Source organism: Pseudophryne corroboree, chromosome 7 (genome assembly GCF_028390025.1).
Source record: "Pseudophryne corroboree isolate aPseCor3 chromosome 7, aPseCor3.hap2, whole genome shotgun sequence".
Classification (NCBI taxonomy): Eukaryota; Metazoa; Chordata; class Amphibia; order Anura; family Myobatrachidae; genus Pseudophryne; species Pseudophryne corroboree.
Genome location: NC_086450.1, coordinates 378,445,818 through 379,022,533, shown reverse-complemented (window position 1 = coordinate 379,022,533; position 576,716 = coordinate 378,445,818). Strand labels below are relative to the sequence as shown.

Genomic DNA, 576,716 nt, shown 5'->3' with positions numbered 1-576,716 from the left:
AACCAAATAAAAATGTAATTTTTTATTTTTCATACTTTGCTAATTGGATGATTTTAGGTGGGCTTGGATTTATTATATTATCCACTATCTAGCCTCCAGGGAGTTTGCCACCCACAATCACATTGAGCAGGAACAGTGAGTTGAGAACACTGGGGGTGATTCTGAGTTGATCGCAGCAGGAACTTTGTTAGCAGTTGGGCAAAACCATGTGCACTGCAGGGAGGCAGATATAACATGTGCAGAGAGAGTTGGATTTGGGTGTGGTGTGTTCAAACTGAAATCTAAATTGCAATGTAAAAATAAAGCAGCCAGTATTTACCCTGCACAGAAACAAAATAACCCACCCAAATCTAACTCTCTCTGCACGTTATATCTGCCTCCCCTGCAGTGCACATGGTTTTGCCCAACTGCTAAAAAAGTTCCTGCTGCGATCAACTCAGAATTACCCCCACTGTACCACAGGGGCTCCACCTCCTGCAGGCTTATGCTGAATGAATCAGATCCATTCACTGAGTCACTGGGTCTACACAGTGTACAACTGTCTCAACTCACTGGCAGACTCAGGATGAATCATGATTCATGAAATGGATCAGGCACAGCAGCACGGTTCCGGTATGAATGGTCAACCATGTTATGGTCGACAGTCATTAGGTCGACCACTATTGGTCGACATTGACATGGACACATGGTCGACACATGAAAATGGATGACACATGAAAGGTCGACATGAGTTTTTTAACTTTTTTTGGTGTCGTTTTTTTCGGAAAGTGACTGGGAACCCCAATTAGAGCACCGCGTCCCCTTGCATGGCTCGCTTCGCTCGCCATGCTTCGTGCATGGTGCCTTCGCTCCGCTACCGCTTCGCTCGGCACAGATTACCATTCCAATCGTAGTCCACGTGGATCGTAAAGTATGGAAAAGTTCCCCAAAAGAAAAAAAAGTTAAAAAACTCATGTCGAACTTTTCATGTGTCGACCTTTCATGTGTCGACCATGTGTCCATGTCGACCATGTCAATGTCGACCAATAGTGGTCGACCTAATGACTGTCGACAATAACATGGTCGACCATGTGAATGGATACCCAGCAGCACAGCACTCACTGACTGGTGAGTCGTGACTGCTCCCTCCCCCCTCCCACTGGGTGTCACCTGGTATAGCCTCTGGCCAATCACAGATAAAGACACTCAGCAGAAGACACTGACTGAAGGACACACTGAGTTTCCTCCCTCTGGCTGAGAGAGGCATAGCAACTTTTTGCAGCGCTGCGATGAGGTTAAATCTCGGCAAAACTGCGCATGCATATGCACCGTAATGCGCAGGTGTGTCATATGGGTACAAAGAGGCTCGCTTCTAGGCGATGGATTTAATAAAGAATCCATTCGTACAGCCGATCGCAAGGTGATTGACAGAAAGAGGGCATTTATGGGTGTCAACTGACCGTTTTCTGGGAGTGTTCGGAAAAACGCAAGCATGTCCAAGCGTTTGCAGGGCGGGTGTATGACGTCAATTTCGGGACCGGACAGGCTGAAGTGATCGCAGTGGCTGAGTAAGTTCAGAGCTACTCAGAAACTGCAAAAAACTTTTTTTGTGCTGTCGGCTGCAAAAGCGTTCGCACACTTGCAAAACGAAAATACACTCCCCCATAGGTGGCGACTATCTGATCGCAGCACAGCAAAATGTTGCTAGCGAGCTACCAACTCGGAATGACCCCCTATATTGGGTATGTTGGAACAGGGTACTAGAGCTTCCATGGAAAGTCGCAAAATACAACTGGCAATGGACCTGATTCAAGTTGGACTGCAGATTCTGCTAAAAAATTTAATTGCGGTCGCAGTAACTGAGGACGACCCCTGCTTTCGCAGCCTGGCTGCGAAGGCAGACGCACCACCGCCATTTTTTAGTTCGGAGCGGATGCGTGTGATGTCATGCACCCACCCCCAAAATGGTGCTGCCCCATTTGTAGTGTCTCGCAACCGCAATGCTGTGTCCGCTGCCCTGCATACTCCTCTGCCTATCAATCAGGCAACGGCATTCACAGCCAATCGCACTGGCTGGGCGTGCAATAGCAGGATGGGACTTGCACAAGCGCAGAGCCGGCCCTAACCAATATGATGCCCTAGGCAAGATTTTGGCTGGTGCCCCCTAGCATCACCGCTGGTTCCGCCTCTGACCTTGCACCTCTTTCCCGGCACCATCACCCCTCACCCATAGTAGTCCTTATTTTGGTGTTTGTACCCCCTATATTTTAAATAGGAACAGTTCGCACATTTGGCGCACAGACCAAAAAAGGGGGGTGTTTTTGCTGGAAAGGAGCATGGCCACACAATAGTAACCCCAATTCCAATTACGCCCATACAGTACTGCAACTTTATTCACATTTGATCATGCAATAGTGTCCATAATTCATATTACATCCCACAGTAGTAAAACTTTACCTTATAAACATTACTCCTCACAGTAGAGCCACTTATTCACATTACATCACACTGAATTGCTCCTTATTCAAATTACACCACACCCTATTGCTCTTTATTCATATTAGACGACACAGTGGTGCCCTTCCTATACACAATGCCACATAGTAGAGCACCTTAGACACATAGTGCCACACATTAGTAATGCATTTATACACACAATTCCACACAGTAATGCCCCTTACACATTATTAATGTCCTTATAAACATAATGCACCTTACACATTATGACAACCTTTATTAATGCCCTTTTACACATAATGTCCCTTACATATATGCCGCACATTATTAATGCCCTTATACACATAATGACACACATAGTGCCCCCTACACATTTGCTGCACATTATTAGTGCCCCTATACACATAATGACACACATACAGTAGTACCCTGTTACACATATGCTGCACATTATGAATGCCCTTATACACATAATGACACACATAGTGCCCCTTACACATATGTTGCACATTATTAATGCATTTTTACATGACACACATAATGCTCCTTACACATATTCTGAACACTACTGCACAACCAACCTACTCACATGCACACAGCACTCACACAGCCGCTAACACTGTGACCTCTGCCTCTGCTTGGATACAGATGTGTCCTCACAAATCTTGCATCAATGCTAACGTCGGGCACCTTTTTTTTTAATGAAAATTCATCTTATTTGCATTCCTATGTGGCTAGGATGCACAAGCAGCTTCTGCTGATTAAAATGATATGTGGCATGCCTATATTTTGTGTGAGACTGTGTAGGCATGCCAAATATCATTTTAATCAGCAGAAGCTGCTGATGCCCCTAGGCATATCAAATGCCCTAGGCAATTGCCTAGTTTGCCTATGCCTATGGCCGGCTCTGCACAAGCGCATTGGCGCTGTCAAAGATAAATTGTGGTCACATCGCGATTGCTATGCGGCCTGAATAACCCCCAATATCCGCAGCTACATACATGCATACAATCAATGCTATTTTCCAGCAGGAACGCTCAATAATTACAACATAATCAGGAACTGGGTTCATGATCCTAACCCTGTCCTGGGCCAAAATGTATTTTTCAAAAGAAAAGTTTTTCATAAGATAAGTTTTATTTTAAAGTCCATTTTGAGCGCCTTCTTTTCTAAAAACTATCCATATATCGATCTATAACTTTTTGTGATAGCTCTACCCCCAGACCCGTAGCTCCTGAACCTATTTTTCCAGAAAAATAGTACTGCATTAATGGATGTGGAAGTATGTTGACTTCGTCGTGCCCTGTTGTTATGTTATGCTATATTATGTTGTGCACTGTCTAGAGTAGACTAAGTAATAAGAACATGTGCATAAATATTAGCTATATTCTATATTATAATAACTTTCTACTTATCATAATTTATATTTTATGATGGCTTTTGCTATGCTGGCATTATTTACGATCTATTTATACGGGTTCGGTATGAAATACTGCTCATCAGGATGCTGGTGGTCACATGACCGAAACCAGCATTCCGGCATTAAAGATCCCAACATCTGAGAGGGGAATTATTTTTACCCCCCTCCCCTAACCCTCCAGGGGTGTCGGCTAGGGCTAACCCTCCCCCCCGTCCCCCCATTGACTCCTATGCTTGGCAGCAGAACCACAAGATCCATCCGCAAAGTGGGCTTGCATTGAACGCTGCACTGATCCCTGCATCAGTGCTGCCACAACAAGGCACCGGATGCCGAAACAGAAATGCCTCTTACATCTAGTATAAGAGGTTAAAGAAACCGGGAAAACACGGGCATTAGTGCCAGGTTTAGGAAATTACTGAAGCAGGGAAAAGTGAAATATACGCTATGTAGATGAACTATTTGGGCTAAAATCGGCGAGCATTACACCCCTGCTAGTGGAGCACGATGCTGGTTCTAAAAATATGGGAGACCCCTACTTGTATTGTTCCCCATATGTTTAGAATCAGAGCTGGCTCCAAGAGTCTGTTACATTTTTTGGGGGAACCCCACACAGTTTCTTTCCAGATTTAGCTCATTAATAACTTTTATACACAGAAGCCTGCATGGATCTACCTGATCTGCACACGCTTCTGCCAAACCCGCCAGTATGAAGCAGGTCTATTTTGCAAGGTTTTTTTTTTTTAATAATTCTGTGTGAGTTAACAACTCGCACCCTATTATATTGTGCAAGTTGTATGTTAGCAACGGGAAAACATCTGGATGCAGTTTGCCCCCTGCGAGTAGTGGAAATGTGATGTGCAGGGATGTGCAGTCAGGGAGGGCAGTGCCTCCCCCAGGGCCGGCTCGAGGCATGTTCGACTCGAGCGGCCACGCAGGGCGCCACCCTTAAAGGGTGCCGCTCGCTGGCGCCGCCATGTCGGAGCCTGGAGCCAGCCCTGTCCTGTAGCCTGCTGTCCTCCCGCGCCGCCTCCTGTCTCTCTACAGTGAGCTGTGCGTGCTATGCGGCCCCGGCGTCTGATGTCAGACACCGGCGCCGCACAGTGCGCACAGTTCTGTTTCAGACAGCGGCTCGCACACAGACAGCGCGCACAGCAGCACTCCCCCTCCCTCATAGTCGGCACAGCAGGTACTGGGGGCATATGTGGCTCTGTGGGGGCATTTATCTGGCACTGTGGGGGGCATATCTGGACTGTGGGGGGGGGCATTAATGTATTTGGCACTGTGGGGGCATTTATCTGGCACTGTGGGGGTCATTAATGTATCTGGCACTGTGGGGGTCATTAATGTATCTGGCACTGTGGGGGCATTTATCTGGCACTGGGGGGCATTTATCTGGCACTGTGGGAGGCATTAATATATCTGGCACTGTGGGGGCATTTATCTGGCACTGTGGGGGGCATTTATGTGTCTGGCACTGTGGGGGCATTTCTGGCACTGGGGGGCCTGGGGGCATTAATGTATCTGGCACTGTGGGGGGCATTTATCTGGCACTGTGGGGGGCATTTATCTGGCACTGTGGGGGCATTTATCTGGCACTGTGGGGGCATTTCTGGCACTGTGGGGGCCTGGGGGCATTAATGTATCTGGCACTGTGGGGGCATTTATCTGGCACTTTGGGGGCATTTATCTGGCACTGTGGGGGGCATTTATCTGGCACTGTGGGGGGCATTAATTTATCTGGCACTGTGGGGGGCATTCATTTATCTGGCATTGTGGGGGCATTTATCTGGCACTGTGGGGGGGCATTAATGTATCTGCCCTAAAAAAATCCTAGAGTGAACACTATCATGTGTAGCTGGCACTGCTGGGGGGCATATCATGTGTAGCTGGCACTGCAGCGGGGCATGTCATGTCTATCTGGCACTGCTGGGGGGGCATGTCATGTGTAGCTGGCACTGCTGCGGGACATGTCATGTCTATCTGGCACTGCTGGGGTGTATATCATGTCTATCTGGCACTGCACTACTGTAAACATTATGTGTAGCTGGCACTATACTGGAGACATTGTGTGTAAGGAACACTACTGTAGCTGTTATGTGTAATGCTGATAATTGTGTGCGTAGAGGGGGGGTGAAAATATATTTATTTATAATTTAATAATATGAAGTTGTGAGGCCCCGCCCACTTTTCCGGAGGCCCCACCCACTTTTCCAGGAGCGCGCGCATAGAGTATGGGAGGGGCCGCTTTGAAATTTTCTCGCTCAGGGTGCTAGTAGGCCTGGAGCCGGCCCTGGCCTCCCCTGTCATTAATGATGAAAATAATAAAAAGATACTTATGACATATATTCTGTGTCATAAGTATGTTCTTTATATTATTCTAATCATTTGACAGTGTAAATACATTGTAAATTAATTTCTGCAGCACCAAGAGCGGTGCCGCACACTGGCCATTGTAAAAGTCTGAAAGCAGGGGGCGGCTAGGGGGCAGAGCCAATCAGAGGACTTGGAAAGGCCATGAAAAATAACAGTGGAAGCGGCACCCGTACAAGTGCCGCAGAGCTGCAGGGACGTGCTTTCAGTGTATATGAAAGCACGCCCGTCTCTGTGCTTTGGCAGCAGCTGTAGCACGGACAGTGATTGCATTCTGCCGTCACTGGCAGTGCTTCTGTGTACAGCAACGAAAGCGGAGGAGTGGGAACGATCTATGCGGTAATATCTCTCTCTCTCCTACCCCCCTCCCCCTTTCCTTGGGATTATTTCATGCTTTTCACCCTCCTGTGGATTAAGAAGTTTGTAAGTATCATTTTCATTTTTATAGGTACCCCTTTTGGATTCTACATGGACAAGTGGACGTGATCGGCGTGGGATGCAGGGCCGTCTTTTCGTATGGGCTCAATGGGCTCTTGCCCAAGGGAATAAGGGCCCTAGGCTGATAGCTGAGGGTCCCCTCTTTCCAGGGGTACCAGATTTTTTAAAATCGGCCCTGGGGAACCAGAGATATCTGACTTGAAAGCAGTGGTCCCCATCCAAGCCTGTTAATTGCTCTTCCCAGCCAGATATGTTGGGTTCTGTCTGACTTTGAGTATTTCTAAGGGTATAAGCCAAAAGCCGGGACTCTCCACTTTTAGTGGACATTGGCAGCTTGTTTCTACTATGCCCAGAACCAGAGATATCAGCCTTCAAGCAGCTGGTCCCTGCTCCAGCTCCACATGCCTGATATGCAGTTTTAGATTTTCGTTGGTGAATTGCTCTGGCTCCTGAACTCTGATCCCCAGAACCTTCTGAAAGGTGGAACTCTCTAGTATTTTATTCCAAAGCTAAGAAATATATTTTCAGGAACTTGAGATATCTGCAGTCAAGCAAGCTGCCCTCCCACCGTAAAATGATATTAAGCCCACTCCACTAGCCACCCCTCCCCTGTGTATTAAACACCCCCTACCACCCTAGAAGTCATGTACCAGGGCTTCTTCATTCAGCACAATGACCCCTTCTACAGTTTAGCCCCATCTGTGCAGTAAAGGAGTAATTAGCAGAAATCACTGCTCCAGGTCCTACATGCTGAGCAGAAGATAGAACACCCCCTACTGCCCACGGGACATCAAAGCTGCTGCTGATAGCTCCTCCCACCCCTACCGCTGGAACATGGGTAGGGGGCCCAATGCATTGCTGTGCCCAGGGGCCCACACTGCTGTTAAGACAGCTCTGGTGGGATGTAGGTCAGTATGTGTGAGTGTGTAAGTGTGTTTTAATACATTTTTACTTTCGAGGTGTGTGGGTTGTGTTTTTATTTGGCTATTTTTGTTGTTGTAGAACTACAGGTACCAGCGGGCTCGTTATTTCCCCGTATGCTAGTACTTGAGGTTTTCCAAGTACCAGCAAGCAGGGGAGGCTTGCTGGGCCTTGTAGTTCCACAACAAAAAAACAATTTTTTTTTTTACACACTTATGGCTATCAGCCCGGCACCCACCACCATGGGGTGCTGGGGACAGCCTCGGGCTTCACCCCTGACCCTTGGGTTCCTGGAAGGGGAGGGAATCCTTGATTTAAGGGGTACCCACTTCTCGAGGGAACCCCGGCCAGGGGTGACTAGTTGGGGAGGTAATGCCATGGCCACAGGGACCTACATAAATGTGTCTCCCGGCTGTGGAATTATGTTCCTGGCTAGTGGAGCCCGGTGCTATTTTTAAAAATATGGGGGACCCCTACATCTTTAGTCTCCCGTATTTTTGGAACCAGGACCAGACTAAGAGCCCGGTGCTCATTGTCTAAATACAGGGAACCCCTGTCCCACTATTTAAACAACCAGGACCTGCTCAAAGAGCCCGAGGCTGGTTATACTTAGGAGAGGGGACCGCGCACATTTTTTTTTAACCCTTTCAGACCCTTCTCCATTAAGTTAATGGAAGCCCTGGACAACAAAATTGTATTCACGTCCTCCTCCAACTCCCAAACACTAATTTTTTATTTATTTTTTCTATAAAAATGTACAATACAGTATATCACAAGTATGATGAGCAGGCAGGCAGCGGGCATTGGCGGCATCGGACTGAGATGCAAATTAGTGGCGGAGGGCTGGGTCAGTTGATGGTGGGCGAGTTTGTAAGCCATTGGCGGTGGCAGTGGGCATCGGCTCAGAGGCAGTAGCGGGCATTGGCTCAGCGGCGGTAGGTGTCATCGGTAGGATTCGGCGGACATTATGGCTGTAGTGCCTCACCAGCCACTTACCTCACCGCACGCCACTGGTTCTCACAGCCTACTACATGTGCGAGTTTAGCGTTGAATGCGCACATTTACAGAACTCGCACCCTATTCCATCTAGACCAACATTTTTCATGCTTCTATTATGTACACAAACGCTGTTTCATGCACAAAATATTGTGTATAAGGTGTATATGAAACATAAAATCATTCTGTGTTTAGACTTGGTCCCATTACCAAGATCTCATTATGGAATGCAAATATTTCAAAATACAGAAAAAAAATTATATTCAAAATACTTCTGGTCCCAAACATTTTGGATAAGGTAGACTCAACCATTTTATCGTATCACCCATTGTTATCCACCATTTCTCAAACAAATTTCCAAAAGGCATCACATGCTAAAAGCAGGAAATAGTTCCAATATACACATGTAGTGAAGGGCATTGATGGAGCTCAGAAATGGTTGATAGTGGCTGCTACTGAGTGTCCACAAAGGATCCCGGACTGAGAATATGCAAAGTTCCCTGGGGAGAAGAAATGCAAACAGCTGGTGTTACCCTTGTGTATGCTGCCATTACACTAGTGTCCTGCATTTCAAACGGATCCAGATATGGACTTTTGAACCAGCTATCTTGGAAATATTTCCCTGTGGGATTCCATCTATACAGCACCGTTTGGAGAGACCCAGCGCTCACACGAACAGCACAGCTTGCCTGCTGGCAATTTCAAATCTCTGGAAGTCTCCATCGACAAGGGTAACACCAGCTGTTTGCATTTCTTCTCCCCAGGGAACTTTGCATATTCTCAGTCCGGGATCCTTTGTGGACACTCACTAGCAGCCACTATCAACCATTTCTGAGCTCCATCAATGCCCTTCACTACATGTGTATATTGGAATTATTTCCTCCTTTTAGCATGTGATGTCTAGTTAATTAATAAATTTATGTTATTTTATTGGAATTCATCCACAGTTTTTATTATTGGGGAAACATCTAGCGCCAGTTTCTTTTTTACTTTTCACAATTTTCATTGGGACTGACAATCCCTACTGGCAGCTGTGACAGCGCATCTGGGCCTGTTTTTCTGTTCTAAATTTCCAAAAGGCTAGCTGTGTTTCTTTCTATGGGAATACTAGGAGGTAGCATGGCAGCTGTAGAAAAAGGACTCTGCCCACATCTCCGTGTGTATACAGCCCTCTAGAGTACCTTGGTGGAACCATAGTTAGGCAAAAAACAAATACACTCAAATGAGTTTCTGATGCTGGGCAAAAAAGTGAGAATGCAGCACCGCAGTAACTTTGGGCGCTGGATTTAAAGGACCAAGGGTGGGATGTACTAAAGGGAAAATGCGGTAAAACCCCCATTTTCGGGGGTTTTACCGCATTTTCATATGTACTAAGACCACACCGCCGGGTATACGCCGCCGGGGGTATGGCCATCTTTTGATGGCCATACCCTATAGAAGCCTATGGGCTTCTTACCACCGCCGCCGACCTGTACCGCTCATGACGACCTCCTCCCTCCCTCCCCCCGGCATCCCTCCTCCTCCTCCCCCCCAGCCTTGTCTCCTTCCGGCTGCAGGGGGGAGAAGAAGGATCATGGGGACTCCCTGCACGTCACCTCCCGGGGCTGGGAGGTGAGGGAAGCCGCCTCAAACCCTCCCCTGCGGACCATCACTGATCGCAGGACACCCCTGACATCGCTCGCATATGTTAGTACATATGCGATTAGCATCATTGTGATGACTGACGAGGACTCACAATCATTGATAGTACATCTCGCCCCAATTATATTCACTAGCACATGCAGGGGTGGGGGGGATTCTGAGTACCTAGAAATCCCCCCTGCCACCAATACATTACCAGAGGTGGTACGTTTTTTTATGGGGGAGGAGAGACGGAGGAGCTGTGTCATAGACGCTGCACCTGCCTTCTCATATTCGCAAAGACGACTGAGCTGGCTGAATCCAGGGCTAGGGGGAGCTGCATCGGTAGCGTTCAGCTCCTCCCAGGTAACTAGTTCCTATAGGGCTGGAGAGCTGGCCGGGTGACACACTCTTGAGGTCTGTCTAAAGTCCCGAACTGCTCAGGCTCCTGTGGGCTGTTCGGCGATATCCCTCTTTGCCCTCCAGTGCACAACCTCCAGCCCCACTGGTTATTAAAGGTGAGTGCAACTGTGGGACCCGGCCGTGGTGGAGGACTGGGGGATGCAGGGAGCCAGGCAGGTGGGCAGGAGGTTGAACACACAGATACCATAAAAATTATATATATATATATATATATATATATATACTTGGAAAGAAAGAACGACGGCACTCGAAGACAACGTGGCTATATATAGTCGTTATAGCCACGTTGTCTACGAGTGCCGTTGTTCTTTCTTTCCAAGCGTACATGCTGCATCTCGGAGAGCACCGGAGCATTACAAACAATTGAGAGGAGTGCCGGTCCATTATCTCTCTCTCTCTCTCTCTATATATATATATATATATATATATATATATATATATATATATATAATCTCAGCAGCCTTCTGCTTAGCTCCACCCCCTCTTTGGAAACCCTTCTTCACAAATCCTGCGTTTATCCCCGATATTCAATACAAAGCATACCGGTTTTTATGTTGACTATAATTGCCCCTTTAAATCCAGCATCTGCAACTGATGATGTAGCGGTGGCTTTGAAATGCACTACATAGCAAATGTTAATGTTAATTTTTACTTCAGCCCTTGTAATTTACTTAGTGAGGATTTAAAGGAGCTAAACAAAGTTGTACGTGGCTGAAAAACAGAAGTCTAATAATAGGACCTCAATATAAAACTCACTGTAAATGGGAAAATGTCCCCCCATTCCCGATAAAAATTAATAACAACAAAAATGTACACAGTAAGGCATTTATTCTGCTGGCAATTCAATTACCTATCCAACACCAACAGTACCACATGGGTTCCTTATGTCATAACCTTTTCTAATACGCGTTACTGAAAAGCAATTCTAGGACTACACAGAAGTCATCATGCTCTAAAGCGTGTACTAACATCCCTCTTAGCACTTTATGCTCTTGAATATGGGCCTAATTCAGCATGGATTGCTATTCAGAGAAATCACAAACCGAGCGATTATAAAATGACTGTGCATGCGTAGCATTCGCATTGCGCATGTGTGAGGTGGTAATAGCGACAGACGTGTACAGATTATAATCGCAATGTAGCTGCTCTTTGTTTTCTGGGTGTGTCAGAAATAACGCAGGTATGCCCAGATGTTTTATGTTTTTGGGGAGGGTCTCTGACGGCAGCGCAGACCACTTTCAGGCCGTCTCAGTCGCAGATTAGTGGCAGCCTCAGACCTACTCACATTTGCTCAGACGGCAAAGATTCTTCGATGTTCCGGGAATTGCGTATGCATCTGCGAGTGGATAGCGAATTGCGATGCGTTCACAATTTTGCACAGGGAGTTTTTTCTTCCTGTCAGGGTGGCGCCATTCTACTCGCAGACGGCTGCAATTTCTCTGAATAGCAATCCATGCTGAATTAGGCCCAAAGTCTCTTGCAAAGCAATTGTTAGCCAATTGTGTCCGATTAAATAAAAAAATCAGTGTGTGCAGAATGTTGGTTTTCTGCTAGAAACAAAAAATAAAAATTCCCTGCCGTCTTATGTTTAATAAAAATAACTTAATACTTCCATGTTTTTGTTGCTTGTGATTAGCAAACTCAGTGCATGTATCAGAGGACTGTTCTGGAACCTGCTGTACAGACTGGGATAGTCCAGCTTTACATCAAAGCACCCACAGCTCAAACTGCATTATGGGGGTCATTCCGAGTTGATCGCTTGCTAACTAGTTTTAGCAGCCGTGCAAACGCTATGCCGCCGCCCACTGGGGAGTGTATTTTAGCTTAGCAGAAGTGCGAACGCATGTGCAGCTGAGCTCTGCAAAACAGAGCAATCATTTAAAAAGTTAAAACCAACCTGGTTTTGCCTTGTAAATGATTGCATTTTTAAAAATCCAGGCACACTCACCAGAATTCCCGCACAGCCTGCATCTTGAAGGCTATTACAAAAGCCTCCTGGAGTATAAGAGTAGGAATAGCCTTGTATTCCCAGAGAAGTAGACCTTTAAAAAGATGTCTAAAAAAACAAAACAGTTCTTAAAGGGCCCTACACACTGTGCGATTTGGGCGATGCGAACGATGAACAATATGAACAATTAACTATTTTTCTGTAGAGATTTTTTGCCTACTCACTGAACAATTTGATATAGCAAACATCGATATCGACCAAATTGGCTTGCAATGATAGACCAACGATGAACGACTGCGAGGACGTGCACCGTTCACCGTCTGTTCCTCCACACTGAACGATATGAACGATGTATTGTACATTTTTTTGCGATATCGTCCATATCGTCATTAGATATCTACCAGTGTGTAGGGCCCTTACTTTTGCTGCCAAATGAAATAATCTTGCAACACAGAGGATCCCAAATGCGTTATATTTAGTACCATGGGGTATAGATGGGTCCTTTGGGAGCCACTGGCACTTTAAGAGTTTAATAGTGTGGGCTGGCTCCTCCCTCTATGCCCCGCATACCAGACTCAGTCTAGAAACTGTGCCCGAGGAGACGGACATACTTTGAGAGAAAGAAATACACAGATATGTGTGAGCTTGTGTGAATCTCACCACTAACAAAAAGAAAAGCCAAGCTAACCAACTTGGAACGATTCAGCAACGACTGTACCAACAAACTTAACCAAGTAACAATGCAGGAATACGAAGCACTGGGCGGGCGCCCAGGATCCTCTACGGACTATGAGAAAAAGGATTTACCAGTAGGTAATTAAAATCCTATTTTCTCTTACATCCTAGAGGATGCTGGAGTCCAATTTAATACCACGGGGATGTACCAAAGCTCCCAGTATGGGAGGGAGAGTGCTGAGGTTCCTGCAGAACTGATTGACCACACTTTAGGTCCTCAGAGGCCAAATTATCGAACTTGTAGAACTTCGCAAACGTGTTCGACCCCGACCAAGTAGCTGCTCGGCAAGCTGAATAGCCGAGACACCACGGGCAGCCACCCAGGAAAAAACCCACTTTACGAGAATAAGCCTGCCGTAGAATAAGCTACACAACCTACACAGCTCACATGTGCAACACAGTACAAAATTGCATATAACCAGGGACTAATAGCTCACAGGAGTGCCGGACCTGGCACACAAATGGACCAAGGATCGTCCAGGATTTATATGCATAAAGTGAGTGACTTGCTATGTACACAGATTTTCATTTTTAAAATTTATTGCAACAGTGTATATCCTATATCATCCTGATTAATTACTCAGCACGCTACCTCTGAGGTTTACACATCAGGAGAATCTTTATACAGTATCCTGCTTGATATTAAGGTTTTTTACTGGATGTTTTAGGATTAGTGTATTCTACTAATTGTGTGTTTACTAATTTATATTACACTCCCGGGAGGTTTGCTGTTATTATTATATATATAAAAATAAATTAAATAATTTACTGATTGTTGAGCGCCACTTAGTTTTTGTTCTCGTAGAATAAGCATGCTGGATAGTAAGCCTGATCCAGCAAGAAATTGTTTGCTTAGAAGCAGGACACCCAATCCTGTTGGGATCATAAAGGATAAATAGCGCGTCCGATTTCCTGTGACAAGCAGTCCTCTTCACATATATCTTCAAAGCCCGCACGACATCCAAGGACTTTGAGGTTATCGAGGTGTCAGTAGCCACTGGCACCCCAATGGGTTGGTTGATAAGAAAAACCGGCACAACCTTCGGAAGAAATTGCTGACGTGTTCCGAGTTCAGACCTATCTTCATGGAAAGTCAAATAGGGGCCCTTGTGCGACAATGCCCCTACTTCAGACACACATCTTGCAGATGCCAATGCCAACAGTGTGATTGCTCTCCAAGTAATACATTTTACGATCACCTCCCGTAAAGGTTCGAACCAATCTGACTGCAGGAACTGCAGCACTACATTAAGATCCCAAGTTGCCGTAGGAGGAACAAAAGGTGGTTGGATGTGCAGAACTCCTTTCAAGAATGTCTGAACCTCAGGGAGAGCAGCCAATTGTTTCTGGAAGAAAATGGACAAGGCCGAAATCTGGACCTAGATGGAGCCCAAGCGTAGGCCCACATCCACACCGGCTTGCAGAAAGAGAAGAAAACGTCCCAGTTGAAACTCCACCATAGGAAAATTCCTGGATTCACACCAAGACACATACTTTTTCCAAATCCGATTGTAATGCTGAGACGTTACCCCCTTCCTAGCTTGGATTAGAGTAGGCATGACCTTGTTCTGAATGCCCTTCCGAGCTAAGATCCGGCGTTCAATTTCCATGCCGTCAAAGGTAGCTGTGGTAAGTCTTGATAGGCAAATGGCCCCTGTAGTAGAAGGGCCTCGCAAAGAGGAAGAGGCCTCGGATCCTCCAGCAGTAATGCCTCTGCGTACCAAGCCCTTCTTGGCCAGTCCAGAGCAATGAGGATCGCCAGAACACTTGTTCTTTGTAGTAGTTTGAGAATCCTTGGGATGAGTGTAAGTGGAGGGAACACATACACTGACTGGATCACCCACGGAGTTACCAGGGCGTCCACCGCCACTGCTTGTGGTTCTCGTGACCTAGAGCAGTACCTTCGAAGCTTCTTGTTGAGGCGAGAGGCCATCAAGTCTATCTGAGGTACACCCCACCGGCATGTTACCTCTGCGAATACCTCCGGGCGGAGGCCCCATTCTCCTGGATGGAGATTGTGTCTGCTGAGGAAGTCTGCTACCCAGTTGTCCACTCCTGGAATGAAGATTGCAGACAGCGCCAGCGCGTAACTTTCTGCCCGAAGGAGGATTCTTGTTACCTCTGACATTGCAGTTCTGCTCTTCGTTCCGCCGTGACTGTTTATGTAGAACACCGCTGTGACACTGTCTGACTGAACCTGAATGGTTCGATCTTGTAGAAGATGCGCCACTTGTAGAAGGCTGTTGTATATGGACCTTAGTTCCAGAATGTTTATTGGAAGGACAGATTCTTGACCTGACCACTTTCCTTGGAAGTTTACCCCCTGGGTGACTGCTCCCCAACCTCCGAGACTTGCATCCGCAGTTAGAAGAATCCAATTCTGAATCCCGAACCTGTGGCCCTCAAGTAGGTGAGAAGTTTGCAGCCACCAGAGGAGCGAAATTCTGGCTTTCGGCGACAGGCGTATCCACTGGTGCATGTGAAGATGTGATCCCGACCACTTGTCCAGGAGATCCAGCTGGAAGAACCTTGCATGGAATCTTCCGTACTGTAGAGCCTCTTAGGAGGCTACCATCTTTCCCAGAAGGCGAATGCACTGATGAACAGATATCCGGGCTGGCTTCAAAACATCCCGGACCATTGATTGGATCACCAACGCTTTCTACAGTGGTAGAAACGCCCTCTGCACTTCCATGTCGAGTATCATCCCCAGGAAGGACAGACTCCGTGTCGGTTCCAAATCTGACTTTGGAAGGTTCAGGATCCACCAATGATCCCAGAGCAGTCGAATTGAGAGTGCAATACTCTGCAACAGCTTCTCTTTGGAAGATGCCTATATCAGCAGATTGTCCAGTTATGGAATTATGTTCACTCCCTGTTTCCGGAGGAGGAGCATCATCTCCGCCATGACCTTGGTGAACACCCTCGGTGCTGTGGAGAGGCCAAATGGCAATGTCTGGAACTGATAGTGACAGTCCTGTAGTGCAAACCGCAGATAAGCCTGGTGAGGCGGCCAGATCAGAATGTGAAGGTACGCATCCTTGATATCCAGGGATACTAGGAATTCCCCCTCCTCCAGACCTGAGATAACCACTCTCAGAGACTCCATCTTGAATCGGAAAACCCTCAAGTAGGGGTTCAATGACTTCAGGTTCAATATAGGCCTTATTGAATCGTCCAGTTTCAGTACCACAGTCAGGTTTGAGTAATAACCCTTGGTTATTAGGTGGAACTGGAACAATGACATTTGTTCCTACCAATTTTTGAATGGCTTCCTGCAGGATAGCACCTTCTGTCAGCGAAACTGGTAAGCCCGATTTGAAGAATCTGTAAGGTAGGAGTTCCTGAAATTCCAGTCTGTAGCCCTGGGCAACAATGTCCGTCACACAGGGGTCTAGGCATGATGACGCCCAGACGTGACTGAAATCTTTGTCTCGCTCCCACCTGCCCAATCTCCAGACTGGGAAATCCACTGTCATGCTGAAGATGTGGAGGAAGCAGAACCTGGTTTCTGTTCCTGGGAACCTGTTGGTGCAGGTTTTCTGGATTTCCCCCGACCTCCTCTAAAGAAGGTGGGGGTGGGGGTTTGGATTTGTTTAAATTTTGCGGTCCTAAAGGACTGCAGTGTAGGCGTAATACAAGATTTCCTAGCTGGTGCAGCTGCGGAGGGAAGAAATGTCGACTTACCCGCAGTCGCCGTGTAAATTCACGAATCCAATGCGATCCCCAAATAGTGCCTGACTTGTGAAGGGCAGGGTCTCCACACTTTTCTTGGATTCTGCATCCGCAGTCCACTGGCGTAGCCAGAGTCCTCTGCATGCCGATATTGCCATGGAAGTAGTCCTTGCATTAAGCAGGCCAATGTCCTTCATGGTCTCCACCATGAAACCTGCAGAATCATGTACGTGACGTAAAAACAAATCAATCTCACTCCTATCCATAGTATCTAATTCCTCTAGTGATGTGCCTGACCACTTTACTATGGCTTTAAATCCATGCACAAACAATAGTGGGCCTTAAAGCCACACCTGTAGCATTGTATAGTGATTTGAGTGTAGTCTCAATCTTGCGGTCAGCCGACTACTTTAAGGCGGTTGAACCAGGGACAGGTAAAACCACCTTTTTTGACAACCTAGGTACAGAAGTGTCTACTATAGGTGGGTTTTCCCACTTCTTTCTATCCTCTTCAGGGAAAGGGAAAACAACGAGAATTCTTTTAGGGATCTGGATTTTTTTTCTCTTGGATTTCCCAGGATTTTTTAAACAAGGGGTTTAACTACTTAGAAGCAGGGAAGGTAAGCGAGGATTTTTTTATTTACTGTAAAATAAGATTCCTCTTTCTGCTCAGGTACCTTCTCAGAAATATGCAAAACATCCCTAATGGCTTCAATCATCAGTTGCACCCCTTTAGCAATGGATGCATCTCCTCCCTGCATTTCCCCATCACCGTCCCCTGTATCAGAGTCGGTATCCGTGTCAGCTTGCATTATCTTGGCAAGTGTACGTTTTTGCGGGTATGTAGGTGGAGGGTTAGACGAAGTAGTGGGTGCTGAATACTTCAAACCCTCTACAGATTTTCTCAAAAAACTGCGTCTCATTCTCAGTATGTGACATCCTAGTTGCATTCTGGGATATCATTCAGACGGATGAGACAGTATATTGCAGTCCTAAGTACATGGAATAGACTTCTCAGGAGAAGATAAACACTCTGAAGCACAGGACACAGAGTCCTTAGACATGGTAATGTGGATATACACACTTACACACACACAGGAAAATGTCAGACACAGTTTCCCCCAGAGTACCTTCAGAGATTCACAGAGTATAAGGGAGCCAGCCACACAGTGCCTCTGTAGGCAGTTATCATGATAAAAGCCCGGCGCTGACTAACCAACCTTAATAGGTTAATTAGTACTACTATCACACTTTCCCCCTGTCTATAACACCCTGGTACCGCAGAGTTATAGCTGGAGTTATGTGGAGGGCAGCGCTCCCTGTCAGCGTCTTCCTATTATCTGCAGGGAGAAAATGGTGCTGGTGAGTGCTGGATCCGCTCTGAGAGGAAGCCCCACCCCTTGTAATGGCGTGCGGTATCCTGCACTAATGGTTTATACTGGCCTGCGGTTTCTTTGTGCTAACAGCGGGATTATCCCCTGTTAGCTGCGTGACCAGTGTAGGGTGTATCCGCGCTGGCTCAGGACGCCCCTCGAAGCGCCTACACAGTGTGTTGCTGAGCCTTCCCGGAGCGCAGCCTGACAGAGCTGCGCTCCCACCCTTGTGCCACCCACCATACTTGCCAGCAACCTGCTAACTGGTACACTGGCGCTGTACTCACCACTCTTCTTTCTTCTGGCTCTGTTAGGACACTGAGCTCCTGAGCACCCCCTATCAGCGGAGTAGAGAACCATTAACTCTTCAGGAAGTTGGTTCCTACTCCCCCCCTAAGTCCCACAAAGCAGGGAGGCTGTTGCCAGCAGCCTTCCTGTATCTAACTAACTCTAGAAAACAACAAAACTAGAAAAACTTCTAGGAGCTCCCCTAGCTGTGACCGGGTCCTCCGGGCACATTTTATAAACGGAGTCTGGTAGGAGGGACATAGAGGGAGGAGCCAGCCCACACTATTAAACTCTTAAAGTGCCAGTGGCTTCCAAAGGACCAGTCTATACCCCATGGTACTAAATTGGACCCCAGCATCCTCTAGGACGCAAGAGAAATAGGTATCTGAATATGGAAGGATAGCAACTCATCCTGTGGTAATTGGATCACGATTGTGGGGTTGGGCCAACATGCGCATACAAATATATAGATTAGAATATATTCATAGAACTTAATAAAGTATTTTAATAAGATACTTATGAAGGTTAAATCTAAGTAGCAGTCTGTAACTGCGGTATGATCGGACGTTAATGGGGAACAATGCAGGACATCTGAGGCAGCCTTTCTGCTGCAGAAATGATTACAGATTGCAATGATGCACTATATACACCTGATGAAAATAAATAATGGCCAGCTGAGGGCAGCCAATTTCAATATAAAACCACAGCCATTTCTGTCTGGTTCTATTCATCAGAAAACCAGTGTCCAGTTATCCTCCTAACAAAGGATCCGTTTCTCTCCTTACAAAGGATTCAGGTGTTAGACTAGGGGTGGACAAAATAAGGCCTGGCTCGCTACCCCCCACAGGTGCACAATGACAAGCGGCCTGACTGGCTGAGCTGCTTGTCACTGCGCAGCAGCTTCAACTTCCAAGTCACACCGGGTGCCGCTGAGTCTGAGGAAAGCCTGGGTCATGTGTGCACTGCAGCGCGCCGGGATTTCTTGTGAAGTCAGGCACTGGGTGGTGTTGGGGACAGAGTCACCGCCTAGTGCCTGAGTCAAGGCCAGAGTGTGGAATGGATGCATGTGAGAGGATGTGAGTATTTCAGTGGTGATTTTGTGCGACTGGAAATGAGCGCCTAGTAAGGTAATGTGTGGTGTCCATGCTTGGCTGGCAGGTGGCAGTGGGACATGCCTGGTGATGGGGGTCAGGGGTGCACAGTATAAAGGTGAGTAGGGAGCTGGCAACTGTGCCAATGGAGGGAGGAATAGTGGGAAATAGCTACTGTACCCAAGGAGTGGGAGAGAGGGGAAATGGTAACTATGCCCAGGGGGAAGGTGGGAACTTGTAACTAGGGGCCTAATTCATGCCTGATCTTTGATGTGCTAAATTTAGCACATCTACGATCAGCTTCTCTGACATTTGGGGGGACGCCCAGCACAGGGCTAGTCCGCCCCGCATGTCAGGCCACCGCACAAGTACAAAAGCATCGCACAGTGGCGATGCTTTTGTACTTGGAGAGTAGCTCCCTCCCAGGACAGCTACTGCGCACTCATCACTGTCCGGGTCTCACCGGCTGCGTGTGACATCACGCAGCCGCCGCGGCCCGCCCCCCGCATGATCTGGGCATGCCTGCATTGCCTGGACTGTGCTTCTAAAGCGGCGGCCAAACGCCGCCGGCCCGCTCCCTCCCGCCCAGCGACCGGCTCTGCCTGTCAATCAGGCAGAGGCGATCGCAGGGCTGAGACGGCCGTCGCCTGTCTGGCATGCACTGGCGCATGCGCAGTTCAGACCTGATCGGCTGCTGTGCGAAAAGGCACAACAGCAATCTGGTCTGAATTAGGCCCTATGTCCAGGGAGGGTATTGTTAACAGCATTATACTGGATATTTGTTTGTTTGTATATTTATTTTAGACATTTGTATTTATTTTTGCTTGTCCCCATTATTACGTGAATAATTAAAAATATAATGTATATTGGGGTCCCCCAGCTCAAATAATTGCCCACCCCTGTGTTAGACACACAGAACTAAAGTGCACACTCACTACCCTACAGGGGCTCAAAGCAGTTCTCAACCTAGCAAACTCTCAATAGCATATACAACTCTAATCTGGTACTACGAAAACGCTCCACAAGACAGTGCTGCTGTCTCTACAACATTAAGGAGGCGATTCAATTGCACTCCCGGTGGTGCTACTTAGTGGGCACCTGAATGGAGCAATTCAATTGTTGCTCCCTTCAGGCGCGAATGCAGAGGAAGAACACAGTTCTGCTCACAGCTTCCTGACGTGGCAAGCAGGAATGTGTGAAAGGTCTGTGGTTCGAGTGCCCTAACCTGGACATTACACGGCTTTAGCTGCTATATACTGCTAAATACTGTCTATTTGGGGGAAACAAGTGCGATAATGGATGGGCAGCCCGAAACAATTGAATTTCATTAATTCCCCCCCCCACAAGAGTATGCCAGTGCATGATCAATAATCACTTTTGCAGAGTATAATTTCAGGAGCACTCTTGTCATCATAAAAGGGTAGAGAAAATAATTTAGAACGATACAGAATCGAAACTGTAAAATTTGTTTTTTTGCGTTAAAAGGTGAATTAGACATTAATCCTGCCTTCTGATGAGAGTTTGGCAGATAACTCATTTCTGATAATAAACCATGTAATTAAGATGGTTGAAAAGCCCAATGCATCGGTGTATCCACTGACCGACGTACTGATAAGAGGACAGTATAAGAATTATCACATAGGTGGTTCAAGCCTGGAGACAATTTTGCATAAATTAAAGTTAATCAAGTAATGGGTGAAAATCCACTGCCTGCGCCTGCACCAATTGCTTCACTGATCACCGGGAGACAATGCTGGCAGCAGATCAGCAACAGAGTCCACGTAAAAATCTGGGACCAGAGACAGGGAGCCACTGTTCTGGTGGGACTTCACATCCTCCAGGCTGGAGAAGCCAGTGAGGGTCAGGAGTGTCTGGATCCCACATGTAGAACCCATCTGAATGTCTGTGTCCAGGCGATCTCCTACCATCACAGTCCTAGAGGGGTCCAGGCCACATTCTCTGACTACACAGTCATACAGGAAAGAGGTGGGTTTCCCTATGACCTGAGCTTTGCGATGAGCAGCCGTTTCCACCGCCCGCACCAAGCAGCCAGTTCCTGAGAAGATAATAGAGGCACGTCAAAAAGGCATGGGCCCAACCGAAACCAGAGCAACTAAATAGTACATCAGTAGCACTTACTTATAGTTCTAATTCCTTTTGGGAAAAACCTTGTAACATGGTAGGAGTGAGCAGTTAAAACCAGGGGGTAGATTTACTAAAGCTTCTAAAAACAGGTAAGCTGTGAGATTGCCCATAACAACCAATCAGGTTCTAGCTATCATTGCTCTTTTGCATTCCAGAAAATGTCAGACAGAACCTAATAGGTTGCTCTCTATTTCACCACCACCTGTCCGATTTATAAGCTTTAGTAAATCGAAGCCGAAGTGTCCAAAATCTCCAATAAACAGTATAAATGGTTGAAACTATTTCAGCACTACACTTAAGGTGCATACACACGGTGAGATTCGGGCTAACCCCGATTCTCACTATGCGACAGGGGCGAGGTCGGCATCGCAAGCACATAATGACTGTGCTTGTAATACTGACCATGTGCGATTTTGGTTAAGTGTCAATTTTTCTTTTCTACGAGATAGTCAAAATTGACTTGCCTGGACAGTCTATCTAGGCTTGCGGTGCCGACCACGCGGGACCGCGCATCTGCATCACAAGGTGACTGTCACCTTGGGATCTGCACTAACTTTTCTTACGATTTTGACTATATAGTCAAAATTGTAAGAAATATCTCACTATGTGTACACAACATTACTTTTAATAGAGATGATCTAATGTCGTATGTGTGTGTGTATATATATATATATATATATATATATATATATATATATATATATATATATATATATATATATATATATATATATTTTATACATCCCCCTTTTGCATATAGGAGGTACTACTTTTATTAGCAATTTATAAGACAAAACTATAGCATGTTCTATCACTCTGAACTTCTTTCTTCTCATTTCATTTTCACGCACGATCTTTGCTAATTACACCACATAGGTCCCTTCAAATACCGATCTCTACTACTGTGCAATGTCACCTCACTATTAGCCAAGAGCCCTTGCCTGAAGTAAAAAAGCCTTGCCTTAGTGTACAGGAATAAAACCACTTTCCTGTCAAAATAACGTCTCTCTGACCCCATATAGGCATGGTCTCTACGGGTTGGGATGCAAACACTAAGAATAATGTTGCAGTTAGTGTGGTACGTGCAACCTCTAATTTAGTCATATCAAGACAGTCTTCCTAATGGTAAAAAATATATATTTTTTGTGCCCGAAAAGTTACTGACATGAGAACAGAATAGCACTATGAGGTCAAAACAATTAGAGTGGGGTGAGTTGGCATTGCAGTGGCGTAGAAACTCTGCCAAATGCTCTGCAACTCACGCTCCTTATGGCGCAAACTCGTCCTGGGCTCGCAGATCTTTGTACACAGCCCAATCCAGCAATACTGTAAGCACGGCATGTAGCTGCCTAACTCACAGCTAATTGAATCAATCCTTATATGTCAGCATGGGGAATAGCCCCAATATCAGAGCAACACAAATACTTTATATCCAAACACATATTGGTAGGTAAAATGGATTCTGACAAAACATTAACATTAGTATGTGTCCATGTGGTAGGGAATATAGAATGTAAGCTCCACAAGGGCAGGGATTGATGTGAATGACTGAAATGGTCTCTGTACAGGGCTGTGGAATATGTCTGAGCTATAAATAAGGGTTACTCAATCCTTACATAGATTCAGTAACTGGGTAGAATGTAGGCATTGTGCATAGCAACAATTTTAGTGCTAGATTTAAGTTTAAGGCCAGTAAATAAAAAAACGCAATGTCAACATTCACAATTGCGCAAGTCCACATAATGTCCATGTCGACATTCTGAATGCCGACATAACATACCACACACTAGGATTGGTTTGGTGGCTGGTAAAAATGGGCACCCCCAATGATTTTAAAATGTTGCAGCCTATGACTACAAGCAACCTGCAGCTCTTCATCTGTTGTGAAGCCACATGTATCCGGCTGGCAGGGCACATTGGGCTTTATAGTCCTCCAGCAATTGGCTAACCACAGCTGCTGCTGGCCCCATATATGTACAGCAAGGATGCCCATAGGTACCTGGGATGGTACGGCCTCCCTCCAGGGGCAGCCTGGTGTCGGTGTTGGTGGCGACGAACAGGCAGTTTGGGTCCTGCAGGTACTGGAGTGCCCAGTTCAGTTTCATGTAACTGAAGTGCTCATCGAAGCCGACCACCACAGCCCGCACCTCAGGGTCCCTCTGCACGGCCGCCCAGTCCCTGAAGCTCCCGGTCACCGGGTCTGGCCCGCTGCCCAGGTGGGGGATCCCAGCTGCCGTCAGTTCCTGGCTCAGCGCCCCACCACCAATCAGGTAGACCTTGCCCTGTAGCCGTGCCATGTCTCGCAGGTAGATGGCTGTGCAGTAGGCCGTGCCGAACACCTCCCCGGGCTCTGCCCCGAAGCCAAGACGGCCCAACTTCTCTGCGTACATGTGACGAGTCTTCGTGCTGTTGTTCGTCAGGTAGAACACACGCTTTCCACTCTTCTTCAGCCCGGTGACTAGCTCGGCCGCTCCAGGCACAGCCTCATCCCCTCGCCATAGGACCCCATCGCAGTCAAACAACACAGTGTCCACTGAGGCCAAGAACCGGCGGGACAATTCCCCTGACAACCGTTTGCACTTGGAGGCCGCCATCTTGCTTGTGGGCACAGCCCAGTGTTGCCAACTCTGAAATGAAAAACAAGCAAATGATGAGTGAAAAACAAGCCCAAAGTAATCCTAAAAAGCCCCTCCAAGAAGCCCAACTTAATGGTGTAATTTAATGGAAATTACAAATTTATCGTTCATTTTATTAAAATAAATATAAAGATTTATATAATCTGCGTTTATTGTCTTTACCAGCACAAAATTGGCTTTTAAAGAATACTAGAATTTTTTAATTATAGTATAATATTTTTGTGAATTTAAATAAGAATTTACTCACCGGTAATTCTATTTCTCGTAGTCCGTAGTGGATGCTGGGAACTCCGTAAGGACCATGGGGAATAGCGGGCTCCGAAGGAGACTGGGCACTCTAGAAAGAATTAGGACTACCTGGTGTGCACTGGCTCCTCCCTCTATGCCCCTCCTCCAGACCTCAGTTAGGGAAACTGTGCCCGGAAGATCTGACACAATAAGGAAGGGATTTGGAATCCCGGGTAAGACTCATACCAGCCACACCAATCACACCGTACAACTCGTGATACTATACCCAGTTAACAGTATGAATAACAACTGAGCCTCACGAACAGATGGCTCATAACAATAACCCTTTAGTTAAGCAATAACTATATACAAGTATTGCAGACAATCCGCACTTGGGATGGGCGCCCAGCATCCACTACGGACTACGAGAAATAGAATTACCGGTGAGTAAATTCTTATTTTCTCTGACGTCCTAGTGGATGCTGGGAACTCCGTAAGGACCATGGGGATTATACCAAAGCTCCCAAACGGGCGGGAGAGTGCGGATGACTCTGCAGCACCGAATGAGCAAACTCAAGGTCCTCCTCAGCCAGGGCATCAAACTTGTAGAATTTTGCAAATGTGTTTGAACCCGACCAAGTAGCAGCTCGGCAAAGTTGTAAAGCCGAGACCCCTCCGGCAGCCGCCCAAGAAGAGCCCACTTTCCTCGTGGAATGGGCTTTTACAGATTTAGGATGCGGCAGTCCAGCCGCAGAATGTGCAAGTTGAATCGTGCTACAGATCCAGCGAGCAATAGTCTGCTTAGAAGCAGGAGCACCCAGCTTGTTGGGTGCATACAGGATAAATAGCGAGTCAGTTTTCCCGACTCCAGCCGTCCTGGAAACATATATTTTCAGGGCCCTGACTACGTCCAGTAACTTGGAATCCTCCAAGTCCCGAGTAGCCGCAGGCACCACAATAGGTTGGTTCACATGAAAAGCTGAAACCACCTTAGGAAGGAATTGGGAACGAGTCCTCAATTCCGCCCTATCCATATGAAAAATCAGATAAGGGCTTTTACATGACAAAGCCGCCAATTCTGATACACGCCTGGCCGACGCCAAGGCCAACAGCATGACCACTTTCCACGTGAGGTATTTTAGCTCCACGGTTTTAAGTGGCTCAAACCAATGCGACTTAAGGAAATCCAACACCACGTTGAGATCCCACGGTGCCACTGGAGGCACAAAAGGGGGCTGAATATGCAGCACTCCTTTAACAAAAGTCTGAACTTCAGGCAGTGAAGCCAGTTCTTTTTGGAAGAAAATCGACAGAGCCGAAATCTGGACCTTAATGGAACCCAATTTTAGGCCCATAGTCACTCCTGACTGTAGGAAGTGCAGAAATCGACCGAGCTGAAATTCCTCCGTTGGGGCCTTCCTGGCCTCACACCAAGCAACATATTTTCGCCATATGCGGTGATAATGTCTTGCGGTCACATCTTTCCTAGCTTTAATCAGCGTAGGAATTACTTCCTCCGGAATGCCCTTTTCTTTTAGGATCCGGTGTTCAACCGCCATGCCGTCAAACGCAGCCGCGGTAAGTCTTGGAACAGACAGGGCCCCTGCTGCAGCAGGTCCTGTCTGAGCGGCAGAGGCCATGGGTCCTCTGAGATCATTTCTTGAAGTTCTGGGTACCAAGCTCTTCTTGGCCAATCCGGAACCACGAGTATAGTTCTTACTCCTCTCCTTCTTATTATTCTCAGCACCTTGGGTATGAGAGGCAGAGGAGGGAACACATAAACCGACTGGTACACCCACGGTGTCACCAGAGCGTCCACAGCTATCGCCTGAGGGTCCCTTGACCTGGTGCAATATCTTTTTAGCTTTTTGTTGAGGCGGGACGCCATCATGTCCACCTGTGGCCTTTCCCAACGGTGTACAATCATTTGGAAGACTTCTGGATGAAGTCCCAACTCTCCCGGGTGGAGGTCGTGCCTGCTGAGGCAGTCTGCTTCCCAGTTGTCCACTCCCGGAATGAACACTGCTGACAGTGCCAACACATGATTTTCCGCCCATCGGAGAATCCTTGTGGCTTCTGCCATCGCCATCCTGCTTCTTGTGCCGCCCTGATGGTTTACATGGGCGACCGCCGTGATGTTGTCTGACTGGATCAGCACCGGCTGGTGTTGAAGCAGGGGTCTTGCCTGACTTAGGGCATTGTAAATGGCCCTTAGTTCCAGAATATTTATGTGTAGGGAAGTCTCCTGACTCGTCCATAGTCCTTGGAAGTTTCTTCCCTGTGTGACTGCCCCCCAACCTCGAAGGCTGGCATCCGTGGTCACCAGGACCCAGTCCTGTATGCCGAATCTGCGACCCTCTAGAAGATGAGCACTCTGCAGCCACCACAACAGCGACACCCTGGTCCTTGGAGACAGGGTTATCAGCCGATGCATCTGAAGATGCGATCCGGACCACTTGTCCAACAGATCCCACTGAAAGATCCTTGCATGGAACCTTCCGAATGGAATTGCTTCGTAAGAAGCTACCATCTTTCCCAGGACTCACGTGCAGTGGTGCACCGACACCTGTTTTGGTTTTAGGAGGTCTCTGACTAGAGATGACAACTCCTTGGCCTTCTCCTCCGGGAGAAACACCTTTTTCTGTTCTGTGTCCAGAACCATCCCCAGGAACAGTAGACGCGTTGTAGGAACCAGCTGCGACTTTGGAATATTCAGGATCCAGCCGTGCTGTTGTAGCACTTCCCGAGCTAGTGCTACTCCGATCATCAACTGTTCCCTGGACCTCGCCTTTATAAGGAGATCGTCCAAGTACGGGATAATTATAACTCCCTTTTTTCGAAGGAGTATCATCATTTCGGCCATTACCTTGGTAAATACCCTCGGTGCCGTGGACAGACCAAACGGCAACGTCTGGAATTGGTAATGACAGTCCTGTACTACAAATCTGAGGTACTCCTGGTGAGGAGGGTAAATGGGGACATGCAGGTAAGCATCCTTGATGTCCAGTGATACCATGTAATCCCCTTCGTCCAGGCTTGCAATAACCGCCCTGAGCGATTCCATTTTGAACTTGAACCTTCTTATATAAGTGTTCAAGGATTTCAAATTTAAAATGGGTCTCACCGAACCGTCCGGTTTCGGTACCACAAACATTGTGGAATAGTAACCCCGTCCCTGTTGAAGGAGGGGTACCTTGGTTATCACCTGCTGGGAGTACAGCTTGTGAATCGCCTCCAGCACCGCCTCCCTGACTGGGGGAGTAGTTGGCAAGGCTGATTTGAGGAAACGGCGAGGGGGAGACATCTCGAATTCCAGCTTGTACCCCTGAGATACCACTTGTAGAATCCAGGGATCCACCCGTGAGCGAACCCACTGGTCGCTGAAGTTCCGGAGACGGGCCCCCACCGCACCTGGCTCCACCTGTGGAGCCCCAGCGTCATGCGGTGGACTTAGAGGAAGCGGGAGAGGACTTTTGTTCCTGGGAACTTGCTGTGAAGTGCCACCTTCTTTGACAAGCGTGTGAGCGCTTTATCCACCCTAGGGGATGTCTCCCAACGTATACTATCCTCTGGCGGGAAAGGGTACGCCCTTAGTAACTTTTTGGAAATTAACAGTTTCTTATCGGGGGAAACCCACGCTTCATCACACATTTCATTTAACTCTTCAGAAGGGGGAAAAACCACAGGTTGCTTTTTCTCCCCAAACATAATACCCTTTTTTGTGGTACCAGGGTTAATGTCAGAAATGTGCAACACATTTTTCATTGCCATAATCATGTAACGGATGGCCCTATTGGAATGTACACTAGTCTCATCGTCGTCGACACTGGAGTCAGTATCCGTGTCGACATCTGTGTCTGCCATCTGTGGTAGCAGGCGTTTTTGAGCCCCTGATGGCTTTTGAGACGCCTGGGCAGGCACGGACTGAGAAGCCGGCTGTCCCACATCTGCTATGTCATCAAACCTCTTATGTAAGGAGTTGACACTGTCACGTAATTCCTTCCACATATCCATCCACTCAGGTGTCGACCCCGCAGGGGGTGACATCACATTTATCGGCACCTGCTCCGCCTCCACATAAGCCTCCTCATCAAACATGTCGACACAGCCGTACCGACACTCCGCACACACACAGGGAATGCTCTGACTGAGGACAGGACCCCACAAAGTCCTTTGGGGAGACAGAGAGAGAGTATGCCAGCACACACCACAGCGCTATAAATCACAGGGATGTACACTATAATGAGTGATTTTACCCTATAGCAGCTATATATATAGTATTTGCGCCTAAATTTAGTGCCCCCCTCTCTTTTTTACCCTATTGAGCCTGGAAACTGCAGGGGAGAGCCTGGGGAGCGTCCTTCCAGCGGAGCTGTGAGAGGAAATGGCGCCAGTGTGCTGAGGGAGATAGCCCCGCCCCCTTCACGGCGGACTTCTCCCGCTTTTTCTATGGATATATGGCAGGGGATTTTAAACATATATAGTCTTAATGACTATATTATGTGTATTTTTTGCCAATGTAAGGTAATCTTATTGCAGCCCAGGGCGCCTCCCCCCAGCGCCCTGCACCCATCAGTGACCGGAGTGTGAGGTGTGCATGGGGAGCAATGGCGCACAGCTGCAGTGCTGTGCGCTACCTTAATGAAGACCGGAGTCTTCAGCCGCCGATTTCCTGGACGTTCTTCTTGCTTCTGGCTCTGCAAGGGGGACGGCGGCGCGGCTCCGGGACCGGACGACCGAGGCTGGGCCTGTGTTCGATCCCTCTGGAGCTAATGGTGTCCAGTAGCCTAGAAGCCCAAGCTAGCTGCAAGCAGGTAGGTTCGCTTCTCTCCCCTAAGTCCCTCGTAGCAGTGAGTCTGTTGCCAGCAGATCTCACTGAAAATAAAAAACCTAAATATACTTTCTTTTCTAGAAGCTCAGGAGAGCCCCTAGTGTGCATCCAGCTCGAGCCGGGCACAGATTCTAACTGAGGTCTGGAGGAGGGGCATAGAGGGAGGAGCCAGTGCACACCAGGTAGTCCTAATTCTTTCTTAGAGTGCCCAGTCTCCTTTGGAGCCCGCTATTCCCCATGTCCTTACGGAGTTCCCAGCATCCACTAGGACGTCAGAGAAATATTATATATATATTTATTATTTTAGATATTTAAAAAAAAATTTTTCCCATCCTCTATCTTCTGTGTCCCCATATTTATTCTCTCTCTTATTAATTTCCCACTAATTGTTTTCCGCTCTCCAGTTTCTCTCTATGTCTCCATACCCTTCACAACATGACCCACCCCACTAGGTACAAAATGCTCTGTTTCTGGACTTCCCTCTTAATTTATTATTGCCATCATTCCTATCATTCAACTAGTTCAACACAGGTGATGGAACTCATAAATGAAGAGGGAAGTCCAGGAACAGAGCATTTTGTACCTAGTGGGGCAGGTCATGTTGGAGTGTCTGTGTCTCACTCACATCTGGGTAGCATCTAGTTTCTCTTCGTGGAGAGGACCTTTCCCATAAGCCCCTGGGTCCATGTTACAAGCTATTTGGAATAGTAACCTGCCTCACATCTGTCCTTTCAATTCCTCTCTTTTTAAAATTTCCTCCTATTTGTACTGTAATGTTTTCCAGTATATTCCTTTTTTCTCTCTTTTTCACATACTGTATCCCCCTATTCAAATTCATTTTCTAACACTTTTCCACATATTTATTCTCTCTCCCTTTCCCCCCTTTTTATCTCAATTATCTGTCATTGCTTCCAATGTTTCTTCCATCACGTTTATTCATTTTTCTGCATCACAAGGTCACCCTCAGCCTCTCTCAGTCAGCCTCTCACTGGTACCCTTTCACCCTCATCTGCTGCATCTTCCCGTCAACCACTGCTTTTCTGTATCACGCTCCCTCTCTCCGACACCCACTTCACAAGTGAATTATTAGTAACAAATGCATTAGCAACACATACTGGTCACCACAAAGCACAAGATACTGACCCATTCACATCATATACTTACCCTTTAAAGGCCCACCTCACTCTTCAACATAGTGGCTCCTTCGCAACACACACTGTTCACCACAGAACACCACTTCATTGCCCATCATAACAATACCACATAATGCCCCTTTGCAACATAATTTTGGGCAACACACCACACTGCTCCACATACTGACCCCCTTCTCGGCATATCCTTACCCATTCATTGCCCACTACAGTCGTCAAAATAGTGGCCCTCTTACAGCACATACTGTTCACCACACAGCACCATATATTGCCCCCTTCTCAGCATAGACTTAACCATTCACTACCCACCTCACAAAAGTGACACATTGTTCAAAACACAGCGCCACAATCTGCCCCTTTCTCAGCATATACTTAACCATTCACAACCCACAGCACATTACCACATTTTACCCCAAACAGTACAAAATGCAGAACAATGAGCCTATTCTCCCATACCATGCAAGAAAACTTACCAGCTTATCTTAGGCCTAGTGTATTGGTTGATGCAGTGTCCTCCTAGTGACTGTTTCGTGCAGGAACCAATGGCAACCCAGCCACTGGCTTTGAACAGAAATAGTTACAGAGAAGGTGTCCCAAGAGGCTTCTGCGTGTGATTCTGTGAGAGAGAGAGAGAGAGAGAGAGAGAGAGAGAGAGAGAGAGAATTGAGAAACAATGTATGAAAACAGTCATAAAATAAATATATATTATATAGATAGATATTTTTTACTAAAATTTGATGAAAAAAATTCTGAAATTTTTTTGTGAAGCAAATCAACTTTCAACAGGAACAACAATAAATGGCAAGACCAAAAATACTATTTATTCAATAGCGTTTCAGAATGATTTTTAATTTTAAATAAACATATAACACTGACTTTACAAAGATAACAAAGATGTCACAATACTTCACTACATCATAATAAAAAGTTTTTCTTCTCCTAGCATACTATTATTTACAACTAAGTATAGATTTGGTTAAAAATTGTAAACATACATGGTGCAATTAGAGAATTTCAGATTAAAAAAAAAGAAAAAAAGAAAAAGAAAAGCCAATTAAGCTGGGTACACACTATACGATATGTTGTCCGATCCGGCAGATCGGACTCACATATCGTGCACATCCGGTAGTGGGTATACTCAAAATTTGTTAGCTAATGGGCAAAACCATGTGCACTGCAGGTGGGGCAGATGTAACACATACCTCCCAACTTTGAAGACTGCTAAGGAGGGACATCTACGCGCACCTTCGGCGCGCAGACGAATTTAGGGGGCATGGCCTATATGAAAGGGGGCGTGACCTCACGACAAGTGCCGCGATCGCAAGCCACGCCCCGTTTTCGTCATTATGGGGGCATGAACAGCGCTGAGAGAGCCGCTGGCCATGCCCCCTGTCCCTCTCTGCCAGGAATAGATGCTGTGCGCATGTGCACAGCATCTATTCACCGCTGCACTGATTAGAGCAGCGAGTGACAGGGGGATATCTCCCAACTGCCCGCCCCCCCCACCCACTGCGACCAGCGGGTGGGACAGCGGGACAGACCGTGAAAAATGGGACTGTCCCGCCAAAATCGGGACAGTTGGGAGGTATGGTAACATGTTCAGAGAGAGAGTTAGATTTGGGTGGGTTACATTGTTTCTGTGCAGGGTAAATACTGGCTGCTTTATTTTTACACTGCAATTTAGATTTCAGTTTGAACACCCCCCACCCAAATCTCACTTTCTCTGCACGATATATCTGCCCCGCCTGCAGTGCACATGGTTTTGCCCATTAGCGAACAAATTTGCTGCTGCGATCAGGTCTGAATTAGGCCCAAAGCCCAGTAGGACAGTAATTGCACACAAAAATTTTCTAATAACATACACAACATTTACACTTGTCATGGATCATAGTACTGTAATGGTAGAAAGCTGTCATAACACCACCATTTGAAAGTAGGCAGAACAGTAGATGGTGTACTATTTATAAACTGAATTAAGAATATTATTTTAACATTGCCATGGAGCAGTTCCGGTTATTATTATTTTATTATTATCCTTTATTTATATGGCGCCACAAGGGTTCCGCAGCGCCCAATTACAGAGTACATATGCACATAATCAAAACAGGAAAACAGTGACTTACAGTTGAAGACAATTTAGGACAAGTACAGGGTAACTAAGCATAACTACACCAGTAAATGACAGAGATAAGTTCCAGGTGGCCAAAAAACTGCGTGATTTGGGCAGTTGAGGATTATTAAAGTAAGAAAAGGGTAAGCACATGAGGGAACAGGGCCCTACTCGTGAGAGCTTACATTCTAAGGGGAGCGGTAGACAGACAGGGGTGACACAGATGGGGTACATAGAGAGCGTGGAACAGAGGGTTAGGATGAGATTTGGCTGGGTTTGGTAAAGAAATGGGTCTTAAGAGCCCGTTTGAAGTTTTGTAGGGAGGTGGAGAGTCTGAGGGGGAGAGGTAAAGAATTCCAGAGGAAGGGAGCAGCACGTGAAAAATCTTGGAGATAGGAGTGGGAGGGAGTAATCAGAAGACAGGAGAGCCGGCGTGCATTAGCAGAGCGAAGAGGACGGGTGGGAGAGTAAAGGGAGATAAGGTCAGAGATGTAAAAGGGAGAGGAGTGGGTGAGTGCTTTGTAAGTGAGTGTGAGAAGTTTGAATTGGATTCTGAAAGGGAAGGGAAGCCAGTGAAGGGCTTGTAGGAGAGGGGAGGTGGACGTAGTGCGTTTGGTGAGGAAGATAAGCCGGGCAGCAGCATTGAGGATAGATTGGAGTGGAGAGAGGTAATTGTCAGGGACGCCAGTTAGGAGGAGATTACAGTAGTCCAGTCTGGAAATAATCAGTGAGTGAATAATGATCCTAGTGGCATCCTGGGTGAGAAAAGGTCTGATCCTGGAAATGTTTTTGAGATGAAAATGACAGGTTTGTGAGAGGTGCTGAATGTGTGGTTTGAAGGAGAGGGAGGAGTCAAGGATTACACCAAGACAGCGTACTTGGGGGCTAGAGGAGATAGTCGTGCCATCAATGTATAATGAGATTGTGGGAGGTGAGGTTGTGCGGGAGGGTGGGAAGATGATCAGCTCAGTCTTAGACATGCTGAGTTTAAGAAAGCGCTGGGACATCCAGGAAGAGATAGCAGAAAGACAGAGGCACGAGTGAGGAGAGCCGTGGAGAGATCAGGGGAGGAGAGGTAGATTTGAGTGTCATCAGCATAGAGGTCATACTGGAAATTAAAAGAACTAATGAGTTCACCTAAAGAGGACGTATAGAGAGAGAAAAGGAGAGGACCAAGAACAGAACCTTGGGGGACACCAACAGTTAGTGGAAGTGAGGGCGAGGTAGCATCATGAGAGGAGACAGAGAAGGAACGATCAGAGAGGTAGGAGGACAGCCAGGAGAGGGCAGTATCGCGTAGACCAAGAGAGTGAAGGATTTGCGGTAAGTCTTGATAGGCGAACGGCCCCTGCTGTTGCAGTAGATCCAGAAGGTCCGCGTACCAAGCCCTTCTTGGCCAGTCTGGGGCAATGAGGATCGCTTGAACCCTTGTTCTCCGTATGATCTTTAGGATTCTTGGTATGAGTGGGAGTTGTGGAAACAAGTACACTGACTGGAACACCCACGGAGACACCAGGGCATCCACTGCCACTGCCTGTGGATCCCTCGACCTGGAACAATAACGTTGAAGCTTCTTGTTGAGACGAGAGACCATCATGTCTATTTGGGGTAAACCCCAAAGATCCGTTATTTCCTTGAACACCTCCGGATGGAGGCCCCACTTTCCTGGATGGAGAGCGTGTCTGCTGAGAAAGTCTGCTTCCCAGTTGTCTACTCCCGGAATGAAGATGGCTGACAGCGCTAACGTGTTTTTCTGTCCAGAGGAGTATTCTTGTCACCTCTGCCATTGCAGCTCTGCTCTTCGTTCCGCCCTGTCAGTTTATGTAAGCCAAAGTTGTTACGTGGTCAGACTGCACTTGGATGGCCCCATTTCTTAGAAGAGGGTCCGCCTGAAGAATACCGTTGTAGACGGCTCTTAGTTCCAGACTGTTCATGGGCAGGCTGGCTTCAAGGCTTGACCACCGTCCTTGGAAGGTCACTCCTTGAGTGACTGCTACCCTGCTCCTGAGGCTCGCATCCGTTGTTAGAAGGACCCAGTCCTGAATCCCGAACCTGCGGCCCACCAGGAGGTTGAGGCAATTGGAGCCACCAGAGGAGTGAAATCTTCGCCTTTGGCGACAGACAAATTTTCTGGTGCATGTGGAGGTGAGAACCCAACCACTTGTCCAGGTGATCCAGTTGGAAGGTCCGAGCATGGAACCTCCCATACTGGAGAGCCTCGAACGAAGCCACCATCTTTCCCAAAAGGCATTGATGAACCGACACCCGGGGTTGCTTCAGGACATCCCGGACCATGGCTTGTATCACCAACTCCTTTTCCTGCGGAAGAAACACCCACTGAACTTCCGTATCCAGGATCATTCCCAGAAACTATAATCTCTGGGTTAGTTCCAAATGTGACTTTGGAAAGTTCAGAATCCAACCGTGACTCTGGAGCAGTCGCGTTGTGAGAACAATGGACTGCAGTAGCTTCTCCTTGGACGAAGTCTTTATCAGCAGATCGTCCAGATATGGAATGATGTTCACACCCTGCTTGCGGAGTAGCATCATCATTTCCACCATCACCTTGGTAAACACCCTCGGTGCTGTGGAGAGGCCGAATGGCAGGGCCTGAAACTGAAAATGACAGTCCAGCAATACAAAGCAGAGATAAGCCTGATGCAGCAGCCAGATCGGAATGTGGAGGCACGCATCCTTGATATCCAGCGATACCAGGAATTCCCCTTCTTCCAGACCTGATATCACCGCACTCTGGGACTCCATCTTGAACTTGAACTCCTTTAGAAAGGGGTTCAATGCTTTTAGGTTCAGAATGGGACTGACCAAACCATCCAGTTTCGGTACCACGAAAAGGTTCAAATAGTAACCTTTGTTCAGCATGTGAAGTGGTACTGGCACAATGACCTGTGCCTCTACCAGCTTTTGGATAGCGTCTTGAAGTACTGTGCTGTCCTCCATGAGGAGAGAGACTTTGAAATACCATCCTGTATCCCTGAGACACAATATCTACTACCCAGGGATCCAGGCCGGATGATACCCAGACATGACTGAAATGTCTGAGTCTCACTCCCACTGGCCCCACCACCATGCACCATCATGCGGAGGACTTTGAGGTACCTGAAGCAGGCTTTTGTTCCTGGTAACCTGCAGCGGCAGGTTTCTTGGACTTAACCCAACCTCCCCTAAAGAAGGTATTGGATGTTCTGGCCTTTCTGGGCTTGTTAGGCCGAAAGGACTGCGGTGCAGCTGAGGAGAAGGATTTCTTCTGAGCAGGTGCTGCTGAGGGAAGAAACGGAGACTTACCCGCTGTAGCGGTGGATATCCACGCATCTAGAGCTTCCCCAAAGAGAGCCTGACCTGTATAGGGTAGCGACTCCACACTTCTTCTGGATTCCGCGTCGGCCGACCACTGGCACAGCCATAGTCCCAGACGAGCTGAAACAGACATGGAAGAAATTCCTGCAGCCATAGAACCCAGGTTTTTCATGGATTCTACCATAAAACCTGCAGAATCATGTATGTTGCGTAAATATAATGCAACGTCATCCCTATCCATCGTATCCAAATCCTCAAGCAAGGTAGCCGACCACTTCACTATTGCTTTTGCAATCCATGCACTAGCAATAGTGGGACGTAATATGGCCCCAGAAGCAGTATACATTGATTTAAGCGGGTTATAAATCTTTCTATTGTACAGACAGATGGAGCTGCTGTGGAGGGACCTGATCTTCCATCCAGCGCTATGCAGGCAGGAAAATGGCGCTGGAACGCTGCTGGGTCCGCCCTGAGGAGAAGCTCCACCTCCTTAATGGCGCTATCTTCCCGCTCTTCAAATTTTATACTGGCCTGAAGAAACTTGCTGGCTGAGATCCGCGGACCCTGACAGACTTGCTGACCAGTGTGGGGGTAAGCGCTGGCCCAGGGCGCCTCCCTCACAGCGCCACACCATCGCCTCTGGACCTTCCTATGAGTGCAGTTAGTACTGCGCTCCCTCCCCGTTGCCGCCATCTTCACACCGGCCCCCGGCTTGCTAGGGGGGGCGGTGACTCACTCACCACATCTTCAGCGTCTGTAAGGGGTTGGCGGCATGCTGCTGGGGCAAGCGGTCCCCTGTGGCGGAGACCAATCTGACCCCTCTGGAGCTCAGTGTCCAGTCAGCGGAGTCAGTGGCTCAGACCCCGCAGGCGGACACTGCTCCCCCCCTTAGTCCCTCGCTGCAGCTCGCCAACAGCCTCACCAACAGCCTCCTGTAAAAAAACAAATTCTAAAAATAACTTTTACTAGAAAAGCTCAGGAGAGCTCCCCTGGGCACATTTTCTAAACTTAGTCTGGTAGGAGTGGCATAGAGGGAGGAGCCAGCCCACACTCTCAAACTCTTAAAGTGCCAATGGCTCCTAGTGGACCAGTCTATACCCCATGGTACTACTGTGGACCACAGCATCCTCTAGGACGTAAGAGAAATGGTGTTATCTTATAACGAAAAGTTTGGAGAAGAGAAAAGATTATCTTCTCCATAAATAGCATAACTAATCACTCCCCATTGAAACATATGGTGGCTGTGAGGGAGATGTGTCAAGCAGTGAAAAGAGACATCTCTGATGAGAAAACTCACATGAAGGCATAATAGTAAGTGATTGCAATCAGGGTCGATGCTAGGGTGTTCAGCGCCTCCCTGCAAACTGTGAATTTACGCCCTCCCACACTTCACAAATGGTCAGCGCGCGCCGTCGGGAAAAGGGTATGGTCTCTCAAGGAAGGTGGGGGTGGGGGGGAGATAGTACCACCATTTCAAATTACGCCACACAGTTGCACAATCTTATTCACACTACAATGCACGTAGTAGTGCTGCTCATTCACATAATGCCCCCAGTAGTACTGCTGCATATACACAATGCCCACAGTAGTGCCACTTATACATACTGAATATTGCCCACAGTAGTAGTGCCACTTATACACATAATACCCACAGTAGTAGCACCCCTTATACATAATGCCCCCCAGTAGGAGCGTCCTTATACATAATGCCCACAGAAGTGCCGCTTTTACATAATGCCCCACAGTAGTACCATCCGTATACGTAATGCCCACCTGTAGTACAGTCTTATACGTAATCCCCCCCCCCCGTAATAGCGTCCATAATGCATGCACACATACACACCTCAAGCACACACATCCCCACCATACATATGCACACACACACACACACACACACATTTCTCATAATACTCCTTTCAGACATACGACCAAGGAATTTCCCTGTTTAGTCCCGGGATTTTCACCTTTGAAAAATCCTGTGTTTTTGCTGGGACCCCCTTTCACACTACACCCGAGACCTGGGAAATTCCCGGGTCGACCCCTTTCAGACATAAGCCTGGTCTGCCCTGGCTACTCACACACACACAGACGTCACACTCGTACATGTCTTACACGTACACATGTCACACTCAAACACACACATACATGTGATACACACACACACACACACACACACACACACACATGCCAAATTCATACACACACACTCATCACAACAGGCCGCGCCTCTGTTTTTAGGCTGCGCCAGCTGCTTCAACTACTCACAGCAGCACAGACTACAGCATCTGGCGCACGCCCTCTCCAGGCAGCCCCGCCCCTTCCACGAGCACACACGCCAATTAGGTGTGACCTGGGAGCAAATTCCTGGGTCGCATCTTTCAGACCTAAGCTGGGTTGTCTATCCGTGATTTAAGTCCCAGGAAAAACCCTGCCTCCCGGGTTGGGGCCTTTCTTATACCCCTTTCAGACTGACAATAGCCAGGTCGCACCCGGAAATGTGAACACGGGTGCTTCCCAGGTGCGATCCAGCTTGAGACCCCTTCAGACTTGCGGCCCGACCCGGCATATTGCCGGGCTGGTGACGTCACCACTGACGCTACTGGAGGTGGTGCTTTCAAATAATCATCTCCAAGCACCACCTCCTCCTATGCAGAGAACGGGTGCCGGGTCGCCTTGACCCGGCTTACCCGTTCACACTGCACTGCATCCCGGGTCAATTCCGGATTCAACCCAGGTCTAGACCTGGGATGAAATGCCGGGACACTCCACCTGGGATATTCTTTCAGTACCCTTTCACACTGAGCAAATTCCCGGGTTGATGCACGTTCATGTGCAATAACCCGGGAAATATTTGTCAGTGAAAGGGGTAAGACATGCCAAATTCCCGGGTTGATGCGCGTTCATGTGCAAGACCCCGGGATTTTGGAGGATATCTGGAAGGGGTATTACCTTCCCCTTACCAAGTCTGGCTGGCCGCAACTGTGTAGTCTCCCCTTGTACAGCATCTTGGTCCCATGTAGCTCCGCCCCCTCCATCCCATGTAACTCCACCCCCTCTATTTGGGACTCGCACAGCAGTGAACACAGCCACTGTCACGGGCCACTGCTTGCCCCCCTGCCTGTCACAGCAGCCGGCAGCAGCAGGGGGGATGCAGAGCAGGGAGAGCGCCTCTCCTGCCTGGGACCTCCCTGCTTTGCATCCCTTCGCTGAGCGGGTAGCACCGGGCCTGATTGCAATGTATGAGAGGCGAGCACTGGTGCTTTTTCTTGCAGAGGGCACTAAAATGTCTAGTTATGGCACTGATGACCATCAGGCAAAAATCTCAATAAAAGCCCATTTTTTTTTTGTGCGACCAATTATTGCTGCTAAAAGAATACACCACTAAGCATCCCCATAATGTCATTCAAAAAGACTTACCTGGAACACATTTGGTACAAACTCCTAGCAAGTAACTTTGCATCTGGAATAAACCATATAGCAATATAAGGGGAGCAAACACATTTATATATTTTTTTGGGGGCAGGGTAAATACTGGCTTCTTTTGCATGCAGCCCATAAATTTTAGACAGCAGTATTTTTGACACTGCAACTTAGATTTCAGTTTGGGCACACTCCACCCAAAGTTTAACTCTCTCTGCACATGTCATATTTGCATATAGTGCAACATGATTTTTTTTTGCTTTACTTCCAAATCAGAACCAGGCTTATAATTCACACAGTCTCTTGTGGATTTGAACATTGTAGCAGCATACCTCCCAACTGTCCCGATTTTCGCAGGAAGTTCAGTTTTCTTGGGACTGTCCTGCTGTCCCGCCCACAGGCCGCAGTGTCCTGCGGTGGGGGGAGGGGGAGGCAGATGGGAGGCTCCTGTCACTCACTGCTCTGCTTAGCATGCCTCCTCAGTGAAGAAAACGGGGGCCTGGCTCACAATTGTGGCACTCACACAAAACCACGCACCCTTTACATAGACCATGCCCCCTTTTCAAAATCAGATGCAGCTTCACCGCGCAAAAGTCCCGCATCCCCTACCATAGATGCACGTTGGGAGGTATGGTTACAGTTGCACAAAGGAACACAAATCTGGCTATTGTAATAGGGGACTTCTTAACACACACACACTGAGAAGAACATGAAGCAAGTAAGAACCCCATATTTTACATGGAGAAACGGTTTGCACTCAAAGACAAAGTCAACTAAGCACAACTTAAGCCCCATACACATTAGATGAGAAAGTAAAAGGTATCACCCAGAAGGGCCATTCTGAGAGATTATCTTTTACTCTCTCGTCTAGTGTGTACACTCAACACACTACTGAGCAGCTCCCCTCACCGCCCCAGGCAAAGCAACCCCCTCCACACATAGACTTTCTAACCGGAGAACCATATAAAGCCAGAACTTGGAGACTGCAGCTAGCGCAGGCTGGGACTGACAGGCACAGCAATCAGCGCACATTGGGACAGACAGGCAGAGCCACCAGCGCAGGCTGGGTCGGACACTGAGCATATTATGCATGAAATAGCTGCCGCAATACAGGCACATCCATGAATCTCTGCTGGGGCTGATGGGGACAGTTCCTCCTCCCTCCCTGCATAGTCTGGTAGCCAGGCAGGACTTGTGGAGCCCTGACTTAAGGTGCATACGCACAGTGAGAATTTAACTTTGCGCTTTACCCTGAACCACCGATTTTGACTATCTGTACCTTCGACTTTGACTATGTGCGATTTTGACTAAGTGACAATTTTGACTATACTTTGTTCTAGATAGTACTCTATATAGTTAATCAGGCCAAGAGTCTGCATTAATTCAGTCAATTGCATGTCACATAAATGTATTCTCCTCCTTTTTTTTTTTTTGCAATACAATTACATGCTTTTTCTGCCTTGCTTGCAAAGCCGAATCAGGCCCAAAGACCAGATTAAAAATACCTCAGAGTTCATATAAATCAATAAGTAAACAGTTGTCTCTGCATCAGCTAGGATCACAGATTTAACCTATTCAGTACCAAGTCCTACATTCTCCATCTGCTTGTGTCACTGAAGCAGTGATCAAGGGACTGTCTGCAAACTCCTTGCCAATATTCAAGCGACTTCAACAGTGTTGGAAACACTTGTAATGGGAAAAAAGAAAAGGATTACAGACTGTCCCTTGCCACTAAGAACTGCAGACAGAGAGATCAGATTACTGCACTTCTAAACAGAGCAGCTCTGTCACCCACACAGCCCCACTCCACACAGTCAGAGAGACTGACAGCAGCCTCAGTCTGTAGCCCCACAGAAGCATGTGCCGGGCTGGTGAAATACATGTAAGGGAGGTATGAATAGTAGAGGAGAGGAAAGGATAGAGAAGGTAGAGCGGCAGAGGGATTGGGTTCTGGACCAGAGGCCTGGCCAACAAGTAATAGAGATACCAACCCCTTTGAATAAGAATATAGTGCTGCAGACAAAGAGGAAAGGGGAGTAGGAAGCAGGGAAAAGAGCAGAGACCACTGCACTTACATCACAGGCTAAAATAGAAGTCCAGCAGCAGTCAGCCCCCAGTGCAGAAAGGGGAAGTCCAGTGAAAAGGAGGCAGAGAAGGCATAGTGTGGCAGTCATCTACAGGAACTCCCAGGAGACTGTGCGTGCTTTCCCCATATGTATCACATGCAGGAATAGACATGAAACAACCAATCACTGCATGGCCTGTATCTGGTTGCCACAGCCCCACTGAGCATGACTCGTGATTACTTCAGCCAGTAACATTTACTGAATGGGATCTATCTAACCACGATTGGCACCGCCATGCTGGCCGGTCAGAGGGTGGCGGCTGGTGCTGACTCTGCAGGGGGGGAGTGATACAATTACAAAGTAAAGTTAGCTTCTTATTCGGCCAGCTTCTTATTCACTTCTTATTCAAGCTCCAGCTTCTTATTCACTTCTTATTCGAACTCCAGCTTCTTATTCAGATCATTCAGTTTCGCAAGGGTTAATGAGTCTTCTGTCACAAATTTGACACCTGAAATCAACAGAGTAGGGTCCCTTGCATATGACTCACTTGTATTTTGCCTGGCCCAACACTGTTTTGGGCATGAAATACACTGGCAAAGTGGGCACACACACCATATTTTCCATTTTGAATAAGTAGCTGTAGTTTTGCAAGGGTTAACCAGTCTTGGGCCACAAATTTGACACCTGAAATCAACAGAGGGTGGTCAGTTACATATGACCCACTTGTATTTTGCTTGGCCCAACGCTGTTTTGGGCATGAAATACACTGGCAAAGTGGGCACACACACCATGTTTTGCTATTTTGAATAAGTAGCTGTAGTTTTGCAAGGGTTAACTAGTCTTGGGCCACAAATTTGACCCCTGAAATCAACAGAGAGTGGTCACTTGCATGTGACCCACTTGTATTTTGCCTGGCCCAACGCTGTTTTGGGCATGAAATACACTGGCAAAGTGGGCACACACACCATATTTTGCCATTTTGAATAAGTAGCTGTAGTTTTGCAAGGGTTAACTAGTCTTGGGCCACAAATTTTACACCTGAAATCAACAGAGGGTGGTCAGTTACATATGACCCACTTGTATTTTGCTTGGCCCAACGCTGTTTTGGGCATGAAATACACTGGCAAAGTGGGCACAGACACCATTTTATAAATTGCCATTTTGAATAAGTAGCTGTAGTTTTGCAAGGGTTAACTAGTCTTGGGCCACAAATTTGACCCCTGAAATCAACAGAGGGTGGTCACTTACATATGATCCACTTGTATTTTGCTTGGCCCAACGCTGTTTTGGGCATGAAATACACTGGCAAAGTGGGCACACACACCATGTTTTGCTATTTTGAATAAGTAGCTGTAGTTTTGCAAGGGTTAACTAGTCTTGGGCCACAAATTTGACACCTGAAATCAACAGAGCGTGGTCAGTTACATATGACCCACTTGTATTTTGCTTGGCCCAACGCTGTTTTGGGCATGAAATACACTGGCAAAGTGGGCACACACACCATGTTTTGCTATTTTGAATAAGTAGCTGTAGTTTTGCAAGGGTTAACCAGTCTTGGGCCACAAATTTGACACCTGAAATCAACAGAGGGTGGTCACTTACATATGACCCACTTGTATTTTGCTTGGCCCAACGCTGTTTTGGGCATGAAATACACTGGCAAAGTGGGCACAGACACCATTTTATAAACTGCCATTTTGAATAAGTAGCTGTAGTTTTGCAAGGGTTAACTAGTCTTGGGCCACAAATTTGACCCCTGAAATCAACAGAGATTAGTCACTTGCATATGACCCACTTGTATTTTGCTTGGCCCAACGCTGTTTTGGGCATGAAATACACTGGCAAAGTGGGCACACACACCATGTTTTGCTATTTTGAATAAGTAGCTGTAGTTTTGCAAGGGTTAACCAGTCTTGGGCCACAAATTTGACACCTGAAATCAACAGAGGGTGGTCACTTACATATGACCCACTTGTATTTTGCCTGGCCCAACGCTGTTTTGGGCATGAAATACACTGGCAAAGTGGGCACAGACACCATTTTATAAATTGCCATTTTGAATAAGTAGCTGTAGTTTTGCAAGGGTTAACTAGTCTTGGGCCACAAATTTGACCCCTGAAATCAACAGAGGGTGGTCACTTACATATGATCCACTTGTATTTTGCTTGGCCCAACGCTGTTTTGGGCATGAAATACACTGGCAAAGTGGGCACACACACCATGTTTTGCTATTTTGAATAAGTAGCTGTAGTTTTGCAAGGGTTAACTAGTCTTGGGCCACAAATTTGACCCCTGAAATCAACAGAGAATGGGCACTTGCATGTGACCCACTTGTATTTTGCCTGGCCCAACGCTGTTTTGGGCATGAAATACACTGGCAAAGTGGGCACAAACACCATTTTATAAATTGCCATTTTGAATAAGTAGCTGTAGTTTTGCAAGGGTTAATTAGTCTTGGGCCACAAATTTGACACCTGAAATCAACAAAGCGTGGTCACTTACATATGACCCACTTGTATTTTGCTTGGCCCAACGCTGTTTTGGGCATGAAATACACTGGCAAAGTGTGCCCACACACCATATTTTACCATTTTGAATAAGTAGCTGTAGTTTTGCAAGAGTTAACTAGTCTTGGGACACAATTGTGAGACCTGCAATCAACAGAATGTGGTCACTTACATATCACCCACTTGTATTCTGCTTGGCCCAACATTGATTTGTGAATGAAATACGCTGGGAAAGTAGGCACAACCACCATATTATAATTTACCATTTTGAATATGTAGCTGTAGTTTTGCAAGGGTTAACTAGTCTTGGGCGACATATTTGATACCAGAAATCAAGGGTTAGATTAGCTCCTTATCGCACAGGGGAGTCATAGAGAGCCTATGTTGCGTTAAAGTTGTCTGAAGTCAGCTCTTATCCTTGCTTGAAGGAAGCTATACTCAGCAGGATTGGGGTGACGGGTCCTAGCAAAGCCCAAGAATATTATGAGTTGCAGCTGAACCCATCTGAGCCTCCAGTGGTCAAACTGGCATAATTGGCCAAACTGAGTAAAACCTGGTTACAGATAAAAATTCTTCTTAGTGGGCAGTGGAAGTGATGGCTCTAGACCAGGCTATACGGGTATCAGACCGTGGTGTAAAACACTGGGCCTTTGCAGGCTGACCCCCAGACAATTGAGGAGCTAGCAGTGGTGATTGAGAGGTACCTGACCCTGGGAAATTTTAATAAAGCCAAGCAAGGGTTACAGCCAGTACCTAAGCACAATACCCAGATCCCCATTGTTAAATCAAACAGCCCATCTCCAGTCATATGTTTTGAGTGCAGAGAGCCCAGTCATGCACAGCGGTACTTCCTAAAGCAGGGTGAGCTAGTGGATTGCAGCTCAGGGAAAACAATACAACCTGTATTCAGTATGGCGCCTGGAATTATTTCCCCAGCTGAAACTACCATTTCATCTGATGGTACAGATTGAAGGCTGGGATATCTGGGCCTTGGTTGATACTGGCAATGAATTGTCTATCATCTCTGCTAACCTGGTTCTTCCCGGGTCTGGCCAGGTTGTGCTTCTGGTAAAGATGCTATGTATACTTGGTGACATAGAAGAATGCCCATGAGTGCACCTGCCGGTGGTGATTAAAGTAAGACCAGTAAAAATGGTAGTCACAGTAGCTTCCAAACCTCTTTATCCACTAATCCTGGGCCAGGACTTCCCACTGTTGCAGGAGTTTGTTACCTGGCATGACATTGGCAGACAGACAAAGGTTAAGCTGTCGCATGGGCCAAGATCTACTGGAAGCCAAGGTTGTATGACTGTAAAGCCCTCTCTTGCCAGTGAGATTGAGACACATTAGTCCCCCATTTGCGAAAGAGTGTCTTTGCAGGACTTTAGGTGAGATCAACATAACGATGGCAACTTGTCTAATACTTTTTAAAATGTGGTAGTGGTAAATGGTAAGGTAAACTCTGCTTTACCACCTGAAGGTGTACCTTACTTTATGTGAAAAACTATTTTTTTTACCTTGTAACTTATTTGCAAAGTAAAAGGGTAGACCAGTTGCTGATTCCCCGAAAACATGAGCAGCTGGTACTGAGGGCGGCTCACATGCATTTATGGGGTGGCCATTTATGGGAGAGGAAAACTCTCCAGTGTTTCCAGCTATGTTTCTCCTGGCCAGGCATTCATGCTGCAGTAAAAGAATATTGTCAGGAATGCCCAGTGTACTAAAAGAATGCACCCCAGACAGAATTTAGGGCGACCTTGGTTTTCCTGACTATAATTTCCATGCCTATTGAGCCAATTTTTATAGATCTGATGGGGCCAGTAGAAAAATCGGATCATGGGCATCAGTATATATTGGTGACGGTGGACTACTCCACCGGGTACCCGGAGGCCATACCACTATGTAACATGAAATCTAGCACTATTGTCCAGGAGTTCTTGATGCTGTATACCCGTCTAGGAATACCAATAGAGGCCCTGACCGACTAAGGTACCCCTTTTGTGTCTAAATTAATGAAATACCTGTGTCGCCTGTTAAAGGTGGATAGAATTACCATTTCGGTTTACCACCCGCAGACAGACGGCTTGGTTGAATGCTTTAACAGAACCCTTATGCAGATGATGAAAAGGGCAGTGTCACAGGAGAAGCGAGATTAGGACCTACTCTTACCTTAGCTAATGTTGGCAGTTTGAGAGGTACCCCAAGCCTCTTTTATTATTATTATTATTATTATTATCCTTTATTTATATAGAGACTTTATATAGAGACTGTATGGGGTTTAGACCCTTCAAACTCCTCTATGGTAGACAACGCAGAGGGATACTAGATCTATTAAAAGATGGGTGGGAGTAGCAATTGTCCCAAGGGGATGCAGTTAAGATCCCGCCGGACGGAATCCCAGCGGTCGAAATACCGACGCCGGAACCCCGACCGGCACAATCCCGACATATTCTGCCTCCGTGGGTGTCCACGACACCCATAGAGGGAGAATATAAAAGTGTGCTGAGCATAGCAAAGCACCGTGCCTGCAGCGTGGCGAGCAAAGCGAGCCCGCAAGGGGCTGCGTTTGCTCGCCACCCCTGTCGGGATTGTGTGGTCGAAATTCCGGCGTCAGTATTTCGACCGCCGGGATCCCATCCTGCGGGATTTAGTACTGATCCCGTCCCAAGAGCCTAACATCGTTCAGTTTGTGTCCCAATTGTATGGCTGTCTAAGGCAAATTGCGCCACTTCTGACCAAGCATATGGCAAGAGCTCAACAGGATAAAAAACGCAGTCATGGCGTTACTGCTGTCAACCGGACTCTCAATAGGGGCAACAAGGTACTGATACGTGTGTCTAGGTACGGCAGGAAGGTAGAAGGAAAGAGGTAAAAGTCTACCATGTGAATTTGTTGAAGCCTTGGAAAGTGCCAGTCATCCCTCTTTAGTGGCCATGAAAACCCCAGAATGTCAGGTGCCTACTGAAGTAACTTTGAGTCCTAGCCAGAAACAAGAAGTGGTAAACTTAGTAGCACAGTACCAGGTTGTGTTCTCTGCCCTCCTGGGGAAAACTCAAATCATACAGCATGACAATGTTACTCCACCCAGGGGGGTGATAAAACAAAGGCAATATATATATGTATATCTGAGGCCCAACAGGCAGCAGTAAAACGGGAACTGGAAGTGATGCGGCGCTTGGGGGTCATAGAGTAGTCAAACAGTGAATGGAATAATCCCATTTTTTTTAGAGCCCAAGCTTTTTGGAGCTTTGAGATTCTGTAATGACTTCAGAAAGTTAAATAAAGTTCCTCGGTTTGATTCCTATCCTATGCCCCGGGTTGATGAACTTAGCAATAAGCCAGTATCTAACTACGCTAGATTTACTGAAGGGGTACTGGCAAATTCCTCTGATGGAAGCTGCCAAAGCAACAACAGCCTTCTCTACCACAGTGGGTTTGTTCCAGTCGCACCTTCCAAAGGTGGATGCAGTGTTACAGTCTCTACAGGCACAAGGGTTCACAGCTAACCTGGAGAAGTGTGCCATCATATCTGTGGAGGCAAAGTATCTGGGGTATATTGTATGCCAAGGGTAAGTAAAACCTCAACCTAGCAAGGTGGAAGCAGTCTTCACATGGCCTAAGCTAAAATGTATGTTGCAACTCAGGATATTCTTTGGTCTGGTGAGCTAATATCGTAGGTTCAAGGGTGGGCTATTATCGTAGGTTCAGCGGTGCAACCGGCAGGGCCCCTCCACGATGAAGGGGCCCACAGCCGGAGGCACTACAATGAGTGAGACTGACTCATTACATGCCACCTGCCGGCGCGCTGCAAGCCGCCGCTTCCCCTTAACAGAATGAGGCTGAGCTGGTGTGCAGAGCTGCAGTCTGGCCAGAGGGGGCGGAGGATGCAGTGGAGGAGTCTGGAGAAGGAGAAGGGGCCATCTTCCCCTCTCATTCACGGGCAGCCCAGCTGTTTCTTTTTGCTACGGAGCCGGAGCATCACGTGACCATGCGGCTAAACTGTAGAGTTAGTGCAGCAGCATTCCTTGTAAAGGCGGTCAGGCAGCTGTGTGTTTATTTATTTTTATTTTATTATACATTTTTCTAATTGTACATTTCATCCTGCAAACTCAGAATTGCGGACCTCGAAGAGGCGGAGCCTACATTGAGGGGGCGGAGATTGGGAGGTGGTGGGCGGGGTTGTTACAGTAAGCTGGTCTCTCTGCAAATAGTAATGGTGACTGTGCAGTGACATATAACATACAGCACAGCATAGAGTGACCCCACTAAGGCAGCCAGGCACAGGGTCATGTGTTGTCACCCAGGGTGCATGTGCTGCTGCTGGCTGCATGATGCATAGTGTGGGCATCTGTCTCCATGGGCCTTGTGTATCCTTGTACAAAGGAATTGTCCCATCTTTATACAGTGAGAAGTCTCCTGAGTTTTTGTGGGAGTTGGATACAATTGGCCGACAGTTATAATATTGATATTCATTATGTCGACATAAAGAACTGTCAACAAACAGTCCCTTGTGATATAGCAGTTTCGTACTTTATACCGGTGACAGCAGTGCCTTTTTCTGGATCACATTGCATTGGCGATGTCTCAGCAGTGTTCTGGTGAGTATTTTCCCCATTATCCCTAATCCCTAAACCTTTCCCTAGTAGCTAACTTTAACCTTTACCCCTCCCCACAGCCTAACCCTAGCCACCACCCCAGTGCCTCACCCCCCCCCCCCCAGCAGTCTAACCCTAAAACTTTACCGTAGTGCCTACTATATTGACGTTACGTGTAAAAGGAGCTCTACTGTGTGGCGTAATGTGTATATGGAGCTCTACTGTGTGGCTTAACCTGTATAAGGGGTATTACTGTGTGGTGTAACGTCTATAAGAAGCACCACTGTGTGGCGTAACGTGTATAAGGAGCACTATTGTGTGGCGTAAAGTGTATAAGGACCATTACTGTGTGTTGTAACGTGTATAAGGAGCTCTACTGTGTTGCGTAACATGTATAAGGAACAGTACTGGGTGGAGTAACGTGTATCAGGAGCACTACTGTGTGGTATAACGTATATTAAGATACTACTGTGTGGCGTAACATGTATAAGAGGCACTACTGTGTGTTGTAATGTGTATAAGGAGAACTACTGTGTGGCGTAACGTGTAGAAGGAGCTCTACTACGTGGCGTAATGCGTATAAGAAGCAGTACTGTGTGGCATAACGTGTTTCAGGAGCACTACTGTGTAGCGTAATGTATATAAGAAGTACTACTGTTCAGTGTAATGTAATTAAATCGGTGTAATGTAATAAGGTTGCACTACTGTGTGGCATAATTTGAATTGGTGGTACTTTTATGTGCCCACACCCCTTTTCAATGAGACCATGCCCTATTTTTTGACACACGTTTTGGATCTTGGGCGGGCTGGGGCAACGCATTTTGTTGCACCTCGGCCCACCATGGTCTTGTTCCGCCACTGCGTAGGTGCATGCGCGAATTTGCCACAGGGCAGCATCATTCACTGAATGTCTGAGGAAACAGTCCCCAGACAAGATCTAATCACAGATGTGCTAAATGTAGCACATCTACAATCATGTACTCTGACATGCGGGTGGATGCCCAGCACAGGGCTGGTCCGCCCTGCATGACTGGCCCTAGCCCCCCCCCATCCCCCTCGCACAGGTACAAAACCATTGCACGGTGTCGATGATTTTGTACCTGATGAGTAACTCCCTGCAAACGAAGCTCCTGCACGCTGGCAGTCCGCTACTCGCCACATCCCGGGTCGCAGAGTCTGTGTGTAACACCACGCAGCTGCCTCGGGCCACCCCCCAATGGTCCAGACAGGCCTCCGTTGTCCGGACCGTGGTTCTAAAGCCGGTGGCATGCCCCTTCCCACCACATGACCGCCTCTGCCTGTCAATCAGGCAGAGGCGATCGAAGCCCTGAGATGCTGATAGAATCTCACTGGGCTCCCGGATTGCGCACGCGCAGGGCGCACTCCACAAAGTAATTCAGACTGCGATCGCTGCCGCTGCAGTGATGCAGTCTGAATTACCCCCTAGGCCCGCAGAGACTACATTGCAGAATTTAAGAAAAGCTTTATGCGCAGAGCCTGTATTGATAGGCTCCTGATTCCAGGTGTCAAATTTGTGGCCCAAGACTAGTTAACCCTTGCAAAACTACAGCTACTTATTCAAAATAGCAATTTATAAAATGGTGTTTGTGCCCACTTTGCCAGTGTATTTCATGCCCAAAACAGCGTTGGGCCAAACAAAATACAAGTGGGTGATATGTAAGTAACCACCCTCTGTTGATTTCAGGTGTCAAATTTGTGGCCCAAAACTAGTTAACCCTTGCAAAACTACAGCTACTTATTCAAAATGGCAAAATATGGTGTGTGTGCCCACTTTGCCAGTGTATTTCATGCCCAAAACAGCGTTGGGCGAAACAAAATACAAGTGGGTGATATGTAAGTGACCACCCTCTGTTGATTTCAGGTGTCAAATTTGTGGCCCAAGACTAGTTAACCCTTGCAAAACTACAGCTACTTATTCAAAATAGCAATTTATAAAATGGTGTTTGTGCCCACTTTGCCAGTGTATTTCATGCCCAAAACAGCGTTGGGCCAAGCAAAATACAAATGGGTGATATGTAAGTTACCACCCTCTGTTGATTTCAGGTGTCAAATTTATGGCCCAAGACTAGTTAACCCTTGCAAAACTACAGCTACTTATTCAAAATGGCAAAAATAAGAATTTACTCACCGGTAATTCTATTTCTCGTAGTCCGTAGTGGATGCTGGGACTCCGTAAGGACCATGGGGAATAGCGGCTCCGCAGGAGACTGGGCACAACTAAAAGAAAGATTTAGACTATCTGGTGTGCACTGGCTCCTCCCACTATGACCCTCCTCCAGACTTCAGTTAGGATACTGTGCCCGGAAGAGCTGACACAATAAGGAAGGATTTTGAATCCCGGGTAAGACTCATACCAGCCACACCAATCACACCGTATAACTCGTGATACAATACCCAGTTAACAGTATGATAACAACTGAGCCTCTCAACAGATGGCTGCACAATAACCCTTTAGTTAAACAATAACTATATACAAGTATTGCAGACAATCCGCACTTGGGATGGGCGCCCAGCATCCACTACGGACTACGAGAAATAGAATTACCGGTGAGTAAATTCTTATTTTCTCTGACGTCCTAAGTGGATGCTGGGACTCCATAAGGAACATGGGGATTATACCAAAGCTCCCAAACGGGCGGGAGAGTGCGGATGACTCTGCAGCACCGAATGGGCAAACTCTAGGTCCTCATCAGCCAGGGTGTCAAACTTGTAGAATTTAGCAAATGTGTTTGACCCCGACCAAGTAGCTGCTCGGCACAGTTGTAGAGCCGAGACCCCTCGGGCAGCCTCCCAAGAAGAGCCCACCTTCCTCGTGGAATGGGCTTTCACTGATTTAGGATGCGGCAGTCCAGCCGCAGAATGTGCAAGCTGAATCGTACTACAGATCCAACGAGCAATAGTCTGCTTTGAAGCAGGTGCACCCAACTTGTTGGGTGCATACAGGATAAATAGCGAGTCAGTTTTCCTGACTCCAGCTGTCCTGGAAGCATACATTTTCAGGGCCCTGACTACGTCCAACAACTTGGAAGCCTCCAAGTCTTTAGTAGCCGCAGGCACCACGATAGGTTGGTTCAGATGAAAAGCTGATACCACCTTAGGGAGAAATTGGGGACGAGTCCTCAATTCTGCCCTATCCATATGGAAAATCAGATAAGGGCTTTTACATGACAAAGCCGACAATTCTGACACACGCCTGGCCGAAGCCAAGGCCAACAACATGACCACTTTCCACGTGAGATACTTCAATTCCACGGTTTTAAGTGGCTCAAACCAATGTGACTTTAGGAAATCCAACACCACGTTGAGATCCCAAGGTGCCACTGGAGGCACAAAAGGGGGCTGAATATGCAGCACTCCCTTAACAAAAGTTTGAACTTCAGGTAGTGAAGCCAGTTCTCTCTGGAAGAAAATCGATAGAGCCGAAATCTGGACCTTAATGGAACCCAATTTTAGGCCCATAGTCACCCCTGACTGTAGGAAGTGCAGGAAACGGCCCAGCTGAAATTCCTCCGTTGGGGCCTTCCTGGCCTCACACCACGCAACATATTTTCGCCATATGCGGTGATAATGGTTTGCGATTACTTCTTTCCTAGCTTTAATCAGCGTAGGAATGACTTCCTCCGGAATGCCCTTTTCCTTCAGGATCCGGTGTTCAACCGCCATGCCGTTAAACGCAGCCGCGGTAAGTCTTGGAACAGACAGGGCCCCTGCTGCAGCAGGTCCTGTCTGAGCGGCAGAGGCCATGGGTCCTCTGAGATCATTTCTTGAAGTTCCGGGTACCAAGCTCTTCTTGGCCAATCCGGAACAATGAGTATAGTTCTTACTCCTCTTCTCCTTATTATCCTCAGTACCCTTGGTATGAGAGGAAGAGGAGGGAACACATAAACCGACCGGTACACCCACGGTGTCACTAGAGCGTCCACAGCTATCGCCTGCGGGTCTCTTGACCTGGCGCAATATCTTTCTAGCTTTTTGTTTAGGCGGGACGCCATCATGTCCACCTGTGGCCTTTCCCAACGGTTTACAATCAGTTGGAAGACTTCTGGATGAAGTCCCCACTCTCCCGGGTGGAGGTCGTGCCTGCTGAGGAAGTCTGCTTCCCAGTTGTCCACTGCCGGAATGAACACTGCTGACAGTGCTAACACGTGATTTTCCGCCCATCGGAGAATCCTTGTGGCTTCTGCCATCACCATCCTGCTTCTCGTGCCACCCTGTCGGTTTACATGGGCGACCGCCGTGATGTTGTCTGACTGGATCAGTACCGTCTGGTTTTGAAGCAGGGGTTTTGCCTGACTTAGGGCATTGTAAATGGCCCTCAGTTCCAGAATATTTATGTGTAGGGAAGTCTCCTGACTTGACCATAGTCCTTGGAAGTTTCTTCCCTGTGTGACTGCCCCCCAGCCTCGAAGGCTGGCATCCGTGGTCACCAGGGCCCAGTCCTGTATGCCGAATCTGCGGCCCTATTGAAGATGAGCACTCTGCAGCCACCACAGCAGAGACACCCTGGTCCTTGGAGACAGGGTTATCAGTCGATGCATCTGAAGATGCGATCCGGACCACTTGTCCAAAAGGTCCCACTGAAAGGTTCTTGCATGGAACCTGCCGAATGGAATTGCTTCGTAGGAAGCTACCATCTTTCCCAGGATCCGCGTGCAGTGATGCACCGACACCTGTTTTGGTTTTAGGAGGCCTCTGACTAGAGATGACAACTCCTTGGCCTTCTCCTCCGGGAGAAACACTTTTTTCTGTTCTGTGTCCAGAACCATCCCCAGGAACAGTAGACGTGTCGTAGGGACCAGCTGTGACTTTGGAATATTTAGAATCCAGCCGTGCTGTTGTAGCACCTCCCGAGATAGTGTTACCCCGACTAACAACTGCTCCCTGGACCTCGCCTTTATCAGGAGATCGTCCAAGTACGGGATAATTAAAACTCCCTTCTTTCGAAGGAGTATCATCATTTCGGCCATTATCTTGGTAAAGACCCTCGGAGCCGTGGATAGACCGAACGGCAACGTCTGGAATTGGTAATGACAATCCTGTACCACAAATCTGAGGTACTCCTGGTGAGGATGGTAAATGGGGACATGCAGGTAAGCATCCTTGATGTCCAGTGATACCATGTAATCCCCCTCGTCCAGGCTTGCAATAACCACCCTGAGCGATTCCATCTTGAACTTGAATTTTTTTATATACGTGTTCAAGGATTTCAAATTTAAAATGGGTCTCACCGAACCGTCCGGTTTCGGTACCACAAACATTGTGGAATAGTAACCCCGTCCTTGTTGAAGTAGGGGCACCTTTACTATCACCTGCTGGGAATACAGCTTGTGAATTGCCTCTATCACTGCCTCCCTGCCTGAGGGAGTTGTTGGCAAGGCAGATTTGAGGAAACGGCGGGGGGGGAGACGTCTCGAATTCCAGCTTGTACCCCTGAGATACTACTTGAAAGATCCAGGGATCCACCCGTGAGCGAGCCCACTGATCGCTGACATTTTTGAGACGGGCCCCCACCGTACCTGGCTCCGCCTGTGGAGCTCCAGCGTCATGCTGTGGACTTAGAGGAAGCGGTGGAGGACTTTTGCTCCTGGGAACTGGCTGTATGCTGCAGCTTTTTCCCTCTACCTCTGCCTCTGGGCAGAAAGGACGCGCCTTTAACCCGCTTGCCCTTATGGGGCCGATAGGACTGTACCTGATAATACGGTGCTTTCTTTGGCTGTGAGGGAACATGGGGTAAAAATGCAGACTTCCCAGCAGTTGCTGTGGAAACTAGGTCCAAGAGACCATCCCCGAACAACTCCTCACCTTTATAAGGCAAAACTTCCATGTGCCTTTTTGAGTCTGCATCACCTGTCCACTGCCGAGTCCATAACCCTCTCCTGGCAGAAATGGACATTGCACTTATTTTAGATGCCAGCCGGCAAATATCCCTCTGTGCATCTCTCATGTATAAGACTGCATCTTTAATATGCTCTACGGTTAGCAATATAGTGTCCCTGTCTAGGGTATCAATATTTTCCGACAGGGAATCTGATCACGCAGCTGCAGCACTGCACATCCATGCTGAAGCAATAGCTGGTCTCAGTATAATACCTGTGTGTGTATATACAGACTTCAGGATAGCCTCCTGCTTTCTATCAGCAGGTTCCTTAAGGGCGGCCGTATCCGGAGACGGTAGTGCAACCTTCTTTGACAAGCGTGTAAGCGCTTTATCCACCCTAGGGGATGTTTCCCAACGTGACCTATCCTCTGGCGGGAAAGGGTACGTCATTAGTAACCTTTTAGTAATGACTAGTTTCTTATCGGGGGAAGCCCACGCTTCTTCACACACTTCATTTAACTCCTCAGATGGAGGAAAAGCTACTGGTAGTTTTTTCTCTCCAAACATAATACCCTTTTTTGTGGTACCGGGGGTAATATCAGAAATGTGCAACACATTTTTCATTGCCTCAATCATGTAACGTGTGGCCCTATTGGAAGTTACATTAGTCTCATCGTCGTCGACACTGGAGTCAGTATCCGTGTCGACATCTGTGTCTGCCATCTGAGGTAGCGGGCGTTTTAGAGCCCCTGATGGCTTTTGAGACGCCTGGGCAGGCACAGGCTGAGAAGCCGGCTGTCCCATATTTGGTATGTCGTCAAACCTTTTATGTAAGGAGTCGACACTGTCACGTAGTTCCTTCCACATAACCATCCACTCAGGTGTCGGCCCCGCAGGGGGTGACATCACATTAATAGGCATCTGCTCCGCCTCCACATAAGCCTCCTCATCAAACATGTCGACACAGCCGTACCGACACACCGCATACACACAGGGAATGCTCTGACAGAGGACAGGACCCCACAAAAGCCCTTTGGGGAGACAGAGAGAGAGTATGCCAGCACACACCAGAGCGCTATATAACACAGGGATCCCACTATAAATGAGTGTTTTTTTCCCTTATAGCTGCTTATATTATATATATACTGCGACTAAATTTAGTGCCCCCCCTCTCTTTTTTACCCTTATGTAGCTTGACACTACAGGGGAGAGCCAGGGAGCGTCCTTCCAACGGAGCTGTGAGGGAGAAATGGCGCCAGTGTGCTGAGGGAGATAGCCCCGCCCCTTTTCCGGCGGACTTCTCCCGCTTTTTATGGAATTCTGGCAGGGGTATTTTTACACCTATATAGCCTTCCTGACTATATATGGTGTAGATTTGCCAGCCAAGGTGTATTATATTGCCCTCAGGGCGCCCCCCCCCAGCGCCCTGCACCCATCAGTGACCGGAGTGTGAGGTGTGCATGAGGAGCAATGGCGCACAGCTGCAGTGCTGTGCGCTACCTTGTTGAAGACAGAAGTCTTCAGCCGCCGATTTTCCGGAACACTTCTTGCTTCTGGCTCTGTACGGGGGCCGGCGGCGCGGCTCCGGGACCGAACGATCGAGGTCGGGTCCTGTGTTCGATCCCTCTGGAGCTAATGGTGTCCAGTAGCCTAAGAAGCCCAAGCTACTTCCAGTCAGGTAGGTTCGCTTCTTCTCCCCTTAGTCCCTCGCTGCAGTGAGTCTGTTGCCAGCAGATCTCACTGTAAAATAAAAAACCTAAAATATACTTTCTTTCTAGGAGCTCAGGAGAGCCCCTAGTGTGCATCCAGCTCAGCCGGGCACAAGATTCTAACTGAAGTCTGGAGGAGGGTCATAGTGGGAGGAGCCAGTGCACACCAGATAGTCTAAAGCTTTCTTTTAGTTGTGCCCAGTCTCCTGCGGAGCCGCTATTCCCCATGGTCCTTACGGAGTCCCAGCATCCACTTAGGACGTCAGAGAAATATGCTGTGTGCCCACTTTGCCAGTGTATTTCATGCCCAAAACAGCGTTGGGCCAAACAAAATACAAGTGGGTGATATGTAAGTGACCACCCTCTGTTGATTTCAGGTGTCAAATTTGTGGCCCAAAACTAGTTAACCCTTGCAAAACTACAGCTACTTATTCAAAATGGCAAAATATGGTGTGTGTGCCCACTTTGCCAGTGTATTTCATGCCCAGGGCCGTCTTAACAGCAGTGTAGGCCCCTGGGCACAGCAATGAACTGGGCCCCCTACCCATTCTCCAGCGGTAGGGGTGGGGGGTACTATCAATGGTAGCTTTGATGTCCCGCGGGCAGTAGGTGTTGTTCTATCTTCCGCTCAGCATGTAGGACTTGGAGCAGTAATTTGTGCAAATTACTCCTGTACTGCACCGATGGGGCTAAACTGTATACGGGGGCATTGGGCTGAATGAAGAGGCCCTGCTACATGACCAGGGTGGTAGGGGGGTGTTTAATATGTAGGGAAGGGGTGTATAGTAGAGTGGGTTTAATATTTAACATTTTCTGGTGGGAGGGCAGCTTCCTTGACAGCAGATATCTCAAGTTCCTGAAAATATATTTCTTAGCTTTTATTGGGATAAAAACTAGAGAGTCCCACCTTTCAGGAGATACTGGGGACTTGGGGATCAGAGTTCAGGAGCCAGAGCAATTCACCAATGAAAATCTAAAACTGTATATTAGGCGTGTGGAGCAGGAGAAGAGACCAGCTGCTGGAAGGCTAATATCTCTGGTTCTGGGCTTAGTAGAGACGAGCTGCCAGTGTCCACCAAAAGGGGAGAATCACAGCTTTTGGATTATACCCTCAGAAAAACTCTAAGTAGGACAGAACCTGAGATATCTGGCTGGGAAGAGCAATTAACAGGCTGGGATGGGGACCACTGCTTTCAAGTCAGATATCTCCGGTTCCCCAGGGCCGATTTTCAAAAATCTGGTACCCCTGGAAAGAGGGGACCCTCAGCTATCAGCCTAGGGCCCTTATACTCCTGGGGCCCTTGGGCAAGAGCCCATTGAGCCCATACGAAAAGACGGCCCTGTTCATGCCCAAAACAGCGTTGGGCCAAACAAAATATAAGTGGGTGATATGTAAGTGACCACCCTCTGTTGAGTTCAGGTGTCAAATTTGTGGCCCAAGACTAGTTAACCCTTGCAAAACTACAGCTACTTATTCAAAATGGCAAAATATGGTGTGTGTGCCCACTTTGCCAGTGTATTTCATGCCCAAAACAGCGTTGGGCCAAACAAAATACAAGTGGGTGATATGTAAGTGACCACCCTCTGTTGATTTCAGGTGTCAAATTTGTGGCCCAAGACTAGTTAACCCTTGCAAAACTACAGCTACTTATTCAAAATGGCAAAATATGGTGTGTGTGCCCACTTTGCCAGTGTATTTCATGCCCAAAACAGCGTCGGGCCAAACAAAATACAAGTGGGTGATATGTAAGTGACCACCCTCTGTTGAGTTCAGGTGTCAAATTAGTGGCCCAAGACTAGTTAACCCTTGCAAAACTACAGCTACTTATTCAAAATGGCAAAATATGGTGTTTGTGCCCACTTTGCGAGTGTATTTCATGCCCAAAACAGCGTTGGGCCAAGCAAAATACAAGTGGGTGATATGTAAGTGACCACCCTCTGTTGATTTCAGGTGTCAAATTTGTGGCCCAAGACTAGTTAACCCTTGCAAAACTACAGCTATTTATTCAAAATGGTAAAATATGGTGTGTGTGCCCACTTTGCCAGTGTATTTCATGCCCAAAACAGCGTTGGGCCAAACAAAATACAAGTGGGTGATATGTAAGTGACCACCCTCTGTTGATTTCAGGTGTCAAATTAGTGGCCCAAGACTAGTTAACCCTTGCAAAACTACAGCTACTTATTCAAAATGGCAATTTATAAAATGGTGTGTGTGCCCACTTTGCCAGTGTATTTCATGCCCAAAACAGTGTTGGGCCAAACAAAATACAAGTGGTTCATAAGTAACTGACCACCCTCTGTTGATTTCAGGTGTCAAATTTGTGGCCCAAGACTAGTTAACCCTTGCAAAACTAAATTTTTTGAATAAGAAGCTGGAGCTCGAATAAGAAGTGAATAAGAAGTGAATAAGAAGCTGGCCGAATAAGAAGCTAACTTCAGCATCGTAAGTAATATCAAGTTAACATACAATCCCCGAAACTAACAATGAAAGAAGGTGAGGGTTTGCTCTGGATATGTAATCTAATCTAGCCCCAGCAAATAAAACACAATGGGCTTGATTTGGAAGCAAAGCAAGAAAAGATGCAAATGTGCACCAGAGCAAAACCATGTTACACTGCAGGTTGTGCAGACGTAACGTGCGGAGTGAGTTAAGGCCCCCATACATCAGCAATCACAAAAACGAAACAAAACACAATTTGCAGATTCTGTGATTTCCCCCCGCAGATTTAATGATTCCCAGTTCATCCATCTGCACCCATACATTACATTACAGATATTTTTCAGCGATTTGCAGATCTTTTTCAGCAAATACAGATCTGTCAGTCTTAAAAGGTTCATTGGTTTCCTAGAAACAGTCTGCAAATCTGCTGATTTTAACCATACACTAGCAATCTATATCTGTTCTGTGAAATCCAACATGTTGGACAACCTGATTTAACAATCCCAATTGATTTTTGAATCTGAGATCTGTGAACCCCATACATTGCAGATTTATTTGAGCAAACATCTGCAGAACTGCAAATTTCCCCTACAGTAATTGATTGCTGATGTATGGGGGCCTTTAGATTTGGGTGGAGAGTGTCCAAACTGAAATGTAAATTTCAGTGTAAAAAAAAAAAAGCAATCTAACATTTGTGGGCTATATGCAAAAGCAGCCAGTATTTACCCTGCACAGAAACAATATATATGTATTTGCTTCTCTTTCATTGCAACATGGTTTGTTCCAGATACGAATATACATGCTTTTTCTGACTTGCTTCCAAATCCAAATCAGGCCCAATGGTTTTAAAGATATGCATGGCTCAGCAAATCAAATTGACTGAGGTACTAATTAAGTCACCTGTGGCCAAGCATGTGGGGCACCACAATGATTATAGCTGGCTAACCAGCCCAAGAAAGGGTTAATGGAGTTTACAGCCAGCAGCCCAGAGGCTGCAGGTTATACAATGTTGCTAGCTGCATAACTCCTGACCTGCAGCTGATTGGGTAGGAATGTTAATCTGGAGATAGCATTTTGCCCTGGTTTAGAGGAGAGCTGATGATAGCTCCTGCACAGGGCTAGAACTGAAGTGTGTGATGTGCCGAGAGTACAGAGGAGCAGAGCGGCAGTGGAGCAGTGCATAAGGAGCTCCGTGCTGTGAGAGGGCCCTTGGCTGCCGGCGAGTAACGTGAGCAGTGATCAGTCGATAGGCATATACAACGGAGCCGTGCATAAGGAGCTACGTGTCGTGAGAATAGATGTGGACAGTGACACCCTGATCAGTGGCCGGAGAGAGGGGTACATGAGGTAATCACAGACACCCTAGTCACTCCTAGCGCTGCAGTCTAGACTGACCCCAGCATAGTGGAAAAGGAGCAGTTAGCTGGATTTAGCATCACACAACACCTGAACATTAGGGAACATCCAGCTTGGCAGCACACGGAGATCCCCTGCCAGGATAGTCTTGAAATTTCACAGTGATTCTGTAAAACTCTGCTGGTACTAGGTATGCATAACTGCAGTCACTGTGTATGGTGCATCACACTTGCTCTCCTCCGGCTGGTTATGGGTAAGGCACAGGTACCAGAGGGTACTGAATAATCAGGTCTTTAATTACAGTTGCATTGTGGGAGTGGACTACAGGTGCCAGTGCAGTGCAGTGCAGAAAGAATTGAGCGCCAGGCCATCTCATAAAACAGCATAAACAGTTTATTCAACATAAAAGCAGGGACATAGCAGGGATAACTTCTGAACACTCTCCTCCAGCACAAAGCATAATGGTTACATCAGGTCACATATCACGCCAACTCCTCCTGCACATTAATTGTATCGGTTACATCAGGGCACCTCCTCCAGCACATCTAGGGCACACCTAAAGATGGGCATCACCCCCTCACTGGACTCTGGGTACTGCTGCTCTCACACTGCGGTCTCTCCCTCTGTCAGGTGCCCTGCTATGACTGGCAGCACTGTTAACAGGTAAGTAGGTGAAATGTCAGTATAGGTGCAGACTTACCTGGATTCTTCGCCCAGAATCACCTCTGAACTGGATCTCACTGCTGGAACCCTAGGCAGAGGGAGGAGGAACCCCAACCCCAGTGGACCCAATACAATAGTCACCACACGTTAGGACGGTGACATATACTTTATTATTCTGGAAACTGGTCACCGCTGTGAAAGTAACTGTGTTAAACATTTTGTAGCTAAACGATCAACCATTAAAGTATTTACAACTCCCAATGTATAACAGGTACAACAATGTCATTACCAGTTCAGTATACAATATCATGTAATTTACTACTACTTTCATAAATATAATGCAATGTAGTAATAGTCCACCAAGTGATGGCTTTAAAAGTCTCCAGGATTCAGTCCCAGAACCACAAATATACCTATCCAGAGTCCCGTGGTGTTGGGCTTTGTTATGCTTGAAAGGGAAGTCCTGTTACTCTTAATATCCTACTCAGTATTCACAGTACTTAAAACAGGGTGGAAGGTATTAGGCGGGGTTATACCGTCTTACTGTTTCTTATGTAACCTGCCCATGCAGAAGTTAATTTGCTACAAGCAGAGTGAAGAGCAAGAGCAGTTTAAGCCATGACTTAAGCAATAGCACAGTTCATTTACACAGTGGTGCGGTATGCATGCAACTCCTGGAAGTACAAGGGAATAAAGGGGGTCATTCTGACCCAATCGCATGCTGCACTTCTTCGCAGCCATGCGAGCAGTCGGAACTGTGCATGCGCGGTGGCCGCATTGCGCAGTCGCGTCGTGCCGCCACGACCGAAGAAAGCGAGAGAGAGCCACATCAGATGGCAGTGTTTTGTTGTTAACCCCTAGGACGGCAGTGAGAAGTTCCTCCAAAGCAGCACCACCTCATTCTCCGGAAAAAGAATGCGGTAGTAGCTTGGGTGAAGAGTGGAACAAAGCCCTGAGTTCAGTAGAACCTGTTCAAGATGGAGCATGGCAGCCACACGGGCTCACAGAAGTTGTTTATGGAGACACGAGATGAGGATGTGGGATGCCCGGCTGCTCCTCAGTTGACAGGGAGTGAGGAGGAAGTGGTAATGGAGCTGGGAGAGGTTTACTTTATGTCAAGTGATCATCCACCTCCAAAACAAGAATCCTCTAATCTGCTGGATCTGTGGCAGGATGATGAATCCCAGGAATCTACCTGGACAGATGGCAATTTGATGACTACTCAAGAGCCCATCCTAGAGCAGGAGGTCTTATCTGAGCTGGAGATTGCTTCTCTTGAGGTCTTGAAAACCCAGGATCTGGACATCCAGTGCACATGTTAGACTTTCCCTGACGAATCACAGACAAAGACCGTACCTTTGGAGGTGTCTTGCCCACGTGAGCTAGTCATGGCTAAGCTAGTAGCAATACAGGAGTTTACTTCCGAAGTCATCCGGGAACCTGCTTCTGAAGGAGTTCCACTGGTGTATGTGGATGATAAGGTGCAAGATTTCGATATTGGGGTTGTTGCACCCCAGCATGATCCACCACGGGAGGCTCAAGATCCAATTGCTGAACTGGGACAGTTCATAAAGGACACACTAAGTAAGGAGCAAGAACCTGTCTCAGAGGAATCTGTGCAGAGTCCCATTTCTGAGGTTGCTCTACGCAGGGAGAGTACTCTATATGAGACACGAGAGCTGGAAAAGTTAAGGGGAGAGTTCCAAAAGCTGTCCCTAAGTAACAGCCAGCTAAAAGAAACGGTGAAGGAGATTCCTAAACTACGGAGTCAAATAAGAGACCTGGACAAGAGACTCAAAATGGGTTATGTGCCAGTCGTAGAACAGCAGGAGTCGGTGACTAGGGTCAAAGATGGGAGATCGGAGGACAAAGCAGTCACGTTAATGAAGAAAATGTTATCCAAGCTGGAAAGACTGAAGGAAGCACTAAAAGTTCAACAAATGAAAGGACTTTCTGAGACTCGGGACCAATGCCTCACTCTGAGGGAAAGGGTGGGGGCAAAGTTGGACCATGACCTCAGAACAATTAAAGTCAGGGCAGAGACTAGGTGTTACTGGTGCCAAGAGCTGGGCCATAAAAGGTGGAATTGTCCATATAGGCCAAGACCAGTGAGGGCCGGGGTCACTACTAGTCCCAGAGTGAACTTAAAAACCTTCCCCAGTCCAGAGTTGGTTAATGTCAGGTGTCACAAACACCCAAAAAAGAGTAAAGCAACTTCCTCAGTAGCCCGTAAATCCGAGCCCGATAAGGGAAACATCCCTAAAGGTGGAAAGGTGAAGAGAAGGGGAAGTTTAGTGGGCAACAGGTAGTTGTCCATTAAAACGACCACTTCGGCCACTATGCCAAAGTGGAGGGAAAGGGAAGGTGGCACAGTGGAGTCGGTGCCACCAAACTTTAATGGAAATAGGTTCCAAGGCCAGGTAAAAGGGCCTCGGATGTGTACTTTGGAGAGGAACTTGGGACCCAGATGTATGGGCCCAAGTTATGTCCCAAAGATTTGTCAGCCCAAAATAATTGGCAAATGTGAAACCTTGCCAATGTCACATGCCTCTTTTCTGAGCCAGGAAAAGCTGAGGGCAAGGGTATGTGGCAGGAGAGGTACTTTGCCACCTGTAAGCTACACATAGGGTCCTGGGGGTGGATGGGAAGTGTGGATGGACTGGGTTCCCATCCATTTTGCCCAGACCAGGTCTTATAGGCTTCTTAGCCCAAGAAGCTGCTTCATCAGCCAGCACCTAGGTGCTGGGTTTAAGCAGAGTCTCTCCCATGAGTCAGGGCTCCTGAAGGCAGTTAATGTCCAGGTGATAGGCCTGCTAGGGACAGTGGGATCCAGAAGGCTGGGCCACTAGTGTCAGGATGCCGGGACCTGAAGGGCTCCTTATTAAGTAAGAGGGAATGAGACAGGGCCTAACCTCTCTGGGAGTTTATACTGAAGACAGTGATCTTTGTTTTATGTATATCTTTATTTTGAGCTACCTGAATAAAAGGTATTTGTTGTTTTTGCACAAGCCTGGAGTTGGTCGCTGGTGGAATTTTTGTAGCAGAGCACATTCTAGCAAGACTCCTGTTACAATATATATATATATATATATATATATATATATATATATATGTTAGTGTAGACACACCCACTCCAGGGGGGCCCGAATAGTTGTTGTACTGGAGCCCAGAATTTCTCTTGGCAGCCCTACATACCTTCTGCATGGTTACTGCTTGCACAGTGATTGAACTGCATCATCTTCTGCTAATAACAGTATTCATCTACCTGTCATCTGCCTGCAATGTGATTGTGGACCAGAACTGTGCTGTTATAAACAACCATTTAACTCATTGCACAACTGCAGGCTCACCGTTCCACTGTCTGCATTTGCAGCTATCACACTGAGGGATTTTGCTTCATTATTGTGACTGCATTTCATGCTTACGCCTGCATTTGTTAGAGAACTACTGTATATCCTACAGCTCCTAAACCGTAAGTACTGGTTCCACAGGTACTGGACAGGACCACAATGGGTTTCAGACTGCCACCTAATAGACATTCAACGTATTTCTAAGGGGTTAATTTCAAGGCTTCGTAGTGAACTGTTGTAAAATATTGCACCATCTGCTTTACATGAATGGTATTTGTTGTGCTCTCAGATATTCATTTATTGTGATGTCTCATGTGTCTATTATAATTGATGCCTAACATTTAAAGCGATTGTTATCGCTTACTGAACAGTAGATTGTTATATTTTGCTGAAATTTAACCAAAGTTACAGTTATAGCAGTGACTACCCTTTTTCCCTGTTCAATAAATTAATTGTCACCGTCCTTCAGCCTGAATAATTCTCTGGGATGTTCTCCATCCTTCTGCCTTTGGTTCCAGCAGTGAGATCCGGGTGAAGCAGACGATTGCAGCAGAAGAACCAGGTAAGTCCGCCGACACTCTACCCTACTTAGCTGTTAATACACATGGATATACTTAAAACCCGGACCGTTATGCTGAATACACACTGACAGATATATTGCCCGTTCCATTGAATGGCCAATACATCTGTAGTGCATCAGCAGGTGTGTACAGACGATATGTCTGTGAATGATGTTGTTCACAGACATATCACTTTGGCCCTGCAACACAGCTGATGCCCGATATATCTGCAGATATGTTGGCGCACTGGCTGTGTGTATTGGCATTTTGACAACTGCCCGTACACTTGTTGCAGGGACCGGTGGTGGATAACATCTCAACTGGGCGTGCACATTTAAATTGCCCAGTTGTGACATTAGACACCACACATCAGATGATCAGTAAGTGTATATGCCCTTACCAATCGTTAGATAGGTCGGCCAGGTGTGTACCCATCCTAGGGGGCCTTAATAACTGCATTTGGAGACCTCTGCCATACATGCTAAACATTTGTACTATCTCCTTGAAAAAGAATCCTGCTGCGATTCGAAACGCGTTGGAGTATAAGAAGAACAAAGCAAACACTGAGGACACTAAAGACACGAAGCCAGCCGCCGCCAGCGCCCGAATACCGGAAGTAAACATCTCAACTTCCGGTTTGACGAACGGAGCAGCGGCTACAGTGCGGCTAAGAGGAGGAGATCGTGAGTTACAGCACTTGAACGCTGTCAGAGATACCAAAAGCCTCCAGCCGCATCTGCACAGCAAAATAGGGTAAGTCAGGGAAAGTTACAAAAGAACAGACTGTACCCTCTCAATAAGTGTCCACAAGCTCCACAATTTTTCAAAAAGGAGCTGTAAACATTGCACTTCTCCCCTTTCCCCATCCGATTCCCACCCTAATTTATTTCTATTCTTTATATCAATTTTTATTTTTATTTTATTTTATTTTTATTTTTATTTTTAAATCAATATACATATTTAATTAATTTTTTCACATCAATTTTTTCATATCAACTTTTACTTTTCTTAGAACATTACACATTTGCACACATAAGCGCTCGGTCCAATTTCCATACATGCTAGTTTGTTTTGGTGAACCAGTTAAATATACAATTCTTATAATGTTCTTTTGTTGTGCACTTTGCTTTAGGATCAGTGAGCAACTGCATGCTTCCCAACTTTCTAAAGCTAGGAGGAGAGACACAAACAAGCTCCAAAGACGCGCCTGAAATTAGGGTGCCACGTGGACAGGGTGTGTGGCCACATGGTACATGACACCATCGTGGGCCACACCCTGTTTTCGCCACTGTGGGGGGCATGCCAAGCGCTCTGTGATCTGCTGGAATGCCCCCGTCCCTCTCTCCCAGTGATTAGACTCTGTGCACATGAGCATAGCATCTATTAAGCCTCTGCAGCTGGTGATAGAGGTCTCCCAACTTCCCCCCCAACCGCGGGACACTGAAATTTATAGTTCCTTCCTTTCAAAAACTATTGGCAAATATATTTTGCAGCAAATCCTGTTGAACAGCCACGTACAGATGTGTATCTGAGTCCGATACCCATTAAGTGTGCCAGCTGGGTACTGGAAATACTGTAGAGTCTGGCCGTTCCCCAGTATATCTTGCACTATGTTTGGCATATTAGTGTGTGAGGAAATATAATACCCCACCCCCCGCTTTTCTGGCACTATTATTATATGATTTTGCCCAATTGCTAACTTTTTTTGTTTGTTAACAAATCTGAATAACCCCCATTGTACAATGTGCATATGATTACGACAGGTAATATGGGCTGCACGTATGATAATTTGATGCAACGTGTGACATTGCATCGTAATCGTGCATAAAACATGCACAATGTGCACACAATGCGTAAATCAACGCGTCAATATCGTGTATTTGTACATGATATTGACCTAAAGTATGGCCAGCATAACTCTTTTTCCTATGCCCTCTTGCTACTCACACACCTCACCTACAGGAAGAATATGTGTACTACGTTATGCCGGCAATTGGGATCCCGGCGCCCAGCATATCGGCGCCGGGATCCTGACCACCAGCATGCAGGCAACGGGATGAGCGTAAAAGAGCCCCTTGAAGGCTTGCTATGCTGTACTCGCTACGCTGGGCACGGTGGCGCGCTACGCGCGCCATGCTATTTATTCTCCCTCAAGGGGTGTTGTGGACACCCTAATAGGGAGAATAGTTGTTGGTATGCCGGCTGTCGGGATCCCGGCGCCGGTGTGCTGAGCACCGGGATTCTGACAGCCGGCATATCAAATGCCTCCCGAAAAAATTGTAGTTGTGCAAGGATCTATGTTTTGACAACTGTCTACACACCTGTTGTATAGGGAAGTTGTTTGCACTCAGAACCACTGCCTAAACCGCAAATTTACATAAGGTTTTTCCTCGGCCATTCCCACCTCTGGAGTGCCATGTCTTGCTCCCGTCCCTCTCATCCAGCCTTCAAACCTGTCCTTAAAACTCACTTTTTCATTACAGCTTGCCACCCCTCTAATTACATGTGCAGTTTATGCCCTCTTCTTTCAGTTGTGTCCACTATTATCCCTAAACATTTTAAGTTCATATCAGTAGGGACATCTCCTCTTCCACTTCTTGACATAAGTATGCCTGGGATGTTTCAGTGTTTTATGTAAAGAACTGCTGGGAGTGTGTGCTTTGCTCAAGAATATCTGGCAGATATTTATAATATAATAATAACACTTATCTTTATAGCTTTAAAATTTTGTGCCTCGGCGGAACCACTGCTGTATGCTTTATGGCTAATGCTGTTGCCAGCTAAAGATGGTGTTCGCTATCACGGGCTATGTTAGGGTGTGTTGTTACATCTTGCAATTTCACACTCCACATAGAAACCTATAGGTAAAGCTTTTGTTATAGAAAAAAAAGGACTACAGAAGAAACTAGGGATGAGCGGGTTCGGTTCCTCGGAATCCGAACCCGCCCGAACTTCAGTTTTTTTTACACGGGGCCGAGCGACTCGGATCTTCCTGCCTTGCTCGGTTAACCCGAGCGCGCCCGAACGTCATCATCCCGCTGTCGGATTCTCGCGAGGCTCGGATTCTATCGCGAGACTCGGATTCTATATAAGGAGCCGCGCGTCGCCGCCATTTTCACACGTGCATTGAGATTCATAGGGAGAGGACGTGGCTGGCGTCCTCTCCGTTTATAGAGAAGAGAGTGAGACAGTAGAGAGAGACACAGTAGTAATTTTGGGGAGCATTAGGAGGAGTACTAGTAGTTACTTGCTGAAGTGATAGATAGTGTGACTGTATTATCTGACTTGTGGGGGAGACACTGACAGTGGGGAGCAGTTAGAGTCTGAGAGCAGGACTCAGGAGTACATATAACGTACAGTGCACACTTTTGCTGCCAGAGTCAGTGCCACAATGCCATTGTGACCACACTGACCACCAGACCAGTATAATATATTTTGTTATTGTCTGCTTAGGAGTACTACTTGCAAGCTGCTGATAGTGTGACCAGTGACCTGACCACCAGCTTAATAATCACCACCAGTGAGTTTAATATATATATATATATATATATATATATATATAAAATTGTATATAATATATATATAATATTGTATACCACCTACCCGTGTTTTTTTTTTTTCTTTCTTCTTTATACATACTACTATAGTAGCTTACTGTAGCAGTCTGCGGTGCTGCTGAGCTGACAGTGTCCAGCAGGTCCGTCATCAGTCATTACATAATAAATATATCTACCTGTCCGGCTGCAGTACTAGTGATATTATATATATATATATATATATATATATATATATATTGATTTCATCTCATTATCATCCAGTCTATATTAGCAGCAGACACAGTACGGTAGTCCACGGCTGTAGCTACCTCTGTGTCGGTAGTCGCTCGTCCATCCATAATTGTATACCACCTACCCGTGTTTTTTTTTCTTCTTTATACATACTACTATAGTAGCTTACTGTAGCAGTCTGCGGTGCTGCTGAGCTGACAGTGTCCAGCAGGTCCGTCATCAGTCATTACATAATAAATATATCTACCTGTCCGGCTGCAGTACTAGTGTGATATAATATATATTGATTTCATCTCATCATCCAGTCTATATTAGCAGCAGACACAGTACGGTAGTCCACGGCTGTAGCTACCTCTGTGTCGGCAGTCGCTCGTCCATCCATAATTGTATACCACCTACCCTTGGTTTTTTTTTCTTTCTTCTTTATACATACTACTATAGTAGCTTACTGTAGCAGTCTGCGGTGCTGCTGAGCTGACAGTGTCCAGCAGGTCCGTCATCAGTCATTACATAATAAATATATCTACCTGTCCGGCTGCAGTACTAGTGTGATATAATATATATTGATTTCATCTCATTATCATCCAGTCTATATTAGCAGCAGACACAGTACGGTAGTCCACGGCTGTAGCTACCTCTGTGTCGGCAGTCGCTCGTCCATCCATAATTGTATACCACCTACCCGTGTTTTTTTTTTTCTTTCTTCTTTATACATACTACTATAGTAGCTTACTGTAGCAGTCTGCGGTGCTGCTGAGCTGACAGTGTCCAGCAGGTCCGTCATCAGTCATTACATAATAAATATATCTACCTGTCCGGCTGCAGTACTAGTGTGATATAATATATATTGATTTCATCTCATTATCATCCAGTCTATATTAGCAGCAGACACAGTACGGTAGTCCACGGCTGTAGCTACCTCTGTGTCGGCAGTCGCTCGTCCATCCATAATTGTATACCACCTACCCGTGGTTTTTTTTTCTTTCTTCTTTATACATACTACTATAGTAGCTTACTGTAGCAGTCTGCGGTGCTGCTGAGCTGACAGTGTCCAGCAGGTCCGTCATCAGTCATTACATAATAAATATATCTACCTGTCCGGCTGCAGTACTAGTGATATTATATATATATATATATATTGATTTCATCTCATTATCATCCAGTCTATATTAGCAGCAGACACAGTACGGTAGTCCACGGCTGTAGCTACCTCTGTGTCGGCAGTCGCTCGTCCATCCATAATTGTATACCACCTACCCGTGGTTTTTTTTTCTTTCTTTCTTCTTTATACATACTACTATAGTAGCTTACTGTAGCAGTCTGCGGTGCTGCTGAGCTGACAGTGTCCAGCAGGTCCGTCATCAGTCATTACATAATAAATATATCTACCTGTCCGGCTGCAGTACTAGTGATATTATATATATATATATATTGATTTCATCTCAATATCATCCAGTCTATATTAGCAGCAGACACAGTACGGTAGTCCACGGCTGTAGCTACCTCTGTGTCGGCAGTCGCTCGTCCATCCATAATTGTATACCACCTACCCGTGGTTTTTTTCTTTCTTTCTTCTTTATACATACTACTATAGTAGCTTACTGTAGCAGTCTGCGGTGCTGCTGAGCTGACAGTGTCCAGCAGGTCCGTCATCAGTCATTACATAATAAATATATCTACCTGTCTGGCTGCAGTACTAGTGTGATATAATATATATTGATTTCATCTCATTATCATCCAGTCTATATTAGCAGCAGACACAGTACGGTAGTCCACGGCTGTAGCTACCTCTGTGTCGGCAGTCGCTCGTCCATCCATAATTGTATACCACCTACCCGTGGTTTTTTTTTCTCTTTCTTCTTTATACATACTACTATAGTAGCTTACTGTAGCAGTCTGCGGTGCTGCTGAGCTGACAGTGTCCAGCAGGTCCGTCATCAGTCATTACATAATAAATATATCTACCTGTCCGGCTGCAGTACTAGTGATATTATATATATATATATATATATATATTGATTTCATCTCATTATCATCCAGTCTATATTAGCAGCAGACACAGTACGGTAGTCCACGGCTGTAGCTACCTCTGTGTCGGCAGTCGCTCGTCCATCCATAATTGTATACCACCTACCCGTGGTTTTTTTTTTTCTTTCTTCTTTATACATACTACTATAGTAGCTTACTGTAGCAGTCTGCGGTGCTGCTGAGCAGACAGTGTCCAGCAGGTCCGTCATCAGTCATTACATAATAAATATATCTACCTGTCCGGCTGCAGTACTAGTGTGATATAATATATATTGATTTCATCTCATTATCATCCAGTCTATATTAGCAGCAGACACAGTACGGTAGTCCACGGCTGTAGCTACCTCTGTGTCGGCAGTCGCTCGTCCATCCATAATTGTATACCACCTACCCGTGGTTTTTTTTTCTTTCTTCTTTATACATACTACTATAGTAGCTTACTGTAGCAGTCTGCGGTGCTGCTGAGCTGACAGTGTCCAGCAGGTCCGTCATCAGTCATTACATAATAAATATATCTACCTGTCCGGCTGCAGTACTAGTGATATTATATATATATATATATATTGATTTCATCTCATTATCATCCAGTCTATATTAGCAGCAGACACAGTACGGTAGTCCACGGCTGTAGCTACCTCTGTGTCGGCAGTCGCTCGTCCATCCATAATTGTATACCACCTACCCGTGGTTTTTACTTTTTCTTTCTTCTTTATACATACTACTATAGTAGCTTACTGTAGCAGTCTGCGGTGCTGCTGAGCTGACAGTGTCCAGCAGGTCCGTCATCAGTCATTACATAATAAATATATCTACCTGTCCGGCTGCAGTACTAGTGATATTATATATATATATATTGATTTCATCTCATTATCATCCAGTCTATATTAGCAGCAGACACATTACGGTAGTCCACGGCTGTAGCTACCTCTGTGTCGGCAGTCGCTCGTCCATCCATAATTGTATACCACCTACCCGTGGTGTTTTTTCTTTCTTTCTTCTTTATACATACTACTATAGTAGCTTACTGTAGCAGTCTGCGGTGCTGCTGAGCTGACAGTGTCCAGCAGGTCCGTCATCAGTCATTACATAATAAATATATCTACCTGTCCGGCTGCAGTACTAGTGTGATATAATATATATTGATTTCATCTCATTATCATCCAGTCTATATTAGCAGCAGACACAGTACGGTAGTCCACGGCTGTAGCTACCTCGGTGTCGGCAGTCGCTCGTCCATCCATAATTGTATACCACCTACCCGTGGTTTTTTTCTTTTTCTTTCTTCTTTATACATACTACTATAGTAGCTTACTGTAGCAGTCTGCGGTGCTGCTGAGCTGACAGTGTCCAGCAGGTCCGTCATCAGTCATTACATAATAAATATATCTACCTGTCCGGCTGCAGTGCTAGTGTGATATAATATATATTGATTTCATCTCATTATCATCCAGTCTATATTAGCAGCAGACACAGTACGGTAGTCCACGGCTGTAGCTACCTATGTGTCTTTTAGTTGTGCCTATTAAAATATGGAGAACAAAAATGTTGAGGTTCCAAAATTAAGGAAAGATCAAGATCCACTTCCACCTCGTGCTGAAGCTGCTGCCACTAGTCATGGCCGAGACGATGAAATGCCAGCAACGTCGTCTGCCAAGGCCGATGCCCAATGTCATAGTACAGAGCATGTAAAATCCAAAACACCAAATATCAGTAAAAAAAGGACTCCAAAATCTAAAATAAAATTGTCGGAGGAGAAGCGTAAACTTGCCAATATGCCATTTACCACACGGAGTGGCAAGGAACGGCTGAGGCCCTGGCCTATGTTCATGGCTAGTGGTTCAGCTTCACATGAGGATGGAAGCACTCAGCCTCTCGCTAGAAAAATGAAAAGACTCAAGCTGGCAAAAACACCGCAAAGAACTGTGCGTTCTTCGAAATCCCAAATCCACAAGGAGAGTCCAATTGTGTCGGTTGCGATGCCTGACCTTCCCAACACTGGACGTGAAGAGCATGCGCCTTCCACCATTTGCACGCCCCCTGCAAGTGCTGGGAGGAGCACCCGCAGTCCAGTTCCTGATAGTCAGATTGAAGATGTCAGTGTTGAAGTACACCAGGATGAGGAGGATATGGGTGTTGCTGGCGCTGGGGAGGAAATTGACAAGGAGGATTCTGATGGTGAGGTGGTTTGTTTAAGTCAGGCACCCGGGGAGACACCTGTTGTCCGTGGGAGGAATAGGGCCGTTGACATGCCTGGTGAAAATACCAAAAAAATCAGCTCTTCGGTGTGGAAGTATTTCACCAGAAATGCGGACAACATTTGTCAAGCCATGTGTTGCCTTTGTCAAGCTGTAATAAGTAGGGGTAAGGACGTTAACCACCTCGGAACATCCTCCCTTATACGTCACCTGCAGCGCATTCATAATAAGTCAGTGACAAGTTCAAAAACTTTGGGCGACAGCGGAAGCAGTCCACTGACCAGTAAATCCCTTCCTCTTGTAACCAAGCTCACGCAAACCACCCCACCAACTCCCTCAGTGTCAATTTCCTCCTTCCCCAGGAATGCCAATAGTCCTGCAGGCCATGTCACTGGCAATTCTGACGATTCCTCTCCTGCCTGGGATTCCTCCGATGCATCCTTGCGTGTAACGCCTACTGCTGCTGGCGCTGCTGTTGTTGCTGCTGGGAGTCGATGGTCATCCCAGAGGGGAAGTCGTAAGCCCACTTTTACTACTTCCACCAAGCAATTGACTGTCCAACAGTCCTTTGCGAGGAAGATGAAATATCACAGCAGTCATCCTGTTGCAAAGTGGATAACTGAGGCCTTGACAACTATGTTGGTGTTAGACGTGCGTCCGGTATCCGCCATTCACAGGGAACTAGACAATTTCTTGAGGTAGTGTGCCCCCGTTAACAAATACCATCTAGGTTCCACTTGTCTAGGCAGGCGATACCGAGAATGTACACGGACGTCAGAAAAAGACTCACCAGTGTCCTAAAAAATGCAGTTGTACCCAATGTCCACTTAACCACGGACATGTGGACAAGTGGAGCAGGGCAGGGTCAGGACTATATGACTGTGACAGCCCACTAGGTAGATGTATGGACTCCCGCCGCAAGAACAGCAGCGGCGGCACCAGTAGCAGCATCTCGCAAACGCCAACTCTTTCCTAGGCAGGCTACGCTTTGTATCACCGGTTTCCAGAATACGCACACAGCTGAAAACCTCTTACGGCAACTGAGGAAGATCATCGCGGAATGGCTTACCCCAATTGGACTCTCCTGTGGATTTGTGGCATCGGACAACGCCAGCAATATTGTGTGTGCATTAAATATGGGCAAATTCCAGCACGTCCCATGTTTTGCACATACCTTGAATTTGGTGGTGCAGAATTTTTAAAAAAACGTCAGGGGCGTGCAAGAGATGCTGTCGGTGGCCAGAAGAATTGCGGGACACTTTCGGCGTACAGGCACCACGTACAGAAGACTGGAGCACCACCAAAAACGCCTGAACCTGCCCTGCCATCATCTGAAGCAAGAAGTGGTAACGAGGTGGAATTCAACCCTCTATATGCTTCAGAGGTTGGAGGAGCAGCAAAAGGCCATTCAAGCCTATACAATTGAGCACGATATAGGAGGTGGAATGTACCTGTCTCAAGCGCAGTGGAGAATGATTTCAACGTTGTGCTAGGTTCTGCAACCTTTTGAACTTGCCACACGTGAAGTCAGTTCAGACACTGCCAGCCTGAGTCAGGTCATTCCCCTCATCAGGCTTTTGCAGAAGAAGCTGGAGGCATTGAAGGAGGAGCTAAAAGGGAGCGATTCCGCTAGGCATGTGGGACTTGTGGATGGAGCCCTTAATTCGCTTAACAAGGATTCACGGGTGGTCAATCTGTTGAAATCAGAGCACTACATTTTGGCCACCGTGCTCGATCCTAGATTTAAAACCTACCTTGGATCTCTCTTTCCGGCAGACACAAGTCTGCTGGGGTTGAAAGACCTGCTGGTGAGAAAATTGTCAAGTCAAGCGGAACGCGACCTGTCAACATCTCCTCCTTCACATTCTCCCGCAACTGGGGGTGCGAGGAAAAGGCTCAGAATTCCGAGCCCACCCGCTGGCGGTGATGCAGGGCAGTCTGGAGCGACTGCTGATGCTGACATCTGGTCCGGACTGAAGGACCTGACAACGATTACGGACATGTCGTCTACTGTCACTGCATATGATTCTCTCACCATTGAAAGAATGGTGGAGGATTATATGAGTGACCGCATCCAAGTAGGCACGTCAGACAGTCCGTACTTATACTGGCAGGAAAAAGAGGCAATTTGGAGGCCCTTGCACAAACTGGCTTTATTCTACCTAAGTTGCCCTCCCACAAGTGTGTACTCCGAAAGAGTGTTTAGTGCTGCCGCTCACCTTGACAGCAATCTGCGTACGAGGTTACTTCCAGAAACTGTGGAGAAGATGATGTTCATTAAAATGAATTATAATCAATTCCTCCGTGGAGACATTGACCAGCAGCAATTGCCTCCACAAAGTACACAGGGAGCTGAGATGGTGGATTCCAGTGGGGACGAATTGATAATCTGTGAGGAGCGGGATGTACACGGTGATATATCGGAGGATGATGATGAGGTGGACATCTTGCCTCTGTAGAGCCAGTTTGTGCAAGGAGAGATTAATTGCTTCTTTTTCGGTGGGGGTCCAAACCAACCCGTCATTTCAGTCACAGTCGTGTGGCAGACCCTGTCACTGAAATGATGGGTTGGTTAAAGTGTGCATGTCCTGTTTATACAACATAAGGGTGGGTGGGAGCGCCCAAGGACAATTCCATCTTGCACCTCTTTTTTCTTTCATTTTTCTTTGCGTCATGTGCTGTTTGGGGAGTGTTTTTTGGAAGGGCCATCCTGCGTGACACTGCAGTGCCACTCCTAGATGGGCCAGGTGTTTGTGTCGGCCACTAGGGTCGCTTAGCTTACTTACACAGCTACCTCATTGCGCCTCTTTTTTTCTTCTTTGCGTCATGTGCTGTTTGGGGAGTGTTTTTTGGAAGGGCCATCCTGCGTGACACTGCAGTGCCACTCCTAGATGGGCCAGGTGTTTGTGTCGGCCACTAGGGTCGCTTAGCTTACTCACACAGCTACCTCATTGCGCCTCTTTTTTTCTTCTTTGCGTCATGTGCTGTTTGGGGAGTGTTTTTTGGAAGGGCCATCCTGCGTGACACTGCAGTGCCACTCCTAGATGGGCCAGGTGTTTGTGTCGGCCACTAGGGTCGCTTAGCTTACTCACACAGCTACCTCATTGCGCCTCTTTTTTTCTTCTTTGCGTCATGTGCTGTTTGGGGAGTGTTTTTTGGAAGGGCCATCCTGCGTGACACTGCAGTGCCACTCCTAGATGGGCCAGGTGTTTGTGTCGGCCACTAGGGTCGCTTATCTTACTCACACAGCTACCTCATTGCGCCTCTTTTTTTCTTCTTTGCGTCATGTGCTGTTTGGGGAGTGTTTTTTGGAAGGGCCATCCTGCGTGACACTGCAGTGCCACTCCTAGATGGGCCAGGTGTTTGTGTCGGCCACTAGGGTCGCTTAGCTTACTCACACAGCTACCTCATTGCGCCTCCTTTTTTTCTTCTTTGCGTCATGTGCTGTTTGGGGAGTGTTTTTTGGAAGGGCCATCCTGCGTGACACTGCAGTGCCACTCCTAGATGGGCCAGGTGTTTGTGTCGGCCACTAGGGTCGCTTAGCTTACTCACACAGCTACCTCATTGCGCCTCTTTTTTTCTTCTTTGCGTCATGTGCTGTTTGGGGAGTGTTTTTTGGAAGGGCCATCCTGCGTGACACTGCAGTGCCACTCCTAGATGGGCCAGGTGTTTGTGTCGGCCACTAGGGTCGCTTATCTTACTCACACAGCTACCTCATTGCGCCTCTTTTTTTCTTCTTTGCGTCATGTGCTGTTTGGGGAGTGTTTTTTGGAAGGGCCATCCTGCGTGACACTGCAGTGCCACTCCTAGATGGGCCAGGTGTTTGTGTCGGCCACTAGGGTCGCTTAGCTTACTCACACAGCTACCTCATTGCGCCTCTTTTTTTCTTTGCGTCATGTGCTGTTTGGGGAGTGTTTTTTGGAAGGGCCATCCTGCGTGACACTGCAGTGCCACTCCTAGATGGGCCAGGTGTTTGTGTCGGCCACTAGGGTCGCTTAGCTTAGTCATCCAGCGACCTCGGTGCAAATTTTAGGACTAAAAATAATATTGTGAGGTGTGAGGTATTCAGAATAGACTGAAAATGAGTGGAAATTATGGTTTTTGAGGTTAATAATACTTTGGGATCAAAATGACCCCCAAATTCTATGATTTAAGCTGTTTTTTAGGGTTTTTTGAAAAAAACACCCGAATCCAAAACACACCCGAATCCGACAAAAAAAATTCGGTGAGGTTTTGCCAAAACGCGGTCGAACCCAAAACACGGCCGCGGAACCGAACCCAAAACCAAAACACAAAACCCGAAAAATTTCAAGTGCACATCCCTAGAAGAAACCTGTGATATCTGTTGTAGCAGTGGTTGTACTGGAGGCGGTGACACCTAATTCAGACCAGATAGCTGTTATGCGAAATCGCACAGCGACCTATTATCGAATGACTGCGCATGCGTTTGCACCTCAATGCACAAGCGCAATGCCAAACAGCAACAGGATGGTGCAAAAATTTCGATCATTTGTGGGTGGTAACTGGCCATTTTCTGGGATTGTCAGGAAAAAGGCAGGCGTTCCCAAGCGCTTTCAGGGAGGGTGTGTGACGTCGGCTCCGGCCCCGATCAGCCTGTTTTTATCGCACTGTAGGAGTAAGTCCTGGGCTACGCACAGATTGCACAGTATAGAAAAATCATTCGATGGTGAGTGAATTGCGAATGGATTTGCAGATGTCCGCTGTCTGACGTAGCTTTCGCACGGTGTACACCATTCGCACACTTACATGGGGCGGGTTTTCACTCTCCCTGGGCGGCGACAATCTGATCGCAGCCCTCTGCAAATTTGCAGCACAGTGACAGGTCTGAATTATACCCCTAGTGGGGCCAATAGTGCACCCCCCCCCCCCCCCGTGTAACACCTATGTGTTGCGTTAACCTCTTAAGACACCGAGGGGAATAATTAATGCATATGCAAATTGATATGTATAATAAATACACTGCGTCTGTGACTTTTGAGTGACCATGCCCCTTTTGCTGGCACGCTCAACAGTATTCCCTAGAATGAGCACTGAATCCCTTTAAACTGTCCATACCCCCACTTGAAAACTCTCACTTTGACCACTGTCTATCTATCTATCTATCTATCTATCTATCTATCTATCTATCTATCTATCTATCTATCTATCTATCTATCTATCTATCTATCTATATATATCTCCTATATAATAGCCCAGATCTATGATTTTGTGATTCATTTGCTAACGCTGGGCGGAGTCACAACAGTGGGCGGAGTTAGTCAAATGAGTCACAGATCTGGCCAAATCTATAGGACACAAGGGGGCGTGGCTTCACGGGAGGGCTCCCGTTTTCGTCAGTGAGGGGGCATGCCCAGCGCTCTGTGAGCTGCTGGCATGACCCCAGGGGCTGATTATGAGTCCGGGGGGCACAGGGTACTTGAGACAGGGAAGCCCTATCTCATTGCTGTGCCTGCTGTGGGTTGGGGGCGTGGCCTAATCGCGCCACGCGAGGCCACGCCTCCTTATGCAAATTCCGGGAATTTTTTTTTTTTTTTTTTTTTATGGAATTTTGGCCCCTCAGCTAGGGCTAAATCCAGAGGGGGTGGTCGCTCCCCCCTACACACCCGCACAGGCAGAAGAAAGCAGGGAGACTGCTGCCTCCCTGCAACACCACAGACCTGCCAATACGCAGCAGCGTGTGCTGACTGTAGCACAATGCTGCCGTTGTTGCTGGGGGAGCTTCTGAGCTGGGACAGAGCTACTCGGGCCGGGGGGACACCTAAAACTGTGGGGCCAATGGTACGTACCGCCTGCCCCCCCCCCCCTTAATCCGGCTCTGCTGCTGGAACCCCCCCTTAATCCGTACCCCCTGATGCCCCCTCTCCCTCTGTCTCCACTATTCACCGCTGCTCTGCTAAGCAGAACAGCAAGTACAGGAGCTTTCCAACTGCCCCCCGCCCCGCAGGACACTGCGACCCGCGGGTGGGACAGCGGGACAGTCCCCAAAAAATGGGACTGTCCCGCGAAAATTGGGACATTTGGGAGGTATGGGGGTGTGTGAGGGGGTATGCCATACTTGACCCCCACATCAGCATACTCAGCAGGGTCTCTCTGGCGGGGAGGAGCGTCACTTTCTGGCACACTCCACGCTTCTTAGCTGTAGTTTTGTGGGTCACCAGCCGCTGTGCACTTTCCGTACTGCCTCTGTTATCTCCAGCCCCGGCAACCCCACCGCTAGCTGCAGCGCTGCCACCCGCAGTGAGGTGCGCCCAGCTCCTTCACACACTTTAGCCGGCGGGTAGCGCTGCAGAAGTCCGCGCTGCTTGCAGGCTCTGACCCCCTCCTCCCTCCAGCAGCAGCGTCTCCTGGGAGCTAACCAGTCACTCCCAGTCTCCCCTTACCACAGTGCCCAGCAGCCATGAGGTCCGCGCCACGTGCATGCTATGACCCCCTCCTCCCTCCAGCCGCAGCATCTCCTGGGGGCTAACCAGTCACTCCCAGTCTCACCTTACCACAGTGCCCGGCAGCTGCGCGAGGTCTGCGGTGTGTGACTGAGGAGGGGGGGAGTGATGCGGAAGGGCAGAGGAAGCAGGACTACAGCCTAAGAGAGTCAGCCATGCCAAGTCTCCACCAGCAGCAGATCCCAACAGGTTGGAGTGGAACAGCAGCAGCCAGCAGCAGTGACTCCGGTAAGACACATCTGTCTGTCACCACTGTTCTGTCCCTAATACCAATCTCCCGTGCCCTGTGTTCTGTCATGTCCCTGTCACCCCTGGCCTTGACCTGCCACCCTTATCCTGGCCCTTTCACCCTTATCCTGGCCCTTTCACCCTTATCCTGGCCCTGTCACCCTTATGCTGGCCCTGCTACCCCTATCCTGGCCCTGTCACCCCTGTGCTTGCCCTGTCAACCCTATACTGGCCCTGTCACCCCTGTCCTGGTCCTGCCGCCCCTACACTGACCCTGTCACCCCTATCCTGTCCCTGTCATTTCTGTCCTGGCCCCGTCGCCCGTGTCCTGGCCCCGTCACCCCTGTCTTGGCCCCGTCACCCCTGTTCTGACCCTGTCACCCCTGTTTTGACCCTGTCACCCCTGTCCTGGCCCTGTTACTGCATACCCTCCAACTACCTTTTTGGCAGGTACAGTACCCGCAGCACCTCCAGACCTCTCCCCAATGCACCACACCTCCGCACCTTCCCCTCCACCACATGTGGCACTCCACCCCTCCCCCACATGCTGTGCCTCCAGACCCCCTACACCACCCGCGGCTCCCACTCCTCCGCCCCTTCACCACCCCCAGCAATCTCCAGGCCCCCTCCACCATTCACCCCCCTTATATGTCTCCCCCACACCTGCCCCCCTCCACCCACAGCATCTGCAGACACCCTCCTCCATCCGCGGTCCCCCCCTCACCCACCCCTCCCCCACCAATGGCACCCCCGCACCTGCCCCTCCACCACCTGCAGTACCTCCGGACCTCCTTCCCCATCCGCCGCAACACCCGTACCTGCCCCTCCCCTACCCATGGCGCCTGCGGACCCCTACCCCACCAGCGGCACTCCCGCCCCTTCCCATCCCACAGCACCTCCGGAACCCTTCACCCATCTGCAACATCCCCACACCTGCCCCTCCCCCACCCATGGTACCCCTGCCCCTCCCCCACCTGCAGTGCCTCCGGACCCCTCCCCCATCTGCATCCCCCACTCCTCTGCCCCTCCCCCACCCGCAGCACCTCCCAACCCTTCCCCATCCGGGCCCCACCCCCACTTCCGCCCCCCTCCATCCGCAGCATCTACAGACACCATCCGCAGTACCCCCCGGATGGTGGGGTACTGTACATTCTGTACATTGTGGCCTGCAGGTGCTGTTCACGCCGTCGCAAGGGGCTGCGCCTCCTTCACCATCGCACACCCTTTCATTGTGCAATATTTAACCACTAACAAAGGAATGCAGGTGATACTCCATATATCACAAATATTGAACCCCAGAAAGGCATGCAAGGGTTAAGGGGGCGTATCCCCTTGCGACGGTGTGAAGAGCGCCCGTAGGGCGCGATGAAGCTCCTAGTATATATATATATATATATATATATATATATAAACAGAAGTGTCCGCACTCCACAAAACCTTTAGATCCAACAGCGGGGTGCTCCAATAAAGATCACCTGAATGTTCCAAAGTACAGAACAAGTAATTTGTGAACTCTCCATATGAGAAATTAAGAATAAAAAAGTTTTTAATTAGGCGATACTCACAAAAATTTACATAGCCAAAGTGCATATGTGCAATGTCGACGTTTCGGTCCTACATGGACCATCATCAGGATTAGCAACCATGCATCCTTGTGACAGCTCAGCCAAAAAGCAAAGTGAACTGACATCCATACCATGGAAGCTTATAAACCCAGAGAGATTACCCATGACCACTCTGTACTAGTTCCTATCCCCTCCCCACCTCCCCACTTGACCCTATCCCCTCCCACCTCCTTCGCTACCTCTCTCCTTCTGCCTGTTCCCATCTTTCCAACCTTCTCAATCTCTCCCTCTCATCAGGCACTGTCCCCTCTGCCTTCAAGCATGCACTCATCTCTCCTATTCTTAAAAAACCTACCCTAGATCCAAACACACTCTCCAACTACCGACCCATCTCTCTCCTCCCTTTTGCCTCCAAACTCCTCCTTGAGCGTATTGTCTACAACCGCCTTACATCCTTTCTTTCCTCACACTCACTGCTTGACCCATTGCAGTCTGGCTTCCGTCCTCTCCACTCCACTGAAACTGCCCTTACAAAAGTATGCAATGACCTCCACGCTGCCAAGTCTAAGGGCCACTACTCTCTACTTATTCTTCTTTGATCTCTCTGCTGCTTTTGACACTGTGGACCATCCTCTCCTATTGCAAAACCTTCACTCCTTTGGTCTGCATTATACTGCCCTCTCTTGGCTGTCTTCCTACCTCTCTGACCGTTCATTCTCTGTCTCCTCTCATGACTCCCCCTCCCCCTCACTTCCACTAACTGTAGGTGTACCCCAAGGTTCTGGCCTTGGTCCTCTTCTTCTCTCTCTCTCTCTCTCTCTCTCTCTATGTCCTCACTAGGTAAGCTCATTAGTTCTTTTGGTTTCCAATATCATCTCTATGCTGATGGCACTCAAATCTATCTTTCCTCTCCAGACCTCTCCCCTGCTCTCCTCACTCGTACCTCCAACTGTCTCTCTGCTATCTCTGTTTGGATGTCCCAGCGCTTTCTTAAACTTAACATGTCTAAGACCGAGCTGATCATCTTCCCTTCCTCCCGCATAACCTCACCTCCTACAATCTCATTATCTATTGATGGCATTACTATCTCCTCTAGCCCCCAAGTGCGCTGTCTTGGAGTAATCCTTGACTCCTCCCTCTCCTTCAAACCACACATTCAGCACCTCTCACAATCCTGCCGTTTTCATTTAAAAAATATATCCAGGATCAGACCCTTTCTGACCCAGGTCGCTAATAAGACCCTTATCCACTCACTGGTCATCTCCAGACTGGACTACTGTAATCTTCTCCTGACTGGCATTCCTGACAAATACCTCTCTCCACTCCAGTCTATCCTCAATGCTGCTGCCCGGCTCATTTTCCTCACCAAACGCACTACGTCCACCTCTCCTCTCCTACAAGACCTTCACTGGCTTCCCTTCCCTTTCAGAATCCATTTCAAGCTTCTCACACTCGCTTACAAAGCAGTCACCCACTCCTCTCCCATCTACATCTCTGACCTTATCTCCCTTTACATTCCCACACGTCCTCTTCGCTCGGCTAATGCACGCCGACTCTCCTGCCTACAGATTACTTCCTCCCACTCCTACCTCCAAGATTTTTCACGTGCTGCACCACTTCTCTGGAATTTCCTACCTCTCCCCCTCAGACTCTCCACCTCTCTACAAAACTTCAAACTTCAAAACCCATTTCTTCACCAAACCCAGCCAAATCTCTTCCTAACCCTCTGTTCCACGCTCTCTGTGTACCCCATCTGTGTCACCACTGTCTGTCTACCCCTCCCCTTTAGAATGTAAGCTTTCACGAGCAGGGTCCTCTTCCCTCATGTGCTTATCCTTTCTTACTTTAATAATCTTCAACTGCACCAAATCAAGCAGTCTTCTGCCACCTGATACTTATTACAGTGTCATCTGCTGATGTAGCTATATTTATTTACCCTGTACTTGTCCTATATTGTCGTCAACTGTAAGTTGTTGTTTTCCTGTTTTGATTATTTGTTTATGTACTCTGTAATTGGGCGCTGCGGAACCCTTGTGGCGCCATATAAATAAAGGATAATAATAACAATAATAATAGAATGGTGCATCGTGGGATATATAAATAATACATCAACCACAATACATTAGTGTCCACAAGAGCTAAATAAAAGCAACCATAGTGTTGCCCATTATAGATTAATGTACCATACAACATAGAAGTAGAAAGACAAATGGCGCCACTGACCGCTAAATGGAAAACACCATGCGCTCCATAAGCCCGTGAAACACATGGACAGGAAGTTTCATGCGTTCCACAGAGCATGGAATGCAAAAACAGGAAGTAGACACAGCGCTGTTCAGAGCGGGGATGGCGTTACTGATCAACTATAGCGGAAGTGTCATGCGTTCCAACATACAGTGGAACGCACTGACACTACAGAGGCACAATTAGGGCAATACTTGTAACTTACTTTGGCCACTAAAGGAAGAACTAATAATCTGGGCAAGTTGCATATAGTAAGGATAACCATTATATAATGTAGAGAAGCCCATAGGTGCAACAGAGTGGTTACGGCTTCAGTCTGGTTGCCATGGCAATGTTAAACAAACATCAATAACAAAACAAACACAAATAATATGAAAAATCAATCAAAAACATAAATCAATTAACAGAAAAAAATAAAATTATATATAGATATGTGAACATCCACATATCTATACCTATAAGGTCACCTCTAACTACGGGCAGAAAAAATATTATATATTCAAAAAGGAAAAAAAGAAAAATAGCACCAACGTAGACAGAATTTATAAATCGAAAACAATGTTTTATACAAATCCTGTCAAATTAGAGCAAGACATTATAGGGATTGCATTCGTTGAGTCCACGAGGATGGACCGTGTCCAAAGTATAAATCCAACGAACTTCACTTTTCTTGAGTTTACTCAATCTGTCACCCGCACGAATATCAATCGGTATATGATTGATTAGCATGCATTTGATACTGGATATTGAATGACCGGCCTCTAAAAAGTGCCTAGCCACCGGTTTATCAGACTTCCCTGTATCAAGTGCTGCCCTGTTGGAGGACCTATGGTTGGCCTTATGGTCCCTGAAGCATCTCTTAGTCATTCCAACATATGTAAGCCCACATGGGCAGATTAACAAATAGATGACAAAGCTCATCTGGCAGTGTAAGCGATGTCTAATGCGTATTATTCTACCACTATGTGTATGCGTAAAAGAGGAACCTGTAATCATTGAGCAACAGGTTGTGCAATCATTTGAAACAACCAGTCCTCTTGATTGGTAGCCAGGTTCCCTGTGCCTTCCGTGGTTGTAGTAGGGGACGCATTATTAGATTCCTCAAGTTGGGACCTCTGCAATAGGTGCACAGTGGTGGAGATGCACCGAGTCTGCTAAGAGTAGGATCACTGGATACGATGGACCAATGTCGTGAAATCACCTTTTTAGCTTGTTGCGCCATGCAGTCGTAAGTGCTGGTAAAGATAGTGTGACTGGAGTCAAACTGTTTAGTGTGAGTATTGCCAACAGATGTAAACTTTGTATGTGCTTTCAAGAGACATCTGTCAATGGTTTTTGAGGTATAACCCCCTGCTAAAAAGCGTTGTGTCATATCAATAATCTGTTCTTTTGCACGGTGTATATCAGTATTGATCCTCAATATCCGCAAAAACTGTGATATGGGTAATCCTTTTTTAAGAGGACTAGGGTAGTGACTAGTGGAGAATAGCAATGTGTTGCGGTCAGTGTCCTTCCTATACATGGTGGTAGCCAATGTTTTACCGCTACGGAAGACGGTAACATCCAAAGAAATGAGACTAACAGTATCCACTTTACTCGTGAACCTGATAAGGGAATCAAGTGCATATAAATAATCTGCCATTGCAGTAAACTGTCTGTCAGTGCCAAGCCAAAGCAAAAACAAGTCGTCGATATATCTCTTGTAGTATATAATCAAAGAACCAAACATAGGTATACTTCTGCTCATAACAAGCCATGTAAAGATTGGCATGAGCTGACGCCAAATTTGACCCCATAGCGGTGCCATTGGTTTGCATAAAATAGTCACCGTTATAGAGAAAATGGTTATTAGTCAGAACCAATTGAGTAAGATCTAAAAGAAACTCAGATGGTGGTCCCTGAGGGGGATATGACACAAGAGCATCAGCAATTGCCGCCAATCCCTCCACATGTGGAATAACAGTGTAGAGGGAATTGATGTCAAGGGTGGCTAACAACACATTCTGTGACAAATCACCAAGCGCTCTAATCCCCTCAAGGAAATGGCCAGTGTCTCTAAGGTAACTAGGCAAAGATGTCACAATGGGCTGTAAAAATGCATCAACAAACTGTGCCAATGGTTGTAACAAAGATCCACGTGCTGATATGATGGGTCATCCCGGAGGGTCCACCAAGGATTTTGTGGATCTTAGGTAAAGTATATAAAATAGGACAAACCGGATGTTTAGCCTTAAGGAAACCCACCATATCAGCCTCAATCCAACCATGTGTCAGAGCAAGATCCAATGTCCTATCTATCATACGCTTGATGCATGGCATAGAGTTATCAAGTATTTTAATGTATGTGTCAATATCACTTAGTTGTCTATGTTTCTCTGACGTCCTAGTGGATGCTGGGAACTCCGTAAGGACCATGGGGAATAGCGGCTCCGCAGGAGACTGGGCACAAAAGTAAAGCTTTAGGACTACCTGGTGTGCACTGGCTCCTCCCCCTATGACCCTCCTCCAAGCCTCAGTTAGATTTTTGTGCCCGGCCGAGAAGGGTGCATTCTAGGAGGCTCTCCTGAGTTTCTTAGTAAAAGTTTAGTTTTAGGTTTTTTATTTTCAGTGAGACCTGCTGGCAACAGGCTCACTGCATCGAGGGACTAAGGGGAGAAGAAGCGAACCTGCCTGCTTGCAGCCAGCTTGGGCTTCTTGGCTACTGGACACCATTAGCTCCAAAGGGACCGAACACAGGCCCAGCCTCGGAGTCCGGTCCCAGAGCCGCGCCGCCGGCCCCCTTACAGAGCCAGAAGCAAGAAGAGGTCCGGAAAATCGGCGGCAGAAGACATCAGTCTTCACCAAGGTAGCGCACAGCACTGCAGCTGTGCGCCATTGCTCCTCAGGCACACTTCACACTCCGGTCACTGAGGGTGCAGGGCGCTGGGGGGGGGCGCCCTGAGCAGCAATAGAAACACCTTGGCTGGCGAAAATACATCACATATAACCCCCAGGGCTATATGGATGTATTTTAACCCCTGCCAGAATACAGCAAAAAGCGGGAGAAAAGTCCGCCGAGAAGGGGGTGGAGCCTATCTCCTCAGCACACGGGCGCCATTTTCCCTCACAGCTTCGCTGGAAGGACGTCTCCCTGACTCTCCCCTGCAGTCCTGCACTACAGAAAAGGGTAAAACAAGAGAGGGGGGCACTAATTAGGCGCAGTATAAATAAAACAGCAGCTATAAGGGGAAAAACACTTCTATAAGGTTATCCCTGTATATATATAGCGCTCTGGTGTGTGCTGGCATACTCTCCCTCTGTCTCCCCAAAGGGCTAGTGGGGTCCTGTCCTCTATCAGAGCATTCCCTGTGTGTGTGCTGTGTGTCGGTACGATTGTGTCGACATGTATGAGGAGGAAAATGGTGTGGAGGCGGAGCAATTGCCTGTAATGGAGATGTCATCCCCTAGGGAGTCGACACCTGAGTGGCTAAGCTTATGGAAGGAATTACGTGACAGTGTCAGCTCTTTACAAAAGACGGTTGATGACATGAGACAGCCGGCTACTCAGCTCGTGCCTGTCTAGGTGTCTCAAAAGCCATCAGGGGCTCTAAAACGCCCGTTACCTCAGATGGCAGATACAGACGCCGACACGGATACTGACTCCAGTGTCGACGATGAAGAGACGAATGTGACTTCCAGTAGGGCCACACGTTACATGATTGATGCTATGAAAAATGTTTTACATATTTCTGATAATACAAGTACCACTAAAAAGGGTATTATGTTTGGTGAGAAAAAACTGCATGTAGTTTTTCCTGCATCTGAGGAATTAAATGAAGTGTGTGATGAAGCGTGGGTTTCCCCCGATAAAAAACTGATAATTCCTAAAAGGTTATTAGCATCATACCCCTTCCCGCCAGAGGATAGGGCACGTTGGGAAACACCCCCTAAGGTGGATAAAGCGCTCACACGTTTGTCAAAACAGGTGGCACTACCGTCTCCTGATAGGGCCGCCCTTAAGGAACCTGCTGACAGAAAGCAGGAGAATATCCTAAAATGTATATACACTCACACGGGTGTTATACTGCGACCAGCAATCGCCTCAGCCTGGATGTGCAGTGCTGGGGTGGCTTGGTCGGATTCCCTGACTGACAATATTGATACCCTAGATAGGGACAGTATATTACTGACTATAGAGCATTGAAAGATGCATTTCTATATATGCGTGATGCACAGAGGGATATTTGCCGACTGGCATCAAGAGTAAGTGCGCTGTTCATTTCTGCCAGAAGAGGGTTATGGACGAGGCAGTGGTCAGGTGATGCTGATTCCAAAAGGCATATGGAAGTATTGCCTTACAAAGGGGAGGCGTTATTTGGGGTAGGTCTATCAGACCTGGTGGCCACGGCAACTGCTGGGAAATCCACATTTTTACCCCAGGTAGCCTCTCAACATAAGAAGACGCCGTATTATCAGGCGCAGTCCTTTCGGCCCCATAAGGGCAAGCGGGCAAAAGGCTCCTCATTTCTGCCCCGTGGCAGAGGGAGAGGAAAAAGGCTGCAGCAAACAGCCAGTTCCCAGGAACAGAAGCCCTCTCCCGTTTTCTGCCAAGTCCTCAGCATGACGCTGGGGCTTTACAAGCGGACTCAGGCACTCCCCTAAAGTCTGCTTTACCGACGTCTCCCTCCGACAGGGAGGCGGTATTGGAAGCCATTCACAAGCTGTATTCCCAGCAGGTGATAATCAAGATACCCCTCCTGCAACAGGGACAGGGGTATTATTCCACGCTGTTTGTGGTACCGAAGCCGGACGGCTCGGTGAGACCTATTTTAAATCTTAAATCCTTGAACACTTACATACACAGGTTCAAATTCAAGATGGAGTCACTCAGAGCGGTGATTGTGAACTTGGAAGAAGGGGATTATATGGTGTCTTTGGACATCAAGGAGGCTTACCTCCATGTCCCAATTTACCCTTCTCACCAAGGATACCTCAGGTTTGTGGTACAGAACTGTCACTATCAGTTTCAGATGCTGCCGTTTGGTTTGTCCACGGCACCCCGGGTCTTTACCAAGGTAATGGCCGAAATTATGATACTCCATCGAAGGAAGGGAGTTTTAGTTATCCCGTACTTGGACGATCTCCTGATAAGGGCAAGATCCAGGGAACAATTGGTAGTCGGGGTAGCACTATCTCAAGTAGTGCTGCGGCAGCACGGTTGGATTCTCAATATTCCAAAATCGCAGCTGATCCCGACGACACGTCTTCTATTCCTAGGGATGATCCTGGACACAGTCCAGAAAAAGGTGTTTCTCCCGGAGGAGAAAGCCAGGGAGTTATTCGAACTAGTCAGAAACCTCCTAAAACCAGGCCAAGTGTCAGTGCATCAATGCACAAGGGTCCTGGGAAAAATGGTGGCTTCCTACGAAGCAATCCCTTTCGGCAGATTCCACGCAAGAACTTTCCAGTGGGACCTGCTGGACAAATGGTCCGGATCGCATCTTCAGATGCATCAGCGGATAACCCTGTCACCAAAGACAAGGGTGTCTCTCCTGTGGTGGTTGCAGAGTGCTCATCTTCTAGAGGGCCGCAGATTCGGCATTCAGGATTGGGTGCTGGTGACCACGAATGCCAGCCTGCGAGGCTGGGGAGCAGTCACACAGGGAAGAAATTTCCAGGGCTTGTGGTCAAGCCTGGAGACATCACTTCACATAAATATCCTGGAGCTGAGGGCCATTTACAATGCCCTAAGCCAAGCAAGACCTCTGCTTCAAGGTCAGCCGGTGCTGATCCAGTCGGACAACATCACGGCAGTCGCCCACGTGAACAGACAGGGCGGCACAAGAAGCAGGAGGGCAATGGCAGAAGCTGCAAGGATTCTTCGCTGGGCGGAAAATCATGTGATAGCACTGTCAGCAGTGTTCATTCCGGGAGTGGACAACTGGGAAGCAGACTTCCTCAGCAGGCACGACCTCCACCCGGGAGAGTGGGGACTTCACCCAGAAGTCTTCCACATGATTGTAAACCGTTGGAAAAAACCAAAGGTGGACATGATGGCGTCCCGCCTCAACAAAAAATTGGACAGGTATTGCGCCAGGTCAAGGGACCCTCAGGCAATAGCTGTGGACGCTCTGGTAACACCATGGGTGTACCAGTCAGTGTATGTGTTTCCCTCCTCTGCCTCTCATACCCAAGGTACTGAGAATTATAAGACGGAGAGGAGTAAGAACTATACTCGTGGCTCCGGATTGGCCAAGAAGGACTTGGTACCCGGAACTTCAAGAGATGCTCACAGAGGACCCGTGGCCTCTACCTCTAAGAAGGGACCTGCTCCAGCAAGGACCCTGTCTGTTCCAAGACTTACTGCGGCTGCGTTTGACGGCATGGCGGTTGAACGCCGGATCCTGAAGGAAAAAGGCATTCCGGAAGAAGTCATTCCTACCCTGATCAAAGCCAGGAAGGATGTGACCGCAAAGCATTATCACCGCATTTGGCGAAAATATGTTGCGTGGTGCGAGGCCAGGAAGGCCCCAACGGAGGAATTTCAACTGGGTCGATTCCTGCATTTCCTGCAAACAGGAGTGTCTATGGGCCTAAAATTAGGATCCATTAAGGTTCAGATTTCGGCCCTGTCGATTTTCTTTCAGAAAGAACTGGCTTCAGTTCCTGAAGTTCAGACGTTTGTCAAGGGGGTGCTGCATATACAGCCTCCTTTTGTGCCTCCAGTGGCACCTTGGGATCTCAATGTAGTTTTGGGGTTCCTAAAATCACATTGGTTTGAACCGCTTAAATCTGTGGATTTGAAATATCTCACATGGAAAGTGGTCATGCTGTTGGCCCTGGCTTCGGCCAGGCGCGTGTCAGAATTGGCGGCTTTATCTTATAAAAGCCCTTACCTGATTTTTCATACGGACAGGGCAGAATTGAGGACTCGTCCACAATTTCTCCCTAAGGTGGTTTCAGCGTTTCACCTGAACCAGCCTATTGTGGTGCCTGCGGCTACTAGGGACTTGGAGGACTCCAAGTTGCTGGACGTTGTCAGGGCCCTGAAAATATATGTTTCCAGGACGGCTGGAGTCAGAGAATCTGACTCCCTGTTTATCCTGTATGCACCCAACAAGCTGGGTGCTCCTGCTTCTAAGCAGACTATTGCTCGTGGGATTTGTAGTACAATTCAGCTTGCACATTCTGTGGCAGGCCTGCCACAGCCAAAATCTGTAAAAGTCCATTCCACAAGGAAGGTGGGCTCATCTTGGGTGGCTGCCCGAGGGGTCTCGGCTTTACAACTTTGCCGAGCAGCTACTTGGTCAGGGGCAAACACGTTTGCTAAATTCTACAAATTTGATACCCTGGCTGAGGAGGACCTGGAGTTCTCTCATTCGGTGCTGCAGAGTCATCCGCACTCTCCCGCCCGTTTGGGAGCTTTGGTATAATCCCCATGGTCCTTACGGAGTTCCCAGCATCCACTAGGACGTCAGAGAAAATAAGAATTTACTTACCGATAATTCTATTTCTCGTAGTCCGTAGTGGATGCTGGGCGCCCATCCCAAGTGCGGATTGTCTGCAATACTTGTACATAGTTATTGTTAACTAAATCGGGTTATTGTTGTTGTGAGCCATCTTTCCAGAGGCTCCTCTGTTATCATGCTGTTAACTGGGTTCAGATCACAAGTTGTACGGTGTGATTGGTGTGGCTGGTATGAGTCTTACCCGGGATTCAAAATCCTTCCTTATTGTGTACGCTCGTCCGGGCACAGTATCCTAACTGAGGCTTGGAGGAGGGTCATATGGGGAGGAGCCAGTGCACACCAGGTAGTCCTAAAGCTTTACTTTTGTGCCCAGTCTCCTGCGGAGCCGCTATTCCCCATGGTCCTTACGGAGTTCCCAGCATCCACTACGGACTACGAGAAATAGAATTATCGGTAAGTAAATTCTTATTTTCTCGCTGTTGTATTTGGACCAATCCTGGACCACAAAGGCTCCCCCTTTATCTGCTTGACATATCACAATCTGATCATTATTAATGAAAGCCTTCAAAGTAGACCTCTGCATAGTAGTGAGATTATTGTATTTTAGCTTGTTAACAATTTTAGACATATCACTTTCAACTACTCGCAAGTATGTTTTTAGACTCGCATTGGAACTCTGGGAATCAAATTGGCTATGGGCTTTAAGAATGTGGGATCGGGGAGAGACGGAATCATTATTACCAAATAATTCACGTAATCGCAACTTGCGACCAAGCTTATAGTGATCAGCTGACCACTGAAAGCTGTTATGCACACAAGTTGGAATAAATGAGAGCCCCAATGGCAGGACCTCAGTCTCAGGACTAGACAATGTGTGTTTAGATAAATTAAACACAGAGTCTAATACCGACTCCCCCGTTCCCCTCTTGTTCTTATAGCCTGCCCTCTTCATGGGGTGCCTGAAAGCGGCCTCTGCCTTGGCCAGTAACTGATCTGATGGCTGCCCCTAAAAAAGCAGCTCCACTGAGTGGTCTTTGATCAACAAAGTTACTATCCCTTGTTTCAACAAGATCAGTCTCAGACTGTGATTGAGAAGAAGATGATAGATCAGCGTTTTCAAAATTGCGCTGTCAATGATTATAACGTCTGTGCCTAGGATCACAGGATCACCCTTCAATCAAGAATACACTTGGTGATTTGCATAATCATAGTTAACAGTACTGAGTTTTTTGCGCTTAAACGTAGTTAGATCCTGTTGAAACTTGGTGATTTGTTCAGAAATCCGTTCACACCAATTGTTAGATTTATCTAAGCTTAAGGAAGGTAAAAAGGACTCATTACACGTGGCTATGTCTTTTCTAATGTTGACAAGTTCAACTCCCACCTCCTCAATAACTAAAACCATGAGGTCAAGTGAGCACTTGTTTAGGACTCCGCACCATTTGGTGCAAAAAGAGATGTTGTTACGCCCAAATGTAGGTATGTTCCTTACACGGAAAACTCAAGGTATTTTTTTGTTTCTAAAATATTTGGAAAGGAACTGGCTATGTAACATTAATTCAACCTCACGTCTACGTAACCTCATGATTTTATGGAAGAGATCAGCAGGAGTTTCATCCCGGAGTTTAGAAAACTCAACTTGTTCAAATAGCACCTTTTCAGCATCATCATCATCATCATCATCAGTCAAAGAGATATTAGTCTAAATTGCCTGAAAAGTGACCTCATCCAAATCATGTAAATGACGTTGTGACATGTTTTGAATGCTATGAACAATTCAAACACAAGTAAATGCTCAAAACTAAATAGCTCGGCACTGACAGACCAGAAACCACAAATGGTAAATACAGCGGTGACCAAAAAAAATGATAAAATGCAGAACAATTCAAAAAGGAGATTAGAAAGCCTTAAAAAGGTATGGACATAGAACAAAAAATGCTGAAAAGGACTGATTCGCAACAATTCCACAATGTCTAGAAATTGAAAAGAGGGGTGCCAGACTAGAGAAAACACCCCAAAACAGGGGTAATCCAATACATAACAGAAGTGTCCGCACTCCACAAAACCTTTAGATCCAACAGCGGGGTGCTTCAATAAAGATCAACTGAATGATCCAAAGTACAGAAAAAGTAATTTGCGCACTCTCCATTTGAGAAATTAAGAATAAAAAAAGTTTTTATTTAGGCAATACTCACAAAAATTTACATAGCCAAAGTGCATATGTGCAATGTCGACGTTTCAGTCCTACATAGACCATTATCAGGACTAGCAACCATGCATCCTTGTGACAGCTCAGCCAAAAAGCAAAGTGAACTGACATCCATACCATGGAAGCTTATAAACCTGGAGAGATTACCCATGACCACTCTGTGCTAGAATGGTGCATCGTGGGATATATAAATAATACATCAACCAAAATACATTAGTGTCCACAAGAGCTAAAAAAAGCAACCTTAGTGTTGCCCAATATAGATTAATGTACCACACAACATAGAAGTAGAAAGACAAACGGTGCAGCTGACTGCTAGATGGAAAACGCCATGCACTCCATAAGCCCATGGAATGCATGGACAGGAAGTTTCATGTGTTCCACAGAGCATGGAATGCAAAAACAGGAAGTAGACAGCGCTGTTCAGAGCGGGGACAGCGTCACTGATCAACTATAGCGGAAGTGTCATGCGTTCCAACATACAGTGGAACACACTGACGCTACAGAGGCACAATTAGGGCAATACTTATAACTTACTTTGGCCACTAAGGGAAGAACGAATAATCTGGGCAAGTTGCAAATAGTAAGGATAACCATTAAATAATGTAGCGAAGCCCATAGGTGCAACAGAGTGGTTACGGCTTCAATCTGGGTGCCATGGCAATGTTACACAAACATCACTAACAAAACAAACACAAATGATATGAAAAATCAAACAAAAACATAAATCAATTAACAGAAAAAAGAAAATTATATAGATATGTGAACATCCACATATCTATACCTATAAGGTCACCTCTGTAACTAAGGGCAGAAAAAATATTATATATTCAAAAAGGAAAAAAAGAAAAAGAAAAATAGCACCCACATAGACAGAATTTATAAATCCCAATTTTTTTTTTTAGACAAATCCTGTCAAATTAGAGCAAGACATGATATTCGTGGGGGTGACAGATTGAGTAACCTCAAGAAAAGTGAAGTTCGTTGGATTTATATGTTGGACACTGTCCATCCTCGTGAACTCAACAAATGCAATCCCTATAATGTCTTGCTCTAAATCGTCTTTTATTATCTGGTAAGGAACAAAATAGACTTTCAACTATTTAATAATAAATAAATGTCTATCACTGTAATAGAGAGCTGAATATCAATTGATTTTTAAGGTTCATTTGATTGATTTATTGTGACACATCTGTAATGTATGGGCCATTAGCACTGCTATAAAAAGGGCATTAAGACACTGCATCATATCACCCTGAAAAAGCTGTGGGAAACAGCGAAACGCATTGGTGGAGTAGCTGGGCACTATAACTTATCCATCTGAAGAAGAAGCCTGGAAGTCAGATATAGGAACCACCCTTTGCAACCTTGATATTTACAAAAACGGACCTGAGCTTTCAATCGGACCAAGTGAATCCCTGAATCAAGCCATTTAAAGGTCTCCATCTCCAACCTTAGTTGGTAATTATTTCCATCTCGCTCAAATTTGTTCCTGGAATGTGGCAATAATATATGGATGAACCTGATACTTAAGCTCCAGCACAATTTTTTTAATTTATATATATATATATATATATATATATATATATATATATATATATATATATATTTATTTTATAATGCAAATAGAATGCAGTGCTATGACAGGCCCTTATCTATAGGATTGAATCATGTTTTAAATGAATGTTGCAACATTAGGATTATATGTAATATCTGAATAAATTTGTGTGATATATTTTAATATATTAAGCTCTCTAGCGCCAATTTTGTATCTATCTGTTTGTGGGGACTTTAGTAAAACAGTTCACGATCAGCCCCAAACAAATTACTTGGTAATTTATTTCTGCAACCTTCTAGAACAGGCATGCGCTAGTACAGCAGCTGTAATGTATTATGCGCGAGGGTACCGCTTAAGCTATCAGCATGGTTGACAGGTCAGAGATGCCAAGTAGTTAGTGTCCCACTATGGGAAGGTGCTTGATACACCACATGATGCGTGGTTGCGGGTGGGCAGTGGAAAAAAGGCGGCACATGCTGCTATTGCAGTGGCACATTAGGAGGGAATGGGCAGCAAAAAAAAGGGGCACATGCCGCTATTACAGTGGCACAATAGGAGGGGCTGGGCAACAGAAAAAAAGGGGAAAATGCCGCTATTACAGTGGTTTAAGGCACTTTAGGAGGGGTATAATAAGGAGCACGTGGGATCTGTGACACTCTACAGGTAGACAGACGGCTGTGTTGACTCTGGACTGAATAAAGCACAGTGGACCAACACCAGCAGATGACATGGCTCCCCAAATCAACACAGACTGTGGAAAACTTCCCACTGGACTTTAAGCATCTTGGAATGGGTGCCTCTCTATTCTTTCTCCATACGCTGGGACCTTGGTTTCCAAATGAGATGCAAAATTTGCTCTCATCAGAAAAGAGGACTTTGGACCACTGAGTAACAGACCAGTTCTTTTTTTTCTTTAGGCCAGGTAAGATGTTTCTGACATTGTTGTTCAGGAGCGGCTTGACAAGAAGAATACGACATTTGAAGTCCATGTCGAGGATCCGTTTGTGTGTGGTGGCTCTTGATGCACTAACTCCAGCCTCAGTCCACTCCTTGTGAAGCTCCCCCACACTCGCCTGACCTGAACCCCATAGAGAATCTATGGGTCACTGCCAACAGAAAGATGCGAGACAGACTGAACAATGCAGAAGAGCTGAAGGCCGCTATTGAAGCATCTTGGTCTTCCATAACACCTCAGCAGTGCCACAGGATGATAGAATCCATGCCACGCCGCATTGAGGCAGTAATTCATGCAAAAGGGGCCCAAACCAAGTACGAAGTACATATGCATGATTATACTTTTTCAGAGGGCCGACATTTCTGTATTTAAAATCCTTTTTTTATTGATTTTATGTAATTTTCTAATTTTCTGAGACTTTGGATTTGGGGTTTTCTTAAGCTGTAAGACACAATCAGCAAAATTATAACAAATAAAGACTTGAAATATCTCACTTTGCATGTAATGAGTCTATATAATATATTAGTTTCACCTTTTAAATTGAATTACTGAAATAAATGAACTTTTGCATGATATTCTAATTTTCTGAGTTTCACCTGCGTGTGTGTGTATATATATGTGTGTGTATGTATATGTGTGTGTGTGTGTATATATATATATATATATATATACACTGCTAAAAAAAATAAAGGGAACACTTAAACAACACAATATAACTCCAAGTCAATCACACTTCTGTGAAATCAAACTGTCCACTTAGGAAGCAACACTGATTGACAATCAATTTCACATGCTGTTGTGCAAATGGAATAGACAACAGGTGGAAATTATAGGCAATTAGCAAGACACCCCCTATAAAGGAGTTGTTCTGCAGGTAGTGACCACAGACCACTTCTCAGCTCCTATGCTTTCTGCCTGATGTTTTGGTCACTTTTGAAAGCTGGCGGTGCTTTCACTCTAGTGGTAGCATGAGACGGAGTCTACAACCCACACAAGTGGCTGAGGTAGTGCAGCTCATCCAGGATGGCACATCAATGCGAGCTGTGGCAAGAAGGTTTGCTGTGTCTGTCAGCGTAGTGTCCAGAGCATGGAGGCGCTACCAGGAGACAGGCCAGTACATCAGGAGACATGGAGGAGGCCGTAGGAGGGAAACAACCCAGCAGCAGGACCGCTACCTCTGCCTTTGTGCAAGGAGGAACAGGAGGAACACTGCCAGAGCCCTGCAAAATGACCTCCAGCAAGCCACAAATGTGCATGTGTCTACTCAAACGATCAGAAACAGACTCCATGAGGGTGGTATGAGGGCCCGACATCCACAGGTGGGGGTTGTGCTTACAGCCCAACACTGTGCTGGACGTTTGGCATTTGCCAGAGAACACCAAGATTGGTAAATTCGCCACTGGCGACCTGTGCTCTTCACAGATGAAAGCAGGTTCTCACTGAGCACATGTGACAGACGTGACAGAGTCTGGAGACGCCAAGGAGAACGTTCTGCTGCCTGCAACATCCTCCAGCATGACCAGTTTGGCAGTGGGTCAGTAATGGTGTGGGGTGGCATTTCTTTGGGGGGCCGCACAGCCCTCCATGTGCTCGCCAGAGGTAGCCTGACTGCCATTAGGTACCGAGATGAGATCCTTAGACCCCTTGTGAGACCATATGCTGGTGCGGTTGGCCCTGGGTTCCTCCTAATGCAAGACAATGCTAGACCTCATGTGGCTGGAGTGTGTCAGCAGTTCCTGCAAGACGAAGGCATTGATGCTATGGACTGGCCCGCCCATTCCCCACACCTGAATCCAATTGAGCACATCTGGGACATCATGTCTCGCTCCATCCACCAACGCCACGTTGCACCACAGACTGTCCAGGAGTTGGCGGATGCTTTAGTCCAGGTCTGGGAGGAGATCCCTCAGGAGACCATCCGCCCCCTCATCAGGAGCATGCCCAGGCATTGTAGGGAGGGCATACAGGCACGTGGAGGCCACACACACTACTGAGCCTCATTTTGACTTGGTTTAATTTTTGAGACTTTGTGATAGTGTAGGACCTGCATGAAGGTGGGGTACCTTGGCGAGCGGTATGCAGGCTTCCGTGCATTGGCCAATTCACTAACTATACCCCCATCATTTATTTATTGATGTTGTGAGGATAAGTGCTGAACTATCTGTCCGTATATATTTGGGTTGGTGGCCATGGGCTGCATGCACCCCACCCTATGAGTGGTGAGTGCAGATATTGCACCCCGCTTCTGGGGTGGCGAGTGCTGTGGTTTTCTAGATTTGTTTGTATATTACGGGGTTAATCTTTGGTTAACTCTTATTAACCGTGGTCACAGGCCTTTTCATGCACCCCTGTGTAATCTCACTTGTTCTAAACCTGTGTCAGCTGCTCCTTAGTAATTTATCAGCCAGTGTCAGGTGACTAGTGTACCTTTAAAAGCCATAAGATGCATGGCAGATACACATTAAACCTAGTGGGCATGTGTGCAGTATATTATGTGTGATACAGTTGCCAGGTTTTAATTTTTGAGACTTTGTGATAGTGTAGGACCTGCATGAAGGTGGGGTACCTTGGCGAGCGGTATGCAGGCTCTGTGCATTGGCCAATTCACTAACTAAACCCCTATCATTTATTTATTGATGTTGTGAGGATAAGTGAGCTTGCTATGGTGAATGCTGAACTTTCTGTCTGTATATATTTGGGTTGGTGGCCATGGGCTGCATGCACCCCACCCTATGAGTGGTGAGTGCAGATATTGCACCCCGCTTCTGGGGTGGTGAGTGCTGTGGTTTTCTAGATTTGTTTGTATATTACGGGGTTAATCTTTGGTTAACTCTTATTAACCGTGGTCACAGGCCTTTTCATGCACCCCTGTGTAATCTCACTTGTTCTAAACCTGTGTCAGCTGCTCCTTAGTAATTTATCAGCCAGTGTCAGGTGACTAGTGTACCTTTAAAAGCCATAAGATGCATGGCAGATACACATTAAACCTAGTGGGCACGTGTGCAGTATATTATGTGTGATACAGTTGCCAGGTTTTAATTTTTGAGACTTTGTGATAGTGTAGGACCTGCATGAAGGTGGGGTACCTTGGCGAGCGGTATGCAGGCTTCCGTGCATTGGCCAATTCACTAACTAAACCCCCATCATTTATTTATTGATGTTGTGAGGATAAGTGAGCTTGCTATGGTGAGTGCTGAGCTTTCTGTCTATATATATATATATATATATATATATATAATTCCAAATAGCTGGCACTCGTGGACCAAGAAGCAGACAATATACAGGTACGTGCGTTCAACGTTTCGGGATGTTACTCCCTTTATCAAGATAAAGGGAGTAACATCCCGAAACGTTGAACACACGTACCTGTGTATTGTCTGCTTCTTGGTCCACGAGTGCCAGCTATTTGGAATTCTATGCTATTGAAAACCGGGGCACCGTGGCATTATTACTTTACAGCGGCGTGCCGGACATATATTGCAGTATATGTGTGTATATATATATATATATATATATATATATTGTGGCAGGAGAGGTACTTTGCCACCTGTAACACACAGGGTCCTGGGGGTTGATGGGAAGTGTGGATGGACCGGGTTCCCATACATTTGGCCCAGACCAGGTCTTATAGGCTTCTTAGCCCAAGAAGCTGCTTCATCAGCCAGCACCTGGGTGCTGGGTTCAAAGCAGAGTCTCTCACATGAGTAAGGGCTCCTGAAGGCAATTAGTGTCCAAGTGACAGGCCTGCTAGGGACAGTGGGATCCGGAGGGCTGGGCCACTAGTGTCAGGATGCCGGGACCTGAAGGGTCCCTTATTTAGTAGCAGGAAGTTAGGCAGGATCTAACCTCCCTGGGAGTTTATACTAAAGACAGTGATCTTTGTTTTATGTATATCTTTGTTTTGAGCTACCTGAATAATAGGTATTTGTTGTTTTGCACAAGCCTGGAGTCGGTCGTTGGTGGATTTTTGTAGCAGAGCACATTCTAGCAAGTCTCTTGTTACAAATGGCGCCCAACGTGGGGCCCTTCTGCTAGTCGTCTCACACGTGGCAGAGGACCCAACAGCCGCAAGGTAGCGGCAGACATAACAGCAAACTCCAGACCAAGCTGAACTTGTGGGCATCAGTACCAGACCAAGGGTGTTGTGAGTAGTAGTTAAAACCAACCCCACAAGGTAAAAACAATGATATGTTTTGTTTAAACTGAATGTGTTTGTTTGTGGTGCAGGGGTTTGCATTGGCAGCAAAGGGGTTAAACAGGGTGCATGGACTGTTTTGACTTTTCTGCTTTGCACCATTCATTGAAAGTAGCTGTGCTGATTTGCTTTAAGGGGTTGCAAGCAACTGATAATTCATAACTGAATTTCTTTTCCAACCTTATTTTTACCTGTGCCTGCAAAATCTGGTAATGGGAGTCTGGTGTCCTTGTTAATTGGCTCATTAAGACCAATCAAGCAAAGCTGAAACTTTTTATAAATGTGGTTCTATTTAAATAGAGAAATTTTGTGGCACTATGTGTCCCAGCAATCTCTGAGTTCTAGTTTAAGAGGGATGCGGTCAAGATCCCGCTGGATGGAATCCCGGCGGTCAAAATACCGACACCGGAATCCCGACCGGCACAATCCCGACATATTCTCCCTCTGTGGGTGTCCACGACACCCATAGAGGGAGACAAAAATAGTGTGCCGAGCGTAGCGAGGCACTGAGCCCGCAAGGGGCTGCGTTCCACTCGCCACCCCTTTCGGGATTCTGCTGGTCGAGATTCCGGTTATCGTATTTCGACCGCCGGGATCCCGTCCAGCGGGATTTCGTACTGATCGCGTTTAAGAGCCTGAAGGGCTTTGTAGTACATAGCCAAGGACTATTAGAGGAAATCTCCTGTGACCAGACACGATATGGGTGTTTGGTGCTGGCCAATAAGGCTCTGTCACAAGACTTGGCGGAGCTTCAGGAGGAGGTTCCTAAGCTAAAACCATTGGCTATGCCTAGTTTCAGTTCAGACACAGGCGTAGCTACACCAGTTGCTAAAGACGTTATGCCGAAGGTTGGGTCAGAGACATTATCAGCCAAAGTGGAGATGCCATCTTCGGGGGAAGTGATGCCAACGGTGGTACAGGCTGCGGAAGAATGGTACCATACTGTATTGGATCCCGGCTATACTGGATTCCCTGTTCCAGCCAGAAGGAACAGAAAAGTTGAGCCAGAGCTGCCAGTGCCTAAGGTCCGAAAGGCTCCCTGCTATGCCACTAGTAAGGCCATCTGCCTGGAAAGTGGAAATGAGGGCCCTTCCTCAGAGGTAGAGCATTTACAGGCACTAATGTCCATTCAGTTGGTATTGCCATTCCAGAGCATGGAGGAAGCTGCAGCCATAATTTCTCATCACACAGAAAATCCACGGGAATTTTTCAAGCAGCAAGAGAGAGCCACATCAGATGACAGTGTTTTGTTGTTAACCCCTAGGACGGCAGTGAGAAGTTCCTCCGAAGCAGCACCACCTCATTTTCCGGAAAAATAATGTTGTAGTAGCTTGGGTGAAGAGTCAAACAAAGCCCTGAGTTCAGTAGAAGCTGTTCAAGATGGAGCATGGCAGCCACAGGGGCTCACAGAAGATGTGTTTATGGAGACACGAGATGAGCATGTGGGATGCCCGGCTGCTCCTCAGTTGACCGGGAGTGAGGAGGAAGCGGTAATGGAGCTGGGAGAGGTTTACTTGATGTTAAGTGATCATCCACCTCCAAAACAAGAATCCTCTAATCTGCTGGATCTGTGGCAGAATGGTGAACCCCAGGAATCTACCTGGACAGATGGCAATTTGATGACTATTCAAGAGCCCATCCTAGAGCAGGAAGTCTTATCTGAGCTGGAGATTGCTTCTGTTGAGGTCTTGGAAACCCAGGATCTGGACATCCAGTGCACATGTGAGACTTTCTCTGATGAATCACCGACAAAGACCATACCTTTGGAGGTGTCTCGCCCACGTGAGCTAGTCATGGCTAAGTTAGTGGCAATACAGGAGTCTACTTCTGAAGTCTTCCGGGAACCTGCTTCTGAAGGAGTTCCACTCGTGTATGTGGACGATAAGGTGCAAGATTTCGATCTTGGAGTTGTTGCACCCCGGCATGATCCACCACGAGGGGCTCAAGATCCAATTGCTGAATTGGGACAGTTCATAAAGGACACACTAAGTAAGGAGCAAGAGCCTGTTTCAGAGGAATCGGTGCAGAGTCCCATTTCTGAGGTTGCTCTACACAGGGAGAGTTCTCTATATGAGACACGAGAGCTGGAAAACTTAATGGGAGAGTTCCAAAAGCTGGCCCTAAGTAACAGCCAGCTAAAAGAAACGGTGAAGGAAATTCCTAAACTACGGAGTCAAATAAGAGACCTGGACAAGAGACTCAAAATGGGTTATGTGCCGGTTATAGAACAGCAGGAGACAGTGACTAGGGTCAAAGATGGGAGATCGGAGGACGAAGCAGTCACATTAATGACAAAAATGTTATCCAAGCTGGAAAGACTGAAGGAAGCACTAAAAGTTCAACAAATTAAAGGACTTTCTGAGACTCTGGACCAGTGCCTCACTCTGAGGTAAAGGGTGGGGGCAAAGTTGGACCATGACCTCAGAACAGTTAAAGTCAGGGCAGAGACTAGGTGTTACCGGTGCCAAGAGCTGGGCCATAAAAGATGGAATTGTCCATATAGGCCAAGACCAGTGAGGGCCGGGGTGACTACTAGGCCCAGAGTGAACTTAAAAACCTTCCCCAGTCCAGAGTTGGTTAATGTCAGGTGTCGCAAACACCCAGAAAAGAATGAAGCGACTTCCTCAGTAGCCAGTAAATCCGAGCCAGATAAGGGAAACATCCATTAAGGTGGAAAGGTGAAGAGAAGGGAAAGTTTAGTGGGCAACAGAAGTTGTCCATTAAAACGACCACTTAGGCCACTATGCCAAAGTGGAGGGAAAGGGAAGGTGGCACAGTGGAGTCGGTGCCACCAACCTTTAATGGAAATAGATTCCAAGGCCAGTTAAAAGGGCCTCGGACGTGTTCTTGGGAGAGGAACTTGGGACCCAGGTGTATTGGCCCAAGTTATGTCCCAAAGATTTGTCAGCCCCAAATAATTGGCAATGTGAAACCTTGCCAATGTCAGATGCCACTTTTCTTAGCCACGAAAAGCTGAGGGCAAGGGTATGTGGCAGGAGAGGTACTTTGCCACCTGTAAGCTACACACATGGCCCTAGGGGTGGATGGGAAGTGTGGATGAACCGGGTTCCCATCCATTTGGCCCAGACAAGGTCTTATAGGCTTCTTAGCCCAAGAAGCTGCTTCATCAGCCAGCACCTGGGTGCTGGGTTTAAAGCAGAGTCTCTCCCATGAGTCAGGGCTCCTGAAGCCAATTAGTTTCCAGGTGATAGGCCTGCTAGGGACAGTGGGATCCAGAGGGCTGGGCCACTAGTGTCAGGATGCCGGGAGCTGAAGGGTTCCTTATTTAGTAGCAGGGAGTGAGGCAGGGCCTAACCTCCCTGGGAGTTTATACTAAAGACAATGATCTTTGTTTTATGTATTTCTTTGTTTTGAGCTACCTGAATAAAAGGTATTTGTTGTTTATGCACAAGCCTGGAGTCGGTCGTTGGTGGATTTTTTTTAGCAGAGCACATTCTAGCAAGTCTCTTGTTACAATATATATATATATATATATATATATATATATATATATACAGTCAGAGCAATGTGCGGCACTCAGGATTACAGAAGTGAATCAACACCACCAGCGGTCTGTCAACGTTTCAATTTTACTCGAAATTGTCATTTTCGAGTAAAATTGAAACGTTGACAGACCGCTGGTGGTGTTGATTCACTTCTGTAATCCTGAGTGCCGCACATTGCTCTGACCGTATTTACCCACTGGAAAGTGAGGGCACCAGGGACCATTGTACCAGTTATTGGAGTGCCGGACCGTTTACCACATATATATATATATATACACACACACACACACACACACACACACACACACACACACACACACACGATAAAGTTTTTCTATATATATATATATATATATATATATATATATGTACACACTGCTCAAAAAAATAAAGGGAACACTTAAACAACACAATGTAACTCCAAGTCAATCACACTTCTGTGAAATCAAACTGTCCACTTAGGAAGCAACACTGATTGACAATCAATTTCACATGTTGTTGTGCAAATGGAATAGACAACAGGTGGAAATTATAGGCAATTAGCAAGACACCCCCTATAAAGGAGTTGTTCTGCAGGTGGTGACCACAGACCGCTTCTCAGCTCATATGCTTTCTGGCTGATGTTTTGGTCACTTTTGAAAGCTGGCGGTGCTTTCACTCTAGTGGTAGCATGAGATGGAGTCTACAACCCACACAAGTGGCTGAGGTAGTGCAGCTCATTCAGGATGGCACATCAATGCGAGCTGTGGCAAGAAGGTTTGCTGTGTCTGTCAGCGTAGTGTCCAGAGCATGGAGGCGCTACCAGGAGACAGGCCAGTACATCAGGAGACGTGGAGGAGGCCGTAGGAGGGCAACAACCCAGCAGCAGGACCGCTACCTCCGCCTTTGTGCAAGGAGGAACAGGAGGAACACTGCCAGAGCCCTGCAAAATGACCTCCAGCAAGCCACAAATGTGCATGTGTCTACTCAAACGATCAGAAACAGACTCCATGAGGGTGGTATGAGGGCCCGACGTCCACATGTGGGGGTTGTGCTTACAGCCCAACACCGTGTAGGACATTTGGCATTTGCCAGAGAACACCAAGATTGGCAAATTCGCCACTGGCGCCCTGTGCTCTTCACAGATGAAAGCAGGTTCTCACTGAGCACATGTGACAGACGTGACAGAGTCTGGAGATGCCAAGGAGAACGTTCTGCTGCCTGCAACATCCTCCAATATGACCAGTTTGGCAGTGGGTCAGTAATGGTGTGGGGTGGTATTTCTTTGGGGGGCGCACAGCCCTCCATGTGCTCGCCAGAGGTAGCCTGACTGCCAATAGGTACCGAGATCAATGCTAGACCTCATGTGGCTGGAGTGTGTCAGCAGTTCCTGCAAGACGAAGGCATTGATGCTATGGACTGGCCCGCCCGTTTCCCCAGACCTGAATCCAATTGAGCACATCTGGGACATCATGTCTCGCTCCATCCACCAATGCCATGTTGCACCACAGACTGTCCAGGAGTTGGCGGATGCTTTAGTCTAGGTCTTGGAGGAGATACCGCAGGAGACCATCCGCCACCTCATCAGGAGCATGCCCAGGCGTTGTAGGGAGGTCATACAGGCACGTGGAGGCCACACACACACTACTGAGCCTCATTTTGATTTGTGTTAAGGACATTACATCAAAGTTGGATCAGCCTGTAGTGTGTTTTTCCACTTTAATTTCTGCTGCGGGGTACACTGGGCTCCACAAGGATTGGACAATGGGGGTGTAGAGTAGGATCTTGATCCGAGGCACCAACAGGCTCAAAGCTATGACTGTTCCCAGAATGCACAGCGCCGCCTCCTATATCACCCCGCCTCCCAGCACAGGAGCTCAGTTTTGTAAGTTGGTGCTGCAGTAAGCAGGCACTTAACAGAGGGGCTGCTCCAAGCAGCCCTAAGAAAAGCTTTTTATGAGGTAAAAAGTGAAGACTTCAAGGGCAGCAGCGGTGGTAAATGTCTTGTGACATTCACTGCTGCAGCTCCAGCTCTCCCCTGCTGCGCTGTACACTCCCGAGCCCTGGTTGCCGGGTACCTACAGCGGAGGCTCCCGTTTTCTTCACGTTAGACACGGCTGGGGCTCTCCCGGATTGCGTGGCTGCGCTTCGGGAGGTGGTAAGTGGGTCCCGCTTGCGGGACCCGGTCTTTATCGCGATCTGGCACGGTCAGTGGGAGGTGGGCCGCGCGCGCTGGCGGTGGACACTGTGGCAGTACTGGCGATCTCAGGGAACACGTTCATAAGGTTCTATGCCTTCGATACTGCCGCTTCCCAGGATGCTTCCTTTGGACGCCGGGTTCTTGTGCCCGCTACAGTGCGTTCCCTCCCATAAGGAACTGCTTTAGGACATCCCCATTATCCAATCCTTGTGGAGCCCAGTGTACCCCGCAGCAGGAAACAAGTTTTATGGTAAGAACCTACCTTTGTTAAAACTCTTTCTGCGAGGTACACTGGGCTCCACAAGGCGCCCACCCTGACGCACTTAGCTTCTTTGGGTGGGTATGACATTAGCCGCTGACACTTCTCTTGTCGTGAGAGTGTGGTGTGTGTGGCTACTAACCATTGTCGTCTCTTTTCCTGCTACTGCATTGGCCTGGTTAACTTAAAACTGAGCTCCTGTGCTGGGAGGCGGGGTGATATAGGAGGCGGCGCTGTGCATTCTGGGAACAGTCAAAGCTTTGAGCCTGTTGGTGCCTCGGATCAAGGGTCTGGCCTCCCTCAAGGTTCATATTTCTGCCTTGTCGGGTGGTTTCAGAGAAAAATTGCGACTTTACCTGATGTTCATACTTTCACTCAGGGTGTGTTGCGTATCCAACCTCCCTATGTCCCGCCTGTGGCTCCTTGGGACTTGTCGGTGGTTTTGGAGGCGTTGCAGGAGCCTCCATTTGAACCTCTTGGTTCAGCTGACCTTAAGTGGCTTTCCCTTAAGGTGGTGTTCTTGCTGGCTATTGCCTCTGCTAGAAGAGTGTCGGATCTGGGTGCCTTGTCTTGTAGTTCCCCATATCTGATTTTTCACTGTGACAGGGCGGTTCTTAGGACTCGTCCCGGATATTTACCTAAGGTGGTTTCTTCGTTCCACCTTAATCAGGAGATTGTGGTTCCGGCCTTTTTCTCTCCTGATTTGTCTCCCAAAGAGCGGTCTTTGGATGTGGTACGGGCTCTCCATATCTATGTGAAGAGAACTGCTTCTATTCGAAAATCTGATTCTCTCTTTTTGTGTTGTTTGGATTTCACAAACGTGGCTAGCCTGCTCACAAGCAAACTCTGGCCAGATGGATTAGAATTGTGATTGCACATGCTTATGTGAGGGCTGGTCTGTCGGCTCCTGCTCACATTACGGCCCATTCTACTCGGTCTGTTGGACCTTCTTGGGCGGCCCAACGTGGTGCAAGCCTTGATCAATTGTGCAAGGTGGCTACGTGGTCCTCAGGGAACACGTTCATAAGGTTCTATGCCTTCGATACTGCCGCTTCCCAGGATGCTTCCTTTGGACGCCGGGTTCTTGTGCCCGCTACAGTGCGTTCCCTCCCATAAGGAACTGCTTTAGGACATCCCCATTATCCAATCCTTGTGGAGCCCAGTGTACCCCGCAGCAGGAAACAAGTTTTATGGTAAGAACCTACCTTTGTTAAAACTCTTTCTGCGAGGTACACTGGGCTCCACAAGGCGCCCACCCTGACGCACTTAGCTTCTTTGGGTGGGTATGGCATTAGCCGCTGACACTTCTCTTGTCGTGAGAGTGTGGTGTATGTGGCTACTAACCATTGTCGTCTCTTTTCCTGCTACTGCATTGGCCTGGTTAACTTAAAACTGAGCTCCTGTGCTGGGAGGCGGGGTGATACAGGAGGCGGCGCTGTGCATTCTGGGAACAGTCAAAGCTTTGAGCCTGTTGGTGCCTCGGATCAAGATCCTACTCTACACCCCCATTGTCCAATCCTTGTGGAGCCCAGTGTACCTCGCAGAAAGAGTTTTAACAAAGGTAAGTTCTTACCATAAAACTCATTTTTGAGTGTGACTCCAAATCCAGACCTCCATGGGTTAATAAATTTGATTTCCATTGATAATTTTTGTGTGATTTTGTTGTCAGCACATTCAACTATGTAAAGAACAAAGTATTTAATAAGAATATTTCATTCATTGAGATCTAGGATGTGTTATTTTAGTGTTCCCTTTATTTTTTTGAGCAGTGTATATTTATATGTATGTATGTATATGTGTGTGTATATATATAGTAACACTGTAAGGGATCAAGGTGCCATTTCGTGGGGTAAATGGCAGCTATGCAGCAGCTGAGGAATCACACAAGTCCAGTTTGTGGTGCAACTGGCCACGACCAGTTTTATTAAACAGAAAACAAAACAAATATCAAAAGAAAATACCTTGCCTGTCCGGCACTAACTAAACATAAGACGTTCCTAACTGTCTCTAAACAAAAACACAGAGTTTCCAACCAACACTGTATGGCTCACTTGTGTAAGGAAGCGTATTTCTCTCACAGAGATCCTGCAGTCTTCCCAGGCAGTCTGCACACACTAATCAGGCTAGCAGCCCTATAACCCACTTACACAGCTGAAACCCTGATTAGCCCTCTGTGAGGACAAAGACCCAAACTGGGCCCAATGTCTGGAACTTGCCCTATCTCTCTTTCAGGGCCCTTATCCAGCTTTTCCAATAAACTGAAAAGGTTCTGACAAAACAAAACATTTTCCTAATACATGTAAGACAAGAACCTGGGACAAACATACCTGCCCTCAAACACTATTCCAGTGTTCTTGTCGCATATCCCCCTCCCCTGTTTCGACCTAGGGGCCGGAACACTTGTAGCCCCCAAACAGAAGATGCGGGACAATGCATCTGCATTGGCCAATTGTGTACCCGGTCTATGTTCGACAGTAGACTTAAAATCCTGCAATGCTAGAAACCATCTAGTTACACGAGTATTCTTGCCTCTATTTACATACATCCATTTTAAAGGGGCATGATCTGTCACTAGTCTGAATTGTCTACCCAAGAGGTAATATCTCAAGGTATCTAGTGCCCACTTAATGGCCAAAGTCTCCTTTTCCACAATGGCATACCTTTTTTCATGCTCATTGAGTTTCCTACTCAAATAAATGATAGGGTGTTCGTCCCCATCTCTGGTTTGGGACAACACAGCCCCTATCCCTACCTCTGATGCAGCTGTCTGTACCACAAATTCTTTTGAAAAATCTGGTGTTATCAATACAGGTTGTGAAGACAAAGCCACTTTTAACGCTTGGAACACTTTTTCTGCATCAGGTTTCCATTTCACCATATTTGACTGCTTCCCTTTTGTAAGGTCTGACAACGGCACTGCTGTGGTTGCAAAATTGGGAATAAACCGTCTATAGTACCCAGTTATTCCCAAAAAAGCCCTTACCTGTTTTTTATTCACTGGACGAGGCCAGTTTTGAATAGCATCAATTTTATTCAATTGGGGCCTAATCAGACCTCTGCCTATGGTAAAGCCCAAGTATTTGACCTCCTCCATTGCGAGGCAGCACTTCTTTGGGTTAGCAGTTAACCCTGCCTCTCTGATTGAGTCCAGTACTGCTTGTACTTTAACCAAATGGGACCCCCAGTCTGTACTGTGAATTACCACATCATCCAAATAGGCAGCTGCATATTTTCTATGGGGCCTCAAAATTTTATCCATCACCCATTGAAAGGTTGCTGGAGCCCCATGCAACCCAAAGGGTAACATCTTATACTGGTACAGCCCCTTCAGAACCGAAAAAACTGTTAGCGCAAAAGAACAATCAGATAAAGATATTTGCCAGTAACCTTTGGTCAGGTCCAACGTGGTGAGAAACCTGGCTGTTCCCAGTCTTTCTATAAGCTCATCCACACGGGGCATGGGGTATGCGTCAAACTTGGACACCTCATTTAACTTACGAAAGTCATTACAGAAGCGTATGCTACCATCTGGCTTCGGGATGAGAACTATGGGACTGGACCACTCACTGTTAGATTCCTCTATAACTCCAAGTTCTAACATGGTTTTAGCTTCTTTAGAAACAGCTTCTCGCTTAGCTTCAGGAATCCTATATGGCTCTAAATGGACCCTGACCCCTGGTTCTGTGACAATGTCATGTTTTATTATGGTCGTTCAGCCAGGCAGCTCTGAAATTATCTCCCTATTTTGGATGAGAAATTCTTCAACCTGATTGTTCTGATCAGCTGATAATGTCTCTGACACCTTTACTGCGTGAAGCAACCGAGGTGAAGACACCGAAGGGCAAGGCTCCGCTGACAGAGACAACCTATCTTTCCAGGGTTTGATTAAGTTAACATGGTAGATTTGTTCGGGTTTTCTCTTTCCCGGTTTGTATACTTTGTAATTAACCTCATTCACTTTTTCCCTAATCTCAAATGGACCCTTCCATTTAGCTAAGAACTTGCTTTCCACAGTGGGTACCAAAACAAGAACTCTATCTCCAGGAGCAAATTCCCGTATCTTGGCACTCCGGTTATATACCCTCTGTTGAGCACTTTGGGCCTGTTCCATGTGCTCTCTGACAATAGGTACCACGGCTGCAATCCTATCCTGCATTTGTGTTACATGTTCAACAACGCTTCTATAAGGAGTGGGCTGTCCTTCCCACGTCTCTTTGGCAATGTCCAACAGCCCTCTGGGGTGTCTACCATACAACAAAACAAATGGAGAAAACCCTGTAGAGGACTGAGGAACTTCTCTGATGGCCATTAACAAGTAGGGCAACAAACAATCCCAGTTTTTCCCATCTTTATCAACAACCTTTTTTAACATACTTTTTAATGTTTTATTAAACCTTTCCACCAACCCATCAGTTTGGGGATGGTAAATGGACGTCCTGAGGTGAGTGAGGTGAGTGACCTTAAATAATTTGCACAATTCTTTCATGATCCGTGACATAAACGGAGTTGACTTGGTCAGTCAAAATTTCTTTTGGTATTCCCACTCTACTAAAAACCTGCACCAGCTCCCTAGCTATCGCCTTGGTTGTGATAGTGCGTAAAGGGACAGCCTCAGGATATCGAGTGGCATAGTCCATTATTACCAGGATATACTGATGGCCCCTAGCGGACTTTAACAAGGGCCCCACGAGATCCATGGCTATTCTGTCAAACGGGACCTCTATACTAGGCATGGGAACTAGTGGGCTCCTGAAATGGGGTCTAGGGGCATGATACTGGCATTCAGGACAGGAAGAACAATATTCAGACACTTATAAACCCCTGGTCAAAAGAACCTTTGTAAAACTCTTTCAGTGTTTTTTTCTGCCCCTAAATGTCCTGCTGTAACGTGACTATGAGCTAAATCTAGTACCGTTCTCCAATAAGGCTGGGGAACTACCAGCTGTTCCACCACATCCTCACCCTTTTTGACAATGTGGTACAAGAGCTCATTGCAGATGGCCATGTGGGGATATGTAACACTGTCACCTGGTACCACAGGTTCCCCATTAACAATCTTAACATTCACTCTAGCCTTTATCAAGGTAGGATCCTTTAACTGTTCAGATACAAACAGATCCTTCTTTACCTCCAGGTCAGGCACGCTTTCAGTTCTAACTACTATGTCTCTGTTCCCATCAAGAGGGTCCTCACTGGACTCCCTATCTGTCACTTCCCCATCCAAACTAGCAAAAGGCAAAGGGTCAGAAAGTTCAGAAGACACACGTACATCCATAAAATCACCGGTATTATCAACTGGCTCTTTACTTCTCACATCTGTTGATAAACGTGATTCCCACAGTTTCCAAAAATGAGGAAAATCCCTCCCTATTATGGCCTCATGCACCAAGGTGGGGACTAGTCCTACTTTAACCATTGCTGACCCACAACAAGTTTCTATATTCACTTCAGCAGTGACATAATGTTGGGTATCCCCATGTATGCAAGTTACCCCAATAGGTATTTGCTGGACCTTTAAGGGGTTCACTAACCCAGCTTTCACGAGGGTAACTAAACTTCCTGAATCTAGCAAGGCCTCTACCCGGTTACCCTCTAAGAACACGTCACACATTTGTTTTTCCAACTAAGGTGAAGGTACCACAGTACAGGCTAACCTAGCAAAGAAAGACATTCTGCGACATTCAAAGGCAGCATCACATTGCATGGGTTCTTGCATGACTGGGCAATTGGCAATAACATGACCTGGCATACCACACCTAAAACATTTAACCACACGATTATCAACCCGTTTGGGCAGCATAGACCGTTCTAGCCCCATTGGCCTGTCTCCAGGGCCAGTGTTTACAGTCTCTCCAGCCTTGCGTTCTCTTAACCGCCCAGCAACGTTTTCCCACGGAACAGTCTTACCAGTCTTTACTGAAGGGTGCTGTTGAGGATCTATGGGTTGCTGGGTGGTCATCAGTAATTCCTCTGCTGCCAAATACCTCTCTACCATGTCCACTAATTGGTCAGCAGTACCCGGGTTTCCATGGCTCACCCACTTGCGCAGGACCATGGGCAAAGATCTCAAGTAGCGATCCATGACGACTCTTTCAACTATCTGGGGACCAGTTAATGTCTCTGGCTGTAACCATTTTTTGTTAGCTGAATAAGGTCGTGCATCTGGGAGCGAGGAGGCTTCTCCATGGCGTACACCCAACGGTGCACACGTTGTGCTCGTACTGACAGTGTGACTCCCAGGCGGGTCAGAACCTCAGTCTTTAGTTTATCATAGTCCCGAGCCTCAGCAGGGCTTAAATCAAAGTACGCTTTTTGGGGCTCACCCGACAGAAAAGGTGCCAGCAGACTGGCCCACTGTGCTTTCGGCCAGTTCTCACGCTTGGCAGTCCTTTCAAACGTGGTCAGGTAGGCCTCCACATCATCAGCCTCTGTCATTTTCTGCAGGAAGTGACTGGCCCGTATAGAACTAGAGCTGGTCGGAGCACTGACGGCCACATCTCCAATCCAGGCTGCAAGGCTCTGCACCACTTCTGTTAAGGCCTCTCTATCCTGACGCTGTTGCCTGTAAAGTTCGTCAATAGCCACCTGCTGCTGTCTCCTATTTTCCTCCATTGCTACCTGCTGCTGTCTGTTGGCCTCCTGCTGTAGTCTCCAATTTTCCTCCATTGCCACCTGCTGCTGTCTCCTATTTTCCTCCATTGCCACCTGCTGCTGTCTGTTGGCCTCCTGCTGAGCCGCTGTAGCTTGCAGCAAGGCTTTAAGCAGTTCCTCTATGTCGACAGATTTTTCAGGCGGCTTTGTAGCTGCTTTCACCCAGGACATATATCAAATCCTCAGGGGTGAGTCTCAGCAACTTCACACTGGGCTGTATCAGCATAAACCACCGTTTTCTGCAGGCCTCATAAAGCTGCTGCTTTCACTTATGCGCAGAACGGAATGCTCGCATTCTCCACCAAGTTGTAACACTGTAAGGGATCAAGGTGCCGTTTCGTGGGGTAAATGGCAGCTATGCAGCAGCTGAGGAATCACACAAGTCCAGTGTGTGGTGCAACTGGCCACGACCAGTTTTATTAAACAGAAAACAAAACAAATATCAAAAGAAAATACCTTGCCTGTCCGGCACTAACTAAACATAAGACGTTCCTAACTGTCTCTAAACGAAAACACAGAGTTTCCAACCAACACTGTATGGCTCACTTGTGTAAGGAAGCGTATTTCTCTCACAGAGATCCTGCAGTCTTCCCAGGCAGTCTGCACACACTAATCAGGCTAGCAGCCCTATTACCCACTTACACAGCTGAAACCCTGATTAACCCTCTGTGAGGACAAAGACCCAAACTGGGCCCAATGTCTGGAACTTGCCCTATCTCTCTTTCAGGGCCCTTATCCAGCTTTTCCAATAAACTGAAAAGGTTCTGACAAAACAAAACATTCTCCTAATACATGTAAGAAAAGAACCTGGGATAAACATACCTGCCCTCAAACACTATTCCAGTGTTCTTGTCACATTATATATATATATATATATATATATATATATATATATATGGACACTGTCACTCATTGAACTGAGGCAACCTAAGCGGAACCCCTAAATTCCCCCAATTGAGCCCAATTCACTAGATGGCTAGGCATGTCAAAGGGGTTAACAATCCCCTCATTTGATTACATCAGCAGCACTGCAGCAACCCTAACCTGGAGGACACAAGGACCCTAGGGATCCAAGCCGCAGCTCCTCAGAGTGGGAGAGCTGGGAGACAGTTGATTGGAAGCTGCTAGGCGGGATGGTGAGGGGGCGGAGTTGGCACTGTGTGTGGCTGAGGAGAGCTGCTGTGGAGAATCCTCTGTGATGTGATCAGAGACGGAGACCGGGCACTGCCGCCAGCGCGTACCTAGCTGACAGGAGCGTGGCTGAAGAGAAAACGCCAGGACGGAGGGAATAGCTGAGAGTCGCCAGCTACAGCTGTGACTAGCCAGGAGCCGACTGCCATGACAGGGGCAGAGCCGCACTGCTGAGGGAACCCTGAGCCATGCGCCAGAAGGCGGGAGTGGAGGTCCGCGGTGAGTGATTGACCGCACATTACAGATCCAGTTTAGTGAAGAGAGGGCCACAGTGTGAACGACCTGGTGCGCCCAATTAACGGTACAGGAACTATCCCGATAGAAATAGAGCACTGCACACAGGGACAGAGACGGTGCTGAATACTAGGGCTTACCTAGCTCTCTACTCCTCAAGGCAGTACTAGACTGTGGAAGAATAACAGGATTCCTAGTTACCGTGGTAATAAGGAGACTGGCATACAGCAGCACAGGTTGAGAGAGACTCACAGCATAGATTCCTTATTTACAGTGGAATATTGTAAGAAGAGGTTATACTAGGAACTGTATCTGCTAATCACCCTCCGCTTGCACTGTTGTTGAAGCTACCACATTACCCTTGTCATTTCTGCATGCTGACCATAGTTATACAGGGGATGGAGTTACTCTGTTAAACCTCATAAGGGCAGGTAAATTGACTTTAAGTGACTGAGATAGGAAGAATGTGGCAAATCTCAGATAAGTGTTAGATGCCAGGAGCGAGTACAGTGCCTAAATTCCTTGCCGCTTCTGAACGGCTCAATTATATCTACACCTGCATGCCAACACCCTTTATTTCCTTGCTAGCCTATGCTATTTGATCCCTGCTGGAAACTGCATGATATTACTACACTGGAATAGCCCATGTTGTTCACTTACTTACCACCATCTGACAACAACAGACTACACTTCTATATTGGCCTATGCATGCTTCTCTTTATGGAACTGTACTAGATGCTGCTTTCAACTGTGCTTAATCCTGCTAAGGAACTGTGCTATATATATTTATACATCTGGTACTTGCTATTGACTTTCAGTTACCAGCTTAACTGTGACCTCTGAGACTGTAAGTGGTAAAGTGCGTACACCTTACAGAGACTAAATGGACTCTTTTGCTACTTAGCTGTGAACTGAGTATTTGCCTTTAGTTAAAAGTAGATTAAAGAGATGGCGGCGGGTGATACTGCACTGTCTGCCTAAGTTAGGATATTATAGGTGACCAGTTAAGTTATAGGGTATAAGGAGGTATTATACCAATACACTGTGATTTTACATTTATGTTTTTGCCATTCCATTATACATTCTTGTTTTCTCTGTCTTTCACATGTGTGGAATTGTATTTGCCTTTAACTCATTAATTCCATAAGCTGTGACCTGCTGTTGCCGAATAATAAACCTTTATGTCACCGTCCTAACGTGTGGTGACCATTTTATTGGGTCCTCTGGGGTTGGGGTTCCTCGTCCCTCTGCCTAGGGTTCCAGCTGCGAGATCCAGTTGAAGAGGTGATCCCGGGCGAAGAATCCAGGTACGTCAACCGACACCAGCTCCTGCATAGACATCCCACCTTGGCTTACCTGTTACATATACTGTGTGTATGTGTGTATATATATATATATATATATATATATATACATACTGTATATATTGTACTGATGTTTAGCAAGAAGAGGTACTTATATTTGAAAAGAGCAGACAGGACTGTAGAGTATCGTTCTGTTTTCTGGAAGCCTTGCAAGCTGCTATTCGTGGTGGCAGGAGAGGGGGCATGGTCATAGTTGCCTACCCTCCCGTTTCAGCCATAAATCTCCTGATCCCCTGCTTTATAGATCAATTCTCCCGGATTCTTCAGATTCTGTCAGGGGTGACACTAAGGAGTTTCTTTGCAAGAACAGTGAGTTGCTGTAGTTGCTCAGGAATCACTGCTGATGGCTCTCATTACCCCCCTTGTGTATCCCCTCAGAGAGAGAGAGAGAGAGAGAGAGATAGCAGTACCTGATCACACAATCCTCTTAACTGTGCTGGTGTGCACTGACCCATAGCATGCCTCTGCTGCTGCTGCTGCTGGTGTAAGAATTGTTGTTAGTATAATCTTTCTGTAGTTAAACACATTCGTTTAATTAGAGCAGCTGGTATCTGTAATGATTTGGTTAATGCTGCAATGGAATGGAAAATAGCACAACCAATAAATATAGGTCGTGCCTACAAGATGCAGACAATCCAGTGTTCCCAATAAAAATAAAATCTACAACACCAAAATAATCGTTTACTTATATGTTTAGGGATGAATTCACACACGGTCAACTTGCATTTGGAATTTATTGCATACAGTAGGCATCACATTTACCATGCATATTGTGCTGAGTGAGAAGAAAAGAAATATCACAGCGAAAACATATTGCAAATAAGAAACCCTGTATTTCAGGCAGTAATGTTAGTATCAATACTTGCAAAACTTCCCAAAATATATTGTTACTAATGTTATATAGAAATATCTTGCAACAACAAGCATTTAAGCATAGGCACGCCTATTTGTGGAACTAGACACGCCCTTTGGGTAGAGTTTGACATGCCCCCATGGCGGCACGCCGCGCTTTGCACGGCACATGCTACTGTAATCTCCCTGATTTTAGTTTTCAAAAGTAGGCAAGTATGGGCATGGTAGATATTGAAAATATCCAAGAGGCGGGCACCTACAGATCGTGGGGATCCACCTGAGGGGCTGGAACGGGGAGCAGGTAACATGATGCTAGCACCTCTGGTGCAAGGGTCTCTCCATCTGTGCAGCCACCATGGAGCTGGTGAGTAGATCCCTTGAAGTCCCGTCACGGTCTAGCAGAGAAAAAGAAGTGGCGCTTGGACCAGAGGCACGGCAGAGTAAAGGAGTTGGCCACCGGTGAGGCAAGGTTAAGCCAGCCCAGCAGTGCACACTGCCGAGTGCCCACAGTTCCCATCAGCAATCCTGTGGATTTAAAAACACAGGAGAGCTCTGTTGAGCCATAGACAGCTCCAATTGTTACTGCAGCTGTCAATGTAGAGACGGAGGCAGAGCTGTCTCCATCTAAAAAATAATATTCGCCATCGGGGGGGTTTCCAGGTACTCAGAAACCCCCCCTGCATGCACTACTGCTGAGGGGTAGATGTATGAATCAGTGAAAACAGTGGCGAAGTGAGCCAGTGGAGAAGTTGCCCATGGCAACCAATCAGCTATTACCTATCATTTTAAATGTACTTGATAAATGTTACTTCACAGCTGGGTGGTTGCCATTGTCAACTTCTCCACTGACACCCTTCTTTACTGTTTTCACTGTTTCATACATCTACCCCTCCCAGGTCTCCCTCTCATCCAAGGCAACGTCAGCCAGCTGGGGGAGTGGCCAGGTTGGCTCACCACCTTACAGTTCATCCAGGGGGTGAGATACGGTACTTTAAAAAACACTCCATGTCCCTCACCAGAAGTGACAGGAGGAGAGCATCCTTTGACCACCAATAGAAGCACATGAGAGTAGATTTGTGGGAATGGCCAGCCTTTTCTAAAGCTGGGCATTGTTTAAAAACAGCAGTAGGAGCTGTAACTACCTTACTGCCATGCACAGGGTGATCCGGTCAAGTTGAAATACTGACGCCGGGATCCCAACACTACTCAGGGGGTTAGGAATAGGCTTCGGGTGGGGGGTTAATGTAGCCACCATCCTGGAGGGTCAGTTTATGCTGCAGGAAGGCGATGCATACCTCCCAACTGTCCCGATTTTTGCGGGACAGTCCCTTTTTTAGGGACTGTCCCACCCGCGGGCCGGGGATGAGGGCAGTTAGGAGGCTTCTGTCACTGCTGCTCTGCTTAGCAACGGAGACAGAGAGAGAGGGTCATGCCAGCAGCTCACAGAGTGCTGGGCATGGTTCCTCAGTAACGAACGTTCTCCTGCGAAGCCACAACACCTTTTACATAGGCCACACCCCTTTCGCTCTGTAGTGACTGGCGTCCTGTTCCTAAATATCACTGGGAAGATGGCGCTGGCCGTGGAGGAGGGACCCGCCTCTAGATCAAGTAAGGAAGGATGCGGGTGCCCTCCCTGCACGCCTCTGCCCCCCTGTGTTAAACGCCCTCCTCCCTTGTGGAGCATATGGCCCCGCAATTATTTTAGTAATATACTTGTATATTAAAAAGGATAGTAACACCCACTTTATTAAGCTCCGCCCCACCCCCTTTACCGGGGCCCAGCGTGGCTGTCTGTAATAGTGGGGCCCACAGGGGAAACTCCGGTGGGCTCCACTGGGACACAGTGCAGCAGCGTCTGAACGAGGGGGCGCTGGAGCTGCCCTGTAACAGACAGAGGAGATTGAGAAGGTATGTTTCTCTGGCAGACAGCTCTCCCTGTACAATGTGTGTGTGTCAGTGTGTCCCTGCACAATGTATGTATGTGTGTGTGTGTGTGTGTCATACTTACCTACACTCCCGGATTCTGCGGGAGACTCGCGGCTTCTCAGGTAGTCCCCCGCAGCCCCGGAAGAGTGGGCATTCCTCCCAAATTCTGCTCACTTCCTAGTGAAGTGGGCAGAACGGGGAGAATAATATGGCGAAATCACAGAACCGGTGGTGGCAACGGTGGAGCCTAATGACTCGATTATATGCTAATTGTGCCATTTTATCTCCACTCCAATGCAAATTCTGCCCAATCGCTGACTTTTCCCAGGGGGTAGGCGGGGCATAATGACACCATTAGTCAGTGTCAGTGTGGATCTGGTCCCTATACTGTGTGTGTGTGTGTCAGTGTGCATCTGTTCACTATACAGCAGGCATGTCCAAACTGTGGCCCTCCAGCTGTTGAGAAAGTACACATCCCAGCATGCCCTGCCACAGTTTTGCTGTCAGAGAATGCTAAAGCTGTGTCAGGGCATGCTGGGATGTGTAGTTTCTCAACAGCTGGAGGGCCGCAGTTTGGACATTACTGCTATACAGTGTGTGTGTGTGTCAGTGTGCATCAGGTCCCTATACAGTGTGTGTGTGTTTGTGACAGTGTGCATCTGGTTCCTATACAGTGTGTGTGTGTGTGTGTGTGTGTCAGTGTGCATCTGGTCCCTATATAGCGTGTGTGTCAGTGTGCTTCTGGTCCCCATACAGTGTGTGTGTCAGTGTGCTCATATACAATCTGTTTTTGTGTCAGTGTGCTCCTGGTCTGTGTGTGTCAGTGTTCCACTGGGACCTGCACCATATGTGTGTGTCATTGTGCCCCTATACAATATATGTAATGTGTATAGTGGCTCCTCTGTGATGTAACGTGTATAAGCCACTCTACTGTGGTGAAAGGTGTATAAGCGGCTCCTCTGTGGTGTAACGTGTATAAATGGCTCAACTGTGGTGTAACGTGTATAATCGGCTCCTCTGTGGTGTAACGTGTATAAACGTCTCTACTGTGGTGTAACGTGTATAAGCGGTTCCTCTATGGTGTAACGTGTATAAACAGCTCCTCTGTAGTGTAACGTCTATAAGCGGCTCCTCTGTGGTGTAACATGTATAAGCGGCTCCACTGTGGTGTAACGTGTATAAAGTATAAACGGCTCCTCTGGTGTAATATGTATAAGCAGCTCCTCTGTGGTGTAACATATATAAGCGGCTCCTCTGTGGTGTAACGTGTATAGGCGGCTCCACTGTGGTGTAACGTATATAAGTGGCTCTACTGTTGTATAATGTGTAAAAGCAGCTCTACTTGGGTGTAACGTGTATAAGCAGTTCCTCTGTGGTGTAATGTGTATAAGCGGCTCCTCTGTGGCGTAACGTGTATAAGTGGCTCCTCTGTGGTGTATCATGTATACTGTAAGTGGTTCCTCTGTGATGTAATGTGTATAAGCGGCTCTACTGTGGTGTAACGTGTATAAGCGGCTCTACTGGGTTTAACGTGTATAAGTGGCTCTACTGTGGTGTAACGTGTATAAACTGCTCTACTGCGGTGTAATGTATATAAGCGGCTCTATTGTGGTGTAACATGTATAAGCGGCTCCTCTGTGGTGTAACGTGTATAAGTGTCTCCTCAGTGGTGTAACGTGTATAAGTAACTACTCTGTGGTGTAACGTGTATAAGCAGTTCCTCTGGGGTGTAACATGTATAAGCGTCTCTACTGTGGTGTACTGTGCTGCAGTTTCCCTGTGGTCTCTACTGTGCGGTGTAATGTGAATTGATACTATTCTGTGGCCATGCCCCTTCCCCATTAAGCCATGCACCTATATATTTCACTAAGGGGCGCCAAAATATATATTCGCATACCAACATAATTAGGCTAGGGCTGGCCCTGAGTATTCCTTTATACTGCATGTAGTCGCCACTGGCCAAGCTGTTGGGAAAGGGCTTCAGGGCAACTGGAACCCCCTCCCCCCAGCATTTGCCTGTGCATGTTGCACCTGTATAACTCTATTCTATCGCACTGAGGGGTCTATTCATGAAGCAATGAAAAGTGTGGAGAAGTGAGCCAGTGGAGAAGTTGCCCATGGCAACTAATCAGCTGCTACGTATAATTTTTTAGAATGCATTTTATAAATGTTACCTCAACACTGATTGGTTACCATGGACAACTTCTCCACTGGTTCACTTTTCCACACTTTTCACTGCTTCATGAATAGACCCCTATGTGAATAATTTAGATCTTCATTGCTGTGTTTGCATAGGACCTTTAATATAAAGATGTTCCAAGTGGTTGGACTTGTTGATAGACATTATACTACAGTTACCACTACTTCAGACAGGCAAGTGTCTTGTGTGCCAGCTAAACATTACTTAAAATCAACCATGGCCACTTCCTTCATCAAAAGATCTGCATATAAAACATAATACTACATCTGTAAAAATTAAAATGAACATTGTCGGTAATGTAATTATTTTGCATTCTATTTTCTTTATTGCTCTTTTTCTCTTTTTCCACACGTTCTTCTTTGACTGTCAAGGTCAGAGCCTATACGTTTATTCACTTTGACACCCCCCCCCCTTCCCTGTCGCCGGACCTGCTCCTCGTAGGTCGCTCTGGGAGTCTGGGGTCTCAGGAGTACGGACAGAGGGAGGGGACGGAGCATGTGGGCGTTAAGCTGCAGTGCTGCCCAGCTATACGTTAGTATTATCAGCGAGAAAGGGAGCCGGGTCTTGGGCGCTCCCCTTCTCGGGCAGCGCTGCAGATAACTAGCGGCGATGATGGGCTGGCGGGTGGTAGTGTGGCATGGTTCGGCGGGTGCCTGCCAAGCACCTCTCGCCCATAGCTAGTTACGGCCCCGTAAAGTTTAAAAGAAATGGCTTAATTGTAGGACCCAAAAACGATGCTTTCAAATGAACAATCTTGACTTTGACACATATATGAAATTTGCTACAGCAAACAACGTAAAAGGCACAGTATGATGAACAGAAGCAGAACAAAGCAGTAATTACACAAGTATAAGCTTCATTAGTGCCCAGTGTTGGCAGTATGGAAACTATATGACATAACTCCCAGCAATTGGACTTCAAAAGCCCCAATGCTAAGTGCACACATCATCACCACAACATATCTGCCACTGTCTACTGCCGGGGAGTGGCGCAAACTTTGTAACTCTTCGGTCTCATGAGAAAGAACGAGTCTGCAGTGAGGTCTAGGTCATCCCTGTCCACTCCTGGTGGGGGTGTGAAGGTAAACTTTTGAAGCATGCCAGTGAAGAAGATAAATAGCTCCATCCTGGCCAGGCTCTCTCCAGCGCACACCCTACGCCCTGTATGGTAATAAATAGATATTATGAGAGCAGAGATGCATATACAAGGCTGTAAATAGCTAGTTTTAGCATACAGTGCATGTCTTTGGAGGCACTAGTCTATGGAGGCATTGGTTTAACTCCTTGTACAGGCAGTAGTGGATTTCCCACTAGTCACATGAGGCACATCCCTAGGGGTGGCACTTGCTGGGGGGGGGGGGGGGGCATGTGAGCCCTCCTAGGCCGATGGCAGGATGATTTTTTTATTGTCATTACATTTTTTTTTGTAACTGCTGAGGCAATGGTCAGTAAATTGTGGTGGTGGAGAAGGTGGGGCTGGTGTTGCATTGATTCTTGGTATATTTCTGTGTTGGATTGTTTTCTATTGAAGGTACTTTTGAGTTACTTCGATTGGTTGCTGCTAATACATTACAGGTTGAGTATCCCTTATCCAAAATGCTTGGGACCAGAAGTATTTTGGATATCGGATTTTTCCGTATTTTGGAATAATTGCATACCATAATGAGATATCATGGCGATGGGAACTATGTCTAAGCACAGAATGCATTTATGTTTCATATACACCTTATACACACAGCCTGAAGGTCATTTAATACAATATGTTTAATAATTTTGTGTATTAAACAAAGTTTGTGTACATTGAGCCATCAAAATACAATGGTTTCACTATCTCAGTCTTACTCAAAAAATTCCGTATTTTGGACTAATCCGTATTTTGGAATATTTGGATATGGGATACTCAATTTGTACTAATTTGCAAAACATTTTTAAACAGAAATAACTGCAGTGGAATTATGCCACTACTCTGTTACTTAGTTTAGCAACAATATTACTGGAAATTAAAATTATTGAGGTTACTAAAACTGTAGGAACAAAAAAAAAGTCCTAAATTATGAAAAAAATACAGATCCAAAACCAAAAACCATGAGGGCAGTTTTGACAAAACCAAAACACAAAGTTAATACAGATCTAAACCCAAAACATTGGAGTCAGTAGACTTGGCACACATCTCTAGTTTTGTCCTGTGTTTTGCTGGTGTTATAAAGAGGAAGAGCAATTTATCACACTCGTCATGTTGTTATTGTATACTACAGTACCACCATGCAGGCATGATCAGAAGTGTTTTGCCCCAGTGAAGGTACAATTCATCTCCAATCCTGGTAATGATAAGATAAGGAGAGTGCCTGGCTGGGCACGATATCTATATAAGAGTCTTGCCATTTTGTGATTGGTTGAAGAGGTCAATTGTTGCTAGGCAGATCAGAGTTTTGAGTGAGTGGTAATTGGTTAGGGCCAGCCTATCGGTGAGTGTAGGGGAGGTGTTTAGTGCATTAAGGGTAGAAACTTCCAGAGTTGCTTCCTCTTGTCGGCTGGAAGGATAAGTGCAGGCTGTGTTATTGCTGTCTCTCTCACTCCTTCTCCCCTTGAGATTTCTTTCTCTGATTTGTTCTCTATTCCTTCCTTTTCAGTATTCTTTATTCCCTATTTATTTATCTATCCCTTTCCTATCTACTTTCATTTTGTCTTTTTATAGTTTTGTACAGTTTAAAATTATTTGTTGCCCCCCCCTGCTGCTTTCTCTTGCCCCCCCCCCCACCTGCCATTTCAAATTGCCCAGCTAGTGTGTCCCCTGTCATGCCCAGGCCCAAGCGCTCTGCACCCCGTCCCCAGCGGCTGGCGAACTCGGCTCCCCCGCCAGGGGCTGTTCGCCTCCGCCGCCCTGCTGCCCTCCCTGCCAGGCCCGCTCTCAGCTCCGGAGCAGGAGACACGACGGCGCATGATCCGTCAGCGCCTCCCGTCTCCATGCAGACTGCAGCGCCCGGCGGCTCCGTGCGTCCCGCGGTCAGGGGGATTGATGCCTCGCAGCGGGGATTCGGCACCCCCGGCCGCGAGTGTACCTGTCCCTGCAGCCCTGGCCGGCCGCGTCTCTCCCGTGAACAGCGGGTATGGGACGGCGGTCACCGGTGCTGCTGCGGGCTGCATGCGCGGCGGGGATTTGGCACCCCCGGCCGCGCTGTTTTCAATTATAAGGGTGGGTGCGGACGCGGCTACCCCGGGGCATAGCGGGCCCCCCGCCCGGTGCTATTGTGGCCCCTAATGCACCCCTGGCTTCTGGTGGGCATCACAGGGCCCCGGTGGCCGGGGGTGTCAGCGGGCAGTTGAATAATCTAGCTGGGGGGAGTACTGTGCTCCAAGGGCAGGCTCCCCCCACGGCGGCCATTTTAGTGCCTGGCTGCAGCTCCCATGAACCTCAGCAGGCTGCTAGTGCTATGCTGAGTGGGGAGGGGCAGCCATCTGCTGGACACTTGGACGTACTGCGGGCCTTTTCTGTACAAGGCTCCGCAGCAGCCTCGGTGTCGGAGAACCACAAGTGCCAGCATGCCCGGACATAAATGGCCCACTGGCACCTGTAGTCCACCTGCAAAGAATAGTAATATTGTTCTTTACAGGTGGCCTACAGGTCCCAGCAAGCCTGCCCCAGCATGCTGGCACTTGGAGAACCACAAGTGCCAGCATGCCCGGACATAAAGGGCCCGCTGGCACCTGTAGTCCACCTGCAAAGAAAATATAAAAAAAAAACACTACACATTCTTTAAAAAAACCTTTATTAAACTGGGTCTTCACTTGGGCTTCCGGCGTCTTCACCTGGGGGGGCGCCACCTCTCCTGGGCTTCTGGCGTCTTCCTCCGGCGTCTTCACCTGGTGGGCGGCGGCTGCTAAGCTCTTTTGCATAGCCGCGGCCCATCCAGGACTTCCAGCGTCTTAACCTGGTGGGCGGCGGCTGCTAAGCTCTTTTGCATAGCCGCCGCCCATCCAGGACTTCCACAACGTCTTCGATCTTCAGGAGCTCTTCTCTGCTCCTCCTCCGCCGTCGGACTGACAGCCGCTGTTTCGCGCTGACTTATATAAGTCAGCGGGAGAGGGCGGGGCAATGACGCGGCGAGCCATGATTGGCTCGCGGCGGCCATCTTGAATTTCAAAAATTACGCTGAGGCGCCATTTTTGAAATGGGTACCGCTTCCGCTGCCAAACTCTGCACAGTGCACAATAAGCCTGAATGCCGCGTCCCGCCGCCGCCCGCATCTCCGCCGCCAGCACCTCCGCCGCCCGGCCCGCCGCATCCCGCACCTCCGCCGCCACCGACGCCCACACAGTGATTGACAGCGGATCCAGTGACGGATCCGCTGGCCAATCACTGTGGCCTCACTCACAGGGACGTGCTTTCATAGGTTGAAAGCACGTCCCTGTAGGAAAGCGGCACCTCTAATGGTGCCGCTTTCCCATGTTATTTCAATGGGCTTTTCCTGCCCATTGCTAGGCCCCGCCTGCGCCCGCCCCCGCCCCCATATCTTTTCCCAATCACTACGGGAGGCACCACGATCGGTGCCTCCCAAACTGATTAGGAACACTTTAATGATGAGCAAAATATTAAAGAAGATACTTATGTGTCATAAGTATCTTCTTTGTATTATTTTACTCATTAATGACAGGGGAGGCACTGCCTCCCCTGACTGCACGTCCCTGGTCCAGTCAGTCTGGTCCCCTGGGATGGGGCAAGCTTTCGGCCACCCCCCTAATGTTTCTTCTTTTGGGGGAGGGTTCCAGTCCACTTCCTTCCGCCGCCACCCTTCCATCAGTTTCCGTACTATCAACCGCCTTATCCCCCGGCGCAGCAGGGGCCCTACGGGTATCCTTGGCAGGGCGGTTTTGGGTCACTAAATGGTTGCTTTCCCAGCGCCTCCAGTTCAGGCGGTACCGTCCGTGCCGGGTGCACCGTTACCTTTAGGGGCCCCAGGCGGGGAAGCGCCGCGCCCCCTCCCTGGTTCATTGGTTGGTTTGGCTGACGTTCCTGGCAATTTAATACCGCTTGTTTCTATTCCCGAGGTTAGTGCAGACAGCTCTTCGGCCCCTCAGGCTGCTCCGATGCAGGACGGATCCGGGAGGCGCGGGGAAGCGGACCCATCTTCGGCAGGTACCAGTACTTAGTTTCCTGGTCTCTCGCAGGCGGCTGAGATGGCCGACAACCCTGGCCCTTCAGGTTCTGGTGAGCATGATGTTACGGATGATTCATCTGTTGTGTCATCATCTGAATCCTCTGGTAGCAGCGAGGGGTCTGATTCGCCCAAACGCCCGCGCAAGCTTGCGAAATTAGTGGCGCGCGAGGTCGCCAAGGTGGTGGGCAAGGATAAGGTGCCGAAAAAGGCGGCGGCTCATGACAAGCCGCCGTTGTTTTCGGAGATGGTGCGCTGCGCCAACACTGCTGTTACTCGGGGCTTACGGAAGAGGATGAAGGAGAAAATAGTTAAAGGGAAATTTGTCGACCCGTTCACCCTCACGGACGACATGAGGAAGGACTTCGAAAAGGCTAAGAAGGCGGGGGGTGCCGGGGAAAATGCTTTCTGGAGTTTTCATCACTGGTTGAGAGGTTTCTTAGTCTTTTCTGCTGTTTACCTGAAAACTCGCCCCGACGAACATCTGAATGTGGTGAAATACATGTTTTTGATTAACGAGGTGTTCTTAAAGTACAAAGGTTTCGTCTGGAAGGATTATGATGAGAAATTCCGTAAAAATGAGGATGGCAATCCGACGTTACCTTTGGGTTTTAAGGATGTCGAGGTTTGGATGGAGGTTTCCAACCAAGGGGGTAGTACGGTTGAGGGGCAGACCAAAAGGAAGTTTTCGGGGGGTAAGAATGTCCCCGGGACGGCAGCGAAGGGCAAGTGTTTCGCGTTTAACGACTCTAAATGCACTAGGGGTGCGGCCTGTCATTTTCGTCACTCCTGCCGCATCTGTGGAGCCAATCACCCTGCCAAGGATTGTAAGTCCGGAGGCGGGGTTAAGCAGGCCGACCAGGGTGCTGCCGGCGGCAGTGTGAAGTAAGGCACCCTCACCCATAGTTGTACCGGAGTTGGCTAAATGGTTGCACCGTTACCCCAAGATGGCGGAGGCTGAGTTTTTGTTAGCTGGTTTTTTTTGCGGTTTTCGTTTGCCCATTTCGGAATCAGTTTCTGTTGTGTCTCGCAGGAATTTGAAGTCGGCAAGGGAGTTTCCCCATGTGGTCAGGCAGAAGGTGGAGGCGGAGGTGAAGTTAGGTCGCATGTGCGGCCCTTTCACATGTGAGCCTCTGCCCGGGTTATGCATATCCCCCTTGGGGGTAGTTCCCAAGAAGGCACCGGGCAAATTCTGCTTGATCCAGCATTTGTCCTACCCACATGGGAGCTCCATTAACGACGCCATCCCTGAGGAGTTTTGCACAGTCAGGTATCAGTTGTTTGATGAGGCAATTGAGTTGATTCGGGGTTTTGGGCCCGCAGCACTGTTGGCAAAGTTAGATGTTGAGTCCGCTTTTCGCCTTCTTCCCCTTCACCCCGACTCTTTCAGGTTCATGGGTTTTCGGTTAGGCGGTTTCTTCTGTGTGGACAAATGTTTGCCGATGGGTTGCTCTGTCTCTTGCGCCTATTTCGAGAAATTTAGCTCGTTTACTGCATTGGTGCATTTCTGCGGGAACTGGGCACGTTGGGATCGCCCACTATCTCGATGACTTTCTTTTTGTAGGCCCAAGAGACAGCAGCATTTGCCAGGAACTCCTTTTTTCGGCGGTCGCCTTGTTCAGTGTTCTGGGAGTGCCTGTTGTGCACGATAAGACGGAGGGACCCACGTGTTGCCTTTCTTATCTGGGCATCGAGGTTGACACTAGCGTGGGTTGTTGTCGCATTCCTGCGGACAAGGTCAGGAAGCTTTTGGGACAGATCGAGGACTGCTTGAGTAAGCGTAGAGTTAGACTTCGTCAGGTGCAGTCTCTTTTAGGCTCCTTTAATTTTGCTTGCCGGGTCATTCCTATGGGGAGGGTTTTTTGCCGTAAGCTCGAGAGGGCCACGGCTGGAGTGACTGGGCCGCATCACACCATTCGTCTGTCTCGTGAGATTAAGGACGACCTTAGAACTTGGTCGACCTTTTTGGTTACCTTTAATTCAGAATTGTTGTGGCCCCTCCGGCCCGTCGCTAATTCTTCCCTGGAGCTGTTCACAGATGCTGCAGGTTCTACGGGATTTGGTGCTTTTTTCCAAGGTGAGTGGTGTGTTTCGGCTTGGCCCCGGTCTTGGGTATCTCGTAGTTTTACCGCTAACCTACTTCTGTTGGAGCTGTTTCCAATAATTGTCGCGGTGGAGTTGTGGGCCTCCAAGTTGGCGAACCGGACGATCGTCTTTTGGTGCGACAATTTGGGGGTGGTGCAGGCGGTAAACAATCAACGTGCATCGTCGCCACAGGCTTTGCGGCTGTCGAGATTTTTGGTGTTACAATGTCTACGTTTTAACATCAATTTCACGGTGAAGCACGTGCCTGGGGTCGAGAACGGCATCGCTGATGCGCTGTCGCGTTTCGACTTTGCCAGGTTTCGCAGGTTGGCCCCTGGGGCGGAGGCCCTAGGCTTGACATGTCCAACTTCTGTTTGGCAGATTATAGAACTGGCATAGTCGGCTTGGCGCTGAATTCCTTGGCTCCTTCGACCCGTCGGGCATATGCTGCGACTTGGCGTGAGTGGCAGGCGCACTAGCTTAGGTGTGGGGCCGGGGATAAGTCGGAGGAGAATGTTTTGTTGGCCTTTGTTTGGGAGTGTTACCAGAGTGGTAGGTCCAAGGCATCCATGTCCGCGGCTTTGGCGGGGATTTCATTCCATGCTTGGTTGCAGCAGGGGACGGACCCCACCAGGTTGTTTACTTTATCCAAGGCGCTCAGGGGTTGGGCAAGGTTAAGTCCATCCCAGCCAGATACGCTCAGGCCTATTGACACGCAGTTGTTGCGCAAGCTCATGGCGATTCTGCCGGCGGTGACTAATTCTGCGTTTGAGGCGTCCCTTCCGTGCAGCCTTTTCCTTTGCATTTTTTGGGGCCTTTCGGGTTGGCGAGCTGGTGGCCGCTAATAAATGGTCCACTGATACAGGCATGCTTTTCAGGGACCTGGTGCTCAAGGAAGGTGTCGTCATGTGTAGGTTACCCCGCTCCAAGACCGACCAGCTGGGTCGGGGACGCTGGGTGACTTTGAAGGCTCAGGACGATGATGATTTATGCCCTGTACTGCTTGCAAAAATGTATTTACCTTTACGGCCTAAATGTGGTGCTCAAGTACTACTGCACGGGGATGCATTGCCTCTCACTCGGTTTCAGTTTGCCGCCGTGTTGAAGCGCTGTTTGGTCACCCTGGGGCTTAATAGCGCTGAATATGGGACGCATTCCTTTCGCATCGGTGCGGCAACTTGCGCTGTGGCACGCGGACTTCCACCGTCAGCCATTCAGGAAATGGGACATTGGAAGTCAGCGGCGTTTAAGTCTTATATTAGATTGGATAAGGTTTAATGTTGCGCTACTTGCGCTAACCCAAAAACGTTGTTTACCTGCCAATTTTGGAATGGTTAGCGTTTCACAATTGGAGGTGTGAAGGATTTTTTTTAATTTTTCCTCCGAGGGGGCCTAATTACAATTGGCTGACACTCCAGGTCCACGGGAGGTTTTTAAGTTTTCTCCTTCACTTGGGTTTTATGTTACTAACTGTTCGGTTCGGTCTAACGGTTCTAATTACCCGTTTTCTGTGCACGGCCTGACAGCTAGGTTACTTTTTCTTTTACAGTGTCCACTGATTCCACCGAACAGATTTGGGTAGTTGGCTATTCTTATGTGTTTTGGGCCGAGCGTCATCCTCTTGCTGATAGGTCGTCTGAGTTGTTAGGTGGTCGCAGAGTGCGATGGTTAGGTGTGAGAGGTCTCAGATGGTCTGGACTCTTGGAGCTGTTGTTTCAGCACGAGCAGCGTTGGGGCGTCCCCAATGGTTGCTGCTGCACCTGGGCGGTAACGATGTAGGTCACCTAAAAAGTATAGATCTTATCCTTCGGATTCAGGCAGATTTGGGGGAGCTTAGCTTGCTTTGGCCTGGTGTACGCTTGGTTTGGTCTGACATTATTCCTACGTTTGTCTGGAGGGGATCACGGAACGTCACAGCGCTGGACAGGGCTAGGAAGAAGATTCACTTTGCTGTGTGGAAGTTTGTGTTTGCTGCTGGTGGTTTGGCTGTTAGACATCCGCTATTGGTGCTCCAGAGCCCCTTTTATTTTAGGAAGGATGGTGTGCATCTCTCCCATCTTGGGATTGGAGTTTTTCTGAGGGCGCTGTTTTCTTGTCTGGATTAGTTTGTTATCTTTGTAGGTAGGGATAGGATTTGTTTTGATAGGTATTTTGTTCTTTCAGTTGGATTTCATTTCGTATTGGGTTGGCGGGCTGCGTTTCTCTGAAACTGGCAGTGGCGGGAGGGCGCTACCGGCCAGCGGTCACTTGTAGCATAAGTGGTGTTGCGGGGCACTTACCCCTTTTGAAGGACGGTGAGTGTGTCCTGCCCTTGTGGGGTAGGGGGGGGGCGAGGGGCGCTTCCTTGGGGAGCGTCCTCACTCTGCTGTAGGAAGGGGTGGTGAGACCTTCGAACACAGGTTATGCTGATATATATAGATGGGGCGTTTCAGTCGCACCCATGACAGTTGGGGCATTTAGTCACCGCCATTTTGTAAGATCGTGACTAGAGCTGGTTAGTGGTAGCGTCTTCCTGGCCACCCACTACGAGTGAGGTCATTCCAATTAATAAATTCAATGACCATTTAATCCAACGCAGTTGTGTCCGTGTCGTTATTTTTAGTTGATAAGCTAGCTTAAAGGGTATAGTTAATGTCAAGCACAATAAATGAATAGACGCCTTAGATAAGGAGAGTGCCTGGCTGGGCACGATATCTATATAAGAGTCTTGCAATTTTGTGATTGGTTGAAGAGGTCAATTGTTGCTAGGCAGATCAGAGTTTTGAGTGAGTGGTAATTGGTTAGGGCCAGCCTATCGGTGAGTGTAGGGGAGGTGTTTAGTGCATTAAGGGTAGAAACTTCCAGAGTTGCTTCCTCTTGTCGGCTGGAAGCCCACCCACCCACCCACCCACCCACCCTATTGGCTCTCTAATTTGGCCCTCTTCAATTTGGCTTACTATTATCTTTCTTTCAGACTTAGAGGGCGAGAAGGCGCTACCGGCCAGCGGTCACTTGTAGCATAAGTGGTGTTGTGGGGCACTTACCCCTTTTGAAGGATGGCGAGTGTGTCCTGCCCTTGTGGGGGGGCGAGGGGCGCTTCCTTGGGGAGCATCCTCACTCTGCTATGGGAAGGGGTGGTGAGACCTTCGCAACACAGGTTATGCTGATATATATAGATGGGGCGTTTCATTTGCACCCATGACAGTTGGGGCGTTTAGTCGCCGCCATTTTGTAAGATCGTGACTAGAGCTGGTTAGTGGTAGTGTCTTCCTGGCCACCCACTACGAGTGAGGTCATTCCAATTAATAAATTCAATGACCCCACTACGAGTGAGGTCATTCCAATTAATAAATTCAATGACCATTTAATCCAATGCAGTTGTGTCCGTGTCGTTATTTTTAGTTGATAAACTAACTTAAAGTGTATAGTTAATGTCAAGCACAATAAATGAATAGACGCCTTATAATAATAATAATTTGCTGCACGGTAGTTGCTCACCTTTGGAGAAAGCAAAGAAGGAGTCTTTCTTCAAAAATTTTCCATCAGCATCCAGAAAATGATTAGGGTTAAACTCCCTGGGGGTCTCCCATTCTGTTTCATCATAAAGGATTGATGTGAAAAGTGGGACCACCGGGGTACCCTATTAATAATAATGATGGTTAAGTTTCATTATAATACTTTTGACTGGTCATCTCATATTCAATAGAACATCCTCATGAGTGTCGTATTATTGTTTCTTCTTATCCTGATTTATCTGCCTTCTCTCATAATACATTAATTATTCACTGACACATTTTAAAAGGTCCACAGGTGGAACTAATTATTTCACTTGTGATTCTGTGAGGTGACCTGCAAAATATGCACTGTGTGGGGTCCTGAGGACCGAGTTTGAGAACCTCTGCACTAGATCATCTGCAATCACAGGCTAAGTGGCAAATAAATTTTCATATAAGCAAATTATTTTGCATTTTATTCATTATGTCTATAAATAGGACCACGTGTAATGAAAACAAAACAGGCCCGCGGGTGCATCGGCCCACCGGGGATCTTCCCTGTAAGCCCTATGGCCAATCCGCCTCTGACTGCAACCACAGTAAACCCAGGACTATTGTATTGATTTGCAAAGCAATTGCCTAGAGGGAAATAGTCTCATTATGAAGCACCCAATTTCCACTGTTACAAGAGATGTATGATACCAAACAGTTGTGTAGATTCTTCTGACATTAATAATTGTTAGGAAGTTCTGAGTATTAAGAACTTGGGTGGGCAGAGTTAGTCTAGAGATCACTATTTCAGAAATAAAATTACATGCAGCAGCAGAGTAAAAGGCAGACACTATGACAGAACTGTTGAAAGTGGAGTGTGCTACAGCGTGGAACTCTGATATTCCTGTTCTCCAGGGAAGCTTCATGGCCTAACCCAAGATGGACGACTGAGATCTCTACTGAGCATGTGCACAGGCCATTTTGCCTTTACTCTGAAGATTGACATGGTGGGAGACTGACGCTCCAGTGAGACCTGCAATTACCTGCTGATATAAACACTATTCCAGCATCCTTCACCACTACTCGGTACCTACATGCACTAACTAGCTGATGAGCTGTAGGACACCCCGCTCCGCTCAAGCTCTGCGACCTCTGCCAGTGTGTACCACAATGAGTATGGCCATATCTCTTTATCTTCAATAAAACCACTCCACTGTTTAAGTAACTGGGCTGTTCATAGTTGTAAGGCATCTGCTGCTGTGTATAGAAAATCTGCTACATCCTCAAGCCTGTACACACATATTTCCAACAAGCACCACCCACATGGAAGAGGATAATTGTAGTAGAGAAGCTGGTGTTACTGGCTACCGAGTGAATAAAGTACAAAACATGATTTCTTCCATGCTCATCGGGCTTTGGAGTTTACCGGATGCTCGGGGCTAGATCCAAGCACATATATTGGTTCTACACAGTAGAGACAAAGATTATTTTTCAGTCTCATTTAATGTTCTTTTGAAGATAAACTAGATTATCAAATCATATGGGCTCCTCTGCAGATACTACAGGGCTTTAAAACAAGGTGTAATTTACTGTGGGACAACAGGACAGTTCCCTTCACTTGGATACAAATATCCATCTTATTGAAGTGAGAAATAAGATTATATAGATCCAGAGAAGATGAGAATTCCTGAAAGACCAACTCATCCAAGTCCTTGCAGAAATGTGTTGACAGTTACTCATTTTTCCACTTCTATTGCTTGGAACTGCACATTATATTGATTCCCTGATCCAATATGTTGACAAATGTGAAGAATACCAGTATCAGCTGAGGAGACACCTTCCTGGCTCATTGAAAATCCTTTTAAAACGTTGTGAAAAGAAGTGCAATTATGAAGAAGAGGATCATTTTGTCCCAGAATGGAGAGGACCATGCTAGAGCTTGAATGGAAGGAAGATAAATAAAGTAAGCCACCTTTGCCTTCTGAGATGAAAGGTTTGCAGGTAGCAGGTCAAACTCCATTGATCACTTAGATCCATATCATTTTTTGGTGGAGCAGGTATCCAGAATTGAGAAGAGGTGGCAGCAACTAAAAGAGCAGGTAATTTAGCAGCAGCATAGGTTAGAATGTCTGAAGTAATTTGCACATTCTGGAAAAGTCTCTGCAAAGATTGCATAATCTGTGACTGGTTGGCTTTTTGCTTTTCTGCTCAACCAGAAAGTGGTAACGTACATCCCATTGTGATGGGTTATTCTCAATATCATAATCTTGACTGAATTTATCATGTCTTGTGTTTTACCTCTGCCATCACTCCTGCAGTTCAGCATACAAGCTGTAGTCTGTGTTACTTGCTTCTGGAAATTCCTGATTAGTTACCCGTGTGTGAATTCCACAGTGGGAGTAATCTGCATGGTCCTGTCTTCAGCAGCTGCTCTCTCTCCACATTGTGCTTTGCTGTCAATAAAGTCTATACAGACCATGCTGCCTCTGCCCAGTGCTCTCAGCATTCTGTGTATAATCCTAAATGTGATCCTCAATGGTGCTCCACTTCCTGGTGTTTGGGCCTAAACCAAAGGTCCCTCCAAAACCAATCATGGACATCGCCATCTTGGTTGCGGTTAGCTGACTTTCTACTGACCAATCATGTCCAGTCTGGTGCTCAGCTGACACTTCCAGCCAATCCAGAACAACTCAGGGGTACAACGCTTCCTGCTGTCCAGGGCACAGGTTGTCAGTGCCATAAGTCACACAGCTCTGCGTATGAGCTTTGTCTCTTTATTCCCCAGTATACCTGCTCGGTTCCTAGGAATCCTGATTCCGGTATTGACTCTCTCCCCAAGTATGTGTGATACTCATTAACCATCGGTGCAAGTCCGATATCTGCAGCCACCGGTGCAAGTTCGATATCTCCAGCCATTGGTGCCAGTCCGATCTCTACAGCCATTAGTGCCAGTCCAATATCATCACAGACTCGATCAGTTCCAGTCAAATATCGTTCTCAGTCTCCATTGGTTCCAGTCCAATATCATTCACAGTCACCATCGGTTCCATTCCAATATCATTCATAGTCTTCAACTTTCAGACTCTGCATTATCCTTCCCAAATCTCCAGTGCTAGCCCAGGTAACTCAGAGAGGGAGCGGAGACCGGCCTGTAGGGTGCAGTGAAACCCAAATCCCTTTGTGGGGTTCCCTGGAGAAGACCACCAGCGGATATGACTCTGTGGCCCAGCTCTGGGTCTAGTCAACCATCTATCGCTAGTTTCTGAACCCCTGTTGACCTTCTACTGGATCAGAGCAACTCTCAACTCCTAAGAGTAGGAACTGCATAAAGTCTCCTAACTTCTAGCACAACACTACTCTAGTTACCGGAGACTCTGATATAGGTCCAGAGACATCAAAACACCATCCAAAATCTAGACACTCCAAATCCATAACCAGAGTATACTGTCATGTTCACATAGAGTTTAAATCCTCAGGAATACTGCCCATCCCGTCCCAAGAGCACCCAGGCTGCAGTAGAAACTTGAAGAAAGAATAGAGGTACTGCAGAGAGATAAGATTGCAGGTCTGGATATTGACATGGAAAAGAGACTCCCACACATGGGAACCATTAGTGAATTAAAGAACACGGTTATAAATGCAATACTTTAATCCATGACCTCATGATCAGTTACATGTACTGTAACAAGAAAGAATAAAGTGTTATGAAATGTTCTTAGTCATTTAAAATACAGTGCAGTAAATGTAATAAGTTGCGGGAAGCCGGAGGTGTTGCTGTATGTGAGAGAATGACTGTATTTTTAAAGCGGCAATCATTAACAATGCAAAACCAAGTTTGTATTGTCCAGTTAATGATTGCTGCTTTAAAATAAGGGCATTCTCGCACAAACCCCTGCAGCTCCGGTTTCTCGCACCCTATTACATTTACCACAGTTAATGAATTACCTTGGGTATAAAGTAGCCTCTGAAGTGGACATCTGTGGATGTGGCATGTAACAAGTACTGAAGGATGTTACCAAACCTTTGAATTTCATGCACTACTGCCAAGCAGTATGGAAGGATTTTCTGGTCTTCCCACCTGGGGGGGCGATCCAGTCCTATCACATTTTCAATTTCATCATGAATTCTTTCTGAAAAAGAAAGCAGATGGTGCAGTGTATGCAGTGATGTAGTACAATGTTGCTCATTCAATTTGTGTGAACCATAATGAACTTTAATGATCATGCTGACGGAATCATTATAGGACATATTTCATATGACCGGGATGCTCCCGAAAGTAGGGTGGCACTACCGGCTACTCAGAGAAAAATGGGCAAGTCTCCTGCAGCCAGATTACAAATCCACCACACTGTCCCCCTTTCACACCCACAGCTGCCTGCTACAGGGGCGAAAAGTGGGATGGGCAATGATGTAATTTGCTCTGAAACTTGTCATCATAGCCCCACCCACAACTTTACAATGCGGACATTGCTTAATGGAAGGGATGCCCCTGGGCCTCCTCCTTTTTCAGAGCCACACCCCTGTTGAGCTGACCAGGCTGCTCCCTCCCGGAGGGAGCAGCGAGACAGTCTGCATGTATGGCATATGTTATCATACTTGCCAACTCTCCCTGATTGTGAGGGAACTCCCTTAAATAGTATAGATCTCCCTGAAAAGTCTAGAATTCTCTCTTATGGCACCTTATCCCCATTATGTAGCTGTTTTATTCTTGGGGGGAAAAATTAAATCAGAGATACATACATTCAAATGGGATAATTTTCCTGCATTGGTTATAAGTCGCAATGCATTTTTAAATCAGGTTTCTAATGGCCACGTACAGTATATGGAACCACTTGTAAAACACCATACACAAGCAAGCCCTGAAAAGTATCTTTTATCACTGTCAGTATCAGTGTCTTTTCATCAACATGTAGATCTTACGAACTGCTTTGAGACCAGTGATGTGCTGTTTTGGGGAGCAGGGTAACAGATACCCCCGGGGCTGGTCCCATTTTCAGCATCTTGGGCCAGCCACTGGTACCAGAAACATAGCAGCAATGTCCTTTGAAGCGCACGGCTCGGCCAGTAAGTATAGTGCAAGTGCAGACGTGTGACCTAACCCCCCTCCAGCTACAACAGTCCCTGGCTCTCGAGTCTGACTTTAATCCCTAACTCCATGCCTTCTTCCCTATTCGCTGCTCCACATTGCACCTAATTTCTGGCACTTTGCCTCCTTCCATTTGCGCCTACTCCCCCAGTCCGCATGTCCCTTCCACCTGAAATATGCGGTACCCCTCCTGCTCCTCCCATGCCCGCCTACTCCTACAGTCACACGCTGCTGCCTCCTCCTGTCCCGGCTCTCCTCCACTACCTGGCATCCTGCCTCCTCCTGTCTTTGCCTACTCCTCCTCCTGTCCCTGGCTCCCCTCATTTTCTAATATCGGGAACCCTGTTTCCTCCTCTGTCTTGACACAGCCTACTTCTCTTGTCTTGGCTCCCCTCCACCTCTAATATCTGGCTCAAAGTTACCCCTCCCCCTCCCTCCTCCTCCTGTGTCCCCACCTCCTCATCCATACATTAAGAAGGCAAGGAGCCATAAAAACTGCAGCCTGAGTGCAGCAGCCCCCTATACTGCTCACAAACGAGTTAAAGGACCGAACAGAGCACAACTAGTTGCAGAGGATATGCAGAGAATTTATTTAGCTTTTTTTTTTTTTCAAAGGTGAGAGAAAAATTTCATATTGGTATTTTTTAAATGTATTTGGGAGGGGTCTATTTATCAAGATTTTTTTTATGCAGTTATGCAGATTTATGTATCTGTTTTAGAACATGGTAATGCAGGAGATTTCACAGAAACCAATTGGGACTGCAGTTGGACCCTATGTATCATACTCCGAAAGCTAAGTTAGTTGTGTTGGTTACACCATCCTCTTAGGATCCCTCTCCTGTGGCCTCCGCTCAGCTCCAAAATTTGACACTGTATGAATGGGCACGCATCACTCCCCCGCAGTATAGGGAGGGCCGGGGTCACTGCGGTGATACGCTCCCCCCCTCTCATAGGCCAGCGCTTTGGGTATACTCCCCTGGATAAAGTGTGCCAGCCAGCCACGATCTGGGGCTCATTTATATTTGGATGTAAGTCATTTCTATGACATGCCATCCAATCAATTATAGAAATTCACATCCACACTTAAAGGGGGTGGTCTTCAGTATGCCGGCGGTCGGGCTCCCGGCGACCAGCATACCGGCGCCGGGAGCCCGACCGCCGGCATACCGACACTTATTCTCCCTCGTGGGGGTCCACGACCCCCCTGGAGGGAGAATAAAACCGTGCCCGTAGCGTGGTGAGCACAGCGAGCCCGCAAGGGGCTCATTTGCGCTCGCCACACTGTCGGTAAGCCGGCGGCCGGCCTCCCGGCGCCGGTATGCTGGTCGCCGGGAGGCCGGCCGCCGGCAGATTGTAGTGAACCCCTTAAAGGGTTCCTTTCACACTCTCCCTGAAATGCTTTTTCAAAAGTAGGCAAGTGTGTATATTATGCTTTTGTCTCGTTTGTTGTATCACATATTTTTTCCTATTTCTTTTGTACATGTAAGATGCGGAGTTGTTTCTGTTGTATCAGAGAGGTTATAGCACTATTTCTAACAATGAATGTGTGTTTTGCACATAAAATAAATGGTTTATTATAGATGCAGGTGGGGTGTACAGTAAGTCACTTGTTTTTCTAAACTCTGCACCATCCCTTTTACTGTATGCTGTTGAGCATCACAGACACAAAAGGCACAGTATTCTTACTTTGTATGTTGGGATATTTCATCATGAGCAAGATGCCCCACTGCAGTGTAGTAGACGTGGTTTCTGTGCCACCAAGCATGAGGTCAAACGTGGAAGCCATCAAGTTCTCTTCTGTGAAGATCTTCTCTTTTTCATCTGTTGATTTTTCCTTGGAGGCAATGACACAGTCATATCATCATTCTGAATTACAAAACATATTGTTTGAACTTATTGATACTGTATTGATGCAGTTGCAGACGCTTTCCATCCATCCACTGTTGAAAGCAGGCTTCATCATCATCATCATCATCATCATCATCATCATCATCATCATCATCATCATCACGCTTAGCCCCAGCCTTATACTTTGTGCAAGAGATCCAACTGAAGCCAGATGGATCTCTACATATGTAGAACTCTGAATAGCTTGCAATTCCACAGCTAACATCCTATCTGTGAACCCACTACAGCTGCGATCTTACACCCAGCCAGTTGGAAGTGAGGATATGGCTATAGATTGTAAGCTTGCGAGCAGGGCCTTCCTACCTCTATGTCTGTCTGTTTTTACCCAGTTTTGTTCTATTACTGTTGTTCTAATTGTAAAGCGCAACGGAATATGCTGCGCTATATAAGAAACTGTTAATAAATAAATAATAATAAATAATAAATAAATAAAATATGACTGAGATCCGTACGACTCTGAATTGCCTGTACTTGCGCTAAGTTGTATATGCAGATATAGCGCATATGCAGTTTCTTAATTCTCATGAGATCCATACGCATACGAAATTGCATGCAACTCTGAATCAGGGCCATGATTTTTCTCCTTTGAGCATATATAAAGCTGGAATTGCTGTAAATTTTCTCTCATGGTTTAAGCCTTGCTGGGTGATATTTTTCCACCCTGAAAACAATATAACAACATACAGGAAAACAATATAACAACATACAGTGCAGTAAGCCTTAATCACCAAATATTTATTTTTATGATCTAATTCTAGATCAAGAATCTGTTGCTATGGGATACTGCATATTTGCCATTTAATACATGCAAAAATCGTGGTTGCATTCTATATACACGGTTCTTTCCCCTTTTTAAAGGAATATAACATTGGGTGCTTCTAAACGTGATTCTATTTACTTGTTTTATATTTATGTGTGACTATTGTGTTTAAAATAACTTTTTATGTGGAAAACAAAAATGAATAAATCAAGATATTGATTTTTCATCTTAAAGTGTTGTATCATTATTCAGCCAGAATTTATTGCTTGGTAACAGTAATGTAAATCAGCGAAATAGCCACATCAATTTCTTTTGCTTATTGGGTTTGCTAAGAAACCGACTAAGGCCCACAATGCGGGTCGGATACAGTGCAGGATAAGCTGGCCATACACTAGTGCGATTTGGCCTCTTTCCATCCGATTCAGATGCATCGGACCAAGAAATCGGATGAAAACTGGCTAAATCTCAGGTGTTAGACATCTGAGCCAATATGATGCGTGGTCCCGTGCCAAATCGGGGCTAAGTCGGAGGATGGACGTGCAGCACATAGAATAAATCGGAATTGCAGCCATCAGGTGCACATCATGGCTCATTTTTAGCACCTGCGATATATCACATATGATTTATTGCATGTCTTCACTTGAGTGGCATTTCTCTGGATTCTCCCACCCACACAGTGGCAGCAGCAGCATGCAATAAATCGTATATGTAAAAAATGGCACATCAAGTATCAAATCGGATAGAAGCTCTCCTGGGGAGCTGCCGGGGAAGTTCAAGGGAAAGCGGATACGACTTGTGCCTCAGACAAGTCGCAATAATATATGGGGGGCTTTACAGTGCGGGCTGGATACAGTGAGAGTTGGATACAGTGCAAGTCAGATACAGTGCAGGTTGGGTTCAGCGCAGGTTACAGTGAGGGTTGGATACAGTTCGGGCCGGATACAGTGTGGGATACAGTGCAAGTTGGATACAGTGCGGGTCGGTTACAGTGTGGGTCATATACAGTGCAGGCTATAGAACAGTTTGGATACAGTGCAGGTCACATATAGTGCAAGATGGTTACAGTGTGGATCAGATACAGTGCAGGTTATAGTGCAGGTTGGATACAGTGCGGGTCGGATATAGTGTGGATTAGCTACAGTGCGGGATACAGTGAGGGTTGGATACAGTGCGGTTTACCGTGTGGGTCGGATACAGTGCAGGTCGGATACAGTGTGGGTTGGATACAGTGCAGATCGGATACAGTGTACGTTGGACACAGTGTGGGTCAGATACATTGTGGGCAGACATGCCAGCTGTAGCCAAGTAATAGTTAATTTACTGTGACAGCAGATGGCCCCCCAGTGGTAAACGGTTGTGTCTATGAGGAGGATGATGGTCCAGGTGCTGCAGTCAGTGTACACAGCACACTCCCAGTGCCTGCCATGTGTGTGCTATGGACTGTGGCTGCAGCAGCCTCCAGGTGGATAAAAATGCAGTAAGTCGACAATTTTAAAGTCCCATTGAAATCAATGGACTGATTGGCTGAGAATAGATCTCTCAGCCAATCAGCAGTCAGCCGATTGATTTCAAAACTGCCATCTTTATCCCAAGCCTGTGAGATCCAACAGCGGGAAGATGATGTTTTGCCAACTTATAGGATCTCAACATGGTGTGGAGATCCCAGTTCCGGCCTGGATCCATTCGGATTTGGTAAGTTCAGGTGGTCTTGGTTCTCTGAGAACCGAGCCCTCCCTTCTCTAAATATAATCAGTAGGAGATAGGGGATAGAACTGAGTTTTGTAAGCACACATTCTCCCACCTCATTTTAAAATGTCTGTCCATTTTGGTTGGCAGCTGCTCTATAGTCCAATGCACTGATCAGATCCACAAACATAGCAGACTTAGTAGGAGAAGCTACTGCCACAAAACTGCATGATGTGCCGCAGCGCTAGTAAAATTGCATTATATACTGCTGCTATTATTGGCCTGATTTGAGCTTCTGCGGTTTCATGGCAACAGGAAGCCCCCCTGTGTTTTTGTCTATGGGAGATAGATAGATAGATAGATAGATAGATAGATAGATAGATAGATAGATAGATAGATAGATAGATAGATAGATAGAGGGTGTGGAAGTGGGGGTCAGGGAGAAAAGAAAATAGAACACAGGCTACAGCTTGCCATCAGCTAGCAAATTTATAAAACCTAGAGAATTATAAGATGGAGAACTGTAGGGTGCTTTGCTAAATACATGGGAATTTTGCCACCCAGAGAGTATATAGGTTGGCAAACCTGAATACAGAAATGCTGAGTCATTGCAGGCCATGTTTTGTTTATTGACTGTGTACACCTTGCACGAAGTGACGTTATTTTATTAGTGATGTTCCTTATGTACAAAGGGGGTGATTCAGTTCTGATCGTAGATGTGCTAAATTTAGCACATCTATGATCAGCTTCTCTGACATGCGGGGGGACGCCCAGCACAGGGCTAGTCCGCCCCGCATGCTAAGCCCTAAACCTATCCCCTCCCCCCCCGCACTGCGCAAAGGGCTTCAAAGAGTGATCGCTGTTGTAGCAGCGATCGGCTCTGAATTAGGCCCAAAGACCACGAAGATATGTGGAGACTCGAAGGTGATAGCAGATAGTAGTACTGCTGGCCTTGCAGTTGGGATACACAAGAACAGCTGTGTCTGGTTAATTCAAAAGAGCTGTCATAAATAGGCCACTATTTCTTTTGGTTGATGTACAGTATGTTGTTTGTGTTTGTGTTATTATTTGCGATTTATTGAGTTGAAGTAACTGTTATTTTATTATGCTGTATCAAGAAAATATCAGATTATTTTTTTACAATTGCTTTTCACTATGTCTGTTACTGAAATACAAGTAGCACAATTACTGTAGCTCCTAAAAATATTCTGAAGTCATATTTGTTTTTCCTGACCTAAAATTTGTAAATTACTGTATGACTAATTTTTAAACAGAAACATATCAAAGGTATTTCTTTGTTGTACAAATAAAACTGGAAACTGTCACTTAAGAAAAACAACAAAAGGTTGTAACTAAGGGCCAAATGCAGCTAAGTGAGCGGTTGGGTAAGCGGGTACAAAGCACCCAGGCCTGTCTGGAAGACCAGCAGGGACCTGTAACCCCCCACCCCCAAACAAAAGCACACCATCACACAGGGCCTAATTCAGAGTTGAACCCAGCAGCAAATTTGATAGCAGTTGGGTAAAATCATGTGCACTGCAGGTGTGGCAGATATAGCATGTGCCGAGAGAGTTAGATTTGGGTGGGTTATTTTATTTCTGTGCAGGGTAAATACTGGCTGCTTTATTTTTACACTGCAATTTAGAATTCAGTTTGAACACACCCCACCCAAATCTAATTCTCTCTGCAAATGTTATATGTGCCCCCCCCCCCCCCCCCCCTCCCACCCTCCTGCAATGCACATGGGGGGTCAGTGCACATGGTTTTGCCCAACTGCTAACAAATTTGCTGCTGCGATCAACTCTGAAATACTCCCACAGTCACTAGTCGTGCATCAGGTGGTTGAGTGGGCGGTATCGCCATTGCGAGGTACTACAGCACTGATCGGAACACACCCGGAACACTCTACCAATTTCTACAGGTAGCAAAACAGGGCACCACCCTTCTTATGGCCCTGATTGTAAATATACACAGGAACTGAGTCATACTTACCGACATTTTCTTTCTCCTCTCCGGGAGAAGCCCGGAGAGGAGACGCTGCAGTGACTTCGGGGGGCGGGGCCGAACTGTGACATCACTAAGCCCCGCCCCCCACATCAGGAAATGTTGCGGGTCCGCGGGAAGGGGGGCGGGGCTAAAATGACGCGATTTGCGTCATTTTAACCCCTTCTCCACCCGACGGACCCGCGAATCGGGAGGTTATCTCTCCATCCTGCCCGCATCACTAGGGTGCGAGCAGGATGCGGGAGACCTGCCCACTCTTCCGGGGGAGCGGGGGCTACCCCAAAAAACGGGAGCCTCCCGCAGCTTCCGGGAGAGTAGGTAAGTATGAACTGAGTATGCACAGTAAATTCCTGTTTAGGATTGAAATCCCAAATGAACCTCACTGTGCATGTGCTGGCTCCCTATTCTTATCTAGGAGAGCAGTGCAGCTTTCCCTGTCACACAGCTCTGTCATTAGATCTGCCACTGGCTATTACCCTTTCAGCTTTCTGTATGAAGGCTTCACCGTAAGTCCTGAAAGATTCGTCACATTTAGTTTCCCTTGCTTCTTTGTAGAGTACTCTCAAAATCTCATTTAGCTGTTCAACTTTCTTAACAACGGTGTGGGGTGTTTTCAAGAAGTATTTCAGTATGCCAAAAACATTGTAGTACTAGAAACAGAAATAAAAAGAGAAATACAATAAAAACTGTATGACAAAAGAATATAGAATTTGTAAACAGATAAAGTACAGTAAACTGTTTTCATAAAGGCAACCTGTGAATGGGGGTCTGTATGTACCGTAACTCCCAATTTCCCAATCCAGTAGACAGTAGTAGTTTGGGACGAAAGGGGGCATGACCACAATATAATGGAAGCATCACCACTCCAGAGTGTGCCTACTGTTTCTAACCACCTCTTAAATCTCACTTACAGTATCCATCATGCAATACCATCAGGGAGGTGTCTGATTTGCTCCAAATGTATTCTGAGCAGTACAACGACCCCAAACATACTGTTATTAAGAACTATCTTCAGCGTAAAGAAGAACAAGGAGTCTTGTAAAAGATGATATGGCTCCAGCAGAGCCCTGATTTCAAAATCATCGAGTCTGTCTGGGATTACAGATGTGTTTACATACATCTATCCTCCTGGTACATTAAACAGCCTATCTAGTCACGCCATATCGTGGTGTAACTTGGTAGGTCTGAGTGTCTTTTCGGGCATTTTTTTCATTAAAACGCATCTTTTTTCACTATTATTGCAAATATGAAGCACAAGCAGCTTATGCTAATTAAAATGATATGCAGCATGCCTATATTCTGTGTGCGACCATTGCTGTATCTGCACATGAAATAGAATGCTACAGAGTTTTCCTAATAAACACTGTAATGTCCAGATACAGTTGCAGACAACACCACAGAATATAGGCATGTCATATACAATTTTAATCAGCATAAGCTGCTTGTGTGTCCTATTTGCATATCAATGTGAATAAGACGCATTTTTGGCAATAATAGATGCCCGATGCTAACGGAGTTGCACTGTACCTGTCAGCTCACTCACGCCAAGCATCTTCCGCTGCGTGGTGTATTGAGGAAAGATGTATGAGGACACATCTGTACATGAAGAGACAGAAGGATTTGAGCAAGCCTACATCCACAGAAGATCTGTGGTTAGTTCTCCAAGATGTTTGGAACACCCTTTCTGATGAGTTTTTTCAAAAACTGTGTGCAAGTGTACCTAGAAGAATTGATGCTGTTTTGAAGGCAGAATGTGGTCACACAAAATATTGCTTTATTTAAATCTCTTCTGTTTATTCACTTTACATTTACAATTACTAAAAATAAACTATTAACTCTTATTTTTTTAAAGCATTCTTACTTTGCAGCATTTTTTCAACACCTGCCTAAAACTTTTGCACTGTACTGTAGGGATCAGTACGTAATCCCGCTGGACGGGATCCCGGCGGTCGAAATACCGATGCCGGAATCCCGACCACACAATCCCGACAGGGGTGGCGAGCGGAACGCAGCCCCTTGCGGGCTCGCTTTGCTCGCCACGCTGCGGGCACGGTGCCTCGCTACGCTCGGCACACTATTATATTCTACCTCTATGGGTGTCGTGGACACCCACAGAGGGAGAATATGTCGGGATTGTGGCGGTCGGGATTCCGGCATCGGTATTTCGACCGCCGGGATTCCGTCCAGCGGGATGTTGACCGCATCCCGTACTGTATATTTATATACACACGTTCCCGCATCTTAAGATCTTTTTCATTGTATTTACTTTCACTTAGTGATGTGCACCGGACATTTTTTGGGTTTTGTGTTTTGGTTTTGGATTCGGTTCCGCGGCCGTGTTTTGGATTCGGACGCGTTTTGGCAAAACCTCACCGAAATATTTTTGTCGGATTCGGGTGTGTTTTGGATTCGGGTGTTTTTTTTCAAAAAAACCTAAAAAACAGCGTAAATCATAAAATTTGGGGGTCATTTTGATCCCATAGTATTATTAACCTCAATAACCATAATTTCCACTCATTTCCAGTCTATTCTGAACACCTCACACCTCACAATATTATTTTTAGTCCTAAAATTTGCACCGAGGTCGCTGGATGGCTAAGCTAAGCGACACAAGTGGCCGACACAAACACCTGGCCCATCTAGGAGTGGCACTGCAGTGTCAGGCAGGATGGCACTTCAAAAAAATTGTCACCAAACAGCACATGATGCAAAGAAAAATGAAAGAAAAAAGAGGTGCAGGATGGAATTGTCCTTGGGCCCTCCCACCCACCCTTATGTTGTATAAACAGGACATGTACACTTTAACGAACCCATCATTTCAGCGACAGGGTCTGCCACACGACTGTGACTGAAATGACTGGTTTGTTTGGGCCCCCACCAAAAAAGAAGCAATCAATCTCTCCTTGCACAAACTGGCTCTACAGAGGCAAGATGTCCACCTCATCATCATCCTCCGATTCCTCACCCCTTTCACTGTGTACATCCCCCTCCTCACAGATTATTAATTCGTCCCCACTGGAATCCACCATCTCAGATCCCTGTGTACTTTCTGGAGGCAATTGCTGGTGAATGTCTCCACGGAGGAATTGATTATAATTCATTTTGATGAACATCATCTTCTCCACATTTTCTGGAAGTAACCTTGTACGCCGATTGCTGACAAGGTGAGCGGCTGCACTAAACACTCTTTCGGAGTACACACTGGAGAGAGGGCAACTTAGGTAGAATAAAGCCAGTTTGTGCAAGGGCCTCCAAATTGCCTCTTATTCCTGCCAGTATACGTACGGACTGTCTGACGTGCCAACTTGGATGCGGTCACTCATATAATCCTCCACCATTCTTTCAATGGTGAGAGAATCATATGCAGTGACAGTAGACGACATGTCAGTAATCGTTGGCAGGTCCTTCAGTCTGGACCAGATGTCAGCACTCGCTCCAGACTGCCCTGCATCACCACCAGCGGGTGGGCTCGGAATTCTTAGCCTTTTACTCGCACCCCCAGTTGCGGGAGAATGTGAAGGAGGAGATGTTGACGGGTCACGTTCGGCTTGACTTGACAATTTTCTCACCAGCAGGTCTTTGAACCTCTGCAGACTTGTGTCTGCCGGAAAGAGAGATACAATGAAGGTTTTAAATCTAGGATCGAGCACGGTGGCCAAAATGTAGTGCTCTGATTTCAACAGATTGACCACCCGTGAATCCTGGTTAAGCGAATGAAGGGCTCCATCCACAAGTCCCACATGCCTAGCGGAATCACTCTGTTTTAGCTCCTCCTTCAATGTCTCCAGCTTCTTCTGCAAAAGCCTGATGAGGGGAATGACCTGACTCAGGCTGGCAGTGTCTGAACTGACTTCACGTGTGGCAAGTTCAAAGGGTTGCAGAACCTTGCACAACGTTGAAATCATTCTCCACTGCGCTTGAGTCAGGTGCATTCCCCCTCCTTTGCCTATATCGTGGGCAGATGTATAGGCTTGAATGGCCTTTTGCTGCTCCTCCATCCCCTGAAGCATATAGAGGGTTGAATTCCACCTCGTTACCACCCCTTGCTTCAGATGATGGCAGGGCAGGTTCAGTATTGTTTTTCTGGTGCTCCAGTCTTCTGTACGCGGTGGCTGAATGCCGAAAGTGGCCCGCAATTCTTCGGGGCACCGACAGCATCTCTTGCACGCCCCTGTCGTTTATTAAATAATTCTGCACCACCAAATTCAATGTATGTGCAAAACATGGGACGTGCTGGAATTTGCCCAGATGTAATGCACGCACAATATTGGTGGCGTTGTCCGATGTCACAAATCCCCAGGAGAGTCCAATTGGGGTAAGCCATTCTGCGATGATGTTCCTCAGTTTCCGTAAGAGGTTGTCAGCTGTGTGCCTCTTATGGAAAGCGGTGATACAAAGCGTAGCCTGCCTAGGAACGAGTTGGCGTTTGCGAGATGCTGCTACTGGTGCCGCCGCTGCTGTTCTTGCTGCGGGAGGCAATACATCTACCCAGTGGGCTGTCACAGTCATATAGTCCTGAGTCTGCCCTGCTCCACTTGTCCACATGTCCGTGTTTAAGTGGACATTGGGTACAACTGCATTTTTTAGGACACTGGTGACTCTTTTTCTGAGGTCTGTGTACATTTTCGGTATCGCCTGCCTAGAGAAATGGAACCTAGATGGTATTTGGTACCGGGAACACAGTACCTCAATCAAGTCTCTAGTTGCCTCTGAATTAACGGTGGATACCGGAACCACGTTTCTCACCGCCCAGACTGCCGAGGCCTGAGTTATCTGCTTTGCAGCAGGATGACTGCTGTGATATTTCATCTTCCTCGCAAAGGACTGTTGGATAGTAATTTGCTTACTGGAAGTCTTCCGACTTCATCTCTGGGATGACGATTGACTCCCAGCAGCAACAACAGCAGCGCCAGCAGCAGTAGGCGTTACACTCAAGGATGCATCGGAGGAATCCCAGGCAGGAGAGGACTCGTCAGACTTGCCAGTGACATGGCCTGCAGGACTATTGGCTTTCCTGGGTAAGGAGGAAATTGACACTGAGGGAGTTGGTGGTGTGGTTTGCAGGAGCTTGGTTACAAGAGGAAGGGATTTAGTGGTCAGTGGACTGCTTCCGCTGTCATCCAAAGTTTTTGAACTTGTCACTGACTTATGATGAATGCGCTGCAGGTGACATATAAGGGAGAATGTTCCAAGGTGGTTAACGACACAGAGGTAGGTACAGCAGTGGCCTTCCGTACCTTACTGCTATATATACTGGTGGTCACTGTGTCAACAAACTGCAAAACTAAAATGCACCACAGGTATAAAATGTAGATGGATAGTATACTTGACGACACAGAGGTAGGTACAGCAGTGGCCTTCCGTACCGTACTGCTATATATACTGGTGGTCACTGTGTCAGCAAACTGCACAACTGAAATGCACCACAGGTATAGAATCTAGATGGATAGTATACTTGACGACACAGAGGTAGGTACAGCAGTGGCCTACTGTACCGTAATGCTGTATATTATATACTGGTGGTCACTGGTCAGCAAAACTCTGCACTGTACTCCTCCTATATAATATTATACTGGTGGTCCCCAGTCCCCACAATAAAGCAGCACACTGAGCACAGATATGGAGTGTTTTTCAGGCAGACAACGTATACTGGTGGTCACTGTCAGCAAAACTCTGCACTGTACTCCTGCTATATAATACAGCTGCTCCCCAGTCCCCACAATTAAGCAGTGTGAGCACAGATATATGCAGCACACTGAGCACAGATAAGGAGCGTTTTTTTCAGGCAGAGAACGGATAAAACTGGTGGTCACTGATCAGCAAAACTCTGCACTGTACTCCTCCTATATTAATATAAATCTGCTACCCTGTCCCCACAATGATATAAGCAAGCACAAATATTTGCATCAACTCAGCAATGAATAAACGGAGAGGACGCCAGCCACTTCCTCTCCCTAACATTTCCAATGCACGAGTGAAAATGGCGGCGACGCGCGGCTGCTTATATAGAATCCGAATCTCGCGAGAATCCGACAGCGGGATGATGACGTTCGGGCGCGCTCGGGTTAACCGAGCAAGGCGGGAGGATCCGAGTCTGCCTCGGACCCGTGTAAAAAGGGTGAAGTTCGGGGGGGTTCGGTTTCCGAGAAACCGAACCCGCTCATCACTATTTTCACTGCATAACTTAATGCAAGCTATTGTTCTCTACAATCCAATCCATTTGTTTGGTTAAAGATGTTTTAAGAGACTGACTACATGCAGGGGCGGTGCTAGGGTGCTCGGCGCCCTCCTGCAAACTATAAATTTTGCGCCCTCCTATAAATACAGATGTGATCGCTCTCATCCTACCCGCAAGCGGCCGCATTGTGCTTGCAACTAGCTGCGGCAAGCTGCATCTGGTTGGCTGGAACATACAAGCCATGCAATCACAATGTCCGTGATACATTATGCCACACACCACAATGCCCACTACACATTAAGCCCTACAGTTCGGCTTCTAATTACTTTTAAATTACCTGATCGTTGCCAAGGGTTTCATGATCTTGGTTCCAAGCACGGTGCCAGGGCTTTTCATGCTCAGGGTTTCATGCTCGTTGCCAGGGGTTTCATGCACTGGGTGTCATGCTCGTTGCCAGCGGTTTCATGCTCTTGGTTCCATGCACGGTGCCAGGGGTTTTCATGCTCAGGGTGTCATGCTCGTTGCCAGGGGTTTCATGCACTGGGTGTCATGCTCGTTGCTAGGGGGTAGTGCTTGTTGCTAGGGCCGTGCTCCCAGTGCCACATATGCCCCCAGTGCCAGATATTCCCCCACAGTGTCAGGTATATGCCTCCAGTGCCAGGTACATGCCCCCAGTGCAAAATATACCCCCCCCCAGTGCCACATATGCCCCCTCAGTGCCTGCTCCCCCCAGTGGCAAATATTCCACCACAGTGCCACATATGCCCCCTCAGTGCCTACTCCCCCACAGTGCCAGCTATATGCCCCCCAGTGCCAGATATTCCCCCACAGTGCCAAGTATATGCCCCCAGTGCCAGATATTCCTCCACGGTGCCAGGTATATGCCCCCAGTGCCAGATATTCCCCCACAGGGCCAGGTATATGCCCCCAGTGCCAGATCTTCCCCCACAGTGCCAGGTGTATGCCCCCAGTGCCAGATATTCCCCAACAGGGCCAAGTATATGCCCCCCAGTGCCAGGTCTTCCCCCACAGTGCCAGGTATATGCCCCCCAGTGCCAGGTATATGCCCCCCAGTGCCAGGTATATGCCCCCCAGTGCCAGGTCTTTCCCCACAGTGCCAGGTATATGCCCCCCAGTGCCAGGTATATGCCCCCCAGTGCCAGGTATATGCCCCCCAGTGCCAGGTCTTCCACCCCAGTGCCAGGTATATGCCCCCCAGTGCCAGGTCTTCCCCCACAGTGCCAGGTATATGCCCCCCAGTGCCAGGTCTTCCCCCCCAGTGCTAGGTATATGCCCCCCAGTTCCAGGTATATGCCCCCCAGTGCCAGGTCTTCCCCCACAGTGCCATGTATATGCCCCCCAGAGCCAGGTATATGCCCCCCAGTGCCAGGTCTCCCCCCCCAGTGCCAGGTATATGCCCCCCAGTGCCAGGTATATGCCCCCAGTGCCTGCTCCCCCCCCCTTGTGTTGGAGGGACAGGGAGCGCATAGCGCGTCTCTCCTATGTCCCTCCTGGCTCTCCCCCGGCCGGTCTAATACAGGAAGTGCCGGTTTGTGAGCCAATCAGAGCTCACGAACGGCACTTCCTGTATTAGACCGGCCGGGAGAGAGCCAGGGAGGGACATAGGAGAGACGCGCTATGCGCTCCGTGTCCCTCCAACACAGCAGGGAAGGAGACTGCAGATTGACATGCGGACGCTCGTCCGCATGTCAATCTCTGTAAAGTCAGTGGCGCCCCCGCAGCCCCTCGGCCCCAAGCCACTGCGAGGACTGCGGGGGCAGTAGTTACGCCACTGCGAGGTGCCCTCTTCAGGTCAGGAGCCCGGCGGCAGCCGACTCCGCTGCCTCCCGGAGTTCCGCCTCTGAATATGACACTTTAACACTCTCCCCATCTTCCCTCGCCCCCCCCCCCCCCTCCCCGCCTCCCCCCCCTCCCCCTTCCTTCATTTATCTGCAGCAGAATTTACCTGAGACTTAGCTGGGCCTCTGCTCCTATGTGTGCCTGTGGTGCTGCAGGCTGCTACACTGCACCGCTGCTCCTCTTCTGGCTGGCTCCTCCTTTGCATCATGTGACTTCTTGTTTATCGGTGCCCCCGTGAATCCAGCACTGATGGGAAGGGAGGGAGGCTGCTGAAAACTGCTGTGTCTCCTCAGTGACAGAGAGGAGACGCAGGAGAAGGGGGTATGGGGGGAAAAGGGGGCCGCGGGGGTGCTGGTGCGCGCACTGCTGCCTGTCTTCCAGCTAGGTGCAGCGCAGAGGAACAAGCCGTGGAGGAGAAGGAAGGGGGAGGCACCTGACAGGCTCACACACAGCACACTGGAGGAGAATTTATGTTTGTTCTGCCGGCGCTGCCTGTCTGGCAGCGGACAGCAGCACTGCGGGCCAGCAAGGTAGCAGAGCGGGGACAGCGCCTCTCCCACCCGGAGCCTCCATGCTTTGCAGACCTTGCTGATCAGGTAGCGCCGGGCCTGACTACATGGTAAGTGAGTGGGGTTACTAACAGGAATGAGAAGTTTCTGAAAGACTTACATGTGTACAGTTATAAATGTTATTAATAGCTCTTAATATACATCAAGTTGAATTTTTAACTCAATGTTACCTTTTAAGGGTCCATCGTGCCCCATACTTACAGTACCTACTTTTACATTCTCACCTTCTGGAGATGCTGGAGGGGAGGTACAGTATAAGTGGGAGGTGTCAGTCCCTGCTCACAGGAAAATTCCAGTCCTGATCTTGTCATTGTGTTAATAATTATATTTCTAGACTAATCTGTCATTTTAATTCTTATGCCTTCTGTGTCACATGAGGTACGATTAGCATAGGCTATTTTATTGATTTTTTTAATTTACAGTATACTGTACCTTAGCAGGAGGGAGACCAGTGTGAATAACAAGATAATCTATTATGGTCACCATCTTCTGAAAAGTTGGGTTATCATAGTCGAAGCGTCTCCCAAATAAAATCCGAAAAGTTATGTTTGGGGGAGCGTAATAAAACACTTTTTTCTCAAAAGGTTGGCCTAGAATCAAACACACAGTAGTTATCAACAGTAGTTCAATTCAAATAATACTTTTGCCCAGGGGCAGGGAAATTTATTTTGGTTTCCAGTTATATAAATAGCTTAAAAATTATTCTTCTCTGTGATTGGACAGTCTTAAATAAATCTAACCAATCACAGAATAGTAGTGAATTCACATTTATGATGGCGGTTAGTTTCATGCTTCACAATGTTCTTTTGCTTTCAGGGAAAACAAAGGGAAAACAAATCTAAACCTTTCAGCCTTGTTGTTTTTAAGACATTTGCCACTTCCATAGGCAAATGCAGGGGGGGAGGGTTCCGGTTGCCCAGAAACCCCCCTCCTCTTGGCAAGTGGCAAATTATGACAACAATACCAATGGTATATAATACAATTACTAAAGTCACTGCCACATCATGCCCAGTGGTAGCAGTTTTTTCTATTAAGTTTGCTGTGAGTGTGGTTCTGAGCCCTCATTCAGTGCACTGGACCAAAGAGTAGCTACCAGTAAGAAGAGACAGGTGCCTTACCGTGAGGTGGGATAATGTGTGTTTAGAACGTTCAGTACTGGTTCTATAATGTTTGCGCAGTTATTTATTATAGTATGTTTAACCTTTTCCTGACCACTTAACTTATTTATTTTATTGAAATATATTTGATTCAGCCTATACTATAGATCATCTATACTGTATTCCATATTCCGCAGAGTGGGATATTTGCAGATTGCATTTGGAAACCCCCCTCAAGAAATCCTGCGTTTGCCACTGTCTTCTTCCTAATCCTTCTCCTGGCCTTACTCATAAATCTTTTTTTGGAACTGACCGCATCTAGTTCTCTGCTTGATTTCATTTAATATCACAGTGATACTATTGCATTTGAAACTGATATGTAACATTACTTACCTGTCAAAATCAGTCAGTATGAACTTCTTTGGTGGCATTTTCAGCCGAGCTTCCAGCAGTCTACTGTAACCCTGACGGGTTACTAAGTGATGCACATGGTCGTCTGCACACACATTGCATTTTAACCAGACGGGGACACAGCAAATGCTGGAAGACTTTGCTGAAGCAGGAACAACTTTTGCTGGGTCCTCATTGCTGACGCTGAGTACCGTACTCTATCTGCACTGGACCATCGTAACGTCTAGTTACATTGGGCAGCTGCCCAGGGCCCACAATTCTTTGGACCTTTGAGCAGAGATGGGTGGTTGTCACACAATCAGAGCAGCCAGGCAGCATCTCTACATGCTGGTTGGTGGAGGCCAGGAGCTATCCACCAATCAAAGTGCTGACAGCCATTCACTGTATGAAAGTATGTGGCAACCACAGGAAGAGCAAGTTATAACAATTTTTTTTATTGATTCCTGTGAATGGGTGTGTATTGCTTTGCCCAGGGTCTACTATGCTGTTAAGACACCTATAGATAAGTACAGTCACAATCTATAGATGACTGAAGCTTACCATTTTTTTAACTAAATATTAACTGGATGTAATAAAAATATTATTGATCGGATGGCTCATTCTTTTTTTTTTTTTTCAAAATATATTTATTGGATTTTGTTATTTGAAAATAGATATTACAGAGTAAGGAAAATGCATATTACAAAAATTTACAATGTACATACAATTCACCACATCGAATTATTCACAGTCAAAGAGACCGGTCAACAATATGGGTATACTGGTTTAATCAGTATCATCGCTCCATTGGAGTTATGATAACTCATTTTGGTCTCAATGGAAATGTATAGTGACATTGTTTGGTTCAGTGTTTTGCCTGTCAATTGAAACATATACAATTCACCTTCTCCATGTAGACATCCAGGGTCTCTCAAACATCATAAGAGCCTCTGGAGGAAGATTTAACAAGTAAAAGTAACAGGGATAAAAAGGATAGGGGGGGGGGGGGGGGTCAAACTGGGGAAGGATTGGGGGTGAGGTTAATCCATCGTCTGGTTAAGAACATCTCGAGTCTCATGTGTCAGGATAGTGTGGTAGTGTCTGTACATCTGATATTGCCGCTGTTCCCCTTCGAGATTGGAGGGGGGGTATTTGCGGCGGTTTCGTGTCTTTTTGGTATAGAAGCTCAGTGTGGGGAAGCTATAGTGTGAGGGATGTCGTGCTTATAAACGGTTCCCATTTCCTATAAAACCGTGTCGACTCAGTAGAGGAGCCCGTAGGAACAAGGCTTTTGTCATAAGACATATAAATAGCTAGGAGGTTCTCTACTTCCGTTAAGCTCGGTGTGTGTCTAGATATCCAGTTATTGAGTATTACCTTTTTTGCTACCGTGACTAATATCATCAGAAAGGGTATCATCTTTCTCTGTGGTATGGGGATATCCCAATTCTCAAAGTTGGCAAATAGCAGTGCTGTAGGTTCTAATGTAACTGTTAAGGAGAAGGATGTATTAATATATCCAACTATCTTATACCAGAACTTTTTTATGTGACCGCAGGACCAGATATTGTGATAAAAGGTGGCCGAGAAGTATCTACATTTTGGGCATCTTCCCGTTTCTTCTAGTACAAAGTGACTTCTCTGGCTCTGTGACACATATGCTCTATACAGTGTCTTTACGTGTATTTCCTGGAGGGTTGAAGATTGCACCACTCGAAGTGTCTGTGTATAATATTTGAATATTGTATGACTATTTTGTAATAAAGGTATATCTCTACTCCAGGTGTCAGTGGTCTTTTGCCATATCTGTGCATGAAACGGTTCCATAAGTTTTAAGTAGATATCTTTGGGTTTATAACATTTTTTGATAAACTTAGAGAAGATGGGTAGTAAGGGATCTGCTGAAAGGGAGGAGGAAGTCATCGGAGGGAGTGAATGTATGTAATGATATAGTTGTAATATGGAGAACTGATAGGAATCTGGGATTCCATATAGATCCTGTATATCCTGAAAAGACATCAGCTCTCCCCCTGGATCAAATACTTGGGCAATCGCTTTAAGGCCTTTTGTCCGAAGACGTTGGAAAGCTGGGTTCTCCAATCCTGGAGTAAACATTGGGTTTCCCCATATAGGTAACCAAGGGGAGCTGCGGGGGTTATGGTGTAGTTTCTCATTTACAAACCACCAGGCTTCATAGGTATCTCTGAATATTAGTTTATTATATATATGTGTCGGAATGTGGGGTTTGGGTGTGTGTAGCAGTGCTCCTGGGGAGAATGGGGTTAAAACAGCACTGTCTAGTGTTACGTCAGTGTAAATATTCTGTTCTGTCAACCAATCAAGGGCATACCTCAGTAAAAGTGCCCGTGAGTAATTAGCAAGATTGGGAAGTCCCAATCCTCCCTTTGTTTTGGGTAATTGCAGTTTTATCAATGAGATGCGGGGTTTTTTTGATTTCCATAAGAATTTGCTACATGCGGCCATTATACGTTTCGTGTCTTTCCCTGTCAGTTTGATAGGTAACATTTGCATGATATATGTCAGCTTAGGGAATATCACTGTCTTAATGACTTCGAGTCTACCTAGCAATGATAAGGGAAGGTTATGCCACCGTGATAAGGATTGCTCCATAGATGTAATCACTGGGGGGTAATTTAGTTTATATAGGGATTCTAGTCTGTCTGGGATGTATATTCCAAGATATTTAAGTTTAGAGTCCATTAGCTTAACAGTGTTCAGGTTGGTCGTCGTTGGGAGGGTAGGTCTAGGACCATTCAGTACTAGGAGTTCCGATTTACTGACGTTTATTTTATAGCCAGAGAACTCCCCAAATTGCTGGATGATATTAAGTGCAGTTGGGAATGAATGTGTGGGGTACGATAGAAATAGCAGCATGTCGTCCGCAAATAGTGATAAGCGGAGATCTGAGTTTCCTATCATAATACCTTGATATAGGGAGGAATGTCTGAGGGCGATAGCCAGTGGTTCGAGGGCGAGGGCAAACAGCAAGGGTGACATTGGGCATCCCTGTCTGGTTCCCCGTCTGATCTTAAAACTTGCTGACATCAGTCCATTGCATATGATTCTAGAGGTAGAGGAAGTGTATAAAGTTTTAATAAACTGTATAAATTTTTCTGGGAAGTGGAACCTGGCCAGGGAGTCATATAAATGGTCCCAGTGCACCATGTCAAAGGCCTTCTCGGCATCTAGGGATAGAATTGCTCGTGGTATTTTGGACATGGCGCACTGGGAGTCTTGTACCGCGGCCAGCACTCGCCGGATATTATTCACAGAGTTCCGTCCTATTATGAAGCCCGTCTGATCCCGGTGGACCACCAAGGGCAATACTATTTTTAAGCGTTCTGCCAAGATCTTGGTCAGAATCTTGTAGTCTAAATTCAGGAGCGAAATTGGGCGGTATGAACCTGGGCCAGACAGGTCTCTGCCCGGTTTCGGGAGTATTCTTAGTGTTGCTTCATTAAAATATTTTGGGAGGGTTCCTGATGTTAACATATTGTTATAAACTAGTGTGAGGATTGGAGCTAGTTTAGTAGAAAGTAATTTATAGAGATCCGAGGTAAAGCCATCCGGGCCAGGCGCCTTCCCATGTTTCAATGTTGATATTGTCGCCAAAACCTCTTCCACTGTGATGTCCGCCGTCATTTGTGTGTGACAGGAATTCGGTAGCAGTGGGAGAGGTAAATTTTCCCAAAATGTTGGCATAGAGTGGGGGGCAGTGGGGGAAGGGGTATATAGGGATTCATAGAAGTTCTGTAGAACTCCAGCTATTTGTGCATTAGATGTGGTCAGGGATCCGTCTTGTTGTTTTAGAGGGTGTATGGTGGATGGCGCTCGTTGGCCCATAAGCAGATTTGACATCAGTTTGCTAGATTTATTCCCATACCTGTGAAATTTGCATCTTCCTTTGAATGTGTATGAGGACTCTAGGCGTGTAAATAATTTATTAAAGTTCTGATTGGCTAGCTTATAAGTTCCTTTTGTGGCTGTCGTGGGGTTACTTTTATAAGCCTGAAATGCTGTGGTAAGAGATTGTTGGGCCATAAGGTACTCTGCAGAGAGAGTTCTTTTGCCTGAAATCGAGTGTGAGATAATTACTCCCCTCAATGTGGCCTTGGCTGCCTGCCAGAATAATGTGGGGTTGGAGTGTAGTGTAGAGGAGTTGTCTGTTTCATAATGATCCCAGGCTGTAGATACTGCCAGCTGCAAGGGGGTGGACACAGATAAGGATGCTGGACATCTCCAATTGATAAAATCATTTTGTTCTCTACTCAGAAATAAATCTGTCCAGATTACCGAGTGGTCAGACAAGGAAATTGACTCCATTTCAACCCTCTCCACTCTGGGCAGTAAGGAACTAGAGAATAACATGTAATCAATTCGTGAGAGCGTCCCCCTGGCAGCTGACAGGCAGGAGAATCCCCTTTCAGTAGGGTGTTTAACCCTCCACATATCTAGTAATAGTAGTTGTCGTGCTAAAGCTGGTACTCCAAATTTAGGGAGTCTCTGTCCAGCAGTTCCAGGAAATTGCTTGTCTAGTTGGGGGAGAGAGATAATGTTAAAATCTCCACATAGGATAATAGGTGTATCTAGAAAGGGGGTAAGTAAAGAGACAATGGTTTGGAAAAAGGAGACAGAGTAGACCGAGGGAGCATATACATTTAGACAGGTAAATTTTTGTTGGTCGCACTGCAGCTGGCACAACACATAGCGGCCCAAAGGGTCGGTCGTGAGCCCGGTTACTTCTATTCTGAGGTGATTTGCTGCTAATATAGCTACTCCCCGTGATTTAGAGTTATAGGACGATGCCGCTAAGACCTTCCACTTAAGCATGTTGAGTTTCAGGACTTCAGTGGGGACCAGGTGCGTTTCCTGGAGAAACAGTAAATCTATATGGAGCTTATTTAAGTACATCAATATACGTTTCCGTTTTGCAGGGGAGTTTATACCTCCCACATTCCAACTACCTATTCTAAGAGACATTGATAAAACATAATTGGGAGCAGTACAACACGACCGTTTTCAAGTGAGGGTCCGCTGTCCCCGCGCTGGGACCCGTCCTAAGACACCCAGCACCGGGAAGCAGAAACCACAGTTCAGAGTGGGGAGAGACACAAGACTACATTTCAGAATGCCCTGCCGAGGGATTAATAGACGATTACAGGGATTAACATAATTTCTGATAACAAAAACAATAGTAAACAATACAAACATGTAATGACTTCCGGCATAGTGGAGAGTATTGCCAAACATGGAAGTATCAATCGTGAGCATATCTTGCTCCTAAACAAACGCGCCTAGCTAGTAAAACAACATAATTTCTATAGTGCTGTGTTTCACCCGGTGTTATGGTGATTCGCTCTCTGAGTTCTGTAAACAAGTAAAGCTTTACCCATGTAAGCTCATTTCTCTGAGAGCGGCCCAAGTGCCAATGTATGTCCAGGACATCTGGGTAGTTTCATCGGTATCAAGCAAACGTTGTGTAGATGGTATGACCCGTATTAGAGCGTGGCTCTCACAGTAGTGCCACGTCAGGTGTGTATGTGACAAATAGGCTCTCGTCAGTCGCAGTCAGACATTCCATGCCGGAGGCCCTGAGGGTCAGATTCCTCGGATAGGAAGGCTTCTGCATCTGATACAGTTAAGAAATCTTTAAAGGTGGAACCATTGTAGAGAAGCAGTCTCGCAGGATATAGCAGAGCAAACTTGCGGTTCTCCTGAATTAATCGAGAGCAGAGCGGGGCAAAGTCTTTCCTCATTTTGGTCAATTCTGCAGAATAGTCCTGAAAGATTAGTATCTTGTGACCGTCCCACGTTATATTTCTCTGCCTGCGTGAGGCAGACCATAACAATTCTTTGTGCAAATAATTGAGGGTTTTGAATATTACTGCACGTGGTCGTGCTCCTTCTTGGGATCTGATTGGCCCTATCCTGTGTGCACGCTCGATAATAATATCGTCGCATCGATCACGGACATGTAGCAAGTCGGGCAAAGTGGATTTAATAAAATCAAACAGTTCCTGCCCTTTCAACGTCTCAGGGAGTCCGATGATCCTGAGATTATGTCTCCTAGACCGATTTTCAAGGTCTTGTATCTTTTTGTGCAGCTGATAAATTTCTTTATCGTGGCGGGCGGTTGCCTGCTTCAGACCTGCAACGTCTGCAAAAGTTTCCCCCAGCCTGTGTTCAGTGTGCAAAACCCGTTGTGTGAGCAGAGAGAGCTGTTTATTTATGTCTGCTGTTTGTGCTTTAAGGAGTGGGCCCATTGCTAGGCGTATGGCTCCAATCATGTCCCCATATGTGACTGGGGTGTCAGGTGGTGGTAGAGGTATTTCTGTGTCTGCTGGGGAGCTAGATTGTGTGTTCCTCTCCCCCTCAGTGCCTACCTCTGATCCAGGAGTCAGGATGTTTTGCTGTGGGAGCGGCTGGAGAGCGGGTGTAGCGCTGGAGCAGGCGTCCGGCGCCATCTTGGATTCCGTCCGGCGCCGCTCTTTTTCCTTCTATGAGCGGTTTCTGTAGCTGGGCATCGGGAGTAGATACTTGTCCATACAGTGGACAGAGCAGGGTAAATAGCGGGCGATAGCAGCACCGTGTGGGAGGCTTTTAAAGCCGTGAAATAGCTGGCAGGGCGCGTTCAGCAGCGGAGCTCACTGCCTCAGCTGCCTCTCATCAGGTAGCCGGAACCGCAAGTCCGGATGGCTCATTCTTAAACAGAACCCTAAGCAAGGAAGCCAAACTGAATGACATAGATTTTACAATAGCTTTCCATTAATGTTTAAAATTCAGTGATGGATGCAGTGTTGATGTTGTACACTGTGGAGTTATTTTTAGCCACTGTGTATGCATATAACCCCCACTGCACATGTGCTGCGATGGTTCAGCGGTGGTGGTCGCCGTGAGGATTTATTTGTAAAGTGAGTGACAGACAGGGTGTTTGTGGGAAGTAATGGTGGAGTGGTGAATCAAAAATAGTCGTGTCTTGACAATATCGGGGGCGTGTCACAGCAACAGTTAGGTTGGGTACACATCAGGACAATATGTGTTCCAGCTGACCCGAAGACCGATGGTATGATATATCGCTCAGCCATACACACTGCGTGATACTGTGGCCCTCATTCAGCTTCAGTAGCAGATTCTACTAAATTGCAAAAATCTCCTGCTGGGGGGCGCCCAGCACAGGGCAAGGCTGCCCAGCATGAGAAGCGCCTCCCAGTGCTGTGATTGCATTTAAAAATGCGATTGCAGCACAGGCATCGCTACCGCCAGGATTACCGGTAGCCCCCCTGCATATGCACCAGCGCCATGTCTTCCCCGCAGTGCCCGCATGTGATGTCATGCAGCTGCCCCTAAAACGATCCAGACACGCCTGCGTTGTCTGGACCACTCCACCCTAAAGCCAAGACACCTCCCCCCTCTGATGCCTGCCCCTTTAAATGAAGTTGCAATTACATCCTTCTGGTATGCAATCTGAATGTCCGTGCGTGTGCCTTGCGGCCGCAGCGCATGCGCAGATGCACGAAAATTGCCCGTTTGCTGAATGAGGTCTGCGCGATATACTGTTAGCCGCCACATTCACCTGCATACTGTCATGAACAGGGTCGGCCTATCTCTTGTGCAGCACATCAGATGGGACATCCCCACTGACGATGGCTGGGAGCATGCAATTGCAGGTACACACTGAGCAATATGGGTGATAAATCATTCTGATTCGCATTGGAACGATATATTGTCCAGTACATTGCCTGATGTGTACTGGCATTACAATGCCTCTATCATATTACTTCATGCGGCCATGCTGTATGACCACTGGGTTACTCAGAAGGTTAAGTATCAACAGATGCGCGTCCAATGTCTGCGTATGCAACTGGTGGATCTCATAGCCTCCAGTGGGTGTCTCACTATGAATCCCGGTGGATGTGACATTTGCGTATATTCACACAGCCGCAGCATACTAAATCGCAGTTACGATGGAATGTGTATACAGTTCGGAATCAGGCCCTGTATTTGCTGACTTATTTCCTCCGATCACCATTACACAGCCAAACACCAGTGACGTGTAGTGAGGTGAAGCAGCCTTTCCTGTCATACTAACATGTAAAGTAAACCAGAGGTTTGACTATTGTCGAAGTCGAAAATATTTCAGTACACACATCACGTACAAACTACACACAGATGGCCTCCGTGCGCGTACTTGTTCTGCCGTGCGTGCACATATTCGCAAATTGCGTATGATCGCTCCCGCGGTCCTGTGTATTAGCGCGTGGTATGAGTAATTACGGTACTGTTTGTGATCGCATGGAAAAGCCATAAAAACACATTACATATTTAATCCAAATAGTGCACAATGCACACATAGCCCACATGCACCGCACCAGCGATTTATACTTGTTTAAATGGTACAGCAACAAAGGGATTCACCTTTACAGGATAGGAGGGGACATAACTAGGTTATAAGGTGGTGTTTGGTATCCAGCTGTAGGGTATTTTAAGAGCAATATTCCGGTGTTGGTTTGCAGAAGATCGCACGCTCCAGCGAATAGTTATGCGCAGGAGCAGAATATTAATATTAACTGTATTTACTGTACTCTTGATATGCGGTGGGAACCCAGAGGAGAACATCTGCAAGTGCACCTGGACCAGACATCACCCACCTATTCAAACCGACCTGTGACCTCTAATGTACTGTAAATGACCATCCCTGTGTCCAATGGACAAAGAAATTACAGTTTCCATTGTGTTAGGTTTTGGACAAATGTATAAAAAGCCAGCTGCAGGCCAGGTCACTCTCTCAATCTCTGAAGGTCATCTACCTTGATGACTGAGGACCGGACCGGGAAGCGCAGGCAAAACCAAACGTATGTACCATTGACTGTAGCCTCTTTTTCTGTTATTGTAATTGTATCTTTGTTGTAACCCCCTTTTATCAATTATATGTTGGCGGGTCGTATCCCAACTTCCTAAATACAATTGGTGTCGTGTCTCTAGATTTGCAAGAGTATTACAGGCACACGTGTAGCTACATTGTGCTCATGGCGTGTCGGTGTGTGTGTACACTAAGTTAGTAAAAAGTACGTATGTTAAAGATTACATCCAGGAGCCACAGCTGCTCGAATTTCAGTTTAAAAGGTATAGCTTTTTGTCCTGTATGCAAATCAGCATTTACAATTGGAGGGCGCGTCCGGTTCACTACATACTGACAGACTTGCAGCTAACAAAACAGACTTTGATCTAGCAACAAAGGGTGGGGACTTTCTGGTTGCTTGGGAGTTCCTAAAACCTATTATTTTTTGTTGTTAGATCACGTCTGTACTGCAGTCTTAAGGGATGCTAGTGTGAAACCTGGACACAGGAAAAAAGCAGTTTATTATCTCAGTGTAATAAAGCGTACACAGGGCGTACCGATACTTTGCATACCCTCTCATATTGTTGCCACAGGTATAGTTTATTAGTCATTTCTAAACCTGTGTGAAATCTGATACATTTGTTTGCTATATAGATAACTTTGAAATAAATGTATTTAAGGGAGTAATTATAAAAACACAAAACGCAGTTCTGGCCCAGTCATAAAGGGTTATACAGAACAAGTGTGGGTTGTGTTTTGTGAGCGATTATAGTTTGTATTGCTCACATTTATAGAGATTGTGTGATTTGTTTTATTGTGGACGCACGTTCGTACACGTGGTCCGGCAAAGTACAGGAGAGCGCTCGTGGCGTAAAAGGCACGCTGGTCGCGTGTTTATGCAAGGTTGCGTAGGAATACGGACGCTAAGTACAAAGCACACGATATTTGTTCAATTAAAGGCGGGATAGTATACAGGAATTAATACAATAGCACATAACTATCCGATTTCAAAAACAGGTTACCTTAAAAATTTAGTTTAAAAACTGTAAGTACCTCTGGGGTAAAGTGGTGACCTAAGGGACTAAAAATCTTCTGTACAGAAAAGAAAAACAAGGTGTATTTGAATGAGTGAAAGTAGGAGTGAGTGGATATGAACCTGAATTTGGGATCCCGTCGTTAGTACACCAAGTAAGTGGAGGCTTGGCGGCGTCAGGCGGCTGACTCACGTTAATATAGATAGAGATGATACGCAAATCGTGAGGAGATTTGTAGAGGAGCGTAATATAGAATTGTGCATTGTGCAGAAGTATAGAAATTGTGAATTGAAGTTTAAAGGTTTTGTATTACGCTCCGACTGAGGTTTTGCAGCTTGTGATTCGATTCCAGTGGTCGTAGGGCGGATAGGTAACAAGTACCTATACACTGTGCGATTGGACCGCATGTTTGTGAGTGAGATGCATAGCGCAACTTTATACCCCTTTACGAGCTTTTGCGTAAAATCGCGGTATCATTAGCACTGTGTAGAGCATACGCAAGCGTGATTTGTGTAAGTCAAAAAGGGAAGTTTTCGCTGGTCTCTCTCAGGAAAATCTTCAACGGTGGATATTCACTGGAGAAGGTAAGTTATTCCTAAAACTTCCAGTAAATAGAAGCCAGTTAGGGCCTCACTTGGTACGCGGTGGTCACTATTGGAGTGAGTCGTGGTACGTCAGCGGAGAAGGAGCGAGTGAAACCATTAGGTGTCTTTCACCGTCTATTGTATTGTGCATTTAGTGATTGCGTTTATAGGCAAAAAGTTAGCGATGGGATCCAATTGCACAAGCAGTGGGCGTTTGGTAGCTAGGGTTCAGGCTGAAGAGTTGGGATCGAGAAGGTCAGAATTGCGGCCGAGAGGGTCAGCAAGGTTTATTATGTGTGAAGGGAGGTGCAGAAGGAACTGGCTTGCACAGCAAGTTCCAAATCTAGCGGGAAAGCGATTGCGAGCGCACCACCACCACCATATATTGATGGGGAGAAATTAGCTACAAGCAATGGTGCATCAGTAAAAGATAGGAAAGTCATAGATAAATGTGTTAACCCTAACCCTTGCCAGTTGTATCCCATCTTAAATTTTCCCCAGGATTGTGAGCAGGAAAATGAGCCCAGCAAGATATCGGCACTCTCTCTAGCAGCCACCATACAGGACACCCAGGTGGGCATGGCCCAACCACCAAGAGTAGTAGCAAGGCCCCCCAGCGGAGGGGTGAGTGAGGTTGTGTCCACAGGTAAGTACGGCACCATACACTATGCAGAGACAATAGCTCCCTGCATTATAGAATCAAGTCAAAATGATATAGTTGAATTAAATCCTGTCAGGGTGATCGCAGTTCCCAACGGGAGAACTGACACTCCGGGAGTAATTCCCATCAGGAACATTGCCATGCATTGTCCTTGTCCCGGGCAGAGTTAAGGTCAATTATGTGAGAATTCCCCGATCCCAGAAAAGATCTAGTCGGATGCCAGAAATTCCACCAATAAGGATTGGCGAACATTGCTACGGGAGTGTTTACCCTCAAATATTGACATCACAAAATTTATAACGGATTGTAAATTAGATGCAGAGGTACATCTCACTGATGAATACAATCAGGAGAATGTATGGCAAATCAACCTGCAATTAGGAGTGTATTTCCCTACTGTTGTTAAATGGAATAAAATCTTCTCCGTAAGACAAAAAGAAGGTGAAATGGTATCAGAATATTTCCATCGAGCACTGCAGGAAATAGCTAGATACACTGGGATCGAGGATATTAAGGATAATGCACATCACAGGGAGGTAGCTGTCTCTGTATTAATGGATGGGTTAAAGGAGGCACTGAGGACAAGGGTGCAAACCTCTCTACCTAACTGGAGGGGTATTTCGGTGGCTGCGTTGAGATAGTCCACTGTCGAGCACAGGAAGTCGCAAGGGGTTAAGCTGATGACGGTAAGTATACAGGCTCTTACAGGAAAGTCCCATCAGCCAAAACCACAGACCCCTGATGGTAAGTCACGGTCAATAGTATGCTTCTATTGTAATAAGGAAGGACATTTTGCAAGGGACTGTAGGAACAAAGGGACACATAACGTATACAGACCCCCTAGACCTGAATACTAGCCATACTACAATTCACATAATTGGGATCAGGGACCATATAGAAGAGATTACGAGCCACATAGAGGGGAAACAAGGATGTACCTACCAAGGAGGGACTGGCAGGCCTCCGAAAAATCACAGCTACCCCCTCACATATTGTAGCTTCCAATGCGCTGTGGGATGGTCCCTACTACACAATAGGGGTTGGGCCACACCTGTAGTCTGCAGCCAGTGAAGTTGATTGCTAGCCTTAGTAGTGAACCTGAGGTCATGGTTGATGTAGCTGGTGTACCATTACCTTTCCTTGTAGATACAGGGGCGGCCAGATCAGTGTTGAATTCCACATCAGGTGTAAAAACCACGGGTTAAATGATTTCGGCAATGGGAGTAACAGGAATGGTGCAACAATACCCTTTGAGTAGACCTGCAGAGATTACGATAGGGCCCTTGCAAACCAAACATTCTTTTCTGTTGGCTGCATAGGCTCCGACTAATCTACTCGGCAGAGACTTATCGTGTAAAATACGGTGTGTCATATACTGTACTCCTGAGGGTGTCTTCTTGGATATACCTGAGAACCACGCTCAAGAAGTGCAATATATACTAGACACTCCTCAAAGGCTAATGTCGCATTCTACTGTTATAGACATGTGTTCATCAAAGGTAGAGGAAATGATCTCGCAAATACCGGGTTCTCTTTTGACCAAAGATGGAAAGGACACTGGATTGATGGCGAATGTAGCTCCAGTAGCAGTACAAGTAAAAGATGGCAGGATAGCTCCAAAAAGCCCTCAATATCCTCTGAAGCCAGAGGTAGAGTTAGGAGTGTACCCCATCATAGAGTGGCTGCTACAGCAGGGCATCCTAGTCAGGACATCCAGCACCGCCAATAGTCCCATCTTCCCTGTGAAAAAGAGTGGGGGGAAGGGTTATAGGCTAGTGCAGGATCTAAGGGGGATAAACAAAATAGTTGAGAGCCAATTCCCCGTAGAGCCCAATCCAGCTGTCATCCTCTTGCAAATTCCCTCTACTGCAAAATTTTTCACTGTCATTGACCTCTGTTCTGCTTTCTTTTCTGTCCCTCTTCACCCTGACAGCCAATACCTCTTTGCTTTTACGTACAGGGGAGTACAGTACACCTGGACTCGGCTACCCCAAGGTTTCATTGACAGCCCGAGTATTTTCTCTCCAGCCTTGCATGATTGTTTACAATCTTTTCAACCTGAGAGTGGATCAGTGCTAATACAGTATGTCGATGACTTGTTGTGTTCTGACTCACTCGAATCGTCCTTGAAAGATACGAAACAGCTTCTGTTTCATCTTTCCCATACAGGACACAAGGTTTCAAAGGATAAGTTGCAGTTGTCCCGGACCAGGGTCAAATACTTGGGACACTGCTTGACACAAGGACTTAGACACCTCACCGCTGCTAGAATACAGGCGATTCGCGACATGACTCTGCCACAAACTCAGCAACAGATCTGCACTTTCCTTGGAATGTGTGGGTACTGTCGTAACTGGATTCCAGGGTTCTCTATACTGACTTTACCTTTGCAAGAAATGGTCTCTTTGAACAAACCGGAACGGATCTCTCACACAGATGAGTCCGAACTGTCGTTTGAGAGACTCAAACAGTGTCTATCACAAGCACCTGCATTAGGTATGCCAGATTATGAGAAGCCCTTCGAATTGTACGGTACTGAAAGTGCTGGGTGTGCGGCAGGTGTCTTAACACAGAGACATGGTGATGCCAGCAGACCGGTAGCTTACTACAGTGCTCAGTTGGACACTGTAACGCGGTCTCTCCCCACTTGCTTGTGAAGTGTTGCAGCGATAGCTTTGCTGGTAAGTAAAAGCGAGGACGTAGTGTTAGGAAACGAGTTGACAATCCATACACCTCATGCAGTATCAGCCTTACTAAACTCCACCCAAACTAGACATGTCTCATCTGCTCGGTTTACAAAGTGGGAATTATCACTGATGGCCCCTGTAAACATCACCATTAATAGATGCAGCTCACTAAATCCTGCAACCTACTTGCCAAGTGTGCCTGGACAGGCACTAAGGGTGGAGGATGAGAATGATGGTAAAGGAGGATTTAGTGCAGATACTGATACGCATGATTGTATGGAATACCTGAACCAAACTTTCACAGCGAGACCTGACATCAGTGACAACCTACTGGAAGGAGTAGACTTTACCTTCTACACTGACAGTAGTTGCCACAGACAGGCGGAATCAGGAGATTTGGGCACCGGATATGCAGTTGTAGATGATGAAGATATTATATAGCAGAACCCCTTGGACCACCACACTCAGCGCAAGTCGCTGAGCTGGTCGCCCTAACCAGAGCATGCGGGTTGGCCAAAGGTAAGTCAGCTAATACATACACAGACTCTAGGTACGCCTTTGGAGTGGTGCATGATTTTGGGGCCCTGTGGCGCCTCAGAAATTTCATGACGGCAGCTGGCACACCTGTAGCGCATGCATCCCACATCAAAAGGCTTCTGACAGCAATACAAGAACCAGACAGAGTGGCTGTAATCAAGTGTAAAGCACACACTTACAACCAAGACGCAATTTCACTTGGTAACAGCCGGGCAGACAAAGCTGCTAAATCAGCAGCAAGCACCACCATACAGACGAATATCACACCACTGATGACATTTAACATGGTCAACACACAACATCTAATTGAAATGCAAAATTTGTGTTCCCTACAGGAAAAGGCGGTCTGGAAGTGGAAGGGATATGGTCAGGAGTCCTCAGGACTTTGGACAGGTGGACACGGTAAGCCAGTGGCCCCCAGAGCATATCTTCCAAGTCTAGCTGAGGCGGCACACAGTCTGACTCATCTGGGCAAAGAAAGTATGTGCAAGCTGGTAAGAGCCTACTGGTGTGCGCCAGGATTCTCTTCTCATGCAGGTAAGAGAGCAATGACATGTTTTACTTGCTTGAGGAAGAATATTGGTAAGACAATACCAACAGAGCCATCCCATATCCCTCCTACAGACGGACCTTTTCAGGTAATACAAATCGACTACATACAGTTACCACCCTGTAGGAATTTGAAATATGTGTTAGTATGTATCGATGTGTTTTCCAACTGGGTAAAAGCGTTCCCTGCTGCCATGAATACGGCTATATTCACTGCAAAGAAAATTGTGCAGGAATTTGCATGTAGATATGGTATCCCTAGAGTGATTGAAAGTGAAAGGGGTACCCATTTTACAGGTGAAGTCTTTCAGGTCATGTGCAAACTGAAGGGAATTAATAGCAGGCTACATACTCCTTACCGACCACAGGCGAGTGCAAAGGTAGAGAGAGTGAACAGCACTATTAAGAACCAGCTGAGCAAAGTGATGGCTGAAACTGGATTGCTGTGGCCAGAAGCTTTGCCACTAGTGTTGTACAGCATCAGAACCACTCCCAGGTCACCGCTTAACTTATCACCCTTTGAAATTCTTTTTGGTCGACAACCTCATGCAATGATAGACCCCCAGAATGATTTGAAATGCAATAATGAAATAACTGTGAAATATTTGGTTAGGATGAGCCAGCAGCTGAGAAATCAACAAAGAAATCTAAAGCTGGTGATTCCTGACCTACCGAACAGTAATTGTCATGACATTGAGCCTGTGGATTATGTGACAATTCGAAATTTCTTACGTCAGGTTGCCTCATAGACAGGTGGGAAGGACCGTACCAAGTCTTGTTAACCAGCACTACAGTACTAAAGGTCGCCGAAAGAGAGACTTGGGTCCACTCGTCCCACTGCAAGAAGGTCGCTGACCAGGAGAAAACTCGTGACAAAGAGCAAGGTGAAGAGAACCTCATATCACTAGAGAGTCTATTCCGGGAAAGCTGAGAGGCAGGACTGCTGAACGGCACCTGAGCACGGAGAGCAACAAGACCAAGGAAGGTTGCCGTACCATTTTCTTTTTTCAGTCCCCTGCATTTTCCTTTCTTTTCTCCTCCTTATTTTCCTACTTTCCCCTAACGAAATGGATCTATCACAAGAGACTGCGTTTCGGGTTCTGCTAGTAATTCTGTTTTTGATCAGGACAATTTGTTTTGGTGAGGGTCCCAGAGAGGTCGAGCAAGGATCTAGAATGGGTTCTAATGGCAAGTACGAATTTGTAGGATCTCAGGAGCAGCACATCACTTGAGTAAAGGCTGGTATCAGTAAGCGCTCTGGTAGTCATGGAGCTCGGAGGCAATGTGAAGGGTTATTGTCTGATGAATATTGTATTTGTAGGAATTGTAAGAACATAGTCAAAGATGGGTGCATCCAAAGATGTCAGTCCAACATTAATATTGATATGGACCGACATCCGTTGAATGATTACCACTCATTAGTGGGTAAGGTCTTAAACCAGACAGAATGTTGGGTGTGCTCACAAGTACCTCAAGGACAGAGTAAGTCAGGATTAGTGCCGTATCCTTTAGCAATAGATGAGGTACTTGAATTACGGGGCGGGAGACCGGTGGACAAGAAATTCAATATATCTAGGCCCCGTAGCTTGAAGCTCCACCAGTATCATGTAGATAGATCCCTGTTGTGTTTTAATATTTCCAAATTCCGAAAACCAGGAAATTGGAAGTGACTTGGAATAACCAGACAATGACATTTTCACACAGAGCTGATAGGATACCTATTGACTCTGAATTTGTACGCAAGATAGCCAACAGTGGGGGTAATTCCAAGTTGATTGTAGCAGGAAATTTTTTAGCAGTTGGGCAAAACCATGTGCACTGCAGGTGTGGCAGATATAACATTTGCAGAGAGAGTTAGATTTGGGTGGGTTATTTTATTTCTGTGCAGGGTAATACTGGCTGCTTTATTTTTACACTGCAAATTAGATTGCAGATTGAACACACCACACCCAAATCTAACTCTCTCTGCACATGTTATATCTGCCTCCCCTGCAGTGCACATGGTTTTGCCCAGTTGCTAACAGAATTCCTGCTGCGATCAACTTGGAATTACCCCCAGTGGGAGGTATTTTTGGTATAGGTATACACGTGGAAGCAAGACCATGTGGGTTGGAAAAGTATCGTCAGGGTATTGTACCCACATCATTCAGCCCAATACTTTTACTGAGCAAATGAGAGAACTAGGGATTAGTTTCTTTACATGGAAAGTTTGCAATATGGTGAAGTTACATTTTGTCCCCTATGTTCTCCCAGATGATGCCTATTTCATATGTGGGAGGAAAGAGTACAAGTGGCTTACTCCGAGCTCTGAGGGATTGTGTTATATTGGGAGAGTACTACCAGAGGTCATGACCATAACCCACGATAAAATGAAAGACTTTCACTGCAGCGCTCAGACTGTTTATACTCATACCCACTATGAACACATCATCAAGAGACACCTCATAGATAGGGCAGAGCAGGCAGCCTCTGATTTGATCCATGAATCCACCAGGATTCAGTTCCCTCTCGCATTAGATATCACCCGTACTGCCAGAGGAACTATAAATTATAGGTACATCCATGCGCTAGCAAACTTGATAGACAATATCACCGAGATGTATGATGACACCTTCAGGTATACGGGAAGGGAGTTACAAGCCTACAAGAAGGTACTGATCAAGTACAGGATGGTCCTTAATTATGTCACATCCGTGACAGGTGGGTACTGTGTTACCCTGGCAACTCAATATTGTGTGAAGTGCTGTACATATATTACAAACAGCACTGACAACCCCACGGAGATCATCGATCAGAAGATGAATGAGATCTTGCAGTTGAAGTGGGAGTTCAGGAGGAAGAACAATCTTATCTTAGCCACTGTGGGTAATGAACTGACTGGCTGGGTCTCATGGTTGAACCCACGCAAATGGTTCTCAGGGTTAGGAGAGTGGGCACAGAATGTTATTATGAGTGTGGGGAAGTTTCTCCTTTGCATCCTGGGAGTCATGATAATTATTGGTTTGATATTCAGGTGTGTTCGAATTCAAACGTGGTGCAAGCACAGCACAAATTTGATGAGTCTATGGAGCGAGAGCATTGTTACAGCTGCAGATTTGATTTATGACCCATCCATAGAGACAGCGTTATGATACGGATTGCAAATGAATTTCATGGCCTGTTTCTTTCACCCGTTTTTCTCTGTCTCCCCCTCTGCCCAGATATATCCAACCGGAAAAGACGTCAACCCTACCCAAAATGTTTATGTGAACATATTTATATATATATATATATATATATATATATGTGTCTTATCTTCATCTCTGCAACCTCCAGTTAATGGCACACATAGTCGACAGGTGTTATACACATATAGTAGCACTCACATATGTTCCCCCTCCATGTATCATCAACTAAATGTGCTCCCCATTTGTAGGAATATGAAGCCGAAATGAGCTCGGTAGTGTTTGTTTGCCCATTTACAGACCCTTAATACGGGATGATATGGATTTAATGTATACTTCACAATACCTCGAAGCTTAATTAAAACATATACGGCACGATGATACATGCCCCTCAGACATTGATTCATACATACATGCTTATTACTATCCCACTCTCTCTCCCTGCTTCCGCACGGCGCCTAGCAACGCAGGGACGCCGTGCGCGCGATAGCCGCCGGGTCCCTGTCAACGCTACGACGCCGTGCGTGCAGGGCCGCCGGGTCCATGGCAACGGGGACGCCACAGGTGGACCGCGTTCTCCGTTGCCATAAGATTACTCACCTGTTCTCCCCTGGTCGTGCAGCAAGGCAGCTGCACGACATTTATCAATTAGGCTCTGTACTGCCATTGGAGGGTTCCCTGTTATATGCCTCCTCAGTGTCTCACACAAACGCCGGTGATAGCTTCCTGTATGCTGTTCCTGCCTTGTAGAAGTTTGTTCCTAGTCAGCTGCATCTGGTCGATCCTGCTCCCTGCCCTCTTGTATTCTGGAGTTCTGAAGCCGGTCTGATATACTACCAGAGTTGTCATATTGATCAAATATAGCGCAGCCTCCATTTCTTTTTTTCTTGGTATTACACTTGGGAGTGACTTCCCTTCTCTTAGAGGCCGCTGCTTGGTGGAATATCTCATACTTTAAGCGCCCGAGCACCTTTGGGTAATCTATTGCTTTAGTGCAAACCTGAGGTAAGCCTGATAAGGCGGCCATATGGGGATATGAAGGTACGCATCCTTGATATGTAGGGATACCAGGAACTCCCCTTCTTCCAGGCCAGTAACTACCACTCTCAGAGACTCCATCTTGAATTTGAACACCCGTAACTACGGGTTTAGGGACTTGAGTTTCAAAATCGGACGAACTGGTTTCGGTACCACGAACAGGCTGGAATAAAAGCCTTTGTTTTGAAGTAGAGGTGGAACTGGAACAATGACCTGCATGCGCTGCAGTCTTTGAATGGCTTCCTGCAAGGTAGCCCTTGTTACAGGTAAAGCTGGCTAGCTTGACTTGAAGTATCTCTGAGGTGGGAGCGATTGAAACTCCCAAACGGTAACCCTGGGAGATTAGGTCTCTTACCCATGGGTCCCGGCAGGATTTCGTCCAAATGGGACTGAAAAATTTTAGGCGCACACCCACCTGTAAGTCTTTCCGAAGCTGGTGCCAACCGTCAGGCGGAGGGCTTGGAAAAGGCAGAGCCTGAGCTCTGAATCAGGGAACCAGCGGCCGCTAGTCTGTGTGGTCTACTACAGTTTCCTCTAGCGGTGTTGGAGGCACCTCTGGCCTTACCCCTAAACCTGGCCACTCGAAAGGACTGCATAGTGGGGCTGGGGTAAGCACATCTAGCTGGAGGAGCCGCCGACGGCAGATAGGTCGACTTACCTGCCATCGCTTGTGAAATACACTTGTTAAGTTCCTCACCAAATCCTCAGGGGGAAAAGGAAACAATGTCAGTAACCGCTTAGGTTACGTAGATGTAGACTTAGGTTTTACATTAAAAAGACACTCTTCTACTATTTCCGTCTCTTTATCAGGGATACTCAGTACCTACCGAATAGATTATATAAGAGCTTCTACTCCCTGAGACAGGGTACTGTCTCCTTTATCAACTTATACCTCCCCTCCTCCAGGCCTGGCATATCATCATCTGAGACAGGCTGGAGAACATGGGGCAGTGTGCGTTTCTGTGAAATAAGCATAGGAGGCTGAGAAGCTTGTCTCTGGTCAGAATTTTGCAACATAAAATCATCCATAGATTTTTAAAAATCTTGCCTCTCCTGCCTGGCAGTAGCCAGTTCAGATGATATGTCATCCCTTTAATTGAGTTCAGCCATGCTAGCTCCTGAGTGCTGCTTTCTTGTGAAGAGGGGCTGCACTGTGTACACAACAGAGATACCCCAGGGGGAAAATTTGTGCTGCAGGAATGACATATTACTTTTTGGGCTGACATACTGTACAGCAGAATACACACACACACACACACACACACACACACACACACACACACACACACACACACACACACACACACACACACACACACGTTAAATGAAAACACAGTAACCCAGATAGTCTGTGAGGTTGAGACAGAAAGGGAGAAACCAGCACACCTTGCCTCTACAGCTAAAGCAGAGCTTTGACGGGAAGTAACTTGGAACCTTATATGAGCGACCTAGAATGTAACATATACATATAGTATATCACTCCACCCCACTACAAGCCCCCCTGGTACCAAACAAGGTGCTTTTGAGGGTCTGTGGATGAGCAGCGCTTCTCTGCATGCAACCTGTCTGTGAAGCAGCAGGAAATGGCACCTGAGCCGTTGGTCCTGCTCTCCGGGAAGTCTCGCCCCCTTAATGCGCCACCCCCTTAATGGCACGCGGTGTTCCCACAATAATTATACTGTTAGGTACACAATTTATACGTAGAAAATGGGGTTAAAACCCCCTTTCAGCATCAGCGCCAGTTTGTTGGCTTATACAGAGGGACAACAGCAGCCCCTCTATGAGCTGTGTGCCCGCCGCCCTAATGCTGCCAGCGGAACCGGGGACCCGCTAATTGGGATCACGATTCAGTACTCACCACCAGCATGTCTTCAGCTCAACAATTAGGGGTGGCTGCATGCTGTGGGGGACAGCGCACACCGCTGTGGGTGAGCGAAGCAACACCCTTCATGAGCAATATCCTGTCAGCGGGGATCTGGACCATTCCCCTTAGTAAGAGATTGGTACCGGTCCCTTCCCCCTAAGTCCCAGGATACAGGCAGACTGGTGCCAGCCAGTCCTGCCTGTAAACAACAAACTAAAATAAATTTGAAGAAAAACTCACTGGAGCTTCAGAAAATGCTCCCGGCTCCTTGGGCACATTTTCCAAAACTGGGTCTGCGGGAGGGGCATGGAGGGGAGGAGCCAGCACACTCTGAAGAAATTTAAAGTACCAGGCTCCAACGGACCCCATCTATACCCCATGATACTAGATCATCCCATTATCTCCTAGGACGTTAGAGAAATAGTCAATAATAGATTGTCTTTGTGTTTCAATACAACAAAATGAATAAAGCATTTCCATGACCAACCCGTGGCTCTTTCTCTGTCCGCATGCAGCTTGGCTCCCTGCTCCGGGTAGTCCCATCTCTCGCCTCCCGCTGCCCACCTGGCACACTGCTAGTGCAGCAGCGTTTCTAAGGGCGCTGGCCCGTGAGTCAATCAGAGCTTGTGGACCGTCGGCTGCAGCTCCTGATTGGCTGCCGGACTGCAAGCTTTGATTGGCTCACGAACCAGCACCTGATGCACACACACCACCGCCGGAGACTGAGGGGCAGGAGAGGTGCACGCTGTGCTCTTCTCCTCTCACACACAGGTATAGCCCAGCAGCAGCGCAGTGAGCAGCACTGGGGGGCATAGCTGCCACTGTGGGGACATATGTGTACCTGGCACTGTGTGGGCACATGTGTACCTGGCACTGTGGGACATATTTATATCTGGCACTGAGTGGGCATATATATTTATCTGGCACTGTGTTGGCATATGTTTATCTGGCACTGTAGGGGCATATCTGGCACTGTGGGGGCATATGTGTATCTGGCACTGTAGGGTCATTTCTGGCTCTGTGTGGGCATATATGTATCTGGCACTGTACGGGCATATGTGTACCTGGCATTGTGGGGTATATGTGTAAGCACTGTGGGGCATATGTGTACTGGGCACTGTAGGGCACATGTGTATCTGGCACTGGGGGCATATGTGTATCTGGGACAGTGGGGCATATGTGTACCTGGTTCTGTAGGGGCATATATGTATCTGGCACTGTGGGGGCATATGTGTATCTGAGACTTGGGGTATATGCGTATCTGACACTGGTGGCATATATGTATCTGGCACTGTGGAGGAAGTTATGTGTATCTGGCAGCGTGGAGCATATGTATATCTGGCACTGGGGACATATGTGTATCTGGCACTGTGGGGCATAAGTGTACCTTGTTCTGTAGGGGCATGTATGTATCTTGCACTGTGTGGGCATATGTGTATCTGGGACTGGGGGCATATGCGTATCTGGCAATGTGGGGCATATGTGTACCTGGCAATGGGAGGGCATATATGTATCTGGCACTGTGGAGGCAGTTATTTGTATCTGGCACTGTGTGGGCATATGTGTATCTAGCACTGTAGGGACATATCTGGCACTGTAGGGGCATATCTCACACTGTGGGGACATATATGTATCTGGCACTGTGGGGGCATATGTGTATCTAGCACTGGGGCATATGCGTATCTGGCACTGTGGGCATATGTGTATCTGGCATTGTGGGGGCATATATGTATCTGTCACTATGAAGGCAGTTATGTGTATCTTGCACTGTGGGGGCATATGTGTATCTGGTACTGCACTACTGGGGTCATATGTGTATCTGGCCCCCTATATGTGTATCATGTCCCTATTTTCATTGGCCATGCACCGTGTGGCATGTGACCACACCCATTTTTTGGAATGCCTTTGCTGTGTGCACATAGTACCTCTAAAAAAAAAATTCTACTTGCACCACTGACTGGGTCACTATATGTATGTGGCATTATACCGGGACATTATATGTATGTGGTACTGTACTGGGGCATTATATGTATGTGGCACTGTACTGAGGCATTATATGTATGTGGCACTGTACAACGTGACGGGGTTGTGACACAAGGTCAAATTCCTACATATGTCATACCAAAAGATCTGCGCACAAAATGCCATGCCCCCTGGCGCGCGCATGATAATGGCTCTTTCACTTGACTGCAGATCTTTTCTGGCAACCCCTGCTGTAGATGAACATACCCCGGTTTTAGTAGCGTATTGTGTATAAATACACACTGGATATGTATATTGGTGTATGCAGAGCTTAAAGTGGTCCTGGTGAGGTGGTGGAACTCATGGAGGAAGATCATGGAGGCACCAGGACCTGAGGAAGGAGTAGGTGGCTGCAGCTCATCAGCAACACTAGTGCCGTCTGTATCATCGATTGACGCAGATGATGGGGTGGGCTTTTCTGTTGGAATTACTGTGCAGGGCAATGAAGGAGGTGGAACTAGTTCCCCCTACCATTACAGGTGGTGGAACTCAGTTCCACCTCGTTCCCCCCCACTTTAACCCCTGGGTGTATGGAAATTGCCAAATGCGTTCTTATGATGATGACTAGTAACAAAACAGGCACACTTGCTAAAGATGCAGATGCATAAAGCTCTTTATTAGGGTAAATAATATAGACATTTTACTATGTGCATCTTTTGAGCAATGTACTGTATGCCCGAGTTACTTAAAATGCAGCATCAAGCCTGTGCAGTATGTCTTCATATATAAGGATACACTCTCCTTTAATACAGTATGCCCTTTTGCTCCTTGTAATTATTATATTCTTTAAAAATATACTGCAGAATGTATGGTCAGTCATCTGGTAGAATATCTCAATTACATTGTTGTACTCTAATTATTCCTATAGCTCTACTACCTGAATTTAGTTATCTTCAAATTAGCTTTCTTTTTTCTTTTTTTTACAGTATGCTGTTGTTGTTGTTGTTGTTGGTCTGCCAGCTACTGTCCTCCGAAATAACAATTTTAAGAGAAATGCATACGATATTGCATGACTTACCATTGTGAGACTTGATTGACTCATTCAAATATTGTAGCTCTTCAATAATTCTGCCTTCAATGGATGATTTCCCCATCCCAAGATCACGTAGGATTGAAAGAGTAAATCTTCGGCTTATTTTCCATCCTTCCCCAGAGGAAAAGATTACACCTAGAAAAGACATAGGAAACTGTGAGTTAAGTTTGGACCTGAGAAATGAAGGAGGCATGGCTACACTTTATGGGTGTGTGGCAACACCAAGTTGTAAATTTTGGCGCCCTTTGCAGCAGTGCTGAAGTGGGAGTGGCCATGCCATATTGGTAATGTGCCTGAGACTCTTTAGCAGGCCTGTTCTCTGAGGCATTTCTCCATCCCTTCTCAGCACTCCTGTATATGACAGAAATATGAGGGGTGTGCAATAACTTTTTGGATGTGTAGTGCATAGGCAGAATAGACAATCTGGCTGTTTGGTTGTGAACTGTAATCTCTGACTAAATGTGGATCAACAGAGGCCACTGAAGAGTTATGATCTTCTACAACTACAAGTGTGGTCTGCTAGAGCAGGAGAGTTTTTACAGATTTCAAGCTGCGCTGTCCCAAACCACTGTGTTTGTGTGGTTTGCAGACTTTTGGAGCGGTAGATGGTCCCAGGAAGATGAGGAGCGATGAGGATTACCTGTTTCCGCCATCACCGAGGACAACATTGTAGCTGTGTGGGCTATAGTTGAGGTGACCATGGCCCAGTTAGAGAAGGAGATAGGTATCTCGTTGGGATCCATCTGTTTGATACCCCATAAATAGCTTAGCCTGAGCAAAAAGCTGGGTGCCTCATCAGCTAACTAAAGAGCAAAAGAAGTTTCAGGTGACTTGGTGCCACAACTTGCTGGCCAGGATTGATGAATCCTGGATCTACAGTTTTGACCCAGTGAACCCCAGTTGGAGGTTTGCTACCACAGAAGTTCAGAGGGTGTGGCCAAGTAGATGTTTGCTGTTTTTGTGGCCAAGACTGGTCACGTAGCTACCATAACACTTGTGTAGCAGTACACAGTCACTGGGGACTGGTATGCCAACCAATGCCTGCTGCAAGTGCTGAAAGCCATTTCCAGGCGCCGTCCAAGACCTTGTACTTGTGGTGCCCTTCTCCATCACAACAATGCACCTGCCCACAAGTCCCAGAAGTGGCAGATTTTCTGGCCCTTGAACGTATCCAGGAGCTTAATCATCCGCTGTACAGTCCAGCCCTTTGCGATTTCTTTGTGTTCCCACATATCAAGCACAAGAAGTGTGCAGTCAGTGACGTAACTTCATCCCAGATGCATGGAGGCAAGATAGATGTTGACTCCCCATCCCATGGCAACTTGTAAAATGAATGACATGTCCATGTCACTCCTATGAAAATGAGTCGTATCGTGTGACTCAGTACTCCCCATCAGTGGCGTAACTATAAATTTTGCTCTCCCTGCCAAAAAAGTTTCTGGTGCCCCCCTCCCCCCCAATGGCATTTTGGTAAAACAAACGTTTCTAGGCAATTTGGCTTCCAGTGTGAACAGTCAAAAATGTGCCGCACCACATAGACATTTTAAAAATAAAGAATTTGCATGCGCCTGTGGCTCCAAAACGGTGTGTGGCCTCACTGCAAATGATGTGGCCTTGCAGGAAAAGACTACCTTATAACCCAGTTTTGCAACCTGCACGCACAGACATTGGCCAACACTAGAAAAAAAAAATCCTGATTCACGCCCCTTACATTATTTGTCATTTTTCCTCCTTATAGTAATGCCCCTTTCACAATATGCCACACACCATAATTCCCATTACACATTATGCCACACACCGTAATGCTCCTTACGCATTATGCCACACACCATAATGCTCGATACACATTATGCCACACTATAATGCCCATTACACATTATGCCACACACTGTAATGCCCATTACACATTATGCCACACACTGTAATGCCCATTACACATTATGCCACACACCGTAATGCCCATGACACAGTATGCCACACACTGTAATACCCACGACGTAATATGCCAGACAATGTAATGCCATTACACAATAGGCCACACACCATAATGCCCATTACGCAATATGCCACACACAGTAATGCCCATTACACATTATTCCACACACTGTAATGCCAATAACACATTATGCCACACCACATAAGGCTTATTACACATTATTCCACACGCCATAATGCCCATTACACATTATGCCACACACCATATTGCCATTACACATTATGCTACACACAGTTATGACCCTGACACACAATAATGCACCTTAGAATTATATTCCACAGTAATGCTTTATGTGTGGCCGCTGCGGCTCACTGCTTAGCGACCTGGATGCCGCTGCTGCTCTTTCCTGTCTGTATTCTGGCTGTCTCCTAGCAACCGGGATGCTGGCTGCTACATGTACAGTAGCAACACACCTATTTGGGATGCCTAATTACCTGACTCCAGCCTGATGACTCTTGTGATTGGTCTCTCTTCCTTTCATTAGGGATTCAGCCCTGTTCCTGTGGCCAGTAATCTTCTCTAGTTTCTGTTACCTAGTGAGCTCGTCACAGTGTCACTGTACCCTGTACAGTTCCCAGTCTGTCTGGTTCCCTGCATCTGTGTACCTGCATTCCTGCATCCTGCCTCAGTCCTCGGTGTGTTGTCCCTGTTAGTCATGCACCTGTGCCTTGTTGGATCCTGCCCAGTACCTGCCATCCCTTAGAATGTAAGCTCTCACAAGTAGGGCCCTATTCCCTCATGTGCTTATCCTTTTCTTACTTTAATAATCCTCAACTGCCCAAATCACACAGTTTTTTGGCCACCTGGAATTTATCTCTGTCATTTACTGATGTAGTTATGCTTAGTTACCCTGTACTTGTCCTAAATTGCCTTTAACTGTAAGTCACTGTTTTCCTGTTTTGATTATGTGCATATGTACTCTGTAATTTGGTGCTGTGGAACCCTTGTGGCACCATATAAATAAAGGATAATAATAATAATAATAATAATCCTGTGTTCATTACTGCTTCATGTCCTAGTCTTGCCGTGGCCCTCCAGTTATTCTCATATATGATCCTTATCCAAATCCAAGCTCCTGCTGTGCAGTCTCTGTTTATAAACCCTACCAGCACTGGTTTTGTATGCTTCCAGCTTGTGTGTCCGTGGTTACCACCAGCAAAGTAACTAACAAAGTGCTATCACTAGCAATGCAAACCTGTGTGTATCTAGCCAACAAACACATGGAGAATTTATTCATATTTAAATTCTTTTTTTTTTTTAACCAAAACATTTAAGTTTACAGCCAATCATCAAAGGATCCCACCTCTTACCCTCTATACCTGAATACCTGAGAGGTGATTACATTTCTCTACAATTTCCAAATTTGACGAAAATATGAACAAAATCCACATAAGTTAATGGTGGTCATTCCGAGTTGATCGCAGCCAGCAACTTTTTGCTGCTGGTGCGATCAACTAGTCCACGCCTATGGGGGAGTGTATTTTAGCTTAGCAGGACTGCAAACACTTGTGCAGCCCTGCTAAGCTAAAAAAGTTTTGTGTAAAAGAAGACTAGTCCTACCCCTACTTACCCTGTGCGACCGCTCCAGCGATGCAGGTCCCGGCTTTGACGTCAGACATCCGCCATCCGTTCTTCTGACCACGCCTGCGTTTTCTCCACCACTCCCCGAAAACCTGCCAACAGTCTGGTGATGCCCAGGAACGCCTTCTTTCTGTCGATCTTCTTGCGGCCGCCGCTGCGACTGCTTTCTTCATAATCCGAGTCGTAACCCGGCGATCCATGTCCCCGGGCAATGACGCGCATGCGCTTTCCAGATCCGTTCACAACGCAGCAACAAACCGCTGCATGCGAACTGGTCAGAATGACCCCCAATATGCCTAGGGCAAAAACAAGTATAAAATATATTCTTTTACTTGTTGGTTTGTTGTATTTGTATATTTATATTTTACCAAATGATAAAGGGTAAGTTAATACTGGTGAGTCAAGAGGGATCACTTATTAAAACTGTTCTATAGGTAACTGTAGATAAGGTTGTGTTCCCACAGCAACCAATACTTTTTCTCTATCGTCCTAAGTGGATGCTGGGGTTCCTGAAAGGACCATGGGGAATAGCGGCTCCGCAGGAGACAGGGCACAAAAAAGTAAAGCTTTACTAGGTCAGGTGGTGTGCACTGGCTCCTCCCCCTATGACCCTCCTCCAGACTCCAGTTAGATTTTGTGCCCGAACGAGAAGGGTGCAATCTAGGTGGCTCTCCTAAAGAGCTGCTTAGAGAAAGTTTAGTTTAGGTTTTTTTTTTCTTTACAGTGAGTCCTGCTGGCAACAGGATCACTGCAACGTGGGACTTAGGGGGAAAGTAGTAAACTCACCTGCATGCAGAGTGGATTTGCTGCTTGGCTACTGGACACCATTAGCTCCAGAGGGATCGAACACAGGCCCAGCCGTGGAGTCCGGTCCCGGAGCCGCGCCGCCGACCCCCTTGCAGATGCTGAAGCGTGAAGAGGTCCGGAAACCGGCGGCTGAAGACTCCTCAGTCTTCATAAGGTAGCGCACAGCACTGCAGCTGTGCGCCATTTTCCTCTCAGCACACTTCACTGGGCAGTCACTGAGGGTGCAGAGCGCTGGGGGGGGGCGCTCTGAGAGGCAAATATAAACCTTATACAAGGCTAAAAATACCTCACATATAGCCCATAGGGGCTATATGGAGATATTTAACCCCTGCCTGACTGGAAAAATAGCGGGAGAAGAACCCGCCGAAAAAGGGGCGGGGCCTATCTCCTCAGCACACGGCGCCATTTTCTGTCACAGCTCCGCTGGTCAGAACGGCTCCCAGGTCTCTCCCCTGCACTGCACTACAGAAACAGGGTAAAACAGAGAGGGGGGGCACATTAATGGCTATATATATATATATTAAAGCAGCTATAAGGGAGCACTTAATATAAGGATATCCCTTGTATATATAGCGCTTTGTGGTGTGTGCTGGCAGACTCTCCCTCTGTCTCCCCAAAAGGGCTAGTGGGTCCTGTCTTCATTAGAGCATTCCCTGTGAGTTTGCGGTGTGTGTCGGTACGTGGTGTCGACATGTATGAGGACGATATTGGTGTGGAGGCGGAGCAATTGCCAAATATGCAGATGTCACCCCCCAGGGGGTCGACACCAGAATGGATGCCTTTATTTGTGGAATTACGTGATGGTTTATCTTCCCTTAAACAGTCAGTTGAGGACATGAGGCGGCCGGACAATCAATTAATGCCTGTCCAGGCGCCTCAAACACCGTCAGGGGCTGTAAAACGCCCTTTGCCTCAGTCGGTCGACACAGACCCAGACACGGGCACTGATTCCAGTGACGACGGTAGAAATTCAAACGTATTTTCCAGTAGGGCCACACGTTATATGATTTTGGCAATGAAGGAGACGTTACATTTAGCTGATACTACAGATACCGTAAAACAGGGTATTATGTATGGTGTGAAAAAACTACAAACAGTTTTTCCTGAATCAGAAGAATTAAATGACGTGTGTGATGAAGCGTGGGTTGCTCCTGATAAAAAGTTGATAATTTCAAAAAAGTTATTGGCATTATACCCTTTCCCGCCAGAGGTTAGGGCGCGCTGGGAAACACCCCCTAAGGTGGACAAGGCGCTCACACGCTTATCCAAACAAGTGGCGTTACCCTCTCCTGAGACGGCCGCACTTAAGGATCCATCAGATAGAAAGATGGAAGTTATTCAAAAGAATATATACACACATGCAGGTGTTATACTACGACCAGCTATAGCAACTGCCTGGATGTGCAGTGCTGGAGTAGTTTGGTCAGAATCCCTGATTGAAAATATTGATACCCTAGATAGGGACAATGTTTTACTGTCGTTAGAACAAATAAAGGATGCATTTATCTATATGCGTGATGCACAGAGGGATATTTGCACACTGGCATCTCGGGTGAGTGCTATGTCCATTTCAGCCAGAAGAGCCTTATGGACACGACAGTGGACAGGCGATGCGGATTCAAAACGTCACATGGAGGTTTTGCCGTATAAAGGGGAGGAGTTATTTGGAGTTGGTCTATCAGACTTGGTGGCCACGGCTACTGCCGGGAAATCCACTTTTTTACCTCAAGTCACTCCCCAACAGAGAAAGGCACCGACCTTTCAACCGCAGCCTTTTCGCTCCTACAAAAATAAGAGAGCAAAGGGCTTGTCGTACCTGCCACGAGGCAGAGGAAGAGGGAAGAGACACCAACAGGCAGCTCCTTCCCAGGAACAGAAGCCCTCCCCGGCTCCTGCAAAAACCTCAGCATGACGCTGGGGCCTCTCAAGCGGACTCGGGGACAGTGGGGGGCCGTCTCAAAAATTACAGCGCGCAGTGGGCTCACTCGCAGGTAGACCCCTGGATCCTGCAGATAATATCTCAGGGGTACAGGTTGGAATTAGAGACGGATCCTCCTCATCGTTTCCTGAAGTCTGCCTTACCAACCGTCTCTTCCGAAAGGGAGAGGGTGTTGGAAGCCATTCACAAGCTGTACGCTCAGCAGGTGATAGTCAAAGTACCCCTATTACAACAAGGAAAGGGGTATTATTCCACTCTATTTGTGGTACCGAAGCCGGATGGCTCGGTAAGGCCTATTCTAAATCTGAAGTCCTTGAACCTCTACATAAAAAAGTTCAAGTTCAAGATGGAGTCACTCAGAGCAGTGATAGCGAACCTGGAAGAAGGGGACTTTATGGTATCCTTGGACATCAAGGATGCGTATCTACACGTTCCGATTTACCCCGCACACCAGGGGTACCTCAGGTTCATTGTTCAAAACTGTCACTATCAGTTTCAGACGCTGCCGTTCGGATTGTCCACGGCGCCTCGGGTCTTTACCAAGGTAATGGCCGAGATGATGATTCTTCTTCGAAGAAAAGGCGTATTAGTTATCCCATACTTGGACGATCTCCTAATAAGGGCAAGGTCCAGAGAACAGCTGGAGACAGCTTTAGCACTATCTCAAGAGGTGCTAAGACAACACGGGTGGATTCTGAATATTCCAAAATCCCATTTAATCCCGACAACTCGTCTGCTGTTCCTAGGAATGATTCTGGACACGGTTCAGAAAAAGGTTTTCCTTCCAGAGGAAAAAGCCAAGGAGTTATCCGATCTGGTCAGGAACCTCCTAAAACCAGGAAAAGTGTCAGTACATCAATGCACAAGAGTCCTGGGAAAAATGGTGGCTTCTTACGAAGCAATTCCATTCGGCAGATTCCATGCAAGAATATTCCAAAGGGATCTGTTGGACAAATGGTCAGGGTCGCATCTGCAGATGCACCTGCGAATAACCCTGTCACCAAAGACAAGGGTGTCACTTCTGTGGTGGTTGCAGAAGGCTCACCTATTAGAAGGCCGCAGATTCGGCATTCAGGATTGGATCCTGGTGACCACGGACGCCAGCCTGAGAGGCTGGGGAGCAGTCACACAAGGAAGAAACTTCCAGGGAGTATGGACGAGTCTGGAAAAGTCTCTTCACATAAACATTCTGGAACTAAGAGCAATCTACAATGCTCTAAGCCAGGCGGAACTTCTCCTGCAAGGAAAGCCGGTGTTGATTCAGTCGGACAACATCACGGCGGTCGCCCATGTAAACAGGCAGGGCGGCACAAGAAGCAGGAGTGCAATGGCAGAAGCTGCCAAGATTCTTCGCTGGGCGGAGAATCACGTGATAGCACTGTCAGCAGTGTTCATCCCGGGCGTGGACAACTGGGAAGCAGACTTCCTCAGCAGACACGATCTTCATCCGGGAGAGTGGGGTCTACATCCAGAAGTCTTCAACATGTTAATAGACCGTTGGGAAAGACCAATTGTAGACATGATGGCGTCTCGCCTCAACAAGAAACTGGACAAATATTGCGCCAGGTCAAGAGATCCACAGGCAATAGCTGTGGACGCACTGGTAACTCCTTGGGTGTACCAGTCAGTGTATGTGTTTCCTCCTCTGCCGCTCATACCAAAGGTATTGAAGATCATACGGCAAAGAAGAGTAAGAACAATACTAGTGGTTCCGGATTGGCCGAGAAGGACTTGGTATCCGGAACTTCAAGAGATGCTCACGGACGAACCGTGGCCTCTACCTCTGAGAAGGGACCTGCTACAGCAGGGTCCCTGTCTTTTTCAAGACTTACCGCGGCTGCGTTTGACGGCATGGCGGTTGAACGCCAGATCCTAAAAGGGAAAGGCATTCCAGAAGAAGTCATTCCTACCTTGATTAAGGCACGGAAGGAAGTCACCGTGAAACATTATCACCGCATTTGGCGAAAATATGTAGCGTGGTGCGAGGATCGGAGGGTTCCGACGGAGGAATTCCAACTGGGTCGTTTCCTACATTTCCTGCAATCAGGATTATCTATGGGTCTCAAATTGGGATCCATTAAGGTTCAAATTTCGGCCCTGTCAATATTCTTCCAAAAAGAATTGGCCTCTGTCCCTGAGGTCCAGACTTTTGTCAAGGGAGTACTGCATATACAGCCTCCTGTGGTGCCTCCGGTGGCACCGTGGGATCTAAATGTAGTTTTAGATTTCCTCAAATCCCATTGGTTTGAACCATTGAAAAAGGTGGATTTGAAATATCTCACATTGAAAGTGACTATGTTACTAGCCCTGGCCTCTGCCAGGAGAGTATCTGAATTGGCGGCTTTATCTTATAAAAGTCCTTATCTAATCTTCCATTCGGATAGGGCAGAACTGCGGACTCGTCCGCATTTTCTCCCTAAAGTGGTATCAGCATTTCATCTGAACCAACCTATTGTGGTGCCTGCGGCCACTAGCGACTTGGAGGACTCCAAGTTGTTGGACGTTGTCAGAGCCTTAAAAATATACATTGCAAGGACGGCTGGAGTCAGAAAATCTGACTCGCTGTTTATATTGTATGCACCCAACAAGTTGGGCGCACCTGCTTCTAAGCAGTCGATTGCTCGTTGGATTTGTAACACAATTCAACTTGCACATTCTGTGGCAGGCCTGCCACAGCCTAAAACTGTAAAAGCCCACTCCACAAGGAAGGTGGGCTCATCTTGGGCGGCTGCCCGAGGGGTCTCGGCATTACAACTCTGCCGAGCAGCTACGTGGTCGGGGGAGAACACGTTTGTAAAATTTTACAAATTTGATACCCTGGCAAAGGAGGACCTGGAGTTCTCTCATTCGGTGCTGCAGAGTCATCCGCACTCTCCCGCCCGTTTGGGAGCTTTGGTATAATCCCCATGGTCCTTTCAGGAACCCCAGCATCCACTTAGGACGATAGAGAAAATAAGAATTTACTTACCGATAATTCTATTTCTCGGAGTCCGTAGTGGATGCTGGGCGCCCATCCCAAGTGCGGATTATCTGCAATACTTGTACATAGTTATTGTTAACTAATTCGGGTTATTGTTAAGGAGCCATCTTTAAGAGGCCCTTTCTGTTGTCATACTGTTAACTGGGTTTAGATCACAAGTTGTACGGTGTGATTGGTGTGGCTGGTATGAGTCTTACCCGGGATTCAAAATGCCTCCCTTATTGTGTATGCTCGTCCGGGCACAGTACCTAACTGGAGTCTGGAGGAGGGTCATAGGGGGAGGAGCCAGTGCACACCACCTGACCTAGTAAAGCTTTACTTTTTTGTGCCCTGTCTCCTGCGGAGCCGCTATTCCCCATGGTCCTTTCAGGAACCCCAGCATCCACTACGGACTCCGAGAAATAGAATTATCGGTAAGTAAATTCTTATTATCTAGTATAATAATAAAAAAAAAAAAAAGAAGAAATCAAACATCTGATTGGTCATTGTTTGTGAGTGCTCCTTGTCTGATTGGTTGCTTTTGGTCACTGCACCAATTCTAATTGGCTGTTGTAGGCCAATGCACCTTTTCTGATTGGCTGCTGTTGGTCACTGCATCAATTCTGATTGGCTGTTGTAGGTCATTGCACTTTTTCTGCACAGTTCTTCAGAAATGCTCCCCAAGGTGCCTTGGTCCTAAATGCAAGAATGGCAATCTGCCAAATGATTAACCTACCATGGTTCATCTGAAAGTCATCAACAATACGGATCTGTCCACGTTCTCCAAAGTCATAGTTAGCTTTCACCAGGGCTTCTTTATTGGCTTCATATCCAACCAGAACCACAGCTTTTGTAGATCCAAAGTGGAAGGTGAAGAATGTGCCATATTTTTTTGCAAGCTGGAAAAGAGTTAATATAATTTTATCAGAGGAAGCACTTTATTTAGTGGAACTTAGAAAAAAGTAATTGTACAGAAGTATCACAACATACAAAAGGTATTGCATTTATTTATCTGCACAAGTGGCTGCATTTTGGGCTCTATGGTGGTCGCTCGTTGCCATTTTTCGCAATGCAGCGATTAGGTGGAAAATGCGCATGTGCATGGTATGCAGCGCGCATGCGCTAAGTTATTTAACACAAAACTTAGATTTGCTGGTGTTTGTGCGGCGCTTTTCAGTCGCCCTGCTGATCGGTGAGTGATTGACAGGAAAGGGGCGTTTCTGGGAGGTAACTGAGCATTTTCCGGGAGTGTGCTAAAAAACGCAGGCGTGTCAGGCTAAAACGTAGGAGTGGCTGGCCGAATGCAGGGCGTGTTTGTGACGTCAAACCAGGAACTAAACGGACTGAGGTGATCGCAATCTAGGAGTAGGTCTGGAGCTACTCAAAAACTGCATGAAATTATTTAGTAGCAGTTCTGCTAATCTTTCGTTCGCTATTCTGCTAAGCTAAGATACACTCCCAGAGTGCGGCGGCCTAGCGTTTGCACTGCTGCTAAAAGCAGCTAGCGAGCGAACAACTCGGAATGAGGGCCAATGTACTAACTCACACAGAGCTACCATGCTCTACTTTTGGAGCAATGTGGCACTGTATTTAATAACACAGCTTGTGTGTGTGTGCCCTTTTTAATCTTCGCCATGCCCTTTCCCTACCTTTAAGTTTTGTGTAGCCGCCTTATGGCTAGTATAGGAGAATGTATCATGACTTCGAGAGAGATAAAGTGGAGAAGTTGCCATAGCAACTCATCAGCATCTAACTGTTATAGACTGTGCTAGATAAATGTTTGCTAAAAACTGATTTCTTGTTATGGGCAACTTCACTTTATCTGTCGTAAAAGTTTGAAACGTCTTCTCTGAAGAGTAGTTATCGATTTCTTTTTTCCACAAGGGTATGCAGCTATTATTTTAAGTGGGACATTCTAAAAAGTTAGGGAGGTTTCTTTGGCTGGACATTCACGTTTACTACCTTTATATCAAGCGGCGGCTCCCACCTTGTTAGAGGAGGAGGGCTGCCGCTGGTGAGGCTGCCGTTTCTCCCCTCCCTGTCCCTGCAGCCACCTGGGTCCCACCGTCTGTGCTATGTACAGTTCACAGACGCCAGGAACTGGTGCATGCGCAGTAGCGGTGGCGGTACTGTGCATGCGCAAACCCACAGTTTCTATGGACTGCATCGGCTGCAGCCCATAGAAGCCGGCTAGGGCTGATAAGTCAGAGAGCTGGCTTTCTACAGGGAGCTGGCTCTCTGCCTATTACAGCCTGGTCTGGCAGTCCCGGAAGGAGGAAACACCTCCCAATGGGACTGCCTGTAGCGTCTGTGACTGGCAGGTAGGACTTCCAATAGGAAGTCACTGCCAGTCACAGTGAAGCTAGTGCAGTCTCACAGACTGCATCTGGCTTCAATGACAGTTAGCTGGGTGGCAGATTTTACCTGGGGGGGGGCTGCAGTGGTAAAAACCGCCACTATTTATATCACTTAATTAATGTTGTGCCCCCTCCTAACTTTCTTCTTACTTACAAAAAATAAACCCCCCAAAAAACCCAGCACAGCAAAATAAAAAAGCAAAACTGAAAATTAGCAAGCCCAATTTCACTTGTTAGAAGTGGAATAAGTAACAGGGGGGTAAATGTATTGTCCATCATTATGGGAGAGAAGCGGTCTCAGCGCACGTTATGTGCGATGTACCACTTCTCCCTCATGTATGAATGTTCCGGTATGCAGTACATGACAGGAGATGTAGTTATGTGCGGTCACAATACCTCTCCCTACATCCTGCACCCTCACAATCCTGACGGGTGGCATAACAACTAACAAGGACTAGTCCACGACACCAATAAAGTGGGAATAGAACTTCACCACTGAGCCCGCAGTGTGGCGAGCACAACAAGCCCAAAAGGAGCTTGTTGCACTGCCATATCCCCCCCCCCAGCTGGCATTCCGCTGCCAGGATACCGGTGTCGGTATGCTGACCGGAGGTCTCCTGACTGCCGGTCATGCATACCACACCCATGACAGGGGCATTATGCGCCCCTGTCCATTCGGCATTGCTTTCTATAAGATATCATGCCGATATGTGTTGGCAATGTATGAACCTGCAGCTATCGATTTCGACAGCTGCAGGTGTAGATGCCCTATCTCCACAGCGGGGACTGAGCTGTCCCTGGCTGTGACTGGTGCCAGCTCCGGACTGTGCAGGAGATCTCGCATGAGTAGCGAGATCACGCACATTCACAGTGGACAGGGAGACCCAATGTATCAGCACTAAGCTTTTTTTTGTTTTCACTCCCCCACTTCGGCAGACAAGATGTTAATACATCTTGTCGATGTCCCTTCCTCGGTAATGAGGCGAAGCAGGAAGTGTTATAGCGGTGCGTTCCATGCCGCTATAATAGATTTGCCCCTATGTGTGGAATGCAACCGTCAGCAATGGGTGCAAGGAATTTTAACAATTGCGTTGAGTTTGTCCCATACATACTTACTTTTTTCTTAACACTGCTGCTATGACTAATCCTTGGTTCTTTCATATTTTCTATAGTAAGTTCTTCCCTATGCTATCCTTTAGTATCCTAATGTATTTGTTTCCTTGTTCTAGAGGTCCTTTTATTTTAATTACAGCTTTCTTGATTTCAACAGTGCAGAGAGGGCAGTGGGGAGGGTACAGAATTCCCTGGCTGGGATGCGTATGTGTGATCAACGGGTGTACTATGATTAGACGGCTGTCCAGCATACCAGCGCCGGGATCCCGACCGCCGGAATGCCGGCAGCGGGGTGAGTGCAAAAGAGCCCATTGCGGGCTTGCTGCGCTCGCCACGCTGCGGGCACGCTATTTATTCTCCCTCCAGGGTTGTCGTGGACACCCCAAGAGGGAGAATAGTTGTCGGTATCCCGGCACCGGTATCCTGAGCGCCGGGATCCCGACAGCCAGGATAACAAGTGCCTCCCGTGATCAACAGCAGCAGTGTTGACATTTAGAATACTGGCATGTTAATATGATGTGGAGCATTTTATCTGTAGCATGATGTTTACAGTTGCAAAGATTGGTTTACATTGCATTAGTAACCTGTTGGCATCCTGAGTTTGACATCATGCTGCCTCACTTCTTATTGTAAACATTGGAACGGTTGATAATGCAATTACATCTACCATGCCGACAAGTAGCGTGGCAAAACACTCCCTGCATTATTGCAGCTTCTTCACTCTGTTATGCCCCCCTCCCCCCCCCCCCCCAGTACCGCCACTTGACCGATTTCTTAACAGTCGTGCCTGAACTATATTAATAATGATTATACTGTATATTTTAATGGTTCTATCGTATTCATTCTGTCCCTTTTCTCTTCTCACCTGTATACGTTCAGCTATTAAACTTTTTATTAAATACTGTAAATCACCTATTTTGCTTGCCTGATAATTTAGTCAGCTTGCTCCTCCCCCCATTATCCAATATGTCAGGTTCAGAAACATCTTTTGTGATAAAATACATAAACAGACCTTAATAATGTATAACAAAATAATTATTTAGTGATTTGCTTTTTTTATTTTTGTTACGATCATTGTTGTATTTTTGTTGATATTAGGTGCATATGATACTATAGCTACCTGCCTTATTTTGTTAGCCCAGCTGGCAGAACATTATGTTGCTCTTAAGGGAAAACATTAGTATTTACAAGAAAATATTTTGTGATACAATACTAACAAGCAGTTTTTTTAAATTGCATTAGCAATTTAGATTTTTTTGCAGATTTGTAATGTGATGAAATTGATAATCCACATTCTCCTGTGTTAATCTGTTAATAAACTGAGAAGAGCCCTTTCTCCGTTGAAAACTTCACCTAACAAGCAACTAGTGACATCACTGACTTGATGTGCTGCAGTCACATGAATATCTATACAGAACATTTTCTTGATACTTATGTTACATGCATGATTTATATACAGGTTGAGTATCCCATATCCAAATATTCCGAAATACGGAAAATTCCAAAATAAAATAAGATTTTTTTTGAGTGAGAGTGAGATAGTAAAACCTGATGGCTCAATGTACACAAACTTTGTTTAATACACCAAATTATTAAAAATATTTTATTAAATGACCTTCAGGCTGTGTGTATAAGGTGTATATGAAACATAAATGAATTGTGTGAATGTACACATACTTTGTTTAATGCACAAAGTTATTAAAACTGTTGGCTAAAATGACCTTCCGGCTGTGTGTAAACATAAATGCATTCTGTGCTTAAACTTGGGTCCCATCGCCATGATATCTCATAATGGTATGCAATTATTCTAAAATATGTAAAAATCTGATATTCAAAATACTTCTGGTCCCAAGCATTTTGGATAAGGGATACTCAACCTGTATAATCCTTTTGCTTTATTTAATACTAAAAGCACTATTATGTATTTGATTAGATTTAGCACATTGTCAAATGTATTGTGTACATATTCTTTCAGACTAATATTATAGCCTATAGGAAACATGGAATTTTGTCTCCAACATTATAACTGTAGGCACATATTACAAAAATGCTGCATGGGTAATTGCTAGTAATAGAAAAAATAAAAATAAATAATGCTTACAAATTACAATAAGTCTGCGCTGTATTTTCTGCCAAGAGATTTAAGAATTGTCTGCAATGCTAAAAACTGCTACAAGGTGGCAGTGCACATCCACAGTGACATGTGAAGCATATAGGGGATACACCAAAGGTCTAATAGCTAAACTGGTGATAAAATGCATTTTCTGTTGATTTGCTACTCACCCAATCTATTACAGCCAAATCAGCCTATAAATCACAGTGTTCCAAACATACCATAAGACAGATTTGATATATAATGGCGACATTGACCATGTACACATTTTGAATTGCAACACATTGATAATGTTTTTTAATTAGCTGGGTTCCTGCATTTCAGATCACACATTGATAAGGGCACTATTTAGAAGTAAGTCCTGGATAAATTTATATAATGTGATAGTATTAGAGATGTTAGGCACCCATGTGATGAAGTCACCTGGCCGCGGTACATGGGCCCGCATATTTGCGCAAATGTGTGCTAAGAACTTCACTTATGCGCCATGTTAATTGTGAGGGTTTATTTAAATTATTTTTACTATCAGTGTTCTTAGTGCTGGGAGTGTGCATCTCCATCTCTCTTCCTCCAACATTGATAATGTCAACATGTTCATAGTGTAGACAATCCATTTTGTAGGGAATCGCTAACGCTGACCCTAACCGCTAAACCTAACCCTAGTGGTAATGTCAACATTTTCGGGCCATGTCAACATTTTCCAGATGTTGACATGTTCACTCTCAACATTTTAACCATGGCAACATCATAACTGTCAACATTTACTATGAATGACTTTCTGACTGCATACCACTGAAATCATATATTTATGTATGTATTGTATGAAACATAACAAAAGGATCTGAAGACAAAAAACAGTACGTAGTTGCTGTTGAATACAACAAAAACATTTTTCAGCAGTTTTGTATACTTCAGATAGCGTCAAAACCAGTGAGATAAAAAAATAACTAACTTTTATGCTTGAACAAGTAGTAAAATAATTATTATACTTTATAAAGTGCCAACATATTACCCAACATTATACAATGAGTGTTACATGATACAAATAGAGAACACACAAGAGGGAGAAGGTTAAGCTGCCAATCAGTGCAAACAATACAGAGAGGTAACAGCCCTGCTATGACCAGCCTGGGTATGGTTGCATTATCAACGAATTGGACCCTTTAAAGAGCTGGTCGTCTGGGATACTGACACATGCAACCACTACTCTTTCTTTTAGATACTTATTTAAAGCAAAGTCTATTTTTACCTCCATAAAAGTGTAATCTTGTCTGTTAATATCCAGGATGTGCATGTTCCCGATAATAGGCAGAGGAGTTGGTCCTGGGGGAAATTTATAGATGTTTCTTTTAGAAAAGTCCATAAGGATCTTTACACACAACATAACGAGGGTGCATAGCAGGAATAGGGTCACTGACTCGGAGTAGACAGCCATGATGGTTTGTGTTCTGCAATCCGAGTCATTAGCAGATACAAAGCCTCTGTATATATATACAGTACTGTAATAAGCCTGTGCCCATCACCAACCTAAGCTCCGCCCACTACATATAGTACTTCTACACAATAGGTTCTTCATTTAGTGCTTCCTTTGAGTATTAAGGAGATGATTAAACAAAGTTGGCAAATAAATTAGTCAACCTATTTCTCAACAGATTTTCTCTAAATGAAACAGTCAGGGATGAAATAATACCGACGTGTGTGCTGTAATTGTTTTAAAGTGGTTTTATTTAATCAATTTTGTAGATCAAACAAATACAAAATAAAATAAATACAAAATTGGATTTCAGATTGATTTGTGAGAGCCTACAATTTCTAGTTCTACATTCATATGTACAGTTATTTATATTCAACATCACAAATTCCGTTCACCACAATTACTTTCTAGTATAAAATGTATCGAATCGTTTCACAACTTTTTCTTCCATTAAACATAGTTGTGTTTGTGCCAAAATTGACCTGGCTGTGCTAGAAAAATGTATTTTGTGACATGAAATGTACTTGGAAGACTTAACGTTTACATTTACAATAGTACAAAACATTGATTTTGGAATTTCACTCAATTTGTTGGACATTATAATTCTTGTTTGTATGCTAATGCATAAGCAAGTGCCATTTTATAGGCTACGGAACCACAAAGTAAAGCAAGTTAAGCTGCCACCCGAACTGAAAAGAGACGCCTATTGGAGCTCTCATAAACTCATTCGCAATTGCGCACAAATTCGCAGCCTATAAGCAATAACAAGCAACATCGAGGTTAAGAGATGGTCTATGGCTACGCAGACTGGACACAGCTGTAGCCACGCAGGTGCCATGGTTTTGTACATACAAGCTTGCAGCTGACTGCAGATACATGCCCCGAAAACGGGAAAGACATGTGGTCACTTTATGGCAATCACTTTACAATGAAATACTCATTATGAGTGGGAGCGCAGAGTCACCTTGATGCATGCATATTGCAATTGCAGCACATGCGCAGTTTGACAATTGCGTGAACACCATCCCACAAACATGAATGAAGCCCATTGTGCACATGTAAGAGGAGTTTGTTCAGAAAACATGCTTTGCATATAAAAGGGGACTAAAGTGTATACCTGTCCTGCACACAATGCAATTCAAGATAATGCAGCGATTTAATGAACTTGTATCTAGAGACATTACAGGGGAATGATATACTTGGCTCTGTCCCTCCAGCCAACTCCTCTCAGTAACATGCCCTGCTGCCCGTTGTTTTGTCAGTTTACAGCTGGCTTTACCGCTTCCTCATCCCCCTTTGACTCTGCAGTGAACTACCATTGCAAGGCAGCCCCATGCACAGCATGTAGCAATAGGAGGAGGCATGGGCTAAGATGTAAAAAAGTCTGAGTTCAGCGGTTTTTTTGAAGGGGCAATTGTTTACAAGGCTAAACTATGCCCTGTAATGAATTGCTCCTCAGCCGGCATCCCGCATTGCAGCCAAACTCTGACTTCATTACATCCCAGCCATGGTGTCCTCTCTGATTGTCTGGCATGGTGTGCAACTGAAATCCAATCAGAGTATAATCCTAGAACACACAGGACCTGATTCAGTGGCAGACGAACTCCTGACGTTGGACATAGCGGAGTGATTTTTTGCTGCTGTACATCCATCTAAGTTGTACAGCGCATATGTCCCGACTGTGGTGGAAATTTGCTAAGGTCCGGATTTGATTCGAGTTTGCATTTTTGGATGAAAATGCAACTCGGAAACTTACTAAACACAGCAGTTTTGCTCCAATCTGCATTGTATTTCACGGTCGACAACATAAATACGAATCAATATACCATTGGTCAAATGCTGCTATTATTTCATACAACACGGGAATTTATCATGGATTCGTATTTGGAAACTCGAACTGAAAAGCTTAAAAAACGGCCGCAAAAAGGGAGCAATTCATAAAAAAAATTAAGCTTTCAAATAGAACTGCTTTGGCCTGCCGGGTTTAACATGTTAGTCAACTTACCCATTAATCACACCTAAATTCTGATGCCTTTAAAAGGGGACTAAGCACATTATTCACTTCCCACTCACAAAAACGGCTTCTGTGCTGCAGTGATGTGCTGGGTGCTGTGTGATTCCTGAGACTGTGCCACCAGTCTGGAAGAATCCATGGGCAGGAAACTGAACATGGGACCTCATTCCGAGTTGATCGCTCGCTAGCTACTTTTAGCAGCCGTGCAAACGCATAGTTGCCGCCCACGGGGAAGTGTATTTTCACTTTTCAAGAGTGCGGACACCTGTGCAGCTGAGCGGCTGCAAACACATTTTGTGCAGAACAAGACCAGCCCTGTAGTTACTTATTCTGTGCGATGATTGCTGCGACGAAGGACCCGGCATTGACGTCAGATACCTGCCAGATACCTGCCCAGCAAATACCCGGCCACGCCTGCGTTTTTCCAAACACTCCCAGTTGCCACCCAGAAACTCCCACTTCCTGTCAATCTCCTTGCATCCGCCAGTGCGACTGAAAGAGTCGCTAGAACCTGTGCAAAACCACAAAGCTCTTTGTACTTGTGCGCAGATTAGCCCCGTTTTGCCATAATTGCTGCGCTGCAAAAATCCATAGTGAGCGATCAACTCGGAATGAGGGCCATGGTCAGCAGGGTGTGCAGGTGTATGAGTGTTGTTGCTGGATACCCTGGCGGATGTCATGACTCCTTCATCCTCAGTCAGGCATCCCTCTAAGCAAAATTTGTAGGTGGACAAATGCCAGATGGGTGGCTGCTGGGTATGTAACTATATATTTGGCTTTTGTTTTGCAGGCACAAAATACCCACTACATACCCAATATGTTGCTGTATACTTTTACATTTACTTTACATTCCATACTATCGATTTCAGGTGATGCGGGGTATGGCTGCTTCTCTTGGCTTCTGACTCCATTGTCACATCCCCTCGGGATGTTTTGGTGTGCTGAAATCTAGGTTTCAGTGTCTGGATAAGTCTGCTTTTCTTTTGTTGTATAGTCCCTTAAAGGTGACTAGAATTGTGTTAAGCTGTTTTCTTCATAACATGTGTTTGTAACAATATCTGCCACATGACGCTGAAGAAAGCAGTCAGCAAGTAGAAGAATTAGTAACATCTGGTGACAGTTGGTGTATAGATGTAGAGAGGCAGGTAAGGCAGCAACTAATAGAACCGCATTTTTCAGGTAAGTATATTTTAACCACTGTAATTTACTTGAAAGTAGTGTACCTAAAGACTTATCCCTTTGTGTTGATATTCTACAAACAACAGTCTGAATAATAATTATTCAGATGACATTATATTATAACAGCTATGTATTTTTATGTCATACATTACTTTCACAATATCCTATGTGTAATAATTTCCATCTTTAAAAACCTTTCATCAATTTCTATGAGGACAAGATTTTTTTTTGAATCACATACTGTACACAATTTCAATGTGTTTTCCTTAATAAGTAGATGTTTTGTTTGTTTGGTTTAACCTTCCGCTTCTCACCGAAAGGACTTAGGCTACCATTTTTCTCTCTCTACATTTTTTGGAAGTGGAGATGTGGTCCATACCAACCAATTACATTCTACTTAACAATCATCTTGCACCTTCTAGGAGATACTTCCTATATTCTCATTGTTTTGTTTGGCCACCATCTATTTTCAAAAAAGAACACTTCGTTACATTTTCACAAGCTGTACGTGTAATATATGTGGTTTCTGTGTCAAAATTACATGTTGTATATTTAAAAATGGACGCAAATTACTGCAATCAAATGTTTTTTGTTATTTTATTTTTGTGCTTTTTTTTGCACCAAAAAAGAAGAAAAAAGTATTAAAATACAAAACATGCCCTTAACACTGGCCTTGATTGTGAAAAATCTAAAATGATTGTTATTTTGTCATTACAGACTGACATTTAAAAAAAATTTCCTCTGGCACCCTCTGGAGGTGGACCTCCATTTTCCAGTTGAGTCTGTCCGTGTACAGGAGGATTGCCTTGGTGGGGAGGTAACCGGTGAGATTAATGGTGTTGTCCCTCCAGAACTTGTGCTTTGAAGTTCACTTTGTTGTGTAGTCTGGAGCTTACTGTCATTAGATCTACAAGATTTAGGTCAACAGTCATTAGGTTGACATGCATTAGGTCGACATGGTCAAAAGGTCAACATGATCATTAGGTTGACATGAACATGGTAAACATGAGTTTCGCATTTAAAAAAATTTTTTTGTGAACTTTTTCATACTTTATGATCCACGTGGACTACGATCGGGAATGGTAACCTGTGCCGAGCGCAGCAGCAGCGGAGCGAGGCACCTTGCCCGAAGCATGGCGAGTGAAGTGAGCCATGCGAGGGGACATGGTGCACTAATTGGGGCTCCCCGTCACTTTGCGAAGAAAACGACACAAAAAAAAGTAAAACACTCATGTCGACCTTTTCACATGTCGACCTTGTTCATGTCGCCCTAATGACACTGTCGACCTTTTGATCATGTTGACCTAATGCATTTCGACCAATGGTGGTCGACCTAATGTCTGTTGACCTACTGACCCATACCCATAGTGAGGTGCTGTCTCAGGTTAGTGAGTGTTGCATTGAGGTCTCTTTATGAAGGCTTATGGTCATTAGGTCGACAAGACTTAGATCGACAGTCATTAGGTCAACCACTATTGGTCGACATGCACTACAGATGGGTCCACCTTTATCTTGACTTCTTTGCTGCGCCTAGGCACACCATGGTTTATCAACATAAACACTTCATCTATTGTTCTCAGCTGCAATACAATACAGAGAACAATACATCAGGGGATTAAGTCATTACAGCAGGGGATTAAGTCTGACTGACCTGGCTCAGTTAATCCCATTAAAGGCCAAGAAAAGCGTGGACCCATCTGTAGGTCGACATGGTCATTATGTCGACATCGTCATTAGGTCGATCTGAACAAGGTCGACATGGAAAAAGGCTGACATGCATTTTTCACATTTTTTGAAGTGTTTCATACTTTACGATCCACGTGGGAATGGTAACCTGTGCCGAGCGCAGCGGAGAGAGGCACCTTGCCCGAAGCTCGCTCGCCATGTGAGGGGACACAGTGCACTAATATTTTAACACAAATTTTTTGGACATAAAAACCCAAAGCTGATGTACTTACCAGCTTTACCACCATCATCATCATCATCATCATTTTCAGGCTGAGTGGGGGCAGGGACCCCTGTTGCTCACTGAAAATGGATATGTGACATTTGATTGGAACAAAAAGTGTTATTGCATTTTTAGTAAACATGTAACATTTGTACGTTTGTTTAACACTCATTGAAACATTGCCAGTATATCAGTGACATTGTTAAAACGGCAATCAACTATTTTTATAAATAAACATAACTCAAAAAAATATTGTGGACATAAAGGTGTGTACACACGATGAGATCCCTGCTATGTTCGATTTTGTCTATGCGATTTCCCTTGAACTCCCCCCAGAACCCAGATAGCAAAGATAGTACAGATTTTGACTATCTGTCCTTGAGATTTTGTCTATGTACGATTTTGACTAAGTGCCAAGTTTGACTATACTTTGTACTAGTTAGTACACTAGATAGTCAAGATTGACTTGCCTGCACAGTCTATCTAGCCTTATGATATCGACCCCACGGGAGCGTGCATCGAGATTGAATCTGTATCGCAAGCTGCCTAACACCTTGAGATTTGCACTAACTTTTCATAAGATTTTGACTATATAGTCAAAATCTTACAGATTTTTCTCACCGTGTGTACACACCTTTACTGTTATTTGTTGTAATTATTTTTTTTGCTAACAAAACAAAAAATATGCCACAAAAACCCATTGGCAATAAATAAGTCAGTCTTGTGAGCAGACCCAGAAAAGGCGCTCAGGCTCATGGCCCATACAGTGAACTATACAGTATTGGTATGTACGCATTAGTCCACAATACATTACAACAGTAATGTAACTCAATTTATTAAAGCCTTTAAAAAAACAAATAAGCACTTTTAAAAAAAACCAATGCAACACGTATCCAGTAACTTATTGCCTGCATTGTAAATAAATAAATAAATAAATAAAAAGTGCAAGAAAAGCATTTCAGAAAAGATTAAAAAAACACACTATACAGTATAATTATATATGCTTCATTATTAAAACTAGTGATGAGCGAGTTCGGTTCCTCGGGATCCGAACCCGCCCGAACTTCACCTTTTTTTGCACGGTTCCGAGCAACTCGGATCCTCCCGCCTTGCTCGGTTAACCCAAGCGCGCCCGAACGTCATCATCCAGCGGTCGGATTCTCGCGAGATTCGTATTCGATATAAGGAGCCGCGCGTCGCTGCCATTTTTCACTCGTGCATTGGAGATGATCGTGAGAGGACGTGGCTGGCGTCCTCTCAGTTTCTATGTTCAGTGGGCTGCAAATATCTGTGCTCAGTGTGCTGCAAATATCTGTGCTCAGTGTGCTGCAAATATCTGTGCTCAGTGTGCTGCAAGTGCAAATATCTACGTTCTCTGCCTGAAAAATGCTCCATATCTGTGCTCAGTGTGCTGCAAATATCTGTGCTCAGTGTGCTAATTGCTTTATTGTGGGGACTGGGGACCAGCAGTATTATATAGTAGGAGGACAGTGCAGAGTTTTGCTGACCAGTGACCACCAGTATTATACGTTCTCTGCCTGAAAAACGCTCCATATCTGTGCTGCATTGTAGTATATAGTAGGAGGACAGTGCAGAATTTTGCTGACCACCAGTATAACTATATATATAGCAGTACGGTACAGTAGTCCACTGCTCTACCTCTGTGTCGTCAAGTATACTATCCCATCCATACCTGTGGTGCATTTCAGTTTTGCACAGTTTGCTGACCACCAGTATATAATATATAGCAGTACGGTACAGTAGGCCACTGCTCTACCTACCTCTGTGTCGTCAAGTATACTATCCATCCATACCTGAGGTGCATTTAAGTTTTGCACAGTTTGCTGACCACCAGTATATAATATATAGCAGTACGGTACAGAAGGCCACTGCTCTACCTACCTCTGTGTCGTCAAGTATACTATCCATCCATACCTGTGGTGCATTTCAGTTTTGCACAGTTTGCTGACCACCAGTATATAATATATAGCAGTACGGTACAGAAGGCTACTGCTCTACCTACCTCTGTGTCGTCAAGTATACTATCCATCCATACCTGTGGTGCATTTCAGTTTTGCACAGTTTGCTGACCACCAGTATATAATATATAGCAGTACGGTACAGTAGGCCACTGCTCTACCTACCTCTGCGTCGTCAAGTATACTATCCATCCATACCTGTGGTGCATTTCAGTTTTGCACAGTTTGCTGACCACCAGTATATAATATATAGCAGTACGGTACAGAAGGCCACTGCTCTACCTACCTCTGTGTCGTCAAGTATACTATCCATCCATACCTGTGGTGCATTTCAGTTTTGCACAGTTTGCTGACCACCAGTATATAATATATAGCAGTACGGTACAGAAGGCCACTGCTCTACCTACCTCTGTGTCGTCAAGTATACTATCCATCCATACCTGTGGTGCATTTCAGTTTTGCACAGTTTGCTGACCACCAGTATATAATATATAGCAGTACGGTACAGTAGGCCATTGCTCTACCTACCTATGTGTCGTCAAGTATACTATACATCCATACCTGTGGTGCATTTCAGTTGTGCGCAGTATATATAGTAGTAGGCCATTGCTATTGATATATTACTGGCATATAATTCCACACATTAAAAAATGGAGAACAAAAATGTGAACAAAAATGGAGAACACAGTACGGGAGTTCACGGCTGTAGCTACCTCTGTGTCGGCACTCGGCAGTCCATCCATAATTGTATACCACCTACCCGTGGTTTTTTTTTTCTTTCTTCTTTATACATACATACTACATCTCATTATCATCCAGTCTATATTAGCAGCAGACACAGTACAGTACGGTAGTCCACGGCTGTAGCTACCTCTGTGTCGGCACTCGGCAGTCCATCCATAATTGTATACCACCTACCCGTGGTTTTTTTTTTCTTTCTTCTTTATACATACTACATCTCATTATCAACCAGTCTATATTAGCAGCAGACACAGTACAGTACGGTAGTCCACGGCTGTAGCTACCTCTGTGTCGGCACTCGGCAGTCCATCCATAATTGTATACTAGTATCCATCCATCTCCATTGTTTACCTGAGGTGCCTTTTAGTTGTGCCTATTAAAATATGGAGAACAAAAATGTTGAGGTTCCAAAATTAGGGAAAGATCAAGATCCACTTCCACCTCGTGCTGAAGCTGCTGCCACTAGTCATGGCCGAGACGATGAAATGCCATCAACGTTGTCTGCCAAGGCCGATGCCCAATGTCATAGTAGAGAGCATGTAAAATCCCAAAAAATAAAGCTCAGTAAAATGACCCTAAAATCTAAATCAAAATCATCTGAGGAGTAGCGTAAACTTGCCAATGTGCCATTTACGACACGGAGTGGCAAGGAACGGCAGAGGGCCTGGCCTATGTTAATGGCTAGTGGTTCAGCTTCACATGAGGATGGAAGCACTCATCCTCCTGCTAGAAAACTTAAAAGAGTTAAGATGGCAAAAGCACAGCAAAGAACTGTGCGTTCTTCTAAATCACAAATCCCCAAGGAGAGTCCAATTGTGTCGGTTGCGATGCCTGACCTTCCCAACACTGGACGGGAAGAGGTGGCACCTTCCACCATTTGCACGCCCCCTGCAAGTGCTGGAAGGAGCACCCGCAGTCCAGTTCCTGATAGTCAAATTGAAGATGTCATTGTTGAAGTACACCAGGATGAGGATATGGGTGTTGCTGGCGCTGGGGAGGAAATTGACAAGGAGGATTCTGATGGTGAGGTGGTTTGTTTAAGTCAGGCACCCGGGGAGACACCTGTTGTCCGTGGTACGAATATGGCCATTGACATGCCTGGTCAAAATACAAAAAAAATCACCTCTTCGGTGTGGAATTATTTCAACAGAAATGCGGACAACAGGTGTCAAGCCGTGTGTTGCCTTTGTCAAGCTGTAATAAGTAGGGGTAAGGACGTTAACCACCTAGGAACATCCTCCCTTATACATTACCTGGACCGCATTCATCAGAAGTCAGTGACAAGTTCAAAAACTTTGGGTGACAGCGGAAGCAGTACACTGACCACTAAATCCCTTCCTCTTGTAACCAAGCTCCTGCAAACCACACCACCAACTCCCTCAGTGTCAATTTCCTCCTTACACAGGAAAGCCAATAGTCCTGCAGGCCATGTCACTGTCAAGTCTGACGAGTCCTCTCCTGCCTGGGATTCCTCCGATGCATCCTTGAGTGTAACGCCTACTGCTTCTGGCGCTGCTGTTGTTGCTGCTGGGAGTCGATCGTCATCCCAGAGGGGAAGTCGGAAGACCACATGTACTACTTCCAGTAAGCAATTGACTGTCCAACAGTCCTTTGCGAGGAAGATGAAATATCACAGCAGTCATCCTGCTGCAAAGCGGATAACTCAGGCCTTGGCAGCCTGGGTGGTGAGAAACGTGTTTCCGGTATCCACCGTTAATTCACAGGGAACTAGAGAATTGATTGAGGTACTGTGTCCCCGGTACCAAATACCATCTAGATTCCATTTCTCTAGACAGGCGAAACCGAAAATGTACACAGACGTCAGAAAAAGAGTCACCGGTGTCCTAAAAAATGCAGTTGTACCCAATGTCCACTTAACCACGGACATGTGGACAAGTGGAGCAGGGCAGACTCAGTACTATATGACTGTGACAGCCCACTGGGTAGATGTATTGCCTCCCGCAGCAAGAACAGCAGCGGCGGCACCAGTAGCAGCATCTCGCAAACGCCAACTCGTTCCTAGGCAGGCTACGCTTTGTATCACTGCTTTCCATAAGAGGCACACAGCTGACAACCTCTTACGGAAACTGAGGAACATCATAGCAGAATGGCTTACACCAATTGGACTCTCCTGGGGATTTGTGACATCGGACAACGCCACCAATATTGTACGTGCATTACATGTGGGCAAATTCCAGCACGTCCCATGTTTTGCACATACATTGAATTTGGTGCTGCAAAATTATTTAAAAAACGACAGGGGCGTGCAAGAGATGCTGTCGGTGGCCCGAAGAATTGCGGGCCACTTTCGGCATTCAGCCACCGCGTGCTGAAGACTGGAGCACCAGCAAACAGTCCCGAACCTGCCCTGCCATCATCTGAAGCAAGAGGTGGTAACGAGGTGGAATTCAACCCTCTATATGCTTCAGAGGATGGAGGAGCAGCAAAAGGCCATTCAAGCCTATACATCTGCCTACGATATAGGCAAAGGAGGGGGAATGCACCTGACTCAAGCGCAGTGGAGAATGATTTAAACATTGTGCAAGGTTCTGGAACCCTTTGAACTTGCCACACGTGAAGTCAGTTCAGACACTGCCAGCCTGAGTCAGGTCATTCCCCTCATCAGGCTTTTGCAGAAGAAGCTGGAGACATTGAAGGAGGAGCTAAAACAGAGCGATTCCGCTAGGCATGTGGGACTTGTGGATGGAGCCCTTAATTCGCTTAACCAGGATTCACGGGTGGTCAATCTGTTGAAATCAGAGCACTACATTTTGGCCACCGTGCTCGATCCTAGATTTAAAACCTACGTTGTATCTCTCTTTCCGGCAGACACAAGTCTGCAGAGGTTCAAAGACCTGCTGGTGAGAAAATTGTCAAGTCAAGCGGAACGTGACCCGTCAAAAGCTCCTCCTTCACATTCTCCCGCAACTGGGGGTGCGAGGAAAAGGCTAAGAATTCCGAGCCCACCCGCTGGCGGTGATGCAGGGCAGTCTGGAGCGAGTGCTGACATCTGGTTTGGACTGAAGGACCTGCCAACGATTACTGACATGTCGTCTACTGTCACTGCATATGTTCTGTCACCATTGAAAGAATGGTGGAGGATTATATGAGTGACCGCATCCAAGTAGGCACGTCAGACAGTCCGTACGTATACTGGCAGGAAAAAGAGGCAATTTGGAGGCCCTTGCACAAACTGGCTTTATTTTACCTAAATTGCCCCCCCTCCAGTATGTACTCCGAAAGAGTGTTTAGTGCCGCCGCTCACCTTGTCAGCAATCGGCGTACAAGGTTACTTCCAGAAAATGTGGAGAAGATGATGTTCATCAAAATTAATTATAATCAATTCCTCTGCGGAGACATTCACCAGCAATTGCCTCCTGAAAGTACACAGGGACCTGAGATGGTGGATTCCAGTGGGGACGAATTAATAATCTGTGAGGAGGGGGATGTACACAGTGAAAGGCGTGAGGAATCGGAGGAAGAGGAGGAGGTGGACATCTTGCCTCTGTATAGCCAGTTTGTGCAAGGAGAGATTGATTGCTTCCTTTTTGTGGGGGCCCAAACCAACCAGTCATTTCAGTCACAGTCGTGTGGCAGACCCTGTCGCTGAAATGATGGGTTTGTTAAAGTGGGGTTCACTACGGCTGGCCGGCGGTCGGGCTCCCGGCGACCAGCATCCCGGCGCCGGGAGCCCGACCGCCGGCTTGCCGACAGCTTGGCGAGCGCAAATGAGCCCCTTGCGGGCTCACTGCGCTCGCCACGCTACGGGCACGGTGGCGCGCTACGCGCGCCACACTATTTTATTCTCCCTCTATGGGGGTCGTGGACCCCCACGAGGGAAAATAATTGTCGGTATGCCGGCTGTCGGGCTCCCGGCGCCGGTATACTGAGCGCCGGGAGCCCGACCGCCGGCAAACAGAAGACCACCCGTTAAAGTGTGCATGTCCTGTTTATACAACATAAGGGTGGGTGGGAGGGCCCAAGGACAATTCCATCTTGCACCTCTTTTTTCTTTCATTTTTTTTTTGCATCATGTGCTGCTTGGGGACTATTTTTTAAATCTGCCACCCTGTCTGACACTGCAGTGCCACTCCTAGATGGGCCAGGTGTTTGTGTCGGCCACTTGTGTCGCTTAGCTTAGCCATCCAGCGACCTTGGTGCACCTCTTTTTTCTTTGCATCATGTGCTGTTTGGGGACTATTTTTTTGAAGTGCCATCCTGTCTGACACTGCAGTGCCACTCCTAGATGGGCCAGGTGTTTGTGTCGGCCACTTGGGTCGCTTAGCTTAGTCACACAGCTACCTCATTGCACCTCTTTTTTTCTTTGCATCATGTGCTGTTTGGGGACTCTTTTTTTAAATCTGCCATCCTGTCTGACACTGCAGTGCCACTCCTAGATGGGCCAGGTGTTTGTGTCGGCCACTTGGGTCGCTTAGCTTAGTCATCCAGCGACCTCGGTGCAAATTTTAGGACTAAAAATAATATTGTGAGGTGTGAGGTGTTCAGAATAGACTGGAAATGAGTGGAAATTATGGTTATTGAGGTTAATAATACTATGGGATCAAAATGACCCCCAAATTCTATGATTTAAGCTGTTTTTGAGGGGTTTTTGTAAAAAAACACCCAAATCCAAAACACACCCGAATCCGACAAAAAATTTTCAGGGAGGTTTTGCCAAAACGCGTCCGAATCAAAAAACGTCCACGGAACCGAATCCAAAACCATAACACAAAACCCGAAAAATTTCCGGTGCACATCACTAATTAAAACACAACCAAAATGGGTTATAAATCAAAGCAACACACTTACCAGCCTTCTTGGGCCATTCAGAATCAACAACATAAGTAGCCCTTACCACTTCTGGAGGGATAAGGATCCGCATGGGCTCATCGTATTCAAGATAAGTGGCAACAAATGCATGGTCACCTCCTATCTGGCATGCGGACTTGGCCTCCTTGGCCATTTTCGCCTTGACATGGTGCTTGATGTCGTAGAATCTTTTGCAACACGTGTTCTCTGTGTGCTTGACCAAGCCCTCACTGTTGACAGCAGCCACAACTTTTTTCCACAAGATGCCTTTTTTGCACGTCGACACCTTTGCTGACTCTGGACCAAAAAGCTGGTGATGGTATTTCATCAGCTCACGGCCCGTCTTTGTTGTGATGCCTGACTGCAGAGCTGCATCACTCTACTAAAAGATTCTGCAGCCTCCTCTGCCACCTCCTCCACCTCACTAACCTCTTCCACCTCACTAACCTCCCCCATCTCACTGACCTCTTCCACCTCACTCACCTCTCCCCTCTCACTGACCTCTTCCACCTCACTCACCTCTCCCCTGTCACAAACCTCCTCCACCTCACTCACCTCAGACTGGGACATACAGTACTTGACTCAAACAACACTGAACACTGAAAAATAAAGACACACAAAACACATTCCTCCACTACCTCTACACAGCACAAACCAAATACACACACACACACACACACACACACACACACACACACACACACACACACACACACACACACACACACACACTACTAAATAACAAAACTACAAGAATGACAAGACAACTTACAAACACAATACAGAACTCAGAAATCGACTTGGAAACACAATACAGCACTCAGAAATTGCAGGATCCCAACAAACCATCAAACTATTCACCAACTCCTCAGACCACAACCTTTCACCTCTCCACTAACTAAACCCACGAGGTTCGGACGGTTTGGGGTGTATTTATATGGTTGCGCTGAGACACTCCTACATACAGTATTAAAGACAACCAATCAAGGCCGAGTGACGAAAACGAAAGTAAGAGTGTAAACGCAGCTGGGGAAAAAAACACTGCCGCGATTGAAAAAATACGAATCATACGGAACACCCACCCATGTTCGGCTGGAAAACACAAATCCGGCCGTAAATATGCCTTCATGAATAACATCAACATCGGAAAACTCAAAATACACAAACGCGGAAGCTTAGTAAATTACCGATTTTGGGATCAAAAAGTTGCACAAAAACACGGATGATGCCAGTCGAAATCAATTTCAACTCAAATCGACTGTAACACAGATCTTAGTGAATTTACCCCTGTGTCTATACAGAGTAGCAAACGGAAAAACAGCACCTGCCTTAGGCCTAGTGCAAGTTTTGATAATGCGATCGATGGTGTCATTTAAAGATAATCGGTATTACAGCATGTATAGACGGCGCTGAAAGTGGGCCTCTCAATCCTTGCACATTCAGACGCATAGATGCACATGGGATGGCTTTGTATCAGCAATTGCATAGAATCATATATGAGTGACTGCCAATAGGCGCAGTTGCAGGTGCTTCAGCGTCCACCTCTGAAGATACAGTAGATAGATAGATAGATAGATAGATAGATAGATAGAAAGAAAGATACTGTAGATAGATAGATAGATAGATAGATAGATAGATAGATAGATAGATAGATAGATAGATAGATAGATAGATAGTAATTTGGCTACTGTTAAACATGCGTCTTTTTGAAATAACCACTGTTCTCAACTGTTTTTATTATACATTCAGATGTCATCAGTGTTAGCTGTTGATAAAGTTAGTTAAGAGAAAAGTCAGCTAGGTGGTTGCCTGTCTTTCCTCCTCCATGTTGAAAGCAGCATGTAAAGTTTGCAGTATATGCTTGTTCCAATTTATACAGAAATAAAGAGTTCCTGTTTGATTATACTTTTTGTCAGGAGCAGTGTTACAAAGGGATTATTGCAACTTCAACACAGGGTCATAAATTCATGCCAGGCACCTGAAGGCGAAATAGAAAATGGTGCCCCGATGCCGGTGCCCCCCCTCGCTGTGAGAGAGCAGCCAGGTCAGTCAGGCCGGGGGGCGGTGCCGGGATGTGGTGCATCAGAAGGAGTGGGGTGGAGGCTGAACACTATACAGTATGCATGACGTGGGGACATGGTGGCCGCGATCACGTCATTGTAGCCACGTACCCCACTTTACTATGCCGGAGATTACCGACATTATACAGTGTGGATATGATGACATGATTCACCAAGAATCACGTCATCGGCGCTCGAACCGCTCACTTAACTCGCTCAGTGGACGGCCAGGCAGGGGGGTGCTCTGAAGCCGGAAGACTTCCCAGCCATTCCGGGAGGGTAGGTAAGATTGATTAAAAGGTAATCTGCGGGGCAACAGTATAAGATCTGTGTGTTTGCTGACAATGTTTATCTCTCTCAACTGACACTATATCCAATCTGTTAGTTTGGAACCTTATGTTACAATGTCAATGACTCTATACCGAATCGATGTCTCTGCATATTCCACACCCAGGGCTGCCATCAAGGAGCGACTGCAATGACTGGAATTCTGGACCCGTCAGAGAGAGGGGCTCAACAAAGAGGGAGGATGGACTGCTCCCCCCCATGTCTGCACTCCACCGCCTGCCATGCTTCTGCAGGAATATGCCACCCTCACCCCGCAGCAGTGTAAATGTAGCGGGCAGGTGGAAGAGGAAGATGCAGTCCACCTCTGAAAGTAGGATCTGCACTTTCCTCCTTCAGCCGGAGCCACAGGGACCGGGTGCAGCAAGCGCAGCTGAAGTATAAGCTGCCGATCTATGGATAACTGGCTGGACCTATGTCATAGACCAGGAGTGGGGAACCTCAGGCCCGAGGGCCGTATAAGGCCCGCAGAGCCACTTGATCCGACCCGTCCAGGCTCACCTAGCCGGGCGCCCGCTGAGATTTTGTTACTAGTAGGTGCCTGGCTTCTTACCCTCAGTAGCAGTCGGAGGCAGGAGCTCACTCCTGAGCTCCGGCTTCCGGCTCTAGAGGGTCTGATCACTTGGTACTCCTAGATGCTCGTTCCCAGAGCCGCGCCGTCAACCCCTCACAGAGCCAGAAGAAAGAAGCCGGGTGAGTAAATGAAGAACAGAAGACTTCAGTGACGGCAGAAGACTTTGTGACTCTGAGGCCGTGCTGCGCGCCATTGCTCCCACACACAAGCGGCACTACAAGGGTGCAGGGCGCAGGGGGGGCGCCCTGGGCAGCATGTATACCACAGATAAAGACTGGCAAGAGAGATATTAAGTGCCTGGGCACTAAATACAGACCCCCGCCAGTATAAATATATAGAAAATAGCGGGACTGAAGCGCGCCATTAAGGGGGCGTGGCTTAGCCCTCACAGCTCTAACCAGCGCCATTTTCTCCTCAGAGACGCTGGCCTGCCGAAGCACTGCTGAACAGATCACAGTGGAAAACGGGGGGGGGGGGGGGGGGGGACACACATAGTGTTTAGTGCAATATATGTTAAAAATAAAGCACAATATATAATGAGTGTGGTGTAAAAGAGCTGGTAGTCGTCTCCTGTGTTTCCCTGACAGAAAGTACTGGGTCTATCCCTTATAGGAGGTCATTTCGAGTTTTTGCTATGCTGCGATTTGTTGCTAATTGCACTTGCGCAAGGCACGCAGGGCGCATGCGCTTAGTTATTTAACTAAAAACTTAGCAGTTTTGCTGTGGATCCTGCGGCGCTTTTCAGTCGCACTGCTGATCGGTGAGTGATTGACAGGAAAGGGGCATTTCTGGGTGGTAACTAAGCGTTTTCCGGTAGTGTGCTAAAAAACGCAGGCGTGTCAGGGAAAAACGTGGGAGTGTCTGGAGAAACGGGGGAGTGGCTGGTCGAACGCAGGGAGTGTTTGTGATGTCAAACCAGGAACTAAACGGACCGAGCTGATCGCAATCTTTGAGTAGGTCTGGAGCTACTCAGAAACTGCAAAGAATTATTTAGTAGCAGTTCTGCTAATCTTTCGTTCGCTATTCTGATAAACTAAGATACACTCCCAGAGGGCGGCGGCCTAGCGTGTGCAATGCTGCTAAAAGCAGCTAGCGAGCGAACAACTCGGAATGACCCCCCTAGTCGGCATGTCTGAGGCTGAGGGCTCTGCCACAAACGGCTATGGGAATGTCTCTGTCGGCACCGCAGACTCCTGATAGTACTTGGTTCATGTAAATAAGTCAGTAAATATATGCTTTTCCAATGAGAAAACTATATGGGAGACACAGACGTGTGTGGGTGACCCTGTCGGCACCAACTAATTTGGCTGGGTAAAAACTGACATGATAATGTGATGCATTTCAGAAAGCTATACCTGTATGTATATATATATATATATGTATGGTACGGTTGCATAGATCTGTGGCTCGAACACAGACGTGGTAATTTTTGTGGAGGGCGCATTATTAATAATTTATTTCCCTCAGACCCCTCGGGGTCGTAAATATGTTATTTTGCCCAGTTACTACTCCCTGATATCGACACGAATACTATTTCTTATGTCGACCATGATGTTTCCTAATTAGATCCACAGCATCGGCATTCAGTACATGTTTCATACACATTAAGAACGTATTAACGTCAATAGGGACCCTGCTGTTCCTGACTAAAATATATAAAATATCTATATATAGATATATATGTGTGTATATGTGTATGTAAATGTGTATATTCGTATTAAAAAATTATAATGAGTGCTGAAGTAAAGTTATTCCTTCTCATGTGCTGGTCGCTCTGTTGAAAAGCTCTAGGTCAGCCGTGACAAGATGGTTTCAAATTCTCACGAGGAGTCCGAGTGTTTATTCTTTTCCCGCCGTGGATAGAATAAAGTGAGTCAACCACTGTTCTGCACGGGGCCCTGTCACAAAGGATCGTATACAGAAAGCTAAGTGATATTTTAATTATATGCTTTGATTATATTTGCATTACATGCGCATGAGGGAGTGCTTGTATTCAGAAATGGTCGGTTACCTTGTCATCCGATATAATTACCCTGGGGAGAGATGGGATACTCCATAAGTTGGGTCATATCTAAAACATTGCAGCATGCTGCCGTGCGACTACAAGACGTATGGGACTCTTGGGTTTGCGGGCCAATTCCATGGCGGTCTCGGCTAGGAGGGCATTGTGGATTCACCAATGGAATGCTGAGGGTGACTCCGAGAAGTACTGGAGTATCTTCCCTATGAAGGTGAAACCTAGTTTGGGGATGGCTTTGTTATGTTGATCTCGGCAGATTCCACTGGTAAGTCTACCTTCTTGAGCTATGTTCCCTCACAACGGTTGGTGACGCATTTTTGTAGGATGCAGTCATTTCGACCGGATGGATACGGTTTTTCCCCTTCTTTGCAAGTAGAGGAAAGTGAAAAGGTAAAAGGTCAGCAGCCTTTTCAAGTTCGCAGAAGCAGAAATCATCCTCTGTTTCTACCACATCCACCGCATGTCGCTGGGTCTATTTTGCGGGAGCCCACACCGGTGGGACCACGTCTAATACTCTTCAGTCAGTCCTGGAATGGACATGGACCAGTGAGTTAAGAATAGAGTCCCAAGGGGGACATACTGCAGTGTCCAGATAATTCCCCTCACTGATTTTTCAAATAGATCTTACCGATTCTCCTCTGGACGGGAGGTAGTATGCGACACCATACAAGAGTTGGGTCAGGATCAGGACATTAGCCTGCTGTCCCTGTCACACAAAAAAAAAGCTGTTATTCAAGCTTTTTTGTGCTTCTGAGCCTGGACAGCTCGGTCAGAACAATTCCAAAAATTTCTACTTAAGAAGTTGAACTACAAGATGGAATCTCTCAGGGCAGGGATCTCCAATCTGTTAAAGGAGAAAGAGGTTTTAAGTGCGGTTTCTTCTGTGTTAGGCTTACCTGGGTTTGCTATTCAGGATTGTCATTGCCAGTTCACCGGAGTGATGGCAGTATGATGGTTTTCCTTCGATAGTAAAAGCCATTATTATTCTGTACTGGGACGCTCTCCTGACTACGGCGAGGTCAAGAAACATGTGGTGTAAGTCGTTGTTTCTCTCTGACAGTTCTTCAACACAGTAGTTGGCTCCTGAACTTGCCAGAATCACTGTTGATCTGTTATGCACACCAGTGCCTGCAGGAAAGTACTGGTGTCAGAACTGTTATGCACTCCAGTGTCTGCAGGAATGTACTGGTGTTTGAACTGTTATGCAAAACAGATGGACTCACAGACAAACTGGGGGATATGACATAATGTACACAGAAGGTGATAGGGTAACAAAATACACACAAAGTGAACAGAGAAGCCCAGAGGCTAAGGAACTGGGTATCTCCCTTGTATTAGAACTGCTCAGATGGAAAAGCAAGATGTTGTGTTTTAATACGTAGAGAACCCGAAATGCTGTTGCTAAGGGCAACAGCAAAACCCTAAAGGGTTACCAACGGGTGTGGCAGTAAACTCCTTGGTCAGAGATGGAATGATAGACACAAGGAGAATCTCCACAATCCTAATTCTCACTTGCAGTGCACAGGTTTTAGCTTACTGCCACTAAACTGACCCCTGACACCTAGCACAGTGAGACATGATTAGACAGGCAAGTCTTAGAATACAGCCGCAAACTTGCTAAGTTCACAGAGTAGTAACAGAACCCCAGCAAGCTAAACGACTGACTCCAGTCTTACTGCTAGGTCTGGATTGGCAGAGTGTAATACCAAATCCCCAGGCCTATTTGCAGTAAGCAACAAACAAATACAAAGCTACACAGTACTGGCTAACTTTCATGAACTGACTAACCAACAAAGATTCAGCAGCATCTGCTTACCCTGAAAATAGGCCTTATAAAGCAGGTGCTGTCCACGCCCCACTCAGACCTCACAGACTGTGAGCACAAAAACCAGCACCGGATCCCCTGCCGTGCACAGAGCCTATAACCACTGCACAGCAAAAGACCCGAACCGGAGTATCAGCTGCGCTCAGGTTACTCCACTAGCACTTGTCTCCCGGTTGCCATGACGACGTGGCAGCACAGGGCAGGAGACCCTAACAGTACCCCCCCTCTGACGAGGGGTCAAAGAACCCCTACCACCGGGTTTATCGGGGAACTGCGAGAAGAAAGAGCGTATCAGTCTGGGGGCATGAAGATCACAACTGCGCACCCACGACCGCTCCTCCGGGCCATACCCCTTCCAGTGCACCAAAAATGACAGCCGACCCCGAACCACCTTGGAGTCAAGAATCCTTTCAACAACAAACTCCCTCTGGCCACGTATCAGAAGAGGGGAAGGTCTTCCACTGGAAGAAGGATTACTAATCGCCCGTTTTAAAAGGGAACAATGAAATGTTTTATTGATACCCAAAGAACGGGGCAGATCTAACTGAAATGCCACCGGATTGATAACCCTGGTGATCTTATAAGGGCCGATGAACCGGGGCCCTAACTTATGAGATGGCTGTCTCAACTTCAAATTCTTGGTAGACAACCAGACGAAGTCTCCTAATTTGAAGCTGCAGGGTCTTTTCCGCTTATCAAAAACCCTTTTGGTCACTAATGACACAGACACAAGGGCTTTCTTCACTTTCCGCCAAATACCTCTAAGGACCGAAACCACAGAGGAACCACCAGGCGTGGAGTCCAGGGGGTCAAAAGAATTGGCCTTAGGATGATGCCCATACACACAAAGGAAGGGAGAGATCCCTGTAGCAGAGTGAGCCGCGTTGTTATAGGCAAACTCCGCCATGGACAGATGAGCAACCCAGTCAGTCTGACACTTGGAGACATAACACCTGAGGAACTGCTCCAAGGACTGGTTCACCCTTTCAGTCTGCCCATTAGACTGCGGATGGTAGCCTGACGACAAGCTGACAGAAATCTGGAGATCGGAACAAAATGCCCTCCAGAATTTGGCCACAAACTGGGATCCGCGGTCAGAGACCACATCAAGTGGCAACCCGTGGAGACGCACAACATGCAGCATAAACAATTCAGACAGGCGTCTGGCTGATGGCAGCCCAACCAGTGGAACGAAGTGCGCCATCTTCGAAAACCTGTCAACGACAACCCAGATGGCTGTCATCCCCGAGGATTTGGGCAAGTCCACCACAAAATCCATTGAAATGTGGGTCCATGGCTTAGATGGGATAGAGAGTGGATGTAATGGGCCAACAGGAACCCCTCTAGGAGTCTTATTTCGGGCACAGATGTCACATGCCCGAACCCACTGATCCACATCCTTAGCCACCGAGGGCCACCACACCGCCCTAGATAGCAACTCCCGAGTTCTGGCAATACCCGGGTGACCTGCCGACTTCTTGGCATGGAATTCCAGGAACACTCGCTGTCTTAACCTAGGAGGCACAAACAAAAGACCTACCGGAAGGTCTGGAGGAGCCTGCTCCTGTGCTCTAAGGACTAATGATAAGAGGTCCTGGGTAATGCCCACTTTAATACATGATGGGGAAACAATGGGCAACGGCTCCTCGGTGGTCTCCTGGATTGGAGCAAAACTCCGCGAGAGCGCATCAGCCTTGATGTTTTTTGACCCAGGGCGATATGTTATCAAAAAATTAAAGCGAGCAAAAAACAAAGCCCATCGTGCCTGCCTGGCATTGAGACGCTTCGCTGACTCTAAATATGCCAGATTCTTATGGTCAGTGAGAATTGAGACCACAAACTTAGCCCCCTCAAGCCAGTGTCTCCACTCCTCGAGTGCATCCTTAATAGCCAACAATTCCCGGTTACCCACGTCATAATTCATCTCGGCAGGCGAAAATTTACGGGAAAAGTAAGCACAGGGATGAAGGCGATTATCAGACACTCCCATCTGAGAAAGCACTGCCCCAATACCCATCTCAGAGGCATCCACCTCCACCACAAAAGGACGCTCTGGATCTGGGTGTCGCAGCACCTTGGCCGAAACAAATGCCCTTTTGAGACGGGCAAAAGCCGCTTTAGCCTCACAAGACCAGTGAGCAACATCCGCCCCTTTCTTAGTGAGTGCCACCAAGGGCGCCACTATAGACGAAAATCCAGCGATAAATCGTCTATAAAAATTCGCAAAGCCCAGGAAACGCTGAAGCGCCTTCAAACTAGTGGGCTGCACCCAATCCAGGACTGCCTGTACCTTGGAACCCTCCATTTGGAAACCTTCTGGGGAGATAATATATCCTAGAAATGCGATTTGCTGAACTTCAAATTCGCACTTCTCCAGCTTCGCCCCAAGCCGGTGGTCTCTGAGTTTCTGGAGGACTAAGCGTACATGCTTCCGATGTTCCTCCAGGGAATGGGAGAAGATTAGGATGTCATCTAAGTATACAACTAAGAATCTATCCAAATATTCCCTGAGCACATCATTCATGAAATCCTGGAAGACTGCCGGGGCATTACAGAGCCCAAAAGGCATCACCAAATATTCATAATGCCCTGAGTGGGTATTAAAGGCAGTCTTCCATTCATCCCCCTCTCTTATTCGGATTAGATTGTACGCACCGCGTAGGTCAATCTTAGAAAAAATGGTGGCAGTACGAAGCTGGTCAAACAAGACCGAAATGAGAGGCAGTGGGTATGAGTTTTTAATCGTGATACGGTTCAATTCCCTGAAGTCGATGCAGGGTCGCAACGAACCGTCCTTTTTACCCACGAAGAAGAACCCCGACCCAACTGGAGACTGTGAAGGTCTGATAAATCCCTTAGCCAAGTTCTCCTGAATGTACTCTGCCATAGCCTGAGTCTCAGGACGTGACAGGGAGTACAACCTGCTCTTGGGAAGCTTAGCATTTGGCAACAAATCAATGGCACAGTCATAGGGGCGATGGGGAGGTAGTACCTCTGCAATTTTTTTGGAGAACACGTCCGCAAAATCTGCATAACACCCTGGCAATCCTGGCAAACTTAGCTGCGAGAGCCTGACTGGAAGGCTCAAGCAACTCCTGAAACAATCAGTACCCCAACTAAGAATCTCCCCAGAGACCCAGTCAAATTGAGGATTGTGGGCCCTTAACCAGGGTAACCCCAACACCAATGGGGCAAAAGTACAGACAGTCACATAAAAGGACAATTTTTCAGAGTGTGTGGCTCCAATAAACAAAGAAATCTGGCTAGTGCAAGAGGTAATTTTACCTTGGGATAATGGTTCCCCGTTTAACCCACAAATCTCAATTTCCGATGCCAAGGGTACTAAGGGAACAGAGTGTTTCAGGGCGAATTGGCGGTCCATAAAAACCCCGTCGGCCCCACTGTCCACAAAGGCCTCAGTCTTGACAGTTTGACCGAGGATCTTCAAGGTCACCGGAATGATAAAAGTCTTCTTGGGAAATTCTGACTTCTGGCCTGACAGGATATTTCCCATCACCCTCAGGCCCTGAAGTTTTCCGGCTTTTCTGGGCATGATACTACCACATGACCTTTATTCCCACAGTACAAACACAACCCCTGCTGTCTCCTCCGCGTCTTCTCACGCGAGGAGAGGCGGGTAGCCCCAATCTGCATAGGCTCCTCAGAAAATTCCTCAGAGTCTGAGGTTCCCTTGGGAAGGAAGGAAATCTCAGTCTCCCTTTCAAGCCTACGCTCTCTCAGCCGTCTATCCACCCGGATGGATAACTGCATGAGCTGATCCAAGCTATCAGGCAAGGGATATTGTACCAGTTGGTCCTTTATCTGGTTAGAAAGACCTCTTCGGTACTGGTGTCTCAGGGCTGGGTCATTCCACTGGGTATCATGGGCCAACCTCCGAAACTCCGTACAGTAAACCTCAACTGGCCTTCGCCCTTGCTTAAGGATCGAAATCTGAGCCTCGGCTGAGGCCGTCTTGTCAGGGTCATCATACAACATGCCCAGTGCCGTAAAAAAAGCATCAACACTTTTAAGCGACGGACAGTCAGGCTGCAACCCATATGCCCAGACCTGTGGGTCTCCTTGTAGCAAGGAAATCACTATGCCCACCCGCTGAATCTCCGACCCAGAAGACTGAGGCCTAAGCCGGAAGTATAGCTTGCAGCTCTCCTTGAAACAAAAGAACTGCGAGCGATCTCCAGAAAAACGATCCGGGAGATTTACTTTCGGCTCCTTAACCCCTGCAGGTGCTGCTGCTGCGGGAGCTCCGCCAGCAGCCTGGGAGGTGTGCATTTTAATGGACAAATCATTAAATTGTCGAGTCAGGACCTGCACCTGATCGACCACCTGTTGCAACGTATTTTGAGGGGTATGCTCCATATTCCCACAAAATTTCAACAGGAGTATTAGGCTGCTGAATATGTTATGCACACCAGTGCCTGCAGGAAAGTACTGGTGTCAGAACTGTTATGCACTCCAGTGTCTGCAGGAATGTACTGGTGTTTGAACTGTTATGCAAAACAGATGGACTCACAGACAAACTGGGGAATATGACATAATGTACACAGAAGGTGATAGGGTAACAAAATACACACAAAGTGAACAGAGAAGCCCAGAGGCTAAGGAACTGGGTATCTCCCTTGTATTAGAACTGCTCAGATGGAAAAGCAAGATGTTGTGTTTTAATACGTAGAGAACCCGAAATGCTGTTGCTAAGGGCAACAGCAAAACCCTAAAGGGTTACCAACGGGTGTGGCAGTAAACTCCTTGGTCAGAGATGGAATGATAGACACAAGGAGAATCTCCACAATCCTAATTCTCACTTGCAGTGCACAGGTTTTAGCTTACTGCCACTAAACTGACCCCTGACACCTAGCACAGTGAGACAGGATTAGACAGGCAAGTCTTAGAATACAGCCGCAAACTTGCTAAGTTCACAGAGTAGTAACAGAACCCCAGCAAGCTAAACGACTGACTCCAGTCTTACTGCTAGGTCTGGATTGGCAGAGTGTAATACCAAATCCCCAGGCCTATTTGCAGTAAGCAACAAACAAATACAAAGCTACACAGTACTGGCTAACTTTCATGAACTGACTAACCAACAAAGATTCAGCAGCATCTGCTTACCCTGAAAATAGGCCTTATAAAGCAGGTGCTGTCCACGCCCCACTCAGACCTCACAGACTGTGAGCACAAAAACCAGCACCGGATCCCCTGCCGTGCACAGAGCCTATAACCACTGCACAGCAAAAGACCCGAACCGGAGTATCAGCTGCGCTCAGGTTACTCCACTAGCACTTGTCTCCCGGTTGCCATGACGACGTGGCAGCACAGGGCAGGAGACCCTAACATGATCCCAACGATGCGGATGTCGGAGTTGGGAATACAGATAGATACAGAACTGTTGAGAGTTTGTTTTTTCCAGTGGAAAGAGATCTGAGGATCCAGAGTCGGATCAGATTTGCAACAGTGTAAACCCATCAATACGTTCCGTTGATTAAGAAGATGGTTGCGGCCTACAAGGCCATTCGGTGAGCAGGTTAAATGCCAGAGTGGTTTTAGCGGGACCAGTTGGACATGTGGTCCGGGTCTCACCTGCACATGCACCGGAAAATAATCCTATTTTCCAGGACCAGGATATCTCTGCTGTGGTGGCTTCACAGTTCTCACCTCCTAGAGGGACGAAGGTTCGGAATCCAGGATTAGATCCTGGTGTCCATGGATACAAGTCTCCGAGGCTGGGGAGCAGTCTTTCCAGGGGAAGAATTTCCAGGGAAAAAGGTCAAGCCGGGAAGCTTGTCTGCAATAAGCATTCTGGAATTAAGGGCTATTTACAACGGAACATCTTCGCGATCTGTCCGTCTTCATTCAGTCAGACAACTTAACAGCAGTGGCGTAAGTAAACCGCTAGGGCGGAACGAAGAGCAAAGCGGCAATGGCAGAAGCCACAAAAGTTTTCCGCTGGGCGGAAAGGCATGTAAACGTTCGGTTAGTGGTCTTCATTCCAGGTGTAGACAACTGAGAAACAGACTTCCTCAGCAGACACGATCTCCATCCAGGAGAGTGGGGTCTTCATCAAGAGGTTTTCACAGAAGTGTCAAGTCTTTGGGGAATTCCTCAAATAGACATGATGGCGTCTCGCCTCAACAAGAAACTTCAGGGATATTGTTCCAGGTCGAGGGACCCTCAAGCAATAGCGGTGGACGCCCTTGTGACACCGTGGGTGTTTCAGTTGGTCTATGTGTTCCCTCCACTTCCACTCTTTCCGAAGGTGATAAAGGTCTTAAGAAGAACAAAGGTTCAGGTGATCCTCATTGTTCCGGTCTAGCCAAGGAGGGCTTGGTATCCAGATCTTCAAGAATTACTCATAGAAGATCCCTGGCCTCTTCCTCTACGAGAGAACCTGTTACAGCAAGGACCGTGCATGTATCAAGACTTACCACGGCTGCGTTTGACGGCATGGCGGTTGAACGCCATATCCTAGCCTGAAAGGGTATTCCCAATGAAGTCATTCCCACACTGCTTCAGGCTAGGAAAGAAGTAACGGCGAAGCTTTACCACCGTATTTGGAGGAAGTATGTGTCTTGGTGTGAATCCAAGAAGGCTCCTACGGAAGAATTTCAGCTGGGGCGTTTGCTCCATTTTTTGCAAGCAGGTGTGGATGCGGGCCTAAAGTTAGGCTCCATTAAAGTACAAATTTCGGCCTTATCTATTTCCTTTCAGAAAGAATTGGCCTCCCTTCCAGAAGTTCAGACCTTCGTGAAGGGCGTGCTGCACATCCAACCTCCCTTTGTGCCCCCGGTGGCACCATGGGATCTTAATGTGGTGTTGCAGTTCCTGCAATTCTCATTGGTTCGAACCTTTACGTAAGGTTGAGTTGAAATTCCTTACTTGGAAAGTGGTCATGCTGTTGGCCTTGTCATCCGCAAGGCGGGTGTCTGAATTGGCAGCTTTGTCTCACAAAAGCCCCTATTTAATCTTCTATGCAGATAGAGCGGAGTTGAGAACTCGTCAGCAATTTCTGCCAAAAGTGGTTTCATCGTTTCACGTAAACCAGCCTGTTGGGGTGCCAGTGGCTACTGACGCCCTGGCGGAATCGAAGTCTCTCGATGTGGTCAGAGCTTTGAAAATCTATGTCGCCAGAACGGCACAGATTAGGAAAACAGAGGCTCTGTTTGTCCTATGGGCTCCCAACAAGATTGGGGCTCCTGCTTCCAAGCAGACTATTGCACGCTGGATCTGTAATACGATTCAGCAGGCTCATTCTACGGCAGGTTTGCCGTTGCCAAAATCGGTGAAGGCCCATTCTACCAGAAAGGTGGGCTCATCCTGGGCGGCTGCCCGGGGGATCTCGGCATTACAACTCTGCCGAGTAGCTACTTGGTCGGGTTCAAACACCTTTGCGAAGTTTTACAAGTTTGATACCCTGGCTGATGAGGACCTCTTGTTGGGTCAATTGGTGCTGCAGAGTCATCCGCACTTTCCCGCCCATTCTAGAGCTTTGGTATAAACACCATGGTTCTTGAAGCATCCCCAGCATCCTCTAGGACGTATGAGAAAATAGGATTTTAATACCTACCGGTAAATCCTTTTCTCTTAGTCCGTAGAGGATGCTGGGCACCCGTCCCAGTGCGTACTGTATCTGCAGTCATTGGGTATGTTTACACACATGGGCCTATATTTACTAATATTCGTGTTTGAGTGGGTTTATGTAGTGTTTAAACTCGTTTTGTATCGGGTGCATTTTCATGCAACTTTTTGAAACTATATACGCCAAGTTACTAAGCAGTCGAGTTTATGGTTTTCGTGTTTTCCGATGTCGATGCCAGTCATTTTTTTTTGGCACATTTACGGCCGTCATTGTCGTTTGCGTACGTGTTTTTGTTGTTTTTACAGGTTTATTTTCTATGTTAAACACGGCAGGGTTTTTTTTCAACCACGGCCGCATTTTCACTTTTAGTTTCGTTTTTCATCCCCGTTCGTGATTGGTTGTGTTTCAGATATAGGAGTATCTGTATATAAATACGCCCCAAACTGTCCGCACCTCGTGGGTTTAGTTAGTGGTGAGGAGGGAGGTTGTGCTGTGGAGGTTGGTGAGTAGTTGGTTTGGTGAGGAGTTTTTTGGGCGATTTCTGAGTGTAGTATTCTGTTTGAAAGTAGTCTTGTCATTCTTGTAGTCTTGTTTTTTTTGGTTTTGCCTAATTTTTTGTCCAAGTTTTTTTAATTTTTTTTAGAGTCCCTTGTCTTGTGTGTGTGTGTGTGTGTGTGTGTGTGTGTGTGTGTGTGTGAGTTGTGCAGTGGTAGTGGAGGAGTGTGTTGTTTGTTTTTATTTTTTCTGTGTTAATTGTTTAACCAGACAATTATGTGGTGAGTGAGGTGGTGAGTGTGAGTGAGGGGGAGGAGGTTGGTCAGGTGGAGGAGGTGAGTGAGAGTGAGGTTAGTGAGGTGGAGGAGGTGGGTGAGGTAGCTGCAGCAGCCTCAAGTGACAATGATAGTGACAGTCAGACAGCTCCGCAGCCATGGACCACTACTAAGACTGGGCGGAATGTAAAGTTTAGTTATGCAGAAAATGTGGCATTGGTGTGGGAGCTGATGAAGTATCAGCGGCAGCTATTTGGGCCTGAGTCCGCCAAGGTGCAAACACGGAAGAAGACGGTGTTGTGGGCGAAAGTTGTTGCTGCTGTAAATAGTGAGGGGTGGTCAAGCGGACGGAGGACACGTGCCGCAAACGGTACTATGACATAAAGCGACGTGTCAAGTCCAAAATGGCCAAGGAGGCGAAGTCGGCTTGCAAAACCGGTGGTGGACAGCCCTATATTGCCAGATATCTGGACTATGAGGAGCCCATGCGGAGTTTAATACCTCCTGAAGTAGCGTCTGCAACCCATGTCCGTGATTCCGATCTGCCCAGGAAGGATGGTGAGCATGTGTATTTGTCTTATCATTCCATTCCATTACTTCTGTCTTTATGTTTTTTGGTAATGTGTGTCATGTGAAGTTGCATATTACTCCCATCTTCATGTGTGCGTCAGCAAATACATTGTTTTTGGTTTGTTTTTTTACCAAAGCCAATATAACATAGTACTTTATAGTATGTCATGTGGTTTTTTTACAGTACATTTTCCATGTGTAGTTTGGACTTGGTGTGTCATTGAATTGTACAGCAATAATGTTTTCCTTTGGCACATTTGCCAGTTTGCAAGTTGGCCTATGTTTTGGTTTTCAGTTATCCATGTGCAATGTTGGAAAATCAGTGGTTGACATGTTAGAGGCTGGAGTAGTGTAAAGTGGCTTTGAAGCCAGTTACATGTGTGATTTCATTAGTACTGTATGTAATCTTGTTTAAGACAAAACCACTATTTTTTGGTACATTTAGAGTCTGTATTTGTACCCTGACACAACATTGCAGACTTAGTTACCGTACTATTATGATGGGTTTTTTTTAAATGTGTTTTGGTTTTTGGCTCATATTGTGCTAATGTGTGTTTGTAGTGCCACATCACAGAGCATTTTCTATATTGCATCTTTCATTAATGACATAACATCTTTCAATGAAGATGTGTGTGTTTTGGGTAGTTAGTGTATGTATTAGTAATTGTGGGGCTGCTTTATTAAGCCTGGTGAAGTGATAAAGTTGAAGTTGATGAATTACCAAACAATCAGCTCATAACTTCCATGTTACAGGCTGGGTTTGCAAAATGTCACTTAGGAGCTGATTGGCTGGTGCTTTATTAACAACCACTTTATCATTTCACCAGGATTATTAAATCTGCCCCTGTGTCCTATGTCTGTGTCCTGTACATTATTTCCTGTGTTGCACTTTCCATAGTGCATATGGCTATTGGCCAATGTGTGTATTTATTTAAAACATTTATGGTTTTGTACAGAAATTATGCACACATAAATAAGCATCCATTTGAGAAAGATTTAATGTTTGTAAACATAATGGGTGGATGTATCAACAATAGCATGAAGAAATGAGTTCTTTTATTTGTTTCGTTATTTACAGTGTTGAAAAAAAGCAGTACTGGTCGGCCTACAGTCACTCCCATTACATCTGATGATGATGATGCTGCGGAAGCAGGTAAAGTGTCCATTGTAGTATAGGTTATGTTTGTAAAGGAATGGCCATAACAAAAGTACACTTTAAATCCCAGGTCCATCCCAAGAAGTTTGGACCAGCAGAAGGAGGACTCCTGTAGCACACCAAACAAAAGTACATGTGGCAACAAAGAAAGCAAGGTCTGATGTCCAATCACAACCACAGCAGTCTACTCCGCCACAAAGATTGTCTACAGTTTCTTCGGTACCACCACTCCAAATTTTGGTCACACCTCCAAGACGCCAACCACACTCCCATCATCTTGAAACTGTAATGATGAAATATATTAATCATCTCATAATAGTCCATTTAATGAGACTAATTAACTCTAAATTCCACAAAATCTGCTATACTTACCGCAAAAAAACAAAAACAAATGGATTCTGACCAAAATGGCCTTGTCCACATCCAATAAAGATATGTATGTCCACTTCAGCCATACAGCAGCAGATTGTGTTGAAGATGCTGCAAAATAAACACATGTGTAAGCTTGCAAAATAGTAATATTATTTTCCGCAATTTAACTTATGTGATTGTCGTAACATTGGCACCAATATGCCAAAACATTACTAAGTTTACGATTTAAACACTATAAGGCCAAAAATTAAGATTTTAAGTGTGTTTTTATGGTGGAGTATGTCTGATCTACCATACAACTCAAGTGCTTGTTTTAATAATGGAGTAACCAGACACATTTGCCACAAACAGGAATATGTCTGTTTTGTAGTTCTGAGTGATGATGTTGCTATGATGGATATCTGAATGCACCATTTAAATACATGTGTTCCATGTTTATTGGTTTGCTTAAATTTTTCAAACATATGTCAAACTTACGCAAAAATGGTTCTAATTACAGATTCTAGTACTGGTACCAGCATCCAGACGCAACAGCAACAACACAGTGACATGGATGAGACAATCATGTTACAAATGCAGCCATTAATCCAAGGAATCAGCCACCCAGCACCTGTGAGTACACCACCACAGCAAAGCACTCCACCACCACAACACAGCCCAACAACACCAGTAGCACAAGGCCCTGATCAAGTGTTTTGGGACAGTTGGGCTACACAGCAGGCCACTAATCAAGATTGCCTGCGTAGGCAGACCAAAATTTTTGCAAACCTACCAGCTCACCTCAGAAGAATCAGCAGAAATGTCAGTCACCAAAATGAACCAACCACCAAAATTGCCAATACCATGGAAATCATGCGTGCAGACATTACACATGTCATGGGCAACTTACAACGCATAATGGAAGAACAGCACAGACAACAGCAAAGCTACATCAACATCTTAGAAAACAATCAAATGATCAATGAATCTATCACCAGAATTTTAGAGAATCAAAATGCTGCAACACGTGAACTTAATGCCACCCTCACTAACCTCAATGAAACACTCACATCCCAGCACCATCAGCAACCAAGCAGCAATTCTAGTACGACTACTCCGATTCTATTGCCAGTGTCCTCACCACCAAGGCTTGCTCCACCAGAGCACGCCAACATGACAGTGGTAAAGGCAAAGGCCAGTCCAAGCAGCCAACCCCCAAAAAATAAAAAATAGATACACCGATCTCTGCATAGAGAAGTTAATAAACACATTTAGTAAGTGTAGGTTTGTCACAATATCTATTACACTTACCACCTTGTCATTTTTTTTAAACATAATTAATTATAAGTGTTACAAACAACAACAGGATTTTGGCCAACACATTTATTCTTTCACATCTTTGAATTTTTTAGGAGGAGGACAAAGTTATTTGATCTGCCCATTGATGTTAGCATGCAGTAACAAGACCACTTGATTTTTTTCTAACCATTACTTTTTCTATATTCCAATCATTCTTATATCCTGCAGGCAGACTAATTGGCAGCCATGCAGAATGTCTTTAGCATGCAGTAATAAGACCACTTGATTTTTTTCTAATCATTACTCTTTCTAGATTCCAATCATTCTTATATCCTGCAGGCAGACTAATTGGCAGCCATGCAGAATGTCTTTAGCATGCAGTAACAAGACCACTTGATTTTTTTCTAATCATTACTCTTTCTAGATTCCAATCATTCTTATATCCTGCAGGCAGACTAATTGGCAGCCATGCAGAATGTCTTTAGCATGCAGTAACAAGACCACTTGATTTTTTTCTAATCATTATTCTTTCTAGATTCCAATCATTCTTATATCCTGCAGGCAGACTAATTGGCAGCCATGCAGATTCATCCATGACCAATACAAATTACAATGTGATGGTTAACTCTTTTACCTTTCTTCTCTATACAACATTACAAGAATAACACAATTGAGTTGGCTAAAAAGGTCCTTATATGTTGTATTTGAATTTAGATAATTCAGTGCCAAAATGAATGTCATTATTGTTGGGCCATGTTTGTGTGTGTTAAAAATGAGTAATCAGTTTCTTACACATGATGCAGAAACAAAGAAATTGTATTTTTTTTAATAAGCACAAATAATGTGTATAATAATGGATATATGTGGCAAACTTTGTATTGACTTACAAATCAGCAAGTTTACTGCAGCAAACATTACAAAATAAATTCTTTTGGATTATACTAAGTTTGTGTCCCTTAAATACGATGGAGCATCACACATAGGGACACATGTATTCCTCAAGGCTAACATATTATATGTGGAGGAGTGTTTAATTAGGACACAGGTTCTCAAACTCGGCCCTCAGGACCCCACACAGTGCATGTTTTGCAGGTCTCACAGAATCACAAGTGACATAATTATCTCCACCTGTGAACCTTTTAAAATGTATCTGTGAGTAATTCATACACCTGTGCTTCTACTGGGTTACCTGCAAAACATGCACTGTGTGGGGTCCTGAGGGCCGAGTTTGAGAACCTGTGCATTAGGACGTTACACACAATCATAAAGTAAAATGCATGCCACTCATAATCTGTGGTTTTGAGTTGTAAAATAAACACAAGACACATGCTACATTTGTTTTGCATAAAGCGAGGGTATGTTTGTATGTCTCAAGGAGACAGACACATTCTGAGTAATGGTTTTTAAATGAAAAATGGGGCAACATATATTAGGCTTACACAACAAATGAAAGAAGCAAACAAAACTTACCTTAAAAATACGATTTATGAGGTCTTGCCTAACCTGCCTCCCTACATCTGTACTCCAAGTATCACTAAATGTCTCTAATTCCTCTGCTTGTTGGCTGCTTTCTTCATCCTCCTCCTCCTCAACATGTGGCAGATGTTGTTGCAAACACATGTTATGAAGAAAGCAGCAGCATAACACAATTTGAGTCACCTTCAAGGGACTATACAACAAAAGGCCACCAGACTTATCCAGACACCGAAACCTAGATTTCAGCACACCAAAACATCTTTCTATCACATTCCGCGTGGACTTATGTGCATGATTGTAATTGTGTTCAGCAGGGGTATCAGGTCGGGACAATGGAGTTAGAAGCCAAGAGAAACAGCCATATCCTCCATCACCTAAAAGACAGATATAGTAACATGATTCATGTTAAGATACAGCAACACATAAGTAACACACTGTGGGGCAGATGTATTAACCTGGAGAAAGCATAAGGAAGTGATAAACCAGTGGTATGTGCAAGGTAATAAAGGCAGCGGACAATCTGTTCCTAAATGATAATTTACATATTGGAGCTGATTGGCTGGTGCCTTTATCACCTTGCACATATCACTGGTTTATCACTTCCTTATGCCTTCTCCAGGTTAATACATCTGCACCTGTATTTGGACAAATTAGACACCGGCCTACACATATAAAATTACATACCCAGCAGCCAGCCATCTGGCATTTGTCCGTCCTCAAACTTATCAAAGAGGGATGACTGACTGAGGTTGAAGGAGTCATGGCAGCCCCCAGGGTAACCAGCAACAACACTCATTATTTTGAGATTTGCATCACAAACCACCTGCACATTTGTGGAGTGCTCTAGATGACGATTAGTATAGATGTGCTGCCTGCCCCTAGGTGGTCTCAGCTGAATGTGTGTGCAATCTATGGTTCCCAGCACATTGGGCATGCCAGCCAGCTCATAGAAATCTACCCTGACAGCATGCCACTGAGACTCCTGGGTAGGGAAGCAGATTGAGGCATCGATGTGGGGCTGCAAAACAGCCAACACCTGTGTGTATATTTGAAATAAAATTAAACCTGAGATTTTAGGACAGAACTGGCCACCGAGTAATTAAAACCAAACATAAACAGAGAAGGTAGTTAGGTATACATCACCTGTGTTAAAAATCTAGAAAATGAGGGCTGTGAGATTCCTATGACATCCCCAGACACAGCCTGAAAGCTGTCAGTAGCCATAAAGTGCAACACAGCCAGGAGTTTGTGCAGGCCTGAGACAGAGCGAGAGCGTGCTGTCTCAGGGTCTAGGCCCAGTTTGACAAGGTCATACAGACGGAAAATGTTGTTACGATTTAGACGGAACATCTGTATGACCATATCATCGGACAATGCGTTCAAGTTTAAACTAGAGATGAGCGCCGGAAATTTTTCGGGTTTTGTGTTTTGGTTTTGTGTTCGGTTCCGCGGCCGTGTTTTGGGTTCGACCGCGTTTTGGCAAAACCTAACCGAATTTTTTTTGTCGGATTCGGGTGTGTTTTGGATTCGGGTGTTTTTTCCCAAAAAACCTAAAAAACAGCTTAAATCATAGAATTTGGGGGTCATTTTGATCCCAAAGTATTATTAACCTCAAAAACCATCATTTCCCCTCATTTTCAGTCTATTCTGAATACCTCACACCTCACAATATTATTTTTAGTCCTAAAATTTGCACCGAGGTCGCTGGATGACTAAGCTAAGCGACCCTAGTGGCCGACACAAACACCTGGCCCATCTAGGAGTGGCACTGCAGTGTCACGCAGGATGTCCCTTCCAAAAAACCCTCCCCAAACAGCACATGACGCAAAGAAAAAAAGAGGCGCAATGAGGTAGCTGTGTGAGTAAGATAAGCGACCCTAGTGGCCGACACAAACACCGGGCCCATCTAGGAGTGTCACTGCAGTGTCACGCAGGATGTCCCTTCCAAAAAACCCTCCCCAAACAGCGCATGACGCAAAGAAAAAAAGAGGCGCAATGAGGTAGCTGTGTGAGTAAGATAAGCGACCCTAGTGGCCGACACAAACACCGGGCCCATCTAGGAGTGTCACTGCAGTGTCACGCAGGATGTCCCTTCCAAAAAACCCTCCCCAAACAGCACATGACGCAAAGAAAAAAAGAGGCGCAATGAGGTAGCTGTGTGAGTAAGATAAGCGACCCTAGTGGCCGACACAAACACCGGGCCCATCTAGGAGTGTCACTGCAGTGTCACGCAGGATGTCCCTTCCAAAAAACCCTCCCCAAACAGCACATGACGCAAAGAAAAAAAGAGGCGCAATGAGGTAGCTGTGTGAGTAAGATAAGCGACCCTAGTGGCCGACACAAACACCGGGCCCATCTAGGAGTGTCACTGCAGTGTCACGCAGGATGTCCCTTCCAAAAAACCCTCCCCAAACAGCACATGACGCAAAGAAAAAAAGAGGCGCAATGAGGTAGCTGTGTGAGTAAGATAAGCGACCCTAGTGGCCGACACAAACACCGGGCCCATCTAGGAGTGTCACTGCAGTGTCACGCAGGATGTCCCTTCCAAAAAACCCTCCCCAAACAGCACATGACGCAAAGAAAAAAAGAGGCGCAATGAGGTAGCTGTGTGAGTAAGATAAGCGACCCTAGTGGCCGACACAAACACCGGGCCCATCTAGGAGTGTCACTGCAGTGTCACGCAGGATGTCCCTTCCAAAAAACCCTCCCCAAACAGCACATGACGCAAAGAAAAATTAAAGAAAAAAGAGGTGCAAGATGGAATTGTCCTTGGGCCCTCCCACCCACCCTTATGTTGTATAAACAGGACATGCACACTTTAACCAACCCATCATTTCAGTGACAGGGTCTGCCACACGACTGTGACTGATATGACGGGTTGGTTTGGACCCCCACCAAAAAAGAAGCAATTAATCTCTCCTTGCACAAACTGGCTCTACAGAGGCAAGATGTCCACCTCATCATCATCCTCAGATATATCACCGTGTACATCCCCCTCCTCACAGATTATCAATTCGTCCCCACTGGAATCCACCATCTCAGCTCCCTGTGTACTTTGTGGAGGCAATTGCTGCTGGTCAATGTCTCCGCGGAGGAATTGATTATAATTCATTTTAATGAACATCATCTTCTCCACATTTTCTGGATGTAACCTCGTACGCCGATTGCTGACAAGGTGAGCGGCGGCACTAAACACTCTTTCGGAGTACACACTTGTGGGAGGGCAACTTAGGTAGAATAAAGCCAGTTTGTGCAAGGGCCTCCAAATTGCCTCTTTTTCCTGCCAGTATAAGTACGGACTGTGTGACGTGCCTACTTGGATGCGGTCACTCATATAATCCTCCACCATTCTTTCAATGTTGAGAGAATCATATGCAGTGACAGTAGACGACATGTCCGTAATCGTTGTCAGGTCCTTCAGTCCGGACCAGATGTCAGCATCAGCAGTCGCTCCAGACTGCCCTGCATCACCGCCAGCGGGTGGGCTCGGAATTCTGAGCCTTTTCCTTGCACCCCCAGTTGCGGGAGAATGTGAAGGAGGAGATGTTGACAGGTCGCATTCCGCTTGACTTGACAATTTTCTCACCAGCAGGTCTTTCAACCCCAGCAGACTTGTGTCTGCCGGAAAGAGAGATCCAAGGTAGGCTTTAAATCTAGGATTGAGCACGGTGGCCAAAATGTAGTGCTCTGATTTCAACAGATTGACCACCCGTGAATCCTTGTTAAGCGAATTAAGGGCTCCATCCACAAGTCCCACATGCCTAGCGGAATCTCTCCGTCTTAGCTCCTCCTTCAATGTCTCCAGCTTCTTCTGCAAAAGCCTGATGAGGGGAATGACCTGACTCAGGCTGGCAGTGTCTGAACTGACTTCACGTGTGGCAAGTTCAAAGGGCAGCAGAACCTTGCACAACGTTGAAATCATTCTCCACTGCGCTTGAGACAGGTGCATTCCACCTCCTATATCGTGCTCAATTGTATAGGCTTGAATGGCCTTTTGCTGCTCCTCCAACCTCTGAAGCATATAGAGGGTTGAATTCCACCTCGTTACCACTTCTTGCTTCAGATGATGGCAGGGCAGGTTCAGTAGTTTTTGGTGGTGCTCCAGTCTTCTGTACGTGGTGCCTGTACGCCGAAAGTGTCCCGCAATTCTTCTGGCCACCGACAGCATCTCTTGCACGCCCCTGTCGTTTTTTAAAAAATTCTGCACCACCAAATTCAAGGTATGTGCAAAACATGGGACGTGCTGGAATTTGCCCATATTTAATGCACACACAATATTGCTGGCGTTGTCCGATGCCACAAATCCACAGGAGAGTCCAATTGGGGTAAGCCATTCCGCGATGATCTTCCTCAGTTGCCGTAAGAGGTTTTCAGCTGTGTGCGTATTCTGGAAAGCGGTGATACAAAGCGTAGCCTGCCTAGGAAAGAGTTGGTGTTTGCGAGATGCTGCTACTGGTGCCGCCGCTGCTGTTCTTGCGGCGGGAGTCCATACATCTACCCAGTGGGCTGTCACAGTCATATAGTCCTGACCCTGCCCTGCTCCACTTGTCCACATGTCCGTGGTTAAGTGGACATTGGGTACAACTGCATTTTTTAGGACACTGGTGAGTCTTTTTCTGACGTCCGTGTACATTCTCGGTATCGCCTGCCTAGAGAAGTGGAACCTAGATGGTATTTGGTAACGGGGGCACACTGCCTCAATAAATTGTCTAGTTCCCTGTGAACTAACGGCGGATACCGGACGCACGTCTAACACCAACATAGTTGTCAAGGCCTCAGTTATCCGCTTTGCAGCAGGATGACTGCTGTGATATTTCATCTTCCTCGCAAAGGACTGTTGAACAGTCAATTGCTTACTGGAAGTAGTACAAGTGGGCTTACGACTTCCCCTCTGGGATGACCATCGACTCCCAGCAGCAACAACAGCAGCGCCAGCAGCAGTAGGCGTTACACGCAAGGATGCATCGGAGGAATCCCAGGCAGGAGAGGACTCGTCAGAATTGCCAGTGACATGGCCTGCAGGACTATTGGCATTCCTGGGGAAGGAGGAAATTGACACTGAGGGAGTTGGTGGGGTGGTTTGCGTGAGCTTGGTTACAAGAGGAAGGGATTTACTGGTCAGTGGACTGCTTCCGCTGTTGCCCAAAGTTTTTGAACTTGTCACTGACTTATTATGAATGCGCTGCAGGTGACGTATAAGGGAGGATGTTCCGAGGTGGTTGACGTCCTTACCCCTACTTATTACAGCTTGACAAAGGCAACACACGGCTTGACACCTGTTGTCCGCTTTTCTGTTGAAATACCTCCACACTGAAGAGCTGATTTTTTTGGTATTTTCACCAGGCATGTCAACGGCCATATTCCTCCCACGGACAACAGGTGTCTCCCCGGGTGCCTGACTTAAACAAACCACCTCACCATCAGAATCCTCCTGGTCAATTTCCTCCCCAGCGCCAGCAACACCCATATCCTCCTCATCCTGGTGTACTTCAACACTGACATCTTCAATCTGACTATCAGGAACTGGACTGCGGGTGCTCCTTCCAGCACTTGCAGGGGGCGTGCAAATGGTGGAAGGCGCATGCTCTTCACGTCCAGTGTTGGGAAGGTCAGGCATCGCAACCGACACAATTGGACTCTCCTTGTGGATTTGGGATTTCGAAGAACGCACAGTTCTTTGCGGTGCTTTTGCCAGCTTGAGTCTTTTCAGTTTTCTAGCGAGAGGCTGAGTGCTTCCATCCTCATGTGAAGCTGAACCACTAGCCATGAACATAGGCCAGGGCCTCAGCCGTTCCTTGCCACTCCGTGTGGTAAATGGCATATTGGCAAGTTTACGCTTCTCCTCCGACAATTTTATTTTAGGTTTTGGAGTCCTTTTTTTACTGATATTTGGTGTTTTGGATTTGACATGCTCTGTACTATGACATTGGGCATCGGCCTTGGCAGACGACGTTGCTGGCATTTCATCGTCTTGGCCATGACTAGTGGCAGCAGCTTCAGCACGAGGTGGAAGTGGATCTTGATCTTTCCCTAATTTTGGAACCTCAACATTTTTGTTCTCCATATTTTAATAGGCACAACTAAAAGGCACCTCAGGTAAACAATGGAGATGGATGGATACTAGTATACAATTATGGATGGACTGCCGAGTGCCGACACAGAGGTAGCTACAGCCGTGGACTACCGTACTGTACTGTGTCTGCTGCTAATATAGACTGGTTGATAATGAGATGTAGTATGTATAAAGAAGAAAGAAAAAAAAAACCACGGGTAGGTGGTATACAATTATGGATGGACTGCCGAGTGCCGACACAGAGGTAGCTACAGCCGTGGACTACCGTACTGTACTGTGTCTGCTGCTAATATAGACTGGATGATAATGAGATGTAGTATGTATGTATAAAGAAGAAAGAAAAAAAAAACCACGGGTAGGTGGTATACAATTATGGATGGACTGCCGAGTGCCGACACAGAGGTAGCTACAGCCGTGAACTCCCGTACTGTGTCTGCTGCTAATATAGACTGGTTGATAATGAGATGTAGTATGTATAAAGAAGAAAGAAAAAAAAAACCACGGGTAGGTGGTATACAATTATGGATGGACTGCCGAGTGCCGACACAGAGGTAGCTACAGCCGTGGACTACCGTACTGTACTGTGTCTGCTGCTAATATAGACTGGTTGATAATGAGATGTAGTATGTATAAAGAAGAAAGAAAAAAAAACCACGGGTAGGTGGTATACAATTATGGATGGACTGCCGAGTGCCGACACAGAGGTAGCTACAGCCGTGGACTACCGTACTGTACTGTGTCTGCTGCTAATATAGACTGGATGATAATGAGATGTAGTATGTATGTATAAAGAAGAAAGAAAAAAAAAACCACGGGTAGGTGGTATACAATTATGGATGGACTGCCGAGTGCCGACACAGAGGTAGCTACAGCCGTGAACTCCCGTACTGTGTCTGCTGCTAATATAGACTGGTTGATAATGAGATGTAGTATGTATAAAGAAGAAAGAAAAAAAAACCACGGGTAGGTGGTATACAATTATGGATGGACTGCCGAGTGCCGACACAGAGGTAGCTTCAGCCGTGGACTACCGTACTGTACTGTGTCTGCTGCTAATATAGACTGGTTGATAATGAGATGTAGTATGTATAAAGAAGAAAGAAAAAAAAAAACCACGGGTAGGTGGTATACAATTATGGATGGACTGCCGAGTGCCGACACAGAGGTAGCTACAGCCGTGGACTACCGTACTGTACTGTGTCTGCTGCTAATATAGACTGGATGATAATGAGATGTAGTATGTATGTATAAAGAAGAAAGAAAAAAAAACCACGGGTAGGTGGTATACAATTATGGATGGACTGCCGAGTGCCGACACAGAGATAGCTACAGCCGTGGACTACCGTACTGTACTGTGTCTGCTGCTAATATAGACTGGATGATAATGAGATGTAGTATGTATAAAGAAGAAAAAAAAAAAACCACGGGTAGGTGGTATACAATTATGGATGGACTGCCGAGTGCCTACACAGAGGTAGCTACAGCCGTGGACTACCGTACTGTACTGTGTCTGCTGCTAATATAGACTGGTTGATAATGAGATGTAGTATGTATAAAGAAGAAAGAAAAAAAAAACCACGGGTAGGTGGTATACAATTATGGATGGACTGCCGAGTGCCGACACAGAGATAGCTACAGCCGTGGACTACCGTACTGTACTGTGTCTGCTGCTAATATAGACTAGATGATAATGATATGTAGTATGTATAAAGAAGAAAGAAAAAAAAAACCACGGGTAGGTGGTATACAATTATGGATGGACTGCCGAGTGCCGACACAGAGGTAGCTACAGCCGTGGACTACCGTACTGTACTGTGTCTGCTGCTAATATAGACTGGATGATAATGAGATGTAGTATGTATAAAGAAGAAAGAAAAAAAAAACCACGGGTAGGTGGTATACAATTATGGATGGACTGCCGAGTGCCGACACAGAGGTAGCTACAGCCGTGAACTACCGTACTGTGTCTGCTGCTAGTATAGACTGGATGATAAATAATGATATAAAAAATATATATATATCACTACTGCAGCCGGACAGGTATATATTATATAATGACGGACCTGCTGGACACTGTCTGTCAGCAGAATGAGTTTTTTAATTTTTATAGAATAAAAAAACACCACACAAGTCACACGACGAGTGTCCTTTTTCAGGCAGACATTCAATCACAATATACTATACTGGTGGTCAGTGTGGTCAGGTCACTGGTCACAGTGGTCAGTGGTCAGTCACACTGGCAGTGGCACTCTGGCAGCAAAAGTGTGCACTGTTTAATATGTACTCCTGGCTCCTGCTATAACCTATAACTGCTCCCCAGTCTCCCCCACAATTAAGCTGTGTGAGCACAGTCAGATATTATACATAGATGATGCAGCACACTGGGCTGAGCACAGATATGGTATGTGAGTGTGACTGAGTCACTGTGTATCGTTTTTTTCAGGCAGAGAACAAGAACAGAACGGATTATTAAATAATAATAAATTATAAAACTGCACTGGTGGTCAGGTCACTGGTCAGTGGTCATCAGTCACTAGTATAACTCCTCCTAAGCTCCAGTAAGTAAATGAAGTGTCTCACTCTCACTCTCCTATCTATTTTAATTTCTAAACGGAGAGGACGCCAGCCACGTCCTCTCCCTATCAATCTCAATGCACGTGTGAAAATGGCCGCGACGCGCGGCTCCTTATATAGAATCCGAGTCTCGCGATAGAATCCGAGCCTCGCGAGAATCCGACAGCGTGATGATGACGTTCGGCGCGCGCTCGGGTTAACCGAGCAAGGCGGGAAGATCCGAGTCGCTCGGACCCGTGTAAAAAAACATGAAGTTCGGGCGGGTTCGGATTCAGAGAAACCGAACCCGCTCATCTCTAGTTTAAACGCCCCCTAAAAAAATGAGGCCTCCGCGGAAACTGTACAACCTGCTGACCATGATCAGTTTCTTGGCCCTGGTTACTTACAGGCTGATGTCTGAGTCTGAGGAATCCCACAGCACACAAAATATCACTGACCCACAGTCCTGCTGCCATTTCTGAGTGTAGGTGGATTGAAATGGGCCTAAGATCCTTTTATAGGCATCCTAATTCAGGTGTGAGTGATTTGTTAGTTGCAACACATGTAAACAAGCCTGAAAAAAGCAGGTCTATTTTTTTTTCCGCTTTTTTTAACGAATCGCAAAAAAATACGACCGCAATTGAGCACTCAGAGACTAACACCCAAATACGAATGAATAGTGAATACCCGTGTTGTATGAAATAACAGCCGCGTTTGACCGAAGGTCTATTCATTCGTGTTTTTGAAATTAGCCTTGAAAACCATTACGAATAGCCCAAACACTGCCGAGATTTGTGCTTAGTGAATTCCCGTGTTGGGACTTAGAAAAAAAAACACAAATCGTTCAAACTCGGATTATAAGTAAATATAGGCCATGGTGTGTTGTGGTTAAGTAGGCCTGTTGCTGATGTTATTCAGGCCATAACATGCGTTATGCTGTTACTGGTTGTGTTTGCACACATAGATTGTGTTAGGTTTTATGTCAGTGTATTGCTGCATATTCTTCATGCCGTCGGCTGGTGTTTTATTGAATGCCACGTTCTGCGGCATACTGGAGGTGTGAGCTGGTAAAATGCTCACCGTGGTTTAACAATAAATTCTTTCCTCGAAATGTCCGTCTCCCTGGGCACAGTTCCTATAACTGGAGTCTGGAGGAGGGGCATAGAGGGAGGAGCCAGTTCACACCCCTTTTAAAGTCTTAAAGTGCCCATGTCTCCTGCGGATCCCGTCTATACCCCATGGTTCTTGAAGCATCCCCAGCATCCTGTACGGACTAAGAGAAAAGGATTTACCGGTAGGTATTAAAATCCTATTTTTACTTTTAATGTGTGTGTGTAAGCGTCGCTACTAGGGGGCATATCTAATGGGGCATAACAATTGACTGGTGGCATATCTAATGGGGCATAACAAGTGACGGGGCATATCTAATGGGGCATAATAAGTGACTGGGGGCATACTGACTGGGGGCATATCTACTGGGCAGTAGCGGATCTTGCCACAGGCAAGCAGGACTTTTGTCTGGGGCGCTGACTTCCGGAGGGCGCCGTCCCCTGCTGCTCTGCCCCCCGCTGCCCGCTCTGTCCCGCTGCCGCTGCCCGCTGTGTAGGGAACTAGACGCGTAGCGTCTAGTTTCCCTTCGTGGAGAGGACCTTTACTGTGCGGTGCACGTCTAGTTTCCATTCGTGGAGAGGACCTTTGCTGTGCGGTGCGCGATGACATCATCTCGCACTGCACAGCATTTCAGCGGCACTACTACTGTACAGGGGACGTAACTGACCATGCCCCCTGTATGAAGCCATGCCCCTATTTCCCACCCGAGGTGCAAAAAGCCCTAGAACCGGCCCTGCTACTGGGGCATAACTACTGGGGGCATATCTACTGGGGGCATATCTACTGGGGCCAGGCTCATTTTTAAGTTGATAATTTTTGTATGGCCCCCGAAAGGTTTTATAAATATCCAAATGGCCCTTGGTAGAAAAAAGGTTCCCCACCCTTGTCATAGACGGAAGAGATGACTGCTTCCACCACTGCTATTTGCCACAAATACATAACTGCACAGCTGCACATGTCAGCCGGGAAACCTTGTCAAGGGCAGCAGCGGCATATCGAAAGCAGGCTGTGGCAAGTCCAGCACTGCTGGGCGTGACCCTGTCAGCAGCATCAGCTGGGATCAGAGTGGAGGAGCTTAGGACCGGAAGTAAGTGAGGGGTTGGCTAGGGCCATAGATGGAGAGTGAGCTCATTACCCCATGTGTTTACACTGTACTGCTTGTCACTAGGGATGTGCACTTGAAATTTTTCGGGTTTTGTGTTTTGGTTTTGGGTTCGGTTCCGCGGCCGTGTTTTGGGTTCGAACGCGTTTTGGCAAAACCTCACCGAATTTTTTTTGTTGGATTCGGGTGTGTTTTTTTTGGATTCGGGTGTTTTTTTCAAAAAACCCTAAAAAACAGCTTAAATCATAGAATTTGGGGGTCATTTTGATCCCAAAGTATTATTAACCTCAAAAACCATAATTTCCACTCATTTTCAGTCTATTCTGAACACCTCACACCTCACAATATTATTTTTAGTCCTAAAATTTGCACCGAGGTCGCTGGATGACTAAGCTAAGCGACCCAAGTGGCCGACACAAACACCTGGCCCATCTAGGAGTGGCACTGCAGTGTCACGCAGGATGGCCCTTCCAAAAAACACTCCCCAAACAGCACATGACGCAAAGAAAAAAAGAGGCGCAATGAGGTAGCTGTGTGACTAAGCTCAACGACCCAAGTGGCCGACACAAACACCTGGCCCATCTAGGAGTGGCACTGCAGTGTCACGCAGGCTGGCCCTTCAAAAAACTACTCCCCAAACAGCACATGACGCAAAGAAAAAAAGAGGCGCAATGAGGTAGCTGTGTGAGTAAGCTAAGCGACCCTAGTGGCCGACACAAACACCTGGCCCATCTAGGAGTGGCACTGCAGTGTCACGCAGGATGGCCCTTCAAAAAACACTCCCCAAACAGCACATGACGCAAAGAAAAATTAAAGAAAAAAGAGGTGCAAGATGGAATTGTCCTTGGGCCCTCCCACCCACCCTTATGTTGTATAAACAGGACATGCACACTTTAACCAACCCATCATTTCAGTGACAGGGTCTGCCACACGACTGTGACTGAAATGACGGGTTGGTTTGGACCCCCACCAAAAAAGAAGCAATTAATCTCTACTTGCACAAACTGGCTCTACAGAGGCAAGATGTCCACCTCATCATCATCCTCCGATATATCACCGTGTACATCCCCCTCCTCACAGATTATCAATTCGTCCCCACTGGAATCCACCATCTCAGCTCCCTGTGTACTTTGTGGAGGCAATTGCTGCTGGTCAATGTCTCCACGGAGGAATTGATTATAATTCATTTTAATGAACATCATCTTCTCCACATTTTCTGGAAGTAACCTCGTACGCCGATTGCTGACAAGGTGAGCGGCGGCACTAAACACTCTTTCGGAGTACACACTTGTGGGAGGGCAACTTAGGTAGAATAAAGCCAGTTTGTGCAAGGGCCTCCAAATTGCCTCTTTTTCCTGCCAGTATAAGTACGGACTGTGTGACGTGCCTACTTGGATGCGGTCACTCATATAATCCTCCACCATTCTGTCAATGGGGAGAGAATCATATGCAGTGCCAGTAGACGACATGTCCGTAATCGTTGGCAGGTCCTTCAGTCCGGACCAGATGTCAGCATCAGCAGTCGCTCCAGACTGCCCTGCATCACCGCCAGCGGGTGGGCTCGGAATTCTGAGCCTTTTCCTCGCACCCCCAGTTGCGGGAGAATGTGAAGGAGGAGATGTTGACAGGTCGCGTTCCGCTTGACTTGACAATTTTCTCACCAGCAGGTCTTTCAACCCCAGCAGACTTGTGTCTGCCGGAAAGAGAGATCCAAGGTAGGTTTTAAATCTAGGATCGAGCACGGTGGCCAAAATGTAGTGCTCTGATTTCAACAGATTGACCACCCGTGAATCCTTGTTAAGCGAATTAAGGGCTCCATCCACAAGTCCCACATGCCTAGCGGAATCTCTCTAGTCTTAGCTCCTCCTTCAATGTCTCCAGCTTCTTCTGCAAAAGCCTGATGAGGGGAATGACCTGACTCAGGCTGGCAGTGTCTGAACTGACTTCACGTGTGGCAAGTTCAAAGGGCAGCAGAACCTTGCACAACGTTGAAATCATTCTCCACTGCACTTGAGACAGGTGCATTCCACCTCCTATATCGTGCTCAATTGTATAGGCTTGAATGGCCTTTTGCTGCTCCTCCAACCTCTGAAGCATATAGAGGGTTGAATTCCACCTCGTTACCACTTCTTGCTTCAGATGATGGCAGGGCAGGTTCAGGCGTTTTTGGTGGTGCTCCAGTCTTCTGTACGTGGTGCCTGTACGCCGAAAGTGTCCCGCAATTCTTCTGGCCACCGACAGCATCTCTTGCACGCCCCTCTCGTTTTTTAAATAATTCTGCACCACCAAATTCAAGGTATGTGCAAAACATGGGACGTGCTGGAATTTGCCCAGATTTAATGCACACACAATATTGCTGGCGTTGTCCGATGCCACAAATCCACAGGAGAGTCCAATTGGGGTAAGCCATTCCGCGATGATCTTCCTCAGTTGCCGTAAGAGGTTTTCAGCTGTGTGCGTATTCTGGAAACCGGTGATACAAAGCGTAGCCTGCCTAGGAAAGAGTTGGCATTTGCGAGATGCTGCTACTGGTGCCGCCGCTGCTGTTCTTGCGGCGGGAGTCCATACATCTACCCAGTGGGCTGTCACAGTCATATAGTCCTGACCCTGCCCTGCTCCACTTGTCCACATGTCCGTGGTTAAGTGGACATTGGGTACAACTGCATTTTTTAGGACACTGGTGACTCTTTTTCTGAGGTCTGTGTACATTTTCGGTATCGCCTGCCTAGAGACATGGAACCTAGATGGTATTTGGTACCGGGGACACAGTACCTCCAACAAGTCTCTAGTTGGCTCTGCAGTAATGATGGATACCGGAACCACGTTTCTCACCGCCCAGGATGCCAAGGCCTGAGTTATCCGCTTTGCAGCAGGATGACTGCTGTGATATTTCATCTTCCTCGCAAAGGACTGTTGGACAGTCAATTGCTTGGTGGAAGTAGTAAAAGTGGTCTTACGACTTCCCCTCTGGGATGACCATCGACTCCCAGCAGCAACAACAGCAGCGCCAGCAGCAGTAGGCGTTACACGCAAGGATGCATCGGAGGAATCCCAGGCAGGAGAGGACTCGTCAGAATTGCCAGTGACATGGCCTGCAGGACTATTGGCATTCCTGGGGAAGGAGGAAATTGACACTGAGGGAGTTGGTGGGGTGGTTTGCGTGAGCTTGGTTACAAGAGGAAGGGATTTACTGGTCAGTGGACTGCTTCCGCTGTCGCCCAAAGTTTTTGAACTTGTCACTGACTTATTATGAATGCGCTGCAGGTGACGTATAAGGGAGGATGTTCCGAGGTGGTTAACGTCCTTACCCCTACTTATTACAGCTTGACAAAGGCAACACACGGCTTGACAAATGTTGTCCGCATTTCTGTTGAAATACTTCCACACCGAAGAGCTGATTTTTTTGGTATTTTCACCAGGCATGTCAATGGCCATATTCTTCCCACGGACAACAGGTGTCTCCCCGGGTGCCTGACTTAAACAAACCACCTCACCATCAGAATCCTCCTTGTCAATTTCCTCCCCAGCGCCAGCAACACCCATATCCTCCTCATCCTGGTGTACTTCAACACTGACATCTTCAATCTGACTATCAGGAACTGGACTGCGGGTGCTCCTTCCAGCACTTGCAGGGGGCGTGCAAATGGTGGAAGGCGCATGCTCTTCACGTCCAGTGTTGGGAAGGTCAGGCATCGCAACCGACACAATTGGACTCTCCTTGTGGATTTGGGATTTCGAAGAACGCACAGTTCTTTGCTGTGCTTTTGCCAGCTTGAGTCTTTTAATTTTTCTAGCGAGAGGCTGAGTGCTTCCATCCTCATGTGAAGCTGAACCACTAGCCATTAACATAGGCCAGGGCCTCAGCCGTTCCTTGCCACTCCGTGTGGTAAATGGCATATTGGCAAGTTTACGCTTCTCCTCCGACAATTTTATTTTAGATTTTTGAGTCCTTTTTTTACTGATATTTGGTGTTTTGGATTTTACATGCTCTGTACTATGACATTGGGCATCGGCCTTGGCAGACGACGTTGATGGAATTTCATCGTCTCGGCCATGACTAGTGGCAGCAGCTTCAGCACGAGTTGGAAGTGGATCTTGATCTTTCCCTATTTTTGGAACCTCAACATTTTTGTTCTCCATATTTTAATAGGCACAACTAAAAGGCACCTCAGGTAAACAATGGAGATGGATGGATACTAGTATACTTATGGATGACGAGCGACTGCCGACACAGAGGTAGCTACAGCCGTGGACTACCGTACTGTGTCTGCTGCTAATATAGACTGGATGATAATGAGATAAAATTAAAATATATATATATATCACACTAGTACTGCAGCCGGACAGGTATATATTATGTAATGACGGACCTGCTGGACACTGTCTGTCAGCACTGCAGACTCCTAAAGTAAGCTACTAGTATCAAGAAGATAGAAAAAAAAAAAACCACGGGTAGGTGGTATACAATTATGGATGGACAAGCGACTGCCGACAGAGAGGTAGCTACAGCCGTGGACTACCGTACTGTGTCTGCTGCTAATATAGACTGGATGATAATGAGATAAAATTAAAATATATATATATATATCACACTAGTACTGCAGCCGGACAGGTATATATTATGTAATGACGGACCTGCTGGACACTGTCTGTCAGCACTGCAGACTCCTAAAGTAAGCTACTAGTATCAAGAAGATAGAAAAAAAAAACCACGGGTAGGTGGTATACAATTATGGATGGACGAGCGACTGCCGACACAGAGGTAGCTACAGCCGTGGACTACCGTACTGTGTCTGCTGCTAATATAGACTGGATGATAATGAGATAAAATTAAAATATATATATATATATATCACACTAGTACTGCAGCCGGACAGGTATATATTATGTAATGACGGACCTGCTGGACACTGTCTGTCAGCACTGCAGACTCCTAAAGTAAGCTACTACTATCAAGAAGATAGAAAAAAAAAAAAAACACGTGTAGGTGGTATACAATTATGGATGGACGAGCGACTGCCGACACAGAGGTAGCTACAGCCGTGGACTACCGTACTGTGTCTGCTGCTAATATAGACTGGATGATAATGAGATAAAATTAAAATATATATATATATATCACACTAGTACTGCAGCCGGACAGGTATATATTATGTAATGACGGACCTGCTGGACACTGTCTGCAGAATGCGTTTATAAAAACACCACACGACGAGTGTTTAACTTTTTCAGGCAGACAATCACAATATACTGGTGGTCAGCAGACAATCACAATATACTGGTGGTCATTGGTCACTGGTCAGTCACACTGGCAGTGGCACTCTGGCAGCAAAAGTGTGCACTGCACTTAAAATATGTACTCCTGCTATAACTGCTCCCCAGTCTCCCCCACAATTAAGCTGTGTGAGCAGTGAGCACTCAGCACAGTCAGATAATGATATACAGTATTACATATGATGCAGCACACTGGGCTGAGCACAGATATGGTATGTGACTGTGTCACACTGTGTATCGTTTTTTTTCAGGCAGAGAACGGATTAATTAAACTGGTGGTGGTCACTGGTCACTGGTCACACTATCAGCAAGTAGTACTCCGTCCTAAGCAGACAATCACAATATACTGGTGGTCAGTGTGGTCACTGGTCAGTCACACTGGCAGTGTGGCACTCTGGCAGCAAAAGTGTGCACTGTACTTAAAATATATTATTTATGTACTCCTGCTCTAACTGCTCCCCAGTCTCCCCCACAATTAAGCTGTGTGAGCAGTGAGCACTCAGCACAGTCAGATATACTGTATTACATATGATGATGCAGCACACTGAGGCTGAGCACAGATATGGTATGTGACTGTGTCACACTGTGTATCGTTTTTTTTCAGGCAGAGAACGGATTAATTAAACTGGTGGTCAATGGTCACTGGTCACACTATCAGCAAGTAGTAGTACTCCAGTCCTAATATGCTCCCCAAAATTAGTAAATAGCGTCTCTAACTCTCTACTCTCTTCTCTATAAACGGAGAGGACGCCAGCCACGTCCTCTCCCTATCAATCTCAATGCACGTGTGAAAATGGCGGCGACGCGCGGCTCCTTATATAGAATCCGAGTCTCGCGATAGAATCCGAGCCTCGCGAGAATCCGACAGCGGGATGATGACGTTCGGGCGCGCTCGGGTTAACCGAGCAAGGCGGGAGGATCCGAGCCTGCTCGGCCCCGTGTAAAAAAAGCTGAAGTTCGGCGGGTTCGGATTCCGAGAAACCGAACCCGCTCATCACTACTTGTCACCCCTTGCCTCCTGTAAAGACTGACACCCTCTAAACTGACACTGTCTATATAGTACCTTACCCCACTGCTCTGTCACCCTCTGCATCCATATAGTACCTGACACCCTCTTCCCTGTCACCATGTGCACCCATATAGTACCTGACCCCACTGCCCTGTCACTCTGCATCTATATAGTACCTGACACCCTTTGCCCTGTCTCCATGTGCACCCATATAGTACCTGACCCGACTGCCTTGTCACCGTCAGCACCCATGTTGTATCTGACATCCTTCTTATAGCCTACATAGTAACTGACATCTAATTTCCTTTCACCCTATGGGCTCATATCATAGGCGTTTCTATAATGGGTGCAGGTGTGCAGTGCACATGGGCCCCTGGGTCCGGGGGGCCCACACTGCACCCATAGAGTCCCGCGGCAACAGCCCTGCAGTGCGGGCACAAATTACTAGGAAAATGGCCACTGCGGCCATTTCCGATTGATTTTTACATGCGCACTAGAGATGTTCCCAGGAACAGGGTGTGGGTGCCATGTTCCCGGAGACCTGCGCATGCACAGCAGACACTGGCACTATGTCAAAGTCTACTAGCTGCCGGAGCGGAGGGGGTCAGCAACAGAAGCTGCACGTGTTTCCCATCCTCTCTTAATACGCCCCTGGCTCATATAGTACCTGTTGCCCGCTCCCTGGTCTTCTTATGCACCCATATAGTACCTGTCACCCTGTGTGCCCATATAGTACCTGTCACCCTCTCCCTTGTCACCCTATGGGGGCCCTGCCTATTTTGTCAGTCCCGGGCCCCATAATTTCTGTTGGCAGCCCTGTCCACACCAAATGCATCTTGCCTTGAAACTGCATTCAAGTTTCAATGATGCCCAGACATGTGTTGGTACTTAGGGATATTGGGCCTTATTTAATATGGATCACATCAACAATGCGATCGCATACTGATTATTTTCTGCCTAGTGTGGCCCATACTCGTGCACAGGCAGGGAGAGGCAATCACATCTCAGTAATGCGAATGCCTCTGCCTGATTGACAAGCAAAGTAGTTCTTGAGGTGGCCGGGAGCGGCAAATCAGCATTGCAGAGGCGGTGCAGTGAAAACAGGGGTAGGACCAGGTCATTTTCAGGGTGGCCATGTGACATCACACACGGCCGCTGCGATGGAGAGAATGGTGGCGGCCTGACTGCCTTCGCAGCCAGTCTGTTCAGGCAGTGGGGCTTTCCTTATCAGCGATGCGATCACAATTGAATTGTGCTGGCATTGCTGCCCACCATTAGCATGCTTGGCAGCCTTGCCCTGTGCTTGGCGGCCACCAGCATGCGATTGTAGCCAGTTGCTAATTTAGCAAAACTGCAACTGAAGCTGAATCAGGTTAATATATTACCAAACAGTACTCACTACTGTACCATGCAAATGGCAGTCCCATGCAACAGAAACATCAAGAGATATTGATCTGGAGAGAGAGGGCAAACACGATCAAAGTGAATGCCCTTCCATGCCTATTGTTTTTTCCAAACTCTGCCTGTAGGGTTCTTAGCAGCTACCATGGCTCCTTTTCAATTTCTATTTGGTCTGATTATCCAGATCATGAAGAAACCCAGTCTCAGTAGAGTTACACTGGCTAAATCTTCAGAGCATGGCAGTTTTGACTCCTTATCTAACAAAATTTACTACTTGGTGTCCCAACTCAATCACTTTATATAATAGCATGCTCAGACAGATATTAAGAAGTGAGTAGACATTGAAAATGCTTTCCCACCAGATATGGGAATTAGCTACCTCCCATGGTTGCTCACAGGCTGGCCTCATTTTCTGGCCATCATTTGATTCACTTTTGGTGTAAAATAAAAATAAAATAAAAAATGCATAACGTTCATTATCACCTTACCTTCTATGATGTCTCCATTTTAGAGGTATCCTTTGTCTTCGCCAGGAACGTCCAATAGAAGGGTTTTGATTTTGACAGCTAAAAAGGTTGATTGATTTCTGCACATATTAGGTACATTTGCATCAGGGCCGGTTCTGCACCTTGTGGCGCCCAGTGCGAAAGTTTCCACTGGCGCCCCCCCCACCCAGAGGTAAAACAGTGCACGCCGAAGGCGCATGGCAGAAAATAGGGGTGTGGCTTCATAGGGGAGGGGCGTGGCCATAGTTATGCCCCCAGTAGTTGTGTCCCCAGTAGATTTGCCCCACATAGTTGTGCTCCCAGTACCTATGCCCCCAGTAGATTTGCCCCCAGTATATTTGCCCGCTGTAGCTATGCCCCCAGTAGATTTGCCCCAGTAGTTGTGCTCCCTATAGCTATGCCCCCAGTAGATTTGCCCCAATAGGTTTGCCCCCTGCCGCTGTGCCCCCAGTAGTTGTGCCCCCTGTTGCTGTGCCCCTTAGTAGCTGCTTACAAACACACACACACACACACACACACACACACACACACACACACACACACAAATACAATACTTACCAGCCCGGCTCCTGCTCCCCGACCGCTGCTGTTGCTGCTCCGTCTGGCCGCCCGCGGCTCCTCTCCCATAGCAGCGCCACACAGACACTAGAGGTCAATAATGACCTCTAGTGTCTGACAGGTGCGCTGGCTGCATCGGACGCCCACATAGCCCACGGCGTCTTTTGCAGCTGGGGAGTGGGGTGCGGATAGGCGGTGGGCGCCCGCGGAGTGACTGCGGCCACGCCCCCAGGCTGCAGTGCTTAGGGTGCAGGAACTTCTTGCCCGCACTAGAACTTGGAGGGGAAAAAAACAGAAAGGAATCTGTATTGTTGACGCACTGGTTAGGTATAGATTTTTCTTAAAATGTAACCTTTATTAAATATTCATTAAAATCGAATATATGTTATAGTGATTGACCCGGACTACAGTGAAACATAGAAGTTAAAAATGACAAAGACTAACTTTTATGTGAAATAAGGAAAATAAAGAAATGTGAATGAAGATTTAAAAAGCGTGTCCACGTGTGATTTTTTTTTATATAAAACCTCCTCAAGGTTACTGTATGAGCTTATATATTGCCAATAATCAATTATTTTTGTTGTAATATTTCCAACCAACTATTTACAGTATATCTTGTATCCCACTGGATCTTAACATATATATATATATATATATATATATACCTTTTCTCTCAACAGTAAATACCTCATGGGAATAATCCCTAGTAAAGAGGCTGTGAGTGTAAATAGGTATAATAGTATTAGTTGAACAATTGGTGAGTATTATAATTCTTCTCGATCACTATTTCTACATGTTCCCTATATCCAAATTCCCAGGCCACATTCCGCCGGGAAAGAAATCTCCATATATCAGGAATATTTCGTAATTTTTACAATATTCCTGAAATGAGAATAATGATCCTGAAGTTAAAATAATGTTTACTCTGACTTAACTGGTAGGTAGAGTTGCTTTAAGGAATATAGCAATTCCAATTTTCATATATCGCAACCTACATATTCATTAATACTTTGATCTTATTTTGCCACATTATCGCAGTGCTGCTTGTGAACTCACCAGCCTGAGCTGGCAGAGCCGGATTAAGAGGGGGGCCCCGGGGATAAGTACCCCGGGCCCCCTTTTTTTAAAGGGCCCCCCGCCGCCGCCGGTATTGTGCTGCGCTCCCTGGAGCCTGCGCCACACGCAGTGTCAGGGCAGCACAGCGATTGCTGTCCCTGGCGGCTCTGGCTCCCGGCTCCACTGGACTGCAAAGGCTGACGCTGCGGCCGCAGCCGCCGCCGCACGCAGGGAGTCAGTGCCTGTAAAGGGAAGGAAAGCTGAGCGACGGCTCAGCTGTCCAATAATCTGAGGAGCAGCAGCCTGCGGCTCAGTCATTGGCTGGGCGCGCAGGCTGCAGGGAAGAAGGAGGACGGCACATGGAGGCAGCAGCCAGCACCCAGTCAGAGGCTCAGCCAGCTCTCCTAGGCCAGCAGCAAAGCACATAAAAAATGTAAGTCTGGCCGTATTTTGCACTGGGTTTATATATATATAAATATATATACAGGAAAAAAGCATCCGGCACTCTGATTAAAAGGACAAATTGACTGGGTGCCCTCCAAATAATCGTATACACAGAGTATCCTTCCCCACCTGTGGCTCAGGTGTTTTGCAGCGAAGGAACAGGCGGCACTCCAAGGGCTTGTGTAAAAGCTGATTTAGTATTCAAAACATAGTGACAAAAAGCAGAAAAACAAAATACAGGTATCTTACGACGTTTCAAGGCATGGCAGCCTTTTCATCAGGTAAGTAAACCCTGGTGCTGTGAAGAAAACAAAACGAACCAAACTAAACCCAGAAAACCTCACCTGTTAAATAGCGTGCAGAGAGAAGACGAGGAGTTCCCAGCGTCTGTAACCAGCACTTCCGGGTGGGTCACGTGAGCGGCTCACCGATGACGCGTCGTTGCCGAGCAACGCGTCCGTGGTTATGCAGGCGCCGGGAAAGCCTGTCAGTGGAACGCAAACATAGTGAAAAGGCATGTAGAATGCATGCAGGTTACTCAGATACAAATTGGTGAACGTGGAGTGGATATACAGTAAGATGAAAGTAGATAAAAAAGGTAATTAAAAGTCACTGTTCAACAAGCTGTCAGGCAAAAAGAAAAAACATATATATAAATGCGTAGACAAATGTAGAAAAATAAAGCATTCATAATGTACAGACATATAAGCACATTGTAACAAACTGTCTCATATATATGAGGACTATTCTTAATATATAATTTAATTAATTAAAGCGCTGTGCACTGGCTATCGTCTGTCTCTAGACAACATGGGGAAAACAAGGGGAAGGGGGCAACAGAGGTGGAAAGGAAAAAAGAACAAGGAGAAGGTGGGGGGGGAAGGGGGGGTTAAGGGGAAAGGGGAGGGGGAAAAAGGGAGAAAGGAAAAAAGGGAGGGGAGGGGAACACACTGGGGAAAAAAATGGCAACTGTTGAAATTCTTGGGGTAGCATAATGGAATGTCCCTCATGATAAAAAAATGTTCCAAGTAAATTTTTCATTAAGGCCCTTGGGGGATAGTGCATCCAGAAGAAAGATCCATTTGGATTCACATTTGGATAGTGCCCGCTGTCTGTCACCTCCTCTTGGTGGCACCGGGATGTGATCAATAATTTTATATCGGAGGCTGGACAAAGGATGGCCACATGTTTTGAAATGGCGTGCTACTGGTTGGTCGATCTGTTTGCCATTTAGGGAGGCTTTTATGGCCGATCGGTGAAGCACATGACGTATTTTGTATTTATGGCCTGTGTGTGGATTGGAAAATTCATGGCCTGTTTCCAAATATTTACATGTAGTGCAGGATGCACATTTGTAGCACCCTGGTTTTTTCATCTGGATAATCGAGGTATTTGAATGATCCTTGGGGGCAATGTTGGTTTTTACTAAAATGTCCCTAATGTTGGGTCCCCTTTTATAGCTCGGCATCAGAGTGGTGTTTTTAAAGCAAGGGAGTTCTTTGTCACCTGAAACAATAGGCCACAGGCCTTTTGTGGCTCGTGGTATGACTTTGCTGGCGGTAGTGAATTGAGTCACAAAGGGGATGCGTGATCCAAGTTGTTTTTTCGGCATGCTGTATAACAGCTGGTCTCTCGGAATTTGTAACACCTCATTTTTTGTCTTGGTTAATTCTCTAAGTTTTCCAATCCACACACAGGCCATAAATATAAAATACGTCATGTGCTCACATGCACTACTCCTTTCATTGTTTATATCATCATCTGTCCATGTGGCATGTTGTACGTGGGACAAACCATTAGATATCTGCGTGACAGAATGGCGCTTCACCGATCGGCCATAAAAGCCTCCCTAAATGGCAAACAGATCGACCAACCAGTAGCACGCCATTTCAAAACATGTGGCCATCCTTTGTCCAGCCTCCGATATAAAATTATTGATCACATCCCGGTGCCACCAAGAGGAGGTGACAGACAGCGGGCACTATCCAAATGTGAATCCAAATGGATCTTTCTTCTGGATGCACTATCCCCCAAGGGCCTTAATGAAAAATTTACTTGGAACATTTTTTTATCACGAGGGACACTCCATTATGCTACCCCAAGAATTTCAACAGTTGCCATTTTTTCCCCCAGTGTGTTCCCCTCCCCTCCCTTTTTTCCTTTCTTCCTTTTTCCCCCTCCCCTTTCCCCTTAACCCCCCCTTCCCCACCCCCACCTTCTCCTTGTTCTTTTTTCCTTTCCACCTCTGTTGCCCCCTTCCCCTTGTTTTCCCCATGTTGTCTCGAGACAGACGATAGCCAGTGCACAGCGCTTTAATTAATTAAATTATATATTAAGAATAGTCCTCATATATATGAGACAGTTTGTTACAATGGCCCTCATTCCGAGTTGATCGGTCGCAAGGCGAATTTAGCAGAGTTGCTCACGCTAAGCCTACGCCTACTGGGAGTGTATCTTAGCTTCTTAAAATTGCGACCGATGTATTCGCAATATTGCGATTACAAACTACTTAGCAGTTTCAGAGTAGCTTCAGACTTACTCGGCATCTGCGTTCAGTTCAGTGCTTGTCGTTCCTGGTTTGACGTCATAAACACACCCAGCGTTCGCCCAGACACTCCCCCGTTTCTCCGGCCACTCCTGCGTTTTTTCCGGAAACGGTAGCGTTTTTATCCACACGCCCCGAAAACGCCGTGTTTCCGCCCAGTAACATCCATTTCCTGTCAATCACATTACGTTCGCCAGAGCGAAGAAAAAGCCGTGAGTAAAAATACTATCTTCATTGTAAAATTACTTGGCGCAGTTGCAGTGCGAATATTGCGCATGCGTAGTAAGCGGAATTTCACTGCGATGCGAAGAAAATTACCGAGCGAACGACTCGGAATGAGGGCCAATGTGCTTATATGTCTGTACATTATGAATGCTTTATTTTTCTACATTTGTCTACGCATTTATATATATGTTTTTTCTTTTTGCCTGACAGCTTGTTGAACAGTGACTTTTAATTACCTTTTTTATCTACTTTCATCTTACTGTATATCCACTCCACGTTCACCAATTTGTGTCTGAGTAACCTGCATGCATTCTACATGCCTTTTCACTATGTTTGCGTTCCACTGACAGGCTTTCCCGGCGCCTGCATAACCACGGACGCGTTGCTCGGCAACGACGCGTCATCGGTGAGCCGCTCACGTGACCCACCCGGAAGTGCTGGTTACAGACGCTGGGAACTCCTCGTCTTCTCTCTGCACGCTATTTAACAGGTGAGGTTTTCTGGGTTTTGTTTGGTTTGTTTTGTATTCTTCACAGCACCAGGGTTTACTTACCTGATGAAAAGGCTGCCATGCCTTGAAACGTCGTAAGATACCTGTATTTTGTTTTTCTGCTTTTTGTCACTATGTTTTGAATACTAAATCAGCTTTTACACAAGCCCTTGGAGTGCCGCCTGTTCCTTCGCCGCAAAACACCTGAGCCACAGGTGGGGAAGGATACTCTGTATAAATATATATATATATATGTATATACACACACACACACACACACACACACACACACACACACACACACACACACACACACAGAGTATATATATATATATATGTGTGTGTGTGTTTGTGTATATATGTACATATATATATGTATATGTGTGTGTATATGTATATATATATATATATATATATATGTGTGTATATATGTGTGTTTATATATATATGTATATGTGTGTGATATATATATATATGTGATTATGTATAGACATATTTATCATTTTCGTGTGCACAGCCACCGCCTAATGTCCGGCACCCCCCTCACCCTCCTGACTGTGACTGCACTGTACGCCCGCCAACACTCTACACCCACCAGCAAAGACAGCCCGCTCTCTACGGCCGTCCGCCCGCACAGACTTCCTGCGCGCAGAGACCTCCAGCTCTCTATGGCCGCTTGCTATGCCCGCCCACACCAGCTCTGTACACCCGCGTCTATCATCCACCCGACCCTTCCCTCTCTACACTCGCCTCTCTACACTGCACTGCTGAGCATTGCGCTCCCCACTGACAGCGAGCCCAGCCGCCGGCGCTCCAGAGCGATGGCTCAGACCAGTGGCAGACAGGCGGAGGCCCGGACCTGCTACCGCTATGTTGGGAAAAGTCCCCCTTTGTAGCGAGTACTGGTTCGAGGAGGAGGAACACTATGGGGCGCTAGTGGAGTGGTGACCAGGGGAGCCGGACGAAGCTAAAGCTACTTCAGCCTTGTGGGAGCCTGCCAGTTCTCTTCCATTCCTCTTCTCTACCACTCGACGCACCCCCCTCCACACCCATTCCCCCGCGCCGCCGCCACCAGCCAAGCCAATATACAGCGGGGAGGACCAGGGGAGCTACACGCACCATTCAGAAGGCTGCAACTGTCACCGGAGGACGAGAGGAGCCAGTGTGACAGGATCAGCAGCAACACTGTAACCTGTCAGTGTGCTCGAGGAAAAGCTCCTCCGGCCAGCCGTAATGTCCTCCCGATCTGTAGGTAAGTGAGGTCCATGGCACCCTCACTTTTACATCTTTGTTAAAGTAACCTCATTGTAAGGGGGCCCTCATATATGTATGTGTGTGTGTGTATATATATATATATATATATATATATACTGTATATTATAATTTTAAATTTACACCCTAGGGCCCCCCGTCTTAAGTACCCCGGGCCCCCCTATGCCTTAATCCAGCTCTGTGAGCTGGCGATATTATCACAGGGCACACTGCAGTCTTTTTTCACATTTGTTTTTTAGTAAATTTGGCCACATCACATTTCCCATTATAAGTATGGGGAATGCGATGTGGGTTACTAAAAAAAAGTGAATTAAAGGGTTTGGAGCAGTTTTTCATGCTCCAAATGCCCTTTATTACATTCAGGTGTTACTAAAATAATGTGAAAAGGGTGTGAAAACACCGTTATTCACATTATTTTAGTAAAAATAAAGTTAATAAATACACCCCATAGTGATTCATTAGTGCATTTACTTAATGGATACTCTTAGTTCAGTGAACAGATCCACAGACTAATTGATTTTGCATGTTTGCAATGCGACTAAATTATGGAAAGCCTGCTGGGATGAAGATAAAGTATTCCATAAATGGAATGTACAGTAGTAGTGATATTGTGGAGGATTCAGTTTTATTTACCGGTGGGTGGGATGCCGGCTGTCCATATCCCGACAGCTGCATCCCACTCGCCAGAATGCCGGCAGCAGGGCAAGCGATCAGAGTCCCCTTGCGGGCTCGCTGCGCTCGCCACATGATCTATTCCCACTGTATGGGTGTTGTGGACACCCACGAGTAGGAATAGTCCTATTTTGCCAGAATTCCGTCTGGCGGCATTGCCAGCTGTCGGAATTCTGTCATCGGTATCCTGACCGCCGGAATCATGACAGCCGCCTAATTAAAAGCATCCCATTGTGGATACTGGGGCTAATTCAGACCTGATCACTGCTGTGCGTGTTCGCACTGCAGCCATCAGGTCTGAAGTGCGCATGTGCCGGCGGCTGTCATATCCCTGCGATCGCCTCTGCCTGATTGGCAGGCAGAGGAGGTCACTGGGTGGGAGGGGGGGTGGGCCGGCGGTGTTTGGCCGCCATTTAGGGAGCGCTGTCCGGGCAACGCAGGCATGCCTCGACCATTGGGGGGGCGAACCGCAGCAGCTGCGTGATGTCACACACAGCCACTGTGACCCAGACAGCGACGAGTTGCTCCCTGCCAGCATGCAGGAGCTGCGCTGGCTGGTAGCTACTCCTACAGTACAAAGGCCTCGCCGCTGTGTGATGCTTTTGTACTTGTACGACGGAGTAGAGCCTGACATGCGGGGCGGACTAGCCCTGTTCTGGGCATCCCCCCGCATGTCAGGGAAGCTGATCGTACATGTGCTAAATTTAGCACATCTACGATCAGGTCTGAATCACCCCCATTGTTCCTTTTATCCACCAGGTAGAGTATGCCCATCCATCCCTACTGTGGCAGTGCCTACACTATATATCCACTTAAACGATGATTATGGAACATGGCCCAAAGAGTGACAATGCTGCTTTCGGACATTGGGGGTCTTTCCGAGTTGTTTGCTAGCTGTTTTCGTTCGCAGCGCAGCGTTTAGGCAAAAAAGCGTCACTTCTGCGCATGCGTATGTGGCGCAATGCACACGCGCGACGTACTTTCACAACAGCCGATGTAGTTTCACACAAGGTCTAGAGAAGCTTTTCCGTTGCGCTGCTGGCCGCAGAGTGATTGACATGAAGTGGGTGTTTCTGGGAGGTAACTGACCGTTTTCTGGGAGTGTGTGGAAAAACGCAGGAGTGTCAGATACAAACGCAGGCATGCCTGGGGAAACGCAGGCATGGCTGGCCGAACGCAGGGCGTGTTCATGATGTCAAAACAGGAACTAAATAGTCTGAAGTGATCGCAAGCGCTGAGTAGGTCTGGAGCTGCTCAGAAACTGCACAATCTTTTTTTAAAGCCGCGCTGCGATCCTTTCGTTCGCACTTCTGCTAAGCTAAAATACACTCCCAGAGGGCGGCGGCAAAGCATTTGCACGGCTGCTAAAAGCAGCTAGCGAGCGAACAACTCGGAATGACCACCATTATGAGAAATAACATGCAGCACACAAACACATTTATGTCATTTTTGTAAAATACTTACAATTGGTTAATCTGCAATTTTTTGGCATCACTGCTATTTGACTGAACACTGGCCAAAGATTCTAATCTCGCTGCTTTCCCCTAGACATGGCTCACGTTGTAGAGACACATGGTACTCAACGTGATCTCCTTATCAAAGTATTACATGACTTTTTGTCAATGTGTACTGGGCATACTTTGTAACAACATAATACCCCTTTCACACTGACAAATATTTTCCGGGTATATGCCGGGTCAGGCTGCAAGTCTGAAGGGGTCTCAAGTCGGGTCGCACCTTGGAAACACCCATGTACACATTCCCGGGTGTGACCCGGCTACTGTGAATCTGAAAGGGGTATAATATGTCCCGGCTCTAACCCTCCCTTATGTCCCAGGGAATGGATATCTAACTAAGGGATGGTTTACTTAGTATTTGTGCCTCCTCCCAAGCTGATTATTTGGGCTTGCCTGGGTAAGCCCCCCCCCCCCCCCCCCTCTAATAATGTATAATAATTGCAAGACTATCAGTATCATAAATGTATATAGGTGCACATTCTTTACAGTATAATGTTATACCTGTTCTTCTGTTTTCATTTCCAGGGTCTCCAGATGGAATTCCAAATCACATTACATATGGTAAGTATAAGCATGTGCATTTATTTACCACAGAACAGTATTTAAAGGTTACATGCAAATATTTCTCACCAACATAGTAAGACAAATTATATTCACAATCCTGTCCCACTATTCCCCTCTCTGGAGCCTATACAAGTTATTTTGCATGCAATACACAAAAAATACCGTAATATTAATGTAGGAGTGACTCGGGTACTCAAAAAAATAAATGCAATGACTGGACCTTTAAATCAGTGTACACTAACGAATACCTGGCCTGACAACCAAAGTTAAACGGGCAGAAGGCCCTCCACTGTCTGTTGGGTTACATTCCCTTTTTCCTATTATAGCAGAAGATGCTTTATACAGTGTAGTATACTAAAATAAATCCACACCAAGGGGTATATTTACTAAAATTCGTATTTTCCTGTTTGAGGTCAAAGTTCAATCACGAATGACATCGAAAGTGTAAAGTTGCAACTTTTTGAATTTATTATGACTAATTTACTAAGCTGTCGTATTCTGCATTTTCGGTTTTACCGATGTCGATGTCATTCGTTTTTTTTTTGGCAGTGTTTTACGTGAGTGACTTGTAAAACACTGCCGACTTTAATACAATGAATCTCGGCCGGATCTGAGAGATCCGTGCTGGGCTTCATTGTGCACCTTTGTAACAAATGAAATCAGTGTTAAATTAATAAAAAAAATTGTGTGGGGTCCCCCCTCCTAAGCCAAACCAGCCTCGGGCTCTTTGAGCCGGTCCTGGTTGCAAAAATATGGGGGGAAAAATGTCAGGGGTTCCCCCATATTTAAGCAACCAGCACTGGGCTCTGCGCCTGGTCCTGGTTCCAAAAATACGGGGGACAAAAAGCGTAGGGGTCCCCCGTATTTCTGAAACCAGCACCAGGCTCCACTAGCCAGATACATAATGCCACAGCCGGGGGACACTTTTATCTAGGTCCCTGTGGCCCTGGCATTACATAACCGACTAGTCACCCCTGGCCGGGGTACCCTGGAGGAGTGGGGAACCCTTCAATCAAGGGGTCCCCGCCCTCCAGCCACCCAAGGACCAGGGGTGAAGCCCGATGCTGTCCCCCCCATCCAAGGGCTGCGGATGGGAGGCTGATAGCCTTTTTGTAAAAAAAAGAATATTGTTTTTAGTAGCAGTACTACAAGGCCCAGCAAGCCTCCCCCGCAAGCTGGTACTTGGAGAACCACAAGTACCAGCATGCAGTGGAAAACCGGGGCCGCTGGTACCTGTAGTACTACTACTAAAAAAATACTCCAATAAAAACATAAGACACACACCTTGAAAGTAAAACTTTAATACATACATCCACACCTCCATATACACATACTTACCTATGTTCACACGAGGGTCGGTCCTCTTCTCCATGTAGAATCCATGGGGTACCTGTTGAAAAAATTATACTCACAAAATCCAGTGTAGAAGGCTCCACTTTTAATCCATTTGTAATCCAGGTACTTGGCAAAATAACAAAACGGACACCCGACCTCGCACTGAAAGGGGCCCCATGTTTTCACATGCCAGAAACCCCCTCTGACTTATGTCTAAGAGGGTTCCATCAGCCAATCAGGGAGCGCCACATTGTGGCACCCTCCTGATTGGCTGTGTGCTCCTGTACTGTATGACAGGCAGCACCCGGCAGTGTTACAATGTAGCGCCTATGCGCTCCATTGTAACCAATGGTGGGAACTTTGTGGTCAGCGGTTGACCGAAAGTAACCTCACCGCTGACCACAAAGTTCCCACCATTGGTTACAATGGAGCGCATAGGCGCTACATTGTAACACTGCCGGGTGCTGCCTGTCATACAGTACAGGAGCACTCAGCCAATCAGGAGGGTGCCACAATGTGGCGCTCCCTGATTGGCTGATGGAACCCTCTTAGACATAAGTCAGAGGGGGTTTCTGGCATTTGGGGAAAGGGGTCCCATGTGAAAACATGGGGCCCCTTTCAGTGCGAGGTCGGGTGTCCGTTTTGTTATTTTGCCAAGTACCTGGATTACAAATGGATTAAAAGTGGAGCCTTCTACACTGGATTTTGTGAGTATAATTTTTTCAACAGGTACCCCATGGATTCTACATGGAGAAGAGGACCGACCCTCGTGTGAACATAGGTAAGTATGTGTATATGGAGGTGTGGATGTATGTATTAAAGTTTTACTTTCAAGGTGTGTGTCTTATGTTTTTATTGGGGTATTTTTTTAGTAGTAGTACTACAGGTACCAGTGGCCCCGGTTTTCCACTGCATGCTGGTACTTGTGGTTCTCCAAGTACCAGCTTGTGGGGGAGGCTTGCTGGGACTTGTAGTACTGCTACTAAAAACAATATTCTTTTTTTGACAAAAAGGCTATCAGCCTCCCATCCGCAGCCCTTGGATGGGGGGGGACAGCATCGGGCTTCACCCCTGGTCCTTGGGTGGCTGGAGGGCGGGGACCCCGGCCAGGGGTGACTAGTCGGTTATGTAATGCCAGGGCCGCAGGGACCTAGATAAAAGTGTCCCCCGGCTGTGGCATTATGTATCTGGCTAGTGGAGCCCGGTGCTGGTTTCAGAAATACGGGGGACCCCTACGCTTTTTGTCCCCCGTATTTTTGGAACCAGGACCAGGCACAGAGCCCAGTGCTGGTTGTTTAAATATGGGGGAACCCCTATAATTTTTCCCCCCATATTTTTTCAACCAGGGCCGGCTCAAAGAGCCCGAGGCTGGTTTGGCTTAGGGGGGGGGACCCCACGCATTTAAAAAAAAATAAAAATATTACTTTCCCATCCCCTTCCCACTGATAAACATGCACGGATCTCATGGATCCATGCATGCCTATCCAAACACGGGGAAAAAAAGCAGGTCTGTTTTTTTTTAGCACTTTTTCACAAATTGTATTTCAGCACGGCAGTGTTTGGCTATTGTCGGCAGTGTTTGTGATGTGCACTTTTTAGTAAATGACCGATTTCTACCAAATTGCAGGCGTATTTGACCGATGGTGTATTGATTCGTGATTTTTTCCTAGGACTTCCAAAATATTACGAATGCCCTCATCACTGCCGAGATTTTTGCTTAGTAAATTCCCGAAATGACACTTTGAAGAAAAAACGTCATCTCGGTCAAAATCGGGACCTTAGTAAATATACCCCCAAGACTCCTTTATAGGATGAGTTGTATATGTAGTATGATGTCCATCTCCTCAATAGTGCTAGATTCTCCACATAAATAGATATCAGGCAATGTCTATGAAACAGTCTGCATAAAGTATCCTGCACTCTGCTACAATTGTGTTTTCTCTTCCTGAAGTTCTAGGTAGTATGACAGCTGGTATTTAATAACTGTATCAATCTCTACTGTTGCTGCTGTGTTGTTTCAATTACTCGCCACACTGTAAGTGGATGCCCTGCACTCTGCTACAATTGTGACCTTCCCTTGCTGAGTTTCTTCCTGATGTAGCAGCTAATGTCCTGTAACTGCATAGTCTTAGCCACTTTCGCTGCAAAGTTCCATTTAGGTGAAAAAATGCAATTTATGAGGTTGCCAACAATACCCTTTGCGGCCTTAAACTGTATATGTAGCAGACAGTGAATTTATTTCTCAGTTCGGATAAATTAATCTTTCCACTTCACTCCCCTCTTAAATATTTAGGCTCTTAGTGCCGTCCAGTAGTATAAATATAAATTGTATATATTCACATACAGTCTGTACTTTCTGATCTATAGTTGTCCCTTGGGAGTAATAACTGTTCAACCTCCGTGCATAAAGGGTAATATGATATATTCCCTAGTTGACCTTTTCTGCATACAGCTACTGCTTCACTTGACTTTCTAGGGCCAAAGAGCAACTATCTAATATTTCATGCTCAACCACATTAATATTACAGTCTATGGGGCATCACATAACAGGCAGTGCAGCGCTGGATCTCACACTTGAGTCTATAGAGTAGGGGTGGGCAAAATACGGCCAGCGGGCCAAATGCGATCCTGCAAACCGATCCTGCCCGGCCCACTGCCTCCCACCAGCGAGCAATGACAAGCGGCCCGACCGGCTGAGCTGCTTGTCATTGCTATGCACTGCAGTACCTCCAAGCTGCCAGCGGCACCTCTCTCCCCTGCTGCTCCTGCTGCTGCGTTGTAGCAGCCTCCTCCAGAGTCCCCAGTGACAACGGCTGTGTTCAGCCGAGAAGGGGGCGGGGCTACGTGCCGACGAAGGGGGCGGGGCTACATGGGACCTCAGGGGGCGGAGCTACACTGGACAAGAGCCAGACTGCTACAGATCCATCCTTCCTGCCACTGCCAGCCAGATCAGTAAGTTAATGGGAAAAGTGAAAGAAAGTGTGTGTGTGTGTGTGTGTGTGTGTGGCGTCAGACTGTTTTTAGGTTTGGGGGAGAGATCTTTAGCTCTCGCTGTACCAACCCCTCCCGTGTTCTATCACCATGTCACCCCCATGTTCTGTCACTATGTCACCCCCCCTCCCGTGTTCTGTCACCATGTCACCCCCCGTGTTCTGTCACTGTCACCCCCCCCCCGTGTTCTGTCACTATGTCACACCGCCCGTGTTCTGTCACTATGTCACACCCCCCGTGTTCTGTCACTGTGTCACCTCCCCGTGTTCTGTCACTGTGTCACCTCCCCGTGTTCTGTCACTGTGTCACACCCCCGTGTTCTGTCACTGTGTCACCTCCCCGTGTTCTGTCGCGGTCAACCCCACCATGTTCTGTCACCATGTCACACCCCCGTGTTCTGTCACTGTCACCCCCACCGTGTTCTGTCACCCCCCCTCCCCGTGTTCTTTCACTGTGTCACACACCCCGTGTTCTGTCACCGTGTCACACATCCGTGTTCTGTCACTGTCACCCCCACCGTGTTCTGTCACCGTGTCACCCCCCCGTGTTCTGTCACTGTCACCCCCCTCCCCGTGTTCTGTCACTGTCACCCCCCTCCCCGTGTTCTGTCACTGTGTCACCCCCACCATGTTCTGTCACTGTCACCCCCCCTCCCCGTGTTCTTTCACTGTGTCACACCCCCCGTGTTCTGTCACCGTGTCACACATCCGTGTTCTGTCACTGTCACCCTCCCCGTGTTCTGTCACTGTGTCACCCCCACCGTTTTCTGTCACTGTGTCACACACCCGTGTTCTGTCACTGTCACCCCCCCTCCCCGTGTTCTGTCACCGTGTCACCCCCACCGTGTTCTGTCACCGTGTCACACACCCGTGTTCTGTCACTGTCACCCCCCCTCCCTGTGTTCTGTCACCGTGTCACCCCCCATGTTCTGTCACCGTGTCACCCCCGCCGTGTTCTGTCACTGTGTCACACCCCCCATGTTCTGTCACCCCCACCATGTTCTGTCACCGTGTCACCCCCACCGTGTTCTGTCACTGTGTCACCCCCACCGTGTTCTGTCACCGTGTCACACCTTTCCCCAGGGGCCATAAGACACTGGATAATTTGCTTGCTGCACAATAATTATCCTAAATAAAATTTTAATGTATAAAAAGGCTCTCTTCCTGCCGCCGTAATGTGTGTAAAAGGGGCTCTACCTGGTGTAATGTGTGTAAGTGGTGCTGTGTGGCGCAATTTGAATAATGGAGACTATTGTGCAGCCTAATATGAATCTGTATTATTTTTTGCCCACACCCCTTCCACATGAAGCCACGTCCCTATATTTTTGGCAAGTGGGGCGAGCTGCTATTTTGTATGTGGCCCTCGGATACTGACAGGAAATGTCAAGTGGCCCCTCAGCTGAAATAATTGCCCACCCCTGCTATAGAGGTTACAACATGCAGCGGCCCATATGACATAAACATGAGTGATGCCTCCTTATACTTTAGCAAGTTCACTGAATAGGGCTGAGCTTTCTTTGATCAGTTAAGGGTAACTTATCCTTGTTAGTGGATACATTTTACAGTCAATGGCCAAAATTTACTAAAAATCCGAGTTTGTCCGATTTGTGTTTTTTTTCTAAGTCCCAACACGGGAATTCAGTAAGCACAAATCTCGGCAGTGTTTGGGCTATTCGTAATGGTTTGATTTGCAAAGTTCAGAAATACGAATGAATAGACCATCGGTCAAACGCGGCTGTTATTTCATACAACACGGGTATTCACTATTCATTCGTATTTGGGTGTTAGTCTCTGAGTGGTCAAGTGCGGGTGTATTTTTTTGCGAATCGTTAAAAAAAGCAGCAAAAAAATAGACCTGCTTTTTCCAGTCGAGTTTGGATAACCGTGCACGGATCAGTGAGATCTGTGCATGGTTATCTATGGGAAAGGGTATGTTTACTGTAAAAACTTGGCAAATTTTTTGCGTGCGGTCCCCCCTCCTAAGCATAACCAGCCTCGGGCTCTTTGAGCCGGTCCTGATTGAAAGAATATGGGAAAAAATTACAGGGGTTCCCCCATATTTGATCAACCAGCACTGGGCTCTGCGCCTGGTCCTGGTGCCAAAAATATGGGGGACAAAAAGCGTAGGGGTCCCCTGTATTTTTTAAACCAGCACCGGGCTCCACTAATCAGAGAGATAATGCCACAGCAGGGGGAAACACTTTTATATAGGTCCCTGTGGCCCTGGCATTAAATCACTAACTAGTCACCCCTGGCCGGGGTACCCTGGATGAGTGGGGACCCCTTAAATCAAGGGGTACCCCCCTCCAGCCACCCAAGGGCCAGGGGTGAAGCCAGAGGCTGTCCCCCACACCCAAGGGCGGTGGATGGGGGGCTGATAGCCAAGTGTAAAAAAAACTGAATATTGTTTTTAGTAGCAGTACTACAAGTCCAAGCAAGCCTCCCCTGCAAGCTGGTACTTGGAGAACCACAAGTACCAGCATGCGGTGGAAAACCGGGCCCGCTGGTACCTGTAGTACTACTATTAAAAAATACCCAACAAAAAACAGGACACACACGCCGTGACAGTAAAAGTTTATTATATACATGCACACCTCCATACATACATACTTACCTATGTTCACACGAGGCTCGGTCCTCTTCTCCATGTAGAATCCTCGGGGTACCTGTGAAAAAAATTATACTCACATAATCCAGTGTATCTTCTGTTCTTTGTCTAATCCACGTACTTGGCAAAAAAAACAAACCGGAAACCCGACCACGCACTGAAAGGGGACCCATGTTTACACATGGGACCCCTTTCCCCGACTGCCAGGACCCCCCCTGACTCCTGTCAAAGAGGGTCCCTTCAGCCAATCAGGGAGTGCCATGTCGTGGCACTCTCCTGATTGGCTGTGCGCTCCTTTAGTGTCAGTGAGGCTGCACACGGCAGAGATACAATGTTGCGCCTATGCGCTCCATTGTATCCAATGGTGGGAACTTTGCGGTCAGTGGTGAGGTTACTTTCGGTCAACCGCTGACCGCAAAGTTCCCACCATTGGATACAATGGAGCGCATAGGCGCAACATTGTATCTCTGCCGTGTGCAGCCTCACTGACACTAAAGGAGCGCACAGCCAATCAGGAGAGTGCCACGACATGGCGCTCCCTGATTGGCTGAAGGGACCCTCTTTGACAGGAGTCAGAGGGGGTCCTGGCAGCCGGGGAAAGGGGTCCCATGTGTAAACATGGGTCCCCTTTCAGTGTGTGGTCGGGTTTCCGGTTTGTTTTTTTTACCAAGTACGTGAATTAGACAAAGAACAGAAGATACACTGGATTATGTGAGTATAATTTTTTTCACAGGTATCCCGAGGATTCTACATGGAGAAGAGGACCGAGCCTCGTGTGAACATAGGTAAGTATGTATGTATGGAGGTGTGCATGTATGTAATAAACTTTTACTGTCACGGTGTGTGTCCTGTTTTTTGTTGGGTATTTTTTATAGTAGTAGTACTACAGGTACCAGCGGGCCTGGTTTTCCACCGCATGCCGGTACTTGTGGTTCTCCAAGTACCAGCTTGCGGGGAGGCTTGCTGGGACTTGTGGTACTGCTACTAAAAACAATATTCTGATTTTTTACACTTGGCTATCAGCCCCCCATCCGCCACCCTTGGATGGGGGGGACAGCCTCGGGCTTCACCCCTGGCCCTTGGGTGGCTGGAGGGGGGAACCCCTTGATTTAAGGGGTCCCCAATCCTCCAGGGTACCCCGGCCAGGGGTGACTAGTTAGTGATTTAATGCCAGGGCCGCAGGGACCTATATAAAAGTGTCCCCCGGCTGTGGCATTATCTCTCTGACTAGTAGAGCCCGGTGCTGGTTTCAAAAATACGGGGGACCCCTACGCTTGTTGTCCCCCGTATTTTTGGCACCAGGACCAGGCGCAGAGCCCGGTGCTGGTTGATCAAATATGGGGGAACCCCTGTCAGTTTTTCCCCCATATTTTTTCAACCAGGACCGGCTCAAAGAGCCCGAGGCTGGTTATGCTTAGGAGGGGGGACCCCACGCAATTTTTTTCAGATTTAAAAACAATTAAAACACCTTTTTAAGGTACACAATGAAGCCCTGCACGGATCTCACAGATCCGGCCGGGATTCCTTGTGTTTTGTCAGGCAGTGTTTTACTCATCACTCCCGTAAAACACTGCCTGACATTACGAATCACATCGACATCGGAAAAGACGAATGTTGCAAACTCGGCAGATTAGTAAATGACCGTATCAGGATTCAAAAAGTTGCAGTAAAATGCACCCGATACCATTTGAGTTCAAACACCCTTAAAAACGGCAAAAACATGAATATTAGTAAATATACCCCAATGTCTCCCAATTGCGGTTTCATCTATATACACCTCACTATGTAGATGATCCTATTTCCTGCAATTTATGCTATGGCTGTATATGAATTGAGCCCTTGCAGTGTAATGGTCTCATCACAGAGATGCCCTAAGTAATCTGCTGCTTGGAAGTCTATTAGGGGCGCTCTGTATTTCAATGTGTCTGTAATGCAGTAGTTCAAATGTGCACTTACATTCCTCAGAAATGCAGACTGCTGGCCTTCACTCCCCCGACTCCTCCCCGCAGCTCACTGACAGGCTAGATCGGGCTGATGGGTGCAGCTACAGGCGGTGCTTCAAGTCTGTACGGCCTCTCCTCAGCTTACTGGAGGCGGTTCCGCTCTGGCTTCCCCACCGTTGCTATGGAGCTGCTCACTGCCTCCCGCTGCCTGCGCTCCTCACGTCGCTGCAGTCTGACACCATCCTCAGCCTTGGCACGGATAGTGACACCGCGTCCCCGGCCTCTGCTCAGCCGCCAGCGGTACCCCTCACTCCGCCTTCCCCTCCGTCAGAAGGTAAGCCCGGTGCCGGCGCACTATACAATCCCAGTGGCGCCACTGCAGTTCTCTTAGCAGCGCACCGGAGATCATATGTGCACACTACCCAGGGGAACAGCAGGCTGTCTAATAGCCGGCGAGGAGCTATATTTCTACTCCTCTGAAGCCTGTCTCGTGCTGTTCCCTTCCCGCCTAAGCCGCGCGCTGTTCCCCCCTGGTTAGTAGCTGACATAGTGCTCGCGTAGGCGCTCGGGCGCTCGCGACTCATCCAGAAGTTTCTGTCAGGGCTGTCAGTGCCTCACAATATGGTCACTGACAGCAGCCACTGATCCCATACAGCCCCCCTCTCTCCGTTTTCTATGCTGCTCTACCATAGGCCACAATGTTAAGCACCCCTGCACCTATTCCACATCTAATATATAATCCAATAAATTATAAACATGTAATTTCATAAAATATACCTTCAGCCCTGCCTGTACTTACTTATCATACATATATATATATATATATACATACATACCATTTATTTCATATATTTACACTTACTTTCCCATATATTATATATTATATTAATATTCTTCAGGTCTAGTGAAATAATATACTAAGGGTATGAACTCTTATATTATGATTTTTTTTTTAAATAAATAAAATACACATATGCATATATATCTCAAAATATCCAACAATTCATGGCTAAATATAATAACCGGAATCCATGTTACACTCTCCCCCTGGTGATCTGCATACACTTCATCCCATTCCTTCAGATCACCATAAATCCTCTCTTTTACACAGAGTACCACCCAAAGTAGGGCCAAGTGAGGACTATACTTGGGTGAATCATTTGAGGCACATATACTGGTTTTCCCAATTCAGGATAAGTTAAAATTAATGGTGGCTTTGGTTCCCTTAATGGTTGGTCGCTACCCCTTATTCCCCCACCAGCATTTGAAGTAGCTGGCTCAATATTAGGGTCCTTATTTGGGCTAATAATTGGGTCAGTAGAAATACCCTGTCGACTCACCACATGTCCCAAGTAAGTCACAGAGGGCAGGCAGAACTTACATTTGTCCACAGAAAGTTTGAAGCCTTTCTTCAATAATCTATCCAGTACCTTGAGCAGACGGTGGTTATGTTCCTGCAGAGAGGACCCGAAAACGATAATATCATCAAGGTAAACTAATACCTCACGATAATTCATATCACCCACCGTCTGCTCCATGGTCCTCTGAAAGGTGGACGGGGCACCCTTGATTCCTTGAGGCATCTTTAAAAATTCAAAGAAACCCAAAGGACAAATAAATCAGTCTTCTCTCTATCCTGGTGACTCATAGGTATTTGGGAATACCCACTCCGCAGATCCAACACTGTGAACCACCGACTCCCCTGCAAACAGTCCAATGCCTCCTCTATCCTAGGAACTGTGTACTGATCTGGCACAGTGCATTGGTTAAGTGTGCGATAATCAATACACATTCAAATTTTGCCATTCTTTTTACGGGCCACTACGATAGGGGATGCATATGGACTTTCAGAGTGTTGAATAACTTCTGTTTCCAAGAGAGTTTGAAGATGCTGTCTGACATCATTGAAATCTGCAAGAGCAAGTCTGCGTGACCTCTCCCTGAAAGGAGTCTCATCAGTCAGCTTTATACATTGTTCCACACCTTCTGCTTTTCCCAAATCCCATTCCCCAAGAGAGGACATGCTTTCGTTCCAGCAATTCCTCACATAAAGTATTTTGTTCTACCAACCCAATGTCACTCCCCTCGAAACATGGAGTTAAATCTTCCATGGACAGACCCCGAGCCAGAGAGGAATCTCTGTGCTCAGACTCCCCTTCCCTGTATTTCTCATGGCAAGTCGACATAGTAATAGCGGTGGCTTCCCTACACATTTTTAAACACCAATCACTGAGGACCCTGAAAAAATGAGTATTAGTCCCTTTGATCACTGGCATTACAGTTTTATCACCTGGGGACTCTGGGCATACCAGAGCAATTAGAGGTAATGGCTCCGACACACCCATAAATCCCTCCGGAAACTCTATGTTAACTACCACATAACCTAAATAAGGGTATTTCTGTTCACTTAATCCCCAAATTACCAGTCCTTCCAGGGGCATAATAGGGACATCAGAGAGATAATGTCTATACCAATGCTCAAATATAATGGACACCTGGGACCTACTGTCCAACAAAACAGGGCATGGAAGTCCATTTAATTTAACGACCACACGTGGAGCAGGTCCTATCATACCATCCGGAATAGAACTACTCCACTGGGTACTTCCCATTGAATCTACATCTAATTTCTGGGAGATGGCGAGGGGCCCGCCAATCTCCCACCATCGTTTCCCTGATGAATGGAATTTTCTGACTGAACATTAGTTCCTACTCCATTCATTCCCCAGCCTATAGAACATTCCACTGCTCTATGTCCTAACTGTCCGCATCTGAAACACCCTCTGCTTATAAAATTTCCACCTCTCCTAAGACTTCCCCTGCCACTGTTAAACCCCCTAGGGGAATTACTGGAAGTAACGCTGGAGGGAACCACTCTTTGATTTAGAGCAAGAATAAGCTGGTCTATTTTCTTATTTTGTTCCACTACCAAGGTAACTAACTTGTCTTCCCTCGACCCTTGGGCCTCAGGGGAGGGTACCACTACTTTGACAGCCTTGGCATGAGTCTTTTCCCTATTAGCGATTAAAGATTCTTCTTGTGTAATCTCCTTAATTAAATCATTAAGGGTGGGACTTCCTAATAATAAAGCTGTACAACACAACCGCTGAGCTACAGGGTCAGTTGTTAATGCTCCCCTAATTAATTGTTTCAAGTGGCTACTATCCACTTCAGCGGAAGCTAACCCTCCTTTATCTACGATTTTATGGATTAATTTATCGAGTCTATACACATACTGTGACAACTTTTCTCCTGTCTCCTGATATATATGATGGAATCTGGCAACCAAATCACCTACATCCTCCAATGTCCCATATGTGTATTCTAAGGCCTGAAAGTAGTCAGCCACAGCAGCCCCAGGATTACTTTTCCTAGTAGCCTGAATAATTCCCATAGCGGGTCCCCGTAAGCTCTCTACTATCCTTTGTTTCTTTATATGATCTGTGCAATGCCACTCCTCAGACTGCTGTATGGCTGCCTCCCTCCAGGCCACATAAGATTCCTCACCGGTAGGCACAGGAAGTATTCCTGAATAAAGCCTTAGTCGCCTATAGCTACCCTCATAGTGCCACCTTTCCAATTGATGTACTACTTTATTAGCTATATCCTCTAACTGATTACCTAATTTTTCTTCAATGCCCTGTGCTTGACTACCTTCTCCCACAGCTGCAGAGGGATCTCCACTAGCCGGATAAGACTTGTCACCCACAATTAATGGTTCAGCAGCCCTTTCACTGCCATCCTTTTCAGGCCATATAATTATCCACTTGCGTTCCAGGTTAGATCTCACAGCCACCACTTTGGGAAGCAATTCAGACTCTAAGTCATGACTAGTAGTTATTAATACAGCACACATCTCTCCACTTTCTATGCTGCTCTACCATAGGCCACAATGTTAAGCACCCCTGCACCTATTCCACATCTAATATATAATCCAATAAATTATAAACATGTAATTTCATAAAATATACCTTCAGCCCTGCCTGTACTTACATATCATACATATATATATATATATATATATATACATACCATTTATTTCATATATTTACACTTACTTTCCCATATATTATATATTATATTAATATTCTTCAGGTCTAGTGAAATAATATACTAAGGGTATGAACTCTTGTATTATGTTTTTTTTTTTTAAATAAATAAAATACACATATGCATATATATCTCAAAATATCCAACAATTCATGGCTAAATACAATAACCGGAATACATGTTACATAGCCATGAGAAGTAATCTCAGGCACAATATCCCATTATACATCTATATACTTCCAAGTTACATTCAACTGTTAAAAAAATCAGGAATATTAAACAGGATCTCCGAATTCAACTAAGCTCATCATGGAAGAAACATTAAGGACCTGCTTTAGAGGTGTGTGCTAAGTACACACAGTTGGGCGATGTTGGAAGTACTGTGCATGCACCCGAGTCGCGCAGTGCATGCATTGTCATGGTTACCACTGGCAGAGGCAGAATGAATTTGAATGCAGAAGCCATAGATTTCAGTGGACGTTCCTGGGTAGTAACAGGGAGGTGGCAAGCTAGACACTGTCAGTGAAGGATGCAGTTGCTCTGACACAGGCAGTCATGTTCAGATGGAGGTTCCGAGCCTCCATAGGGCTGGTGAAATCTCCAATGCTTAGACTCCAGTGCTTATTAAGGTGCGGCCCAGTGCTTATTAAGATGCGGCCGATGGTGCATCTTAATAAGCACAGTGGCGGATCAATTTCACGGCCAGTGGCATTTTAGTAGGAAGACCATCCTCCGCAGCATTTGCATAGAGATGCAGTTGCGCTGCAACAAACACCTGTTTCGGCGACAACTGCATCCACCTCTGAATCAGACTCAATTTACGTAATCAGTTTACTTTCATTTACTATCTTGTCTTAACTGGCCTGAGATTTCGCCAAAGACCCTTCTATATTGCACCACAGAGACACATACAGTGATGTACTATGCAGCCACAGGGTGACCAGTGTACCAAACTGTTGAGGTTATTACTGAAACACAGTGACAATTGTGAGTATGCAGGTGGAGTTGAATCTTTCCTGACTGGCCTGCACATACAGTTGGATGGATGCAGAGATTTGTAATGTTTGTTATAATACTGTACATATAGGGTAAGAGTCAGATCTATTCCAACACAGGGAGCTGCTGGAGCCGCACATCATGGCCGCCCAGTGCCGCGCTGCAGGGAGAGAGGTGCCTGGCTGGGGGACGGCCGTCAAGGTACCTCTCATCCCCGAAGCTCGCCGCACCGCTCCCTATAGCCCGCCGCACCGCTCCCCGTCTCCTCACCTCAATCTGACTGTTTTTTTTTAATCGGATTGAGATTGTCAGCAAAGGGGGCCAAAACCTGCTGGATTTGGCCCCGTTTCTGACAGAAGCACGCGGATCAGTGTTTTCGACAAGTCTGGAACTCTCGACTTGTCGGAAAAAAAATGCACTTTTTGAATGGGTCGGAACCCCTTCCGACCGAAATCTATTGGAAGCTGCCATCTTTCCGACAAGACAGCAGCTTCCGACAGCTATTGAATACACCCCATAGTATTTTCTGAGTGTTTGCACATGATGTACTGTATTCTACATAACATATTAGCATGATTTTATTTTTAAGCGCGATACTACAGTATCACTGACCTGGTTTCTCGGGGTTTCTTCCGAAGACCGGGAAGTGGAACCGCAACTGGGCCGCAGCAGAGATGGCCGGATGTCAGTCTTCCTCATGCAGGATCAGATCGGCGGACAGGAGGCACGTGCGGACGCTGAAGGTCTCCTGAAAGAGAGAACTTGACAGGTGCTGTTGAATCACAGAAAATACTAGGTGCGGGAGGCACGGAGGTACTGGAGGCACGGAGGTGCTTGGAGGCACGGAGGTGCTGGAGGCACGGAGGTGCTTGGAGGCACGGAGGTGCTTGAGGCACGGAGGTGCTTGGAGGCACGGAGGTGCTGGAGGCACGGAGGTGCTTGGAGGCACGGAGGTGCTTGAGGCACGGAGGTGCTTGGAGGCACGGAGGTGCTGGAGGCACGGAGGTGCTTGGAGGCACGGAGGTGCTGGAGGCACGGAGGTGCTTGGAGGCACGGAGGTGCTGGAGGCACAGAGCACTGGAGATCACAGGTACAGTAGCACGATGATACTCAGGCGCCGGAGCACTGCCCGGCGTCTGAATTTGAACTTCCCGCCAGGGCCTGATTGGAGGACAGGCCGATGACGTCACCTGCAGCTCCCGAGGACGTCGGACGTACACGCCGGCTAGACGGAGCGCCGGACGCCAGGACCCGCCAGCGAGGACGGCCGCACGGAGACCCAGCGCGCCCGGAGAGGTAAGTAAGAAGACCGCGGCGCAGTGACAGTACCCCCTCCTCTAGTAGTGGCCCCTGGACACTTTCCCGGCTTCGTAGGATGTCTAGCATGGAAGATCCGGACTAGTCGAGGAGCCGAGACCTCAGAAGCCTTTATCCAACTTCTCTCCTCAGGACCATATCCTTTCCATTCCACCAGATATTGCAGATTCTTGTGAAGGTAATGCGAGTCCAGAATATTTTTGATCTCGAAGTCTGTTCCTGTTTCAGTCTCCACTGAGGTGGGGCTAGAGGTCTTTGAATGAAAACGATTAAGGACGAGAGGACGAAGAAGAGAAACATGGAAGGCGTTAGGTATATGTAGGTGCGAAGGTAAACCCAGCTTGCAGACCACAGGATTCAGGACTTTTAGCACAGGGTAAGGACCGATGAATCTTGGCGCAAACTTCATGGTGGGCACCTTCAACCGGAGATTACGTGTGGACAGCCATACCCTGTCACCAACCTTGTATTGTGGAGCGGCTCGCCGTTTCTTATCCGCAAAGAACTTGTACCGGACTGAACCCTTCTTAAGATTAGCATGAACCTTACTCCAAATTTGTCTGAAGTGTAGTAGAGTGGACGTTACAGCTGGAACCTCTTCCATCGGAAGGCTTGGTAAATCTGGAACACGTGGATGGAACCCATAGTTGATGAAAAATGGAGATTCACCAGTGGAAGAATGAAACGAATGATTATGGGCAAACTCCGCCCAAGGTAACAACTCCACCCAGTTGTCCTGTGAAGAGGAGAGATAAAGACGGAGGAAAGTCTCTAGATCTTGATTGACTCGTTCCGTTTGTCCATTCGTTTGGGGATGATAAGCGGACGAAAACTTAAGTTTAATCAGTAGAGTCGAACAAAGGGCTTTCCAAAACCTTGCGGTGAACTGTACCCCACGATCAGAGACTATTTCCTGTGGCAACCCATGCAACCGAAAATGTTCTTGGATGAACAGTAGAGCTAGTTTCGGGGCTGTCGGTAGACCAGTCAAAGGAACGAAGTGTGCCATCTACGAAAAACGGTCGACGATTACCCAAACGGTGTTGCAACCCTTGGAATGGGGCAAGTCAGTGATGAAGTCCATGGAAATATGAGTCCAGGGTTTCATAGGAATGGACAGAGGACGAAGTAACCCAGCAGGGGGTAAACGGGGAGATTTATGCTGTGTACACTGGGGACAGGAATTAACGTAATCCTGTACATCCTTCCTCATGGAGTCCCACCAGTAAGATCTTTGCAGAAACTTGTACATCTTCTGGGCGCCGGGATGACTGGAGAATTTGGAGATATGGGCCCACTGAAGTATCCTCGACCTGTAGTTTAACTGGAACCGTGCGTTCTGTTATGATACCCTTGGATATCCTAGTACCATTGAAGGCTGTCAAAGAAATAGGCCGTTCGATGGACCGTACTTCCAAATTCAGGCTTTGGACACAGAGGGAAGAAACGAAATTCCCCGCAGCTCCGGAGTCCAACAGGGCTTCAAAAGACTTGGAAGTAGCCTTGGTGGTTAACGTTACAGGAAGCAAACAGTCCGAAGTGGGAGAAGATTTGGTCGTAACCCCCAACTTAACTCCTCTGGAACAAGCTAGGCCTTCTCGTTTCCCGGACGGGATTTGCAGGACTTGATGAAGTGACCCGCAGCTCCGCAGTACAGGCAGAGCTTACCCTCATGACGACGCTGCCGCTCCTCCGGGGACAATCAAGATCGGTTAATCTGCATGGGTTCGTCCGGACTTGGAACCACCGCTTGGCTTGCAGGAGGAAGCCGGAACCTAGAACGATCCGATCGACTACGTTCTCCTCCACGTTCCTGCATCCGGAGATCTACCTTGACACAGAGAGAGATCAATTCCTCTAAAGAATCCGGAAGCTCTCGAGTGACCAACTCGTCCTTCAGGCGATCAGAAAGACCGTTCCAGAAAGCAGCTCTCAGAGCCTCATTATTCCAACGAAGTTCAGAGGCAATGGTTTGGAAATGAACCGCATACTGACCCACGGATCGGGAGCCTTGATGGATGCGGAGTAAGTCAGAAGAGGCCGAGGTCATCCTGCCGGGCTCATGAAAAATTCATCGAAAAGACGTGATGAATTCGGAGTAACTGGAACCAGTGAATCAGAACGTTCCCATAATGGAGACACCCAATCCAAGGCAGATCCTTCCAGCAGAGAAATAATATATGCTACCTTGGACCGGTCTGTAGGAAAGTTGTGAGCTAGTAGCTCGAAATGTACCTCGCATTGGTTTAAGAAACCACGACAATTCTTAGGATTCCCATTATAACGGGACGGCGTAGGCAGCTGAAGGCGCGGAGTGGCACCGGCCGATGGTTGGACATTGCTGGAGGTGGCAAGTGGTGCAGCTACCGGAACTGGTGCCGGAATTACTGAGGCTAGAGACGCCTGAATCTGATCCAGACGTCCGGACAACTCCTGGAGGTACTGCATCACCTGACCTTGTGCCGCTTCCTGACTTTGTACACGGGAAGCCAGGTCCTGGATGGCACTTGAGACCGTGTTCCGATTCCCCGGGTCCATGAGGCCTGAGTATACTATCACTGACCTGGTTTGGGGGGGTTGTGGACTCGGGGTTTCTTCCGAAGACCGGGAAGTGGAACCGCAACTGGGCCGCAGCAGAGATGGCCGGATGTAAGTATTCCTCATGCAGGATCAGATCGGCGGACAGGAGGCACGTGCGGACGCTGAAGGTCTCCTGTAAGAGAGAACTTGACAGAAAATACTAGGTGCGGGAGGCACGGAGGTGCTGGAGGCACGGAGGTGCTGGAGGCACGGAGGTGCTTGGAGGCACAGAGGTGCTGGAGGCACGGAGGTGCTTGGAGGCACGGAGGTGCTGGAGGCACGGAGGTGCTTGAGGCACGGAGGTGCTTGGAGGCACGGAGGTGCTGGAGGCACGGAGTTGCTTGGAGGCACGGAGGTGCTGGAGGCACGGAGGTGCTTGGAGGCACGGAGGTGCTTGAGGCACGGAGGTGCTTGGAGGCACGGAGGTGCTGGAGGCACGGAGTTGCTTGGAGGCACGGAGGTGCTGGAGGCACGGAGGTGCTTGGAGGCACGGAGGTGCTTGGAGGCACTGAGGTGCTGGAGGCACGGAGCACTGGAGATCACAGGTACAGTAGCACGATGATACTCAGGCGCCGGAGCACTGCCCGGCGTCTGAATTTGAACTTCCCGCCAGGGCCTGATTGGAGGACGGGCCGATGACATCACCTGCAGCTCCCCGAGGACGTCGGACGTACACGCCGGCTAGACGGAGCGCCGGACGCCGGGACCCGCCAGCGAGGACGGCCGCACGGAGACCCAGCGCGCCCGGAGAGGTAAGTAAGAAGACCGCGGCGCCATGACATACAGTCCCTGAGTTCTAACGGGAAATTGACAATTATTTTTATTGCTGTGCATGTTTGCATTTCTTATTCTTTCATTTTTCCCTTGCAAGCTGCGAGTTCCAGTACGCCCAGGTTTTCAGGGCATGCCGACAATTGTTTTTCTTCAAGTGCCAAACCTGATAGAAATATGAAACTGTGTTATAAAAGAGCGGGAACAATTGTCTATATTCACTATATACCCAAGGCCAATCATACAGTAGTATTATTTAGTGTGTAATTCAGTATTGTGTTAAACTTTCTTTTTTTTTCTAAAAATGCGTTTTTTATGTTTTATTCAGTTTTGCATGATATGACCAATCATAGTGCTCCCACTGATTTATGTGGGATAAACGCTTGTAGTATACTGTCATTTGTGATGCAGCCCCCAATGGGAAAATTACTGTGATGTACATATGTTTTTTGTTTTTCTATAAGTACCAGAGATGCCTGAAAAAAAATGACCCTTTTTCAAATCAGAGTGAATAATATAGTGGCTAATAAGGGACATGGGGGAATGGTTATTTAATTAGTGATTTTTCAATGTGAGTGTGTGTGTGTCATGTATTTTTTAAATTTACTTTTACAGGAAAACTGCAGGTACCAACGAGTCTCATCTGTCAGGACATGTGGGTATAACAGGCTACCGGTAAATTAACTCTGCAGCTCATGGGCCATGAAGCTGCACCAGGTGCTGGATTCATAGATATCCATTACTGAAAAAGACTGTGGCTGGAGGTTATTTGACTACTCACCTAGTCTTGAAGCGAGGGCCTGATATCAGGCTACCAATTGGGACGGATGTAAGCTCTACTGCTAATTGCAGCTTGTGAAACTACAAAGCCAACTACAAAGGAAATTTCAACCCAGAACACCTCTCCTCAAGAACATTTCCAAAACTATCAACTGAGACATTGTCAAAACATTACAGATATTCACTACAACTAAGTATTACCTGTAGCTCATATGAAAGGGGAAAACAAGAAGCAAACCAATGACATTTCACAAAACTTCATGAAAACTATTTCTGAAAATAAGAGCAAAAGAACTGAGGACAACTTCAACAAAAGGAGCATTCAACCAATCAAATTAAGATATGTTTAGGATTTCTGAAGGGGAATCTACAACATTGTCTATATGAAAAGTAAGAGGAACACCAAAAAGCAAAAAAAAAAAAAAAAAGAAGAAATTAGGAAATTTAAGAGAGGAAGCAAAGAAGAAGAACCAAGATAATTCTCCCAACACTCAACAAGGTACAGTATATTTAATCTCTACAGTTGACCACTCAATCAGGACCACAGCAGTTTTCTCCCACAGGGACTTAAATTTGCTGTACACTCACACCTGAACAAATTTGAATGTAAATTGACCTCCATAACTTTGTAAAGAAAATCTTTCAAAAAGTACTGCATGAAAAATATGACTGTTCAAAACTCCAATAACGCTAACACTTTCACACACACCAGTCTCAAACATTAGCTACAAATAAAAATTTCCAGGATCTCCAGTGTTTACCAGGCCAAATCTGATAGGTTACTTAAATATATTAGGGATCAGTTCAATTACCTGAAAATTTATCTAGTTACTTGGACACCTTCTTACAAAGGGCCTAATTTAGATCTGATCGCAGCAGCAAATTTGTTAGCCAATGGGCAAACCCATGTGCACTGCAGGTAGGACAGATATAACATGTGCAGAGAGAATTAGATTTGGGTGGGTTATTTTGTTTCTGTGCAGGGTAAATACTGGCTGCTTTATTTTTGCACTGCAATTTAGATTTCAGTTTGAACACACCACACCCAAATCTAACTCTCTCTGCACATGTTATATATGCCCCCTTCCCCTTGCAGTGCACATGGTTTTTCCCATTAGCTAACAAATTTGCTGCTATGATCAGATTTGAATTAGCCCAAAATCTTGTCACAGCCCAAAGGAGCTATTTAAAAATAATAATCAACATACGTCCTGCAACAGCTGCAAAAGCTCATCTTCAAAAAATCTTCCACACTATGCTGATGTTTAATCATATACATGCATCAGACACACTGATGGATGCTCACACACATACCATTACCTGTGCTCAAAAATATCTTTACAAAATGCAAAAATGCAAAAATAAATGTTATTACGGATACAACCAAGCTCCATACTTCTTGCATGAGGGATCATTCTGTAATCAACTAAGAGGAACATCAATGGGAACATGCTTTGCATCCAGTTATGCAAACCACTTTGTAGCTAAATATGAAGATGACTGTATTTGTGAAAATGATCCCTATTTGGACAAATTGGTATGTTGGATATGGGTATTTGTTTACATGGAACAGATCTGAGGAAGATCTAAATGGATTCAAACATCACATTAATCAGAGCCAACTCAATTTATAATTTACTACAGGGTCATTCCATGCCAGTTCACCCAGGTATGACACCCACCGACTCGGATTTTCATGACACTTTGTACACTTGATCCTACCACAAAGTTACTAACCCATGTCAAATTTTTCTGCTCTAGGCCTCAGAGTTTTTGAGATATAGGGGGTCAAAGTTTTGAAAAATTGTTTGGAAATGCCTCTACTGATGCTCCGTTTTTTTCTGAGGTGTACCTGAAAAAAAATTCACATCTCAGTGCCTGCTCCACATATCACTTTCAAATTTTGACTCATAGTCAATTGAAATATGGAGATTCTGGATTTTTTTTTTTTTAGCAATCTTGCTTAACTTTAAAGTTTATTATACATTCCTTTATGTCATACTTAACAATTTTTTTGGTGCAAAAAAAAAGTAGGTTCAATTAGCATTATCAACCTATGGCAGATGAGTTATCATGTCCCTTTTGTGTTTAAATTGATCCTTAAAATAAACTTTAACAGGTTATGAAAGAAAAATAATTGGATTTTGATTGCCTGTATGAGTATTTTAATGTTTAATTATAGTTATCTCATTACAAATGAAAATTAGCATTAGGAATAATTTTGCCAGGGGAGTATTTTCATTTGTATATTTCTATGTGTATGTGCAGATTTCCAATTACACATAGGGGAGTATTCAATTAGCTGTGATAACCCAGTTTTTTGCACGAAAAACTGTGATTTTGCTGCAAATCGTGAAAGATAGATACAGTAAAGCACCCCAATATACCTGTTCCATACATTGAACCCCAAATTCCATCACTTTGCACTTTTTCACCCCAACAATTACATTATTGGGCAGTTGAAAATAATTCAAAGTGCCTACTTAGTCATTAGGGAGGAGGGGGGGTGGGGGGTGGGGTGGGGGGGTTGTGTACGAGGGCTTCTTAGCCAAAACTCAACATTTTTGTCACAGTTCAACAGCAACACTAAAGATTTGGAAGAATTTGTAAGAAGACTGTCAGATTTTTTATATTGGACCAAGAAATAAAAGAAATAGTGTACAAAAAACATTTATAGAAAGTCACGGACCCTTAAGAACATTCGCAAATCAAGCTATATTCCACCACAATTTTCAGATTCCACTCAAAAAAGGGAAATACATTTTAAACTAATGCATAGGGTGTCAGTTATTTTTCAACAATTCAATCATTTACATCCAAACCAAGAGACATGATTGTCATAATAAAAAGCCATATAAGCTGCAATACAGAGGACGTTAACTAACTATTAGAATGTCCCTGCCATTCCATTCAGTGAAAACTGAAGAACAGAATTTTGCAACATATCTACAACATAAGAGAGGACTATTAACACACAATGTTTCGTATCACTTTCTGACACATCATGCAAAACACCCTAATGGGCCAGTATTTACTAAGAATCTGAGTTTGTCCGATTTGTGTTTTTTTTTCTAAGTCCCAATCCGGGAATTCACTAAGCACAAATCTCGGCAGTGTTTGGACTATTCGTAATGGTTTGAATGACAACGTTCACAAATACGAATGATTAGACCATCGGTCAAACGCGGCTGTTATTACATAGAATAAGGGAATTCACTATTCATTCGTATTTGGGTGTTAGTCTCTGAGTGCTCAAATGCGGTCGTATGTTTTTTGCGATTCATTAGAAAAAGCGGCAAAAAAATAGACCTGCTTTTTTCAGGCGTGTTTACATGTGTTGCAAATAAAAAATCACTCACACCTGAATTAGGATGCCTATAAAAGGATGTTAGGCACATTTCAATACACCTACACTCAGAAATGGCAGCAGGACTGTGGGCCAGTGATCTTTTGTGTGCTGTGGGATTCCTCAGACTCAGACATCAGCCTGTAAGTACCCAGGGCCAAGAATCTGAACATGGTCAGCAGGTTGTTCAGGTTCCGCGGAGGCTGCGCAGGCCTCATTTTTTTAGGGGGCGTTTAAACTTGAACGCATTGTCCGATGATAAGGTCATACAGATGTTCCGTCTAAATCGTAACAACATTTTCCGTCTGTATGACCTTGTCAAACTGGGCCTAGACCCTGAGACAGCACGCTCTCGCTCTGTCTCAGGCCTGCACAAACTCCTGGCTGTGTTGCACTTTCTGGCTACTGGCAGCTTTCAGGCTGTGTCTGGGGATGTCATAGGAATCTCACAGCCCTCATTTTCCAGAATCTTAACACAGGTGATGTATACCTAACTACCTCTTCTGTTTTGTGTTTGTTTTAATTTCTCGGTGGCCAGTTCTGTCCTAAAATCTCATGTTTATTGTTCTTTAAAATATACACACAGGTGTTGGCTGTTTTGCAGCCCCACATCGAGGCCTCAATCTGCTTCCCTACCCAGGAGTCTCAGTGGCATGCCGTCAGGGTAGATTTCTATGAGCTGGCTGGCATGCCCAATGTGCTTGGAGCCATAGATTGAACACACATTCAGCTGAGACCACCTAGGGGCAGGCAGCACATATATACAAATCGCCATTTCGAACACTCCACAAATGTGCAGGTGGTTTGTGATGCAAATCTCAAAATAATGAGTGTTGTTGCTGGTTACCCTGGGGGCTGCCATGACTCCTTCATCCTCAGTCAGTCATCCCTCTTTGATAAGTTTGAGGATGGACAAATGCCAGATGGATGGCTGCTGGGTATGTAATTTGATATGTGTAGGCCTGCGTATACTTTGTCCAAATACAGGTGCAGATGTATTAACCTGTAGAAGGCATAAGGAAGTGAGAAACCAGTGATCTGTGCAAGGTGATAAAGGCACCAGCCAATCAGCTCCAATATGTAAATGAACATTTAGGAATAGATTATCTGCTGCCTTTATGACCTTGCACATAGCACTGGTTTTTCACTTCCTTATGCCTTCTACAGGTTAATACATCTGCCCCACAGTGTGTTACTTTTGTGTTGCTGTATCTTAACATGAATCACGTTACTATATCTGTCTTTTAGGTGATGGAGGATATGGCTGTTTCTCTTGGCTTCTAACTCCATTGTCCCGACCTGATACCCCTGCTGAACACAATTACAATCATGCACATAAGTCCACGCTGAATGTGATAGAAAGATGTTTTGGTGTGCTGAAATCTAGGTTTCGGTGTCTGGATAAGTCTGGTGGCCTTTTGTTGTATAGTCCCTCCAAGGTGACTCAAATTGTGTTCTGCTGCTGCTTTCTTCATAACATGTGTTTGCAACAACATCTGCCACATGTTGAGGAGGAGGAGGAAGAAAGCAGCCAGCAAGCAGAGGAATTAGAGACATCTGGTGATACTTTGAGTACAGATGTAGGGAGACAGGTTTGGCAAGAGATCATCAATCGCTATTTCTAAGGTAAGTTTGGTTTGCTTATTCCATTTGTTGTGTAATCATAAATAGATGTTTTGCCTTTTTTCCCCAAAACCATTACTCAGAATGTGTCTGTCTCTTTGACACATACAAACATACCCTCGCTTTATGAAAAACAAATGTCGCATGTGTATTGTGCATGTGTATTTTTATACTCAAAACAACAGATTATGAGTGGCATGCATTAAGTCTGGATAAGTGATCGTAAACTTGCAGTGCTAATTTCTTACAAGCCCACGTTATCCATTTAGTATTTCACTTTATCATTGTGTGTAACATCCTAATGCACAGGTTCACAAACTCGGCCCTCAGGACCACACACAGTGCATGTTTTTCACGTAACCCAGTAGAAGCACAGGTGTATGAATTACTCACAGACATATGTTAAAAGGTTCACATGTGGAGCTAATTATGTCACTTGTGATTCTGTGAGGAGACCTGCAAAACATGCACTGTGTGGGTTCCTGAGGGCCGAGTTTGAGAACCTGTGTTCCCAAAATACACTCCTCAACATATAATATGTTAGCCTTGAGGAATACATGTGTCCCTATGTGTGATGCACCATCATATTTAAGACACACAAACTTACTGTAATCAGGAGTAATTTATTTCCTAATGTTTGATGCTGTAAACTTGATTATGTGTAAGTAAATACACAGTTTGCCACACATATACATTATTATACACATTCTTTGATTTTTGTTGTAAAAGTACATATTTGTTTGTTTTAGCATCATGTGTAAAAACATTCTTACTAATTTTTAACACACACAAACATGTCCCAACAATACTGACATTCATTTTGTCAATGTTTTAAAAACAAAACAAAGCCAACATATTACAAGCTTTTTACGCAACTCAATTGTGTTCTTCTTGTAATGTTGTATAGAGAAGATAGCTAAAATATGTATAAATAACATTGTAATTTGGATTGTCTGCAGGAAAAGAGAATGATTGGAATCTAGAAAGAGTAATGATTAGAAAAAAATCAAGTGGTCAGTTTACTTCCTGCTAAAGACATTCTGCCTGGCTGGCAATTATTGTGTCTGCAGAAAAAGAGAATGATTGGAATCTAGAAAGAGTAATGATTAGAAAAAAATTAAGTGGTCAGTTTACTTCCTGCTAACATGTATGTGTGGCTCCATCAACATTTCCCTCCTCCAATACAAAAAAAAATGGTAAAGAATAAATGTGCGTACAAATTTTATGTTGTTGTTTGTACCACTTATAATTAATGATGTTGAAAAAATTGTCAAGGAGCTAAGTGTTATATATTTTTTGCCAAAAATACACTTACTAACTATTTTGAGTTACTTATCACAAATGTCTAACTTGTATTTTTTTCATGTTTTTTTTTGGTGGATGCTTGTCCTGCCCTTTGCCTTTAGCACTGTCATGTTGTCGTGCTCTGGTGGAGCGTCTTGGTGGTGATGAGACTGGCATGATATTTGGAGTAGTCGTACCAGAACTGCTGCTTGTTTGCTGTTGGTGCATGCATCTGAGTGTTTCATTCAGGTTAGTGAGGGTGGCATTGAGTTCACGTGTAGCAGCATTTTGATTGTCTACTATTCGGAATAAACTTTCATTAATCTTTTGATTGTTTTGAAAAATGCTCATATAACTTTGCTGTTGTCTGTGCTGTTCTTCCATTATGCACTGTAAGTTGCCCATGATCTGTGTAATGTCTGTATGCATGAGTTCCATGGTATTGCCTATTCTGGTTGTTTGTTCATTTTGTCTACTCAGATTTCTTGATATTCTTCTGAGGTGAGATGGTAGGCTTGCAAACATTTGTGTCTGCTTACGCAGGCAATCTTCATTAGTGGCCTGCTGTCTAGCCCAAATGGACCAAAACACCTGATCAGGGCCTTGTGTTCCTGGTGTTGTTGTGCTTTGCTGTGGTGGTGTACTCACAGGTGCTGGGGGGCTCATTCCTTGGCTGCATTTCTAAGATGTTTGTCTCCTCCATGTCACTGTGTTGCTGTTGTTGCAGAGGGATGCTGTTCCCAGGACTAGAAGCTGAAATGTTAAACAAATCTCCGTTAGCTATCCATATGTTTGAGAAATGTAAACAAATCACTACACATGGAACACATGTCATTCACTGTTGCTTTCAACTATTCTGCCTAGCAACATCATCACTCATAGCTTAAATACATACATATGCCTGTTTGTGGCAAATGTGTCTGGTTACTTAATTGTGAAAGCAAACACTTTAGTTTTATTGTAGCTCACACATACTCTACCATAAAAACACATTGGAATACATAATATGTTACCTTATAGCTTTGTTCAAACAAACATAGTAATGTTTTTATATGTATTTTGCAATGTTACCTCAAACACACATGTGAAATTTGGAAAAATTACCTTATTTTTTGCCAAAAAAACAACATGCTTTTTTGTTGCAGCATCTTACACACAATGTCATACTGTATGGCTCAAGTGGACATACATATCTTTACTGGATGTGGACAAGGCCATTTTGCTTGGATTCCATTTCAGCTTTTACTTACTGCGGTAAGTATTTAAGTTTTTGATGTGTTTTGACTTAATGCGGTTATGAAATATTTTGATTACATTCTGAAATTTTTCACATTTATTTCAGTTTGATACTCACAATCAAGATGAGGGGAGTGTGGATGACGTCTTGGAGGTGTGTCCAAAATTTGAAGTGGGGGGACAGAACATACGGACGATAATCTTCGTGGCGGGGTAGCCTGCTGTGTTTGGGCCGGGACATACGACCTTGCTTTCTTTTCGGCCACAGGTTTTTTGTGGTGATGTCTTACAGAAGTGCCACTTCTGCTGCTCCATACTTCTTTTGATGGACCTTTTAATGAAAGTGCAATTTTGTTATGGCCATTCCTTTACAAGCATAAACAAAAAACCCACACACATCTTCATTTTGTATTGAAAGGATAAATATTACAGATGCAATATATAAATTGCTCTGTGATGTGGCACTCCAAAGACACATTACCACTACATGAGCCAAAACAAAATGTAGCATTTTTAAAAAAAATTACACTGCAGTGTGGTGTCACGGTACAAATACAAGCAAAACATTATCAAAGAAATAGTGTTATTTTAATTAAATAATTAACATTATCTAATAATGACATTACACATGTAAGTGGTTTCCAAACCACTTTCCAGTACTCCAGCCTCTAACATGACAACCACTGTTTTTTAAACATTGCACATGGATCACTTAAATATAAAACAGTCACAATTTTTAATTAAAAAACCACCAAAAGGAAAACATTATTGCAGGACAATTCAGAGACACACCAAGTCCAAACTACACATGCAAAATATCTGTCAGAAAAACACATGACATACAATAAAGTAAGATGTGACATTGGCTTTTGTATAAAACATTAACCAAAACAATGTATTTGCTGACACACACTTGAAGATGGGAGTAATATGCAACGTCACATGACACACATTTAAAATAAAATAAAATAAAATAATCATAGAATGTAAATGCAAATACACATGCTCACCATTCTTCCTGGGCCTATCTGAATCCCGGACATGGGTTGCAGAGACAACTTCTGGAGGTATTACACTCTGCATAGGCTCCTCATACTCCAGATATCTTGCAATATAGGGCTGCCCACCACCGGTTTTCCGAGCCGACTTGGCCTCCTTGGCCATTTTGGACTTGACACGTTGCTTTATGTCATAGTACCGTTTGCGACACGTGTCCTCCGTCTGCTTGACTACCCCCTCACTATTGACAGCAGCAACAACTTTCGCCCACAACACCGTTTTCCTCCGTGTTGGCACCTTGGCGGACTCAGGGCCAAATAGCTACCTCTGATACTTCATCAGCTCACGCACCAATGCCACATTTTCAGCAAAACTAAACTTTACATTCCGCCCAGTCTTAGTAGTGGTGCGTGGCTGTGGAGCACTCTGACTGTCACTATCACTTGAGGCTGCTGCAGCAACCTCACCCACCTCCTCCACCTCACTAACCTCACTAACACTCACCTCCTCCACCTGACCAACCTCCTCCCCCTCACTCACACCCTCCACCTCTGAGTCACACATAATTGTGTGTCTAAACAGTTAACACAGGAAAAAAAAAAGACAAACAACACACCCCTCCACTACCACTACACAACACACACACACACACACACACACACACACACACACACACACACACACACACACTGACAAGGGACTATAAAGAAAAATAACTTGGACTAAAAATGAGACAAAACCACAAAATACAAGACAACAAGAATGACAAGACGACTTTCAAACACAATACTACACTCAGAAATCGCTACCAACACTCCTCACCAAACCACAAATTCACCTACCTCCACAGCACAACCTCCCTCTTCCTCACCACTAACTAAACCCACGAGGTGCGGACGGTTTGGGGCGTATTTATATGGTTGCGCACAGACACTCCTACCTTCTGAAACACAACCAATCACGAACGGGGATGAAAATCGAAACTGAAAGTGAAAATGCGGCCGCGGGAAAAAAAAACCCTGCCGCGTTTAACTTAGGAAAAAAAAGCAGCAAATACAACAAAAACACGTACGCAAACGACAATGACGGCCGTAAATGTGCCAAAAAAACCGACTGACATCGACATTGGAAAACACGACAACCATAAAGTCGACTGCTTCGTAACTTTGCGTATATGGATTCAAAAAGTTGCATGAAAATGCACCCGATACAAAACGAGTTTAAACACTACACAAACCGACTCAAACACGAATATTAGTAAATATTGCCCATGGTCTTAAATTCCTGGGAATCTAACACATACAAAAACAATAGAGAGGAGGAAACTTTTAAGAAAAGACATCTAGAAGTGAAAACCAGTGGATCTAAAGAATGAAAACCCTCTGTGGATTTCGATCTTGAATCCTTTTTAATTCAATATATGATTTAATCTATATTCTTACCTTACTTTCATTACATTTTCAAATACCATTTGATATTTATTTAGTTATTTCTTTATTTTCTTTATTTTCAATATTTCTTTTCATTTCTATTCATTTTATTATTTGTATTTGATTGTTTTTATTGTTATTTTTATTTATATCTATAGGTTTTTTTTTCCCAATAAACTTTTTATTGAGACATCATTGATATCATATTACAAAATAAAGATGTACAGAGAATGTAAAATACAGTAACATAAAGGGATTATAGCCAGAGGTCGTATAGCAAATTCACATATGTCAAACCATAACTTTTGCATTATAATTGAGTAATCTGTCAATACACTGATGGTATTATACCTCACAGACGTATCTATAAGGGGAGCCGTCATAATTGTCTATTCTTAAACCAAAGATAGAGGCTGGTCCTGCGCAGCCAGTCTAGTTAAGTACCATGTAGTGTTAAAGCGCAATGGAATTTGCTGCGCTATATAAGAAACTGTTAATAAATAAATAATAAATAGTGTTCTTGAGGCTGTTATGAATGTGTAGCCGTGTAGTGAGGGGCAAAGTGGATATATAAGATTCCCAGAGATTGAAAACTTGTTTACCTCTATCAACAATAGCCTCCACCCAATCCATCCTGAATATATGGTGTAGTTTACTCAAAAATAATGGTATCTGTGGTGGCGTGATATCTATCCACCCTTGTAGAATCGTTTTTTTTCCCGGCCGCACTAAGGGCTATCAGTAGTTTTTTACATTCTGATGGCATGCGAAGAGTGGGATCAATGATACCCAGAACTGCTTATTCGGGGGTAAAGGGCACATAGGTTATTAAATTAGCCTCCGCATATCTCCTAATGAGATGCCAAAAATATTGTACAATTGGACATGCCCACAAACAATGATATGTGTCAGCCTCACTCTGGTGGCATCTTGGGCAAGAGCGTGTTTCCGACATTCCCATATGGTAGCGTCATAACGGGGATAGATAAGTGTTATGATACACATTAAGAAATAATTCAGTGTACATGCTTGCTGGGAGGGTCTTTCGGGAGTATAGTAGTGCTTTTTCCATTGTTGGTATGGTCAGTCCAGGAGAGTGAGCCAACCATTTGGACATGCCACCTGTCACAGTGGCGTGGTCTAATATTGTCCTCAAAAATGTATAGTGTGTGGATATGGCCTTATGTCTCGGTACTGGGTGTAGTAAGAGGTTATCTAGTGGATTAGTCCAATCCCCCTCCGCAAAATGTGTAAGAATGTGCCTAACGTATAATTGTGTTTGCAAAAATGGAAGGGGAGACGAAACGACTACAGCATGTCTCGTTGAAACCTCTGAGAAGGTGAGCAAACGGTGGTCCTCCACAGTTACCAATGACCGAATCAATATGTTAGACCAGCCTCCCTCCATGTTGTAAAGGGATGGGCAGCCATGCCATCCAAAAACTCTGGGTTTTTAATTAAGGGCAAGTGTAAGGAGTAGTATTGATTCAATTTCGCATTGTGGCGCAGTATGTGCCACATTTTCTTAGTAGTGGGTTAGACCTGATATGGTCCGGTATCTCCCAATCACGTTGGTGAAGAAAACATGTCAGACCCACATGTGCTAAAAGGTTCTGTTCGAGGGATGTGTTCGTATATACAGAGCTATTTTGCAGCCAATCTCTCAAGTGCCTCAGAAGTGCAGCGTGGTTATAAACTACTACATCTGGAAAGTTGATACCTCCATTGGACTTAGGTTGGGCAAGTTTACGCAAAGCAATACGTGCCCGGCCTCCCTTCCATATAAAGGTTCTGATTAGTTTGTTGATCGTTTGGACGTCCTGTTTAGTCAGTAGTATGGGAAGTGTTTGCAGTGGATATAATATACGCAGTATTGCAACCATTTTTTGCAGGTTAGCCCTGCCTAGATATGACAGTGGAAGATGTTCCCATCTCTTAATATCATCAGTTAGAGTGTGTATGGCCTTGCTTACGTTGATTTTGTATAGTTCAGACATATAGCGTGGCACCATACCCCCAAATATATAATATAAGTGGACGCCCAGTGTAAGGTAAAGTGTGAGGTCCAACTCGGACATGTCACATTACCATACAACAGTAGCGCTTTAGATTTATCCATATTGATACTAAAACCTGAAATGCGGCCAAATAATTGGATCTTGTCTAGGATCAAATTAAGGGAATGCTCAGGGTCAGATATATACAAAAGGATATCGTCAGCGAAAGCGGACAGCTTAATTTCCTGTCCACCCACTTTTATACCATGAAAAACCGACCAATCCTGCAGTGTCCTAAGCAACGGGTCGAGGGCCAGATTAAATAGCAGCGGCGATAGAGGGCATCCCTGGCGGGTACCCCTTTCCAAAAGGAACCGTTGGCCCCTGATCCCATTTATTAATAAAGAGACAGATGGATTGTCGTAGATGTATCGGACATAATTAATAAAGCCCGTATCAAAGCCTCTTCTCTCCAGCACAGTAAACAAATGTGGCCACAAGACCATGTCAAAGGCCTTATTGGCATTGAGGCTGAGAAGCATATTCGAATCTGCACATGGAGATTGGGATGCCGCTACCGCCGCTAGCGCCATGTGGATTGCTTTAACCGCATGTCGACCAGTTACAAAACCCATTTGTGTTGTAGTGAGTATATCAGGGAGAATGAACTGAAGCCACATCGCCATTATCTTGGCCAATAGTTTGTAGTCAAGATTTAATAGACTAATAGGTCTGTATGAGGAAAGAAAATTGGCATCCCTACCAGGTTTGGGGATAAGTGTAATAAATGCCTCATTAAAGAAAGGAGATGGAGAGCTCCTTTCATGTATAGCTTGAAACAATTCCAATAGGGTGGGGACAATGTGGGCCTGTAATATGCGGTAGTAGTCTCCCGACAGGCCATCTGGACCCGGATATTTACCATGAGGTAAATTGGAGATAACAATGTTAATTTCCTCCGTCGTTATTTTTCCCACAAGAGCTTCTCTCTGGTCTCGAGTCAGAGGGGGCAATACAACATCTGTGAGCAGCTGTGATTGTATGTCAGCAGGGGTGGATTGTGAACAAAAAGCGGCCCTGGAAAAATTTGTACTAGTGGCCCCACATAGGCAGCACCAGAGGTGTAAGGTCTAGCCATGGGCCATGGCAGCAGCACCCTCCCCCCAAAACTTTCCAGATAGTGGGCATGTCTAGCATCAAGGTGGAAGTAAAAAAAAAAAATATTATGATCACATTATTTGATACACCTTCAGAATTTAGGAAACTATATCATTCTTTAGAAATATATATTTTCTTGCTTATTACACCAACCGTATCAAAATCACTATTCACCCAATCCTATATGTCAGCCAAGCAGGCAGACAGAGCATACACTAGATGATCTGCAATCACAGGCTAAGTAGCAAAGTAATTTTCATATATGCAAATTATTTAGCATCTTATTCATTATGTCTATAAAAAGGACCACATGTCCTCAAACAAAACAGGCCCCACGGGTGTGTCGGCCCACCGGGAATCTTCCCTGTGAACCCTATGCCCAATCCGCCTCTGTATGTCAGTATCTATTTGTGCCAAGCTAAACAAGGATTGAAAATAGGATTGAAATTGTTCCACTATTTCTTGAGATTTGGTGATAATACGACCGGACCTGGGGTGGTGTATAGTGGTTATGATGCGTCGTGTTTTGGGAGGCCGGGAAATGACCGCCAGTAATCTACCAGCCTTATTACCCCATCTATAAAATGTATTTTTGTAAAGTCTAAGGAGTGTTTCGCCTGGGTGGCTAAATAAGTTTCAAGCAGGCGCCTAGCCTGCTTATATTCAGTAAGGGAGAGCTCTGTTTGAGTAGAAGTGTATGTTTGGAAGGCTGTGGACATTGCCGCTTTTAACGCAGTGTATTCCAGTTTGGATTCCCTTTTTTTCCGGGTGACATAACTAATAATGTGACCCCTCATCACTGCCTTGGAGGCGTTCCAAAAGATGTCAGGTCTATCCCAGTAATCTATATTTTCATCTACATAATTGGTCCAATGATATGTGAGATCCAATTTAAAATCCTCTAAGTCTGCTAAGTATTGTGGGAATCTCCAGATATGATCTGTTGAGTGCATATGGGGGTGGGTTAGTGCCAACGTGACAAGGGCATGGTCAGAAATCAATATGTCAAGTATGTCCACCCCAGCAACCTGGGACATTAAGTCATCGGCAATTAAGATCCTGTCAATACGAGACAACGTTCCATGTGCCAGTGACAAATGGGTGTGCATTTTGTCGGTTGGGTGTAGCAATCTCCATGTATCAGAGATGTCTAGGGAATCTCTAAATGTCAGTAAATGTCTGCTCTGGGAGTCAGTGGTTCTTGGCATAGTCGGTGACATGTCAACTGTAGAGTCGTCTACCATGTTATAGTCTCCACCCACTATTAGAGAATAATTAGTTCTGCCTAGAAGAATGTGTGTGATGTCTTGAAGGAACATGTGTGTATTAACATTCGGGGAGTATAAATTGACAAGGGTAAATTTGGAATGAAAGAGCTCTATGTCCATTATGATATATCTGCCTTCGGGGTCAATGGTTTCTGTCAAAACAGTGACGGGGAGATTTTTTCAAAAAAGTATGGCAACCCCTCTGATTTTCATACGGAAAGGACCAGAAATACAAGAACCAAGCCATGGAGCTTTCAATACATTTTCCTCACCCGTCAACCAGTGTGTTTCCTGTAAGAAAATCACATCCGGGTGAGAGCGTTTAAGGTGCGTGACCACACGTCGTCGCTTGACAGGGGAATTAAGTCCTCCTACATTCCAAGAGATGAATTGTAGTGGCTTTGGGGGTATTACCTCAGATGAGGAAGAATCTGTTGGTGGCATGGCTACCCAATCCCCTCAGGGCAGTGAATTATCTGACGGATAAACAACATAAGTAAGCATATATTGGCAGCTCCCCTCCTAACCCAAGATCCCCAGGGTAGTAAATATTTTGACAGCAGTAACATCAGTATAACATGAAATGCAATGCACAGTCTCAGTATTTGAGATATCAATTGTGTATCATAATGTCTCATACCTCTATTTTCTAACATTTTCCTAACAACCAAAACTATGGTGGGCACCAGCTAGGCCTAGTGGTGCACACACTGAACACTATAAAAAATAATCACTGAATTAGTAAGAATAAATACTTATAGGTAAATACAGAATCAACTAGAATAAGAAAGAGAAAAAGAAAATTATTTTTTTTAAGGTAGGTCAACACATATCCGCCCGAGGCGGTGGTACCCGAACCGTTCAACCTTTTGCGCCCCGCTGACTGATACCCTAGCTAATAGACAACCTTGACGGGGATCCGTGAGTCAGGAAGCGAGACCGCGTCATCTCTGGGTAAGTATAAAACATCTGATTTCCATTCTCTAAGACCTGCAATTTAGCTGGGTACAGCAGGGCGAATCGGATATTTTTACTGTGCAAGTGGGAGCAGACGTCAGAAAATTATTTTCTTTTCTGAGCCACAGCTGCCGAGAAATCTTGGAATATCAGGATCTTGTGGCCCTAGACTAATAATTCTCTGTTTTTACGGTAAGCTGCGAGAATTTGTTCCTTTGCCCTGTAGTCTAAGTAGCGGGCGATGACTGGTCGAGAACGCTTCCGCGCCCCGTCCTGCATCGCTCCCAGCCTATGTGCTCTTTCGATATATGGGAGTTCAATATCATCTACGATTCCCAATGAGGTCGGGAGGTCTACACTAAGATAGGAAGAAAGAGCCGTGCCCGTCAAGGACTCTGGAATACCACTAAATCTGAGGTTATTTCTGCAAGATCTATTTTCCAGGTCCTCAACTTTATCCTGCAATTGTTCAATATATTTGTCCTGAGTTGATACCCCCTCCCGACAAGACTGGACCAAGTCTTCAGTGTCACTCAGCCTCGTCACCATCGCGGTTATGCGCGTTGCATGGGAATCTATGCAAGCTAAGCCCGTGTCCAAGCGGGCTTGTAAGTCGTCAAATCATTTATCAAGCAAGGGCATGAGAAAATCGGAAATTTCTTTAGCTGTCAGGGGAGAGGATTTATCACTAGGTAAACTAGAGGATTACGACCCATGTTCAACTGGGGAGGGCTATCCCCACTTAAGGGGAGCATCCTTACCCGCTTTACAAGAATTGGTGGATTGTTTCGGGAGCATGGCTTTGTCGAGGTATTTGTCCATACCCCAGTGAATGAGATGTGGAACAATCAGCGTCTCCTATGGGCAGTGGTCCCGCAGGTACAGGCAATGATACTAAAGCTAAATTAATTATGTATGGAGCTCGAGCGGAAGTGCGAAACCAACCAAATTATTCAGAACATACTACAGTACATTAACCTTCCCATCAAAGGAAAAGAAAGCTGCAATTATTTACAATGGTCCATAACCTGCGAAAGAGTCCGGGAGGCGACCCAGGCAACAAACTATGGGAGACCCCAGCCAGGGAGCAAACCCATATCTAAAAACAATATAAAATGTCAAGCAATACAGAATGGAATTATCGAATAAAAACAACAAACGTCACATATGACGAACCACGAATGCGTTCAGATCGTGGTGCCTAAACATTCAGTTGTGATCACACTTATAGAGTATTGACCGCAAACTGTAGCTTATGAGATATAGAGGCAAGGACATACAGAGAAATAAGTGTGACAACACAATTTTTGATTTAATTTTTTTTTTTACATAAATAAATTTACACACAATTTCCAAGTGGCACCTTGAAAATGTAGGAGTGCAGCCAAAGAACCTGTGGAGATATTTCCAGTGCTGTACTCTATCAAGGACAGGTGAGAATCAATCAGAAGGTTTTGAGCCACTAGATGGCAGTGTTACATTAATTATGAATGGTGACAATACACAGGTGTCTAAACTGTTGCAATAAGGATTAACAAATCACCCACAATAAAACTGAAAATAAATAAATGATAATGGTAGTGAGGGTATGTCCCTACGGCCCAAGATGTGTAGTAGATGCAGTCACTCCAAGAACGAAATTGTGCAAGGTGACCGTGCAAAACACACCGTAAAACCCCAATGAGTGCAGGGTAATACAGGTGCTGTCCAGCAGGAGATTCCTCATAAGTTTGTCCACTAGGAACAGTTTTTAGGGCCCAGGACCAGAAATGGGAGTAGCCACCAATGATATGTAAGGAGAAAAGGGGGGGTGTAAGAAAAGGAAAGGGGAAAGCTGGGGTTCAGGGGGCGGGAGAACACACTAGGTGGGAAGGGAAGAATATTAGTAGGGGGGAGACAAATACCGGGTTAGTAGGAGACGATGCTGCACGGTGGTGAAATACAGGTGTTTCTAGTCAGCAAGCTCCAAGCAGATGACGGCCAGGGGGGTGTGAAGGCTTCGTCCCGGTCACTCAGACTCCAGCAGCCAAGGTCTCCGGACATCAGGGGCAGTGAGCAGATAGGCAAGATCACTGCACAGGAGCAGCATCCACGGGGCAGCGACCTCTGCACCTTCGGATGATCAATGGTCCCGCAGGCGGATCTGTAAGGTCTCCCAGCAGGTAGATGCGTGGCCCGGGCACTAGCTCTGCAGATAGACAAGCGCAGCGGGGCTATGAGATAGTGCGTCCGCAGCAAGCGGCACCATGCAGCTCCGTCGTCTCAACAGGTCTGGGGAAATGAAGTTGAGCTCCCCGTACCACAGCCGTTCTCCACCCAAAGAGGAAGCCAGGTCCCGGCAGCGGTTGATCCCCGGAGAGGCAGCGGTATCGCCGGTGGCGTCTCGCGGTCACAGGCACCCCTTCACCGTCGGCTCCTCAGCAGTCCCGGAGCTGGGGGAACATCCACGCCAAGCCCTAGTAACAGTAGGGTAAGGTAAGAGGTGCAGCAGCTCTTCTCAAAGAAGCACCGTTCCTCCCAATATTGGCGCCACGACACGCCACAGGTTGTTGGGGAGGCCTGATACACTGCAGGCCAGACTCTGGCGGAAATAAGCTCTAAAAATCCCAATTTTTGGCTTTAATGAAAAAGCGTTGTCCCCTCCATGCATAGGAGGAGGTAAGTCCCCGTAATCAGCGATGTTAATCAAGGATGCAGCCAGATTGTAGAGAGGGGGAACGGAGCTAGTCTAAAATGCGGCCACCTTGATGCACCACCCACCGGAAGTCCATTTATATCTATAGTTATTATTTCTCTTATGTTGTTATTTATTACTTATATACTGTACTTTATATTTACTATGTTACATACTTCACATACATTTTTGGACAGCCTTTGCAATGTAGACAGACCTGTGTGTACGTTTAACCATTATTATGAACTTCATTTCACAAATAAAAATTCTAAACCAAGACCCAATTTGGGAGCCAATTAGGGAGCCCAACTGGTTACAAAAGGAACAAACCCACACCACTACAAAGTGGTCCCCTGGCGCTAATTCAATTAATTGATTTAGTGAATATGTTCTATAGAACTGATTTAAAACTTAAGAAATCTACATGCAGCTCACTACTAAAGGGGACTTCTCTGCCCCTTCTTTACGATACTCTAGAAAAACAAAATATGTAGACAGCGCTTAGCAGATTTCTTATTAAAATTATTTTTATTTCTTAGTTTATTAAAATGATGTAAAAATCATTCTTTTACCTCTACAAGTAATTTCATACAATTCTTCTAAAATAATTGCAATTAAAACATGGCTATATAGACATAAGACATTCCTTACACATCTGACTGAGGAAGCCGCCGATGTTTGGAGGCGGAGAAACGCGTCTCTTCTGATCCTATTTTACTGAATCAGCACACCACGTACTTGCTCTAACAAGCTGGAAAAACGCTGAACGATCTCCGGATAAGGCTCCATTAAAAGGCATTTGAGCACCAGAGCCGGGAGTACTATGCAATGGAACCCAGGAGGAAGCATGGTAATGATGTGCTGCTAACATGGCCATGTTTAAAACACTTGCTGTGACACCTTACTAACTTTGCCTTGGTGAGAGAAATAATCAATGCATGCATCAATGCAACCAGCTAATTTTTCTAATTAATTGACTGTTACCGTGCACTAAACCAGTGATGTTTTCAAAGGGGACCTAAAATCATTTTATTTCGCATGTCAAGTTTATACTTGGAAGCAAAGTATAAAATATCACTAGATGCTATCCTGAACAAGAGACTTCACAAGAACGGCTCTGCTACATTGCATAAACAAAGTATCTGTCTCCAGCTTGATTTAATTGAGTAACTAAACATCAGAGTGGAATTGGGAGACATTGTTGCATTGAAGTGTAACCAGTGTGAGCTAACTGTATCTAGTTGTCTGTTTAGTGTTCGTTGTAAGAACTTTATCCACAGAGCGGAGTTCTGAATGGTATTAATGTGTAAGGAATGTCTTATGTCTATATAGCCATGTTTTAATTGCAATTATTTTAGAAGAATTGTATGAAATTACTTGTAGAGGTAAAAGAAGGATTTTTACATAATTTTATTAAACTAAAAAATAATTTTTTTTTTAATAAGAAATCTGCTAGGCGCTGTCTACATATTTTGTTTTTCTGATTACAAAAGGCATCCATAGAAGAACAGACCTGCACCCATCTGCAAGATAGGGATAGATACTTCTACGTTCTCTGCTCACTGTGACAGCAGGATGCAGAACACAGAAGTCCTCTGCACATTGCATCATCTGAAGCATCGGGATCGCAGCCAGCACTTGCACACCTGGGATGTCACAGGGACAGACTAGGGTAGGATCCTCCATTCCTATTCCATTACTTTTTACTATAGCACATCAGATTGTTTATGTTAGGCGCCGCGGTCCGTGGCGTCGCTCGGTCCATCTCCAAGCGACGACCGCGGCCGCTGCACCCTCCTCCTTGCCCGCCTGGCACCTAGCAACTAGGGACGCCGTGCGTGCTGAGCCACCGGGTCCCTAGCAACGCTAGGACGCCGGGCGCGCCGAGCCGCTGGGACCTTAGCAACGGGGACGCCACAGGCCGTTGCAGGGATTGATTAATTAAAGTGTTCACACATGTTCTCTGGTCGTGCAGCAAGGCAGCTTATTGGAGGGTTCCCTGTTAAATGCCTCCTCAGTGCCTCACACAGACGCCGGTGATAGCTTCCTGCATGCTGCTCATGTTTGGTGAACGTCTGTTCCTGGTCTGCTGTGTCCGGTCTCTCCAGTTCTCTGAGTCCCTGAATCTTGGAGTTTGTCATCTGGTCCCAAGGAGTTCTCCTGGTCCTCATTTACCTGTGGCAGTCGATTTAGGTTCCCACTTGGTTTCGTGAGTGGCGGCCCTGCCGCGTGTTATGGCCTAGGCCGCTTTAGTATTATTTTCTTGCATTGGAGCATTTGCGGAGGTTTCCGCTTCCATAGTCCTCTCCGGTACTCGGCGGTGCCGTGTAGGAGAGTGGACAAGTGGATTATTTTGGTTGTTCTTTTCCCTGGCGGTAAGCCGCGCATACTTTTAGTTTCAGGTTAGCCCGTAGCCCCTGGCCTTGTTGTTTAGTTAGAGGGCCCCTTGTTACTACCCTGCCTCGGTTCACTCTTTGTCTCTCCTTAAGACCTGAGGGGGCATCGGAGTTGGGCAGATGTAATCCGCCCTTCAAAGGCGGCTGCCATGGGCCCAAGAAACCATAGTCTCGCAAGAGTGAACTGACAGCACGGGTAGGACAACGGAGGTAGGGCGCCAGGGGCTATTCCCATTCCGTTTCCCCTTTCCAGCATTACATCCTGGTACTCTGGTCTCACAGTATAAGATCTCCCCTGACCTGAGTGTCTGGATCATTACAGTTTATGAATTTGTTATATTCTGATGGGAAGCTGCTCCAAACCATACAGGAGCCTAATTTACTTTAGACATAATCACAGCTTGTCACTTATTGCTAAATTTCCCTCCTGTTGGCTTATATTTGCTGATATGGGATGGGAGGCAGTAGTAGTTTGACTGCAAAGTAGAGCTCCCAAAGACGTAATTCAAAGGCAAAGAGGAGACCTGGTGGGAGGAAGACAGAAGATAAAAGAGGTGTGAGAAGCAGTAAAAATATAGACCCTGGGTCAAAAATTAAAACCTTAAGTCCTTTGGTCAATGGAGCGCTGGTGCAAAAGATCTGATGCATGCCCTCATCTGCACAGGTGAAGACATCACCAAACAAGATGGCAATACCCAGTAGTGGAGCAAGGCAGTCACATGTGGGGCCAGGTGGTACAGGGGCTCTCTTCTGGGACTGCCAAGATCAGCTCACCAGTAAGGCTTCAGTGAGATCTTAACTGTCGTGCATTGACTGCATTGCTTGTTGGCACTATGCCCAAGGGGCATAGAGCAATTTGGGAATTAGGCCTGAGGCATTAGCTTAGCATTATGCCATTTTAGATCCTGTTAGGTTGGGCACATATATACAGTCACTTCGCCATGGGTAAATTTAGGCAGGTGTCAGGTCCGTGACTCATTTTATGCAGGCACATGTCACTTTGTGACAGTCCTAGGAAGGAGGCTGGGAGCAATGAAAGGTGAGAAGGAGCCCGGGAAAAGGAGACATCTAATAAGGTAATTTTGATGGTAATGCTAATTGGTGGCCAGCGTTGTGATCACAAAACAATTGCGATCGCATCGCTGAGTCAGGAATTAGGTATGACTCCCTTCATACACAGCTAGGCTGTGTATGCAGCAGACCACTGCCATTTTTCAGGTCAAAGCAGCCATGTGTGACATCACGCAGCCGCCCCGAAAAAGGTCTGGACACGCCTTCTTTGTCTGGACCCCACCCATGCAACACGGTGTCGATGCCCGTCGCTTCCAATCATAGTGTGATCACATCATTCTGCGATGCTTACTGAATGAGGGCCAATGTGCTTACTTAAGATACCAAAGGATCTTGGCACATGACGCAAAGTATTGATGTTTAGTACTTTGTGCATGTACAAGACCCGTACCTCACATGATTAGTAGAGGTTCAGTGACATTAGACGCACTACGGCTGCAGACGTCGGTAAACTGACAGTTTGTGGATGGGCAGGGTGCAGTCAAGACAGAGAACACTTGGCCTCTTGTTCAGAGGGGTGTAGTATGTTATGCCGGCTGTCGGGGTCCCGGCGCACAGCATACCGGCACCGGAATCCCGACCGCCGGCATACCGACAGCATGGCAAGTGCAAATGAACCCCTTGCGGGCACGGTGGCGCTCCACGCTATCTGTTCTCCCTCCAGGGGGGTCGTGGACCCCCAAGAGGGAGAAATGGAGTCGGTATGCTGGCTGTCGGGATTCCGGCACCGGTATACTGTGCAGCGGCACCCCGACAGCCGGCAAACTGAAGACAACCCATTCAGAACTGTGGTGGCTGGCTTGCCTGATCACAGTGTCCTCGGCCTTAGCACTGAATCACAAATGGAAGCAGCAGACGTCTCCTACTGCATTACCATATTAGTGCATCTCTGCTGCTTCCAAGTACTGTAAATTAGCATATTCAAATTGGTGTCTCAATTAGCATAATAATTTATCTCAAACAGGGCTGTAATCTCTTAGTAGCCATATAATTATCACCAAACTAACCTGTTCTAAAACATAGATAAGCACAAAATAAACACTAATGAAAGATGTCAGGTAACCTTTGTGCTTAATCCCTGGCTATGTATGTGTATTATTGGTTAATAGACAAGGCTGTTTGCTGTTCTCTGCAATAAATAACTACTAATTTTTAACATCAATAGAGGGAAAATGAAGTAAAATCAAATGACATTGGAGAACCTGGGGATTCTCTTTCAAGCTGTGCCATGGTGATTGTTGACAGAGTTACACAATGTTTGGGGCACTCAGAGAGCACGTTGCAACAGTTCATGATGATTAAAACAATGTGATCACATTTCCTTTGCTGACCTATACAATTATTATTTCTAGGGCAGCAAAATGTCCGTGGTGCTAAGCAGAGGCATAAGTTCATCCCAGGTAACGTTTGGTGCCCAGCCCTCCCCAATTAAAAAAGGAAAATAATCATGGTGTGTGTGGTAAATATATATATATATATATATATATATATATATATATAAAAATATATAATAAAAGTTAATGAACAAAGGGCACCTGATAGTGCATGAATATGTTTTAGGGATTTATTCTAATACTGGGAGGAAAAAAGAGGAGAAATCTGTATCATTGACGCACTAGAAGAAAAGTTAATTATCATAAAATATAACCTTTATTATTATATATTAAAAATAGGATATATATTGGTTTCTTAACACAGACTACAGCGAAACATAGAGGTTAAAATCACAACACTAACAAATATGTGAATCAAAAAAGATTAGAAAAATGTGAATAAAGAATTAAAAACGTGTCCACGTGTGCTTACTAGTGTATAACACTCTCTGGTTGCTATATTTATCTGAGTGTTACCGACATTTGGTCACTCATGTCATTATCGAAAGCTGTCTCAGTTTTTAATAATTTGGTCCCACTGTCCGAGTTGTCTATCTTGAAAGTATATCGTATCACATGTGCACCGACCACTCAACAGCTATTACCTCATATGAAAACATCCATAATGTAGAGGCTGTGAGTGTAAGTAGGTGTAGGTATATTAACTAATCTCTCGTTGAAGAACACTTCTGTTATACATGTCTTCAATTACTATCACTGTATACTATGTCACGTATGCATCAACCACTCAACAAATGTTACCTCATAGGGAAACATCCATAATATGGAGGCTGTGAGTATAGGTAGGTATGAATATATTAATTGGTCTCCCATTGAAGATTACTTCAGTTATAGATATCTTCAGTTACCGTTACCATATGTCCCCTATACATATAATCCCAGATCAGATTCTACTAAGATACCTCCAGGTATCAGAACGTCTCACACTCCCTATCTATCTCACTGAAGGAATTATTCTGGGTTATTTGGTCAGGTGTGTGAGTAAAAGTTGCTTTAAGGGGTATAGCAATACCAATCTTAGTGTAGAGCAACCCACATACACATTAATCCATATTGGTCTTATTATATCTGACTGGAAGCGTAAGGAGGTGTTGCTTTTAAGGGGTATGGCGACCCCCGTTCTACAAAGGCAATCAGCAAATAGAGACACTTTAATCTTTATATATCATCTCACTTTCACAGTCTCTTCCATTAAAGGAGTAACCCTTATTTATTTGGCTAGAATATATAAGGTTCTCACCTTGACAAAGGGGCAGGTTGGCCCCGAAACATTGGCTCACAGGATGAAATAAACTACACGGTTGCACCATTTGCATTCCTGCATTGTATCTCAGAGTGCCGCTGCTTGTTTGACAAATCCAGAGGTATATATATATATATATATATATATATATATAAAATAATCTAGTACTCAAGTACGGAGATGTGCTTGAGCTTTCGTAGCCAACGATTTACTTTTTTTTCCCCCTGCAAGCACACCATAACAGAGAGGCAAACACTTAACTTCCCCTTTTCAGCAGACACAGAACCACACGTTGAAGCAGTACAATGCGATTTTATTGTTTCCAGCAAATGATGTAGTATATTTTACAGTCACATATAAGACCCCAACAGTAGTCAGCCATCATATGTCTGTCCTATCACTTTTATGTCCTGGTGAAACCTCTCACCTTGATCCTTAAGGCCCGTATTCACGGGCCGATGTGGGAGAGATGTGTGCTGAGCGAACCGCTCAGCACACATCTCTCCCCCCACTCAGCACAGCGCGATGTGTGCTGAGCGTGTGGGGGGAGAGGGCGGGGGGAGCTCATTTCACCCAGCGGGCCCATGGCAGGCCAAACTAGCACCAGCGATAGCCCCGCGCATCGCTATATCACTGTGGGGAGTACACACGGAGCGATCATGCTTAAAATCTAAGCAATCTAGACAGATTGCTTAGATTTTAAGCAGTGATCGTTCCGTGAATACCCCCCTTCACTGTAGTCTCCTAAATTTACTGGGAATCTGTCCAAGTGACTGTGAGACAGACTTTGTGGGTAGCCCAGGGCTTATCTTGATCACCAAGCTTTATACCAAAATATGTAAGATAGGCTTGCTTCACAAATTCATTGATGTCTTTTCTTTGCTTGAGGAATGTGTATTCACCACAAATGTAACAAAATACATCAGGATAATTTAAGCAAGATCTTTGAGATGAACTCATGTTTTCCTGGAAAAACAACAAATTTTGGGGGTAATTCCAAGTTGATCGCAGCAGGATTTTTGATAGCAACTGGGCAAAACCATGTGCACTGCAGGGGAGGCAGATATAACATGTGCAGAAAGAGTTAGATTTGGGTGGGTTATATTGTTTCTGTGCAGGGTAAATACTGGCTGCTTTATATTTACACTGCAAATTAGATTGCAGATTGAACACACCCCACCCAAATCGAACTCTTTCTGCACATGTTATATCTGCCTCCCCTGCAATGCACATGGTTTTTCCCAGTTGCTATCAAAAATCCTGCTGCAATCAACTTGGAATTACCCCCTTTGCTCTTTAATGATGTTTGTGAATGAACAAACAAGTAACTAAAAGTATCAGATGCAGTAAGTACACAATGAAGATCAAACTACAACTACTAAGACAAGCAGGTCTAAAGCGCTTATGGGAAAAATGCAATTTTAGGGTATATGTAATATCTAAAAAAAATAGAGCCAATCTGGGAAAACCAATGGTATATTTGGAATCAGCACCCTCAAATTACCCTAAATTCATTCAAATATCCTTGACTATAGAATGTTTTTTTTGTTGAGCGGTGAGCAGAGCTTTTTAAGATTAACCCATTACCAAAGAATATCATATAATTATTCATTTGACTTTTCAGACCCCATAAGGAATTCAGGGTGTTCCACAGGTAAGAGTGGGGCACAGGGGACCTATTTCTGTAGCTTTACATGTAAAGTTGGGACCGGAAGTAGGGTGCCCACCCCTGGATAGTCACCTATTACCAAGTGACCGGAGGGGAGCCTATTCTCTAGAGAGCAGTTATGACGGGCACCAGCCAGAGTTCAAACCAACAAATTAACAGGTGGCGCTTGACAATCAAATGAAATTAAAAAAAACATTTATTTAAATACAATAAATAAGGTTACAACACACTCCCGGGAGAATAAAATAATATGACAATTCGCAATAATAAAAATGTGCACTATAGTAAGGCTTCTTATTCAATTCCTCAGGTAACCAATTATAATTAGTAAACTTAAATGCACACAAATAAATAGCTGCGCCTGGAGGATTTTAACTATCTATGGTACACTTTTGGTGCAAGTAAATTAAAATGTGAAATAAATATATAATTGATTGATTAATGTGATTTCATAACATGAGTCACTCACGCCTTGGTATACCAGAAGGTGCTGTATACGTCACAAATCCATTGTAGTAGATAGTTAGTTGTAAGAATGCATAGGTGAATTACCTCCGCTGGGCAGGAGCCTGTTCTGTCCTTGCTCCCTGGTGGCGTCCCGCTATGCTGTCAGTGACACGCACCAGAGCCTCAGCGGGTAAGATGATGCTGCACCGTGCAGTGTGCCTCAACAAGCTGTGCAGGTAAATTACACTGCCTCCGGTACCTCCGTACTTTGCAGACAGGAGGCTGTTAGGGCTGATTTTCCGGAGTACGCCGGTCTGCGCCGGGCTGCAGGGAAACGGCACCCGTGATTACCACTTCCCCAGATGGCGTGGTTGGCCGTAGCAACTGTGATGGGGAATGTAGTCCAGCCAGAGTTGTCTTCTTTGGTGCCTGCGCGCTCGTCACTAGGCTAGTCTTCTCTGCTGAAGCCGAATATTTGCCGGTATGGTGCGGTCCTCTGGTCATCAGCCGTCACTTCATTGTCGTGCAGCCGCCAGTACTTCTGCAAACGGAGCTCCAGTGGACTACCTGAAACCTAGACAGCAGGCAAACACCCACGAACGCACCCGGTCCTCCGAGCTTCAATAAGTGGCTCAACAGCTGCTCCTTTCGGGTCCTTCCAAGAATGCACTCCAGTTCCTCTCAGTCCGCGTTCCCTTTCCTGTGTTGCGCTGCTTCTAATATAGGTCCCAGCTCTATATAATGGTCCCAGCTCCCGAGGATCTCCCCCATCCTCGGTTGTCACTGGATTCTCGCGGGTTTTGGATTCCATATAAGAAGCTGCGTGTCGCTGCCATTTTCACTCTGGACTTGGAGAGTGAGGAAGACAGACCTGTGTCTTTCTGTGGGTGGTGGCGTCGGGTGGGGTCAGTGTGTGCTCTTTAGGCATGTTGCTGTCCTGTGTGCTGTTAAGGGTGCTGTACAGAGGTGCTGTCCTGGGGTGTCCTGTGCCGTTTGGGGTGCTGGACAGGGGTGTTGCTGTCCTGTGCTTTCCTATACTGTACAGGGGTGCTGTCCTGTGGTCTCCTGTGCTGTTTGGTGTGCTGTACCAGGGTGTTGCCCTGGGGTGTCATGTGCTGTTAGGGGTGCTGTACAGAGGTGTTGCTGCCCTGTACAAGGGTGCTGCCCTGAGGTGTCCTGTGCTGTTATGGGCATTGTCTTGTATGCTGTAGAAGTAAAGGGGCACTTTTCTGTGTGCTTTAAAAATAATGGGGTTCTGTAAAACTAAAGGAATGCTGTGGCCCTGTCGGGTGCTGTAAAATTAAAGGAACGCTGAGTCCCTGTTGGGTGCTGTAAAAATAAAGGAACGCTGTGTCCCTGTCCTGTATGCTGTAAAAATATAGGGGTGCTGTAAAAATAAAGGAACTCTGTGTCCCTGTCAGGTGCTGTAAAAATAAAGGAACGCTGTGTTCCTGTCCTGTGTGCTGTAAAGATATAGGGGTGCTGTAAAAATAAAGAAACACTGTGGCCCTGTCCAGTGTGCTCTAAAAATATAGGGGTGCTGTAAAAAAAGGAACGCTGTGGCCCTGAGCTGTAAAAATATAGGGGTGCTGTAATAATAAAGGAATGCTGTGTCCCTGTCCTGCATGCTGTAAAAATATTGGAACGCTGTGTCCATGTTGGGTGCTGTAAAAAGGGGCACTGTTCTGTTTGCGGTAAAAATAAAGTGGCACTGCTCTGTGTGCTGTAATAATAAAGGGGCGCTGTCCTGTGAAATAGAGAACAATAATTTGGAGGAAAAAATCGTGAAAGATCAGGAATCACTTCCTAAGGCCGATGCCCAATGTCATAGAGGGCATGTAAAATCCAAGAAGCAAAAATAATAATAATAAAAAAAAGGAATTATCTGATGAGAAACAGAAAAATGGCAATGTGCCATTCACGACACAAAGTGGCAAAGAAAGGCTAAGGCCTTGGCCTATGTTCATGACTGGTGATTCAGCTTCTCATGAAGATGGAAGCCCTACTCCCTCTTGAAAAATAAAAAAAAATAAAGTTTGTTAAAGCACAGGAAAAAACAACTGTGTGTTCAGAGACATTACAAATCCACAAGGAGTCTACGTGTGTCCGCGGTTGCGATGTCTAGGCCTGACCTTCACAGCACTGTATGGCAAGAGGAGGCTCCTACCACCATTTGCACGCCTCCTGGAAGTGCTGGGAGGAGCACCGCCAGTCCAGTTGCTGATATTGAGATTGGAGGATGTCACTGTAGAAGTACACCCGGATGAGAAGGATATTGGTGTAGCTGGTGCTGAGGAGGAAGTTGACGATGAGCCTTCTGATGGTATTGTGGTTTGTTTGAATAAGGCACCAGTGGAGACAGTTGTTTGTTGGCCATGGGATAAAAAAGCCCATTGTCATGCCTGGGCAAAAAAATCATCTCTTTGGTGTGGAATTATTTCTCTGTGAGGATGAGGATGTTAATACTGAAGGGGGTGAGGAATTGGAGGATGAGGATGAGGACAACATCTTGCCTCTGTAGAGCCAGTTTGTGCAAGGAGAGATTAATTGCTTCTTTTTTGGTGGGAGCCCAAACAAACTAATCATTTCAGCCACAGTCGTGTGGCAGACCCTGTTGCTGAAATGATTGGTTTGTTAAAGTGTGAATGTCCTATTTATACAACATAAGGGTGGGTGGGAGAAGCCAGAACCCAAGGACAATTCCATCTTGCACGTCTTTTCTTTGCCACATCGTTCCAGGGGTGCTGCCCTATATGGGGTGCTGCCCTTCTGCCCTATCAGTCATGGAGTGCTGCCCCACTGCCATTTAAGTCCAGGGGTGCTGCTGCTGTACTGTGTAATTCTCCAGGGGTACTGCCTATGCTGTATAAGTCCAGGGGTATTGCCTATCTGCTGTATAAGTCCAGGGATGCGGCCTATCTGCTATATAAGTCCAGAGGCGCAGCTGTATAATTCCAGGGGCACTGCTGTACTTGATCCTAGGTTTAAAGTTTAAACTAAAGCCTAGAGAAGACTATAAAACAAGCTTCAACATCACAACCTAATTTGTGAAAACATATAGCTGCAAAGGTGGAAATGGAAATTCCAAGTTTGACGAAGTGTATTCCAATAAAGTGGGAGAGCCCACATTTGTGGCCAAAGTCAAGCAGACTCAGAAGAGGCAGAATCATAATCCAGCGGAACGTGACATGGCAACATCTCCTACTTCATTTACCCTGGCAACTGCCGGAGAAAACTAGATTTTCCAAACACACCTATGTCTATATGTCTGCCATATAATTCCAGGGGTGCCCTTTCTGAACCCACTCATCTCTAGTAGATATATCTTCTAGTGTGCACTGTGTACCCAGCATTAGAGAGAGGTTCTTCTCAATTATTTCATGTTAGGGACTCAAATGAATGGCTCCAATTAGTCAACCTTAGTTTTGATTTATTAATGTTCCACATTTTAGGATTATTTACAAGATGCGCATTTGTTGTACAGGGTTCTTTTCCTTTATTTTGTAAATGTTTTCTTCTTAATAATTGTACAATGTAAGGGCTGTGTAGGGTTATCGCAAGACCTTGCGGTGTTAGAAGAACAGAGTTTTAGTGATCTTGCATTGCATCAGCTTTCCATTACACTGCAGCACTAGATGGGTCAGGAGCTCCTGTGAGGCACAAAATGTTACTGAATAAGGGCACAGTATGGAGTCTCATGGTGGCTTACAGCCAGTAAGCTGTCTGGCTTGCCAGGCTGAGGCATACTGGTGGCACAGAAGTTAGCATTGCTTCCTCCCACAGTCCTACTTGTAATATGAAATGAGTTTGGACTAGAGTGGTAAGCCCCACTAGGGCAGGGGCTCAATAACAAAAAATTCACTGCACAGTCCTGCTTAGTACTGTACCAAACCCACCCAAACTCAACTTGCCCGATTCGGGGCTGCTGTGGGGGCTCACAAGGGGCTGCTAAAACATCTAAGGGGCTGCTTTATTTAAAAATAAAATATGAATAAACTAAACAAGACACACAGGTATGCTCACATGTGTAAAGAAAAAGAACCTGTATACAGGTATTTAGGGTGCTGATGGTATGGGATGCTCCGTTAAGCTGCAGCCAAAAAAAGGGGAAGTCACTCCCACAGCAATACAAGGATAAACGGGGATGGAGGCTGCGCTCTTATGTTAGTAAACAACAATGTTATTAAAATTATCAAAACAATTTAATAAAAAAACATTATAAAGGCATACATACAAAGATAAAAGTGGTATGAGTTCATACACAATTATTAAAAAGGTGGGTATTACCATAGATATCTAGTCAGGATTTGGATTGAGCTTTGTTTCTGGAGTCCGTTCCAATAGTGCCCCTATGGAATTGCTAGTCCAATGCAACAAGAGTCTCTTTGCAGAGTGAATCCATTTAGAGGTGCATGCAACTTAGCAGAGTGGAATTGTGGTTTTACAGTGTCCCGTTGGATGAATGGGTTCCTCATGCAATACGGTAGTTTAGGCCAAAAACTTTCTGGATCTCTTGTAATTCAGATGTGATGGTCCAGGGCTGGTTCGCTTCCAATTCGATAGAGCGTCCTGACAACCTGACAACATCAGACGCGTTTCGCTGCGTGTAGCCTGCATCTTTTTCAAAGACATACTGGGGGAGATTCAAATGTTTGAAAAGTCAGTTGGGAGTCTGTTTTTTCCTATCTAATAGACAGGAAAAAACAGACACCCAACCGACTTTTCAAACATTTGAATCTCCCCCACTGTTTCATGTCCTTTTGGGGTTTATATACCCTGAGCAATATGGAGGTTTCATTAGCACCTGGGTGCTTAGTACCAATAATTAAGTGTAGTATGCATAAAAACAACATATACATAGCAAGGAGACAGACCAACCTCAATTCTAGGATATTTCCAATAAACTTATTAGTGTTTCTTTTGTTTTATTTAAAATTTACAAGCAAGAAATACGTATTCAAGCAATCAGCATTTTTATTTATCTGAATGTTGCCTAGGAGACAGTTCCTGATAGGCTCCTATAGGTCAGGATAAGCATCACATGACAATAGTTAGGTCATGTGATAGCTGGTCACATGATCGGACTGTTGTTTATATTGGGAGTAATATCGATCTATATTGTGTGTCACAAATTTAGTTATTTATTTATTTGTTTTAGTGTCGTATAGTGCTCATAGTACCTCCAATAACCTCACATCATAGTCTTAGAGCATCCACAATTCACTGACACAATAAACAGAGCCGGTTGTCATGACGACAATGCGTCATCGACTGCACTGTCCGGCGCCCACATGTGCGATGACGAACAGCTGTAGACCGGACGGATGGGAGGAGAGATGAGAATCGCAGCGTATACCACAGGTGCGTTACCATGGCAATGAGGCGGCGCTGGCCCCAAAGTGAAGCCGCATACTGTGCCCGTCATGGTGTAATCCCATCTAGCCCAGTGACCCCCGCCCACCCCACATCGAGACTGTTGTCACAGGAGATGCAGGGGGGGCGGGCATCCTCAGAGTCAAGGAGACGGCAAGCGCCCACGCATGCGACCTGTAAATAGGCACTCTGTGTGGTAATCCATGAAGGGCACCATATATAAGTACTATAAAGCATATTTAGCAAAAGAGGCCTTTCAAACTGAGCCTAATAGAACACTTCATTCATATGTTTGCTGATCTATATAAAGAAAGTATTTATTAAGAGAAAATAGTTAGATGAGAATAGTCTAGTCAAACTAGACAAACATATGAATAGTTAGATCTTTTATAGCGAGACTTAATATTCCTATTACTTCATATCATAAATGCAAAAGGGATGAGATACCGGGATAAATGAAGAGAAGGAGGAAAAAGAGAAACAAAAATATCAAAGGTGGAATATGGAAGTGGCAAGTATAATGGTCATCACATCAGATATATATTATCAATATGACAATAAGGACAGAGATAAAGGAAATGCATAGTTGTCGCATGTGGATGCAGGGGCTATCAAATAATTATGTTCATCTCTATATTTTCGTTCAAACCTTCTGGGTATATAGATTCCATTCTAAACATCCAATACACTTCTTGCTGACATAACTTTTTGAAGCGGTCACCACCTCTAGTTGTTAGTGGTATATGTTCTATCCCTATTAGTTTGAGACTTTTAGGGTCTCCATTATGGAATTCATTCAAATGTTGACAAACACTGTGTGAGGGAAGTCTCTTTAGAGTATTCCTCCGTTGTTCGAGGAATCTGATTTTAAGTTTTCTTGTGGTGTGACCAACATACTGGAGGCCGCATTCACAAGAAAGAATATAAATTACATAAACTGAATTACAATTAATGTGGTTTTGAATTTCATACCGTTTTTCTCCTCTATCAGTATTAACATACTGGGGGAGATTCAAATGTTTGAAAAGTCGGTTGGATGTCTGTTTTTTCCTGTCTATTAGATAGGAAAAAACAGACTCCCAACCGACTTTTCAAACATTTGAATCTCCCCTTTTGTGTCCTGTTATCTATATGGCTACAGGTAATACACCTGTTACCCCCACATTTACAGAAGCCTTTTATTTTTGGTAATAGCCATAGGTCTCTAACACTCGTTTGTTTCTTTAGAGGTTGTAAAAAGCTAGGGGCCAGTATATTCTTTAAAGATCAACCTTTTCATTACACAAATATCGGTCCTGCTGGAAGTATATCTATCAGTAGATTATCTTGTTTTAATATATTATAATTTTTCTTGACTATACCTTTTATTTTTGGACAATAATCATTATATGTCGTGATAAATGCTAATTGATGTTCATTATTATTAGAGATGAGCGGGTTCGGTTCCTCGGGTTCCGAACCCCCCCCCCCCCGAACTTCACCCATTTTACACGGTTCCGAGGCAGACTCGGATCCTCCCGCCTTGCTCGGTTAACCCGAGTGCACCCGAACGTAATCATCCCGCTGTCGGATTCTCGCGAGATTCGTATTCTATATAAGGAGCCGCGCGTCGCCACCATTTTCACTTGTGCATTGGAGATGATAGGGAAAGGACGTGCAGCGTTCTCTCAGTTGTGTTCAGTGTGCTGCAAATATCTGTGCTCAGTGTGCTGCAAATATCTGTGCTCAGTGTGCTTGCAAATATCTGTGCTCAGTGTGCTGAAAATATCTACGTTCTCTGCCTGAAAAACACTCCATATCTGTGCTCAGTGTGCTGCAAATATCTGTGCTCAGTGTGCTTTATTGTGGGGACTGGGAACCACCAGTATTATATAGTAGGAGGACAGTGCAGAGTTTTGCTGACCAGTGACCACCAGTATTATACGTTCTCTGCCTGAAAAACGCTCCATATCTGTGCTGCATTGTAGTATATAGTAGGAGGACAGTGCAGAATTTTGCTGACCAGTGACCACCAGTATTATACCAGTACGGTACAGTAGGCCACTGCTCTACCTACCTCTGTGTCGTCAAGTATACTATCCATCCATACCTGTGGTGTATTTTAGTTGTTGTGCACAGTATATATAGTAGGAGGACAGTGCATAATTTTGCTGACCACCAGTATATAATATATAGCAGTACGGTACAGTAGGCCACTGCTCTACCTACCTCTGTGTCGTCAAGTATACTATCCATCCATACCTGTGGTGCATTTTAGTTGTTGTGCGCAGTATATATAGTAGGAGGACAGTGCATAATTTTGCTGACCACCAGTATATAATATATAGCAGTACGGTACAGTAGGCCACTGCTCTACCTACCTCTGTGTCGTCAAGTATACTATCCATCCATACCTGTGGTGCATTTTAGTTGTTGTTCGCAGTATATGTAGTAGGAGGACAGTGCATAATTTTGCTGACCACCAGTATATAATATATAGCAGTACGGTACAGTAGGCCACTGCTCTACCTACCTCTGTGTCATCAAGTATACTATCCATCCATACCTGAGGTGCATTTTAGTTGTTGTGCGCAGTATATATAGTAGGAGGACAGTGCATAATTTTGCTGACCACCAGTATATAATATATAGCAGTACGGTACAGTAGGCCACTGCTCTACCTACCTCTGTGTCATCAAGTATACTATCCATCCATACCTGTGGTGCATTTTAGTTGTTGTGCACAGTATATATAGTAGGAGGACAGTGCATAATTTTTCTGACCACCAGTATATAATATATAGCAGTACGGTACAGTAGGCCACTGCTCTACCTACCTCTGTGTCGTCAAGTATACTATCCATCCATACCTGTGGTGCATTTTAGTTGTTGTGCGCAGTATATATAGTAGTAGGACAGTGCATAATTTTGCTGACCACCAGTATATAATATATAGCAGTACGGTACAGTAGGCCACTGCTCTACCTCTGTGTCGTCAAGTATACCACAAAAGTTCAGTAAAATGACCCAAAAAGCAAAATTAAAAGCCTCTGATGAGAAGCATAAACTTTCCAATATGCCATTTACGACACGGAGTGGCAAGGAACGGCTGAGGCCCTGGCCTATGTTCATGGCTAGTGGTTCAGATTCACATGAGAATGGAAGCACTCATCCTCTCGCTAGAAAACTGCAGTACCACTCCTAGATGGGCCAGGTGTTTGTGTCGGCAACTTGTGTGTCGCTTAGCTTAGTCACACAGCTACCTCATTGCACCACTTTTTTTCTTTGCATCATGTGCTGTTTGGGGACTATTTTTTAAATCTGCCATCCTGTCTGACACTGCAGTGCCACTCCTAGATGGGCCAGGTGTTTGTGTCGGCCACTTGGGTTGCTTAGCTTAGTCACACAGCGACCTTGGTGCACCTCTTTTTTTCTTTGCATCATGTGCTGTTAGGGGACTATTTTTTAAATCTGCCATCCTGTCTGACACTGCAATGCCACTCCTAGATGGGCCAGGTGTTTGTGTCGGCCACTTGGGTCGCTTAGCTTAGTCACACAGCGACCTTGGTGCACCTCTTTTTTTCTTTGCATCATGTGCTGTTTGGGGACTATTTTTTAAATCTGCCATCCTGTCTGACACTGCAGTGCCTCTCCTAGATGGGCCAGGTGTTTGTGTCGGCCACTCGGGTCGCTTAGCTTAGCCATCCAGCGACCTCAGTGCAAATTTTAGGACTAAAAATAATATTGTGAGGTGTGAGGTGTTCAGAATAGACTGGAAATGAGTGTAAATTATGGTTATTGAGGATAATAATACTATGGGATGAAAATGACCCCCAAATTCTATGATTTAAGCTGTTTTTGAGGGTTTTTTGTAAAAAAAACACCCGATTCCAAAACACACCCGAATCCGACAAAAAATTTTCATGGAGGTTTTGCCAAAACGCGTCTGAATCCAAAACACGGCCGCGGAACCGAATCCAAAACCAAAACACAAAACCCGAAAAATGTCCGGTGCACATCACTAATTATTATCAGCATTTTTATTATTATTGTTATTATTCTTCCCCTTTTTACAAAATAGTGTGTTGCTGTCTATCATCTTAACTTCATCTAGTGTCTTCCTCAATAGGGGTATAGGATAGCTTCTTCGTATAAAGAAATTGATCATCTCATTAGCTTGGTCTTCAAAGAATTTCAAATCAGAACAGTTTCTCCTAAGTCTTATTACTTGGCCCCTTGGAATACTTTTTTTCCCAAGGGGAATAGTGCGCACTGGAATAGGCATTTGTGGCCACTTCCTTAATGTAGTTAGTGGTATAAATCTAAGGTGAGATCCAGAAAGTTCATGCATTTGGGGTGAAAAGAGTGAGTGAAGGTTAAATTATATGTGTTGGAATTAAGGGAATCGACCAGTGATAGTGCTGAAAATGCATCACCATCCCAAATAATAAAAAGATCATCAATATATCTGCCATAGAGGACCAGGTCCATGCCATGCCCGCCACCCCAGATGAGTTGATCCTCCACCTCCCACATATAGAGACTGCCATAGCTTGGTGCGAACCTGGTCCACATGGGAGTGCCAAGTATTTGTAAATAATGTGAGTCTAAAAAGAAAAAATAATTGTGATGAAGAATAAAGGAAATTGAATTTAGTATAATTGATCTATGTTTCTCCGTCAGGTCCCCATCTCTCAATAATCTATTGGTTATGGCCTGTAAACCCTGTTCATGGGGTATGTTAGAGTAGAGGCTTTGTACATCCAGAGTGAGAAATGCATAGGTATCCTTCCACTCAGTGTCTTTAATTAAGGATAAAAAGTGTGTAGTGTCCTTGATGTGGGTCCTGAGGGTAGAAACACGTGGTTGTAGATGTGAATCAACATAAAAAGAAAGATTGGAAGTGAGGGAGTGTATACCAGAAATTAAGGGACATCCAGAGGGTGAAGTGAGGGATTTGTGTATTTTGGGCAAATGATAATAAATTGGAGTGACTGGGTGATCTGAATATAGAAACCTGAATTCTTCTCTCGAAATCACTTCAGAGGCAATGGCTTCCTCCAAAAGTACCCTGAGTTCTGAAAGGAAGCTGACAGTGAGATCACCAGATAGTTTGACATAAGTAGTGGGTCGGCCAATTGTCTGAGAGCTTCAGCTTCATAGTCCGACCTATTTTGGACAACCAGGCCCCCCCCCCCCCCCCCCTTTGTCAGCCTCTTTAATAATAATATTGGTATCTTTTGTTAGATTGAGTAAGGCCTTTTTTCCCCGTTTGTTTAAATTAGATCTATTTTTCTGGGGTTTGGAACCTATTTCTATACATAGTTTTTTTTAAATCTTCCAGTGTGGTTTTGTGAAACATATCCACATTGGAGCCTTTAACTTTGATTGGAAAGAATTCTGATTTTTGTTTGAAGTTATTCCTGGATATATCATACAGTTTCTCTAATGTTACGGATGGGTGAACATCGTTTTCTCTTTCTAACTCCTCCAAGATCTGTACTGCTAGATCATCCTCCTGGTCTAATACTATGGGCATGGTTGCTTCCATATTTTTTCTTAAATTTTGTCTAGCAAAATATCTTTTGCGACATAGGGACCGTACATATCGATTAAGTTCTACAAATAAATTAAATATATTTGGGGAAGATGAGGGGGAAAAATTTGAGACCTTTGTTTAGACGTGTAATCTCTGCATCTGTACTTTTGATGACAAATTAAATATACTGGACTTGGTATTTTTTGCTGTTTTGTTCTTATTATGCCCCCTCTTATTCCTCTGAATCTAAACTTCGTCTGGCTTTTTTTATGGTATGAGCTGTTTCTGAGAGGGCACTGGTGGTGTGGCTCTAAAAAAACTTCTGATTCCGATTCATGGGTTCTGACACTGGACTCGAGAATTTTTGGTCTTGCCCCATGTCAAGTTTGTCACGTGGTACATGTTGTGTATCTTTTTTATGATAGACCTGAAGGGAGTGGCTGTGTTGATCAGAGTGGACCCTCTGTCTCCCCATAGTGTCACGTCTTCTGTCAATACGGGGGGGAAATTTGTCCTGTATTCATCATGATAGGTCCTAGTTCGTTGGTTTCGGCGGTAAGTCTGGTGATTGTAGGTGTTATGACGCAGTGGTGATCTGGGTGGGTTGGTGACTCTTTGTTTAACCAAGGTATAGGTGCTGGCCTCATGTGGATCCCTTTTTCTCTAATTTCTCTCTTCTCTATTTATGGTTTTGTATGACCTTACTATCCCTCTTTCATAGTCTTCTGTATCGTGTTTAAATTTCCTACACTTTGTATCAGGAAGTGTTTGTTCAAACTTACTCACTTTTTCTGTAATGTTCCTATCCTTCTCTTTAAATTCCACTGTGTTGCTGAATGGTTCTAATCTCTTTTTGAGTGTTTCAATCTCCTGTTCAATCTGTCTCATATTCTCTGTACGATATTTTATAACTAATGCCAAGAGGGTGCGGGAGCATCTGTCTGGGATGCTCTCCCACTCCCCCTGAAGCTCTACATTATTTTGAAAGACACAAAACTGGGACAAACAGGTATGCTCACATGCGTGTAACTGGGACACACAGGTATGCTCACATGCGTGTAACTGGGAGCTGTGAAAAATAAAAATAAGGCATCTGCCACAAAATATGTAAATAAAAATGCAATTAAAAAACGGAAAAGAAGAAACCCATGAGATTTTCACAAAATAAGTCCCCAGACTCCGTGGAGGGGAAAATATCCAATCTTGATCCTGTTGTATACACCAGTTTATTTGCATCCCAGCATTAAATCCGAGATTATCGTAATCCCTGAAAATGGAGAAAGGGGTATAAATTCGGAGGCTTTGGCCCCTAGTTTTTCAGTTTATTCAGTAATGTGGTAATTATATATTTGCTTGGTTAAAGTCCTTTCTGTTCCACACCAAGATAGGAGTGGAGGTGAAAGCCTGTGTGTTGTTCCCGATTGCGTGTGCCTCTCAAATTTTTAATCACCTTTTTGATACTGTCCTCTTCCTCTTGCCTCTTCTCATAATGTGAAAGTCATCAAATATGGAGGTGGTATGTTTGTAGCTAGCTATGATTTGGAGAACTTGGTGAGTTTTTCCAGGGGGACCACCTGTCGCTGAAATGATGGGTTTATTAAACTGTGCATGTCCTGTTTATACAACATAAAGGCGGGTGGGAGGGCCCAAGACAATTCCATCTTGCACCTCTTTGTTTTCTTTGCATTATGTGCTCTTTGGGGCCTTGTTTTTAAAACTGCCATCCTGTCTGCCACTGCAGTGCCACTCCTAGATGGGCCAGGTGTTTGTGCCGCCCACTTGTGTCGCTTAGCTTAGTCATCCAGCTACCTCGGTGCAACCGTTTGGCCTAAAAACAATATTGTGAGGTGTTCAGTGTTCAGAATAGACTGTAAATGATTGGAAATGAATGTTATTGAGGTTAATAATACTGTAGGAACAAAAAATACTGTGATTTTAGCTGTTTTCATGTTTAAAAAAAAAAAATTCAGATCCAAAACCAAAACCCGAAAGGGTGGTTTTGGCAAAACCAATCCAGATCCACAACACGAACGGAGATCCAGATCCAAAACCAAAACACAAAACCCGAAAAAAAAAGTGTCCAGTGCATATCATTAATATCTATCTATCTATCTATCTATCTATCTATCTATCTATCTATCTATCTATCTATCTATCTATCTAGACACAACTTACAGAATTATAAATATATATATATATATATATATATATGTTCAAATAGGGATAAAGTCTCTGCGCCTTCAGTGCTTGGGTGTAGACACTTCCATCTGTGTATAACCAGAAAATGATATATATATATGCGTACCGGAAATATGATCAAATAGTGCCTGTAGTGGTATCTTTAATAGGTCATCTCCCCTTGTCTTCTTACTCCATGTATAAACACCCTCAGCGGGGTGTTAGAACACAATTTACATAGGCAGAAGGAGAAGATGTGTCAGTAAGAATGTTCTTACTATTTATAAAGTGACTTGTGCCGTATTTGTGCAAAATAATGTATTTTATATATGAAGTGCTCTGTGCCTATAGTGTTTCTATAAACCACTATATTTCTTGTGATTTCTAATATAGATAATCAAAATCACACCTCAGTGGTTAAAAAGAATAATAAAATAATAAAAAGAAGATAATGACTCACTCCTTTTTGTAAATGCTGCTCATATGAGGCGATCAATGACCTAATCTGGTACCTCTATAGAGAAAGTTTTTTTCTCATGAAAAAAACACAGAAGGAAAAAAAAGGGGAAGCTAATAGTGTGATATAGTTTTTTCAAAATTTTAATCACACACATACATAAAAAATGGAATCGTACAATTTAAAAATCAATAATAGGCTTATCTGTTATACAGGTAGTTGGAGAGGTAGCGGAAGCTGGCCCAACGCGTTTCGTCCCTTTAACAGCTTTCTTGGGACTTCCTCATATCTGCAGGGATAGGAGCAGGCAGTGAATTAGCAGGTCAATGGGTCAGGGTCAGATTCACGAGATTCAGCATTCATGCAGAATCAGCATTCTCTGGTGGGATCCATCTCATGGTCCAGCAGCAGTTGCAAGTGCACCATTGGTTGCTGCAGCACAGGCTGAGTAGTACCAGGCAGGAGCCATCTTGTCCCCTACTGTAGTTGTTAACAAGGCTCCTGGTACAGAATGATTAACTCTGCAGCAGCAGCAGGTGCACTGCAGAACTCCAATGGAAGAGCAGCGGTCACACTTGGATCCCGCTGTGAACCACACTAGTGCTGCTGTACATGGTGGCCATTCAGGGCTTGGAGCCCGGAGGCAGCCGTCTGCATTGCCCCTGGGAGTTATGCCCCTGGTTCTCTGTGCATGAGCAGTGCTTGGGCACCCATGCCCAAATGTAGGTGGTATAGAGTTTTGTAGCAAAAAGGCTGTTCCACAAAGGTACAAAGTTCTGGCAATAAAATATTCAAAGTCTATTTTATTCATCACTATATTGTGGAATAGTATTGATAAATTAACATTTTCCAGAATAGTCTAAAAATTTACCTATTGTGTCAATTCATTTTGCTTTGAACTTTAGCTGCAGTTGGACTAGGACAGAGTATCTATCTATCTATCTATCTATCTATCTATCTACTTATATAGTAGGTGTATTTCATACAATTGAATTGATCTTGATTTGTTTATCAGAATAAATATTACTAGTAACGTTTATTTATTTATTTTGTCCGCAGGCAAGTGGCTATTGCATCTCTTGAATACTATAACATTTGATATGTAATGTTGGATTAACAAATTATCTTTTACAAATTCATACAAATTCATTGACTCCTCAGCCAACACCATGTTAATATTAAAACTGGTCATTATTATTGTTTGGACCACTGATTAAACCAATGTGATATATGCAGTGGTGCACACAGGGGGCTTTCTGAGTATTCAGTAACACCCCTAATGATCCAAATGTTTATTTTTTGTACTTACCACAGTTCCCAATGCTGGGATCGTAGCTCCGCCCCCTCACTGCATCAAGCCCCACCCATTCATGGCATCAAGCCCTGCCCCCGGCTGCATTGTGGTACAATACTAGCCTGCGGGGAAGTAGTCTCAATATCACTCTACTTCCACATATTCTTTACTTCAGTATGGAGAGAGTACTAAGGAAAACAGTGGTGGCCTTTTTACTGTAGCCCATATAAATGTATGGGCAACTCCATTTTGGTGATGATATTAGTATCTATTCACTGAAAGCAACATAAAAATTGGAGCTGGGGCGCCTCTCATTTTCAGGGACGTGCAGGCAGGGTAGGCAGGAGAGGTGTCGTACCTCTGTCATACGCCTGAGCTCTTTTTATGTGATTGACAATCTTCTGTTATCTGGTATGGAGGCATTTCTCCTTCTTTTAATGATGTTGTTTTAATAAATGTGTGTTTTACTATGCCATGAAGAGTTTTTCTTCTGTTTATATGACTGCCAATAAGGATGTTAAAGAAACCTTGATGGAGTGCAAACTTTTAGTCTGAAGTAAGATCATGTGTAACCAATAATTGTATCTTGCACATTGGGGTGTGTGTTCTGCTATTGGGAATCTGGAAAAAGATACCTTGATAGGAAAGCACAGCGAGTAAATAGGCGTGTGCAGAAGGGGCATTGCCCACAGCGCACACCTAGTTACAGCGCATATTTCCCCCAGAGTCGGTTTAAGGGGGGGGGGATGTGTACTCAGGGAAAAAGTACCTCGGGCCCCCCTGTCAGAAAAGGGCCCCCGCCACCCGCTGGGCACTGCAATGCGCTGCTTTGCCCATCCCTCCCCACTGACAGCCCGGCCCCGCCGTCATGCTCATTGCAGCCACTGGCGCTGCAGAGCTTGCTGAGTAACATCTCATCCTCCCAATGGGAAGAAGTCATGCTCCAGCCTGCGGCTCAGTGACTGGCTGAGCACGCAAGCTGGAAGGAGGAATTCCCAGGCAACGTGTGGAGTCTGTGCTGGATGGTGCTCTGCGAGTAGAGTTTGTGTATGTATATATATATATACTGCTCAAAAAAAATAAAGGGAACACTTAAACAACACAATGTAACTCCAAGTCAATCACACTTCTGTGAAATCAAACTGTCCACTTAGGAAGCAACACTGATTGACAATCAATTTCACATGCTGTTGTGCAAATGGAATAGACAACAGGTGGAAATTATAGGCAATTAGCAAGACACCCCCAATAAAGGAGTTGTTCTGCAGGTGGTGACTACAGACCACTTCTCTGCTCCTATGCTTTCTGGCTGATGTTTTGGTCACTTTTGAAAGCTGGCGGTGCTTTCACTCTAGTGGTAGCATGAGACGGAGTCTACAACCCACACAAGGGGCTCAGGTAGTGCAGCTCATCCAGGATTGCACATTAATGCCAGCTGTGGCAAGAAGGTTTGCTGTGTCTGTCAGCGTAGTGTCCAGAGCATGGAGGCGCTACCAGGAGACAGGCCAGTACATCAGGAGACGTGGAGGAGGCCGTAGGAGGGCAACAACCCAGCAGCAGGACCGCCACCTCCGCCTTTGTGCAAGGAGGAACAGGAGGAGCACTGCCAGAGCCCTGCAAAATGACCTCCAGTAAGCCACAAATGTGCATGTGTCTACTCAAACGATCAGAAACAGACTCCATGAGGGTGGTATAAGGGCCCGACGTCCACAGGTGGAGGTTGTGCTTACAGCCCAACATCGTGCAGGACGTTTGGCATTTGCCAGAGAACACCAAGATTGGCAAATTCGCCACTGGCGCCCTGTGCTCTTCACAGATGAAAGCTGGTTCTCACTGAGCACATGTGACAGACGTCACCACAGACGTCAGAGTCTGGAGACGCCAAGGAGAACGTTTTGCTGCCTGCAACATCCTCCAGCATGACTGGTTTGGCAGTGGGTCAGTAATGGTGTGGGGTGGCATTTTTTTGGGGGGCCACACAGCCCTCCATGTGCTCGCCAGAGGTAGCCTGACTGCCATTAGGTACCGAGATGAGATCTTCAGACCCCTTGTGAGACCATATGCTGGTGCGGTTGGCCCTAGGTTCCTCCTAATGCAAGACAATGCTAAACCTCATGTGGCTGGAGTGTGTCAGCAGTTCCTGCAAGACGAAGGCATTGATGCTATGGACTGGCCCGCCCGTTCCCCAGACCTGAATCCAATTGAGCACATCTGGGACATCATGTCTCGCTCCATCCACCACCACAGACTGTCCAGGAGTTGGCGGATGCTTTAGTCCAGGTCTGGGAGGAGATCCCTCAGGAGACCATCCGCCACCTCATCAGGAGCATGCCCAGGCATTGTAGGGAGGTCATACAGGCACGTGGAGGCCACACACACTACTGAGCCTCATTTTGACTTGTTTTAAGGACATTACATCAACGTTGGATCAGCCTGTAGTGTGTTTTTCCACTTTAATTATGAGTGTGACTCCAAATCCAGACTTCCATGGGTTAATAAATTTGATTTCCATTGATAATTTTTGTGTGATTTTGTTGTCAGCACATTCAACTATGTAAAGAACAAAGTATTTAATAAGAATATTTCATTCATTCAGATCTAGGATGTGTTATTTTAGTGTTCCCTTTATTTTTTTGAGCAGTGTATATATAATGTTTATTTATATATGTGTGTGTGTGTGTGTGTGTATATATATATATATATATAAACTTCCAACGGCGGCACTCCGGACAGGTAAATGAATTTCAAATAGACTGCATATCTTTGCAACGTTTCAGCTCCTTTATTGAGCTTTTTTCAAGCAGGTAACATACAAAACTGTGGTACATCTCAGTTAAATACCCTCCACCTGAGCACAAACATGACGTTAGTTCAATGGTTCCGGCCCACAAATGTCTCAGAACAATTATGTTTATGAGTAACAAAGTGGCGAACATAATTTAGCAACACTTCGTTATAGAATAATTGATCATGTTCCCCCCTTACCAAGGGGTGGCGATAGGGCGAAGAAACTGTTACGCTTGGAGTCACAATGGATCATAAGATTGGATACGTTGTCACCAAGGGGACTGAATGAATCTCTGGGGTTACAGTGTTTCATTTAGTTATTGAGGATCTTTCAGCTAGTTTTATATGGGGCAGTCAAAGGTCTGTAGTTATGGCATTATGCAATTGTCAGCTATTAACAACGTCTGAGGGATTAATTTAAGCTTAGGTGCTGGATATGAATTAAGGGCAAGATGTGTTTTTGACTGTCATCTGGGTAATCTAACAATGTAACGATTGGAGTAATACAATAACACCCTGTATAGTCTATGTCAGTGTAGTTGTTTTTAAATTTATATTCTGTATTTTTAATTTTTTTCACATTTTGCTATTTATTGTTTTTTGTATGGGATAATGATTTAGTTATCCCAGGTGTTTGGGACGGACACAGGTTCTGGTTCTGAGACATTTGTGGGCAGGAACCATTGAACTGACGTAATGTTTGTGCTCAGGTGGAGGGTATTTAACTGAGATGTACCACAGTTTTGAATGTTACCTGCTTGAAAAAAGCTCAATAAAGGAGCTGAAACGTTGCAAAGATATGCAGTCTATTTGAAATTCATTTACCTGTCCGGAGTGCCGCCGTTGGAAGTTTGTATGAGACACGCCATTCGACATGATCTCTGGAGGGCACCCGGTAAAGTTATAAGCTTGTTCTCGTGGAGTGCCGGATTTTGGGATATATATATATATATATATATATATATATACAGTATATATATTTATATACACTGTACATATATATACATATATATATATATATATATATATGTGTGTGTGTGTATATGTGTATGGGATCAGGTCAGGAGCCCAGCAGTCGAAATCCCGACGCCGGAATCCCGACACTGCTTTGAACATCTGCCGTAATGTGTTAAAAGGGGACGCTGTCTACCGTTATGTGTAAAAAGGGGACGCTGTCTGCCGTTATGTGTAAAAAGGGGACGCTGTCTGCCGTTATGTGTAAAAAGGGGACGCTGTCTGCCATAATGTGTAAAAAGGGGAAGGTGTGTGCCATAATGTGTAAAATGGGGACGCTGTCTGCCGTTATCTGTAAAAAATGGGACGCTGTCTGCCGTAATGTGTAAAAATGGGGACGCTGTCTGCCGTAATGTGTAAAAACAGGACGCTGTCTGCCATAATGTGTAAAAACAGGACGCTGTCTGCTGTAATGTGTAAAAAGGGGAATCAGTCCGCCGCAAGGTGTAAAAGGGGCTCTACCTGGTGTAGTGGTGCTACTGTGCGGCGTAATTTGAATAATGGAGACTACTGTGCACCGTTATATGAATTGGTATTATTTTGTGGCCACACCCCTTCCCCACAAAGCCACGCCCCTACATTTTTGACGCACGCCTACGGCGCGCACTGCCCCAGTTTTTGCATGGGGGGCCTCCGATGCAGTTTCTTGCACACAGCGCTAAAATGTCTAGTTACGGCACTGCCCATTACTGTGCCGCACTTTCAGGCCAAATTCAATATTAGAGTTACTCCGCGACTCATTACAGATATTACTGGCTGTCTCTCAGTCAGCCCGTCCAAAGCACACAGCATTTCGACGGGAGGACGATGACATTTACTCATGTCAGATACGCTGCAGAATCATCCATTGCGATATTTTGTTACACACCACAAATATTTACCTGCACTGAATAAATAAAGTAACATACAGCAGTAAATACACTTTGATATCTGCTTGCTCAGCAGAAACTTATACCCAGGATGTTTCTCTTTTTTAATTTGCAATAAAAAATAATAATAATAATAATAATAATAATGTCACTTTACTGAACATATCCTTAATGAGACTAAAGGGTTGATTCAGAGGTGGGCGCAGTAGCGCCTGCAGCTGCGTCTATTGGCGATCGCCAGTCTGCGACTTTATGTAAATGGAGCTACAAACTACTTAGCCAAGTGTACATCCGTGCTGCCCAAATGTGCCTGGACTGAGACGCCCCCTGTCAGCGCATGTGCACGCTGCAATAGATAACACCCCCATTGGTTGCAACAATCAAAATTTGTACCAGCGCTACGGTACTGTAGGTGCAGTTGCACCATCTGGCTAGGCCTGCGTCTGTGCGTATGTATACGTAGACGCTTTCACACACACACACACACACACACACACACACACACACACACACACACACACACACACACACACACACCACTACACTCCCATAAGACGCCCATTAAACAGACCAGTTTTGCTATCATTAGTGCTAGCCACCTCGCAGTCACCGCCCGCGACAGCTGGTCCTGTCCGTCTCAATTGCATACACTCTGTACGAGTTTTAGAGATTTTTGCACATGCGCAATTGCGAAGGTATCTCTACTACATAAACATTGGCACTGCGGTTCGCTATTAACCAGACCCTAGGGGTATAGTTACTAAAGTGCAGGTTTTAATAAGTGGAGATGTTGTCCTAAGCAACCAATCAGATTCTAGCTATTATCTTTTACAAGGTGCTAGATAAATGATAAGTAGAATCTGATTGGTTGCTGTTTGATCCTTATTTTTTTGTAAGGATATCCTTATGTCTATCCCATGCATGTTTACATTGCTCTACAGTCTAAAGGGCCCTACACATTTGGCAACATCGATGATAGATATGAACATCATCGTTCAAAAATGAACAATAAATCGTTCATATCGTTCAGTGTGTATGCATCAATGATGAACGATGCGCATCCCCGCAGTCGTTCATCGTTGGTCGATCATCGTTTATACATGCAAGCAAATTTGGACGATATTGATGTAATGTACTGTCATATCGTCCATATCGACCATAAATATCCTCCAGTGTGTAGACAAAAATCGTTGTTTAAAAATCGGCCAACGATAATACCATTGGTCGTCAAAATCGCTGAAATTGCCCCATGTGTAGGGCCTTAGCCTCTACCACCTCTGATGGGAGGCTATTCCACTCATCCACTACCCTTTCTGTAAACTAATGTTTCCTCAGATTTCCCCTGAACCTACCTCCCTCCAGTCTCAGTGCCTGGGCGGGATGTAATGCCGGCCGAGTTTGCAGACCGTGCGGGATGCCGGGCGAGCTCGGACAGTTTTTTAAAGGGGCAATCACTTACAACCAAGATCATTTAGTCTTTCTGGGTACGTTGTGTGATGTAGGCCATGATCAGTGTTAGTTGCCCTTCTTTGTACAGTCTCTAATGTATTTATGTCCTTCTGGAGATATTGGGGTCTATTCATTAAGAAGAGAAAAGCCCTGTTTTGCATTAAACAGGGCTTTTCTCTGCTTTCTGCTATTCATGGAGCAGGTTACTTTTCCAGCTGCACCCCCACTCCGTGCCTGAATCGCATCATCATACTTTACTATGGTGAGTGCAGTTCATGAAGGAGCAGAAACCCCAACTTTCCGCCTCTCCATTGAGTTCAGGTTCTCCATCTCAGGAAGGCGCAACTTGAACTGCGGTGCGGAGATGGTAGGGAAGCTCAATGTTTCCCTGCTCTCTGTCCGCACCCAGAGCTGGCTCCACCCCCTGACCTCCCAGCAGCCACTGCAGCATGTCGGGAAGTCAACAAGCTGCACATGCGCAGAGGGACCCCCTGGACTACCCTGAACACCACAGGGGAGCCCCGCTGAAGGAGACAGCATCGCTGGAGCCAGAGCCTTAACTAGACTTTTTGGTGCCCTGTGCTAGAGAAAGAATTGGTGCCCTCTTCTCCCCCCGCCCCTCTCTATCCCATTTTTCCAATAGGGACAGAAGGCCCGTTCCCACATGATATATATATATATCTGCTCGGAGGTCCGGCACTCCATAGTCTTGAGCATACATCAACGCCGGTGCCCTCGCAAGAGGAAAGATACAGGGACTCGGCGGTGTGGCACTCGGCTTCACATCAAATAAACACGGACACCTTTTCCTGTGTCAACGTTTCAATGTATTGGACACATTTTCGTCAGGACAACATACAAACATAGAACACATACCTTTTTATGCCAAACACCACCATGTGCACTGCGGACGTGGGGACGGGACCAAACACCCGCCCACGAGTCGCTTGATGCTGACGTCATACGCAGATGACGATTCAGACGTGTTATTCCCATTACCATAGCAACTAAAAACAAAGCACAGGGCACATCAGAGTACTGCAATATATTCAGCAATGTATCCAATATTACTACTTATATGGATCCAAAAAACAATTATAGTACTTCAAAATACTATAAATACTCGGGCAAGGCCTATAAAATTAGGCACTATTTCAACTGCAATTCGACACATGTAATTTACCAGATAATATGCCCTTGTGGCCTATGTTATATAGGTAAGACGATTTGTAAATTTAAGGTCCGTATGGGCCAGCACAGGGCAGCCATCAGAGCAGCCCTCTTATCTGGTAAGAGTGACCAGCCGGTCGCAAGGCATTTTGTTGAGTATAAACATCAACTCAACACCTTGCGATATAGGATGATAGATACTGTGCTTGAGGATATCCGAGGAGGTAATAGAGATTTAAAATTATTCAGGCGGGAGGCTGAGTGGATCCACCGTTTGGATGTAATTAGTCCTAGAGGTCTAAATGAGAATATCTCATATGCAGCTTTAAGATAGTTGATATCTACATACATCATTAGGTAGTAGTTTGCCCTGTGCAACACTTTATTTATAGTATTTTGAAGTACTATAATTGTTTTTTGGATCCATATAAGTAGTAATATTGGATACATTGCTGAATATATTGCAGTACTCTGATGTGCCCTGTGCTTTGTTTTTAGTTGCTATGGTAATGGGAATAACCCGTCTGAATCGTCATCTGCGTATGACGTCAGCATCAAGCGACTCGTGGGCGGGTGTTTGGTCCCGTCCCCACGTCCGCAGTGCACATGGTGGTGTTTGGCATACAAAGGTATGTGTTTTATGTTTGTATATTGTCCTGACGAAAATGTGTCCAATACATTGAAACGTTGACACAGGAAAAGGTGTCCGTGTTTATTTGACGTGAAGCCAAGTGCCGCGCCGTCGAGTCCCTATATATATATATATATATATATATATATGATATTCTTATAGATCAGTGCGCTTATCCACCAGTAGGGATTCCCCTCTAAGGGTCAGTCAATAACAGTTTTAGAAAGTCTCAAATCGTCACTGTCCTCAGTGAATTTCGCAGGATCATCTAGGTCCTATAGGCACACTCCAGACTTCCTGGCGGCAGCTCAGTTCCTCAGTAAATGACCTGGATATACTCAGTCATGGAAATTCTATGGTAATGGGAGAGAAGAACAAGCGCCTTATGGTGCAGTAATTTCGTCAATAATATATTGCAGACACAACAAATGGAAAAATCCGTACCAGATAGCAACTTGTGTCAGGGCCTATCAATTCCTTATCCAGTGGCTGCTCTCCACCTATATATCAGGAGACATAGAACATCGCCATATAGTGTAGCATCTTTATATATCAGCTGGGGGTCCCTCCCCTATAAATTACGTGTACCAAATAAAAACTTTAACAACACGTGTCGGATAAATCTCTATCCAATCGACCCACGCTGGTCCGTATAAAACAATAGCAGACTACCTTGTATCAAAACATAAAAATAATTTTTAATACATAAAAATAAAACATAAAAAGCTTAGCTTAATGATACAGGTAGGTAGGTAGGCAGGTAGGTAGGTCAGTCAGGTCTCTCAATCTCAAGGCGTTTCGCCCTTCAGGCTTCCTCAGGAGAATGTAGTACCAAGCAACATGTGCATATTTATAGCTATTTCCTATCTATTATTGTGATCACTTCCGGTTCGCGTCATTTCCGGAACCGGAAGTTACACTCTGTGGATATTAACCCTAATAAACTGAATAACAATAAAGTACCATTGGTGGATCAGTAGTTGGATAGGGTGGTCTTCAGTATGCCGGCTGTCGGGATCCCGGCGCACAGTATACCGGCGCCGGAATCCTGACAGACGGCATACCGACACTTATTCTCCCTCGTGGAGGGAGAATAAAATAGCGTGGCGTGCATAGTGCGCCACCGTGCCCACATTGTGGCGAGCGCAGCAAGCCCGCAAGGGGCTCATTTGCGCTCGCTACACTGTCGGTATGCCGGCGGTCGGGCTCCCGGCACCAGTATGCTGGTCGCCGGGAGCCCGACCGCCGGCATACCATACTACACCCGTTGGATAAGTAGGGTAACTACCCCTTATCCACTTCACACAAGCAGTGCATACAATCACCGCATTGTGTGTACTCGTTTGCCGGAAGTGACGCGGTCCGTCCCGGTCACGGCCGCGTCACTTCCGCCCGCGCTCTGCAGAGCCGCCGTGGTCTGCCCTTACAGGATGTGACGCCTCTCCGCTACGTCACTTCCACGAACACAGCATTAGATTGTATGTTTACCATGGGAACCCAGTCTCTTCACTAACCGGAAGTGACGCTAATCCCGTCACCCCGGATTTTCCACTGCTTTCGTTTTGTAAACATGACAATGCATACTCCCTACAGAGATGGATGTCCAACTCCAGGTGATAACATACAAAATATCTTTCAAATGGAATAAAAATGGAATAAAAAGAGATACATCCCCAAAAAATGTGTACAAATAAACAAATAAATAAATAAATAATTATAGAGCATCCTTAAAGATCAGGAAGTATAAAACAATATACAGTAAAAAAGTGTAAAAAATGTAAACATCTTATACAATACTTATAAGTAAAAATTATGATGTAAGTCCCCCCCATATCACCCTCCCATGCAAGGGGAGGGGTGTTCTTGCGGCGGGGAGAGGCAGACTTTGTATATGACATAAACATATATATGTATAAATATTGGACACTAGCAACTGTATAAATAAATAAATAAAATCAGAGACAAGTCATACAGCAATAATAGACCAGGGGGTATATTTACAAAGATTCGTGTTTTAGCCGTTTCTAAGGGTGTTTGATCTCGAATGGTATCGGGTGCATTTTACTGCAACTTTTTGAATCCTGATACGGTCATTCACTAAGCTGCCGACTTTTCCAAATTCGTATTTTCCGATGTCGATGTGATTCGTAATGTTAGGCAGTGTTTTACGGGAGTGATGAGTAAAACACTGCCTGACAAAACACAAGGAATCTTGGCCGGATCTGTGAGATCCGTGCAGGGCTTCATTGTGTACCTTAAGAAGGTGTTTAAAGTGTTTAAAATTCTGAAAAAAATTGCATGGGGTCCCCCCTCCTAAGCACAACCAGCCAGGGGCTCTTTGAGCCGGTCCTGGTTGACAAAATATGGGGGGGAAAATGACAGGGGTTCCCCCATATTTCATCAACCAGCACCAGGCTCTGCGCCTGGTCCTGGTTCCAAAAATACCGGGGACAAAAAACGTAGGGGTCCCCCGTATTTTTAAAACCAGCACCGGGCTCCACTAGCCAGGTACATAATGCCACAGCCGGGGGACACTTTTATAGTGGTCCCTGCGGCCCTGGCATTACATACCCAACTAGTGACCCCTGGCCGGGGTACCCTGGAGGAGTGGGAACCCCTTAAATCAAGGGGTCCCCCCCTCCAGCCACCCAAGGGCCAGAGGTGAAGCCCAAGGCTGCCCCCCCATCCAAGGGCGGCGGATGGGGGGCTGATAGCCAAGTGTAAAAAATTTGAATATTGTTTTTAGTAGCAGTACTACAAGTCCCAGCAAGCCTCCCCCGCAAGCTGGTACTTGGAGAACCACAAGTACCAGCATGCGGTGGAAAACCGGCCCGCTGGTACCTGTAGTACTACTACTAAAAAAATACCACAAAAAAAACAGGACACACACACCGTGACAGTATAAGTTTATTACATACATGCACACCTCCAAACATACATACTTACCTATGTTCACACGAGGCTCGGTCCTCTTCTCCATGTAGAATCCTCGGGGTACCTGTGAAAAAATTTATACTCACATAATCCAGTGTAGCTTCTGTCCTTTGTATAATCCACGTACTTGGCAAAACAAAAAAACGAAAACCCGACCACGCACTGAAAGGGGTCCCATGTTTACACATGGGACCCCTTTCCCCGACTGCCAGGACCCCCCCTGACTCCTGTCAAAGAGGGTCCCTTCAGCCAATCAGGGAGCGCCACGTCGTGGCACTCTCCTGATTGGCTGTGTGCTCCTGTAGTGTCTGTGAGGCAGCACACGGCAGAGATACAATGTAGCGCCTATGTGCTCCATTGTATCCAATGGTGGGAACTTTGCGGTCAGCGGTTGACCGCGAGTAACCTCACCGCCCATTATGGTTATGCTTAGGAGGGGGGGACCGCGCAATTTTTTTTTCTGTTTTTACACTAAACAGACCCTTTCCCATAGATAACCATGCACAGATCTCACTGGTCCGTGCATGGTTATCCAAACTCGACTGGAAAAAGCAGGTCTATTTTTTTGCTGCTTTTTTTAATGATTCGCAAAAAAATAGACCCGCACTTGAGCACTCAGAGACTAACACCCAAATACGAATGAATAGTGAATACCCGTATTGTATGAAATAACAGCCGCGTTTGACCGATGGTCTATTCATTCGTATTTCAGAACTTTGCCATTAAATCCATTACGAATAGACCAGACACTGCCGAGATTTGTGCTTAGTGAATTCCCGGATTGGGACTTAGAAAAAAAACCACAAATCGGCAAAACTCGTTTTTTTAGTAAATACTGGCCCAGGGGTGAAGGAAAAGTAATCATAGTTGTAAAAATGGTGCAATCTCATATCCTTCGTTGTGGCCAAACGGATGAAGGGTATTCAGGGTAAAAATCCAGTACATCTCCCGCTGAGACAGTTTTCTTAGTAGGTCCCCTCCCCTTGGGCCTAATTTAACATGTTCAATTGCTCTGTATGTTAAGGTTTCTGTGCTAGAATTATGAACCTCAGCAAAATGTCTTGAAAGAGGGTGACTTTCTATCTTGTTTTTAATATTCCGGACATGTTCTTGGATCCGTAACTTCAAAGTTCTTTTCGTCTTGCCCACATATTTAAGTTGACAACCACATTCGATCACATAAATTACTGACATAGTATTGCAGTTTATAAAATCCTTCATCTTAAATTCTTTTTTCTGGTCATTGTTGAAGAAAGACTTTCTATTGGGGTGGACAAATCTACACATATTACAATGTCCGCATTTAAACATCCCTTTGCACTTCTGTAGATTTTGGAAAGTATTCTTAGTATTCCTGATCATGCTGGGTGCCAGAATTTCTTTGAGGTTTTGAGATTTTCTAAAAATAATTTCCGGACGATCTGGGAGGATTTCCTTCAGGACCGGATCCATTTTCAAAATGTGCCAGTGTTTAGAGAAGGACTTCTTAATTTTCAATTCTTCACAGCTATATTTTGTAATGAAAGGTGCAACACCGTGCTTCTTGGTCTCCTTCTTTTTCGGGTGGAGGAGGCTAACTCGGTCCAATTTCTCCCCTCGGTCGACTGCATCCTTAATGATCCTGAATACCCTTCATCCGTTTGGCCACAACGAAGGATATGAGATTGCACCGTTTTTATAAATATGATTACTTTTCCTTCACCCCTGGTCTTTTATTGCTGTATAACATATATATAAACAAGACAGTGGATGTGATGTTTATGTTATATACAAAGTCTGCCTCTCCCCGCCGCAAGAACACTCCTCCCCTTGCATGGGAGGGTGATATGGGGGGGACTTACATCATCATTTTACTTATAAGTATTGTATAAGATGTTTACGTTTTTTTACACTTTTTTACTGTATATTGTTTTATACTTCCTGATCTTTAAGGATGCTCTATATTTATTTATTTATTTATTTATTTGTACAATTTTTTTTTATGTATCTCTTTTTATTCCATTTTTATTCCAATTGTAAGATATTTTGTATGTTATGACCTGGAGTTGGACATCCATCTCTGTAGGGAGTATGCATTGTCATGTTTACAAAACGAAAGCAGTGGAAAATCCGGGGTGACGGGATTAGCGTCACTTCCGGTTAGTGAAGAGACTGGGTTCCCATGGTAACATACAATCTAATGCTGTGTTCGGGGAAGTGACGTAGCGGAGAGGCGTCACATTCTGTAAGGGCAGACCACGGCGGCTCTGCAGAGCGCGGGCGGAAGTGACGCGGCCGTGACCGGGACGGACCGCGTCACTTCCGGCAAACCAGTACACACAATGCGGTGATTGTATGCACTGCTTGTGTGAAGTGGATAAGGGGTAGTTACCCTACTTATCCAACTGCTGATCCACCAATGGTTCTTTATTGTTATTCAGTTTATTAGGGTTAATGTCCACCGAGTGTAACTTCCGGTTCCGGAAATGACGCAAACCAAAAGTCATCACAATAATAGGAAATAGCTATAAATATGCACATGTTGCTTGGTACTACATTCTCCTGAGGAAGCCTGAAGGGTGAAACGCGTTGAGATTGAGAGACCTGACTGACCTGCCTACCTGCCTACCTACCTACCTGTATCATTAAGCTAAGCTTTTTATGTTTTATTTTTATGTATTAAAAATTATTTTTATGTTTTGATACAAGGTAGTCTGCTATTGTTTTATACGGACCAGCATGGGTCGATTGGATAGAGATTTATCCGACACGTGTTGTTAAAGTTTTTATTTGGTATGCGTGATTTATAGGGGAGGGACCCCCAGCTGATATATTAAGATGCTACACTATATGGCGATGTTCTATGTCTCCTGATATATAGGTGGAGAGCAGCCACTGGATAAGGAATTGATAGGCCCTGACACAAGTTGCTATCTGGTACGGATTTTTCCATTTGTCGTGTCTGCAATATATTATTGACGAAATTACTGCACCATAAGGCGCTTGTTCTTCTCTCCTATTACTATATATATATATAAAAATACAGCAGCAGCCGGCACTCCTAAAATCCATTCATCCTGCTCAGGTGCCAGGTTCAGAAATTAATAGAGAGTCCAATCGAGCACGGCACTCAGAGACAAAAAATAGAGTTAATTTATTATGTCAGTGGTCGACAATTGTTTCGGAGCAAAGCACTCCTTCGTCAGGACAACTTAATGACAGCCAAACAACAAACAGACAAACACTTACCCCCCTAAATACCTGTAATGTCTCGTGTGTCCCAGCCCACCGCAATCAAGTCCGCACTCAGATCCCCGGGCTAACTTCCGTCCTCAACTTCCGGAATCGACGTCAGCCGTCGCCAGGGAGATGCGACCTGCGTTCCACCCGGCGGCAGCTTGCGTTCCAACACCGCAGGAGGTCAGAAGTAGCTTCACACAGGGAGCGAGGGGCTGAAATGAAAGCAGTAGGGATGAAACATACCAGTAAAAAATGACAATGAAAAAAAACATAAAATATACACAAAACTATAGCAAATACAGACACAATCAGCCCCACGGCATATACATATATAAATCATGCAAAAAAGGTCAACTAATAAGATAATACATATACAGTATTATACTAGTGAATTCCAATTAATTTTTTCATTTAGCCCACCAGGAAAAGTAGTTCCAAGTCTGGTGATCCAACGAGCTTCTTTGATCAGTAGATATTTAGCTCTATCTCCTCCCCTTAAACTAAGGGGGACATGATCGATCATAAAGTAGCGTAGGGAGTCTAGAGAATGCCCTGCCTGCTTAAAGTGTTTTGCAACTGGTTGATCGATACTTTTCCCTTCCAAAATTAATTTGATGGCGGATCTATGAGCCGCCATACGTTCAGAAAATTTACGAATTGTTTGGCCTACGTAATGTAAGCCACAAGGGCAGACAATCATATAAACCACATGAGAAGTAGAACATGTCAACACAAACCTAATCTCATATTGTTTATTACAATGGGGGTGTTGAAATGATTTACATTGTAACATGTATCTACAGGTAGTACAGCCACTACATCGGTAGCAGCCCGGTGCTTTAAAAGATACATTTGGGATATTAGTTTTACCCATCCCAGTAATATCAGTTCTAACAACTCTATCCCTGATGTTCCTACCACGACGGAAGGACATCAGAGGGGTGGATCTATGAAACACTTTGAGGTCAGGGTCAGAAGAGACAATGGGCCATAGCGCCTTAGTTGTTCTTCGAATGATGGAACTAGAAGTAGTGAAATCACTAGGGAACGGGACCCGATGGGACAGACGTTTGGTTGTGGGATCTAAAAGAGATTGACGAGACATAGAAAGCACCTCTTCTTTCTGATTTTTAAGAGTAATGAGGTCGTAACCACGCGAGACAAACTTGTCAATAAGAAGATCAAGCTCATCAGAAATAGTAGACGAATCTGAGGCAATACGCGCCACACGCATCATTTGAGAACGCGGTAGCCCCCTCTTCAATGTTTCAGGGTGATGACTAGAAGCCAACAGAAAAGTATTCCGTTCTGTAGGCTTGTGGAAAACCTCTGAACACAATTTACCTTCAGATAACTTAACTTTGACATCTAAAAAATGTACTTCCTCAGTACTGCAGACATATGTAAACTTAATAGAAGATTCAAAACCATTAATCCTATCCATCAAATCTACAAAGGAATTCTGACCCCCTGTCCACAGCAAAAAGATATCGTCTATATAGCGACAATACATCAAGATATTGCCGCTAATGTCCGAATTCTTGAAAAAATTTTCACGTTCATAGTCGAACATGAAAACATTAGCATACGATGGGGCCACAGGGGACCCCATCGCACATCCTCGACGCTGCAAAAAAAAAATAAACCATCAAACAAAAAATAATTCCGAGTGAGTGTTAGCTCAAGTAGAGACAAAAATAACTCATGATCAAATAAATGCGGCGGAAGTTCATCCATCAAAAACTTCTTCATTGACCGAAGGCCTTCGGGGTGTGGTATTGACGTATAAAGGCTACATACATCTAAACAACATAATAGAGTTCCATCAGGAATATAGGAAACACTTTGGATCTTCGTAAGAAAAGATGTAGTGTCCTTCAGGAAGGAATCTTGATGGATGAGCAGAGGCTGGAGAATGGAGTCCAACAGCTGGGCCACCGACCGATACAACGAATCAGGGGCCGAAATGATCGGACGACCAGGTGGGGTTTCAGAGTTCTTATGTAATTTGGGCAGCGTATATAGGATAGGAACTTTAGGATGCTTAATGGTTAAGGCTTTAAGTACTTTATCAGGGAGTTTACCAGACTCTTTAGCTGCTTTAAGGATACCCTCCAGTTCTTTCTGATATCTATAAGTCGGATCAACTGCTAGCTTCTGGTAGACTTCCATATCAGCCAATTGAGAGTAAATCTCCTGTCTATAGTACTGTAAGTCCAACACAACAATGGCCCCGCCCTTATCGGCGGGCCTAATCACTATGTCATTGTAAGATGCCAGAGAATTAAGAGCTTGAGTTTCCACTTTAGACAAGTTAAATTTCACTTTAGCAGGAGCAGATGTATATTTGGTAATTGAGTCGTCTAAAAGTCTATGAAACGATTTCAGCGAAGCGTTAGAGGATACCGGATCAAAATTAGATCTAGAGGAACGTTTCAAGAAATTGGAAAAGATAGAAGAGTCCATGCCATCTTGTGAATGCTGGAAATATTCCTTGAGTCTTAGTTTACGAGAAAAGGCATGAAGGTCCCTAGACCAGGTAAAGGAGTCATATAAGTTCGTCGGGACAAAACTCAGTCCTTTACTCAGAACTGAGATCTGGGCCTCATCCAAACTCCGATGCGAGAGATTGAAGATTAATGATGTTGTTGTTGTTGATTCTTCAATGTTACGGCCCTTACACCTTTTGTTCTGGCCACCCCTGCGGGTGGCAGAGATGTTGTAGGGTTTATGGTTGCCCGGGTGCGATCTCCTAAAGGGGCATCCCTATTAGGAGCCAATTCATCCCCTTCAGAGGCTGCAAACTCGCTATCAGAGCTTGAATGTGGCATATTTTTTGCTTGTGTTGAAGATTTTTTGTGCCACGGTCTCCTTGCTCTCGGAAACTTGCGTGGTGTATTGGATGGTTCACCACCCGACAACCAGCGATACACCTGATAGTCATCATAGTCCGCATCAACGGACATTTTTTTGTTCCTCTTGAATTTGAGCAGATCTTTTTTGTATTGCAGGCACTGAGATTCCAGCTTTCTTATCCAGTCCTGTGACGTATCCTCTTCCAAGGTTTTAATATGATCTCGTTCAAACATATTAATCTTAGATCTGGTAGCTGTTAATTCATGATTCGCTTCATCAATTACCAAAATCATCAAGTCAAACGCGCATTTATTTAGTATCGCAATCCATTTGCGTACAAAGGCAGGGTTATTGCGCCCTATCGTCGGCACATTGCGGACCCTGAATCCTCTCGGGATTTTATGTTCCCTGAAGTATTCAGAGAGAGATGTTGCATGCAATGAATAGTCGATCTCTCTGCGCTTTAGTCTCCAAACTTGATGAAATAAAGTCTCAGCATTATAAGTAATATCCAAGTCCTCAGCAGGTTCTTTGGCCAGGATTTGGTTAATTTCAGTTTCAGAAAAGCTAAATGTCTCACCCATATCCGTGATCCTGGTAAAACGACAGCCAGGGGCATCTTGTGAATTAGATGCTGGGTTTTCCATATTCCAGCAGAATTAAAAGTAAAGAGGAGAAGGCTGTAGTTGTTGCCAAAAAGTAAACAAATAAACAAGGGTGCCTTGCAACGGATGCTTCAATGAAGAAGCACTACCATAAAAATACAGCAGCAGCCGGCACTCCTAAAATCCATTCATCCTGCTCAGGTGCCAGGTTCAGAAATTAATAGAGAGTCCAATCGAGCACGGCACTCAGAGACAAAAAATAGAGTGTTGACATATTCTACTTCTCATGTGGTTTATATGATTGTCTGCCCTTGTGGCTTACATTACGTAGGCCAAACAATTCGTAAATTTTCTGAACGTATGGCGGCTCATAGATCCGCCATCAAATTAATTTTGGAAGGGAAAAGTATCGATCAACCAGTTGCAAAACACTTTAAGCAGGCAGGGCATTCTCTAGACTCCCTACGCTACTTTATGATCGATCATGTCCCCCTTAGTTTAAGGGGAGGAGATAGAGCTAAATATCTACTGATCAAAGAAGCTCGTTGGATCACCAGACTTGGAACTACTTTTCCTGGTGGGCTAAATGAAAAAATTAATTGGAATTCACTAGTATAATGCTGTATATGTATTATCTTATTAGTTGACCTTTTTTGCATGATTTATATATGTATATGCCGTGGGGCTGATTGTGTCTGTATTTGCTATAGTTTTGTGTATATTTTATGTTTTTTTTCATTGTCATTTTTTACTGGTACAGATGTAGCCACCTTTATCTTGACTGTTTCTCCGCCGAGACGGGCGTTTAGCCACGCTAAGGCGATAGCTGAGTTTAATCACAGGCAGGCGCGTTGAGACGATCTAGATACTCATCATGCATTACACATCTCCACCACTGTGTGGCTAATGCTCCACTAATCCAGTACTTTCGATCATACAGTATAGCGGCGGATTGATCTACAGCTCTGGCAATACTGTAGGCGTAACGGGAGGCGGTGGAAAAAGTATGGAGTACTGTACAGTACTGTATGTGTATGGAGACGCAACTACAGTAATTGTGTAAAAGGAAGAATGTACAGTACAATGTATAAACACCGTGCTTTTAAAATATATGAGCGTCTGAGTTCGCTAATGCATAATGGGAATGGAGGACTAGCAGAAGGCGGAGGAAAACACCGTGCTTTACAAATGCGAGCGTCCGAGTCCTCTAAGGCATAAACCAACAGCAATGGGGCGGGGGCCGGGCGCTGTTTGCAGTACTTTCACACATGAAATTGGAAATCTCTCATGAGGCGTCGTGGGCTAGGGGTGAAGGCTCCCAACTCCCTCGCTGGGGGTCCAGGGTTCGAGACCTGATGTGCTTTCTTTCTTTTTTTTTTTTTTTTTTTTCTGTAATAATGCACTGTATTATTTTATTTACATTGTAAGACAGTCAATGGAAGGATGCACACAGGTTTCACATAAATCAAAGTACATCTGCAGGAGCGATTCTTTACGCTAAATGCACCCAAACAGCGTGAATGAAATGAGTGTATTCTGACGCTACCAACTAAGCAAAACAGTACTGTAGATCTTCAGCGTTTGTGTATTGCACAGGACCTGAATTTCCTCCCTGTGCAGGCCCCCAGGAGGGAAGGGCGATGGGGGTAGGGGGGAGACGATGGAAAATACTGTGCCTTTGAAATGCAATTACATGAGCGTCCGAGTACACTACGGCATACTGTAAACCAACACCAATGGGAAGGAAGTGCCAACCTTATTTTTAATGTGTTCCCGTGACATTCACTTTAACATTTTTTTTTTCTCTCCAATACAGTACATCCAATGGAAGGATGCACACAGGTTTCACATAAATCAAAGTACATCTGCAGGAGCGATTCTTTACGCTAAATGCAACCTACAGTACGGTACTGTAAGTGAGCAAAACAGTACTACAGTGGGCGTTTGTGTATTGCACATGACCTGCATTCCCTCCCTGTCTACTGCATGATCTGTGCAGGCTCCCATGGGGGAAGGGCAACAGGCTAGCAGGAGGCGGAGGAAAACACCGTGCTTTACAAATGCGAGCGTCCGAGTCCTCTAAGGCATAAACCAACAGCAATGGGGCGGGGGCCGGGCGCTGTTTGCAGTACTTTCACACATGAAATTGGAAATCTCTCATGAGGCGTCGTGGGCTAGGGGTGAAGGCTCCCACCTCCCTCGCTGGGGGTCCAGGGTTCGAGACATGATGTGCTTTCTTTCTTTCTTTTTTTTTTTTTTTTCTGTAATAATGCACTGTATTATTTTATTTACATTGTAAGACAGTCAATGGAAGGATGCACACAGGTTTCACATAAATCAAAGTACATCTGCAGGAGCGATTCTTTACGCTAAATGCACCCAAACAGCGTGAATGAAATGAGTGTATTCTGACGCTACCAACTAAGCAAAACAGTACTGTAGATCTTCAGCGTTTGTGTATTGCACAGGACCTGAATTTCCTCCCTGTGCAGGCCCCCAGGGGGGAAGGGCGATGGGGGTAGGGGGGAGACGATGGAAAATACTGTGCCTTTGAAATGCAATTACATGAGCGTCCGAGTACACTACGGCATACTGTAAACCAACACCAATGGGAAGGAAGTGCCAACCTTATTTTTAATGTGTTCCCGTGACATTCACTTTAACATTTTTTTTTTTCTCTCCAATACAGTACATCCAATGGAAGGATGCACACAGGTTTCACATAAATCAAAGTACATCTGCAGGAGCGATTCTTTACGCTAAATGCAACCTACAGTACGGTACTGTAAGTGAGCAAAACAGTACTACAGTGGGCGTTTGTGTATTGCACATGACCTGCATTCCCTCCCTGTCTACTGCATGATCTGTGCAGGCTCCCATGGGGGAAGGGCAACAGGCTAGCAGGAGGCGGAGGAAAACACCGTGCTTTACAAATGCGAGCGTCCGAGTCCTCTAAGGCATAAACCAACAGCAATGGGGCGGGGGCCGGGCGCTGTTTGCAGTACTTTCACACATGAAATTGGAAATCTCTCATGAGGCGTCGTGGGCTAGGGGTGAAGGCTCCCACCTCCCTCGCTGGGGGTCCAGGGTTCGAGACATGATGTGCTTTCTTTCTTTTTTTTTTTTTCTGTAATAATGCACTGTATTATTTTATTTACATTGTAAGACAGTCAATGGAAGGATGCACACAGGTTTCACATAAATCAAAGTACATCTGCAGGAGCGATTCTTTACGCTAAATGCACCCAAACAGCGTGAATGAAATGAGTGTATTCTGACGCTACCAACTAAGCAAAACAGTACTGTAGATCTTCAGCGTTTGTGTATTGCACAGGACCTGAATTTCCTCCCTGTGCAGGCCCCCAGGGGGGAAGGGCGATGGGGGTAGGGGGGAGACGATGGAAAATACTGTGCCTTTGAAATGCAATTACATGAGCGTCCGAGTACACTACGGCATACTGTAAACCAACACCAATGGGAAGGAAGTGCCAACCTTATTTTTAATGTGTTCCCGTGACATTCACTTTAACATTTTTTTTTTTCTCTCCAATACAGTACATCCAATGGAAGGATGCACACAGGTTTCACATAAATCAAAGTACAGTACATCTGCAGGAGCGATTCTTTACGCTAAATGCAACCTACAGTACGGTACTGTAAGTGAGCAAAACAGTACTACAGTGGGCGTTTGTGTATTGCACATGACCTGCATTCCCTCCCTGTCTACTGCATGATCTGTGCAGGCTCCCATGGGGGAAGGGCAACAGGCTAGCAGGAGGCGGAGGAAAACACCGTGCTTTACAAATGCGAGCGTCCGAGTCCTCTAAGGAGACTGGAGGGGGGCGAGGTTCAGGGGGAATTTTAAGAAAAATTACTTCACAGAAAGTGCAGTGGACAAGTGGAATAGCCTCCCATCAGAGGTCCAGGCCGCTGCTGTGGTCCAGGCCTCTGCGGTCCTCCAGGGCTCCTCTGCGGTCCTCCAGGTTTCCTCTGCGGTCCTCCAGGCCTCTGTGGTCGTCCAGGCCTCCTCTGCGGTCGTCCAGGCCTCCTCTGCGGTCCTCCAGGCCTCCTCTGCGGTCCTCCAGGTCTCTTCTGCGGTCCTCCAGGTCTCTTCTGCGGTCCTCCAGGTCTCTTCTGCGGTCCTCCAGGCCTCCTCTGCGGTCGTCCAAGTCGCTGACTTCGTCCAGTCCGCTGCTGCGGTCCCCCAGGCCTCCTCTACGGTCGTCCAGGTCTCCTCTGCGGTCGTCCAGGTCTCCTCTGCGGTCGTCCAGGCCTCCTCTGCGGTCGTCCAGGCCTCCTCTGCGGTCGTCCAGGCCTCCTCTGTGGTCGTCCATGCCGCTGACTTCGTCCAGTCCGCTGCGGTCCTCCAGGCCTCCTCTGCGGTCCTCCAGGCCTCCTCTGCGGTCCTCCAGGCCTCGGTCGTCCAGGCCGCTGACTTGAACCGCTTGGTGGTGTGTTGCAATTATGGTGCGGCAAACTCCAACTTGCCATTCTTCCCTCGTTTGTTCAATGACTTTCTTCATGGCTTCTACCATCTGTTCCTTTATGCCTTCTTTAAGGCCAGCCACATCGGTCTGCAGCTGATTGACCTGTCCACCAACTTCTGACTCCATATTGGTCACCTTACTGAGTAGCTCCTTTAGTAAAACAGGACAGGTACACTGGCAGTCCTGCACTTTGGTGTTCACATCTGTGAAATGCAACCTTCTTCGTGGTGAATGTGTCATGTCTTCTTGTCCAGGGGTGGCTACATGGTCCAAAAAAGAAGCTTCCTGATGCAGCGTGTTTGTCACGTCCTCTAGCACCGGTATTTCCAGATTCATTGGCTGAACACTGTGATCTGCAGGAGATGGAACAATTACATCATTTGCCACACCACATATCAGCTCCAACTTATTATTCTTTGCCTTGGCATTTTTTCGTGGTTTCACCACATTTTCTTTCTGAGCCGCCTTGGCAGTTTTCTTCTTCTTTTGTGGGACTACTGCAGCAAGTTTCGGTGCCACTGATGCGTGGGTTTTGGCACTCCCGTAAAATCTGGTAGTCTGCATTCTTTGTCTTTTGTCTAAAAATATAAAAACCACAATAAGAAAACATGTAAAGCACAGCATGCTAAAAATAGCAAACAACTGTACATTTTCAAATAAAGTGCACAACAGTAAAGTGCAAATACTGTACAGTATTATACTTTTTTCCCTGTGCCTCCCAACATGAACCTCTGCAGGAGGGACAGAATGCTCTGTTACGGACTTCAGTTTAAATATACAGTATGATTACCATCACCTGTGCGAACAACTATACTGTACAGTAGTTACTGTATTTGATAAGATAGGTGTTTCACCACAAGTGATAGCAATCATTCAGTACTACTGCACATAGTACACCGGGATAAGCGAGGTCTATGTACTGTACATTACGTTATACCGAGCTGGATCGCTTAGCAACCTGACAACATGGCCGCCGACCGTGAACTCCCAGCACGTGGCAGCGCTCGGATATGTAGTGAGATACAGTATGGCATACATTTCACACTCCAGGGGGCAATGCTGAAGGAGCGTCACAATCCCCTAGCTCAATTACATTGGGATAAGCGAGGTCTATGCACCTTACGGTATACCGAGCTGGATCGCTTAGCAACCTGACAACATGGCCGCCGACCGTGAACTCCCAGCACGTGGCAGCGCTCGGATATGTAGTGAGATACAGTATGACATACATTTCACAGTTCAGGGGGCAATGCTGAAGGAGCGTCACAATCCCCCTAGCTTAATTACACCGGGATAAGCGAGGTCTATGCACATTACGGTATACCGAGCTGGATCGCTTAGCAACCTGACAACATGGCCGCCGACCGTGAACTCCCAGCACGTGGCAGCGCTCGGATATGTAGTGAGATACAGTATGGCATACATTTCACACTCCAGGGGGCAATGCTGAAGGAGCGTCACAATCCCCTAGCTCAATTACACTGGGATAAGCGAGGTCTATGCACATTACGGTATACCGAGCTGGATCGCTTAGCTACCTGACAACATGGCCGCCGACCGTGAACTCCCAGCACGTGGCAGCGCTCGGATATGTAGTGAGATACAGTATGGCATACATTTCACACTCCAGGGGGCAATGCTGAAGGAGCGTCACAATCCCCTAGCTCAATTACACCGGGATAAGCGAGGTCTATGCACATTACGGTATACCGAGCTGGATCGCTTAGCAACCTGACAAAATGGCCGCCGACCGTGAACAGCTTATGCCATTTCTCATTCCATACCCAACTGCTGCCTGCCACGAGGTGGGGGTTCAGGAGGTGGGGGTTCATGGGTAGTGGTCGTTTTGACAGTGTGCTATGCGATTGAGTCCGGTGTACCGTAATACTGTATGCAATCCTACAGTAGCTTATCCCTATCTCCCCTGTGTATTTTTGGCTAGGGGATTGTGACGCTCCTTCAGCATTGCCCCATAACCTGCACAAGGGTTCAGGGGCGGCGGCCATTTTGCCAGTGTGCTACAGTATGTGATCGAGTCCGGTGTACCATAATATGCATACTGTGTATTTTAGCTAGGGGATTGTGACGCTCCTTCAGCATTGCCCCATAGTCTGTACAATCTGGACTATTACTTGCTCCGTAGCCTAGGGCCTCTGTGGGGCAAGGAGTCATAGGTGGTAGCCATTTCTATTCAGTCTGCCCAGCTACAGAATTGTATGTGTACTGTACGGAGCATAGAACCTTAACCTGCATAGAACCTGCACATTATGGTACACCGGACTCGATCACATAGAACCGCTCATGCAGCTACTGTATGCCCTGGTTTACAGTATGTGAATAAAAAAAATAATAAAGTGTCTGAAAAAAACTAACATGCATTCGTACTTAAGGAATCGAACCCTGGACTCTGAGTATAGGAAGCGAAACACTTCACCACTTCGCCGCAGACAAATGTATAAATCCGTTGGTTTTGATTATGCTGTAATGGCTACGGGATTAGGACGATAACATACTGTACAAAATTCCTAATCTTGAGAGGCAATAGTGAACTTGTAACACACATCCATTTGCGACAGTGTACACTACTGGTTTTACAGTACTGTATGTTTTGTCTGCGGGACTTGGACGCTCACATACAGTATTCATAAAGTATTGTAGATGGATCATATACTGTATGCTGTACTATTTGCGTCGGTGTCGTATATACAGTACTGTATTAAATAATGCAGCGTAATGAGTACAGTATTTACTGTATGCAGCGTAATGAGACGCCTTAGTAAAGTAGTCCTTATTATGTATTTCAGTATTGTATTTTACGGGAGACCACACGCATGCGCAGTGGTGATTGTAAAAAGCGACATCTGGTGGCTGATCGCAGGTATTACACGTAAAGGTAACGCCAAACGTCAAATGTCTGTCTCCGTGCGATTAGATAGCCTCTCTGTGACTAGGCGCGCCTCGCTACGCCCCAGTACGCTGCGTATGGTCGAACGGGACAAACGCCGCAGCCACTCAAGATAAAGGTGGCTACATCTGTATGTTTCATCCCTACTGCTTTCATTTCAGCCCCTCGCTCCCTGTGTGAAGCTACTTCTGACCTCCTGCGGTGTTGGAACGCAAGCTGCCGCCGGGTGGAACGCAGGTCGCATCTCCCTGGCGACGGCTGACGTCGATTCCGGAAGTTGAGGACGGAAGTTAGCCCGGGGATCTGAGTGCGGACTTGATTGCGGTGGGCTGGGACACACGAGACATTACAGGTATTTAGGGGGGGTAAGTGTTTGTCTGTTTGTTGTTTGGCTGTCATTAAGTTGTCCTGACGAAGGAGTGCTTTGCTCCGAAACAATTGTCGACCACTGACATAATAAATTAACTCTATTTTTTGTCTCTGAGTGCCGTGCTCGATTGGACTCTCTATATATATATATATGGAGGATTTTGTCAGGGCAGTGCCCTGACAAAAATGCGACAGCATTGAAACGTTGGCTTTCTTTAAGTGGTTGCGTCTGTGTTCTTTATTTTCCTGAGTGCCGCCGAAATCCTCCTTATATCCAGCAGTTTGGCTGCATTTTGCGGAAGGCAACGGGTACAGATATAAATATATTAGTGAGTGCCGGATCCTACAGAAATCTATATATATATATATATATATATATATGACAGAAAAAAGGGGGGGATAATTGCGCAATACTCCAATCAGTCCAATATACTTAGGAATGTCCAGTATTTGTATGATCTTGATCAGACTCTTTGTATCCACCGCTGCTTCCTCCAAAAAAGCTGTACCAAGGCTTAATAAGGATACATGTAAAAGAACAAATGAGGAGCGCGGATATCAGTAAAAGTTGTGAGCATTTAATAAAAAGAAGTATACATATACATACATCTCAGAAAGAGATAAGCAGCACGATGTTATCACACGGCACCTCCGGATAGCACCAGTGGAGCAGCCGCCGGTCACAGCTCATCAACCGATCCCTCTCGGGACCTCACAGGATCAAGTCAACAGCGATGTAGTTACATCCAGTGTCCAATTACCACGCCAACGCGTTTCGTCACGAGGACTTCGTCAGGGGGTGTGGCTACCCAAAGTCGGACCTCACTTTTTATACCTGTCATATTCATTTGCATATTAAATTGCCGACTTCTACATTATCGCTCATAATCATTATTGACCTAACATATATGCCATAACATTAATGTATATACATATACAATCATTTAAATAGTTTGCAGAAAAATATTTATAAAAACTTCAACATTTATAAATCTTTATTTATCTCGCTGGGCCGCGGCCATATCACCAACCAGCTACAGTCACTCGACTCATTATATCTGCCTACCACGGACTAAAAGCAGCTTGTTCTGCAAGAAAAAGTTTTTTCATCTCATACTTATAATGGTCTAGACGCAGCTGATTACTGACAAATGGCCGTTTCCCTTAACGATTTTAAAAACAATAACACATTAATACACAGCTCACAGCACTTCATCTGAATATACACAACATTATTACTTAAAAAGGAGAAGGATAAAAAACAAAAAATAATATAATTCTCATTTTACTATAATTCATCAAATCTGCACTTTAGGAAATAGAAGAGGATAATAATACATACAATCAATAAAAATGTATTTGAAATACACATAAGACATGTCATATGGCATCTTTTATATGTGAAAAATGCATACACTCGTCAAACTTCATATATGAACCCATATAAATCATATACTATCCACAGCGGTGGATACAAAGAGTCTGATCAAGATCATACAAATACTGGACATTCCTAAGTATATTGGACTGATTGGAGTATTGCGCAATTATCCCGCCCTTTTTTCTGTCATGAATTCTGTTACCTGTTAATTGCTGCAGTCTCCGTTTGTTCCGTTTTTATTAATCTATCTTTGTGGGTTGTACGTGCCCTATTACCATATTCGGTGTGGCTATTTGTTATAAATATGAATATGGAACGGAGACAAAGGAGATATGATGAATGCCATAAGATTTTTAATGAACAAATTGGTATTTTAAAGAAAGATAGTACAGGTTGAGTATTCCTTATCCAAAATGCTTGGGACCAGAGGTATTTTGGATATCGGATTTTTCCGTATTTTGGAATAATTGCATACCATAATGAGATATCATGGTGATGGGACCTAAGTCCAAGCACAGAATGCATTTATGTTACATATACACCTTATACACACAGCTGGAAGGTAACTTTAGCCAATATTTTTTGTAACTTTGTGCATTGAACAAAGTGTATCTATAGTCACACAATTCATTTATGTTACATATACACCTTATACACACAGCCTGATGGTCATTTAATACAATATTTTTAATAACTGTGTGCATTAAACAAAGTTTGTGTACATTGAGCCATCAAAAAACAAAGGTTTCACTATCTCACTCTCACGCAAAAAAGTCCGTATTTCGGAATATTCCATATTTCGGAATATTTGGATATGGGATACTCAACCTGTACTATGATCAAAGATGCTGATTGTGATCTAGATTCTATTTGTTTGCAGTCTGAGAAATTATTAATGAAGGAAATGAAATACAGCTGGAAAATTACCACATTAGAGAGTTATCTTGAAGCACAACGTATCCCACGTGGGCTGAGGTTAAATAAGGCTCCCACATTTGGGTATGAAAGAAAAGCATTTCTGGATAATTGGTATCAGATATTAGATGAGTGTTCAAAAGACTTGATACGATTAATTATTAAGGAGAGGAAGAAGGAATTATTAGAAATTGATTCTGAAATCACTGAGCTAGAAAAAAAGATTGAACCGATAAGAGAACTAAGAGACTATAAGGAAATGAAAAATGAAAGTGAGAAGAAGATAAAGAAATTAGAAACTGATGTTATTGACACTAAAGTTAGGAAATTTAAAAGGGATCTGGAAGATTACAAAGAAGGCAATATTAGAGATTGGAATAAAGTACAGAGGAGAGATTATAATACAGTAAAAAATGGTGCAAAATATAACAATAGATATGGTAGATGGAATGAGAATCATAATGAGAGTGGATGGCAAAAAGTGCCTTATAAATCATCTAATATTAGGTATAAGAAAGAAAGGTTTGATGTTCCTGTGAGAAATAGGTATAATGTTTTAGAGACGCCTGATAGAAAAACTGAAGGTAATGATACTTTTTTTCGTACAGGACAAAGATGGAGGAGCAGGCCAGATCAGATAGAAAAGGAAAACTGGAGCAGTCCAGGAATGGGGATAAAAAGAAAAGATCAGGAAGACGGAAGAGAGGAAAGAGGGCAGGAAAAAAGAAACAGACAGAGGAGAGAACATCTAAACTAGATACTGGAATTTATAATCTTTCTGATTATGAATTAAAACATAATGAAACTAGGCTATTAGTAAAAGGGTTATCTTTCGCACCTAATACTGAACCAAAGAATTTTGATCTTTTTGTGGATGCCAATAAATTTGTTCGGGGTCTTACTTTAAAAAGACATTTTTTTGAAACAGGAAAAAAGAGGTGATATTAATGAGAATGAGATGGTAAATAGAAACAAAACAGGATTAAAGGAAGGATCAAATTTTTACCCATTAGAGTCGAGGGGTAGTTATATAAAAACTTATTCAAAACTCATATTAAAAGATTTGGAAGAACTTTGTAGAAATGATCGAGTACAGAAAGACAATTTAAGTAAAGATGAGAGATTAGCTATAAAAAAAACTAGAGAAAAATCATAATCTCGTAATAAAAATGGTTGATAAGGGGGGGGGGGGGTATTGTGATTTTAAATAGGGCTGATTATTTAGAGGAAGCTTTTTCGGCTATTGAATGATGAGGTCACGTATACTAAGCTTATTAGCGATCCCAGTGAAAGAATTATACAGGAGATCAATTCTCTATTAGAGGAAGGTTTTATTAAGGGTTGTATTACAAGGGAAGAAGTGAAGTATGTTGCAAATCCATATCCCAGGTTAGCAATTTTTTATTACCTTCCTAAGATCCATAAGCGGTTAGAAAGACCGCCGGGTCGCCCGATTATATCGGGCATTGATTCAGCCACGTCTAGGATGTTAAAGTATGTTGATTTTTACATTAAGAAATATGTACCTTCTTTAAAGTCGTTTGTGAAAGATTCCACACACATACTTAGTATACTGAAAGACCTGGAATGGAATGACGGATATAGCTGGTGTACGATTGACGTGGAGTCCAGCATACCACATAGGGAAGGTATTCAGGCGGTGGACTATTTTTTAAGCATTGATAATGACGTAGGGGAGGATTTAAGGGAATTTTTATTAAAATGCATAGAATATGTGTTGAAAAATAATTTCTTCTTATTTGAGGGACGTTTCTATAATCAGCAGTGTGGTTGCGCTATGGGAACGCCATATGCGCCGAGCCTTGCAAATCTGTATTTAGGGAAATGGGAATCTGAGGTCATTTTTGAAAATAATCAATTTAAAGAAAATATAATACAATTCAATAGATATATAGATGATATATTGGTTGTGTGGAGGGGCAGTAGAGAGGAATTTGATGATTTTCTATGTTATATCAATGAAAATAAGTATAATTTAAAATTTACTTCTAATTTTCAAAATAAAAGAATTGAGTTTCTTGATTTAGTGTTAGATACAACAAATTGGAGTTCTGGGAATAGTATTAGTAGCTACACGTATATAAAAGAAGTGGATAGTAACAACTATATACACTATAGAAGTTGTCACCTTAAAAACTGGGTAACGAATATTCCATATTCCCAGTTTTTGCGTGTAAGAAGAAATTGCTCCAATGTAGAGATGTATGAAAAACAAACAGAACTGTATAAGAAACGATTTATTGAGAAAGAGTATCCTTTGAAATTAATTGATAACTGTAAAAAGAGGGCTGATGAATTAGTGAGGGATGAGCTTTTGGTATATAAAGAAAGGAAAAACCCTGGTGTGACTTTTACACATTCGTGACAGGCTTTAATGTTAAAAATCGAGAGATAAAAAATATTTTAAATAAACATTGGGATGTTTTAGAATTGGACCCAGTATTAAAGGGTGTACTCCCTAAAAAACCCCAGTTTTTAAAAGAGCAAGAACTTTAAAAACAATGTTGGCACCTAGCAACTTACCGGTAATTAAGGAGAATCAATGGTTAAAGGATGTACATGGGTGTAATCCGTGTAACCATTGTAAGGTATGTCAATTTATAAGCAAAGATAGAAAGAAAATTTGGAATGCTGATAGGACACACTACTGGAATATAAAGGGTTTAAATAATTGTCAGACAACACATGTGATATACCTTTTAGAATGTCAATGTGGAACCCGCTATGTGGGAAAAACAAAAAGACAGTTTAAGATAAGGGTGCTCGAACATACTAGAAGTATTACGAATAAGGTGAATAATCATTCTGTCCCTAGACACTTTTTGATGTGCAATGGTGGGTCTTTGGGTAAATTTAGTTGTAAAATAATTGAACATGTCACCCCAGATTTGAGGGGGGGGGGAGATATTTTAAAGAAACTAAGCAAAAGGGAGACCTATTGGATACACACGTTAAAAACGTTGAGTCCAGAAGGACTGAATGAAACCTATGATATTGTGCCTTTTTTACATTGAGCCCGGTCAGACTAGACGCTTTGTGATACGCAGCAGTTGGTCCATGTGACCCTGTGTCTCACGTAAGAAGCGTCTTTGTTCTGCTCGGTAACTGGATGTAAACTGAAAATAAGGTTTCTAGTATATGATTTATATGGGTTCATATATGAAGTTTGACGAGTGTATGCATTTTTCATATATAAAAGATGCCATATGACATGTCTTATGTGTATTTCAAATACATTTTTATTGATTGTATGTATAATTATCCTCTTCTATTTCCTAAAGTGCAGATTTGATGAATTATAGTAAAATGAGAATTATATTATTTTTTGTTTTTTATCCTTCTCCTTTTTAAGTAATAATGTTGTGTATATTCAGATGAAGTGCTGTGAGCTGTGTATTAATGTGTTATTGTTTTTAAAATCGTTAAGGGAAACGGCCATTTGTCAGTAATCAGCTGCGTCTAGACTTTTATAAGTATGAGATGAAAAAACTTTTTCTTGCAGAACAAGCTGCTTTTAGTCCGTGGTAGGCAGATATAATGAGTCGAGTGACTGCAGCTGGTTGGTGATATGGCCGCGGCCAAGCGAGATAAATAAAGATTTAAAAATGTTAAAGTTTTTATAAATATTTTTCTGCAAACTATTTAAATGATTTTATATGTATATACATTAATGTTATGGCATATATGTTGGGTCAATAATGATTATGAGCGATAATGTAGAAGTCGGCAATTTAATATGCAAATGAATATGACGGGTATAAAAGGTGAGGTCCGACTTTGGGTAGCCACACCCCCTGATGAAGTCCTCGTGACGAAACGCGTTGGCGTGGTAATTGGACACTGGATGTAACTACATCGCTGTTGACTTGATCCTGTGAGGTCCCGAGAGGGATCGGTTGATGTGCTGTGATCGGCGGCTGCTCCACTGGTGCTATCCGGAGGTGCCGTGTGTGTGATAACATCGTGCTGCTTATCTCTTTCTGAGATGTATGTATATGTATACTTCTTTTTATTAAATGCTCACAACTTTTACCAGTGCCAGATTAAGGTCCACATGGGCCTGGAGCTGAAATTTAGGAAGGGCCTATTATGTGCCTCGGCAGGAGGTGTGACAAGCGCTGCGGTGGTGTGATTAGTGATGTGGGTGTGTGACCAGTGTGGTGTGGGTGTGGTCTAAATAGGGGTGTGGCCTGCGCCATGGGTGTGGCTATCTCGATGGAGGTCAAAGCTAATGCCTACCTTCAACCACTTAATAGTGGCGCTATAACAAGAAAAAGTTTGTAATCTCCATATAATACAGAGCATCAGTGACCACCATATATACAGAGAGCATCTCCGTGACCAGCATTTAATACAGGGAGCATCGCAGTGACCGCCATATGATACAGAGAGCTGTATCAACATGCAAAGAAGGTGGTAAGGGGAGAAACGATGGGGCAAAACAGAGCAGGTGTGGAAAGATTGGAAAAGAGGGGGGCAATACAGAGGAGATAGGGAAAGGGGAGCAGAGATAGGGGCAAAACAGAGCAAACAGTGAACTGAGGGCTCATGGGACACAGTTACTGATACAGAAACCTATTGACAGAGACACCACTTACCGACAGACATCTCTTACTGACACAGGCACACTTGCAGACAGACACTGCTTAGCAACAGACATCCCTTACTGACACAAATACAAATATAGACTCACTTACTTACACACTTACTGAAACACCTAACTGACACACTTATGAACATACACACCACCTACTGACACAGACTTACTGATACATACCACTTACTGACACCTACACAGACACCTCTTACTGACACAGACACCTCTTACTGACAGATATCACTTATGAACACAGGCACCCCTTACTGACATATTCCACTTACTGACACAGAAACACTTACTGACATACCTTACTAACACAAACATTTATTGACACAGACACCATTTACTGACATATGGCACTTACGGACACAGACACCACTTATTGGCACATACATACTTAATAATAGATAGATAGTGACACAAACACTCCTACTGGCAGGGACTGGGCTGCCATCAGAAATTGTGAGGCCTGGGACTGAAAAAAATAGGTACACCCCGCCCTCCCTCGACCCACATAGCCTCACACATGCATATGCTACCCCCATAGCCATATTTCCCTCTGTCTCTCAGTTACACCCCCTCCACACATTACCCTCTGCCTCAGTGACATGGCCACATTGACCTGTCTCTCAGTGAACCCCCTCGCCACATTCCCCTCTGTCTCTCAAATACTGCCCCCACATTCCTATCTGTGTCAGTGACACCCACACATTTTCCTGTCTCTGTGACCCACCTCACCACGGGTGCGGTATGTAAGGTCGACAGTAAGTAGGTCGACCACTATTGGTCGACAGGGATGCTAGGTCGACATGATCTTTAGGTCGACAGGTCAAAAGGTCGACATGATTTTTTGATTTTTTTTTGTGTCGTTTTCTCCGTACAGTGACCGGGAACCCCAATTAGTTCATCGTGTCCCCTCGCATGCTTCGGGCTAGGTTACTATTCCCAATTGTAGTCCACATGAATCATAAAGTATGAAAAAGTTCAAAACAAAAAAAGTAAAAAAATCATGTTGACCTTTTGACCTGTCGACCGTAAACATGTCGACCTAAAGACCCCGTCGACATAGAAACCCTGTCAACCTACTTATTGTTGACCAATAGTGGTTGACCAAAACATTGTCGACCTACTTACTGTCGACCTAAAGACCGGATCCCCTCCCCACATTCCCATGTCTCTCAGTGACCCCCCCCAAAAAAAACATTCCCCTCTGTCTCTCAGTGACCACGACACTCACATTTCCTTCTGTTTCACACCCCCCCTTCCCACACACACACAGCCACCGACCCATATACCCCTCTCGGCAGCAACATTAATATAAAGGTTCTCACCAGTGAAAAGATGCTGGTTGCCGAGCACTCTCCTGGCCCACAAATGGTGGGCTGCCAGGTTGGCTGGTTACCGGGCCATATCTAAGCTGGAAGATGAGCTCCGCGCGGCCGGGCCAGAGCTTAAGTACAGTGTCAGCCCCTTACTGTAAGAGCCAGAGGGAGCCCCACTTTCTATCCAGGACAGGTACTCCTGTCCAGCAGTTCCCCCCAACCCCTGACGCAGCCCTAGACACGGACACCCCTTACTGACAGATACCACTTACCTATACAGACATCTCTAATGGACACAGATAGCCCTTACGGACACAGAGACCTCTTACTGACATAGACACCCCTTACTGACAGACACACTTACTGACACAAACACACTGATATAAACTTACTGACACACACACTTACATACACAGACACTCCTTACTGATACAAACACATTTACTGACAGATACCACTTACTAACACAGATAACCCTTACTGACAAAGACGCCACTTACTGACACAGATGCCACTTATTGGAACATACAAACTTACTGGCAGACACGCCTTACTGACATAGATACAACTTACTGACACAGACCACTTACTGAGACACCCCTTACTGACACAGACACTACTTACTAACAGATAACACTTATTGGTACATACATACTTACTAACACACAACCCTTACTGACACAGATACAACTTACTGATACAGATACCGCTTACTAACACAGATAAACTAAATGCCTCAGATATCACTTACTGACAATTTATATATAAATGTTTTCTGCGCTAATGATATATAGCAGCTCAAATTATAATAATAAATGTGTGGTAAAAGAATGAGCGCTTATGTTTTAATGTGGCACCTGTGAAAAAAAGTTAGTTATTAGTAACAAATGTTTACAGCCATTTATATAAGCCCTTTGGCGGTGTAGTACACAGACTTGTCCGGAACTTAGACCTAACTGTCCCTACCTTACTGATGGCCACGGGATTCCTCAGCCTGGTGTAGAAGCGGCTGGCCATGGCTTGCTGGTATAATCGCGTTTCACTACCGCTGCATCCAGCGGGGGAGACGTGCTACAGGGAAGTTGAGCAGATCACGTCACTCGGCAATCGCTGGATCCGCTGGACGTTAGTTTGTATAGATCCTTTGTGTTACCGCTTATCCACCATGTCTCCCCCGCTGGACGCAGCAGTAGTGAGAGACACGATTATACCAGCAAGCCACGGACAGCTGCTTCTACACCAGGCTGAGTAATCCCGTGGCCATCAGTAAGGTAGGGACAGTTAGGTCTAAATTCCGGACAAGTCTGTGTACTACACCGCCAAAGGGCTCATATTAAGGGCTGTAAACATCTGTTTTTAATAACTTTTTTTCACAGGTGCCACATTAAAACATAAATGCTCATTCTTTACCACACCACTTACTGACAGACACTACTAACTGACACACACAACACAAACTTACTGACGCAGTCACCACTTACTGATAGACATTACTTACTGGCACACACGCACAACATAGGCACTACTTACTGACACACACAGATACAACACAATACTTACTGACACAGACACAACTTACAGACAGACACTACTTACTGACACACAATGCAAAACTTACTGACACACATACCACACAAAGCGTACTGATACAGACACCACTTACTGACAGATACTACATACTGACACACACGGCACAACACAAAACTTACTGACACAGACACCACTTCCTGACATACACTACTTACTGACACACACAACACAAAACTTACTGACAGACACCACTTACTGACATACACTACTTACTGACACACACAACATACTACTTACTGACACACAACACAAAACTTACTGACAGACACCAGTAACTGACAGACACTACTTACTGACACACACCACAAAACTTACTGACACATACCACTTCCTGACACACACACACAACACTTACTGACACAGACACCACTTACTGACACATACACATGCACACACACAACACACAAAACTTACTGATATTGACACCACTTACAGAGGAGGAGACCTCAGGGCCTGGTGTGGCTTGCAAGTCACCTAAAAGACAGCTCTCCCAAAAGACAGCAGCCCCTCCCCAAACCATCACCCTCTTTCATGAAGCTTTTTCCTGTTGGGAAGCTTCAGTGGGGAGGGTAAGTATAAGCATGCATTTTGGATTTGTAGGGGGCGGGGCCTCGGGTCGAATGGGGGCGGAGCTTCAGTCGGACCCAGGGGCGGAGCCTCACATCGATACTGCAAGGAAAGTCAGGTTTAGTGCCGTGGTGGGGTGAATGGGCAGCCGGAGGTGAGTGCGCAGCTGTGTGCGATGACAGGAAATATATTTTTTCCTGTCAGCACTGGCCGCACTGCAGGGAACCCTCTGGGCCTATTTTCAATGGGGGCTTGGAGCTGCAGCTCCATCCGCCCCATTGTTAATCCGGCCCTGACTTTTACTGATATCCGCGCTCCTCATTTGTTCTTTTACACATATATATATATATATATATATATATATATATCTCCTATATAATAGCCCAGCTCTGTGACTTTGTGCCTGTGTGTATAACGCATCTCTCATTGGGTTAGTGACATGTCTATCACACCCAGTCCACAGCTGATTGGGCGAAAACCGCCCTCCCACAAAGGTTACATCCAATGGGAGGCTCTGCCCTTTGCCTGCTGTGTTTTCACAGAGCAGGATTAGCAATGAGACAGATGGAGCTGCAGCTCCAGCTCCACACCCCAAAATAGTCCCACTGCATCTGCAGCAACATACCCTCCAACACTTTACACATAAAAATGTATACAAATTCGAAAAGGGGGCGTGGCCACGGGTACACCCGTGTGACCACGCCCCTTTCCCCATACTTTCAATGGAAGCTTGGAGAGTCAATAATCGGTACAGACGATAAAAAAATGGGACTGTACCTGCCAAAATGGTCTCTGCACTGTAGATAGGGGGAAAAATCATTTTACTGCAGCGTCGTATGTCCTGCTGCCAGTTCGCCTGCCCCCTCCGCCATCAACAACTTCCACTCCCTAGCCGCAGCGCAGGTGGAACAAAAGCTGCTGCGGCCACCGGCATACATGTGTATGAAAGCGGCGCAGTGGAAGGCTTTCATAGACCTCCCTGTGCCGCATACTCTCTGAGCCCCGGAGCATCTCTGCGCGTGATGTCACAGAAGTGCCTCCCCGCCACAGGCGTGCCCAGATCCCCACAGGCCCTGACTCCGCAACACAGCACCTGGGCTGCCGGCCTGGAAGCCCCGAGATGGCTAATGTAATGGATAGAGTGGGTGATATCCCGGAGGGTAATGTCTGGACGCTGAATCAATGTAAAAGGTGACAGTGCTGTGCAGTGCAGTGGGTGTGCAGTCAGGGCTGGTGCTAGGGTGTTCGGCGCCCCCCTGCAAACTATAAATTGGCAACCTTGCATACTTTACAAAGGCACAGCGCACATAATACCCCTTGTAGTAGACACTTACACATGTAACGTCCCCTGTACCAGAGACGCTTACACATGTAATGCCCCCTGTACCAGTGACGCTTACACACGTAACGCCCCCTGTACCAGTTACGCTTACACACGTAACGCCCCCTGTAGCAGTGACGCTTACACACGTAACGCCCCCTGTAGCAGTGACGCTTACACACATAACGCCCCCTGTACCAGTGACGCTTACACACGTAACGCCCTCTGTACCAGTGCCGCTTAGACACGTAACGCCCCTGTATCTGTGCTGCTTAGACACGTAACGGCCCATGTACCAGTGATGCTTACACACGTAACGCCCCCCTGTACCAGTGATGCTTACACACGTAACGCCCCCTGTACCAGTGCCGCTTACACAAGTAACGCCCCCTGTACCAGTGACGCTTACACACGTAACACCCGCTGTACCAGTGATGCTTACACACGTAACGCCCCCTGTACCAGTGACTCTTACACACATAACGCCCCCCTGTACCAGGGACGCTTACACACGTAACGCCCCCCGTAGCAGTGATGCTTACACATGCAACGCCCCCTGTACCAGTGCCGCTTACACACGTAACGCCCTCTGTACCAGTGCCGCTTAGACACGTAATGACTCTGTATCTGTGCCGCTTAGAAACGTAACGCCCCCTGTACCAGTGCCGCTTAGACACGTAATGCCCCCTGTACCAGTGATGCTTACACACGTAACGTCCCCCTGTACCAGTGATGCGTACACACGTAACGCCCCCTAAACTACAGCTCCCAGCAGCCCTTAGCGCCAAAGCATTCCGGCCCTTAGGGCTGCTGGGAGCTGTAGTTTATTGAGTGCATCTTCTTCCCTGTAATGCGGCGCGTTGGGACACCGGCGCTAACAATAGTGACTGGCTGCTGTGCGAGTCTCTGGGAGAGCCACTGCCAAAGGGAGGACAGCAGCTTAGCTGCTGACAGGAGGAGAAGCAGGATAGGCATTACTCGCCCCTCCCTCACTCACAGTACCTCCAGGACCCATCCGCAGCTCCCTCACACACCCCCTCCAGCACCCCCGGTAGCCCTGGACCCCCTCCCCCACCCGCAGCAACCCCGCGCCCGCCCAACACCTTCGCATTCGCCCCTCCCCCACCCGGGGCACCCCCACAACTGCTCCTCCCCCACCCGTGGTGGCTCCGGACCCCACCTGCGGCACCACCGCAACCACCCCTCCCCCTCCCGTGGCACCCCCGGATCCCATCCGCGTCTTCCCAGCACTCGCCACTCCCCCAACCAAAGCACCTACTAGGTGATTCATCAGGCCCTGCGTGCACTGTTCACGCCATTGCAAGGGGATTCTCACCCCTTAACCATCGCATGCTCTTTGTCCGTGCAATATTTAACCACTCACACAATTATGATTGGAGGTAATACTCCATATAATAAAAATATTGCATGCCACACGGGTGTGCAAGGGCTAAAGGGGCGTAGCCCCCTACCACGGTGTGAAGAGCGCCCGTAGGGCACGATGAATTACCTAGTATATATATATATATATATATATAATGTGCTTGTAATCCGGCACTCACATCTATGTGGGAACATCATCTGGGGTGCACTTTAGAGCATCCGGTATGTCACTTGTAACTCAAATATATCCATGTAAACTACCATAATGGTAGAAAGGCACTCTCCATATTTAATATCGAAAAATAGTATTTTTATTGCATACAGGGTAATGTTTCTTTAGTAGCCGCCAACGTTTCGATTCATATCAAGAATCTTTATCAAGGCAATTAACATAGTTGATATATACTGTATCACATCTGATCAAGTCATCCTGTATGCTGCATACATGATGACTTGATCAGATGTGATACAGTATATATCAACTATGGGAATTGCCTTGACTCCTAGATCCCTTTCCTCCTCAGTAGTTCCAGTATAGTGCCATTAATACTATATTTATCCATTATGTCACCTGAAATAGTGATTCCTAGTTATCTTTCCTCCTCAGTAGTTCCCAGTATAGTGCCATTAATACTACACTGCTCAAAAAAATAAAGGGAACACTAAAATAACACATCCTAGATCTGAATGAATGAAATATTCTTATTAAATACTTTGTTCTTTACATAGTTGAATGTGCTGACAACAAAATCACACAAAAATTATCAATGGAAATCAAATTTATTAACCCATGGAGGTCTGGATTTGGAGTCACACTCAAAATTAAAGTGGAAAAACACACTACAGGCTGATCCAACTTTGATGTAATGTCCTTAAAACAAGTCAACATGAGGCTCAGTAGTGTGTGTGGCCTCCACGTGCCTGTATGACCTCCCTACAATGCCTGGGCATGCTCCTGATGAGGTGGCAGATGGTCTCCTGAGGGATCTCCTCCCAGACCTGGACTAAAGCATCCGCCAACTCCTGGACAGTCTGTGGTGCAACGTGGCGTTGGTGGATGGAGCGAGACATGATGTCCCAGATGTGCTCAATTGGATTCAGGTCTGGGTAACACGCGGACCAGTCCATAGCATCAATGCCTTTGTCTTGCAGGAACTGCTGACACACTCCAGCCACATGAGGTCTAGCATTGTCTTGCATTAGGAGGAACCCTGGGCCAACCGCACCAGCATATGGTCTCACAAGGGGTCTGAGGATCTCATCTCGGTACCTAATGGCAGTCAGGCTACCTCTGGCGAGCACATGGAGGGCTGTGCGGCCCCCCAAAGAAATGCCACCCCACACCATTACTGACCCACTGCCAAACCGGTCATGCTGGAGGATGTTGCAGGCAGCAGAACGTTCTCTTTGGCATCTCCAGACTCCATCACGTCTGTCACATGTGCTCAGTGAGAACTTGCTTTCATCTGTGAAGAGCACAGGGCGCCAGTGGCGAATTTGCCAATCTTGGTGTTCTCTGGTAAATGCCAAACGTCCTGCACGGTGTTGGGCTGTAAGCACAACCCCCACCTGTGGACGTCGGGCCCTCATACCACCCTCATGGAGTCTGTTTCTGATCATTTGAGTAGACACATGCACATTTGTGGCTTGCTGGAGGTCATTTTGCAGGGCTCTGGCAGTGCTCCTCCTGTTCCTCCTTGCACAAAGGTGGAGGTAGCGGTCCTGCTGCTGGGTTGTTGCCCTCCTACGGCCTCCTCCACGTCTCCTGATGTACTGGCCTGACTCCTGGTAGCGCCTCCATGCTCTGGACACTACGCTGACAGACACAGCAAACCTTCTTGCCACAGCTCGCATTGATGTGCCATCCTGGATGAGCTGCACTACCTGAGCCCCTTGTGTGGGTTGTAGACTCCGTCTCATGCTACCACTAGAGTGAAAGCACCGCCAGCTTTCAAAAGTGACCAAAACATCAGCCAGAAAGCATAGGAGCTGAGAAGTGGTCTGTGGTCACCACCTGCAGAACAACTCCTTTATTGGGGGTGTCTTGCTAATTGCCTATAATTTCCACCTGTTGTCTATTCCATTTGCACAACAGCATGTGAAATTGATTGTCAATCAGTGTTGCTTCCTAAGTGGACAGTTTGATTTCACAGAAGTGTGATTGACTTGGAGTTACATTGTGTTGTTTAAGTGTTCCCTTTATTTTTTTTTGAGCAGTGTATATTTATCCTTTATGTCACCTGAAATAGTGACTCCTAGATACGTTTCCTCCTCAGTAGTTTCAAGTATAGTGCCATAATACTATATTTATCCTTTATGTCACCTGAAATAGTGACTGCTAAATCCCTTTCCTCCTCAGTAGTTTCCAGTATAGCACCATTAATACTATATTTATCCTTTATGTCACCTGAAATAGTGACCCCTAGATCCCTTTCCTCCTCTGTAGTTTCCAGTATAGTGTCATTAATACTATATTTATCCTTTATGTCACCTGAAATAGTGACTCCTAGATCCCTTTCCTCATCAGTAGTTCCCAGTATAGCGCCACTAATTTATTTATTTATTAGCAGTTTCTTATATAGCGCAGCATATTCCGTTCCGCTTTACAATTAGAACAACAGTTATAGAACAAAACTGGGCAAAGACAGAAATACATAGAGGTAGGAAGGCCCTGCACATAATCTTACAATCTATAGGGGAATAAGCATTGATACACAAGGATAGATGCTGGCTGTTACATAATGGTCTCCCAGATTGCTAGGTTCTTAATGGGTTGTATGATATGATCACCCAGCAATGTTGGAAGACAAAATGTGAGGTTATGTGGACTGTACAGAGAGGATGTAATTAGATAGGGAAGCACTGAAGGTTATGTGGGTGGGTCTGGAATTTGGTAGGCTTGTCTGTAGAGATGATTTTTCAGGGAACGTTTAACTAGGGGAGAGTCTTATTGTGCGTGGGAGGGCATTCCACAGAGTGGGTGAAGCCTGGGTAAAGTCCTGTTATTTTGAGTGGGAACAGGTAATACATGTGGATGAGAGACGCAGATCTTGTGCAGAGTAGAGAGGTCTGGTAGGGAGATATTTTGAGATGAGTGAGGAGGTGTATGATGGTGCAGTTTGGTTAATAACCTTGTATGTAAGTAAAAGTATTTTATATTGAATACGATAGAATACCGGTAACCAATGGAGGGATGACAGAGCGGATCAGCAGATGAAGAACGTCTGGCGAGGAAGATTAGCCTCGCAGCTGCATTTAAAATGGATTGTAGTGGTGAGAGCCTATGTTTGGGAAGACCAGTAAGGAGACTATTACAATAATCAATGCGGGAGATGATGAGTGCATGGATTAGAGTTTTTGCAGTGTCTTGTGTAAGATAAGGGTGTATTTTGGATATGTTTTTAAGGTGCATGTAACATGATTTAGAGACAGATTGAATGTGTGGAACAAAGGACAGTTCAGAGTCAAGGATGACACCTAGGCAGCGAGCTTGTGCGGTAGGGTGGATAGTTGCATTGTCAACAGTTATGGAGATATCAGGTTGGTAACTACTCTTGGCTGGTGGGAAAATAATTAATTCTGTTTTGGAAATGTTGAGTTTGAGGTGGCGAGATGACATCCAAGATGAAATGGCAGACAGGCATCCAGTGACATGAGCCAATACAGATGGTGATAAATCTGTGGAGGATAGGTAGATTTGAGTATCATCAGCGTACAAATAATACTGAAATCCGAAGGAGCTGATTAGTTTACCAAGAGAGGAGGTATAGAATGAGAACAGCAAAGGACCTAAGACTGAGCCTTGCAGTACTCCAACTGATAGAGGTAGAGAAGAGGAGGTAGAATCAGAGAAGTGAACACTGAAAGAGTGATTAGATAGGTAGGATGAAAACCAAGTAAGGGCTGTGTCCTGAAGACCTAGGGATTGTAGTGTTTGTATGAGAAGAGAGTGAGCAACAATGTCAAAAGCAGTAGAGAGATCTAGAAGAATAAGTAGTGTGTAATGGCCTTTTGATTTAGCAGTGACTAGATCATTCACTACTTTGGTCAGTGGCGTCTCTGTGGAGTGCTTGGCATGAAAGCCTTACTGAAGTGGGTCCAATAAGTTGTGGGAGTTAAGAAAGTGTGTAAGGCGAGTGTAGGCAAGTCTCTCAAGTAGCTTGGAGGGACCTGGTAGCTTAGAAATGGGACGGTAGTTAGAGAGTGTGTTTGGGTCAGAGTTGTGTTTTTTTAGAATGGGAGTAATCACTGCATGTTTAAACAGAGAGGGAAAAATACCAGTAGAGAGAGAGAGAGATTACAGATTTTAGTTAAGGTTGGGATAAGCACAGGAGACAAAGTTTTACTGACCTGTGAGGGTATAGGATCAAGAGGAGAGGTAGTGGAGTAGGAGGATGAAAAGAGTGTTGATACTTCATCTTCACTTGTGGGATCAAATGAAGAGAAAGTGCCAGAGGGTTCAGGTAGGGAATTGAGCAGGTCACTGGCTGAGTTAGAGCATACCATTTCATCTCGGATTTTATCAATCTTATCCTTGAAGTAGGAGGCAAGTTCTTGTGCACTGATAGTAGCTAGTGGGGGAGGTGAGAGAGGGTAAAGAAGTGATTTAAATGTATTAAAAAGTCGCTTGGGGTTGGTGGCATGATAAGAGATGAGAGATTGGAAATATGTTTGTTTGGCAGTGTCCAGGGCCTGACGATAGGAGTGGTAGGTGGTCTTATATATGAGAAAGTCACTTGGATTCTGAGATTTCCGCCACTGACGTTCTACTTTACGTGACAGTTTTTGTAGGTGTCTTGTTGATTTAGAGTGCCATGGTTGGCATCTAAGCCTACGTGGAGTGTGATGGGTAGCTGGAGCCACTTCATCAAGGGCACTCTCTAGGGTCTGGTGCAGGTGGGATACAGCAGTGTCAGGTGTGGTAAATGTAGAGAATGGTGAGAGAAGTTGTTGCAGAGAAGTGGAAAGTTGTTGAAAATTTATATTGTTAGTATTTCTGCGGGTTAGAGAAGGCTTGCTTGGTTTTAGTGTCATAGAATTTAGAGTAATAGAAGATTTTGAGAAGGTGTTCAGGTTGTGATCAGAGGGAGGGAAAGGAGTGTTAATGAATTGGGAAACTGAGCAGAGCCTGATGAACACAAGATCAAGGCAGTGGCCCTCCTGGGGAGTAGAGGAGTCGGACCATTGGGTGAGGCCAAGAGAGGAGGTTAGAGAGAGGAGTTTGGAGGCATGAACAGATTGTGGACTGTCAAGAGCTATATTGAAATCGCCCATAATGATGGTGGAGATATCAGAGGATAAGAAGTGTGGGAGCCAGGCAGAAAAATCTTCTGGAAATTGTTGTTTAGGTTGCCCAGGAGGGCGATAGATAGCTGCAACACACAGAGAGAAGGGGGTGAAAATTCTGATAGAGCGAACTAATACTATATTTATCTTTTATGTCACCTGAAATAGTGACTCTTAGATCCCTTTCCTCCTCAGTAGTTTCCAGTATAGTGCCCCTGATACTACTGTACAGGGTATATTTAGGCTTTGGATTTTTGTGACCCAAGTGCATGATTTTGCATATTTTGGCATTAGACTGTACTTGCCACGCTCTTGACTATTCCTCTAGTCTACCTAGATCCTCAATCATTTGTTTTATCCCTTTCTAATGTGTCTACCCAGTCAGGAGGGGTCCTTGGTGCGGGCAAGCAGTTGCTGCGCCAGGGGCGCTATGGCCTTGGGGCGCAGCTGCAGTCACCCCGCAGGCGCCCGCACGCCTACCCGCTCCCGCAGATGCCGTGGGCTGTGTGGGCTTCCGCTGCAGCCGGCACGCCTGTCAGACGCTAGAGGTCATTATTGACCTCTAGTGTCTGTGCGGCGCTGCTATGGAAGAGACGCATGACGTCTCTCCCATAGAGAGGACCCGCGGGCCGCCAGATGGAGCAGCAGCAGCAGTGGTCGGGAAGCAGGAGCGGGGCTGGTAAGTATTGTTTTATTTGTGTGTTTGTAAGCAGCTACTAAGGGGCACAGCAACAGGGGGCACAACTATTGGGGGCACAACGACAGGGGGCACAACTACTGGGGCAAATCTACTGGGGGCATAGCTATAGGGGGCACAACTATTGGGGCAAATCTACTGGGGGCATAGCTACAAGAGGCAAATCTACTGGGGGCACAGCTACAGGGGGCACAGCTACTGAGAGCACAACTACTGGGGGCATTACTGTGGCTACGCCCCTCCCCTATGAAGCCACGCCCCTATTTTTTATTGTTTTTCCACAGGGGCGGGGGGCACCAGTGAAAATTTTTGCACTGGGTGCCACAAGGTGTAGAATCGGCCCTGGGAAAGCACATCACTTACTGCATGCAAGAACAAAAGTGAGCATCTATCTCTTCCACTAAGGGTGTTAGAGATACAAATCTGTTTTTTTCTACACTATGGCCAATATTTACTAATATTCGTGTTTGTGTCGGTTTGTGTAGTGTTTAAACTCGTCTTGTATCGGGTGCATTTTCATGCAACTTTTTGAAACTATATACGCCAAGTTACGAAGCAGTCGACTTTATGCTTTTCGTGTTTTCCGATGTCGATGCCAGTCGTTTCCCCCCCCCCCACATTTACGGCCGTCATTGTCGTTTGTGTACGTGTTTTTGTTGTTTTTGCTGCTTTTTTTTCTAAGTTAAACGCGGCAGGGTTTTTTTTTCCGCGGCCGCATTTTCACTTTTAGTTTCATTTTTCATCCCCGTTCGTGATTGGTTGTGTTTCAGATCGTAGGAGTGTCTGTGCGCAACTATATAAATACGCCCCAAACCGTCCGCACTTCGTGGGTTTAGTTAGTGGTGAGGAGGAGGGAGGTTGTGCTGTGGAGGTAGGTGAATTTGTGTTGGTAGCGATTTCTGAGTGTAGTATTGTGTTTGAAAGTCGTCTTGTCATTCTTGTAGTCTTGTTTTTTGTGGTTTTGTCTCATTTTTTGTCCAAGTTATTTTTCTTTATAGTACCTTGTCAGTGTTTGTGTGGGTGTGTGTGGGTGTGTGTGTGTGAGTTGTGTAGTGTTAGTGGAGGAGTGTGTTGTTTGTCTATTATTTTTCTGTGTTAAGTGTTTAGACACACAATTATGTGTGACTCAGAGGTGGGTGAGGTGGAGGGTGTGAGTGAGGGGGAGGAGGTCGGTCAGGTGGAGGAGGTGAGTGTGAGTGAGGTTAGTGAGGTGGAGGAGGTGGGTGAGGTTGCTGCAGCAGCCTCAAGTGACAGTGATAGTGACAGTCAGACAGCTCCGCAGCCACGCACCACTACTAAGACTGGGCGGAATGTAAAGTTTAGTTATGCCGAAAATGTGGCATTGGTGCGTGAGCTGATGAAGTATCAGCGGCAGCTATTTGGTCCTGAGTCCGCCAAGGTGCCAACACGGAAGAAGACGGTGTTGTGGGCGAAAGTTGTTGCTGCTGTCAATAGTGAGGGGGTGGTCAAGCGGACGGAGGACACGTGCCGCAAACGGTACTATGACATAAAGCGACGTGTCAAGTCCAAAATGGTCAAGGAGGCGAAGTCGGCTAGAAAAACCGGTGGTGGGCAGCCCTATATTGCAAGATATCTGGACTATGAGGAGCTCATGCAGAGTGTAATACCTCCTGAAGTAGTCTCTGCAACCCATGTCCGGTATTCAGATAGGCCCAGGAAGAATGGTGAGCATGTGTATTAACATTCTATGACCTTATATTTTTTTTTAAATGTGTGTCATGTCACGTTGCATATTACTCCCATCTTCAAGTGTGTGTCAGCAAATACATTGGCCCTCATTCCGAGTCGTTCGCTCGTTCTTTTTCATCGCATCGCAGTGAAAATCCGCTTAGTACGCATGCGCAATGTTCGCACTGCGACTGCGCCAAGTAATTTTGCTATGAAGAAAGGATTTTTACTCACGGCTTTTTCTTCGCTCCGGCGATCGTAGTGTGATTGACAGGAAATGGGTGTTACTGGGCGGAAACACGGCGTTTTATGGGCGTGTGGCTGAAAACGCTACCGTTTCCGGAAAAAACGCAGGAGTGGCTGGAGAAACGGGGGAGTGTCTGAGCGAACGCTGGGTGTGTTTGTGACGTCAAACCAGGAACGACAAGCACTGAACTGATCGCACAGGCAGAGTAAGGTTGAAGTTACTCAGAAACTGCAAAGTAGTTTGTAATCGCAATATTGCGAATACATCGGTCGCAATTTTAAGAAGCTAAGATACACTCCCAGTAGGCGTAGGCTTAGCGTGTGTAACTCTGCTAAATTCGCCTTGCGACCGATCAACTCGGAATGAGGGCCATTGTCTTGGGTAATGTTTTATCCAAAAGCCAATGTAACATCTTACTTTTTTGTATGTCATGTGTTTTTTTCCTGTATATTTTGCATGTGTAGTTTGGACTTGGTGTGTCATTGAATTGTCCTGCAATAATGGTTTCCTTTTGGACATTTTTTTTTTTTACATTTGGACTATGTTTTATATTTAGGTTAGCCATGTGCAATGTTTCAAAAACAGTGGTTGTTGTCATGTTAGAGGCTGGAGTAGTGGAAAGTGGTTTGGAAACCACTTACATCTGTAATGTCATTATTACAGAATGTAATATTTTTTTTAAAAAACCCACTATTTGTTTGTTCAGTTTAAGTTTGCATTTGTACCCTGACACAACACTGCAGTGTAATTTTTTAATTTATGTTTTGTTTTTGTTTGGCTTATATAGTGGTAATGTGTGTTTGGAGTGCCACATCACAGAGCAATTTATATATTGCATCTGTAATATTTTTACTTTCATTACAAAATGAAGATGTGTGTGTTTTTGGTTGTTAATGTATGTATTTTTACTTGTGGCCTATGTCAGTGTCCTGTACATGTTTTCCTGTGTTGCACTTTCCATAGTGCATATGGCTATTGGACAATGTTTATTGTTTTATGTAATGGTTTTTTTGTTTCCGGTCCTTATGTATTTATTAAAAATAATTTACAGTGTTTGAAAAAAGCAGTACTACTCGTCCTCCAGTAACTCCCATCACATTTGATGATGATGACGCTGCGGAAGCAGGTAAAGTGTCCATTGTAGTATAGGGTATGTTTGTAAAGGAATGGCCATAACAAAATTTCACTTTCAATAATAGGTCCATCAAAAGAAGTCTGGAGCAGCAGAAGTGGGACATCTGTAAGACACCACCACAAAAAACCTGTGGCAGCAAAGAAAGCAAGGTCTGATGTCCAGGGCCAACCACAGCAGGCTACCCCACCACGAAGATTATCGACAGTATGTTCGGTCCCCCAACTCCAAATTTTGGACACACCTCCAAGACGTCAACCACACTCCCCTCATCTTGATTGTGAGTATCCAACTGAAAAAAATGTAAACAATTTCTGATCGTAATCAAACTTTTTCATCACCGCATTAAGTCAAAACACATAAAAATCTTATATACTTACCGAAGTAAGTAAAACATGAAATGGAATCCAAGCAAAATGGCCTTGTCCACATCCAGTAAGTCCACTTGAGCCATACAGTAGCACATTGGCCCTCATTCCGAGTTGTTCGCTCGCAAGCTGCTTTTAGCAGCATTGCACACGCTAAGCCGCCGCCTACTGGGAGTGAATCTTAGCTTAGCAAAATTGCGAACGAAAGATTCACAATATTGCGAAAAGACTTCTCTGTGCAGTTTCTGAGTAGCTCGAGACTTACTCTTCCAGTGCGATCAGTTCAGTGCTTGTCGTTCCTGGTTTGACGTCACAAACACACCCAGTGTTCGCCTAGACACTCCTCCGTTTCTCCAGCCACTCCCGCATTTTTCCCAGAAATGGTAGCGTTTTTTCACACACACCCATAAAACGGCCAGTTTCCGCCCAGAAACACCCACTTCCTGTCAATCACATTACGATCACCAGAACGAAGAAAAAACCTTGTAAAGCCGTGAGTAAAATACCAAACTTCATAGCAAATTTACTTGGCGCAGTCGCAGTGCGAACATTGCGCATGCGCAATTAGCGGAAAATCGCTGCGATGCAAAGAAAATTACAGCGCGAACAACTCGGAATGACCACCATTGTGTGTAAGATGCTGCAACAGAAACTCATGTTTAATTTTTTAAAATAGTAAGGTTGTGTCAGAATTCGTTTGGATCTCCCATTGTGAGAACATATTAGCAGGGACTGATATTCACGGTATAATAGCAAGTTTATTAAAGCAGTGTACAACTGTAAACAATAAATATAAAGCAGGAATAACTAGAGAACACAATGGGAAAACTGAGGGGACATGGGATGCCCGGAGACTGTGAGTACATGAAAATTATGTAGACTGTGGTAGAGTATGCACGTACCAGGGTTGCAGGATTGCACTGTAGCTGGACTGCAGGATTGCACTGTAGCTGGATCACAGGATGGCACTGATGATTTGTAAACTTGTGAACGGTGACTAAAGGTGCTGATGAGTTAAGGAACTTGTGAATGATGATTTAAAGACACTGGTGATTTGCAGACTTTTAAATGGTGACTGAAGATGCTGATGAGTTAAGGAACTTGAGAATTATGATTGAAGACACTGGTGATTTGCAGACTTGTAAATGGTGACTGAAGATGCTGATGAGTAAAGGAACTTGTGAGTGATGATTGAAGACACTGGTGATTTGCAGACTTGTAAATGGTGACTGAAGATGCTGATGAGTTAAGGAACTTGTGAATGATGATTTAAAACACAGATGATTTGCAAAGTTGTAAGCGATGACTGAAGACGCTGATGATTCAAGGAACTTGAGAATAATGCTTAAAGACACTGGTGGTTTGCAGAGTAGTAAACGGTGACTGAAGACGCTGATGATTCCAGGAACTTGAGAATAATAATTAAAGACACTGGTGGTTTGCAGAGTAGTAAACGGTGACTGAAGACGCTGATGATTCCAGGAACTTGAGAATAATAATTAAAGACACTGGTGGTTTGCAGAGTAGTAAACGGTGACTGAAGACGCTGATGATTCCAGGAACTTGAGAATAATAATTAAAGACACTGGTGGTTTGCAGAGTAGTAAACGGTGACTGAAGACGCTGATGATTCCAGGAACTTGAGAATAATAATTAAAGACACTGGTGGTTTGCAGAGTAGTAAACGGTGACTGAAGACGCTGATGATTCCAGGAACTTGAGAATAATAATTAAAGACACTGGTGGTTTGCAGAGTAGTAAACGGTGACTGAAGACGCTGATGATTCCAGGAACTTGAGAATAATAATTAAAGACACTGGTGGTTTGCAGAGTAGTAAACGGTGACTGAAGACGCTGATGATTCCAGGAACTTGAGAATAATAATTAAAGACACTGGTGGTTTGCAGAGTAGTAAACGGTGACTGAAGATGCTGATGATTCCAGGAACTTGAGAATTAAAGACACTGGTGGTTTGCAGAGTAGTAAACGGTGACTGAAGACGCTGATGATTCCAGGAACTTGAGAATAATAATTAAAGACACTGGTGGTTTGCAGAGTAGTAAACGGTGACTGAAGACGCTGATGATTCCAGGAACTTGAGAATAATAATTAAAGACACTGGTAGTTTGCAGAGTAGTAAACGGTGACTGAAGACGCTGATGATTCTAGGAACTTGAGAATAATAATTAAAGACACTGGTGGTTTGCAGAGTAGTAAACGGTGACTGAAGACGCTGATGATTCCAGGAACTTGAGAATAATAATTAAAGACACTGGTAGTTTGCAGAGTAGTAAACGGTGACTGAAGACGCTGATGATTCTAGGAACTTGAGAATAATAATTAAAGACACTGGTGGTTTGCAGAGTAGTAAACGGTGACTGAAGACGCTGATGATTCCAGGAACTTGAGAATAATAATTAAAGACACTGGTGGTTTGCAGAGTAGTAAACGGTGACTGAAGACGCTGATGATTCCAGGAACTTGAGAATAATAATTAAAGACACTGGTGGTTTGCAGAGTAGTAAACGGTGACTGAAGACGCTGATGATTCCAGGAACTTGAGAATAATAATTAAAGACACTGGTGGTTTGCAGAGTAGTAAACGGTGACTGAAGACGCTGATGATTCCAGGAACTTGAGAATAATAATTAAAGACACTGGTGGTTTGCAGAGTAGTAAACGGTGACTGAAGACGCTGATGATTCCAGGAACTTGAGAATAACAATTAAAGACACTGGTGGTTTGCAGAGTAGTACACGGTGACTGGAGACACTGATGATTTTAGGAACTTGAAAATAATACTTAAAGACTCTGATGCAGACACTGACTCCCAGCACGCTGATGACCGAGACACATTAAAGTCCAGAAGCTGCTTAAGAACGCTGGAAGCTGTGCAGCAGTTAACGCTGGAAGCACCGGAGACACTGGGGTAGACTGCGGAGAAACTCGCCGGGAACAAGAGCACTGGCAGTTCTTTGGTCGATTTAGCAGCAGCATGACCAGGACCAGGAGCTGTAACAATCTTGACTCGATGAACTGGTAACAGGGAGCCTGTGTGGCTGGCCTAAGTAGTGAGTTCAGGTGCTGCTCACAGCTGTGGTAACAGCTGGTAATCAAGCTGCAGATACAGAGCAGAACGCTGAGCACCAGAGCAGAGAGCGCCACCCCAGGCATGGAGGAGAAACTACATGGATTGTGACAGTACCCCCTCCCTAAGGAGCGGATTCCAGACGCTCAACACATGTCAGAGTCTGAATCAAAAGGTTGAGGGCATATCAGCGTATCCTCATGCTGCCAAGGAAGTCCAACAGAGGCTTTCAACTTAGATTTTCCCTTTTTCTTCTTTCTCCTTTTTGTGGATTTCCCAGTAGGAACAGTAGACTGGAGCTGAAGAAAACCAACAGGTAAGCTGATTGCTGGAGTCTCTAAGCTGGCAACGGGATTCTCGGATGAACCAAGATAGATAGGAACCTTAGATGACCCCGGCTGGGCAGGAACCTCAATTGGGACTGAAGACTGGTAAGACCATGAATTGAATTTCTTAATTACCACTTCACTGAAGGCCACAAGATTGAGAAGAACTGGGTCATTGGTCTCAATTAGTGGACTAGCCCAAGCCGCGGCTTCTCCTCTGAAGGTCAGGAATAAAAATTTAACTATGTTGGATGGAGTAATTCCAAGGGAAGGATCTGTCTCCATCATAGAAAGATATCGATTAACTAGTGCAAAGTATTGCGTTAAATCTCCATCAAAGTAATCCAAAGACGGAGCGTTGGATGAATTCTGTGAAGTGGAAACTTGATTTTCTGGAAACACTGGAGATGGATCATCAGGACATTGAGGAGGGGACAGACTTTCAGGAGACTGGTCAGAAATATATGATGATCCTAACCAAACTTTGACTAGAGACTTGGATGGTACTTTTTGGATTTGGTCCTTCCCGGAAGTCCTGGGGGACTGGGCGGTACCCAAATCGTGAGCCAACAAGTTAGTAGTAGGATTCGAACCCAGGACTACAACAGTGCCTATGTGTCTAGATATATGGCCTGTGTTGTGAGAAACGAGAGTGCTAGATTCTTCTTCTGAGATTGACATAATGCTCAAAGCCCCCTCGTCACTGGGCTGAACTAAGGGAAAAGCCCCCTCTTCACGGGGCTGAACTAAGGCAGAAGCCCCCTCTTCACGGGGCTGAACTAAGGCAGAAGCCCCCTCTTCACGGGGCTGAACTAAGGCAGAAGCCCCCTCTTCACGGGGCTGAACTAAGGCAGAAGCCCCCTCTTCACGGGGCTGAACTAAGGCAGAAACCCCCTCTTCACGGGGCTGAACTAAGGCAGGAGCCCCCTCTTCACTGGGCTGGGCTGAGGCAGGAGCCCCCTCTTCACGGGGCTGGGCTGAGGCAAGAGCCCCCTCTTCACGGGGCTGGGCTGAGGCAAGAGCCCCCTCTTCACGGGGCTGGGCTGAGGCAAGAGCCCCCTCTTCATGGGGCTGGGCTGAGGCAAGAGCCCCCTCTTCACGGGGCTGGGCTGAGGCAAGAGCCCCCTCTTCACGGGGCTGGGCTGAGGCAGCACTCTGTAGACTCTCGGGCTGGGCAGCACTCTGTAAACTCTCGGGCTGGGCAGCACTCTGTAGACTCTCGGGCTGGGCATCACTCTGTAGACTCTCGGGCTGGGCAGCACTCTGTAGACTCTCGGGCTGGGCAGCACTCTGTAGACTCTCGGGCTGGGCAGCACTCTGTAGACTCTCGGGCTGGGCAGCACTATGTAGACTCTCGGGCTGGGCAGCACTCTGTAGACTCTCGGGCTGGGCAGCACTCTGTAGACTCTCGGGCTTTACAGCACTCTGTAGACTCTCGGGCTTTACAGCACTCTGTAGACTCTCGGGCTGGGCAGTACTCTGTAGACTCTCGGGCAGGGCCCTCTGAACCCCTCACTGGGGCTGGACACTCTGAAGAACCCCCTCTTGGGGCTGGACACTCTGAAGAACCCCCTCTTGGTGTTATGCACACCAGTGCCTGCAGGAATGTACTGGTGTCTGAACTGTTATGCACACCAGTGCCTGCAGGAATGTACTGGTGTCTGAACTGTTATGCACACCAGTGCCTGCAGGAATGTACTGGTGTCTGAACAGATAGGGATGCAAAACAAATGAAATCACAGACAGACTGGGGAATATGACATTACGTACACAGAAGGTGATAGGGTAACAAAATAAACACAAAGTGAACAGAGAAGCCCAGAGGCTAAGAAACTGGGTGTCTCCCTATTATTAGGAATGCTCAGATGAAAAAAGCAAGATGTTGTGTTTTAATACGTAGAGAACCCGAAATGCTGTTGCTAAGGGCAACAGCAAAACCCTAAAGGGTTACCAACGGGTGTGGCAGTAAACTCCTTGGTCAGAGATGGAATGATAGACACAAGGAGAGTCTCCACAATCCTAATCATCACTTGCAGTGCACAGGTTCAGCTTACTGCCACTAAACTGAATACCTGAACACCTTGCACAGTGAGACAGGATTTAGGCAGGCAGTCTGAGAATACAGCCGCAAACCTGCTAAGTTCACAGAGTAGCAAAAGAACCCCAGCAGGTTAAACGACTGACTCCAGTCTTACTGCTAGGTCTGGATTGGCAGAGTGTAGTACCAAATCCCCAGGCCTATTTGCAGTAAGCAACAACAAATACAAAGCTACACAGTACTGGCTAACTTTCAGGAACTGACTAACCAACAAAGATTCAGCAGCATCTGCTTAACCTCAGAAGAGGCCTTATAAAGCAGGTGCTGTCCACGCCCCACTCAGACCTCACAGACTGTGATCACAAAAACCAGCACCGGATCCCCTTCCGTGCACAGAGCCTGTAACCACTGCACAGCAAAAGACCCGAACCGGAGTATCAGCTGCGCTCAGGTTACTCCGCTAGCACTTGTCTCCCGGTTGCCATGACGACGTGGCAGCACAGGGCAGGAGACCCTAACACTTGGGGCTGGACACTCTGAAGAACCCCCTCTTGGGGCTGGACACTCTGAAGAACCCCTCACTGGGGCTGGACGCTCTGAACCCCTCACTGGGGCTGGACACTCTGAAGAACCCCCTCTTGGGGCTGGACACTCTGAAGAACCACATCTTGGGGCTGGACACTCTGAAGAAGCCCTCACTGGGTCTGGACGCTCTGAATCCCTCACTGGGGCTGGATGCTCTGAAGAACCCCTTCTTGGGGCTGGACACTCTGAAGAACCCCCTCCTGGGGCGACAGGCTTGGAAACTCTAGGTGTTAGACCAGTTTTGTGACAGATGGTATTTAAAGATTGGAGATACACTCTGCCCCCATTTCTTGGTTTTCGAATGGAACAAGTTAAAATAAAATGTCCTTGACCCCACAATACAGGCAAAGTTTATAGTCTCTACGATACTGGCGTTCTGTTTCTGAGAGACTAGGTCGAGGGAAACTTTGGAACCTGCCCCTTGTCTGAGGAGGAGAGGTGCCCCTAGCATGCCTAGTCCATGGGTCAGAAGAAAACTCCTTTTCTGGAGCTATTTTACTGGGGTCCACCAGTCTCCCCAGGAATTCAGGAAGAACGCATAGAATACCGGACACTAAAGTCTGTAGCTGGTCTAACTTCTCCTTTAAAATCCCCAGTTGTAAGAAATCTAAAGAAGGTGAGGTCTTGGGAGCTGAGGTGTTAACGAGCTGTGAGAAAACTCCCTCAGGCAGACTGCAATTATCTCCCCTGCTGTTTATTTTTGGCCAGTTCATACTATCAGAATTCGTTTGGATCTCCCATTGTGAGAACATATTAGCAGGGACTGATGTTCACGGTATAATAGCAAGTTTATTAAAGCAGTGTACAACTGTAAACAATAAATATAAAGCAGGAATAACTAGAGAACACAAAGGGAAAACTGAGGGGACATGGGATGCCCGGAGACTGTGAGTACATGAAAATGATGTAGACTGTGGTAGAGTATGCACGTACCAGGGTTGCAGGATTGCACTGTAGCTGGACAGCAGGATTGCACTGTAACAGGACTGCAGGATTGCACTGTAGCTGGATCACAGGATGGCACTGATGATTTGTAAACTTGTGAACAGTGACTAAAGGTGCTGATGAGTTAAGAAACTTGTGAATGATGATTTAAAGACACTGGTGATTTGCAGACTTTTAAATGGTGACTGAAGATGCTGATGAGTTAAGGAACTTGAGAATTATGATTGAAGATACTGGTGATTTGCAGACTTGTAAATGGTGACTGAAGATGCTGATGAGTTAAGGAACTTGTGAATGATGATTGAAGACACTGGTGATTTGCAGACTTGTAAATGGTGACTGAAGATGCTGATGAGTTAAGGAACTTGTGAATGATGATTGAAAACACAGATGATTTGCAAAGTTGTAAGCAATGACTGAAGATGCTGATGATTCAAGGAATTTGAGAATAATGGTTAAAGACACTGGTGGTTTACAGAGTAGTAAATGGTGACTGGAGACACTGATGATTCCAGGAACTTGAGAATGATAATTAAAGACACTGGTGGTTTGCAGAGTAGTAAACGGTGACTGAAGACGCTGATGATTCCAGGAACTTGAGAATAATAATTAAAGACACTGGTGGTTTGCAGAGTAGTAAACGGTGACTGAAGACGCTGATGATTCCAGGAACTTGAGAATAATAATTAAAGACACTGGTGGTTTGCAGAGTAGTAAACGGTGACTGAAGACGCTGATGATTCCAGGAACTTGAGAATAATAATTAAAGACACTGGTGGTTTGCAGAGTAGTAAACGGTGACTGAAGACGCTGATGATTCCAGGAACTTGAGAATAATAATTAAAGACACTGGTGGTTTGCAGAGTAGTAAACGGTGACTGAAGACGCTGATGATTCCAGGAACTTGAGAATAACAATTAAAGACACTGGTGGTTTGCAGAGTAGTACACGGTGACTGGAGACACTGATGATTTTAGGAACTTGAAAATAATACTTAAAGACTCTGATGCAGACACTGACTCCCAGCACGCTGATGACCGAGACACATTAAAGTCCAGAAGCTGCTTAAGAACGCTGGAAGCTGTGCAGCAGTTAACGCTGGAAGCACCGGAGACACTGGGGTAGACTGCGGAGAAACTCGCCGGGAACAAGAGCACTGGCAGTTCTTTGGTCGATTTAGCAGCAGCAGGACCAGGAGCTGTAACAATCTTGACTCGATGAACTGGTAACAGGGAGCCTGTGTGGCTGGCCTAAGTAGTGAGTTCAGGTGCTGCTCACAGCTGTGGTAACAGCTGGTAATCAAGCTGCAGATACAGAGCAGAACGCTGAGCACCAGAGCAGAGAGCGCCACCCCAGGCATGGAGGAGAAACTACATGGATTGTGACAGGTTGTTTAACAAATTTTCACATGTGTGTTTGACCTCACATTGCCAAATACATATAAAAACATCACTATGTTTGTTTTAGAAAAGCTATAAGGTAACACATTATGGATTACAATGTGTTTTTATGGTGGAGTATGTCTGATCTACAATAAAATTAAAGTGTTTGCTTTCACAATTAAATAACCAGACACATTTGCCACAAACAGGCATATGTATGTATTTAAGTTATGAGTGATGATGTTTATAGGCAGAATATCTGAAAGCAACAGTGAATGACATGTGTTCCATGTGTAGTGATTTGTTTTCATTTATCAAACATATGGATAGCTAACGGAGATGTTTTCTACATTTCAGCTTCTAGTCCTGGTAACAGCATCCCTTCGCAACAACAGCAACACAGTGACATGGATAAGACAATCATGTAAGAAATGCAGCCATTAAGCCAAGGAATCAGCCCCCCAGCACCTGTGAGTACACCACCACAGCAAAGCACACCACCACCACAACACAGCCCAACAACACCAGTAACACAAGGCCCCGATCAGGTGTTTTGGACCATTTGGGCTAGACAGCAGGCCACTAATGAAGATTGCCTGCGTAGGCAGACACAAATGTTTGCAAGCCTACCATGTCACCTCAGAAGAATAACCAGAAATATGAGTAGACAAAATGAACAAACCACGAGAATTGGCAATACCATGGAACTCATGCGTACAGACATTACACAGGCTATGGCCAACTTACAGCGCATAATGGAAGAACAGCACAGACTAATGGAAGAACAGCACAGACAACAGCAAAGTTATATGAACATTTTTCAAAACAATCAAAAGATAAATAAAAGTTTATTCCAAATTGTAGACAATCAAAATGCTGCTACACGTGAACTCAATGCCACCCTCACTAACCTGAATGAAACACTCAGATCCATGCACCAACAGCAAACAATCAGCAGTTCTGGTACGACTACTCCAAATATCACGCCAGTCTCATCACCACCAAGACGCTCCACCAGAGCACGACAACATGACAGTGCTAAAGGCAAAGGGCAGGACAAGCAGGCACCCAAAAAAATTAAAACAAAAACAACAATTTTACATTTCTGATAAGTAAATCAAAATAGTTAGTATAATAGTTAGTAAGTGTATGTTTGGCAAAATATATATAACACTTAGCTCCTTGACAATTTATACAACATCATTAATTATAAGTGGTACAAACAACAACATGAAATTTGTACGCACATTTATTCTTTACCATCTTTTTTTTTTGGAGGAGGGAAATGTTGTTGGAGCTGCACATACATGTTAGCAGGAAGTAACCAGACCACTTGATTTTTTTCTAATCATTACTCTTTCTAGATTCCAATCATTCTCCTATCCTGCACACACAATAATTGCCAGGCAGCCACATACATGTTAGCAGTAAGTAACCAGACCACTTGATTTTTTTCTAATCATTACTCTTTCTAGATTCCAATCATTCTCATATCCTGCAGCCAATACAAATTACAATGTGATTGTTAACTATTTTACCTTTCTTCTCTATACAACATTACAAGAATAACACAATAAAGTTGCGTAAAAAGCTTTTAATATGTTGTCATTGAATTGAGATAATTCATTGCCAAAATGAATGTCATTATTGTTGGTCCATGTTTGTGTGTGTTAAAAATGAGTAATAATGTTATTACACATGATGCAGAAACCAAATAATAAGAAATTTTATACCAAAAAACAAATAATGTGTATAATAAGGTATATATGTGGCAAACTGTGTATTTACTTACAAATCAGCAAGTTTACTGCAGCAAACATTCCGAAATATATTATTTTTGATGAGAGTAAGTTTGTGTCCCTTAACTATGATGGAGCATCACACATAGGGACACATGTATGCCTCAAGGCTAACATATTATATGTTGAGGACTGTTTATTTAGAACACAGGTTCTCAAACTCGGACCTCAGGACCCCACACAGTGCATGTTTTGCAGGTCTCCTCACAGAATCACAAGTGACATAATTAGCTCCACCTGTGAACCTTTAAAAACGTGTCTGTGAGTAATTCATACACCTGTGCTTTTACTGGGTTACCTACAAAACATGCACTGTGTGGGGTCCTGATGGCCGAGTTTGAGAACCTGTGCATTAGGACGTTACACACAATCATAAAGTCAAATACTAAATAAATTACTATGTGGATTATGTGTGCTTGTAATAAATTAGCAGTGCAAGTTTACGAACACTTATCTAGACTTAATGCATGCCACTCATAATCTGTTGTTTTGAGTTTTCAAATAAACACAATACACATGCAACATTTGTTTTGCATAAAGCGAGGGTATGTTTGTATGTCTCAAGGAGACAGACACATTCTGAGTAATGGTTTTTAAAATAAAAATTTATGATTACACAACAAATGAAATAAGCAAACCAAACTTACCTTAGAAATAGCGAGTGATGAGCTCTTGCCTAACCTGCCTCCCTACATCTGTACTCCAAGTATCACCAGATGTCTCTAATTCCTCTGCTTGCTGGCTGCTTTCTTCATCCTCCTCCTCCTCCTCAACATGTGGCAGATGTTGTTGCACACACATGTTATGAAGAAAGCAGCAGCAGAACACAATTTGAGTCACCTTCAAGGGACTATACAACAAAAGGCCACCAGACTTATCCAGATACCGAAACCTAGATTTCAGCACACCAAAACATCTTTCTATCACCGCGTGGACTTACGTGCATGATTGTAATTGTGTTCAGCAGGGGTATCAGGTCGGGACAATGGAGTTAGAAGCCAAGAGAAACAGCCATATCCTCCATCACCTAAAAGACAGATATAGTAATGTGATTCATGTTAAGATACAGCAACACATAAGTAACACACTGTGGGGCAGATGTATTAACCTGTAGAAGGCATAAGGAAGTGATAAACTAGTGATATGTGCAAGGTAATAAAGGCAGCGGACAATCTGTTCCTATATGTTCATTTACATATTGGAGCTGATTGGCTGGTGTCTTTATCACCTTGCACATATCACTGGTTTCTCACTTCCTTATGCCTTCTACAGGTTAATACATCTGCCCCTGTATTTGGACAAAGTATACGCAGCCCTACACATATCAAATTACATACCCAGCAGCCATCCATCTGGCATTTGTCCGTCCTCAAACTTATCAAAGAGGGATGACTGACTGAGGATGAAGGAGTCATGGCAGCCCCCAGGGTAACCAGCAACAACACTCATTATTTTGAGATGTGCATCACAAACCACCTGCACATTTGTGGAGTGCTCTAGATGGCGATTTGTATATATGTGCTGCCTGCCCCTAGGTGGTCTCAGCTGAATGTGTGTGCAATCTATGGCTCCAAGCACATTGGGCATGCCAGCCAGCTCATAGAAATCTACCCTGATGGCATGCCACTGAGACTCCTGTGTAGGGAAGCAGATTGAGGCATCGATGTGGGGCTGCAAAACAGCCAACACCTGTGTGTATATTTGAAAGAACAATAAACATGAGATTTTAGGACAGAACTGGCCACCGAGAAAGAAAAACAGACAAAAAATAGAAGAGGTAGTTAGGTATACATCACCTGTGTTAATATTCTAGAAAATGAGGGCTGTGAGATTCCTATGACATCCCCAGACACAGCCTGAAAGCTGCCAGTAGCCATAAAGTGCAACACAGACAGGAGTTTGTGCAGGCCTGAGACAGAGCGAGAGCATGCTGTCTCAGGGTCTAGGCCCAGTTTGATAAGGTCATACAGACGGAAAATGTTGTTACGATTTAGACGGAACATCTGTATGACCATATCATCGGACAATGCGTTCAAGTTTAAACGCCCCCTAAAAAAACGAGGCCTGCGCAGCCTCCGCGGAACCTGTACAACCTGCTGACCATGTTCAGTTTCTTGGCCCTGGTTACTTACAGGCTGATGTCTGAGGAATCCCACAGCACACAAAATATCACTGGTCCACAGTCCTTCTGCCATTTCTGAGTGTAGGTGGATTGAATTGGGCCTAACATCCTTTTATAGGCATCAGTATTCATGTGTGATTGATTTTTCGAGTTGCAACACATGTAAACAAGGCTAAAAAAAGTAGGTCTATTTTTTTGCCGCTTTTTTTAACGAATCGCCAAAAAATACGACCGCAATTGAGCACTCAGAGACTAACACCCAAATACAAATGAATAGTGAATACCTGTGTTGTTTAAAATAACAGCCGTGTTTGACCGATGGTCTATTCATTCGTATTTCTGAACTTTGCAAATCAAAGCATTACGAATAGGCCAAACACTGCCGAGATTGGTGCTTAGTGAATTCCTGTGTTGGGACTTAGAAGAAAAAACACAAATCGGACAAACTTGATTTTTTAGTAAATATTGGCCTATGTATGGGTGTGGAAAGAAACATATAAAAACTACAGGTATATATTGTTAATTGTGATTTGTTTTCATGTGAATCCAAATTGAGAGCATCGGGGCCCATCGTCTGATAGAAAATATTAGTAGCAACAACAAAGCTGCAGAAGTTGGGACAAGTTTGGCGCAGGAATCATCCACCTTTATACCTCGTAAATTTGTTTCACGTTGCAAAAGGACATTGTCCCTATTACCACCCCGTTTGCATGGTGGAACCCAATCTAAAGCACACGAATTCTACATAGGAATGAGTATGTATAAGACTCATAGGTTTTTTGCTATTGGTTGAGTGTGACAGCCTGGTTGCTGGGCAGAATTGGAGTCGGGGTTGATTGTCAATAAAAAGTTGTCAGCCTATTAGGTGTTAAGGGGAGGTGTTTCTGTTTAGGGTTATTTAAAGGGGTGACCATTTTGGACAGCCTTTTTTCCTGTGTTCAGAGTCCAGTGCACCTGCCTGCTGTTAAGTGACTTCTCATAATTTCACTTGCCCTTTTACCTTTCTTTATTTTATCTTTCTTTCTTCTTTATCTTTAGCCTTTCCTCTCTCTTGTGTGCCCTGTTTTGTCCCATTTAGCTGTCAGCCCAGATTCAGCCCCCCCCCTCACCACCACTTCTGCCAGCATGGCGCTGTTACGTTCATTGTACTTGGTACTCCTGAAACTGGGCGGATGAGCCCCAAGTACCGGAACGTAAAGCTGCAATAGATTCGGAGCTCAGCAGCACCCCCAAGGATCCCTAACTCCGTTGTCTCACCGTCGTTGTCAACCAACGCCTGCGTGACTATGGTTTCTTGGGCCCACGGCAGCTGCGTTTGAAGGGCGGATTATGTCTGCCCAACTCCGATGCCTCCCGGTCTTAGTTGGAGACAAGGCGTAGACTGAGACGGGGTGATGACAAGGGGAACCTCTAACTAGAGAAGGAAGTACCCAGTTAGGGGTGCTACAGAACTTAAATAAAGTATGTGCGGCACAGCCACCAGGATAAACAACAACAAAGGAAATGCTGTCCACACGCCAACACAATACTGTGGTGTACCGGCGGTGACAGCATACGCAGAAGCCTCTGCAGAAAATTCAAAGCAAAAGCAACAAGTAGCTACGGCCTTGGCCAACAGACGCGGCAAAGCCGCTACTCACAAAGCCGGTACAAATACTGGCAAACGGACAGGAACCCCCAAAGTAGCTGACACAGGCTCTCAGGACCGGAGGACAGGCAGAGTTCCAATGACAGACCAGTGGACACCAAGGAACAGGATACGGGATCAGGAACAGACAAAGCCACTGGACTTCTGGACAGGAACACTTCAAGGCAGGAAACTGGATCAGACACTGGATCAGACACTGGATCAGACACTGGATCAGACACTGGCCTCCTGGACAGGAATGCTTCAAGGCAGGAAGCAGCTAGACAGAAGCTATCACCGGCGTCTGTGTAGTGCACTGAGACAGAATATAACAAGGATTTCTTCCAATCACAGCAGGGACCCTAATTAATTATGTCGTGCAGCTGCCCTGCTGCACAACTCCAAACTGACAGGTGCAATTAACAGACAGGTGAGGCTAAACACATGGAAACAGGCTGCAATTACACAGACTCACCACCGGCGGCCAACAAGAGTCTTTCTAAACCAGAGCAAAGGAAATCCTGGCCTGCAAGAGAACTATAACATAAAATACATAAACGGAAAGCAAACAGGAATGAACCACTACCGTGGCTCATAACAGTCGCGTCCTCACCGCTCCTCCTCCCTTCCCAGGTGCCTGGCTGACTATTCCCTGCTGGCGCTGGCAGCCCCCCGCGTCTGCCAGATATGTCCGGCAGCCTCACTGGGTTCTCACGCCTCCTCGTGGTACCCCCCCTGTGTCCCTGGCCGCCCTCCCTGCGCTGGGTCCGGCTCCCGATCCAGCGCATGGCCTTCCCCCACCTGCAGCGGGCGCAGGCAGCGGGAGCTCAGCCGCTGATCCACACCACCCGGTGCCGCTTCTCCCCCTCTGCCTACTCCGGATGGGAGCCACGTGGTTGTGGCTCTCGAGGCTTCTTCTGGCTTTTGCTGGGGCGATGGGCCCCGGGCTATCCTTTAGTTTTGCTCCTGCTGGGCACATGCTGGCCTCGCCGCAGTTGGCCTGGAGCTCTGGGTTGTTTGAACTGGCAGTTTATCCTACTGCTTGGTGGTGCCATCCTCGTCCTTGGCCCCTCCTTATGCATCTCCCTCCGGGTTCCCTTTTTGGCTCTGCCTTACGCTGGGGCCCTTTCATGGTCTCAACCCACCCATCCTGACGTGTGCCCCTTTTGTGTCACCTCCCGCTCCTGTCCCACCCAATCATGTTGCTCTGCATCCTCCCCCCCGCTTTCCTATCCACCCTTCTGCCGACACCCCTCTTCCGTCCGCCCCCCACGTGGCTCCTGGTCCTGCTGTTGTGTTGCCCGCTGATGCTTCTTCAGTTGCAGCTCCTGTTTCTGTGGTGGGTGCTCCAGTGGTTCCGGTGACGTCTTCGGCCACCCTGTCTACGCCCGGTGAGGTGGTCCCCCTGGCTGAGATCGTGGCCGCTTCTGTGGTTTCGGTATCCGGAGTTATGTTGGCATCTGGGACTGGTGAGTTGGATTTGTTTGCTGCATTGGGTGATGGTTTTGTGTCTAGTTCTTCTTCCAGCTTGGGTTCTTATTCCTCATGCCCACGTCCGCATAAGCTCACGAAGTTGATTGAGCGCAGGCTTGTTAAGAGGGCTGCTGCTGCGGCTGTTCCAGTCTTGCCGGCATCGGTGGGGCTGGCTGCGGCTGCTAGTTCTGAAGGGGGTACGGATGTGGTGCATTGCGCCAACACCGCTATACTGTGCGGTCTACGTAAGAGCGTGCAGGATAAGATCCGTAAGGGTAAACTTGTGGATTTCTTCACCCTCATGCAGGAGATGAAGAAAGGTTTTGATAAAGCTAAGAAGCCGGGTGGTGTTGATGAGGCATATTGTAGCTTCCAGTTGTGGTTGAAGAGCGCTTTGGTTTTTGGTGCTTGTTATACTAAGACGCGTCCTGCGGAACATTTGAATGTGCTTAAATATATTTTTTTAGTTCAAGATATGTTTTGTGTCATAAGTGGTCTGCATGGCGAGATTATGATTTGCAGTTTTGGACGAAACATGATGGCTCGGTGGTTATGCCGTTTGGTGCTAAGGATGTGGAGATTTGGCTTGAGGTTTCCCAATCCTGTAAGGCTCCTTCTGTTGCCCGCGTGGTGGCGTCAAGGGTTGAGAAGGGGAAAAGTTTTGCTTTCAATGACTCCCATTGTACATGGGGTTCTGCATGTCGTTTTTGCCACTCCTGCCGCGTTTGTGGAGGTGAGCATCCCGCTAAGGACTACCACGCGTGCAGGGTGCCGCCGCTACAGATAAAATGGGACACTCGTGCCGACCCTGCTAAGGTCCCCTCCCCTATTTGTGTTGATTAGTAAGTGCGATGGTTGGATCGTTATCTGCTAGTTGCGGATGCTGAGTTCTTACGTTGTGGTTTTCAGGAAGGTTTCCGTTTGCCGATCGAGGGACCGCTTTCGGTTCGGGCGCACTTTAATTTGAGGTCTGCTTTAGAATTGCCTGAGGCGGCTGCGGCTAAGGTGGATGCTGAAGTCCAGTTGAGCAGGATGGCTGGCCATTTTCTGTTGAGCCTTTGCCTGATTTGTGCGTTTTCCTCCTTGGGGTCGTCTCTAAGAAGACCCTGGAGAAATACCGGCTTATTCAGGATTTGTTCTATCCCCAGGACGCCTTCGTCAATGATGCCATTCCGCCTTCGGCTTGTCGTGTCATTTACCAGTCCTTTGATGAGGCCCTTGTCCTTATTCGTAGTTTTGAGCGCGGCGCTCTGCTAGCTAAGTTGGATGGGAAGTCTGCATTTCAGGTTGTTGTCATTGCATCCTGATTCCTTTCATTATACTAGTCGTGCTAGTCGTATTTGGGTATTGAGGGCGGTACAGTGGTCGGCTATTGTCGCTTGCCTGCTGATAAGGTCCTGAAGCTGTTAAGCCAGATTGAAGGTTGCTTGGAGGTACAGAAGGTGCGCCTGCGTGAGGTCCAGTCTTTGTTGTGTTCCCTGAATTTTGCCTGTTGGGTAATCCCTATGGGTTGTGTTCTCTGCCGGAAGTTGGAGAGGGCCGCGGTTGGGGCGACCCTGCCGCATCATAGGGTCCGGTAGTGTGCTGAGATCGTGGAGGATCTAAGGGTCTGGTCTCGGTTTTTGCAGCACTTCAATGGCGAACGGATTTGGCCAGAGTTGCCGGTGGCCAATACCACGTTGCAGCTATTTACTGATGCGGCTGCGGTGTCGGGATTTGGGTCCTTTTTCAGTGGGCAGTGGTATGCGGCGCTTTGGCAAGCAGATTGGTATTCGGAGGGTCTGACGGTGGTTGAATTGTGGTATCCTTCTCTGGTCAACCGGCATATTGGCCCTCATTCCGAGTTGTTCACTCGCTAGCTGCTTTTAGCAGCATTGCATACGCTAAGCCGCCGCCCTCTGGGAGTGTATCTTAGCATAGCAGAATTGCGAATGAAAGATTAGCAGAATTGCGAATAGACATTTCATAGCAGTTTCTGAGTAGCTCGAGACTTACTCCTACACTGCGATCAGTTCAGTCAGTTTCGTTCCTAGTTTGACGTCACAAACACACCCAGCGTTCGCCCAGACACTCCCCCGTTTCTTCAGACACTCCCGCGTTTTTCCCAGAAACGCCAGTGTTTTTTCGCACACACCCATAAAACGGCCAGTTTCCGCCCAGAAACACCCACTTCCTGTCAATCACACTCCGATCACCAGAACGATGAAAAATCTTCGTTAGGCCGTGAGTAAAATACCAAACTTTTGTGCTAATTTACTTGGCGCAGGCGCACTGCAAACATTGCGCATGCGCAGTTTGCGACTAATCGCTCCGTTGCGAAAAAATCTAACTCGGAATGACCCCATTGTGTTTTGGTGCGATAACCTTGGGGTGGTTCATGCCATCATTAATCAACGTTCTTCATCTCCTCTGGCTTTGCGGCTTTTGAGACATTTGATTTTGCATTATTTGGAGGCTAATATCAGGTTTCGGGTGAGACATGTTCTGGGGTTTTCTAATGATATCGCTGATGCGCCCTCGCGGTTTAATTTCGCTAGGTTTTGGGAGCTTGCTCCTGGGGCTTCTGTTGATGGGTTACCATGCTCCCCTTTTGTATGGCAGATTATCAGGTGGGCATAGCGGACCTGGTGCAGCGGCCCTTGGCTCCTTCTACCTTGAGGACGTACTCGGCCACCTGGCGTAATTGGGAGGCTTATCTGGTGCATAATATGGTGGAGTTTATGTCTCTTCAGGACTTGTTGTTAGCTTTTGTGTGGGAGCAGTATTTGCAGGGGCGTTCTAAGGCTGCTATGTCCTCAGCACTGGTGGGTATTTCCTTTGTCAGCAGGTTGCATGGGGTCAGGATCCCACTAAAACTTTTGTACTTTACAGGGCGCGGATTGTTCCTGCTCGGGGGGATTCACGCAGGCCTATTGATTTTCAACTGCTGGTTAATTTAATTAGTGTTTTGCCTACGGTAGCTTCGGATCCATATGAGTTCGTGCTATTTCGCTTGGCTTTCTCGGCTGCTTTCTTTGGTGCTTTCCGGGTTGGGGAGCTGGTTGCTCCTAGTCGCGCATTGGATTCTTTTGGTTTGTTGCTTGGCGATGTTTGCGTCAGGGATGCTTCCGTCTTATGTAAGTTGCGTTCCCCCAAGATGGACCAAGTTGGGAGGGGCCGCTGGGTTACACTTCCTGCGCAAGCGGATAAGTCAGTTTACCCGGTTTCCCTTACGTTGTCGTACCTTGCTTGTCGCCCACCCGGCAGCAGGCACTGGTTAGTTCATTCCTCATTATTGCCCCTTTCAAAGTTTCAGTTTGCTGCGGGGCTTCGGAGATGTTTGGAGGCCCTGGGTCTTGATGGTAAGTATTGGGGTCGCGACTTCTGCCGTGGCTTCTGGGGCCCTGGCTTCTACCATCCAGGCCTTGGGTAGATGGCGCTCTTCTGCTTATAAATCCTACGTGCGCTGCGATGGGTTATAGTGGCGCTTCCTACGACAACCCGAAAACTTGGTTTACCACCCGTTTGCGGAATGGTTAGCATTTGGCAAATGGGGGTGTGAGGAATGCTTTTGTTTTTTCCTCCCGGGGATCATGGTTTGACCCCTTTGGTTCACGGGAGGTCGTTTTGTTTTGCCCCTTCACTCAGGTTACTTGTTTTCCCTTTCCCTGGCTTTGTTTGTTATATTGCATGTTTCAATTTTGTTGTGCATTGTTACATTACAGGGGTGGTGCTGTGTCTCATCTGTTAGGGGTTTTTTTTTTTTTCAGCTGAATAGGATTTACTTGGGCAGGTCTGGCTGATTGGCCATTTTTACATTTATTGGGCCAAGCGTCATGGGCTGTAATGGAGGGCCCAGCTTTTGCTGGGTGGGCACAAGGTGTGCTGGATTGGTGTTCGGGGGCTTCGTTGTAAAGCCCTGCTGGCTTTGTTGCTGTCCTCAGTTGAGCGATGGGGTGTTCCGGAGTGGTTGGTTTTGCATATTGGCAGCAATGATTTGGGTCAGTTAAAAGGTTTGGAGTTGATTGTCAGGTTGCGTGAGCTCTTGTCAGATGTCAGGACTCTTTGGCCGGCTTTGCGGATTGTGTGGTCGGAGATTGTTCCGAGGTTGGTGTGGAGGGGCACCCGTAAGCCTAATGCTTTGGAGAGGGTGCGTTGCAAGGTTAATGTGGGGGTTTCCAGGTTTGTCCTGTCCATAGGGAGGTTAGTGGTTTGCCATGGTTTTTTAGGGCCTGATCCTGCTAGTTTAATCTTAATGCTTTGGGGCTTGGTTTGTTTTTGTTATTGTTTTTGAATTGAGGGTTTAGTGTGGTGGTGGGCCACGGCCTTTGACACTTGGCTGTGGTGGGTGAATGCTGCAGTCTCGTGGCCTTTTTTGGCGCAAAATGACGTTGTGGGGCACCTATCCTCTGATCACTGGCAAGTTTGTCCTGCTTTGTGCGGAGGACCTGGGCGTTCTTCATGTGGCAGCGCTCAGTCTTGGCCCAGGAGGCGTGGGGAGTCCTCATGACTCTAGTGCGTCTTTACAAGGGGGGACTTCTTAGTCGTCCCCTAGGGTGTGATATAATAAGGCTGGTAATGAGACTGCAGCATCTCCTCGCCACCTTTACCTCATTAGGTTAATCACAATTGGAATAAATAGCTGTGACCTTTAAGCCAAGCCGTTTATGTGTCCATCTCAGTTATTGTGTCAGTGTCATTATTTATAGTGTTACATTTTATCTTAAGTATTTGGGATTAAAAGGGCTTTAATGTTTCAAGGGTCTGTATAAGTTATGTATGGTTCAGTTAGATAATAATAGATCAGTCATTAAGGCGTTAATGGTGTTTTAGGAATAAACCAATGGAGCTCTTATCATTTTGCACTTTTAAAGCTGCAAGATTAGGATGTAAATCTAAAAAAAATGTCTTGCGACAGGCTGTTCATTTGTTCTGCTACCAGTGTCAGTGTTTTCTATAGCTCTCCTAATACTAGATCTATTGTTTTGCCCAGAGGAGCTGGCCACAACACTAACAGAGATACAGCTGGCCAGAAGACAAGGTAAGTGAGAGTGGGCTGTAGGGGGCTGGTGTTACGAGGGTGGCTGGTAAGACAACAGGTGGCTGGATGCATTGGCTGGCTGGAGACATAGCAGTGGGGCTGGATGCAGGGGCTGGCGAGAATGCAGGGTACTGGCTGCGGGGTTTGGCTGGTGAGACAGCATGGAGCTGGATGCGGGAGCTGGCTGGTAAGGCAACAGGTGGCTGGATGTGGTGGCTGGCTGGAGACATAGTAGTGGGGCTGGATGCAGGGGCTGGCGAGACTGCAGGGGACTGGCTGCGGGGTTTGGCTGGTGAGACAGCATGGGAGCTGTAAGCGGGGGCTGGCTGGTGACACAGCAGTGGGGCTGGATGCAGGTAATGGCTGTGTGGGTCAGCTGGTGAGACAGCAGGATTGCTGGATGCAGGGTCTGTCTGGAAAGACATCAGGGGGCTTGTTGCAGGGGAGGGGTGCTGGCTGGGGAGACAGGGGTTGGCTAGAAATATAGAAGGGTACTGGCCAGAGAGACAGTAAGATTCTGGTGGTGATATGGACAGGATAGAGAGACAGAAAGGTGCTGGCTGGGAAGGCAGGGGCTGACTGGAGAGATAGGATGGTGCTGGCTGGGGAGACAGGGGCTGGCTAGAGAGACAGAAGGGTGCTGGATAAGGAGGCAGGTGCTGGCTGGAAAGACAGCGTTGTGCTGGCTCAGAAGACATGGTCTGGCTTTAGAGACAGAAGGGCGCTGGCTGGGGAGACTGAGGCGAGCTGGAGAGACAGAAGTGTGCTGGCTGGGAAGATGGGGGCTGCCTGGAGAGACAGAAGGGTGCTGGCTGGGGAGACAGGGACTGGCGGAATATACAGCATTGTTCTGGCTCAGGAGACATGGGCTGACTGGGGAGACAGGGCCTAGGTGGGGAGACAGGGCCTGGCTGGAGAGACAAAACAGTGCTGGCTGTGGAGACATGTGCTGGCTGGAGAGACAAAAGGGTGCTGGCTAGGAAATTAGGGCTTGACTGAAAAGAAAGAGGGGTGCTTGTTGGGGCGACAAGACCTGGCTGGAGAGACAGAAGGGTGCTGACTGGGGAGATAGGTGCTGGATAGAGAGACAAAAGGGTGCTGGCTGGAGAGACAGCAGGAATGATAGGGTAACAGGTGCTGGCTGGAGAGACAGAAGGGAGCTGGCTGAGAATATAAGTGGTGACAGGGGAGATAAAAGGGTGCTAGCTGAGGAGACAGATGCTGGCTGGAGATATAGAAGGGTGCTGGCTGAGAAAACAGGTGGTGGCTGGAGAGACAGAAGGGTGCTGGCTGGGGATACAGGTGCTGACTGAAGTGACAAATGGCTGCTGGCTGGAGAGACAAAATTGCGGTTGCTGGGCAAACAGGTGCTGGCTGAAGAGACAGAGGGTACTGGTTGAGGAGGCAGGGCCTAGCTAGGGAGACAGGGACTGGCTGGAAAGACAGAAGTGTGCAGGCTGGGGAGACAGAGGCTGGCTAGAGCTATAGAAGGGTGCTGGCCAGAGTTACCGAAAAGTGTTGGCTGTGGTGATATGGACTGGCTAGTGAGACAGAAAAGGGCTGGCTGGGGAGACAGGGGCTGGCTGAAGAGATAGGATGGTGCTGGCTGGGGGGAGAGGGGCTGGCTAGAGAGACAGAAGGGTGCTGTCTGAGAAGGCAGGTGCTGGAGAGTGCTGGCTGGAGAGACAACAGTGGGCATGGGAGACAGGTGCTGACTGGAGACACTTGAGGATGCTGTCAGAGTGAGAAAATGGTGCTGGCTGGAGAGACAGCAGTGGTGATGGGGTGACAGGTGCTGGCTGGTGAGACAAAAGGGTGCTGGCTGAGAAGACAGGTGCTGACTGGAGCGACAAATGGGTGCTGGCTGAAGAGAAAGAATTGTGGCTGCTGGGGAAACAGAAGTTGGCTGGAGAGAGAGATAGGTGTTGGCTGGGGAGACCGGGCCTGGCTGGAGACACAAAATGGTGTTGGCTGGGGAATCGGGCTGGCTGGAGAGACAAAAAGGTGCTGTCTGGAAAGACAGAAATGTGCTGACTGGGGAGTCAAGAGCTGGCTGAAGTGACAGAATGGTGCTGGTTGAGGAGACATGTGCTATCTAGAGAGACAGAAGGGTTCTGTCTGAGGAGACAGGGCCTGGTTGTAAAGAAGGACAGTTGCAAGCTGGGGAGACAGGTGCTAGCTGGGGAGACAGATGGTGATTGGAGAGACAGAAGGGTGCAGACTGGGGAGACAGGGCCTGGCTGGAGAGACAGAAGGTTGCTGACTGGGAAGACAGGGGCTCGCTGGAGAGACAGAAGGGTTCTGGCTGGAGAGACAAAGGTGCAGGCTGGGGAGACAGAAAGGTGCTGGCTGGGAAGATGGGTCTGGCTGGAGAAATATGAGGTTGCTGGGTTGGGAGACAGAAGGGTGCTTGCTGGAGAGATGGATGGGGTTGACTTTAAATTGGGGCTGGCTGGAAAGACAGAAGGGGGGACTGGTTGGAGAGACAGAAGGGGGTCTGGCTGGAGCTGGAGAGACACTGGTACTGGAACTGCAGAAACACAGCGAATGAGGATGAATTGACTGGAGATTTATCCAAAATACTTAAGATAAAACTATAAATAATGACACTGACACAATAACAGCGACGGCAAATGGGGGGCGTGACTCGCGATCGCAACAGTGCCACGAGGTCACACCCCTTTTTTCAGGGGCACGCACTGCGCGCACACAGAAGTCCCTCTTCCAAAGATGAAAATGTTTGGAGGTATGCTATCGCATACATTATTTAATTCTGAAACTACCAAATTTCTTCTCTCTCTCTCTTTCTCTCCCCCCCCCCCCGCGCTATCAGTTCCTGGCTATGGTCGTCTTTACTGTTCTTTGATGTTGTTCCAGTTTTCTATATTCTTTTATACCAACTATGTACTGTAAAATTGTTTCAAAGATTCTAAAATATCTTTTGCTGCTTCTTGTCTCTAGCATGTCTTTCTTGCTACCAACATGGCATGAACTTGTATTATATGTTGTTATTTTTTTCATTGAAACAACTAATATTTTGAAAAAACGATCAGATATGATGGAATATGATGGGATCTTCCCGCCTTGCTTGGTTGACCTGAACGCGCCCGAATGTCATCATCCCGCTGTTGGATTCTCGCGAGATTCGTATTCTATATAAAGAGCCGCGCGTCGCCGCCATTTCCACTCATGCATTGGAGATTCAACGGAGAGGACGTGGCTGCGTTCTCTCCCTGAAAAGCTCCATAATCTGTGCTCAGTGTGCTGCAAATATCTGTGCTCAGTGTGCTGCAAATATCTGTGCTCAGTGTGCTGCAAATATCTACGTTCTCTGCCTGAAAACGCTCCATATCTGTGCTCAGTGTGCTGCAAATATCTGTGCTCAGTGTGCTTTATTGTGGGGACTGGGGACAACCAGTATATAATTATACTTATAGCAGTACAGTGCAGTAGGCCATTGCTGTATCTTGCAGCTCTGTGTCACTGCAAGTATCCATTCCATATCTGTGCAGCATTTTTGTGAGCAGTATATATTGTATTACAGTGAAGCATTTTGGTGACCCAACAGTATATAGTTGTGTACAGTAGGACATTGCTGTATCTTGCAGCTCTGTGTCACTGCAAGTATCCATTCCATATCTTTGCTGCATTTTTGTGAGCAGTATATATAGTATTACAGTGAAGCATTTTGGTGACCCAACAGTATATAGTTGTGTACAGTAGGACATTGCTGTATCTTGCAGCTCTGTGTCACTGCAAGTATCCATTCCATATCTGTGCTGCATTTTTGTGAGCAGTATATATAGTATTACAGTGCAGCATTTTGGTGACCCAACAGTATATAGTTGTGTACAGTAGGCCATTGCTGTATCTTGCAGCTCTGTGTCACTGCAAGTGTCCATCCATTCCATTTTCTTCCAGTGATTTGGACCAATAATACCATTGATTAGAACGAATAATTCCAGTGATTTTGTCATTTTCTTCCAGTGATTTGGACCAATAATACCATTGATTAGAACAAATAATTCCTGTGATATTGAGGTGTTTGTGTCACTTAGCTTAGCCATCCAGCGACCACAGTGCACCTCTTTTTCTCTTTTCTTTGCATCATGTGCTGTTTGGGGCTAATTTTTTGAAGTGCCATCCTGTCTGACACTGCAGTGCCACTCCTAGATGGGCCAGGTGTTTGTGCCGCCCTCTTGGGTCGCTTTGCTTAGTCATCCAGCGACCTCGGTGCAAATTTTAGGACTAAAAATAGTATTGTGAGGTGTGAGGTGTTCAGAATAGACTGGAAATGAGTGGAAATTGTGGTTATTGAGGTTAATAATACTATAGGATCAAAATGACCCCCAAATTCTATGATTTAAGCTGTTTTTGAGGGGTTTTTGAAATAAAACACCTGATTCCGACAAAAAAATTTCAGGGAGGTTTTGCCGAAACACGTTCGAATCCAAAACACGGCCGCGGAACCGAATCCAAAACCAAAACACAAAACCAGAAAAATTTCCTGTGCACCTCTCTAGTTCAGAGACACAATATTCCCATGTACCATTCTCCTGATTAATAGAAGCCATACATTAAGCTATATTGAGTTATAGTTTAGGGCTAAATATGCAAAAAGGTGGTAAGTGGATGTAATGTACAGTACAGTTTTTTGCACCTCTTCAGATTTTTAAGGCTAGAAGTGTGCATACTGTATGTCCTGCTGTATACTGTGCGACTGAACTAGGCACATGAATACAAAATGAAATTGTGTTGCACTATGCATCTAGTGTATTTCGTAGATCACCTGTGCTGAGCCTGCTTAGCAGCGACAGGTGCATTTTGTTAAGCTGTGATAATCAGCAACCTTTTAGGGCAACCATGGTCGAATAACACAGGTTGCGCTGTTCACAATAAAACCTACCCGAATCAGACATAGGATTAACCCTGGTCGCAACCCGTGTAGCGGACCTGGGACCATTGTAGGGGGGCTGCGGGTGTTGTGACCATCAGGAGCCTTTGCCAGCAAGAGCCCTGGCAGTATGAGGACTGACCTGGTGGAGGAATCAGCGGGAGACCTTGACATTGAGAGCCCCTACCAGCTGGAGCCATGATCTTCAGGAGCCTGACCAGCGAATCATCACCTCTGGATGCCATCACCTTGTTGAGGCAATTCAGTTCAGCGTACTAGCTATATATTAGTTATATATTGACTCCTCAGAAACGTGTGAAGTATTGTGGGAGACGGAGGGAGTTTTAGAAAGACAATGAGAGACACTAAAGCCTACCTGGGTAAGACACAGGATTAACCCTGGTCGTGACCCATGTAGCGGACCTGGGTTGTATCCTGTGACCATCGGAGGGATGGGGGAAGGTTGCGGGTGTTATGACCAGCAAGAGCCCCAGCCATTGTGAGCAGTGACCTAGTGGAGCCATCAGTGGGAGACCTTGACATTTAAAGCCCCTACCAGCTTGAGCCATGATCTGTGGGAGCCCAACCAATGAGTCGTCACCTGTGGATACCGTGGCCAGTGTGTGCTCTGAGGGGTTTTGTGGAGGAAGTTATTATTTATATATTGTCTCCTCAGAAATATGAAGCACCGGCCTAATTCAGACCCGATCGCTGGGCAGCGTTTTTTGCTGTCCTGCAATCAGATAGTCACCGCCTGCAGGGGGAGGGTATTTGAGCTGTGCAAGTGTGCAAACGCATGTGTAGTAGAGCTGCACAAACTGATTTTGTGACGTCTCTTCGCAGGCCAGGACTTACTCAGCCGCTGCGATCACTTCAGCCTGTCCGAGACCGGAATTGACGTCAGACACCCTCCCTGAAAACACTTGCACACACCTGTGTTTTTCCAACCACTCCCAGAAAATGGTCAGTTGCCACCCATAAACGCAGCCTAGCGATCAGGTCTGAATTACCCCCACTGTGAGAGATCGAGGGAGTAGGACTGTGGGAGATGGAGGAAGCGAGAGACAAACAGTGGTAGACAGAGGGAGTCTGGGAGAGAAAATGGGAGATGGAGGGAGTGAGAGAGAGACACACAACGGGAAACGGAGGGAGCCGAAAAAAAGGCCTTTCCTTGTCCTGGGTGCTCTTTAGAAGGCCAGCCCATTATATAAATTGAGGAATATTTGTCACATTTCATGACAACGATCTGCCAGTGTGTACAGAGAAAAGATTAACTGGCCAATGTCCTCAATGACAGATATATCTGCAGGTGGCAGTGGCAGTTGGTCAGTGTGTATGAACAACCGCCATCTGCAGATATAGCAGCAGATCGGTTGATTTGCGGATACGGGATATCTTTTGGAGTGTATCCAGCCTTATTTGACTGAATGGAGTTACTTCCCAAAGTGCATAATGCATTGCATAATATACCTTTGGATTGGCTAATTACTTCACATATTCTATAATAGTTTCACAGCATAACATAAATCAGAACAATACAATAGAACTTTAGTGGTGAAGCGGTCACAATACCGCTAGTCAGGATCCTGGCCGTCAGTATACCGACAGCAGGATCCCAACTAGCGCTGAAATGCCGTCGCTGGAGTCCACTACACCCATAGAAGGAGAATATAACCAGTGGTGAGCGCAGCGAGCCACTGTGCCGGCAGCTTGGTGAGCGCAGCAAGCCCACAAGGGGCTTGCTAGTGCTCACCCCACTGCTGGCATCCTGGTGGCCGGTATCCCACTGTCGGTATACTGATGGCCGGGATCCTGGCCACCGGTACTACATACCGATCCCCTTTAGTGTGTATAGCAATCATTAGTCCCAAATGGAGCACTTCTGCTATAAATGCTTAAGACGGGCATAGTGTTTTTGTTTGTGCAAGTGTCCGTGTATCCAAGTCCCTACTTTTCAACTAGGCAAAGCTGTGGAATGGACTCCACCACCTCAGTGCAATACTTGCATTTAATGTCCCAGTGTCACCTCAAGTTGCCACAAGATGGAGTACTTGATCTTAAAATATATTTGTAGCCATGTATTGACATAATAAATAACAATATTTATGTATAAGTAAATATAGAGATAGATAAGGTAAAAGTTTTAGTAAAAGTCATAACACTAGAGCCTTATTTATAATAAATCAATCATTGGTTAAAAATATTTAATAAATATATGAAAGTGTAAAATGTATATTACTTAAATATATATACACAAGCTGGAGTACCTAGCGTTGCTCGGGATTTTAAGAATGTCTGTTTACAAAAATAAATGTAAATATTAAACACACAGTATAAATAACACTGTAGATAGCTGAATACCCGTGCTTTGCTACGGCATGAGGATGGTAAATTAGAATGATAGTTGTTCGTTAATTTACATTGGTTGGAGATCTAGTATATAGGCATATCTTGCTTCCCTGACGCACTGTGTGTAGTGGCCGGACCCCTTTTTGGTCCCCCAAGGGACCCTGCTCTTCCCACTATACAACTCTCAGTCGGTGGCTTCCTGCTGCCTCCATTCCCCTCCTCACATCATGTCTGTGCCCAGGGGCGGATCCAGAAGAAAATGAAAGGGGGGGCACCATGATAGGGGAACGGTAATAGTTATATTTACATGCACCTAAGGCACGCGTGCTCCCAGATAAGGAGTGTGGTTCTCCTTTTGAAAAAAAAAAGAAGTGTCAGTGATCGCGCTGAGCCCCCAAAAAAGTGGGTCCCATGGACCCCTCACTTTTAAAAATTGGGGTCCTATCTGTCCTTTTCTGGGTCCCATTGGAATGAAGGTTCATATTAATCTTATTAATTATTCAAATACAAAAACAGACTTGATTTTGACACTACAAAAGTATTGCGAAGGGGAGGAGGGGGTGACAATGCTGCTGTCCTGTGCATACAGGACACTCTGCCCCAGAGCTGTAACTAGACATTTAAGTGTCCTTTGGCAGAAAGTAACTTGGTGCTCCCCCTGCCATACTTCAAATGCCGAAGGCGCGAACCAAAAATTTAGGGGTGTGGCTTCATGGGGAAAAAGCATGGCCACATAACAGTACCAATTCACATTACACCACACAGGTAGAGCATGTTATATACACATTGCACCAGGTAGAGCACGTTACACACATTGCGCCAGTTAGAACACCCTATACACATTGCGCCAGGTAGAGCACGTTACACACATTGCACCAGGTAGAGCACGTTATACACACTGCACCAGGTAGAGCACGTTACACACACTGCACCAAGTAGAGCACGTTATACACACTGCACCAGGTAGAGCACGTTATACACACTGCGCCAGGTAGAGCATGTTACACACACTGCACCAGGTAGAGCACGTTACACACACTGCACCAGGTAGAGCACGTTACACACATTGCACCAGGTAGAGCACGTTATACACACTGTGCCAGGTAGAGCACATTATACACACTGCGCCAGGTAGAGCACGTTATACAGATTGCGCAAGTTACAACATGTTATACACGCTGCACCAGGTAGAGCACGCTATACAGATTGCGCCAGGTAGAACACGTTATACAGATTGCGCCAGTTACAACACGTTATACACACTGCACCAGGTAGAGCACGCTATACAGATTGCGCCAGGTAGAGCACGTTATACATACTGCGCCAGGTAGAGCACGTTACACACACTGCACCAGGTAGAACACGTTATACAGATTGCGCCAGGTAGAGCACGTTATACAGATTTCGCCAGGTAGAACACGTTATATAGATTGCGCCAGGTAGAACACGTTATATAGATTGCGCCAGGTAGAACACATTACAGTATATAGATTGCGCCAGGTAGAACACGTTATATAGATTGCACCAGGTAGAACACGTTATATAGCTTGCGCTAGGTAGAACACGTTATATAGATTGCACCAGGTAGAACACGTTATACACACTGCACCAGGTAGAGCACGTTACACACATTGCACCAGTTAGTATTCTATACACATTGCGCCAGGTAGAGCATGTTATACACGTTTTATATGGTACTAGGGAGTAGCAACAGAGGTAGCAGGGAGTAGGGACAGAGAGAGGCATCAGGGAATAGGGACAGAGGTAGCAGGGACAGAGAGAGGCACCAGGGAATAGGGACAGAGAGAGGCACCAAGGGGTAGGGACAGAAGTAGCAAGGAGTAGGGACAGAGGCACCAGGGGGTAGGGACAGAGGCACCAGGGAATAGGTACAAAGAGAGGAACCAGGGGGTAGGGACAGAGAGAGGCCCCAGGGGGTAGGGACAAAGGTAGCAAGGAGTAGGGACAGAGGCACCAGGGGGTAGGGACGGAGCTGGCACCAGGGGGTAGGGACGGAGCTGGCACCAGCGGGTAGGGATGGAGCCAGCACCAGGGGGTAGGGACAGAGGCAGCAGGGGGTGGGGATGGAGGCACCAGGGGGTAGGGACGGAGGCACCAGGGGGTAGGGATGGAGGCAGCAGGGGGTGGGGACGGAGGCACCAGGGGGTAGGGATAGAATCACCAGGGGGTAGGGACAGAGGCACCAGAGAGTTGGAACAGAGGCACCAGTATGTAGGGACAGAGGCACCAGTGGGTAGGGACAGAGGCACCAGTAGGTAGGGACAGAGGCACCAGTGGGTAGGGACAGAGGCACTAGTAGGTAGGGACAGAGGCCCCAGTGGGTCGGGACAGAGGCCCCAGTGGATCGGGACAGAGGCACCAGGGGGTAGGGACAGAGGCACCAGGGGGTAGGGACAGAGGCACCAGGGGGTAGGGACAGAGAGGCAGGAGAGAGTGCAGCCAGAAACCCCACCACCATAACACCCTCCAGGGACCAGGCCCCTACCGCTTACCATGAACACTGCCAGCAGCAGTGGAGTCAGGCTGGGGGGTATAGTCCAATCCACATGAGGCCACAACGCTGCCAGCATGGAGTCACAGGATGCGGCCAGGGGGGGAGCGGAAAACGCGGAGGGGGCGGCCACATGGGTGAGGATGGAGAAGAGGGGAATCAGCGGGGAGAGCGGCGGCGGCATCCAGCCGGGGGACTGGGGACCGAACTGCGCTGTGGAAGTCCCTCCCGCTACCGCCTATCATAGCAGCTGTAAACATTGGGCTAGCAGGGAGAGGACTGATACAGCTGTCATCTACATGTGCTGTCTATGTTTCACCTGCCGTCTCTCATAGCCACTGTAAACATTGAGAGGGCGGCGGAGAAACTAATGACGCTGTCATTATTGCACAAGTACAGTATAATAGCTTGGCACATCAATAAGGGTGTCTCCACCTCCTGCCGCTAGATGCTATAAACATAAAGCAGGAGACTCAGGAGCACCTTAGGTGTTAATGCCAGTGCAGTAAAGCTGAACCAGGTCGATGGAGGGTGTAGCTGCAGAGACTGAGTACAGAGTTTCCAAGTCACTACATGGAAATGTAGCGTAACCAGAACAGAGTGTCGCTGGTGCCAGGCAAAGGTAAGAAAGTTGAGGGAGAAGCTGAGACAGCAGTACCAGTCCAGTGCACTGACAGGCAGTCTCAGAGAGAGAGAGAGAGAGAGAGAGAGAGAGAGAGAGAGAGAGAGGAGAATCCAACTAATCGTGGATTGGTGAAAACTAAAAACTGCACTCACCCCCAGCACCTTTATACATTCATGCCTCAGTATTCTATTAATTTACAAGGAGCATTGACATTGGTACAGCGTAATATTGCTAAGAGATAATACAAGAGAAGTCACAAGTCACATTTAAAAGCAATATCCATTGCAGGAACCGGATTATTTGGCATTAATTATACTTTAAGTACAATGGGGGTCATTCCGAGTTGTTCGCTCGTTGCCGAATGTTGCAACGGAGCGATTAAGGCAAAAATGCGCATGCGCATGGTTCGCAGTGCGCATGCGGTTAGTATTTTAACACAAAACTTAGTAGATTTACTCACGCCCGAATGAAGATTTTTCATCGTTGAAGTGATCGGAGTGTGATTGACAGGAAGTGGGTGTTTCTGGGCGGAAACTGGCCGTTTTCTGGGAGTGTGCGGAAAAACGCAGGCGTGCCAGGGAAAAACGCGGGAGTGTCTGGAGAAACGGGGGAGTGGCTGGCCGAACGCTGGGCGTGTGTGTGACGTCAAACCAGGAACGAAACTGACTGAACTGATCGCTATTTGTGAGTAAGTCTCGAGCTACTCAGAAACTGCTAAGAATTTTCTATTCGCAATTCTGCTAATCTTTCGTTCACAATTCTGCTAAGCTAAGATACACTCCCACAGGGCGGCGGCTTAGCACGTGCAATGCTGCTAAAATCAGCTAGCGAGCGAACAACTCGGAATCACCCCCAATATTCTAAAGTGCACTGCTTGGAGCCACATCAGAAGCATAGGTGTGCGCAGGGGGGGTGCCTGGTGCGCACAGGCACCCCCTAATGTCCAGCACCCCGATCTCACATGCCTGATGCAGCGATCGCCGAGCAGGCTGATTACTGTCCCCTCTGCGCTGCACCCTGTCAGGACTGCATTACTGACTGGACGCCTGGGTTAATCAATGGTGCCACTGCCACTGGCTTTCAAACTCCCGGCTCCACCTCAATGTACAAAAACAGCATGATGTGATTACGTCATGCTGCTTGCACGTCCACCCGCCACATGCCCACCTCTCTCCTTCTATGCTATGCCAACGCCAGCCACTGATGAGGAGCAACATGCAGCCAGCGTTCCTCTTAGGAAGACAAATTCAATACTGGCAGGCGGCTGGCAGCAGCATTGACACATCACTCGTTTTTCCAGCAGCAGCAGTACTAGTCTGCGACTGTCAGTGAGTGACTGACTTGTAAGTAAGCTGCTGCAGCTTGCAGGGGAAAGAGAGGGGGAGCCAGACCAGGCTGAGGAGGAGCAGTATAATTGCAGTGAGTGCCATCAGGAGTGTTTGTTTGGTGCACACCCCAACATCTGACAATGTATCTGCTTTATTAGGATTGGTACAAGTGTGGATATTTTATATTGCGTTGACCTTCAATAGATGGTGCTAGGCACACCCCTCCGATGGTGCACCCCCTAATAAAATGTGCTGCGCACGCCTATGATCAGAAGTGCTGCCAGACAGGCTTAAAAGGTATTTTGCAACATAATAGTTACATTTTCTGAAACATATCAGTCTGGCCAAACAAAGTAACTTCTGGATTTAGGGGGTAATTCTGAGTTGATCGCAGCAGCAAATTTGTTAGCAGTTGGGCAAAACCATGTGCACTGCAGGGGAGGCAGATATAACATGTGCAGAGAGAGTTAGATTTGGGTGTGGTAAGTCCAATCTGCAATCTAATTTGCAGTGTAAAAATAAAGCAGCCAGTATTTACCCTGCACAGAAATAAAATAACCCACCCAAATCTAACTCTTTCTGCACGTTATATCTGCCTCCCCTGCAGTGCACATGGTTTTGCCCAACTGTTAACAAAAATCCTGCTGCGATCAACTCAGAATTACCCCCTATGTACGAGTATATGTATGTATATTACTAAAGTCAGTATTTCAACTAATGTATGTATAAGAAAAGGTGTGTCATGCATGGCATTTAACTACAGTAAGTGGGGTTCCGGATGACACGCCGACCTGCACAATGCAGACAGTAGAAAGACCGACAACAGAAGATAGACACACACCAGTCAGTTGTGAAACACAGACAGATAAACCTTAAATGTAATATATAGACAAGTAAAACACCAACAAGGTCAACAGCCCAACAAAGCAAAGACCGACAGTGCACACGTCAGACAACAGTCACACTGACAACCACAAAACCAACAGCACATACATAGACAATAAAATAGACCGACAGCATCCATCAGACAACAATTATACCGAACCACAAGAGACCAACAGCATATACACAGACACACAAAAGACCGACAGAATATACGCCAGACTTAAATTAGCCCGACACGCAAAAGACCGACACGCATACATAGACAGTAAAAGAGACCGAAATGCCTTTTATCAGTCATCAATTAAACAGACAATCCCAAAAGTCAGACAGCACATACATAGACAGCTAAATGACCGACAATAAACATAACAGACTCCAAGAAGACCGACATGTAAATGACCGACAGCACATACATAGACAGCTAAATGACCGACAATAAACATAACAGACTCCAAAAAGATCGACATGTAAATGACCGACAGCACATACATAGACAGCTAAATGACTGACAATACATATAACAGACTCCAAGAAGAGCGACAAGCAAAAGACCAACATATACATAGACAGGTAAATTACTGACAAAACATATAATAGACTCCAATAAGACCGACACGCAAAAGCCTAACAGATTACTGGGACAGGGGCCCATATATTAATTTCATAGACTTGTGAGACTTTCAGTTACCCAGCACTACCCGCCTACACACAGACATGTCGCCGCACACACACCTGCACCCTTAGCTCCAAATAGCTATTGCGGGTGGAGTGGACGGGGGTCCCAGCGTCCAGTCCTGGACGGCCCTATACCGCTAGCAAGAGCTACCACCATAGCTCATAGTCACCCCTGCAACCCCTGGCGCCACTCTCACCTGTGGAACTACAGGTCCCAGCCAGCCCTGTCAGTGGTCCTAATGGCAAGGCCAACCCATACAGGCTAAAGTGAAGTGCACCGCCCCCCCCCCCCCCAGTCCCTGCTGCGCACCCCTTCTCCTCAGTCACCCCTCTCCTGTAACCCCGCTATTTCTGGGCGCCTTGTCCTGGACGCATCCATCGTCACCCCAGCAATAGCATCCCGTCTAGGCAAAGACGTGGCAACCCTAACAGCGCTAGCCTCGGCGCTGCTGCTCTCATCCGTGGAACTACAGGTGTCCCCCCCCCCCCCCGGCACCCTTTAGTATCTATTGCAGGCAGTAGAGGGCCGTCCAGGATGAGACGCTATGAGTCCAGTCCACCCGCTATAGCTATTAAGAACGTTGCGTCTGGGTATGGATGCAATGCCATGACTGAGTGTACAGAGGTGGGAGGTGTGGGTGAACTACAAGTCTCAGGACTGAATATATGGTCTTGTTTCTGAGTAAGAATACCAGTCTAATAACTGTCTGTTATGTGTAATATTATATTTTGGATATGAATGCTATGTCTGAATTTTCTTGTGTCGGTCTTATTAATGTGTGATATATGTCCTGTCTGACTTTTAACTGTCTGTGTATGCGTTGTCTGTCTTTTGTGTGTCAGTCTAATTAATGCCTGAGATATGTCCTATCGGTCTTTTAACTGTCTATGTATTCATTATCAGTGTTTTCTTTATGTCGGTCTAATTGTTGTCTCATTAATGCCCTGTCTGTCTTTTAGTGTGTTGGTCTAATTGATGTCTGAATGAGGACATTTTGGTGTCTTTATTTGTCTATGGATGTGCAGTCGGTCTATTAACGGTCTATGTATGCGCTGTCGGTCTCTTAAATGTCTACAGTATGTAATCTTTGTCTGTGTTATGTTTGTGTCAGTCTAATTGTTGTCTCATAAATGCCCTGTCGGTCTTTTAGGTGTCTATGTATTGAATGTCAGTCTTTAACAGTGTCTGTCTAATTTGTAACTGAAGGATAAATGTTGGACTTGCTTTTGTCTGTGTATATGCTGTCGGTCTTTTGTATGTCAGTTTAATGACGTTGTCTAACTTATGACTGTCGACCTATGATTAATGTCTAACTATTATTTGACGGGAAACCTCCAGTGTCTGACAAGCACTGTTGGACTAATGAATGTCGGTAAGATAACAATTGGACCGCTATATCACACATAACTAAGTGACCCGGGCGTTCACCTTGGATTATTATTCTTTTTTCCAATCAAAGGTGAACTCAGGTAGCTACCTCAAAGGTAAAGGTAAAGGTCATTTTTTTATTGCATGCAGGTAAACTGTATATGCCTTAAGAGTAGGATTAGAAGGGAAGGCGTCATCTACAAATTGTATTTTCTTGTCATATTACAATCCATGTGATATTATATTACTTTATTCCAATTAAATACTATCACATTCATTTAAAACACTAGTAAACGGAGTGTGAATAATTTATTTAGCACAGAGAATAGATAAAGTATAGTTTGCTGTTCCAAGCCAGCCCAGTAAAATCAAATAATTAAAAACTTAAGATAAGCTTGGGTGGAGGCACAGTATAGTATACCAGTAGTCAGTGGTGCATAGTATACTAATTATGGCCCTCATTCCGAGTTGATCGCTCACTAGCTGCTTTTAGCAGCAGTGCAAACGCTAAGCCGCCGCCCTCTGGGAGTGTATCTTAGCTTAGCAGAAGTGCGACTGAAAGGTTAGCAGAACTGCTCCAAAATATTTTTGAGCAGTTTCTGAGCAGCTCCAGACCTACTCCTAGCTTGCGATCACTTCAGACTATTTAGTTCCTGTTTTGACGTCACAAACACGCCCTGCGTTTCGCCAGCCGCTCCCCCGTTTCCCCAGGCACGCCTGCGTTTGTATCTGACATGCCTGCGTTTTTCAGCACACTCCCTGAAATCGGCCAGTTACCTCCCAGAAACGCCCCTTTCCTGTCAATCACTCAGCGGTCAGCAGTGCGACTGAAAAGCATCGCTAGACCTTGTTGAAACTGCATCGGCTTTTGTGAAAGTACGTCGTGCGTGCACACTGCGCCCCATACGCATGCGCAGAAATGCCGCTTTTTAACCTAATCGCTGCGCTGCGAAAGAAAGCCACTAGCAATCAACTCGGAATGAGGGCCATTGTACGTAACCTAGAGTTATATATTGTCCCACAGCTGGGCTGTAACGGGCTGCTTAACGAGCTTTGAATTAGGCAGTTTTCCTGAGAATTAGCAAGGGCTTAGTGTTTGGGGTCAATCCTATAAGCCGCAAAGAGTGCAATACTCCATTTCTGCTGCATTTCAACGCTGACAGCGGTACCCAATCTCACACCCTTCACAGGCAGCCTGAATTCACATCAAATAGTTCGGAACCCTATGGGGTACCAGCACGATCATCGCCACTAATAGGATTGACCCCCTTTGTCTTATAATTACACTATGCAAAGCTGTACAATGTGAACAGTGGAGATCTCACCACTGTCTAGTAGCTGGGTGTGTCCTCTATTGAGGCAGGCTGCACCTTCCTGACTGGAGCAGACTCTCTCAATCTCTTTTGCGTGCAACTGACGCTGTCAATATCCCTCAGACTCTGGTTCAGGCTATGTCTCACTCTAGCTGGCAGCTCTTTCTTACGAGGTTGCTGGTCACCTCACAGCCGGGTACCCATTCTCTCACGTTGACTGTTGGTGGCCTCTGCCTCATCACACAGCTGTCAGTCACCACAGCTCGCGTTCTTGCAGCTCCTGTCATGCTGCTGTATCCTCAGCACACTAACTTCAGCACCCTGCAGCACAGCAGTGTTTCTCTGCCTAGTGCAAGACACTCTGGGCTAGGGATGGACATTGGTTCTACCAATGTTAGTGCTTTCACCATTGGATGGCGGCTTTCTGATGGTAGCTGCCATCGAATTATGTGGATGTGATGGCCATCCGATATTAAAATACAGCTGAAATAAGCTTTTTAAAATTGGGAATTGCGATTGGTTGCTTTGTCATTGAATACTTTTTCCATCAAATTCTTTTGATGCAATGGTTAGTTACCATCACATCAATAGTTTTGATGGCAGAAGCCCAGCCATCATTTTATGCTGGGCTTCCGATGTCCATCCCTACTCTGAGCTTTTCCAGTGTCACCCCAAACAACCTCTCTTTAGTTTCAATCTTTAGCTGTGCACATGTCGCTTACAGTTGCCAACTTCTGTGCGCTAAATTCCTCCCAATCTGTGGCTCTGTGAAAGTCATTTGTGAAGGGGATACCCCTGTAAGTCCAGCTTCAGTGTACTTTACTGGGGTAGAACAGATGGAATACATTACCAAGGATATTTCCATTTCCAACCGTCAGTAAGCATATTGGAGTGTGAGTTTGCAGTCAGTAAATTGCCTGTGCATCGCTTGCTGTGATGATGCAGATTTATATCGAGTATATATTCATACCCAGTGGTCGAAGTGTAATTTTTGAAGTGGGGGAATGGAAAAATGTCAGGGTTAGCGAATGGAAGGTGCACAGCAAAAATAGGGGTGTGGCTTCATTGGGAAGGGGCATGGCCACAGAATAGTACAAATTCACATTACACCGCACAGTAGTGTCTGTCAGTCACATTACACCACACAGTAGTATCCCTTGTGCACATTACACCAGGTAGAGCCCCCTATACCACACAGGAAATACAAAAACACAGGGGGAAAAAAATGATTTTTGCCTTTTGCATTATTTGTCATTTTTGCTCCTTATATTAATGCCCCTTACACATTATGTCACACACCGTAATGCCCATTCCACATTATGCCACACATTACGCCATACACTATAATGCCCATTATGCCACATACAGTTATGCAGAAAACATGCAGCATCACTTTATGAATAGACAGCTGCCAACGATTATCTCCATATAAGGGACAGATTTCGGATGTAGAGTTTGGATGCTGATCCGTCAACTGGCTGCACAGTATATCTCCTTACCAGCAGTATAATAGGAATGTACAATATATGTATACCACCGAGACAATTATTAAGAAAGATCAGCAAAGACTGACAGTAAAATGTGAAAAAAAAATTAATCTTACATACTGTACATAAACACAGGCTGTAAACCAGGCATGGGTAAGCAGCAAGGCTGAAGTGGAACTACAAGTCCTAGCATGCCCTGCCGGCTAAGAAGCAGCCTGCAATTTGAGCCCAGATGCTAGATTGTCTCCAGCAAAGGAAAGCAGACAGATTGGATGGTGCAGGAGCAGGACAGATGGACGTACAGCACACACTGAGGAAAAGGCTTACCTATCGCTGCTTCCGGGAGCCTGTGGCCAACGCAGGTAACAGCAGACTCCGGGAAGGCTGAATGCTGCAGCCACGCATGCCAAGATGCTCTGGCAGTCCAGGATCTCAGCTTCCGGTGTGACGGCGGTGGGGGTTGGACGGACTCGCTGCGGCCTAAGTTTGCCGCACACAGGTAGGGTTACCATAATTTCCCTTTTACCATGGATTACACAGGTTCTGTGGCTGATTAAAACCAGCTGAAATGTAGGCTTGAAGTCAGCCTGCCACAGAACCTTGGTAATCCATGAGCATCCCAGGTAAAAGGGATAATATGGTCACTCTAACACAGGGGGACTGGGCTAGCCGGCTCCTGGAGCAGTGCTGGGCGCTGAGGTCTGGGAGCTTTGCTCCCAGTGCCCCAGTGCCACAAGTAGGCAGAGCAGAGCCGCTGCAGACAGAGCTTGTCAGCGCGGCTGGGGACCGGGAGCGCGTCAGCCCTGACCAGTGCTTGAAGTGGCGGTATGCCAGCCATACCATTGTGTACCGCCCCACTTCGAGCACTGTTCATACCGAGTAAAGTGATTACTTTATTGAACACCAACAGAAAGTTTCCCGGAAGCTGAGTTTAAAGGAAAATTGGAAGAAAAGCATCAAAAGTTGGTGTTTGGTCAACTGTATACTGAAGAACTCAAGATTCTGCATGCATTGTCTAGTGATGTACAAATGAAAGTTGTTTTATTGAATGTATTTAACATACCATACATATGAAAATCACCTCAGTGGCCATACCATCCTCTTGAGTAATTGGGTCATGCATTGTTTACATAGTGCAATCACCCATCTTTGTCACTTGGAATCATTTTGAAAGGGATATTTGATGCTTAAAACAATTTATTTCTTAGCTACAAAAATCAGTATAAATGAATCCAAAATGGCTGCAAAAACTAGTTACTCATAATATAACTAGGTGCTTCATTGCGCCCTACGGGCGCTCTTCACACCGTCGTAGGGGGCTACGCCCCCTTCTTTGTGTGGTTGAATATATGATTATATGGAGTATTACCTGCAGTCCTACGGTTGTCAGAGGTAAAATATTGCGCAATGTAAGGGCAGCGGATGGTGATGGGGGCGTTGCCTCTTGCTACGGCGTGAACAGCGGCTGCAAGGCCCGATGTAGAGAATGTAGCGGGTGTGTGGGGGAGAGTGTCTGTAGATGCTGCAGGTGGAGGGGCGAATGGGGAAGGGAGTTGGGAGGTGCTGCGGGTGGGGTTGGGCGGGGGAGTGGGGTCCGGAGGTGCTATGGGTGGGGGAAGGGGTGGGGAACGGACAGTTGCGGGTGGGGGGTCGTGGGTGGGGAAGGGACAGTTGCGGGGGTTGCTGTGGTGTGGGGGAGGGTGTCTGTAGATGGATGTGCGGATGGGTGAGGGGGCTGCGGGTGGTGGAGGGGCAGGTGCAGGGGTGCGTAGATGCTGCAGGTGGGGTTGGGAGGTGCCATGTGGGGGGGGGGAGAAGCATGGGTGGTGCAGGTGGGGTGGGGGACGGGGTCCAAGGGCGGTAGGGGAGGGGCAGTTGTGGGTGTTCCGAGGGTGGGGGAGGGGTGGATGGCACGGGTGGGGAAGGGAGGGGTGTGGGGTTTGCTGCCGTGTGGGGGTGTCTGTAGATGCTACGGGTGGTAGGGGGTTGATGGGGGTGGCACAGATGGGTGAGGGGGTTGGGAGGTGCTGGATAGGGGGGGGGAGGCTGCGAATGGGAGAGTGGATTTGGGGGCGGTGTGAATAGTGGAGGAGAGGGGGTGTGGTGGGGGAGGGGCAGGTGCAGGGCTGTTGGGGATGGAGTAAGGGTTCCGAAGGTGCTGAGGGTGGAGAAGGGGTTGATTGCTGGGGTGCGGTGGATGGTGGAGGGGTCCGGAGGTGCTGCGGGTGGAGAAGGGGCTGATTATGGGGGTGTGGTGGATGGTGGAGGGGGTCCGGAGGTGCTGCGGGTGGTGGAGGGGCAGGTGTGGGGGTGCGTGTAGGAGAGGTGGGGTGCTGCAGGTGGGGTAGGGGTTTGGGAGAAGCCGTGTGGGGGGGGGGGAGCATGGGTGGTGCGGGTGGAAGAGGGGCAGTTGCGGTGGTGTGGCGGATGGGGAGGGGGTCTGGAAGTGCCGTTGGTGGTGGAGGCGCAGTTGTGGGGGTGCGTGGATGCCACGGGTGGGGGAGGGGGGGTGCTGCTGGTGGGGTAGGGTTTGGGAGGTGCCGTGTGGGGTGGGAGAAGAATGGGTGGTGCGGGTGGAAGAGAGGCAGGTGGGGTGGTTTGGCAGATGGGGGCGGGGGTCTGGAAGTGCTGCGGGTGGTGGAGGCGCAGTTGTGGGGTAGCAGTGGGTGGGGGACGGGGTCCTATACACACAGCATGATACTGGTCTGTACAGCATGGACATATACAGACACAGCGACTGCACTCCTGTCTGCACTCACCACTTGTGGCTGGACTGGGCCCAGGCATTCCCATTCCTCACACAGCTGCAGAATGCTGTACACCGCCGACAACTCCTCCTCCGCTCCTCGTGTCGTTATCCACAGAAGGCCCTGAGAGAGTCACCTCCTCACACAGCAGCACGTTGGGGTCGGCGGCCGCAGCCTCTTCCGCTCCCCGGCGCCTCCGTCAGGTGGACAGTGGACCGGCATCCCCCGATGCAGCGTGCTCTGGTCCCCCGCCGGAGCCTCCTCCAATCCCAGTCCAGTAAAAAGGTAGTGAAGCAGGAGCGTGGCGGCCTCCAGTGGCAGGCGCCCATAGGCAGCTGCCTAATGCTGGCGCCAGGCCTGACACTGAGCAGTCCCCCAGGCAGCATGGCGCCTGGAGACCTGCTGGGAGGGGAGCGACTTTATGTGGAGCTGGGGGCAAGAGTGGCATGAGGCTGGGCGCCTGCACACAGACAGGTGCGGGTGACGGGGATGTGGAAGTGGACGGGGTTGCGGCGTTGTGCTGACGGCGTGTGGCGGTACAGTGTGGGCCGGGTGTATGAGAGAGGTTGTGGGGCGGGCGGCAGCGGTCTGTGCGGCCGTGGTGCATGCGGCGTGTTGCCGTTACTGTGTGTCCGCGTCTGCAAGGTGATGCAGACATGGGGCGGCAGGGAGGGGACGTAGAGACGCGGGGTGGCAGGGAGGGGACGCAGAGACGCGGGGGCGGCAGGGAGGGGACGCAGAGACGCGGGGCGGCAGGGAGGGGACGCAGAGACGTAGAGCGGCAGGAAGGGGACGCAGAGACGCAGAACAGGGACGCAGAGACACAGGGTGGGGACCCAGAGACGCGGGGTGGCAGGGCGGGGACGCAGAGGCGCAGGGCGGGGACGCAGAGACGCAAGGAGGGGACGCAGAGATGCAAGGAGGGGACGCAGAGACGCAAGGAGGGGACGCAGAGACACAGGGTGGGGACCCAGAGACGCGGGGCAGCAGGGTGGGGACACAGAGACGCAGGGCGGGGACGCAGAGACGCAAGGAGGGGACGCAGAGACGCAAGGAGGGGACGCAGAGCGGCAGGGAGGGGACGCAGAGACGCAGGGACGGGGACGCAGAGACGCAGGGAGGGGACGCAGAGAGGCGGGAGGCAGAGATGCGGGCGGTAGGGAGGGGATGCAGAGAGGCTGGGTGGCAGGGAGGGGACGCAGAGACGTGGGGCGGCAGGGAGGGGACGCAGAGACGCGGGGCGGCAGGGAGGGGACGCAGAGACGCGGGGCGGCAGGGAGGGGATGCAGAGAGGCGGGGTGGCAGGGAGGGGATGCAGAGAGGCGAGGTGGCAGGGAGGGGATGCAGAGAGGCGGGGCGGCAGGGAGGGTGCGCAGACACGCGGGGCGGTAGGGAGGGGATGCAGCGACGCGGGGCGGCAGGGAGGGGGACGCAGAGACGCAGGGAGGGGGATGCAGAGATGTGGGTGGCAGGGAGGGGATGCAGAGAGGTGGGGTGGCAGGGAGGGGATGCAGAGACGCGGGACGCAGAGATGCGGGCGGTAGGGAGGGGATGCAGAGAGGCGGGGTGGCAGGGAGGGGACACAGACGCGGGGCGGCAGGGAGCGGACGCAAAGATGCGGGCGGTAGGGAGGGGATGCAGAGAGGTGGGCCGGCAGGGAGAGGAGGCAGAGACGTGGGGCGGCAGGGAGGGGATGCAGAGATGCGGTGCGGCAGGGAGGGGATGCAGAGAGGTGGGGCGGCAGGGAGGGGATGCAGAGATGCGGGGCGGCAGGGAGGGGACGCAGAGAGGTGGGGCGGCAGGGAGGGGATAGAGAGACTCAGGTCAGCAGGGAGGGGACGCAGAGATTTGGGTCAGCAGGGAGGGGACGCAGAGAGGCGGGGCGGCAGGGAGGGGACGCAGAGAGGCGGGCGGCAGGGAGCAGATAGAGAGACGCGGGTCAGCAGGGAGGGGACGCAGAGATTTGGGTCAGCAGGGAGAGGACGCAGAGAGGCAGGGAGGGGACGCAAAGAGGCTGGGCGGCAGAGAGGGGACGCAGAGACGCGGTGCTGCCTATGTACTCTCTCTCATCTGTGAGGTTGGGGCAGCGTCCACAGTACCAGGTGTACTGTCCCGCATCTCAGGCTTGTGCAGCCGGCAGGCCAGTCCCTGTGGTGTGCAGTCCGGGTCTCTGGGGATGGTGGGAGGCAGCGTTGTCTTAGGTGTGCGGAGGAGGCGGCGGGTGTCTGTACGCGGAGCTCCACCCAGCCCTGTGACCAGTGGCGTAAGTTCGTCCTAGACGCCCGGAGGCAATATAAATACAGGTGCCCCCCTATATAGAGGCAAAAAAATAAAATTTTATATATATATATATATATACACATACACACACACCACACCAATATTGATCCTGCAGGCTATATATATATAGGCAGAATGAGGGGTCATTGTATATATGAGGCGGGATGAGGCAGAATGGGGGTCATTGTATATATGACAAAAATGCAGATTTATTAAACGGGCATTGAAACGTTGCACTACTTCAATTGGTGTCAGTGTGCAAATCATTGGAGTGCCGCAACACCTCTATTTTGCTAAACTACTTTGCTGTGAGGGCACCCAATGTATTAGTCTATTATGTGGCTGTGCCAGACCCCTACCTCTATCTATATATACAAACATACATACAGTATACTGGCAGTGCACTTATACAGGGAGAAAGGGAGCATAGATGGATACCTTGTGTAGTGAAAGAAGGCTCTTCTCTCCTCCCCAATTACCGGAGGCAGAGCGCAATTAGGAAGTGGAATCCAAGGCAAGCGTGGTACCAGCTCTTAAACACCGCCTCGCATGTGTGTCCATCCATACCGTCCCCCCCTTCCCCACAGCAGCGGGGCAACGGTAGCAGCAGCTCCTCTCCTACCTCCCACAGCAGGCGCGCACCAGCGTACTCTCCTGGGGTTTGCGCTGTAGTGGCGGCTTACAGGAATGAGTCAGTTCAGTGACGTAACTAGAAATTTTTCTCCCCCAAGCCAAAAAATTATTTCCCCCCCCCCCCTCCATAATTGGCAGTATAGGGTGTGTGGCTTCGTTGGGATGGGCGTGGCTTACCATAAAGGGGCGTGACATTGCAGGAAAAGACTGCGTTATACCCCAGTTTTCCAACCTGCACGCCCAGACGGGAAAGAAAAATAATCCTGATTCATGCCCCTTACATTATTTGTAATTTTTCCTCCTTATAGTAATGCCCAGTATACATTATGCCACATACTGCAGTGGCCCTTAGATATTATGCCACACACAATAATGCACATGACACAATATGCACACACCATAATGCCCCAGACACATTATGCCACACACCGTAATGCCCCCGACACATTATGACAGGAATCGCAATGCCCGTTATACATTATGCTACACACTGCAATGCCCCTGATACATTATACCACACACCGTAATGCCTGTGACACATTATGACAGGAATCACAATGCCCATTATACATTATGCTACACAATGCAATGCCCTTGATACATTATAGCACATACAATGTCTTTGACACAGTATAACACACACCACAATGAGCCTGAGACATTATACCACATATCACAATGCCCGCGATATAGTATACCATACACCGTAATGCCCGACACATTATGACACACACCGCAATGTCCGTGATACATTATGCCACACACCGTAATGCCCATTACACATTAAGTTCTACAGTAAGGCTTCTAATTACTTTTAAATTACCTGCTCGTTGCCAGGGGTTTCATGCTCTTGGTTCCATGCACGGTGCCAGGGGTTTTCATGCTCAGGGTGTCATGCTTGTTGCCAGGGGTTTCATGCACTGGGTGTCATGCTCGTTGCCAGCGGTTCCATGCACGGTGCCAGGGGATTTCATGCTCAGGGTGTCATGCTCGTTGCCAGGGGGTTCATGCACTGGGTGTCATGCTCGTTGCTAGGGGGTAGTGCTTGTTGCTAGGGCCGTGCTCCCAGTGCCACATATGCCCCCAGTGCCAGATATTCCCCCACAGTGTCAGGTATATGCCTCCAGTGCCAGGTACATGCCCCCAGTGCCAAATATACCCCCCCTCCAGTGCCACATATGCCCCCTCAGTGCCTGCTCCCCCCAGTGCCAAATATTCCACCACAGTGCCACATATGCCCCCTCAGTGCCTACTCCCCCACAGTGCCAGCTATATGCCCCCAGTGCCTGATATTCCTCCACAGTGCCAGGCATATGCCCCCAGTGCCAGATATTCCCCCCACAGGGCCAGGTATATGCCCCCAGTGCCAGATCTTCCCCCACAGTGCCAGGTGTATGCCCCCAGTGCCAGATATTCCCCCACAGGGCCAGGTATATGCCCCCAGTGCCAGATCTTCCCCCCACAGTGCCAGGTATATGCCCCCAGTGCCAGATATTCCCCCACAGGGCCAGGTATATGCACCCAGTGCCAGGTATATGCCCCCAGTGCCAGATATTCCCCCACAGGGCCAGGTATATGCCCCCAGTGCCAGATCTTCCCCCACAGTGCCAGGTATATGCCCCCAGTGCCAAATATATCCCTCTCCCAAGTGCCACATATGCCCCCCGCCCCAGTGCCAGGTATATGCCCCCCCAGTGCCAGGTATATGCCCCCCAGTGCCAGGTCTTCCCCCACAGTGCCAGGTATATGCCCCCCAGTGCCAGGTGTATGCCCCCCAGTGCCAGGTCTTCACCCCCAGTGCCAGGTATATGCCCCCCAGTGCCAGGTATATGCCCCCCAGTGCCAGGTCTTCCCCCACAGTGCCATGTATATGCCCCCCAGTGCCAGGTATATGCCCCCCAGTGCCAGGTCTTCCCCCCCAGTGCCAGGTATATGCCCCCCAGTGCCAGGTATATGCCCCCCAGTGCCAGGTCTCCCCCCCTCGTGCCAGGTATATGCCCCCCAGTGCCAGGTATATGCCCCCAGTGCCTGCCCCCCCCCCCTTGTGTTGGAGGGACACGGAGCGCATAGAGCGTCTCTCCTGTGTCCCTCCCTGGCTCTCTCCCCCGGCTGGTCTAATACAGGAAGTGCCGGTTCGTGAGCCAATCAGAGCTCACGAACGGCACTTCCTGTATTAGACCGCCGGGGGAGAGAGCCAGGGAGGGACACAGGAGAGACGCTCTATGCGCTCCGTGTCCCTCCAACACAGCAGGGAGGGAGACCGCAGATTGACATGCGGACGCTCGTCCGCATGTCAATCTGTGTAAAGTCAGTGGGCGCTGCGAGGCGCCCTCTTCAGGTTAGGAGCCCGGCGGCAGCCGACTCCGCTGCCTCCGGGACTTCCGCCCCTGCCTGTGACTCCACCCAGCGTTAGAACTGCAGGCACAAGGCAAATATATAGGAGATATATATATATATATAGGAGATACACACACACACACACACACACACACACACACACACACACACACACACACACACTGGGGGCAGTGTATATTTGGCCCTGGTGGGGGGGGGCAATGTATATTTGGCACAGTGTTGGCATTGTATATCTGGCACAGTGTCGGCTTTGTATAGCTGGCACAGTGTCGGCATTGTATAGCTGGCACAGGGGGCCAATGTATATCTGGCACAGTGTGGGTATTGTATATCTGGGCCTGTGGGGGCAATTGTATAGCTGGCACTGTGGGGGCAATTGTATAGCTGGCACTGTGGGGGCAATTGTACAGCTGGCACTGTGGGGGCAATTGTACAGCTGGCACTGTGGGGGCAGTGTATAGCTGGCACTGTGGGGGCAATTGTACAGCTGGCACTGTGGGGGCAATTGTACAGCTGGCACTGTGGGGGCAATTGTACAGCTGGCACTGTGGGGGCAATTGTACAGCTGGCACTGTGGGGGCAATTGTATAGCTGGCACTGTGGGGGCAATTGTATAGGTGGCACTGTGGGGGGCAGTGTATAGCTGGCACTGTGGGGGCATTGCATGCAGGAGGTGGTGCTGGGGTTGTGGGGAGGGGGGTTTAGGTGGTGTGCGGCTCGACGGCGGGTCCCGCGGCTGCATGCTGAAGGATAGTGCTGGGGTTGTGGGGAGGGGAGGATGTGTGCTGTGCGGCTCGTCTGTTCAGCTGATCCTGGCCAGCTTGTCCTGGAGCGGATGGCGGGTCCCGGGCAGCTTGTCATGGAGCGGACGGCGGGTCCCGGGCAGCGTGTCGTGGAGTGGACGGCGGGTCCCGGGCAGCGTGTCGTGGAGCGGACGGCGGGCCCCAGCCAACGCGTTGTGGAGCGGCTGCATGCAAGAGGTGGGGTGCTGGGGTTGTGGGGGAGGGGGGGATCGGTGGTGTGCGGCTCGTCCGTGGTGCAGACGGCGGGTCCCGGTCAGCCTGTGTGTGCCGCGGCTGCATGCAGGAGGTGGTGCTGGAGTTGTGGGGAGGGGGGGGGGAATAGCTGGTGTGGGGTGAGGGTGTCGTGTGTGTGTTTTCGTCCATTGTGCGGACGTCGTCTCTGGGGCTGCTGGCTGCCTCTGGGGAATGGGGGGTGCGGGTGTCATTGGGGTGTAAACCTAGGGAGGGGTGCATGGTTACCAGGCACTGTGCTGCGTCCGGCCACTGGTGGGTTGTCTGTGGAGATGGTATCCGGATTCTGTGGCTGCACTGCTGCTCCCGTTAGTGGTGTGCTGAAACTTCCCCCAGGCCTGTGACTCCACCCAGCGTTAGAGGGCCAGGCACAGACAAGGCAAATATATAGGAGATGTTAACTAACTAACTAACTAACTAACTAACTAACTCTCACACTCTCTCTCTCTCTCTCTCTCTCTCTCGGGTATATTTACTAAAGTGTGGGATTTATAGAAGTGGAGATGTTGCCCATAGCTATTATTTTCTAAAAGGTGCAAGACAAATGCTACGTAAAATGTGATTGGTTGCAATGGTCAACATCTCCACTTCTGTAAACTTCTGGAGGGGCATTTCCAAATGTTTGATTTTAGAGACTTTGTGGCCAGCCCATGACGGATTCATAGTTAGCATGTAACAAGCTATAGTCTGCCCCAAACAAAGTGCAGTTTATGTAATACAGGACTTCAGACCTATGTAGGGGCAATGATCACAGGAAGCCACTCACCAGATTCTTTATCTAGTGCGATGACTGAGCACTCAGATCCACAGATGCACACACACAGCAAACTTGGTAGAAAAAAATCTGCTGCCATTGGGCATGTGCAGCAGCTCCATTCCTTTTTACTGCATATAGTGGTCACTGTACAGGCTGTGGGGAATGGGGGGTTTTCCGGTCAGCTGGAACCCCACCCCTGCATTTTCCTTTGCATGTCGCACCTGTACAACTTTGTCCTATCACACTATGTGAAGAATTTAGATATTCATCACTGTGCTTGCATAGGGCCTTTAATATAAAGATGTTCCAAATGGTTGGACTTGTTGATTGTCACTATACTCTAGATGCCACTACCTCAGATAGGCAAGTGTGCCAGCCGCACATTATTCAACAATGGCCACTTCCTTCAGCAAAAGATCTGCATATACAACATAATACTACAGCTGTAAAAATGAAAATAAACAATGTTGGTAATGTAATTAGTAATTTTGGATTCTGACTTCCTTATTGCTCTCTCTCTTATTCCTATGTTCTTCTTTGACTGTCACAGTCAGAGGCAGAAAATCTAGTGCGGATGTGCCAGCATACCCTTCTATACTCAGGCTTAAGTGGTATGCTGGATCTTGTAGTTCCAAGCTGGCAATCCACATATTGTCTAACTCAGATATATTACTAAGTATGTAAATGGCAAAAGTATAGACTATCTGCCTGCACTGATAGCAAAACTTCTCTGTGCACTTACCTTTTACCACACTTGGTACACTGACAGCTATAAACATGTTCTTTATATTGTTCCATAAAACTCTGTATATAACTCTAACAAATGTATTTTACATTTGTGCTGGCACAGACAGACAGGTAGCCAGCAAACAGACTTTACTCATTTGCTGTGATCATGCTCTGAGCCTTGCCAGATGAATGAATTTAACTGATGGGGTAAATTTCATAAACGTTATTACAGTTTAAAAGGAATGGCGTTTTTGTATTGTAGGACTCAAAAACGATGCTTTGAAATTGACAATCTGACACATACAGTATATGAAATCTGCTACAGCAAGCAATGTATTAGGTTTGTTAAGCCTCAGTATGATGCACAGAAGTAGAAAAAAATCAGTCATGACACAATTATAAGGTTCATTAGTGCCCAGTGTTGGCAGGATGAAAGCTATATGGCATAACTGCCAACAGCTAGACTAGGTAGCATCTTAAAGTCCCAATGCTAAGTGCCCACATTATCACCATAACATATTTGCCACTGTCTACTGCAATGGAGTGGCGCAAACTTTGTAACTCTTCGGTCTCAAGGTGAAGAATGAGTCTGCAGTGAGGTTTAGGTCATCCCTGTCCACTCCTGGTGGGGGCGTGAAGGTAAACTTCTGAAGCATGCCAGTGAAGAAGATAAATAGCTCCATTCTGGCCAGGCTCTCTCCAGCACACACCCTGCGCCCTGTATGGTAATAAACATAGTATGAGAGCAAAGATGCACATTCAAGAATGCAAATAGAGAGTTTTAGAATACAGTGCATGTCTATGGAGGCACTAGTCTATGATGGAACTCCTTGAACAGGGGAACAGGACACCAGTTAAGTAAGTATTGTAGCTTGAAATTCTTACCTCCACCCAAATCTGTTGGGTGAATTTCTTCATTTTTGGGTTCTATATGATGAAAAACATTTGTACTCAACATAAACCACCAGCATTTTTTTAACTTTTCTTTTAAAGAATCCAAAAGACTAGATTAAATTAGCCGCAGGAAAATTACCATGGGCTAATTGATCTACTGGGGATATTCAATTATAGCCCGCGGGAGCCCGCAGGCTGCACATATCCAAATGCTCTGATTGCAGGTGCCGTGAACGTTAACGCAAAGCTCCTAGAACTTATCCTGGATACTATGGGTTAAAGGGTCAGATGTATTAAGCCTGGAGACGACATAAATAAGTGATAAAGCGGTGACAGGTGCAAGGTGCAAGGTGATAACGCACCAGCCAATCAGCTCATATCTGTCAATTTAACTATTGGAGCTGATTGGCTGGTGTGTTATCACCTTGCACTAATCACCGCTTTATCAATTCTTTATGCCTTCTCCAGGCTTAATACATCTGCCCCAAAGTGCATTAGCGGGTAATTTACGATGCAATGAAGCGGGTCTGTGATTGAATAGCCTCATGTATTAAAACCCAAGGCTATCACCCTTTTCCCGGCATGGAAAATTACTGCATCTGATTGAATCTGACCCAAGGAGTGAAACATTCATTAAAAAATGGAAGGCTGATCTTTTGCTGACCAATCTACTGCAACTTTCTTAAAAGCAAAATACGGTGGCATATTTCCACAAACCCCATTACCAATGACATTTGGACAGCTAAAGCAAAGTGACAAACTGATTATAGTACTTAACTGTATACTCAATATAAAATCAGTTTTATTCTGTGTTATGATGTGTTATAAAGAGGGAGAACAATTTATCACAATCGTCATGTTACTGAATACTACAGTACCACCATGCAGGCAAGATCAGAAGTGTTTTGCCCCAGTGAACGTACAATTCTTCTCCAATCCTGGTAATGATAATAATAATTATTTGCTGCACGGTAGTTACTCACCTCTGGAGAAAGCATAGAATGAATCTCTCTTCAAAAAATTTCCATCAGCATCCAGAAAATGATTAGGGTTAAACTCCCAGGGGGTCTCCCATTCTTTTTCATCATAAAGGATCGATGTGATAAGTGGAACCACCATGGTACCCTATTAATAGTCATGGTTAGGTCTCATTATAATACTTTTGACTGGTCATCTCATTTTCAATAGTACATTCCTTATGAATTTTTAATTGTTTCTTCTTATCATGCCTTTTCCGCCATCTCTCATAATGCATGGCATTATATAGAAAGTAGATTAAAAAATACATTCAATAAAGAATCTACTCTCTTATACAAAAGCTGTTGCTTAACATTGTAGTTTTACAATAATTAAGTGACACAGTCCTCTATTTATTTCCCAGCAGGACCAAACATAATGTGATTAATGTTTAGAAGGACAATATAATTACGGAGAAGACTGAGCACTATCCTGCAGTAGAGATTGGACTGTAGCAGCTAGACCCTAGGGTTACCCAAAGCTCTAAGTACTATATCATAAAACAAGTGGTTGGCTCTGCTTTTAGTTCAACTTAAGTGGATATGGTTTAGTATTACAACGTATTTGTCAGCTTGGACTGAATATGTGGATTTGATTCTGCCAAACTAGATTTATGCTGGCAGTAGCAGAGCTGCTGAGTCTAGCGAACCTCCATTTTCATCATTCACCCCCACAATGAGGTTTGGGCTTTTGCTGAAGGTTTTGACCCTCTGCCATGCATCCATGTGTGGTGTGCCTGTGAGACAGAAGGATTGTCAACAAAGCAAGTCTGGTACACAAATGGACTGTGGATAAGCCAGGAGGATTGACAGATGGGAAAATCAGAACATAGAACAAGCTGGATTGGAACCAAATGGACAGGTACAGTACAGAGCCAAAACAGTACACAAGAGGAACACCAATAACTAAGTTAGCTCATGAGCACAGGAAATTAACAGGTTTCAAGATATGTGTAACCAGGAATCTGGAAACCAGGAATGCTGGTGCACTGGTTGTGAGCCCAATACGCTGACACAGATCTGTGCATAGACTGTTTTTAATTACTCTAGCATGTGTGAATGGTCTGGGCTCTATACTGTCATTCATCATCTGTCAGCAGCAGAGACAGGCAGACTAAAAAACTTCCAATCTCTTTAAATATTCAAGAGAGCTGTGCTCCCATCCCTAGAGTGCATTTCAGCAGGTACAGTACATGAAGACAATAGAGAAAGGCAGAGAGAAGACCACATTGCACAACGCTGGACAGGACCTCCTTGAATGGTTTATGTGAAACTTCTTGAGAACATGTGATGTGTAGATTTCACTGACTTTAACATAACTGCATTCCTCAACTCTTCTTGTCCATCTGTAATTGAAGAATCCCTTTTGACACAGGATATTCCAAAATCTGCTTCACTTAATATTATTCCTGTTCTGTTATGAAAGATGGAGGAGAGCCAATGGAAGAAACATGATTAATCAATAATGGTTCTAAAGAGATATAAAACAAATTAGGTATTTATAAAGAACCCGGCAAGTCCAACCTAAAAGTCACAGGAATAATTCTCTGAGGCTGCCAAAAACTCTTTAGTATCAGGAGGAAGAGAAGTCCACTAATAGTTTGTGGATGTTATATATTGTGTTTTCATGTGTTGCCATCCTTAAAGTACTAGTTTTATAGTTAGAACTTTCTATCTCCAATAGAGTTGATTTACAACAGAAGCCTCTTTTCAAGTTTTCCTGAATGTATTCAGATATAGGTACAATTCTGGTAAAGACAACGGATATTCTGGACCAGGATGAGGAGTTCTGCTAAACAGAAGATCAATTGCGCAATACTATATACCAGAGGTTCCCAAATGCTGTCCTCAAGGCGCCCCAACGGTCCTGGTTTTAAATGTATCCATGCTTGGCCACAGGTGACTTAATTAGCACCTTAGTCAATTTGTTATAACCATCTGTGCTGAGCCATGGATATACCTAAAACCTGGACTGTTAGGGTCCATTGAGGACCGCGTTTGGGAACCGCTGTTATACACAATAGCACCTTCTTCCTCAGCTTGCAAAATACATCTGTGAAAGCAGAGTACTGAGGAGGAATATGTAATTTTGCAGAGACGGAGGACAATGTCAAGAAAAGAAGGCGTTGGACCATTGCAAGGCATGTAACTGCAACCACAGTAAACCCAGGACTATTATATTGATTTGCAAAGCAATTGCTTACAGGTTAATAGCCTTATTATGAAGCACCCAATTTCCATTGTTAGAGAAGATATACGATTCCGAATAGTTGCGTAGATTCTTCTGAAATTAATAATTATTAGGAAGTTAGAAATCTTAAGAACTTGAGTGGGCAGAGCCAGTTTAGAGATCACTACTTCACAAATAAAATTAAAGGTAGCAGCAGAGTAAAACCCAGACAAGTTGTCAGAAATGTTGAAAGAGGAATATGCTACTGTGCAGACTCCAATCTTCCTGTTCTCCAGACAGGCTTCATGGCCTATCCCAAGATGGTCACTGAGATCTCTACTGTGCATATGCACTGGCCATTTTGCCTTCACTCTGAAGATTGACATGGTGTGAGACATAGGCGGATCCAGGGGGGGGGGGGGGGGCACTCGGGCCCGTGCCCCCCCCTGTCGTTTCTGACTTCTTGTTTTTTTTCAAAAGGAGAACAGCAGCAGCACTACTGCTATTTCCGTCAGTCAGATTTGATAAAAGAGCCGGCAAGCACTAGGACCCGCCTCTAATCTAACAGTGAGTCCGTGTGGTAACCAATGGGGAAGCTGGAGCTGCAGCTCCAGCCTCCCCCTGGTCACACTGCAACCTACCTCCTCCACTGCCAGCCAGCCAGAGTCCAGCCCAGGCGCGAGGTTCAAATGCCAGTATCGAGTAAGACTGTTACTTATGACGGCGCAGAAGGCTTCATCAGCCCTCACTGCACCGCACAGTTTCCCAGCACTTCCTCCTCCACTTCCTTTACCACCATGCTAGGTGCAGTCAAACTCAGCTCAGCTTTGAGAAAGCGGCCCGTGTGATTGTGACAGGGCTGTCGTGCAGATGTCTTATGATGCTTGTTGGAGATCCAGCTGGCTGCTTCTGCTAATTAAAGATGGGCAGTTCATGTCCTGCGGTCTGAGTCTCACTGCAGTGCCCAAAACAACTAAAAACTGTAATAAATATACTGTGCTGGGGTGCTTTCCAGGCTCCCATAACTAATGGAACAGGTGACCAACATTTCAAGGCCCAATCAGCCTTTTCATCAGGGTGAAACATTGGCAATAAACCAGGTTGCGCTCCTACAGCCAATCATTACCTGATGGCATATTCTGTGAGGCCACACCTCCTCAGAATCAGAATCAGAATCAGCTTTATTGGCCAGGTATACTTACGTATACTAGGAATTTGTCTTCGGTTTGCTATACAACAGCCAAGTAGGTAACAGGTAAGTGTGTGTGTGTGTGTGTGTGTGTGTGTGTGTGTGTGTGTGTGTGGGGGGGGGGGGGGGGCAAGAAAAGTGAGTTACATGTACATCTAGTCAGTCAATGTTCAGGAGTTCAGCAGGCGGACAGCTTGGGGAAAGAAACTTTTGAGGCTTCTGGTGGATCTGGTGGGGACAGCCTTGTAACGCCTGCCTGAAGGAAGCAAGTTAAACATGCTGTGGCCGGGGTGTAGCTGGTCTTTTACTATCTTCATTGCCCGCTTTTTAGCTCTGGACAAGTACAGGTCCTGGACTGAGGGAAGGTCGGCCCCGATGATCTTCTCTGCGGTTCTGACCACCTTTTGGAGCCTGCATCTGTCCCTCGCGCTGGCGGAGCTGTACCATACGAGTATCGAGGAGCACAGTACCGACTCTACAATCGCGGAGTAGAAGAGGAGCAGGAGCTTCTGTGGGATGTTGAACTTCCTTAGTTGCCTGAGGAAGAACAACCTCTGCTGCGCTTTCCCAACAGTGGCATCAGTGTTGGACCCCCATTTAAGGTCCCTGGAGATTGTGGTCCCTAGAAACTTGAAGGAGTCCACTAGCGATACCACACTGACAGCAATCGTTAGCGGAGGTGCACTAGATGACTTCTTCCTGAAGTCCACTATCATCTCGACAGTTTTGAGGTCAAGGTTGTTGTGGATGCACCACTGGGCCAGCCGGTCTACTTCCCGTCTATAGGCCGATTCGTCCCCATCCTTGATGAGGCCGATGACGGTGATGTCATCGGCGAATTTGAGGATCCTTACTGATTGCGCCTCTGAGGTACAGTCATTTGTGTACAGGGAGAAGAGCAGGGGTGAGAGGACACAGCCCTGAGGGGCCCCTGTACTGATGGACCGCGCTTGAGAGGTGAATTCCCCCGCTTTCACCACCTGTGTCCTATCTGTCAGGATCTGTCTCCTGTGATACCACTCCTCTTATCTGGGAGCACGCGTGCCTTAGGAGCATGCAAATATAACTATTAATGTTCCCCTATCATGGTGCCCCCCCCCTTTAATTTTCTTCTGGATCCGCCCCTGGTGTGAGACTAATACTCAAGTAAGACCTGCAATTACCTGCTAATATAAATGATGTCCAAGCATCACTACCTAATACCTACATACACTCACTGGCCGGTGAGGTGTATGACACCTTGCTCTACTCAAGCTCTTCTCTCTCTTCCAGTGTGTACAACAGTGAGTACGGATGAATTTCTTTATTTTCAATAAAACCACTCCACTGTTTAAGTAACTGGGCTGTTCATAGTTGTAAGGCTGGCTGGTGTGTATAGAAAATCTGCTACATCCTCAAGTCTGTACACACATATTTCCAACAAGAACCACCCATATGGAATAGGATAATTGTTATAGAGAAGACAATGTTACTGGCTAGCGGGTGGATAAAGTACCAACCATGACCTCTCCCATACTCATCAGGCTTTGGAGTTTCCTAGATGCTCAGAGCTAGAGCCAAACATATATATTTATACTACTCAGTATAAACAAAGATTATTTTTCAGTCTCATTTCATGTTCTTTTGAAGGCAAACTAGATTATCCAAATCATATGGGCTCATCCAGTGCCGTAACTAGGCATTTTAGCGCTGTGTGCAAGAAACGACAGTGGCGCCCCCCCCATGTAAGATAGGGGCAGTGCGCGCCGCAGCCGTGCAAAAAAAAATTATAGGGGCGTGGCTTCACGGGGAAGGGGCGTGGCCACAAAATAATAGCAATTCATACTACGGTGCACAGTAGTCTACATTATTCAAATTACGCTGCACAGTAGCGCCACTACACCAGGAAGAGCCCCTTTTATACATTACAGCAGACAGCGTCCCCCTTTTTACACATTACGGCAGCCAGTCCCCCTTTTTACACATTGCGGCAGCCAGGCCCCCTCTTTACACATTGCGGCAGCCAGGCCCCCTCTTTACACATTGCGGCAGCCAGGCCCCCTCTTTACACATTGCGGCAGCCAGGACCCCATTTTACACATTGCGGCAGCCAGGACCCCATTTTACACATTGCGGCAGCCAGGACCCCATTTTACACATTGCGGCAGCCAGGACCCCCCCCTTTTTACACATTGCGGCAGCCAGACCCCCTTTTTATACATTGCGGCAGCCAGGACCCCTTTTTACACATTGCGGCAGACGGTGTCCCCCAGAGAGAGAGAGAGAAAGAGAGAGAGGGATATACTTACCTTCTCCCCGCTGACAGGCTCCTCGTGCTGGCATCTCCCTCTCGGTGCAGGCAGTGAGATGAGAAGGAGGAGGAGGGAGGGGGAGCAGGGAGCCGCAGCAGCGTTATTTGATTGGTAGTAAGCGCCGCTGCAGCATCCCCCTCTCCTTCTGTATTGGCTGCCCGGCGCTGCTATGGATGCTGGGATGAAGGAACCGCATCCCAGCATCCATAGCAGCGCCGGGCAGCCAATACAGAAGGAGAGGGGGATGCTGCAGCGGCGCTTACTACCAATCAAATAACGCTGCTGCGGCTCCCTGCTCCCCCTCCCTCCTCCTCCTTGAACCCGGCGCTGGTCTCCTCTCCCTCCAGCCGCGCACGGCGCACACAGAGGCGGCATGTAATGAGTCAATTTGACTCATTACATGCCGCTGGCCGTTGCGCCCTCAGGGCAACTGCGCTGTGTGCCAAGCCCCCTTGGCACACACGTAGTTACGGCGCTGGGCTCATCTACAGATGCTACAGGGCCTGAAAACAAGGTATAAATTTACTGTAGGACAACAGGACAGTTCCCTTATTTGGACACAAATATTAATCTTATTGAAAAGGGAAATAAGATAATCCAGTGAAGATGAAAATTCCTGAGAGACCAATTCATCCAAGTCCTTACAGAAATGTGTTGACAGTGCCTAATTCAGTTCCACATCAGCTAGGATGCCAGTGCTTGGAACTGCACAGCGTATTAACACACTGAGCATCAGCTGAGGAGATACCACCTGGCTCAATTTGAAAACTTTGAGAAAAGAACTGCAATTATAAAGAAGAGAATCATATTGCCTCACAATGAAGAGGACCATGCTATGACTTGAATGGAAAGATGGGAAGTAAAGAAAGCCACTTTTGCCTCTGAGCCAAAAGTTCCCAGGTAGCAGGTCAAACTCCATTGTTTACTGGGATCCATATTGTATTTTGGTGGAGCAGGTATCCAGAATTTAGAAGAGGTGGTAGCAACTAGAGAAGCTGGTAACTTAGCAGCATAGAGACTAAACTGTCTGAAATTACTTCTGAAAAGGGCTCTGCAGAAATTGCACAATCTGTGATTGGTTGTCTTTTTGCTTCTCTGCTCAACCACAAAGTGCTGATGTAGCTCCCATTGTGATGGTTTACTCTCCAAATTCATAGCCAGGGTAGACTGTCATGGTTCACATTGAATTTGTAGATTTATTCCTCTCAACCTGGATTTTCATTGGTAGCAGTAGAGGCAAATAGCTAACAAACCCACTGTCTCTTTAAATCTTCAGGAAAGCTGCCAGTCCCATCCCATGAGCTCACAGGCCGCAGTAGGAATTTGGAGAAAGAACAGAAAGTAGACTACAGCTCTGGATATTGACATGGAAAAAAAAAGACACCCACACATGGGAACAATTAGTGCATTAAAGAGCATGGTTATAAATTCAGTACTCTAGTCAATGTCATCATGATTATTTCTATTTAACAAGAAAGATTAAACTTTTATGAAATGTTTTAGGTCACATAAAATGCAGTAAACTAATTACCTTAGGTATAAAGTAGCCTCTGAAGTAAACATCTGTGGGTGTGGCATGTGGTAAGAAAGGAATGATGTTACCAAACCTTTGAATTTCATGCGCTACTGCCAAGCAGTATGGAAGGATTTTCTGGTCTTCCCACCTGGGGGGGCGATCCAGTCCTATCACATTTTTAATTTCATCCTGAACTCTTTCTTAAAAAGAAAACAGAAGGTGATATACTGTATATTGTATGCAGTGATGTAGTACAATGTTGCACATTCAATCTGTGTGACCCATAATCACTATAATGAACTTTAATGATCAAGTTGACAGAATCATTATAGGACATATTTGCATATGTGGCCAGAAGGTGACCCCTGTCACTCTCACAACAGGTCATAGTGAAGCCTGAGGGTATCTTGTACAATTTGAGCACACGGGTCCAACTGCGACCAAACTGCAGTATTTGATTTGTGCGTCATGTGTGAATTCTGTGAAGGCTTGAACCAGAGGCAGATCTACCAAAGACAATGAAGATGGTTGCCTATGGACACCAGCCCTGTACATGGCACCCTAACCTCCTCCATTGCCCCTGCGGCAAGGTTTAATATAGAGCTCCAGGGGGCATGTGCTTTTGGTGTTGGTAGCCAATGCTGTATAGCGGTGGAGAGGGGGGGGGGGGTAGTGTGTGTCTAGGTATTGCAGGTGTGTTGGTAGTAAGTGCTGGGGTGTGTTTAACATAGTAACATAGGGGCTAATTCAGTGGACGGTCAGGTCTGAACAGCGCATGCACAGCAATGTGCAGGCACAATGGTCCCCAGCGACGGGCAGCGATGGGATGGTGCGAAAAATCCAATCACACCGGCGATCGCAAGAAGATTGACAGGAAGAGGGCATTTGTGGGTGGCAACTGACCGTTTCTAAGGAGTGTCCGGAAAAACACAGGAGGGACCCGACATTTTGTGGGAGGATTCATGACGTCGGCTCCAGCCCCAATCACCGCAGCGGCTGAGTAAGGCCTGGGCTGTGCAGAGACTGCACAAACTGCTGTTTGTGCAGCTCTCCTGGACATGCGATCGCACACCTACACAGCGAATTCGTCCTCCGACTACCTGATCGCAGGTATGCAAAAAAACGCACCCTAGCGATCAGGTCTGAATTAGCCCCATAGTTTTAGAGGTTGAAAAAAGACAAATTGTCCCATCGAGTTCAACCTGTTAGTCTTAAATATATTACAGTAGGAGATTTTAACTGGTGAATGTTTAACAGTTATGTTGATTCCTCTTATTTATTTATTTTTAATTTTATTTTTATTTTATTACTGTAGTGCGTGATTTACCCACCATAACCATATACTGTATATCCTTATCCATTAGGAATTTATCTAGCCAATTCTTAAAGTAATGACTGAGTTCGCCATTACTACTGTCTCAGGCAGAGAATGCCAAGTACATATTGTCCTTAATGTGAAGAAACCTTTCGGTCTCTGTGTGTGAAATCTCCTCTCCTCTAACCTAAGCTGGTGTCCACGTGTCCTTTGTGGTGCTCTTACCAAAAACAAGATCCCCCACTAGCTCTGTGTATTGACCCCTTATATATTTGTAAATGTTAACCATGTCCCCTCTTAATCTTCTTTTATCCAGTGTAAACATGCCTGGCTTATCAAGCCTTTCCTCGAATTCTAGTGTCTCCATCCCCTTAATCAATTTGGTCGCCCGTCTTTGAACCTTTTCTAGTTCCAGAATGTCATTTTTTATAGTATTGTGACCATAGTTGTGCACAGTATTCAAGATGTGGCCTCACCAGTGATTTATACAATGGGAGTATAACACTCTCATTCCTTGCATCAATTCCCTGCTTTATGCATGCTAATACCTTGTTTGCCTTTTTTGACTGTGTGGTGTTATTGCTGGGTGTTGTTATTGATTGTGCGTAGATGGGGGGTGGGGACACGAATAACTATCTCGTCTATGGACATCTATTTAGAACCTACGAACCTGGCTCGAGCATCCTCAATATTTGTAGAACACAGTACTTAGGGTCATTCAGATCTGATCGCTGTGCTGCGTTTTTTTTCCGCCGTCTACAGGGGGAGTGTATTTTTGCCGTGCAAGTGTGCGATCGCATGTGTATCTGAGCTGCTACAAATAAGTTTGTGCAGTCTCTGCGCAACCCAGGACTTACTCTTCCAGTGCGATTGAATCCTGCTGATCGGGGCCAGAGCTGACTTCAGACACTCTCCCTGAAAACACTTGAGCCCGCCTGTGTTTTTCCAGACACTCCCTGAAAACAGTTAGTTGCCACCCACAAATGGCCTCTTCCTGTCAATCACCTTGGGTAAGCCCGTGTGAATGGATCCTTTGCACCATCCCGTCGCTGACCACCGATGCCCGTTGTAGCTGTCCGATGCGCCTGCGCATTGCGGTGCATACACATGCGCAATTTTGAGCTGATCGCCCGCTGTGTGAAAACACACAGCAGCGATCAGATCTGAATGACCCCCCTAGTGCAAAGGTAAGCTCTTTTATTATAGCTTAAATTTAGCATAATGTGTCATGAAGATACATTACCCTCATTTTCAAATGTGTTACTGGGCAAAGACCAGACTGGAAACAGTAGAGTGGAAATGGAAATTAACATCTCTTATGTGACTTTTGAGCTGTGTATACCCAGAAGGACATATAGGCACATGCAGATACGCATCATTCTGTCATTTAACCACTTAACTGACAAAACACTGCTCAGAATTTGGCCCTTTTTTAATCTATCTAGGGAGTGTTTTGCACAGCCCATCACCCCGGTGTCCACAGACACCCATTATAAAATAACTTCCCCCTCCCTACTGGCAATCAAACCCCCAGTGGTCTTAAATCCTTATAATTGTACCCCTACACCCCTTTAGTATTAAAAAAAAACATGTTTTATATACCATCTCATCACCTTTTAAAAACCTTTGCTATCAGTCAAATTCTGCAGGGAGAGGAACTAAGGGCCTAATTCAGACCCGATCGCTGCACCGCCAGCGATTGCAGTCTGAAGCCCTTTGCTTTGTGCACACGCTCAGCAGGTGTACTACACGTGCGTGACTGACAAGCAGGGGTGGTCACAGGGAGGGAGGGGGTGTGCCAATGGCATTAGAATGCTATTGGTGGGGGGGGCTACGGCGGCTGTGTGACTTTTGCGCTGGTAGGAAGCTACTTGGCGGGTGCCCGTGCAGGGAGGGGGGGTAGGGCCCGACATGTGGGGCGGACTAGCCCTGTGCTGGGCGTCCATCTGCATGTCAGAGAAACTGATCGTAGATGTGCTACATTTATCACATCTACGATCACATCTGATCACCTAAGTTCCCCTCCCAGCACTGTGCTTTCCAGGAGCGTGTGATCCAGAATGATGGTCGCACGGCATTCTGAGGCGTAATTCTGAAAGTGTTGTAGACAGTCAGGGACACCATGGGGCAGCGCGTCGCATGTGATACAAACAGGCCAGGTAACGTACACATCGCCAGGCAAGTGGTTAAACATGCCAGAGGAATTCTGTTGTAGGCAAAGCACAATAAGGGCGTCCACCTAATAGATGCAGAACAGGAAGAAGATGCATAGTCTACTGTCAAGCTGTATTATTTGTGAGTAGTCAGGAGGGTGGTGCAATTAGTGGATGATGATTATGGTGATGATGACATCACAAGCAAACACTGTGCTTGCACTGATTTGTACTTTCTTTGTCACTTGGGCATATACTCTATTATGCTTTTGTCAGTGTATTCTATTAAATATTTTTTCCTAGTTTTTATTTTTACTTATATATGATGCACAGTTGTTCTGTTGTATCAGAGAGGTTATGGGCATTTTGTTAATAACAAATGTGTTTGTTGCACAGAAAATAAATGGTTTATTATCATTACTGTAAGTGCGGTGCACAGTAAGTCACTCTTGTTTTTCTAACTCTATGCTGTTGAGCATCACAGACACAGATGGTGACAAAGGCACAGTATTCTTACTTTGTATGTTGGGATATTTCATCATGAGCAAGATGCCCCACTGCAGTGTAGTGGCCGTGGTTTCTGTGCCACCAAGCATGAGGTCAAACGTGCAAGCCAGCAAGTTCTCTTCTGTGAAGATCTTCTCTTTTTCATCTGTTATTTTTTCCTTGGAGGCAATGACGCAGTCATATCATTAATATGAATTAGTAAACATAATAAGAACTTTACGAAGTTTGGAAATTACAAAGTTAGGAAATTTTTAAAAGAACAGTTGAACACACATTGAAAAACATTGGCAACCAGGTAATTTCAATACAATTAGGTATAACAATAGCGCTGATAACAGTTGATCACATACAGAGTCAGCTTACATCAATAATGATATTCCACTTGTTCAGTCACTCAATACTCTATGCGTAGCAATCCACTGGTGGATGTATTCACCTCTTTTAGAGGGAGGGATTCACCTTTAGATAATCCAAAAACAAATGGACATGGTGCAAGTACAGCCAGATAATTTGGATAAAAGGTGATTTTAATACAAAAAACTCACAAACAGAGAAAGAAAATAGGCATATAACCACTTTTGTGGGTTAAGGACATATGACCAGGCATCAACACTGTTACCCTCCCAGATCGTTAACAAGGAAGCAGATCGGAGTTCCGGAACCTCGAATCCACTGGTAAACAGGAAGCCATTCAGTCCAACAGTAGTCCCCAGAAACGTCAGTCACCACGCCTGAAGCTTTTCGGACCTTAGTCCTTCATCAGAGGCATGACACAAGACGCAGCAAAAACTCTAATCCATGCTCTTATTATCTCCCGCATTGATTATTGTAATAGTCTCCTGACCGGTCTTCCCAAACATAGGTTCTCACCACTACAATCCATTTTGAATGCAGCTGCGAGGCTAATCTTCCTCGCTAGACGTTCATCGTCTGCAGATCTACTCTGTCAGTCCCTCCATTGGTTACCAGTATTCTACCGTATTAAATATAAAATACTTTTACTGACATACAAGGCTATTAACCAAACTGCACCAACATACATCTCTTCACTCATCTGAAAATATCTCCCTATCCGACCTCTCCGCTCTGCACAAGATCTACATCTCTCATCCACATGCATTACTTGTTCACACTCAAAATTACAGGACTTTATCCAGGCTTCACCCACTCTGTGGAATGCCCTCCCACGCACAATAAGACGTGCCTCTAGTCTCCAAACCTTTAAACGTTCCCTGAAAAGTCATCTCTTCAGAAAAGCCTATCAAATTCCAGACCCATCCACATAACCTTCAGTGCTTCCCTATCTAATTACATCCTCTCTGTATAGTATACATGACATCACATATCTTGTCTTTCTTTACTCTCACACCTTCCTGACACCTGGTCAACATTGCGGGGTGATCATATCATACAACCCATTAAGAACCTAGCAATCTGGTGGACCATTATGCAATAGGTAGCACCTATCCTTGTGTATCAATGCCTATTTCCCTATAGATTGTAAGCTTGCGAGCAGGGACTTCCTACCTCTATGTCTGTCTGTTTTTACCCAGTTTTGTCCTATTACTGTTGTTCTAATTGTAAAGTGCAACGAAATATGCTGCGCTATATAAGAAACTGTTAATAAATAAATAATACGTAAATAAATAACTTGTCCTATATAATAAAAGGCTAACGCTGCTCCTCACCTCTATGGGGGAATTCAAGTGTCTTGTGCTCCGACAGCCACTAGATGGTGCCTGACAAAGCAATTTTATTGTTGCTCTGTTCTGGTGCACACAGCCGCTGGCGCTGACATTTCGTTGTTCCGTCATTTTGACAAGTTGGTAACTAGTTTATACATATAGGACCAGCTTAAAAATTGCTGCAGTTGCAATCCGCTTTCCATGTTCAGAAATGAATGCAGATATCTGCCTATACTAGGAGCCAACTGCATCTATGTGACTGCACTTCAGACATCCATTCACTGTTGAAAGCAGGGTTCATCATCATCATCATCATTATGCTTTTGCCCCAGCCCTATCTTTTGTGCACGTGCCCACAGGCAGGCAGAGGCAGTCGTGGGGCGGGAGGGGGCATGTCAACAGCGCTAGAACGCCTTTGGCGGGTCGCGGTCCGGACAACGGAGGCGTATACGGACCTTTGGGGGGGAGGCCGCGGCGATCTTTGGTAAATTTAGCACCTCTACGATCAGATCTGAATTAGGCCCTGAAGCCAGATGGCTCTCTGCATATGCAGAACTCTGAATATACTACAAGTCCATCAACATACCAACAGCAAATATCTTATCTGTGAACCCATTACAGCTGCAATCTTACAATTACCGTGTTGGAAGCGAGGAATCTGGGTTTGATTCCTGGAAATTGCATTTATTTATTTTTTAATAAAACAATTTAGAATTCTGTTGTTCTCAATATTATAAGTCTATCTGCTCACAGGAAAAACTGACTGTGTGTCTTTGAAAGTCACACTACACAGCACAGAGATACAAAGCAGTTGTCATTTGTGGAAAAAATAAATGAATAAAAAATGTAAACATTGTTTGTTTGTAAAACCTGTGTGCGCGTTACCCCACTGTGACTTTCTTCATGTAAATATAAACGGCATGACACCCCACAGTGCGAGTCATTTGTGGAAAAAAAAAAAAGCTTGTTTGCTTGCGGCAATAGACGCACACTCTGCTCTTGATAGAACTAGTCTTTATTATGTCACGACATAAGTAAAGTGATAGCTGTATATCACAGAACGTCCCTTGAGCCCACTATTTATTTGTAAGGCATGCTACAGTATCACTGCATCTCTACAGCTCATCACTGCAGAAACTGCAAAGACCGTGAGCACGGCACCAGGGGCAGTGTGCAAATAACATGAGATTTGTAATGATATGTATACAGTTCTTTGTCGTATATCCAGTATAATATTGATAACATCAGAATTCTAAATTATTTTAAAAAGTGTAACCATCTGTCATTTCTGGGAAACGAATTTAGGTGCATGGGAATGCAAGACGGTCATGATACCATTAGACCTAAGCCACGGAGTCAGCTTTTACACACCATCAGTGACATAATGATGCCACTGACTGCTATTTTTTTTTTTTTTTTACTGTGCTGTGACTGTGTATGGTAGTTGTTCACTGTCATTTTCAGTTGGCCAACAGACGCACAGTCAGCTCAATGCAAAAAGACCTTTTTCTGTGCTGATACTGGTAGTCACTGTAAGTGAACGCAAGTGTACCAGTCATATCCTGTATAAGCAGTAGTTCTCTAACTGCTTGTTTGCTTGCGGCAATAGACGCACACTCAGCACTTGATAGAACCAGCCCTTTTTTTGTCATGACCTAAGTAAAGTGATGATATTTTATCATAGAACGACCCCATAGCCCACCATTTGTAAGGCATGCTACAGTATCACTGCACTGCATGAGCATGACACAAGTGTCAGTGTGTAAATAACATGAGATTTGCAATGTCAAATATACAGTTCTTAATATCCAACATAATATTGACAACTTCTAAATGGTTTTACAATGTGTAAGCATTTGCCTTATCTGGGAATCGAACCCAAGTGCATGAGTAAGCTTGGCGGTCACACTACTGGTAAACCAAAGAAGCCATGGACTCAGGTTTTGCACACCAGCAGTGACATAGTAAAGTAACTGATTGAAATTATTTATTTTTTCATTGTTTTTATCAGTAGTCACTGTGAGTGAATGCGGCCGCACCAACCATATACTGTATAAGCAGTAGTACCTGCTTGTTTGCTTACAGTACATGAACAGATGCGCACTCAGCTCTTCATAGAAGCAGTACCTATTATGTCATGACATAAAGTGATGACATTACTGTACTATTTTTACACTGCAATTTAGATTTCAGTTTGAACACACCCCACCCAAATCTAACTCTCACTGCACATGTTATATCTGCCCCCCCCCTGCAGTGCATATGGGGGGTCATTCCGAGTTGATAGTAGCTGTGCTAAATTTAGCACAGCTGCGATCAAGTACTCAGACATGCGGGGGGACGCCCAGCACAGGGCTAGTCCACCCCACATGTCAGTGCCAGTCCCTCCCCGCACAGTGGCGATGCTTTTGCATTTGAGGAGTAACTCCCGGCCAGCGCAGCTCCTGCAGCTGGCTGGGAGAACCTCTTCACTGCCCGGGTCGCAGCGGCTGCGTGTGACGTCACGCAGCCGTCGCGGCCCGCCCCGCAACGGTCCAGCCATGCCTGCGTTGGCCGGACCGCGCCCCCTAAACGGCGGCGTAATGCCGCCGTCAAGCCCCCTCCTGCCCAGTGAATTTCCTATATCCAGTTTATAGCGCTGTATATTCTCCTCTTTCCAATTGTTTCCCTTAGGGGTTAACTATCCCTTAAACAGCTGCTCTAGGTCAAACATCTCAATTTGCAGCACCAGCCCTATTACCTTGGTAATCTCTCTTTGCCCCTCCCGCCAGCGACCACCTCTGCCTGTCAATCAGGCAGAGGCGATCACTAGGGAACAACGGCCTTCGGCCGTCCAGCAGCGAGCGATCGGGTCGGAATGACCCCCATGGTTTTTCCCAACTGCTAACAAATTTGCTGCTGCGATCAACTCTGAATTAGGCCCTATATTGGAGACTTCAAGCAAGCGCAATGGTGGTTTTCAAAAGCGACACCTGGTGGACGAACATAAGTATTGAACTCACCAGATACTCAGTTCTCTTCTATACTGTACACTGTAACTGCATATGCTACCCTGTGACCGAAAACACCGCCCTATGGACAGACGCTGGTATACATAATGAGACTGTTTTCTTCCACTACATGCCATATGGAGGTAAGTAGTAGTAGCCATATATATGTATTGCATTCCGCAGCTTGGTAAATCCAACTGATTTCTTGTAGTCTGGAATCCTTTCATCACTTTACTCTTTTCTTAAATAAATGTGTGGCATTTTTGTGAAATCATTGAGGAATGTTATGAAGTATTAACTTATCAATTTGGCTTCCATTGGACCACACATATCTTTGTGCATCAATTCCAGAAATGCCTCAGCTCTGCTTGCTCATTACGGAAATGGGCAAGGGCTTTTCTTGCCCGTTATGCAGCTTTCACACAATAGTTTTATGGTATTTGTCATGGATATTCCTGTAACCATCCCATTAACCCCTTGCCTAGCATGGTCGCATCAGATGCAAGCATGCCTGCAAGTGCTTTATTTGACCTGGTCGCACAGGATGCAACCAGTCAGATAGACAGTGTTAGCAGCAGCAGGGAAGGGAAACTTCCCTCTGCTCCTGCTGGCAGAGGGACCGGAACCTCTGCCTCCCTGCACTCTCCCCTACTGATTGGCGTGCTGTTGATCACTGCTGATCGGTCAGCACGGCAGGACCCTCCCTCCAGCGGCTGCAGACAATGGCAACCGCTGGGGAGTGTAAATTAGCCCCCCCAAGCCACCCCCAGAGACCCCCTGTATACCTGGAAGCTGTCCCGACGTTCAAAATGAAAGGCGCGATGGTCGCAATGTTTCTGATACTCCGATGGTTTGCGATGTTCCCGATCGATGTTTTGATGTTTGAGGGGGGGGGGGAATGTTTTGAAAAAAATATCAAAACATTTTTTTACATTTTTTTTTTAAACTAAAATCATTTTGGATAGGGATAAATTTACATTCCTCACCTAATTCACTCATAAAAAAACCCGACAATTTCAGAGCGGTTTTTGAGGAAAAAATTGTCAGTTAAGTAGTTAAGAAGTTTTTGGATGCTGTCCTATCCAAGGTGATCTAATCTTCCATGCCATCTTTCCATAGAATGTAAGTCAGAAGTCATCATCACATAACACCATTCTGTGTTAAGGACATATGTTTGCCAGCACTGTGTACCTGTTGATAGCACAGTCCCTCTCCTGTTCTAAACAATGCACTTTCTTTTAGCGAACTGGACTCTGTTCCTTTTTTGCTCTAGGATACTTATGGCTGTGAGGTTTGTCCCCATATCAGGTACATATAGCACATCTTTGATTTCTGCAACATTGTATTCTTAGGCCGGTAGTGTAGGTCCCAACTTTTTTAACTTTAAGTACTTTATCTCCTATTCCTGTGATTGTTATAGGATCACACCAATGTAGTGAACCACTCTTGATTACAACTGAAATGTCTTGTGGTACCTGAGCCAATATACTAACAATCCTTTCTGTGACTGTCAATGACATTTAAAGCGGACTCATCTTTGTTGATACATTTCTTACTTTGTGTAGCATTCACATTTTTCAATTTGCATTCAGAGTTTTGTGTCCTTTCTTAAGAAGTACATCACTCTTGTGTACTTTCATTTTCTGGTTTTTTTTTTCACTTTTAGCATGTAATGCAGTGTTTTCAGCACTGAACTCAACTGGCACACGCTCTTTGAACTGTAGCAGTTTTGTCTTGACAATCTCTGTAGATTGGTTGGCTATATTAGCTTATAAAGCTACTACCAGGAAATCAAATTTAGGCATTACGTAGCACTGTAGCACTGCCATGACGATTTCCTCAACATCGACTTGGACTCCTACAGATATTAATTGCTGGAATATGTACATCATTGATTTTTACAAGGTAGACGCTCATACTTATGCATTCACTAAACTTGGTGTTATACAATATGCGGCTCAGATAAATTCTTCTCTGCTGACCCCTATCTTCATATTTCTACTGCAGGGCCACTCACGTGCCTTTAGCTGACACTTTTCCATGTATAATGGAATAGACATGCTATTCAAAACTTAAACCTATTGTTCCCTTGACTTTTTCTACATCATCTTGGTTTGGACTGTCACCTGGGTTAACTGTAACCTTCAACAGCCTTTCACACTTCAGATGCTTGGGTGTTTAGGTGCCTGGGCCCATAACCTCTTGCTATTTATATACTATTTGTGAATAAAACACAAGTTATAAAAAGTAGACACCAGCGGAATCCAGATACAGTAGACAACTCATCACTACACTGCATCTGTGTAGAAAAGCTGGACAATATATATTGTGCAACAGTGAAAATAGTTACTTCTAATTGATTTCAGCATGTAAACAATGACTATGACTTTTAAAACTCTCAGTTACAGATGTAGCTACGTTCATCATTGCTTCGCTGCGGCTAACCCTAACCCTAGTTGCACCTGCGCCGAGCTGCAGCAATTGCTCAATACATTTTTAATGAGTTCGGACACAACTAGGATGCACGCACATGCTGTTGTGGCAAATGAGGCGCAAATGTGCCTAGGCGAAGCCACGATGACAGTTATGAGTGATGTTCCTTATGTACAAAGATCACCAATGGCAGATATGTGGAGACCTGAAGGTGAATGTAATACTGCTGTGTCTTACATGAGTGGGACAGTCAAGCTAGGTCCTCACAGTACAAGCAAATTCAAAAGGGCTGTCATGAATAGGCCACTATTTCTTTTGGTTGCAGTACAGTATGATGTTTGGTTTTGTGTTATTATTTGCGATTGATTGAGTTGAAGCAACTGTTATTTATGCTGTATCAAGAAAATATCTGATCGTTTTAAAATTGCTTTTCGCTATGACTATTACTGTAGTACATGTAGTGTAGCTCCTAAAAATATTCTGAAGTCATATTCATTTTTCTTGACCTTAAATTTGTGAGCCAATTTTTTTTTAGAAAGGAAACTGGGAGCTGTTCCTTTAAAAAAAAAAAATAGCAAAAGGTTGCAAAAATCCCGGGTAAGACTCATACCAGCCACACCAATCACACCGTATAACTCGTGATACTATACCCAGTTAACAGTATGAAATATAACTGAGCCTCTCAACAGATGGCTCAACAATAACCCTTTAGTTAGGCAATAACTATAAACAAGTATTGCAGACAATCCGCACTTGGGATGGGCGCCCAGCATCCACTACGGACTACGAGAAATAGATTTACCGGTGAGTAAAATCTTATTTTCTCTGACGTCCTAAGTGGATGCTGGGACTCCGTAAGGACCATGGGGATTATACCAAAGCTCCCAAACGGGCGGGAGAGTGCGGATGACTCTGCAGCACCGAATGAGCAAACTCTAGGTCCTCCTCAGCCAGGGTATCAAACTTGTAGAATTTAGCAAATGTGTTTGACCCCGACCAAGTAGCTGCTCGGCAAAGTTGTAAAGCCGAGACCCCTCGGGCAGCCGCCCAAGAAGAGCCCACCTTCCTCGTGGAATGGGCTTTTACAGATTTAGGGTGCGGCAGTCCAGCCGCAGAATGTGCAAGTTGAATCGTGCTACAGATCCAGCGAGCAATAGTCTGCTTAGAAGCAGGAGCACCCAGCTTGTTGGGTGCATACAGGATAAATAGCGAGTCAGTTTTCCTGACTCCAGCCGTCATGGAAACATATACTTTTCAGGGCCCTGACTACGTCCAGTAACTTGGAATCCTCCAAGTCCCAAGTAGCCGCAGGCACCACAATAGGTTGGTTCACATGAAAAACTGATACCACCTTAGGAAGGAATTGGGAACGAGTCCTCAATTCCGCCTTATCCATATAAAATACAGATAAGGGCTTTTGTATGACAAAGCCGCCAATTCTGATACACGCCTGGCCGACGCCACGGCCCACAGCATGACCACTTTCCACGTGAGGTATTGTAGCTCCACGGATTTAAGTGGCTCAACCCAATGCGACTTCAGGAAATCCAACACCACGTTGGGATCCCACGGTGCCACTTGAGGCACAAACGGGGGCTGACTATGCAGCACTCCCTTAACAAAAGTCCGAACTTCAGGCAGTGAAGCCACTTCTATTTTGGAAGAAAATCGATAGAGCCGAAATCTGGACCTTCATGGAACACAATTTTAGGCCCATAGTCACCTCTGACTGTAGGAAGTGCAGAAATCGACCTAGCTGAAATTTCTCCTTTGGGGCCTTCCTGGCCTCACAGCACGCAACATATTTCCACCATATGCGGTGATAATGGTTTACGTTCACTTCTTTCCTAGCTTTAAATAGCGTAGGGATAACTTCCTCCGGAATGCCCTTTTCCTTCAGGATCCAGCGTTCAACCGCCATGCCGTCAAACGCAGCCGCGGTACGTCTTGGAACAGACAGGCCCCCTGCTGCAGCAGGTCCTGTCTGAGCGGCAGAGGCCATGGGTCCTCTGAGATCATTTCTTGGAGTTCTGGTTACCAAGCTCTTCTTGGCCAACCCGGAACAATGAGTATAGTTCTTACTCCTCTCCTTCTTATTATTCTCATTACCCTGGGTAAGAGAGGCAGAGAAGGGAACACATACACCGACTGGTACACCCACGGTGTTACCAGAGCGTCCACAGCTATCGCCTGAGGGTCCCTTGACCTGGCGCAATATCTTCGTAGCTTTTTGTTGAGGCGGGACGCCATCATGTCCACCTGTGGCCTTTCTCAATGGTGTACAATCATTTGGAAAACTTCTGGATGAAGTCCCCACTCTCCCGGGTGGAGGTCGTGTCTTCTGAGAAAGTCTGCTTCTCAGTTGTCCACTCCGGGAATGAACACTGCTGACAGTGCTAACACATGATTTTCCGCCCATCGGAGAATCCTTGTGGCTTCTGCCATCGCCATCCTGCTTCTTGTGCCGCCCTGTCGGTTTACATGAGCGACTGCCGTGATGTTGTCTAACTGGATCAGCACCGGCCGGTGTTGAAGCAGGGGTCTAGCCTGACTTAGGGCATTGTAAATGGCCCTTAGATCCAGAATATTTATGTGTAGGGAAGTCTCCTGACTTTTCCATAGCCTTGGAAGTTTCTTCCCTGTGTGACTGCCCCCCAGCCTCGAAGGCTGGCATCCGTGGTCACCAGGACCCAGTCCTGTATGCCGAATCTGCGGCCCCCTAGAAGATGAGCACTCTGCAGCCACCACAACAGCGACACCCTGGCCCTTGGAGACAGGGTTATCCGCCGATGCATCTGAAGATGCGACCCGGACCACTTGTCCAACAGATCCCACTGGAAAATCCTTGCATGGGACCTGGCGAATGGAATTTCTGTGTAAGAAGCTACCATCCTTCCCAGGGCTCGCGTGCATTGATGCACCGACACCTGTATACGTATTAGGAGGTCTCTGTCTAGAGACGACAACTCCTTGGACTTCTCCTCCGGGAGAAACCCTTTTTATCCTGTTCTGTGTCCAGAACCATACCCAGGAACAGTAGACGCGTCGTAGGAACCAGCTGCGACTTTGGAATATTCAGAATCCAGCCGTGCTGTTGTAGCACTTCCCGAGATAGTGCTACTCCGCCGAACAACTGCTCCCTGGACCTCGCCTTTATAAGGAGATCGTCCAAGTACGGGATAATTATTTCGGCCGTTACCTTGGTAAATACCTCGGTGCCGGGGACAGACCAACGGCAACGTCTGGAATTGGTAATGACAATCCTGTACCACAATTTTGAGATACTCCTGGTGAAGAGGGTAAATAGGGACATGCAGGTAAGCATCCTTGATGTCCAGTGATACCATGAAATTCTCCAGGCTTGCAATAATCGCCCTGGGCGATTCCATTTTGAACTTGAACCTTCGTATATAAGTGTTCAAGGCTTTCAATTTTAGAATGGGTCTCACCGAACCGTCTGGTTTCGGTACCACAACATTTTGGAATAGTAACCCCGGCCTTGTTGAAGGAGGGGTACCTTGATTTCACCTGCTGGAAGTACAGCTTGTGAATTGCCGCCAGTACTACCTTTCTCCGAGGGCAGCAGGCAAGGCTGATGTGAGGTAACGGCGAGGGGGAGTCGCCTCGAACTCCAGCCTGTATCCCTGTGATACTATTTGCAGAACCTAGGGTCCACCTGTGGGCAAGCCCACTGGTCCCTGAAGTTCCCGAGATGTGCCCCTTCCGCACCTGTCTCCACCTGTGGAGCCCCAACGTCATGCGGTGGACTCAGAGGAAGCGGGGGAAGATTTTTGATCCTGGGAACTGGCTGCTGGTGCAGCTTTTTCCTTCTTCCCTTGTCTCTGTGCAGAAAGGAAGCGCCTTTGACCCGCTTGCTTTTCTGAAGCCGAAAGGACTGTACCTGAAAATACAGTGCTTTCTTAGGCTGTGAGGAAACCTGAGGTAAAAATTTTTCTTCCCAGCTGTTGCTGTGGATACGAGGTCCCAGAGACCATCCCCAAACAATTCCTCACCCTTATAAGGCAGAATCTCCATGTGCCTTTTATAGGCAGCATCACCTGTCCACTGCCGGGTTTCTAATACCCTCCTGGCAGAATGGACATTGCATTAATTCTGGATGCCAGCCGGCAAATATCCCTCTGTGCATCCTTTATATCTAAGACGACGTCTTTAATATGCTCTATGTTAGCAAACTATTATCCCTGTCTTAGAGTATTAATATTATCTGACTGGGTATCAGACCACGCTGCAGCAGCACTATTTATGCTGAGGCAATTGCAGGTCTCAGTATATAACCTGAGTGTGTATATACAGACTTCAGGATAGCCTCCTGCTTTTTATCAGCAGGCTCCTTCAAGGTGGCCGTATCCTAAGACGGCAGTGCCACCTTTTTTAACAAACGTGTGAGCGCCTTATCCACCCTAAGGGATATCTCCCACGTGACCTATCCTCTGGCGGGAAAGGGTACGCCATCAGTAACTTTTTAGAAATTACCAGTTTCTTATCGGGGGAACCCACTCTACTTTACACACTTCATTCATTCATCTGATGGGGGAACAAAACACTGGCTGCTTTTTCTCCCCAAAAATAAAACCCCTTTTATGTGGTACTTGGGTTCATGTCAGAAATGCGTAACACATTTTTCATTGCCGAGATCATGTAACGGATGTTCCTAGTGGATTGTGTATATGTCTCAACCTCGTCGACACTGGAGTCAGACTCCGTGTCGACATCTGTGTCTGCCATCTGAGGTAACGGGCGCTTTTTTGAGCCCCTGATGGCCTTTGAGACGCCTGGGCAGGCGCGGGCTGAGAAGCCGGCTGTCCCACAGCTGTTTTACGTCATCCAGCCTTCTATGTAAGGAGTTGACATTGTCGGTTAATACCTTCCACCTATCCATCCACTCTGGTGTCGGCCCCACAGGGGGCGACATCCCATTTATCGGCCTCTGCTCCACCTCCACGTAACCTTCCTCATCCCACATGTCGACACAGCCGTACCGACACACAGCACACACACAGGGAATGCTCTGACTGAGGACAGGACCCCACAAAGTCCTTTGGTGAGACAGAGAGAGAGTATGCCAGCACACACCAGAGCGCTATATAATGCAGGGATTAACACTGAGTGATTTTTCCCCCAATAGCTGCTTGTATAAACAATATTGCGCCTAAATTTAGTGCCCCCCCCTCTCTTTTTAACCCTTTGAGCCTGAAAACTACAGGGGAGAGCCTGGGGAGCTGTCTTCCAGCTGCACTGTGAAGAGAAAATGGCGCCAGTGTGCTGAGGGAGATAGCTCCGCCCCTTTTTCGCGGACTTTTCTCCCGCTTTTTTTATGGATTCTGGCAGGGGTATTTATCACATATATAGCCTCTGGGGCTATATATTGTGATGATTTTGCCAGGCAAGGTGTTTATATTGCTGCTCAGGGCGCCCCCCCCCCCAGCGCCCTGCACCCATCAGTGACCGGAGTGTGAGGTGTGCATGAGGAGCAATGGCGCACAGCTGCAGTGCTGTGTGCTACCTTGGTGAAGACTGCAGTCTTCTGCCGCCGATTTTCCGGAACACTTCTTGCTTCTGGCTCTGTAAGGGGGCCGGCGGCGCGGCTCCGGGACCGAACATCAATGGCCGGTTCTATGCGGTCGATCCCTCTGGAGCTAATGGTGTCCAGTAGCCTAAGAAGCCCAAGCTACCACCAGTTAGGTAGGTTCGCTTCTTCTCCCCTTAGTCCCTCGCTGCAGTGAGTCTGTTGCCAGCAGATCTCACTGTAAAATAAAAAACCTAAAATATACTTTCTTTCTAGGAGCTCAGGAGAGCCCCTAGTGTGCATCCAGCTCAGCCGGGCACAAGAATCTAACTGAGGTCTGGAGGAGGGTCTTAGTGGGAGGAGCCAGTGCACACCAGGTAGTCCTAAAGCTTTCTTTAGTTGTGCCCAGTCTCCTGCGGAGCCGCTAATCCCCATGGTCCTTACGGAGTCCCAGCATCCACTTAGGACATCAGAGAAATACCAAATGCAGCCAGGGGCACTGAGTGGTTGGGTAAGTGGGTATAATGAAACCAGGCCCAGGTGTGTCTGAAAGCCCAGCAGGGACCTGTACATGCTGGGAAGGTGCAGACAAGTCCCAAGGTCTGGTGGCCACTTCATCTACAGCTGTGCATCATATCAGAAGGGCTCTGGTTTTCATAATGGGGTGTAGCCAATCCCACACACCTGCTTGCCAGCACCCTCTTGAGTACTGGGACAACAGATTTTCTGGTAGCCCTGAATATAGCAAATGAGAGTAGAAACCAGCTGCATGTCTATTATGGGTGCAAGTGCGTGCTGGCAGCAGAGCCCAGGGATTCCCACACCGTCCAACGTGCTCCCATTTCTTCAATACTTACCACTCCGGAGTCCCACAATGGCTGCAGCAGCACTGTCCAAATCACAGGGAAAATGGTACGGCTGCTATTTTCCTGGTATTTTGCACATGCACCGTAGAAAAATCACTGGAAAAAATGCCACCGTGCCATTTCCCCTGAGACCTGCACTTGGACACAGGACTCTGGTACAGTGTTAGGGCCTCCTAGTGACCCTAGCACCGAACTCTAGTACCATGCTAGGGTCTCTTAGTGACCATAGTGCTCAAAGTCCCACTGCACTGCTGGCTAGAGAGGAGGGGGCCCAGATGAAGACTACACGAGGACCGCCTCCTCTCTTAGTATGCCCCTTGTAGAGACAATTATTATAAACATTTTTAAGGCAAGAAACTATGGTAGCTGTTCTAACTAGAGAATGACCCAAACGGTCATGTTTTCTATGGGTATAACTGCCATTTTTCAAGGTCAAAGGTGAAGTTGCCTGATGGATTGCAGACATGGGGCCGGATGTAATGGATTGGTTTTGCCTTGTAAACGTTTGCTGCTTTAAAAGAAATGTACGAGTTCAGCTGGAGTCTCGGAGCTCAGGCCATCTCGAAATCCATTACATCCGGCCCATGGTCAGGAGTTAATGGAGAGGTGATATGGATTAACCTAAAGCATAGTCACTTGGATTTCACATGATGGACCTTGTTATGAAAATTACCATTGTTATTAATTACATAATGTACTGTAAACTACTGTTTTTTTTTAAAGTGTGTTATCTGCATATAATACAATTAGACATTTTTGCTTCTGTCTGCTTGATACAAATGAAGCAGCTTTAGTAAAGCGCAGAATTTAAAATTCTGGCGCGACTTACTGTGCTAAACTAGGGATGTGCACTGACCCCGTGTTTTGGTTTTGGATCTGGTTCATCTTTGAAACCCTTATGTGTTTTTGGTACAATCCAGATTTTGGCTCGGTTTAAAAATGTTAAAAAATATCGAGAATCATTGATTGAAAAAAACATACTATAAGAAAATTAATAAAACAGCTAAAATCATGTAATTTTTGCAATTCAAAACCTGAAACTCGGATTTAACATTCGAAGTCCAAACCGCGAAAATGGCCAAACTGGAACACGGTTCAGATTGTATCTCTTCAGGTGGATTTGGGTTTCTGGGGAACCGAACTGCACATCTCTATGTCTCTGTGCCCTGTGCCTGTACCGGTCCCACCCCCGACCCCAGAGCACGTACCATCACATAGTCGCAAATTGTGCTCCAGGTGGTGGGTGGGTGGCATCGCCATCACAAGAGACTACAGCACTGATCTTAGTTTACCTAGGATGCTCTGAACATTTAAGGGGGGCACAAGAGTACACCACCCTTCTTATGGCCCTGGTTATGAACATCTGTAGGAACTGGAGTATGCACAGTTAATTCCTGTTAAGTATTGAAAGCCGAACAAAATTCACTGTGCATGTGCTGGCTCCCTATTCATATCTAGGAGAGCAGAGCAGCCTTCCCTGTCACACAGCTCTGTCATTAGATCTGCCACTGGCTATTACCCTTTCAGCTTTATGTATGAAGGCTTCGCCATAAGTCCTGAAAGATTCGTCACATTTAGCTTCCCTTGCTTCTTTGTAGAGTACTCTCAAAATTTCATTTAGCTGTTCAATTTTCTTTACAACGGTGTGGGGTGCTTTCAAGAAGTATTTCAGTATGCCAAATACATTGTAGAACTAGAAACAGAAATAAAAAGAGAAATATAATAAAAATTGTATGACAAAAAATATAGACTCTGTAAGCAACCTGTGAATGGGGGTCTCTGTATGTACCGTAACTCCCAATTCCCCAAAAAGTAGTGTGGCACATGCATGAAAGGGGCTACGACCAAAATACAGTGGAAGCATCACTACTCCATGATGGGCCTACTGCTTCTAACCGCCTTTTAAATCTCAGTGCAGGTGTTCACCATTGCTTGCAGTGCAAAGCGGTCATAAATGGGTCATAAATGGGTCATACCCCCCCCCCACACACGGTGTAACCATTGGTGCAAAAGTACCATTCACGGCGATGGGACAGACATCAAATCTGGATGTCCTCCCGAAATCAGGACAGCTGGGTATGACAGATGATTCTGACCCCTTTTAAGATCCACTAACCCTAAAAGAACTATGAATAACATTCCAAAATATAAACATATTCAGTGCAGTAACTAGACATTTTGGTGCCCTTTGCCAGAAAGAGAATTTGTGCCCCTCCCCCCACCATTTTCGAAATATGGATAGCACACGCTGTAGATACACTGCAAAAATAAAGGGGAGTGACTTTGTAGGGAAGGGGCATGGCCGCAGAATAATAACAATTCACATTACATCACACAGTAGTACCAACTTATACACATTACACCTGACCACACAAGAAACCATTATTCACATTACACCACACAGTAGTCCACTTAAACATGTTACACCAGACTCTTTATACACATTGGGGGTCATTCAGACCTGATCGCACGCTAGGTTTTTTCGCTGCGATCAGGTCAGAACTGCGCATGCATATGCACCGCAATGCGCAGGCGCTTCACATGGGTATAAAGTGGATCATTGCTGTGCGATGGATTGTACGAAGAATCCAGTCGCACAGCCGATCGCAATGTAATTGACAGGAAGAAGGCGTTTGTGGGTGTCAACTGACTGTTTTCTGGGAGTGTTTGGAAAAACGCAGGCGTGTCCAAGCGTTTGCAGGGCGGATGTCTGACGTCAATTCCGGGCCCGGACAGGCTGAAGTGATCGCAGCGGCTGAGTAAGTTCTGGGCAACTCAGAAACTGCACAAAACTTTTTTGGACCGCTCAGCTGCACATGCGATCGCACACTTGCAAAGCAAAAATACACTCCCCTATAGGCGGCGACTATCTGCTCCCAGCAGTGCAAAAAAACCCTAGCGAGCGATCAGGTCTGAATTAGGCCCATTGTGCAACAGTAGAGCCTCTTATAAACATTAAGCCACAGTAAAGCCCCTCCTCCTCATCATTGCTCCACATTTCTCATCATCATTCCTCCTCCTCATCATCATCATTCCTCCTCCCCCTCCTTATCATTATCATCGTTCCACCTCCACATTCCTCTTCATCATTATCATTCCTCCTCCTTCTTCATCATTATCATTCCTCCTCCTTCTTCATCATTATCATTCCTCCTCCTTCTTCATCATTATCATTCCTCCTCCTTCTTCATCATCATCATTCCTCCTTCACATTCCTACACCTCATCATCATTCCTCCTGCACATTCCTACTTCTTATTCATCATCATTCCTCCTCCTTCTCCTCATCATCATCATCATCCACTCCTACTCATCAACAGCATCATCATTCCTCCTCAAAATTCCTCATCGTCATTCCTCCTCCACATTCCACCTCCTCCTCATTATCATTCCTCCTCCACATTCCACCTCCTCATCCCACCTCCTCCTCATTATCATTCCTCCTCCACATTCCACCTCCTCATCCCACCTCCTCTTCATTATCATTCCTCCTCCACATTCCACCTCCTCATCATCGCTGTTCCATCTCATCCTGATTATTACACCCCATACGTTATACCCCAAGACAATGTTACACCTCATACCGCCAGACATTATAGTACTCCTTATACCTAATAACCCCAGACATAATATCGCCCCTACCGGTTTCGTCACTCAGGACTTCGTCAGAGGGCTGCTCTCTGACAAAGTCCTGAGTGACGAAACCGGTAGGGGCGTGGCCTAGCGGGAGGATCATTGTGCAGCTGAGAAGCACCCTTTACAAATGGTGAAGTCCGGTATTGATCTTGCACTTGTTATACTTACGGTGGTTTATACCGCCACTTGCGGTACATGTTTTTACCTCATGTGTGTCGGATTGCTGTAATAAACTACAAATTTAAAATTGATACGCACCATGGAGCGCTCCTTCTCTTTCATTTAATTACAGAAATTATATATATATATATATATATATATATATATATATATACATACATACACACACATACACCAGTTTCTAATTGCTCCGGTGGCACAGAGGGGATTGAAGCGCATTTGGACAATACTCTGGAGAACTTCCGGTTGTGGACACGGCGGTTCCCCAGCACATCATCCTCCTGCAGGATCCGGTCGGATGTTGACGAGTGTCACTTCCGGTGACGGACGCGGCGGTGATGATGCTGGATGGACACAGCTGCGCCCTGTCTTCAATTAGGTGAGCATATTTCACTCGTTTCTGGCGGGTATAAGAGACACACTTGCACAACAGGTTGACTGTCCACGAGGAAGGTGCCTTTGAGCACCGAAACAGCTGTCGACCCACCTGTCTGTCGCTGGAGGCTTGCACTACTTACCACTTTGAAATGGTGATATGACATTATGCAGTTTTTTTGACACCCCATGTGCTTCATCCAATGTTTCTTGCCTCTGGTGTTTTTAAGATCTTACTTTTGATAAAGATTTTATTATGCAGTAATTTGGAGGTGCTGGTATCTTTTCCTTGGGAATATATATATATCTCTCTCTTACTTGCCTACTCTCCTTGGCAGTGCCTCAGAGTGCTGCAGCCCACAGCCCTTCAATAATACCCCTTTCAGACAGAACATGAAATTACCGGGTGAAGCAGTTCCACACGGTAATTTCATGAAACACACAGGTCTTTTTTCTGTGTGAAAGGGCAACCCGGGTTGTAATTCCTGGGACTTCAACCCTGGAATTTACCGGGGTTGGAGACACGGGAATTAAGACACAGGTTGACCCTTTCACACAGACAAAATATCCGTTTTGATCTGCAAATTACCAGGTAAAATTTCTCGACCCGGTAATTTGCATGTCTGTGAGAAAGGGGGGGTCATTGCCGGGACTTTGACATTTCTGTCTGAAAGTGGCATAACACAGTCACAGCAGTGATTCAGTACACAGCCCTTCACTGACACATTCACAGCAGTGATGCAGATCACAGCCCTTCACTGACAGTATGACACATCCAGTACTGCACACCACAGCCCTTCAGTGACCGTCTGATACAATCACAGTTGTGCAGCAGCCCACAGCCCTTCCCACACAGAGTCACAGCAGTTATGCAGCTCACAGCTCACTTTTATAGAATCCAAAACAGGTGACATCCGACACTTGGAAGATGATTTTGCCTCATTATGAAATCCAAGCCTGACAGGAAAACCCAAGACCAGGATTGGCACTACTCAGAAAATGCATATTCGGGCGAGTTTGGTTTTCTGAGAACCGGACAGCACATCTCATGTTAATTTTGTTTTTTAAAATTGATACTGTACCTTAATAGGAGGGCTACCAGTGAGAACAACAAGATCATCTATTATGGTCACCATCTTCTGGAAAGTTGGGTTATCGTAGTCAAAACGTCTTCCAAATAAAATCCAAAAAGTTATGTTTGGGGGACCGCTATACAATACTTTTTTCTCAAAAGGTTGACCTGGAATCAAACACACAGTATTTGTTAACAATACAGTAGTTCTACTTAAATAATACCTTTGTCCAGGGGCAGGGCAGTTTATTTTGGTTTCCAGTTATACAGGATGCATGTCTTAGAAATTATTCTTCTCTGTGATTGGACGGTCTTAAATAAATCTAGCCAATCATAGAATAGTAGTGAATTTACATTTATGATGGTGGTTAGTTTTATGCTTCATATGGTTCTTCTGTTTTCGTAGTAACAAAGGGAAAACAAATCTAAACCTTTCAGCCTTTTGGAATTGACCACATTTTGTTGTCTGCTTGATATCAAGTCAAAGAGACAGGTGTAATATCACAAATACAAATGCCTCCCAACGTTTGGGCGGTTTAGTAATGCAGTGCATGCAAATTGCTAAGGGCTCATTTTAACACTGTGTCATATTTTATTTTGTATCACAGCGACACTACTGAATTTGGAACTGATATCTAACATTACTTACCTGTCAAAAAGCCTTATTTAGGTTGGATCGCTATTCAGACAGATTTGCGATTTTCTCAGAACTGCTTCTACTAAAAGATGCATGTGAAGAACCGCCCAGAAAGATAAAAGACGCCCACTGATGCGTTTGCAAATTTGCTTATGCATTTGCATAATTGCGATGCATATGCAGAAATTGAGTACCTTCGGCAATATTGGTTGATCCATGCATGCGCAGGATATACGCAGCAGTCGCAGCTGGCGTCAAATGCAAGCCCTGAAAACGGTAATGTCCTGCCTGCATTCGTTTTCCCAACCATTCCCCACAAACGCCATGTAACCTCACACAAACAACCACTTCCTGGCAATTGCTGTGAGATCGCACTCTTTTACTGGGCCTGCAAATGCATTGCAAACGCATTTTGGCCTCTGCGCATGTGCAACACGTTCGAAATGTGAATTTGCAATTTTGTAACTGAAGCTGAATAAAGCCCAAAGTCCCAGCAGCATGGATTTATTCGGTGGTGTTGTCAGCCGAACTCCCAGCAGTCTACTGTTGTCAAAGGGTTGTTAATTAATGCACATGGTAGTCTGCGCATACACATTTTAACCAGACGGGGACACAGCAAATCCTGGAAGGCTTTGCTGAAAAGGAAACGACTTTGCTGTGTCCCCATTGCCAACAATGAGGACCGAACTGCTTACACCATCCATAGATAGGAACAATCACATAGGATGACTTAAGCTTACTGCTGTTTATTGGATGTCATAATAATAATACTGATCGGAGAGTTAAGTCTAATGCTGGTCATACACTAGAAGGACTCACGCTAGATGTGAGCTGTCCCAAGTACCTCAGCCTTTACCCCCCCCCCGCCGCCAGCTCCTCGGCGTACAATAGATTGTACACTGATTTTGCAAGGTATAATCTATCGTTAGACCTGCAATTAACTTTTCTAGCCAGTGGCGTAACTACTGCCCCCGCAGACCTCGCGGTGGCTTGGAGGCGCAGGGCTGCGGGGGGCGCTGCCACTGATTTAGGGCAGATTGACATGTGGACGAGCCGTCCGCATGTCAATCTGCTGGGCTCCCTCCTTCCCTAGCCGCTGCTGTGAAGGAGGGACACGGAGGGCACAGCGCGCGCCTCTGTGTCCCTCCTGCGTCTCTGGCGTGTCTATTGAATGAAGTGCCCGTTCGTGAGCTCTGATTGTTAAATGTAGTGCCGGTTCGTGAGCCAGACACGCCGGAGACACAGGAGCGGCGCGCGCTGTGCCCTCCGTGTCCCTTATTCACAAAACAGCGGGGGAGCGTGGAGGGTGGGGGGTGGGGGGCTGTACCTGGCACTGGGGGAGGGGGGAGCATATTTGGCCCTTGGGGGGGCATATGTGGCACTGGGGGGGGTGTACCTGGCACTTGGGGGGGGGCATATTTGGCATTGGGGGCATATGTGTACCTGGCACTGGGGGCATATGTGGCACTGGGAATACAGCCCTAGCAACAAGCATTACCCCCTAGCAACGAGCATGACACCCAGTGCATGAAACCCCTGGCACCGTGCATGGAACCAAGAGCATGAAACCCCTGGCAACGAGCATGACACCCAATGCATGAAACCCCTGGCAACGAGCATGACACCCTGAGCATGAAAACCTCTAACACCATGCATGGAACCAAGAGAATGAAACCCCTGGCAACGAGCAGGTAATTTAAAAGCAATAAGAAGCCTTACTGTAGGACTTAATGTGTAATGGGCATTGCGTGTGTGGCATAATGTATCACGGACATTGCGGTGTGTGTCATAATGTGTCACAGGCATTACGGTGTGTGGTATACTATATCACGGGCATTGTGGTATGTGGTATAATGTCTCAGGGTCATTGTGGTGTGTGTCATAATGTGTCACAGGCATTGTATGTGTTATAATGTATCAGGGGCATTGCAGTGTGTAGCATAATGTATAACGGGCATTGCGATTCCTGTCATAATGTGTCACAGGCATTACGGTGTGTGGCATAATGTGTCGGGGGCATTATGGTGGTGCATATTGTGTCATGGGCATTATTGTGTGTGGCATAATGTCTAAGGGCCATTGCAGTTTGTGGCATAATGTATACTGGTCATTACTATAAGGAGGAAAAATGACAAGTAATGTAAGGGGCGTGAATCAGGATTATTTTTCTTTCCTGTGGTGGCCAACATCTGGGCATGCAGGTTGCAAAACTGGGGTATAAGGTAGTCTTTTCCTCCAATGCCACGCCCCTTTATGCAAAGCCACACCCATTTCAACAAAGCCAAGCCCCCTTTTGTTGCACGCGCACCTTCATCGCGCGCAGACTCATCCCTTTACTAGTGCCAATTATAGGGATGGGGGGGGGGTGGGGGTGGAGAATTTTTTGGCTTGGAGGAGAAAAATTTCTAGTTACGCCACTGCCTACAGCTGCTCCCCACACATACTATGCTTACACTATACTACACTACCCCTAATCCTGTGCCCGCTCCCTGCATATACTACACTACACTACACCACCCTCTCCCTGCATACACTACACTACCCCTAACCCTGCACCCACTCTCCACACGTACTATACTTACACTAAACTACATTACCCCTAACACTGCATTGGCTTACCGCAAACACTACTTTACATTACCCCTAACCCTGCACCCGCAGACCAGACACACAGGGCTAGCGACAGAGGGGGTCAAAGGGACCGTTACAGGTGTCCCCTAAGGATCAGAGGGGCCCCAGGTATATGCCACTTAGTGCCCCACAGGCATGTGAGCCGTCTTATCCAATTAGGGCAGCGATCTGTAGGCAGTGTAGCCACATCCACGGAGTGACAGAAGTCTGGATACTAGGGAGTGCAGTGCAGTTGATTCTGTCCCTGGGGTAAGAGTGGCTTGATGAGGGGCTTTGGGATGGAGTGGGGGGGGGGGGGGGGGGGGGGGCTGGGAATGCAGAATGGAGCCACTGGGGAGAGACAGACCGTTGGGTGTGTGGGGGAGGAAGTAGAGATATAAATATTTATAAACAGTATTTGTGATTACATACACACATTATATATATATATATATATATATATATATATATATATATACATACATACATACATACATACATACATACATTTATAAAAAATCTGATAGGATCCCAGAGATATCACTGTACGGGGCCCCAAGATTTCTGTTGCCGGCCCTGCGCACACAATACACAACACTACCTCTAACCAAGCACCCACTCCCCCCCATATACTACACTACCCCTAACCCTGCACCCACTGGCCGCACACAATACAACCTCTAACCAAGCACCCACTCCCCCTATATACTACACTACCCCTAATCCTGCACCCACTGGCCGCACACAATACACAACACTACCTCTAACCAAGCACCCACTCCCCCTATATACTACACTACCCCTAACCCTGCACCCACTGGCCGCACACAATACACAACACTACCTCTAACCAAGCACCCACTCCCCCTATATACTACACTACCCCTAACCCTGCACCCACTGGCCGCACACAATACACAACACTACCTCTAACCAAGCACCCACTCCCCCTATATACTACACTACCCCTAACCCTGCACCCACTGGCCGCACACAATACACAACACTACCTCTAACCAAGCACCCACTCCCCCTATATACTACACTACCCCTAACCCTGCACCCACTGGCCGCACACAATACACAACACTACCTCTAACCAAGCACCCACTCCCCCCATATACTACACTACCCCTAACCCTGCACCCACTGGCCGCACACAATACACAACACTACCTCTAACCAAGCACCCACTCCCCCCATATACTACACTACCCCTAACCCTGCACCCAATACACAACGCTGGGCCTAATTCAGACCTGATCGTAGAGGTGCAAAAAAACCTCTGACATGCAGGGGGACACCCAGCACAAGGCTAGACCACCCTGCATGCCAGGCCCTACCTCCCCTGCGCAGACATGAGAAAGCATCAAACATCAGCGATGCTTTTGCACCTGCCGAGTAGCTGCCTGTCTGACATGTTTTTGGAGCTGCAACACTGTCGACACACCCCACGGCCGCCTCTGCCTATCAGTCAGAGGCGATCACACCAGTGAGATGCCTTCGCAACTTACTGTGGGCACACATGCAGTGCGGTTGCTGCGTGTGCGCACACAGCAAAGGGCTTTAACATGCGACCGCTGTTGTAGCAGCGTCCAGCTCTGATTTAGGTCCACTACCCCGAACACTGCACCCACTCCCTGCACACACTACCCCTAACCCTACCCCTAACCCTGCACCCCATACACACTACACTACCCCTAACCCTGCACCTGCTCCCCGCACACACTACTCTACACTACCACTAACCTTGCACCTGCTCCGCACACATTACACTACTCTATCCCTAACTAGAGATGTGCACCTGACATTTTTCAGGTTTTGGGTTTTGGTTTTGGATTCGGTTCCGCGGTCGTGTTTTGGATTCGGACGCGTTTTGGCAAAACCTCCCTTAAGAATTTGTCAGATTCGGGTGTTTTTTTTTTTAAACCCCCCTCAAAAACAGCTTAAATCATAGAATTTGGGGGTAATTTTGATCCTATAGTATTATTAACCTCAATAACCATAATTTCCACTAATTTCCAGTCTATTCTGAACACCTTACATCTCACAATATTATTTTTAGTCCTAAAATTTGCACCAAGGTCGCTGGATGACTAAGCTAAGCGACCCAAGTGGGCGGCACAAACACCTGGCCCATCTAGGAGTGGCACTGCAGTGTCAGACAGGATGGCACTTCAAAAAATAGTCCCCAAACAGCACATGATGCAAATAAATAAAAAAAAGAGGTGCAAGATGGAATTGTCCTTGGACCCTCCCACCCACCCTTATGTTGTATAAACAGGACATGTACACTTTAACAAACCCATAATTTCAGCGACAGGGTCTGCCACACGACTGTGGCTGAAATGATTGCTTCTTTTTTGGTGGTGGCCCAAACCAACCAATCAATCTCTCCTTGCACAAACTGGCTCTACAGAGGCAAGATGTCCACCTCATCCTCCGATTCCTCACCCCTTTCATTGTGTACATCCCCCTCCTCACAGATTATTAATTCGTCCCCACTGGAATCCACCATCTCAGGTCCCTGTATACTTTCTGGAGGCAATTGCTGGTAAATGTCTCCACGGAGGAATGTATTATAATTCATTTTGATGAACATCATCTTATCCACATTTTCTGGAAGTAACCTCCTACGCCGATCGCTGACAAGGTGACTGGCTGCACTAAACACTCTTTCGGAGTGCACACTGGAGGGGGGCAACTTAGGTAAAATAAAGCCAGTTTGTGCAAGGGCCTCCAAATTGCCTCTTTTTCCTGCCAGTATACGTACGGACTGTCTGACGTGCCTACTTGGATGCGGTCACTCATATAATCCTCCACCATTCTTTCAAAGGTGAGAGAATCATATGCAGTGACAGTAGACGACATGTCAGTAATCGTTGGCAGGTCCTTCAGTCCGGACCAGATGTCAGCACTCGCTCCAGACTGCCCTGCATCACCGCCAGCGGGTGGTTTGGGAAATCTTCTCCTTTTCCTGGCAGCTCCAGTGGCGGGAGAAAATGAAGGAGGAGCTGTTGGCGGGTCACGTTCCGCTTGACTTGAAAAGTGTCTCACCAGCAGGTCTTTGAGCATCTGCAGACTTGTGTCTGCCAGAAAGAGAGATACAACATAGGCTTTAAACCTAGGATCGAGTACGGTGGCCAAAATGTAGTTCTCCGATTTCAACAGATTGACCACTCGTGAATCCTGGTTAAGCGAATGAAGGGCTCCATCCACAAGTCCCACATGCCTAGAGGAATCGCTCCGTTTTAGCTCCTCCTTCAATCTCTCCAGCTGCTTCTGCAAAAGACTGAGGAGGGGAATGACTTGACTTAGGCTGGCAGTGTATGAACTGACTTCACGTGTGATAGCGAAAGGAAAGAAAGTAGTGGGGTTGAAATAGCGCACTCGGTTAGTACCAAAAGGGAAAATTAACTATCATTTGTATAGAACGGTATAAAGGTTAATAATAAATAGTTATTTCTCAATAGAAAAAAAGGCTGATTCATATAGTAAATATCATTTTAGGACCGACGGTGCTCCCTGGAGTTGTAATAACTATACATTACAAAGAAGAAGAGAAAGACAACTCTGAAATAATTAAAACTTAACTTTTATTAATTATATTATAGGACTCCCACAAACATAATAAAGAAAAACACAAAATAATAATGCCCACAAGTGAAACCAAATATAACTGGACTCTCTCCTATTGATATAGTTTTATTTGTAGGGATGTAACACTGTTATTAGATCATTTCCTATTATATCTTACAAAGGAAACTGTATACATTTTTAAACATTAATTGGAATAGCTAGAATCCTCCAACACTAATGTTCATGCAAAATATTTACACCAGGATATGATTCTATGTATCCAAAACAAGGGGGAAGATAGTAACAATTCGTCAAAGCAACACTGACTAGAACTTTGGATACACATATTTAACAATCTCATACATTGGAAACATTTATTGTTAACCACAGCAAAAATGCTGAGCAAAAATACACAGTCCTAATATGCATAAATCCACCTTTAATTATAACAATTGTGTGGTGATTAAAGATATCAGTCAGAAGGAAGAGGGGATATAAGTCATGTGACTGGTTTCTGCTTTTGAAAATCTGCTAATTAGCATCGAATTTTCAATAAGAGGACCAATTGTCACACACATATACATCGCAAGAACTGTATCTGCGTTTGACCCATCATGTGACCATCGATTGTCACAGGTCAATGAGAGTACAGAGGAGAGGTCCCTAATAAAAGTATTATTTTTAAAAATGTTATTGAAATATTAAATAGGTGCCCACCGAAAAATATATTAAATATTTATATCAAGAAATGTAAAAAGTATGCTATGAACAGAGCAGAAATTCTTAGTAAGAAGGTGTACAATTATTTAAACTGTTACATGTCAGACATCCTTTTGGCTGGTATTGCTAGAAGGAAGCTTCCCATGGAAATAGCATCGATGATTTCTGCTGTCAGCAATCCTATCGAAAGACATCAAATTTCTGATGAGAGAACCAAAAAGATGCTGACCCACGGGATCAGACGTGCTTCTACTGTCGATATCCAGATACCGATGAGAGGGCACAGAAATAGAAGATAATTGGAAACAAGGTGGAAAAATACAATAAATGTTATTAATAGCAATTTATATCTATAACCAGATGTGGTAGAAGATTCACACACCACACTTATAAATCATCTATGTGCGAATTCATAGGGTATATTGGTATTTGTTAATTATCAATTTAATTAGGTCCTATATTTAACAGAAACAGCTAATACTCCTCCAACCACTATATTAAAGCATCCCTCTTGATGTAACAATTTATAGAAAATCCTGTGGGTCTTATAAATTCTGTATTACATTATATACAGTACTTTCCACACCAATGCATATAATCCATAAGTAGATTGTAAATCATGTGAATAATTAATTGAGTAGATAATTGGGTGATGAGTGTAATCAGATAAAGGTATATAATTCCTATATACACATAATTATTTCTATTGTTATAACATGATTATTAGCAATGGAAATTTCATGGCTTTCAGTTCATGTATATACACATATTCATTTCTGTTCCAGCATAATTTTTTTTACAAAAATAGAAATAGAGAAATGTAAAACTCATTCATGTGTGTGCACATATCTATCTAGGTCAATTCTATTATCCAAATTCATGGATACCAATTATGACCTATACACACATGCTAGATTAGTAGTTAATATTATACCAGCATAGTTTATGCAAATAAAAGAAGGAAAAAAGTGAGACGCCGTGCCGCTAAGCCACCTCAACTTGTATCTTATAGAGAACCATATAGAGTTCAGTAAACAATAAACAATAAATGCCTATATTGGTAATCAATTTTATTGTTACTTATCTCAAGGACAATTATCTGTCCTAACGTGCCGGGAAAACCAGCTGCTCTATGTCTCCGTGCCTCTGACACAGGAAGTGCAGTAGCAGTGCGCCTTTTAAGGAGAATCTCCCTTATAGATGAATCAAGGAGTAGTTTATCCGTGCTGATTCTTCTTGTCTCAGTGCGGGAGATACCGGGATGGTGGCCACATGCACGTGCGCCGTCTGTCCGCCGTGCACGTTTCGCTGGGCGGCTTTATCTGGGACTGCCCTGCCTACCTGAGAGCCGCAGTACTTATCCCGCAGATAAAATCTGCTATCCAATTGCGGCACAGCTCCGTCACCTGTATAAAATCACCTGTATTAGGTGAGACCTGAACTTAGTGCAATGAATCATGGGATTCGTCGTTCTGGTCACAGTTAAACTTTTGAATCTAATATCGGTCCGTCATTAAACTGGAACTAACTAACTAACTAACTAACTAACTAACTAACTAACTAGGCTTGAATAATGAAAACACCAGCGGGTTACAGATGCATCCTGTGTGGTACCGATAAATAAAATAATCAAAATAATAACAAAATATGATTTGATCAAATATGAACATATAAATAGTTGCAAATATGTACAACTGTTTATATTAAATAAAAAATTATATGATCAGTGGTCTGAACATCATAATAAAGAACCTGAAAATATATATGCATACACATACATACACATGTACATACATATGCATACACATACATTCCTACCGGTTTATGATTGTAAAAAGAACCATACAAATAAGATCAACAACCATTGATCAGTGTATACAATAAATTAGGATATTTTTACTTTATAAGAATGCTCCAAAATTCTGATTTTCATTGAGTCCAAGAGGGCTGAGAGTACCCAGCTTGAATATCCACCTACTCTCATGTTGTAAGAGTTCTATTCATATCTCCTCCCCTAATTCCAAGATGGTTTTGTCTATTCCAAAGACTTTAAAATTTCTACAAATTCCTCCATGTATGCTGTAAATGTGTCTAGCTATCAGAGACTCGATGTTCCTTATGTTTCCAACGTGTTCTAGGACCCTTTGTTTAAGGGCCCTAGACGTCATGCCTACATATCTCATCCCACATTCACATTGCAAGCAATATATAATTCCCATTGCATTGCAATTGATAAAGGATCTGATCTCCACCTTCATTCCTTGCCTGTCAATCACATGGTCTGTTTTGACCATGTATTGATAGGCCTTGCAATTTCTGCATGGGAAGGAGCCCTTCAAAGTGGGTGTCTTGCGTATACTACGTTCAAAATGGCTATCTATCAATTTATCTCTCAGATTCGGCGCTCTTCTCCAACTTATGGTTGGTTTATCATTCAATTTATTACGGTGTCTCACTTTTTCCTTCTTTTATTTGCATAAACTATGCTGGTATAATATTAACTACTAATCTAGCATGTGTGTATAGGTCGTAATTGGAATCCATGAATTTGGATAATAGAATTGACCTAGATAGATATGTGCACACACATGAATGAGTTTTACATTTCTGTATTTCTATTTTTGTAAAAAAAATTATGCTGGAACAGAAAAAATTAATATGTGCATGTGTATATACATGAACTGAAAGCCATGAAATTTTCATTGCTAATAATCATGTTATAACAATAGAAATAATTATGTGTATGTATATATATATATATATATATATATATCTCCTTTCTTAAGGGCGGCACTCAGAGACTTGTATCAAACGGATTAACTAGGGTATTCAATTATCCGCAAATTCACGGCAATTTTTCACCCCAATCGGGCGAAAATTGCTGCGAAAACGCTCCGTTATTCGACCTATTCAATTCCAAACGGGTTTCACATGAAAATTCTTGCAGTGAAAAGTGCAGGTGAAAATGGGGAAATCAGCCTGTACCCCCAAAAATGCTAAACTAACATAGGAAAACAGAAGAGAAGTGTGTTAGAGATCACATTAGAGAGTTTTTGGGGACTTAAATTGTGTGAAATGGCAGTTATATGCATTTTTTTAAAAAATGTAAAAAAATGATAGAAAGCAAGTTTTTTTTGAGCAAAATAAATGCTCTCATTAAATTTGGGGTACATGAAAATGGGTATAAGTATATATTTGGGTCATTTTAGGGTACTTTTAAAAAAAGTGGAAACTGACCGATTACTCCCATCTGCAAGCCTAAAAACACCTGTCCCACTCATAAAGCACCCCAATATACCTGTCCCATACCTTGAACCCCAATTTCCATCACTTTATACTTTTTCACCGCAAAAATGAAATGTCATTATTGGCCAATTAAAAATAAGTAAAAACCTCAACGTGCCTAATTAGTCATTAAGGGGGGTGTCCCAGGAGTTCTGTACCATATCCAAACATTTGTACCTTAAAATAGTGACTTTTCCCAACTTTTCACCTGCTTCAGAGAAGGTGAAGTGAAATTAGTGAAAAAATTATCACCGATAAATTTTCCAGGATAATTGAATAGGCTGTAATTGCGTTTCGCGGGAAAAGTCCGTTATCGCTGCTAATTGAATATACCCCTAAGTGAAAAAAAGACCCCACCGGGCCGTTTTATTGGTGCCAATAAAACGGCCCGGTGGGGTCTTTTTTTCACTTAATCCATTTGATACAAGTCTCTGAGTGCCGCCCATAAGAAAGGAGATATCTACAGATGCTGATCTGAGGGGAGGGGACCAGAGCAAGGTATACGTAAGACCGGAGTGCCAGGGACCCTGTATGCATTGCTATATATATATATATATATATATATATATATTGTCAAAGTCGAAAAATATCAAGATGCATACCCCCTTGTACTAACCCCTCAGGCACACGCGCGCTGCTCGAGCACCTGTTCCCCCGTGCGTACACATACCTGCAAGTTGCGTAGGGGACGCTCCAGCGTCTCGTGCGCATAAGATGTGTATTTACGGCGGAGTTTGTGAGCATGTAGCGTGCGACTCGATCGTAGCATATTTAACCCAAATAGTGCATTTTGTAGTTAATATTCCCCTAGACCATGTCAGCAAGTATGATTAGTTTAAACTGTTCCTGGACAGAGGGATTCCTCTTTGCATGATAGGAAGGGTCAGATAAAGGTTGAAAGGTGGTGTCTAGTATCCAGCTGTAGGGTATTTTAAGGGTAACATTCCGATGTTAGTTAGGAAAGGATCGCTCGCTCCTGCGTATAGTTATGTACAGAAGTAGATTATGAACATTAACTGTATTTGCTGTAAAATACACATGCGGCGGGAATCCTGAGGATACCTCCCACCAGAGCAGTTGGGGAAAGACACAGCCCACCTGTTCAAATCCACCTATGACCTTTGCTGTAATGTAGAGACACATCCCTGTGTCCAATGAACAATGAGATTACAGATACCATTGTATTGTGAATGTATGTTGTGCATATAAAGACCACTGTTGCCTGGCCAGCCTGATGTCTCTGAAGGCTTTCTACCTGAATAGCTGAGGACTGGATTCCAGGTCGCGCTTGCGAAAGATTCCCCACGTATGTATATTCTCTGTAGCCATTGTTCGCCATAGTTCATTTTATTCTCTGTTATTCTGTTAGATTTCTGTGTTAGCTTGTAGTGTATGACTTGTACTGTTTTCCCCTTTTTCTCTGAATAATCCACGGCAGTGTTAGAGCTGCTGTGGTTTTTAACCAAACCCGGTGTTGTGTTTTCACTTTCCTGCAAAGGGCTCTCTTAGCGTCTTAATCGCTCAAACAGCATACACATTGTTAAGGTTTTTAAGCGTTACATCATTACAGTATTTGACTACTAAGGTTTAGAGTATAAGCATATTCTAACTGTGTTTTATGAACAAGGTTTACTGTATATCATTCTGTGAGCGTCTGCGCCGCCCGTGTCTCACTCTCACGGCACAGCGTCTGCTATGCCAATAGCGTAGCAGTACGGTACTCGGTACGCCTATAGCGTGCTTGGTACGAAGCGTGAATCCATGAGCGTACGTGTCGCTCGTGCGTCGCGCCGACGGCCTAGCGTCTGTTACGCTGAGTGCGTACCCCTACTGTACTCAGTGCGCAAATAGCGTACTTAGTCCGTAATAGTGTATAGCTTTATGTTTAAAGATAATAATTGACATTATCAATATATATATATATATATATATATATATATATAAGTTTATATTTAGGAATTATATACCTTTATCTGATTACACTTATCACCCAATTATCTACTCAATTATTCACATGATTTACAATCTACTTATGGATTATACGCATGGGTGTGGAAAGTACTGTATAGAATGTAATACAGAATTTATAAGACCCACAGGATTTTCTATAAATTGTTACATCAAGAGGGATGCTTTAATATAGTGGTTGGAGGAGTATTAGCTGTTTCTGTTAAATATAGGACCTAATTAAATTGATAATTAACAAATACCAATATACCCTATGAATTCGCACATAGATGATTTATAAGTGTGGTGTGTGAATCTTATACCACATCTGGTTATAGATATAAATTGCTATTAATAACATTTATTGTATTCTTCCACCTTGGTTCCAATTATCTTCTATTTCTGTGCCCTCTCATCGGTATCTGGGTATCGACAGTAGAAGCATGTCTGATCCCGTGGGTCAGCATCTTTTTGGTTCTCTCATCAGAAATTTGATGTCTTTCGATAGGATTGCTGACAGCAGAAATCATCGATGCTATTTCCATGGGAAGCTTCCTTCTAGCAATACCAGCCAAAAGGATGTCTGACATGTAACAGTTTAAATAATTGTACACCTTCTTACTAAGAATTTCTGCTCTGTTCAAAGCATACTTTTTACATTTCTTGATATAAATATTTAATATATTTTTCGGTGGGCACCTATTTAATATTTCAATAAAATTGTAAAAAAATAATACTTTTATTAGGGACCTCTCCTCTGTACTCTCATTGACCTGTGATAATCGATGGTCACATGATAGGTCAAAAGCAGATACAGTACTTGGGATGTATATGTGTGTGACAAATGGTCCTCTCATTGAAAATTCGATGCTAATTAGCAGATTTTCAAAAGCAGAAACCAGTCACATGACTTATATCCCCTCTTCCTTCTGACTGATATTTTTAATCACCACACAATTGTTATAATTAAAGGTGGATTTATGCATATTAGGACTGTGTATTTTTGCTCAGCAAATAGGTACTAGAGAGCCAGCACTGGAATTGCTGTGGTTAACAATAAATGTTTCCAATGTATGAGATTGTTAAATATTTGTATCCAAAGTTCTAGTCAGTGTTGCTTTGACAAATTGTTACTATCTTCCCCCTTGTTTTGGATACATAGAAACATATCCTGGTGTAAATATTTTGCATGAACATTAGTATTGGAGGATTCTAGCTATTCCAATTAATGTTTAAAAATGTATACAGTTTCCTTTGTAAGATATAACAGGAAATGATCTAATAACAGTGTTACATCCCTGCAAATAAAACTATATCAATAGGAGAGAGTCCAATTATATTTGGTTTCACTTGTGGGCATTATTATTTTGTGTTTTTCATTGTTATGTTTGTGTGAGTCCTATAATTGATATAATTAATAAAAGTTAAGTTTTAATTATTTCAAGGAGTGCCCCAACAAAGAGAGTTGTCTTTCTCTTCTTCTTTGTAACTGACTTCACGTGTGGCAAGTTAAAAGGGTTGGAGAACCTTGCACAACGTTGAAATCATTCTCCACTGTGCTTGAGTCAGGTGCATTCCCCCTCCTTTGCCTATATCGTAGGCAGATGTATAGGCTTGAATGGCCTTTTGCTGCTCCTCCATCCTCTGGAGCATATATAGGGTTGAATTCCACCTCGTTACCACCTCTTGCTTCAGCTGATGGCGGGGCATGTTCAGGAGTGTTTGCTGGTGCTCCAGTTTTCGGCACACGGTGGCTGATTGCCGAAAGTGGCCCGCAATTCTTCGGGCCACCGACAGCATCTCCTGCACACCCCTGTCGGTTTTTAAAAAATTCTGCACCACCAAATTTATTGTATGTGCAAAACATGGGACATGCTGGAATTTGCCCACATGTAATGCACGCACAATATTGGGGGTGCTGTCCGATGTCACAAATTCCCAGGAGAGTCCAACTGGGGTAAGCCAATCTGCGATGATGTTCCTCAGTTTCCGTAAGTGGTTTTCAGCTGTGTGCCTCTTATGGAAAGCGGTGATACAATGCGTAGCCTGCCTAGGAACGATTTAGCTTTTGTAAGATGCTGCTACTGTTTCCGCTGCTGCTGTTGTTGCTGCGGGAGGCAATACTTCTACCCAGTGGGCTGTCACAGTCTGCCCTGCTCCACTTGTCCACATGTCCGTGGTTAAGTGGACACTGGGTACAACTGCATTTTTTATGACACTGGTGACTCTTTTTCTGACGTCTGTGTACATTCTCTGTATCGCCTGCCTAGTGAAGTGGAATCTAGATGGGATTTGGTACCGGGGACATACTACCTCAAACAATTCTCTAAGTCCCACTGAACTAATGGTGGATATCGGACGCATGTCTAACACCAACATAGCTGTCAAGGCCTCAGTTATCCGCTTGCAACAGGATGACTGCTGTGATATTTCATCTTCCTCGCAAAGGACTGTTGGACAGTCAATTGCTTACTGGAAGTAGTACAAGTGGTCTTGCGACTTCCCCTCTGGGATGACGATCGACTCCCAGCAGCAACAACAGCAGCGCCAGCAGCAGTAGGTATTCCACTCAAGGATCCATCGGAGGAATGGATCCTTGAGTTAGGAGAGGACTCAGTCAGGAGAGGACTCGTCAGTCTTGCGAGTGACATGGACTGCAGGACTATTGGCGTACCTGTCTAAGGAGGAAATTGACATTGAGGGAGTTGGTGGGGTGGTTTGCAGGAGCTTGGGTACAAGAGAAAGAAGGGATTTAGTTGTCAGTGGACTGCTTCCACTGTCACCCAAAGTTTTTGAACTTGTCAATGACTTCTGATGAATGCGCTCCAGGTGACGTATAAGGGAGGATATTCCTAGGTGGTTAACGTCCTTACCCCTACTTATTACAGCTTGGCAAAGGCAACACACGGCTTGACACCTGTTGTCTGTTAAAATAATTCCACACCGAAGAGGTTATTTTTTTTGTTATTTTCACCAGGCATGTCAATGGCCATATTCATCCCATGGACAACAGGTGTCTCCCCGGGTGTCTGACTTAAACAAACCACCTCACCATCAGAATCCTCCTTGTCAATTTCCTCCTCAGCGCCAGCAACACCCATATCCTCATCCTGGTGTACTTCAACAGTGACATCTTCAATTTGAAGATCAGGAACTGGACTGTGGGTGCTCCTTCCAGCACTTGCAGGGGGCGTGCAAATGGTGGAAGGAGCCACCTCTTCCCGTCCAGTGTTGGGAAGGTCAGGCATCGCAACCGACACAACTGGACTCTCCTTGGGGATTTGTGATTTAGAAGAACGCACAGTTCTTTGCTGTGCGCTTGCCAGCTTAACTCTTTTCATTTTTCTAGTGGGAGGATGAGTGCTTCCATCCTCATGTGAATCTGAACCACTAGCCATGAACATAGGCTAGGGCCTCAGCCGTTCCTTGCCACTCCGTGTTGTAAATGACATATTGGCAAGTTTACGCTTCTCCTCAGATGATTTTAATTTAGATTTTTGGGTTATCATTTTACTGAACTTTTGCTTTTTGGATTTTTCACGCTCTCTACTATGACATTGGGCATCGGCCTTGGCAGACAACGTTGATGGCATTTCATCGTCTCTGCCATGACTAGTGGCAGCAGCTTCAGCACTAGGTGGAAGTGGATCTTGATCTTTCCCTATTTTACCCTCCAAATTTTTGTTCTCCATTTCTTAATGTGTGGAATTATATGCCAGTAATATATCTGGAATTAGACAGCAGTAATCACTAGTTAGATACCAGATACCACTGTGACTGGAATGATGATGACCTATGCACAGTGACAGGACACTACCATAGCACCCTACAGCAGCACAAGACACTGGACTTTTAGTCACCACAATGCAGCACTGACACTGACCAGTGATACTGAGCACTGATGAGGATACTAGAACTGACACTGGGCAGCAAGAACAGCACTGGACTACTGTAATGTACTACTATATACTGGTCACCACAATGCAGCACTGACACTGACCAGTGACACTGAGCACTGTTCAGGATACTAGAAGTGACACAGAGCAGCAAGATACAGCAATAATGTACTGTACTACTATATACTGGTCACCACAATGCAGCACTGACACTGAGCACAGATATTGAGCACTGTTCAGGATACTAGAAGTGACACGGAGCAGCAAGATATAGCAATGGGCTACTGTACTGTACTACTATATACTGGTGGTCACCACAATGCAGCGCTGACACTGTGCACAGATATTGAGCGAGCACTGATGAGGACACTGGAACTGACACGGAGCAGCAAGATATAGCAATGGGCTACTGTACTGTACTACTATATACTGGTGGTCACCACAATGCAGCACTGACACTGAGCACAGATATTGAACTTTTCAGGCAGAGAACGTAGCCACGTCCTCTCCGCTCAATCTACAATGCACGATTAAAAATGGCGGCGACGCGTGGCTCTTTATATGGAATACGAATCTTGCGAGATGATGACGTTTTGCCTCGTTCGGGTTAACCGAGCAAGGCAGGAAGAGCCGAGGCTGCCTTGGACCCGTGTAAACCACGTGAAGTTCGGGGGGGTTCGGATCTCGATGAACCGAACCCGCTCATCCCTACCCCTAACCCTGCACCCAATCCCCACACATACTACACTATACCACATGTATGGGAAATGGACGTATGGACATCCAAATGATGTTGTATACATTTTCATCACATTTACATTTACGACCATGGTGGAACTGGGCTGTGATTGGGTGTACTTTCTTGGAGGTGAATCTTTTGGACCTAGTAAAGAGCAAATGTATTCTGATGATGATTACTAGTAGCAAAACATACACACTTGCTAAAGACGCAGATGCTCTTCATAAGGGTGAATAATAGAGACATTTTTACTGTGTGTGCTTCTTTTGAGTAATATATGCCCGATTTACTGTACTTTAAGAGCTGCATCAAGCCTGTTATGTCTACATACACAATAATACCCTTTCCTTTAAATACAGTGGCAGGAATGCAATAGGGTGTGAGCAGTGGTGCAAGTAGAAAACATTTCTTAGTGGTACTGTGTGCGCACACAAAAAAATGGGTGTGGCCACATGGGGTGTAGCCAATGAAAATAGGGACATGACACACATATGGGGGGCCAGATACACATATGACCCCAATAGTGCAGTGCCAGATACACATATGCTCCCAATAGTGTCAGAAACACGTATGCCCCCACAATGCCAGATATGCCCCCTCAGTGCCAGATACAATATGCCCCCTCAGGGCAAGGTACACATATGCCTCCTGTGCCAAATATGCCCCCATAGTGCCAGATATGTCCCCACAGTGCCAGATACACATATGCCCCCCCCCCAGTGCAAGGTACACATATGCTCCCAGTGCCACATTTGCTCCCATAGTGCCAGATATGACCACACTGTGCCAGATACACATATGCCCCCCCAGTGCAAGGTACACATATGCTATCAGTGCCACATATACCCCCATAGTGCCAGACAGGCCCGTCATCAGGGCAGTGCTGCGGGCACAGCTGTCCCGGGCCTGGTCTCTCTAACAGAGAGGGGAGGGCCCAGGCCACTCATGCCACTGCCCGCCAGCCACTGTCCATCCTCCTGCCGCCGCTACTACCGTTGTTTGCCGGCTCCTGCATGCTATTGAAAATGTCCTCCTCAAGATGGCCACCGCCTCAGAGGAGACAATTATTAAAGATACTAGAGGAGGCTCTAGTATCTTTAATAACTGTCTCCTCTGAGGTGGTGGCCATTTTGTGAGGGATATTTTCAATAATTTTATTTGAAGCAGGCTACCGAACGGTTTGCTGCGGTGGCAGGGGGGGGGGGGGGTATGAGCAGAACCCCTGACAACAAGAAATACCCCAATGAGCAGGTACCAGGGCATTACAGAGTGGGACATTACTGTGCGAGGCATAATATGGTGCTGATGATAAAACTGTGGGGAAGTTTCTTTTTCTTTTTTATATATATATATATATATACACACAGAGGAAAAACCACAGCACTCACCACACCAGAAGCGGGGCACAGCTATGCACTTACCACTCACAGGGTGGGGTGCATGTAACACTGCACTCTCCACCACAGAAGCGGGGTACACAGCTGTACTTACCACTCACAGGGCGGGGTGCATGTAGCCCATGACCACATCGCTCTAATAAATACAAACAGAGAACCCAGCACTCACCAAAGTAAACTCACTTATCCTCAACAATTCAATAAATAAATGATGGGGGTTTAGTTGGTGGATTGGCCAATGCACGGAAGCCAGGTGGGGTACCTTGAAAATCGGTATGCAGGCTTCCGTGCATTGGCCAATCCACCAACTAAACCCCCATCATTTATTTATTGAATTGTTGAGGATAAGTGAGTTTACTTTGGTGAGTGCTGGGTTCTCTGTTTGTATATATATATATATATATATATATACACCAAAGAGTTGAGCCGCACTCGCAGACTTGTAAAATGAATAAATCCCCGGAGAAGACAAAGAATCAGGCAGCCAGGATGGATTTCCAACGTTTCATGTCTATTTACGACATTTTATCAAGGACAAGCAAGACAAACATGTACAACTAACTTTATAGACACTCACTCAGACGTGTGCGCTCATTGTCTACCCCTAGAGCTAAATCCCTGGAAATCAAAAAATCCTCCAATCAACAAGAATCCATCATTTGGGTTACTGATTTCTCCACGGCGAGTGGATAAATTAATTCAGCCGCCAAGAGGCTTTGGCCCTTGGTGAATACTGAACAGGAGCTACCTGCTCTTTACAACAAACGTCTCATGATTGGTCAGCGCAGGGGAAAAAACATAAAAAATTATGTGGTGCATAATGATGTCTCCAAATTGAAACCAATACCATCGGGGCATTTTTTATCCAGAAAACCTGGCAATTTTCGTTGCCTAGGCTGCACCACCTGTAGCTATCTTGATACTGGGGACACCTTCTCACATCCAAGGTCTGGCAAAATCTTCCAAATCAGATACCCTTTAACATGTTCCTCTAAATTTGTCATATACTACATTAAATGTCCATGTGGGCTATTGTATATTGGTAAAACTGTCAGACAATTTAAGGAACGTATGGCAATGCACAGAATGTCCATCCGCCAAGCTCTTGAAGAGACTGACCAGGAACAACCAGTAGCCAGACATTTTAAGAACTTTAGACTTAATCTGGGCAGTCTTAGATACAAGATGATCGACCATGTACCCCTCAGCAACAGAGGGGGGGATAGGGGACGCCTTTTGCTTCAAAAAGAGGCTATGTGGATCCATAAACTGCAGACCCTGCATCCGCTGGGGCTTAATGATCAATGTTCACTAAATTGTTTTACATAAGTAATAGAACTAGAATATAGTATACAGTATAAGCTAGCTATTTGCTTTAGTTTTGCTAATTTATTTAAACTCTGTTCTATGCCTTTTCGATTGTTCTGCAGCCGACGGACACTGTTTGCTGTTTTTGTTTACATGTTTCTATGGTGATGGGAGCACTGTAGCTGTACGCCTCCGTTGCCAGGGGCAGGTACGTCAGCGCTAGTCGCATGTGAATGACATCATCGCGCCACAGCACGGAGCGGGACGGCAATGAGCGCACACGTCTGGGTGAGTGTCTATAAAGTTAGTTGTACATGTTTGTCTTGCTTATCCTTGATAAAATGTCGTAAATAGACATGAAACGTTGGAAATCCATCCTGGCTGCCTGACTCTTTGTCTTCGCCGGGGATTTATTCATTTTACAATGCTACGAGTGCGGCTCAACTCTTTGGTGTATGCAAATTCTATAGAGCGGGCACCACAGCGATTGTGAGACTCATTGGAGTGCCGGACATTTCCCTGGTTTATATATACTGTGTGTATATATATATATATATATATTTATATATTGAGTATCCCTTATCCACAATTCAAAATCACACATTTTTGCTTCCCCTACTGAGATAATGACACACATATATGTATATTATATTATATATTTATAGAATATATCTATATATACACATAATATATAATATATATGTCATTATCCCAGTAGGGGACCCATAAATGTGCAATTTGGGATTTAGGATAAGGGATACTCAACCTGTATATATATATATATATATAAACATTTTACTTACATCTTTTTTTGGTGGGGAGGAGGGACCCTGCCTACTTTGCCAGTCCCGGGCCCCATAATTTCTGCCAGATGCACCCCCCCCCGCTGTTACCCCCGACGCTCACCGCTACTGCCCCTAAGTGCTCATCCGGTCTCTGGCGGCGTGCCGCTCAAATGAGGCGCTGGTTCGCGAGCCAATCAGAGCTCACGGACCAGCAGCCAATCAAGAGCCGTAGCCTAATTTTATACCGCCGCCAGAGACCGGATGAGCACTGGAGAGGCGCACGCTCTCCTTCCCTCACACACAGCACAGCAGCAGCTGCAAGCACGGTGGTCGGCCCAGCGGTACTGCGTATCAGCTGGCAATTTCTTACCGCATTACCGCCCCGTACCACCATACTTGCAGCACTGGGAGTGAGAATCAGGAAGTGAGATATTTTGTGAGAGGTCTCGTGTTTTTTTAAAGTGGCAATCATTTACATGGCAAAACCAGGTTGATTTGCCATGTAAATGATTGCCACTTTAAAAAACATAAAAAACAAAAAAACAAAACAGGAGAACTCTCACAAAATCTCTCACTTTCTGGTTCTCACATCCTATTACATTCCCCCCAAGTTTTCCCTTTTGTGCCTAGTATTTATTATTTACTTGTAAAATATTCTGCAGAATGTTAGGTCGGTAATCTGGAAGAAGAGACAACAGTATGCTATTGCTGTTGTTGCTCTGCCAGCTGCTGTCCTCCTAAATAGCAATTTTATGAGAAATGCATACGATATTGCATGATTTACCATTGTGAGACTTGATGAATTCATTCAAATATTGTAGCTCCTCAATAATTCTGCCTTCAATGGGTGATTTCCCCATCCCAAGATCACGTAGAATTGAAAGTGTAAATCTTCTGGTCATTTTCCATCCTTCCCCAGTGGAAAAGAATACTCCTAGAAAAGACATAGGAAAATGCGAGTCAGAGTTTAGTTTGGGCAAATGAAGGAGGCATGGCCACACTGTATTCCTGGGTGGCCACACTGTAAGGCTGGGTGTCCACACTATGCTGTGAATTATGTTGCCCTTTGCAGCAGTGCTGAAGTGGGAGTGGCCAGGCCACATTGGAGGTGTGGCTGAGACTCTTTAGCAGGCCTGTTCTCTGAGGCATGTCTCCATCCCTTCTCAGCACTCCTGTATATGACAATATAAATATTCAACAGCCACATCTCCTATATATTTGCCCAAGTCTGTGACTCTGTGCCCGTAACGCTGGGCGGAGTCACAGGCACAGATCTGGCCAGGAACAGTCCCCTCCCTCTCTCCGCCCAGTCCCCTCCCCATCTCCGCCCAGTCCCCTGTTTCCCTTCTCCCCGTATACTCTCTCTGGTGACACCGCAGCCGCTGACTGTGAGCGGAACTCACACTACCCGCCTCACAGACTAGCGGCTGCTGCAGAGTTCAGGGGGACATGCTGAGCACTGGCAGCTGCTCTCGCTCCCTCTCCCACCCGCGGCATCCACCCGTCACTTACCCGCGATCGCGGGTGAAAAGGGGCGTGGCTTCGCGGAAGTGGGAGTGGCTTCGCATCCCGACCCCCGTTTTCGGCACAACTCGCCCCCCCTCCCACCCGCGGCAACCACCCGCATCTGCCCCCCACCCGCGGCATCCACCCGTCACTTACCCGCGGTCGCGGGTGAAAAAGGGGCGTGGCTTCGTGGAAGGGGGCGTGGCTTCGCGACCCGGCCCCCGTTTTCGGCACAACTCGCCCCCCCTCCCACCCGCGGCAACCACCCGCATCTGCCCCCCACCCGCGGCATCCACCCGTCACTTACCCGCGGTCGCGGGTGAAAGGGGGCGTGGCTTCGCGGAAGGGGGCGTGGCTTCGCGACCCGGCCCCCGTTTTCGGCACATTGTGGGTCGGGGCATACGGCCTTCACCCGGACACTGCTGAATCTGCAGTGCTGCCTTCTGCACTGTGACAGGAGCCGGCACTTTGGTGTCACCCCTCAGAGGGTAACACCCGGGTGCGGCCCGCACCCCCCGCACCCACGTTGTGGCGCCACTGCTCCTGCCCCCACCCGTAGCACAAACACCCGCCACATCCACCCACCACCCGCGGCACTCCAGACCCCTCCCCCACCCAGAGCACAAACACCCGCGCCACCCACCCGCGGAACTCCTGCCCCCTCCCCCACCCATAGCACCAACACCCGCGGCAACCAACCGCATTCGCCCCCCACCCGCGGCACTCCCACCCGCAGCACCAACACCCGCGCCACCTACCCGCGACACCCACCGCATCCACCCACCACCCGTGGCACTCCACCCCCTCCCCCACCCGCAGCACCAACACCCGCACCACCCGTGGCACTCTGCCCCCTCCCCCACCCACAGCACCAACACCTGCTGGCCCCCCTGCGGCACCCAACGCATCCCCCACATCCGCTCCCACCCGCGGCACTCACGCCCCCACCCGTAGCTCCCACACCTGTAGCACCCCCCGCCCCTCCCCCACCCGCTGCAACGCTGCCCCTCCCCCATACCCACCTCTCCCCCCTGCTGCACCCTTCACCCAACCCGCACCACCACCGCAACAGCCCCATCCTGCACCCACCCCTCCTGCACCCACCCCTCCCCCACCCGCACCACCGCCCCAACCCTCGGAACCCCAGCAGCTGCCTCCCACCACCCAACTGCACCACCACTGCTCCAGCCCCTGCCCCCCATCCGCACCTGTCCCTCCACCCCCAGCACCCCCCCTCCCCCATCCACGGCACTCCCACACCAGCTTCTCCCACAGCCCTCCCACACCCACATCACCCCTGCTCCCAACCCCCCACCAATGCCACCCCCGGCCCTCTCCTACGCACAGCACCCCTGCTCCCGCACCCCCATCCCATCCCTACCTGTAGCACCTGCCCCTGCAACCGTGGCACCCACAAACCCACCACCCCCCCAAATGCACCACACCGGCAAACCGCCCCCTCCCCCACCCGTGGCACCCCCTCTCTCCACCCCCATACCCACCTCTCCCCCCGCTACACCCCTGCATCCTCCACTCCACCCGCACCACCACCGCATCTGCCCCTCCTGCACCCCCCCCCCATACGCAACACCCCTGCTCCTGCACCCCCTCCCCCACCCACGCCACACCCCTAACCCTCGGAACCCCCGCAGCCGCCTTCCACCCCCCATCCGCACCACCACTGCACCCGCCACTGCCCCCCCACACCTGTCCACCACCCATGGCACAACGACCCCACGCCCAGAACCCCCCCCCTCCCCTCCCCACGGCACTCCCACACCAGCTTCTCCCACAGCCCCCCCAACCCTCCCAAACCCACAGCACCCCTGCTCCCGCGCCCCCACCCCTCCCCTACCTGCAGCACCCCCCCACCCGCCCCTGCAACCATAGCATCCTCACACCCACCCACCCCCAACCGCATCACCCCGGCAAACTGCCCCCTCCCCCACCAGCGGCACCCCCGCCCCTCCACCACTCCACCCCTATACCCACCTCTCCCCCGCTACACCCCTCCACCCCACCCGCACCACCACCGCATCTGCCCCTCCTGCACCCGCCGCTCCCCCATCCGCAACACCCCTGCTTCCGCACCCCCTCCCCCACCCGCGCCAACCCTTGGAAACCCCCGCAGCCGCTTCCCACACCCCAAACGCAGCACTACTGCACCCGTCCCTGCCCCCCGCACCTGTCCCCACACCCATGGCACCACACTCCCACCCGCAGCCCCCCCTCCCCCACCCACGGCACTCCCACACAAGCTTCTCCCACAACCCCTCCCACACCCATATCACCCCTGCTCCCAACCCTCCACCCATGGCACCCCGCCCCTCCCCTACTCACAGGACCCCTGCTCCCGCACCCCACCCCTTCCTGCAGCACCACCCGCCCCCGCAACCGTGGCACCCTCACACCCACCTCCCACCCAACCGCACCACCCCGCCAAATGGCCCCCACCCACAGCACCCCTGCACCCGCCCCTCCCCAACACCCACGCACCTGCCCCTCCACCACCCGCAACACCACCACAGCCGGCCCTCCCCAACTGCGTTAACCCCGCACCAGCCCCTCACCCACCCACAGCGCCCTCTGATCCCCTCCCCCATCCGCCCCATCCCCGCACCCGCCTCTCCCCCCGTTTTCGGCACATTGTGGGTCGGGGCATACGGCGTTCACCCGGACACTGCTGAATCTGCAGTGCTGGCTTCTGCACTGTGACAGGAGCCGGCACTTTGGTGTCACCCCTCAGAGGGTAACACCCGTGTGCGGCCCGCACCCCCCGCACCCACATTGTGGCGCCACTGCTCCCGCCCCCACCCGTAGCACAAACACCCGCCGCATCCACCCACCACCCGCGGCACTCCAGACCCCTCCCCCACCCAGAGCACAAACACCCGCGCCACCCACCCACGGAACTCCCGCCCCCTCCCCCACCCATAGCACCAACACCCGCGGCAACCAACCGCATTTGCCCCCCACCCGCGGCACTCCCACCCGCAGCACCAACACCCGCGCCACCTACCCTCACCCACCCACAGCGCCCTCTGATCCCCTCCCCCATCCGCCCCATCCCCGCACCCGCCTCTCCCCTGCCCGTGGCACATCCGGACCACCACCACACCCCCACAGCCACTGTGGCAACTGTGTGTATAAGCGTCTCTGCCCCCTGTGGGTATTGTGTGTATAAGCGGTTCTGCTACCTGTGGGTAATGTGTGTACATGTGGCTCTGCTACCTGTGCCCATTGTGTGTATAACCCCCTCTGCTACCTGTGGGCACTGTGTGTATAAGCGCCTCTGCCCCTGTGGGTATTGTGTGTATAAGCGGTTCTGCTCCCTGTGGGTAATGTGTGTATAAGCGGTTCTGCTACCTGTGGGTATTGTGTGTATAAGCGGCTCTGCTACCTGTGGGCATTGTGTGTATAAGCGGCTCTGCTACCTGTGGCCACTGTGTGTATAAGCGCCTCTGCTACCTGTGGGTATTGTGTGTATAAGCGGCTCTGCTACCTGTGGCACTTGTGTGTATAAGCGGCTCTGCTACCTGTGGGTATTGTGTGTATAAGCGCCTCTGCTACCTGTGGGCACTGTGTGTATAAGCCCCTCTGCTACCTGTGGGCACTGTGTGTATAAGCGCCTCTGCCCCCTGTGGGTATTGTGTGTATAAGCGGCTCTGCTACCTGTGGGCACTGTGTGTATAAGCGCCTCTGCCCCCTGTGGGTATTGTGTGTATAAGCGGTTCTGCTACCTGTGGGTATTGTGTGTATAAGCGGTTCTGCTACCTGTGGGTATTGTGTGTATAAGCGGCTCTGCTATCTGTGGGCACTGTGTGTATAAGCGCCTCTGCCCCCTGTGGGTATTGTGTGTATAAGCGGTTCTGCTACCTGTGGGTATTGTGTGTATAAGCGGTTCTGCTACCTGTGGGTATTGTGTGTATAAGCGGCTCTGCTATCTGTGGGCACTGTGTGTATAAGCGCCTCTGCCCCCTAAGGGTATTGTGTGTATAAGCGGCTCTGCTACCTGTGGCCACTGTGTGTATAAGCGGCTCTGCTACCTGTGGCCATTGTGTGTATAAGCGGTTCTGCTACCTGTGGGTATTGAGTGTATAAGCGGCTCTGCTGCCTGTGGCCACAGCACCTTCGTATCTTATTTACAGTGCATTGCTGTTACTCATCTGGTACTTCATAATGCAGACCCTAGCAATATATACTACACTCTACACTATGTTATTCATTGTGCCCTGCGGCCACTCTGCACGCCCTCACAAAGGCCTACGCCCCCTTGACAATCGCACGCCCTCCCCCCTTACAATATTTACCCACTGCCATAAAAAAACAAACAGGTAATACTCCATATAATAACAATTATAGCACAGCTGAAGCCCGTGCAGGGGATAATGGATCGTAGCCCCTTGCAACGGTATTTTCTGTCTAACACCTTCCCTCTCTTTATCCTCTCCCTACCACCCTGCCTCTCCCTATCCTTTACCGATCGCACAGCATTTCTGTACATTCCCTTTCTCTCCCCCTACGCTTCTCTATCTTATCTCAACCGGAACCCATTTCTGTATGCCCTCTATACTGCCCTGCGTTTCTGATTCTGTTATCTACCGCCCTGCGTATGTTCAAAGGCGTGCAGAGGTTAACGGGGCGTGGCCCCTAACGACGGTGTGAAGAGCGCCCGTAGGGCGCGATGAATCACCTAGTAAGTTAATATTAAACAGAAAATAAATATACACATGCTTATATTTAACCATATTGCACATGTACCAGCTGCATGGCAATATTAATGCCATATGCAGTGCTGCAAGTATGGCGGTACAGGGCGGTACAGTTTACCGGTAAGAAAATCCCAGCCAGTACACCGTACCGCCGGGCCGCCGCCTTACAGACACCGGGTGTTGGAGAGAGGAGAGCGCAGCATGTGCCTCTCCTCTCCTGTCTGCCCGAGTCCCCTAAGCCCAGCAGCGGCGGTGACGTGCACTGAGCCGGTTCGTGAGCCAATCAGAGCTCGTGGACCGGCAGCCAATCAGGAGCAGCCGCTGCCGGACCGCAAGCCCTAATTGGCTTGCGGACCGGCACCAGTTCTGATATACAGGAGTCTCACAGCCCGGCGGCAGCAGCAGCAGCCAGAGCTCCGCAATCTCTCTCCAAGTTTCCTGTAAAAGTGCTCCAGCCCCAGTGTAGCTATACAGTGCACACTGGGCATGGACATCTGTATCTGGCAATGTGGGGGCATATCTGGCACTGTGGAGGCATGTGTATCTGGCACTCTGGGGGCATATGTGTATCTGGCACTCTGGGGGCATATCTGGCACTGTGGAGGCATGTGTATCTGGCACTGTTGGTCATATTTGGCACTGTGGGGGCATATGTGTATCTGGCACTGTGGGGGCATATGTGTATCTGACACTCTGGGGCAATGTGTATCTGGCACTGTGGGGGCTTATATGGCACTACTGGGGGCACTTGTGTATCTGGCACCTTGGGGCATTTGTGCATCTGGCACTGTGGGGCATGTGTGCATCTGGCACTGTGGGGGCATATGTGTATCTGACACTTTGGGGGGCATGTGTATGTGGCACTGTGGGGACATGTGTATGTGGCACTGTGGGGGCATATCTGGCACTCTGGGGGCATATGTGTATCTGGCACTGTGGGGGCACATCTGGCATCTGGCACTGTGGAGGCATGTGTATCTGTCACTGTGGGAGCATGTGTATCTGGCACTGTGGGGCAATGTGTATCTGGCACTGTGGGGGCTTATATGGCACTACTGGGGGCATTTGTGTATCTGGCACCATGGGGCATTTGTGCATCTGGCAATGTGGGGCATGTGTATCTGGCACTGTGGTGGCATATGTGTATCTAACACTTTGGGGGCATGTGTATCTGGCACTGTGGGGCATGTGTATCTGGCACTGTGGGGCATGTGTATCTGGCACTCTGGGGGCATATGTGTATCTGGCACTCTGGGGGCATATCTGGCACTATGGAGGCATGTGTATCTGGCACTGTGGGGCATATATGGCACTGTGGGGGCATATGTGTATCTGGCACCTTGGGGCATTTGTGCTTCTGGCACTGTGGGGCATGTGTATCTGGCACTGTGGGGGCATATCTGGCACTGTGGGGGCATATGTGTATCTGACACTTTGGGGGCATGTGTATTTGGCACTGTGGGGGCATGTGTATGTGGCACTCTGGGGGCATATGTGTATCTGGCACTGTGGGGACACATCTGGCACTGTGGAGGCATGTGTATCTGGCACTGTGGGGGCATGTGTATCTGGCACTGTGGGGCATATCTGGCACTGTGGGGGCATATGTGTATCTAGCACTGTGGGGGCATATGTGTATCTGACACTCTGGGGCAATGTGTATCTGGCACTGTGGGGGCTTATATGGCACTACTGGGGGCATTTGTGTATCTGGCACCATGGTGCATTTGTGCATCTGGCACCGTGGGGCATTTGTGGATCTGGCACCGTGGGGCATTTGTGCATCTGGCACCATGGGGCATTTGTGCATCTGGCACTGTAGGAGCATATCTGGCACGGTGGAGGCATATGTGTATCTAGCACTATTGGTGTCATAAGTGTATCTGGCCCCCCCATATGTGTATCACCCCCCCATTTTCATTGGCCACGCCCCATGTGGCATTTGGTTACACCCATTTTATTGGCCTATAAGACATTTTTTCTACTTGCAGCACTGGCCATATGTGTATACAAAACAGAAAGACAAATCTTATCAGCTCTATTACTGGCAATGCAAACCTTTTTGTATTTAGCCAATAATGGAGGTTTTGTTCCCCTTTTTTTCTTTCTTTTTAAACTCTTTATTTGTACAAAGAGAAGAAGAAAATTGTAAAATACAAAAGTGGATGCACAATAAAAGTAGCAAACAATTCTCCTTGTTTTTTTTACTTTTTTTTACATAAAATAGGGGTCCCTTCAGAAGGGAAAAACACATGAGCAGGGGAAAAGTAGAAAGAAGTAAAAGAAAGGGAAAAAGAAGAGCGGAGGAAAAAAAGGACAAAGACAAAAGGTAAAACATGGTCAATCTAAGATAGGTAGTATAAAGGGCACATAGCGTAACAATACATTAGACACAATCATAGCAATGTAAACATATGGAAAGGGGTAGTACATTATACAGCTATAAAAACGAGAGAAGGACATCCGGAGGGAGGGACCGAGGATGACAATGCTAGTGTATCCGGAAGGTTTGAGTCAAATAGATTAATGAAAATCAGTGTGGAGGGGACATTGCAAGCAACCAGGGACCCCAAACCAATTCATATTTGTGGGGACAATCGTGCAGATAGTAAGTCATTTTTTCCATATTAGCGACATACCAAACATAATTATTCAGTGCTGGAATAGTGGGGGTGGCGGGAGACTTCCAATTCCTAGCAATTAAAGATTTAGCGGCAAATAAGATATGGGAAAACAATTTATTCAAGAGTGGATCTAAATCTGGGAATGGGCGGGCTAATAAAAATATCCATGGGTCCAACAAGAGTGGGAAGCCAGAGAGGGATTAGAAAATAGAAATATCAAGATAGGGCCGGACTAAGGACTTCCACCAGTAGGAATCTCTCGTTACCCATTCACTGCTTGGCATATGGGGGACAGTAGAACTCCGAAAGTGTGCTTACAAGCCCTGTCTGTTTACTATATATGATTTCTATAATATACAAGGGCACTAATTACAGACCCTGCGATCTGTTTACAGAGTTTTCATAAGTTATAACATCACAGTCCTTATAATATACAGACACTATTACTTTCCTCATCTATACATTTGTGTTTATCACCACATCTACATATTCTATTAAACTATATCCTTTCTCCAGTAGTTGAGGACAGCCCAGTATTTCTCTCATTGGTTGCGCTGTGTCTAGTACGCATCAGCCAAAAGCAGAAAAGAAAGACTGTCCTCTCTACTGGTTTATCTTTATCTTCATTTTCCAAGGACTGACACCAGTAAGAATCACTCATCCCTCATTCACTGTATCACACATGAGGGACAGTAGTACTCTGACCGTGTTCTGGTAGTCCCGCCTACCTATTGCCAACTATTTGGGGGATACAGCTTTTTCCATAATTATATAATCTTTACCTGGAGGCTTTTTAAATTTCATGTATTTTACTTATATGTTTGTCTATTGTCTTCATATTTCGCCCATGTTAGTTAATTTTATTGTTATATGGGCCTGGGGGCCTTTTGCAAATCTTGAATAACAGTTAAGTTTTATTGTTCGTCTAAATTTCTTGTTTCCCCCTTTTTTTTCCCTCCCTTCCTTGATTTAATGAAGAGTGCTCAACCACCTATATAGTTTCTTTTTAGCTTTTCTCTTAAGCGGTTTCTGTATTTCACAATGGTCTGACTCTGTGGGAGCACCACCACTCTTATCAGTATAAATTTTCTTATTGTTATTGATCAGTGGTTACTATAACGAGACCTTATTCTATGAGGTTCTGTCTCTAAGTTTAAACCAGTGCAGTGGGATACCCCCTTTGTTTGTGTTGTATAAAATAATCAGTAAGACATTGTTTAATTTGGGCAGTAAGTTCCGGACTGTGTAAGAGGGAGTCATTCAGCCTCCAAGAGGCAAGGTGGGGGGAGAAGGACAATAGAAAGGAGATCAACAGTAATCAGGTAATGGCCAGACCATAACATAGGAAGTATACATGCAGAGGTAAGTTTAGAGCAGGGATAGGGAACATTCGGCCCTCCAGCTGTTGTTGAACTACACATCCCAGCATGCCCTGCAACAGTTTTAGCATGGGCAAGTTGCAAAACTGTTGCAGGGCATGCTGCTGTCTAGTTCAGCATCAGCTGGAGGGCTGAAGGTTCCCCATCCCTGATTTAGAGGATAGGTCCCTGCTGAGAAGTATCTTATCAATCCTAGAGTAGGAACTATGGACAGAGGAATAAAACATATAGTTCCTAGTCAGAGGTTCAATTAACCTATACAAGTCATATAGTAGATGGTATTTCACCAAGAAACCAATAATAGCAAGGCCAAATAGGTGGAGGAAGGTGGTTTGGGAGTAGAGGGAAGAGGAAGGGAGGATCTATCTAGGGCGGCGTCAAGAACCTCGTTAAAATTGCCTGCTACAATAAGTTCCCTTTTACAGAGTATAATCAAATGGGAGTCCAAACTCCTAAAAAAGGCAGCTTGATTTTGGATGGTGGCATACACATTAACAAGGGTGCATAGGGTGTTGATGAGTTTCCCAACAAGGATAAGCCAGGGCAGGAACAGGTAACTTGGTAAGGAGCATCAGTTCCACAACAAAAAAACAAAATCACATTTAGAATGGACCGTTGCCATAAAGAGACCTAACAGGTACTAAGACAGTGAAAAGAATCAAAGTTCGGTACATACAAAGATGGTGAAGAAGAAAGAGGACTAGAAACAGCATGTAAATAAGAACACAATATATCACCAAGTCAAATATGTACTCCATTGTAGAAGAAAACAGAATTGAATGACATAGAGACATAATCAACATCAGGACGGAGGACCCGCAGAAGCAGATTTACTCGCAGACGGCACTCTTGACCAATCTCGATTCAGGGAGTGTCATGGCATAGCATTAGCCTTCAAGGGTGGAGCATCGTGCAACCGCTACGGTTAAACAGACGAGGTTGGCAGAAGAGAGAGACCCAAGGCGTCCATGAGCCGATGAGCCTCAACCAGATCTTTAACTGAATGAAGACAGTTACGGTGCCACACCATGATGTGGAAGGGAAAACCACACCTTTAACGAATGCCATTGTCCCTAAGAACCGTGGTAATGAGTCTGAAGTCCTTCCTCTTGAGCAAAGTAGCAGGTGCAATGTCCTGGAATATTTGAAGTGGGCAGCCTTGAAACTGTGTATTGTATCTTCCTAGCCTCCTTAAGTATATCCTCCTTGGTCGTATAGTAATGGCAGCGCAGAATAACATCCTGAGGCTGAGAGGAGTCTTGTGAGCGAGGGCGGATAGCTCTATGGGTCCTATCCAATAATAGATGGTCCTCCGGTGTTGTCAGTGAAAGGTGCAAAAATAGTTTTTTAAGGTAGTCATCTAAAGACGCCAAATCAACCTCCTCAGGAACAACTCTGATGCAAAGGTTATTTGTCGTGCTCCGTGTCAATGTGGAATGTTCCGAGTCCTCCGAGTTTGAAACATCAGGGAGCGAGGGGGTAGACCGACCTGAAGGTTTAGCAGCTGAGAAGGCACATTTTTAAAGACTCTTAGTCAGGTCCGATCCATTTTGTTTACGGTTGCCTTTAGGCATGATGAAGCTACCGACAGATCAACATGAGAAAATAACTGTGGTACGTAGTCAGGTAAATCACCATAGTAGGGAAATGGCGCTACAATTATTGTATCATAGGTAGCATAGAATGAAAGTCCTGAGACTCTATAAATTCACATCATGAAAGGATTGAGAGACAAAATCAAATAAACAAAGTTCACCACTAGAGGGAGCTTCAGCTCTATTTATCAGCAATAATATTATGAGAGTATGGTGGTAGATAACAGCAACATATAGCACAGTCAAAGGAGGTCCTCCCAGGGCCTGATCACTGAGATTTGATGTGATAAATCACCCAGCAGTGCTTATAGCTAGTGGCACAGGGGATCACAGGCAGTAATAGAAAAGGTGTGGGGGCTGCAGCTGGCCAACTCACCGCCTTCATACATCAGGTGCCACCAGGAAGTGTGAGGCAAGATCAGGCAGGTAGGGAGCCTCAATCACAGACCAGCCAGTGACAGGAGATCCCCACAGTCACTCTTATAGGCAGTGAAAAACAGCAGAGGTCCGATCCAAGATGGCTGCTGGGAGTCAGAGAGCTGGAGAGAAGCAGCCTCTTCTCAGCTCCTGTGCGATGTAGTCACGGCTGGCAGGGTTCCCAGGGGGGTGGAGGATGGTGGACAGGCTACCGCTGAAGTACTGCTGCAGGGGGGAGCGCACACAGAACGGCGCCGCGTCCCGGAGCTCCGGTCCCGGATCTTCTCAAGTGAGTGGCGGCCACAGCTGGAAATAGAGTCCCTGGCCTGACAGGCGCAGGTAGGCCGCAGCATGGCGACACAGACTGAGCCCGCCGCAGCGCCCCAGATTTCTCCCAACCACTCAGGGCAGCTGACACTCGGTGAGATGGGGCAATTGGCGTGCCTGGGAGGGGATAAAAGGGCCAATGTAAGCACTCCAATCGGGAGCTCAGGAGGGCCACCTCTATCCCGTATGCCCACCAGGCCACACCCCCTGTTTTGTTCACATTTTTATTTTTTGACCAAAACATTTAAGCTTGCAGCCAATCATCAACGGCTCCCAATCTCTGCAATTCACTACACCTTAAATTCCCAATCTGCCCCAGGGTGTAGCCCATTTAACCCAATCCAAAAATATACTGGTAGGTCAATTGGCTCCCAACAAAAATAAAAATTAACCCAAGCGTACAAGTGTGTGCGTGTACATGTGATAGGGACTATAGATTGTAAAATCCACTGGGGCAGGGACTGATGTGACTGGCCAAATATTCTCTGTAAATAACTGGTAATAAATACTAATACTAATATTAATATTAATATTAGTAATATTAATACTAATATTACACCAGGCATTTGTGAGCAAAGATGTCAGAGGATCAAAGGGTTATACTGTATATTCTTGGATGTGCAAAATCCACATAATCCACATACTGTATGCCTGGGGCAAAAAAAGAAAAGAAAATGATCTTGCTGTATTTTGTATTTTTATATTTTACCAAATGATAAGGAGTCATTTAATAGTGGTGATTAAAGAGGGATCACATATTAAAACTGTTCTATAGGTAACTATAGATAAGGTTGTGTTGTCATCAGGGACGTATTAAGGTTGGGGGAGGGCCCAGGTGAATGGAGGTTGTGGGGGCCCCTATTAGTAATATCGCTGGGCAGCGCTGCCCGAACACCAGATGCTGGAGGCTTACAGTCAGTCACTGTCTCACGGGATTTCCCATTTATATCGCGCAAGACTGGCTGTGCAGGAGCTACTCGGTGGTCGCTGTGACTAAACAGCTGAGCTGAAGGAGAGAGACTCTGAATCCTACAATTCAAAATGCAGTGTGTGTGGGGACCTAATGTGTGGGGATCCCTGTCGCCCCTCCCTTTATCTGGCCCTGGTTGTCATAGCAACCAATACTTTATGTATTGTCAGTGCAACTTTTTTGATTGGCTGTGGAAAGTCATTGATTGGCTGTGGAAAGTCATTGCACCTTATCTGATTGGATGTTGTGGGTCACTGCATCTTTCTGATTGGCTGTTGTAGGTGAATGCACCTTTTCTTATTGGTACCTGTTGGTCACTGCACCTTTTCTGTTTGGCTGTTGTAGATCATTGCACTTTTTCTGCATGGTTTCTTAGAAATGTTCCCCAAGGTGTCTTGGTATTAGAGGCAAAAATGCCGATCTGAAAAAATGATTAACCTACCATGGTTGTGCTGAAAGTCTTCAGTAATACGGATCACTCCACGTTCTCCAAAATCATAGTTAGATTTCACCAGGGCTTCTTTATTGGCTTCATATCCAACCAGAACCACAGCTTTTACAGGTCCAAAATGGAAGGTGAAGAATGTGCCATATTTTTTTGCAAGCTGGAAAACAGTTTTAATATAACGTTAACTGAGGAAGCACTTTATTTAATGGAACTTAGAAAAAAATAATTGTACAGTAGTATCACAACATTTATTTATCTGCACAAGTGGCTGCATTTAGACTCTATGTACTAGCTCACACAGAGCTACCATGCTCTACTTTTGGAACAATGTGGCACTATATTTAATATTTATATACAGTGCTGACCTATGCTGCTTTGGCGGTGATGGAGGATTCAGATTAGAAAAATCTCAACACGATGTCTGTGTGTGTGTGTGTGCCTATCTAATCATCAAGAGACATATATATTGTATGTTTATATGTCCCACGATGGTTAGATAGGACAATTTATATACCTATGTTTTTCAATAAGAATTTTTATCTGTGTAAAATAATTAGAGATGTGCACCGGACATTTTTCGGGTTTTGTGATTTGGCTTTGGATTCGGTTCAGAGGCCGTGTTTTGGATTTGGACGCGTTTTGGCAAAACCTCCCTGAAAATTTTTTGTCGGATTCGGGTGTTTTTTTCAAAACCCCCTCAAAAACAGCTTAAATCATAGAATTTGGGGGTAATTTTGATCCTATAGTATTATTAAACTCAATAACAACAATTTCAACTCATTTCCAGTCTATTCTGAACACCTCACAATACTTTTAGTCCTAAAATTTGCACCAAGGTCGCTAAGCTAAGCGACCCAAGAGGGCGGCACAAACACCTGGCCCATCTAGGAGCGGCACTGCAGTGTCAGACAGGATGGCACTTAAATAAATTGGCCCCAAACAGCACATGATGCAAAGAAAAGAGAAAAAGAGGTGCACTGTGGTCGCTGGATGGCTAAGCTAAGCGACACAAACACCTCAATATCACAGGAATTATTTGTTCTAATCAACGGTATTATTGGTCCAAATCACTGGAAGAAAATGACAAAATCACTGGAATTATTTGTTCTAATCAATGGTATTATTGGTCCAAATCACTGGAAGAAAATGACAAAATCAATGGAATTATTCGTTCTAATCAATGGTATGATTGGTCCAAATCACTGGAAGAAAATGGAATGGATGGATACTTGCAGTGACACAGAGCTGCAAGATACAGCAATGGCCTACTGTACACAACTATATACTGTTGGGTCACCAAAATGCTGCACTGTAATACTATATACTGCTCACAAAAATGCAGCACAGATATGGAATGGATACTTGCAGTGACACAGAGCTGCAAGATACAGCAATGGCCTACTGTACAACTATATACTGTTAGTCACCAAAATGCTGCACTGTAATACTATATATACTGCTCACAAAAATGCAGCACAGATATGGAATGGATACTTGCAGTGACACAGAGCTGCAAGATACAGCAATGGCCTACTGTACAACTATATACTGTTAGTCACCAAAATGCTGCACTGTAATACTATATATACTGCTCACAAAAATGCAGCACAGATATGGAATGGATACTTGTAGTGACACAGAGCTGCAAGATACAGCAATGGCCTACTGTACAATTATATACTGTTAGTCACCAAAATGCTGCACTGTAATACTGTATATACTGCTCACAAAAACGCAGCACAGATATGGAATGGATACTTGCAGTGACACAGAGCTGCAAGATACAGCAATGGCCTACTGTACTGTACTACTATAATTATTATATACTGGTGGTCCCCAGTCCCCACAATGCAGCACACTGATCAGATATTTGCAGCACACTGAGCACAGATATGGAACGTTTTCAGGCAGAGAACGTAGATATTTTCAGCACACTGAGCACAGATTATTTGCAGCACACTGAGCACAGATATTTGCAGCACACTGAGCACCGATTACGGAGCTTTTCAGGGAGAGAACGCTGCCACGTCCTCTCCGTTCAATTTCCAATGCACGAGTGAAAATGGCGGCGACGCGCGGCTCCTTATATAGAATACGAATCTCGCGAGAATCCGACAGCGGGATGATGACGTTCGGGCGCGTTATGGTTAACCGAGCAAGGCGGGAAGATCCGAGGCTGCCTCGGAACCATGTAAAATAGGTGAAGTTTGGGGGGGTTCGGATCCCGAGGAACCGAACCCGCTCATCTCTAAAAATAATTTAATGTAACTACCTCTTACCTATTATAATTGTATAAAATTTGACTACTTAACTGATAAAATTTTTAAAACTGAGCTTGTCATAATCAGGCAGCGAATATAGAGAAACATATAACACAGCTTGTTGTATAAATTAGATAGAAACCTTGAACTGCTATGCTGTTGGAATGGGTGTGTGAGAATAGGTACCACCTGTTTGCTAATCAGGAGCTGATGAATCAAAGAACAAGGTTGGGTATATCAGACCCGTTAGGACACACTGCCAAGCATCTTGACAAAGGAGGAGGCACTCAGAAATGCATTGATGCGGCAGCGACAGCGGGTTAGACTACACGTGGAAACGCTCCCTTATGTTGAGTCTGTTACATAGTTAGTGAGGTTGAAAAAAGACAAGTTGTCCATCGAGTTCAACCTTTATTTTTGGTCATATACTATTCTCTATATAACCATAGATCTACCCATGATGGCTCAAGTGGAGTCCGTTTTTAGTCTAGTTGACATCTAGAATGCATACTTTATAAAAAAAATACATTCATTTTAGATGCTATATCCTTGGATATCTTTTTCAGTTAGAAATTTATCTAACCCATTTTTAAACTTACTAACTGAGTCCTCCATTACTACCTTTTCTGGCAAAGAAATCCAGGTCCTAACTGCCTTTACTGTGAAGAACCCCCTCCTTCGCTTGGTATGAAATTTCTTCTTCTCTAACCACAGAGGGTGTCCGTGTGTCCTGTGTACAGATCTCTCAATAAATAGATCTCCTGTTAGCTCCATGTATTGTCCCTTTATATATTTATAAATATTAATATTGTCTTCCCGTAGATGCCTTTTTTCAAGTGTAAACATATTTAACCTGATCCAGTGCCTCTAGCCCCTTTATCAATTTTGTTGCTTGCCTCTGAACCCTTTCAGGTTCTAAGATATCTTTTTTATAGTGCGGTGCCCGGAATTGTACACAGTATTCAAGATGTGGATGTACCAATAATTTATATAATGGTAGGGATACACTTTTGTCCCTTATCTCGATTCTCTGTTTTATGCATGCCAATATCTTATTTGCCTTCATTGCTGCAGTTTGACATTGGGTACTGTTGTTAAGTCTCTTATCAATGAGCACCCCCAAATCTTTTTCAAATATCGTCTTCCCTAAGTTCTCCCCATTTAATTTGTAGGTTGCATGATTATTTTTTTGTCCAAAAGTGCATGAGTTTACATTTTTCTATATTAAACCTCATTCTCCATTTAGCTGCCCAAACTTCCAGTTTAAATAAGTCATTCTGTTGAGACTCTGAATCCTTATCTGATTTAATTACCCTACAGAGTTTAGTATCATCTGCAAAGATTGACACTATTATTTCCAGACCTATTCCTAGGTCATTAATAAATATATTGAACAGTAATGGCCCGAGTAATGACTCTTATGGTACTCCACTGAATACAGTGGCCCAATTGGAGAACATCCCATTAACCACAACTCACTGTTCCCTGTTATCTAGTCAATTACTTACCCAAGTACAAATAGTGTTTCCTAGGCTGAGCTCTCTTAGTTTGAAAATCAGCCTCATGTGAGGCACTGTATCAAAGGCTTCAGCAAAATCTAAATAGACCACAACAACAGCGTTTCCCCAGTGAAGATTATTACTCACTTTCTCATAGAAGCTAATTAAGTTAGTTGGGCATGACCTGCCCCTCACAAAACCATGCTGATTCCTATTAATAACATTTGAGGTATCCAAGTATTCCTGTATCCTATCCCTTAATATTCCTTTTAATATTTTCCCCACTATAGATGTCAAACTAACCGGTCTATAGTTACCAGGATGAGTTTTTATTCTTTGATTCCTTTTTGAATACCGGGATTACCTCTGAAATATATAAGTTCTTTGGTATCATGTCTGTTTTAATTGAATCATAGAAAATTAAATATAAAGGCCATGCTAGTTCTGAGTTAAGCTCCATATGAACCCTTGGGTGTAGTCCATCTGGACCAGGAGATTTATTAGCCTTTATTTTGTTTAGTTGCTCACGGACTGCTTCCTCACTCAAACAAGTACTCAACAAGGGTACATTATCATTATCTATGTTATTCACTACCTCCACCATCTGGTCCTCTCTAGTAAATACTGATGAAAAAAAATTGTTAAATATTTCTGTTGCCGGACTAATGCTCTGAGACCACCTGAGATGGTCTCAGATACAGCACACAGCCTCAACAACTAAAGGGTACGAATTACCTTGTGTAACCGCTGTCTTATATTCTGTTTAATTCACATAATGTGTATGTTCTATTGTAAATAAATTCTTTTTCTGGAGACTTGGGGGGGGGATGTAATAGGGTGTGAGAATCAGAAAGTGAGAGATTTTGGGGAGTTCTGTTTTTTTAAAGTGACAATTATTTACATGGCAAAATCAACCTGCCACTTTTAAAATAAATAGGAGAAATCTCCCAAAATCTCTAACTTTCTGATTCTCACACCCTATTACATTCCCCCCATATATTTTGTTTCCTTGCATGGTATACAAGCATGGCGGCACCTACCGCTAAATATCATTTGGGATCATGGAGAAGGGGAAATCTACAGCCATCCATACACTAGACTGCTGTTAGGAAAAGATACCTTTATGTGAAGATAGCGTTTATTTAAAGTAACTGTCACTCCATATGCACAAGTGAAGACAGTTGTTGATCCGGGTTATGACACATACCATGTGAAACAAGGATTTTTCTAAGACTAAGTAATTATTCCACACGAATAGAGGGTACACCTAAAGTGAGAGGAGCAACAGACTCTAGAAGCGCAGAATAGCAAACACCATTGTCTGTATATAATTACATTCAGGCCACTGCCCTCTCGGCACCGTTCAGTTTAGGAAGGCTGTAATTAAAAAACATAAAGATTACCTCTAGAACAAGGAAACAATTTTAAATTAAACGGAGGATACCAAAAGATACCATATGGAAGAATCGGGAGGCGATTACGAGACCGCCTGTGAGGAGCCTGGCGGTCACAATGCCGACGCCGGAATCTCGACACACGGTGAAATGCCGCTGCCGGAATACCAGCGCCACAGGCTTTTCTCTCTCTCTCAGTGTCCACGATACCAATAGAGGAAGAATAGATCCTGTGGTGAGCGCAGCGAGCCACCGTGCCAGCAACGAGCCCGCAAGGCGCTTTCTACCACTCGACCCGCTGCTGGCATATTGGTGGCCAGGATTCTGCTATCAGGATCATGACAGCCGGGATCCCGGCTGCCAGTGAAAGGTATGTATTCCAGAAGAACCTACTATAAAAAATATAATAGAACCAAGGATTAGTCTCAGCGGGAGGCATTTGATATGCCGGGTGTCGGATCCCGACGCTCAGTATACTGGCATCGTAATCCCGACAGCCAGCATACCGACAACTATTCCCCCTCTTGGGGTGTCCCCGACACCCCTACATGCGCCACCATGCCTGTAGCATGGCGAGCGCAGCAAACCCGCAAGGGGCTCTTTTGCGCTCACCCCGCTGCCTGCATGCCAGCTGTCAGGATCCCGGCGACGGTATGCTGAGTGCCGGGATCCCAAGCGCTGGCATAACGTACTACACCCGTCCAGGGCCGGATTAACAATGGGGCGGATGGAGCTGCAGCTCCAGGCCCCCATCAAAATAGGCCCACTGCATCTACTGTGCTGCAGCTGTAGACAGGAAACATTTTTCCTGCTACAGCAGCCTGCAATTGCCACCCTCCGACCACCTCCCCTCCTCCTGTGGCACCCACGCACAAAGGCCACCGCAGGCACAAACTTTATGGGCGGCGGAGTGGAATGGGTCACTAACCCTCCCTGCGCCGCACAGGCAGTGACGTAACACCAGTCAGTGTTTCCGCCTTTCTTCCGGAGTCCCGGTAGCTCCGCCTCCAGCCAGGTCATAAATAAATAAATAAATAAATAAATCATAAAAATGGGCGTGGCCACGGGGGTCCGATATTAGGCCACGCCCCCGAATTTGCTTGGCTCCTGGCGTCGGCGGTAGTCTGTGTGTGGCCTGCCCCTCACTGCTTCCTCTGTGGGGACTTGGAGGTGACAGGTACAGAATACATGTGTGTGTGTGTGTGTGGGGCGAGGGGACAGGCTGAGTGTATGTGTGGTGACTGGGATAACAGGCTGTATGTGTGGGGGGGGGGTGACTGGGATAACAGGCTGTATGTGTGGGGGGGGTGACTGGGATAACAGGCTGTATGTGTGGGGGGGGTGACTGGGATAACAGGCTGTATGTGTGGGGGGGTGACTGGGGGTAACAGGATGTGTGTGGGGGGGGGGTGACTGGGGGTAACAGCTGTGTGGGTGTGACTGGGGGGATAACAGGCTGTTTGTGTGTGGGGGAGGGGATGACTGCGAGTAACAGGCTGTGCGTGTGTGGGGGGGGTGACTGGGGGTAACAGGGTGTGTGTGGGAGAGGGTGACTGGGGGTAACAGGGTGTGTGTGTGTGTGGGAGGGGGTGACTGGGGGTAACTGGTTGTGTGTGTGTGTGTGTGTGTGTGTGTGTGTGTGTGTGGGGGGGATGACTGGGGGTAACAGCTGTGTGGGTGTGACTGGGGGGATAACAGGCTGTTTGTGGGTGAGGGGATGACTGCGAGTAACAGGCTGTGCGTGTGTGGGGGGGGGTGACTGGGGGTAACAGGCTGTGTGTGTTGGGGGGTAACTGGGGGTAACAGGCTGTGGGGGTGACTGGGGGTAACAGGCTGCGTATGTGTGTGGGGGGTGACGGGGTAACAGGCTGTGTGTGTGGGTGACTGGGGGTAACAGGCTGTGTGAGTTTGAGGGGAGGGGGGATGACTTGGCTGGGGGGTGGCTGTGTGTGTGTATGTGAGTGTGTATGACTAGGGGGAACAGGCGGCGTGTGTGTGAGGGTGACTGGGGGTAACAGGCTGTCTGTGTGTGGGGGTGACTGGGGGTAACAGGCTGTCTGTGTGTGAGGGTGACTGGGGGTAACAGGCTGTGTGAGTTTGAGGGGAGGGGGGATGACTTGGCTGGGGGGTGGCTGTGTGTGTGTGTGTGTGACTAGGGTGAACAGGCTGCGTGTGTGTGGGGGTGACTGCGGGGTAACAGGCCGTGTGAGGGGAGGGGGGGCATGACTTGGCTGGTGGTGGCTGTGTGTGTGTGTGACTAGGGGGAACAGGCTGTGTATGTGCGGGGAGGGGGTGTGTGGCTGGGGGGAACAGGCTGTGTGTGTGTGGGGAGGGGTGTGTGGCTGGGGGGAACAGGCTGTGTGTGTGTGAGTAAGGGGGGGTGACTGGGGGGGAACAGGCTGTGTGTGTGTGTGGGGAAGGGTGTGTGGCTGGGGGTAACAGGCTGTGTGAGTAAGGGGGGGTGACTGGGGGGGAACAGGCTGTGTGGGGTGACTGGAGGCACTGTCGGTGCCACTCCATGTTGTTTCTGCCACTTTTTTTTTTTTTTTCAAGCAGGGACCTGCGGCAGTGTGGTGCCATGAAGGGGCATGCAGCAGTACTAGCAGGAGGAGGTGGTCCAGCCAGTCCAGCCGCACTCACCTTTTTTACCACTCTCTGACGCTGTTGCCCGACGTCATGATCCAACAAAAAACAGAAGAAGGGACCCACTGCTGCCGGAGAAGAAAGGGGACCCGCTTTTCCTGTCACTGATGAGAAGGGGACCCACTACTGCCCGAGGTACACAGTGCCGTTTCACTGAAGGGAGGGACGCACAGTGTCACTTGACCTGGGGGCAGGGGGACAGAGCTAAGTACACAGGGCCATCTGTACCCCCTCTCTCTCAACCCTCCATCCGTCTCACCTCTCTCTTTCCCCTCTCTCAACCCTGGTCTCTCTCACCCCCACTGTTTCCCTCTTTCTTTTTCTTTCATTCTGTATTCCCCCCCTCTTTGTCACCCCCTTCTCTCTCTCTCTCTCTAACTCTCTCTCTCGTTCTCTTTTCTTTCTCTCATTTCTCTGTCTTGCTCTTTCTTTCTCTCTCACTTTCTTTGTCACCTTTCTCTCTATACCCTGCTCCCTCTTCTCTGACCCTCCCTCGTTCACACACCCCTGTCTTACTCAACTTTGTCTCGCATCCTCCCTGTCTCTCTAATTCTCTCTCTCTCTCCCCTGCTCTCCACCCCATCCCATTCTCTCTCAACCCTCTCTCTTACACTACCTCTCTGTCTCACCTTTTTCTTTCTCATACTTTCTCTCTCTAACCCTCTCTCCCTCGCTTTCTTTTGCTCTCTTTCCCTCTCTCTTACACCCTGCTCCCCCACTCTCACAACCGTCTGTCTCTCTTTCTTTCTCTGTCTTTTTTTCTTTCTCCTCCTCTCGACTCTCTTGCGCTGCTTTCTCTACCCTGCTGTCTGTCTCACCTCTCTTTCTCTCCCCTTTCTCTCTCCTCTCTCTTTCTCTCTCTCTCTCTCTCTCTCTCTCTCTCTCTCTCACACACACTCTGTCACCTCTTTCCTCTCCCCCTTCCTTTCTCTCACCCCCTCCTTTGTCTCACCTCTCTCTACCTCTCTCTCTCTCATTCTTTTCTCTCCCTCTCATTCTCTCTTCCCTGCCTCCTCTCCCCCGCCCCCCCTCTCCCTCGCCCCCCTCTCCCTCTTTCAAACCTCTCACCCACTTATCTCAACTTTCTTTCTTTCTTTCTTTCTTTCCATTATATCTCATCCTTCCTCTCTGTCTCCCCTCTCTTTCATTCTCTTTATTTCTCTCTCTCCTGCTCTCTCCTTTCACCCCTCCCTCTGTCTCACCTCGCTCTCTTTTTCTCTCTCTCCCTATTTTTCTTTTTCTCTAACCTTCTTTCTACCTATCTCTTTCTTTTGTTCTCTTCTCCCTCCCCTCTCTTAAACCCTGCTCCCCCTCTCTCTCAACCCTCTCCAACTCCCCCTCTCACCTCTCTCTCTTCTGTCTCTCCCTGCTTTCTCTACCCTGCTATCTGTGTCCCTTTCTCTCTCTTTCTCTCTACTCCCTTTCTCTCTCCTCTCTCTCTCACCCCGTTGTCTCTCTATCCCTCTCGTCCCCTTTATGAGGGATGATGGGTGTTGCTGGCTGCTGCTGTGATCTGTACTGTTGGGTGCGATGCTGGGAGAAGGGTGCTGGTCAGAGGCGGAACTAGCGGGCGATGCTAGGGGCCACCAGCTAGAATCTTGCCATGGGCATCAAACTGGTTAGGGCCGGCTCTGAGTGTGCCGCCTTGCCACCACTACACCAGGAAGCACTGGCAGCATTGACAGCAGGATTCTCCATGAAGGTGGCCCGGGCCTCCTGAGGTGAGGAGTTTTTTTTCGGTATGGCACTCCCAGTAACAGCATAGTGTGTGTGTGTGTGTGTGTGTGTGTGTGTGTGTGTGTATGTATATATATATATATATATATATATATATATATATACACATACATACATACATACATACATACATACACACTTACATATCTATTTTGATTAGACATATTGTGTCCTTTGACATAGGGGATCATTCCGAGTTGATCGCTCGCTAGATACTTTTTGCGGCGCTGCGATCAGATAGTCGGCGCCTATAGGGGAGTGTATTTTCGCTTTGCAAGTGTGTGATCGCCTGTGCAGCCGAGCTGCACAAAAAAGTTTTTAGCAGTTTCTGAGTAGCCCAGGACTTACTCAGCCGCTGCGATCACTTCAGCCTGTCCGGTCCCAAAATTGACATCAGACACCCGCCCTGCAAACGCTTGGACACGCCTGCATTTTTCCTACCACTCCCTGAAAACGGTCAGTTGCCACCCACAAACGCCTTCTTCCTGTCAATCTCCTTGTGATCGGCTGGGCGAATGGATTCTTCATACAATCCATCACTCGGCAACAATCCGCTTTGTAACCGTATGACGCGCAGTTCTGACCTGATCGCAGCGCAGCAAAAAATCCTAGCTTGTGATCAGGTCTGAATGACCCCCTTAGCGAGTTGAATCCAGTTGTTTCTTGCATGCCCATAATTAATGGAAGCTCGACAGAGCTATTCAATTGTAATGCAAATGAAAGTGAAGGCTATGGCCACCTATTGCTTATCACTTAGAAGCACTTGGTAAAACTGCATAATGTGGCTAAACCAGTCTAAACTATTGGTCATGCTGCCAAAATAGCAGTTTGGGCGATCCAACAGCCAATTGTTCACAGATTTCTGCTCACCACCTCAAGAGACTGCGAGCAGAAATCATGCAGTCATGGCAATACAATTGAATAGTTCCATTGGGCGCCCATTACTTATGGTCACCCAAAAAATAAATTCCCCCCAGTGACTCTCTCTAGAGAGATAGATATAGAGAGAGATAAAGATATATAGATAGATTTTTTATTTTATTTTCAAACACGCATACACACACGCATATATACATATATTTAAATACAGCACTAGTCACGCACCTATATCCGTAGCCCCCATCACAGCCCTGAGGAAGCACACAACAGGCCCTTCAAAAATTTCAGCTCCAGGCCCATTAAGACCTTAATCTGGCACTGCACCCGTCACAGCAGCAGTGTTAAAAAGAAAGTAAGTATGTATGGGACAAATACATAGCAATTGTAAAAATTTCTGGCACCCATTACTGATATTTGCATTCAACACATAGAGGGAATGTATTATAGCGGCACAGATTGTGTTGCTATACCACTACCTGCCTCGCCTCATTACCAAGGTGAAGCAGGAAGCCACTCTGATAAGATGTATGATCATCTTGTCTGCTTGAGTTGCGGAGTGAAAACTGCCTCCTACGGCGATTCCCGATGGAGCGCACAGTGCATCAGCTTAGGGCTGATTCGCTGTGTCCCTGTCAGGCTGGCTACACTGTGCATGTGCGAAATCTCCTGTGTGCATCCCAGAGCTGGCACCCGCCACAGCCAGGGACTGCTGTGGAGATAGGGCATCGACACCTGCAGCTGTCAAAATCGATAGCTGCAGGTGTAGGAACGATCAGTGCTGCTGACCATCAATACATTGCCCCTGCATATCGGCATGCTATCTAAAATATAGCAGCGCATGGCGCCCCTGTCGCTTTGCTCGGAGTCATTAAGCTATATACTTGAATGTCTGGCACAAGAAAATCCCTAATTTTTCTGAATGGCCTACTCAAAATAATAGTTGCATACTCTCGTGAAAAAACTACTCTTCAGGGGAGAATTTTCAAACTTTTAAGCGAGATAAAGTAGAGAAGTTGCCCATAGTAACCAATCAGCTTCTAGGTAACATTTATGTAGCACAGTGTATGACAGTTAGAAGCTGATGGGTTACTCTGGCAATTTTTCCACTTTATCTCTCTCGAAGTCTTGATACATTTCATCCTTTCTCCCATACTAGCCATTGGGTGTGGTAATAATTTAGATCTTCAAGTAAAAGAGGCTCCCGCACCAGGTTTTAAATAAATGATATCATATAGGGAATATAAATAGCATGACAATTTGTGTTGACTAAACAAATATTTCAACACAAATGCATATGAGTGGTGCTGCTTGTTGATTTAAATATGCATATATAGATTTGAAGAAGAAAAAGTAAATCAACTTTAGGTAGCAGCACTCATTCCCTTACACAAGAAGTTTAATTCTTTTTAATACAACAAATTTTGATACTTTATTAATATGATATAAAATAAGAGAAAGATCTCAATACCCACATGTGATGTAGATACCTTTATTATTACCACATGTGATGTATTATATGCCCCCTTATTATAAAGGGGTCATGTAAAGTGAAATATAAAATCAGATAGGGACAGAATAACGTGTAAGAAAAAAATAAATTTGTGCGAATAAAGATATTTGTTAAAAAAACTTGCTGGTACGCTGTCTTTATTTTATGAATTAATGAGTACCTGTGATTCAAAGAATTGTTGGGTAATCTTTAAAATAACCACTGACTATTTCTGCCAGTGATGTTTACAAAGGGTTACAAATGTTGCAGTGTTGTGACATTCCTAGTATATTATTGATTCAGTAGATCACAATGCAACACTTGTTGCTAGATAGTGGTGTGATGAGAATGTTAGAACCAACACTGCATATATTCGGATGACAGTTTAACTGTCTGATTATTAATTAATATAAGGCTCTTATTGTCCTGAATAGTACCGATGTATGATCACATGCAGACAGGTTATTTTTAGACACTAGATATTATAGGTTACCCCTATTAGAATGTATGTTCACTAGCCAGTACCCCTTAATTGATGTACTGCTATTTCAGCAATGCACTTGATGAGGCTGTGAATTTATGCAATACTGGCTTAAAAATGAGCCTGCCTTAGCATCTTTTTATTGAATTTGTATATAAGGGAGACCTAGGATTTAAATATATGTGTTAATACTACCACAAACAATGCTCTGTTAATTACACAGCTTAACCAGACATATACAATGTCACGGGTTAATGATCAAATCCTCATACAGAAACTATTTATTATCTTCCCAGTGATGTGTGCTCACATTAAATCGAGCATGCTGTATTTTTCACAAATATATGTATGTAGTTCGTTCAAATCTTTCATGCATCGATATAATAGTTCAAGTACCTGTTGCTGCCTGAATATCAGGCTGATATTGCCCTAAGCAGCACAGGCACACATACACAATCAGCACTCGAATATATGGTGTTAAACTTTTTACCAATGAGCTTGATCTATTCACACCTCAAATTACTGTCCTTACTGAAGAGAGCCATAATATCTCTCTTGAACATAATATTAACCAGATGGCTAATACTTGGAGAAATCCTCCTGTCTTATATCTTATAAACACATGCTGGCAGTATAGATATAAGACAGGAGGATTTCTCCAAGTATTAGCCATCTGGTTAATATTATGTTCAAGAGAGATATTATGGCTCTCTTCAGTAAGGACAGTAATTTGAGGTGTGAATAGATCAAGCTCATTGCTAAAAAGTTTAACACCATATATTCGAGTGCTGATTGTGTATGTGTGCCTGTGCTGCTTAGGGCAATATTCAGGCAGCAACAGGTGCTTGAACTATTATATCGATGCATGAAAGATTCGAACGAACTACATACATATATTTGTGAAAAATACAGCATGCTCGATTTAATGTGAGCACACATCACTGGGAAGATAATAAATAGTTTCTGTATGAGGATTTGATCATTAACCCGTGACATTGTATATGTCTGGTTAAGCTGTGTAATTAACAGAGCATTGTTTGTGGTAGTATTAACACATATATTTAAATTCTATGTCTCCCTTATATACAAATTCAATAAAAAGATGCTAAGGCAGGCTCATTTTTAAGCCAGTATTGCATAAATTCACAGCCTCATCAAGTGCATTGCTGAAATAGCAGTACATCAATTAAGGGGTACTGGCTAGTGAACATACATTCTAATAGGGGTAACCTATAATATCTAGTGTCTAAAAAGAACCTGTCTGCATGTGATCATACGTCGGTACTATTCAGGACAATAAGAGCCTTATATTAATTAATAATCAGACAGTTAAACTGTCATCCGAATATATGCAGTGTTGGTTCTAACATTCTCATCACACCACTATCTAGCAACAAGTGTTGCACTGTGATCTACTGAATCAATAATATACTAGGAATGTCACAACACTGCAACATTTGTAACCCTTTGTAAACATCACTGGCAGAAATAGTCAGTGGTTATTTTAAAGATTACCCAACAATTCTTTGAATCACAGGTACTCAATTCATAAAATAAAGACAGCGTACCAGCAAAAATTTTTAACAAATATCTTTATTCACACAAATTTATTTTTTTCTTACACGTTATTCTGTCCCTATCTGATTTTATATTTCACTTTACATGACCCCTTTATAATAAGGGGGCATATAATACATCACATGTGGTAATAATAAGGTATCTACATCACATGTGGGTATTGAGATCTTTCTCTTATTTTATATCATATTAATAAAGTATCAAAATTTGTTGTATTAAAAAGAATTAAACTTCTTGTGTAAGGGAATGAGTGCTGCTACCTAAAGTTGATTTACTTTTTCTTCTTCAAATCAATAATTTAGATCTATAATGGTGTTGACCTATGGTCATATGGTGTTGACATATTGACTGTTGACCAATACATTATCAATCTATCATCTGGATACCCTAGCCATTGGGCAGCTGCACAATTTATATACATACTGTATGTTTTAATAAGAACAATGATACTGTATATTTTAATGTTTCTATTGTGTTAATTCTGTCTCTTCTCAGCTTTTCAATTACATAACGCACCTATTTTATTTATCTAAATACTTTGTCAGCCTGCTCCCCCCAGTTATCCAATATGTCAGCTTCAGAAAGATCTTTTGTGATGAAACTCATAAACAGACTTTAATAATGCATAATAAAATAATTATTTTTGTAATTTACTTATTTTTTTTATTTTTGTTACATAATTACTGTTTTTGTTGATATTAGGGGGTATATCATACTGTAGCTGTCTTCCTTATTTTGTTAGCCCAGTGGGCAGAGCATTATTTTGCTCGTAAGTGAAAACAGTAAAGTAAAACAGCCAGTATTTATTTTGAGATAAAATACTAGCAAACATGCTTTGAACTTGCATTAACAATTTTTTTTGCAGATTTGTAATGTGCTGAAATAGATTTTTTCTTAAAAAAAAAAGAATAGTTCAAAATAAAAAGATAATGCATGTATTCAATAAGCTTTTGTGCCAACTGTACTCATTTTAGATAAAAACAGTACTTACATTTTAATTAACACCTGTACAAAAAATGTGCACTGTAGCTCCTGCATGTATTCAATGTGGAACCGTACAGACTAACTAATTTTCCGGGGTAAGCACTTAGGGCGCATACGCAGCCAGATCTGCATTCATCACTGCACATGCTAAGGGCCGCCCAGTATGTGTGGGGCCACCTCCCGATGTGTTCGCAATCTAATTGCGAATGCATCGGATCTAAGGTTGACCATCGGTCAGGCTGTGCTTCCAGCGGACATTTTTTTTTTTTGGAGCGGATGCGAATGACGTCACGTAGCCGCCCTGAAAAAGGTCCCGGCCCACCCCAGTTTTCCGGCGCCAATGCGACAGCAATGTGTAGGACCATGTAGACGCTGTGTGGCTGCTGCGCATGTGCACTTTGCTGCCACCGACAAACTGCGCTATGGGCCACTTTAGCAGCCCGGTCTGAGTGACCCCTTAGTGTATGATAAAATATACTGAAATACCAGAGGTAACTTTATTGCTACGTGATGATAGTGTAAGGTTTAAGCTACTTTGAGCTTATTTTGCATACTGTAGATTGCCTATATGTCACAGTGATTGGACTGCAATATGAAATATTATTGTGTGTTTTAAAGATGATTGTCACCGTGAGCAAGGGGTCTATGTATTAAACATGTGCGGTAACTAATAATTGGATTCTTTCTTCAGCAATACAGATTTTAGTTATGCCGTAAATTACCAATGCAAGATGAAATGGTTCTCTCTCATGGAAGATGTACTAAGCCTTGAAAAGTGATGAAGTGGAGAGTGATACAGTACCAGCAGTGGTGCAGAGAGAGGGGGGGAGAGGGTACAAAATACCCGGGCCCAGGTCTGATGGAGGGGCCCAGTGAGAGTCCAGTAGGGGCCCAGGCCCCCTCCCTCTTACCTAGCAGCAGCAGCTGTAGCTCTTTTCTTCAGCCCAAATGATGCTGTATACTGGGCTGTAGGGTGGCCATGAGGTGCTTAAAATACTATTTTTTTCAGTATTTTTTCCTAAAGGTACATGACCATACCCCCTGTAATAAGACCACGCCCCTTGAAAAGTACCTGAGTCCATCCCGGCTCTCGTCTGCCCTGAGTACCAGCTCCTAACTGCAATGTTACAGATTGTGTTTGAAATATGGCAGTTAGGAGCTGGTTGGTTGGTAGTTTATCACTCTCCACTTTATCACTTTTAAAGGTTTAGTACATCTGACTCACTAAGCCTGATGCTGCCAGCAAAGGTCACAGTAAAATGCGTATGCACATAGTAGCCTGATCCGATAAAGCAAAACTATCCTGGCTTCACCAGTCGCCTTTGCCTTGTATAGGGTTACACTATCAGCGAAAAGCAAACATTTTCACTGCTTATTAACTTCATCCCCATAGAAACTGGTAAGTGGTGCAAACTCTGATTTCTCCCTTGTTAATCCGGTAATAAATTAAGAAAAGACCTTTCTCCAGTGAAAACATCACATACTGTAACAAGCAACTAGTGACATCACTGAGTTGTTAAGCTGCAATCACATGAATACCTGTACCGAACATTTTCTAGACATTTATGTTACATGTGCACAGAGGCGGATTGGCCATAGACCCTACAGGGAAGATTCCCGATGGGCCGACGCACCCTGTGGGCCTGTTTTGTTTGAGGACATGTGGTCCTATTTATAGACATAATGAATAAGATGCCAAACAATTTGCATATATGAAAATTACTTTGCCACTTATATTCTCTGTCTGCCTGCTTGGCTGACATATAAGATTGTGTGAATAGTGATTGGGATACGGTTGGTGTAATAAGCAAAAAAATATATCTTTCTAGAGAATGATATAGTTTCCTAAATTCTAAAGGTGTATCATATAATGTGCTCATAATATTTAATTGTATTTCCTTTTAACTTCCCCCTTGATGCTGGACATGCCCACTATCTGGAAAGTCTTGGGGGGAGGGTGCTGCTGCCATGGCCCATGACTAGACCTTACAACTCTGGTGCTGCCCAAGTGGGGCCACTAGTACAATTTTCCCAGGGCCGCTTTTTGTTCCCAATCCGCCCCTGCATGTGCAGTATGATTTATATATAATCCATCTGCTTTATTGAATGATAGATGCACTGTTATATATTTGATTTTATATTTTAGTTTTCCTTCTTAGAGTTAGCATGTTGCCAAATATATTGTGTGTATACTGTATATATATATATATATATATATACTGTATATATATATATATATATATATAGATAGAGAGAGAGAGAGAGAGAGAGAGAGAGGGACAGAGAGAGAGAGAGAGAGAGAGAGAGAGAGAGGGAGAGAGAGAGAGAGAGAGAGAGAGAGAGAGAGAGAGAGAGAGAGAGAGAGAGAGAGAGAGAGACTAGTATAGTGTCTGTAAACATGGGATTTTGCCTCCAACATTATAATTGTAGACATATACCGTGGTGACTCGTATCACAAAAATGCTGCATGGGTGATTGCCAGTACAGGAATAGATAAATAATGTTTTCAAATTACAATAAGTCTGCAATGTATTTTCTGCCAAGAGATTTAAGAATTGTCTGCAATGCTAAAAACTGCTACAAGGTGGCAGTGCACATCCAAGTAACTGCTACAAGGTGGCAGTGCACATCCGCAGTAACTGCTACAAGGTGGCAGTGCACATCCGCAGTAACTGCTACAAGGTGGGAGTGCACATCCACAGTAACTGCTACAAGGTGGCAGTGCACATCCGCAGTAACTGCTACAAGGTGGCAGTGCACATCCGCAGTAACTGCTACAAGGTGGCAGTGCACATCCGCAGTAACTGTTACAAGGTGGCAGAGCACATCCGCAGTAACTGCTACAAGGTGGCAGTGCACATCCACAGTAACTGCTACAAGGTGGCAGTGCACATCCACAGTAACTGCTACCAGGTGGCAGAGCACATCCACAGTAACTGCTACCAGGTGGCAGAGCACATCCACAGTAACTGTTACAAGGTGGCAGTGCACATCCGCAGTAACTGCTACCAGGTGGCAGTGCACATCCGCAGTAACTGTTACAAGGTGGCAGTGCACATCCACAGTAACTGCTACAAGGTGGCAGTGCATATCCACAGTAACTGCTACAAGGTGGCAGTGCACATCCACAGTAACTGCTACAAGGTGGCAGAGCACATCCGCAGTAACTGCTACCAGGTGGCAGAGCACATCCGCAGTAACTGCTACCAGGTGGCAGAGCACATCCGCAGTAACTGCTACAAGGTGGCAGTGCACATCCACAGTAACTGCTACCAGGTGGCAGTGCACATCCACAGTAACTGCTACAAGGTGGCAGAGCACATCCACAGTAACTGCTACAAGGTGGCAGTGCACATCCACAGTAACTGCTACAAGGTGGCAGTGCACATCCGCAGTAACTGCTACAAGGTGGCAGTGCACATCCGCAGTAACTGTTACAAGGTGGCAGAGCACATCCACAGTAACTGCTACAAGGTGGCAGTGCACATCCACAGTAACTGCTACAAGGTGGCAGTGCACATCCACAGTAACTGCTACAAGGTGGCAGAGCACATCCACAGTAACTGCTACAAGGTGGCAGTGCACATCCACAGTAACTGCTACAAGGTGGCAGTGCACATCCGCAGTAACTGCTACAAGGTGGCAGTGCACATCCGCAGTAACTGTTACAAGGTGGCAGAGCACATCCACAGTAACTGCTACAAGGTGGCAGTGCACATCCACAGTAACTGCTACCAGGTGGCAGTGCACATCCGCAGTAACTGTTACAAGGTGGCAGAGCACATCCACAGTAACTGCTACAAGGTGGCAGTGCACATCCGCAGTAACTGTTACAAGGTGGCAGAGCACATCCACAGTAACTGTTACAAGGTGGCAGAGCACATCCACAGTAACTGCTACAAGGTGGCAGAGCACATCCACAGTAACTGCTACAAGGTGGCAGTGCACATCCACAGTAACTGCTACAAGGTGGCAGTGCACATCCACAGTAACTGCTACAAGGTGGCAGAGCACATCCACAGTAACTGCTACAAGGTGGCAGTGCACATCCGCAGTAACTGCTACAAGGTGGCAGTGCACATCCACAGTAACTGCTACAAGGTGGCAGTGCACATCCACAGTAACTGCTACAAGGTGGCAGTGCACATCCGCAGTAACTGTTACAAGGTGGCAGAGCACATCCACAGTAACTGCTACAAGGTGGCAGTGCACATCCACAGTAACTGCTACAAGGTGGCAGAGCACATCCACAGTAACTGTTACAAGGTGGCAGTGCACATCCACAGTAACTGCTACCAGGTGGCAGAGCACATCCACAGTAACTGCTACCAGGTGGCAGAGCACATCCACAGTAACTGCTACCAGGTGGCAGAGCACATCCGCAGTAACTGCTACAAGGTGGCAGTGCACATCCGCAGTAACTGCTACAAGGTGGCAGAGCACATCCACAGTAACTGCTACCAGGTGGCAGAGCACATCCGCAGTAACTGCTACAAAGTGGCAGTGCACATCCACAGTAACTGCTACAAGGTGGCAGTGCACATCCACAGTAACTGCTACAAGGTGGCAGTGCACATCCACAGTAACTGCTACAAGGTGGCAGTGCACATCCACAGTAACTGCTACAAGGTGGCAGTGCACATCCACAGTAACTGCTACAAGGTGGCAGTGCACATCCACAGTAACTGCTACAAGGTGGCAGTGCACATCCACAGTAACTGCTACAAGGTGGGAGTGCACATCCACAGTTACTGCTACAATGTGGCAGTGCACATCCACAGTAACTGCTACAAGGTGGCAGAGCACATCCACAGTTACTGCTACAATGTGGCAGTGCACATCCACAGTAACTGCTACAAGGTGGCAGTGCACATCCACAGTAACTGCTACAAGGTGGGAGTGCACATCCACAGTAACTGCTACAAGGTGGCAGTGCACATCCACAGTAACTGTTACAAGGTGGGAGTGCACATCCACAGTAACTGCTACAAGGTGGCAGTGCATATCCACAGTAACTGCTACAAGGTGGCAGAGCACATCCACAGTAACTGCTACCAGGTGGCAGAGCACATCCACAGTAACTGTTACAAGGTGGCAGTGCACATCCGCAGTAACTGCTACAAGGTGGCAGAGCACATCCACAGTAACTGCTACAAGGTGGCAGTGCACATCCACAGTAACTGCTACAAGGTGGCAGTGCACATCCACAGTAACTGCTACAAGGTGGCAGTGCACATCCACAGTAACTGCTACAAGGTGGCAGTGCACATCCACAGTAACTGCTACAAGGTGGGAGTGCATATCCACAGTAACTGCTACAAGGTGGCAGAGCACATCCACAGTAACTGCTACCAGGTGGCAGAGCACATCCACAGTAACTGTTACAAGGTGGCAGTGCACATCCGCAGTAACTGCTACAAGGTGGGAGTGCATATCCACAGTAACTGCTACAAGGTGGCAGAGCACATCCACAGTAACTGCTACCAGGTGGCAGAGCACATCCACAGTAACTGTTACAAGGTGGCAGAGCACATCCACAGTAACTGCTACAAGGTGGCAGTGCACATCCACAGTAACTGCTACAAGGTGGCAGTGCACATCCACAGTAACTGCTACAAGGTGGCAGTGCACATCCACAGTAACTGCTACAAGGTGGGAGTGCACATCCACAGTAACTGCTACAAGGTGGCAGTGCACATCCACAGTAACTGCTACAAGGTGGCAGTGCACATCCGCAGTAACTGTTACAAGGTGGGAGTGCACATCCGCAGTAACTGCTACAAGGTGGCAGTGCACATCCGCAGTAACTGTTACAAGGTGGGAGTGCACATCCGCAGTAACTGCTACAAGGTGGCAGAGCACATCCACAGTAACTGCTACAAGGTGGCAGTGCACATCCGCAGTAACTGTTACAAGGTGGGAGTGCACATCCACAGTAACTGCTACAAGGTGGCAGAGCACATCCACAGTAACTGTTACAAGGTGGGAGTGCACATCCGCAGTAACTGCTACAAGGTGGCAGTGCACATCCACAGTAACTGCTACAAGGTGGCAGAGCACATCCGCAGTAACTGCTACAAGGTGGCAGTGCACATCCACAGTAACTGCTACAAGGTGGCAGAGCACATCCACAGTAACTGCTACAAGGTGGGAGTGCACATACGCAGTAACTGCTACAAGGTGGGAGTGCACATCCAGTGACATGTCAGGCATATAGGGGATGCACCAAAGGTCGATTAGCTGAACTGGCTATACATTTTTGTTGTTGTTGTTGATTTGCTAGTCACCCAATCTATTACAGCCAAAGCAACCTACAAATCACACTTTTCCAAACATCCCATAAGACAGATTTGGTATATTATGTCGATCCTAACCATGTACGCATTTTGAATGCCGACACAGTGATAATGTTGATATGTTAATAGTGCTGACAATCCATTTGTATGGTATACCTAACGGTAACCCTAACCCCTAAACCTAGCTCTAGAGCTAATTTCAACATTTTCTGGCCATACCAACATTTTCCAGATGTCAACATGTTAGATCTTAACATTTTAACCATGGCAATATCATAACTGTCGACATTCATTATGAATATTGATACAGTGACCATTGGCTTCCTGACTGTATAGCAAAAAGACAATCTCCAGACTTTGCAATATCACTTAAATAATATATTTATGTGCAGTACGTAAATGACATAACAAAAAGATCTGAATAAAGATAAACAGTACGTCAGTTGCTGTTGAATACAACAAAAACATTTTCAGCAGTTTTGTATACTTCAGATTGCTTCACAATGAGTGGGAGTTAAAATAAAATAACTTTTATGGTTGAACAAGGATTGAAATAATTTTTAAACATTGTAAAGCGCCAGCATATTATCCAACTTTATACAGTGAGTGTTACATGATACAAATAAAGGGGGTAATTCCAAGTTGATCGCAGCAGGAAATTTTTTAGCAGTTGGGCAAAACCATGTGCACTGCAGGGGAGGCAGATATAACATTTGCAGAGAGAGTTAGGTTTGGGTGGGTTATTTTGTTTCTGTGCAGGGTAAATACTGGCTGCTTTATTTTTACACTGCAATTTAGATTGCAGATTGAACACACCCCACCCAAATATAACTCTCTCTGCACATGTTATATCTGCCTCCCCTGCAGTGCACATGGTTTTGCCCAACTGCAAAAAAATTTCCTGCTGCGATTAACTTGGAATTACCCCCAAAGTACATACAGTGACAGAGACAGAATGTAAAGTGCAATCAATACAGAGAGGTAACAGCCCTGCTCTGACCAGCCTGGGTATGGAGCATTATCAAGGAACAAAGAATTGGACCTTTTAAAGAGATGGTCGTCTGGGATACTGCCCTATGCAACCACTACTCTTTCTTCTATATACTTAATTAAAGCAAAGTCTATGTTACCTCCATAAAAGTGTAATCTGGTCTGTAAAGATCCATGATGTGCAAGTTCCCAATAATAGGCAGAGGAGTCGGTCCTGGGGGAAATTTATAGATGTTTCTTTTAGAAAAGCTCATGATGATTTTTGCACACATCATAATGACGGTGCATAGCAGGAATAGTGTCACTGACTCGGAGTAGACAGTCATGATAGTTTGTGTTCTGCAATCCGAGTCATTAGCAGATACAAAGCCTCTGTATATATATACAGTACTGTAATAAGCCTGTGCCCATCACCAACTAAGCTCCGCCCACTACAAATAGAACTTCTTCAAAATAGGTTCTTCGAGTATTAAGGAGATGATTAAACAGAGTTGGCAAAACAATTAGTCTCCTGTTTCTCAACACATTTCCGCCAAATCAAACATTCAGGGATTAAATAATACAGAGATTTGTTGCTTGTCACTGTTTTAAAATAATTTAATTTCGTCAATATTGTAGATTAAATGAATACAAAATAAAAATAAATACAAAATTGGATTTCAGATTGCTTTGTGAGAGCCGACAATTTCGACTTCTGCATTAATATGTACAGTTATTTATATTCCACATCAAAAATTCCTATTACCACGATAACGTTAAAAGTGTATCAGATCGTTTCACAACTTTTTCTTTCACAAAACTTAGTCGTGTTTGTGCCAAAATTGATCTGACACAGGGGAGCTTTTATTAACCCTTGTTCTTAAGCCTAGGTTGGAGATAAAGTTAACAGAGATAAAGTACCAGCCAGTCCACTCCTAACTGACATGTCACAGGCTGGGTTTGAAAAATGACAGTTAGGAGCTGATTGGCTGGTACTTTATCTCCGTTGACTTTATCTCCATCCAAGGCTTAGTAAATAGACCCCTTAATGCAGGGTCGGACTGGCCCACAGAGGAATAGGGGAAACAACCAGTGGGCCCGCCTCCTCCTCTAGGGATTAGGTTCCAGGCTGTATCCTAGTGCACTGTAATGATACATTATACATATGTTACCTTATACTGCACAGGACTATGGGCCCAGCCCATGCACTCTCTTATGGTTAGGTGGGCCTCCTTGGTCATTGGCCAGACCTCCACTATTGCCTGGCCACATCCTTAAGCATGAGCCCCTACCACTGTATTTCCCTGGTGGGCCCTTCTTGCCTCAGTCTGACACTGCCTTAATGTTTAAAGTAGTAAAGACATTGATTTTGGAGTATCACTTAATATCTTGGACACTATATTGTGCGCACATACTGTAAGAGGATTTTGGGCCTTATTCAGGTTTGTTAGCAATCCATAAAAAGCACACTAATGGACAAAACATAGATGGTGGGATGTATTAAGATACATCGCTGCCCCTCACCGGTTACCGCAGCGATGTTGATCTATCTTTCCTCTCCAGACCTCTCCCGTGCTCTCCTGACTCGTATCTCCAACTGTCTCTCTGCTACCTCTTCCTGGATGTCCCAGCGCTTTCTTAAACTTAACATGTCTAAGACCGAGCTGATCATCTTACCTCCCTCCCGCATAACCTCACCTCCTACAATCTCATTATCTATTGATGGCACTACTATCTCCTCTAGCCCCCAAGTGCGCTGTCTAGGAGTAATCCTTGACTCCTCCCTCTCCTTCAAACCACACATTCAGCACCTCTCACAAACCTGCCATTTTCATCTAAAAAATATTTCCAGGATCAGACCCTTTCTGACCCAGGATGCTACTAAGACTCTTATCCACTCACTGGTCATCTCCAGACTGGACTACTGTAATCTGCTCCTGACCGGCATTCCTGACAAACACCTCTCTCCACTCCAATCTATCCTCAATGCTGCTGCCCGGCTCATTTTCCTCACCAAACGCACTACGTCCACCTCTCCTCTCTTACTAGACCTTCACTGGCTTCCCTTCCCTTTCAGAATCCATTTCAAGCTTCTCACACTCGCTTACAAAGCCCTCACCGACTCCTCTCCCATCTACATCTCTGATCTTCTCTCCCTTTACACTCCCACCCGTCCTCTTCGCTCTGCTAATGCATGCCGACTCTCCTGCCTACGGATTACTTCCTCCCACTCCTACCTCCAAGATTTTTCACGTGCTGCACCACTTCTCTGGAATTCCCTACCTCTCCCCCTCAGACTCTTCTCCTCTCTACAAAACTTCAAACGGGCTCTCAAGACCCACTTCAATAATATGTACTAACATATGCGATCAATATCGCGATGCGGTGACGGAGGCCCCCCGCGATACCTGTAAGGTGGTTTGCGGGGGGTCTCCGTCATCTCCCTGGGGTCCCCACACTGGCTAGACGCCGGGAAGCAGCAGCAGGCTGCCCCCGGTGCTTCCTCCTCCCCCCTGCAGCTGGAAGGACGTCCGGCTGCGTTGCTAGGTGGGAGGAGGAGATTACCTTCTGGGTCCAGGGCAGCCTGGAGGAAGGTATGCCGGGGGGGAGGGGGGGTTGGCGTCTGCAGGGGTGTTGGCGGGTTGCGGCGGTCGGCGATAAGAAGCCCATTGGCTTCTATAGGGTATCGCCATCCAGAGATGGCGATACCCTGGACGCCGAAAAGGCGGCGGTAGGGTGTTAGTAAATTTGAAAATGCGGTAAAACCCCCGTTTTGGGGGGTTTTACCACATTTTTGCTTTAGTACATCCCGCCCAGAGACAGATGTATCATGGGGATCCGGTCAGGATCCTGACTGTTGGGATCCCGGCTGTCAAAATACAAACGCCAGAATACAGACACTGATCAGAATGCTGGCGCCGGCATCCTGACAGCCTGGATTCCGTCAGGTTTAGGCTGCTGGAAGGGGGAGTAAGGTTCAGGCACCCCCGGGGAGGGTCAGGGTTAGGCTGCGTTGGGGAGAAGGTTAGATTTAGGCTGCAGAAAGAGGGGGTTAGGGGATGAGGGGTTGCATACTTACCCAACCCCTATCTGTATTTTAGATAGCAGGATATTCTGGCCGCTGGCATCCCAACCTCCGGCATTACAGCCCCAACCCGCAACTTGTGCAGAGAGAGTTAGATTTGGGTGGGGTGTGTTCAAACTGAAATCTAAATTGCAGTGTAGAAAAAAAGCAGTCAGTATTTACCCTGCACAGAAACAATATAACCCACCCAAATCTAACACTCGCTGCACAGGTTACATCTGCCTCCCCTGCAGTGCACATGGTTTTACCCATTATCGTGCTTTCTGGGTTTGCTAACAAACCTGTATAATAATCCCTTTGTTCAGAAAACATGCTTTGGATAAAAAGTGCAGTGAAGTGTATACCTCTCCTGCACGCAACAGAATTCAAGATAATGCAGTATATTAATTACTGTAACTTGTACTTTAGATAAGCATCAAAGTGTAACCTCTGAATACTTTGAGCCTGGCACTAGTTCAGAAAATCACTAATACGCCTGTCAGGCTGCTTCACTGCCCAATCAAAAGTGCACACAGAAAAGAAAGTGCCCAGTTGCGCCCACCTGGTATAATAATTTTGTATCCACATACACCAAAAGTTTGCAAATAAAAACAAGATTCTCCTTTAAAAAGATTTTTGCTTTATAAAAAAAATAGGCAATAAATATACATATAATAACATAAAACAACTAGTTAAATAGATTGAACTGCAGCAATAAAGCATTTATAAGGTGGTGTGGATAATTCGATCTACACTAAAAAGGTCTACAGTCAATAGGTTGACCCCAAAGTGTCGACATAAAAAAGGTTGACAGGGTGAAAATGTCAACATGGAATAGAATTTTTTTCTTAGTGGTACTGATAGTAAAAATGGTTGTGGTTACGTGTCATTAGGGGGCGTGGTCACATGAAACTAGGGGAGTGGCTACATGACAATAGGGGCATGGCCATATTATGCCACACACCGTAATGCCCCTTACACATTAAGCCAAACACCTTAATGCCCATGAAACATTATGCCACACACCGTAATGCTTATTACACATTATGCCACACACTGTAATGCTTATTACACATTATGCAACATGCCGTAATGCCCATTACACATTATGTCACACAACGTAATACCCATTACACATTATGCCACACACTGTAATGCCTTACATATTATACCACACACCATAATGCCTATTACATATTATGTCACATACAGTTATGCCACTGACACCATTTTATGTCCCACACACAAAAATGCCCCTTATAAATTATGCCCCAGCGGTGGGCTGGTAGTATAGAGTACCACCAACATTTCTGCAGCGGGGTACACTGGGGTTCCACAGGGCTAACAATGGGGGTGTAGAGTTGGCTCTTGATCCGAGGCACCAACAGGCTAAAAGCTTTGACTGTTCCCAAGATGCACAGCGCCGCTTCCTCTATAACCCCGCCTCCATGCACAGGAGCTCAGTTTGTAAGCTGGTGCCTGCAGTGCAGGCATCTAACAGGGAGGGCTGCACTGAGCAGCCCTGAAAAGAGCTTTTTATGAAGAAAGAAAACTTCAAGAGGCCGCAGCATAAGCACTTGAGAGTGCTATATGTCATATCTGACATACCATGCTGCAGCTCCCTCACCTCCCAGCGGCACTGTATACTCCGGCGCCCTGGTTGCCGGGTACTTACAGCGGAGGACTCCGGTGATTCATTAGGGCACACACACACATTGACCGCCGCTCTCTGGGATCGCGTGGCCGCTTTCAGGAGGAGGTAAGAGGGTCCCCCAGGCAGGACCCGCTGCTAGTCGCGATCCGGTGCGGTCTCTAGGAGATGAACCGTGCACGCTGGCGTGGACACTGTGGCCGTGCATGGACCCACTAGACCACCAGAGCTTAGGCACAGGTTGGATTCTGTATATCAGGCGTGTCCAAACTGCGGCCCTCCAGCTTTAGCATTCTCTGACAGGAAAACTGTGTCAGGGCATGCTGGGATATATAGTTTCACAACAGCTGGAGGGCCGCAGTTTGGACATGCCTGCTGTATATAATCCATTTTTACAAGTCCCGCTGTACCCGGTGGTGAAGTCCAGCAAGGGGATACGGCTCTGACCTGTAGCCCCTCCCCCAGCCTTAGGGCGCCATTTACTGCTAATGTTCCCACCCTGGAGCTGCATCTCTCTCTCACCCTCACTCCCTGTCACCGTTTGGGTGCCATTACACACACAGCTGCGCTGATCTGGGACTGCTGGGCAAAGTCTCCTCTGTAAAGTCGCCTGCAAATTTATTATTATCCTTTATTTATATGGCGCCACAAGGGTTCCGCAGCGCCCAATTACAGAGTACATAAACAAATAATCAAACAAGAAAACAGCAACTTACAGTTGATGACAGTATAGGACAAGTACAGGGTAAATAAACATAGTTACATCAGCAGATGACACTAGAATAAGTATCAGGTGGCAGAAGACTGCTGGATTTGGTGCAGTTGAAGATTATTAAAGTAAGAAAGGATAAGCACATGAGGGAAGAGGGCCCTCAGAGCCGACCATAGGCATAGGCAAACTTGGCAATTGCATAGGGCATTTGATATGCCTAGGGGCATCAGCAGCTTCTGCTGATTAAAATGATATGCGACATGTCTATATTCTGTGTGTAGCATTTCATATGCAGATACAGCCACAGTCTCACACAGTTTATAGGCATGCTGCATATCATTTTAATCAGCAGAAGCTGCTTGTGCATCCTAGCCACATATCAATGCAAATAAGATGAATTTTCATTAAAAAAAAGTGCTTAACGTTAGCATTGAGGCAAGATTTATGAGGACACATCTGTATCCAAGCAGAGGCAGAGGTCACAGTGTTAGTGGCAGTGAGTGCTGTGTGCATGTGAGTGGGTTGGTTGTGCAGTAGTGTTCGAAATATGTGTAAAGAGCATTATGTGTGTTATATAAAAAAGCATTAATAATGTGCAACATATGTGTAATGGGCGCTATGTGTGTCATTATGTGTATAGGGGCACTAATAATGTGCAGCAAATGTGTAGCGGGCACTATGTGTGTCATTGTGTGTATAAGGGCATTAATAATGTGCAGCATATGTGTAAGGGACATTATGTGTAAAAAGGCATTAATAAAGGTTGTCATAATGTGTAAGGCGCATTATGTTTATAAGGACATTAATAATGTGTCTCATATGTGTAAGGGGCATTACTGTGTGGCATTATGTGTATAAGGTGCTCTACTATGGGGCGTTGCGTATAGAAAGGGCACTTCTGTGTTGTCTAATGTTTATAAAGAGCAATAGGGTGTGGTGTAATGTGAAAAAGGAACAATTCAGTGTGATGCAATGTGAATAAGGGGCTCTACTGTGAGGAGTAACATTTATAAGGTAAAGTGATACTACTGTGGGATGTAATATGAATTATGGACACTATCGCGTGATCAAATATGAATAAAGTTGCAGTACTGTGTGGCGTAATTGGAATTGGGGTTACTATTGTGTGGCCATGCCTCTTGCCAGCAAAAACACACCCCTTTTTGGGCTCTGCGCCAAATATGCGAACTGTTCCTATTTAAAATATTGGGGGTACAAACACCAAAATAAGGATTGCTATGGGTGAGGGGTGATAGTGCTGGGAAAGAGGTGCAAGGTCAGAGGCGGAACCAGCGTTGGTGCTAGGGGGCACCAGCCAAAATCTTTCCTAGGGCATCATATTGGTTAGGGCCGGCTCAGAGGGCCCTGCTCGTGAGAGTTTACATCCTAAAGGGAGTGGTAGACAGACAGGGGTGACACAGATGGGGTGCATAGAGAGCATAGAACAGAGGGTTAGGATGAGATTTGGCTGGGTTTGGTGAAGAAGTGGGTCTTGAGAGCCCGTTTGAAGTTTTGTAGAGAGGTGGAGAGTCTGAGGGGGAGAGGTAGGGAATTCCAGAAAAGTGGTGCAGCACGTGAAAAATCTTGGAGATAGGAGTGGGAGGAAGTAATCCATAGGCAGGAGAGTCGGCGTGCATTAGCAGAGCGAAGAGGACAGGTGGGAGTGTAAAGGGAAATAAGGTCAGAGATGTAGATGGGAGAGGAGTGGGTGAGGGCTTTGTAAGCGAGTATGAGAAGCTTGAAATGGATTCTGAAAGGGAAGGGGAGCCAGTGAAGGTCTAGTAAGAGAGGAGAGGTGGACGTAGTGCGTTTGCTGAGGAAGATGAGCTGGGCAGCAGCTTTGAGGATAGATTGGAGTGGAGAGAGGTATTTGTCAGGAATGCCAGTCAGGAGGAGATTACAGTAGTCCAGTCTGGAGATGACCAGTGAGTGGATAAGAGTCTTAGTAGCATCCTGGGTCAAAAAGGGTCTGATCCTGGAAATATTTTTTAGATGAAAACGGCAGGTTTGTGAGAGGTGCTGAATGTGTGGTTTGAAGGAGAGGGATGAGTCAAGGATTACTCCAAGACAGCAGACTTGGGGGCTAGAGGAGATAGTAGTGCCATCAATAGATAATGAGATTGTAGGAGGTGAGGTTATGCGGAAGGGAGGGAAGATGATCAGCTTGGTCTTAGACATGTTAAGTTTAAGAAAGCGCTGGGACATCCAGGAAGAGGAAGCAGAGAGACAGTTGGAGATACGAGTGAGGAGAGCAGGGGAGAGGTCTGGAGAGGAAAGATAGATTTGGGTGTCATCAGCATAGAGATGATATTGGAAACCAAAAGAACTAATGATCTTACCTAGTGAGGACGTATAGAGAGAAAAGAGAAGAGGACCAAGGACAGAACCTTTAGGTACCCCTACAGTTAATGGAAGTGAGGGGGAAGTGGAGTCATGAGAGGAGACAGAGAATGAACGGTCAGAAAGGTAGGAGGACAGCCAAGAGAGGGCAGTGTCACGCAGACCAATGGAGTGAAGGATTTGCAGTGGGAGAGGATGGTCCACAGTGTCAAAAGCAGCAGAGAGATCAAGTAGAATAAGTAGAGAGTAGTGTCCCTTAGATTTAGCAGCATGGGGGTCATTGCATACTTTTGCAAGGGCAGTTTCAGTGAAGTGGAGAGGACGGAAGCCAGACTGGAATGGGTCAAGCAGTGAGTGTGAGGAAAGAAAAGAAGTAAGGCCGTTGTAGACAATACGCTCAAGGAGTTTGGAGGCAAAAGGGAGGAGAGAGATGGGTCAGTAGTTGGAGAGAGTGTTTGGATCAAGGGTAGGTTTTTTAAGAATAGGAGAGATGAGTGCATGCTTGAAAGCAGAGGGGAGAGTGCCTGTTGAGAGGGAGAGATTGAGAAGGTGGGAAAGATGGGAACAAGCAGAAGGAGAGAGGTAGCGGAGGAGGCGGGAGGGGATAGGGTCAAGTGGGGAGGTGGTGAGGGGACAGGAACGAATGAGGGCCATGACTTCCTCTCCAGATGCATGGGAGAAAGATGTCAGAGTAGGTGCGAGGGATGGGAAGAGTTGGTAAGGGATGGGAGAAGGCTGGTTATTGATGTTCTGGTGTGATGTGATGTCCTGACGTATGGAGTCAATTTTGGATGTGAAGTAAGTGGCAAAGTCAAGAGCAGAGAGTGAGGAAGGGAGACAAGGTGGAGGTGGGCAGAGGATTGAGTTGAGAGTGGCAAAGAGGTGCCAGGGGTTGGAAGACTGGGAGGAGATGAGGTTCTTGAAGTATGACTGTTTAGCAAGAGAAAGGGCAGCACTGAAGGATGAGAGCATAAGTTTGAAATGGAGGAAGTCTGCCTTAGAGCGTGTGCATCATCAGCGCTGTGTATTTAATTACAGGACACTTAAGTATTCTACATGTCTTTAGACAGTGTTAGTTAAGAAAGAGTGCATTACTACAGGGATATTTTGTACAAGTACCCTGTGATATATATCCAGTCTTTACTGTGCATTGTTATATCTCTATACCTATATAGCTTTACTTAATGGTACAGTTTGTACTTAGTATTGCTAGTCTTGTGCAAACTTATTGTTTGTAATAATGTCTGCATTGTTTATGTGACTGAGTGTGTGCCAATAGCTACTGTGTGGTCTCTATTTCGTGTATCTCACACATATTGCTATCCCTATATTCTGTACCCTGACGGGGGCTAAGTGCTTCGGGGTTCCCATATAATATAGAGTTTCACAGGATATACTACTTTGGTATTTTTCTCTGTATTTTACAGTCACCACATACCTCTTAAATCTTCTGTTTGTGCTCTGCCTTGCAGTCACACTATGCAGGGGATTTTTTGTCAGGTAGTTTGTCTGCTTATATTGTACTATTGCACCCTATTATACGCTTACATATAATGTCTGCTACACAGGGTGATAAATCTATGGCTGATCCTGCACCATGCAGTGCTGATGCCATGGGTTACTTGGATGAAAACGTAGCAGCTCAGGGTTCAGGTACTGGGGGTCCTATACCCCATGCTCAGTCTGCAGCAACCGGGGCAAATCAAGACCCACCTTGGGCTGTTTTCTCTAATTTACTGACTACGCTAGTAACTAGACTTGCGCCCCCTGTGGGACCTCCTGTGCCAGTACAGCCACATATTGTCCCTGCATGGGCAGATACTCTGTCCTCTCAGTTACAGCAGTTAAATCAGTCACTAGCTAAGCAAAATCCTGACTCTCACCCGCCTAAGACCAAGGGGTCATCTAAACGGGCCATTGCTTCCTCACACTCCACACATGTTTCGGATACCTCATCCGATGAAGATGGTGCTTACACTGACCCTTCAGACACTGATGCAGATGCTTCTGATGGGGAATCTCTGACAGGTGGATGTTCCTGACCTCTTGGAGGCTATCAGGCTGATACTTCAAATCGACGATGATGAAGAACCTCCAACTACCTCTAAGAAACCAGATATGTTTAAACATCGGTAGGTCACTAAATTAGTTTTACCTCATTCTGACCACCTGGTTGATATTCGTCAGGAATCCTGGGAAAATCCAGGAAAGACGTTTTCCTTGTCTAAGAAAATGCAGGCTCATTATCCCCTCGCTGCAGATTGGAGTAAACATTGGGAAACACCGCCGCCGGTGGACTCACAAGTTGCGCGTATGGTGGTCTCCTCTGTTCTGCCTGTCACTACCATCACCTCACTTAAGAAACCGATGGATAAGCGTATGGAGGGTTGCTTAAAGTCTATTTACACTCTTGCCTGAGCTATGCATAGGCCTACTATTTCGGCCTCTTGGGCTGCTAAAGCGATAGAGGCCTGGATTCAGGAAGTTGAAGCCGAACTGCCATCTATTTTTCCTGATAATGCTAGACAATGTCTTTCATATATTATTACAGCCTCTCATTATATTCAGGAGGCGGCATCTGATGCAGATGTCCTTGCGGCCAAGGCATCTACTACATCCATTCTGGCCCACCGAATTCTCTGGTTGCGGTCCTGGTCCGTAGATCTGGAGTCTAAAAAGACCTTGGAGGTAATCCCTTTTAAGGGAAACATTCTTTTTGGGGAAGATCTCAACAAGATTGTGGCTGACTTGGCATCAGCTAAGACGGCATGCCTAACGAGCACTTCTCCTTCGGCACCAAAGGCTAAGAGTAGTTCCTTTTCATTCCTTTCGACCACCACGTAAAGCAAAGGGTCAGATGCACCCAAAACAGGCTCGCACTTCCAAATCCGGTAAGCCCAAACTTAAACGTGCCTGGGCTTCCCGTCAGCCTGCTTCCAAAACAGACAAGCCTGCTGCATGACGGGGCGGGCCTCCCTCTGGGGGAATCTCAGGGTGGGAGGCTGCCTTCTACCGTTTGCTCAGGCATGTTTACAGACCACTTCGGACGCCTGGGTAAGGGAAGTCGTCACTCACAGATACGCCATCTCTTACAAGAAACGTCCCCCTCACCAGTTTTGCTCAACAAACATCCCTTCGGATCAGGTTAAAGCAAAAACTCTCCACTTGGTGGTGCAATCTCTCCTGGATACAAGAGTGATAGTGCCGGTGCCTCTGGCTCAGAGAGGCAGGGGGAACTATTCCACGCTGTTCCTAGTACCGAAACCGAATGGGTCTTCATGGCCCATTCTCAACCTCAAGTGTTTGAACAAGTTTGTGAAAGTTTCCAAATTCCGTATGGAAAAGCTTCGCTCTATTGTTCTGGCTTTGGAGCCCAAGGATCATATGGTATCCCTGGACATACAGGATGCTTACCTGTATATACCTATTGCAGTGTGCTATTGGCAACCTACATTTTCAATTCCAGGCCTTACCTTTCGGTCTGACCACGGCTCCAAGAATTTTCTTTAAGGTCATGGCGGTCATGACAACTCTACTCCGCCGTCAGGTCAGAGCCGGCCTTAGCTATAGGCAGGCTAGGCATTTGCCTAGGGCATCCAAGCATGTTTAGGGGCATCCAAGCATGTCCCTGCAGTATCTCATGCTGGGGGGGGGGACAGTCTGCAAACTAACTATTACTTTCCAAATGTATTCAATCAGTACTGGTATACACTTTTGTTTACATTTGTCAAATAAAAATGCACACTGTCCCTTAAAGTTCTTTAAACTCCTTCCGACATGCTTGAATGCCCATGACTTGTGAGACCTCAGACCAGAGCCGGCCCTAGCCAATTTGATGCCCTAGGCAAAATTTTGTCTGGTGCCCCCTAGCTCCGCCGCTAGTTCTGCATCTGTACCTGCAACGCTCAGGTAGTGGGGCCCACCGGGGGGTTACCCTGTGGGCCAGTTCAACTCTGCACAATTCCACACAGTAATGACCATAATACATATAATTCCACACAGTAAAGGAACCTTACACATATGCCCCACATTAGTAATGCCCATAATACACATAATGCCACACAGTAATGCACCTTACACATATGCCCCACATTAGTAATGCCCATAATACACATATACTGCCACAGATACTGCCACACTTGCTGGTTATACAAAAAGATCAGTATCAAACATGTAGAAACTGTCCATTCTCTTCACTATTCAGTGTGTTTGCTGGTGTCTGTTACTCTTGTTAACTGCATGCCCTTTACTTTATACTGTGGGAGCTAAATGCTCTGCCCTCCAGTCTGATGTGTCCGAAAGTCACGCTGCACTGATGTTTCATATAGAAATAGCACAACGCAACTTACTGACCACGTTACAGTGCTAGATGGCAGGGGAATTTTACGGTATGGACTGACTAGGAATAAAGTGTGGGGAGAACACTGCCCATGTTATGTCCCTGCAGACACCTGGGGTTTGCACAGGGATAAGGGACACACACAGGATGGCAGCCCCCCGCATGTGCACAAGCAGTATAGGTGATGTCAGGTTTCTGTGAAGCAGTCTTCCAAAATACACATGTGTTATCATAAGAAGCCATCCAGTAATAACCTTATATAGTCAGTAAAAATGTCACAGGTCCAGGAATTGCATTTACTGGGCTTCTGCTGTCTGTCTGAGGTCTCACAAGTCAGGGGCATTCAAGCATGTCAGAGGAAGTTTAAGGCACAGTGTGCATTTTTTTGACAAATGTAAACAGCAGTGTATACAAGTACTGATTGAATACATTTGGAAAGTAATAGTTAGTTTGCGGACTGTCCCTCTCAGCATGAGATACTGCAGGGACATGCTTGGATACCCCTAGACATGCTTGAATGCCCTAGGCAAATGCCTAGCCTGCCTATAGGTAAGGCCGGCTCTGCCTCAGACAGACAGCAGAAACCCAGTAACTGCAATTCCTGGACCTGTGACATTTTCACTGACTATATACGGTTATTACTGGATGGCTCCTTATGATACCACATGTATATTTGGAAGACTGCTTCACATAAATCTGACATCACCTATACTGCTTGTGCACATGGGGGAGGGGGACCCTGCCATCCTGTGTGTGTCCCTTATCCCTGTGCAAACCCCATGTGTCTCCAGGGACATAACATGTTCTCTTCACACAGAGCCGTAACTACGTGTGTGCCTGCCACACAGCGCAGTTGCCCTTAGGGCGCAACAGCCAGCAACTATGTCAGCGGCTTGTAATAAGTCAAACTGACTCATTACAAGCCGCCTGTGCTGTGTGCTCCACGCTGGAGGAGAAGAGGAGAGGAGCAGCTCCGGAAGCAGGGGTGGACGAGGAGGGAGGGGGACTGGAGCCGCAGCAGCACTATGTAATTGGCTGGCCGGCGCTGCTGTGAATGCTGGGTTGCGCTTGCCTCATCCCAGCATTCACAGCGGCGACGGCCAGCCAATGCGGAAGGAGAAGGACAGCTGCAGCGGCGCCACCACCAATTACACTGCGAGTCCCCCTCCCTCCTCCTCCTTCTCCCCTGCCCAGAATCTGCCAGAAGCTGCTGCACCAAGGAGCCTGACTGCCTGAGCCTGTGGGGAGAGATGGTAAGTATCTATCTGTCTGTCTGTATATATATCTGTCTCTGTCTATCTCTCTAGCTATCTATTCTATCTGCTGTAATGTGTATTAAGGGGACGCTGTCTGCCGTACTGTGTAAAAAGGGGGACGCTGTCTGCCGTAATATGTAAAAATGGGATGCTCTCTGCTGTAATATGTAAAAAGGGGGATGCTGTCTGCTGTAATGTGTAAAAAGGGGGCGCTGTCTGCCGTAATGTGTAAAAAGGGGGTCGCTGTCTGCCGTAATGTGTAAAAAGGGGGATGTTTTCTGCCGTAATGTGTAAAAAGGAGGACTGGCTGGCGTAATGTGTAAAAAGGGGGACTGGCTGCCGTAATGTGTAAAACGGGCTCTACCTGGTGTAGTGGCGCTACTGTGCGGCGTAATTTGAATAATGGAGACTACTGTGCACCGTAGTATGAATTGGTATTATTTTGTGGCCACACCCCTTCCCCATGAAGCCACGCCCTTATATTTTTTGTGCGTGCCTGCGGCGCGCACTGCCCCTGTTTTGCATAGGCGGGGGGCGCCAATGCCATTTCTTGCACACAGCGCTAAAATGTCTAGTTACGGCACTGTCCTCACAGTTTATTTCCTAGTCAGTCCATGACGTAAAATTCCCCTGCCAGGATGGCATACCCTGTGAGGTCACATCCCTTGTACGGGTGCCACTTTAACGGGTGCGAGCGCAAGCACGCACCCACCCATCCTGCCACCCCCTATCTCACAAAACGCAGTCATGGATCCAGGGAGCTGCATGGGTGCACACACTGACTGCAAGCACGCCAGCAAGCAAAAGTAATTTTTTAAAAAAAAGCTACTAGCTTTACTAATGTGGGGCATATGTGTCAGGTGCATTACTGTGTGGAATTATGTGTATTATGGGCATTACTGTGTGCCATTATGCAGGGTTGAACTGGCCCACAGGGTAACCCACCCGTGGGTCTACCCGCCTAAGTATTGCTGGGTCAGATATAGAACTAGCGGCGGTGCTAGGGGGCACCAGACAAAATTTTGCCTAGGGCATCAAATTGGCTAGGGCCGGCTCTGACCTATTATTACCAGTTGATTGGGTATGGGATGCTGGTGGTCAGACTGTTTGAAATCCCGACTGGGGCAGTGGAGGTAAGTATACCTAATCCTAACCCTCCCTCCCAGCAGCCTAACCCAAACCCTCCCCTTCCCACAGCCTAACATTAACCTCCCAAGTATACTTACGTTCGGAATTCCGGCTGTTGGGATTCTGGCGTTGGCATTCTGACAGGTCTTTGGATTCGAGCGCTGGTATCCCAACTACATCCCTTACCAGTTATTTATATAGCGCACACATATTCCGCAGGACTTTAAAGAGCATATTTGGCCATTCACATCAGTCCCTGCCCCAGTGGAGCTTACAATCTATATTCTCTACCACATGCACACGCACACACATTCACACTATTGTTAATTTTTGTTGGGAGCCAATTAACCTACCAGTATATCTTTGGATTGTTGGAGGAAACCGGAGTACCCGGAGGAAACCCACGCAAGCACGGGGAGAATATACAAACTCCACACAGTTAGAGCCATGCTTGGAATCAAACCCATGACTGCAGCGCTGTGAGGCAGTAATACTAACCATTACTCTGTCTGTGCTATTGCATAAAGGTCCATACAGATAGCAAATGTTCTTGATGGGCTGTATGCTATGGTCACCCAGCACTGTTGGCCAGGGGTCAGGAGGATGTAAAAGTGAGGAAACACAAAATATGTAAGGTTATGTGTGGACTGTACAGAGTGTATGTGTCAAGGTTATGTGGGTGGGTCTGGAACGTATAAGACCTTGCATACACACTTTCACCTGAAGGATTGGGAAGTGGTGGTTGATGGGGATGAAGTTTTGCCTAGGGTGCCAAGAAACCTTGCACCGGCCCTGCTTCAAATGCTTGGACACGCCTGCGTTTTTCAAGACACTCCCTGAAAACGGTCAGCTGCCACCCATAAACGCCCTCTTCCTGTCAATCTCCTTGCGAACACCCGTGTGAATGGATCCTTAGCACAAACTTTGCAGCCATCCGTCTTGCCTGCACATTGCGGTGCATACACATGTGCACTTCAGATCTGATCACACACTGTGCGAAAATGCACAGCAGCGATCAGATCTGAATTACCGCCAATGCTCATTATCACCTTACCTTCTATGATGTTTCGACTTTGGAGGTATCCTTTATTTTTACCAGGTATATGCGATATAAGGGTTTTGATTTTGATATCTAAAAATGTTGATTGAATTTTACACATATTAGGTAAATTTGCATCCTCCACCTTTGAGGCCATGTAGGATAATTATCATCTCCCTCTGCTTTACTTTCCATACACTATTTACTGCTTAGCAGCTTTGTTCACTCTTTTGAAACCTGAACTTGCCCCATCTTCTTTTGAAAGTCAATGTAGTTATTCTGTGGGCCACAAGGTTGTTATTTCAGTAGTGTGCCTCCACTAGAATAAGGAGGAGGCCAGGAGGAATGACCTGGGGGTGGAGATAGACTGGTAAGGAATGGTCACTCATTAAAGGTAAGTTGGCCAAGATTTCTATTACTGTTAAGATCAGATCTCATATGAAATCTACACAAGGTGGCATATAGGGCTGGATAAAGTCCACTGACTTTATATTATGCCCTCTCATCTAGTCGATGTTCTCGGAAATGTGAAAGGGTTGGTTCTTTAAAATCTGGTGGAAGTGCTCTGTAATAAAACAACTCGGGAACATTCATTTAGTCTCTTCTTGCAGAGCTCAGTATTGTGATGGTACATAGTGATACATTAGTGCTTTAACTGGATGGAGAGTTGGCTCAGCAAACAGATCCACAGACAAATTGATTTTGCATGTGCAGTGCGGCCAAATTACTGAAAGCCTGCTGGGATGAGGAACAGGATCATATAAATGGAACGTACAGTAGTAGTAGTGATATTGTGGGCGTCGTCCATTTTATCCACCTGATAAAGTATGCCCACCCATCTCTACTATGGCAGTGCCCATGACTCCACTTAAATCACATGGTCTAAGTGGTGTCAATGCTGCTTTAGAAAGTTATGAAAAATAACATGCAGTACGCAAACACATGTGTGTAATTTCTGTGATATACTTACAATTGGTTAATCTGCATTTTTTTGTTATCACTGCCATGTGACTGAACTTTGGCCAAAGCTTCTAATCTCTCTGCTTTCCCCTAGAACGGCTCATGTTGTAGAGACACATGGTACTCAACGTGATCTCCTTATCATAGTATTCCATGAATTTTTGTTAATATGTTCTGGGCACACTTCCATGTTCCAGTCATGAGGAGTAATCTCAGGCACAATATCCCATTCTACATCTATATACTTCCAAGTTACATTCAGCTGTTAAAAAAGCAGGAAGATTAAAGAGGATCTCCGAATTCAACAGAGTTCAGCATGGAAGAACACAGGTGTTGTGCGCTCAGCAACTGACACATGCAGCCATGTTGAGATGGAGGTTCTGCATCTCCATAGGGCTGGTGGAATCCCCAAGGATACGAATGATGGTGCATCTTAATAAGCACAGCGGCAGATCAACAGTGGGCATCTCAGTAGGAAGACCATCTGATAAATCATTAGCATAGAGATGCAGCTGAGCTTCAATTTACTTTCATTTAGTACGTAGCTTGTACTTAACTAGCCTGAGATTTCACCAAAGACCCTTCTATTTCTAGCTACAGAGATAAATACAGTGACGTACTATGAAACCATAGGGTGACCAGTGTACCAAACTGTGCAGAAGTTTTATCTTTCTGGACTAGTCTGCACATATTGATGGATGGATGGATGGATGGATGGAGCGATTTGTAATGTTTGTTTTAATTAGAGATGAGCAGGTTGGTTCTCAGAGAACCGAACCCTACCGAACTTCACGTCACGAGCCTGGATCCGAGTGCGGCTCGGGTTTTCCCACCTGACTCGGAAACCCGAATGAGGCAAAACGTCATCATCCCGCAGTCAGATTCTCGCGGGGTTTGGATTCCATATAAGGACCCGCGCGTCACCGCCATTTTCACGCCAGTCACGGACAGTGTAGTGAGAGGACGTGTCCTCAGTGTCTGTGTGGGCGGGAAAGTGGGGTGGCGATTCCAGTGCTGTCTTACATAGTAACTAAGGTTGAAAAAAGACAATTGTCCATCGAGTTCAACCTATTTGTGGTCTCCTATGCAGTCCTATTATAGGACTAGTTATTTTTATGTTAGGACTAGTTAATTTAACTATCATGCGGGCCTACGCACCATAACCCTGAATATCTTTATCCAATAGGAATTTATATAACCCGTTCTTAAAGGTGTTGACTGAGTCCGCTGTTACTACTGTCTCAGGCAGGGAATTCCAAGCACGTATTGTCATCACTGTGAAAAAACCTTTTCGCCTCAATGTGTGGATACTCCTCTCCTCTAACCTAAGCGAGTGACCACGTGTTCTCTGTGCTGATCTTATAGAAAACAGTTCTCTCCCAAGCTCTGTGTATTGACCCCTTATATATTTGTAGATGTTGATCATGTCCCCTCTTAGTCTCCTCTTTTCCAATGTAAACATGCCCAGCCTTGCAAGCCTTTCCTCGTATTCCAGCGTCTCCATGCCCTTGATTAGTTTGGTCGCCCGCCTCTGAACCTTTTCTAGCTCCATGATATCCTTTTTGTAATATGGTGCCCAAAATTGCACACAGTATTCAAGATGTGGCCTCACTAGTGATTTATATAATGGGAGTATAATACTCTCGTCCCTTGCATCAATTCCCCGTTTTATGCATGCTAATATCTTATTAGCCTTCTTTGCTGCACTCTTACTTTGGGTACTACTGCTTAATTTGTTATCTATGTGAACCCCTAAGTCTTTTTCCAGTACAGAATCCCCTAATATTACCCCATTTAGTATGTAGGTGTAATTTCTGGTCTTGCCCCCAAAGTGCATTACCTTACACTTGTCTGTGTTGAATCTCATTCTCCATTTTGCTGCCCATGTTTCCAGTTTAGTTAAGTCGTTCTGAAGAGACTCAGCATCCCCCTCCGTATTTATAACCTTACACAATTTGGTATCGTCTGCGAAAATTGACACCATGCTCTCTAGACCTATTGTTAGGTCGTTGATGAAAATGTTGAACAAAAGTGGTCCAAGTACAGACCCTTATGGCACACCACTTAGTACTTTAGTCCAATTTGAAAATGATCCATTGACCACAACGCGCTGCTCCCTATTATCTAACCAATTACTGACCCAAGTGCATATTGTGCTCCCTAGCCCTATTTCTTGTAGTTTATAGATAAGACACATGTGTGGTACAGTGTCGAAAGCTTTGGCAAAAACTAAAAAAAGATTATATCCACCTCCTTACCCTGATCCAGGTTCGCACATACTGTTTCATAAAAGTCAAGTAAGTTGGTCTGACATGATCTGTCCTTCACAAATCCATATTGGTTCCTTTTAATGACCTTATTTTCTTCAAGGAACTTTTGAATACTGTCCCTTAGAATACCTTCCAATACTTTCCCCACTATAGATGTAAGACTAACTGGTCTATAATTACCTGATTCAGCTTTACTGCCCTTTTTAAATATCGGCACTACCTCCGCTATACGCCAGTCCTTGGGAACCATACCCGATTTATCCAAATCCATGAAGATCAAAAGTAGAGGTCTTGCTAGTTCAGCGTGCAGCTCCATAAGAACCCTCTGGTGAATTCCATCTGGACCAGGTGACTTATTAATCTTTAACTTTTTTAATCGGTCACAGACTACCTCCTCACACAAATAAGCATTTAGCAGTGGGACATTATTTTTGTTGAGATTTTGTGTTAGACCCAGCATTTGGTCTGGTAAATACAGTTGAAAAAAACTTGTTTAGTTTGTTTGCTATGTCATTATCATTTTTGATTAAGACTCCCCTCTTGTCCTTTAAAGGGCCTATACTCTCCTTCTTTAGTCTCTTACTGTTGATGTACTTAAAAAAATTGGGGATTAGCTTTGCTTTCCTTTGCTACTAGTCTTTCACTTTCTACTTTAGCCGCTCTTATTCCTTTTTTGCATATTTTGTTATAGTGTTGAAATGAATCCGCATCCCCCTCAGATTTGTATTTTTTAAATGCTCGTCTTTTTTTGTCCATTAATTTCTTTATATTTTTGTTAAACCACATTGGTTTGGAATTTGTATTCCTTTTTTTGCTGCTGGTGGGAATAAATTTACGAGTATTATTAATTAGCAGTGATTTTAATACATCCCATTTCTCTGTAGTATTTTTTCCTTGAAACAGAATTTCCCATTCAAGGTCCCTTAATGTTTCCCTCATCATGTCAAAGTTGGCTTTGCTAAAGTTTAGAGTCCTAGTTGAACCAGTATAGGACTGCTTATGAAAACTGATATCGAATGTGACCATATTGTGGTTGCTGTTACCTATGGGCTCTCCTACTTCAATATTTGATACCAATTCCCCATTGTTAGTTAATACCAAGTCTAAGATTGCATTGTACCTAGTTGGTTCCTCGATTAATTGAACTAAGTAATTATGATTTAGCATGTGTAAAAAACATATTGCCCCTAGCAGTATCACATGAATTGATTTTCCAGTTTATCTCGGTATAGTTAAAGTCTCCCATCACTACTATGTCTCCTACTCCTGCTGCTCTTTTAATTTGGTTCAGTAACAATTTCTCGGCAGACACATTAATACCAGGCGGCCTGTAGCATAACCCCAATAATAACTTCTTTATTCCTTTACCCCCGCATGCAATTTCTACCCATAATGTCTCAATAGTATTTACAGTCCCTTCTTGAATATCTTCCTGTATAACAGGTTTTAGAAATGGCTTTACGTAAAGATATACCCCTCCACCCCGTTTATTTAGTCTGTCTCTCCTGTACAGCGTGTAATCCTCTAGATTGACTGTCCAATCGTGAGATTCGTCCCACCACATTTCAGTAATGCCTATAATATCATATTCCCTGCTTGCTGCGAGGATTTCTAGTTCCCCCTTTTTACCTGTAAGGCTTCTAGCATTTACATACATACAATTGAGATATGTATTTCCCCTTATGGTAGGGACATCGTAGTTCTTATGCAGTAAAGATGACCCGTTGTCGTCGTTGGATACTGTTATTCTAAAACCCTTTTTAGTTCCCATATTACTACCCTTGCCATCTGCTCTATTCCTCCCCCTACTCCTCCCCCATTTTGTTCACTAACGCCACCCCTGCTATTCTAACTGAATGACCCATAATTTCTTGCTAATCTCTCCCCCCAGGCACCTAGTTTAAAATTTCCTCCAACTTTCTAACCATCCTTCCCCCCCAGAACCGCTGCCCCCTCCTCATTCAGGTGCAATCCATCACGACAAAAAAGATGGCACCTGACTGAGAAGTCTGCCCAGTGTTCTAGGAACACAAACCCTTCTTTCCTGCACCAATCCCTAAGACACACATTTACCTCCCTAATCTCCCTCTGTCTCCCTGGGCTAGCGCGTGGCACAGGTAATAATTCAGAGAATATTACCTTAGATGTCCTTGCCTTAAGTCTTGTGCTGCTCAGTCCACTGTAGTGTCTTATGCTGCATCAGTCCAGCCAGTCACAGTGGTGGTGTCCTCTGCTGCTATATGTCCCCAGTGCTGCTGTATAAATCCCTTGCAATTTTGTTGTGTTGTCTTGCATCAGACCAGGGGTAGTGTCTTGTGCAGCATCAGTCCAGTGACCAGTCACAGAGGTGGTGTCCTCTGCTGCCATATATCCGGTGTAGCTGTATAAGTCCCTTTCAGTGGTGCTGTGTTGTTCTTCATCAGACCAGGCGTAGTGTCTTGTGCAGCATCAGTCCAGTGACCAGTCACAGTGGTGGTGTCCTCTGCTGCCATATATCCAGTGTTACTGCCGTATAATTCCTGTGATATTGCCATATTATACCTGTGATACTGGCGTATAATTCCTGTGATACTGGCGTATAATTCCAGTGATATTGCCGTATAATTCCAGTGATATTGCCATATAATTCCTGTGATATTGTCGTATAATTCCTGTGATATTGTCGTATAATTCCAGTGATATTGCCGTATAATTCCAGTGATATTGACATATAATTCCTGTGATACTGCCGTATAGTTCCAGTGATATTGCCGTATAATTCCTGTGATATTGCCAAATAATTCCTGTGATACTGGCGTATAATTCCTGTGATACTGCCATATAATTCCAGTGATATTGCCATATTATTCCAGCGATATTGCCATATAATTCCTGTGTTATTGGCGTATAATTCCTGTGATACTGGCGTATAATTCCAGTGATATTGCCATATAATTCCTGTGATACTGGCGTATAATTCCTGTGATACTGCCGTTTAATTCCTGTGATATTGCCATATAATTCCTGTGATACTGGCGTATAATTCCTGTATATTGTGAGGTGTTCAGAATAGACTGGAAATTAGTGGAAATGAATGTTATTGATGTTAATAATACTGTAGGAGCAAAATGACCCACAAATTCTGTGATTTTAGCTGTTTTTATGTTTTTTTTTAAAATCATCCAGATTCAAAACCAAACACGAAAGGGTGGTTTTGGCAAAACCAAGCCAAAACCAAAACACGAGCGGGGAAAAGAACCGAAACCAAAACACAAAACACGAAAAAGTGCCCGCCGCACATCTCTAGTTTTAATACTGTACATATAGGGTGTTATTCAGGTTTGTTAGCAAACCAAAAATTAAGCAACTGGGCAAAGCCATGTTGAACTGCAGGAGGGGCAGATGTAACTTGTGCAATGAGATTTAGATTTGGGTGGGTTATATTGTTATATGCAGGGTAAATACTGGCTACTTAATTTCTACACTGCAATTTAGATTTCAGTTTGAACACACCCCACCCAAATCTAACTCTCTCTGCACATGTTATATCTGCCCCATGTCACGATCCGGGTATATGGACGCCATTACCTACCTTTCAGATGTCTCCTGAGGCTCGCTCAGCGTTCCAAGGCTGGATCTCATCTGTGTCCACATACTGCACATCCCTCCTGTCACGCTGAGATGCTGTCACAGCGGTGCCATGTTTGAATCCTTCATGGCGTCTCCTGTCCTCCGCGGCCTCCGCCGCCGCTCCTGTGTTATAGGTGCGGGTTGTCAGTGTGGTGTTCCATGCCTGCCGTGGCCTCCGTTGTCATCCACGAGTATCAGCATACATTTCTCAGTCTGGCGTCTCCTGTCCTCTGCGGCCGGCGCCGCCATTGCAGTTATGTTTCCACATGGTTTCCTAAACCAGTTTTCCCTTAAAGTTCTAACATGGGCGCAGCCATGTTGGATTCAATCACATGTTTCAGTTCCTCCAATCCACTGCCTGGAAATCTGCATAATTGCCCAGCCAATACCTGCATTGCTGCAGGTATAAGTATCCTGTGCCTGTGCCAGCAAATGGTCAGTGCTTTGTTTGTCATACCTTGTTCCAGTCTCTCTCCTGTGGTTGTGTTTCCAGGTTCCAGCTCCTGTCTCCAGCATCCACTAAAGAGACCCGCACCTGCATACCATCCTGCGGTGCAGCCTGACTCTGCAGTCCTCCGTGGCTGATCCAGTTTCCAGCTTCCAGCTATTTCATCTGCTTCCAGCAGTATCCACTACCACCGGTAATCATCCTTCAACTCCTCTGTTTCCACGCTCCCTAGCATCTTACTACATTCACTCCGTGTTTCATCACCTGGCTGGTTCCACCCAGCATTCATTCAGTGACTTTATCATCTGGCTGATTCCATTCCGCATCCACTCCGTGTCTTACCACCTGGCTGGTTCCATCCAGCAATTACAACAGCTGATTCAAGTTAGCAGCTTCATCTGTTCCATCTACTGGCATGTTCCTTGGATATCTTCACTACTACAGCCAGGCCTGGTAAGTTTATTCCATCTAAGGACTTTAACAACTGTTCTTAACCTACCAGTGTCCTGTAAAACCATTTCATGGTCAGAGTGCTCCAGGAATCATATTATTTATCATTGCCATTTTTATTATTTGCTGTCTGTTGTTACACGGAGTTTGTCAATAAACTTTTAATTTACTTTTACCTGGTTGTCATGGTCACACCTTCGGGTTTCCTTTTAACACTTACATGTCCAGGGGTCTGATTAAACCTCCCCGGTTTAAGTTCCTCTCAGCCCCTACAACTGAGGCTTCCTCCTGTCAGCTAAAACCCTCAGTTGTGACAGTAAGCACTGACCATATGAATCCAGCCGGAGACCAGGATCAAGCGGCCAGGCCGATGCAAGAACTGGCAGCCCGACTTGAACATCAGGAGGCTGCACAAGGCCACATCATCGGCTGTCTCCAGGATCTCTCTACGCGGCTGGACGGGATTCAAACGACCCTCCGTGGACCTGGCACGTCCAGTGCGTCCACAACAGTGACACCAGCTGTAACCCCACCCACCTTACTCATTTCCATTCCACGTCTTCATCTCCCAACGCCAGCAAAATTTGACGGATCTCCAAGGTTCTGCAGGGGATTTCTTAACCAATGCGAAATCCACTTTGAGCTTCAGCCTGGCAATTTCCCCAGTGACCGTACTAAAATTGCCTATATCATTTCCCTTCTCAGCGGCTCAGCCCTTGACTGGGCATCACCTTTATGGGAGAAGTCTGATCCCCTGCTGTCCTCCTATACGGACTTTGTGGCAACATTCAGGCGCATCTTCGACGAGCCAGGCTGGGTAACCTCTGCTTCATCTGAGATTCTCCGTTTACGCCAGGGAACACGTACTGTGGGACAGTATCTCATACAGTTCAAAATCCTGGCATCCGAACTGGCATGGAACGACGAGGCCCTGTATGCTGCATTCTGGCATGGCTTATCAGAACGCATCAAGGATGAGTTAGCTACCAGAGACTTGCCCTCTAAGTTGGATGAGCTAATTTCTCTTTGCACGAAGGTTGATCTACGTTTCAGAGAGAGAGCAACCGAGCGAGGAAGATCGTCTGCTCTAAAATCTTCTGCTCTAAAATCTTCTGCTCCTCCTCTTCGTCAACCGTCTCCATCCAAGGATGAGCCCATGCAAATTGGCCGTTCCCGTCTATCTCCTGCTGAGCGCCGAAGACGTCTCTCTGAGTCTCTCTGTCTCTATTGTGCAGCTCCGTCTCACATTATCAATGCCTGTCCCAAACGTCCGGGAAACTCCAAATCCTAGCTCGCCAAGGAGAGGGCCGGCTAGGAGTAATGATCTCCTCTCCATATCCTCATGATTGTAGTCTCCCAGTCTCGCTCCAAATTGCTCAACGTTACAGGAACGTCATTGCCCTCCTTGATTCCGGAGCAGCTGGGAATTTCATAACCGAAGCTTATGTTAAACGGTGGTCCCTACCCACCGAGAGACTTCCTTCGTCCATCTCCTTAACTGCAGTAGATGGCAGCAAGATTTTTGACACAGTTATTTCTCTAAGGACTCTACCAGTTCGTCTGAGAGTGGGAGTTCTTCATGCAGAATTTATTTCCTTCCTAGTGATTCCAAGAGCCACACATCCAGTGGTTTTGGGCCTTCCATGGCTCCGTCTCCACAATCCGTCGATTGACTGGACGACTACGCAAATACTAGCATGGGGTCCCTCCTGTGCAAAGACTTGTTTGTCCAAAGTGCTTCCTGTTTGTTCTTCTTTCCCCAGGTCGTCTGATGTTCCACCTCCTCCATATCAAGACTACACGGACGTGTTCAGTAAAGCTTCTGCTGATATCCTTCCTCCTCATAGAGAATGGGACTGCCCAATTGATCTCATTCCAGGGAAGGTTCCACCTCGAGGCCGACCTTACCTGTTGTCTCTGCCTGAGACACACTCCATGGAGGAGTACATCAAAGAGAACCTGGCGAAAGGTTTTATCCGACCTTCTTCTTCTCCAGCTGGCGCAGGCTTCTTCTTCGTTAAGAAGAAAGACGATGGTCTGTGACCGTGCATCGATTACAGAGGTCTGAACGACATTACCATCAAGAACCGGTATCCTTTACCTTTGATTACAGAGCTCTTCGCTAGAGTCAGCGGAGCAACCATTTTTACAAAGTTGGATTTGAGGGGTGCCTACAATCTCATCCGGATCCGTGAGGGTGACGAGAGGAAGACCGCCTTTAACACCCGTGATGGACATTATGAGTACCTCGTCATGCCCTTCGGATTGAGCAATGCTCCAGCTGTCTTCCAGCATTTCGTGAATGAGATCTTCAGAGACATCTTATACCGCCATGTCGTGGTTTATTTAGATGATATCCTCATCTTTGCCAATAATTTAGAGGAACATCGTTTCTGGGTAAAGGAGGTTCTGTCCCGTCTCCGTGTCAATCATCTCTATTGCAAATAGGAGAAATGCATCTTTGAAGTTAAATCCATTCCGTTTCTACGTTACATTGTGTCCGGTTCCGGACTAGAGATGGATCCTGAGAAACTACAAGCAATCCAGAATTGGCCGATACCCTTAACCCTCAAAGGGGTCCAGAGGTTCTTAGGGTTCGCCAATTATTAAAGAAAGTTCATACGAGACTTTTCCACCATTGTGGCGCCTATCACTGCATTAACCAAGAAGGGTGCTAACCCGTCCAAGTGGTCTGAAGAAGCTACGCAAGCTTTCCATCTTCTAAAACAATGTTTCATCTCTGCACCAGTTCTGAAACAGCCCGACACCGACTCTCCTTTCATCTTAGAGGTGGATGCCTCCTCCATTGGAGTAGGAGCGGTGTTATCCCAGAGGGCTAAAGATGGCCATCTACATCCTTGCAGTTTCTTCTCCCGGAAGTTCTCCCCAGCTGAGCGCAACTATGCCATTGGCGACCAGGAGTTGCTAGCCATCAAGCTCGCTCTAGAGGAGTGGAGATATCTGTTGGAGGGAGCTTCTCATTCAATCACGATACTTACCGACCACAAGAATCTTTTATACCTGAAAGGCGCACAATGTCTTAACCCTCGTCAGGCCAGATGGGCACTTTTCTTTTCCAGGTTCGACTTTAAACTCCAGTTCTGTCCGGGCTCTCAGAATCGCAAGGCCGATGCCCTTTCCCGCTCTTGGGAGCAAGAAAACGAGTCAGAGTCTTCAGACAAGCATCCTATTATTAATCCGTTGGCATTCTCCACGGTAGGGATGGACTCTACGCCCCCACCAGGGAAAAGTTTTGTGAAGCCGGTGTTAAGGAAGAAGCTCATGCATTGGGCCCATGCTTCCCGTTTTGCCGGACATACAGGCATTCAGAAAACCCTCGAGTTTATCTCTAGGTCCTACTGGTGGCCAACTCTGAAGAAAGACGTCAAGGAATTTATTGCCTCTTGCCCAAAGTGTGCCCAATACAAAGTTCCCCGCCAGTCTCCTGTGGGGCAACTGGTTCCATTATCTGTTCCCAGTCGACCGTGGACCCATTTGTCGATGGACTTTGTTACAGATCTGCCTATATGCAACAAGTTTAATACCATCTGGGTGGTAGTTGACCGGTTCACCAAGATGGCACATTTCATACCCCTCACCGGTCTTCCGTCAGCTTCCAAGTTGGCTTAAGTGTTTATCCAAGAGATCTTCCGACTTCACGGTCTTCCTGAAGAGATCATCTCCGATCGTGGAGTACAATTTGTAGCCAAATTTTGGCGAAGTTTGTGTCAAGCCCTCCAAGTCAAGTTAAAGTTTTCTACGGCTTACCATCCTCAGACCAATGGTCAAACCGAGAGGGTGAATCAGGACTTGGAGTCCTTCCTCCGCATTTAAGTGTCTTCCTCCCAAGATGACTGGGTTCAACTCCTTCCTTGGGCCGAGTTTAGCCACAACAATCAATACCATTCCTCATCCTCCTCATCACCATTCTTCATCAACTATGGATTTCACCCTAAGGTTCCAGAATTCCAACCGCTTCCAGCAACTTCTGTTCCAGCAGTGGATGTCACCTTGCGTCAGTTTTCAAACAACTGGAAGAATGACCACGCAGCCCTGCTTAAAGCCTCATTTAGGTACAAGAAGTTTGCCGATAGGAAGCGTAGAGCGGTTCCTGCTCTCAAGGTGGGTGATCGAGTATGGTTGTCCACGAAGAATTTGAGGTTGAGAGTTCCCAGCATGAAATTTGCTACTCGTTACATCGGTCCTTTTAAAATTGAACAAGTCATCAATCCTGTTGCTTACAGACTCCAGTTACCTCCCTTTTTGAAAATACCCAGGACATTCCATGTTTCCCTGTTGAAACCGCTGATCCTGAATCGGTTTCATTCTGCACTTCCTCCAACTCCTAAAGTTCAGACTTAACGGGGAATCGAGTATGAGGTGGCCAAGATTCTGGACTCACGTTTCCGTTACGGTCAGTTGCAGTATCTTATTGACTGGAAGGGCTATGGTCCCGAAGAACGCTCTTGGACCAATGCGTCTGATGTCCATGCTCCTGCCTTGGTCCGGAATTTCCACTCGAAGTTTCCTCTAAAGCCTAAGAAGCGTCCTGGGGCCACTCCTAAAGGGGGGGGGGGGGGTGCTGTCACGATCCGGGTATCTGGACGCCATTAACTACCTTTCAAATCTCTCCTGAGGCTCGCTCAGCGTTCCAAGGCTGGATCTCATCTATGTCCACATACTGCACATCCCTCCTGTCACGCTGAGATGCTGTCACAGCGGCGCCATGTTTGAATCCTGCATGGCGTCTCCTGTCCTCCACGGCCTCCGCCGCCGCTCCTGTGTTATAGGTGCGGGTTGTCAGTGTGGTGTTCCATGCCTGCCGTGACCTCCGTTGTCATCCATGAGTATCAGCATACATTTCTCAGTCTGGCGTCTCCTGTCCTCTGCGGCCGGCGCCGCCATTGCAGTTATGTTTCCACATGGTTTCCTAAACCAGTTTTCCCTTAAAGTTCTAACATGGGCGCAGCCATGTTGGATTCAATCACATGTTTCAGTTCCTCCAATCCACTGCCTGGAAATCTGCATAATTGCCCAGCCAATACCTGCATTGCTGCAGGTATAAGTATCCTGTGCCTGGGCCAGCAAATGGTCAGTGCTTTGTTTGTCATACCTTGTTCCAGTCTCTCTCCTGTGGTTGTGTTTCCAGGTTCCAGCTCCTGTCTCCAGCATCCACTAAAGAGACCCGCACCTGCCTACCATCCTGTGGTGCAGCCTGACTCTGCAGTCCTCCGTGGCTGATCCAGTTTCCAGCTTCCAGCTATTTCATCTGCTTCCAGCAGTATCCACTACCACCGGTAATCATCCTTCAACTCCTCTGTTTCCACGCTCCCTAGCATCTTACTACATTCACTCCGTGTTTCATCACCTGGCTGGTTCCACCCAGCATTCATTCAGTGACTTTATCATCTGGCTGATTCCATTCCGCATCCACTCCGTGTCTTACCACCTGGCTGGTTCCATCCAGCAATTACAACAGCTGATTCAAGTTACCAGCTTCATCTGTTCCATCTACTGGCATGTTCCTTGGATATCTTCACTACTACAGCCAGGCCTGGTAAGGTTATTTCATCTAAGGACTTTAACAACTGTTCTTAATCTACCAGTGTCCTGTAAAACCATTTCATGGTCAGAGTGCTCCAGGAATCATATTATTTATCATTGCCATTTTTATTATTTGCTGTCTGTTGTTACACGGAGTTTGTCAATAAACTTTTAATTTACTTTTACCTGGTTGTCATGGTCACACCTTCGGGTTTCCTTTTAACACTTACATGTCCAGGGGTCTGATTAAACCTCCCTGGTTTAAGTTCCTCTCAGCCCCTACAACTGAGGCTTCCTCCTGTCAGCTAAAACCCTCAGTTGTGACACCCCACCTGCAGTGCAACATGATTTTGCCCAATTACTTACTTTTTTGGTTTGCTAACAAACCTGAATAAGAACCATAGTATTTTGTGATTTTTGGATAATAGTGTACTGTATTTTATATAACATATTAGCATGATTTTATTTTTAATCGCAATACTACAATGCATTAGCCATAACGTGGGAAATTACCAAAGATTTTTATTTACTCTACATGTTTGCACTTCTTATTATTTAACTTCCATTAAAGACTGCAAGTCCCAGTACACCCAGGTTGTCAAGGCATACTGGCAATTGATTTTCTCCACGTGTCAATCCTGATTTTAGAATGGGTATGGTTCATTAGGTCGACAGTAAAAAGGTCGACCCCAAAAGGTCAATGGCATGAAAATGGTTGACGCAAAAATGGTGACAATTTAAGGTTTTGGGGGTTTCAAATTTGACCTTTTAGCACATGGAGCTTCATTTAGTGTACCACATTGGCTCACCATACTTCAGGCAAGGAGCATCTCTCCTCTGCGCTCAGCACAGGTTACCATTACCAATCGTAGTCCACATGGATGGTAGAGTATGAAAAAGTTATAAAAATGAAAAACTCATGGCGGCCATATGATGTGTCGACCATTGCCACGTCAACCTTTTTGGACATGTCGACCTAATGTATGTCAACCAATAGTGGTCGATCTATTGGCTGTCGATCTTTTTACTAAAGACCAGATACCGTAAGAAATATGAAACTTTGTTATAAAAGAACTGGGACAATAGCCTATATTCACTATATACCCAAATGGCAATCATACAGTAGTATTATTTAGTGTGTAGATCAATAGTGTATTGAACTGACTTTTTTCCCAAAAATTGTTTTTTATGTTTAAATAAGATTTATGGCAGCTGTTCGCCATGATCTGGCCAATCAGAGCTCTCCCACTGATATTACAGTATGTGGGATAAAAACTTGTATCCTGTCATTTGTGGTGCAGCCCCCAATGGGAAAATTACAGTACATATGTTTTTGTTTTTCGATAAGTACCAAAGATGCCTAAAAACAAAGGCCCTTTTCCAAATCAGAGTAAATAATAAAGTGCTTAATAAGGGGCATGGGGGAATGTTTCTTAATCAAGGGATTTTTCATGGTGTTCATGTAATTTTTTAATCTTATTTTTACAGGAGAACTGCAGGTACCAATGGGTGTCATCTGCCAGGGCATGCGGGTATAACAGGCCACTGGCAAATGAACACTGCAGCACATGGACCATGAAATGGCACCAGGCACTGGATTCAAAGATGTCCATCACACAAAGCTCAATAAATTGAAATGCGATGATTGAAGTTTTATGCTGTAGCCACCTAATTACAGCTTGCTGTGCATGGACCAATCAGAGCTGGACAGATCTAGCTAATTGCAAATTGTGAAACCATAAACCCAAGAAAATTCAACCCAGAACACCTCTCCTCAAGAGACATTGTCAACCTTACAATGAAACATTTCAGCTATCTACTGCAACAAAGGGGGTATCCAATTAGCCACAATAATGGCTCTGCCACAAAAAACATGTTTTTTTCACAATTTTTTATTTCATCACTGATTTATTAACACCTGTATCCAATTACATCATGAGGAAAAAAGCCACGGACCTATGTATTTTTGCAGCACTTATTGCGGAAAAATTAGTCAGGCAAAACCAATCCCGATAATAACTGGCTATAGGGTCTAATAGGATAGCCCCCAGCAAACCAATTAGCTACAGTAAATTACTGCGGCTAAATGGATACCCCCCAAAGTATTGCCTGTAGATCATATGAAAGGCGAAAACAAGAAACTATGAAGTAAACTAATGAAATATCACAAAACCTCATGAAAACAATTTCTGAACATAAGAGCAAAAGAACCAAGGAAAACTGCAACAAAAAAAGGAGTGTCCAACCAAATGAAGATTTTTGTAGAATTTCTGAAGGAAATATGGCAATCTACAACATTGTGTATATGGAAAGAAGAAGGCACGCCAAAGAGCAAGAAAATGGAAATTTAAGAGAGGAAGTGTACAAGAAGATCCAAGATAACTCTGCGTCACGAATCGGGGTCTTAGCCTCACTTAACATGTTTTTCAGTTCTGTCTTCTTGTGATTCATGCATCCATTGGTGTCTGCAACATGTCTGAGCATATGTAAACAAACAAGATGGCTGCATACAGTCCAATCCTTGTGCTACAGCCATGCTCACATGATCCTGGCAACCTATGGACTTCCACTGCTGCCTATATAAACCTGCAGCTGGAGCTGACCCATTCCCAGAACAAATTCAGGGCTTGTTCTAGGCTCCAGGCCTCAGTATCTGCTGTTTCCTGTTCCCTGCATTTCCAGTAACCACTGCATTCCTGCATTTCCAGTGTTAAATGCATTCCAGCATTTCCAGTGTTATCTGCATTCCAGCATTTCTAGTGTTAACTGATTCCAGCATTTCTAATGTTACTTGCATTCCAGCATATCCAGTGTTTCCTGCATTCCAGCATTGCCTGTGTTACTTGCATTGCAGCATTTCCAGTGTTACCTACATTTCAGCATTTCCAGTGTTACCTGCTGTCAAGACTGTGGTTTTTGTGAACCCGGCATGTATGTGAAGTCCGTGCGGGTAACTGGAGGACTATGTGTATATTTGGCTGGTCTGTGGAAATCAGTGAGATGAAGAACTAAGGAGCAATCCCTGGCTGGGGGTTGAACCCGGGACTCGGCAGAGGGAGCCATATCCTGATCACTGGATCACCAGGGACTTAGTGTTGATAGCAGGATGGTGAATGTATTGTTGAGAATTAACTGGATATACTGTCACAGGAGTAGGTGTTTGTGTACTAAAGGTTACTATGAAATAGGTTCTCTGGAGTTGCGCAGAACTGGGAGGAGAGCTGAAGATGCTGAACTGGACTGGTTACCGGTGAGACTGAGAATCAGGCTGGTTACCGGTGAGACTGAGAACCGCACTGTGAACCGGGCTGTGTACCGGTATATTGGAACGCAACTGTAATCCGGGCTGGTACCAGATATAACTGGAAACGCAACTGTAAATAGAACAATGACTGTGGCTTTGACTTTAAGACAAGGCTGAAGAAGAACTGAAGACTGTAGCTGTGACTTTAAGATGAGGCTGAGGAACTGAAGACTGTAGCTGTGACTTTAAGTTGAGACTGAGGAATACTGCGGCTGTGGCTTTAAGACAAGACTGAAGAATACTGCAGCTGTGTCTTTAAGACAAGACTGATACTGGATATAACTGGTAACACAACTGTAATCCAGACTCGGTAGCGAAAGAGCAGAGTTTTACAGGAACCAAAGTAAAAGTGTTACCTTTTTGGGAGCTCAGCTACGAATCTCATACAGAGCTGTGTAACACAAGGAACTGGCAAGCTGTTTATCCCAGTGAGCAGAAAAGACGCAGGATGCAGGACAGATGGCAGAGGTAAGTCACCAAATATGAGAACTACAGTCAGGATCGGGACGGTACCCCCCTCTTCAAGGGTGGACTCCAGACACCCATCTTGAATCTTAGAGGAATTTGAAAAATTCATACAGAAGAACTTAGGACCTTTGTTGATGCCTCTTCTTCCTACGGGAACATCTGGGTTTAACCAGGGAGAGTGGAATTTTCTGTAAAGAAAAAACTTCCTTAGAAAACACAGGACCTCCCCGGAAAAGAGGAGCATCATAAACTGGATCAAATTCAGAGTCTGAGTCCAAGTCTAATGGAAGATACAAATCTCCCTTAGATACACAGTTTGTAGATGACAGAGAAGTGCACTGGAGTTTTAAATTCTTTGGCGGAGAACTTAGTATCGGGCTATGAGTGACTGCTAGATGACCAGTTTTAACGACCACATTCTTATGGGAGGAGATACTTAGATTTTCCTTGGAAGGACAGCACAAACTTCCTTTTGTATCAGACTGTTGTTGTTTGAATGAAGACGAACTGGAATTCTTTTTGGAACATGATTTGTTTAACTGAGTCAGATTCTGATGGTTTAGAACTAAATTCTTTAACCACTGCATTACCAAAAGTATGTAAATCATGGAACAGAGGCTCTTTACTCTCAAAAAGCGTGTTAGCCCACTCCAAAGCTCTTCCTTTTAATGCCAGGAACAGATATCGAGTAATGTTGGAAGAAGTTACTGCACCCGAAGGATCTGACTCCATCAGAGTGAGAAAGCGATCGACTAGAGTGACATATTGCAATAAATCGCCATCAAAGTAAATATGTGCTAAAGCATTGGACGAAAGCTTACAGGCTGAAACTGATGACACACTCTCAGAAGCTGGATTGGAGTTAATTTGAGGGGCATCAGACTGATGAAAAAATATCCTTTCTGAAGTCTGGCTGAAATCCTCAAGTTACTGAGTGAATAATTTTACTTGGAGTGGCTGAAACTGGAGAAGTCTTTGGATGAATGAGTAGGACCGGATTGGATCCGAGGATACTTGAATTGGTTGGAACCAAAGGAGACTGTCCAGGTTGGTCCTAGAGTATTGCTGGACCGGCTGGAACCGGGTCGGACTGACCAGGCTGAACCTGGAATATTGCTGGACAGGATGGAACCGGGATGGACTGACAAGGCTGGGCCTGGAGTATTGCTGGACCGGATGGAACTGGGACGGACTGACCAGGCTGGGCCTGGAGTATTGCTGGACCAGTTGGAACCAGGAAAGACTGAACCGGACATATGGAATAAGACCAGATTGAGTCCGTATGAACTTGAACCGGCTGGAACCGGAGGAGACAGATTCCGTCTGCAACCAGAGTGAGTAGAATCCAAGTGTTCAGATGGCCCATCCTGGACCTTAACCATTCTGGATGCCAACATGGTGGCGCTCTCTGAAGATGGCAAACAGGAGTTCATAACTGCATCTGTAGCACAAAGATTTCCATCTGGGAACTTGGATACTTCCTTTGGGGCTGAACTCTGGTGACCCCTCCAAGGGTAGATGAATCAGACACCTCTCTCATGGTTGTTATTTCCAGCACCCCTCCTGGGGTTGACAGATCAGAAACTAATTTTTGAGAAGAAGACTCATATGCCCCTACTAGAGCTTGAACATTGGATACCCCTCCTTGGACTGCGGAGACAGACGCCTCTCCTTGGACTGCAGAGACAGACGCCTCTCCTTGGACTGCAGAGACAGACGCCCCTCCTTGGACTGCGGAGACAGACGCCCCTCCTTGGACTGCGGAGACAGACGCCCTGCCTTGGGCTGTGGAGACAGACGCCCCTCCTTGGGCTGTGGAGACAGATACCTCTGACTTTAAATGGCTTGAACATTCTTTTCTGGACACTCAACTTGGGATAGGATCTTTTAATCACAGGACCCCAGTCATAAATTTGAGTCTCTTTTTCAGTTGCCTACTTAACACCCCCATCAGCAGTAGCAGGATCGGCTACTGTAGATGACTTGTAGACATGAGTGCTATGATATTGAGATTTGTCACCATTTCCAGGTTTGCAAAGAATGAAATCCTTAACAAAATGACTGGAATTTCCACAGTAAGGACAAAGGTGTTGCTCTCTATGCCGCTGACATTCAGACTCAGAGAGATTGGGCCGTGGATAGCTCTGATGAACAGCTATTCCTTGCACAGAGAAAGAGACTTTAGTAACTGGATGGGACAAAACAGGATCAACAACGTTGGTGGCATTCCTGAGGAGTTCAGGCATCACAGAAAGAATACTAGTCAAAAGTTCTTGTAACTGTATTAACATCTGGTAGAGAATCCGCAGTTGGTCAGGAGTCTGAGTGCAGACACTGTGCCATTTGATGCTGAGTCAACTCCAAACCCTCCAAGCAACCTGCAATATTGCTGAGGAGGTCTCGCGTCAGACAAACACTTTAGGCCGGGTCCATGTGGCCAGTTCCTACTGTCATGACTGTGGTTTTTGTGAACCCGGCATGTATGTGAAGTCTGTGCGGGTAACTGGAGGACTATGTGTATATTTGGCTGGTCTGTAGGAATCAGTGAGATGAAGTACTAAGGAGCAATCCCTGACCGGGGGTCGAACCCGGGCCTCGGCAGAGGGAGCCGTATCCTAACCATTGGATCACCAGGGACTTAGTGTTGATAGCAGGATGATGATGTATTGGGTGATAATTAACTGGATATACTGTCACAGGAGTAGGTGTTTGTATACTCAAGGTTACTATGAAATAGGTTCTCTGGAGTTGTGCAGAACTGGTAGGAGAGCTGAAGATGTTGAACCGGACTGGTTACTGGTGAGACTGAGAATCGGGCTGGTTACCGATGAGACTGAGAACCTCACTGTGAACCAAGCTGTGTACAGATATACTGGAACGCAACTGTAATCCGGGCTGGTACCGGATATAACTGGAAACGCAACTGTAAGTAGAACAATGATTGTGGCTGTGACTTTAAGACAAGGCTGAAGGAGAACTGAAGACTGTAGCTGTGACTTTAAGATGAGACTAAAGAACGAAAGACTGTAGCTGTGACTTTCAGATGAGGCTGAAGAACTGAAGACTGTAGCTGTGACTTTAAGACAAGGCTGAAGAATACTGCAGCTGTGACTTTAAGATGAGGCGGAAGAATACTGCGGCTGTGTCTTTAAGATGAGACTGAAGAATTCTGCGGCTGTGTCTTTGAGACGAGACTTAAGAATACTGCGTCTGTGTCTTTAAGACGAGGCTGAAGAATAGTGCGACTGTGTCTTTAAGAAGAGACTGATGAATACTGCGGCTGTGGCTTTAAGACAAGACTGAAGACTACTGCGGCTGTGTCTTTAAGATGAGACTGATGAATACTGCGGCTGTGGCTTTAAGACAAGACTGAAGAATACTGCAGCTGTGTCTTTAAGACAAGACTGATACTGGATATAACTGGTAACACAACAGTAATCCAGACTGGGTAGCGAAAGAGCAGAGTTTTACAGGAGCCAAAGTAAAAGTGTTACCTTTTAGGGAGCTCAGATACAAAGCTCACACAGAGCTGTGTGACACAAGGAACTGGCAAGCTGTTTATACCAGTGAGCAGAAAAGACGCAGGATCCAGGACAGATTGCAGAGGTAAGTCACCAAATATGAGAACTACAGTCAGGATCGTGACACCTGCATTCCAGCATTACCTGCATTTATCTGCCATCATTTTTCATCTGTGACTGCATCCAGGTGCTGCTTTATTCACCTATCTCCCGCATCCAGCATCTGTCGGTTATTACCATCTGTCACTGTGAACATTGCCAGTCTTCACTCCTGTGGAGCCACAGCTATTTTCTCCAAAAGATACTTACATTTGCTCCACACTCACACCTGAACAAATTTGACATGTACAATGACTTCCATAAGTTTGAAGGAAGATCTGTCTAAAAAAAAAAGTGTGGTAGGATAAATCAAAACTCCAATATTGCTAATACTTTCATACACATCAGTCTCAAACATCAAAGCAATTTCTACCAAAGCCACATGAATGGACTTTTACTTTAATCCTTTCAAAAACTAGTCGAAAAAGATATTGAAACCCTACCAAACACAAAATCAAAATTAATTTAACATTTAAGGAAATGCTGGTTATGGAAGACCTTGGGAATGACGAAAGTCTGCAGACAAATGAGAAGGCTTAGAAGTCATGGATGTAGTAAAATATTCAAAGGAAACAACACGCCTACATTCTGATACCACTACTTAAGTGAAATTTACACTTGTTGATCCTATGGAAAAATACAAGGAAGACCTTACCTACATTATTACATGGAAGAAGGCTACCATTTAGGAGTCCTCATGAAAAAGGAGTTTGATTAGCTACAAAAAAAAATAATTCCTAGGATTTCCAGTTTAAGACATTCTAAATCTGCCAGGTTGCCCAATTGTATCAGGGATCAATTCAATTACTTCAAATAGATGGACACCTTTTTACAAAATCTTATCATAACCGAAAGAAACGTTTTAAAAGATTCCACTTCTGTCATGTAAAAGCTGGAAAAAGTCAACTGGAAAGTATCTTACACAGCAGCTACCTGTGATGTTAAATCATTATATACTATACGTGTATCAGACACAATGATGGATGCTCTCACTCATACCATTACCTGTGCTCATAGACATGTTTACCAAAAGCACAAATACATTTCATTATGGATACAATTGAGTACAGCTTGGGCCACAATTATTTCTGGCATGAGGGTTTGATTTATAATCAACTAAGAGGAACAGCAATGGGAACATACTTTGCACCAAGATATACAAACTATCTGTGGCTAAGTATTAGGATGACTTTATTTGGTAAAATAATCCCTATTTAGACAAATTGGTGTGTTGGGTATATGGAATAGATCTGAGTAAGATCTAAATACATTCAAATGGATTTGACTGCCAGAACAACTGGAAGGTCCACCGCTGGGCCAGTTCCATAACCTTTTGGGCCGGGCTGGCTCACCCTGCTGGCCGGGCCAGCACACACTGCTGGCCAATAACAGCACTTATCATATGCTTTGGCTACCGGGAACTTCTGGGTGCCACTAGCCACAGAGCACTTACACAGCAGCCTCCAGCCACTCTACTGTAATGTCCGCTGGGAATCTCATGGCCTGGGGAAGCTGTTCCATTGACAGGCGGGGTGAACCACAGAAGGGCTACCAGCCCAGCAGCATCCTCTCCCTGGCCCAGCCAAAACAGCTGACTACCTGAACAGCGCTGTGTGTGTGCGCCTCTGTGCTTGCCACCCCCAGCCTCCCTGTGTCTGTATGTCAGTCCTTGTGTGTGATTTTGTGTTCCCTGTTGCCATGTGTGCAGTATGCTGTATGTAGTGTGTGCCCCCTGCTACCATTTATATAGTGTGTTCTATGTAGAGTGTGCTCCCTACTGTCATGTGTGTAGTGTACTCTATGTAGTATATGCCCCCTGCTCTTGCCATGTGTGTAGTGTTTGCCTCCTGCTGCCGCCATGTATGTGGTGTGCTGTATGTAGTGTGTGCCTTCTGCTGCCTCCATGTGTGCAGTGTGCTGTGTGTAGCATGTGCCCCCTGCTGCCACCTTGTGTGTAGTGTACTGTACATAGTGTGTGCCCCCTGCTGTTACCATGTGTGTAGTGTGCTGTACGCATTGTGTACCCCCTGCTGACGCCATGTGTGTATGTGCTATATGTAGTGTGTTCCTCCTGCTGCCGCCATGTGTGCAGTGTGCTGTACATAGTGTGTGCCCCCTTCTGCTGCCATGTGTGTGGTGTGCTGTACATAGTGTGTGCCCCATGCTACTCCTGTGTGTGTAACGTGCTGTATGTAGTATATGCTTCTTGTCGATGCCATGTGTACAGTGTGCTGTACATGCTATATGTAGTGTGTGCTCCCTGCTGCCACCATGTGTGTGGTGTGCTCTATATAGTGTGTGTTTCCTGCTGCCGCCATGTGTGTAGTGTGCCCTTTGTAGTGTGTCTCCTGCTGCCGCCATGTGTGTATTATGCTCTATGTAGTGTGTGCCTCCTACTGAAGCCATGTGTGTAGTGTGCTCTTTATGGTGTGTACCCCCTGCTGCCATTTGTGTATTGTGCTCTACCTTCACTTACCTAACACTTAGATTTTTCGCTGCTATCCTTTATTTGTATGGTGCCCTTGGGTAATGTTAGGAACCTGCACAATGAAGCTACCTTGACAATTGGTGGGCAGGCTCATAATACTGGCCAATTTTATGCCAAAAAACTCAGATATGATGAATAATTATTCAATTTATTATAATTCTAATGGTTTTATAATGTACCTGCTCTCTTGTTTCTATGTTGGAGTATTAAAGACCTAATTCAGAGTTGATCGCAGCAGGAACTTTGTTAGCAGTTGGGCAGAACCATGGGGGTCATTCCGAGTTGTTCGCTCGTTATTTTTTTCTCGCAATGGAGCGATTAGTCGCTAATGCGCATGCGCAATGTCTGCAGTGCGACTGCGCCAAGTAAATTTGCTATGCAGTTAGGTATTTTACTCACAGCATTACGAGGTTTTTTCTTCGTTCTGGTGATCGTAGTGTGATTGACAGGAAGTGGGTGTTTCTGGGCGGAAACTGGACGTTTTATGGGTGTGTGCGAAAAAATGCTACCGTTTCTGGGAAAAACGCGGGAGTGGCTGGAGAAACGGAGGAGTGTCTGGGCGAACGCTGGGTGTGTTTGTGACGTCAAACCAGGAACGACAAGCACTGAACTGATCGCAGATGCCGAGTAAGTCTGAAGCTACTCAGAAACTGCTAAGAAGTGTCTATTCACAATTCTGCTAATCTTTCGTTTGCAATTTTGATAAGCTAAGATTCACTCCCAGTAGGCGGCGGCTTAGCGTGTGCAAAGCTGCTAAAAGCAGCTTGCGAGCGAACAACTCGGAATGACCCCCCATGTGCACTGCAGGGGAGGCAGATATAACATGTGCAGAGAGAGTTAGATTTGGGTGGGTTATTTTGTTTCTGTGCAGGGTAAATACTGGCTGCTTTATTTTTACACTGCAATTAAATTGCAGATTGAACACACCACACCCAAATCTAACGCTCTCTGCACATGTTATAACTGCCTCCCCTGCAGTACACATGGTTTTGCCCAACTGCTAACAAAGTTCCTTCTGCGATCAACTCAGAATTACCCCCCCCATATGCTAAAAGTGGTTGCGCAAAGAACACTGCTTTGCTTACACTGGAGGCCATACTTAGATGGATGATTTGCACCTAGCATAGGGCTGATGCAAGTTTACATTTTGCAACATATGGTGGCGTCTAAAGACGCACAAAGCATGACTGAAACAGCTGTAGACACAGTGGGCATCTCAGTCCTTGCATATTGGGATGCACGATGTACGCCAGGGAAGCGGTTTTAGCATAAAGTCACAGATGCAACTGCAGCAAAAGGTGCAAGGAAGGTAGAAACTCTATCCAACGCACATTCAGGCTCTATGATGAGTGATTCCACCCTCTTAACAGACCCCACTAACTCGACAGCCCATTAGGGCTGCTGCCATAAATTTCCTGGACTGGTTTTCGATCCCAATCGGCCCCTGTATGCATACATCACATTAATCAAAACTAACTCAATTTATAATTTACTACCAGTACTATACAAACAAGCAGAGCCAGCCCTAACCAATATGATGCTCTAGGCAAGATTTTGGCTGGTGACCCTAGCACCACCACTATTTCAACCTCTGAACCAGCACCCATTTCCCAGCTCCATCACCCCTCACGCATAGCAGTCCTCTTTTTGGTGCTCCTACCCCTATATTTTAAAAAGGAACAGTGCACACAAAAGGGGTGTGTTCTTGCTGGGAAGGGGCATGACCACACAACAGTACCTTCAATTCAAATTATGCCACACAGTAGTGAAACTTTATTCTCATTATATCATGGGATAGTGTCCCTTATTCACATCACATTCCACTGAAGTACCACTTTACCTTATATACGTTACTCCTCACAGTAGTGCCCCTTATTCACATTACATCACACTGAATTGCCCCTTATTCCCATTACAAAACACCATATTGCTCTTTATTCACATTCGACCACACAGTCGTGCCCTTTCTATACGTTACGCCACACATTAGTAGAGCCTTTATACACCTAATACCACACAGTAATGCCCCTTACACATATGACATACATTATTAATGTAATTATAAACATAATGCGCCTTACACATTTGCCAACCTTTATTAATACCCTTATACACATACTGTAATGTCTCTTACACATGCACCGCACATTATTAATGCCCTTATACACATAATGACACACATAATGTCCCTTACACATATGCTGCACATAATTAATGCATTTATACACATAACACACAAAATGCCCCTTACACATATGCCGAATACCATTGCACAATCAACCCACCTGCACACAGCACTCACACAGCCGCTAACACTGTGAACTTGGCCTCTGCTTGGGTATAGATGTGCCCTAATACATCTTGCCTCAATATGCCATGCAGCAGGAGATGCCTGGCGTGAGTCAGCTGGCAGCTCCCGGCCAGCTCTGCTAATGTTGGGAGCCTATTTTTGCTTTAAACGCATCTTGTTAGCATTGCTATGTGACTAGGATGCACAAGCTGATTAAAATGATATATGGCATGCCTATATTCTGTGTGTGACTGTGGCTGAATCAGCATACAAAATGCTACATTCCAGGAATACACTGGAATGCAGCATTTCGTATGCAGATACAGTGGGAGTTGCGCACAGAATATAAGCATGCCTGCATATCATTTTAATCAGCGGAAGCTGCTTGTGCCCCTAGGCATTCAAAATGCCCTAGACATTTGCCTAGTTTACCTATGCCTAGGGCCGGCTCTAAAAACTAATGTAAAAATTCTGGATTTAAACATATATTTAGACAATGGATGAATAAACACCAACATCTACACTAAAGATGTAGATTGCAACAACTATCTGCTGGCATCTAGCAACTATCATCAGAATTGGATTGGAAACATTCCTTTAGACAACTGAAAAAAGAACAGCTCAAATCCTGTCAAATCAGAGGAAGAATCTAAAACATAATTTCATAGAAAGAACGTATGATCTTAAAGTCAAGTCAGCCCTATCAAAAGTAATAAAAAAACAGGAGAGAAAGTTACTCCTCAAGTATAAAGGTAAAACTGAAAAACCTCTAAAAGCCACATTTGTGTCTCACTTCAGCAGCAACATTTAAAACGTAAGAGCTATCTTAAGATTTGCAGCTTCTTACCTTGGACCAAGAAATAAGACAAATAGCGGACCCAAGACCAAAAATCGTTTACAGAAAAGCATGAACTCTTAAGAACATTCAGAAATCAAGACACATCCCACCAGAAATATCAGAGTCACTCAAAAACTGAAAATAATTTTGTACTCAATGCATAGGGCGCAGGAATCAGAATGACAATTCTGTTTCACCAATTCAATAATTTACATCCAAATCAAGAGGCACCGCTCTCATGATAAATAGCCATATAAACTGCAATACAGAGGAAGCTATCTAACTATTAGAATGTCCCTGCCATTGCCATTCAGTGAAAACTGCAAAACAGAATTTCAGAACATATCTATAGAGGGAATGCATGCAATATTCCGGTTGTCGGGATGCCTATTGTCAGTATCATAGAAACATAGAATTTGACAGGCAATAAGAACCACTTGGCCCATCTAGTCTGCCCCTTTTTTTATCCTTTAGGTAATCTCAACCCTTTTTGAACCTTAATTCTTTGTTAATTCTTTGTAAGGAAATTCATATGCCTAGCCCAAGCATGTTTAAATTGCTCTACAGTCTTAACCTCTACCACCTCTGATGGGAGGCTTTTCCACTTATCCACTACCCTTTCTGTGAAGTAATTTTTCCTCAAATTTCCCCTGAACCTGCCTCCCTCCAGTTTCAGTGTATGTCCTCGAGTTCTAATACTTCTCTTCCTTTGAAGAATGTTTCCCTCCTGAACTTTGTTAAAACCTTTGGTATATTTGAAAGTTTATATCATGTTCCCCCTTTCCCTTCTCTCCTCCAAACTATACATGTTAAGATCTTTTATCCTTTCCGGGTAAGTTTTGTTATGTAGGCCATGCACCATTTTAGTTGCCCTTCTTTGTACACTCTCTAATGTATTTATATCCTTCTGGAGATATGGTCTCCAGAACTGGACACAGTATTCCAGATGAGGCTGCACCAATGACCTATACAGTGGCATTATTACTTCTCTTTTCCTGCTACTGATTCCTCTCCCTATGCAACCAAGCATCTGACTTGCCTTTCTCATTGCTTTTTTGCATTGCTTTCCTGCCTTTAAGTCACTTGAAATAGTGACTCCTAAATCCCTTTCCTCCTCAGTAGTTTCCATTATAGTACCCTTGATACTATATTTAGCCTTTGGGTTTTTGAGACCCAAGTGCATGATTTTGCATTTTTTAGCATTAAACTGTAGTTGCCACGTTCTTGACCATTTTTCAAGCTTAGCTAGGTCATCAATCATTTGTTTTACCCCTCCTGGTGTGTCTACCCTGTTGCATATCTTTGTATCATCTGCAAAAAGGCATACTTTCCCTTCAATACCATTTGCAATGTCACCAACAAAGATATTAAAGAGAACTGGTCCGAGTACAGATCCCTGGGGTACTCCACTGGTAACATTTCCCTCCATAGATTGCACTCCATTTACTACAACTGTCTGTTTCCTATCCTGCAACCAGGTTCTTATCCATTTAACTGTTTTATAATCCACCCCCACACTTTCAAGTTTATTTAGCAGTCTGCAATGTGGGACACTGTCAAATGCTTTACTAAAGTCTAGATATGCTACATCTACAGCTCCCCCTTGATCTATTATTTTCATCACAGAGTCAAAAAAGTCAATAAGATTTGTTTGGCATGATCTCCCACCTGTAAATCCATGCTGTTTTGGATTCTGTAAGTTGTTTGATTTAAGATATTCCACAACTCTTTCTTTTAATAGTTTTTCCATTACTTTCCCTACTACTGATGTAAGGCTTACTGGTCTGTAGTTACTTGCTTCTTCCTTGCTTCCGCTTTTGTACAGTGGAACTACATTCGCTCTTTTCCAGTCCTCTGGAATGGCACCTGTATTTAGTGCGTGGTTAAATAATTCTGTTAATGATGCCACCAGCACATCTTTTAGCACTTTTAGTATCCTTGGGTGTATCCCATCAGGCCCCATTGGTTTATCCACTTTTAGTTTTGAAAGTTCTGTTAGGACCTTCTCCTCTGTAAATGTAGTTTCATCTACCTTATTTTTATGAATGTCCTTGCAACTTAACTGTGGCCCCTTCCCTTCTCCTTCTGTAGTAAATACTGAGCAAAAATAATGATTTAGGTGATTTGCTATTGCTTTGTCTCCCTCCACCAATTTCTCACTCTCTTTCTAAAGTCTTATTATTCCTCCATTTGATTTTTTCCTTTGATTAGCCCGTCAGCGGCAGCCGACATACCGGCAGCGAGCACAGCACATCGGACCCAGTGGCGAGCTTAGCCACCAGGCCCGAGTAGGAGCACGGGGTTGCGTTTGGTATTCTGAATGCCGGCATTTAGCCGTCTGTTGGGATTCCGGTGTTGGGATCCTGAACGCAAGGATCTCGACAGGCGGTATATTAACCGCATACTCTACAGATTATTAACCCACAATGTTTTGCATCACTTTCTGACACATCATGAAAAAGCCCTTAAATGTCTTAAATTACTGGGTGGGTATTTAACACATACAAAAGCAATGGAGAGGAGGACATATTTTTTAGAAAAGATACAATATCTAGAAGTGAAAACCAGGGGATCTAAAGAATGAAAACCCTCTGTGACTTTTCAATCCTTTTAACTCAGTAGACGATTCAATCTATAGTCTCACCAAACTCCCATTACATTTCCAAATTGACATTTGCTATTTATTTTTTATACTTCATTTATTTGTAATTTTTTTTAATTTATTTTATTATTTTTAGTTATATCCAGATTTTGTATTTCCCTATGTCACTTACTACTCTTATACTTTACATTTATTCTATGTTGCATGCTTCACCTAATGTATAAACTTTTTTGGACAGCTTTTACAATGTAGACAAACCTGCATGTATGTTTAACCATTTTTATGAACTTAATTTCACAAATAAAAATTCAAAACCAAGCCCCAATATGGAAGCCAATCAGGGAGCCATACTGGCCCGTAAAAAGGACATCCATAGAAGAAGTCTTTGAAGGATGGCAAAATATGTTTGATCACAGCTGGCTCCCATCCACAAGATACTGAGAGATACTTCTGCTTTTGTAGTTCACTTTGAGAGCAGGATGCCGAACACAGAAGACCTCTCTATGCACTGCACCTTCTGAATCATTGGAATCGCAGTCAGCACTTGTACTCCTAAGATGTCACGGGGAAAGATTACGGTAAGATCCTCCATTCCTATTCCATTGAGACTTTCCATGCCAACCCTTAATTGTTTATTGCTTGTCCTTCTATTCCAATGAATACACTTTTTTTCACACATTTTATACACCTTATATTTTGCATCATTAATTTGTTATATTCTGATAGGAAGCTGCTCCAAACATTACAGCAGCACCCACTTACTTTTGGTATAATCGCAAATGCCACTCATAGCTTGGTTATCCTCACGTTGGCTAATATTAGCTGATGTGAATCGGGAGGCATTCGAAGTATGACTCCAAAGAGGATGCAAGAAGGCAAAGTATATACTCATAAGGCGGTATTCAATTCTTATTACGGGTCCCCACACCCGCGCGCGCCAGCAGTTATTTAATTGTTTCTGCCGACAGGCGTGAGAACTTAATTTCTGCTCGCATCGCGCCTGTTCACTTAGTGGGGTTTTGCCGCTTTATGCGGTTAAACCCGACTGATATGGGCGTGATCAGCGCAATAAGGGGGATCAATTCAATATCGCCCAGCAATCTTCCGTCACTTTACTCTGGAGAAGGGGTGCAAGAAAACAATTGAATTCCTCCCATAGCGTTTTTGCTCCAGAGTTTTGACTATAAAATATTAGAATAATACAAAGATCTTTATAATATATTCTTTGTTATTTTTATATTTTTTATATAGTTAAAACTCTAGTGTATACATTAGTATGACAGAAAAGGCTCTGCCTCACCTGCCTCACCTCACTGCATGTCACTGGGCACTATGTGGAGGGGTATGGTGGTGCATTGGGTATATAGGGGCTATATAGGGACAGTATATGGTGGGGGGGTGCAGAATATGGAAGAGGATGGTGGTGCAGTGTATATAGGGGCAGTATATGGTGGGGGTTGCAATGTACAAAGGTGTGTGTGTGTGTGTGTGTGTGTGTGTGTGTGTGTGTGTGTGTCTGTGTCCTGAACAGAGCTCTGTTGGGCACCCTCCAGTGGCTGCCGGCGGTACCATAGAGCTAACTATATTGAAAAAATCTGCATCTCTCTTTCTTTCCCAGTCCTATTTGCCCTTTCCCCACTCTCCATAACCCCCCAGTCCCTATCTGCCCCTAATCCCACTCTCTCTCTCCCCAGCCCCCTCTCTCTATATGCAGCAAGTATGAAACAATCAAATCAGTATTATTAATATAAGCAGCAGCAGCAAGTTAGGAGGTTGTAACTTCTCCCTCCAGTTGTGAGTCATTTGGTCTGTGTAGCGGCCTCTAGCGGCCACCAGCGCACATAACAGAGGTGAGGAGCAACCTTAGCCTTTTATTATATAGGATATAGGGCCTGATGCTGCTGGGACAGCAATTGAGTCTGCTATTGAAGGCACATCCGCGACTTTAAGGTAAGGCTAGTATAAACCCTTCCTCTGGTGTACAACTGTGTATCTGAATCAGGGGCATATTAAGTGAGGAGCAGACCCTCCTCTCTCTTGCTGGCAGCCGGGCAGCGTAATCAGTGTCACTCTGAGTGACAGCACCAGGCGCTAGTAGACTCTAGTGTGGTGCTAGAGTCTACTGTGCACAGGCAAAACTACAGGAAAATTGCCACCGCTCTATTTTCGCTGTGGTTTTGCAGGGCTGCAAAAGCAGATGTTGGACTCCAGAGAGGTGAGTGCTGAAGAAATGGGAGTAGCGTGTTCGGTGTGGGCCCTCTGGACCTGAGGGGCCTATGTACACCACACACACTGCACCCATTACAGATACTGTACACCACTGATCTGAATGAGCATGGGCTAGTATGCCTGCAGGGCTATAATCTCCTTGGAACCATAAGTATCACCAAACTAACAACATAGTGATACAAAAGCAGACTTGGAACATGTTACTGCCAGAACTTTACACCTTTGTGGAGCAACTGCAAAAGTCTCACAATTTTCACTCTATCCCACCCTACATTTGGGCATGGGGCCCCAAGCACTACTCGTGTACATAGGACCATTCATTTCATAACACGCCCCTGACCATAAGGCATATGATTGGTCACCACTGCACATTTTGCAGCCCAAAAAATTATATTTTTTATAGGTCAGCAAAAGAAAAGTGATCACATTGTATTCAATCATCATGAGCTTCTGCAAATTGCTGCCCGATTTCCCCAAACATTGTGTAACTCTGTCAATAAGTACCATGGCACAGCTTGTAAGAGAATCTCCGGCTTCTCCAATGTCATTTGATTTTACTTATTTTTCTTTGTATTGATGTTAGTAACAGTTATTTATTGCAGAGGATAGCAAACAGCCTTTGCTTGTCAATGAATAATACACAGACATAGCCAGGGATTAAGCACAATGGTTACCTGACAACTTTTATTAATGTTTATTTATTTGGTGCTTACTTTAGCCCGTGTCAATCCATTCTGCCTGGAACTGTTGTTGCTGTTGGACTAGGACAGATTAACAGATTAAATTTATTATTTTATTATTATCTATTTATTATTTTTTTAGCACACAGGCTAGCGGCTATCACACTTGTTAAAGATTGTTATGTATTGTTAGATTAACAAATGATCTTTCACAAATTTCTAAAAGGGTATTCTTGGTTTCTTGCACTTTACAAGTTTGCTGTGGTTAAACCCTGACTCTGTGCACAGAATGCTACGATTTAGTACTGCGTAAAATATGCAAGATCAATACAGGATAGTTGCAACACAGGTACTGTACAGCTGCAGCACAGGTATAGATGATGGGTACGGAATCCCAGTGGTCAGAATCCCGGCGGTCAAAATACTGATGCCGTAATCCCGACTGTCAAAATGCCGGTAGGGGGGTGAGCAGAATGAAGCCCCTTGCGGGCTCGCTATGCTCACCACGCTGCGGGCTTGGTGGCTTGATTCGCTCGCCACAAGTTTTATAAGAGACTGTTAATAAATAAATAATAAATAAATAAATATTCCAACTCCAATAATAAATAAATAAATATTCCCACTCCATGGGTGTCGTAGCATCGGTATTTCGACCGTCGGGATTCCAACTGCATCCCAATGCAGTATAGGTACAGATGCAGCACAGCTATAGAGTAGTACAGCAACTTCAGCATATTTATACAATGTATTTAGTCTTAATCTGGTGTACCACTGTTAACATTACAACTGGCCATTATTGTTGTTTGGGCCACTGGATAAAACCAATTTATGAGAACGACTTTGGGGGGTGATTCAGACCTGATTGCACGCAGGCTATTTTTTGCACTGCAGCGATCAGGTAGTCGCCGCCTACAGGGGAGGGGGTAATCACTGTGCAGAGGTACGAACGCTTGGGCAGAGAGCAAGTTTGTGCAGTCTCTGCACAGCTCAGGACTTACTCAGCCGCTGCGATGATCTTGGACGGAGCTGTGTCAGGAAACCTCCCTGGAAACGGCCGGACATGTCTGCGTTTTCCTGGACACTCCCTGAAAACGGTGAGTTGCCACCCATGACAGCCTTCTTCCTGTCAATCTTCTTGCGATCGCTGCTGCGATCGCTTTCTTCATAGAATACGTCACTGTCCGACGACCCCAGTCGCCGGCCTGCAACGCGCCTGCGCATTACGGGTCGCACGCATGCACTGTTCAGACTCAATCGCATGGCTGCAAAAAAAGGCAGGGTGCGATCGGGTCTGAATGACCCCACCATGGGGGTCATTCCGAGTTGTTCACTCGCAAGCTGCTTTTAGCAGCTATGCACACGCTAAGCCGCCGCCTACTGGGAGTGAATCTTAGCATATTAAAATTGCGAACGAAAGATTAGCAGAATTGCGAATAGACACTTAGCAGTTTCTGAGTAGCTCCAGACTTACTCGGCATCTGCGATCAGTTCAGTGCTTGTCGTTCCTGGTTTGACGTCACAAACACACCCAGCGTTCGCCCAGACACTCCTCCGTTTCTCCAGCCACTCCCGCGTTTTTCCCAGAAACGGTAGCGTTTTTTCACACACTCCCATAAAACGGCCTGTTTCCGCCCAGAAACACCCACTTCCTGTCAATCACATTACGATCACCAGAACGAAGAAAAAACCTTGTAATGCCGTGAGTAAAATTCCTAACTGCATAGCAAATTTACTTGGCGCAGTCGCACTGCAGACATTGCGCATGCGCATTAGCGACTATTCGCTCCGTTGCGACAAAAAAAATAACGAGCGAACAACTCGGAATGACCCCCCATGTGCACTGCAATTGATATAACATTTGCAGAGAGAGTTAGATTTGGGTGGGTTATTTTGTTTCTGTGTAGGGTAAATACTGGCTGCTTTATTTTTACACTGCAATTTAGATTTCAGTTTGAACACACCACACCCAAATCTAACTCTCTCTGCACATGTTACATCTGCCCACCCTGCAGTGCACAGGGGGCTAATTCAGACCCGATTGTAGCGCTATGACCAGCCACCCTGATATGCGGGGGAACGCCCAGCACAGGGCTAGTCCGCTCCGCATGTCTGGCCCTCCCCCCGCAGCATGGTTGCGATAGCATCGCGCGCCGGCGATTCTATTGCACCTGGCGAGTAAGTCCCTACCTGCACAGCACTGCTGCGCTGGTAGGCAACTTTTTGATGCCTCCCAGGTCGCAGCGGCTGCGTATGACATCACGCAGCCACCGGGCACGCCTGCTTTGCCCGAACCGTGCCCCCAAAACAGCGGCCGAACACCGCCTGTCAATCAGGCAGAAGCGATCGCTGGGCTGAGATGCCGATCACATCTCTGGCATGGACATGCGCACTGCGGTACATGTGCATGTGAAATTGAGACCTGATAGCCCGCTGTGCGAAAACGCACAGCAGCGATCAGGTCTGAATTAGCCCCATGGTTTTGCCCAACTGCTAACAAATTTGCTGCTGCGATCAACTCTCAATTAGGCCTTTGGTCTGGTTGCATTATCTAATTATTTTTCACAAATTTGCTAGTTGCTGTCTTGGGGGGTCATTCTGAGTTGATCGCTCGCTAGCAACTTTTTGCAGCACCGCAATGCGCAGGCACGTCGTACAGTTGCAAAAAGGATCAGTGGATGCAATGGATTTAAAAAAGAATCCATTCGCATAGCTGATCGCAAGGTGATTGACAGAAAAAGGGCGTTTATGGGTGTCAACTGACTGTTTTCTGGGAGTGGAGAGGAAAATGCAGGCATATCCAGGCGTTTGCAGGGCGGGTGTCTGACATCAATTCCGGGACCAAAAAGACTGAAGTGATCGCAGTGGCTGAGTAAGCCCAGAGCTACTCAGAAACTGCAAAAAAAAAAAAAAATTGTACCGTCGGATGCAAAAGCGTTCGCACACTTGCAAAGTGAAAATACACTACCCCATAGGCGGCGACTATCTGATCGCAGCACAGCAAAATGTTGCTAGCCAGCAATCGACTCGGAATGACCCCCTTAGTGTGGAGCCATGCTGCATTAGGTTTTTGCCCATTTTCTTAGTGTAAATTTGTTGAAATTTGTGCTGCAAATACACAAAAAAGTGCACTCCTGCATCCTTACGCAAATATGGTACTGACAACACACAGTGCGTTTTTTCATAGTTCTACAGGAAATTATAGATTCAGAAAGTGGCAGAACTCCTGGAGGAAATGGAAGCAGTTACTTCCAGGTGCCAGCTGTCAAGGGGGAACACAGCGCACACATTAATCCATCTATAACCGCTACCTGTGTCCTGCTGATTACTGCAATGGCACAGGCAGCAATTATAGCTGGATCTATCAGTGGGTCAGGGTCTGGGAAGCTGCTGTCTGCTATAATATAGGGTTTTTTTTCCCTGCAGGGGCTGGCTGGTGAGACAGCAGGGGGGCTGGATGCAGGAGATGGCTGGAGAGACAGCAGGTGGGGCTGGATGAGGGGGCTGGATGAAGAGACAGATGGGTGCTGGCTTGGGACACAAGTGCTGGCTGGAGTAGCAGAAGTATGCTGGCTGGAGAGACAAAAGGGTTCTGGCTATAGAGACATTAGTATGCTGGCTGGAGAGAAGGGCTGGCTGGAAAGACAGTAGAGTGCTGGCTGGGGAGAGAGGAGCTGGCTGGAGAGACGGAAGGATGCTGGCTATAGAGACATAAGTGTGCTGGCTGGAGAGACAGGGGCTGGCTGGAGAGACAGAAGGGTGCTGGCTGGAGAGAGAAGAGCTGACTGGAGAGGCAGAAGGGTGCTGGCTGGAGAGACGGGCTGGCTAAAGAGACAGTAGGGTGCTGGCTGGGGAGAGAGGAGCTGTCTGGAGAGACAGAAGGGTACTTGCTAGAGAGTCGGGCTGGCTGGAGAGACAGAAGTGGGCAGGCTGTGGAGACAGGGGCTGGCTGGAGAGACAGAATGTTGCAGCCTGGGGAGACAGGGTCTGGCTGGAGTGACAGAAGGGTCCTGGCTGGAAAAACAGTAAGGGGCTGGGGAGACGTGCTGGCTGTAGAGACAGCAGGGTGCTGCTGGAGAGACAGAATGGTGCTGGCTGAGGAGACAGATGGGTGCTGGCTGGGTATACAGGTGCTGGCTGGAGTGATATATTGGTGTTGGCTGGAGAGATAGAATGTGTCGGATGGGGAGACGTGGGTTGGCAGGAGAGACCGAAGGGTTCTGGTTGGGGAGACAGGTGCTGGCTGGAGAGACAGAAGGGTGCTGGTTGGGGAGAAAGGTGCTGGCTGAAGAGAAAGAAGGATGCTGGCTATAGAGACATAAGTGTGCTGGCTGTAGAGACAGGGGGGTATATTTACTATGCTCCCAATTTTGACCGAGATGCCGTTTTTTCTTCAAAGTGTCATTTCGGTAATTTACTAAGCAAAAATCTCGGCAGTGATGAGGGCATTCGTAATATTTTGGAAGTCCTAGGAAAAAAAATCACGAATCAATACACCATCGTTCAAATATGCCTGCAATTTGGTTGAAATCGTGAATTTACTAAAAAGTGCAAATCACATACACTGCCGACAATAGCCAAACACTGCCGTGCAGAAATACAATTCGTAAAAAAGTGCTAAAAAAAACCAGACCTGCTTTTTTATCCCGTGTTTGCATAGGCATGCAGGGATCCATGAGATCCGTGCATGTTTATCAGTGGGAAGGGGATGGGAAAGTGTTCATTTTTGGAAAAAAAAATTGCCTGGGGTCCCCCCTCCTAAGCAAAACCAGCCTCGGGCTCTTTGAGCCGGTCCTGGTTGCAAAAATATGGGGGAAAAAATGATAGAGGTTCCCCCATATTTAAACAACCAGCACCGGGCTCTGTGCCTGGTCCTGGTTCCAAAAATACGGGGGACAAAAAGCGTAGGGATCCCCCGTATTTCTGAAACCAGCACCGGGCTCCACTAGCCAGATACATAATGCCACAGCCGGGGGACACTTTTATATAGCTCCCGGCGGCCCTGGCATTGCATAACCAACTAGTCACCCCTGGCCGGGGTACCCTGGAGGAGTGGGGACACCTTCAATCAAGGGGTCCCCCCCCTCCAGCCACCCAAGGACCAGGGGTGAAGCCCGAGGCTGTCTCCCCCATCCATGGGCTGCGGATGGGAGGCTGAGACATAAGTCAGAGGGGGTTTCTGGCATTCGGGGAAAGGGGTCCCATGTGAAAACATGGGGCCCCTTTCAGTGCGAGGTCGGGTGTCCGTTTTTTTATTTTGACAAGTACCTGGATTACAAATGGATTAAAAGAAGAAGAGGCTTCTACACTGGAGTATGTGAGTATAATTTTTTCCACAGGTACACCATGGATTCTACATGGAGAAGAGGACCGACCCTCGTGTGAACATAAGGTAAGTAAGCATGTGTATATGGAGGTGTGTATGTATGCATTAAAGTTATACTTTCAAGGTGTGTGTCTTATGTTTTTATTGGGGTATTTTTTTAGTAGTAGTACTACAGGTACCAGCGGGCCCGGTTTTCCTCCGCATGCTGGTACTTGTGGTTCTCCAAGTACCAGCTTGCGGGGGAGGCTTGCTGGGACTTGTAGTACTGCTACTCAAAACATAATATTTATTTTTATACACAATGGCTATCGGCCTCCCATCCGCAGCCCATGGATGGGGGGACAGCCTCGGGCTTCACCCCTGGTCCTTGGGTGGCTAGAGGGGGGGGACCCCTTGATTGAAGGGGTCCCCACTCCTCCAGGGTACCCCGGCCAGGGGTGACTAGTTGGTTATGTAATGCCAGGGCCGCCGGGAGCTATATAAAAGTGTCCCCCGGCTGTGGCATTATGTATCTGGCTAGTGGAGCCCGGTGCTGGTTTCAGAAATACGGGGGACCCCTACGCTTTTTGTCCCCCGTATTTTTGGAACCAGGACCAGGCGCAGAGCCCGGTGCTGGTTGTTGAAATATGGGGGAACCCCTATCATTTCCCCCCCCATATTTTTGCAACCAGGGCCGGCTCAAAGAGCCCGAGGCTGGTTTTGCTTAGGAGGGGGGACCCCACGCATTTTTTTATTTTAATTTAACACTGATTTAAAAAAAAAAAAAATGCAAAATGAAGCCCAGCACGGATCTCTCAGATCCGGCCGAGATTCATTGTATTAAAGTCGGCAGTGTTTTACAAGTCACTCACGTAAAACACTGCCAAAAAAATCGAATGACATCGACATCGGTAAAACGGAAAATGCAGAATACGACAGCTTAGTAAATTAGCCGTAATAAATTCAAAAAGTTGCAAATTTACACTTGCGATGTCATTCGTGATTGAACTTTGACCTCAAACGGGAAAATACGAATCTTAGTAAATTTACCCCAGGGTTTGACTGGAGAAACTGAAAGGTGCTTGCTGAAAAAAGAATAGCTGGCTGGAGAGACATAATGGTGCTGTCTAGGGAGACAGGCTGGCTGGAGAGATGGGATGGCTGAGGAGACAGGATGGGCTGACTGAGAGACAGGCTGGATGAGGAGACAGGGGCTGGCTGGAATGACAGAAGGTTGCTGTCTGGGGAGACAGGGCCTGGCTGGAGAGATAGAAGTATGCTGACTGGAGAGACAGAAGGGTGATGGCTGTAGAAACAGCAAGTGGGCTGGGGAGACAGCAAGGGGGCTGCAGAGACATGTGCTGACTGTAGAGACAGCAGGGTGCTGCTGGAGAGACAGAATGGTTCTGCTGAGGAGAAAGAAGGGTGCTAGCTGGAGAGACAGGGGATAGCTAGAAAGACAGAAAGGTGCTTGCTGGAAAGACAGAAGGGCTCTGACTGGCGAGACAGAAATGTGCAGGCTGGGGAGACAATGGCTGACTGGAGAGGCAGAAAGGTGCTGGCTAAAGAGAAAGAGGCTGGCTGGAGAGACCGAATAGTGCTGGCTGGGCAGACAATGTCTGGCTGGAGAGACATGCTGCCTATGGAGACAGAAGGGGGGTTGCTGGCTGATGAATCAGTAGGAGGACTGTATGCAGGGGCTGGCTGGTGAGACAGCAGGGGGCTGAATGCAGGGGATGGCTGGAGAGACAGCAGGGCACTGGATGCAGGGTCTGACTTGAGAGACAGAAGGGTGCTGGTTGTGAAGACAGGGTCTGGCCAGGTGCTAGTTGGAGAGACAGAAAGGTGCTGGCTGGAAAGACAGAAGGGTGCTGGCTGGAGAGACGGGGTAGGCTGGAGACACAAAATGGTGCTTGATGAGACAGGGGCTGGCTGGAGAGACAGAAGGGTGCTGGTTTTGGAGACAGGGCCTGGCTGGAGAGACAGAATGGTGTTGGTTTGGGAGACAGGGGCTAGAAAGACAGACAGGTGCTTGCTGGAAGGACAGAAGCGTGCTGGCTGGGAGGGACAGGGGCCTGATGGTGAGACATAATGGTGCAGGCTGGAGAGACAGGGCTGGCTGGAGAGACAGAATGGTGCTGGCTGAGGAGAGATGAGCTGGCTGGAGAGACAGACAGAAGGGTGCTGGCTAGGAAGATGGGCTCACTGGGAAGACAAAAGGGCTCATGCTGGGGAGACAGAAGGGGCTGGCTGAAGAGACAGAAGGTTGCTGGCTGAAGAGACAGAAGGTTAATGGCTGGAGAAACACAGGCTGGCTGGAGAGACAGAAGGTTGCTGGCTGGCAGACAGGGGCTGGCTGGAGAGATAGAAGAGTGCTGGCTGTAGAGACAGCAAGGGGGCAGAGGAGACGTGCTGGCTGTAGAGACAGCAAAGTGCTGTTGGACAGACAGAATCATGCCGGTTGAAGAGAGAGAAGGGTGCTGGCTGGGGAGACAGGTGCTGGTTTGAGAGACAGAAGGATGCTGGCTGTGGAGACAGTACCTGACTCCAGAGACAGAATGGTGTTGGCTCCAGAGACAGGTGCTGGCTGGAGAGGCAGAAAGGTGCCAGCTGGAGAGACAGAATGGTGCTTGAAGAGTAGATGAGGACTGGCTGGAGAGACAGAAGATTGCTGAATGGGGAGACAGGGCTTGGCTGGAGAAACAGAATGGTGTTGGCTGGGTAACAAGAGCTAACTAGAGAGACAGAATGGTGCTTGCTGGAAAAATATACAGCAGAAGTGCTTGCTGGGGAGACAGGGACTTACTGCAGAGACAGAATGGTGCCAGCTGGGGAGACAAGGACTGGCTGGAGAGACAGATTTGTGCTGACTGGGGAGACAATGGCTGGCTGGAGAGACGGGTTGGCTTTGGAGAAGGGGACTGGTTATGGAGACAGAAAGGGGCTAGCTGGGAAGACAGGGGCTGACTGAAGAGACAGAAGGGTGCTAGCTGGAAATACAGTCTGGCTGGTTGGGAAAACAGACCGGGGCTGGATGGGGAGACAAAAGAGGGTTTGTGAGACAAAAGTGGGATGGCTGAGGAGACACTGGGGATCTGTTGAGAGAGATGGGGCAGACTGGCAGGGGTCACTACCATCTGTTTCGCCTTCTGGCACCTACTGTAATATGAATTCTGGATTCCATGCTTTCAGCTTTTACTACCAACTGCACTACCAATTTCAAGAGTGCAAACTTAAAGTAAGTCTATTGCCCTGGTGCTGTTCAACATGGACTCCTGACTGAACAATGCTACAGAGTATCTTGACTCTCTGTAAGATAAGTTAGTGATGGAGAAAAATCAAATACCGTCACGCATCCACACCATACAGAAGATGGCTCTGCCACTCACACAATAGCAGATCCGCACCTTTCTAGGGATGACCTCCTTTTGTAGACACTGGATACCAGGTTATGCTGCTATAGCACTGCCTCTGCAGGAACTGGTATCCAAAAAAAAGCCGGATCCCGTCATCCATGATGACACCACAATGCTAGCTTTTCACCACTTGAAGGAAGTCCTCACTGCCACCCCAGCTCTAGGCTTCCCATGTTATACTAAACCATTTTTTCTCTTTTGTACAGAGATCGACGGCTGTGCTGCTGGAGTGCTAACTCAGAAAAACGGGGACTGGCACCGTCCAGTAGGATATTATAGCACACAACTGGATACAGTAGCTAAGGGCCTGCCACAATACTTGCGTGCAGTAGCTGCAGCAGCGACACTTGTTGACAAGACAGCAGATATAGTTCTGGCGCACACACTCTACTTGAATGTCCCGCACGCAGTTGCTGCTTTATTAAACGGTTCCGCCACAAAACACATCACAGCTTCCAGGCTAACCAAATGGGAACTAGCACTCCTCATGCCCCCTAACATAATATTGCAGCGTTGCACAACTTTGAATCCAGCCAATTTCCTCCCAGGTGTGACTGGACAGTCACAACGGGTGTGGTATTGAAAGTCGACAGTAACTAGGTCGACAATGTCTAGGTCGACCACTATTGGTCGACAGTAACTAGGTCGACAGGGTGTCTAGGTCGACAGGGTCTTTAGGTCGACATGTTCTAGGTCGACAGCTCATAAGGTCGACATGAGTTTTTAATGTTATTTTGGTGTCGTTTTCTTCGTAGAGTGACCGGGAACCCCAATTAGTGCACCACGTTCCCTCGCATGGCTCGCTTCGCTCGCCATGCTTCGGGCATGGTGCCTTCGCTCCGCTACCGCTTCGCTCGGCACAGATTACCGTTCCAATCGTAGTCCACGTGGATCGTTAAGTATGAAAAGGTTCAAAAAAAGAAAAAATTGTGAAAAACTTATGTCGACCTTTTGACCTGTCGACCCAGAACATGTCGACCTAAAGATTCTGTCGACCTAGACACCCTGTCGACCTAGTTACTGTCAACCAATAGTGGTCGACCTAGACATTGTCGACCTAGTTACTGTCGACTTTCAGTCCGGATCCCGTCACAACGTGGGGAGAAGATAGATGATCATGATTGCGAAAAACTTACACAGACTTTATGCACTCCAAGACCAGATATAAGAGACAATGAGATAAAAAATGCCGACTTGAACCTGTATGTTGATGGTAGCTGCCACAGCCAGAATGACATGAGCATTCTGACATCTGGATATGCCATAGTAGACGATACACGTCATTGAAGCACTCCCGCTTCCACCACCTCACTCAGCGCAAAAAGCAGAACTCATAGCACTGGGGAGAGCATGTTACTTGGCACGCAACAAAATTGTTAACATTTATATTGACTCACAATATGCATTTGCCATTTTGCACAATTTTTCCGCTATTTGGAAACTTAGACATTTTCTAACATCAAATGGGACACCAATCTCTCATGCAGAGATAGTTAAGTACCAAATGGAAGTGGTATTGCTACCAAAAGAAGTAGCAGTCATCAAATGTCAAGCTCACACAAGCCACTCAGACCCAGCGTCAAAAGGAAATGCCTTAGCTGATGAAACAGCAAAAGCAGGAGCATCAGTGGCATTAAGTAATCATGGCTCCGTGCCAGAAATACGGAGTCTCATCTCTTTGCAAATGTTTGTACCTGTAACATTAGAAAAATGTATGCATTTGTACCAATCTTGTTCAAAGCAGGAAATATCCTCGTGGAAGCACAAGGGGTGCAGTCCAGATTTCTCTGGTATCTGGAGGGACACAGCAGGAAGACCGGTAGCACCAAAAGCCATACTACCCAGTCTAGCTGAGGCAGCCCATGGGCTCACTCATTTGGAAAAGGGAGGAATGGTAAAGACCCTCAGGGCCTACTGGTTTGCCCCTGGTTTCTCATCCTATGCAGGTAAGAAAGTTCAATCATGCCTTATCTGTTTAAGAAAGAACCCGGGTAAGACCGTCCCAGCACCAATTGCCCACGTTCCGCATACCCGAGGACCTTTTTTCAGGCAATACAGATGTATATGTGATTTTTCTCCATCATTAGTAATAATAGGCCTCTCCATGTGTGTCTTCTTAACTTCACAATTACAGGAACACACTCTAATTTTGCTACGCCTGGTACACGGTACACAAGTTGTGGTCCCTATTACTGATTACTGGTGTGTTAGTTTGGTGGTAGTTAATGTTAGAAGTTGAGTACGCTACTGTGTATTTGGCAATCAAATTGGCTCCGCTGTGGAAACTTCATTCCCCTAACCAAGATCTCTACAAGTATACCTGCGCATGTGCTGCCTCATCTCAACACTGTGTATGAGCGACATGGTGAATTATGGGGATGTAGATCGAATCCCAGCAATTGGAATCCCAATGGTCAAAATACTGATGCCGAAATCCTGACCGCCAGAATGCCGGCAGTGGCGCCACAGCTATTCCCACTCCTGGGTGTCCAAGACACCCATGGAGTGGGAATAGAACCTGTGGTGAGCGAAGTGAGCCACTGAGCCCACAAGGGGCTTCGTTCCGCTCGGCCCCCTGCCGGCATTCTGATGGTCAGGATTCCGCCGTCTATATTTTGATCGTCGGGATTCCGACCGCCGGGATCCTGACCGCCGGGATCCTGTACCCAACCCGAATTATGGATGCCCTCATCTTACTTCCTGAGACCACGACATTATCCCGCTTTATCCACTGTTCCAGAGCCCTGCATCATTACCCTGGGAGAAGACAGTCACTGGCTAGTGATCTGTCTTCATGGGTTGGGATTGCATTATCGACGGTTGGGATCCCGGCAGGGACAGCATCCTGATGCCGGGATCCCGGTCGTCAGTTTGATAGTGGGGAAGTGACTGCAACGAAGTCCCTTGTGGGCTCGCTGCACTAGCAATGCAGCGGGTTTGGACACCCATGAGTGGGAATAGTCCCTGTCAGTCGGCATGCCAACTGTCGGATATGTGGTGGTCGGGATGCCGGGGTCGGTATACTGACCGGCGGTATCTCGACTGCCGGTAAGATAACTACATCCTGTCTGCACCACTACTCTGCTATAGGTTCCACTCCATTGCTGAACCACTCTGTAACACTGAGTACATTTACTTTCACAAATAAACTACAGAGCCAACCACTTAACTGACGATTTATTTCCCCAAAAAAAGCTCAGAATTTTTTTTTTTTTTTTTATGAGTGAATTAGGTGAAGAACGTGATTTTAATCATATGCAAAATGATTTTAGTAAAAAAAAAAATCCCCCGCCAAACATCAAAACATTGGTCGGACACATTGTGACCATCGGAACATCACGACCATCGTGGTTTTACCTTCTGGTCCCTCTGACAGCAGCGGAGGGATGTTTCTCTTCCCTGCCGCTGCCAACACTGTTTGGGCAAGATGAATCAATGCTTGGAGAGTGATAAAATGGAGAGTGATAAATGACCAGCCAATCAGCTCCTAACTGTCATTTTTAAAACAGGGCCTGTGACATGGCAGTTAGAAGCTGATTGGCTGGTGCTTTTTCTCTGTCCATTTTATCACTCTCCAAGCGATGATGCATCTAGCCTTTTATCTGACTGGTCGCGTCCTGTGCGACCAGGTCAGATAAAACAATACCTGGTGTGGTCGCATCTGATGCGACCGTGCCAGGCAAGTGGTTAAACTTGACTGGTCAACGCCTACACAATTTAACCGCAGGTGTACTGTACTTCCCTCTTAATATATGATTGGTGTCATCTGTGGTAACTATCTAATTGATAAGAAAGGTATTTCAAAACAGGTGAAGGCAATCATAAATTAAGACGGAAGTCCAGGTAGAGAGCATGGGGCATGTTGGTAGGTATGGATTGTGTATATTAAATTTAAATCAATGGTGTACATTAGATTTAAACAATAGTGTAATAATGCCTGGGTACTGTTTATAGCTCCATCTAATTGGGAGACAACTATTTTATAAAGTTTTCTTATAGTGGAACAAAGACAACTTAAACAACCTTACAATACACATAGAAATGTAAAATCTATAATATTTCTTGTCACATGCAAGAAGAGCAGCAGCCCCTGTACTACTTACACACTGGGACAGGACAAGAGGACTCTCTGTGTGTCTATCTCTCTCTAGAGCCAAATGCTCTCATAACAGTTTACAGAGGACCCAGACACCCAGGCAGGAAGAAGGAGAAGCTGGGAACGCTGGGTCACCTTCAGCTCTTTACCCTCCTATTTCTCCTCTGGTTAGGAAGCTCCATCTATAGCTCATGAAACGTAATACTCCTGTGTGTTTGTCTGCACTGCATACTGTATTGCTCACATTCTGGCTGCCTGGTTCTGTTAGTGCGTAATAGGGAGAGCTAGTGATGTCAGTTTACTTCGAAAGGGGGGCTCACTGACAGAGGGGGGCCTGGGGTACAGTATCCCCCTGAGCCCCCTCCCCTTTTGCTTCATCTGGCTATGCTTGGGTGTCACTCTCTGAAGGCAAAATGTGCTGCACTGTGATATTATCTGCAGAGCCCGGTTCCTGTCAATAAGGACGAGCTGGGAGTGCAATTAGACGAGTCTCCATGGGCGGCCGAGCATCTCCAGGAATGTTGGACATGAGGCCCCACACCTTTCCCATGAGGCCATGTCCCCTTCTCGGGCAAGTGCATGGCTGTTCATCACACCAGGTGTCACTGACCCCAGTGACGCCTCTTGGTGTACAGTATACAGTATATGCTGTTTTTATACTTTTTAGAGCCAACTTCATCATCCGCACTTCCACCTGCACTATGCTGGGTGCAAGGAATCCATCAGAAACAGGCTTCGCTGTATAAACAATTACAAACAGCACAGAGTTATAGCTACACGCCCAAGGTGACAGCTGATTACGCCCTTGCTGCAATGCTGTACCATGCACAGGTTAAATAACTGGTTATTGATTACTACTGTCGTCTTTTCTGCAGATACATACTATAGTTTTTTCTTAATCTAAACCACCTGCCAAGCCCCTCCATTTTAGAAATTGGAAAATAATTTTACCAAATATTATTAGTCTGTGCCTTTTCATCTCTCCACCTCTCACCTCCTTTTTCTTTCACTCTGATTTTCTCTTCTCGCTTTTTCTTTCCTCCATTTCTCTCGTTTTCATTCTGTCTGTGGTGCAAGCTGCCAATGTTTTCATTCTGTGCATGTGTTGTGACGGTTACTGCCTAACATATTTGGACAACGAGAGAAGAAATTTTGGAAGAGGTTCCTGGGAGGTCACACAGGGTAAGGATTAAAGAAGACAAGTATTCTAGTCATAGGGCACACTCATGACTGGTGAAAAAATGTACAACAAAATACAATTTTATTGAATCTATTAAAAGCAAATTATTAAAAGCCCCATGAATAGAATACTCATCCTTTATGATCCTTACTCATATGTATATTTTGGGGAGCATCCCCCCCTCCCCCCCACCCTTCCTAGAAAGAGAGGGAAACTCTAAAAATAACTGATATTGTTCCATATCCTGAGCGGCGGTGGAGAAAGGATGGATATTTAATTCTAGTGCGGATGTTTCTTTGTATAGGTCACATGGTGAGGGAGTTCAGACATGAGTATGTTATGGCCCAACAACAGAGTCCAAACATGCAGTCCAAACATGCAGTTGTACCAGCAGCTATGTTTGGACTGACATTCTGCACCTCCATAGAACTGCTCTAATGACTTAGTAGGAAGCCCATCGGCTTCCGCAACAGCAATCGCTCAGATACAGTCAGTACTGCAATCGCATTCACCTCTGAATCAGGCCCTTTGTCTCTTTGCCCAACCCCCCCCCCCCCCCCCGACACACACACACACACACACACACACACACACACACACACTACACACACACACACACACACACACACACACACACACACACACACACTCACACACCTGTGTACTCCCTTGCCTTCTCTACTACTCTATTTAATATCCCCGGCCCTTCCCCATTTTTTTCTTTCAATACTTCTTTTCTTTCTCCCTTTTTTATGCTGCATTTCACTTTCATAATTTCTTTCCTTTTCACTCTATCGTGTGTTTTGCTCAAAATGTTGTACATCATATCTCAGGATGGAGCCAGTTAGGGAGAACAAAATAGACAGGGGATTATATACTGAACATTTGCAAAGCAAATATGACTGGGGAAATGTTTGTAATTCTGCAGCCAAATGCAGATAGAGGCACATTGTATGAAGTCATTGATTTGATTTTAACTCGGATTTGAACATTTATATGCAGCATTGTATTTGAGACTGCTCTTTTCTGGAATTGTTGTTTAAATTGATCAGCCATAAGAAAATGCTGAACCTGCATTAAACATTTCACAGCTTCAATAGAATTCAATTGCATAACGAACATGAAAGTTAATATGGGTTTGACCTTCACTGAACTGTATTAATCACTAGTTCATCAATCACAGCAATGCCAAAGGGCTCAATTTAAAAAAAAATGAAAATGTCTATTTCCAATCTCTATTAAGAATATTTGCAAATTACTGTTTTTAACTTTTCAGCGGCTTCTGCCTCCTGGGTGACAGCAGCTGGTGCCATATATGGGAAACAACTGTCTTGTCTCTGTTTCCAGCAGGGAGCATGACACTGAAGACCAACACCTGGCACACTGTTGCACCATTATGGTAGATAAGCAGAAGAGAGCCCCAGCAGCTAAAAAACGTAAAAGCATTCTCTAGAACCAAGAGAGGATGAAGGTTCAAGTAGAATAAATGGTGACGGACAGTTACAGTGTAAGATTTTTACACTGGATCTGTAGCAGCAAAGACGTGTCAGTTGCCAATGGCAGCATTATTACTGGTGACTGAAATGCAGCTGTCTTAGAATGTCCATATGCACTTACCCTACCAGCAGCTACAATTGTTATTCTTGTACCTTGTGTATTGAATTTTCCCAATGCTAATTCTGTACTTTCGGTTTCATGTCATTATAAGTTATTTGCATCATATGCCCTTAATAGTATATATCACTGTGTAATAGATAGCAATAGATATTAATACATAAATGATAATAATACATTTAAGCATATACTAAATAGTAAAATAAAAATATTTGTGAGTGGAACTTCTTAGCTTGGCCATTCATTTCCGACTGCAAAAGCTGCCCTCATAGTAGTCTATTGGTTACTATTGTTAGCCCATAGTAGCATATTGGTTACTCCATTACAGATATTATTGGGGAAGGATCCTAAATCCCTCTCTGTTGCGATTGTGCATTAGGTTGGCTGGGTAATAGCATAAGCTTTGCAAAGTCACACAATAAATAACTGCATTCAGTTCCTGGATTGGAATAAAGTTGGGTAATGTTGGCTTGCAACCAGAGTTTCGATTTATTCCAAAGGTGTCAGATGGGGTTGATGTCAGGGATGTGTGCAGGCATGTCAGGATCTTGGTAACTAAACTACACAAATAATTATTTCAGTTCCCTGCTTTGTGCTCAGTGACATCATCATGTTGACACAGGACAGGGTATTCCTCAAACTATTACCACAAACTTGGAAGAACACAATTAAATCTAATTGGTAATATTATGCTGTAGACTTAAGATTTCCCTTCAACAGAACTAAGGGCGTTGCCAAACAATTAGTATAACTCCATTATTCTTACTGCAACAAACCTTACAATTGGCAGACTAAGTTTGGGCAGGAAGAGTTTTTTTGGCATCCACCAAAACTATATTTATCCATCAGACTGTACTAAGATGGTGATGCGTGATTCGTCACGACAGAGTATGCATTTCCACTGCTGCAACCAAGGACAGATGATATTTACAGTATGTGTTATGCACTTCAGCATTTGGCAGTAATGTTCTGTAAATGTGGTGCCTAGTGCACCGTGGATGAGTAGTTGGTGCTCCTAGATGTTCCCGGTACACAATAATAGCACTTACAATTGGCTGGGGCGGCTCTATAAGGGCAGAAAATTGACAAACTGATTTGTTGGACAGTCACAGACCTATAGAACCAATAGAACCAATTCTACTGCTAGTGTTTGACCATGAAAATTGCATGGCCAATTACTTCCTTTAATGCACCTGTTAGCAATGGGTGTGGCTGACACTGGCAAACACCAAGTAGAAGGGTTGTCCACATACACTGATTACTTCAGCTCTTTCAGTTTTCTTTACAAAAAAAATAATAACAGGAAAGGCTAAAATATAAGCAAAAATAAAAATATGAATAAGTATTACAGTATTATTAGTGAACGAGGGTGGTTCAATAAGTAAGGTAACAAGACCTCTCACATGTGTAATGTTCTCTATTTCATTCTAATTCCCCACCAGGCCAGAGCAGGTAGACCGCTGTTTCCTCTCACAACCATTAGACTGCGCCTTATATCAGTCATACTGTCCCAACATCAAAAAACAAAAACAAAATTGGGCGCTGATGTTTAAATTAAACGCTAGCCGCACATTCCTGGGGCCTGGTTTGTAAGCCTCCAATTAATTTGAAACAAGAAAAAACAATTTGGAACAGCGCTTAGCATTTAATAAAAACTTTTTTTATTTTATTGTCAATAAAATTAAATCAAATATAAAAAATATTAAATAATAAATGATAATATATATATGAAAATACGGAAATTATATAATTGTACAATTACCGGCCGGATTTCTTATACTATACAATCATTCCATAAAACAATTAATATGTATATAATACACAACTGTTGCACACAGCATGAATTTTAAAATAATTATATATTAAAACACAGCAGGATAACTCCACTAATTGGAAAAACTTCTTACGATGACAGATATAACTTAGCAGGCGTCCCTGCGCTGTATAATGTCACTTATATTATCCGTTTGGTTTAAAGGAAAAAAATATATATATGAGATAAATTATATCTTTAATTGCTGAATGATTCCAAGCCGTCCTAAAACCGTAGATGACAACACAATGATTGGACAATTCTTGGATAATTTATCCTTCCTTTAAGAAGCAAAATGAAGCAACAGTCTCTATGTAAAGTATAAGGGAGTTCTGATGTGAAAATGTCCATGTATCAGCACGGCGGCATGATCAAGAACTATTGCGTGGATGTGACAATATGAAACTCCCCCTATCCCCAGGTGCCGCACCAACCTCTATATTGTGATGTTATATGACTCAGATGAAGGAGAATCCTCCTAATTCCCCCTTAGCACTGGGGTCCGGAAAACCGGGTACTGAGATGTGCGGTGTTTTAGAGGCAGTCGGCGTCTCCTGTAGTGAATGAATGAATGAGCCGGCCGGCTATAACTCACTTGTCATCACATACGCGTTTCTCCGCCTTCATGCATCCTCGGCGGCTTCCTCAGTGTGTATACACACTGAGGAAGCCGCCGAGGATACATGAAGGCGGAGAAACGCGTATGTGATGACAAGTGAGTTATAGCCGGCCGGCTCATTCATTCATTCACTACAGGAGACGCCGACTGCCTCTAAAACACCGCACATCTCAGTACCCGGTTTTCCGGACCCCAGTGCTAAGGGGGAATTAGGAGGATTCTCCTTCATCTGAGTCATATAACATCACAATATAGAGGTTGGTGCGGCACCTGGGGATAGGGGGAGTTTCATATTGTCACATCCACGCAATAGTTCTTGATCATGCCGCCGTGCTGATACATGGACATTTTCACATCAGAACTCCCTTATACTTTACATAGAGACTGTTGCTTCATTTTGCTTCTTAAAGGAAGGATAAATTATCCAAGAATTGTCCAATCATTGTGTTGTCATCTACGGTTTTAGGACGGCTTGGAATCATTCAGCAATTAAAGATATAATTTATCTCATATATATATTTTTTTCCTTTAAACCAAACGGATAATATAAGTGACATTATACAGCGCAGGGACGCCTGCTAAGTTATATCTGTCATCGTAAGAAGTTTTTCCAATTAGTGGAGTTATCCTGCTGTGTTTTAATATATAATTATTTTAAAATTCATGCTGTGTGCAACAGTTGTGTATTATATACATATTAATTGTTTTATGGAATGATTGTATAGTATAAGAAATCCGGCCGGTAATTGTACAATTATATAATTTCCGTATTTTCATATATATATTATCATATTTTTTATATTTGATTTAATTTTATTGACAATAAAATAAAAAAAGTTTTTATTAAATGCTAAGCGCTGTTCCAAATTGTTTTTTCTTGTCCCAACATCAGTTGTAAGATGGCGGGGCTGGTGGAAACATGGTCCAACATTGAGGTGCGTAGTGTGATCAGATTACTGCATCTAAAGGGTACATCAGCAGCTAAATTTCATTGCCAACTTGTCAAGGTGTATGGTAATAGCGTCATGTCATGGAAAAAGGTTTGGGTTTGCCTGTGGTGGACATGCTTGGCTGCAGCAGGCAGCATTTCAACACAGGCTCAGCTGGGCGCTTTTTCTCTGGTGGATTTTGTATGGCTGGATAGCTGCTCACCTTGAACATCAGACTTGCAGTTATCAAAGGAAGTGCACCAAACCCAAACTTGCTTCCTGCTGTGGACTGGCAGGAAATTAAAATACAACTGAGAAAATTACACATGTGAGAGTTCTTTTCATCTTATTTATTGAACCACTCTCATAGGGGTAAATTTACTAAGGTGGTAGATTTTTAGAACTGGTGATGTTGCCCATAGCAACCAATCAGATTATATCTATTATCTGCTAGAAGCAAATAGATAAATGGTAAGTAGAATCTGATTGGTTGCCATGGGCAACATCACCAGTTCTAAAAATCTCCCACCTTAGTAAATTTACCCCATAGTATACATTTAAAGACCTGAGTGTTATTTGGTAATAACTATAAACATTAGGGAACAATAAATCAAACTGTTAATGTTTTAGTATTACGTTGTAATCATTCAGTTCTATTTGGCCCTACACACTTAGCGACGCTGATGGGCGATATGAATGATATTGTTCAGAAATGAATGATATATTGTTCATATCGTTTAGTGTGGATACAATGACCATGAACGATGCGCGTTCCAGCGATTTGGACGATAAGCGATCTGAATGATGATTGTTATCATCCAAATTGACTTGCATTGACTGCATTGAAAAACGATGGAAAACCTAATGAGCATATGTCAGATGCAATTGTTTTTAAAATGTATCCTTCCTTCTATCTCTTTTTGAAAAATGAATGTATGATGTGTCTTTGAGATAGCAAAGAATACTGTACCTGCATTGCCACAATTGTTTTCTAATTGAAGTTACGGATACCATAGTAACGTCTTCCTGGATTCAAGACCAGTTCCAGGTTACTGATATCTATGCTGTTGCACCATATATAAAGATCTTCTTTTGATCCTTACTCTCAGACACTCTCTCATCCATATTTGGGAGCTGTACTCTGCAATGCTGATTTAAGTAACACAGGCTCTCCTTTGGACAGCAGAAGTGAATCACTTACCTTCTTTCCCAACTTAACCTTGGAATCTTTGATACTTTTTATCTCCTGATCTCATTCTGATACTTTATTCATTCCGATAAACTCTCCCATCCAGTAACGAAGGCGATCAGTAGGGATTCTTACCAACTACCTACAGTCACACCACACTGGACATGCCTGATCTCATCTGATCTTGGAAGCCAAGCAGTGTTGGGCCTGGTTAGTGCCAGAAAGGGAGACCCTCTGGGAATACCAGGTACTGTAGAATCACGAACAGTTAAACTACCATACATACCTGGGAAAGCAGAAGTGTACTTCCCTTCTTTCCAATACCAGATATTCTTGTCGTTACACTCTCTCATTGCTCATTCGATGGCAACAGATGAGCAAAAGCACAAGTGCCTGGTTCTTATACTCTCCACTACAAAATTCAGATACACTCTCTAGAAACAACCCGGCATTATTATATCTGTAACACTACATGTCTATAGCCTGTGTGGTACTATGTTATAAACTCTACTATCCAACTAACTGGATTTATTTGTAGATGTATGGAGTCATACAGACTGACCTCTGTTCTCTAAGGCGTGATTTCAGTATATTTTCAACGAGACCAATTTAATTGGTGATAATAATACACTCTTTATTGACCCTAAGAATTGGAGAACAGTGCAATAGAAATTTTCGCTCTGACCAACGCCTGAATTGATCTTTACTTACCTCCAATTAGTTCCTTTATCTGATTCAATACATTAAAAATGTGAAAAATGTATATACCAATCTGATACTTCACGCAAGGCATAATCATTACAGAAAGGATCTCTTTTGTGGGACTAATTTAGTAACTTTTTAATCCTACATGTTTTTGTGATCATACTGATGTTTTGAACGTTTATTAATAAAAGTTACGTTTTAATATAGCATCTTTACTTACCATTATTATAACATATGATATTATAAGTGTGCCCCAGATAGACTGTACAGTCTTATTGCTCTTGTGCAAAATCCCCCGAAACATAGTTTGTCTCTGAACTACTTTCTGGGAACACCACCAACCCAGCACTACTGTACAATACCTGACAGGTGATATCAGTAGCTTAATGTTGGTACTATACTGTTTTCCTCTTCAGATTGAATATAATACTAAGGTAATATACAGTTGATCCGATCAAGGTCAGATCTCAAAACCCCTCAAACAATATTATATAGAATACCCGCAGCTTCCGACTCTGAGTAGCTATGCACATCACCAATTTTTAGCTGGTGTGTTAAAAGCCACCGGCTGCATCCTCAGTATCAACTGGGATTCGGTCTTTAGGTCGACAGTAAGTAGGTCGACAATGTTTTGGTCGACCGCTATTGGTCAACAGTAAGTAGGTCGACAGGGTTTCTAGGTCGACAGGGTCTTTAGGTCGACATGTTCTAGGTAGACAGGTCAAAAGGTCAACATGAGTTTTTCACATTTTTTATTTTTTTGAACTTTTTCATACTTTACAATCCACGCGGACTACAATTGGGAATGGTAACCTTGCCCGAAGCATAGCAAGCGAAGCGAGCCATGCGAGGGGACACAGAGCACTAATTGGGGTTCCACAGAGAAAACGACACCAGAAAAACATCAAAAACTCATGTCAACCTTTTTACCTGTCGACCTAGAACATGTCGACCTAAAGACCCTGTCTACCTAGCATCGCTGTCAACCTACTTACTGTCCACCAATATTGGTCAACCCAAACACTGTCGACCTACTTACTGTCGACCTTACATACCACACCCGTATCAACTACATCCTTTTTTTACAATAAAGTGCTTAGTATCATGCACAAATGTACTAGCATGCAAAAAATCCTCCATAAAACAATGCAATTGTGCAAATAAGCAGTCAACACAGTATACTTTACTGGTTCATACGCCACAGATTGTCCATAGGAAATTTTACAATGTGTAAAACCATATACTGTATAAAGGGCAAAGTTATAAAGTTAGTAGCAAAAGAAGGTCTCCTAAAGCAGGCAGGGTGCCCTGGCAATGTTCCTGGATAGCCAATACAAAAACATTCCAATACAGTCACAGAGCTTCGGCACTCCTCAAACTGTGCATATATTAGCTGAGCTGAGTGCCCTCATATAATAGTAAATACAGATACCGTAGGTGCGGCACGCCAAGCAGAACAAACACAGTGGCTGCAAAGATCAACATTTCAATGCCTATTTATTCATGGCAATTTCATCAGGACAAAGAATAACAGAAAATAGCTCACCTTATACCAAGCAAATTACCCAGTGAAAAGCGGCATGTCAGTGTAGGGACACACCAAAAGGCAAGACCTTGACGTGGTTGGTGAACTTGACAATTTATTGCAATATTTTGGAAACTAACATATATCTATATGTGAGAAGAACACATAACGAATCTCCCACCCCTTCCCAGCTGCAGGGACACATTTCTGAATAACACTGGTGAATGCCCTGTCCTGCTGACTAGTGCACTTCACTGCTATGTGTCACAACTGAGGGCCTGAGCTGATGGAAGGCAGCCTCAGTTGTAGGGGCTGAGATGTACCGGAACCTGGGAGGTTGTATCAGACCCCTGGACATGTAAGTAACATGAAGAGAAACCGCCCGAAGGCGTGACCACGACAACTTGAGTAAAAGTCAATGATATTTATTTATGACAAACTCCATGCATCACAGTAGCAGTAAAAAGTAACATAAAAATCAGCAGAGAAATAATAATACAGTTCCTGGGTACTACAGGGTGGCAGGGGCCACAGAGCTCTGGTGGTATGAGACAGTTCTTATTATCTGCAAGTTGGAAAGTCCTTACCAGGCTCAACTGTAGCAATGAGGAAAGCCCAGGGTCGTACCAGCTGGTGTTCCAGGGAGAGCTGGACTGCTGTAGATAAAATGCTGCTGTGGGTACTGGTTAGAACCAGACAGGTGTTGGCACGGAGTGGATACTGGCTGGAACCAGTTAAATAATAAATAAAGCTTGAGAGCGATGCAATATAGATGAAATGTAGAATTTGAGAGCGGAGAAATAATAATACCGGTGGAGAGTGGTAAACTGCAGAAAGGACACCGGCCCTTTAAGAGAAGCTGTACACTGCTGGAAGCTGAGCTGGAAGCAGGTGATGTTGTAGCTGGAAACAGGTGAGTCCAGAATGGATCGGAGAGTCAGGCTACACCGCAGATGGAATGCTGGTGCTGGTCTCTATAGCAGAAGTCTGGAGACAGGAGCTGGAACCTGGAAGACAATCACAGTAAAGAGACAAACTGGAACTAGGTTTGACAACCAAAGCACTGACGCCTTCCTTGCTCAGGCACAACCTATTTATACCTGCAGCAAGGAAGGCATTGGCTAGGCAATTATGCAAATTAATAATACTGACAACGGATTGGTAGGAAAGATCAGCTGACAGAATCCAAGATGGCTGCGCCCATGCAGACACTTGGAGGGAAGTTTGGATTGTAATCCATGTGGTCTGGAAAACAGTAATGGCGGCGCCGGCCACCGGAGACAGGAGACGTCAGGCTGACAGATGCACATCCGACCACGCGGACACAGCGGAGGCCGCGGCTGACGTAATCGCCACTCTGAATGCAGATGCTCAGGGACGGCGGCGGAGGCCGCGGGAGACGCCATGCCAGATGTATAAGGCGTTACTGTGACTGCGTCCAGAGAGACAGGAGAGGATGCGGGAATGTGCACATCAGGATGACAGATGGGATCCGGTCCTGGAGCGCTGAGCCAGCCTTAGAAGGCATCTGATAGGTAAGAAATGGCGTCCAGAAACCCGGATCGTGACAGCACCCCCCCCTTTAGGAGTGGCCCCAGGACACTTCTTTGGCTTTTGAGGAAACTTGGAATGGAATCTCCGGACCAAGGCAGGAGCATGGACATCAGAAGCATTGGTCCAAGAACGTTCCTCAGGGCCATAACCCTTCCAGTCAATAAGATACTGAAGTTGACCGTAACGGTGACGTGAGTCCAGGATCTTGGCTACTTCATACTCAACGCCTCGTTGAGTTTGGACTTTTGGAGTTGCAGGAAGTGAGGAATGAAACCGATTCAAGATTAGCGGTTTCAACAGGGAAACATGGAATGTCCTGGGTATTTTTAAGAAGGGAGGCAACTGGAGTCTGTAAGCAACAGGATTGATGACTTGATCAATTTTAAAAGGACCGATGTAGCGAGGTGCAAACTTCATACTGGGAACTCTTAACCTCAAATTCTTCGTGGATAACCATACCCGATCACCCACCTTGAGAGTAGGAACTGCTCGACGCTTCTTATCCGCAAACTTCTTGTACCTGAACGATGCCTTGAGCAGAGCTGATCGTACGCTCTTCCAGATATTGGCAAACTGATGCAAGGTGATATCCACTGCGGGAACAGAAGTTGCTGGAAGCGGTTGGAACTCAGGGACTTTAGGGTGGAATCCAAAGTTGGTGAAGAATGGTGTTGAAGAAGATGAAGAATGATACTGGTTGTTATGACAGAACTCGGCCCAGGGAAGTAATTGAACCCAGTCATCTTGAGAGGAGGACACATAGATGCGGAGGAAGGCCTCCAAGTCCTGATTCACCCTCTCAGTTTGACCATTGGTCTGAGGATGGTAAGCCGTGGAAAACTTTAGCTTGACTTGGAGGACTTGACATAAACTTCGCCAGAATTTGACTGTGAATTGAACTCCTCGATCTGAGATGATTTCTTCAGGAAGACCGTGGAGTCGGAAGATCTCTTGTATGAATATTTGAGCCAACTTGGAAGCTGACGGAAGACCGGTGAGAGGAATGAAGTGTGCCATCTTGGTGAACCGGTCAACTACCACCCAGATGGTATTAAACTTGTTGCACATGGGCAAATCTGTAATAAAATCCATCGATAAATGGGTCCATGGTCGACGGGGAACAGATAGTGGAACCAGTTGCCCCGCAGGCGACTGGCGGGATACTTTATGTTGAGCACACTTTGGGCAAGATGCAATAAACTCCAAAACGTCCTTTTTCAGAGTTGGCCACCAATAGGACCTAGAGATAAACTCCAGGGTTTTTTGGATACCTGTATGTCCGGCAAAGCGGGAAGCATGGGCCCAATGCATGAGCTTCTTCCTTAGTGTCGGCTTCACAAAACTTTTCCCTGATGGGGGCGTAGAGTCCATCCCTACCGTGGAGAATGCCAACGGATTTATAATAGGATGCTTGTCTGAAGACTCTGACTCATTTTCTTGCTCCCATGAGCGGGAAAGGGCATCGGCCTTGCGATTCTGAGAGCCCGGACAGAACTGGAGTTTAAAGTCGAACCTGGAAAAGAAAAGTGCCCATCTGGCCTGACGAGGGTTGAGACATTGTGCGCCTTTCAGATATAGAAGGTTCTTGTGGTCTGTAAGGATGGTGATTGAATGAGAAGCTCCCTCCAACAGATATCTCCACTCCTCTAGAGCGAGCTTGATGGCTAGCAACTCCTGGTCGCCAATGGCATAGTTGCGCTCCGCTGGGGAGAACTTCCGTGAGAAGAAACTGCAAGGATGTAAATGGCCATCTTTAGCCCTCTGAGATAACACCGCTCCTACTCCAACGGAGGAGGCATCCACCTCTAGGATGAAAGGAGAGTCGATGTCAGGCTGTTTCAGGACAGGCGCAGAGATGAACCTCTGTTTTAAAAGATGAAAAGCTTGCATGGCTTCTTCAGACCACTTGGACGGGTTAGCACCCTTCTTGGTGAAAGCAGTAATAGGCGCCACAATGGTGGAAAAGTCTCGTATAAACTTTCGGTAATAATTGGCGAACCCTAAGAACCTCTGGACCCCTTTGAGGGTTAAGGGTACCGGACAATTCTGGATTGTTTGTAGTTTCTCAGGATCCATCTCTAGTCCGGAACCGGACACAATGTACCCTAGAAACGGAATGGACTTGACTTCAAAGACGCATTTCTCTAATTTGCAATAGAGATGATTGATACGGAGATGGGACAGAACCTCCTTTACCCAAAAACGATGTTCCTCTAAATTGTTGGCAAAAATGAGGATATCATCTAGATAGACCACGACATGACGGTATAGAATGTCTCTGAAAATCTCATTGACGAAATGCTGGAAGACAGCTGGAGCATTGCTCAATCCGAAGGGCATGACGAGGTACTCATAATGTCCGTCACGGGTGTTAAATGCGGTCTTCCACTCGTCACCCTCACGGATCCGGATGAGATTGTATGCACCTCTCAGGTCCAGCTTTGTAAAGATGGTAGCTCCGCTAACTCTGTCAAAGAGCTCAGTAATCAGGGGTAAAGGATAGCGGTTCTTGATGGTAATGTCGTTCAAACCTCTGTAGTCGATGCACGGCCGCAGACCACCATCTTTCTTTTTTACAAAAAAGAAGCCTGCGCCGGCTGGAGAAGAAGAAGGTCGAATGAACCCCTTTGCTAGGTTCTCTTTAATGTATTCCTCCATAGAATGCGTCTCAGGCAGAGACAACGGATAAGTTCGGCCTCGAGGTGGAACCTTCCCTGGAACGAGATCAATCGGGCAGTCCCATTCTCTATGAGGAGGAAGGATATCAGCAGAAGCTTTACTGAACACATCCGTGAAATCTTGATATGGAGGAGGTGGAACATCAGACGACCTGGGGGAGGAAGAACAGACAGGCAACACTTTAAACAAACATGTCTCAGCACAGGAGGGACCCCATGCCAGAATTTGCGTAGTCGTCCAATCAATTGTAGGATTGTGAAGACGGAGCCATGGAAGGCCCAGGACCACAGGATGTGTGGCTCTTGGAATCACTAAAAGTGAAATAAGTTCGGAATGAAGAACTCCCACTCTCAGACGAACTGGTAGAGTCCTTAGAGCAATAACTGTATCAAAAATTTTACTGCCATCCACGGCAGTTAAGGAAAAGGAGGAAGGAAGTCTCTCGGTGGGTACGGACCACCGTTTAACATAGGCTTCGGTAATAAAGTTCCCAGCTGCTCCGGAATCCAGGAGGGCAATGACGTTCTGATAACGTTGAGCAACTTGAAGCGAGACTGGGAGATTACAATCTTGAGGAGATGGAGAGGAGATCATTACCCCTAGCCGGCCCTCTCCTTGGCGAGCTAGGATTTGGAGTTTTCCCGGACGTTTGGGACAGGCATTAATAGTGTGAGACGGAGCTGCACAATACAGACAGAGAGACTCAGAGAGACGTCTTCGGCGCTCAGCAGGAGTTAAACGGGAACGGCCAATTTGCATGGGTTCATCTTTAGTTGGTGACAGTTGGCGAGGAGGAGGAGCAGAAGATTTTGGAGCAGATGATCTTCCACGCTCAGTTGCTCTCTCTCTGAAACGTAAGTCAACTTTTGTACAAAGTGAGATTAGCTCATCTAACTTGGAGGGTAAGTCTCTGGTAGCTAACTCATCTTTAATACGCTCGGATAAACCATGCCAGAATGCAGCATACAGGGCCTCGTCGTTCCATGCCAGTTCAGATGCCAGGATCTGGAACTGTATAAGATATTGTCCTACAGTATGTGATCCCTGGCGTAAACGGAGAATCTCAGACGAAGCTGAAGTTACCCGGCCTGGCTCGTCGAAGATGCGCCTGAATGTTGACACGAATGCAGTGTAAGAAGATAGCAGGGTGTCGGACCTCTCCCATAACGGTGATGCCCAGTCAAGGGCTGAGCCACTGAGAAGTGAGATGATGTAGGCAATTTTTGTACGGTCACTGGGAAAATTGCCAGGTTGTAGCTCAAACTGAATCTCACACTAGTTGAGAAATCCCCTGCAGAATCTTGGAGATCCGTCAAATTTTGCTGGCGTTGGAAGATGAAGACGTGGAGCAGAAACGGGTAAGGTGGGTGGGGTTATAGTTGGAGTCACTGTGGTTGACGCCCCAGATGCGCCTGATCCACGGAGAGTTGTCTGAATCCCATCCAGCCGAATAGAGAGATCCTGGAGACAGCGGATGATGTGGCCCTGTGCAGCCTCCTGATGTTCTAGTCGGGCTGCCAGTTCTTGCATCGGCCTGGTCGCTTGATCCTGGTCTCCGGCTGGATTCATTAGGTCAGTGCTTACTGTCACAACTGAGGGCCTGAGCTGACGGAAGGCAGCCTCAGTTGTAGGGGCTGAGATGTACCGGAACCTGGGAGGTTGTATCAGACCCCTGGACATGTAAGTAACATGAAGAGAAACCGCCCGAAGGCGTGACCACGACAACTTGAGTAAAAGTCAATGATATTTATTTATGACAAACTCCATGCATCACAGTAGCAGTAAAAAGTAACATAAAAATCAGCAGAGAAATAATAATACAGTTCCTGGGTACTACAGGGTGGCAGGGGCCACAGAGCTCTGGTGGTATGAGACAGTTCTTATTATCTGCAAGTTGGAAAGTCCTTACCAGGCTCAACTGTAGCAATGAGGAAAGCCCAGGGTCGTACCAGCTGGTGTTCCAGGGAAAGCTGGACTGCTGTAGATAAAATGCTGCTGTGGGTACTGGTTAGAACCAGACAGGTGTTGGCACGGAGTGGATAATGGCTGGAACCAGTTAAATAATAAATAAAGCTTGAGAGCGATGCAATATAGATGAAATGTAGAATTTGAGAGCGGAGAAATAATAATACCGGTGGAGAGTGGTAAACTGCAGAAAGGACACCGGCCCTTTAAGAGAAGCTGTACACTGCTGGAAGCTGAGCTGGAAGCAGGTGATGTTGTAGCTGGAAACAGGTGAGTCCAGAATGGATCGGAGAGTCAGGCTACACCGCAGATGGAATGCTGGTGCTGGTCTCTATAGCAGAAGTCTGGAGACAGGAGCTGGAACCTGGAAGACAATCACAGTAAAGAGACAAACTGGAACTAGGTTTGACAACCAAAGCACTGACGCCTTCCTTGCTCAGGCACAACCTATTTATACCTGCAGCAAGGAAGGCATTGGCTAGGCAATTATGCAAATTAATAATACTGACAACGGATTGGTAGGAAAGATCAGCTGACAGAATCCAAGATGGCTGCGCCCATGCAGACACTTAGAGGGAAGTTTGGATTGTAATCCATGTGGTCTGGAAAACAGTAATGGCGGCGCCGGCCACCGGAGACAGGAGACGTCAGGCTGACAGATGCACATCCGACCACGCGGACACAGCGGAGGCCGTGGCTGACGTAATCGCCACTCTGAATGCAGAAGCTCAGGGACGGCGGCGGAGGCCGCGGGAGACGCCATGCCAGATGTATAAGGCGTTACTGTGACTGCGTCCAGAGAGACAGGAGAGGATGTGGGAATGTGCACATCAGGATGACAGATGGGATCCGGTCCTGGAGCGCTGAGCCAGCCTTAGAAGGCATCTGATAGGTAAGAAATGGCGTCCAGAAACCCGGATCGTGACACTATGACAGTGGTTGCAGCAGACAGTGCAGTGGCAGAGACACAGATGTCTCTGTCTCAAAAAAAAGAAAATACAAAGTTCTGCCAGAGGGGTGTTCCTGGGTACTCAGAAACCCCCCTTGTGTGCGCACTTGGTGTTGGTGCCATACAGTGACACTTCTATGTACAGCTCCTTGGAACAGAAAAGGTGACAATTACAAATTGAAGTAACAAAATAAGTACGAAAAGGTGACATTCAGATTCTCGCCATTATTAGAATATCAACAGTGTGAATATTGACAGTTATCATGTCAACCATACAATTTTCCATAGTGCTAAATTTAATCCTAACCGCAGCCTAACCCTAACCTTAACTCTGAAAGTTGGTGTCAACTCTCACAGTGTTAAGATCAGAGGTTAAAGTGAGCTGGAACAGTGAGGAACTGCATTACGTCAGTTCCATTTGGAGCTGGAACACAGTTCCGCCTCCTCCGGCTCACCTAACCCAGGGAGAAGTTGGGCACCCGCTGAGATTTTGTTACCAGCGGGCGACAGCTTTTTCCTCTCAGTGGCCGCGCTCCGACTCAGGCAGTGTGCACATGCAGCGCTATGGGAGAGACGTCATGATGTCTCTCCCATATATCCAAAGAGCGGGCGGCCAGGTGGAGGGCAGCAACGGTCCGGAAGCAGGAGCAGGGCTGGTGAGTATTGTGTTTCTCTGACGTCCTAGTGGATGCTGGGTACTCCGTAAGGACCATGGGGTATAGACGGGCTCCGCAGGAGACTGGGCACTCTTAAAAGAAAGATTAGGTACTATATCTGGTGTGCACCGGCTCCTC

At 46.0% G+C, this 576,716-nt stretch overlaps 3 protein-coding genes, 2 long non-coding RNA genes and 1 pseudogene across 9 annotated transcripts; 2 read left to right on the top strand and 4 right to left on the bottom strand.

Moving 5' to 3' along the window:
* Positions 1 to 21,186: 21,186 nt before the first annotated feature.
* PGP (phosphoglycolate phosphatase) lies at positions 21,187 to 41,849 on the bottom strand. 3 transcript variants are annotated; one of them, XM_063934545.1, is made up of 5 exons: positions 41,646 to 41,849; positions 39,568 to 39,610; positions 31,199 to 31,341; positions 23,879 to 24,506; positions 21,187 to 21,790 (listed from the first exon to the last, which is right to left on the bottom strand). In XM_063934545.1, exons 4-5 carry the CDS (start codon positions 24,471 to 24,473, stop codon positions 21,465 to 21,467), a joined length of 921 nt encoding a protein of 306 aa, XP_063790615.1. In that variant the 5' UTR covers positions 24,474 to 24,506; positions 31,199 to 31,341; positions 39,568 to 39,610; positions 41,646 to 41,849; the 3' UTR covers positions 21,187 to 21,464. The 3 variants fall into 3 exon arrangements, with proteins under 3 accessions (XP_063790615.1, XP_063790614.1, XP_063790616.1); XM_063934544.1 differs by lacking the exon at positions 39,568 to 39,610; XM_063934546.1 differs by lacking the exons at positions 39,568 to 39,610; positions 41,646 to 41,849 and adding an exon at positions 39,903 to 39,921.
* Positions 41,850 to 115,628: 73,779 nt separating this feature from the next.
* Positions 115,629 to 192,510, bottom strand: LOC134945341 (cytochrome P450 2W1-like). Its single transcript, XM_063934543.1, has 9 exons — positions 192,278 to 192,510; positions 186,182 to 186,344; positions 176,149 to 176,298; positions 151,076 to 151,233; positions 142,513 to 142,686; positions 137,365 to 137,512; positions 134,538 to 134,722; positions 130,606 to 130,747; positions 115,629 to 121,051 (listed from the first exon to the last, which is right to left on the bottom strand). The coding sequence occupies exons 1-9, from the start codon at positions 192,461 to 192,463 to the stop codon at positions 120,864 to 120,866; spliced, it is 1,494 nt and encodes a 497-aa protein (XP_063790613.1). The 5' UTR covers positions 192,464 to 192,510; the 3' UTR covers positions 115,629 to 120,863.
* Positions 192,511 to 278,563: 86,053 nt separating this feature from the next.
* LOC134945339 (uncharacterized) lies at positions 278,564 to 392,349 on the bottom strand. Its single transcript, XR_010182101.1, has 4 exons — positions 391,935 to 392,349; positions 372,877 to 372,963; positions 280,555 to 280,767; positions 278,564 to 279,953 (listed from the first exon to the last, which is right to left on the bottom strand). It is a non-coding gene; the product is annotated as an uncharacterized LOC134945339 (long non-coding RNA).
* Positions 392,329 to 563,613, top strand: LOC134945340 (uncharacterized). Of its 2 annotated transcripts, none has more exons than XR_010182103.1 (4): positions 392,329 to 392,555; positions 462,208 to 462,373; positions 543,941 to 544,056; positions 561,658 to 563,613. It is a non-coding gene; the product is annotated as an uncharacterized LOC134945340 (long non-coding RNA). The 2 variants fall into 2 exon arrangements; XR_010182102.1 differs by lacking the exon at positions 561,658 to 563,613 and adding an exon at positions 555,312 to 555,648.
* LOC134945337 (cytochrome P450 2W1-like) lies at positions 410,459 to 499,434 on the bottom strand. 2 transcript variants are annotated; one of them, XM_063934541.1, is made up of 9 exons: positions 499,220 to 499,434; positions 476,843 to 477,005; positions 463,655 to 463,804; positions 441,978 to 442,135; positions 438,225 to 438,398; positions 423,215 to 423,362; positions 419,245 to 419,429; positions 412,031 to 412,172; positions 410,459 to 410,871 (listed from the first exon to the last, which is right to left on the bottom strand). In XM_063934541.1, the coding sequence occupies exons 1-9, from the start codon at positions 499,403 to 499,405 to the stop codon at positions 410,684 to 410,686; spliced, it is 1,494 nt and encodes a 497-aa protein (XP_063790611.1). In that variant the 5' UTR covers positions 499,406 to 499,434; the 3' UTR covers positions 410,459 to 410,683. The 2 variants fall into 2 exon arrangements, with proteins under 2 accessions (XP_063790611.1, XP_063790612.1); XM_063934542.1 differs by lacking the exons at positions 410,459 to 410,871; positions 412,031 to 412,172 and adding an exon at positions 418,125 to 419,067.
* Positions 563,614 to 566,685: 3,072 nt separating the features above from the next.
* Positions 566,686 to 566,804, top strand: LOC134947029 (5S ribosomal RNA; annotated as a pseudogene).
* The last annotated feature ends 9,912 nt before the right edge of the window (positions 566,805 to 576,716 follow it).

Bases quoted from the DNA above. Each gene is read 5' to 3' on its own strand.
- LOC134945341 (XM_063934543.1), bottom strand. From the start codon at position 192,463: ATGGCTGTCTACTCCGAGTCAGTGACCCTATTCCTGCTATGCACCCTC. The intron at 186,345-192,277 runs GTAAAAATAGAC...ACTCTTTTCCAG, and splicing joins AAGATTACACTTTTATGGAG to CTTGCAAAAAAATATGGCAC. The intron at 134,723-137,364 runs GTAAGAATACTG...TTTCTTTTTCAG, and splicing joins GAAATATCCCAACATACAAA to AAAGAATTCATGATGAAATT.
- PGP (XM_063934545.1), bottom strand. From the start codon at position 24,473: ATGGCGGCCTCCAAGTGCAAACGGTTGTCAGGGGAATTGTCCCGCCGG. The intron at 21,791-23,878 runs GTACCTATGGGC...TTATCTTCTCAG, and splicing joins GGGAGGCCGTACCATCCCAG to GAACTGGCTGCTTGGTGCGG.
- LOC134945337 (XM_063934541.1), bottom strand. From the start codon at position 499,405: ATGACTGTCTACTCCGAGTCAGTGACACTATTCCTGCTATGCACCGTC. The intron at 463,805-476,842 runs GTAGGTTAATCA...TGTCTTTTCTAG, and splicing joins AGACTTTCAGCACAACCATG to GAGTATTCTTTTCCACTGGG. The intron at 442,136-463,654 runs GTAAATCATGCA...GTTTGATTCCAG, and splicing joins ATTCATCAAGTCTCACAATG to GTCAACCTTTTGAGAAAAAA.